This window comes from Gopherus flavomarginatus, chromosome 1 (assembly GCF_025201925.1).
Source record: "Gopherus flavomarginatus isolate rGopFla2 chromosome 1, rGopFla2.mat.asm, whole genome shotgun sequence".
Classification (NCBI taxonomy): domain Eukaryota; kingdom Metazoa; phylum Chordata; order Testudines; family Testudinidae; genus Gopherus; species Gopherus flavomarginatus.
Window position 1 is genome coordinate 32,415,468 of NC_066617.1, and position 576,716 is coordinate 32,992,183.

The 576,716-nt window shown below is 43.5% G+C and overlaps 3 protein-coding genes and 1 long non-coding RNA gene across 20 annotated transcripts; 2 read left to right on the top strand and 2 right to left on the bottom strand.

The window, feature by feature from the left end:
• Positions 1-28,822: 28,822 nt before the first annotated feature.
• Positions 28,823-34,642, bottom strand: LOC127042906 (uncharacterized). The gene is made up of 3 exons (XR_007772088.1): positions 34,557-34,642; positions 30,911-31,195; positions 28,823-29,022 (listed from the first exon to the last, which is right to left on the bottom strand). It is a non-coding gene; the product is annotated as an uncharacterized LOC127042906 (long non-coding RNA).
• A 145-nt stretch (positions 34,643-34,787) lies between these two features.
• On the top strand, positions 34,788-304,253 carry CPNE8 (copine 8). 5 transcript variants are annotated; one of them, XM_050936193.1, is made up of 23 exons: positions 34,788-34,940; positions 52,855-52,895; positions 73,048-73,094; positions 97,844-97,947; positions 104,453-104,509; positions 111,469-111,508; positions 125,608-125,684; positions 143,144-143,207; positions 155,137-155,240; positions 159,863-159,967; positions 166,046-166,087; positions 168,379-168,454; positions 169,892-169,995; positions 183,953-184,004; positions 191,952-192,005; positions 199,727-199,788; positions 221,121-221,167; positions 238,417-238,598; positions 248,751-248,878; positions 270,930-271,032; positions 286,297-286,354; positions 291,275-291,348; positions 302,466-304,253. In XM_050936193.1, exons 1-23 carry the CDS (start codon positions 34,801-34,803, stop codon positions 302,652-302,654), a joined length of 1,950 nt encoding a protein of 649 aa, XP_050792150.1. In that variant the 5' UTR covers positions 34,788-34,800; the 3' UTR covers positions 302,655-304,253. The 5 variants fall into 5 exon arrangements, with proteins under 5 accessions (XP_050792150.1, XP_050792149.1, XP_050792151.1 ...); XM_050936192.1 differs by lacking the exon at positions 104,453-104,509 and adding an exon at positions 262,615-262,677; XM_050936194.1 differs by lacking the exons at positions 169,892-169,995; positions 183,953-184,004 and adding an exon at positions 262,615-262,677.
• A 212,089-nt stretch (positions 304,254-516,342) lies between these two features.
• Positions 516,343-529,348, bottom strand: ALG10 (ALG10 alpha-1,2-glucosyltransferase). 4 transcript variants are annotated; one of them, XM_050936269.1, is made up of 4 exons: positions 529,101-529,348; positions 525,992-526,189; positions 523,738-524,067; positions 516,343-517,606 (listed from the first exon to the last, which is right to left on the bottom strand). In XM_050936269.1, exons 1-4 carry the CDS (start codon positions 529,263-529,265, stop codon positions 517,421-517,423), a joined length of 879 nt encoding a protein of 292 aa, XP_050792226.1. In that variant the 5' UTR covers positions 529,266-529,348; the 3' UTR covers positions 516,343-517,420. The 4 variants fall into 4 exon arrangements, with proteins under 4 accessions (XP_050792226.1, XP_050792227.1, XP_050792224.1 ...); XM_050936270.1 differs by lacking the exon at positions 523,738-524,067 and having other exon boundaries at positions 529,101-529,347; XM_050936267.1 differs by lacking the exon at positions 516,343-517,606 and having other exon boundaries at positions 521,276-524,067; positions 529,101-529,343.
• TPRKB (TP53RK binding protein) lies at positions 528,820-537,259 on the top strand. Of its 10 annotated transcripts, none has more exons than XM_050936375.1 (6): positions 528,820-528,941; positions 529,596-529,688; positions 530,964-531,138; positions 531,993-532,115; positions 534,281-534,457; positions 535,831-537,259. In XM_050936375.1, the coding sequence occupies exons 3-6, from the start codon at positions 530,995-530,997 to the stop codon at positions 535,915-535,917; spliced, it is 531 nt and encodes a 176-aa protein (XP_050792332.1). In that variant the 5' UTR covers positions 528,820-528,941; positions 529,596-529,688; positions 530,964-530,994; the 3' UTR covers positions 535,918-537,259. The 10 variants fall into 10 exon arrangements, with proteins under 10 accessions (XP_050792332.1, XP_050792326.1, XP_050792327.1 ...); XM_050936369.1 differs by having other exon boundaries at positions 528,849-528,941; positions 529,591-529,688; XM_050936370.1 differs by lacking the exon at positions 528,820-528,941 and adding an exon at positions 529,070-529,160 and having other exon boundaries at positions 529,591-529,688.
• The last annotated feature ends 39,457 nt before the right edge of the window (positions 537,260-576,716 follow it).

Genomic DNA, 576,716 nt, shown 5'->3' on the forward strand with positions numbered 1-576,716 from the left:
CCGTAGAGACTGTCCAGTTTGGCCGACGTACATAGCAGAGGGGCATTGCTGGCATATGATGGCGTATATTACATTGGTGGATGTGCAGGTGAATGAACCAGTGATGGTGTGGCTGATCTGGTTAGGTCCTGTGATGGTGTCGCTGGTCCGTCAACCTGATGAAGACATTTGCACAAATACAGACAGATATCATCTTCCTTTGCAAATGCAAACGGATGTCCATCATACCAAATGGACTAAAGGTAAAAAATCCACTGCTATCTACATACTACACAGACCACAGTGAGAGATTATGCCATACTCTATCAAAGAAACTGAGGAACCACCCGATCAGCGTCCTATACAGCAAACAGGAAAACATCAAAAAAGAGCTCTCCAACCTGGAAACTGTCATTAATAACCAAACTTCCATACAAACGGACTTCACTAAAATAAGGCAGGAGATCTACATTACTCACTTCACCTCTCTACAAAGGAAAAAGGACTGTAAGCTGTCTAAACTCCTACCTGCCACATGGGGCCACAACCGTGGTACCCCTAATCCACCCAGCAATATCGTCAATCTATCCAACTACACACTCAGGACAGACTTCTTCTGGGCTATCTCGGGGACTCTCTTTCTGCCCTGCTACCCCCACCATCATGATACAGTTCTGCGGCGATCTGGAAGCCTACTTTCACTGTCTCCGACTCAAAGAATACTTTCAGGACAACACTGAACAGCGCACTGATACACAGGTACCCTCCCACCAACAGCACAAGAAGAAGAACTCCACATGGACGACTCCTGAGGGTCGAAATGACAGTCTGGACCTATACACTGAATGCTTTCGCTGACGTACACAGGCAGAAATTGTGGGAAAAACAACATTGCTTGCCTCATAACCTAAGTCGTGCAGAACGCAATGCCATCCACAGCCTCAGAAACCATCCTGACATTATCATCAAAGAGGCTGATAAAGGAGGTGCTGTTGTCATCGTGAACAGGTCTGACTACCAAAAGGAGGCCGCCAGACAACTCTCCAATACCAAATTCTACAGGCCACTTCCCTCAGATCCCACTGAGGAATACGCTAAGAAACTGCACCGTCTACTCAGGACACTCCCTACACTAACACCGGAACAAATCAACATACCCTTAGAGCCCCGACCAGGGTTATTCTATCTACTGCCCAAGATCCACAAAGCTGGAAATCCTGGACGCCCCATCATCTCAGGCATTGGCACTCTCACTTAAGGACTGTCTGGATATGTGGACTCTCTACTCAGACCCTATGCCACCAGCACTCCCAGCTATCTCCATGACACCACTAATTTCCTGAGGAAACTACAATGCATTGGTGACCTTCCAGAAAACACCATCCTAGCCACCATGGATGTAGAGGCTCTCTACACCAACATCCCACACACAGATGGAATACAAGCTGTCAGGAATAGTATCCCTGATGATGCCACAGCACAACTGGCTGCCGAGCTCTGTGCCTTTATCCTCACACACAACTATTTCAAATTTGATGATAATATATATCTCCAGATCAGTAGCACTGCTATGGGCACCCACATGGCCCCACAATATGCCAATATTTTTATGGCCGACCTGGAACAATGCTTCCTCAGCTCTCGTCCACTCACGCCCCTTCTCTACCTATGCTACATTGATGACATCTTCATCATCTGGACCCATGGGAAGGAGACTCTGGAAAAATTCCACCATGATTTCAACAGCTTCCACCCCACCATCAACCTCAGCCTGGATCAATCTACACCGTAGGTCCACTTCCTAAACACCACTGTGCAAATAAGTGATGGTCACATTACCACCACCCTATACCGAAAACCTACCAACCGCTATGCCTACCTTCATGCCTCCAGCTTCCATCCCGGGCACATCACACAATCCATTGTCTACAGCCAAGCACTGAGGTACAACCGCATCTGCTCTAACCCCTCAGACAGAGAACAACACCTACAAAATCTCCACTAAGCATTCTCAAAACTACAATACCCGCACGAGGAAATAAGGAAACAGATCAACAGAGCCAGACATGTACCCAGAAGCCTCCTACTGCAAGACAAACCCAAGAAAGAAACCAACAGGACTCCACTGGCCATCACATACAGTCCTCAGCTAAAACCCCTCCAATGCATCATCAGGTATCTACAACCCATCCTGGACAATGATCCCACACTTTCCCAGGCCATGGGTGGCAGGCCAGTCCTCGCCCACAGACAACCTGCCAACCTAAACATATTCTCACCAGTAACTGCACACTGCACCATAGTAACTCTAGCTCAGGAACCAATCCATGCAACAAACCTCGATGCCAACTCTGCCCACATATCTACACCAGTGACACCATCACAGGACCTAACCAGATCAGCCACACCATCACCAGTTCATTCACCAGCACGTCCACCAATGTAATATACGCCATCATATGCCAGCAATGCCCCTCTGCTATGTACATCGGCCAAACTGGACAGTCTCTACGGAAAAGGATAAATGGACACAAATCAGATATTAGGAATGGCAATATACAAAAACCTGTAGGAGAACACTTCAGCCTCCTTGGCCACACTATAGCAGACCTTAAGGTGGCCATCCTGCAGCAAAAAAAACTTCAGGACCAGACTTCAAAGAGAAACTGCTGAGCTTCAGTTCATCTGCAAATTTGACACCATCAGCTCAGGATTAAACAGAGACTGTGAATGGTTTGCCAACTACAAAACCAGTTTCTCCTCCCTTGGTTTTCACACCTCAACTGCTAGAACAGGGCCTCATCCTCCCTGATTGAACTAACCTCGTTATCTCTAGCTTGCTTGCGCACGCACACGCACACACCCCTACACCTGCCCCTGGAAATTTCCACTACATGTATCTGACGAAGTGGGTATTCACCCATGAAAGCTCATGCTCCAAAATGTCTGTTAGTCTATAAGGTGCCACAGGATTCTTTGCTGCTTTTAATAATTCCCAATTATCATTTTGAAGTTTGATGGGTTCTTGACTGAAGATCAGGCACAGTATTATCAAAATTACTGTTTAGTTGGGAATCCTGATGTGCACAGGTGCAACACACACTTTAGGAACCCTTCTGTATTTGTAATAGTACATTTAACAAAGTCACGAACACTCTAACTCAGCAAGGTAGATAGAGACAATACAGAATATACATCTGAACATCCATATACTCACGCTGTCCCTTGCAGAACAACTCTAAATGTTAGCCATCATCTTCCTCATCACCATCATCTTCCTTGTCATCACCAGCGGCCATCATTCTGGCACATCCAGAGGGCTACAGCTCTCTCTCCTCCTGCTCAAAAGTTCGGATACAACTTTTATAATATATTACACTGATGCCACTATGCCTAATGCATATTCAGTAGGGGTTTCTTCCCTCTTCCTTATTTATATTTCCTTACCCTATTAATGTTGGGGTGACCTCCTATAGTTTAGTATATTAATTATCTCAACTTATCATATGTCAATTTGTGCTATGGCACTCTTGTGGTCACACCAGCAGATGTTCCTATCCTAAAATATTCAAAAGCTGGTGTTAGCTGATATTCCTGTGGTTGCCTGATTGGTATGTAGAAACTTCACCCTTAAACACTCTATTTCCAGTTCCCCAAACCATAGGGGTGACTGCTGGGCCATTTATCTATGCCAAAATTTGTAGGCCTCAAGCCTTATGCAAACTGCTGAAGCCAATGCCTTATGGGAGACAGACCTATAGGTTACTGCTAAACAAAGTAAATGCTAAAGCTAGCCCTGAGGGCTACAGCATCGATAGCAATAAACTTTCCTGATGACATGAAAAAGCTGTATTTATAAATATGTATTATACAAGTACAACATTCACTTGTTGCCAGGCAAGCCAGCTGCCATTACCACACCAAAACACCAGTATCAACAGAACCTTTCCAAAACAAATTGTGTGTGTGTGTGCGCGCGCGAACAGGTGTAAACCATGAAACCACCTATGAGACAGAAACCTCCTACTATTGCATGTCCCCTGGCCTCCCATTCTCCTGTCTCTGTTTGCTGCACCCTTTGAACTGGGGGAAGAGACATGGAAGCATCCATAGGGCAGAGAATCAATATGGAGGGCTGGATGTGCAAGGTTGCCCTGCCCAGCTGCTCATGAGGCCCAGTTGCATGGACCACCTAACATGGAGTTTTCCAAGCTGTTTCTGGACTTCATCACTGGGCGCTGCTCAGAGAACTCAGGTTGTGGTGTGGCTGATGCAGCAGGAGCCAAACTCTTGTGGCCATTAGTGACCTAAGCTGCTCAAACAGTTCTCTCTGCTGATCTGTCCTCCTCCCTTAGCTGCCTTTCCTGTTCTAGGAACTGCAAAGCAAGTGCCTGCTCCCACGCTGAAACTCTGTCTTCAAGTTGTGCAGCCAGACTCAGTGTTTCCTTTTGCTTCTCGCCATGCTTTTTCCTCTAGCCATAAGTCCCTCTGTCTTTAGTACTGGACCTACTTGTTGTCCCTGTTCAGAATTTCAACCATAAGTTATCACAAACGCTTCCTCTTGGAACAGTCTGTGAAAGTAAGTTTGTCCCAGGCTTCTGCTGCAGTATGGCTAAACTGTGGAAGTACTGCAGCCAGTAGAGGCTGAGGGGCCTGGAACAAGACAAGACTCAGAGGGTTAGTGCCTCAAATAGCTCATTGCAGGAAAAAATCCTTGCAGAATTTCAGGGACACAAGTTAGCTTCAATATATTGTGAGAAGGATGCGTCAGACCACAGAAGCTCTCTGGACACAGCCTGGTTAATCACAATGGAAGAAGGGCAGAGACAATAAGTTAAGTGTCAGAGGGATAGCCGTGTTAGGCTGGATCTGTAAAAAGCGACAAAGAGATGCCACAGGACTTTGTTGCTTTTTAATGATAAGTTACAAATTCAAAGCTGTTTTTTGTTTTTTAAAAATTACAGAATTACTTAGGTAGGGGGTGGGGAGTGCCATAGTGGCTGTGCTGGAAAAGCTTTCTATCATTTCAGGCCTTTCCATGGTTTGGAGGACATAACAGTTCTTGTGGTGCCCAATAGGCAAAGGGAGATGTTATCTCCAAGCTGCTGTCTTCTCAAAAATTCACTTCAAGCCATTTTTATTGTTTGCATTGTCTGGTTGCCATATTGAACTCCACGTTATGAGGGCTAGCCAAGCCGTAGCATACAATCCGCTGCTAGCTGATACATACTAATAGCCAAGGCTTCTAATAACTTTTACATTGGTTCATAGTACAGAAATTGTTCCCCTCACTGTATCATTAATATGAAGCCAGAAACTTACTGAGCTCAGGGGTGACTTCTATCCCTTCCCCATATGCTCCAGACTCTGCAGTGGGCTATTCCTTGGGGCGAGGGCATCAAACAGCTCCTCCAAGTATGGGCAAAGGATGTGCTCCTGCTGCCAAGCCTTCTCGGGGACTGGTTTCAGCAATAGAATCACTTCACTGTCCTCACTCAGTGCCTGCTAGTGGCTCCCATCAGTCCCCATGCTGGAGTCTGAGGCCAGCAGGTCACCATCTCAGCTGACCAGGTCATCATGCCCTACCATGGACTTTGTGCTCAGTGCAGTGCCAAGCACCAGGCCAAACTCCTTATAAAATGGGCATGATGTCAGCGAGTTGCCTGAGGAAGCAGTGCTGGTCCCTGATTTTTCTCTACTTAGTCCTGAGCCACTTAATCTGCTCCCTGCACAGTGCAGGAAAAAATCCTTGCAGAATCACACTAGTGATGGAAATTTGCAATGCTGCCAGCTTCTTCACTATTTTCTGGTATTCCTATTAAAGTCCACTGTTTTTCTGGCCTTGCACCAGAGATTCACCAAAATCTGGCTGTGCTCTGTGACCGTGAAACAGCAGACTTTGCAAAAGGCTTCTCAGTTCGTAGTGGAGACTGAACAGAAGACTCTCAGATGGTGTGTTTGCAGCTCAGTGGTCAGACAATGAAAGAGTTAGAGACTCGCCAAGCTGCTGCAGTACACGTTAGGGGATTGCTTAAGTTTTCACTGGAGTTGACTGAGGATTATTTGGCTAGAGAAGAAGTTGCCCCATGAAATTGTGGGATATGTTTGTTGGACTCTCAGGACCCACACCACGAAGGGCTGGAACTACACTGCAAAGCAACAGGGCTCAAACCCTGGCTGTTGTCTTGACTCAGGCTCAGCCCTCCACCCTCATGGGGTCTTAGTACCCTAGGTCTGAGACCGAGTCTGACAGATTTGTGTGTAAATGGAAGAGGGGTTTGGGCTCAAGCCTGAGTCTTACTCCAGGTTTACATTGCAATGTAGACATAATCTAAAATTGGGATTCACACATGCCAGCCTGCTGAGTAGAGAGCTGCCTAAGGTCTGGAACAGGAAATGCTGAGGAAATGGATGTGGCCTAAGCCTTGCGTCACAAAGGCAGTTAGGTACCAAGTCTGGGATGGAGGGAAGCACCTATCTCCAGTTGGAGGGTTCACAGCTGTGAACCCTCCCATGGAGTTAGGAGCCTAAGCCAGGTAGTTTTCAAGAAAAAAGGAGGAGATGCTGCCACCCTCATAACCTTCAGCCCAGGATTAGGGCATTCCACCAGGAGGTGGGATGCTGGGTTCTAATCCCCATTCTGCCTAATGTGGAGCAGAGACTTTAACTTGGGTCTCCCACTTCCCAGGTTGTGCTCTCAATTCCTCTTGTTGAAGCTGTGTCGCTTTGTATAAAATATATATTCATAGCAAGAGAAACTTTACAGCCCAGTAGTTGGGAGACCCAGGTTCCAGTCTCCTTGCTCCAGTGAATATTTAAGTATTTATACACAGAGGAAGAGCTTCATCAGGAGCTATTGAGAGACCCACTTCAGAATACCCTATAGCCCAGTGGTTAGGGCACTCTTCTGGAAGCTGGGAGATCCAGATCTCTGCATTACATCAGGGAGAATTTGAATCCAGGTCTCCCACATGCTAGATGTGTGCATGAATCATTGGGATAAAGGGATCAGTTCCTACAGTATCTTTTGTGTGAGTTTAGATGTGCTCTGAGTATGCCTGCTAGTTCAGGCAGAAGGGAAGATAGGTGGGGAAATGCCTAGTTTGTGAATCTGCTGGGTCTCAGGTGTGAGTTAGGTGCTGAGCTGCTGGGTGATGTCAGGACTTAGTCAGTGGTGCACATGCCCAGCCACCAAAATGTAGGTATCTCTGGGACTTTAATGGTAGAAACTTAGCTAGGGACTTTAGGCGCCTACAGTGTTAGGCAACAGCTAAGAAGGGCTTTCATGAATGCCAGAGACACCTAAATGTCGGATTTAGGTGCCTAAAGTGGCAGTTATGGGTGCGATTCACAAGCAGGCCTATCTGCTGTCATTTTAAATACAGTATCATCTCACACTGCTCAAACCACATCCAGATGGAACAAACCAGCAGCCATCCTTGCCTACGTTAGCTGAGCAGTAGTGGGGAAATTTGCAATGATCCTAGTGTAGCCACAACTAATACAGTCAATGGCAAAATTTCCATTAACTTTAATGGAAGCAAGAATAGTAAACTATCTGGGTGATCAACAGACCACCACCCAAACCCATCTGACATAAAGAGTGTATGTGGTAGTCATAACCAGTTTTAAGTAGACATATAATTCAAGTTGGTCTTTATCTCTGATAGCGTAATGTCTCTGGTTAGGTATCAAAGTGCCAGCTAACACAGAGACACAATGCAGGAGATTCAAACAGATCTTTATTGTAGCCTGTCTCAGTTCACACTCCTGTACCTCCAGCTGGTTCGCTTACTGGTGTGTGCCTCTGAAAAGCACAGTTCACTGCATTACTGACAGAGGAAGAGATAAGGAAGAACCTGAACTACATTTCAGCTTGAACTGGGCTAATAATCTAAGAGTTACTTTTGCATATAAACAGTAGTAGTATGCAGATTTGATATATTTATATGGCATTCCACTTTTGCTTCTATATTTAAGGTCATCCTCGTAATAGTAACTTAAATTGGGTAGTGGGGAATATATGAGCTGGAAAGTTTTCCTGATTTATTTTAAAGAAAATTAGATACTTCAATTTTATTTTGCAGGAAGTAATGTGGTGATGCAAGTTAATGTCTAAACGGTTTGTGAGATAGAATCAGAAATAACAGCTGAGTAAAATAAAGTTACTGTGTAATAAGTCATGCAGTCTTGTGATATTTCACAGGTTAATGCAGAAGTCAACCTCTGTCACTAGTTAGCACTTCGATACTGACTGTGTTGCTCTAAATATATGATCAAAATAAAGATTGTAGGAAAATTCTGATTCCAGGGAACAAACTTTGCCATTGGTGGCCAACATTACGTTCTCGAAGAGTGTGCTGATGTGCAGGATTCAGAGCTTGCTTTTTTTTATATAGGCAAAACAAGGGGATACAGCATGTTCATCAGAGACATAGTTAGCAAGCAGTGGTTTAGTTGTCATACAAGTACTGTCGTGTTACAGTTGCAAAGTGATTTTGTTCTGATAAAACCCAAACTCTCTACTAAGATCTTCAGTGTACTATTCCATCTATCCCATTCCCTCCATAAATGGTTTTGTTGTCCTTCTTGCCATTCTAAGTTCCTTAACCCTTCTACAGAATAGGTGTTTTTTAGGAGTACAAAGACTGAGTCATAAGTCTTTTCCTTGAGACATATTAATTAATGACTTACAAGCAAGAAAACTGAGGAGGTGGTAAAGGAGAGATCAATGTTTGCATCTTGTGGCATTTACTTTAGTCATACAAATGAAATTTAGAAGCAGCGAAGTTTTAAAGCAATGTTCAGTGTTACACATTTCACTTTTATTCTGGAGTCTGTAGACTGCTTATAAGCTATGCATCTGAAATTAGGCTGCACTTGTTGAAGCAAGAGGTGCAGATAGCTGTTAATTACCAGCAACTGACAATAATGGCTTCCCAAATGATCTTCTCACATGAAGGTCAAGAAATTATCTGCCTTTCCTTTCCTATCCTGGACTTGTACATAGCCATGCACAATGCCCTCATTTCAGATGTCAAAACAGTATATATGACATACAGCTCTAGTGTGTGTGTGTGTGTGTGTGTGTGTGTGTGTTCTGTAGTGCACCATAAAAGACAGTTGTGGCGCACTGAGGACACTGTTGGAATTGCAAGCCAGCACTTTAAGAGATTTGGGGGTGGGTTGCAGGCTAGAGGACTCTGTAGTGAAGAGTTTGAGCTGGGCCTAGCAGAGTCTGCCTGCAGACAGCCAGCATAAAGCAAGGTAGGGTGAGTTATACCTTTCTGGTTTTGGAGGACAGAATTTTAAGAAATAAAGCAGTGTTATGTTGCAACCTTCCAGCAAGAATATTTATGGTTTTTATCATAGATGCTGACTCCTGGAGCACACACGGGGAAAAATTAGCAGGTGCTCTGCACCCACTGGCAGCCAAGCTCCCACTCCTTGCCTGCTTCTCTCCTGCCAAGTGTGCTGTGTCCATGCTCCTCCCCCTCCCTCCTAATGCTTCTAGCCCCAATGCCGACTAACAGCTGTTTGACATCACTTAGGACTTTCCGGGAGGGAGGGGGAGGAGCGGGGACGTGGTGTGCTCAGGGGAGGAGGTGGAGAAGAGGTAGGGCAGCGGTGAGGACTTGGGGAAAGGGGGTGGAATGGGGCAGGGACTTTTGGGAAGAGGTGGAATGGAGGTGGGGTGAGGACAGTGCAGGGGTGGGAAGAGGCAGAGCAGGGACAGGGACACGGGGGGCGAGCACCCACCGGGGAGTCGACACGTATAGTTTTTATCTAACTTTTCTGTGTGTATGCTCTGAACCCAACAACAACAACAAGTTCTACAAACATATCAAATATATTAGAAAGAAGGAAAGCATAGGTCCATTAGTTAATGGGGAAGGTGGGCAAATAATGGATGACACAGAAGGCTGAAGTGCTTAGTTTACTTCAATCTTCTTTAAAAAGGTTAATTCTGACCAAATGCTTAACACAAATAATATTAACAAGGGGGAAGAAACACAGGCAGGAACAGGGGAAGAATAGGTTAAAAATATTTATATAGGTCAGATGTATCCAATAAGCAGGGCCCTATGAAATTCACACTAGAGTAACTAAGGAACTCGCTAAAGCAATCTGTGAATCTTTAGCCATTATCTTTGAGGACATGTGGAGGATGGGAGATGTTCCAGATGACTAGAGAGAGGCAAACATAGTACCTACGTTCAAAAAGGAGGAAAAGGACTTGGGAAATGATAGACCAGTCAGCCTAACTTTGATAGCCAGAAAGATACTGGGGAGCCAGGGCTGACGCTAGGGTCACCTAGTGTGCCAGGATTTGGGGGGCGGCATTTTGTGCACTCCCCACAGGGTGCGCGGGAGTTTCCAGTTCCATTCCCGTCGCGCCGCCGAAGAAGGACCTTCTGCCAACGTGCCGGTGAAAACAGCGGCAGGCAATTCAGCAGCTCAATGACTGCTGCTGCCGCCTGCGGTATTTCGGCGGAGGGTCCTTCTTCGGCAGCACGATGGGAGCGGAACCAGAAGCCCCGCACGCCCCATGGGGACGCACAAAATGCCGCCCCCTGAATTCTGCCTAGGGCGCCAGAAACCCTGGTGCTGCTCCTGTGGGGAACAAATAATTAAACAAACAATTTGTAAGCATCTAGAAGATTACAAGGTGCTAAGTAGGGCCCTGAGAAAATTGTGATTTTCTGGAAATCACAAAATTAGCCTTAGACTATGATTTTTCCAACAGCAGGGAGGCAAAAGTGAAAATTCACATATGCCAGTTTCATGTTTGGTGAGGCTTACAGATGCCCATTCCTCCTTCCCCCAAATGCTATTTTGACAACAGGATAGCCAATGGGTGTGCAGTATCTTGCAGGGCAGCCCTCCCCATTGGCTATACACCTGTCCCACTAGGCTCCATCCCACACTGTGTATTTAAGAGCCCAGAGGAGCAGGGTGGAAGCGTAGCAAGGAAATGGTTTCTGAGGAGCCCTGTATAAAGTTGCTGGTGCTGCACTCCAGCCACACTCTCCGAGGCCACCGGGAGTAGGTATCAGCGGAGGGGGAGATCTGGGGACAGGTAAAGGAAGGAGGGTGTGGTTGGGGGGAGAGTTAGGGAGATGAGATGGGTGGCAGGGCAGCTGGGTGAGAGGCTGGAGGTGGATGGGACAGATTGGGGGGGGGAGTTGAAGGGCTGTAGGGGAATGGGAGGCTGGTAAGAGGCTTGGGGGATGGGACAGGTGGAGGAGGTAGCTGGGTGAGATGCCAGGGGGAGCTGAGTGAGGAGTGTCAGGAGACAAGACAGGATGGATGAAGGGTGAGCTGGGTGAAGGGTGGGGAGGACAGCAGTTATGGGGAGGGTCTGTGAGCTACACCAAGCATGAAACCAGTGCTTATCAATGCCAGCTTCCACCTCCCACTGTTGGACAAATTGCAGCAATTCAGGAGGCACTCAGCAGCCGGTTTTATGCAAGTCACAGGAATCAGCACTGCTACTGCTTGGAACCTCAGCAACTGTAGCCTCAGTGGGAAGGTGGAAGAATGTGCTCAAAGCGGCAGCAGCGCTGGCTCCTGTGCCTTGCATAAAACCATCCACCAAGCCTCCTCCCAACATCTTCTGCAATCTGCTGGGATTTTTTAAACTGCAGGGAGATGGAAGTGGCCATCCGCGCATGTCTGTCTCTAGCTATTGGAAAAACTGCAGTAGTTTGAGGAGGAGCAGGTTTTATGCAAAAGGAATGCAACAGTGACTTTTAATTGACTGTATTCTGTACATATCTTGTGAAAATCGTTACTTCACCCATGACAATGTTGTGATTTTTTTTTTATCTACTATTTTCTCAAGGTCCTAGTGATAGACAACATGGATTTTCAAGAACAAATCAATCTAATTTCCTTCTGGGTAACAGGTAGATAGAGAAGTAGTAGTATATCTGATATAGCTTGACTTATAGTAAGACTTTTCACATAGTCCAATAGACTTATAGATTTTAAGGTCAGAAGGAACCATCATGTTTATCTAGTGTGGCCTCCTGCACATTGAAATTCTGTGGCCTGCAATCACCCACTCCAGTAATAGACATGTGACATTTTCTTAAGCAAAATAGGGACTATAGTCTATATGAAATTACTATAAAGTGGGTGCATAACTGGTTGAAAAAATATATTACAAGAGTATGTATCAATGGTTTGCTGTCAAACTGTGAGGATGTATCTAATGGGGTGCCACAGGGGTCTGTCCTGGTCCAGTACTTTTCAATATTTTCAATAATGACTTGGATAATGGAGTGGAGATTATGCCTGTAGAATTTACAGATGACACCAACCTGGGAGGGGTTGATTGCACTTCGGAGGACAGGATTAGAATTCAAAAACACACAGACAATCTGGAGAACCTGTCTGAAATAAATATGATTAAATTCAATAAAGACAGGTGCAAAATACTATACTTAAGAAGGATAAAGTCAAATGCACAAATACAAAATGGGGAATGATTGATTGGCTAGGCAATAGTACTGCTGAAAAAGACCTGAGGGTTATAATGGATCACAAATTGGACATGTGTGAACAGTATGATGCTGTTGCAAAAAAGGGGATGTATTAGCAGAAGTTAATCAAAGACACAGGAGATAATTGTTCTGCTGTACTCAGCACTGCTGAGTCCTCAGCTGTGAGCACTGTGTTCAGTTTTGAGCATCACACTTTAAGAAAGATGTGGACAAATTGGAGAGGGTCAAGAAGGGAGCAACAAAAAGGATAAGAAGTTCAGAAAACACGACCTGTGAGGAAAGGTTGAAAGAATTGGGTATGTTTAATCTAGAGAAGAAAAGGGGTCGGAGGAGAAAGAAAACGCGATAATGCTCTTCAAATATGTAGAAGGTGGTTATAAAGAGAATGGTGATCAACTGTTCTTCATGTCCACTAAGGATAGGAAAAGAAGTAATCTGTTTAGTTTGCAGAAAAGGGGATCTAGGTTACATATTAGCAAAAACTTTCTAACTCTAAGGATAGTTAAGTACTGGTTATCTAGAGAGGTTACAAAATCCCTGTCACTGAAGGATTTAAGAATAGGTTAGACCAGGGGTCAGCAACCTATGGCACGCGTGCCAAAGGTGGCACTATCATAACCTTAGTCCCAGATTTGGACCTTAGCGTCCAAAATATGGGGGTTAGCATGAAAACCTCCAAGCTTAGTTACTAGCTTGGACCTGGTACTTGCTGCCACCACCCAAAAAATTAGAGTGTTTTGGGGCACTCTGGTCCCTCTGAAAAAACCTTCCCTGGGGACCCCAAGACCCAAATCCCTTGAGTCTCACAACAAAGGGAAATAATCCTTTTTCCCTTCCCCCCTCCAGGTGCTCCTGGAGAGATACACAGACACAAGCTCTGTGAATCCAAACAGAGTGAATCTCCCTCTCTGTTCCCAATCCTGGAAACAAAAAGTACTTTCCTATTCCCCCAGAGGGAATGCAAAATCAGGCTAGCAAATCCAACACACACAGATCTCCCCCCCTGATTTCTTCCTCCCACCAATTCCCTGGTGAGTACAGACTCAATTTCCCTGAAGTAAAGAAAAACTCCAACAGGTCTTAAAAGAAAGCTTTATATAAAAAAGAAAGAAAAATACATACCAATGGTCTCTCTCTGTATTAAGATGATACAATACAGGGTCAATTGCTTAAAAGAATATTGAATAAACAGCCTTATTCAAAAAGAATACAAATCAAAGCACTCCAGCACTTATATTCATGCAAATACCAAAGAAAAGAAACCATAGAACTTACTATCTGATCTCTTTGTCCTTACACTTAGAAACAGAAGACTAGAAAGTAGAAACTACTTCTCCAAAGCTCAGAGAAAGCAGGAAGACGGACAAAAGACTCAGACACACAATTCCCTCCACCCAAAGTTGAAAAAATCCGGTTTCCTGATTGGTCCTCTGGTCAGGTGCTTCAGGTGAAAGAGACATTAACCCTTAGCTATCTGTTTATGACACGCCCCCCAAATTGCAGACAGTGGGGAAGCTCACTGGTGGCGATTTCCTTCTAGAACTTGAAAATAAACAGATTAATACAACACATGCACCGTTACATATACCCCTAAGTATATAACTAACAGACTTCTACATTTTAAGAAAACTTTTTAACTACTGAATTCTGGGAAACTCTCACGGGAGAGAGCATCAGCAACTTTGTTAGAAGCTCCTGTGATGTGTTGAATTTCAAAATCAAAATCTTGGAGAGCTAAACTCCAACGAAGAAGTTTCTTGTTGTTCCCCTTGGCAGTATGAAGCCACTTTAGTGCAGCATGGTCAGTTTGTAGTTGGAACCGCCGTCCCCAAACATATGGGCGTAGCTTTTCCAGGGCGTACACAATGGCATAGCATTCCTTTTCACTGACTGACCAGTGACTTTCCCTCTCAGACAGTTTTTTGCTGAGAAACACGACAGGATGGAAGTTGTGATCTGTTGCTTCCTGCATGAGCACTGCTCCTATACCACGCTCAGATGCATCTGTGGTTACTAGGAATGGCTTGTCAAAGTCCGGGGCCCTGAGCACAGGGTCAGACATGAGCGTTGCCTTAAGTTGGGTAAAGGCCTTTTGACACTCATCAGTCCACTTAACTGCATTTGGCTGGGTCTTTTTGGTCAGGTCGGTCAGTGGGGCAGCGATTTGGCTGTAGTGTGGTACAAATCGCCTGTAGTATCCGGCCAAGCCTAAGAAGGATTAGACCTGTTTTTTTGACCTTGGGACAGGCCACTTTTGGATAGCATCCACCTTGGCCTGTAGGGGGTTTATGGTTCCTCGACCCACCTGGTGCCCCAGGTAAGTCACTCTGTTTTGGCCTATTTGACACTTTTTGGCCTTAACAGTTAGTCCTGCCTGCCTGATGCGCTTAAAGACCTTTTCCAGGTGTAGTAGGTGTTCGGGCCAGGAGTCTGAAAAAATGGCCACATCATCGAGGTAGGCAACTGCAAATTCTCCCAGTCCAGCTAGTAGACCATCTACCAGCCTCTGGAAGGTGGCGGGTGCATTTCGAAGGCCTAAAGGAAGGACATTGAATTCATACACCCCCGCATGGGTGACGAATGCTGACCTCTCCTTGGCAGGTTCATCTAGCGGTACTTGCCAGTACCCCTTGGTTAAGTCTATTGTAGAGATGAACTGGGCACGTCCTAACTTTTCCAATAGCTCATCGGTACGTGGCATTGGATAGTTGTCCGGACGAGTTACCGCATTTAGCTTACGGTAGTCCACGCAAAAGCGTATTTCCCCATCTGGTTTGGGTACCAGAACCACTGGAGATGCCCATGCACTGGTAGATGAGCGGATTATACCCATCTGTAGCATGTTTTGGATCTCCCGTTCTATAGCAGCTTGGGCATGAGGAGACACTCGGTAGGGTGGGGTTCTGATTGGGTGAGCATTACCTGTATCAATGGAGTGGTATGCCCGTTCAGTCCGTCCTGGGGTGGCTGAGAACAATGGGGCGAAGCTAGTGCACAGCTCCTTGATTTGTCGCCGCTGCAGACGTTCCAGGGTGGTTGAGAGGTTCACCTCTTCCACGCCACCGTCTTTTTTCCCGTCGTAGTAGACACCGTCAGGCCACTCAGCATCATCTCCCTGGACTGTAAACTGACAAACCTGTAAATCTCTGGAATAGAAAGGCTTGAGAGAATTAACATGGTACACTTTAGGCTTTAGTGAGGAATTGGGAAATGCTATGAGGTAGTTTACAGCTCCCAGGCGCTCTTGGACCGTGAATGGCCCTTCCCATGATGCTTCCATCTTATGGGCCTGTTGCGCCTTCAAGACCATAACCTGGTCTCCTACCTTGAAGGAACGTTCTCTGGCATGTCTGTCATACCAGGCCTTTTGCTCTTCTTGAGCATCCTTTAGGTTCTCTCTAGCAAGGGCTAATGAGTGTCGGAGGGTGCTTTGTAGGTTGCTTACAAAGTCCAGAATGTTAGTTCCTGGAGAAGGCGTAAACCCCTCCCATTGCTGCTTCACCAACTGTAATGGCCCCTTAACCTCGTGACCATACACAAGTTCAAATGGTGAAAACCCTAAACTGGGATGTGGTACAGCCCTGTAGGCAAACAGCAACTGCTGCAACACTAGGTCCCAATTATTGGAGAATTCGTTGATGAATTTTCGTATCATGGCCCCCAAAGTTCCATTGAACCTTTCCACCAGGCCATTGGTTTGATGGTGGTACGGGGTGGCAACCAAGTGATTCACCCCATGAGTTTCCCACAGTTTTTCCATGGTCCCTGCCAGGAAATTAGACCCTGAATCTGTAAGGATGTCAGAGGGCCAACCTACCCTGGCAAAGATGTCTGTTAGGGCCAGGCACACAGTGTTAGCCCTGGTGTTGCCTAGAGCTACTGCTTCTGGCCATCGGGTAGCAAAGTCCACTAAAGTCAGTACGTACTGCTTTCCTCTGGGCGTCTTTTTTGGGAAAGGGCCCAGAATATCCACAGCTACTCGCTGAAATGGGACCTCAATTATGGGGAGTGGCTGGAGAGGGGCCTTGACCTGGTCTTGAGGCTTTCCCACTCTTTGGCATACCTCACAAGACCGGACATACTTGGCAACGTCCTTGCCCATCCCCTCCCAGTGGAAGGACTTCCCCAACCGGTCCTTGGTTCTGTTCACCCCAGCATGGCCACTGGGATGATCATGGGCTAAGCTTAAGAGCTTCCCCCGGTACTTAGTTGGAACCACCAACTGTTTTTGCGGCTGCCATTCTTCCCGGTGTCCACCAGAAAGAATTTCCTTGTATAAAAGTCCTTGGTCTATAACAAACCGGGATCGATTAGAAGAGCTGAGAGGCGGTGGGGTGCTCCGTGCCGCCGCCCAAGCTTTCTGAAGGCTGTCATCCACTTCCTGCTCAGCCTGGAACTGTTCCCTTGAGGCTGGGGTCACCAGTTCTTCCTCAGACTGTGGACTTGGGCTTGGTCCCTCTGGAAGCGATGTAGGTGATGGGGTTGTTTCCGTTGCTGGTGAACCGCTCTCCGCTGGTGCACCTGAGGGTATTTCAGGCTCTGGCTGAGCCTTTTGGGTATGGCTGTGTGTTGCTTCTGCCAGTTCTGGCTCGCTGGCGCCCTCTGGCGTTGAGTTTGAAGATGTGGTTGCACTTGCTGGTGCTGGTTGCTGTTCCAGTTCCGGGCCTGGGACTGGAGATGCTGTGGCTGTTTCAGTGGTAGGCATGGAATCCGGGTCCACTACCTCTGTCTGGGTCTCTGGTAACACAGACGGGACCTCTGTGGACGGCTCAGGAACAGGAATGGGTCTGGAAGCTTGCCTGGTTTGGCTACGTGTAACCATTCCCACTCTCTTGGCCCGCCTCACCTGGTTGGCCAAGTCTTCCCCCAGTAGCATGGGGATAGGATAATTGTCATAGACTGCAAAAGTCCACATTCCTGACCAGCCTTTGTACTGGACAGGCAGTTGAGCTGTAGGCAAGTCTACAGCTTGTGACATGAAGGGGTAAATTGTAACTTTGGCCTTTGGGTTGATGAATTTGGGGTCAACGAAGGATTGGTGGATAGCTGACACTTGTGCCCCCGTGTCTCTCCACGCAGTAACCTTCTTTCCGCCCACTCTCAAATTTTCCCTTCGCTCCAAGGGTATTTGAGAGGCATCCGGGCCTGGAGATCTTTGGTGTGATGGTGGTGTAATGAATTGCACTCGCATGGTGTTCTTTGGACAGTTGGCCTTGATATGTCCCAGTTCATTACACTTAAAGCATCTTCCATCTGATGGGTCACTGGGCCGAGGTGAGTTACTGGAGACTGGTGAGGTTGAAGGGTAGGGTATCTGTGGCTTTACTTGGGTGGTATGTGGGGTCTTTGGCTGTCCTCGGTTGTAGGGTTTATGGTCTGTGTGCCCCCTGGGGTAATCGTTCCCCTTGACAGTAGCTTTCTTGCTTTCTGCCAGTTCCATCCATTTGGCTCCAATTTCCCCCGCCTCAGCGATATCTTTGGGATTTCCATCTTGTATGTACCGTGTGATGTCTTCAGGAACTCCATCCAAGAACTGCTCCATTTGTATGAGGAGGTGCAGTTCTTCCAAGGTTTGAATGTTGTTTTCTGTTATCCAGGCCTCATAGTTTTTTGCAATGTAGTAGGCGTGTTTGGGAAATGACACCTCTGGTTTCCACTTTTGGGTTCTGAAACGCCGACGGGCATGATCTGGGGTTATCCCCATTCTGTATCTGGCCTTGGTTTGAAAAAGTTTATAGTCATTCATTTGCTGCTTAGGCATTTCAGCTGCCACCTCTGCTAAAGGTCCACTGAGCTGTGACCTCAATTCTACCATGTACTGGTCTTCGGGGATGTTGTACCCAAGACAGGCTCTTTCAAAATTTTCCAAGAAGGCCTCGGTGTCATCACCTGCCTTGTAGGTGGGAAATTTCCTGTGCTGTGGAGCAATAATGGGCGCCGGGTTGTTAGGGTTGGCTGGCACAGTCAGCCCAGCTTTTGCCAACTCCAGTTCATGTTTTCTCTGTTTTTCCTTCTCTTCATTCTCTTTTTGTTGTTTTTTCCATTTCTTTTTGTTGTTTTTCCATTTCTTTTTGGTGTTTTTCCATGTCTCGGCGGTGGGCCGCCTCTTCTTCTTCTTGCTTCCTTCTGTGGGCCAACTCTTCTTCTGCTTGTTTCCTTCGGTAGGCCACCTCTTCTTCTTCTAGTTTTCTTTTGTGTGCTGCCTCTTGGGCTGCCTGTTCTCTTTGGAAGGCTGCCAGTTTCATGCTTTCTTCCTTTTCTTTCATCTCCATCTGTCGCCTGTGTTCAGCTTCTTTGATTTGTTCTTCGGCCTCAATTTTTGCCTTAGAAGTCATGGTTCCTGTTTTCTTGTGTTGGGGTGCCCTCCGGTGTTTATCTTCTGAACTGCAGGTTCTCTGTTGCCTCCTGAAGTCTGCCTAGCAACAGTGCCTTTAGCTAATTTTCAATGTTAAGTAAACCTGAAAAACCACTTTATTTGCATTCATATAGTGCTGGAACTTGCCTCCTAATGGGAGGGCTATTGCATGACAAAAGACCCTTAACAGTCTGGTAATGGCTTCTTGCTTAACATGCAAGCCACAAACTGCCAGAGAGAGCAGAAAAAAAAATTCTCTCTGGTTCCCTTTTAAAACCAAACTGTTTCTCTCTGCTAAAAAGCCCTTAGCAGAGAAAAGAAAAATATAATATTCCTACTGGCTTCTGGATTCTGTCTAGATCCCACCCGCTGCTACACCATATCATAACCTTAGTCCCAGATTTGGACCTTAGCGTCCAAAATATGGGGGTTAGCATGAAAACCTCCAAGCTTAGTTACTAGCTTGGACCTGGTACTTGCTGCCACCACCCAAAAAATTAGAGTGTTTTGGGGCACTCTGGTCCCTCTGAAAAAACCTTCCCTGGGGACCCCAAGACCCAAATCCCTTGAGTCTCACAACAAAGGGAAATAATCCTTTTTCCCTTCCCCCCTCCAGGTGCTCCTGGAGAGATACACAGACACAAGCTCTGTGAATCCAAACAGAGTGAATCTCCCTCTCTGTTCCCAATCCTGGAAACAAAAAGTACTTTCCTATTCCCCCAGAGGGAATGCAAAATCAGGCTAGCAAATCCAACACACACAGATCTCCCCCCCTGATTTCTTCCTCCCACCAATTCCCTGGTGAGTACAGACTCAATTTCCCTGAAATAAAGAAAAACTCCAACAGGTCTTAAAAGAAAGCTTTATATAAAAAAGAAAGAAAAATACATACCAATGGTCTCTCTCTGTATTAAGATGATACAATACAGGGTCAATTGCTTAAAAGAATATTGAATAAACAGCCTTATTCAAAAAGAATACAAATCAAAGCACTCCAGCACTTATATTCATGCAAATACCAAAGAAAAGAAACCATAGAACTTACTATCTGATCTCTTTGTCCTTACACTTAGAAACAGAAGACTAGAAAGTAGAAACTACTTCTCCAAAGCTCAGAGAAAGCAGGAAGACGGACAAAAGACTCAGACACACAATTCCCTCCACCCAAAGTTGAAAAAATCCGGTTTCCTGATTGGTCCTCTGGTCAGGTGCTTCAGGTGAAAGAGACATTAACCCTTAGCTATCTGTTTATGACAGGCACACGAACCGATTTTGCCTGGCATGCGGCTGCCAACCGGGGTCCCGGCTGCTGGCCCCACTCAGCCTGCTGCTGGCTGAGTGAACAGAACCCCAGGCTGGCAGGCGGCTGAGTGGGGCTGGTGGCCGAGACCCCGGGCCGGCGGCAAGCACACCCCCTGACTTCCCTCTGACCGCGCTCAGGTTCTGTGGCTCACGGGAGTGTGAGCTACAAGGGCACGGGTCCCTGAGCCTGCTGAGGGTGGGGCAGCGGGTCACACTCCTGGGAGCTGCAGAGCCCAAGCATGGGAAGGCGGAGCTGGGGGGCTCACGGGGACCGCCGCCTGCATGCATCCACTGCAGGAGCCCCCCAGGGGGGGCACTGGGACACAGCCCAGGCAGGCGCGCCCCCTGGTTCCCCTCTCACTGCGCTCAGATTCTGCGGTTCCCAGAAGTGTGAGCCGCTGCTACCGCCACTGCCCCTCCTGCAGCTCCCCCCTTCCCACTGCCTCAGCACTCTGTGAGGGAGGGGCTGTGCGCGCAGCAGCCTGGCAGCATGTTTTGCCTCCACGTGGAGCCAGTGTCTGACCAGCATGGGCATGGTAAGGGGAGTTCTAGGGGGCAGTCAGGGAGCAAGGGGAGAGTTGGATGGGTCAGGAGTTCTGGGGGTCCTGTCGGGGTGGGGAGTGGTTGGATGAGGCGTGGGAGTCGTGGGGGTCTGTCTGGGGTGGGGGTATGGATAAGGGTTGGGACAGTCAGGGGACAGGTAGGGGGTAGGGTCCTAGGGGGGCAGTTAGGGTGGGAGGGGTCTCAGGAGGGAGCAGTCAGGGGACAAGGAGCAGGGAGGCTTAGGTAGGGGGTGGGGTTCTGGGGGAAAGTTAGGGGCAGGGGTCCCAGGAAGGGGCAGTCAGGGGACAAGGAGTGGGGGAGGTTAGGGATTCTGATGGGGGCAGACGGGGTGGGAAGCGGGAGGGAGTGCATGGGGGTGGGGCTAGGGCTAGGGCTTTCCCCTCTTTTTTGATTGTTGAAATATGATAACCCTAGGCAAGGGAGGATCCAGGGAGTGCATGGGGGCTGGTGCCCACATACATTCACTACAGCCTGCAGGAGCCCCTGGGGGGTGCTGGGCCACAGCCTGGGCAGGTGGGCATGGCTGCTCCCTGCTAGCGGCCTCCCCGCTTTTGCAGGGCTGCTGCACCCCTGCACCGCGCCGGCTCCTCCATGGCTGGGGCTCACTGCTGCTGCAAGCAGGATGCTCTGGCTCTCTGGTGCCTCCGAAAGGCGGCTCCTCCCTGCCAAGCTGCTGCAGCAGCCGAAGCCCAGCAAAGCCAGTGAGTGGTCAGAGGGCGGGGGCCACTGGGGTGGGGTGGGGAGGGGAGGGCTCGCAGGGGCAACTGTGCACCCTCCAGGGGAGTTTAGGGGGCAGGGAGGGGGGAACCTGGTCTAGGGAGCACCTCCTAGGCACGGCTGGCCCCTGGGGTCTATAAAGGCTCATTTGGGATTTGCCCCTCAATCAACTGATGTGGTGGGGCGCAAGGTGGACGTTTCGCCTAGGGCACAAAATATCCTTGCATCAGCAGGTTAAGAACCACTGCACTAAACTGATAAGATCTGCATTTTAATTTAATTTTAAATGAAGCTTCTTAAACATTTTAAACTTTTTTTCATACAACAATAGTTTATAGACTTATAGAGACCTTTTAAAAACATTAAAATGTATTACTGGCACACACAACCTTAAATTAGAGTGAATAAATGAAGACTCGGCACACCACGTCTGAAAGGTTGCCGACCCCTAGGCAACCTGTCTGGAATGGTCTATGTATACTTAATCCTCCCTCATTGCAGGGGGATGGACTAGATGATCCCTGAGGTGCCTTTGAGCCCTCAGTTTAATGATTTTATGATGCTTTAGTGTACATAAACCTAGAAACTGCCCTAATATATATGTATTGTTCTAGTCATCATATATCATTGCTGTTTAAGAATGTCCTACTATATTCTGGCTCACTGGAGTTGTATCAGGGTTGAATTTTGCCTGAAGGTGTCTTTTTTTTTTTGCATCAGGATAACTAATGTGTGATAATTATCTTGATGATAAATCCTAGTGGAGATAAGCTCCATGTAGTTTTTACTGCAAAAAGTAGATAAGTGAGGACAATACTATACCTTCAGCCAGTGGTTGGTCTCACATAGTGTACCTCATGGTAAAACTACAGAGCCATGTCTCTAGTAGGATTTTTATATACACTAGTTATCCCTCTGTAAAAAAGCACACTTATTGTACCAGTGAAGACAAAGTCCATGAGGAAATAGCCTGAGTCTCTGTCACTTATTTCTCTCACAGTGAGGAGCTGCTCTACTCTATAGTCCCAGACTCTGTCCACTTGGGATCTGACCGAGTAACAACATGTCTACACAGCAGCTGAGAGATGTAATTCTTATCTGCTTGTGTTAGCACCTAAAAATAGCCATATGGCTGTGGCAACATGGGCTAGTCACTGGAGTACTATTTCATCTAACCCCCCTGGGTTCATACTGTTAAAATGAGCCCCGTTTCCCCAGCAATCCGGATCAGTTTGTATAACTGACTTGTCTCTATAATTATTTACCACTCCCCCAATTTTGTGTTATCAAAAGAATATGCCCTTTTACGGAACCAATTATCCCTGTCGAATAGGCAGGTTTCTGTCCAAAACACAGCTATCGTGACCAAGTTCTGGCAAATCACAACTCATATTGAGGCTGGCTACCAAAAAAACCTAAAGGCTGGTGCAGTATTTGTCAACCTATCATCTGTGTATGACACTGTATGGATTAAGGGCCTGATGCTGAAACTTGCTAAAATTATACCTTGCTACCAACACTTTTCCAGCTGTGGACCATGCTGAGTAACAGATGCCTATGGGTGTATCTAGGTAATAAGACCTGCTCACCCTGTATCATAAACAACGGGCTACCACAAGGCTCTGTACTTGCACCAACCCTTTTAAACATTTACATAAATGACATGCCTCCAACTAAATCACACAAATGTGGATATGCAGATGATCCTGCCATGACAAGCATCAAACCTCCATGACACTGAGAAAGTGTTAACTGAGGACCTCCAAAGTATGGAATACTTCTGGAAATGGAGGCTCAAATCAAAACCTGGAAAAACAATAGTAAGTGCATTTCATCTTGATAATCAGAGTGCCAAAAAACATACTGAAAGTAGCTTTCTGTGGTAAAAATGTGCGACATGATTACTCTTCAACATATCTCAGAGTGAAACTGAACCGCAAGATCATCTTGAGAAGGTAGCTGCAAATGAGAGCTAACATAATCCAGAAACTAGCAGGTACAACCTGGGGTGCATCAGCATCAGTACTGCGAACATCTGCAATAGCAGTTGTATATTCAGTAGATGAATACTGTGCACGGGTATGGAGCAGATGCAGCGCCCACATGCGATTTGTGGATGCCAAGCTGAATACAGCGATGTGGTGCATCATGGGAACCTTTAAGTTGACTCTAACACCATGGCTACCTGTTCTGTCTAACATCGCTCCCTTGCTGATAAGCTGAACTGCTGTGACATTCCACGAAGGTCAACAAATGCAGGAAAATAGATGTCTTCCTATCCACCAAGACTTTGACAATGCCCCCCCACAACATCTTAAGTTCTGCAAGCCTTTCTGGGATCATACGTTTAGCCTCATGAAATCAGGCTACGATCAGGAGACTTGGAAAGCAGATTGGGCTAAATCAGACTTAAAAAATAAGCACACTGTGCCGGATCCCACACAGAAGGTTCCTGGGTTTGACCTTGCATGGTCATTTTGGTCAACTCTGAACTGAATCCGCATCAACCATAGTAGATGCGGACATCTAATGCACAAATGGAAAATCCAAGGATGCACTGGTGGGCAAGTGTAGTTACCCACGACAGACCATTGAACATATCGCTAACTACTGCCCAATTGATAAATATGAAGAAGGCATCACTGTAATAAATTCTCCTACTGCTGATGTAGCCATTTGTCTCTATCAACTTCAGGTGAAATTGTAGTTGCTGCTTTACAGCAGTCATATGAAAAAAGTGTCATCTGCAAATATTTTTGTGATTTTGTTTTCCTCCAGGTCATTGATAAAATGGCGTTGGGCCCAGAATAGATAGCTATGGGACCCTACTAGAAACACCTCCATAGGATAATTCTCCATTTACAATTATTTTTTGAGCTCTATCAGTCAATGCTTTTTAAATCTTTGGTGCTGGCCTTGGCTTGTATGTTTTAGTCTTTTGCCTACCAGATGTCTGTCTTAAATCCAGTTCTCAATTCACTATTATTTTGAAGAACTCCTTAAGAAAGGGTATTCAGGGGATTCATTATCAGAAACTTCTGATTCAGAATTAGAGATTAAAAAATGAATCAACTGAAGAGTCAGAGGAAATACCTGCTTTATGTTTATTTTAACTTTTTCTTGTAAGAGGGACTTGAGACCATTTTAAAGGAAGGCTTGTTTTTACTTTAGTCAAACTTTTTATTGGGAATGTTTAACTCTCTAATTTTCTTCCTCCTTATTAGTGGGAAAACTATTCCTGACAGGTCACCTCACAGTGACCTTAGTCTGAGAAGATGACACAGGCCTTTAAGAAGCTGGGGAACTTACAAGGTATTCATAAAAAATATTAACCAGGTCTCTGTCATGCCCCCTTTCCTTGTCTTCAAATACCAGCACTGGGAGCGCCTGAAGATGTAGCATAGAATCAGTTCTGTTTGATTATGTCTGCTGGGTTCTCCTTCATTGAAGCAATACCCCAATATTCATTTATGACTGCTTTAGGGCTCTTTTTGCTGACAGAGACATGTCGCACTACTGGTTGAGGTCTAGTATCCTTGTAAAATTTTTTTTTCAATCTAAGCCCTAATGTTGCACTCAGGTGCTTGTAATCAGATCCCTGCACCTGTGCTGAATTCCATTCAGTTCAGTGGGGCTCCATGCTGGCAGAAGGGTTGACCTGCCACATCAGCGTGCAGACTCAGAGGTCTAAATCTGACATATGTCATTTTGCAGTGGGGGAATAGGGGATTAAGAAAGGAGTTACTTAAAAATCAAGGTGGAAAGAATGTAGCATTATAAGACTTCATGTTTAATTTGGATCCTTCTCAAGTTAAAAGATGCTTACCTTTTTTCAGATACCTCTATCCTGCCAATTTTTATGGCTTAACAGTTACATTTACTTTTTAAAAAATACACTCTTTTCCTGTTTTTGTGTGAATGACCACACAAAGAGGGAAATGGGAGAAAGTATGGTCCAGCAATTAGGGTACTAGCCTGCAAGTCAGGAGAACTAACTTAAATTACCTGCTCTTCCACATACACTTGTGTGACCTTGGGCAACTCACTTAATCTCTCTGTATCTCAGTCCCCATCTTTAAAAATGGAATAATAGTACTTTCCTACCTCACAGAGGTGCTCAGATACCATGCTAATGGGGACCATATAAATACTTGGGAAATTAGTTGAAATTATGGCCCTGATCCTGCAAATTCTTATGAATATGTTCAACTTTACTTATGGAAAACATCTCACTGAGTTCAGTGGACTACTCTCATGCCTTTTCTGCATTATTACTGATAATTCTACCAGTTCCATCTAGTAATGGACCAATACCATAGTTAGGATTCCTTTTGTTCTGAATATGCTTTAAAAAATGCCTCTTTATTGTTCTTAACTCTGTGACCACTGATTTCACCTTGTGTTTGCGCAGCTTTGTGAAACTGGCCTTTTAAAATCACCAGGCATATATATATTTATGCGTGGCAGAATTCAATTTTTTATTGTTTTGTTTTTTATGGCTAATATATTTAAGCTTTTCTAGATTACCAATTTAAACTTTCACAGTTGCATGAAATTGTGGGATTTAAGCATCTTTTCTGCTTTTATCTATTTAAATTTTCAGAGTTGCGGGAACTTATGTGGGAGTCAGCCAGTAATAGTTTAATGACGGTAGATATTGAGGTTCAAAGAGTTAAAGCTTCATAACACAGGTATATTTTGCCATGTGATGTTGACAAACTAATTATCCTTAAATCAAACTCTAAGTTCTCAAGCAGCAACATTTTTTCTTTTTTTCCCTGTCTGTAAATTTTGATGACTATTGATGGAAATACTTTTGTTTGTGTGTCTACAATGAAATTGACATTTACCAACAAAAATTGAATTCTTCCAAATCTATATGTGTACATATGTATATTAGTAGTTGGATTTTAGTCTGTGTGTACAAAACAAATGAGTTTAAGTACAAGGGATCATGACTTAATCAATCGTGGATATTTAGTTCTGTGATCAATTCTTTTTTATTTGTCAAGATGAGGTCTAATACAGAATTGCCCTGTGTTGAGTTAGGAAATTGTCACCTATAATATTTAGAAATTCTAAGGAAGTTTTAGTACTGGCAGCTTGAGACCTCCTGCACGTTACTTAAGCTATGTCTACACTACCACTCATGTTAGTATAACTTATATTGCTCAGTGAGATGGTTTATTCACAGACCCCTGAGCTACATAAGTCACATCGACATAAGCACTGGTGTGGACAGTGCTATGTTGGCAGGAGAGCTTCTCCTGCTGACACAGATACTGCTACTTGTTGGGGGTGGATTAATTATGTCAATGGGAGAGCTCTCTGCCATCAACGTAGAGTGGCTACACTAGAGATCTTATGGTAGTGCAGCTTCATCAGTACAGCTCCACCACTATGAGCTCTCTAGTGTACACAGAGCATTAGACTGACATCCTCCATGATCACACAGCTTTTTTTCTTGCATGTTGTAGATAGAGGCTTAAGGAACTGGTCAACCTGTTCCCTAGTTTGAGTAGTGGTCTGTAGCAGACACCGACTAGTATCCCATCCTGAACTTTTTCTAAGCGTTCAAAATCAGTTTCTTCTGATTTGTTTGACTAAGGCCTTGTCTACATTACACAGATCAACATAAGGCAGTCACTGTGCACACTAGAGCCTTGCCCAGCCGATGTAAGTGCCCTATTACACTGACATAGTAAATCCACCTCCACAAGAGGCACAGCGCTCATGTTGGTGTACTTAGGGTGACAGTGTCTGTATAGACACTGCATTACTTACATTGGCTGTTGGCTGTCTTGTCAATTTCATGGCTCCATGCTGCCCCCAGCTCCCTAATCCCAGCCAGGCTCAGGCCAGGAGGCTCCCTGATCAGGGAGTCAAGAAGCCTGGGTGACTGCCCTGCCCCCATTCCCAGCTGGGAGTAGAGAGCTGAGTGTCCAGGGGGCAGCTGGTCTCCCTGCAGGGAGCTATGTGGGGCTGAGAGCCATGGCTCTCAGCCCTTCACAGTGCCCCTCTTCAGTTGGTTGAAGTGCTCCTGGTGAGGACGTGCACCACTGACAGGAGGAAAGTGTGAACATTAGCCACGGGCTGTAAGTCGACCTAACATAGCTCAACTTAGACCTGTAGTGTAGACATGCCCTTAGAAACAGGTAGGGTTATTTTTGACAGAGTGTTCCTGCCTCTCTCCTTTATCCCGACTCAATCCTTCCTAAATATGTTATAATAATTGATTTTAACATTCCAAACATGACTCATCCCACCAGTTTAAAATACTACCAATCATATCAAATTTATGCTCATAAATGGGCAATTCCAAAGATTAGTGTAGGTTTCGAGGACTGGCACATAATCAATTAAAGAAATTCTTCTTTTCATGGCCTTTCGTGTCTTGATTCATTTTGTTCTCAACATCATGATTTTGTGCTGAATGGGTGCTTCTTTGTTCCCTCTTTTCACACACTTCCTCTCAGACCAGTACCGGATTTACCATGGCGCCATCGCACCAGGCCCAAGCTCAGAATGGGCCCCATAACACTCACTTCCTCACCTCTCGCAGTGCTGCAGAAGCGGAGCAGCAGGGATCCAGCATGGGAGCTGAGAACCCACCGGGCCCTTGGAGCTGTAGTTGCTTGGCCAGCTGCCTGCCTAGACAGCCAGCCCTGGAGCAGGGAAAGAACTACATTTCCCAACATTCCCTTGGCAGCTATCAACAGGAAAGGGAGGGAGAGTGAGTGGGGAAGTTGAGACCCCCATGTGCTGCAGCTTGCTGTTAATGGGGAGCTGGCTGCTAGTAGGGGGTGGCACTGTGAATGGGGAACAAGTATGCCCAAAGGGTAAGAAGGCTTTGGCCAGATATCACCCTTAGAAGACTTCCCCAGACTGGATTAGGGATGCTAGTGTGACCTCACCTGGCAGCCCCCAAGGAAGGAAGTGGGTGGACTAAATGGACAGTGCAGCCCTCTAGCTGAAGCCTATCAAGGGAGGTATGTGGATCCCCCTAGAAGTTAAAATGAAAAGTAAGGGAGGAGAGGCTCTACTAGAGGACAAAGGCAGCTTTAGATATGGTACCAGGCATGTAGGAGGATGTCCACTTCTAAGCCATTGAAGCAGAAATTGTCTTTTCCTTTCCAGATGTATCTAATATTCAGAAAGAGAATCTAGCACCTGCCTTCCACATTTGAACACCTTCAAAATTCAGGAGTGCTCAAGCTCAGTTTGGGCAACTGTTACTTCATTTCTCCCAAATGGTAACTAGAACTGGAATTACAATTTTCAACAGCCGTTGGTATTTTTTTTAGTTTTGTTTGTTTAAAAGGAAGACAGTGATAATGCATTGGCAAATTCCCCATACAAACAAAGAGTGCAACAAAAGAATAATAAAGACACCTCGACTTTTCCTCATTTATATAGGACAGTCTTATAATATGGATCAGATATCCTCCAATCACACAAGCTGAAAATTGTTCCACTTTACTGCAGTTCTGTAAGCATATGGGAACCAGTCCTGTTCTGTTCTGAATTCAGCAGGAATTTTGGATGTGCACAGAAGTGCCTTGCTTTTGTGACCATACTCCCTGATATTTTCAGCCCCTGTAAGAGAAGCAGGTTTACGTTTAGTAATTGGGTGGGAAGCCTCTTAGAAAAAGTTAGGTGCTGTAGGTGGTGTTGCTTATTCATTAGGTAATGTGAGACCTTCCTGTTACAATAGTAAGCCAGTGCAGCATAGAATGCACTTTGCTCCTAGAGTCTAGAATGGGGTCCTTTGCTTCTATTCACAGCCCATTAAAGATAATGAAAAGACTCCCACTCACTTCAAGAAGCGTTGGACAGAACTGGTTATACACAGGGTAACTCCACTGTCTTCACAGGGTCCTTGTCCCACAATGGAGGGGGGTGGGGCATGTGAGCTTGTTGCAGAGCTGGTGCTCAGGGCTGGGAACCTCCTGGCACCCCAGCCTCCAAAATCATTCAGGCTGCATGTTCTGCATTACTATGTGCTAGCTGAGGAGTGCATGGGAATTAGTGGCCTTTGCTGCAGGTGATGGGCATCTCGGTACTTAAAGCCATGGCCTAGAGGAGGGAAGTGCTTAACCGCAGAGTCTGCAGCTGCCTAGGGCCAGTGCTGAGGATTTAGAGTCCCTAGTGCCACAGGGTTCAAGCATGTTCAGCCTTGGAATTGCCATCCCTCCCTTGCTAGCAGCTGCAGCTATCTAAGGCTGGCCTCCTGCAATTGGCTCCATGGCTGTAGCCAGAGAAGCTGCAGGTGGCTCTGTGACTACTGGGGGCCATTAAGCTAGAGCAGATAAAGAAACTGGAGTTAACCTCAAGGAACCGAGGTCACTCATAGGAAAGGCATGTCAAGGGAAGCAGGGAAAGAGGAAGCAGGTAAGGCTTCCATCAGGAGAACAGCTCTAGCCGGTTGGGGAGCATGTCCAAAGTAGAAAGGAAACAAGCATGGGGAGAGGTGGTGGTGATCAGGTAGTAGACTAGAATGTAGATGGAAGCAGAGGGAGAAAGCCCTTGGGAATCTGAAGACACCAGCTTACGTCCTCATTTTGGGGAAATAGTGTTTGCAAGTGGCTTGCTCAAATGGCAGGAGAGGTGCTGAGGGAGGGATTTGTCAATTCATCAGGTATCTGCTGGCTTTGGAATTTTGAGCTGAGACTAGGACCACATACTGTGACTGGTGACACAGGGTGCTACTGGAGACATGGCTATAGAAGGTCTGAATGAGGAGATAAATCTGGGGGGAGTTTTCCCTGATCACTATGAAAGTTCTGCTCACTCTGGACACTGGTAAATCCACATGGGTGTACAGCTCAATGAGAAAAACCGGGGACTGAGGGAGCTGTTTATTACAATGCATATAGTCATGCAGAAGTGTGTGATCAAAATGAAAAATGTCTCTGAGTACCAGGTATACTATGGCACCGTCACACCAGGCCCACACTCAGAGCCCACAATGACTACATAGGAGCCCACAAATATCTTTGGCGCTAGGGCCCACAAAAGGCTAATCCGGCCCTGTTTCAGACTACTGTAGCCAGTCTGTCCCTGAGAAGACTGGTTCCTGTTGTACTGAAATGCAGGCCATACAAACTGTACAGCCCCTTCTCTCTGTGGAAGGCACACTAATACTCCACAAAGCCAAGCCCCTCTCTCTTACACCACTTATCTAGCCAGTGATGCACTTTCTTTGCTCACAGAGAAGGAATGATCTCCTTCCCTGAAGTCATCTATAATCTGTGAGATACCCAGCAATGCAGTGTCATTAATGCTGCTATGCACCATCACCAGTGAATCCATTCCCTTTGATTTCAGAAGCCTATCAAACCTTATGGCAGTTCTACACTATGGGGTTAAGTCGACCTAAGTTACACAACTTAATAACATAGCTGGAGTCGATGTAGCTTAGGTCAACTTATTGTGATGTCTACACCACGCTGGATTGATGGCAGAAACACTCCGGTTGACTTACCTTAGGTTTCTTATTTCTGGTGGAGTACCAGAGTCAATGAAAGAGCGATCTGCAGTCAATTTAGCAGGTCTTCACTTGACCCACTAAATTGAGCCCTAGTGGATTGATCACCATAGCGTTGATTCACTGTAAGTGTAGACATGCCATTAGAGTGATGACTCATAGCTTGGTTCAGGGAAGCACACCATCCTGTTGTCCATCTGTTCTTTGCAGAATGTTCTTTCTGTTCTTGTTAGTATGGAATCCCCAACAAGAAGTGCCTGTCTTCCTTGCACAGTTGAAGATCTTTGAGGGCAAGTAATCAAATTGAAAATAGTTTTTTTAACTAACCTCTATTACTTATAATCTTCACAGTTACTTGCAACAATAGGTGAGAAATTCAGGAAGAAAGGTGATTTTTTTTTTCAAGTTGGTGTTCCTTTATCAGAGCACTGATCATTTAATCTAATGGGAGAGTATCATTTTCTGGTGGCTTTTGCTTTTAAATGATTAGGCTTAACAGGAGCAGATAAGTGGTGTACATTTTTCAGGGTGCTATACAAACGTTAAATCGTCTAAAATAAATGCACTGTTTGTGGAAACGTGTAACTAGTATCCACTGCTCTCTAAGGGCCAAGTGTTATGAAGTTATGCAGTGAGGTATTTTCTCTTTTGATTGTATGGGGGACTCCTTCATTGCTTCTGCTCAATAGTGCCGCCTGGTGGTACATAGGCCACTCTGATTAGCTGCTCATTAATGTCTCTGCCTGGACTGTCACTTAACTGAAAGCCATCTAATTATCACAGTGTTTTCTTTAGTACAAGAAAGAACGTTAGCATTCCCCTTTGCTAGGTTCCTCCTCCCCTCCATGAACAACATAATGCTAAAGAAACTGGTTTAGGTCCTCTTCTTCCTGAAAATATACAGGGTGTTGAATGAGGGTCCAGATGACATGTTAATTATAAACATTAAGTGTGTGTGTATGTCTTTTTTAAAAAAGAGTGAAAGAAGAATTGGCTAGATCACTCTCAAGCCTCTCATTCACATGGGGGGGGGGTGTGGATTTATTGAGGCCTGCCCTGAATCTCACACTGTTGGAGGGAGGGTAGACTCCCTCTGTCAGGCCCATCACAAGTCTCCCTCATTGGGGAGATGGAGGGCTCCAGGAGGGAGACTTCCTCAGGCAGTTTCTGAGTCTGTGGGGGGAGAGTTGCTCTGTATGCTCAGGGAGAATCCCCATGTCTCATGACTTCCACCCAGCAGCTGGAAAGCCCTCTGCCCCTTAAGTTCCCCTCCCACTAGCAGCTGGGAAACCCTGTCCTGCTCCATAACTGTTTCCAGCATAAACTGGCCCCTGTGCTGGTCTAGCAGGGTTGATGCTGCTGGGGAAAGAAGGAGAAGCCTCTTGGGCTCCTGCCTCAGCTGAATCTGATTTGCTGTTGTGCTGTTGCTACATGACCCCCCTCTCCATGGCTCCAGCCATTGGGGAGTTTCATCAGCGACTGGACTGTGATTGATAAAGGGCTCAAAAGGGGCTCTGCTGCATTTCATGCAAAGGACGGTCCCTCAGCACTTGGGCTTAGGGTTACAACCTGCTTGGTATTTGACCAGGCTGGTCCTTTTTAAAATGGATTTGCCAGTTGCCACAATAATAATTTAATCTGCTGGTTTTTTTATGTGGGTCTAAACATTTGCATTATCACAGTACACTAGGATATCTAATGTTAAAAGTTTCTGTACCTAGCTAAAGATGCTGCAGTTTTCCCATTTCCACACTTTTAAGTGGTAACAGATCAAAACTGTTGAAAATACAGCAGTTGTCTGCCCACCAACAAGCAAGCGCACTGCACACGTGTGAGAGGGTTTGAGTCATGCAAGAGTGAGGAGATGTGCAATGTTATCAATCTTATCTATATGTGTTATCTCCCCATAGGCGGCTGTTGAAGGGGGGAGTTGCGATGTTGCCTTGTGGTGAGGTTGCAGCAGGCTTGCCTTGTGGGGCGGGTTAGGATTGCCAGGTGTCCAGTCAAAAAGGGACCTGGCAGCTCTGGTCAGCACTGCTGCCGGGCTGCTAAAACTCTGGTCAGTGGCGCAGCAGGGCTAAGGCAGGCTCCCTGCCTGCCCTGGCTTCGCGTGGCTCCTGAAAGTGTCCGGCATACCTGGCTCCTAGGTGCAGGGGAGGCCATAGGGTCTCCATGTGCTGCCCCCACCCTAAATGCTGGCTTTGCAGCTCCCATTGGTCAGGAACCATGGTCAATGGGTGCAAGGGCAGTGTGCGGAGCCTCCCATCCTTGGCCCCCCACCTAGGAATTAGACATGCTGGGAGCTGCCTGGCCAGAGCTCACACCCTGCACCCCCTCCCCAGCCCAAAGCCCCTTCCTGCACCCCCAAACCTCTCATCCCTGGTCCTACCTCAGAGCCCCCACTCCCCCTAGCCTGGTGAAGTGAGTGAGGGTTGGGGAGATGAACTAAGGGGGGGCAGAACCTCAGAGAAGCGGTGGTCAGGACAGGGCAAGGGTGTTTGGTTTTGTGCCATTAGAAGGCTGACAGCCTAAGGGATCTGTTTTTTTTTTTTTTTTGCATTTCAAAGGCGGTACCCTGCTCAGGCCTCCTGTGCCTTATGCGCTCTTCATGGGTCTGGCTCCACCTCTCCGGCCCCTGTGCCCAGTCCTCCCTTCCCGCAGGAGTCTGGCTCGCTCCCTCTGCCCTTTGTGCGACCGCTGGCGAGCAGCGCCTGCCCCACAGCGGCTCGGGGTTCCAGGTACCCGCCAGATGTTTGGCCGCAGGAGGCTTCGCTTAACGGAGTCCCCCACCAGGGGCCGCTGTACACGTGTCCCGGCGCTGCCAGAGCGGGTACGGTGCTGTTGCTTCCCCACCCTGCCCAAGTCGTGGCGCAGGTTCCCTATAGCTCCCGCCGCCGGCTCATGTTCCAATCCCCCGGCTGGCGCCACGCGGGGCACGGAACGCTCCCGCTCACTCTGCGCGAGGCGGCTCGTGTTCCAATCCCCGGCCTGGCGCCACGCGGGTCACGGAACGCTCCCGCTCACTCTGCGCGAGGCGGCTCGTGTTCCAATCCCCCGGCCTGGCGCCACGCGGGGCACGGAACGCTCCCGCTCACTCTGCGCGAGGCGGCTCGTGTTCCAATCCCCAGCCTGGCGCCACGCGGGGCACGGAACGCTCCCGCTCACTCTGCGCGAGGCGGCTCGTGTTCCAATCCCCCGGCCTGGCGCCACGCGGGTCACGGAGCGCTCCCGCTCACTCTGCGCGAGGCGGCTCGTGTTCCAATCCCCGGCCTGGCGCCACGCGGGGCACGGAACGCTCCCGCTCACTCTGCGCGAGGCGGCTCGTGTTCCAATCCCCGGCCTGGCGCCACGCGGGTCACGGAACGCTCCCGCTCACTCTGCGCGAGGCGGCTCGTGTTCCAATCCCCGGGCTGGCGCCACGCGGGGCACGGAGCGCTCCCGCTCACTCTGCGCGAGGCGGCTCGTGTTCCAATCCCCGGGCTGGCGCCACGCGGGGCACGGAACGCTCCCGCTCACTCTGCGCGGGGCGGCTCGTGTTCCAATCCCCCAGCTGGCGCCACGCGGGGCACTGAACGCTCCCGCTCACTCTGCGCGGGGCAGCTCATGTTCCAATCTCCCGGCTGGCGCCACGCGGCCCGGGTACGTTGGAGACCGTTGGTCACTCGTGGGGCCCCAGGTTGGGGTTAGTGTCACGCGCGGGTTTTGCCCGTTGTGACGTCACCGCTCGCGCCCTCAGTCGGCGTTTCCCGACCGCGTGCAGCAGTTCGAGCTCAGCCCAGCGGTTCCACCCACCCAGTCAGTGGCCGGCAGTAGTAGCAGCGGTAGTGAGCTCTGCTCCCGGGAGTTCCCGTTAGCGACGCCTCTTACGCCCCGCCCCGCCCCGCTCCATGTTCGGACCTGATAAGCAGTCGGGGCAGCCGAAGCTGGACTGTGGTGGCAGGTTCGGGAATATGGCGTCTGTGGGGGAATTTAACTCGTTCAGCGCCAGCGTCCCGGCCACCAAGGTGGAGCTGTCTGTGTCCTGCAGGTAAGCGAGCGGGGTTAGACGGTGCGGTGCTGCCTTGCGTGGCGTGTCGGGTGTGAAAGCCCCGTCTCCCCATGTGGTGCCCTGATGGGGGGGGCGGCACGTGTCTGATCCAGCCCCCTTGTGGTTTCTCGGGCTGGGATGTGCGCTCCACTCTCCCTGTGATGAGCTGTGTGGGCGGAGGGTCCCTTCCCCCGCGGGGTGGGGCGGGCAGGACGCGGACTTGGGGATCAGGCGGAGTGAAATCCCTGAGCGCTGGGGACCGTACATAAGAGAGTTGGTTTCAGTTCCCTTTCGCGAGCTCCGTCAGTGCTTTCCGGAGAGACTTGTCTCATCCGTTTCTTCTGGGAATCTTCCAGCTGGGAGACGTTGGTAAATCCTCATACAGAGGGGTGGCTATTCAGACACTAAAGTCTAGTAACAGGCGCCTTCCCTTCCTGGGAACCTCCGATTGGCTCTGGTGTTATAGGCTGCGCAGGGAGTGATGGCAAATACATAGAGAAATAGTAGAAGGGGGATTCCCCGGACCAAAACGGTATGGCAGCCTGGGCTACTGCCCCAGAGGATTTCCTCATGGGAGGGCTGTGTGATGCAGGTGTCTTTATTTAGATCGGCTCCAAACCTCTCAGTGGAGGGGAGAGACAGAGACAGATTCGAGCTGGGTTTCTGTAGTCAAGGAGCATTTCCTCAGTTAGGCTGGCACTTATCATTAGACCTGTCCCCAGGTCTCATGCGATGCGGAGAGGAGGGACAACCCCTGTCAAGACGTTGTTTAAAGGAAGGTTTCAAACCCCTTAACAGTCCAGTCACACACTCCGTCCATCCTTGACTATGATGTTGATGGTAACTAAAAAAACTAACTAATGATATTTTAATTGCTCATCAAAATTTACTCGGCCTGGGTGCGTGTGGGGCAAGTATAATGTTCTAAGTTTGGCAAAGATTTCTCCCTCTCTAAGGATGAAGAATTTTTACTTTGTGTGCTATGAGACCCTCTCCTTAGTATTTAGAAATCTCCTTAAACTGCCCAATCGACTGTAGAACAGCACCAGCTACGGTGGCTGTATTTGGCAGCTTTAATTGGTGGTGGTGTTTCCTGTTGGGAAACGAAACAGTTTGCTGAACCAGTGACATACTGTACTACTAAAATGTCCGGGGCTGTATTCTCTCTGTTGCTTCAGCGGTTTGCAAAACAGAACGGCTGCTCCTGAACTCCCTTCCCCTCCCTTCTCCAAAGTAAACCTCGTAGCTGTTTGATAAGGGGAACACTTCGAAACAAGGATAAAGCAATGAGAAGCACGATATTCCTCGACTTCCTAATGACTAGGCAGATAAAAAACTAACACGCCCCTTCTCCTCCCTTCCCCCAGCAAAACGTGCTTGTTTATTATTAGGTTGTCCACCTCCTCCACCAATACTTTTGTTTAAGTTGCCTATTGCCTCTTTTCTTAATCTAAAATTACAAGGTGTCTTGGATGAGAATGGCCTTCTTGTTAATTTTTTGTACAGCACTGTATAAATTGATTAGGTTCCCTAGCCACTGTCTGTTATACAAATAATAATAAAAAGGGCTGATGTCCCCCACTTACTATGTAGAAGAGGGATGAACTTATTTAATGAGGTTTTAAGACTCTGTACATGTTCTTCCTTTTCTGATGGAGTTTTTTGTATATTGAAATTTTCACAGTTTGTGATGCCTCAGAATATTGAATTTCTAGAAATCACCACAGAGTTTCTAAATAGCACCCAAAGGGAAACTGGACACCACACAAGGCATGTTATTGTTTAGAGCAGGGGTTGGCAACCTTTCGGCAGTGCTGTGCTGAGTCTTCATTTATTCACTCTAATTTAAGGTTTCATGTGCGAGTCATACATTTTAACATTTTTAGAAGGTCTCTTTCTATAAGTCTATAATATATAACGAAACTATTGTTGTATGTAAAGTAAATAAGATTTTAAAAATGTTCAAGAAGCTTCATTTAAAATTAAATTAAAATGCAGAGCTCCCCAGACTAGTGGCCAGGACCCAGGCAGTGGGAGTGCCACTGAAAATCAGTTTGTGTGCCACCTTCGGAACGCATGCCATTGGTTGCCTACCCCTGGTTTAGAGAAACAGGCTCTAGTGTTCAGGAGCTTTAGTTCTAGGGTTGGGTTTTGTAAGTAAATGCTGTGATGTCTGTCATGTTGTGGTATTTTATACTTTTTTTGACTCAGTTTTGTGTGTAATAAGAGAACACCTCTTCAATTCAGATTGCTGGTTTACTTTTTTATATTTTATTTCAGATTTTCAGTACTATAACTTGGCAATAAATAAAACAGTACTGTTATGAAACTTGAGTGTTGAAAAAAATAATACTGATGTAAAACAGTATAGCCAAATCTAGCTAATTGAGAGATACTAGTTTTTAAAAATAATTAATCAAGAAGTTATTTAAATACTATAACTCACTTAATATGATTGGCTAAAATACTGGGTGTTCATGTCTTTGTACATGCCGTAACTAGACAAAGGAAAACAAAACATTCCATGGGTTCATGCAACAGAAAGAAAAACAAGGTTGTTCAAACAAAACTGCCTTCTCATTTGACTATTAACTCCTCCTAGCTCCTCCTCCTTCATTCCTGTGTTAGGTATTACTTGTCAAATGTTAATATCTAAATATATGGGAATTCCCTGCGGGAATTTCCTTTATAATGCAAGTGGTAAACTGCACTTGTTTTTGATTGGCAGCAGAAACATATTAATATCAAAATGAATAACTTTAGGAAAGACACTAATGAATAACACATGATTATAACTCATCTGTGTACACATTTATTGGCTAAAACCCCAAAAGAAATAGCATTCTAAAACAAATATGCAATATGGACAGAAGAATAAACTATGCCAGATACAGCAATAAATGCTTCAATTGTTCAGTAATTAGCAATTACATTTGTTTTTAGAAAATATCTGCCTTCATTTATACTATAGTACAATATTTTAAATGATGAGATTATTCGTTATGAGCCAAAGAACCAGTATTAGCACTAGATTATAATACTGATTATCAGCTAATAGAGCATTAGTTTGTGCTTGTCAGTTCTTAGATTCCAGCTACATTTTCCACTTCCTTTTTGGATCTACTTAGGAACCATACAACACTGGTCCATTTATCATTTGCTCACTGGTGTAACTGGGCTGTCCAGTGGATGCAGTGTGGTCTGCTAATTACATTAATAGACAGGGAGTCAAGCAACATGGGTTCTCTTCCTGACTTCACCAATGATTCACTCTGTGACCTGTGGAAGTCACTTGGTGCTTCAGTTTCCCCATCAGTAAATTGGAGTTAATAATAAAACTATGTTCACACATAAATGAAAGTAGTATTTCTGACCTCAAGAGATTTAAAAGAATGAGGTAGACCACTCAAGAAACCACAAACCATGTGATTGCCCCCCAAAGAGAGTTTTTTTTTTTTTGAAGATTGTGCTTGTGGTTTTTTTTTTCCTGATCTGTCTTTTGATTTTAATTCCCTCTGCCTATCACATGCATGTGTGACAATTGGTATTGTCCACTGTCCCAAATTTATTTGGTAAGGTGATTTTTTTTTTTTTGGCCCTGGCTGCAGGAGTAAGTTTGCTAGGTATCCAGTTTTCAACTGGAACACCTGGTCGAAAAGAGGCCCTGGTTACTCCAGTCAGCACCGCTGACCAGGCTGTTGAAGTACAGTTGGCGTGGGGCTGGCAGGCTCCCAACCCAGCTCTTCACAGCTCCCGGGAAGCTACCGGCATGTCTCTCTGGCTCCTAGATGTAGGGGTGACCATGGGGGCTCCAAGCATGGCCCCCGCCCCGAATGCTGGCTCTGTAGCTCCCATTGGCCGGGAATTTTTGCCTAGGAGCTGACAGGACATGCCGGCAGCTTCCTGGGAGCTGCCTGAAGTAATTGCCACCTGGCCCTGCACCTCTCACCCCCCTCCAGCACCCTGAACCCCCCTCTGCCCTATCCTGGAGCCACCTCCCGTACTCCGAATCCCTTGGCCCCAGCCCGGAGCCCCCTCCTTCACCTGGAACTCCTCATCCCTGGTCCCACCCCAGAGCCTGGACCCCCAGCCGGAGCCGGAGCCCTCCTGCACCCGAACCCACTGCCTCAAGCCAGAGCCCCCTCCTGCACCTGGAACTCCTCATCCCTGGTCCCACCCAGAGCCTGCACCCCCAGCCGGAGCCCTCACCCGACTGCACCCGAACCCACTGCCTCAAGCCAGAGCCCCCTCCCACACTCCGAACCACTCAGTCCCACCACTCAGCCCGGAGCCCCTCCTGCACCTTGAACCCTTCATTCCAGAGCCCATACCCCTGCCCAGAGCACCCTCCCATATTCTGAACCCCTCATTTCAGGCTCCAGCTCAGAGCCTGCACTTCTAGTTCAGAGCCCATACCCACTCTCATATCCTAACCCCCTGCCTCAGCCCAGAGCCTCCTCCTGCACCCTGAACCCATAATTTCTGGCTCCACTCTGGAGCCTGCACTCCCAGCCAGAGCCCTTACCTGAACCCCAACCCACTGCCTAAGCCTAGTGAAAATGAGTGAGAGAAAGTGGGGGAGAGCGAGGGTGGGGGGAATGGAGTGGGCAGGGGGAGGGACCTTGAGGAAGGGGCAGGGCAAGGGTGTTCCGTTTTGTGTGATTAGAAAGTTGGCAACCTTATGCAGGAGCTCTCACCCCTACATCTGTCTGTCCCCTGTCCAGCGATTAATCCTGCTCCTCCTCCTCCTTCTCCCAGTTCCTGCATCAGTTCTGCTCATTTGTAGCCCCAATGTCTATGTTCTACCTCCTAGCCTCTCTATCAATTCAGTGTCCCACTCCATCAGTTCTGCCCTCTACCTCACTTCTGCTCTTCTTGGGGTTTTTCAATTCCCTCTCCTAGGCCTGGGAGTGGGGACTACAGCCGGGTCCCCTTTTCCCCCCTTCCAGGCTGGGGCGATGGGGAGGATTAGCTCCAGAGGCTCTTCACCCCTTTATCCTGTTCCCAAGCCGCATGTTGCAGTGAGCGGGAGGAGGACCAGAGGAGCCATCCCCATTTTTCCAGGAGGGAATGAGGGACCCGAGTCGAACTGAGCTTCTGAGTTTTTTTTTTTTTTTTTTTCCCTCCTCCTTTGCCCCTCCTTCCCCAGCACACTGAAGCCATTTTCACTGGTGGCAAGAGGGAGTGGGGGCTGAGAGCTCTTTCTGCAGCAGGTCGGATTGGTTGTTCTGCCCATGAAGTGGACAGGTGAGGCAGGCAGCCAATTGGAGGACTTCTCCCTGCCCCCCCCCCCCCCCCCCCCAGGCAGCACTCAAATATGTCAGATGTCTGGAGTGTCTTGCTTCATCATAAGACTTGCTACAGCCCTGGCGAAATCCAGACACTTGTGGATAAACTGGCTCATCTCTTGGCATTGGATTTTTTGCAATTATTTCTTTTTTTATCTACAGTATTTTATGGATATAAAATGTGAGCATAGGCATGGTCTTACAATTGTTGGAGAAGCAAGAAGTAAAAATATTTTTATTTCTATTATTGATTTGCATTATCATAGTGCCTAGCCTAGGAGCTCTTTGTGTTTGTGAGGTGCCTAGTAAAACAGGGTCTTGGCCCATGACAACTATTCAGTGTCAGATAATTAAGGAAAGGACCAGAGTTTCTGTGAACCTAATAGAGCACAGTATATCTGTGGGTTTCCAATCCATGGAGACTGTAGAAGTCTGCAGGTGCTGGCAGGGAGATCTGTTCAGGAAGCATCAAAAGAATTGTGCTTTTAACTTTAGATACTGACTTCCATAGTTTTAAATACTTGAGGTTTTTTTAGTGATGTGTTCAATGTTTGTGTTGGGATTAAATGTGATCTATAAGTAACTTTATAGATGTTACATATATTAAGAAGAATTTATTTGTGGTGCATTTCCGTTTGTGAGATATGGTGCATCTGGTGTATAGCTGATGAACAGCATTGAAAAGCCATGTCTAGCGAGGTTCGGCCGCAGGAGGTGAGGGTGACATCATTGACATACATAAGGAAGTGCACCACCTCAACAGCCTCAGTTCCTTTGTTACTGTTGCAGAGAGCAAATGGAACTCACCTTTGTTACCTCAGGCTAGTTCTTCCCTTAATCTGATTTTAATACTTGTAAATGTTGTAGAGAAATACTTTCTCTAGCTTGCTTGCTAGCATATATATACCTACCCCTGGAAATTTCCATTACATGCATCTGAGGAAGTGGGTATTCACCCACGAAAGCTCATGCTCCAAAACGACTGTTAGTCTATAAGGTGCCACAGGATTCTTTGCTGCTTTTGTAAATGTGAGTTGAGTAATATAGGATAGTTTAGTATACAGCCTTCCCTTGTCTTGGGAGCCATTGACCTCTCTCCAAGGCTTCATGGAGCCCAGAGCTTTGAGAGTTTCAACAGGTACACCTCCCTCAGGGTTCCATGTTGTTCTCACTCCCTTCAGTGAGAGAGTGTCTTTCTTATGGTAGCTGGATGTATAGGCACTGACTCCGTGAATGCTCTGGGGCTGAAACACCCACAGGAAAAAATGGTAGCCCCCCATCAGAACCTCCCTCTCCCCTCAGCAGATTAGAAACTCAGTGCCTGTGGCTGGATGTCAACTCCCTGGTACTGCCAGCCCTTCAGTCATAAGCACTCTCCTCTGAATTTATGCCATGGCTCAGTCTGCCTTGCAAGTTAACACTAAGTGCACCCAGTTCCGAAGTTCCCCGTAAATGTCCCTCTGTAGTATCTAGCCTTGATCCACTGGACAGTCTCAGAAATTACCAGATAAGCCATCCCCAAAGGAACACAGGCTTGTTCGATTCAACTGAGTATAATATCCTATATAACAACACAGCACTGTAATCTGTTTTATCTGTTTTCACTATAAAGTAACAAAGGGGTAGCCCTGTTAGTCTGACTCTACAAAAACAGTGAGGAGTCCGGTGGTACCTTAAAGACTTAAAGACTGGCAGTATATTTATGCCTGTATCTGTAATTTTCACTCCATGCATCTGAAGAAGTGGGTTTTTTACCCACGAAAGCTTATGCCCAAATAAGTATAGTTATTAATAGGTTAAGATGTATGAGATCGTAAGCAAGGATAGTCAGAACACCATGTTACAAAAAACAACAGGTATAACATGCTTCTTATAGTCTAAACTTAATTTTAACAGGCTAAGCCCTTGTCTAAAGACATCTGTCTTGCCCAAATGTCTTTTACAGTGCTTTCAGCCAAACCCTTGTTGAGATCCCATTTTCATGAATGTAATTGCCCTGTCCAGTTAGTCTCCAGATACAAGATAAAACAGGGGTCCTTTTGCCTTCCTATTATACCCCAGAGTTGATTGTCTTTGCACCTCAGGGATAGGACAACCCCCTGTGGTTTAGTTTCCAGCATCTTTCTATGTTGACTTAACATCCTTACATTGACTTAAAAATGCAGATGTAGCTCCCATTGTGTTTTGTTTACTATACTTAATTTACCCATAAGAGTTGGGCATAGGTGAATAGATAGGTGCTTTGTCTGGCAGAAAACAGGGTGGATTGAGTTAAATCAAGGCGATTTTTAAATCATGATTCAAATCACCAAGGGCTGGTCTACACTAGGGGAGGGGATTGATCTAAGATACTTCGACTTCAGCTATGTGAATAACGTAGCTGAAGTTGCGTATCTTAAATCGAGTTACCTACCGTCCTCACAGCGTGGGATCGATGTCCACTGCTCCCCCTGTCGACTCCACTACCGCCGTTCACGTTGATGGAGTTCTGGAGTCGATGGGAGCGTGTTCGGGGATCGATATATCGCGTCTCATCTAGACGCGATATATCGATGCTGAGAAATCGATTGCTACCCACCGATACGGCTGGTAGTGAAGACATACCCCAAGTGGAAATCCTCTGTTTCAGCAGTCTCCAAACTTTTGAGGTTTGCACCCCCGCCTTACCCCTGTTGTGTCCCCACCTCCCGAGCAGGGCCATGGCTTGGGAACAGAAGGAGGGATGCAGACTGGGCAGGACCGTCCCTAGCTATTCTGGGGCCCTGCACAGCTGCCCCTCCTCCTCCCGCAAGAGGGGTGTGTGGGGCCCCAGGCCTCTGCAGGGATGGGTGGGGCTGGCCCCAGGCCTCCGTGGGGTGAGGGCTGGCTTGGGGGTTAGGGGGTAACCAGCACTCACTGGCGGTGTGGCTGGGGCCAGGTTGCTGCATTTCCCGCCGCTGGTGAGTGAAGGCCCAAACCTGCTGCACTCCTCAGTGGAGTCGGAGCAGGGCTGGGCTGGGACAGAGCAGGGGAGGGAAGAGGCGGGACAGGGGCTGGAGCAGCACGCAGCTGTGCAGGGCACCAGGAAATTTGGGGCCCAGGCTGAGACTGGGGCAGCAGCTGGGGGCGGGAGTGGAGCTGCAGCTGGGCTGCAGTGGGGACTGGCAGGGCCCACGGCCAGGTCCGAGTGGAGCGGTGCAGAGGCTGGGGACAGGGCTGGGAGCTGAGGCCAGGGAGGGGCTGGGTGTTGCTCCCTCCCAGCTTCTGTGAGGCTGGCCCGGGCCCTGCCATGCCCCCCTGGACATTCCTCCACACCCTTCTAGGGGGTCTGCCCCTCACTTTGGGGACTTGTGCTCTATTTAAATCATTGATTTTAATCAGTTTTCCCATTTGTACTTAGTTTTTTCTAAAGAAAGGTGCTTTCTTCTCAGTTGATATAACCGTTAAAACATGTTGAGTTGCAGCTAAATAGAACTTTTACACTAGATTTGGTATCTTTCTGCCATCTAGGAGAGCACCCTATAACAATAGACATTCATTTAGCTAATTTATTTAGCTTAATTTCAGATTCTGATTAATTGTACCTTTTTAGCATGTTAGAAAATATAGTAACTCCTCACTTAAAGTCGTCCCGGTTAACATTGTTTCGTTGTTATGTTGCCAATCTATTTGAGAACATGCTCGTTTAAAGTTGTGCAATGCTCCCGTATAACCTTGTTCGGCAGCTGCCTGCTTTGTCCAGTGCTTGCAGGAAGAGCAGCCCGTTGGAGCTAGCTAGTGGGGGCTTGGAACCAGGGTGGACTGGCAGCTCCCCTAAGTTCCCTGTGTGGCAGCCGCCCAGCAGGCTACCAATTGCCGGCAGTTCAGCTGTCCGTCTCCCCACTGCCATGTGCTGCTCCTGTTCTCTGCCTTGGAGCTGCTCCCAGGAGCCTCCTGCTTGCTGTGCAGGGGGGTTGGAGGAAGAGAGGCACTAATGTCAGGGGGTCCCCCTGCCCCCCTGCTTACCCCTTGTCCTTATAGATCAGGGTGGGGACATGACAGGGCTCAGGATGGAGGGAGCTTGTTTGGTGCAGCTGCTATCTCAACTTCCTGATCTGTTTAAAAAGGCAATGTACTTAGAGTGGTGTCAGCGTACTTAAAGGGGCAATGTGCGTCTCTCTCTCTCACACAGGATATCTCTCTCTATCTGTCATGCTGTCTCCCCTCCCTCCATTTGCGCTGCCTTGTAGAGCGTAAGGCTATGGGTATGTCTACACTACCTGCCGGATCGGCAGGCGGTGATCGATCCAGTAGGGTTTGATTTATCACATCTAGTCTAAATGCGATAAAGCGACCCCTCCCCCCCCCGAGCTCTCTCCTGTCGACTTCTGTACTCCACCCTTGCAAGAAGCACAGGCAGAGTTGATGGAGGAGTGGCAGCAGTTGACTCACCGCAGTGAAGACACCTCTGTGAGTAGGTCTAAGTACGTCAGCTTCAGCTACGTTATTCATGTCTCCCCAGGATCAAAGCTTTGATACAGTACATGACCTGTTGTGCCGTATTTATAAAGCTTGACCTGAAAAGTTAGATTCTCCCCCTCCTCGTAGACTAGGCCTAGATTAACAACAATGTGTTAACCCTTGAGGGCTCAGCAGAGTGCTAGTTCATCATTTAGCAGTAAGGCATTCCCTGGGAAACATCCGACCCTCTTCCATCCTCTGACTCCACCACCTCAAACAAGGATCACAATCATTTTTGTGTACGGTATTAAATTGTTTGTTTAAAACTTAGACAGATACATACACAGTATATCTATCTAATCTGTAGATATGTCTGGAAATTAATTCTTAACATCGTTTCACTTAGTCACATTTTATTTCTTTTGCAACCAATTCTGACCTTTTATGCCTGTATCACTTATAATCACTTAAAAGCTATCTTTAGATAAAAGAACAGAACTAGATTAACTAAACTAGTATGTTTTGATTGATGTGTTTGGGGAAATTTCTATTCAGGTTAACCAAGGCTGTTACATATTCTTTACCCTTTGATGGAATGATGAACTAATTAATGAGCTTGCACTGCACATTGAGGGAACTGGATAATACAAGGCACGTGATTCTGGGGTACAGTGCTGCATCTGAGGGATATGGAGGTGTTCCCCTGTATTAGTTCATGAGTGGCTGAGAGAACATCCATATAACTTTGCTGTGTGTGCTTTTATATGCTAATGGCTGTGTAAGCAGGGCCTGGAGAGGCTGTTTTTCACCAGCAGAGCAGTGTAATTCTCCAGACCAAAGTTTCCCCTTAAAGGGAAACAGCTTTTCAGAAGTCCTTGTACCTGGGGCAGTGATTCTCAGTCAGGGGTCTGGGACCCCTTGGGGGGCCATGAGCAGGTTTCAGGGGGGCTGCCAAGCAGGGCCAGCCTTAGGCTTGCTGGGGCCCAAGGCACAAAGCTGAAGTCCCAGTGCATGAGGCTGAAATCTGGGGTCCTGAGCCCTACCACCTAGGGCTGAAGTCAAAGCCTAAGCAATGTAGCTTTGTGGCGGGGAGGGGAGGCAGGCAATTGTCCTGCTTGCTATCCTCTAATGCCAGCCCTGGCTTTTATATGCAGAGAACCAGTTATTGTGGCACAGGTGGGCTGTGGAGTTTGTATAGCATGTTGTGGGATGTGTGTGTGTGTGTGTGGGGGGGAAGCTGTGGTGGCTCCGAAAGAAAAAGATTGAGAACCCCTGCTCTGGGGGATGTCACAACTACCTTTTCTGATGGGGAAAGTATTCTGAATCATTCTACAGTTGCCCTTTTTCATAGAGCCCAAGATCAGAAAGGACCATTTGTGATCTTCTAGTCTGACCTTCTGCATAATACAGGCCATAGAGCTCAAGGGCTGAGTCTGATTCTATGCAAATAACAAGGAGGCCCTTAGAAATAATTTTCTAGTTCATGCTCAGTAAGTCCTCTGTCAAAACACAAGGGAAGGATTCTTCCCCTGTTGACCCGTGTTCAGTGAGCAAAGAGTATTAAAGTGACTAGTCTGAAAATTGACAATGGGGAAAATGGCACCACCATGTTTAGCTGATGGTTAATATTTAATGAAATCAGATTCTGCAGATGAGGGCTCTCACTTGGTGTGAGTGAGTGGATTTTAAGTCGTGTGTGAGGTTACAGGAAGGAAGCTCTGCACTCTTCAGAGATGAAGTTAGTATGTATTGTTTCTCATTACTCTAAAATTTAAAATTAGAAAAATTTTGGGAAGTAAGCAGTTCTTATTTTATTGATTTGACTAAAGTCACACTACAATGAAGTTCATAATTTTATTCACTAAGAATGAACGTACACTAGTTATGTATGGCATAACTAAGCTAGTTCTTTCTGCTTTACAGAACAAGAAAACTTTTATTCAGATGCCTTTGACTCGTCTCATTGTTTCTTCTGCTGGCACCTCATACATCCAAAGTGTGTAGATGTTCTGGGTAATGGGCTCTCCTTCCCTCTTCTCTCCTCCTGACCCTGTATCGTACTCCAACCAATGTGGATGGTTCTCTTCTTCTCCCTTTCAGTACTTTCTTCATTGGACTATAAACATACTTCTTCTCAACCTGCAAAACAAATAAGACTCTTCTTGTGAGGATTGTCTAGATTAAACAAATATTCATTCTAGCTGTCAGTTGATGGAGAACTCTCCTCCCTCTTAAATGCTCTGAATCAGAGGATTCAGGTCAGTTATTCCCTAATGAAGACCTCTGTGCCTTCATTGGATTAATTCATTTCTCTCAAGCTACCCGAGCCAGCAATTTAACCTCCTGTTCAGGATCCCCCTCAAGATGAACCATTGGAAAGGCCGTCTTTTGAGAAATCTGTAGATTTCAACCCCCCAACCCCGCATTTCTCCGTATGCTCCAAGCCTGAAAAGAAGTCAGTCATTAAAGTATCTCTGTAAGAGATTATGCCAGGTTAAGGCCATCAAGTTCTCTTCTGACCTGACAATTGACTCCTCCTTCTTGTTTTAGTCGGGTTCAATCAGAGGTGAGAGATTTTGATCCCTTTGAGATGGGTTCTCCAGAGCACTCAAAGATCAAAAAGCCCTGATCCCGCTCCTGCACTCTAAACCCCTTGGCCCCAGCCTGGACCCCTCTCCTACAACCCTATCCCAGCCCAGAGCCCCATCCTCCACCCTGAACTTCTCATTTCTGGCCCCATCCCAGAGCCTAGGGGAAGCTCCAAGCCCCCGTCCCATGGGATTTTGTGGCCCACAACTAATTTTTATTTTTTTTTACCCCCAGTGGATCGGTGGCCTCTGATAGAAAAAAGGTTCCCTGCCCCTGATCTAAATTATCAACATTAATGTGGTCAAGGTCCCAGATCCACAATGGGACTTAGGCTCCTAAACCTCAGAAATAGATGCTGTGATCTGTAAAAACCCCTGCTAAGCTGCCGCATAACTCTTTAGGCACTTAAATTTACTCTGCGGCTAGATTTCTGCTGTAAAAGTTCCCTAGGTGCCTAAGCTTCTGCCTCTAGATTTGTGCATTGCTGCCTGATGCAGGTATCTGGGCACCTGTCTCATCCTTAAGCTCCAGGGTGATCTCTATACTAGTTGAAGATGTGATGCTCCATCTATTTTTGTCTGTGTGGCCCAGTCAGGTAGACATGATCAATCTATGGCCAGCAGAGTAAAGGACAATAAGAAGGGATTTGTAAATTTTGTTGGTCCATTACTAGATGGAAATTGTAGAATAGTCAATAACGAAAAGGCAGAATTGTTCAATAAATATTTCTGTTTTGTGGTGGGGGAAGAGGAGAAACAGATGATGATGTCCTATCTGATGATGATGATGATGAAGAAACCAGGGTGGATTTGATTTAAATCAAGTTGATTTAAATCATTAGTCTGGAAGACTCGATTTAATCATGTATCAGAGGGGTAGCCGATGAAGTGGGTATTCACCCACGAAAACTTATGCTCCAAAACGTCTGTTAGTCTGTAAGGTGCCGCAGGATTCTTTGCTCGATTTAATCATGGATTTCTACATAAAAGTGCATTTTTGTTGATTGTTATAACCTTAATACATATTCTTCACAACTCAGAGATAGATATAGGTTTCATTTTTAGAAGGTACACACTATAGATTTTTAAAATTTAGTTTTACAGCTATATCAGAAAATGAATTATTGGTTATTTCATTTTCCAAAGGTAATTGAAGCAGATAGTTCACCTCCCAATGCCTTCATGAATATCTCCAATTTAGCAGGTTAATCATTAATATTTGGAAGATTTTCTTGCCATGCTGTATTAGGAGGAGAACATCACCAGACATTTAAATTGTTTTATTTAACTAAAACAACAATATTATGTATTCTGGATTTTTTTCTTCAACTGCAAACATAATAATATTTTAACAAAACAAGCATACACATTTTTGAATTTTAGTTAAACATTCAAGTTTTTTAAAATCAGGTTTGGTTTTCTTCAAATTGTTTTTTAACTAAAATAGTTAAATGAAACTTAAAAAACCCCCAAAATTAAATGGACTATGTCAGTCAGGTCAACATGGGAAACTTAAAATATTAGCTTCTGCAGCTACCTTGGTCATCTTCACCTTCGTTTTCCTGTTTGTTCATAATTTGGAAAAGAAAAACAAGCTTTCCTGCTTCTTCAGGTCCCAAACGATTTCTCAGTTAGGAATTAATTAGTCCAAGGAAGAAAATATTCTTTCTACACTGGCAGAAGAAGCTACTGCTGTTAAAAGTGAGATTATCACTTCAACAGTCTCTGAATCCAAGTGCTTAAGTGACTTCCAGCAGTTCACTGGTGTGACTTTCTTTAAAACATCATCAGCAAACATATATTTCTTATTCCCAAACTGGGTCTCTTTTATGGCCTACTGCCATTGTAGGTTTTCCCTTCCAGAGAGAGAATGATATGGGAAATCTCAAATCAATGAAGGCTACACTAAGAAAGACCTCAAGACTTCTGGAATAAGCTGCTCAAACAGTTTCACTTTTGTTTCTACTGTCTGTCCCTCCCGTCTCACCTTTATCTCCAGACTTCTCCTTGTCCAGATCTATTCTGACCCCAACAATCTATTCATTGAACTTTTTGAAACTTTGCACTTTTAGACAGAAGTAAGAGAGTGACTCTGTGTACACAAATATGCAGAGGGACAGTAGGATTGAGGTCTGTTGTTTCTCACCTCTGTATATATTATTTATTTAAAAACATTTTTGCTGTTAACAAGCATGTTATCTATGGAGACACACATCCATAGTCTGAGAACTGCAAAGTTAAGCATCTCTGATGGTATCTTCTAGACTGAGCACTGAGTCCCATTGAGTAGCTAGAAAGATTAACCTAAATAATCTATACGGAAGCTCCTGGAACACCATAAGATTGGGTTCCTAATCCATGAACTACTGGAACTCATTTACAAACTTTTTCTTAAACATTACATGAATATATTGTCTCATACTATAGAATTAAAATTTATAATCCCTATTCCATGATATCTTTGAGCTAAAGGTATCTTAATTAAAACTGTCTGTCTTTTTAGATAGGTTTTTCCTCAAAGCATTTTATCCAAAAAATCCAATTTAAATAAAAAAAATCTGTTTAATTTTTTAAAATAATCATTGATTTTTTTTTTATCCACCCTGGAAGAAACACTTCCCATTCCAATAACAACTCAGGAAGATGTTGAACAGCAGATACTAAAGTTAGACATTTAATATCAATGGGGTCCAGATAGCTTGCATCCAAGAGTTTAAAAAGGTGGCTGAGGAGCTTGCTTCACTGTTAACGTTGTTGTTGTGTTTTTTCCGATAACTCTTGGAACACTAGGAAAGTTCCAGAAGACTAAAAGAAAGTTACTGTTGTGCCAGGTATTTAAAAAGGGTAAATGAGATGACTTGGGTAATTATGGGTCTCTTACCATGACAGTGATCCTAGGCAAAATAATGGAGTGCCTGATAAAGAATTAAAGGAGGGTAATGTTTACTTAATGCCAGTCAACATGAGTTTATGTAAAAATAGATCCTGTCTAACTTGCAATCTTATTAAAAAAAAAAGATATCAAGTTTGATTGATAAAGATTAATAGATTTAGAATTCTGTAGGCTATATGACTTGATCCTGCATGACATTTTGATTAAAAAATTAGAACGATATAACATGAACATGGCACACATTAAATTGATTTAAAACTGCATAACTGACAGGTTTCAAAATTTAATTGTAAAGGGGGAATTGTCGTTGAGTCGTTGAGTGAGTATATGTCTAGTGGGGTTTCATATCGGTTAGTTCTTGGCCCTATGCCCTTTAATTTATTTTATCAATGACTTGGCAGAAAACAAAAAATCATAACTAAATAAATTTTTTGCAGATGACCCATAATTTGGGGTGGGAGGTGAAGAGGAGGACAGTATTTTTCATCACTGGCAATTTTAAAATCAAGATAGGATGTTTTCCTAAAAGAGATGCTCTGCCTAGTTCAAATAAGAGTTGGTTTTGGGAAGTTCTGTGGCCTGTGTTATGCAGAAGGTCAGACTAGATAATCATAGCAGCCCTTTCTGGCATTAGGGCTTGGCTACACTCAAAACTTCAAAGCGCTGCCGTGGGAGCACTGTCTCGGCAGCGCTTTGAAGTGTGAGTGTGGTTGCAGCGCCAGGAGAGAGGTCTCCCAGCGCTGCACGTACTCCACCTCCTCATGGGGATTAGCTTGCAGCTGTGGCACTGTTTACACTGGTGCTTTACAGTGCTGTATCTTGCAGTGTTCAGGGGTGTGTTTTTTTTCACACCCCATAGCGAGAAAGTTGCAGCTCTGTAAAGCGCCAGTGTAGCCAAGGCCTTAGACTTTATGAATACTTACACCTTACTGGTTCTAAACAAAATCTGTTAACGTACAAAAAAAGCGTTGCATCTTTATGGACAGTTTGATAAAGACTGTTGCTCACTGTGCAACAGTAGTCAAGTACATGTTAGATTATGTACTTAATGGAATAGAGAATACTATGGAAATAAGGTTTCAGTTTATTAAATCTCTTATGTAGCCTCCCCTAGAATACTATGTTCAGTTCTGGTTACTCAAGAAATAGAAGTGGCTCGGAAATGAGTTGAGAAAATTGAGATGAAAAGAGGAGACATGGTAAAAATATAGAAAATGATAAATGGCATAGAAACAGATTACCTTAACTCTGCCCACAAACCTAAAATGCCTTGATCATAAAGCTATTGCACAACGTCACTACAGTGGAGAGCTAAGGTTTTTTGGTATCCTGATTAATCATTTCCATGCCCCAACATGTGCGGATTTCTTTTATATTTGATTGTGAATTTTGGGGATTTATCACACTTGTGTTTCAATTATCCCAAAAATCCTGTAATGTATTTTACTTTATTTACTGGTATGTACTCCCAACCTTAACGCCGTTTTCATTTAGTTTGTCTTGACATGTATAACTGTTAGTTAGGAGGAAACTTTCCCTGGGGGGACAGATTTCTCCGTAATTGTTACTACAGAGTTTCTTGTAACTTTTTCTGAAGCAGCTGGTATTGAACATTGTCAAATATAAGATATTAAACTGTGATGGGCTACTCATCTAATCCAGAATGGTAATTATGTCTGAAATTACAAATCTGAATCTACATATGTGGATAGTGTTCATTTTAATCCTAATGGAAAAAATTAAGAATGACCGAATGTCATTACAAAGCCTAATAATGGAGGGAGTTTAGGATAAGAGACAGGAAAGAGGAGCATTGTTACTCAAAAATAAAAAATCCATTTTAATTTTTACTGGTTATTTCAGCCAAAATACAACACTGGAAGAACTATGTAATTATTTAACCTGAAAGAAGAAACAGTAGAGCAGCATTAAGATTGATTGATTTGACTTACCAGTTTTTCTTTACCCATGCTATTTCTACATTGCCCCACAATTGGGACTAGGGGAATATGAAAATCAGTGTGCACCGAAGTGTTGCTCTGTAACTCCCCATATGGATGCTGCAGGTACAAACTAAAAGTTTCCTCGTTTGCATTTGTGATCGTTTGTAAACAATAGTGAACTGTATAGTTACACAATTACCACATTTGTAGGTAAGATACTAAGTGTAATGAAATAATGAGAGCTTGGACACAACACTTTACTAGAGGGATCCAGTTCCAAAAGTGTTTTAGCCTTGAAAAATTAGGTTGAGCCTAAAAACTTGGTTTACGTAGAGGTCTACCCAACCTGAAAGATTTGTTCTAAATTTTGAGGGGTTTACTTTTAGCTGAAATAATAAACTTACAAAGTACTATGACAGCTTAAAGTTATTTCAGTTCCTGTGGGACATTCAGTCATTAAAAATATATTTTTGTATTTAGTGTTCTTCCTCTTTCCCCTTGCGTGGTAGTTGAGTCTACAACTCACAGTTTACATGCATCAGAATTGTGTGACAAACCGAGAAGTGTGAAGTTTGAGACTGGCAAAATACTAGCTCTGAGTAATTCTGATATGCATAGGAGATGGAGGAGAGCCAACTGTGTCCCCTTATGTTCCTTAAATAAACTGTTTTAATCACGTATGCATTGTAGAAGCATTCAATCAGAAAGAAATTATCATTGTTTTTCTTTGATGTTCTCTCTCTATTATAGTAGCAGTATTATTTATCTGTCTTTCTTTAACAGAAACCTTTTGGACAGAGACACATTTTCAAAATCTGATCCAAGTAAGTAAAAATTATTTTATTATGTTTATTTGTTGGACTGGATAAACTGCAGCGTAAAGATGTCAAGTAAACCTCTAGGGTAATTCAGCCTCTAAGTCAATTCAGTTCTTGTCCCCTCAGCAGAGATTTAACATAGTGTAATGGTTTTTGTCATGTAGACTGTTGTATGTTAGAAGTGGACTGAGACTACTGAACTCATTTCACATAGGCTACTGAATAGTCATTAGCTGTTAACTTTTAGTTACTACTGACGTGAACCACATTTTTGATGAGTGACACAGAATGTAAAGATTCTATATCCCATTACCAGTTTCTTGAGCTATCTAGTCCCTTTGAAGAAGATTTTAGGTTAAAACTGTTTTTTTGCTGGGAAGTAATAAATGCAGAACTTAGTGTTTTTAAAAAGCAAATCTATTGTTCTTTTCACATCTTTATCCAGGCTGCTATGCAAACTATATAGAAACCTTTTTAAAATCTCCTCTTTCTGCTAATGCTCCTAATGAATAGAATTAATCTTAAATCTAGAGTCAAAAGATGAAAATGGCATTTATTTCTCATTTGTGTTGATAAATCAATATGCTTTGGGTCACTGGGCAATGTGGCATACTGGTTGTAAGCCCTCAAAGAGCAGATGTGAAAGACAATAGACAACTCCCAGATTAGTGTAAGAATGCAGCTGTGCAGAGAACCATGTCCCTGAACGTGATCTTGGCAGGATTGTCCTTGGCATGAATACTTGGCTTTGGTCCAGCATGGACACCTTCTACTCAAGGACTGTAAGGTCAGAAGAGACCATTGTGATCATCTAATACTGGGGTTCTCACAACAATTTTTTTTGGTGTCTGCACACTGAGGCCACCAACTTTTGCTGGTGGCTGCTTTGACAATTTTTCCTAAAACATTTAATTAACTTTAGGAAAAACAAATATATATATGCATATGCACATACACATGTCCAGTCTTAGTAATTTATTTATGTCAGGATGTTTTTGCAGACTCAATAGTAATAACATACAGTTGTCTCTATTCTTTACTGGACCTAAACAGAATAGAAAGACAAGGTACTTTGCTTATTCCTGTCTTTTTGTTGTTGTTTCTTTTGCTTTTTTGGTTGCAACTTCATTTATTTATTTTTTATTTTTAAGACTTGGTAGCTAGTAAGTGGTATTTGTATGTTTTAATATCACTTTTCACAGCAAAGACTTGTTAGCTAGCTGGGAGGCAGTGAAAAATGATATTAACCAACATGCAGATACCACTTTTCACAGCAGACTTACCCAGCCCTGGCAAGCTGGGGGCAAATTAAGCCTTGGATAGGGAGATGGGAAGCAGTAGGGGCCAAGCACGATGGGTTGAGGGACTGGGGCGACAGCAGGGGCCAGGGGTGACAAGGGGTGTGTGTGAGCCTGAAACTCAGTGGCCTGGGGGTGGAGACTGCCACTGTGCAGCTAAAACCCAGAGCCCAAAGCTCCACGGTCAGAGACCATGCCAGAGCCTGCCGACATGTGACCAGCGCCTACCACCTGCCACACCAGGGCTGAAGCCGGAAGCCTGAGCCCCACAACTCTTGGGAAGGTGGGGAACTCACACCAGCAGTCTGCTCTTCCAGTGTTTGTGGTCAAGAGTGAGACAGGGCCCAAACCCTCCTTACTGACCCTTCCTCCCCCCCCAGTCACTGCCAGGAGGCTGAGGCTGCAAGAAAAGCCCCTGGTGGCCGTATGCGGCCACGGTAGCCGCATTTGAGAAACGCTGATTTAGTCTGATGTTCTGCACATTGTAGACCATAGAACCTCACCCATCCACTCCTGTGATAGACCTCTAAGCTCTGGCTGAGTTACTGAAGTCCTCAAATCATGGTTTAAAGAGTCCAAGTTACATAGAATTCACCATTTACACTAGTTTAACTCTACAAGTGCCCCATGCCCCATGTTGCAGTGTCTCTGCCAGCCTGACCCAGGATAAAATTCCTTCCTGTCCCTAAATATGGCGATCCCTTAGACCCTGAGCATATGGGCAATACTCACCAGGCAGACACCTGGGAAGGAATTCTGTGTAGTAACTCAGAGCCCTCCTCATCTAGTATCCCATCTCTCTGGTCGTTTGGGGATATTTGCTAAAAGCAGTTGTTGATGGGCCACCTTCCTTTGTAGGCAGTCCCATCATACCATCCACTCCATAAACGGTTCAAGACTGAACTTGATACCAGTTAGGTTTTTTGCCACCACTGCTCCCCTGGGAAGGCTGTTCCAGAAATTCACTCCTGTAATGGTTAGAAACCTTTGCCTAATTTTGAGCCTAAATTGGTTGATGGCCAGTTTGTATCCATTTGTTTTTGTGTCCACATTGATGCTTAACTTAAATAACTCCTCTTCCTCCCTAGTATTTACCCCTCTGATATATTTATAAAGAGCAATCATATCTTCCCTCAGCCTTCTTTTGGTTAGACTAAACAAGCTAAACTGTTTGTCTTCTCTTATAAAGTAGGTTTTCCACTCCTCGGATCATCTGAGTAGCCCTTCTCTGCACCTGTTCCAGTTTGAATTCATCTTTCTTAAACATGGGAGACCAGAACTGCACACAGTATTCTGGATGAGGTCTCACCAGTGCCTTGTATAATAGTACTAATTCTTCTTCTTAAAGCCGTGTCCCTGTGGGTGCTCCACTTTAGGTGTATTGGCACCCTGTTTTCGTAATCCGAGATTTGTAGTAGCAGTGCCCGGTTGGCCGTGCCCACGCGTCAGACATCTTACACTGATCTGAGCAGTTACCTGGTGTGTGCAGCCAACCGTGCCCCAGTTCCTTCTCTTCTGCCTTTGGCTTGAGTTGGAGCGACAGCGGCACCTCTCTTATCTTAGATAACTCAATAGTTCTTCGCATGCTTGCTCATATCAATTCTAGTTACGTGTGTGCGTGCGCCGTGTGCATGGATGTCGGAACGTTTTCCCCAGCAGCTACCTGTCGGGCCAGCTGTGGAGCCCCCTGGAGTGATGCTGATATGGTGCTATATATATATATGACCCTACTGGCCTGACCTCCCCCTTCAGTTCCTTCTTACCACCAGTGATGATTGTTGGAACAGTGGTCTCTTGCAAGTGCTCCACTACTCCCTAGCTACTTTACTTATCTCTGTGTATAGTTACCCTATTGTTAGTTAAGTGTTAGTTTCTGTTATCTTTAGTGTTAAGAATAGTGTTAAGTATAGTTGTTATCTCCTGAAGGGGTTTCCCCTTCAACGAGTGCCCTATGGGGCTCCGAGGCATGCTGTTTCAGGGCTTCAAACCTTGCGGTTACTGCGGCAAGCCTATGCCCAAGGGGGGCCCCCATGACTCCTGTCTTCGGTGTCGGAAGAAGTGGGCTGTAGCCCATGAAAGCTTATGCTCAAATAAATTTGTTAGTCTTCAAGGTGCCACAAGTACTCCTGTTCTTTTTATGGAAGGAAAGCTTATTCTACCAGCCGCCTCTCCTTACAGATTGCTAATCAGCTCACGATGCTTAGCAGATACAGTTATAACTCCTGGTCTGCTATCCAAAAGTTTAAATTGCTCCTTCCGTCTGATTCTTGTCAGGAGCTGGGAGCCATTGCTGAGGAGGGCAGAGTAGTGGCCTGGGCTGCCCTTCAAGGCTCCCTGGATGCTGCAGACACGGCAGCATGTACACTGGTGTCTGGCATTGTCATGCAGCATAACACCTGGCTTCAGTCCTCAGGTGTCCCACCAGACAATCAGCAGACTATTCAAGACCTCCTGTCTGACAGTCTGGGGCTTTTCACTGAACAGACCAACTCTAGGTTGCATAACCTAAAAGATTCAAAGAACACGATCAAGTCTCTTGGCATGCACACTCCGGTGCCTCAAAGAAAACCATTTAAGCCCCAGTCCACCCATGATATTCCGGTCCTCCTCCATATTGGCAGTACCTTCCAACTTTGCTTCACCCACAAATTCTATTAGTGCATGCTCTCTCTTTTCATGCCAACGTCAGTAATAAAAATGTTAAATAAGATTGGTCCCAAGACTGATCCCTGAGGGAGCTCTCATAGGGTTCACTGATCAATCTATAGGCTGTATTGCGTTCTGGCTCATGTGATACTTCATACTATTTTCCATATTTTTCAACTGTAAGTCTTTTTTTTTTTTTTTTCCCTTAGAAAAAAATTCTCATCAAGGCATCAACTCCTAGGAGAGCTTCATCTTGTTGACTAAGGAGCTAATTCTTCTTGCTAATATTGGAAGATACCTCTCCATATGTAACTACCAATTTGAGCTGCAGAAAAATGGTCTCTCATTGTCAGTTGTCTCTGCAAAGATCAACTTTTAAAAAAAAAAAAAAGTGTTTGGCATCAGCCAGATATCAGGTAGTGGCATGATTTGATGTTGGGGATACAACAGTAAAGATAACTGTGTCCAGTACTGATGTTTGCAGACACACATGTTTGTAGGGTTCAGGCAGTTATGTAGCAGTTCAGCACAAGAAGCTGCTTATTAATGGAGGCAACCTTTTGCAGCAGTGATTGATTCTTAGTACAGGAAAAGCTTTGTTATCCGACATGTTGGGGAAATGGAGCATGCCGGTTAGTGAAAAATTCCAGTTAATTATTATACTTACTGAGGGAGGGAGTATGGGTGCAGGAGGAGGCGCAGGGCTGGGGGTTAGGGCAAAGGAGGGGGTGCAGGGCATGGGTTCTGGGAGGGCGTTTGGGTGTGGGAGGGGGTTGGGGCACAGAGTTATGGGATGCTGGATCTGGGTGGCGCTTGCTCAGGTGGCTTCCCACAAGCGGCAACATATCCCTGCTGCTCCTAGGCGGAGGCATGGCTGGGTGGCTCTGTGTGCTGCCTCCGCCCACAAGTGCAGCTCCCGCAGCTCCCATTGGCCGTGGTTCCCAGCTAATGGGAGCTGTGTAGCCAGCGCTTGGGGTTGGGTAGGGGCAGCGCAGGGCGCCGCTGTGGCCATGCCTCTGCCTAGGAGCAGCAGGCACATGCCGCTGCTTGCGGGGAGCCATGCTCAGCCAGGTAGGGAGTCTTCAGGCCCCGTGCCAGCCGGATTTTTAATGGAGATATCAAAAATGCCAGTTTCTACAGCTTTGCGGTTGGTGAAGTGCTGGATAACACAGATTTTACTGTGTATGCTGCCTCCTTCTCTGCGTAAGAGTTCTAGGCTTTATTTTTATAGGCAATAAAGATTTCCACATTTGTAAAAAGTTGCTGCTTGGTCTGGAACCTGTCAATATCTGCTGTGGAGACCTTCCAGTTGATGAGCGATTAGGGGCCACCAGGGACAAAAATCTAATCACCTTGGACACAAGGGCACTGAAAAACTGTTTCAGAGAAATTCTACCAAATTCCCCAGTTGATAAAGAATTTTAAGTTGCATCAGGAAATCACACTACTGTGCCATTGAGTTTGTGCCACTGAACAAAAGAGAGGCTTTTGTTCCAGTTACTTCCTAACGGCGATGTGATTTCTGACCAATCGTGGATTTGAGATCTCTGTTTTTATGTGGCAAAAAAAAAAAAAAAAATGCTGCCTTGGGAATAGGGAGGCAAGCTGAATGAGGTAATATCTTTTTATTGGACCAGCTTCTCTTGGTGAGAGACACACAGTTTTGAGCTACACACAGCTTTTCTTCTGTTGAGAGGAAAGAAGTCCAGTAAAAGACATTAACTCACCCACCTTGTCCCTTTTAATATCCTGGGACCAACACCAGCTGCAACAACACTGCAAACAATCTTGAGAATATCGCTCTTGCGTGAAGGAGACTGACTCTATGCACTGCACATTGTAGTCCCTTGCATGCTTATAGAGATGTATCTCAGGCACAGGCAGTATATCTAATTTCCACTCAGATTTGTTTCTACGGGTAGGCAAAAAGTAGGTAGGATACAGAAACTCAATAGATTTCTTCTTTAGGATTTACAGATGTGCACAGTAGGAGGTAAGTGGTGTGTGTGTGTGTGTGTGGGTTTTTTTTTTTAGTTGTTCCTAGGAGTGTTCTGTATAATCCAGTGGACTAGGGGGAATAAACTCACTATGCTATTGAAGTTCAATTCCAAGCCTTCCTACTTTACGTTGGGATTAGCTTTTATGACTCAAGCAGATCATCTGCTGGCTCCAGCATTTGATCTGATGATGTTGGGCCTAATCACCATACCAGTATCTGTTACACTCATGGCACTTTTCCACATTATACCAGCTCAGTAGACTCTGGGGTCATAGTGTTTAGAAGTCATACAAAGCCTTGCATTGCATATAGTAATGGACTATCTCCAAGCCTCACTGGCTTGGTGTCAGTGCAAGGAAAGCCTGCATTTATGAATGGACTTCTGTGATCTTTTCTGGATTAAACATAGATTCATCTTGCTCCACACACAGGAGCTGCTCACCTTTTAGACATTTTACTCTTTTCTTGATTAACTGCACACACATGCTCTGGGGATTATGGCAGTTCAGAGATCTGGTATCCCAATATATTGTTCTGATTCAGACAGGCAGTTTGCTCATTTTATCTGTTTAGCTGGGAGCTTGGAGAGTAGTAACAATATAAAGTTGTGTGTGCCTTTCACAATCCTTTAAAAATACACTAAATAGAGACCATTTTCTGCGTAAACAGGTGGGGACAGGAACATGCCTCCTGAATGGTGGTGTCATGCAGGAGTGGAACTGGTGGAATCTAAGGTATTTCTAATGGTTGCTTATCTAGCAAGGAAAGGGCGAACTATCTCAGACAAGCTGATTCAAATAGTAGTCCATTCTTTATTGTTCCTTGTTTAGGGGCAAGTGCTTTAGGTCTTTATTGGATAGAGGACTCAGGAAATAGATTATGTTTCAGATAATAAACGACTTGTTTGTTTTCCATTCTGAGATTATGGTAGGGACATGTATTGCTAGTTCTAGTAGTTTTCTGTATATTTTTATTATAGAGTGTAACTTTAGAAAACATTTTGTTCCTGCCTGCTCCTCTTGCTTTTATATCTAATTTATTACTTAATCTTGTCTATTCTAATGTTCATTGTAACTCTTGGCCTATCTATCTTTTCTGCAGAAATTTAGTGCCTCCAAGTACCTTGAACCCATGCCTGGTAAAAGACAAATCTTGGGTGCCTTTGCTGTCCTGCTGAGTGTTCTCCCAAATTTGGCAGGTTGTAAACCTCTGAGCAAGCGCAAACTGAGATTTCTCGGAGACTTATTAGAGCTACAGGGATAAGCAGGACTTTCTCTGCCATTGCTGCTACAGGAGTGACAACAGGGACTTTCCCTATGCTGTCAATGCTCCCCCTGCTGGGTGCAGGCAGGGTGGAGAAGGAGATTGTCTGACTCAAATGTAGAAGGGGCAAGAAGTGGATCTGGGAGAGAGCAGCATATTGGAGCAAGGTGGCAGTGTGTGTGTGTATGGGGGGAGAGAAACTGGGACTGGCTGGACAGAGAGGGGAGAGCTTAGGGGCAAGGGAAAGGGTAGTGAGATTAGAGAAGTTAGGGTGGGGAAGAGATAGGACTGGGATGAGGACAGGTTGGAAGGAACGGGGTAGAAGACATTGGTCTTGAAGGAGAAGGGGACAGAAAGATCTGTGATCATTAGCGCACACTCTGATAGGCCCAGTAGTGATAAATCTCAGGGTAGTGTTTCTGCAAATTCCTTCCAGACATTGCCACAGGGGTTTCCTCCAGGTTGTTTATGGAATGGAGCATTACCAATAGAAGGCTTTCCTATCTGGACTGGCAACACCTCAAATATTTATGAAAATCTTAGTTTTCATTGCATCCCTAATTCCAAAAGGACTGCATTTCTATCATCTCCTGAAAGGTCTCCTCAAGGGAGAAAAGAGCTCTCAATACTGAGGCAATGATAAGCTTCAGTCCTGTGGCTTTGTTGTAATTTGTGGGTATAATAGGAATTACCTGGTGTTACAGTCCTGGCTGAGCTCCTCCTTGTGGATGCTCACCAGGTAGCTATTTGGACTGACTCACTGGTGGATCCATGTGCTTCTCAGCTCTCTTGGATATGGACAGACTCCAGCCATAGACTCATACATAGACACTTTCTGGTACCTCTTATAGGAAATAGGATGCTGTGTTCCAGCTGCCCTGGACTCCAGCACTGGTGTTGAATTCTCCCAAGTCTGCCCAGTCAAAGAGATCCTCCCTAGAGCTTCAGTCCCATGGGTAACACAGTTTATAGCTAAATCCTTCAGCAACATGGGATAGTTGAAGCAAGTAATACACAGACTTTGCAAAGGGATTTCTAAACTGAATATACTTTACTCATAGACAAGTTACAAGAGATGCAAGCAGTTTTATTATATTGACTACATTTGTGTAAGACCTCTGGCTAAGGTTCTTCAGCACTTTTTTTTTTTTTTTTTTTTTTTTTTTTTTTATTTTTCTTATTGTTTGGGATTTGGTCAGTGTCTTTTCAGGTTCACAGGACTCTGCTCCCTTCCGTCCTCCTGGCTGGTCTTGTCTTATTCTGGTTGGGGAAACTGCTGCTCAGGACCTTGTCCTTTTTAAAACTTCTAGCCTCCTTTCATGTGATCCTCCTTCTCCATCTCTTAAGGTCCACCATCAGGTGATCTGTTACTTGATTTCTGTCCACCTGGAGTCCAGACTGGAAAAAAATTTGGTTTCTTGCAACTTTGGCCACACTCTTTAGTGTACCCATTTTATTGCCAGAGCAAAGTCATTCAATGGTAACGACACTTTATTGATTAGTACTTTTCGCATTGTATCTATACCCCTTGGAATTATCATCCAAGAAAGAGGTAAAAAGACAATTAGGAAGGCACAAAGATGCATCTGCACCCATATTTTATGAGTTTCAGGTTCCTTTCATTATCTTCTTTTACATGTCTTTTCCGGTTTGCTATATTTGTAGCATTGTGTGTGACAAACCTATGCACTTGGAAGTTGTAGACATCGCGGATAGTGGACATCCATAACCCTCTTATGTCTAAGCTGGATCCTGAAACAAAATGGTGAAAAAAGATGGTTTTTCAGGAATCACTGGGGAAAATGATAGTTATTCTCTGTCTGCAAATGGAGACCTCAGATCCCTTTTAGACATTTCAGAGATGCAGACCATGGAAAGGCTGGTTATACCCATTAGGTCTGCTCTTTTCAACCCAATCAAGATTTTTGTCTGTCTCCTCCTTTTCATCGCCACCTGTATCTGAGAGTATACAGGATATATCCTGTACCAGTGGAAGGACATTTATTTATATTACTGTACTGTAATGGTTCTTAAAGTACCTGGGACTGAGAGTTACCTTGTTACCCCTTGTCTCTAGCAAGAGGGAATCTGGTCTGTGATGGTTTGGTGTTAGCTCCCCAAAACCATCAGCCTTTCAACCACTCAAGCACTCTCCTCTGGGCTGTGCCAGCCCTGTCTTTGCCTTGTAGCTAAACAAGAGAGGCATGACACTCCCTGACTCCCACTGAAGTGTTCTCTTGTGATTTCCAGCCTCTGACACCTGCTACTAACAGAAATCCAAAATCCTCTTTTCCCAAAGGAGCAATGTACTAGTTTGCCAGTTTTACCTTAAATCAGTGCTCCTGTATAATACACAGCACTTGTGTTATAAAGCACAAGTCTTTATTTAAGAAAGTACAGATGTTCCACTAGAAACAAGAGTGATGCAAACAAATGGTTACAATTAAAAAGCCCACATAAAAGGCAAACTAGAGCCTACACTTATTAGTAACATTACTCATTAGTAACATTACTCATTATTCGTTACCTTAGCTATCTAATAAAATAGGATTCTCCCCTCCCCCAGTTTAATCTGTTGTGGAGCTGGCTGGCTTCTTGGGGAAACAGGATCCAATCTTCCATGAAACACCCCTGCTGAACAACATGTCTCCTCAGTGACTAGATCCAGAGTGTCTTTCTCCACTTTGTGATATACTAACTAAACCAGTCTTATGTGTTTTTCCTAGAAAGGGCCATCGCCTGCCTGTCATCATGTTCCTTTTTACCTCAAGTGATTTCAGTGGTTATAGTTTCTTTGATGGTTTTCCATTTACTTCTTTTTTCCATGTTGTTGGAATGGTGGATATTCATCAGTACGTTACATAATCAGCTAGCCAGGGAGGGGACTTCTTCTTGAATGAGCCCTCACTGAGATACATGATTCCCTGCTGACTCACTTTCACACCATGACCATAAGGGGATAATTTTCATCACTCCTTAAATACTACTTGTGTACACACTTCATGATTGAGTATTGATAAGTCACAAGCTTGCAGTAGAGAGACCTCTTCGTGTTGTACCCTTCATGGATAAATATAATGAAAGTGATGTATTAGGTGATTAGTGAGTTTGTCAAGTCTGAGACAAGATTACTTGTAAAGAACAGTGAATCCTTACCTGGTGGTGCCAATGGGCTTATGAATCACATGTGCTCACTGTCAAACTCTGTGGTGGTATCTGCAGCATGGGAAAGAGTTAGAAGCAACAAGGCATCTCACTCTGCCCCTTCTGACATAGAGCAATATAAGCTGAGCACTTCTGGCAGGAAAGTTTACTTGTCCAGCTCACTAGGCCTTCAGGAAACCAATTCTTAAAGCCCCATCCTGGACTTTTTGCCTGAGGACCAGAAGGATTTTTTTGGCTGGGGTGGGGGGTAAATGAAATACTTTCAGTTCAGCAGACTTCTTTTCAGTTAACCCATGGCCTCCACAAGTCTTAACCTAGTGCCTTGTGATGGTTACTGCACATATAAATATCCCTTGGTGTCTGATCTAACCATATCTTTATGATTGGATCCTAAGGTTCCGCTCCCAGCAGGACTTCACAAAGCAATCCAATGTATGGGTAATTTCTTGCAGTCTCATGTCAGAAATATGTGCTTCATCCCACACAAAAGGATCCTCTTTGTCAGAGAAATCCTGGATTCTTTGTGCCAGTTCCTTTCCTGCAAAAAAGGTGGTACCCCCCCCACCCTCGCCCGCCCCCAAAGTCAAGACTCCCTGGCAATTCTCAGGAAACAACTGATACAGACCTCACAATTATTCCTGAAACTACTAAGCCTGATTGCCATAACAACCTACACCTCACCTTATGATTGTCTGAACGTGAGATCCTTGAAGCTCTGGGTGGTAGGCAAATACATACTAAATGTACACACCCTTCAAGGAAGACTGACCATCCCTCCTCAAGTCCTTGAACAGCTTTGCTGGTGGAAGAACAAGGATAACATCCTCCAGTGGGGTATCTTTTGCTTCATCTTTCACCACCATTGCAGTCACAACTGAGACTTGCTCTCCATGCAGGGGTGCATGTGATCATGATCTCCAAATACATGGACTGTGGAACACCTAGCAGTCCAGACTCCATATCTGTGCACTGGAACTCAGGGCAGTATTGTGGACTCTCAAAGAGTCCTGTCTCTGCATCATCATGTAGTATAGGTGCTTTCGGGCAATTCCATGGCCATTTATCACATCAACAAGCAGGGAAGGGTATATTCTCAGGCCTTAACATCCAAAGCAAGAAAAGTTGGTTGATTGTGGGTTTTTTTGTTTTGCATGTGATTGTATCCAGAACCGAATCTCCCTAGTAGCTCTTCACCTTGCTGGGGAGAATTATGTCTATACAATGTTTCTCAGTAAGATGTCTCAGGATCAAACCAAGTGGTCCTTGATACCAGTGGAGGCCAGCATATTATTTCATATATGGGGGCCAATAATAGACCTCTTTGTGTCTGAGCAAAACACCAAGTGCCATATATACTGCACAAGAGCACACACAGACCAAAGATTCCACTTGGATGTGTTTCTGCTGGATTAGAGCTAACTTCTTCTATATGCCTTCCCTCCAACTTCTCTGATCCCAGAGTCCTAGGATGATCAGGTTGGTCAGAGCAAACATTTATGCTAAATGCGTAACAACACTATATAGCAAAGTATCAGAGGGGTAGCCATGTTACTCTGAATCTGTAAAAGCAGCAAAGAATCCTGTGGCAGCTTATAGACTAACAGACGTTTTGGAGCATGAGCTTTCGTGGGTGAATACCTGCATCTGACGAAGTGGGTATTCACCCACGAAAGCTCATGCTCCAAAACGTCTGTTAGTCTATAAGGTGCCACAGGATTCTTGACTGCTTATATAGCAAAATTGTTCTACATCTATATTTCGCCAAGAACTCCTGACCCATGCTCTCCTGGTAGAGCACTGCTTGCTAATTTCCCATAATTGGAAATATACAGAGGTCCTTAAATAGAAGTTCTTCTTCGAGTGATTGCTCATGTGCTTTCCAATAGGTGTGTGCAAGCACCACGTGCACGGTCGCCAGAAAGCTTTTGCCCTAGTGGTACCTGTCGGGTCAGCTGTGGAGACCCCTAGAGTGGCACCTTCATGGTGGTGTATATACGTCCCTGCTGACCTGCCGCCTGCTTAGTTCCTTCTTACTGCCCGTGACGGTCATTGGAACAACTCAGTCTCTTGCTTCTGCAAGTGCCTTACTTAGTGGTTCCCTTGTTTTTCTGTGTAAATAGTTCAATAGTTGTTAGTTAGCTCCTAGTGTAGATTAGTTTAGCTTACTTCAGGGGGGTTTCCCCTTGCTCTTCACTCCCCGGCGCTGAGGCATGCATCGGTTGCAGGGGTTTAATATGTGCGAGAGGTGTGCAAAACCTATGCCAACAAGTGATCCGCACACTGCCTGTCTCAAGTGCCTGAGGGAGGGCCCTCAGTCAGATAAGTGTCCTATTTGCAGGACCTTCAGATCTAGAACTAAGAGAGAGTGTGACTATTGCCTGAAGCTTCTCCTGATGGAGTTGGCCATTCAGCCGCAGCCAGGGCTTACACAGGCATCCTTGGTGCGCAGCGCACCCGCCTTGATGCAGGATGTCCCAGCACTGAGGAAGGACTCCATCAGGGAGCACTGGCACCACTCCCCAGCCCTCAAGGCCAGTGCCACATGGTGCCATTGTTCACAGTCCTCAATGCCAAACAAGAAAAGGAAACCAAATGGGGGACATTCCCCTGGAGAGATTCCAGTGGGGTGTGTCTTTTGGCAGGACACCTTTGGTCTGGTCCTCAGGAACCGGCGCAGTTGACTCTGGGCCCCAGTTACAGAGCTGTTGAGTCTGGCAAGAACGGACTTTCCTATCTGGCACCATTTGGAGGATGAGCTTGACCTCCCCTCCACTCTGGACACACATGAGGTGGCTCGAGACCCCATTGCCATGACAGCGCAATACCCAGCCCCGCAGGTGCAGGGCCTGGCTTCGTAAACTCGGGCAATGCCAGTAGCACTGGCGACAGCATCAACTGCGGCATCATGCCCAGCTCCCTGGATGACTCCAACACCTGTCACGGCACCAGTGGCAGCACCGCTCTTGATTTATCATCAGGGAAAGCCCATGATGTTACAGTGCCGATCTCTGTCTCCCCGCTACTGCTCCCCGGCTCTGCTTCCCCATGATCGGGTATAGAGTACTCATCAGAATCAGATGCAGAATTGTCTGTCCTGACGCAGCCACCACTGCTTCTGGTCCTGGTGCCATAGGCCAATGGAACAACCGGTACCAGCCATCACTTGGCCACACCAGTGGCAAGGCCCAGTGCAATGGCCTTTTTGGACCCCTTGGACCTACCACCAGGCTCAAGGTCAGGGATCTAGGCTGGTATTGGTGGTGGTGGCCCCCCTGTGCCCCTCCATCAGTGATGTCAATGGCATGCTACACTCCTAAGCCCCCTGAGGACCCAGTACGGGACATGACTGTTGAGTGGCCGCAGACAATCACAGCCCCTCCTCCACCGATGTCGGTGGCACCTGATCCTCCAGTCGTGGGCAGCTCTGAGGTACTTGGCCCGACCTCTAGAGAAGCTGAGGGGCAGGAAGACCCCATCCCAGGAACCTCTTCCTCCTCCTCCTCACCGGAGGAGGTGATGGTGGGCACTTCCACCAATGGACACCAAAGGCCACCAGGACCTGCTTTGAAGGGTGGCAGTTTACCTCAATCTCCAGGCATAGGAAGTTTTTATGGAGGATTCAGATCCGATGGTGGACATCTTCACTCCCGAGGGTCCTTCTAGAGTGGCCTTGCCCCTGATGAGGACAATTCAGAAGGTGCTCTGGCAAACCCCAGCCTCTATACCACCAACGGTTAAAGGGATCGAGAGAGACTACTTTGTGCTGCAAAAGGGCTATGAGCACCTTTTTACCCACCCCAAACCGGGACTTTGGTGGTTGATGCAGCAAAACGCAAGGAGCGACAAGGACAACCAGGCTTCACACATAAGTCACATAGCACCAAGAAACTGGATCTCTTTGGCCGTAAAGTCTATTCAACTGGTGGGCTTCAGCTTCGGGTAGCGAATCAGCAGGCAGTACTTAGCCAATATGCTTTTAATTCCTGGAGCTCATTGGTTAAGTTCCAGAAGTTAATCCCGACTGATTCACACAAGGAGTTCGATGCGCTCCTTGAGGAGGGTAGAGTAGTATCTCGGACTGCCCTTCAGGCAGCCCTTGGTGCGACGGACTCTGCGTCTCAAACCATGGCCACCATGATAGTAATGAGGCGCAGTGCATGGCTGCAGGTTTCAGGTATCCCGCCGGAGGTCCAGAACACTATACAGGACCTCCCCTTTGACTGTGAAGGCCTGTTCACCAAAATATGGACATGCACCTGCACAGTCTGAAGAACTCTTGGGTGACTCTTATGTCTCTGGGGCTACACACCCCAGCACCTCAGAGAAAGCCATTTAGACCTCAGCCCCCATCCCACTTCTATCCGGGGCTGCGTCAACGAGATCCCCCTAGGAAGAGGGACAGAAATAATAGGAGGCACCCACCTCAATCCTCCTAGAGCCAAGGCCAGGGTTCAACCAAACAGCCTCTTCCCCCCCCCCCCGGCCCCAAGCCCAACTTTTGAAGATGCGCCCAAGGACAGCGCACCAGTCGCCATCTTGGATCCTTCCCCCCCCCCTTTGTGAATCATCTCTCCCACTTCTACTGTGCTTGGTCTCAGATCACATCAGACCACTGGGTCCTTCAGCATGGTGGGGGTGGGATGTTCTGTTCCCTCCCACCTCCCCTTCCCTGTCCCTCCTCAGGGTCTCCTCTCATGAGCAACTCCTTTTACAAGAGGTGCAATCGCTCCTAGGTTTAGGGTCGGTGGAGGAGGTTCCTTAGGAATTCAGGGGCTAGGGGATTTACTATCGCTAGTTCCTCATCCCTAAGGCTAAAGGCAGGCTTCAGCCTATCCTGGACCTATGAGATCTCAACACATTCATAAAAAAGATGAAGTTTTGCATGGTTTTTCTGGCCTCCATCATTCCTTCCTTGGAGCCGGGAGACTGGTATGCTACCCTCAACTTTGCTGTTATCCCAGCCCACAGGTGCTTTCTCAGATTCGTGGTCAGTGGCTGGCACAACCAGTTCAGAATACCCCCATTTGGCCTGTCAGCGGCCCCCCTGGTGTTCACCAAGTGTATGGCGGTAGTAGTGGCCTTCCTCCGCAGGTGCCAGGTGCAGCTATTCCCATATTTGGACAACTGGCTCATCAAGGCCGAGTCCCAAACACAGGTAGCAGAGCACGTGTCCCCGGCCCGGGCTACATTTCACAGGCTGGGTCTTATATTGAATGAGCCCAAGTCCACACTGACCCCCACACAAAGGATAGAGTTCTTTGGCACTCTCTTGGACTCCACGAGGGCATTCCTTCAGGAACTGCGTTTCAGAGTGCTCACGGACATTATCCAGACCCTGTTCCGCTTCCCCACAACCATGGCGAGAAACTGTATGAGGCTATTGGGACACATGGTGGCCTGTACATATGTGGTACAGCATGCCAGGCTGCGCCTGAAGCCCCTCCAGGTGTCGTTAGCGCACGTGCACAGATAGGCCAGGGACTCATTGGACTCAATAGTGACCCTTTTGCCTCGCATTCTCCACTCTCTCCACTGGTGGCTGCAACCACAATTGATTTGTGCGGGAGTACCTTTTGTAAAACCCCAACCCACGCTTTCCCTGGTTACAGATGCCTCAGCACTCGGTTGGGGAGCGCATCTGTGCAATACCAGAACCCAGTGCCTCTGGTCTCATGCAGAACTATCACTGCACATCAGCGTGAGGGAGCTCAGGGCGGTTGGCCTGGCATGCCAGGCATTTCAGGCCCGTCTTCAGGTCATGTGCGTATCAGTGCTCACGGACAATACTGCAGCCATGTTTTGTATAAACAAACAGGAGTGCTCGCTTCTCTTCCCTCTGTCGGGAAGCCCTCATGCTGTGGGACTTCTGTATCGCCCACTCCATACACCTGCAGGTGTTGCACCTTCCGGGGACGCAGAACAAGCTGGCGGACTGCCTCAGTCGCTCGTTCCATGAACACGAATGGTCCCTCAGATCGGACATCACTCACTCGATTTTCCAGAGGTGGGGCTCTCCCCACATTTACCTGTTTGCAACGTGGAGCAACAGGAAGTGCCAGAGATTCTACTCCTTCCTGAACCACAGCCCAAGCTGCACCGCGGATGCCTTTCACTTATCATGGACGGGTCACCTGCTATATGCGTTCCCTCCATTCCCCCTCATACGCAGAGTACTTCTCAAGGCTTGTCAGGATAGGGCTTCCCTGATCCTTACAGTGCCAGCGTGGCCTCGCCAGCACTGGTTCACCATGTTACTGAACCTCTCAGTGGACAGACCAGTAGTGCTCCCTCTCTCTCCGGCCCTATTCACACAGGACCATGGCCGTCTGCAACACCCCAGCCTGAAGTCTCTCCACCTCATGGCGTGAAAACTCCGTGGCCGAACCCTCTTGAGCTTCAATGCTCACACTCAGTGAAGTAGGAAACCCTCCACGCAAGCCACTTACCTGGCTAAGTGGAAGCGTTTCTCCATTTGGTCTTGACAAAGGGGAACTGAGTCAAAATCAGCCCCAATTCCCCTAATTTTGGACTATCTTTTTTGTATCTCTAGCACCAAGGGATAGCATATCATCCCTGAGGGTACACCTTGAGGCCATTTTGGCCTTTCACCTGGGAACGGTGGCTGGGTTAGTGTTTGGTAACTCCATGGTGGGCAGGTTTCTTAAGGGCCTGGACAAACTTTGTCCTCCAGTGCGTCGGCTCATTCACTCTTGGGACCTAAACCTGGTCCAGTCCTCACTCATGCCCTTCCCCTCTCCCTCTTTGAGCCTCTGGCTACCTGCCCTCTCTCCTACCTTTCCTGGAAGGTGGCTTTTCTGGTGGTATAACCACCGCTAGGAGGATATTGGAACTCAGGGAACTGACCTCCGAACTGCCTTATACAGTATTTTATAAAAACAAGGAGCAGCTACCCCACCACCTTGTGTTCCTGCCTAAGGTTGTCTCCCAATTTCATGTGAACCAGAATATATTCTTACCTGTATTCTTTCCTAAACCCCATGCCACTAACAGGGAGTGCACATTCCATTTCTTGAATTTTAGACATGCTTTAGCATTTTACATTGAATGCACAAAGCCATTTTGTAAGTCACTGCAGCTCTTTGTTGCTATCGCAGAAAGAATGAGGGGGCTCCCAATCTCATCCCAGTGCATCTCGTCATGGATCACGTCCTGCATCAGGACTTTCTATAACCTGGCCAAAGTTCCAGCCCCTCCGATTACAGCGCACTCTACCAAAGCACAGGCAGTGTCCGTAGTTTTCCTGGTGCAGGTCCCTATCCAGGCCGTCTGCAAGGCGGTGACCTGGTCTTCAGTTCACACCTTCATTTCCCACTACGCCACCATCCGGCAGGCGAGGGATGATGCTGGGTTTGGTAGGGCAGTCCTACACTTGGCGATTATGTGAACTCTGATCCCTACCATGGGGTAACTGCTTAGAAGTCGCCTATTGGAATGCACATGAGCAATCACTTGAATTAAAAACAGTTACTTACCTCTCGTAACTGTTCGAGATGTGTTGATCATGTCCATTCCAAATCCCACTTGTCTCCCTGCTGTCGGAGTATTCCAGCAAGAAGGAACTGAGCAGGCGGCGGGTTGGCAGGGACATATATACACTGCCATGAAGGCGCCACTCTAGGGATCTCCACAGCCGACCCGATGGATACCGCTAGGGGAAAAGCTTTCCGGCGATGGTGCACGTGGCATGCACACAGACCTATTGGAATGGACATGAGCAAGACATCTCGAAGAACAAGAGGATAAGTAACCATTTTTTGCTTACCAATAGCTGTTGTTCTTCAAAAGTTGCTTGGGTGTAGTCCCAATACCTGCTAACCTTACTCTCTACTTCAGAGTTCTGTAAAATATTAGGACTGACCATTAGGGAGAAGCTGTCTCTCCTTATATAGAGTAAGGGGATGACACCTTTCCAAGGCCTTTCCTTTGCTTGACTCTAAAGATGTCATATCTCACAATTTTGAATACACAGAGGCAACACACAAACAGTAGTTATTGGTAAATAACCTCTCATTATCATTTATTAGCTCAGGGGCACCATTGTTTTCGGCATTATTATAAACATACACAAATTGACACATTCCTTGCCATGAAGAGTTTACAGTCTAAATTAAGACAAGACCTAAAGACTGAGTACAAGAATAGGATGGAAGAAGGATAGAGGAAGATGTGTACTATGTTTTAATTAAACTAACCAACTTGATGGTTCCAATCTAATTTAAAAAAATCATTTAAAAATTCACCCTCAAATGATAGATGTCCCCCCTCCCCTGTTCTTCCTTAATATATACTTCATCCTCCATAAAATATGATGATCTTGTCTTGGTATTATTTAATTTTGGTTTTATTGTCTTTCTCCCATTGGGTATAAACTATTTCCAGCTCTCCATTTTAACCCACCCATATTAATTCTGCACTGGCAGGCTATCTTCTGTGTTCCTGGGACTTGGTTTTACCTTTGTTCTGTTAACTACAGACCAGTGCGAATTTGGTATGGAGCAAAGTATCTGTTAGAGTAGAAAGAAAATGCGGTTTAGGGCTTGACCCTGTTTCCACTGAAGTCAGTGGGGAGATTCCCTTTAACTCCAATGGGAGTGGAATTGGGCACTTACCCTTTGTCACTAAAGACTGCAACCCAAAAGATTTTTTTTTCAAAAATTAGATTAAAAATGTATTGGAGCAGGAGAATAATCTGTCAGAAAACAACAATTTATGGCAGACCTAGATCAGCATTATTCAGAAGGAAGATTGGTACTGTGTTAGGTTGCTGGCTTACACGTAGTGCAAGATTCACATGTAGTGAACAAAAGATTATCTATAATGGCTTTTTGATGTGAATGAGTTGATTGCCCTAATCAAGTTTATACAGGTATTGGATAACTGTTGCTATTAACTATATTACAGAAGTGCAGAGAACTCCCGATTTTTTTTCAGGTCCGAGTTTTTCTGCTCTCAGCTCCTGAGATGGAGCTGGAGAGTAAGATAAAAAACAAACCAAAAAAGAAACACAAAAACCCCAAACCACATAATATCTGTTGAAAGCAAAGGGAATTCTTTTTTTGGGAGGAGGCAGCGGCGTGAAGTCTGTTGCTAAAAGTGGAAATATTCTGTGTGGGCATTTAGTAATAGCTCATAAATGTACTTTATTATGGTGTTTCCTTCTTTAAGGCTTGTATTGGGTGGGTATGTCACTCGGGCAACATTAACTGGTTTTAAACAAAGATTTTGTTTGTGGGAGTTTTAGTTAAAAAGTGTATTGATATACAACATATTATATCTTTCTTTTGTATATTTGGAGCAGATCTACGGAAAAAAAGGCTCTGGTAGTTTTTTCTCTCCCACGCTATTTTCTCTCTCTTTCCTATGTGGGTCCCTATTTGTTTCTCTTTTAATTCCCATCTCCTGAAGACAGTGTATTTTTAGAGTACTTATGATTTAGATTAACTAGGATAGTCAGACCAGTACTTCAGTCAGATGTAAAATTGGATAAAAGCAAGATTTCATTAAAATCAAAGGATTGTCAAGGGACTTGCTAAAAGTCAAGCAGTAAGTATTACAGCCCACTTTATGGCCATTCTATTTCCAGGTTTATTGTCCATATTTTCTCCTATTAGCATAGGATTATTAGGAATTGAGTGCGAGCATTTGATATTTGATTGTCCTAGCTAGTAATTTCAACAGCAATGTAAGACTTCCTAAAACAGATTCATTAAATGAAAGAATGTTAAAAGAAATTATAAAAATGACTGAGCATTTCTTCTTTTCACAGTATGTGTTTTGTATACACAAGGTATTGGAAGCAAGGAATGGAGAGAGGTAAGGTGTTTTTTTTTTTTAATATATATATATTTTTAATTAAGTGTGGTTGTGTCATGGCCAAAAAAAAAGGAAAAATCATGATTAGTTGGTTGATTGCTATGCGAAAGAAGTCAAACTCTCAAATGTGCAGGAAAAATGCCAAAAAATTAGGGTCACTTTATTTTGAACTCTTGTGTGTATATATAGCTTGTATTACATTTGAAAATGGTTAAATCCATTTAAGAAGAAAGGTGAGTGTCCCATCCTTCCCTCCACCATAAATAAAACCAACTTAAAAAAAAAATATGGAGCAGGCTAGCCAGGTTTGCAAAGGCCATTTGGGAGGGGGAGTAAGCTGACCACATAGCAAATGTGAAAAATCGGGATGAGGGTGAGGGGTAATAGGAGCCTATTTAAGAAAAAGCTCCGAATATTGGGACTGTCCCTATAAAATCAGGACATCTGGTCACCCTGAAGGGAAGGGGCAGGAGGAGGAAGTTGGAGGGAGGAGGAGAATAAAACACTGACAGTTTTTTGTCTCAATTATTAATGATTTTACTTCTCAGATTTGGCCTATTGGTACTTTATAGTAGTCATATGTTAGAGTTCTTAAGTATGGTGCTTGGGTGCCTCCAGATTCTAAATGGGAAGAAGAACATTTCATTGTTGTATCAGAAATTGGAATCATCTCAGGTGGTAATGACTGAAATAAGTTAAAGCAGCAAAGAATCCTGTGGCACCTTATAGACTAACAGACGTTTTGGAACATGAGCTTTTGTGGGTGAATACCCACTTCGTCAGATGCATGTGACGATGTGAGTATTCACCCACGAAAGCTAATGCTCCAATAAGTCTATTAGTCTATAAGGTGCCACAGGATTCTTTGCTGCTTTTACAGATCCAGACTAACACGGCTACCCATCTGATACTTGAAATAAGTTACTACTTTACAGCTGTTCAGTACCCTGCTCTAAATAAGTTAATGGTCTCAGTTCATTTTCTAGGAGACAGATGTCAGTGTCATTTACATGTAGTACTGTACACTTGTTGGTGCTCTTAGCAAAGAGGCTAGGCATTCAGTGGATGTAGAAATTGGATTCCTGTCTTAACCTCCTAGTCAATGCAGAGATACGTTGATATAACAGCGAGGGAAAACAATGGTGTTGCTTGTGTTGTACCTGCTCTCCAATTAGAGGACTTCCTTTTGCAGGACTGATAATTCTGTACCTTTCATCACTAAATTCATTAACAGCAATAAGGGGAAATATCTTATTCTATAGATTTAGAAATGTGTTTTTAAATGATTCATTCTGAAACTCAAAATTATAATTTTTAAAGCTACAGGCTATTACAGAAAACAAATCTTGCATTCATGCTCTAGTGACCAGATAGGAATTCTCTAATCTGTTTTGAGCCTATGACTGAAGAGCTACTAATGCTGCAATCACTAATTCCTTTCAAACATCATTGGAAGAGCTTCTCTGTTGTGAAAAGCTGGTGTACCACTTCGTTGAAGCCTCTTTTTTAAAAGAATTGCTTGTTTCCTTCTTCTCTGCTAGTTTGTTAAATAAAATATAAATGTTTGGATCAGTTCCCATTAATAGTAGTAACCATTTGTGTTGTCAAAGGCTGTGAACCAAGAGGCTCCCCCTGTTTCAATTGGCTTAGTTTCCTTATGCTAGGTATAGGCCTGTCACCATTAAGGGTTGATGGGAGGCTGAGCCACTGTCTTTTCAGATATCAGAGGGGTAGCCGTGTTAGTCTGGATCTGTAAAAGCAGCAAAGAGTCCTGTGGCACCTTATAGACTAATAGACTTATTGGAGCATTAGCTTTCGTGGGTGAATACCGACTTCGTCGGATGCATGACATGCAATACGTCTGTTAGTCTATAAGGGGCCACAGGACTCTTTGTGGCTTTTCAGAGCTGTGCTGTACTCTGCTTTGAAGTCTCTGAGACCCCTTGGGCCTTTGCTGCCTCATTACTGGTTCACAGCTCTGACTAATACTATAATCAGCACCATTTCTCTCTCCCTCTCCCTGTCCTATGTCTGTCACTTCAACTATTCCTAGACTCCAAGTTCCCCTACCTCTATGTATCCTTTTCTCTTATTCCAGTACTTTCCTAACCTTACCTCCAGCCACCCATCCAGAGAAACTTACCCTTTACTTCAAGTGATGTCCCTGTGGATGCTCCCACTCTCACACCTACCTTGTTAGTTTCAGATTTTTTTTTACCAAATCTTGAAAAATAATATATTTAAAGAAAAGCAAACACATGAAACAAAATAAAAGCATGAGTTCTGTAACCTGTATTTTATATCCTTAACATTGTGAATTTGAAACTGAATCAAAAGCTTCTCATCCAAACCAAATACAATTTAGTGTAAACCTATGTTTCTTCTTCGAGTGATTGCTCACATCCATTCCAGTTAGGTGTGCGCGCCGCGCGTGCACGTTCGTCGGAAACTTTTTTACCCTAGCAACTCCAGTGGGCCGGCAGGTCGCCCCCTGGAGTGGCGCCGCCATGGCGCTCGATATATACCCCTGCCGGCCCACCCGCTCCTCAGTTCCTTCTTACCGCCGTGTCGGTCGTTGGAACTGTGGAGCGCGGCATAGCTGTCCTCCACGTCCCTAGCTCTCCTTGTTATCTCTCGTTATTGTTATAGTTGTTAGTTAGATCGTTAAGTATAGTTAGTAAGTAATTAAGTGTAAATAGTGTTGTAGATAGTTGTTCGCCGGGGGCTGTAGCCCTTCCCGGCACCCGGCACCGGGCTCATGCCTGGTTCGCCGGGCTTTAAGCAGTGTGCGGCCTGTAAGAAGCCTATGCCTACCAGCGACCCCCACGACGCGTGCCTGAAGTGCCTGGGGGAATCGCACAGATCGGACAAGTGCCGCATCTGCAAGGCTTTTAAGCCCAGGACAAAAAAGGAGAGAGACCAAAGACTCCGGACTCTCCTCATGGAGGCGGCACTTGACCCGGCGGCTTCGCAGGCCGTGATCTCGGCGCCGGCACCGGATCGCACCGGCACCGGGAAGACTCCCCGGCACCGACCTTCTCCGGCACCGGGTGCAGAGCCGAGACCGTCAGCGTCTGCTACTCCAGCCAGGCAGACCCGACTGGAACGCCCGGCCTCGACATCGGCTGCGGCGCCGCCGGCACCGTCGACTCCGGGCCCGGCGGGTCCGTCGAGTCCGGTGCCGCCAAGCTCCCCCATAAGATCTGGGGTTGAGATATTGGTCCCATCCACGCCGGAGACCTTCGCCTTGGCACGGGACCTCATTGCCTTGACGGAGCCTACTCAGCTACCACCCCTGGTACCTCCGGTGCGGGTCGCATCTAGAGGCAAGCCCATGATGTCGGCACCGTCTCGGGACTCGCGCTCGCAGTCCAGGTCCCGACGTCACAGCAGATCAAGATCCCATCGCCGCTCGCAGTCCCGGCACCGCTCCCCTCGGCGGTACCGGTCACACTCGCGGCACCGATCGACCTCCAGACGGTCGCGGTCTGACTCCAGCCGCCGATACCGGCACCGTGACTCCAGGAGCCAGTCCCGCCGTCACTCGCCGCACCGGTCGACCTCCCGGCCCTGAGCTGGTGGCAGGTCCCGGTCCCGGTCGACCTCCCGGCACCGCGTCGGTGGCAGGTCCCGGTCCCGATCCCGGCACCGAAGCAGCGGCCGGTACCGGTCCAGATCCCGGCACCGAGACAGAACCCGGTCCCGGTCCCGATCCCGGCACCGCTATGACTCCCGGTACCGATCCCCGGCACCAAGAACATCTTCGCTGCCGACCCGCGCAGACCCTTACCAGCCAGGGTCGGCCCCGCCGTGGCCTTCTAGGCAGCCGTCGGTGTCTTCGCAGACGGACAGCGGGTATGCGCTGGGCACCGACCGGCAGGCGGCGCTCTTTCAAGACCCGCCGCAACAGGACCAAGGCCCGCAGCAGTGGGGGTTTTGGACCCCATGGGCATACCATCAAGCCCAGGGCCCCCAACAGCTTCCTGCTAGGCCTGCGACGGCAGAGCACAGGGTGCCGGAAGCCTCGTTGTCTCGCCCCCCTCCCTCCCCGGATGGAGAGGAAGGGTCCAAGCAGCAAGACTCCGCTCTGGCTCCTGAGACAGAGGTGAGGGCCGAGGGGGACCCCCCATTGGACACTTTCTTGCCGGGGGTCTCCTCATCCTCCTCCCCTGATGAAGCGGTGGCTGGCACCTCCTCCAGTAGCCCCCCCCCCCCCGCTGGATCTCAGGGCGCACCAAGACCTCCTTAGGCGAGTAGCTCAGAATCTGAGCCTACAAGCCGAGGAGGTCTCGGAGATCGAGGATCCGATTGTCACCATCCTCTCGTCGGATGCTCCCACCAGGGTCGCCCTACCCTTCATAAGGACGATCCAGGCCAACGCCAATACTATCTGGCAGTCACCGGCCTCCATCCCCCCTACGGCGAGGGGCGTCGAGAGGAAGTACATGGCCCCCTGTAAAGGCTATGAGTACCTCCATGTCCACCCGACACCGTGTTCCCTGGTGGTACAGTCGGTGAATGACAGGGAGCGTCATGGGCAGGAAGCTCCAGCCCCCAAATCCAGGGAAGCCAGGCGTATGGACCTCCTTGGACGCAAAGTCTACTCGGCTGGGGCACTGCAGCTCAGGGTTTCGAACCAACAAGCCCTGCTCAGTAGGTACGCGTTCAACTCATGGGTGGCAGCGGACAAATTTAAAGAGCTGCTGCCGCAAGACGCCCGCCAAGAATTTGCGGCCATCCTAGATGAGGGCAAGAAGGTTGTGCGTACATCGTTGCAAGCTTCTTTGGACGCTGCAAACTCGGCTGCCTGCACCCTCGCCTCGGGGGTAACGATGCGCCGTATCTCCTGGCTGCAGGTCTCTGGCCTTCCTCCGGAGCTCCAACATACCATCCAGGACCTACCGTTCGAAGGCCAGGGCCTGTTTTCGGAAAAGACAGACCCCAGACTTAAGAGTCTCAAGGACAATCGGGTCATTATGCGCTCCCTCGGGATGCACACGCCGGGAACGCAGCGCAGACCCTTCCGGCCACAGCAGCAACAGCAGCGCAGGCCATACCCCCAGTTCCGCCAACGGCAGGACCTCAATAGGCGCCGTGGCAGGAATGGAAGGCGTAGGCATTCGGGGAACCAAGGGGGGCAGAATCAAGGCTCCTCTAAGCCCCCGCCTGGACCCAAGCCTTCATTTTGAAGGTGCGCCCGAGGGTGCAGTAACAGTTTCCCCCACGGATCCTTCCCCCCCGTTTTCCAACCGCCTTTCGTTTTTCCTTCCGGCGTGGACCCAAATAACATCGGACCGCTGGGTCTTGCGTACGGTGCAGACGGGATACCGCCTGCAGTTTACATCGTTTCCTCCTTCCCGCCCCCCTTCCTCGTCCCTCTTCAGGGACCCCTCTCACGAGCAATTCCTTCGACAGGAGGTACAGACGCTCCTCAACAAAGGAGCTATAGAGGCGGTTCCGGAAAACGAGAAAGGCAAGGGGTTTTATTCCCGCTACTTTCTGATCCCCAAGGCCAAGGGAGGCCTCAGGCCTATCCTCGACCTGCGAGAGCTCAACAAATATCTAGTAAAGTTGAAGTTCCGCATGGTATCCCTGGGGACCATTATCCCATCCCTGGATCCGGGAGACTGGTACGCCGCCCTCGACATGCAGGACGCTTATTTTCACATTGCCATTTGGCCACACCACAGACGTTTCCTTCGTTTCGTGGTGGGCCCCCTTCACTACCAATTTGCAGTCCTCCCATTTGGCCTTTCTACGGCCCCGAGGGTATTTACAAAATGCATGGCAGTCGTTGTGGCACATCTTCGGCGCAGTCGTATCCACGTGTTCCCTTACCTAGACGATTGGTTAATTCGGGGCACGTCGGAACTGCAAGTTTGCAGCCACGTCCGCGTGATCACCGGCCTGTTTGCTACCTTGGGCCTCATGATCAACATGGACAAGTCCACCCTGATCCCCACGCAGAGGGTGGAGTTCATCGGGGCCGTCCTGGACGCCACCGTGGCCAGGGCTCTTCTGCCGTTGCCGAGGTTCCAGGCATTGTCGGCGATCGTTCAACGACTGCGGGCAGCCCCCTTGACATCAGTGCGGACATGTCTAACCCTGTTAGGCCACATGGCAGCATGCACGTTTGTGACCGGTTATGCTCGGCTCCGCATGAGGCCCCTCCAGTTGTGGCTCATTGAACATTACCGGCCGGCAAGGCAGCCGCTAGACATGCTGATCACAATCCCCCAGGGGGTGTTAGATTCTCTCGACTGGTGGCTAGACCAGTCCGTAGTGTGTGCGGGGCTCCCTTTCCACCCACCTCAGCCCTCGGTGTCCCTGACAACGGATGCCTCAGATCTCGGCTGGGGGGCCCACCTGGGAACCCTGAGAACGCAGGGCCTGTGGTCCCCGCAGGAGGTGAGGTTGCACATCAACATGCGGGAGTTGAGAGCGGTCCGCCTTGCTTGTCAAACGTTCTGTCACCAGCTTCGAGGTCGTTGTGTCGCGGTGTTTACCGACAACACGACGACCATGTACTATATCAACAAGCAGGGCGGCACCAGATCCTCTCCCCTATGTCACGAGGCGATGCGACTCTGGGACTTTTGTGTAGCCCACTCCATTCACCTCACGGCTTCCTTCCTCCCCGGAGTACGGAACACGCTGGCGGATCGCTTGAGCAGATCCTTCCTATCGCACGAGTGGTCCCTTCGCCCGGACGTCGCCCTCTCCATCTTCCAGAGGTGGGGTTATCCCCGTGTGGACCTCTTCGCGTCCGGGGGGAACAAGAAGTGCCAGGCGTTCTGCTCCTTTCAGGACAGGGAGCCCGGGTCTATAGCGGATGCCTTCCTTATTCCGTGGACGACCCACTTGTACTACGCGTTTCCCCCGTTTCCTCTGGTCCACAGGGTCCTTCTGAAGGTGCGCAGGGACAGGGCTCGCGTGATCATGGTAGCCCCGGCGTGGCCCAGGCAACATTGGTACCCCATGCTGCTGGACCTGGCCATAGCCGACCCAGTTCCCCTGCCCCTTCACCCGGACCTGATTACCCAGGAGCACGGGACTCTCTGTCACCCGGACCTGCAGTCGCTGCACCTAGCGGCGTGGTTCCTGCGTGGCTGACCGGCTCTGAACTGCGCTGCTCCACACCGGTGCGGGAGGTGCTTTTGGGCAGCAGGAAGCCTTCCACGAGAGCGACATACTCGGCCAAGTGGAAGCGTTTCTCCTGTTGGTGCGTGGAGAAAGGTCTCCGCCCTATGGAAGTTTCGGTGGCCAATATCTTAGACTACGTTTGGTCCCTCAAACAACAGGGTCTGGCGATATCGTCGTTGCGGGTCCACCTGGCAGCTATCTCCACCTTTCACCCGGGTGGGGATGGTCGCTCTGTTTTTTCTCACCCGACGGTGTCTAGATTCCTTAAGGGGCTAGAACGTTTATACCCTAACGTCCGACTCCCTGCTCCAACCTGGGATCTTAACCTGGTGTTGTCTCGGCTCATGGGGCCCCCCTTTGAGCCGTTAGCTACTTGCTCCCTACTTTATCTCTCTTGGAAGACTGCCTTTTTAGTAGCTATCACCTCAGCTAGGCGGGTGTCGGAACTCCGGGCTCTTGTGGTAGACCCCCTGTATACAGTCTTCCACAAAGATAAGGTGCAGCTGAGGCCACACCCTGCCTTTCTCCCCAAGGTAGTCTCGACCTTCCACATCAACCAGGAGATATTCCTTCCGGTTTTTTTCCCGAAACCTCACTCTTCAGGCAGGGAGCAGCAGCTCCACTAGCTTGATGTCCGTAGGGCTCTCGCGTTCTATGTGGAGAGGACCAAACCCTTCCGCAAATCCCCCCAGCTTTTCGAGGCGGTAGCGGACCGCATGAAGGGGCTTCCTATCTCCTCCCAGAGGTTATCCTTCATGGGTAACGTCCTGTATCAGGACCTGCTATGACTTGGCCCACGTCCCTACGGGCCGTGTGACTGCGCATTCTACCAGGGCGCAGGCGTCGTCGCTGGCTTTCCTCGCCCGTGTGCCCATCCAGGAAATCTGTCGGGCAGCGACCTGGTCATCGGTCCACACCTTTGCTTCCCACTACGCCCTGGTCCAGCAGTCAAGAGAGGATGCGGCCTTCGGATCTGCAGTGCTCCATGCCGCGACTTCTCACTCCGACCCCACCGCCTAGGTACGGCTTGGGATTCACCTAACTGGAATGGATGTGAGCAATCACTCGAAGAAGAAAAGACGGTTACTCACCTTTGTAACTGTTGTTCTTCGAGATGTGTTGCTCACATCCATTCCACACCCGCCCTCCTTCCCCACTGTCGGAGTAGCCGGCAAGAAGGAACTGAGGAGCGGGTGGGCCGGCAGGGGTATATATCGAGTGCCATGGCGGCGCCACTCCAGGGGGCGACCTGCCGGCCCACTGGAGTTGCTAGGGTAAAAAAGTTTCCGACGAACGTGCACGCGCGGCGCGCACACCTAACTGGAATGGATGTGAGCAACACATCTCGAAGAACAACAGTTACAAAGGTGAGTAACCGTCTTTTTTTCAGCTAAAAGGAGGAGCAGGCTCTTCTTATGGGGAGGGAGTCAAAGCCCCATTATACAGAAAGGTGGAAAGCAATGAGTCTTTTCGTTTTTAATGGATGCATCAAAAGAATATAGGGGCAAGAGATAACTGAATAATGATGGAACCGTATGTTTCTAATGGCAGGGCCTTCAGGTCTGAAAGTGGATGAAGTTACCAGTGAAATGGGCATTATATGTAACTTTTTGCTTGGTATTCTACATTCAGGAGAGATGGCAGTTTCTAAAAGAGACCATATTACACAAGAGCACACTATCCTGATGCAAAGAAAAGATAAAAATAACAAGAGACCCATAGGGCTGCATCAGGAGCTCTATAATAACATGACAATTAAAAGGAATCCTGGACAAAGAACGAACAGATAAGGATGAGTATAAAAGAATAGCACAAGTGTTTAGAGATGAAATCAAAAGGCTTTGGCACAAATGAGTTACACCTAGCAAGGGACATACAAAACCTCTTCTTATTGCCTTTTAAGTGCAATAGAAGTAAAAGAGAGGTAAAGTAAAGTTAGGCCTGTTACTTAAGGGAAATAAGCAAATAATGAATGACGCAGCAAAGGCTGAAGTGCATTAATGCCTTTTTTGCTTCAGGCTTCACTAAAAAGGTTAAGTGTGACTAGATGTTTAACACAATATTAACTAATAATGGGGAGGGGATCTCTGGGCAGAATAGTGAAATAATAGGTTAAAGAATGTTTAGATAAATCATATATCTTCAAGACAGTGGGATCTGATGAATTTCACTGCAGAATACTTAAGGAACTAGCCAAACTGATCTCTGACCCATTAGCTATTATTTTTGTGAACTCTTGAGTATTGGTGAAGTCCCAGAAAACTGGAGAAGTGCAGACATATTACCTATGTTCAAAAAAGGGAAAAATGAGCACCCAGGGAATACAGACCATTCAGTCTAACTTCAATACCTGGAAAGATGCTGGAACAAACTTAAATCATTTTATTCAAACCTGGAAGATAATGTGATAAGTAAGAGCCAATGTGGATTTGTCAAGAAGAAATCATTCCATAAGTGTATGCTTATAAAATTTGTGGATGGCTCTGTCACTCTGAGTGCAGAAGTTGGGGCCACAAGGATTTTAAAAATTAATACTTGCCACTTCAGGCTTGTATTACACTCCCAAGGTTACAGCTTTTTTCTGACCTTGGCTTGGTAAATGCTGCCACCACCTAAAATGCAAAAAAACCGCTTTGAACCCAGGAAGGAGCACTTTGGAATTTCTCCCTGTGGGGTACCCTCAAGCCCTTTCACACACACACCCCCCATCCACGGTAGAGCTAAGAACGAAAACAAAGGAAATTAGCTGTGGCTATCAGCTAATCACACAACATACACAAACCTCTTAGGACTCCAAAAATCCAATCCTATTCTTAAAACAAATAAATAAATAAATTTTTATTAAAACAAAAAGGAAGAAAATACATCTGGAACTTACACTTTTTGCTAGATCTTAAAAGAAACAATTACAAAAGTCAAGCACCCAAAATAGCTTTCTTGGGGGTTCAGCTTAAAGATTACAAGCAAACAAAAGCATTAGGGGTTAGCACAGAGGAGATCCACAAGCCTTAAAAAAAAAAAATAGCGTCTAGCTAAACATTCTGATCTACTTACACATTTGGAGTTCAGATAAGTAGTTGTAGGTATGATCTGATGATTTATGATCGTGCCTGGCTTAAGCTACTTGTAGCATGGCTGCTTTGTCCCTCCAGCCCAGAAGATAACAGAGAAAGGGAAAGTTTCTTTCCCCATTTTAAAAAAGTTCTAGCCTTCCCATTGGATCTTTTGGTTAGGTGCCCACTGTCCCTGCCTGCAGGTATATGGGATCTTGGGGAGCAATTACCACACAGGTGGGGTGCAAAATAAACTTTATTAAGAAAATGCAAAAACAGGGAAAATTTAATAGTGAGGGGTATGGGGTTTGTTAAGGTAGGCAATTGGGGAGGGAGTTCTTTTAGTATAGTATAGGGGGTTTCAATAGTGGGGTACAATACAGTGGGGTACAATACAGTTGGTAACCAACTAACACTGAAGTATAAATGTAACAGGTAGCTAACAATTTCTAGGTAAAGGGTGTGTCACAGCAGCATATAACCAACTAACAGTTATGGGTAAAATGTGTTAAATAACCAACAACTCTAGGTAAAAATGTGTCACAGTGGTGTAAATATAAAATGTGAGGTGTGTGAGAGAGAAAAAGGGTAACCAATGGGGTTTTATGCTAGACTTCAGTAATACAATTGAGGTTTGGCAGCAGTAGGAGCGGGGTGAACACGTGGGGGAAGGGATTAAAAGAGAGAGAGAGAGAGAGAAAGGCAGTGGTAGAGGAATGAGGTTAGGGGATGGGGGAAGAGGAGCACGTGGTGGAGCAGAAACCAAAGATAGAGGCGCTACAGAGGAAGATTTAAACTCAGGGAGACACAGAGAGCAGAAAGGCTGCAAGTTTAAACAGCAGAGAGACTGCAATGAGTGACTGGGGAGCTCGGGGGGGGGGGAGGATTGGGGCAGTGGGAAGACAAATTCAAATAGTAAAAACCTTATCTATCCCCTAACTTAATCAAACTTATATAAAATGACAAGCAGCTACAGAATACAACCAGGCAATGATTTTCTAAACTTATCTTAACCAACAATTAGGCAACACAACAAATATCACAGAAACTTACAAGCTCTACAATCTTAACAAACTATGACTTATTAAATTAAAAAAAAACAAGACCTATGGTGCACCTTATGCTATGGGGAGGTTACAGAGGGCAGAGTGGTATGTATCCAGGACCCAGCTCCCAAGGAAGCCAAGGGATGGTGGCTACAGCGGTGGATACAGCTGAAAGCAGAGAGCCCCAAGGCAAAGCCCACAGGAGCAGAGCTTAGCAGTGGCAAAGAGCCCTGTAGTTTAAGAGAGGTTTTAAGACACAGACCAAGGTTTAGCTTGAGTCTGTGTGCTGGGGAAACAGAGCCAGCAGCTAAAATAATAAAATAAAAGTATAGAAAGTTTTACAGAGGGATTCTTACCAGTCCCCAAGGCAGCAGCAAAGGCAGAAGCAGCAGCAACATCAGAAGAGGCAAGGAGGGTTCGGTACAGTCTCAATAATCAGGAGATCTCTCAGGTAGCAATTCGTTCTTCGTGGTGGGGGGGTTTTCAAAAACGGGGGTACGCTCAAAAATAAAACGAGAGCGGAGAAAGGACCCCCCAGAACCCCTGGCTGATCAGACCAGGCAGCAATGCAGGAACCTTTCTGAGGTGTGTTTCAAAAATGTCTGGTTTTAAAGGCAAACTTGGGCAGTTTCCCACCAGTAATCCTGATAGGCTCCCTCTGTCACAGGGGAGGGGGCACAGGGGAAAAACTGAAGGTAAACCCAGAGACATGCCTGGACATAGTCCTGTGCAATAGGTGACTCAAGAGCACATGAGACTATGACTCATGCCCAGGATCTTAAAACCACAATAGGCCTTGCAGCTCTGGACATTGCCTACCCTACACCAAGCCCAGGTTCAACGAGGTGATAACAGGACTAACCCTTTGAAAAGGGCAGTGGTCCCACTTAGCATGCAGCACAAGTGGCCATCCCTTTGAGAAGGGCAATGGCTCTTGTTAAACAACTTAAGGGGCCCTCCCTTTGAGAAGGGCAGTGGCCCTGGTAAACAACTTAACAGCCAGGGAAGGGCGGCCACAGGAGAACAGAAAACAAAATGGAGTCTGGGGAAACAAAATGGAATAGGGGAATAGCTGTAACGGACATGCCCCCCTGGCCGACCTGAACGGGCTGTGAGGGGGATGTCCCATGCAAAGACCAAAAAAAGAAAAAAAAAGAAAAAAAAAAGGTTTTACAAGTCATCGTCTTCGTAATATGGAGGTGGTGGTTTGCTGCTGTCCAAGGGGATGGAGGAATACCTCACCTGCAAAGGCAGGGCTGACACAACCTTATGAATTAGCTGCTTGACCACTGCTATCCCCAACAGAAAGGCCACAAGAACAATAGCCACAGTAATAAGCCACTGCTTGATGGACTGAGCCCAGGTCCCCAACCCCCAGCTGGACCACTGAGCTTGCCACCAATCCCACTGCTTACGCTCTTCACGAATCTGGACGGCGAGGGATGATAGTTGGTCAGCCACGGCTGAGACATTGTTCCACCCAGGCTGAAGGCGCAGGCAACATTGTCCTTTAAAGCGAGGATCAAGGTCCTCCAAGGCGACACAAAAGTCCTTCTGTAGGATGGTCTGGATCAGAAGACGGTTCTGCTCGGCATAGTTGGCTAGGATAGTGAGGGCGTCGCTGGTTCGACGAAGTCCTTCTGCTGTGATGTTGGTGAGGGCCTCCAGACCAAGCGACAGTCCACGGATTTGCTGTAAAGTTAAACTGTATGAGAGGGGGTTAAACTGTATGTACCCTCCTATGACCATCTCGGTGGCTGACTTGAGTCGCTCCCATGCGGTGGCTGTTTGTCGTTTGCGTGGTGAGGAGAAGAAGGGGCGACGGTGGTGAAAGAGCCCTCCTCCCTTTATGACGAGTTGCCCGATGGCACATACCCCCTTTGGGAATGCGGGTAGAGCAGTCCGGGCAATGTTGTTCCCACAGAGCCACACTTGTCCTGGGGAAGAGGGTAAAAACTGGTCATGGATGGAGCTTCGCTGGGGGGATTTCTGGCCAGGTGGTATATCGACCTCCATCCATAGTAGGTGGGCGGCTCTGACCTGTCTCAGTTCTACATGGGTCTGAGCTGTGGATAAGTATTGGGTGGGGTTAAACACTGTACTTGTTGAAAGATGATTAATAAACCTGGTGAACTCAGTGCGGTATCTTGAGCTTCCTTTCTTGGGGTTTGAGTTAGGCCGAGGTCCTATGAACCATTGGGTGCAATTGGGATACTGCCCCAACGGAGTAGGATTGGAGAAGCCAAAGAACACGATGCAGGGGGCTGCTGGGAGTGGTCCTGTCACCGCAACAGGGGCGAATGAGTTGGGTCTTCGGTCGTCGCTGGTGGTGTTGCACGTGAACAGAGGCCGATGAACCCAGTTTGTGTTGTTGCAGGCTGAAGCTGGATGCTGTGGAGTCAGGTTCGTGAGGGGGAGGAACTCCCAGAGGAAGGGGGACCCTCCCTCTGAGGCCTTTGGTCTTGTACAGGCAACGCAATCGTGTGATGGGGGGACATCTGACAGGTTCCCGATGAGGACCTCCTGTAGGGCGTAGGCTCTCAACCAGGCAACCAGAGGGTTTTCTCGAGGCGGGGTGGCAATCATGGCGACTGATTCCTACGGAGACATAAAAGAAAGGTGGCCCCTCTTAGGGCCTGTTATGACCGAACACTAAGCCAGTTGTGGTGGACCAGGTCAGGCTTGCCCCGTCCATCTATTTGAATATGATAGGTGTTAGGGAACCGGCCAGGTGTGATGATGGTGGCTGCTAGTGGAGTGCAGGTTCCCTGGGCATTGGGAATAGAGACCCACACTGGCTGAGAAATACTATAGGCAGGTTTCCAAGGTTCCCGTGGTTTAGGAGCAATTTCTGGCCATCGGCTGTATGCTGTATTAAGGGAAATGAGGGCTTGAGGCAGGACCCAGTCCCACCCCTTGTAATCAGGGGTGCCAAGTATGGCCCGAATCTGGGTCTTCAGCATTCCGATCCGTCTCTCCACGACTCCGTTGCTTTGGGGGTGATATGGCAGGTGGGTGTGAAGACGCACCTCCCACTGGGACACCGTCTGGTCTATAGCTTTACTGGTGAACGGTGGCCCTCCATCGGTCTGGATCTCTTCGGGTGCCCCCCAGGCAGCAATTACCTGGAGAAGAGCTACAGAAACAGCTGGTGCAGTAGATGGCCTGAGGGGAGAACACATTAACTGACGAGACCCTAGGTCAACTATTACAAGCCCCTTTGAATACTGTTTGGCCCCCGGGAGGGGGCCAATGAGGTCCATCTGCCAGGTTTTACCTGGGCTAAAGTGCTCAGGGCTATAAGCACCATGAGCATAGACAGGCTTGTTAGTGACTCGTGCCTGTTGGCAGCTCAGACACCCTTGAACAGCTTGGGTGCACTGCTGCCTAGACACGCTCGATGTTCGTCTCCCTCGGTCAGTCAACAGCTGATGTAGGGCACGGGCAGGCAGGTGCCCCCACTCTTTATGAAGCCAGGTGATGAAGGGATCACTGCAAGAGATAATGTTAACCTGGGATATGTTACACTTATATTCTCGGAGTTGTAGATCCAGGCTGGAATGAAGAGGGTTACTGTCAGACCTGTGTGAAGGACAATGAGTAACAAACCATGGCAGCTTGGACTGTGCTGCCAGTTGAGTAATCTGTGCCCATATTTCTTCATGAGCGGTGGGCCGTCCTTCTCCCATCAGGATGGACACGCAGTAGCTCGAGTCCACTCCCAGGACCACGCGTGTTTTCGGGTGGGCTGCCACAATGTGAGAGGCTGCCAGTAGGACGCCTTCTGCTTCGGCCTTCTGAGCTGAGCTGGAAAAATCTAAGGGTTTAACTTTGAGGGTGTTACAGGTAGCACACAGCATTCCTGCTCGGGGAGAAGGCGATGTGCCCCCATCAGATACAATCCAAGGGGCATAGGCACTCAGTTGGGCAATAGCCCCCGGCTCAGTGGGAGCTGCAGTGGAGGAGGACTTGAGGGCCCAATGTCCAAATACCTCCTGAGCCTGGTAAACGAGTCGCTCCCAGGTAGCAGGGGCTCCCTGGAACTGGGGAACCGGGGTGAAGGTGAGGTATGGGAGAAGCTCCACATGAGGCCCCTTTAGGGTGCCTGTGGCAGATTTACCCCATGGGAGAGCACACTGGACAGCAAGCATGGCAATGCCCACAGGCCCATAACGATATTCGGGTCCTGACAACTTCCGGGCCTGATTGTGGACAGGGAGGTCCTCTTGGGACACAGTTACGGCCACATGGTCTGAGGACACAGTGAGGGTAATCTCAATAGGGTTGGTGGGATTCCATTGAGCCAAGGTGGGCCCAGAGCCCAACCAGGCAGCCAGGGAAGACACCGCCTGCTCAGCCTCTGGTGTCCAAGGGGTTTTAATGTTCCTGGCATATTGCTGCAAAACAGATAGTTGTGGCAACAAAGCAGCAGGGAGAAACTGTCTGTGATAGTTAATTACACCTAACACATGCTGCACTTCACGTCTGGGGGGAGCTACCCCCAAGGGGAAAGAATTCGTGAGTGGGTGGTAAGTTAAGTGGCGTAGCTGTCCCTTTTCTACAGTAAAACCTAAAAACTGAAAGGTAGAAGTAGCAGTGAGGACACTTTTAGGCAAACTGAGGTTCCACCCATCGGTGGATAAAGCGGCCTGAACCTGTTCAGTGACCTTTTGTACTTCAGTTGGTATGGTGCCAGTTATAAGAATGTCGTCCACGTAATAGACAACATGAATGTTGGGGAGGGATGGTACCTTCTCTAATGTGCAGGTTAGGGCCTCACGGGCACAGGCAGGTGAGTTTTTGTACCCTTGGGGACACGCTTGCCATTGGTACTGGGCTCCCTGGTAAGCGAAGTTTAACAATCCCTTGGGGTCATAGAGGGGGATCTGATAAAACATATCTTTTAGGTCTATTGTACAGGCCCATTGGTTAGTGTCGTCCAGTAGGATGCGTTCTATAGTGGGGATATCCCATTTGGCGGCGAATGCTACTGATCGTATGTGTTTGTTAGCGGCGCGATAATCTATAACCATCCTGTACTCATTGGTTTTGCGTGGTTTTGGGATTCCCCATGCACTGGACAAGTATTTGCTCGCTGACACACGCCGAATCTTGTTATCATTAAGCAATGTTTCAATGAGCTGGGCAATGTGTGGTTGACCTTCTGGGGCTGTGGGTATGGGTCTGTATTTCCAGGGTGTGGGGTTGAGAAGTTCAGGTTCATGGGGGGCACTGGCACCCGATAGGGTGACTGGTAGTGCATCAAGCACGGCTTCGGCCAGTTTAAAACGCCGTAGCTCCCGAACCCCAAGGAGTGGCATGGGTCCCACTAGGGCCCGAAATGTTACTGGTGTGTGGCCTATGGATGCGTGTACCTTTACTTCTGCACGGGGTTCTGTGCTGTTGAGGCCTTGCACATAAATGGTGTGTCCTGTGGGGGTGTGAGGGACGTGAGGAGGAACAATGGACACCTGTGCCCCCGTGTCCAGCAAAAAGGGGATGACGAGACCCTTGTCAAAAACTAGCGGATAATAGGGGCGGGGGTCCCCTTGCCGGGTGCTGGCCGCCGCCAAGCACCCGGCCATTACCCGTTTTTTGGCTGGGAAGGTTCTGAGCGCTCTTCCCATCCCAGAGCTATGGCCAAGGCTCTTTGCTGCTCACTATTGAGCTTACGTACAACCTCCTTAGTGAGGCCCTTGTACAATAAGAACCCAAAAATTTTGCGTTCTGTAAATGAATGCTGTGAGTACTGGGGCCTGGGTTGTGAACTGGCGTGTGGGGGGTGTGGACTGGCGTGTGGGGGGTGTGGACTGGCGTGTGGGGGGTGTGGACTGGCGTGTGGTGGGGGTGGACTGGCGTGTGGTGGGGGTGGACTGATGGGTAGAGCTTGGGCTGAGGGCCATCTTATTTTCTCGAGGGCTTCATAGAGTCGCCCAATGGGGCGCCTAGCATACCCCCTTAGCCACAGAACTGCCCCAGTGTCAGGGGTGGTACTGCTATCCATGGCTAAGTCAATGGCAGCTTCGTCTATGGGTATCTCGGTGGGGTCAATAACGTGTCTGAAGGCATTGACCTGGTTAATCTGAGCCTGAGTAAGCCCCAGAGGGTGTTGGGTAGGGGACCACAGCATGATGGACCCCCCTGCGATGGCACATCTGAGGGAAGAGATGTCCTTGACGCTTCCTCTGGGGACTTGGATCCCTTGAAGGGAGTGCTGTAAATGGAGGAAGGCCAGTGCTGGGGCGGTCAGGGGCCATGCAGTGTTAGATATTACCAGGCTCCCTGAGAGACCCCTGGACCAGCTACTGGTCCTGGCTAATACTATGCCCTCTTCTCTATCCACTAACTCTTGTCCGTTTTCCAGAGCCAGGCGGCCTAGCCACAGTAGTGGTGGCTCATTGGCCCCCCTAGCGGTGTCCGAGATGAACTCCTTCATCTCTGCTTTGGAGCGAGGTCGGAGTTCTGTCACCTGTGTGGTATTGCCCTGGTTATCAATCTTTATACGACTGATGGATACCGGCAGGGCTTCACCAGAGGTGACAGTGGGTGCAGGTTCATGGGTTTGGGCCTCTAGAGGGGCTGAAGGTAGGGCTGGGTATAGTGGGGTTTTCTTGAGGGGAGATGAGGCCTCTGGGTGGGTATATGGGGGTGGTTTTTCAGGGGATTTATTGGGACTGGGCAGGCTAGAGGTCAGCGGTGGTCCCTCCTGGCTAGCCTGGCTAGTGGCCTCCTTGGCTGAGGTCATTACGGCCCCATGGAAAACAGTTAGTTTATCAAGGGCCTGAGCCAGGATCTCATAGGTAACTGTGGCTACCTTTTGGGGCTTATATATGTCATGCCACAGTTTCTTGGGCTTTCGAATTTCATCCAGCTTCTGCACCAGTTCTGTTAATATCTGGTGGGTGGGGGACCCCTGCAAAATTCGAGGTTCAGGGGCGAGCTTAGATGGAGCCCCCCCGCAGGCTTTCACAACCCTTCCCACCTCTCTCCAGAGGCGGGTGGGATCTGAATCTGCGGCTGGCTCTCCTGCCTTAGTGCAGACTGGCCGGAGGCTGGAATCAGCAGGGCTGGCCCTGAATGTGGGGTGGCAGGTTAAGAGGCACCCCACATCAGTGAGCCCCAGGTGGGTGGTATACACCCTGGAGCTCTGGCCTTTGCCAATAGTACAGACCCATTCTAGGGCCTTAGGCTGCTGTTTACTTTGCAGCAAGTGGTATTGTAGGTGGTTGGTCTGATCTTCCTCTGTCCCAGAGGTCTTGGCCTCTTTCCAGGGACAGGGAGGGCAGTAATTGTTACCCCAAGATCCTGTTCGTGACGCCATGTCCCTGTCTGCAGGTATATGGGATCTTGGGGAGCAATTACCACACAGGTGGGGTGCAAAATAAACTTTATTAAGAAAATGCAAAAACAGGGAAAATTTAATAGTGAGGGGTATGGGGTTTGTTAAGGTAGGCAATTGGGGAGGGAGTTCTTTTAGTATAGTATAGGGGGTTTCAATAGTGGGGTACAATACAGTGGGGTACAATACAGTTGGTAACCAACTAACACTGAAGTATAAATGTAACAGGTAGCTAACAATTTCTAGGTAAAGGGTGTGTCACAGCAGCATATAACCAACTAACAGTTATGGGTAAAATGTGTTAAATAACCAACAACTCTAGGTAAAAATGTGTCACAGTGGTGTAAATATAAAATGTGAGGTGTGTGAGAGAGAAAAAGGGTAACCAATGGGGTTTTATGCTAGACTTCAGTAATACAATTGAGGTTTGGCAGCAGTAGGAGCGGGGTGAACACGTGGGGGAAGGGATTAAAAGAGAGAGAGAGAGAAAGGCAGTGGTAGAGGAATGAGGTTAGGGGATGGGGGAAGAGGAGCACGTGGTGGAGCAGAAACCAAAGATAGAGGCGCTACAGAGGAAGATTTAAACTCAGGGAGACACAGAGAGCAGAAAGGCTGCAAGTTTAAACAGCAGAGAGACTGCAATGAGTGACTGGGGAGCTCGGGGGGGGGGGAGGATTGGGGCAGTGGGAAGACAAATTCAAATAGTAAAAACCTTATCTATCCCCTAACTTAATCAAACTTATATAAAATGACAAGCAGCTACAGAATACAACCAGGCAATGATTTTCTAAACTTATCTTAACCAACAATTAGGCAACACAACAAATATCACAGAAACTTGCAAGCTCTACAATCTTAACAAACTATGACTTATTAAATTAAAAAAAAACAAGACCTATGGTGCACCTTATGCTATGGGGAGGTTACAGAGGGCAGAGTGGTATGTATCCAGGACCCAGCTCCCAAGGAAGCCAAGGGATGGTGGCTACAGCGGTGGATACAGCTGGAAGCAGAGAGCCCCAAGGCAAAGCCCACAGGAGCAGAGCTTAGCAGTGGCAAAGAGCCCTGTAGTTTAAGAGAGGTTTTAAGACACAGACCAAGGTTTAGCTTGAGTCTGTGTGCTGGGGAAACAGAGCCAGCAGCTAAAATAATAAAATAAAAGTATAGAAAGTTTTACAGAGGGATTCTTACCAGTCCCCAAGGCAGCAGCAAAGGCAGAAGCAGCAGCAACATCAGAAGAGGCAAGGAGGGTTCGGTACAGTCTCAATAATCAGGAGATCTCTCAGGTAGCAATTCGTTCTTCGTGGTGGGGGGGTTTTCAAAAACGGGGGTACGCTCAAAAATAAAACGAGAGCGGAGAAAGGACCCCCCAGAACCCCTGGCTGATCAGACCAGGCAGCAATGCAGGAACCTTTCTGAGGTGTGTTTCAAAAATGTCTGGTTTTAAAGGCAAACTTGGGCAGTTTCCCACCAGTAATCCTGATAGGCTCCCTCTGTCACAGGGGAGGGGGCACAGGGGAAAAACTGAAGGTAAGCCCAGAGACATGCCTGGACATAGTCCTGTGCAATAGGTGACTCAAGAGCACATGAGACTATGACTCATGCCCAGGATCTTAAAACCACAATAGGCCTTGCAGCTCTGGACATTGCCTACCCTACACCAAGCCCAGGTTCAACGAGGTGATAACAGGACTAACCCTTTGAAAAGGGCAGTGGTCCCACTTAGCATGCAGCACAAGTGGCCATCCCTTTGAGAAGGGCAATGGCTCTTGTTAAACAACTTAAGGGGCCCTCCCTTTGAGAAGGGCAGTGGCCCTGGTAAACAACTTAACAGCCAGGGAAGGGCGGCCACAGGAGAACAGAAAACAAAATGGAGTCTGGGGAAACAAAATGGAATAGGGGAATAGCTGTAACGGACACCCACTTCTTTTTTTTTTTTTTTTTTTTGCTTTTAGCTGGGGGACTTTTTAACCCTTTACAGGTAAAGCAAGTAAAGAACATCTACCAAGAGGGATTTTACAGCTAACTGGCTGGCTGGGTGTCCATCAAAGGAAGCTGTCCCCCCACTTCATTTATCACAGGCTCCAAGCTGAAAGGGGTTGCAGTCACTTTAGAGGAGAGGATTAGAATTCAAAATGACTTTGATAATTAAGAGAATTGGTCTAAAATCAATAGGATGAAATTCAGTAAAGATAAATGCAAAGTACTATATTTAGGAAGCAAAGGAAGAAAAAATTAAAATGGCGAATAACTGGCTAGGTAGTAGTATTGCAGAAAAATGATCTGTGGGTTATAGTGGGTTGTAAACTTCCGTGAACCAACAGTGTGATATTGTTGCAAAAAAGTCATATGTCATTCTGAGATGTATTTGCAGGAGTGTTGTATGTAAAACAAAGGATGTAATTGTTTTGCTCTACTCTGCAGTGGTGAGGCCTCAGCTGGAGTACTGTGTCCTGTTTTTGGCACTACAGTTTAAAAAAAGATGTGGCCAAATTGGAGAGTACAGAGAGGAGCAACAAAATAAGTGGTTTAGAAAACATGACCTTAGAGCAGCGGTTCTCAACCTGTGGGCTGGGACCCCAAAGTGAGTTGCAATCCCATTTTAATGGGGTCACCAGGGCTAGCTTAGAGTTGCTGGGGACCGGAGCCGCAGCCCGAACCCCACCGCCCATGCCGAAGCTCAAGGGCTTCAGCACTGGGCGGCAGGGTTCAGTTACAGGCCCCCTGCCTGGAGATGAAACCCTTGGGCTTGGACTTTGGCTTTGTGGCCCCCTCCTCCCCAGGGCAGTGGGTCTCAGACTTCGGCTTTGGCCCCTCGCCTGCAGCTCAGGCTTCAGTCCCCACTTCTGGGCTCGTGGTAATTTTTGTTGTCAGATGGAGATTGAGGTGCAATGAAGTTTTGAGAACCCCTGCCTTAGAGGAACGGTTGAAAGAACTGGGCATATTTATTCTAGAGAAGTCTGGTTGGGGAGTCATGACAAATCTTCAAATATATGGAAGTTTGTTATAAAGAGGACTGTGATTAGTTTCTTCTTTGAATAGCGTTCCTATAGGTGCTCCACTCTGGGTGACTTGCACTCCAGGCTCCTTTGATCAGAGATTCTGCATATAAGTGTCCATTTGGCCCACATACACATGTTACTCAGTCTCGTGTTGTATGCTGATACAGCGCACTGTGCAAGCAAACTACCCTCAGTTCCTTCTCAGCCACTTATCTGAGACAGAAACTTAGCAGTTGTCTGCGTTGAGTTTTATTCAATTGTGTCCCCTTAGTTCTTTTAGTAGTTAATTATAGTTGCTCTTAGTAGTAGTTTCTAAAAAGTTTTTGGATTTCTTTTTTCAAGTTTCTCCCCTACTGGGAGTTTTTACTTTACTGAAAAGGCATGCCTGGTTTTCCTGCTTTCAAACATTGCCTGTCATGCCAGGAGGCAATCCTGGTGACACAGCTTGTCATGCCTGGAGGCATTCCCGGTGAGTGACTGGCAATCCCAGTGCATCTGTTGCTTGGGGAATCTCATATTTCTCCAAAATGCAACTTCTGTCTGGCATTTAAAATCTAGAGCCAGAAAAAAAAGGAAGCTCAAACTTCAACTCCTCCTGATGGATAGCTCACTGTGCCTGGCCTCTGACCCTAGCCAGGGTAACAACCCCTGTTGGCTGGTCTCTGAATAAGTCAGTTGCCTCCACTGTCTCCAAACCGCAAGGATATCTAAGAAGAATATCTAAGATTCTTCTCATAAGACTCCCAAAGATGGTCCCTCAAGTTCTCCGGATAGGGAATCTTCCTCAAAATGAAATCACTGTCTCCGATGACTCCAGCCCCTTCAGCACCCACTGCTCTCCAATCTGGTACTTACGAGACTGCTGGTTCCTCAGGTACTGAGGGCATGATTAAGCCTAAAGACTATGAAGTCCCAGGCTCTGAGAGGTCATTTGGTACTGTCAACGGATCAAGGCAGCAAGAAGAGCAGTACCTCTTCTCACTCAGTACCGAAGATGTCCAATTGGGCTTCATCTGGAAGTCTCCCCTTGGAGTGGTTGAGATTCATAGTACCGTCAACTCCCTCCGCCATTATCACATTGGTGCAGGTCACTGATGTAGTACTGCTCTTGGTACTGCAGGAGTTTCATTTTCCCGTAGACCTGGCTGTGTCCGAGACACCTGACTCATCATTGCTCAGTTCTGATCTGTTCGCTGTACCTAGGATCTCCAGATTCCTAGACACCTGGCTGGTACTGATGATTGTACCTTAAGTTTCCTCTGCTGCTCCATCACTTCACAGTGATTTGGAAAAGAAGGTTTCTGATGAAGATCTTGTCTTCTTTTCTCAGATACCTGTCTGAGGCTCTCCACTCCGTTCCTATAGAGGCTCTTTTCCATAGGTCTCTGAGGAAGTTGATCTCAGTCATGAGAGATGTCCGCAACCACCATCTTGCTGGTACAAACACTAATGTATTCCTCCACCTGTGCCATATTTGCCGCCCCCTTGGCCATGCTGGGAGTTGGGATCCCTAGGTGGCCTGTCACTGGCAATTCTCTAGGGCCTTGAACACCATCTGTCAGAGGTAGACAACTTTTCATCACCCTCTCTCTCCAAGAGACCAGAAGCTCAGGAAGAAACCTTTGAGGAACAGGAAACTAGGGCTGATGAAGAGATCTCTCCACTAGCCAGCATCTCTTCTCCATGCCTGGATGAAGTGGTCATACCGCTTCACCATCCCTGGCTGACTATTTTAAAAAGTTCCAGGACCTTATCAAGATGGTTGCGGATTCTTTGTAAATCCTTCTTCAGTAGGTTAAAGAATCACCTCAGAAGCTGCTTGACATTCTTCATACAGCTTCATCTGCTCACATTTCCTTTCCTGTTAACCTTCTGAAAGGCTGCTTCCTGGACCTAACGTCAAAGGCAACTTGTGCAGCCATAGATCTTTCTCAGATTGGGCCTACAGCTAAATACTTATTCAATAATCCACCTTGACCCTTGGGCCCCTATACATACCTTTTGGTGAGCATTATGCAATAACTCGTGATTTGGCTGTATTTTCTTCGGTACTAGACATGACTTCGAAGCCCCCTTCTCCTTAAAGGGAACTTTGCTTGGTAGTCATCTAGAGTGGAGCACCCATAGGGACACTGCTCGAAGAAGGAGAAGAAGAAATGGTTACTTAAACCATGCAGTAACTATTGTTCTTTGAAATGTGTCCCCCTGTGGTTGCTCTGCCACCTGCCCTCATTTCCTTCTGCTTTGGAGTTCTCTGCAATGGAGCTTCGTGGTAGAGAAGGAACTGAAGGCGGTTCACCCACTCTGTGCTATATAACAATACGGACCGTGAGACTGAGTAATATGCATGTGCGGGCAGAATAGATGCTGCTATGAGAAATCTATAATCAAAGGTGCAGAGTGCCTGATCGCACTTAAAGTGGAGCATCCATAGGGACACATCTCAAAGACTCAGTTACTGCACTGGGGGAGTATACGCTTTCTCCCATGTCCATTGAAGGTAAGACAAGAAGTCATCTGTTTAGTTACAGCAAGTGTGATTTAAGTTAGATATTAGGAGAAACTTTATTACTATAAGGATAATAAAACACTGGAAGAGATTACTTAGGGAGGCTGTGCAATCCCTGTCACTGGACTTTTTTAAGAACAGGTTAAACAAACATGTTGTCTCCAGGAGAGTGGGGTGGGGTGTGGAAAGATGAACTATATGATCTTTTGAGGTCCCTTCCAGTCCTATCTTGCTATGATTCTTTGATTTCTAGGGGCTATAGTGTGTCAAATTGGGAAGAGTTAATATAATTAATGTTTATGGTGGGGAGTAGTTTTTCTAAGTTTGGAGGGGGAAACTGTTTGTTGTAGCTTCAATGTCTTATCTGAAAGAAGTGCTGTCTTTGGAAGTTCCAGTCTATAGATTGTGGATGGGCACATGCTGCTGTTCATGCTGGAGTGAGTGGGCTTCTGGCAGTCTCTTCTTACTTTCTGGGTGTTTTTCTTGTGGACATGATCCTCTCTTTGCAAAATCTCTGTTCCAGGAGAGACTTTTGCTGCATCCTACCTCATGTCTCTTGCATGTTTCTGTTCCTGGATCTATATGCTGTGATACAGATATGTAACTTCTTATAAAAGGATCTTATGCTTGCTATAAGCTATTATTTTTCTTTTACAGTTTGGAAGAACAGAAGTAATTGACAATACTTTAAATCCAGATTTTGTAAGAAAATTCATCATGGACTACTTTTTTGAAGAAAGAGAGAACCTGCGGTTTGATTTGTAAGTTAATCCACATACTTTTGATTCTAATGTCATTAGCACTCTGTAAATGCACTGATGGTTTTGTCAAGGCAGCCAGTGGTTTACTTTGGAAGAAGTGACATCTTTAATGTGAAGTAGATTAATTTGGGTGAATGTGGTAGTTTATATTTATCCAAATGGAATAATTATATAAAATGGTAAGCCATTAAGAGTGAGTGTGAGGAATGAGTGGATGTCTAGTGGTTAAAAGTATTGCTTTGTTTTTATAAAATCTTTTATAAGATCAGAGTTTTGAAAAACTTAGATTCATTAAATTGTTATGAAATGGTAAATGTACTTGTGACATATTTGCGAACAAGGTGTGAAGCAAACACTCCAAGTGTAAATTATCACACATTAATTGCAGATTTAGTTATTTTGATTTAAAAAAAAAAAGACATGACTCCATCCACAGGTACAAATGTACATCTGATAATACTGGCTTGGCATTTTAAGTTGGAGATAATTGTTTAAGAAGCAAGTGAAATTTGACATTGTTCCAAATAATAGCCTTCTTCTGTCCTTCCTATTTTTTTCTGTAGTTTTTATCCTCCTACATATAATCTGAGGGTTAAGCCATTTACAGAATAAACACATCCAAGAAGATGTCTACTTGTGCTACCTATAGGTACAAATTCTTTGGGGAAGAATTGGGCCTTCTGATATTCTTGATGAACTAAGCCAGGTGCTGTCTACATGGAAATAGCAGTAATAATCCATAATAACAACTTCCTTTGTATATCTCACAGTACTTCATAAAGTGGGTGAGCATTATTATCTCTGTTTTATAAATGGCAAAATATAGAGGGGGAGAGAGATAACGAATTTGCCCAAGATCACATAGTGAATTAGTAGCAGAGACAAATTTCAGTCCCCTAGGTTTGATTCCCAATTCAGTATACCATCTATTGGGCCAGGCTGCTTCTGTGTTGCTCACACTGGTGCCGTACTCGCACATATGGGGACTTCATAGAATCGTGACTGATTCAGAGGATGATTAGACCTACACTGAAGGTGGCAGAAAGGTCACGGAAGATCAGTCAAAGACTGGATGTGGAAATTATGTATTAGACAAGAAAAATTAACTTATTCCTTTAAAAACTAACTCAGAGTATTTTATATTATCACTTTTCCTGGACGTTGCTACTGAATATATTTGTCTATGAGATTAATATAATAATACTACTTTGTGTGAATGCCAAAATATCTTTGGAGAAACTGTTGCATATACTGAGATATAAAATGCCGAAGATGATTCTAAATTTCATCTAAATATGGCCTCTCTTTCTCTTATATCTCCGAGCACAAATGTTAACAAAAGGGATCTCATGAAGTGGAAGACTAGTAAAATTGCCTCATAATTTCAAAGACTATAAAGTTAATTGGATTTTAGTTTTTGTTACTGTAAGAAATGTTAGGTGTTTTCTATAAAAGACACGTGTGATCTAGAAGGAGCTGGTTGTGATCCCTATAGATTGCCTAACGCTTTCTATTAAAAGTTTCTTGTGACTTTTTTATGAGATGTACAAACACCTCCACTATTTTCAGTAGCCTTTTGAAATTCAGCAAGGAGAACCTTAGGCCTACAGGAATATTTTTTCTTTGCCCTAAGAAATTCCATTCAGATTTAGTCATGTTATAAATGGTTAAAAATGATGTGTATACCTATTTTTGACAGCATGCAAAATAATAATTGAACACAATTTTTTCCTTTTATTTAAAAAAAGGAAATTACATACTAAGAAACTAAATTAAAAATGATTTAGTTTGCAAAGTCAAGCACATGAGTTAGGAAATGCCAAAATTACAGTTGTCTGTTCTACTTTATCAAAATGCATACATACAAGGTGGCAAAATTAATCTTTAATTACACAATAACACACCATTTTTTGTTCCACAGGACCTGTACTTCATTCAGTGCATAAATTAAATGCACAAGGAGGCAGAATTAAGGTGGGACAGGCAACAGTAAAACTGCTATTTCCTTGGGCTTGTCTGCACTACCCACCAGATTGGCAAGTAGTGATTAATCCAGCAGGGGTTGATTTATCTGCCTCCAAGCCTTTTCAGTGTTCACGCAGAAATTCACTATGAGACGAGGCCTGAAAAGTTTTGTCAGACGAGAAAAAGCTGGGATCTCCATTGGTGGACACCTTTTTAATCAACTTCAGATACTCTGGCATGGTGCTCTTTTCTACAACAGCCGATGCAATGCAACAAATGTAGCCTGTAAAAACAGTTTGTGAGGAATAAGAATGAGGAGTACTTGTGGCTCCCTGGAGACTAACAAATTTATTTGGGCATAAGCTTTTGTGGACTAAAACCCACTACATCAGATACATGCAGTGGAAAATACGGTAGGAAGATATATACAGAGAACGTGAAAAAATTGGGGTCGCCATACCAACTAATCACTTAAGGTGGGCTATTAGCAGCAGGAGGAAAAAACTTTTGTAGTGATAACCAGGATGGCCCATTTCAAACAGTTGACAAGAAGGTGTAAGTAACAGTAGGGGAAAAATTAGCATGGGGAAGTAGTTTTTAGTTTGTGTAATGACTCATCCACTCCCAGTCTTTATTCAAGCCTAATTTAATGGTGTCCAGTTTGCAAATTAATTCCAGGTCTGCAGTTTCTTGGTAGTCTGTTTTTTTTGTTGTTGAAGACTTGCGACTTTTAGGTCTGTAATTGAGTGTCCAGGGAGATTGAAGTGTTCTCCAACAGGTTTTTAAATGTTATAATTCTTGAAGTCTAATTTGTGTCCATTTATTCTTTGGCCAAACCAGACAGTCTCTATACAAATGTACATGGCAGAGGGGCATTGCTGTCACATGATGGCATATATCACATGTGATTAGGTCCTACGATGGTGTCCCTGGTAGACAGAGTTGACAACAGGCTTTGTTGCAAGGATAGGTTGAGGAATGTGAACTGTCCCTGAATGAATGAAGCAAAAGTGAAAGGCATGCACATTGACATGATTAACAAAAAAAGGATGCAAGCAGACATTATAATCAATAATCCAGTTGTAGAGGCAACAGGTGAATTGAGGTATCTGGAATTATACATATCCAACCATGGATGCTGTTCTAAAAAATCAGAAGAAGAGTAGGAATGGTCCTCCCAGTCATGGCCTCCTGTACAAAAGTTTGGAAAAACAATGGCATCTTGAATGTATGAAGGTTCAGTTGGTGAAAAACTTAATTCTTCCATAGCAATTTATGGATGTGACTTGTGGGAAATTAATGCTACTCATAAGAAGTTTGAAGCCTTTGAGAGTTGATACTGGTGAAGACTCTTGTGTATGTCTGGAATGGAAGAGAAGATGAATGCTTATGTTAAAGTACTATGAGAGAGAAGCAGACCCTATTGTCAGAAATCAACAGATGCAAACTTTTATGTACTTACCACGTACTGAGAGTGAGTCATCAGTCTTTCAGTGATGCTTAAATCTGAGTTAGCCATACAGTTGGTTAATAAAATAATTGATCATATGCTACGTTATAATATCTATATGTTAAACCTATAGTGTAGCATAATTGTTCATTGTCAATACTGGTTAGTATTAAATATTTTTTTATTAATAGCTGTCTTGTATTATTGTCTAGAAGCCCTAATCAGGAATTGGGACCCCAAATGTGCTAGATACTGAACAAATACATGGTTTCTGCTCCAAAGAACTCAGTGTAAATAGATTAGACAGTAAAACGAATGGTCTTTTTTTTACTGTAACTCTCTAAATCAAATTCATATTTAATCATTCCATTTTAAGGCATCATGTTTGCAGTGCCTTGGTTTTAGAAGACATTTAATCATCTTGGTTATTCCTTGGTAATGAACAAAGGTATCATTATAATAAACAACTATAAGATTGAGAAATAGAAGAATAGAATTTTTGACAGTAGTGAAAATGATATAGAATGAAAAGAGAGAGTTTGCAAAATAGTTTTGATTGCTAGAGATTATTCTGACTGTGTCATGATTCCTAATAAACTTTTTTCGTGAAAGGCATTTAATTCTAAAGAAAGTAAGTTAAAATTCCCAATACGTTTGTCATGTCTTTGCTATTAAACCAGAAAACTCCTAGTCTTAGCCATTTACACTTGCCAGTAAAAACATTTTGAATAGTTAGCATGCATCTTTGGTAATCTCTTCACCTATCTTATGTGGGCTGTGCTGACAAGTATTCAGCTACAGGTTATGGACAGCGAAGTAAATACCATCTAGGGCTGTCACACTGTTTGCTGGGTGACCTTAATGGGTCCAGGCATGTGCAGAAGGAACACCTTATCGGAGGAGTTGTCAGGGTCTCTTTCCCACTTTGAACTTTAGCATCCAGAAAGTGGGGACCTGCCTGTTCCCTTCTAAGCTTAATTCCTAGCTTAGATCTTATCACGCTGCCACCAACCCAAAATATAGTGTTTGGGTACACTCCCTGTCTCCCAAAACCTTCCCTGGGGAACCCAAGACTCAAATCCCTTGGGTCTCAAAACAAAGGGAAATAAACCATTCCCTCCCCTCTTTTCTTCCTCCCTGGGTTACACTGGGCGGTCACTGTGATTCAAACTCCTTGAATCTTAAAACAGAGATGAAATTCACCTTCTCCCTCCCTTCTCTTCCCCCTCGCAGACTCTTCCTGAGAGAGAGACAGTGATCCTAACACAGAGAGAAATTAACCTTTCCCTCCTCCTTCTCTCCTTTCCCCCCACCAATCCCTGGTGAGTCTAGACCCCGTCCCCTGGGGTCTCACACAAGAATAAAAAAAAAAATCAATCAGGTTCTTAAAAGAAAAGCTTTTAATTAAAGAAAGAAAGAAAGTAAAAATTACCTCTGTAAAATCAAGATGGAAAATGTTACAGGGTCTTTCAGCTTCACCTAGACCAGAGGGACTCCCCCTCCCAGCCCAAGTGTACAAGTTACAGCAAACAGAGTTAAAATCCTTCCAGAAAAATACACATTTGCAATAAAGAAAACAAACAAATGCCTAATCCGCCTGCTATCTAGTACTTACAGTATCGAGTAGAAGAGACTTTTTCAGAAAGATTGGAGAGCCTGTATATATGTCTGATCCTTCTCAGATCCCAGAGAGACAGAGAACAAAGAAAACAGCCCAAAACAAAGACTTCCCTCCACAGAGATTTGAAAGTATCTTGTCTCCTGATTGGTCCTCTGGTCAGGTGTTAGCCAAGTTTACTGAGCTTGTTAACCCTTTACCACCTGTTTATGACAGGAGTAGTCAGCATGTCAAAATCACTTGGAACATTTCCAACATAATTTAAGTCTGTTAACTGGAGTTTGTGCATAGAAAAGCTACGATTACATGAGAATCTGAACATCACTTACAGTCATAAATCATATCAAAGGGATCAGCTGACCCAAGATAGTAATGACTTCTCGTACTTTATTGACGTATGGGTCTTGTTGAATGCCAAATAGTTAGGCCTCCACAAAGTAGCTTAAGTCGACCTAGCTAAATTCATGGAGGATAGTTCATCAATGGCTGTTAGCTGGGATGGGCAGGGATGGTGTCCCTAGCCTCCGTTTGCCAGAAGCTGAGAATGGGCGGTAGGGGATGGATCACTTGATGATTACCTGTTCTGTTCTGTTCGTTCCCTCTGGGGCACTGGCATTGTCCGCTGTCAAAAGACAGGATACTGGATAGATGGACCTTTGGTCTGACCCAGTATAGCTGTTCTTATGTTCTTGACAGTGGATGTTCTACACTTTTTTAAATTTTGGTCCCTCTGGCGTAACTGCCCTGCTACTCTGACTTAATACTATCTGCCCGAGCAGCGCAGAATCAAAGTCAATTTAGTTAGGTCGACACCGTGTCAGTGTAAATACTGCGTTACTTATGTTGACTGTTACTAGCTTCCAGGAGCTGTCCCATAATGCCGTACAGTGACCGCTCAGGTCATTGTTGTGAGCTCTGCTGCCCAGGGAACATGTGGACAGCAAGTGGAGACTCCTTGTAAAGCCCCACGAATGTTTGAAATTCCTTTTTCTGGTCTCTCAGCTTTGTGAGAAAACCTAGCAACTCTCAATTGCTATGTGCATCCACCCAGCTGACTGTGTCGGCTACACATTGCAGATGTGCTCTAGTCTGGAGTACACTGAAAGTGTTGGATCTCCTAGGTTTGTGCGTGAAGAGGCTTTGCAGCCACAGCTCCAATCCAACTGTAGAAACATTGACCTCTATGAGCAGATTGCTTGGGGTATGCAGAAGAAAGGCTACAACAGTGATCAGTAGCAGTGCTGTGTGAAAGCCAAGGACCTGTGGCAGATGTACCACATTTGATGTGGAGCTGCTTCCACAAAGAGCAACAGCAGAGATTACCCCCTAAGAGCCCAATGGATACTTTGGAGGAGTCTGAGTCATAGGCCTCTGTTATAAATAGAGAGTGGGAGGAAGTGGAAGAGGAGTAGTATGGGGGTAAGCGATCAGGGGATCCAGCAAACCAGAACATGTTTTTGACTCCACCGCAGTCCAGCAAGTCCTGAGGGTCCAGCATGGGTGAACCTGGTGCAGGGACGGAACCTCTGGTAAGTATGCAGTTTGCTTTGAAATTACAAGGATGGAACCCCCAAAGTAGAAGAACAAAGCTATTGATTTACTCTTTTTTGCTTGTGCTAGAAGAGCTGGTGAAACAACCAAGAGAGTTAGAGTTGCTATCTGCTTTTTAGCCCCCTCTAGGCAAGGGGGACCACACGGAGCAGTTTGTGTACCAGGATGCTGAGTGAATCCTCCATAAAGATTTCAGTGAAACTTTCATGAAGTTATTCTGTAATCCTTTGGCGAAGGCATCTGGGGAGGGCTGCCTTATATCTTCTGTCATGATAGGACACTTTCCTACACCACTCAGCGATTACTTCAGCAGGCACCATTGCAGTACACAAGCCAGCAGCATATGGGCCTGGGTGGCACTGGGACATTGTGCTCTTTGTGCCTCTGTTACCCTCAGGAGTGAGGTCAGCTAATATCACCACTGAAATCACCACCACTTTTGGAAAACTGTGCTAGTATTCTGTTCCATTGCCCTGTACAATATACATATTCATGCCTGTGAGTTTTTCCTCTCCTCGTATTCTCAACCCCCCTTGTACTCCTGAGGGCCATACTCTCCATGGCTGGTGCTGTGACTGGTGCCATGCTGTATCAATCCCAAGGAGAAGTGATCCCAGTGTTTACAACTTTCTGGGATCAAGGGGAGTGAGTTCAGTATCCTAAGTTTTGATTTCTGGTGTGAATACACTGACAGTGGTACTTCTGTGTGCTGTATCTGCAGCTGATGGTATTGTGGCCTTGAGGGTGTCTCGTGGAACATCTGTGTCAAATAAGGAAGAGAAAGAAAAGTACTCAGGATGACATGTTCCAGGAGATGCTGCAAGTCTGAGTTGCGTCAGAGAATGAGACCAGGGCCTGGAGGATGATCCTTGTGGACAGCATGGAGAAAGGCCTGGGAGTTCAAGCAGGAAAAGGAGAGGAAGATGCACCAAGACATAATGGGGGTTCTTGGGTAATAAACTGAGATGCTGCAGACTCTGGTAGACCTGTAGGTCCAAGAATCCCACGCTCACCTTCCTCTGCAAGCCAGACACAACTCAATGTTTTGGACGTCCTTTTAACACCCCTCTCCCTCCCCAAAAAAACATTTCATGTGGTATTGGGGCTGCTGCTCTACTCCTACCACTTCACCCTGGGAGACATTAAAGACAATCTCAGCTGCACATACGCTGATCTATGAAAGACGTGGTTGGTGCATGTGTACCTGAAATGGAAATGACTGCTCTTTTGCCTTCATAAATGTGTTCCCTTCATTTTTTAAGTTTTTTTATAACATTCTGAATATGTTTATTTGCCTGGTTCATGTTACAGAAGAATACAATCTTTATTTTTGGAACATAATTTCTCTTTTAATTCACAGTATATGCTAACTGGTGCTGAGCAGGTCTATCACCCATCAATTTCCTGTTACTTCATTTTATTACAGGATCCATAACATAATTCTCAGACAATATTAATAGGTGGATTGGCAATGTTATATTCCTGCACACACAGTTCTGACTGAAAGACTCCTATTGCTCTCTAAAAGAGCAAGGCAACTACAATACAATGGATGGAGAATGGGAGCAGGGAACACTGGAGGAAATCTGCAAATGCCCATTGTCTAATACTAATGCAGCTAGGTTTGACCCTTTTATTTATAGCTTTTAGTAAACAAATACATGCAGCTATATGGTCAGTATTACATCATAGGCAACAGAAGAGCAAGTGAGAGCTGGGGAATCAAATTCACAATATATATTCGCTACTGACCATTTCTGGAAAGGTCAGTAGTAAACTGTTCGTGGAGCACATTTTGATAGGAAAATTTTTCAGTCTGAAAATTTAGACCAGTTCTAATCATTAAAGCACCATAAGCATTTATAAGGCCATAAAAGCAGCAAAGAATCCTGTGGCACCTTATAGACTAACAGACGTTTTGGAGCATGAGCTTTCGTGGGTGAATACCCACTTCCTCAGATGCATGTCATCTGAGGAAGTGGGTATTCACCCACGAAAGCTCATGCTCCAAAACGTCTGTTAGTCTATAAGGTGCCACAGGATTCTTTGCTGCTTTTACAGATCCAGACTAACACGGCTACCCTCTGATACTATAAGGCCATACTGTCATTGCCAGAGTGGTGTAAAGGAGTCTTATTGTAAACGTAAAGGAGCATTAAAACTTTTACACCTGTTTTATGCTCCTGGGGTAATTCACTAAGAATGGGAACAATTTACTAACAATGGGAACAACTAAGCAGGCAGGCTGCTACCTTGTGCTCTGCCTGAGGGGATAGAGCCTGCATCACACCTACCTCCAAATACCCTGAAGCCCTGCTCCTTCATGCCAAACATGCCGCAATAGTGAGCCAGTGGGACAGAGTTTCTCTCTTGTTCATTCTCTCACTTAGGCATGCTCCCCAACAGCAATTGACATCTCCCCAAGCATACAGGCCCAACCCCCCCTGCCTCCGTGCTGATTTTTGGCTGCTCTGGGGTGCCCGGAAGGAGTGAGTGACCACTCTTGTGGCTTCCTTTTCTTTCCCCTTAGAAGTAATTTTTGTGTGGGGAAGCAGATCTGCGTACAGCATGAATTCTGCGCCCACGCAATGATGCAGAATTCTCCCAGGAGTAACACTACTCTGGCTCACTGTTAAAATGTTCTTTCAAAGCCTTCCTGAGCCCATATAGCTTGGTGTTGAGCTCTACTTGTAGCCTTCTGTATCTGGCTGTTCAAATTCAGTAGACAACCACTCCGTCTCAGGGGAAATTTTTCCCCCTTTGCTTCACAGATATTTTGTAGGACCTAGAAGGCAGCCATAACTAATGAGATTTTTTCACTGAGGTCCAATCTCATAACCAATCTCATAATTAGACAACACTGGCAACTCTTCAGATGACTAAAGGCACATTCAACTGCCATTCTCCACCTGATGAGCCTGTAGTTGAAGTGCTCCTTGGTGCTGTTGAGGTGGCTGGTATATGACTTCATTAGCCCTGGGAGCAAGGCATATGCTGGGTCTCTCATGTCCACTGATTTGGCATTTCAACATTTTCAATGGTAATCCACCACTCAGGAAAGAGAGTCCCTGCTTGCAGCTTTCTGAACAGTCTTGCGTTCTTTAAAATGCATTCATCGTGGTAAAGTGTTCCACCGGCACTTGCATTAGCATAGAAAAGTAGCCCTTTCTGTTGATGCTCTCTGTATCAAGATGGTCTGGTGCTAAAATAGGGATATGTGTGCCATCTATCACCCCACTCCAGTTTGGGAACACGTTGCAGCAAAACCATCCACTATATCCTGCATATTACCCAGAGTCAGTCCTGTGTAACAGGAGGCAATTAATGGCCCTGCACGCTTATATGACAATTGCTCATGTGGTGGATTTCCTGACTCCAAATTGACTCCCAACTGACCGGTAGCAATCTCGCATTGCAAGTTTTCACAGTGCAATCACCACCACTCATTTCTCAGCTGTCGGCACAGCTCTCATTTTGGTTTGGAGGGCTGGGGTGAGTTTGGCACAGATCCAAGAATGTGGCCTTGTGCGTCTGAAAATTCTGCAGCTACTGCTTGTCATCCCAAACCTGCATGACAATGCAATCTCACCAGTCAGTGCTTGTTTCTCAGGGCCAGAAACAACGCTCCGCCATCTGCAGGTGTTCCATGAATACCGCCAACCATCTTGAATTGTTTCTATGTCCCACAGCAATCTAGCTTCCAAGGAATGTCATGTTCCCCCTAGCTCTTCTTGCAGCTCTGCAAATACTGCAGGTTCAGGTACCTGGTGCATGCAATGCTCATGACAGTAATGCAGAGATGTACAGAATCTGAGCTTCCATCAAAGATGGTGGACAGTGAGGAGGGATGCATGGATTTGTGGGGATTTTGAAAAGAGGCAAAAATATAGGATACAGATGAAATTATAGGATGGAGAACACTGCATTGTGGGAAGTTGAACACATGTTCCTAGACACCCTTCTATGACTCTTTTCGGCCTCATGGAACATTGCAAAAATGTCCTAAAACACTCTGTACTGGATAGTGGCAAGTTGCATGGTGGGATAGCTACCCATGGTGCACTGCATTCTGCATTGATACAAGCACTCCTGGTGAGGATGTGCAACACTAACACAAGGAGCGTAGTGTGCACAAGCAATGTAATAACTGACAGCTGTATGCTGACATTACCTGGGTCAACATAATTTTGTAGTGTAGACATGACCTTTAGTAAATATAAGCTGTGTGTTTTTTAGTAGTTTGTTGGAGTTATCTGCTGGAGAGGTTACCCCACCATGACTCTGTCTGATCAGCAGAGCCTTCAGTGTTTTTGTAACGTTGTTTCTTCAATAAAGAGCTGTTCGTTACTTACCAAGACTCTAGAATCTGTTGTCTTGGACAAGATGGGTGGCAGGTCGAAACCCATGTGGAGTACTATCACTTAGGAAGGCAAACCTGCATAGTATCCCCCAACACCTTATAATGGCTTTTAATTTTTTTAGATGTATGAAATCTTAACACTGTAATTTAAAAACTAGTCAAAACACTGAAGTGTACACTGGGCTATGGGCTCTCCTCATGGAGTCCGCCCTGTGTCCGGCCTCTGTGCAGCCTCGCAAGGGCTCGCCGAGTACCTCGGCCTTGATGTGCAGTGTGCCCCCCATTGCCGGTGCCCAAAAAGATGACCAAAAAACATGGCTCCCCGGCACCGGGCAAGGCACCTGCTTCAGGTTGCCTAGCCACGCTGCAGCCGTGTGCTCACACCTCCCTAGTCGGGACCCTTAGCCCTGTGAAAGTTCCACCACTGACTTCTGGGAGCAGCATGGGACAAAAAACCCTGTGACACCAACACCTTTACAAGCTCCCGCGGCGCTGAGAGAGCACAAGTCTCGCCCACGCTGCCGATGTAGCATGTGCCTGTGGAACTGGCAAAGGCTCGCCACAAGGGCAAGCATTCCTCAGGTGGCAGGGGAGCATCACAGTTTCTCCAACAAAGTAGCACTCTCCATCTCCATGCTGAAGTCGCAGATCAGGTCCTCTGGGATTCATCGTCAGCCACCACGTTCGTGGTTGCTACCATCTTGATGCAGATCGCCTAGAACAAGATACTGGTGTCTGTACTACCAACCCTGCTTGCCCTCCCACTGATTGTCCTTTAGGTGCAGGTATCTGTCGCCTGCCTCGTGGGAGCGCTCCCCGTCTTGTCTCTGCACCTCCCCCCCCCCACCACCAGCGGCCTGGTCCCCTTGATACTGGCACTGATCACCTTGCTCAGGGCACCTTTCTTTGACGGTGATGGTCAGTAAACAGACCCAGGCATCAACGGCCCAACTGTGGTCACTGCAAGAGGATTCCTTTGGCACAGAAGCCCAGTTCAGCCCCTCGCCTAGACTGCACCCTTCACTTGCTGGGCATGCATACATAGCAGCTTGCGGGAAAGTAGTTCTGGTCACCTAGACCGTGGCAGTCTCGTGAGGGATCTGCAAGAAGAAGGACAGCCGCTTTTGCTCTTCCTCCTTCCGCTCACCCATGCAATCCGACCTGGCAAAACACCCTGAGGGCCAGAAATGCTTGTTATGTAGGTGCAGTTGAGAGTAGCACCCTAGTCACCTTTCAGGATCCCCCCTGCTCTTTCCTCAGCCATCTTTGTCCCTTCTGTTTGGCCTGGTCCCAAGTCATCTCAGACCATTGAGTGCCCGACATAGTATCTCATGGTTGCACCCTGCAGTTTTCTGTTGCCCCTCCCTCATCAGGGACCCTTCTCACAAGCAACTTCTCATTCCAGAAGGCCAGTGGAGGAGGTCCCTCGGAACATGAAAGGGGTTCTTTTCCTGCTACTTTCTAATTCTGAAAGTAAAAGGGGACCTGCAATGTCTTAATAAGTCTCTCAAAAAGTTGAAGTTTTGCATGGTCTCCTTGGCCTCTATCGCCCCCCTCCCTGGATCTGGGAGACAGGTCCGCCGCCCTCGACTTTGAAGGATGCCTCTCTCCATATTTCAAGGTCACAGATGTTTCCTCTCTTTTATGGTAGGTGATTGCCATTCCCAATTTATGGCGCTCCTCTCTTGCCTCTCATAGACTCCAATGGTGGTTACCAAATATATGGCGCCAGTAGTCGCTTACCTCATGTGTAGATGAATCTGGGTCTTCCTGTATCTTCACAACTGGCTCATGAAGAGCAGGTCTCGGGATCAAGTGCAGAGAAGTCTCGATCTGGTGCGTTCCACCTACCACAACCTGGGCCTATTGATAAACAAGAAAAAATGCAACTTAAGGCCTGTCCAACACACAGAGTTCATAGAGGTGGTTCTCGGTTCCACGCGAACCAGAGCCTTCCTCTCGGAGGTGCGTTTTCAGGCCATGTTGGACCTCATATCCCAGGTGAAGAATCTCCTGCTCATCACATCTCTCACTTGCCTGTGGTTGCTGGGCCACATGACAGACTGTACACAGGTGGTCAGTCATGTCTAGCTCCATCTCTGGCCTCTGCAAGCATGGGTGGCATCGGTTTACATCACCAACAGACGTGATTTAAACTGGATGGTCAGGGTGCTGGATCACATCCTGTCACCCCTGGATTGGTGGTGGGATACTGGGTTGGTGTTGGAGAGAGTCCCTTTTGCGACCCTATCATCATTGCTGACCCTGCTCTATGTTGCTTTGGGCCTAGGTTGGGAGGCCCACCTGGGCGAGCTGAGCACACAGGGGTGATGGTTGCGGGACAGTCTGGCCCTCCACATCAACATCAGACAGCTCAGAGCGATTCGCCTGGCTTGCCGGGCTTTCTTGCCAAACCTAGTATGAGGGAATCTCATTTACTACTGAAGTTTCTATTCAGATGTCTTTTTATATCAGTTCTGCATGTTTGTTTTGTATATGTGAATACACTGGAATGTCTGTTTTTACATTTCCTTAACTCTGTCATCTGAGAGTAATTCTTTTTCTTTAATTTTTTAGGTATGATGTTGATTCAAAGAGTCCCAACCTATCAAAGCATGTAAGTGGATGGTCATAATACTCGACTTACAGGTTTTTTCCTTATAGTGTTTATCCTGTAATTAAAAAGTTATGCTATCTTCTAGAACGTTTATGGTATTTACTGGCAAATAGTGTCAAATGCAGCAGTCACAAATACAAGGATTGTGGTGTGTTGTGATTTAGATGTGCATAACTCTTTGCTAAAATGGGATTTTTTTACATGTCCATCACGCAGAATGTACATTGGGAATGGACATTTTTTTTTTAAAAGTTAATATCTGTTTAGATAATTGAAGGACATTATCTCCTTACTGACACTTTTGTGGTGCCCAAGAGTTGAGGCAATCTACTTGCTGGTGCATAGATTTTTTCTAACTAGAAACGTTTAGCCCTTGTAGCATCACGGAAAGGAAAAGTTCCAGATTATGCAATATTTTAATTCAGATACACTAGAGCACGATAGGGAGGCTGTAATATCTGTTGAGTATAACTATTTTATTAATAAGTGGAGGAGGAATCCCTGGGAATCTGTAATCTGTTTGGAAGAAGAGGGTAGAAGCGGTTCATTGAGAGCATTGAGTGGGGGCCTGCAGGGAACCCTGCAGTTCATTTGGGGGAGAAAAGGGTAGGTTTGCCTGGAAGTGCAGGGTGCGAAGAGTGGTATAGCTCTGACATTTAAGTGATTCAGAAATCCTGGGTTGAAGAGACTGTTTCATTATAATCTATATTCAAGAGAAGGTTAAAAAACCAAGATGCTGCATCTCAAGAATCTCCACCAACTAAAAAATGGCAATGATTTAAATGTAGAATATCATTTTTTTTAAATTAAAGGCATTTCTTTTGTGCATTTTATTAAATATATGTCCACATAACCCACACAAACCAAAGCAAATATTTGTAGAATTCAGTAAATCTTTTAAACTACTTTGTCAAATCCTTTACAAAAAATCAATCACAGGCTCTTTTTAATGGATCTTATAACATGGATTGGGGTGGGGGGAGGGTGTTCCATATTTTTGAGAAGGTGAGTGGTTTATTTTTGTGACAGGAAGAAGTTATTCTGGGGAGCAATGAATGGGAATGGGGGTAATTTGGGGGTCAGAGAATTGTAGTGGGGCTATGGTAGGGTGACGGAAAGGCTGGGTGAGGTCTGTTTACTGGCTATAGGGGATCTCTCCTTGGGTTCCCTAAGCCCAGCACCACTCACTAAGCTGCCATTTGGGGGTAGAGGGCAGAGGAAATGAGCCAAATTTCATAACTTCCACAGGGTCCTGGATGGATTCAAATGTCACTTTCTCCCAGAGTGGGTAGGAGGGAGATTCCTCCCCCCTGCAAAGGGCTTTTGTCCCAGCCCTCCCAGCTTGAGGGGCTGTGGTCGGTTCCCTCACCCAAGGCCTAAGCATACTCCTACTGCACCAGGGCCTGCTCCTGCCTCAGTGCAGGAGAAGTAGGACTCCCTTCCCTTTGGTCTCTCTCCTGCCCGTGGAGTGAAGGGGGGCTCTGGCCTAGAAGGGCCAAGGGGAGCTTGAGGAAACAAAAGAGGAAGGGCTGGTCAGAGAAGCCCCTGGGGATGGGGATGCCCCTGGGGAAGGGAAATGGGGAGGGTAGAGAGAAGTAACTATTACATCTTAGAATTTGTTCCACTGAAATGGAGGCAAAATTAAACTATTCATCATGTGTTAGTTACTCAATTCTAAAACATATGCTTTAAAGGCACTTTAGTTGTTGGATCCAGTTTCCAGGTGCTTATATCTATAATAATAAAATTGTTTTTTGTTCTGACATTTGTCAGTCCAAAGTGGATGTGTTTGAAGGAGAAATATTCAGTTAAAGTTGTCTAAAGTTTGAAAAACAAATATTGTCCATGTTTTGAGAAAATTAATATGTTTCTCTGTGCTTGGGTAATTTAAAAATGACTTAATTTTAAAATTTCAAACTTTTGACCCGATTGAAGATTCATTGAAGTCATTGGAAAATTTCCCATTTATTTCAGTGAGCATTTTAGCAGACCCTAGAACTTAACTGAGAGTGACTTCAGTGTGCTTTGACAAAATAATGCTTAGAAATAACAAAATTATAAGTGATTTTGAAAATCTCATACAGGTTGACAGTATGAGAGAACATTACTGCTTCTTCCAGTTATTGTCTCTGTGTTCCACATGTGCACCCATGCACTCTTTCTCAGAGATTTTGTCAGCAGTGTCCATGGGTCTGCGCCTGCATCCTACGTACCGTCCTGGTCTGGTACATGAATATGTAGGAAGGGGATGTCCTGCTGCCACTCTAGTTCCTTCTCAAATGCAAGTGCTTGAGATGGAGTGTTGTCTGCGTGCTAGCTACCTATCTTGCTGTTTTTTTTCTCTTATTTTTTTTTATTTCTTTAGTATATAGTTAAGGCCCTACCAAATTCGCAGCCGTGAAAAATGCTTCATGGACCGTGAAATCTGGTCTCCTCCTGGTAAAATCTGGTCTTTTGTGTGCTTGTGCCCTACATTGTACAAATTTAATGGGGGAGACCAGTGTTTCTCAAATTGGAGGTGCTGACCCAAAAGGGAGTTGCAGGGGGTGTGCAAGGTCATTTTAGGGGGCTGTGGTATTGTCACCCTTACTTCTGCGCTGCCTTTAGAGCTGGGTGGCTGGAGGGAGATGGGTGTTGGCTGGGTGCCTAGCTCTGAAGGTAGCGCCTCGCCAGCAGCAGTGCAGATGTAAGGGTGGAGCCACCTTTTACTTCTGTGCTGCTGCCTGCAGAGCTGGGCAGCCAGAGAGTGGAAACTGCTGACCAGGGGACCAGCTCTGCAGGCAACAGCACAAAAGTGAGGGTGGTAATACCATACTATACCATGCCATCTTTACTTCTGCGGGTGGCGGCTCTGCCTTTCCAGCTGGCCAACTCTGAAGGCAGCACAAAAGTAAGAGTAGCAGTACCTCAACCGCTTCCTACAATAACCTTGCGAACTCCCCCCCCAACTCCTTTTTGGGTCAGGACCCCTACAATTACATGGTGAAATTTCATGATTTCAGCAATTTAAATCTGAAATGTATTATGTTTAAAATCTGGTTACTGCAATTGACCAAAATGGACTGTGAATTTTTATTTATTATTTATTTATATATATGGTTTTTTTATTTTCCATTGTACAGTTTCTTTAAAACACTTTTTATTCTTTTGTGGAGTTCCCCTGCCCCATTCTTCTTTGCCTGGTCGGATCCTACCTTCCAACTTGGCCTTCCCTGTCTTCAGCCTTTCTTACCTCTGGTGACCATCTTGGCTTCGGTAAGAAAAGGCTTTGGGGGACCCTCAGAGTCTTCCAGGCTATCAAAAAGGAAGATACTCCATTTTGCGGAAAGAGAGACCAAGAGAAGGGGAGGAGACTTGAGAAAAAGGAGATGACATGTCCTAGCATGGGTACTGCTGAGGTGTCTACATCTTCCAGTATTGCAACCCTAGCTCTGCCAAGGAAGATCATGTTACGTTCTGAGAAACCTTCCAAGAAGCAATCTTGAGTGAGTGACATCAGCATCTGTACTAGGATTGGAGCCTTCTAAGCACAAGAACGCCTTCAGGACTAAGGTCTTGAAGTTGTCATCCTCAGAACAGTCGTCTTCATGAGGCCAGGATAGAGATGCTGGTACTTCCTGGTGTGCTGACTACCCAGGAATGCTTTCCAGATTACCTGAACAACTAGCTCCTTAAGAATTGCTCCTTTCTGAAAGTGCAGTTGGTAACCAATGAGGCCCTATCTTTTTTCCACTCCCTGGGCATCTGACTCAACATGGAAAAATCTATCCTCATACCTATACAATCAATAGACTTCACTGGAGCCAGTCTGGACTATGCTATTTCCTGAAAATGTCCATGAATAGGCTCACTAGAGTGCACAGTCTCACTTCCATGATACAACAAAGCATGCAAACCATAGCAAGGTTTTGCTTTCACCCCTGGACCACATGGCAGATTGTCCTTTTGTAACATCTCTGGCGAGACTATACTCCTGTTGTCTTTAGGCCTGGCTCAGGTCTGTCTGCATGCTCATCAAGCATCATCTGTCTAAGAGGGTATCAATATCTCAACGAGTCCTCAACTCCCACAAAGACCTTTTGGATCCTTCTACTAGTTATAAGGGTTTTCAATTGTTACATTCTCCTGATACGCTTGCCATCACTTCCTATCCAACATCAAGGGCCACTTGATGTTACACCTCTGGTGTGGATGGTCAGGCCCAGTGGCTAGCACAGAAGTCATGCCTAGTGGTTGGTGCAGGAGCCAGGGGCCAAGCTGGAGCATCAGAACTGGAGTCAGGAGCTATCACGGAGGCAGTGGACTGGAGTAGGACAGGAAAAAGGCTGTGAATGAGGTAGGGGAAAGGCTCGAGCAAGACTGGGGTCAGGGCTGTCAAGGGACATTTGCATTTGTGGACATAAGTGTTGAGCAACTAGTGACCTGCTGCTGAGCAGACCTGCTGGCTCCCTTCAGCCAATCAGGCAGTCCTACCACAACCCAGAGACTGGGATGGCTAGTCCTCAGGCTCAGTTGAAGGAGCTAATTCCTGACACTTGATCAGAGTAATGCTGGACAATAGAGCGGCAGTGTATTCTTTAAACCTCCAAGGAGGAGAAAGATCCTAGCCTTAAGCTTAGAATCCATAAAACTTTGAAATTGGTGCACTGCATAAAGATATCTGTTGGGATCGCAGAATAACATAGTGGACTCCTTGATTAGTATTTCTGTCATGACCACAAGTGGGTGCTGAACAATGCAGTATTTCAGAAGATTTGTCTTAACAGGGGCTCACCAGAGAGAGATCTCTATGTTGACACCATCCTATTTGAAGTCCTAAAGGTTATGCTTGAAAGGAGGGCACAGTTGCAAGTTGTTGGGAGATGCTGTCCTTACCTATTGGCCTCGAATATTACTATATCCTTATCTCCCATCTCTGTTGCTCCTCAAGGTTCTGAGCAAGAGAGACTAGTGGCCATCCTCATAGTGCCATCCTGGCCAAAAACAGATATGGTTCCCAGTCCCTGCAACTGCTGCTCTGCCTTCCTCTTACAGCAGACCTCCTCACCCAGAAATCAGGAGCCATGACTCACCCAGCCTCATTAATTCACCTCAAAGCCTGACTCCAAGATGGCTCTCTCCATGCAGAACTGATCATCAGTAGAAAACCCATCACAAGGAAAACTTACCAGTAGACATAGAAACATTTTTAAGCCTGGTGTAATCCGTACTTCCTCTTGACTTTCACCTTACACCCACTCTTATTTCCTGCTAAATCTAAAACCCCTGGGTTTATCACTTAGCTCAATCGAAGTTCATTTGGCTGCCATTACAACCTTTTACTCCCCATAACTCCCCCTTTTTTTCGTCTCTGCTCACCGTGAGGTTCCTTAAGGGTCTGTTTAACCTTTTTTTCTGTTACTTCAGGATAATGGCAACGTTTTGCTGGGAACCAAAAGATTGAAAATCAGCAGAATCAAGTGTAGTTGGCTTTTGTGTTCTGGCCACCCTACTAGTATTGCTTTCTTGACCACCTGTAGTTGGAAGGCCTTTTCTGTAGCCTCTTTGATTTCCATCAGCTTTACTGTAGAAACTGGGAAGTTGTGCATCATGTCAATGGATTTGGTGTCCTAATCCCCTTGCTGATGTTGGGTATATATGTCTTGCTCAGGGTGCCAGCTAACACCGGTACAGTAATTTGTCCTGGACAATATCTGAACTCTACTTGGCAGTGCTTGAGGTGCAGCATCAACACTAAAAAGGCATTATTGTCTCAAGGGGTTTATCTGATTTCACTGTTATTTGGGGGCCATATGTGTACTGATGGTATTGCTCCACTTCAAATACCACAGTCAGAAGCTCTTTTCTATTTGGGCATACACCTGTTCAGTCTTTTATGGGGCTCTACTGCCATAAGTGACTGACTGCTCCTGCAAAAGAGCTATGCCCAGTCCTTTATTTAGTGTGTTACACTGAAGTGTCACTGGCCTTCCTGGCTGGTAGCACTTCAGGATAGGTGTCTGTTATCATTTGTTTCATATGCCAAATGCTTGTTGTTGGGGACCTTCCCAATCCTACTCGACATCCTCCTAGTGAGCTGACATCTTGGTTCCGCTACTGAAGCCAGGAGTGTACAGAACTTGGTCAGAAAATTTATCGTTCCTGTGAAGTGCTGTAACCCTTTCACATTCACTGGAGCGGGCATATCTCTGATTGTGGTGTTCTTGTTGGGATCTGCTTTTGTCCCTCTGCTATGAGCAGATATCCAACGTATATCAAGTTGGGGGAGATGGTTGGGAAATGTTCGGGAGATCTCCACGCCAGAACATAACCTGGAGAGGGAAGTAAACAAAGTGAGCGGGGATACCCTTGCGGCCCCAAGATTTGATCCAAGGAGGAATAGTGGAGTAGAAACCAGAGTAACGGGTGATGCTGGTGGTAGAAAGTTTGTGCACGACGGGGGAAAGAATGTCACTGACGCCAAACGCCGAAAATTAAAAGGTTTGTACACTAATGCGAGGAGCCTAGGTAACAAGATGGAGGAACTGGAGTTACTCGTGCAGGAAGTGAAGCCGGATATTATAGGGATTACCGAAACCTGGTGGAATAGTACTCATGACTGGAGCACGGGTATTGAAGGCTATGTGCTGTTCAGAAAAGACAGGAAGAAAGGCAAAGGTGGGGGAGTAGCCTTGTACATCAATGATGAAATTAAATGTAGCGAAATAAGATGCGATGGAATGGATAAGACAGAGTCCGTCTGGGCAAAAATCACGCTGGGTAAAAAAGCAACTAGAGCTTCCCCTGAGATAGTGCTTGGGGTGTGCTACAGACCGCCGGGATCGGATTGGGATATGGATAGAGACCTCTTTAATGTCTTTAATGAAGTAAACACAAAGGGGAAATGTGTGATTATGGGGGACTTCAACTTCCCGGATATAGACTGGAGGACGAGTACTTGCACGAATAATAGGGGTCAGATCTTTCTGGATGTGATAGCGGATGGATTTCTTCATCAAGTAGTTGAAGCACCTACAAGAGGGGATGCCATTTTAGACTTGGTGTTGGTGAGCAGTGAGGACCTCGTAGAAGAAATGGTGGTAGGGGACAACCTTGGTTCGAGTGATTATGAGCTGATTCAGTTCAAACTAGATGGAAGGATAAACAAATGTAGATCTGCGATTAGGGTTTTTGACTTCTCGAGGGCTAATTTTAAAGAGTTAAGGAAATTAGTTAGGGAAGTGGACTGGACGGAGGAATTAGTGGATTTAAATGTGGAGGAGGCCTGGAATTACTTTAAGTCACAGCTGCGGAGACTGTCGGAAGCCTGCATCCCGAGAAAGGGGAAAAGAACCATGGGCAGGAGTTGTAGGCCAAACTGGATGAGCAAGCAACTCAGAGAGGGGATTAGACAAAAGCAGAAAGCTTACAGGGAGTGGAAGGAAGGCAGGATCAGTAAAGAAAGCTACCTTGCTGAGGTCAGAACATGTAGGGATAAAGTGAGGAAGGCTAAAAGCCACATTGAACTGGAACTTGCAAAGGGAATCAAAACCAATAGTAAAAGGTTCTACAGCCACATAAATAAGAAGAAAACAAAGAAAGAAGAAGTGGGGCCGCTATACACTGAGGATGGAATGGAGGTTAAGGATAACCTAGGCATGGCCCAACATCTAAACAAGTACTTTGCCTCAGTTTTTAATAAGACTAGTGAGGAACCTTGCGGTGATGGAGGGATGATAAACGGGAATGTGGATATGGAAGTGGATATTACTGCAACTGAGGTAGAGGCCGTACTTGAACAGCTTGATGGGACGAAGTCGGAGGGCCCGGACAATCTCCACCCGAGGATATTAAAGGAACTGGCGCGTGAAATTGCGAGCCCGTTAGCGAGAATTTTTAAGCGATCGATAAACTCGGGGGTTGTGCCGTATGACTGGAGGATTGCTAATGTAGTTCCTATTTTTAAGAAAGGGAATAAGAGCGATCCGGGTAATTATAGGCCTGTTAGCTTGACGTCTGTAGTATGTAAGGTCTTGGAAAAAATTTTAAGGGAGAAAGAAGTTAAGGACATTGAGGTCAATGGTAATTGTGACGAATTGCAACACGGATTTACTAAAGGTAGATCGTGCCAAACCAATCTGATCTCCTTCTTTGAGAAGGTGACGGATTACTTAGATAAAGGAAATGCGGTAGATATAATTTACCTAGATTTCAGTAAGGCGTTCGACACGGTTCCGCACACGGAGCTGTTAGTTAAATTGGAAAAGCTGGGAGTGAATATGAAAGTTGTAAGGTGGATAAGGAACTGGTTAAAGGGGAGACTCCAGAGAGTCGTATTGAAAGGTGAACTGTTGGACTGGAAGGAGGTCACCAGTGGAGTCCCTCAAGGATCGGTTTTGGGACCGATCTTATTTAACCTTTTTATTACTGACCTTGGCACAAAGAGCGGGAATGTGCTAATAAAGTTTGCGGATGACACGAAGCTGGGAGGTATTGCTAACACGGAGAAGGACAGGGATGCTATTCAGGAAGATCTGAACCACCTTGTAAACTGGAGTAATAGAAATAGGATGAAATACAATAGTGAAAAGTGCAAGGTCATGCATTTAGGAATTAATAATAAGAATTTTGGATATACGTTGGGGGCGCATCAGTTGGAAGCGACGGAGGAAGAGAAGGACCTTGGGGTACTGGTTGATAGCAGGATGACTATGAGTCGCCAATGTGATACGGCTGTTAAAAAAGCAAATGCGATTTTGGGATGCATCAGGCGGGGTATTTCCTGCAAGGATAAGGAGGTGTTAGTACCGTTGTATACGGCGTTGGTGAGACCCCATCTGGAATACTGTGTGCAGTTCTGGTGTCCCATGTTCAAGAAGGATGAATTCAAACTGGAACAGGTTCAGAGACGGGCTACGAGGATGATCCGAGGAATGGAAAAACTGCCTTATGAAAGGAGACTCAAAGAGCTTGGCTTGTTTAGCCTGGCCAAAAGAAGGCTGAGGGGGGATATGCTCGCCCTATATAAATATATCAAGGGGGTTAACGTTAGGGAGGGAGAGGAATTATTTAAGTTTAGTACTAATGTAGCCACGAGGACGAATGGGTATAAACTGGATATTAGGAAGTTTAGACTTGAAATTAGACGAAGGTTTCTGACCATTAGGGGAGTGAAGTTCTGGAATAGTCTTCCGAGGCAAGTAGTAGGGGCAAAAGACTTTCCTGGCTTTAAGACAAAGCTTGATAAGTATATGGAGGGGATGTTATGATAGGATCGTTAATTTGGGCAATTGATCTTGAATTAGCACCAGACAGGTCTGCTCAATGGTCTGCGGGGAGATGTTGCATGCGATGGGTACTGAGTTGCTGCGGAGAATTCCTTCTTGGGTGCTAGCTGGTGACTCTTGCCCACATGCTCAGGGTTTAGCTGATCGCCATATTTGGGGTCGGGAAGGAATTTTCCTCCAGGGCGGATTGGCAGGGCCCTGGAGGTTTTTTGCCTTCCCCTGCAGCGTGGGGCACGGGTCGCTTGCTGGTGGTGTCTCTGCAGCTTGAGGTCTTCAAACCATTTTTGAGGATTTCAATAACTCGGTCCTGGGATAGGGGTTGTTATAAAATTGGATGGGTGGGGTTCTGTGGCCTGCCTTGTGCAGGAGGTCAGACTAGATGATCAGATTGGTCCCTTCTGACCTATGAGTCTATGAGTCTATGAGTATGTCACCTCATGCTGTCTGAGTACCATTTTTTCTGGATTCAGTTTTATGTTCCTCCTGTATCCCTGTATAAAAGCCTGTAGTTTTCTGCTATGGTCTGATTCAGCTTCTGTATAATTACTCCCTTCACTACAACGAGGCTATCATCTGCCATTATTACCCAAGCAGTGGGTCTTCTCTGGAACACCTCTGGTGCTGACCTTATGCCCATCAACATGCAGAGCCATTTGTAGTGACCAAATGGCATTGCAAAGGTTGTCAACATGCTGGACTCATTATCAAGGTTTACGTGCCAAACCCATTCCTCACATCAGATGGTAAAGAGTCTGGCTTTGGAAAGTCCTGGCAAGATGCCGATATCCACTGACCACAATTGATAACATCTCTTCAGTGCTTGGTTCAATGTCTCTATGTCTGTGCAGAAGCATAATATGTCTGATTCTTTGCTCCACCATGCTACTTATCCAGGTTGTATTGGCCTTTGCAGGTGCTGAGATACTCACTTCTACTCCGCAGACTTTCGAGCTCCTTGAGTGTTGAATTACAAAGTGCCACTGGTATTTTCCTTCATGGGAAGCATGCAGGTTCCATTTGTGGTTTACTTTCAGTTGCAGCTTTTCTTCAAGGCACTCATTGCCTTTGAAAACTTCCCCATATGCTTTTAAAATGGTCTCTGTTGTCCATGAGACTCCCCTTTTTGTTTCTTGTACTGCAGCTATAGAATTCTGATGCTGCACCCTGATCAGATCCACGACTTGTATGAATGTATTCCCCAATGAGATCTGTGGATCTTACCATCCATGACCACAAACTTCAGTTGGTTCTGTCTTATTTTTGGGATAGTTACTGTGAGGTCACAGTTTTTCTCTGAGCTGCATTATGCCCTTATTGTACATTATTAGAGCATGCCTGCCCTTTGTAATGGGTGTTTTCAAGTCCAGTTCACACCAAGGAATTGCATTGCAGGAGACCCTGCTATCCAGCTGAAATTTCAAAGGGTGTTTCGCTATTAACAGTGCATAGATGAAGGGAAGTATCTTTCCTTGTTGCTTTCCTGTCCCAACAGCATGAACCTGATATGTTTGCAGACTCAAAAAGAGAGTCATGATGTCATCATCGCAGACTACACTGCCCAAATCTGGGAGTCTGTCAAATCCCCAAAATTCCATGTAGCAGCCAGGATCTATTCCCTTTCCTTCAGATTGATCTCTGTTGAAAAACGTATGCTGCTCAGTTTTGTTCTGTTTTGGGGAGCAATAGTTACCCAGGGCTCTCAGGACTGCTGTAAGGCTTAAGGCAGTCATGAATTCAAAATGGTGCAGACCTCTCTGCCTTGTTCTGTAGTAAGGTCAAATAATAGTTTTACTTTGCTGCTGTTTTTGTCTTCCTGCATGTCCATGGTCTGTGTATAGTTCAAACTCCTCATTTTGCTGGGTCCATTGCTGAGCTAGGTTTGTGTGTCTAGATCCAAGGCTGGGTGTGTGTGTGTTTCAGAGTGAGTTCCATGGCTTATGCTGCCAGCTGCTTCACTTCAGAGAACTAACAGCTCTGGCACTGCCATAGGGTTGCCTAGTGTTTGGTTTTTGGCCCCAGCCCAGAGACCATACCCGTCTCATACCCCAACCCCATATCTCAACCTGCAGCCCACTCCCACAATCTGAACCCTTCAACCCCAGCCTGGAGCCCCCCTCTCCATCCCAAACCCATCATCCCCGGCCCACCCCAGAGCCCTAACCCCAGCCAGAGCTCTAACCCCATGCACCAGCCTGGAGTCTCCTCCCACATTCCAAACCCCTTGGCCCCACCACCCAGTCCGGAGCCCCCTTCTGCACCCCAAACCCATCATCCCCGGCCCCACCTCAGAGCCCGCACCTCCAGCCAGAGCCCTCGCCCCCCCAAACCTCTTCCTCAGCCCAGAGCCCTCTCCCACAGTCCGAATCCCTCAGCCCCAGCTTGAAACCCCTTCAGCACCACAAACTCTTGATCCCTGGCCCCAAGCCAGAGCCCTCACTCCCTCCTGTGCCCAAGCAACAGAGGGAGGGGGGATGGAGTGAGCCGGGGGGCGGGGCTCAGGACGTGTGTTCAGTTTTCTGAAGTTAGAAAGTTGGCAACCCAACGTTGCCACCATGTTTCGTTACCAAAGACTGAAACGGAGTGTAGGTTAAATTGAGCAAGTGGAACTTTTTAAAATCTTATGCTCTGTGCTGTCCATGTGGCTGAGCTGCTTCCAGCCTAACTCAACTCATTCCACCAGGTGTCCTGTTCATAATAGTCCACCCAGGGAACATGGGCCTTCGACTCCAATTTCATGGATCATGATACACTAACAACACAGGAATTCAGATTTTCAAAAAAAAAATTTATTGTAGCATTGTAACTGAGAATTTAAACCCCAGAGGTGAAGAAAATCAAAGTTTTTTGATTTCTGCAACCAGAACTTACTTACATAACATATAAAATGTAAACCTAAATATTAATATTATTTGCAGAGCACATTAATTACTACTTCTCTTCAGGGGAAATAAGTTGCAGTTGATGGAACCTTGCAGTGTTGCATGAATGTATTTTTCATCAAGGTGTGTGTGTGTGTGTGTGTGTGTGTGTGTGTGTGTGTGTGTGTGTGTGTGTGTGTGTGTGTGTGTGTGTGTGTGTGTAAAATAAGTGTGTTTATATAGTGCTTTTAAATGTTAAGTGCCAGAAGTTAGGCTCCTAAATTCATATTTAGGCACCTGCCTGATTTTTATTTTATTTTATTTTATTTTTTTAAGCACCGAGCACCCAACAGCTACCATTGAGGTCAATATGCATATTGATCTCATCGAAATTGCAAAACAGACACTAATAACATAGCCTAGTTTCCAAGGTCAGTAACCACAGAACCTCACTTTACCTAGTGTCGTGCCTATGGAAATAAGTTTACCTTTCATTTGAATGTAGAGAAGTCATATATTTTAAAATTTTAAGTCTACTATTACTGAATATATTTATTGTATATCTCTCATTAGACATTTCTGAAAGATAAATTAACAGTTATATTGTCAGTACTTCCATGTGAATTTCAGGTGTTTCATAGGACTGTAACTTTGTATTTATGGAGTGATTCCTGAGTGGTTTCAAGCATCTACAGTTTCCGCTGAAGTCAACTGAAACTTTTTAAAAGGGAATTGTGGGTGGTTGTTTCAGGCTCTTTTTCCTATTTAGTTATTCATATCACACATGGATGTTTTGAGACAACAGGTCCTTCTGTATGTTATACCTTATTTAAACATGTATAAAAATATTGTTGAACCTGTATAACAGTGTTTTAGGGTACAATGACATTTTTGAAACTTTGCATCTAATGACTATATTTATTTGTGATTGTTATATTTATTTGTGCAGTGTGTCTTAATGAATGATTCTTGTGCCAATAGCTATATTCATGAGAACTGCAAACACTCTATTTAATATGAATATTGTTTTCTATCTAAATTACTTACTCATTAAAGGAATTAAACCACTGTATGTCTTCACTTGTCAATTTGTAAAACTGAGTTAGGTCTTTCTCATAACCTGTGGTATAGAATTTAGGGGAATAGATGCCATGGAATGGTAACCTCTTGTCTTGAAGTGAGATGAGTTTTGAAATGTGAATTGGTTTCCAGTATGCATAGTAGCTTTACCAGAATAAAAAATGAAGTATTCATCATTAAAGGGACACTTTCCACTAGTTGAAGTCACAGTGACATCTCTGAGGTTGCATAAGGTACAAATCACTGTAGAATTCAGTCCATTGTGTTATAGTTTGGTTGGGGAGGGGAGTCTTATAGATATGCTCATTTATACTTTATTTTTATTTAAATTACATTTATTGATGAGATTAATAATTTACAAAACAGTAGATGCAACATTTTGTGCTCTGCTTTTGTAAATTAAACCTAATCATTACTCTCAGGGTACCCAGAGATCACTGATGTTACTGGTGCACAAAATAGTCATAAGAAAGCAAAATTAGATTTCAGGTTTATTTGAAAATAAAGGACAAAAAAATCAGGCAAGGGAGAATTGTTGCTAGAAAATACTATTTAAGTTTCTAAGAAAGTATTACAAGAATTAAAAGTTTAATTTTTAATGTAAAAAGAGTTTAGTTACTCTTTTACTTTAAAATTAGAAATACAGTAGTATGTACAGTATTTAATGCAACACATCCCAGGTTTTTAATGTACCTAATTTTATATCAAATATAAGTAAAGTCTGACTTATGAATCATTATGTAATGCCACAGCAATATTTATCAGAATATAAATGCATATACAGATAAAGCTCAATAATGAAAAACAGGATAAATGTGTTTTAGGAAAGTTCAAAGACCAGATCAATGAAAAAACAGGATGTATGTGTCTTATGACATTTTTTCTTGCTTTTCAGGATTTTTTGGGACAAGTGTTTTGTACGCTAGGTGAGATAGTTGGATCACAGGGAAGCAGACTGGAAAAGGCAATTGTGTAAGTGCATCATTATTGATTCTTGGATAAATAAGCACTGCCTCATAAGGTGTGGTAATTTCTATTAATTTATAGAGGAACTTTGCCGTATGCATTGTGGCAGACAGTGTCTTGGAGAAAATAAATTGATAGGTGATGCAAATAATTTTCCATTGTGGATTTTTATTTTATTTCTTTTCTGTTTCAGGTAATTATCAAATGAACTGATGTATTTAAATATCTTGTCTCCTTTCTTTGTTCTCAACTCTTTTAACTACATTCAGTTTATTCCCCTTAGCAAAATTAGGTTTAGAAATGGTTCACTATAGAAACAGCTTTGATTATGGTCTTAATTGTCTTAAGTGTTGAAAAAAAAAAACAACCTAGAAAAAAGTTAAAAATAGTTGTTTAACTTTTAATTCTTAGTACTTAGTTCATCGTTAGGCTTACTTTTCCATTTTTAATTAATTAGACTTTTCTCTAAACAAACACAAGGAGAAGCCTGTCTTTCTCTTTCATTGAAATAAAAAAGAAAGAGAGAAAATGAAAATGGCGGGCTCTCCAGCGTTTAAGATGCACTTCGTGCAACAATGCTATGACTGTCTCCAGTGGGCACTCACAATGTGTCCATTCCTCAAAAATGTGCCCACTGCAGCAACCTCAAAGCCAGAGTGAGGAAGGATAGAGATCTCCAACTCCAATATGATTCTTATGGAGAGATCCCTAATGCCGCCCCCTGATCCTGGAAAAAACCCATTGAGGGACTCTCAGAGTGGATTTGATTTAAATCATGATTTAAATGACTAGTCAGGAAGACTCTATTTAATCATGGATTTCTACATAAAAGTGCATTCTTGCTGCTTGTTATAACCTTAATACATATTCTTCACAACTAAGAGATGTGGTTTTCATTTTTAGAAGGCACACACTATACATTTTTAAAGCGATTTATTTTGAAAACTTTTCAGATTAGTTTTGCAGCTGTATCAGAAAATGAATGATTGGTTATTTAATTTAGCAAAGGGGTAATTGAAGCAGATAGTTCACCTCCCAATGACTTCATAATTATCTCCGATTCAACAGGTTAATCGTTAATATTTGGAGGATTTTCTTGCCATACTGTATTAGGAGGAGAACATCACCAGACAGACATTTAAATTGTTTTCTTGAACTAAAACAACAATGTTGTATTCTGAATGTTTTTCTTTGACAGCAAACATATCTTTTAACAAAACAAGCATTTGAATTTAGTTAAACATTCAAGTGTTTTAAAATCAGGTTTGTTTTTGTTAAAATTGCTTAACTAAAATAGTTGAATGAAATATTTAAAAAAATAATAAAATTAAATGGACTATGTCCGCCAGGTCAACATGAGAAACTTTAAAATATTGGCTTCTGCAGCTAACTTGGTTGTCTTCACCTTCAATTTCCTGTTTGTTCATAATCTGGAAAAGAAAAACAAGCTTTCCTGCTTTTTCAAAAAAATTCTTAATTTGGGATAAATTAGTCCATAGAAAGAAAATATTCTTTCTACATTGGCAGAAGAAGCTACTGCTGTTAAAAGTGAGATTATCACTTCAACAGTCTCTGAATCCAAGTGCTTAAGTGACTTCCACCAGTTCACTGGTGTGACTTTCTTTAAAACATCAGCAGCAAACATATATTTCTTGAATCGTTCACCCTTAGCTCTGAAGTTTATTATAGTTGGCATTATGGAGAGATGATTGCTGGATGTCCATGTGATAGCCAACTCCTCTTCTTCAACAGTTAAGGTTTGACCCTGGTACCGATTGAGAATATTTGCAAGAAAATGAGCTGTAGATGATGCTTGTCCCATTTGTTTTTTTAATGCTTATAATTTAACTCTGTCATTGCATATTTCTCTTTTTAAGATTTCACTCAGTTCCTTCCAAATTTCAACAGCATCAGCAATAAAACAGCTTTTTTTTCTGCATTTTGTTCAAGGCTGCAGAAATAGGCTTCAGCGTACTCAGCATGCGTTCAACATTTCTCTGAAGCCCAGTGTTGAGAACTTTGACTGTGATCATGCCATCTATTTTTTCGTGTTTTTGTTCACAAATTGTCATCAGATTAGGCCAATCTTGACATAGTGCTCAAAACAGTTCACTACTGAGTTCCATCGCATGTTTTGTGAGAGAGTTAGCTTGGTTCCTCTCACTTTTTTCAGAGCAGCTGCTGCAAAGTGGTTGTTACGGGAGTATTTTGCAATTTCAACATTAGTCTTTATTTCTGGAACACTGAAGTCTTTGACTAGGAGGTGCATCAAATGAGCACTGCAACAGTAAAATTCACCTGGGGCACAGCATGCATATTCTACTTCCTTACTAACTCTTATCGATCTAAGGCTAATACTTCACCAATTGCCCTTAAACGGTGCAATTGTTCTATGTTAATGTCTGTATTCCTGACACCTGGATTGCAGCATTCCAACAATTTTGCTTAAAGGTACAGACAGCATTTCTTTAATCCTTTCTATTTTCACAATATAATTCATTCTACTTCCATGTCCCCGTTCCCTTCCTACTCTTGGGGCCAGGGCTTGCCTCGGTCCCAGAGGTTTAAGCTGTATGGGGTTGGCCCCCTAACAGCCAGGGGTTGGGATTGTCAATACAACCCCCAGGACCTAGACAGGCTTTTTGAAGATGCACCCGGGGATGACACATCTAAATTCTGTATCCATTACTACCCTTTTTGGCCTGTGTATCCCATTCCTATCATGTGTGGTCCCAAATTATCTCGCATGGTAGAACTGGGATATTCCCTTTAATTCAGTTCAACCTCCCTCCCTCTCACCCCACTTCCCTATCCCTCTTTAGGGACCCCTCTCATGAGCAACTCCTAATACAGGAGGTACAAACCCTCCTATTGGGGGGAGCAGTGGAGAAGGTTCTGTAGGAACTAAGGGGAAGGGGGTTTTACTGCTGATACTTCCTCAGACCAAAAGCCAAAGAAGGTCTCAGACCCATTCTAGACCTGCGCAACCTTAACAGGCTCATGAAGAAACTAAAGTTTTGTATGGTCTCCTTGGGCACCATCATCCTGTTCCTGGATCCAGGGGATTGGTATGCCACCCTCAACCTGAAGAATGCGTACTTCCACATTTCCATAATCCTGCCCAACAGGAGGTTCCTCAGATTCTTAATGGGACACATTCACTACCAATTTACAGTCCTTGGGTATTCACCAAATGCATGTCAGTCATAGCCGCCTTCCTGAGGAAAAGGCAGGTTCCGGTTTTCTCCCATACCTGAATGATTGACTGGTCAAGGTATGTTCCAGAATGCAAGTGGAACAACAGGTCAGTTTGATAAGGTCCACATTCGACAGATTGGGTCTCTTGCTGAATGTGCAAAAGTCGACTCTAACCCCCTCTCAGAGAGTAGAGTTCATAGGGGTGGTGTTAGACTCAAGGCAAGCCAGGGCTTTCCTACCACAGTCCCATTTTCAAGCTATGCACAACATTATACAAGACCTCAGGCAGTATCCCATGACGACTACAAGGAATTGCTTAAAACTCATCTGGCACAGGGCATCTTACCCGTACATAGTGCAACGCACAAGGCTCAGACCTCTCCAGGCCTGGCTAGCATCAGTGTATTGACTGGACAAAGTGGTCACATTCTCACTGTGGGTTCTTGAGACTCTTCAGTGGTGACTCGATCTGCGAATGGTGTGCACAGGGGTCCCTTTCTCCGCTTGCTGTGTCTGGTTACCGACTCATCAGCAGTAAAGTGGAGAACACACTTCAGAGAGCACAGAACTCAGGGCCTCTGGTCTCCAGCGAAGCTGTTTCTACTCTCAGCTCCCTGATATTGATGTGCGGTTCGTCTGGTATGTCAAACCTTGTAGGCTCATTTGGAAGGCAGATGCGTATCAGTGCTGACAGACAATACAACAATGATGTTTTATTTAAACAGACAGGGTGGAGCACACTCCTCTCCCCTATGTCAGGAAGCCCTCAAGCTCTGGGACATCTACATAGCCCACTCAATACTCCTGGAGGATTCCTACCTCCCTGGATCACAGAACGAGCTAGCGGATCATCTCAGCAGGGCTGCTCACAATCACAAGTGGTCCATTCACCCGGACGTGGTAAGGAACATTTTTCCAATGGTGGGGAGTTTCCCAAATCAACTTTTTTGCCACAAAGAGCAACAGGAAGTGCCTAAAGTTGTACTCCTTCCTGAATCACAGTCTGGGCTCACTGGCACACACGTTTCTCCTTCCATGGAAGGCCAACTTATTCTACACATTCCCACCTATCCCACTCGTTTACAAGGTCCTCCTCAAGATCCACAGAATCAGTGGTACTGATGGGGCCAGCCTGGCCCTGCCAGCATTGGTACACCATGCTGCTGGAGTGATTAGTGCACACCCTGATCACCCGACTTTAGTTCCAGATCTGATCACCCAGCTTTGTGGCCGGCTCCAGCATCCCAAAACTCACATCTTTCCACCTCATGGTTTAGAAGCTGCATGGTTAAACCTGAGCTCACATGCTCAGATCATGTTAGAGAGGTACTCCCTGGCAGTAGGAAGTCATCCACCAGGGCTACCTACTTAGCCAAGTTGAAGAGATTCTCAATTTGGTGTTTGCAGAGCCATACCTCTCCAACGCAATCTTCAATACCCTTTATCTTGGACCACTTGCTAAATTTGAAGCAGCAGATTTGTCACTCTCATCAATAAAGTTTCACCTGGCCACCATTTCAGCATTCCATCCAGGAGAGGCAGGCCACTCGGTCTTTGCTACCTGATGGTGCGGCATTTTCTTAAAGGACTGGATAGGCTGTACCCACAGGATAGGCAACCGACCCGGCTTGGGACCTTAATCTGGTGTTTTCAAGGCAGATGGGGCCTCCATTCAAGGCATTAGCAACATGCTCACTGCTCTATTGATCATGGAAGGTGGCTTTCCTGGTCACAATAACTTCAGCTAGAAGGGCAACCAAGCTCAGTGGCCTCACATCTGACCCTCTGTATGTCATCTTTTACAAGGATAAGATGCAACTTCAGCTGCACCTGACCTTTGTCCGTAAGGTCGTCTTGCGTTTTCAAGCAAACCAAGACATCTTTCTCCCAGTTTTTTTTCCCTCAAAGCCTCACCTAACAGCCAGGAGCAGAGGCTCCACTTCCTGGACGTTTGGCATGCATTGGCTTTTTATATTAAGTGAACAAAGCTATTTCATAACTTGAACCAGCTGTTTGTTTTGGTGGACAGGATGAAGGGCCTCTCAGTGTCCTCCCAAAGGATATCATCATGGATCATCCAAGCATGCTGCAATCTGGCAAACATACCTGCCTCCATGCTTAAGGCTCATTCCACTAGGACTCAGGTTTCCTTGGTGACTTTCCTAGCCTAGATCCCGATATAGGAGATCTGTAGAATGGCAACGTGGTCCTCGGTCCACACTTTTACTTCTCGTTATGCCGTTACCCAGTATGCCAGGAACGATATAGCATTCGGCAAAGTGGTGCTTCAGTCAGCAATTCCATAAACTCCAACCCTGCCTCCTAGATAAGGCGTGGTAGTCACCTACTTGGAATAGACATGAGCAAGCACTTGAAGAAGAAAAAAGTTACTTACTTCTCATAACCGTTGTTCTTCGAGATGTGTTGCTCATGTCCATTCCAAGACCCGCCTGTCTTCATCTTCATCAGAGTAATCCATCAAGAAGGAACCGGAGAGGCGGCCGGTCGTCAGGGCAGGGCTGTATACACAGTGTCATGAAGGCGTGACTCCAGGGGGCGCCTGAGCCAACCCTACAGGTACTGCTAGAGGAAAAACCTTCCGTTGATTGTGCACCTACTTGGAATGGACATGAGTAACACACATCTCGAAGAACAACAGTTACGAGAGGTAAGGAACCATTTTTTTCTGGACCTGGGATAGGTGAGGGTGCTTCATGCTTCGTTGAGGACAAACAGACCTCAAGACCCACCTAGCTGCTCCTAGCCCTCCACCTCTCTGACTCCCCAGGTTCAAACACTCCCTTCTCCTTCCCAGTGTTCTCCCTCTCCTTCCCGCTGCTACCAAGGGGGACCCTGTGCTCTCTCTGCTCCCCCCAGCACTGGGGGTCCTCTGCTTCTCCCCCCTATGGGGCATCCTATGCTCCCACCAACACCAGTGGGGCCCCGTGCTCCTCCCTGCCTACTCACCCCCATCACAGGGTACCTTTTGCTCTCACCACCACCACTGGATACCCTATACTCCTCCTCCCACTCTGACTGACCTCCTCTTTGTGTGCCCCACTCCCAGAGACCCTGCTCACTGCCTCACAACTATTTGGTTAGGAGGATTGTTACTTGGTATAGGCTCAGCTACTGATTGGTGGAGGGAGACAATGGGGCAGGGTGGGTGAACTAGCATGGCAGAGGAAACTGACCGGATAACCTTGGCTCCTGGGTAAAGGGACCTGACTGCATGGCACTGCAGTGTGCACCATGAGCAGACCTCTGGTATGAAACTGGGGGGATGGGGGTGTCAGGTGCCCCCTGTCTAAACGATGTCCCTTGTTATAGCATCGTTCTTCTTCGAGTGGTGTCCCTGTGGGTACTCCACTCTAGGTGTTGGTGCATCCTTGTGCCGGTGATCGATTTCTCGCAGCAGTACTTGGTCAGGGAAGAGCGTACACAGGAGTCGTATCGTGCAGCCATTGTCATTTCCTGTAGCGCATGCAGCCCCGACCGTCCCCTCAGTTCCTTCTCAACCATCCTCGGCTGCAGACAGGTCTCCATGGCAGTGCTCTCTTCAATACTTTCTGAAAGAAAAAAAATTACAAGTTACATAGGAACTTCTTATTAGTCTATACTTAGTTACGTCGTTTAGTTAGTCTTAGTCTATACATAGTTTCTTTAGTTCCTCTTAGAGGGTTTTTCTTTAAAAAAAAAAAAAAAAAAAAAAAGACCAACTTTTTCTCTGCTTAACACCCCGTTTGGGAATAGTTTCTACAGTTTTCCATTACAATTAACTCCCACCCTTATCTCTTGAGAGGCGGGAGAGGCTTAACTGCAGTCATGGTGGGCTCAACAGGATTTAAAAGGTGTGACTCCTGACCGATGCCGGTCTCTGACAGCCACACATCCTGCATTCGCTGTCTGGGAGAAACTTATATCCCAGAAATGCTTACATTGCACCAATTAACAACAAGGGCAAGATGTGACAGGGATCTCCACTTGAAAATGCGGCTACTGGAGAAATCCCTCCAACCTCAGCAAGAGACGTCCTCCGGGGAGCCTCATAAACTGAGATTCCTGAGCTCTGATAAGGCTCTGACTTCCAAAATCTCAAGAAGTGAGCCTCGACCTCTCCAGCAAGAGTGTCTCAGAAAAAGAGAGCTTCCCCAGCTTCCTCACTGCTCCACTCATCCAGAGTGAGCACTTACGAGGCACCGGGCTCCTCCAGCACCATCCCTTAGTAAACCCCAACGCACGGCACCAGAGTTGAGACGTCAAGTGTCCTCCATGGCACCAACTACCCCACTGCGAGCGCAGCACAGGCAGTGGCACCGTGATCAATGCTACCACCACCGGCACCAGCCCAAGACTTGATGCCTGCTAACAAACCAAACCTGGCACTGGTCAGCACTCCAACGGTTGACCGCAACCCCAAGGCAGGACCAGCACAACTCCTGCATACTGAGGACATAGCCGTTTTTCTTCAGCACCGCAGTCACCACTGCTTGGCACCGAGCACTCCCCGAACTACATAGCACAATATCATCCTTCATCCCCTGCACCACTCTCCCTCACCACTATGCATGAAGGAGACGTGCAGGACAACTGCTTCTCCTCTCAACGTTTGTCCCATCACAGATGAGACCTACGTGGAACGCTGTGAAGCCTAAGCCTCATCCCTCTAAGCATTCACAGCCCTACTATGCACAGCACTGACCTTACCCATTACCACTTTACCCCATGCAGTGGCCACAATGGGGTCTTTGGCCGTATCAGAACCCCTATTCTGGTCCCCCTTCCCCAGCAACAAGAAGTTTCAGAGTACACCCATCATTACCACACAGAGAAACCTCTGACCCTCCGCCCCCGCACCCCAAGACAGAGAGAGAAGAGGAAGAGTTACTATTACAGGCAGATCTGGATGATTCACCACCTGCCCCACACTCATCTTCTGCGCCAGATGAAGCAGTGACACCGTCTGCCCCTACAGCACCAGATGACTTGAAACAGTTGCAAGAACTCTTCAAAAGAGTAGCAAACAGCCAAGAAATTGCCTTACATGAGGTGCAGGAGAAACACCATAGGTTGTTAAAAATCTTACAACCGGCATCATCGACCAAGATTGCCCTCCCCGTGCATGAGGCTATAATGGAACCTGTGGAGGTAATATGGCAAACACCAGCATCAGCACCACCCACCAACAAGGGCTGACAGAAAATACTTCGTTCCAGCCAAAAGCATGGAATTTTTGTTTTCACACCATCAAGCCTGCTCTCTGTTGGTAGAGGCTGCTAATCAGTGCAGTAAATAGCCTCATTTCTGCTCCTCACTGCCAGGTAAAGAACACAAGAAGTTCTTTGGGCAGAAAGTTTATTCGTCAGCCACCCTTCTGCTTAGAGTTACCAACTATTCTGCTCTACTAGCAAATTATGACTACTCTAACTATAGTAAAATACAAGAGCTCATGGAGGACCTTCCCAAGCATAAACGTCCTCAACTCTATGCCATTATCAACGAGGGTCAGTTAATAGCCCGCACAGCACTGCAAGCCTCAACGGATGTAGTGGATGCAGCTGCCTGAACAACCACAACAGCTGTGGTTATGAGAAGAACATCATGGTTGCAGGCTTCGGGAATTCCAAAAGTACTGCAAATAATAGTGGAGGACCTCTCCTTCGATAGGGATAAACGATTCTAGTCTCAAACAAACGACGTCCTCTGTACCGTGAAGGCCTCCTGAGCGATGCTGTGTATACTAGGCATACACCCACTGCCTGACAAATGCCCTCGCTTTACACCATACCAGAGGTCACGACACACCTCATTTAACTGTCAACAACCACAATACTTCACTCAGAACAGACCCAAACAACGGACACAGAGGCGACGAGCTCCACAGAACTAGGCCTTGTCCACCCATCCGTCTGCATCTAAGCCACAATTTTGAAGTCTTGGTCGAGGGTACGCATGACCTCCCCACACCTCTAGCACCAACAGATATCTCATTCCACAATTTTGGTGGTTCTTCACACTGCGCACAGTCAACTTGTGGAACTCCTTGCCTGAGGAGGTTGTGAAGGCTAGGACTAAAGCAGGGTTTAAAAGAGAACTAGATAAATTCATGAAGATTAAGTCCATTAATGGCTATTAGCCAAGATGGGTAAGGAATGGTGTCCCTAGCCTCTGTTTGTCAGAGGGTGGAGATGGATGGCAGGAGAGAGATCACTTGATCATTACCTGTTTTTAGGTTCACTCCCTCTGGGGCACCTGGCATTGGCCACTGTAGGTAGACAGGATACTGGGCTGGATGGACCTTTGGTCTGACCTAGTATGGCCAATCTTATGTTCTACACCCATTTTACCATGCCTGGGCTGTGATAACCACAGATCAATGAGTTTTGGAGATCACAGAATCCGGCTACACCATTCCTTTCACAGGTGTCACCCCCTCCCTCATCCCTTCTCCATTCCTCTTCAGGGACCGCTCTCATGAGCACCATCTGCAACAGGCACCTACTGCTGGGTGCTGTAGAACTAGTACCGCATCAATACTGAGGGAGGGGTTTTTATTCTAGATATTTTCTGACAGAGGAGAAAGGAGGGGGATGGAGACCAATCTTAGATCTCCGAAAGCTCAACAGGTTCCTATGCAACCACAGGTTCAAAATGATCATGCTGGCCACAATAATCCCAGTGCTAGATGGGTGATGGAGGGGGACTGGTTTGCAGCCCTCGAGCTCCAAGATGCATACTTCCATTTACAATACATCCTGCCCACAGACGGTTCCTGCAGTTCACAGTAGGACCCAACCACTACCAATACAGGGTCCTTCCCTTTGGACTGTCCACCGCTCCCCGTGTGTTCTCAAATGCTCGCAGTAGTAGCAGCACATTTATGACACAAAGGAGTCACAATCTTCTCTATTTGGACGATTTCCTTCTCAAGGATGCCAACTGATAAGAAACAGCAGGCATGCTGAAGACCACAGTAGACCTGTTTCACCAGCTAGGTCTACAGATAAACAAATGAAAAGAAATCCACCCTGGAACCAACCCAGCGATTGGAGTTTATCGGAGCCTACCTAGACTCCATACAAGCCAAGGCAGTATTTCCAAACCACGGATTCACTGCATTGACCAGTCTTATTTCCACAATGACCATCAGCCTGCAAACTTCAGTGAGGACATGCCTTCAGATTCTGGGACATATGACAGCACGACTGTTGTAGTAAAGTATTCCAGACTCCATATGCACTGTCTGCAGCACTGGTTGAGCATGGTCTATGGACCCAGCAAAGACTCTCTCAACAGATGTGTGATACTGCCACCAAGAGTTATCCTCTCCCTACAATGATGGACCCAGCCAGGGAATGTATGCTCCGGGATTCCCTTTCAGCAAGACCCCCCCCCCCCCGGTGACTATTACAACAGATGCCTGTTGGGACACCCACTTGGGTCACAACAATGTACAAGGCAAGTGGTCCGTGATGGAAATCTGACTACATATCAATCTCCTGGAACTCCGCGTGGTACACAATGCATGCCAACACTTCCTCCCACTCATACGAGAAACCTCAATCTCTATTCTCACCGACAATGTGGCATACATGTTTTACATTGTTCACCAAGGAGGAGCCAGGTCTCACTAGCTATGCGTAGAAGCCATGAATTTATGGAATTTCTGCATCCGCAACAATATAAACATCACAGCATCATACCTACCAGGATGCCAAAACACTGCAGCCGACAATCTCAGCAGGCACTTCCCATAGGAAGATGAGTAGGAAATCCACGACAGTGTTCTCAGCACGATATTCCAAAAATGGGGTCACCCAGTAATTGACCTTTTCGCCTCAGCGACAAATCACAAATGTCCACTGTTTTGCTCCAGGGCAGGCCTGGCACCAGGATCATTAGGAGATGCCTTCCTCATCTCGTGGAATGTGTCACTCATGTACGCCTTTCCGCTGATACCACTGATCCCAAGTGTCATCTGCAAGATACGACTCGACAGAGTATACATCATTCTCATTGTTCCCACGTGGCCCAGAAAGACTTGGTTTCCCTATCTCAACGTCTAGCAGTCTGTGCCCCACAAATGCTGCCTTTCCAGGCAGATCTCCTCCTGTTCTAGAACAATGGCCTGACGCTCCATCAAGACCCAGTGAAATTCCATCTCAAAGCATGGCTCCTCTCTGGTTCCAACATGGGAATTGAACTGTTTGGAAAAAGTAAAACAGATCTTACTAAATAGCAGTCGCCTCACAACTAGAAATACCTAATGCCACAAGCGGAGAAGAGTCTCCCTTTGGTGTCAGCAAAAACAGCTGGACATGACAATGGCGCCTCTATCTATGATCCTAGACTACCTACTAGAACTGAAGGAATGAGATCAGCCTTAAATTCTATTAAAGTGCACCTGGCTGCCCTCATGGCCCTCCACAAACGGACAGAAGGGGCTTCAATATTCGCTCACCTGATTACACGGAGCTTTCTAGCAGATATACAGAACATGTACTCAGAAGTACGCCAACCTCTAAGCAACCTGCTCGCTCCTACATATGTCAATGAAAGTCACATTCCTAGTGGCAATCATGTCTGCAAGATGTGTCAGCGAAATAGGAGTATTGATGGCTGAACCACCGTACACTGTATTTACCAAAGACACAATCATGTTGCATCCTCACCCAAAATTCTTGCCTAAAGTGGCTACAAATTTTCATATTAACCAAACCATACACTTACCTGCCTTCTATCCCAAGCTACATCATGACTCTCGAGAAGCAATGTTGCACATGTTTGATGTCAGACCATCATTACTGCACAAGGTGATTAACTACTACTTCTCTCTGGTCCAGTGAACAGTTTCACCAGGAGAGACTGAGCAAAATAGCCTGTAGTCTGATGATTAAGATGTCCACCTGGCAGGGGGAAGATCTAATGGACCTGAGTTTCAAGTCCTTGTTAAAGAGAGGGGATTCAAACCTGGGTCTCCCACATCCCAGGAAGTGCCCTAACCACTGGGCTACACACACACATTTGTTGGCCTGAAACAGACTTGCAATTTGCTGACAAATTCCGAACATTTTCAGAACACAAAATATTTTTTCTGGGTTTTTTTTTTTTTTTAAGTTTGTGGGCAAATCTGAAAAATCAACTATCTGTCCAGCTCTACTAGACAGTACTGCTTGTACTCCATCTCTAAAGACTCTGTACTGTCTTTACTCAGACTGCTCACCGGAATGAAGGTCCACACAGGATAGGGTAAACTAAACAGGGTTTATTTACAAGAACATCTATATACAAATTCATATTCTGGCCGTAGCAGCCTAGCTCATTGCGTTGGCATACCTGCTGTCTTGCTCTTGCTTTCTGTCTCAGAGGTGGCCAATATAAGAGTCATTCCCCGTGCCTGTGTTAAAGGGAGAGTGCACCAGTTCTCTAACCACTTTTGAATACCATACAGAGTATTTCTGCTTTGATCTTGCAATTCTGTAGTTCTGTTTCCAAGGCATGAGAGTCTAGTCACTCCCACTTTCTGGAATTTTTGTTTCTTCGGCATGTCCCTCCATTGGGTTGATAAGATTTTTAGAATGGTTTTTCTGGTTCTTGGGTCATGTTCTGCATCTTCTCAGCTTTTTGTTGGTGAAGACTGATGTGTTTGGGAGGTAATTTTTACTGCTTTTATTTAATAAATAAGGAAAAGAACAAAAACCTTGTTCCTTGATGGTATTTGTCTTTGTTCTTTCAACTGTTTTAATAGTTACTATATAATATTTTCCTTTGGACATCCTTGAGCTCATTGCTTTCCAGGAGTAAGAATTCTGCACAGATGATATCTTCAGAGGACAGAAAACTACTTAGATTCCATTCTGTTTCATTAGAGATATCATCATCTTGCAAGATTCTCACTCTCCCATCACCCCTCAAAGTGTGGAGTGTGTGTGTGTTACTGATTAGGTTATGTATGTGCATGTACTGAGTTTATTGTTTTTGCTTTTGAGGCCTGATTTTCCAAATAGATGGTGATTGGCTTAATTTGAAGGAGATCAGTCACAAACTAATTGTAACATTTAAGCCAGTAGCTGTAGGTGCAGGTAAGAAGTGTGTGGAGGAGAGGTTGGCTCACACCTTTATGAGACAGTGGTACTTTCAGGCAGTTTCACCTATATCAGACTTAGATGCTGAAACCCAGAAGTGAGAATCCTGCAAGATATATTCCAAGAATCGAAGCCCTTTACTACTTATTAGATATGATGTCACGGAGTCACCGGGCGATGCTCTGGAACTGCGTAGGGGACATTGAGGCACCAACACAGTATTCAGAGAAAACATTAAGAACATTCCTAGTTTATCACATATGATAGTAAATATATACAGTAAGAGATTGTTGTATGAAATTGCTGCTCTAGTGTAAAAATCAGTATATCAGATTATTATTCCATAGCATTACAATAAGCATCTTGTTTTAGCTTCCCTGAATTAATTTAGATAAACATGTCATTTTTGTTCTACTTTTGGTAGTTTAAAGAAATCTGATTTCATTAGGATGACTTTTTTAAAAAAGAATTTGATTTCTTGATAATTAGAGTTCAAAATCTGTGAACAAATCCTTAATTTTAATTCAGACTTTGTTTATGATGTGACAAATTTATTAACAAAAAGTAAAAGATAATCATTTTAGAGAGAATTAACTTGATTAATAAAAATTCTGAGGCGGGAAATAATTTGTGACTTTGCAAAGAGCTAATTAATTTTGACTAAAACATTTTATATTAACTGGTACAATTATATAACTAAAAGTGTGTGTGTGTGTGTGTGTGTGTTTCCTGTGCCAGAGAGAATTTTTCCTTTTCCCTCAAATGTGGAATCCACACTCCAAAGTACAGTGATATACAGCCCAGCATGGGCAATTTTCAGCCTCGGGTTGATGACAAATTTAAGATCAGATGCATCCTTGAGCCAGTACAGCTAGAATTGGTTACTGTGTGATGCACCAGAAAGGGCAGATTTCCAATTTTTCATTAGAATAAAGAACTTCTTGTCCTATAAAAACTATTGAAGTATCAAGCCTAAAATATTGTGTCATGGTATGAAAAGACATTTTAAGGTCTGTGTGTATTTCAGGGATTACTTTTTAAAAATTTCCTTTCCTTCAAAACCTGTTTAGTTAGACTCAGACTGCCTGGAGAGCTTGGTTTTACAGGAGAGGGTTATGAAAACTGTTTCCAGTCAAAGTTTAACATTGTAAGACATTTCTAAATTACCTTTTCCATAAAATGGTGAATTATAGGGGTATTCCAATTAATTGACATCACAAGCACTATATTCAATCTACAGAACTACCTTGAAAAGCTTTGTATCAATTGGAAATGCATGACAGTTCCTATGCAAAGGTGATGTCATTGCTGTGCTCTGGGAACAGAATTTACCTTCCAGCTGCTTCATTTCCTCTGCCACCACTGCAAAGAGCAAATGAGACTTTTATTTGTGTCTTCTAGACTAGGTTTTTCCTTAAGTCTATCTTAAGATTTTATTGTAAGTGGTTTGCATAGAGTAGTGTACGATAGTTTACTTGTCCCTTTGACGCCATAAGGACTTCAAGAGGTGTGGCTATCATACCAGAGATTGATACCCACATCCATTACCTTCTGTGTCTGGATGAGACTTAGTAACTCAATGCACTTTTTGACACATCTTCACTCTCTGCACCACAAGAAGGAGACACTTGAGATTTATTGGCTTGGATAACATTACAATAGTGACTATTAAGGCTCATGTTTTATGATATAAACTGATCATAGGCAAGAGTCGGAAAGAAATTACCCATGTATGGGATAATATTGTGCAAATAAGTGAATGCTGAGTATTTACACCTACCTCTGAACCATCTGGCACTGGCTACTGTCAAACAAGATGTCTGTCCTTTATAGTCTTATTTAATATAGGTCTCTGGTATAAGAATCTATACTGTACCTTTCTCCCATAAAAACAATATATTATTTCTAGGGCTGTCGATTAATCGCAGTTAATTCACATGATTAACTCCAAAAATTAATCCCAATTAATTGCAATTTTAATCGTACTGTTAAATAATAGAATACCAATTGAAAATTATTAATATTTGAAAATGTAGAAAAACATCCACAAATATATTGATTTCAGTTACAACACAGAATACAAAGTGTACAGTGCTTACTTTATATTATTTTTATTACAAATATTTGCATTATAAAAATAGTAAATGAAATAGTATTTTTCAGTTCAACTCATATAAGTACTCTAGTTCAATCTCTTTACTGTGAAAGTGCAACTTACAAATGTAGATTTTTTTTTTGTTACATAACTGCACTCAAAAACAAAATAATGTAAAACTTTAGAGCCTACAAGTCCACTCAGTCTTACTTCTTGTTCAGCCAGTCACTCAGAGAAACAAGTTTTGTAGTCGGCATTGCAAGGTGTTTATCTGCGAGATATGGCTAACATTCGTATGCCCCTTCATGCTTTGGCCATCATTCCAGAGGACTTGCTTCCATGCTGACGATGCTCATGAAAAAAATTAATGCGTTTAAGTAAATTTGTGACTCAACTCTGTGGGGGCGAATTATATGTCTCCTGTTCTGTTTTACCCACATTCTGCCATATATTTCATGTTTTAGCAGTCTTGGATGATGACCCAGAACATGTTCGTTTTAAGAAAATTTTCACTGCAAATTTGAGAAAATGCAAAGAAGGTACCAACGTGAGATTTCTAAAGATAGCTATTGCACTTGACCGTAGGTTTAAAAAGCTGTAGTGCCTTCCAAAATCTGAGAGGGATGAGATGTAGAGCATGCTTTCATAAGTTTTAAAAGAGCCACACTCCATTGTGGAAACTATATAGAACCTGAACCACCAAAAAAAGAAAATCAGTCGTCTGCTGGTGGCATCTGACTCCGATTATGAAAAAAAGCATACGTTGGTCTGCACGGCTTTGGATCATTATCGAACAGAACTCTTCATCTGCATGGGTGCATGTCCTCTAGAATGGTGGTTGAAGCATGAAGGGACATATGAATCTTTAGTGCATCTGGCATGTAAATATCTTGTGACGCCGGCTACAACAGTGCCATGCGAACAGCTGTTCTCTCTTTCAGGTAACATTGTAAACTAGAAGTGAGCAGCATTACCTCCTGCAAATGTAAACAAACTTGTTTGTCTCTGTGATTGGCTGAACAAAGAAGTAGGACTGAGTGGACTTGCAGGCTCTAAAATTTTTTACATTGTTTTATTTTTGAATGCAGTTTGTTTTTTGTACATAATTATATATTTGAAAGTTCAACTTTCATGATAAAGAGATTGCACTACAGTACTTGTATTACATTGATTGAAATATAGTATTTTTTTACAGTGAAAATATAACAAGTGAGCACTGTATATTTTGTATTCTGTGTTGTAATTAAAATCAATATATTTGATTGTAGAAAACATCCAAAGATATTTAAATAAATGGTATTCTTTTATTGTTTAACAGCATGATTAATCACTTGATAGCCCTAATTATTTCCTCTCTTGCTTTTTTTTAGTTTGTTGCATTAAAAGTTATTTTATAGCTACTGCTTCTAACATAATGGTAGCAATTATACATAACTAAACACTTTGTAGTAAGACATCACAAAATAAAGGCATTTCATTATCTTCCAAATTGTTTTTGGAGTTTTGTTCGAACAAATTCCTCAAGAAACAGTAATACCTTTTTAAGAACTGTTAAATTGCATTTTTTTCCAACTTCTCAGCAGCCTTTTTTAGCACATCTGGTGGAAGAGTTGAAGAGTTGAAGTGACCAGATTTTTGCTATCTCTTCTCTAATTTGAAGCTCTAAACTAATTATTTTATCAAAGAAATAAGTCCATTTACCACATTCCTAAGATACTCTCTCACTTTCTTTGAACCCTGTTCATTGTCTTTAATCCCAATCCTTGCACATCACAGTTGGAGACAAACACTTGTGTTTCAAGATACCAATTATACTGTTTAAAATACAAGAAGATCGAGTCCTCTTTCAGCAGTCTGACCAGCAATGGCACATTCTAATGTTCAGCTTGAATTAGCTGTAGCCTGTCTCATGGAGGATATTAATTTATGGCTTTATACCACCTAGCCATGAAATACAAACTATTTAGGGCTTCCTTTATGATAAGACACTTAAAATCATGTCTGTGGAATTTTGACTGCTGGCATGGGAAGTTTTCGCTAAATGGTATTAAATCATTCTGAGGTATCTGTTTGCTCTTTGTTTTCAGAGGAATTCCAGGGAAGAATTGTGGAACAATCATATTGACAGCAGAGGAGCTGAACTGTTGCAGGGTAAATGAATGTTTGCATTGCTGCTTAAACAATTTGTTTTTATGGTACTAATGTAATTTTGATATTGGACCAGTTTTTTAAAGATACAGTTTACAAATGGGGTAAAAGAAATAGGAACACAGTTACCTTTGTATGAAATTCTTTATTTATTGCTTCACTTAATTGTTCTTTTTCAGTTACTATTAAACTGAATAATAGAGAAATGAAAAACAATTTGGAGCACAGAGAAGTTCATATGGAACCTACTCTTATTGTTCCCCAAATTAATCAATATTAATCTCTACTGAGTTTCTTAGTCCCCAAATACTAGTAAATTGTTTTACTATGTGAGTTACAGGGTTATATGTCCGTTATGAGATTTTTGAGAGGGAGAAGTGAGTAGCAAGAACAGCAGCAAGCAAAAGAAATAGTTGTAGTTTTAGCTTTTTAATTCAGAGTTTGTCTATTTTGTACTTAATGTGTGGCTAAAACAATTAAAAAAAAAAGTTGATTGGAATAAATAATATCTGGTATGAAAAGGAATAGCCCCAGAAGAGAGGCTAAATTTAAATTTAAAAATGTTTTAAAAGATTGTCACAGCCAAGTGATACTCCTGAGTGTCTAAATGAGAAAAAGCTGTAGGGATCAGGGAAGGAAGGGGCGAGTGAGGAGAGGTTGTTATGGATAACAAGGAATGATTAAGTCCTGAAGGGAGTTTTGAGGAGATTACTAAATAGAAGGATGGTGTTTATTGGAAAGTGGAAATTTTTTCCAAGTGTAAATGGTAACATAAGAGAAGGTACAAAGTCAAGAAAGCAAAAACTAAGTGTAGGGATCAATAAAGCAAGGTATTTGGTAAAAAGCATAAACAGGATGGAGTATGTAGAGGCTTGAAGGGATTTGTTAAGGGCTTTAATTTTGAGTAATTGCTAGTTTCATGCTGAATATTTTATTTAACTGTTTTTTGACTTTTTTTTTTTTTTTTTTTTTACTGGATAACAGTTTTTCTCATTTTTTCCTCAGTTTTTGCAGTAGTTACTTGTTTGTATCTTTACTGATGTATCCAACATAGTACCCATAGAACTTAAAATAATGCTTTTTTATGTTCTATTTTCCGTTTGTTTATTTAAAATACTTTATTAGGAACTCTAAATCCTGTGCCTTATTTCTAGTTTACTAAGGCTTGTATGTCCAATTGCAGAGCAGAAATTGTTTTAAATTACATATTGCCCTAAAATGTAAATAATTATACAGACTATCCATTGCCTTTGGCAGCCCAACAGATTCCAAATATAGTGACCTTCAGGGTACAATGTAATGCCTAATTCTTCTTTGAGTGCTTGTTCATGTCCGTTCCAAGCAGAGGGGTGTGTGTGTGTGTGTACGTGCGTGCATGTGCACGGTGGCCAGAAGATCTTTCCCATAGCAGAATCTGTTTGATCGGTCTGGACGCCCCCTGGAGTCGCACCTTCATGGCGCTCAATATAGAGCCCTGCTGACCCCCCACCCCTTCAGTTCCTTCTTACCACCAGTGATGGTTGGCTGGAACTTTCCATAGTCCTTGCTTAGCAAGCACATTCTACAGTTCTTTAGTAACTAGTAATTAGTAATTTTTTCCATAACGGCATCCGTCTGGTCGGTCTGAGCGCCCCATGGGGTCGCGCCTTCATGGCGCTCAATATAAAGCCCTGTCGACCCGCCATCCCTTCAGTTCCTTCTTACCGCCAGTGACAGTTGGCTGGAACTTGCCGTAGTCCTTGCTTAGCAAGCACGTTGTACAGTTCTTTTTATATAGTTTACCTTAGTTGTTAATAATTAGAGTTGTTAGAGGTTCCTCCCCATTTCGACTCCCCAGAGCTGTGGTATGCTGCAGTTCCTGGGGTTTAAAAACTGTGTGGCCTGCGCGAAGCGCAATCCGCGCTCCTCCTGCTTATGTTGTCTAGAGGAGGCTCACCAAAAGGATCGCCGTATGATCTGCCACGAGTTCCACCCTAAAACTCTTAAAGAAAGGGAACAGCGGCTTAAAGTGATCCTCGTGAAGGAAGCTCTATGCCCCTATTTGGACCTGAGCTCAGGGGACCCAGTTCCTAACACATCCTCCTCAATAGGGAGCATCCTAGCACCGTTCTCAAGCTTGGCGCTGAGAAAAGACTCATCCCAGGACACTTGGCACAGGCACGGCACCTCCCAAGGCCCATCAGAGAGCAGGCACCAATGCCACTCGCCAGTGCCTCAGAAGAAAAAGAAGCTGGACAGTCGGTCACCCCCGGCTAAATCCAGAGAAGTGAGACCCCTGGTGGGCCACAGCTCCGGATCCCCTACCGGGACCGCGTCGACTCCTGCCCATGGTCACCGGTTCCTATGGGCCAGCAGCTATAGCTCCCTTCGATGCCAGAAGCTTTCGAAGCTGCTGCACCTTACAGCACTGTTCTCACCCTCGAGGAGGGAGGAACTTCATCATTGGTGGTCCCACCCCACCCCCAAGTGCAGTCAAGAGGGACGCCAGCAATGATGTCCAGGCACTCCCCCTCTCAATATCCTTTGGCATTGAGACAGAGAACCTACTCACTCCCTGAGCTCTCGACACTCAAGGCACCGAGACTCGGCTCCTTCATGGTCTTCAGTCTCAGAGACCTTGGAGTCAGAGTCTGACTCCTACCGATCTAGGAGGAGTAGGAGGCAAAGATCGAGGTCAGGGAGAGACAAGAGAGAGCCCCAAACATTTGAGGGTCTGATGCTTTTTTCTGAGAAGACAGACAAGAGGCTACACGGTCTGAAAGACTCGTGGGCCACCCTCAAGTCTTTGGGCCTGCACACTCCCACCACACAGCGGAGACACTTTAGACTGCAACCTCCTCCAAGACTCCAACTGCTAGGATGGTTCTCAGAGGAGAAACAGGAGTGGCAGGAGGAAACAACATCCATCTTCAGGCTAGGACTCTGGCCAACCCAAACCACCTTCTGGCGCTAAAGTGGCCTTTTGAAGGTGCGGCCGAGGATGGCCCACCAAATCAGGGACTGGATCTACCCCACCTTACCTTTTCCTCCCGACTGTCTGCTTTCTACCATCCATGGTCCCGTATCACTTCGGATCACTGGGCGCGCCGCACGATAGAGAAGGGATACTCCATCCAATTCTGTTCCCTCTCGCCTTTCCACCCTCCTTCCCTGTCCCTCTTCAGGGACCCTTCTCACAAGCCTCTCCAGGAGGTTCAGTTGCTCCTATCGCTAGGGTCAGTGGAGACAGTTGCTCAAGGACACAAGAGCAAGGGCTTTTATTCTTGGTATTCCTAATACCTAAAGCCAAAGGCGGCCTCAGGCCTCTCCTGGACCTGTGAGAACTCAGCAAGTTCGTGAAGAAACTCTCTGGTTCTGCATGGTCTTGTGAGCCTCTATCATCCCCTCGCTAGTTCCAGCAGACTGGTATGCTGCCCTCGACTTGAAGGACACACATTTTTATATCGCAGTCTCTCAGCCCCAAAGGAAGTACCTCAGATTTGTGGTCAACAGTACTCACTATCAATTTACTGTCGTCCTGTTCAGCCTGTCAGCAGCACCTCAAGTTGTCAGCAGCACCTCAAGTCTTCATCAAGTACATGGCAGTCGTCGCGTTATTGTGAAGGCATCAGGTACAGGTATTTCTGTAACTCAACTACTGGCTGATCAAAGGCCACTTCAGGACCCAACTGAAAGGTCAGGTCAGATTGATCAGAGCCACCTTCAACAGCATGGGTCGTCTTCTAAACAAAGCAAAATTAACTCTGTCCAGAGGATAGAGTTCATGGGGCAGTACAGGACTCGACTCAAGCCAGGGCATTCCTGCTGGAGGCATGGTTTCGAGCCCTGAACGATATAATTCAAGACCTCAGATAGTTCCCCACCACTACAGCAAGGAACTGCCTGAAACTATTCAGACACATGGCTGCCTGTACCTACGTGGTGCAGCATGCCAGACTCAGGCTTTGACGGCTTCAGTTGTGGCTTTCATCAGTGTATCGCCCAGCCCAGAACAACTTGGAGAGGATCATGACCCTGCCTCGCCTGGTCCTCGACTCCCTCTTATGGTGGATCGATGCTCAGGAGGTGTGCTCAAGGGCTCCCTTTATCACCCCACAGCCATCTCTGTCACTGGTGACAGATGCATCAGACTTGGGCTGGGGAGTTCATCTGGGGAGACCACAAGACCCCAGGCCTCTGTTCTCAAGCAGATCTGGGTCTCCACATCAATGTCAGAGAGCTGAGAGCGGTGCGCCTCGGGAGTGCACACTCCTCTCCCCTGTGCCAGGAATCCCTCATGCTTTGGTCCTTCTGTGTAGAACATTCAATACTCCTGCAGGCGTCATACCTCCCCGAGATACAGAATACGCTGGCAGACCACCTCAGCAGGACGTTTCACAGCCACGAGTGGTCCCTTTACCCGGACGTCACAATTTCAATCTTCCAGGGATGGAGTTTTCCCCAGGTAGGGCTTTTTGCCACACAACGCAACAGGAAGTGCCAGCTTTTCTGCTCCTTCCAGAATCACAGCCCGGGCTCCAGTGTGGATTTGTTCCTCCTCCATTGTGGAGGTTCTCTCTCTTTCCACCCAGACCACTCATTCACAAGCTGCTTCTCAAGATCCGCAGAGATGGAGCTCGGGTCATACTGATAGCACTACCCTGGCCCCGTCAGCACTGATACACATCTCTCCTCGATGTTCTGTGGGAGCCCCAATTACCTTGCCACTCTTCCCAGAGCTTCTCACACAAGATCATGGACATCTCCAACACCTGAACCTCCAATTCCTTCATCTCAAGGCATGGAAGCTACATTGTTAAATCTGTTGGAGCTTTCCTGTTCAGACCAGGTTAGACAGGTCCTCCTTAGCAGTAAGAAACCCTTTATGTTGTCTTTGATAAGGGTGCAATTAGCCACCATCTCGACCTTCTACCTAGGCACGCAGGGCCGCTCTGTGTTTTGCTAGCACCATGGTCAGCTGATTCCTAAAAGGGCTTGACAGGCTATACCCTAATGTCCGTCAGCCTATCCTTGCCTGAGACCTCAACTTGGTCCTTTCTAGGCTCATGGGGGGGCCCCTTTGAACCGTTAGCAACATGCTCCCTGCTCTACCTCTCTTACAAGGTGGTGGTCATTGTAGCAATAACCTCAGCCAAGAGGGTGTCTGAATTCAGAGCCCTAACATCGGACCCTCCCTACATCGTGTCCTATAAGGACAAGGTTCAGCTCAGGCCTCATTCTGCTTTCCTCCCGAAGGTTGTGTCAAAGTTTCACATCAACCAGGACATCTTTCTCCCAGTATTGTACCCTAAGCCACATTCCAGCGGCAGGGAGCAGACACTCCACTCTTTGGATGTCCACAGGGCACTGGCCTTTTACGTTGAGAGAACAAAACCGGTCCAGTTATTTGTGGCAGTGGCGGACAGGATGAAAGGTCAACCTGTGTCATACCAGTGCATCTCATCATGAATAGCATCCTGTTTTGTAAGTGCTGCAGCCTGGCATGTGTTTCTGCACCTCTGATCACTGCACACTCCACCAGAGCGCAGGCTTCATCTGCAGCGTTCCTGGCTCAGGTTCCCACCCAGGAAATCTGCAGAGTGGCGACGTGGTCCTCCATACTCATTTTCACCACACACTATGCGATTACCCAGCCAAGCCAGAGATGATTCGGCCTTCGGACAAGCAGTAATCCAAATCAGTGGACAACTCTGACCCTGCTTCCTGAACTTGGGCTTGGGAGTTACCTGATTGGAATGGACATGCGCAAGCACTTGAAGAAAAAATGGTTACTATCTTCTCGTAACTGTTCTTCTTTGAGATGTGCTGTTCATGTCCATTCCAATACCCACCCTCCTTCCCCTCTGTCGGAGTAGCCAGCAAGAAGGAACTAAAGGAGTGGCGGGTCAGGAGGGCTCTATATTGAGTACGGTGAAGGTGCGACTCCAGGAGGCGCCCAGACCAACCCGATGGATGATGCTATGCAAAAAATCTTCTGGCCACCATGCATGTGTGCACGCACACACCTGATTGGAATGGACATGAACAACACATCTTGAAGAGCAACAATTATGAGAAGGTGAGTAACTGTTTTTTTCTTTTTCAAGTGGCCTCTGCATGTTCATACTCTTGAGATGTGCCAACACTGTGGCTTGGACTGAGGGAACCTTCTAGTAGCAGTGTCTGCTGGAATGCTGCTGTGCACTCTGCCTCTCTTCTCATGTCTCTGGGCATTTGGAGGGTGGGAGCTACAAAAGAAGGTGATGCATGCCAACTGCCTCAGTTCCTTCCAACTGTGATAGCAGGTGAACCAGGAACCCCCTTTTAGGTTCTTCAATCCAGATTCATTGGAATAGATCGTTCCCTGTGCCATCACCTTCTTTAGTTTAGTTAGTTTTGAGTTCTTTTTTGATTAAGGATTTTATTACCCTGCACAGATCCTTGGTTCTGATATGTGAAAATTAAAGATAAGCCATGGTTCAAGAGGCATGCTTCTTACCCTGCTTCTTTTCCTTCCTCAGGTGTATATGTGTATGGAAGCTTGGTGGAAGGTCTTTAGCCCTCTTATTGCTCTATATAGATCATCTTCATCCTGAACTAATACCTTTCCTTGCCCTATCCCTCCTGGAGAGTATTACGTAGACCCTTGGTCCCAGCCTTTCAGACCATGAGATTACCTTCCCTCACTACAGGTTATCATAGGGAATTCCCTACTGGATACTGGCAGAACTGGAAGGTACCACCATGGGCAGTGTGGCCATATTGGCCTTCCCTATAGATATTATCCTGCATGTAAAAGGGCTGAAGAAAGGCAGCCACAAAGGAAACCTTCTCCCAAAAAGGTTCAAGGGAAATGTCCTGCACTAGAACTGTTACACTTGCTAGGGACCAGGAGATTTGTCTCAAGCACATTGTCTGAAGTAGAGCTATAGAAGAGCTTATTGAACCTTTGACTATAGATCCAGATCCAGATGTTCAAACTTTTTCACACAGGAACGTGGGTGCATCATCTTCTTCCTCTCCTTGTAGAATATATGTTCCAGGTTGCAGAAAGAATGGCTGCTACCTTAAATGTCCCTTTGGTAACAAGAGGAAACTACACTTAGTTTTCAGTATTCTGAGTTCATCCTCTAGGAGTAATATTACCTAGTGAATTCTAGGAAGTTTATTACAGCTAGCAAAAAATACCTGATTAAACTGAGGATCAGGACTGGCAGTTTCTAAAAAAGCAAACTATATGGAGCTGCCTTCTGATGTCATCTTTTTTTCTTGATGGTCCTTCCTCCTACAAATTCATTGGTAGTGGTGACTCCTGCCCAAAGAGCTAAAAGATTGTTGTGCAGAATGAGGGCATTATGTATTATTTGTAAATATATATGCCTCAGTTTACCTGTGATATTCTCTTCTCTGACTGTATAAACTTAAGTCACAGGAAGTTGACTTATGAGCAGGAAACGAACAGGAAATAAAACAATGGCAAAGATAAGGTGCTATCATAAGCAACATTCTTTGGGAACAATGGGAAAGCTATTAAGTGGGAAATAACTCTTGGCCTGGCGCCCACTAGGCTGACAAAGTTTAATTTTCCTGGGCCAAACTTAGGATCAAAGCATATAATAAAATCTTAAAGACTCTAGCCTAGCAGGGATGGAGGAAGGGAAGAAAGGGTTGTTAGCAGATTGAGCCTGGCACACAGGCTAAACGAGACAGACAGAAGCTGCAGCAAGCAATCTGATTCTCCCAGCTTAGAGAGGGAGGTAACTGGGCTATATGGAATTTATCAAGCTGGCAAGGAAATATTAAGGTGCACGTAGGGGAAATGAGAGTATAAGTCTTTAATTATTTATACCATCTGCTTGGCTTGGTATGTACCTTTGGGTGAATAAATTACACTTTTTTTTTTTTTTTTTTTTTTTGTGAAGAAATTGTTTTTCTGTCCCTGCAAACTTATTCTTTCACAAGCTACTGGAGGAAAAGTGCCAGACCCAGTACTGTCTGTCAAGTTAACACAACTGGTAAATGGGGCCTGCAGTTCAGAGATCCAGTCTGAGTAGTAGGACCATGTGGTTTCACCACTGAGAGAGGGTGAGGGTAGCCAGTGTACTCAAGACAGACTAGAAGGGGTATAAAGTGCAGCTCACTTGATAACTGTGATAAAGGTGTAGTCCACTCTATCCCTTCTGTGAGAGCAATTAAACAGCTAGATACAGAGGGTAGAAAGATGTTTTCCTCTGCCAAGCTGGGAATTAATGGTGAGTTGTCAGGCAGTAATGTACAATAGCACTGTTTGCCCAGTCATGGCTTGAAGACCAGAGATAACTGGCCAAAGCCCTGGTTATCAAAGGTCATTTAGTTGCTATGCATTCCTTGAGAACATCATTTCATGCTTCTGATATAATATTTAGAGCTGGAGCATCCACAATTACTTTGAGGCACCACGTGTATCTATGTTGTTCTGGAATTCTTACAGAAACAAGAACCTCCATCCAGGACCTGTTGTTTGATGGTGAGAGGCTATTTAGCTCTCGGACAAGGTTCTAGAAAAACTGAAGGATGCCAGGTCAACTGCAAGGTCTCTGGGGATTTCTCAGCCCCCTAGGAAAAGATTTTGGGAATCAGAGTTTTGTTGCCAGAGAAACCATACCAAGCCTTTATTCCTATACCAACAGCATCCTCTTGTTCAGCAATGCAAGCCGTAGCTACCATGAGCAAGTGGGAGTTCCACTGTATCATCTTCCTCTGCACCAGCCTCAGGTTTGATGGGATGCCCAAGAAAATTAGGTCAGTTTTAAACCTATAAGAGGGCTTACCTTCATTTGCAAACAATCTCTCATGTTTCTTATATACATGGACTGATGGATCTTGGAGACTGTACAACATTCAGTTAAACATTATCCCTTGCCCCAACTCTCCTTCCCCATCTCTTTTCATACATCTTTTGCCTGAGGACATACTAAGATCAGAATTTCATTGGATGCCATATGAGGTACTTCCCAAAGAGTTACAAAGGAAGGAATTTTATTCCAGGTTGTTTCTGATTCCAAAGAAAGATGGAGGTCTCTGATCCATTTTAGACCTTCAAAAATTCAACTCTTTCAACAGAAAGTTCAATCTCTGCTTGCTTATCCAAGTCATGATAATTTCCTCCTGATCAATTCAAGGCTGGTTTGGGGCTCTTGCTGTACAGAATGCTTATTGTCATAGCTCAATCAGATATTCACATCAAAAATACTTATGGCTTGTTGTCATTCCATATAGCTTGTCTGCAGCACCTCAAGTGCCAATCAATAATAGCACATTTGAGAAGTTAGGGTCCCTTACTTGCACAATTGGCTCGTCTGGGCATCCTCACAGGATGTCACAATCATGTACCCTATTCCAGACACTGGGGTTCAAGATAAATGGGAAGAAATTACACATAGCTCCAGCCCACATCATACCTTTTGTTGTTTAAATTTTGTGTTCTCTAAAGGGCAGAGATCTTCTTCCAGAAGAAAGGCACTTTAAAATCCTTACAGCGATAAAAGTACTGCAGGAGAACTATTATCAAACAGTGCTGTTCTTACTCAAGCTTGGTGGCATTATTGCTTCTGTGACATACATAGTACTATGTACACATTTAAAGATGAGGCCTCTACAACACTGGCTAAAAAGATACTATATACCAAATACAGACACTGCCTAGAGGTGTGTTCCTATCCCCACATTCAAATCTGCAACTCTGTCAGACACAGTAGACTCAGATGCTTCCAATCTGGGCTGGAAGCTTGTTACAAAAATTTGACAATTCAGTTACTCGAAATTCAGAGAGGAAAAACTCCATATCAGTATTAAGAGCAATACTTTGGGCTCTCAAGTCCTTTCTCCTTCAGCTATATGGCAGAGTGGCTCAAGTAGTTACCAGCAATACTACATCAGTATTTTATATAAACAAGCAAGCTGTGGAAAGACACTTCCGCTCTGTGGGAGTGGTGTGTAGTACACCAAATGTCTCTTCCTTGCAAACAAGGACAAGATACTGGTCGATCAGCTGAGCAGAAACTTACATGATCAGCCCAAGTAGTTACTAAAAAACTTGGTAACAAACTATATCTCCTCCTTGTGGAGGTATCCGGAGATGTATCTTGTTGCAACAAGACACAACTCCAGATGTAAGAGGTTTTGCTTCAAGGTAGGATGTATTTCTTCTAGGCGGTGAGGTAGGTCTCCTCTGCATTTCCCCCAATTCTTCTAATTCAGAGTTTACTGGAAACTAAACAAGACAAAGCCAAGGTTATTGTGATTGCCCTGGCCTGGGCAAGACATCAGTCATTCTCAGATATTGTGACAATCACAAGGGTTTTATATGTCTCCTGCAATACCAGATTTAGTCACCTAACAGAGAGATTGGATTGCCATCCATATCCAGACTCTCCACTTGACAGCATGGCCATAGAACTTGAGCTATCTGGAAAAAGTAAAGAAGAGTCTGTTCAACTCCAGGAAGCAGTCAACTCACCAGTTATGATTATAAGTGGAAAAGTTTCTTTTTGTGTGTAACCCACAATAACATGAACCAAGTTGCAGTTCCTGTTTAATCTATACTGAAGTAATCACTTCATTTGAAATCCTTTGGGCTGTCCTAACTGTCAGTTAAAGTACATCTCACAAGCATCTTGGCTTCATAATACCATCAAAGTGTAGTCAAGCAAAATACTATATTTAGACATGCTATAATAAGATTATTAAAGGGATTAATGAACCTTTTGATTAGTGAGTCCATATCAACATGGAACTTCAATCTAGTACTTAGCTCATGGAACTTCCTTTCAAGCCTATGGGGAGAATGTTCCCTGTTTCATATCACAATTCACACAGCCTTTATGGTAGCTATTAAATTCACTAGATGAGTGAGCAAGTTGCAGGCTCTTATTGCTGATTTCCCCTCTGTCCCTTGCAACAATATCCTAGTCCTTTTGTCTGCATCTGAAATTTCCCTTCAAGGCTGTAACAAAACTCAATTTTAACCAGGCTATAAACTTGACAGTATATTTTCCCAAGCTTTACTTTCAGGGAAGCACAACTTAGAGGGCTAATGCTCTCTCGGTGTTCATTTGAATTAGTCTAAGGAATATAGGCAGTCACCTAGGTTTTTTTGTCTCTCATTCAGAAAAGAGTAACAATCTGGCAATCACATGCTAATGCCTTTTTAAGTGAATTAGAATCAGTATGGAGAGATTTATAAACTTACATCTATTCCTCTTCTGGAAGAGTTTAGAGTGCCCTTGACTAGAGCAAAGGCATCTTCTGTGGCCTGCCTTAGACATATTGTTGATGGAGTTGCTGTCTGTGCTACGATATTCTCATATTAGAAATCTGTACAGTTGCTACATGGAGCTCTATTTCATAAACTTTAGAAATATTCCTTAGCGCTGGCTTCTTAGATCAGATGCAGTTTGGTGAAATAGCATTACAGTCTCTGTTTAACTAGGACTCCATGTTGTACTATCCAGAGACAAGAGTACTGCTTATCCAACTATCCTAAGAGTAGGAAAGTGCAGAGGCCATTCAAAGAAGAAATGAAGGTTACTCGCTTGTAACCAAATTCTTCAAGATTCACACTCCCCACCCACCTTCCCCTCTTACTCAGCGTTAATTTCAACTTTGGTCCCAAGAAGACAATGGAAGGAACTAAGGCATTTGGTGCACCATGACCTGTCTCCCTATTATAGACCTGCCTTCTAAATGCTTGGAGACAAAAGGGGTCTGAGAGCACTTCAGTGAGCACTGCTTCTAGAAGGTTTCACTGGGCCAAGCTGCACTGTCGGCATATCCCAGAATGTGAATGTGCAGGGATTATCTTGAAAGTGAATAATCTTAAATGCTAAAATATAAATGAACTACTTTCTTTTGTTGTTTTTTATTTTTACAGTTGACATGCTGAGCATAATTTTTGTCTTTATTTCTTTTTTAGGATTCTGTACTTATGCAGTTTTGTGCAAACAAGTTAGACAAGAAGGACTTCTTTGGGAAATCTGACCCTTTCCTAGTATTTTATCGAAGCAATGAAGACGGCAGGTAGATAACAAAATTATAAAGACAATATCTGATTATGGTAGTTGTAATACACAGTTATTGCATTTTGATGTTTGTCAGACTGCAAGCTCTAATTCATTCTGTAACCTCATAACAACATTTGCTTGGAATATAGTTTACTGTTTTAACAAGTTAATTAATCTAAACTAGATAATGTTATGGCAGTGTAGAAATAAGACTTATTTTAATACTGTTAAAATAACATAACTAAGAAATTTTGAAGATGGGTTTATGAATAAACCTAGAGTACTATGAAAAATGGCATGAAATTTATTATTATGGAAGATAAATCGTGGTATATCTTAAATTTTAATAGAATTCTAGAAGAATCTGTGAAGAATATATTAATGCACAAAGGTTGATTTAGATAAGAGTCCTTTTGCTGGAAGTTTGGAGACATATTTTAACCTTTTATTTAGAGTCCTGAGGGAAAAAAGACTATGAACAAAATTTCAAAACCTCTCGGTACATAAATAATTTTCAGATGTATCTATCTTCTATGTTCATGCTTAAGTCACTAAAAGAGATTTATCTCTGTTCCACTTAAGAAATATCTGATCTACTAATTCCTGGTCCAGGGACTGCTCATGTGGGTCTATTAGCAACTGGCTTAACCTGTTTCCTGGAGTCTTCCTTTCTGGTATACTGCTCATTGTCATGTTCAAGAATGTAGCAGTCCAGAGGCTAGCCATGCCTGATGGTGGGTCTGTGGGAAATTAGCCTTACTGTCAAATTCTGGAGCATAGGCTGTTCTACATAAGTGGCTGTTGCCAAGTTGCCTTTGAGGCAGTTTGCTGGAACAGCTCAGCTGCTGAAGATTATAAAGTGCAGCAGAGAAGTACTTGGGGCTCCATTGAAAAATTGCAGGCCGCTCTCTCCTCTCCCTTCCACTGATGCATTCAGACAGTTGATAGATTGTCAGTGGGGATCCTACTGAGTGCTGGTAAGTGTTGGTGAGCCCTGTCCATAAGAACCACACCCCATCAGTGGTAGGCATAATGGCCTCTGTATGCTGTTGAGAGTGACCATAATGAACCTTTAATTCCTTACTTGCCTCTAGGGTTGCCACCTGTCCCGGTTTTCCCAAGATCATCCCTTTTTTGAGGTAGCTGTCCTAGGAAATTTGTAAGGGTGCTCAGTGCACACACCGAGCTGTCCAATTTTATGAGCTAAGGATCATCCCAGATGTCCAGGTTTTTTGTACCTCAGAGGTGGCAACCCTACTAGTAGCCCCTTAAACCTGCTTATAATGGGACACAAGGAGCAGCACTTCAGAACTCCTTTGAAAAGCTGTACCGGTACTCCCCAGCTTGGCTCAGAGCTTCAGGGGCTCCTTCACAGTAAGAACAAGGATAAAAGATAGGGTCTGTGGAGCTTAGGAAAGGATTTTGATGAACCTGGTAAGCAAGAAACTGTCATTCTCATCAGCCCCCTCACCCTTGCATATCCCCTTCTGATCAGATAGAAGGAAAGACCCTGACCCAGGAAATGATCTGGTTCTTGGGAAAATAGCAGCAGCTTGGGAGCCAGGAGCAACAGGGAAGCCAGATGCAAGGAGAAAGCCCCAAGGAACTGTGTACAGAGCAGGCTGCAGCAGAAGCCAGGACACAGTCACTGGAACTAGGTGTGACTATCAGACATTATAGCTGTGAGCGGGGGGACTTTGTGGGACTTCTGAGGAGTCAGCAGTTCAGAGGGGCTCTTCTATTTGAGCCTGGGCTAGAAATCTTCAAGGCACTATTTGATTTGAATTAGGAAGACTGGACTGGAGAGGCACCCCAAGTACTAGCCTGAAGAGTCCTAACCTTTCTAATTACAACCTTTTTGTTACATGTTGTCTAATTATAACAGCTATGTGCTTTAAACCTTTCACACATTTTAGTTGTACATTATCTGAATAGGTCATATTATCCAAACTCAACAATTAGGTGTAAAACAGCTAACAATGCTCAGGTTAGATTTTGTGTATGATTGTGATAGACCCAGGCCAGTTGGGTACAGCAGAATAGCAGAAGGCAGATATACTGGCCACTGGGTTAACAGTTTTCTGTTCCCTGACTGACCAGAGAAGGGGCTGCTCCAGGCTAATGAGAACACCTGACTCTAATTAACCTGCAAAGAGTCAGGTGAGGCTGTTCAGTTAATGTGATGACCTGACTCTAATTAAGGCCCTCTGATACTATAAAAAGGGCTCACTTCAGTCAGACAGAGAGGAGCCAGGGGCGAGGAAATGTGGCTGAAGGACTGGTTACTGAAGACGCCCTCAGACCATCATTAAAGAAGCCCTAAGGGTAAAGGTGAAGAAGGGAGAAACAGAAGAGCTGTGGGGAAGTGGGAAATGTAGCAACTCTGGCAGTGAAAGGTTGGCTCCCAACAACTGCTACCATGAGGGTCCCTGGGCCTGGGTTCCCCCCAGCCCACCACTACAGGAACATTTCCTGGGAGGGGAAGTCAGGCCCCTGTCAGGACAGGAGGCTGAACAGAGACTGTGGGAGTTCTCACCAACCTCCTTGCAGGCCTATGATGAAAAGGGCTCAGTAGACTGTAACCTTGGCCCTAGAGAGAGAAGGGCTACGTGGAGGGTCACAGTGTGCCACTGAGGCTAGCATAAACGCCTAGAAGTGCAGGACCCACGGGAGCAAGGTCAGAGCTCTGCCACAATGATTAAAATCAATAATTTGTTCTAACTTTCCAAGAGAGAGTTGTAGTAATTTTGTTATAAAACTGGTAACCAATCCATCCAAACAATTAACAGTGTGATTGTTAGTATTAAATTCCAAGCTGAAAGTAGAATAGAATCTTTTCAGTTCAGCTACAAAATGCTTGTAGGTCAAAACTTAACTTCCATATCCAAGGTATATCTCCCATTTAAGGAAATCATTTATAGGGAATAAATTTTAACCTGTTCTCGATAACTGATAAATAGATGCCACACTAGAATTCATCTCAGTACCTCTTTTCAGAAAGAAAAACATTTGAAATTTAAAATGATTTTTATTCAGCACCGTTGAGGTTAATTGAATCGTAAATGTAAGAAATGTGCCATCATATTGCTCTTTATTTTAAAAGAAACAAAAATCAAAATCATTAATAAAAAATCATTATTGCCACTTCCCTGAGATTTTTGAGGTACAAAATCTCATTCCTGACCAATAGTGTTTTGCTATTTTGAATGTAAAATGAGGGCTAAACAATAATTTATTTTAAAAATTAATAGTATCTCTAAACAGAAATGATTGGAATTGATACACAAACGGACCCTAAATGGGCTATCATTGACTATTTCTCACTGTCAAGAAATGTCACAAGGAGCTGCACAAAACTTGGCATCTATGATTTCTGTTGCTACAATTTGTCTCCAGAAGCAAATGATTATTATTTACATAGCAGCAATAGTGGCTGGACACTGCTCAGACAAGTATGACTACTCAGTCTGCCTCACTAAGTTTACTGTCTTGTGTATACAAAGCAATGGGAAATGAGAAGTGATAAGGGCAGGCTGATTGAACATGAGGGTTTACCATGTTCCACAATTTTTATTCAGATTTTGGTTTGTTCTTTTTAGTGGAGTAAATATTTTCCCAGGTGTCGTTTGGAAATCTTTTTCTGAGAGAAGGATTGAGGATTGTGGTTCTCTACTGGTATGATTAGCTGGCCTGAGAAGAAAACTTGTAGAACACCCAGGTCCAAATTCTGTTCTGGTTCCTGGGACCACAGTAGTTGTGCATTCCACCAAAAATGTTATGATCTCAATGCACAGAATAGTCCACCTGGATTTCCTTCCAAATCAATCTGTGCAGACATTTCCTATCCATACGGAAGATAAAACAAAGTGATGCAAGCTGTGAAACAAGTTTTAAAGTCAATTGCGCTGTGTTCTTTTTAACCAGCTTCTGGGTTGGTTCAACATTTTAAGTGTCCTATTTCTGTGCAGTTCCTTCTGTTTGTTGCAATTTATGTAACCTGCAACTGTTCTTCGATAATGGACATATTACTAAAACTTGCTATCCTTCAGCTGAATGTGGTTTCAAGGTTTGAACTTTCTAAAAGAAAGCTCTCTGCCTAGTCTCCAATGGCTGTCAGTGGCCACATACATGAAACTTTTTTGGATGTGTAGAATCACATGATTCAGGAAAAATTATCTGCATTAAAAAAACAGTTCCATCTACATTTTTCTAGAGCTAGGCCATCCATTAGAAGGGTCCTAGTGGTTTATCTGAAGTAGGTCTGTTCAAGTCCAGAAAAATAGCTCAAGAGTTTTTCCATGTGCAAGCAGTCAAAGAGTAACAAGGACCCAGCTCACCTTCTCTGAGTGCCAACCTTTATAGAACCAAATACCACTGTTAAAATGAACACAGCAGTCATGAACTGGCACAACTGAAAGTTTATAAATGCTAAAATCTGCCCTTTTCCAATTAGGTAAAATCTTCCTAGTCCTACACTTCGTCATACTTCTGTTTTTAGATTCTATTTTGACATATTAGCTTTAGAATTAAATTCTTTGAATACTGTGGTAGAGCAATAAAGAGATTGACTACTTCTGCATATTTGTGACTCCAGATTTGATCATTCACAAGTGAAAAAAATATTTTTTTTCTTTCCAGTTTTACAATCTGTCATAAGACAGAAGTTGTAAAAAATACATTAAATCCAGTGTGGCAGGCATTCAAGATCTCTGTCAGAGCGCTGTGTAATGGAGACTATGACAGGTAAGATAAAGGCTGAGTTCTATATGCAGAGGTCATTTTCTTTTAACTTACAAATTCTTGTATGAATAACTTTTGTAAGCATTGCTGCTTCTGAATTTTTTGGTTGGGTTATTTAATCTTCATTTTAGAAGACATAAAATTAGTTCAAAACATTGGTTAAATTAAAAAAAAATATTTATCTGAATCCTCTACTTAGATGTGAGCAAAGTTCCTTTTAGGTAGGAGATAAAAGTCACAAGGCATAGGCATTACACATAAATGAACAAGTCAAAAGTATTAATCATGCAGCAAGTATCATGAGTAATTCAAACTAGTAAACAATCCTCTTTCCATCAAAAGGAGTCACTGCTACTACTGTGCACAGAAACTAGTTTCTGCTCTGCTTCAGTGAGAAGCAAATACTGATGCACTACTTTCCTCAGGGGTGGAACTTGTACATCAGAGGATGCTGGGAAAAAGTCACAGAAAAATAAGGTATTTTATCAAATGATTTTTGTCTGCAGTGTCCAGCTGCCACGTACATAAGGACCTGTGTGCCTGAAGTATGGAGGAGTCAGACCAGCTCAAGACCCAGCCATGCACAGAGTCTAGAAACATTTGACATCTCCAAAACTTCTTACAAATAGACATACTCCACATTAAATTCTGACAGGACCCACAAGAAAAAAAGGGTTTAACTCTACATGTTGACTACCTCTCATTGTTACCACCAGTGTTTTCTAGGTGCACTGAGACATTGCTGCAATTGCAACTGGCCCCTCTCAGCCCATTTATCGTGGCCCTGCTTCCTTGTCTCAACCTTGTATCTGGAGCTGTTGGGACATCTCATCCAGGCCTCAAAGAACACCAAAAATGTACACAGCAATCTGTCACTCAGCCTACTCCAAGTAGTCAGTACTAAGCAGCATAAGAGCAAGAAGCATTCTCATTCACCAAGAGTTGAGAACCACACTTTCATGATGATAATAAGCCTAGCAAGCCTTTCTCTCCTAAAGGATGCAAAGAAATCCAAGCCTAACTGACCCAACGTTTTTGAGGAGAAGGGGAAATTTCTTTATCGTTCTTATTGGAACTTTAGGTTGAGGACACTTTCCTGGGTATTTTTAATATTGAGGACACAAGCAGAGTAGAGTTCAAGGCTCTTCTCTCAGTATATTGCACTACTTTCTATAGTAAAGGAAAAAGTTTTCCCAATCATTACAAAAATGAAAGAATTGTCCCCATATGTTCCAAGCCAGCGGACAAAAAGGATCAATTGTGTTTGAAAAGGGCCTGGACAATAAATCTTAGCTGACAAAAGTGTTTAATAAATTATGAAATGCTCCTCCAGGATAAGTGGAATTTTTGAATTTCCTTATGAAACTCTTTATGAATTCCCATATTTCAGAGGGCTCTAAGAAATTGTATATTCACTTACAGCAAACAGCTTCATCTGACTTGTCAGATAGGAAGAGAATGGCACTTTTAAGGAGGCATATGTTTGATACAGGTGACAAGGCCTTGAAGGCAGATCTAAATGCATCTTTTCTCACTAAAGACTTTGACGTTGGGGTAGTACCACTATACCTACTGATTTTCTAGCCAGTGCTACTTTTAACTCTTTCAAGATATTTTGCTAAATAAATGTCTCATGTGATGTATAAAATTGAAAATCAACAGCTCGCCTTCTCGTTATGGAACACTTTGGGGAGAGTATGTAGCCCTGCTCAAAGAAGAGTTACCCATCCTGAAATGGGCAGGAGAAGAAACTTTTGGCACTCAGTCATTCACGTAGCTGGGAAAATAAATATTGCTACGGACTGGCTGAGTCTTTCTACCATGCACCCTAAGCAATGGAGGATCCTTTTTCCAACATATATTATCTAATTTGTAGGAGGTTGAGAACTCATGGGAAATTTGGCTATTTGCCACAATTGCAAAGTGGTAACTATTCTACAGCAGATCAACGGTACCACATTAGAAGGCATATACAAGTTATCTGTTGTTTTTGTAAAAATCCCAATATTACCCATACCTTCTCTCTTAACCCTTATTCCCAAGTTGCTAAGAAAATTGCATCAAGTTGGTCTCCCAAGTGTCTGGTTTGTTGAACTGACACTTTGGACCATGGAGAAGCCCTGGCGGCCACATAGACAATCTTTTGTCTCATGAACTGATTTACCATGACAGTTTTCAGCTATCTATCGCTGTGGCATGATTTGTGGCTCAAGTGTCAAGGTGTGTTTGGCTAAGTAACTAGCACTCCTCACAAATCTTGAAGTCAAGCAGGAAATAGCTAGAATAACAGCCTCTTTGTGATGTGCTACATTTTATACCCCTGTTAGTTTATCTTTTCCCTTTCCAGTGCCAATTTTAATTTTCATAATGAGACAAACTAGTCTTTGGAGATGTTTCCATCTTCATTCTAAAGAGTAACTTTCAAACTAATCAGGAGGCATCCTTCACTTCCTTCTCCAGGAACATGAAATATGTTTTTTAAAAAAAACACATTGTAAATTAAATTATGCAGTCTAAGTCCTTAAATTTTACTTGGAAGTGAGAGAGATTATCCAGACCACCTCATCCCCTCATTGCCTCTTTTGCAAGAGATCAGAGAGGCAAAACAGCTCCCAAAGCACTGATTTCTTCTTTAATTCATTCAACTATTTGTGAAACGTACCTCCAAGAAAAAGTTCCTATCCAGGAAAGAACATCAAACCAGTAGTCTGAGGACTAAAATTAAGTAATCTAATGTGTTTTAAAAGAGGGAGGAAAATCAGTAGGTATATTTTCTTATGTCCCTAGTTTACTTCATTGATGTAAATAGAGTCCATTCAGTACTGGAGCTTTTCAGAAAACAGAATGTTCCTCTTCCCGTAAATGGTTTTTCTGAGAAGATACAATCTCCTGGTGTTTTTGTTATGTATCAGTAGTTATGTTTGATGTGAACAAGGTCTGTTGGTTCTAGGGAAAGCCATTTTCCTCAATACTGTATACACTAGCAGTAGTGACACCTTGAAGCAGGAGAATTTTCTCCCAATTTCTAAATATGTCTATCAATCACCCATAAAGAGTGGGAGGTAGGGAAACGTTTTTTCATTTGTTATCATTCAGCATTTGCTGCTCTCTCTGATGCTGAAGACTGTCTTATGGATGGATAAGCAGCTAATACTTTAGCAATTTAGGGTATATTTTCCTAAAATATAAAGAGAACATTGTCAGGGTTGTGCATGTTGGATCCATGCATAAATAATATTAAAAAATACATAGCAATATAAGAATTGTTATACTGGATCTGATTGATAAACTAATCCAATATCCTGTGTCAAACAGTAGCCAATACTATATTCTTCAGAAGGAAGTACAAGATACTCTCTAGGATACAATTAAGGAATAACCCATCCCTAATAGGAGTTTCTTCCTAATATTGTCAATTAGTGGGTAGTTGTAGATCCTTATTATTTTTTTTTATTCTAACATTCATGGATATAGCCATTATCCATGCAAGTGTTCAATTCTATTTTTAGTCCCAGAAAGGTTTCAGCTGTAATAATATCTGGTGGCAGTAAGTCCACAACTTAATTATGTGTTGTATAAAGAAGTTTTTTCTCTTGGTTTAAAATTTGCTAACTTTTTCAATTACATTGAATGTCCCCTGGTCCTTGTATTATAAGTAGGGAAATGATTTTGTCATGGAGGTCACGGCAGTCACGGAATCTGTGACTTTCAGAGACCTCAGTGACTTGAGTCCCCAGCACCTAGGAGCTGTAGGGTTCTCCTCCACTCCTGGAGCCGGACCTCCGAGGTGGCATGGGGACCCCAAACTCCTTGCTGCTGGAGGCAGTGGGTCTCCTGGAAGTCCCAGTCACCGTGGGTGGCGGGTGTGCCCCGCTGTGGGCAGTGAGGGGACCCTGCACCTCTGAGCCATTCCCCCCGGTTGATGTGGGGAGCCTGCAGCTCCTCATTTTTGTCATGCATATTTTTAGTAAGTCATGGATAGGTCATGGGCTTCTGTGAATTTTTCTTTATTGTCTATGAACTGTCCGTGACTCTTACTACGTGACAGAATCTTTGCCTTAATTATAAGGAATGGTAAATGGAGCATTTGGTTTACCTTCTGTCATATTCTCCCTGTATAACAGTCCCAGAGTTTTCAGTTTCTCTCATGAAAATCTTTCCAGGTCTCCAGTTATTTTGTCGTCTGACTCTAAATCCCTTCTGTTTTTGTTATAACTTTTTGAGACGCAGTGGCTTGTTCTGAACATGGTAATCCTGGTGTGTGCATTCTATTGATTTATTACAATAGCATCGTGTTTACATTACATTTATGTATCCTAATGTTGTCCCAGACGCCACAGAAAAAAAGGCAAGATACCAAGAACATGGTTTAACTAGGCTGTAACTTTATTAAGTAACACATCTGGGAAACCATCTAGTTATAACTCATCTACTATCATCCTTCCTGTTCTACTTGAGGGAGAGGAGCTGTCTTCAACCTCCTTTAACTTGGTCCCAACACTGTTCCTGGGACCAGTGCCAACAGAAGAGGTGTGTTAGCACCCCTGCAATGGAAATAAACTCTCTCACGCTAGGGGCAAGGGGCATCAGCTTGGAGGTGAGAGCAGGACCCAGGTGGGCTGAAGTGGCTGCTGCAGGGCCCGGGATCAGGCCAGGGAGCAGGGAGTGGAACTAGGAGGGGCTTGACTGGGCCTGAGATTAGGTAGAAACCCCTGGGGCCCTCCTTCCCAGCTTGGAGCTGGCTGCCTCTTCCCCAAACTCACTAAGCTCTCACTCGTGTCCCCTACTCCCCCTTCTGTCCTTTCAGCCCCCATTTTTAGGGCGCTTATGCCCTCCAGCTGGGATCCCAGTGCCTTATCCTCACATGAAAGATGATGGTTTGAGAAAAAAGATTTGTCTCCTCACTGTACCAGATTTAGAAGCCAATACTCCATTCCCCATCTTAAGGAGATGCCTTCTTGTAATCTGCTTCTGTTCCTGTTTGTCAGGGAACCAGACCCCTATTGTGCAAGCACCTGCACTGCGTACCTGCTGTGTTGTGACAACATGAGTTTTACAATCTAATCTATCCACTGGGTCCCTGAGCTGCTGAAAAGAAGGTGAAAATACCCATGCCAACTTGGTAATTCTATCCCAGATGCCAAAGGGCAGACCTGGTCCTACTCTAGTCTCAAAGTCTTTGTGTAATCCATCAAAGAGCGCCCCCACCAAAGCCCATGAGGAACAGGGGGGCAAAGGAGGGATGCATTCCTTAAAGGGGCAAGGGTTTTCTTTCCTCTGCTGGCACAGTCTTATCTCTTGACCACTGCAGTATGTTTAGTGGAGGCTTTCATTGAGCTGTCCCCATTGACAGGTCTTTTTCCTGGGTAGTTACTTTCAGTTAAGAACCAAGAAATGTGTAAGGTAGTTATATGATTACTTCCAATGTGCATTGTCCCTCTGACGTTCCTCAGTCTTCTCTAGTTTTTGACTAACCTAAATAACTTTTTTCTCTTCATCAATTTTTGCGTGCTCACTGTCCATTCCCTTTTCCGGATCATTAATAGGCATATTAAATAACACCAATCCTAGCTGGAACTCTGGAGTACCCCCCAGTTGAACTTTCTGCATTATCAATATGTGAGAGACGGTATTAGAAAGGAATGTACACTCCTAAATCTTGTAATTTGTTTTGTGCTTGCACCTGAGGCATATTCTGTGGAAATGATCCCATAAATCTCATGTAAAAAGAATAACTTTGTCTTTAATGAAATTTTAATTTTATTTTCATTAACTCTTTATTTGAAGAAAATTACTTGGACTAAAATGAATTTAGTATTAAATCTTAGCTGGTATACAATGTTTTTTGTAGGGTGCTAGATGGCTAAAAATGTTAAATGATGGGAAATTTATAACTAAATCGCTCAAGAAAGTATTTTCTACTTAAAGTGAGCAAACAGCCAAACTGTCTGAGCTTCCTGCTTTTAATGGAAAATAAATCTTTGAAAACAGAGTTCATTTTCATTAGCATATTTTGTTTTCAAATATTAAGCATGGTGTTTAGTGAAAACTTGCATTTTAAAAACATATTTTTTTTTGCAGAACAATTAAAATAGAGGTGTATGATTGGGATAGAGATGGAAGGTAAGATACTTCCGTATTACAAATCACTAAAATTGGATTGTGAAAATGTGTATTTTAAAATCAATCTTAGAGGTTAATTGTTCTTTAATAAGAATTAGATGTGCATATAATGTCAATAGCTATTATATATGTGTATCAAGAAAGGAGTACAGTTTCACATAATTACTTCCTTGTTTAAACTAATATCCTTTTTAGATTATTGTAGAAAATGCCCAATCGTTGCATAATTTCCAAAGCTCACTAAAGGTATGAGAGCTGCTTGGACTTTGCAATATTGAAGCTACTCTCTAATAATAATTCCAAACAGGATCTGCAAGTTTGTTTACCCAAGGGTTATTGTAAGCCCTAGGTCTATAGTAATTCTTCTGGGCATGGCCAGCCTGTAGAGCGTGGGTGGAGCTCTCCACTTGAACTTGTTTCAAAAGAAAGGATTTGTTGTGCACCTTTCCTGCTCTCCTTCCTCCAGTAGATGTTGAGATCCACATCACCAAGTACAGCAGGAAACTACTCCCAGTACTAGGCTCCATGCTGAACATGAAGAGATCTAATGCTTAGATTCAAGTTGGCTTTTGGGTTTTTTTTTATTGGCTTTATGCTTTATTGGCTAGTTGACACTTTTTGCTTGTGAATATGCTGTTTGGTTAATGAATATGCTCATTTTAATTGCTTTTTTTGATGGCAGAAAAGATTTAGATAACAGTTAAAACTAACTTTAGAAGTTATTTCTTCTGAGATTTTTAAAATTTTTATTACTTTCACAGGGAATGAAATTTTGTTTTGAAAAAGCTGAAACTTCTATTCCTTTTATAAGTTTTTGGTTCTTAAAGTAGTTATTAAAATTAAATAACTCTTGGAAAGTCTTTGGCCTAAGTTGTTGTTTTACATGACACTTTTTGAAATGAAGATTTTCTTGTATTTTTGCAATGGGTGAGGTTTTACTTGTGTGTTGCCAGTAATTAATTAATTCCCCATTAATATAAATATTATGTACTTTAATAGTGTTATATATTTAGTAATCTAGCATTGAATAGTTATATTTATACATTAAATATTTTACTACTCGTAACAAAGATATTAGGCAGTTCTTATATGAAGGCTTGCATTTATATATAAAATGTTTCTAAATATACATGTTAAAATAAGCTTATGCCATCTTAGGCATTTGAGAAACAAACACCAAAGATTTAAGTGGAAACGTGAGTTCCACCATAAATGTTTTCCAATATTCTTTTTTTAAAGAATGAATACTTTAGTATATTTACAAAATAAATTATTTGAAGTAAGGATAATTTTGGAACTTTGTGTGGACTTAAACTCAAGTTTTTCTTTTAAAAGAAAAGAAGTGGGTGGGTATTATAGGTCCACTTTACCTCTAGTTTTATTGCTTTGATAACACAGCCCTTACAATCAGGTTCCTTCCTATTCATTTGCTTGTTCTTGAGAGCTAGAAGCAGAAACCTTTTTGGAATGTTTTGATTAGCTTTAACATTTTGTAACATAATTAGCTAAACGTGTGTATTGTCGTATTTTCAAGCATTTTGGCTATAACATTTTTGTAGTTATTCAATAAAGGTGAAAACAAGTTTGTAAAAACTTTTAAGAAGTTGGTTATAATTTTATTAATATAATTTTTGCTTCAATACTGAGGTCTGTCCCCCCACAAAGCATTCCCTTAATCTGCTGTACGAACTATGTGATCAATGGATTCTAGCACAGGGGGGTGAGCAGTACATGGAGAGCCACTATTTTTCCCCTGCCAAGCAGGTAGGTGGACAGGTAAAAGGAGTGAGTAGAGCCTTGGCTCTTCCCCTCCAGTACACAAATCAGCATGGTTCAGGACTGACTTCTCCCGACTGCAAATTACTTCCTTCCCCTTCCCACCCAACACGCTTCTCTCTGACACACACTCGCACTCTGTCATGGTGCAGGAGGGGAGCCAGGGAGAGAATGGAGGACTGTTGACAGTTCCTTTCAGGTTCTGTTCAGGGTGCACAGTCTTTACTCAGTGCTGGTTGTAAATTTGCAATCTAGTTCTTCATTCTGTGTTGGGTATAGTTAACATAAGCTATCAGATGGATTTAATCAAATCTATAATTATGATTTTGGGGAAAGAGTAATGAACATACATTGTATTTAAGTCAACAGAATAACAAATCTTTTGCTATCATGCTTTTTCTCACATGTCTATTCATGTGTCACCTGTGCTTCACTTTAGATGTATTTTTGTAATTAAAGGAAAAGTAGTTTATATTGTGTATATATTGATTTGAAAACTTTTTTTTTTTTCCTAGCCATGATTTCATTGGAGAATTCACAACAAGTTATAGGGAATTGTCTAGAGGGCAATCACAGTTCAATGTATATGAGGTAAATATTTTGAACTTTTCTTTTTATTTATCTCGAGGAAACGGATAAAGTTGAGAACTTTCAATGCTTGTTTGTCAAATTGGTCAGCATGCAGGGTTACTATCAGAATCCAAGCCTTTATAAAGGGGAAAACAGACATTCTGGGTCAAAAAGGATTGTTTCAGAAATAAGTTTAAAAGCATACGTTCTTTAGACAAGAGCAGTATCTTCCATGATGTTTTGAAAAAATTAACAAAAAATAATCTTTTGTTCTATAGCTCTTCTTTCTCAGAATACTTGTTATTTTATTTCTACACAAAGCTGTTTTAAACAATGTGCATATGGCAAACAGAAGTCACCTAAAGTGCCAAAGTAAGCAGTTAAAAGAAAAAGAAACACTTGTAACCTTGTAATCTTTGCTTAGTGTTTCATTTCATAATGTATCACTGGATTTATTTTGTCTCTGTAGCAGCTATGAAGCTAAATTGTAAAAGGTTTCTTTTAAAAAGTTTAATCAGGCCTCAGACTAGATTTGTCAGATGACGTGTTGGTTTCCTAACATCAGTAGTCATAACCACCTGACCTGCTCCAATTTATTAAAAAGGAAAATGTTCATTATACCACAGGAAGAAAATTAAATTCAGTAAATATATTCTATCAACGTATGATAAAGGCTGGTTTCCCTTATGTATAAAAGGGCCATTCTCTTCTTTGAACTTGGGTGGTATTTGTCCTCCTGGAGCCAGTCAGAACCACATTCAGCAGGCATCTGGTGTATACCTTATGATGCCAGGACTCTCTTCTCATGGTTTGTTAGACTGTGAACGCAGAACTTAGTTTCTTTTTGATACGTGGCTGCGTAGTGCCACTGTACATGTGAGCAGCAGTTGTCTTTCCTGTTTCTGCAGTATTGGTAACCACAGAGAGAAAAAAACCTTTTAGTGTCATTCCACATAGTAATTGCTGATTTCCTTCTTGAAACTTACAAGGTCTTGGAGAAGGGCAGGCATGGACAGTGGTGTCAGTGACCTCAGTGGGATCACCCCAGAGATGCCAAGTTTTTTGTCGCTCCATATGTGACATTTAAGAACATAAGAATGGCCATACTGGGTCAGACTAAAGGTCCATTGAGCCTATTATCCTGTATATCGACAGTGACCAATGCCAGGTGCCCCAGAGGGAGTGAACCTAACAGGTAATGATCAAGTGATCTCTCTCCTGCCTGACAAACAGAGGCTAGGGACACCATTCCTTACCCATTCTGGCTAATAGACATGAATGGACTTAACCTTCATGAATTTATCCAGTTCTCTTTTAAACCCTGTTATAGTCCTAGCCTTCACAACCTCCTCAGGCAAGGAGTTCCACAGGTTGACTGTGCGCTGTGTGAAGAAGAACTTCCTTTTATTTGTTTTAAACCTGCTCATTTCCCTCATTACCTCCCTGCTTTCCTCTTAGGAGTGGGGGGCAAGTATGAGCAGGACACAAAAGCACAGGCTAACTCCCCCAGAGAAATGGAAGCAAAACTGTGTAGAAGGGGGCAGTCAGGAGCCCAAAAGCAGGTGATGTATATCACAACTCAGGGCAACTGCACCTGTATTCCCCTCTGTAGTCTATCAAGGGCTGCTGCTTTAGGCTCCTGGCTCATCACTCATCACCTCTCTTAGATGGAGACCTCTCTCTCTCTCTCTCTCTCTCTCTCTCTCTCTCTCTCTCTCTCTCTCTCTCTCTCTCTCTCTCTCTCTCCCTCCCTCCCTCCCTCCCTCCCTCCCTCCCTCCCCCTCCTTTCTGACCAGAGTGTTTTTCCAGGCAGCATGGTTCCTTGCCTGCACTGTGATATTCCCGGCAACCCAGATTGCCTAAACAGGCCAGTGTGTGCCCCAACTCCAACAAGGCTTCTGATAGGCGTCAGTCCTTCAAGCCTCTCAAAGGGTTTTTTCTGTGGTTGCAAGTTCACAACAGCCTTAAGTCAGAACTAGCACACCCATGAATTGTTCAGTCTTTCATTTATACAGCTTGGGCCTTTGAACTTCATGTTCCAGGAACTGTTATGGCAGACAGTGATCCTCTCCTCAGGGTGTAGCTTCAAAAGGCTGGATTTTTACATAACCAGTGTGATGGGGCAAGGCCAGATGGCTACAGTAAAGTACTGAGAAACAGGTATGTTAGCCCCAGGCTAAACAAATCCTAGTATCCTGGTAACCAAATGGCAGTTGCTCCAGGTTAATCAAGGCACCTGGGGCCAATTAAGATCTTTCTAGAAGGCAGTCGAGATAGCTACTTTAATTAGGACACCTGCAGCCAATCAAGGCAGACTAATCAGGGCACCTGGGTTTAAAAAGGAACTCACTCCAGTCAGGCAGGGAGGAGCCAGAGGAGAAGGAGCGTGTGTGAGGAGCTGGGAGCAAGAAGGCAAGGATTTGAGAGTGAGAGAGTGTACTGCTGGAGGATTGAGGAGGACAAGCGTTATCAGACACCAGGAGGAAGGTCCTGTGGTGAGGATAAAGAAGGTGTTTGGAGGAGGCCATGGGGAAGTAGCCCAGGGAGCTGTAGCTGTCATGCAGCTGGTACACGAGGCACTATAGACAGCTGCTATCCACAGGGCCCTGGGCTGGAACCCGGAGTAGAGGGCGGGCCTGGGTTCCCCCCAAACCTCCCAACTCCTGATCAGACACAGGAGGAGCTGACCCAGACTGTGGGTTCCACAAGAGGGGAAGATCACTGAGGTGAACAAATCCGCCAATAAGCGCAGGGCCCACTAAGGTAGAGGAGGAACTTTGTCACAGCTGGTGTCAGGCTTGGGATTCTTTGGTGTGCACAGTGCGGCAGGAAAAAAAAAAAGGAGGGTGATTTTTAAAAAAAAAATAAAAAAAGGAAAGGGTTTTTTTTTCACCACAATGGATGATGTGGTGCGGGCACTGATACAAGCCACAGCAGCGCAGCAGGAGGCTACCCGTGTCCAGGCAGCCACCCAACAGGAGGCAGTGCGGCTGCAGCAAGAAACTAATCGCCTGCTGCTGGACCAGGTTTCTCAAGACCAAGCTATGTTGCGGGAACTGGTAAACCAGGTAAAGACCCTTACAGAGCTGAACCATGGCCATGATGAGACACGGCTCATACGGGCCAGCCATTGGCTGCAGAAAATGACGCGGGAGGATGATGTAGAGGCATACCTTCTGGCCTTTGAGAGGACAGCCCTATGGGAGGCCTGGCCTAGAGATCAGTGGTCTGGCATCCTTGGCGCATTCCTGTGTGAGGAGGCCCAGAAGGCCTACCATGATCTTCCTGAAGAGGCTGCAGCAGACTAGCCCCAGCTGAAAGCAGAGATTCTGGCCAGATCTGGGGTAACGACTGCAGTGCGGGCCCAGCGGTATCACGAGTGGAGGTACCAGGAAGACAAAACCCCGCAGTCCCAACTGTATGACCTCATCCATCTTGCACAAAAGTGGTTGCAAACAGAGTCCCGGAGTCCAAAAGAGATACTAGAGGTGCTGGTCATTGGCCAGTACATGAGGGCACTGCCACCAGATCTCTGCAAATGGGTAGGCCAGAACGATCCATCCACCTATGATGAGATGATCACGCTGGTAGAAAGATGCGTGACAGCCAGGGAATTGACCCGACTACCCAAGGAAAGCCCCTTTTGTAGCAAACACCCAACCCCAGCCCTGGAAGGTGGGACAGCCAAACCCCTGGGGAGTCCTAGGTGGAGGAAGAGGGGGGCCAAAAACCAGCGGAGACCCCAGAAGGAAGGGATTGCCCTGAGTGGGGGAAACCCTGAGACTAAACCCCCTAACCCACATGATAGGGGAATGATTAGAAACAATTATAGATGTAATGCATGTGGGGAGTGGGGACACATAGCAGCACAGTGTCCCAGCACCGAGGAGCCTATGCAATGCAACTTGGGGGACTGGCAAGTCCCATGCTCCCTTATCCACCTTGCGGGCGTCGCATTAGCCCCGCATAACTACACCAGGCCGGTGAAGATAAATGGAGCAGAGACTACAGCGCTTGTGGACTCGGGGAGTGCTATCACCTTTATATCAGGTAAGCTGGTAAAAAGTAGCCAGCTGCTACAAGCCAAACACGTAGCAGTGACATGCGTGCATGGGGCCATGAGTCATTACCCCACCATCCCAGTGGAGATAGAGGTTCAGGGGAACCCCATTGAGGTGACAGTGGGCATAGTTCCTAAACTCCCATATCCTGTAGTCACTGGGAGGGACTATCCAGGGTTTGATAATTTACTCCCCCAAGAGAGGCTGGAGGGAGATGGGGACCCTGTTGGCAGAGACTCATCATTGGGGGAATGTCAACCCCTAGTGTTTTCAGTTCAGTTTTCTCAGGATCTATTCTCAGCCCCCCAAATGGTCCGGAAGACAAAAAAAGAAAGGAAGGCCGCAAAGGCCTTGGGAAGTTCACAACAGCCAGAAGCCAGGGCCAGAAGACTGGGCTAGTAGGCAGATGGACACGAGCAGCCATCAGAGAAACTACCAACACGGAAGGTGAGTCAGAGGCTAGCCCCAGCCATGATGGTGATGAGCCTTTGGAAGAAACAGAAGCTGGCCCCTGGGAGCTCAGGCAGGTTAGTCCTGGGACAGATACTTTCGGGAGGGACCAGGCAGAGGACCCTAGATATGATAATATTAGGAAAGAGGTGGCTGAGATAGGTGGGACACCAGTGGAGGGAAGGTCCGGGATACAGGACCCTACTTTATAGTGAAGAAAGATCTCCTGTACCGTGTGGTGCAAATGCAGGAGCAGGAGATACATCAACTTCTGGTGCCACAAAAACATCAAAAAGCCATATTGAGCCTCGCCCACAGTCACCTGTTTTGGAGGACACCTAGGGGTAGAGAAAACCCAGGCCAGGATCCTGCGGAGGTTCTTCTGGCCAGGAGTACATGAAGATGTCAGGCGATACTGCACCTCTTGTCCAGAGTGTCAGCTACATAGCCCTCGCCCACACTTGCGGGCCCCTTTGATACCTCTGCCAATAATAGAGGTACCATTTGAACACATAGCCATGGATCTGATTGGGCCCCTAGATAAGACAACTCTGGGCCACCAACATGTTCTGGTTGTACTAGACTATGCAACCCGGTACCCAGAAACCGTTCCCCTATGCAACACAGCCTCCAAGACAATAGCTAAGGAGCTACTGCAGATCTTTTCCCGGGTTGGGCTGCCCAAGGAGATACTGACTGATCAAGGGACACCTTTCGTGTCCAAGTTGATGAAAGATCTCTGTTCATTGCTCCATGTACAAGCCCTACGGACCTCTGTATATCACCCACAAACAGGCGGTCTTGTGGAAAGGTTCAATAGGACCCTCAAGGCCATGATCAGGAAAGTGGTGAGCCGGGATGGGAAAGACTGGGATACTCTATTGCCTTACCTCATGTTTGCCATCCGGGAAGTCCCACAAGCCTCCACAGGTTTCTCTCCATTCGAACTACTATATGGGCGCCATCCCTGGGGCATATTAGATATAGCCAGAGAAGCCTGGGAAGAGGAGCCAAATCCCGGAAGGAACATAGTCAAGCATGTACTACAGATGAGGGATCGGATAGCTCGAGTTACACCCATTGTACAGGAACACTTGGAGAAAGCACAGGAGACCCAATGAACCCATTATAACCACCAAGCAAAGCTTCGACGGTTCCAACCAGGGGATCGAGTAATGGTCCTGGTGCCCACAGCAGAAAGCAAGCTGTTGGCCCAGTGGCAGGGACCCTACGAAGTGATTGAAGCCGTGGGAGAGGTAAACTATAAGGTGCGGCAGGCAGGCCGCAGGAAACCTGAGCAAATTTATCACATCAATCTTCTGAAACCTTAGCATGATCGAAAGGCATGCTTAGTCACCCAGGAGACCTTTCCCCAGAAGGATAACTTACACGAGCAAGTGAGGATATCGCCCGACTTGATGCCAAATCAAAAGGTTGAGGCAGCCGACATAATTAATCGCAATCGAGATGTGTTCTCTACAAAACCGGGGCAGACGACTGAGACCTATCACCATATCCGCACGATCCCCGGAGCCAAGGTAACACTGAGACTCTACCGAATTCCAGCAGCCAAAAGAGAGGAAATCAAGGCTGAAGTAAAGAAAATGTTAGAATTAGGCGTTACTGAAGAATCCTACAGTCAGTGGTGCAGTCCAATAGTTCTAGTGCCTAAACCTGACGGTACCATGAGATTCTGTAATGACTTTCGCCGACTGAATGAAGTATCCCAATTCGATGCGTACCCCATACCACGCATCGACGAACTGGTTGACCGACTGGGTAGTGCCTGATTCTTGACTACACTGGATCTGACAAAAGGGTATTGGCAGATTCCCCTGACCAAAGAAGCTAAAGAAAAGACAGCGTTCTCCACCCCGGACGGGCTATTCCAGTACACAGTCCTCCCTTTTGGGCTACATGGGGCCCCAGCTACATTCCAGCGCCTCATGAATAAGCTGCTGCGCCCCCATACTAGTTATGCAGCCGCATACCTAGATGCTATCATCATCCATACTCCAGACTGGGGAACCCACTTGGAGAAAGTTGAGGCCATACTACGCACCTTAAGGCGGGCTGGCCTCACCGCTAATCCCGTTAAATGCGCCATAGGACTAGCAGAGGCTAAGTACCTGGGATATATTGTAGGACAGAGTATAGTGAAGCCCCAAACTAATAAGCTAGAGGCGATTCAAAACTGGCCCCGGCTGACCCGAAAGAAGCAAGTCCATGCGTTCCTGGGCATGGTAGGCTACTACTGACGTTCTATTCCTCACTTCACCAGTAGGGCAAGTCCTCTAACGGAACTGGTGAAGGCCCGAGGTCCAGACACGGTGAAGTGGACCGACGCAGCAGAGAGGGCATTCATAGACCTTCGGACAGCTCTCTGTAATGACCCCATCCTCATAGCCCCGGACTTTACCAAGGAATTTATTTTGCAAACAGATGCTTCTGAGGTGGAGTTGGGGGGCGGTTCTGTCGCAAATGATTGGAGAAGAAGAACACCCGATCCTCTACCTAAGCAGAAAGCAACTGCTCCCAAGAGAACAGAAGTATGCAGTAGTCGAGAGAGAATGCCTTGCTGTCAAATGGGCCATGGAGACACTGCGTTATTACCTCTTAGGCCGACGATTTACTCTTGTGACAGACCATGCACCCCTTCAGTGGATGCAGAGAAATAAGGAAAAGACTGCAAGTGTCACCAGGTGGTTCTTATCCCTCCAACCATTCCAGTTCCGCATACAGCACAGGGCTGGATGCCACCACGGCAACGCTGATGGTCTTTCACGAACACACTGCATGGCATCTCAAGTTGCCCAACCTTATGATGTTGAGCAGAGGGGGGGGGATGTGATGGGGCAAGGCCAGATGGCTACAGTAAAGTACTGAGAAACAGGTATGTTAGCCCCAGGCTAAACAAATCCCTAGTACCCTGGTAACTAAATGACAGTTGCTCCAGGTTAATCAAGGCACCTGGGGCCAGTTAAGATCTTTCTAGAAGGCAGTCGAGAAAGCTACTTTAATTAGAACACCTGAAGCCAATCAAGGCAGACTAATCAGGGCACCTGGGTTTAAAAAGGAACTCACTCCAGTCAGGCAGGGAGGAGCCAGAGGAGAAGGAGCGTGTGTGAGGAGCTGGGAGCAAGAAGGCAAGGAGCTGAGAGTGTACTGCTGGAGGATTGAGGAGGACAAGCGTTATCAGACACCAGGAGGAAGGTCCTGTGGTGAGGATAAAGAAGGTGTTTGGAGGAGGCCATGGGGAAGTAGCCCTGGGAGCTGTAGCTGTTATGCAGCTGGTACACGAGGCACTATAGACAGCTGCTATCCACAGGGCCCTGGGCTGGAACCCGGAGTAGAGGGCGGGCCCGGGTTCCCCCTAAACCTCCCAACTCCTGATCAAACACAGGAGGAGCTGACCCAGACTGTGGATTCCACAAGAGGGGAAGATCACTGAGGTGAACAAATCTGCCGATAAGCGCAGGACCCACTAAGGTAGAGGAGGAACTTTGTCACACCAGATATGGAGAATTTGTATTCACCTTCCCCTACAGAGTACCCAGGTAAACCATTTGACACTGTTTGTCCTAAAAGTCCATTCTTGTCTGGGACATTGTTTAGTATAGTCCTTTGAAGTTCATAACACTTCCCAGGATTCACATCCAATCTCCCCCCCCCCCCAAAGAGAGGTTCTTCTTCAAGTGATTGCTCATGTGCATTCCACAGTAGGTGTGCGTGCTCGCCTTGTGCACCAGTGCCAGAAGTTTTCCCCTTAACAGTACCCATAGGGAAGTGCCTCTAGTGGCCCCTGGAATGGTGCTGCCATGGCGCGGTATAAAGAGCGCTATGCGCTCCCCACACCTTCACTTCCTTCTTGCTGCCAGTGAAGGTGCTTTGGAACTGCTCTGCTCCAGCTCTGCTGTAGCTTTCCCTCTTTGGACTTAGTTAGTAATGCCCGTAGTTACTTTTTCTCTGGCGCGTGCACACACACTCACTCTCTCTCTCTCTCTTAGTTAAGTGCGCCCGAATTGGGGCATGCTCTGGGCTTTAAGTCATGTGACACTTGCCAATGGCCTATGTCTGAGAGTTACCAGCATGCAGACTGTTTACTCTGTCTGCGGGAAAGTGACTGCAGCAAGATTTGCAGATCTGTCAAACCTTGGACCAAGAAGGATCAGGACATTTGGCTCCAAGCCATTTTGATGGAGTCGGCCCTGACACTGCTGCACCACTCCGAGTCAGCACTGAGCACCGCAGCATCAGTGCATGGCGACCCAACGGTGCCCTCCACCAATCAGCACCACGCTCTGTCCACGGGACACTCTAAAAAGGTGAAGATGTCTTCTCCGCCAAGGCACCGGAACAAGGCTGTGAGAGAGACTAGACCCGTGTTGGGTAGCTCTCAGTCCCCGTCGGCCTCGTGGCCTCCAACTCAAGTTGAGCGGAGTAGCCCAGCCCACTCCAAGCTGACCTCCCCGGACACTAGTGGCCACATTCAGGTGCCCTCCATGACAGAGGCCCTCCAGGTGGCTCAAGATATTATTTCTCTACTGGTACTGGTAGCAGTACCATCAACAGCTCCCCGGTTCAGAGGCAAGCCACCACGCGGACCCCCACAGTCACTGCCTGGATGGTACCGCTCATGGTCGAGGGAAGGTTCCCGATGCTGTTCTCTGTTCAGTGACCTCCCTGTGCGCAGCCCGCGCTGGTCCCCATCGACCCCCACCCGGTTGTCTGGCTGAATACTGACCAGTAGGGGTTTCAGGCACTGCTTCGCCTCGACAGAACGTAGACCTCACGATGAGAGCAGGCTCCACCAAGACCGGGACAGACTGCACTGGAGGTCATTATCTTCGAGAAGCTATTATAGTCCCTTGTGGTATGGACGTCAATGCCATTCCCATTCTTTGTCTTTTTCGAGGTCCCTGCCACAGCATTGTTCCCACAGCCCCAAGTGTTGATCTCCGGCACCCTGTGGTTGCTGATCCTCCTGTTGGAGCCATTTATGGAGCTATAGACCATACTATAGACCATACTCCTGTTCCTCCATGCCGGGATCATGGTCTCGTGTTCAGCACCACTCCTGCTGCTGCCACTCATCCCCGTCCAGGGATAGCAGTCGATCGTAAACCAGCCCGGCCTCCCTTGAAAGTCGACAGTCGGTGGGCCAGGCGAGTCAGGCAGGACAGCCGGCTCCGATGGTGCCACAGCAGGTACAGTTGCACCAGGCTCGCTGGCCAGCACCATGGTACCAATGGGCCCCGAGGGCCCCGACACAGCCTCTGGTGGTGGCTCGCTTGGTGGCCGGAGCCTCGGAAAGACTATTGGCCTCACTCTCTCAGCCTCCCAGAGAAGAATCAGTGGAGCACTCATCCCCAGTCCTGCACTCAGAAGAGGACCAAGTAGCGGGACTTGTGGCACGCCCATCCTTATCCTCCCCGATGAGGCAATCATGGCCCCTCCTCTGCCATCTTATGGGAGGACACAAAAGCCCACCAGGAACTGTAGAAAGGGTGGCATCAAGCTGAGGAGGTGGAGCGTCCCTCAGACTCCCTCTTCAATGTTCGCTTGGCTTCAGCACTGACCGGGTGGCTCTCCCACTCCATCCCCATCCCTCTTCAGGGACCCCTCTCACAAGAGCTTACTTGAGCAGGAGGTGAGGCAGCTCCTTGTCATAGGAGCAGTGGAGGTGGTGCCAGCGGAGTTCAGACTCAAGGGATGGCACTCCTGCTATTTTCTTATTCTGAAGGTCAAGGAGGGTCTCAGGCCCATCCTGGACCAGCAAGGCCTGAACCAGTACATGGTAAAGTTCATAGACTCTAGGACTGGAAGGGATCTTGAGAGGTCATTGAGTCCAGTCCCCTGCCCTCATGGCAGGACCAAATACTGTCTAGACCATCCCTGATAGACATTTATCTAACCTACTCTTAAATATTTCCAAGTTCAAGTTTCGCATGATCTCTCTGGCCTCCATCATCCCCTCCCTGGATCTCAGAGACTGGCACGCCGCCCTCAATCTACAGGACATGTACTTTCACATTCGTATATTCGAGGGCCACAGGCGTTTCCTCCGCTTCACGGTAGGGCAGGAGCCAAACTGTGCTCCCGTTTGGCCTATCCATAGCTCCAGAGTCTTCACAAAGCGTTTATCTGTGTTAGCGGCCTACCTCAGGCATCAGTGTGTGGGAGGGTCCAGATCTTTCCCTACCTCAACGACTGGCTGGTCAGGGGCAGCTCCAGGTCACAGGTACAGGATCATGTAACACTCCTCCTGTCCACATGCGCCACACTGGGGCTATTGGTAAACAACATCAAGTCCACATCAGTACTGGTGTAGTGCATAGAATTCATTGGGGACGATTATGGATGTGATGTCGACCAGAGCCTCCCTCCTTCTGGACAGATTCAAAACCGTATGGGAGCTCATTGGCGTGGTCACAAGGTTCCCTGTGATGACCACCAGAGCGTGCCTCCAACTCCTGGGTCATATGTTGGCGTGCAAGTATGTGGTTCGTCGCGACAGACTCAGGATGTGGCCCCTCCAGCTCTGGTTGGCCTTGGTATTCTCCCAGTGTCAGACAGATTTTTTTTGGTAAGGCATAGCTGCAGATGTTAAGGACTAGGTACTTATTTGTCGTCAAAGGAAAACACCAGCAAGAACAGGCAGAGCTCTTTTAGGGGAAATGCTTCAACATATTAAGCTCTGGGAGTTCATACAAATTGACTTGAAAGGCCAGAAACACCTGCTGGAAATCAGTATTTGCTGGTGATGTATCACTCTTTTTCAAAGCATGTGGTGGTGCAACTCCTGAAGCATAAAAGGACTGAGAGAGTTATGAATGCATTGATGAAACATGTAGTGTTGCAGTTTGGTCCACTAAGCTGCTTCTACACTGATTGGGGAAGGAATTTGAATCACAGTTATTATGCGAGATTTGTCGACATCTCCAGATAACCAACTACTGGACTACTGTTGCCCACTCTGTGAATAATGGGGAAGTGAAGAGAATAAACCACATATTTGGTTCTCTGCTTAAAGTCTTAGTCAGTGAAGACCCAACAAAATTGGGTTTCAAAGTCACCTTTTGTTGTCTTGGCATACCAACATCAGCTGTGATTCAATTATCCATTACTCTCCTTATGAGATTTTGGACTCTGCAAACCCATGATTTCCTGTGACTTGATGTTCAGGCAGCAAGAACTGGCAAAGCCCTGCACCCGCACAGGTAGGTGATGTGGCAGAGTATTACATAAGTGACCTGAGGACAAAATTCCAGAAGGCGGAGGAACAGATAGGCCAGAAGTAACCATGCCAGATACCAGATGCCAGAAAAATGGGAAAATATGTGCCCATTCAGGAAAGAAGATGTGGCCATGCAACTGGAAAAAAACAGCCTAGAAAAAAATCCCAAATTGACCTCTTAGTGGAGGGGACCTTACACAGTGATAGAGAAACTAAACAACTTGTATTTGCCAATACAAAAAGCAAGAGCCTCATCTATTTGTACTGCATCAAGAACTGACATTCTGATTCATTGAAAGAACGGGGAGGACAAACACTGTGGATGCTCAACAGCCGAATCCAAAAGGATGCAGAGGAGGATTTGGACATACTCCAGTTGGCTCCTGTGGCTTGTAATAGGAGACCGGTTGTGCGGGAGAAATTGCCAGGCTGTTCTCAGGATCTCAATCTACAAGAGACAGGTCTAACCCAGAGGGCATGAAACCTGCACTCACAGATATCTAGATCCAACTGTAAGCAATATGTCCATGACAGAATACAAGACTCGAGTGGGCAGATGAACACAGAAACCTGCATAAATCGCAAACTACCTGGATTCTTAGGAGTTACTATTTAAATTCTTATTTAACTGGAGGGGGGGGGTAGTTGTAATGATTAGTGTAGACATCACCTCTATCAGTAGATGGTTCTATGTCTTTATCTTAGCATGAAGTTGTCTTATGTTATGTTGTTGATCTGACGTAGAGGGTTAGCAAGAAATTCAGTCTGGTCTGTGTGTGCTGGAGTTGGTACGTGCTGCGTCCTAATAAATCTCTGTGTTTGTGTAAGCAAGTATTACATAATACTTCCCAACTTGCAGGCACTGAATCTGTATTGTGACAAAGTTCCTCCTGTGCCTAGGTGGGTCCTGTGCTTATTGGCGGATTTGCTCATCTCAGAGATTCACGTCAGCCCTCAGTTTGGTCACTTTTGCTAGTGACTCAAATCTGCTGTTCACTCAGCTAATCTCATCACTGGCCAGCATGGGGAAAGGGAGGAAAACAATCTCCAGAGTCTCTACTGACCCACCTAGTGGGTTGGGGGATAGGCCAGGGACCTTCCCCTCTGGTGGGACCCATAGTCCAGGTCAACTCCTCCTGTATCCAATAGGGAGTTGGGGGGGACAAAGGGAACCTGGGCCCGCCCTCTACTCCGGGTTCCAGCCCAGGGCCCTGTGGATCACAGCCATCTGCACTGTTTCATGTAACACCTGTGCAACAGCTACAACTCCCTGGGCTACTTCCCTGTGGCCTCCTCCCAACACCTTCTGTATCTTCACCACGGGACCTTCTTCTGGATGCCAAATAGCATTTGTACTTCTCAGACCTCCAGCAGGACACCCTCTCACTCTCAGCTCCGTGTGCACCTCTCGCTGATAGAAGTGAAGTCCTTTTTAAATCAGATGCCCTGATTAGCCTGTCTGTCTTAATTGATTCTAGCAGCTTCTTAATTGGTTCCAGCAAGTTCCTGATTGTTCCGGAACTCCCCCTATTACCTTACCCAAGGAAAAGGGAGGCGCTAATATATCTGCCTTCTATCACTCTCCTGTAGCCATCTGGCCTGACCCTGTCACAGTATATAACAAAAGAAAATTTCTGTTAAAAGGAGAGGGAACACAACTTTAATGTGCCAGAACGCCACAACAGTGATTCATAAGTATGTAAACAATAAGTAAATGTCCATGTCATAAACAGATAGCTAAGGGTTAATGTGTCCTTCACTTGGAAAAAAAGTAACCTGAAGCACCTGACCAGAGGACCAATCAGGAAACCAGACTTTTTCAAATCTGGGTGGAGGGAACTTTGTGTGGGAGTCCTTTGTTCTTGGTCTTCTGCCTGTCCCTCTCAGCTATGAGAAGGATTTTTCTATTTCCTGCTTTCTAATCTTCTGTTTCCAAGTTGTGAGTACAAAGTTGGTTTGTTGTTTTGTATTTACATGTCTATAGTTGCTGGAGTGCTTTGAATTGTATTCTTTTTGAATAAGGCTGTTTATTCAATTTTCTTTTAAGCAAATGACCCTGTATTTGTCACCTTAATACAGAGAGACCATTTTTTTGTATTTTTCTTTCTTTTTATATAAAGCTTTCTTTTTAAGACCTGTTGGAGTTTTTCTTTAGTGGGGAACTCCCGGGAATTGAGTCTGCAGCTCACCAGGGAATTGGTGGGAGGAAGAAGTCAGGGGGAGATGTGTGTGTTAGATTTACTAGCCTGACTTTGCAGTCCCTCTGGGCGAAGAGGGAAGTGCTTGTGTTTCCAGGACTGGAAACAGAGAGGGTGGACTCCCTCTGTTTAGATTCACGGAGTTTGCTTCTGTGTATCTCTCCAGGAACACCTGGAGGGGGGAAGGGAAAAGGTTTATTTCCCTTTGTTGTGAGACTCAAGGGATTTGGGTCTTGGGATCCCCAGGGAAGGTTTTTGGGGGGACCAGAGTGCCCCAAAACACTCTAATTTTTTGGGTGGTGGCAGCTTTACCAGGTCCAAGCTGGTAACTAAGCTTGGAGGTTTTCATGCTAACCCCCATATTTTGGACGCTAAGGTCCAAATCTGGGACTAGGTTATGATAGTCCACCTCGCACTATCTTGGACAGTAATCATTTGTCTCAGTTTCCCATCTTGTGGTGTGAAAGTCTTGACAGATGAATGTCCCTTTAAAATGTGTGACAAAGTTCCTCCTCTACCTTGGTGAGTCCTGCGCTTATGGGCAGATTTGCTCATCTCAGTGATCTTCTCCACAGTCTGAATCAACTCCTTCTGTCTGATCAGGAGTTGGGAGGTTTGGGGGGAACCCAGATCCGCCCTCTACTCCGGTTTCCAGCCCAGGGCCCTGTGGATTGCAGCTGTCTATAGTGCCTCTTGTAACAGCTGCATGACAGCTATAACTCCCTGGGCTACTTCCCTATGGCCTCCTCCAAACACCTCTTTATCCTCACCACAAGACCTTCCTCCTGGTGTCTGATAACGCTTGTACTCCGTAGTCCTCCAGCAGCACACCCTCTCACTCTCAGCTCCTTGTGCCTCTTGCTCCCAGCTCCTCACACGCACTTCCTCTCCTCTAGCTCCTCTCTGCCTGACTGGAGTGAGCTCCTTTTTAAACCCAGGTGCCCTGATTAGCCTGCCTTGATTGGCTGCAAGTGTTCTAATCAGCCTGTTGGCGTTAATTGGTTCTAGCAGGTTCCTGATGACTGTAGTGCAGCCCCTGCTCTAGTCACTCAGGGAACAGAAAACTACTCATCCAGTGACCAGTATATTTGCCCTCTAGCAGACTCCTGTCATGCACACTATTCCCTTTGCTGTCTGCTGCACCTACTGTTGGTTGTCCGTGGTCACCAACATCTCAAAATCCAAGGATGCAGTCAGGTGGGTTTAATTCCTGCTCCTTGGAAGGAGGATTGGCTGAGTGATACCTCTGCAGCTGATCTTTGCTGGTACTGATCACTGTTGCTGCCTCTGCTTGCTAACATTGCTGCTGCCTTTGCTCGCCACTTCCTTTAGCTGCAATGCAGTGTTCTGAGATTCCATCACTTAGCTCCCAGTACTTAATGATTTCAGCTTTTAGTAATTTCACTGGGTAGAGGAGAACCAGTGCTGCTTCCTCTGCATTTCCTTTGACTGCAGTACTGTCCCCACACCAGGTCTAAGGCTCATCCAGCTAAACCAATCTATCAGTGATTTCACTGAGAAGAAACAAAGACTCTCAGTTAAATCTGATCAGTTCTATCTTTAAACACTGCAGGAGGAAGGTCAAATGGCAGCTAGGATTCTTTAAACAGAGTTCACACCATCAGGTAGGAGTACCTGTCCCCATCCACTCTGTCTTTTTCACTTATATTTGGCATCACTACCCCCCGATCGCATAGCCTATTAGGTTAAATTTTAGCATAACCCCTCTTCAATAAGAGTATCTAGGGCAGTCCTGCCAGGAGCACCCTCTTGCAGCAGGCCACAGCATGACAAGTGAATCTGGCTCAGTTTTCCTACTTCAGTTTCACGGGAGATAATTCAAAGAGTCTTTGTGAGGGCAAATAGCCCTTTTGGGGTTAGTTTATTACAACAGTTCTGTGCGCATAAATCACAAGAAAAGTCCCACAACCATAGTCCCAATAGTGCATGCAACGTACAGCCCTGATGTTCCTCATCATGCTGCAGCTCTCTAGCACAGCCCTCTCCTCTCATTGAACTAGGACAGCCACCTCAGCCCTTCCAACTTGAATGCAACCCTGCTCTTCACAGTGGAAACCTCCACAGCCTCTCCACTGTGAGTATCCTTGCTAGGGGATCATCCCTCACTCCCCCGTCCCTCTCACAGTTCCTCAGGGTCCATCTCTTCAGGCGTGGAGACATCAGCAGGTAAGCAAAGCACATTCAAAAACATAATCCCAACTATACATACAAAGTGATGGGGTCTAAATTAGCTATTACCACTCAGTAAAGAGATCTTAAAATCATTGTGAATAGAGCAGATGTTTTCAGAGAACTATGTGAAGCAGCAGTACAATCAAAAGCCAACAGTATGTTAGGAACCATTAGGAAAGGGACAGCTAATAAGACAGAAAATATGCCGCTACATAAATCCATGGTACACCCACACCTGGCATACCATGCAGTTATGGTCACCACATCTCAAAAAACATATTAGAATTGGAAAGGACAGAGAAGGACAACAAAAATTGTTAGGGGCATAGAACAGCTTCTATATGAGGAAAGATTAAAAAGACTGGGACTGTTCAGTTTAGAAAAGAGATGACTAAAGGGGGATTATCGTAGAGGTCTATAAAATCATGAATGGTGTGGAGAAAGTGAGTGAATAGGGAAGTGTTATTTACCCTTTCACATAACACAAGAACCAGGGGGGACTCAGTGAAATTAATAGGCAGTATGTTTAAAACAAACAAAAGGAAGTATTTCTTTACACAATGCACAATCAGCCTGTTTAACTTGTTGCTAGGGCATGTTGTGAAGGTCAAAAATGTAACGAGTTCAAAAAAAAAAATTAGATGAGTTCATGGAGTATAGGTCCATCAGGAGCTAGTAGTCAAAATGATCAGGAGTACAACTGCCTGCTCTGTGTGTCCCTAAATCTGTGACTGCTAGAAGCTCAGGTTGGATGATGAGATAGATCACTCAATGCATTTCCTCGTTCTGTTAACTCCCTCTGAAGCATCTGACACTAGCCACTGTCGGAAGACAGAAAACTGAGTTAGATGGACCATTGGTCTGATCAAGTATTGCCATTCTTATGGTCTTAAGCTCCTCCATTGCTCCCCTGCCTTTAGTCCTCTCTGGCCCTTGGTTCTGATTATCCAGCTTAGAGCGAACAGGCAACTCCCTCTGCCACTCTTTTTGCCTTCAGCCCAGGCTCTCTGGCTTGGGGACACCAGCCAGCAAACCCCTTTTGCTCCTTTCCTGCCTTCAGCTTCTCCCAGGTCCCAAACATATACAGTCTCATAGTAAATTATTTCATTTTCCTTGGGAGGGCCTGTGCAGTATTCCCCAGAGACCTCTTCCTGACTGACTGTTACTGTCTTTCTTCAGGGACTTCCTCTAGTCCCCTGGTCTCTTGTAGCTCTCACGTGCCCTTCCTGACTAAGCCAGATTCACTGTTAGGTGAGTAGACTATTTAAAGAATCAGGTAAAGAAATGGTGTTTCCCTAAATGTCCCTTAAAATAAAGTCCATCAGGATGGAGTAAGGGTAGCTTTTAAGCCACGTTTGTGTTGCTCAGATTTGGGCCAGAGCAGCCCTTAACTCTAACTAATTAACTCTAATTTACAGCAGCCTCCATTGAGCTGTGATAAAAGGCAGAATCTTTGTAGCAGTATGGAGATATCCCTCTGGGGGGGATAGCTCAGTGGTTTGAGCATTGGCCTGCTAAACCCAGAGTTGTGAGTTCAATCCTTAAGGGGGCCATTTAGGTATCTGGGGCAAAAATCTGTCTGGCGATTGGTCCTGCTTTGAGCAGGGGGTTGGACTAGATGACCTCTTGAGGTCCCTTCCAACTTAGATATTCTATGATTTTTCTGGGTCTGGCACAACTCCTATCTTTTTACTGTGCCAGGAGAATTCTCTTGGCTATTTAAAGGAACTTTATAGCCCGTATACTCTATGAAGGGGAGAATAATCTTTACCTGATTCTATAAATAGTCTACTTTTAATGGTAACTACTTAGCAATTATAACCAACACCTTGCCAAACAGATACACTGGGGCACCACAATGATGAACCCAGCAAGATAAAAATTGTGGAGCTGGGTTCTCTTTTCACTATTTTGTACCTACTAGCTGAAAAGAGAACTTTGAGAGTGTGAATGGGCCCCCATATTGTGGATTTAGGGATAGTAGTAGTCTATCCCTACCTCAGTGGATTTTTTTCCCCTTAGAATCATAGAATATCAGGGTTGGAAGAGACCTCAGGAGATCATCTAATCCAATCCCTGCTCAAAGCAGGACCAACACCAACTAAATCATCTCAGCCAGGGCTTTGTTAAGCTAGGCCTTAAAAACCTCTAAGGATGGAGATTCCACCACCTCCCTAGGTAACCCATTCATGTGCTTCACCTCTGTCAGAGAAAAACTCAGTTCTCACTTTTTGTTTGGGTGCAGCAGAGTCAGATACTTTATTCTGTTTAGCAGCTAGAACAGGGAGAGAGTGCACTAGGACATAGGATCTCCCCTTCCTAGACAGGTCTCTCAACAGGTAAAGAAGTACAGCAGGTATTTATACTTTTTGTTACAGACAATAGTAAGCAATAGCTGCATTTTGTTTATACATAGGTCATCCTGATATCTTGTTTTTCTCACTTAAGAGACGCCAGTCTACATATTGTATTATCTACACAAGGTCAAAAAACAACTTCTCACACAGTTCTTTTCCACTCACCTCACACAATCCTTGCTTCTACAAATATCGTGTTATTAGGGTTACAAGCTAGCCTAACTCTGGCTAACAGAGACTGTCATGCATTAAGATCCCCTACAAATCCTTGTCAGTTATTTCTCCTCTTCCACACACATCCTCCTAGTGAAATAGTGTTTCCTAATATCCAACCTAAACCTCCCCCACTGCAACTTGAGACCATTGCTCCTTGTTCTGTCAGTGGTCTTCATTCTTCATTTTAAACCCAGCCAAGAGTTCATCTAGTTTTCTAGGACAGTCAGGGTTAGCGGCTCTCAATAGTTAAACAAGTTGTGTTTTAATTGCAAGCATATCTGAAATTTGAGGGGGGAAAATGAATAAAATTTTAACCAGCATGCATTCCCTTGTCTTTTATATCACAATGGTCCCATATTGCAAAAAAAAATATAATAGGACATTGGTTTTATACAATGTACATTTTAATAGCTGTACCATGATTTCAAATATGAATATTTTAATTCCTTGTCATTCACAGAACATCTGTGGGTAATATATAGTAAAACTTGGCAGTAAGCCATATGGATTCCTCTTTCATAGTTGTCTGGGAGATTAGTTGATCAATATCACTGATAAAATGTCTTTGCTTCCACTTCCAGTGTTTGAAAATGTGCTCCCATCTTGCTCAGTGTGTTTGTAGTGAAACTGACTTAGCTATACAGCTGACTTTGAGCAGACATTCAAAGGGGAAATGTTTTTTGGTTGGTGGTGGGTTTTTTATATGGCTGGCAAGATTTTTATTATAGGGGCTACTTTCCATTACAATACTCTCTTTTCAGTTGTTCACAGCTTTGCCAAACTTTAACTTTGGGCTGAAATTGTTCATACTGGGTGTCTGCTTCATGTTGAATTTATTTGGAAAATATTCTGCAAAAATGGTTTAGCCATTTCTCAGAACGAAGTGAGGGAAAAATATATTGTTTTGTTCCTATTAACAAAATTCTTGCAACCGTTTAATTGAGCCACTCTAGATTTGGAAAAGTGATTGAAATTTGGCAGCAGGATGGATCACCCTAATGCCGGGGATGTGCCTGTTGGCATCCCCATGAGAAGCCATCCAACTTTGGCCAAGTTCTGAACCTCTGAAAATCTCAGTTCACAGATGCTCAGTAAAACTTGTAGAAGTTTGATGGCTTAGTTTGCGCATGCTTCACCATCATGCTGCTCCTGTGTGCTGGACAAATTCTGCATAAGAGTGATTGAGCGTGCACTGTTCTAAGGCTATAGGCACTGGGCATGACTTTCCTTGCTCTTGCTCCTCACAGCAGCTAGGAGCTGCTCTGGTATCAGTCACGGGAACTGAGAGCAAGAAACTTCTCCTGTGCTCTCAGTGCTCCCACTGGTAATATGGAGAAGGAGGAGGAAGTACCCTTCTGCATCCCTGGCAAGCTGAGGAGCTAGCAGGGTCAGCCTTAGGGAAAATGGCACTCTGGACAAACTTGTATTTTGGCATCCCTGTTGGTGTGGCACCCTCCATGGACTCCCCAGTCCCTGGCTCCCATGGGCTCCCCACCACCCCAGAACCCCGCTGCCTCTCCCCATTGCTTAATTTTTATTGAAAGAGGTTCCAGAGCTCAGCCCCAACAAAAATTAAGCACTGGCTGGGTGGCCGTAGAGTGGCAGCTGTTAACTGGGCTCTGAGCTCTGAAGGCATTGCCACTGCCAGCAGCGGCTGAGAAGTAAGGGTGGAATGGTATATGATGTATTATTACCACCTGACTTTAAGCTGCTGCTGGTGGGAGCACCGCCTTCAAAGCTTGGTGTCCAGCCAGCAGCCACTGCTCTCAGGGCATCAAGTTCTGAAGGCAAAAAAACAGAGAACCGCTAAATTACAAGACATTTGTCATAGTGTCACATCACATGATTGCGGGGGGAAAATTCAACTTCAAAACGCTATATAGAACAACAGATCTTTCTGTACATCGTAAAAGATTCTGCTTCCTTGAGTTTGTCTGTTATCTGCTCTGTCCAGCTAGTTTAATAGAATGCTGTGAGAAAGGATCATTTATAGATTTGCTTTCCTTCTTGTTGGTCTGTTATTGCAGAGTTAATATTTTCAAACAAACAAGATAAAGACTTGTTTGACCTGTTTTTGTTTTTTTGTTTGTAATTTTTTTAAAAAGTAGGAGGTAAGTAATCTAAAACATAAATACAGTCTTTCACACATTCCAGTAAAGGATGGACACTGCATCATCTACTACAGGAATTTTCACTATCCATAGCTGTTGAACTGGAGTTGCAAGAGATTAAGTCTTAAAAAACATACTCACAGTAGCCAGTCAAAAAGAATACAGAACACAGTGTTTGCTTCTCCAGTATACCATAGTGTGTGTGTATATATACTATATAAGTATAGCATTTAACAACCATTAACAACTTCTGTGCTAGCTAAAAAAATAAAAAGCAATAATAAAAATATATAAAGTGCAAAAACTACAGCACAAGGGGTATACATTTTGGACTTGGACATACGTTGTCTGCTAATAAACAGTCTTTAGAAAAATGCTGATTTGATTAGGCTAGTCAGTATTACAAAAGTTGATTCCACTGCTTATTCTGAAGAAATTATTTTTGTTAGGAAGTGATTTGTAGGCAAATTCCTCCTGTACAAACCCATACATTTGGGCTTTAACAACATTATACATCTGCAGTGTCTGTCTCAGAATTGGCAAGAAAACATGCTTTATCTCTTACAACATGTGCTATATATAGCCAACTGGAGTCTGGCATAGGTGATTTTACTTCAGGATACAAAAACTGTATAGTAGAACATAGAATCGTTCTTTATTCTTCCTGGCAGCAGCAAAACGTTAAAATGTTTACAGACAAATCAATACAGATATATATAGTGCTGTTCCAATCTCTGAGCTGTTGAGCTACAGCAGGAGCTGGGAACAGATCCTGCATCTTTCATGAGTTCAGTGGGATTAAGTGCATGAGTCAGGCCTCATTGCAGCGTAAAGGTTTCAGAATCAAATATTTGGGAAGGAGAGACCCCAGGCAGACAGAGGGGTTGATGGACACAGTGCAGGGAAGCTGAGAGACAATGGTCAATGATAAAATAATGTGTGATTTCAGGCATCTAATTTGAGACATATGTCTGAAAATATTTGTAAAATACACGATAACTATAATAATGAATAACCCATTCTCCCCATACCATTCTTGTGCCCCTTCTCTAATCCTTGCATTGTGCCCCTTTCTTCTCAACCACCTTCTGCACCCCCTAAGCCCTGTACTCCCCTTCTCCCCTAAGCCCTCCTGTGCCCCCTTCTCCCCTAAGCCCTGCACTCCCATCCTGTGCCCGTGTGGGGCAGCTGACCTGGATGCACAGAATGGCTGGCATTGCTGCTTGCTTTCCTTCATGAATGCTGCTCCTCTGTGGCTCCCTAGTCATAGGCACTGACTCCGTGGGGGCTCCAGGACTGGAGCCCCCACAGAAAAAAAAAAAACAGTGGTATTTGCTTCTGGTTTTCTGCATGTCAAACTATAACTGCAGCATATGCCTATGCTTTATGCCACATTATACAAATATTGTGACTGCATTGTGATCTAGTTTGGTGGTTCTGTTATATAAAACCAAGGGAAAGACTATGCCAAATCCTGACATTTTTATTCAAGCAAACAAATTTGCTTGGTTTATTTTAATGCATGGGTGATAATTTTGTGTTAATTCTTATTTTAACCAAACCAGTTTACCCATTCTTTGAAGGTAGCTTCAAGTCCCTGTTGGGCATTTGCTCACATCCATAAAGACAACAGTTTGACTCATCAATAGTCCTTCAAATGACTGTCATTTTTAGAAGTGTGTAGAATAGTATACATACTTCCTCATTTTTACTGTGACTGGTTCTACCACTACTATTAAGCTGTCACTTACTTGAACACTAGATTCATCTAAAAAATGAGCAGTAGTTCTTCTGAGTGATCTGACAGAGTGAGATCAGAAGAACTCTGGAAGTAAGGCTATTACTGCATGTATTACTTTGTTACAGAGCATTTTCTAATATATCTGAAGTTCTCTAGTTTCAATCAATAGATTTCTTTTTCTGTTATGAAAATTCACATTGTGAAATTTCAAAAGATTTTGCAAAAGTGTAAATCATGATGCTCAAGTCTGAAAAATATATTCTTAAAAAATGCTTCTAGGATGCCTTCATGTTCTTACCGTAGCAACAAGGGAGTAACCCTGTAAATTTTCAGCTGGTCTAAAGGCTAACTTATCTGTTTAGGCAAACAGTTCATGCCCACATTTTCTGTGAGTACAAATCACTGTGGGCACCAAGTTTTAGTAGCGTCATGTCTGTCCTTCGGCATTCATAATTAGGTAAACTTGAAAATACTAAGATTTGCATGTACAATTCATTGAAGGAGCATGAATTACAATTGCATCTTTTTGCAGAAGCAAATTGCTTCTACGAGTGGGAAATTTGGACTTTGCAAGTCCCTTTTATGTAAAAGGTAAACTAAAACTGTGTTACTATGCTGGGTACTAGAGTTGGGCAAGAAATGGAAGTAAAAATTCACAAAACAATGCAAGTTTTTTTTCTATTTTTTTGTCAAAAATCTTGATACACTACGCAAACTCTTCTGGCTCTATTCAGCAGCAACAGTGTAGTCTTTCTTACTAATTGCAAGTGACCTGTTGTGAGTCATTGTGAAGTATCTGATAAGACTTCCTGAGTATCAGTTCATAAGTGTAATTATTATTGTGTCATACACCTAAAGAATACTACTTCGTACCTGAAGAGGAGCTTAAGTATTTTCACTATGTCAACTGCATAATGAATGATGCATCTGTAATAGTTTTATCTGCCCTTCTAGGTAATCAATCCAAAGAAAAAAGGAAAAAAGAAAAAATATATTAATTCTGGAACAGTAAGTAGATACTTTTTATATTAACTGATGCTTTCCTTTTCTGTCTGACTTCTTGAAATAAAGTGTCTTCAAACTAATTTGACAGTGTTAGAGAAAGACTTTGAAGAATGCAAGAGTAAAGTATTTACTATAACTCAGTTTTTCTACATTCCCCTCTTTTCTCTTCTTAAATGAGTGTCTCGTGAAAGCTTTATCCAAAATGTAATTTTGGGTTCCTTGTGAGTTTAGAATTGCTGGAGGCAGTGTTGATTTTTATCTGGAATACATGTTGACTTTTAGAACGCATAAACATGTTTTTCTTAGTTATTCAGATAGTGTACAGAGACATGAACAAATAAGGGATGATAGATTGTGTCCTTAGTGTTTATGAAAGTATTTAATCTTTAGTCTCTTAATTTTTGGCAGAATTAGATTGAAGAAATGCTGTGACTGTAATTTGCAAGAGTGCTAATGTTTTTTAATCATGGAGGTACTAACAACCAGTAATAATGTGAAGTATTTGGTAAAAATGCAAGAGCCTTTTTATTCTCAGTTATGTTAGTTTGATCCACTGTAATAACTGCAATGCTGATTTTAATATTCTGGCATCCAGGAGAATCAAAGCATAATTTAATATAAGACAAGAATAAATCTAAATCAACAAGAATTTGTATTTCAGAAAGTCAGACTAAATACAGATGTGGGCTGGTTCTGCAAAAACATATATGCTTAATTTTACTCATGTGAGCAGTCTGACTGAAGTCAGTGGGACTTCCATATGCAGGATTGCAGCCTTGAGGTGGAAAGTGATTATTCCTGTATATATTTTTCTGTTAAAAAATGGGGCAAGTGCCATTGTCTTTTCCACAAACTTGCGGAAAAAGATCCAGAATAGAAGAAAATGTATTTATATGGTAATTTGATGGTAAGATCTTATTGAAGGAGTGAGTGATTTTCTTTCACGTTAATATATTGCCAGTGGTAGATTTTAATATGTTAGAACAAAGTAGTAAAATACTGCATCAGTATGTTGGCACGATGTCCCTGTGAGTGCTCCACTTTAGGTATTGAGCGCCCCTGCGCTTGTAATCAGAGATTTGTGGTAGCAGTGCCTGGTTGGATCACACATGCACAGTCCACGTCTAGTGCTGCCTCAGGTTGTTAACTGGTGCTGTGTGACTAACTCCCCCTCAGTTCCTTCTCTATCGCCCTTGGCTATGAGTTGGAGCATTCAGCAGCTCCTCAGAGCTTAGTTAGCATAGCATACCCCAGTTAGTTCTAGTTTTGTTATAAATAGTTAACTCCTTTCGTTTCCTTATCCCCGTTATTTAAAACAAAAATTCTTTGTTTCCTGAATAGAAATAGGTTTTTGTTGAACCGTTACTCCTGGTTCTCCCCTCAGGGGCATGACTGGTTCTCCAGGCTTTAAACACTGCCTCACCTGTAGGCTATCGATCCCAGTGTCGGACATGTGCCTCAAAAGTGCCCTCATTGTCATAAACTGAGAGCTCAGACCAGGAAAGTCAGAGACTTGCAGCTTAAACTGCTGTTCATGGAAAAGTCTCTCCGGCCAGCATCTGAACCAGAAACACACATGCCACCGAGACACAGTTCACCGACTGCAGCTTCTGACGAGCTCTTCTTTGTCTGTGACTCACGTGACAGACCACCACGATAAAAAGGTGGCTAAGAAGCATATACTATCCTCACCGGCTCAGGAACTGACCAAGAAATAGCATTCCCCAAACCGAGAGACCTTGTTGGTACCGACAGGCTCCACAGCCGAGATAGCGGGAGCCTCTGGTACCATGGATACCGCAAGAGCTAAAGACTCCAAGAGAGCTAGCTCCAATGCAGGCACCCAGGGGAAACACAAACCCCATGCCTTGGCACCAGCAGAGCAGTCTCGACACTCGGCACTGGGCACATGAAAACAACTGCGGTCTATGCTGCCACCTCCTATCAGCACTGCGCAATTGACAATTGCACCCATACTGACAACAGCTCCACAGCAGCCAGTAACCACTCTTACCACATCAATGGCACCAAGGCTGTCAACACCACAACAATTCTTACTTCCCAGAGACCTCAGGGTGTCCTCAACACCTGACTCTCCCATTCTCAGCACCAAGATGACAACAGCACTCTCGGAACTGAGCCATCCCACCACTACACCGATTTCTGCTCACCCATTTTTGAGCAATGATGAGGACGAGGAAGAAACATCCCTCACATCACTCTTCCCCCATCTGCAAAATGATCAAACCGGCCCCACCACTCAAGAGTACTATACAAGGGCCAAAGAACAGCAGTGGTATGGGCAGCCATGAATGGTACCTATTCCCTTCACTCCACAGTGGCAGTATTGGGCCCCCTGGATGGCGCATCCCCCTCACCACCTCAAACCTCCTAGCATACAATGGGAGGGTACACAGCAGTACCAGGACCATCTGAGCACCCTGAACAGATGATTGGAGAACAGGAAGAAATCTCTGGCCAGGAGGTCAAAGCAACAACCCATTTTCTTTCATCATTCCCAGACGACACCATCATGCGCCCTCCTCCCAATGTGGGAAATGACTTTATACGTTTCTAGGATCTCTATAAGAGAGTTGCAGATTCCCTTGACATCTCACTGTGGGAAGTGCAGGAGACATGACATAAGCTTGTTGACATCCTGCAAACATCAGTATCATCTAAAATCACTTTACCTATGAATGATGCAATCATGGAACTTGTCAAACACATCTGGCAGGCCCCTGCAACAATCGTTCCAACCTAGAAAAGGTCCAACAGGAAATATGTTCCTGCAACACGCGGGGTTACAGATGCAAACTGTACAGGTTTGGCTCTGAACAACTTATTCCCCATGAAGGCACAGTATAAACAAATGCCTCATGGTGCAAAGCAAAGTAAAAGACTCGCTATCCTGGTGGACACAACCACATAATGTGTGCCTAGGAGTGCCTTTCACCCAGCCCTCCCCACGCCCCGCCACCCTCCTACATTGACTATTACAATGGATGCATCCCTCATAGGTTTGGGAGAACATCTGAACTCATGCTCTGCTCAGGGCCATTGGTCCCCAACAGAAGCCCGAATTCATATAAATCTACTAGAACTAAGAGCCATTCACAATGTATGTGCAAACTTCCTACCCATGATCAGAAAAACAAGGCCGTACAAATTCTCACAGACAATTTAGCATGCATATTCTACATAAATGGACAAGGGGTTGCACGCTCTCACTCCCTGTGTGCAGAGGCCATGTGACTGGCACTGGTGCATTCTGCACAACGTCCACATTGTAACAACCTCCCTACCCAGATATCAAAACACTACGGCCGATGCACTCAGCAGGAACTTTTCTCAGGACCACAAGTGTTTCTCTGCAACAAATTCAAGAAGTGGAGATTCCCCACAATAGACCTCTTCACAACAGAGCACAATACCAAATGCCCACTGTTTTGCTTCAGGGACAGAATGGACCTTCACTCCTGGGGACACCTTTCTAATCAGTTGGGACACTCCCCTCCTATATGCCTTCCCCTACATTCCCCTAATAACACACATGCTTCACAGAGGACAAAACTACAGTAATACTGATACCCTCCCCAAATGGCCTCATCAAACATGGTTCCCCTACATTCTCAGAATGTCAGTGTGCAGTCCTCTCACCCTTTCCACTCTTACCTCGTCTCCTGTCCCAAAAATCAGGATGAATCCTGCTCCTGAATTTGGAGACACTCCGCCTCAAAGCATGGTTGCTCCATGGCTCCAGGGACCTGAAATGACATGCTCCAAAGAAGTACAGAACATTTTATTACATAGTCACAGACCAACTACCCACCACACACATTTAAACAAATGGAGACGTTTTGATTCTTGGTGTCACATGATGCAGACAAGATCAGTATCTGCACCCTTACCTTTGATTCTGGATTACCTGGTTGAATTTAGAATATCAGAGCTCTCTATTAGCTCAATCAGAGTACGTCTCTCAGCCATAGCAACTTTCCACCATAAGACTGATGGCACGTCAATTTTTGTGCACACTACTGTCATAACCCAATGGCCTCCTCCCTCAGGGGGTCTCCCCTGGGAGGCAAATCAGCATTGTCTGTTGCTAATGCTGTTGCAAGCATCGCAAGACATTTCAAAAAGGATTAAAGGTGTAAGTGTAAAGTAAAAAATTCCTTTGCAGGTTGCAAAAGGCCAAAAAAAAAAAAAAAATTGGGTTAACTCAACACTTCAGCTCTCAGCTCAGTCCAAAGATAAGACATGGGCTCCAGTCATGGCGCTCAAACAAACTCAATGCAGCCAAAAAACCTGCAGCCACTTCTGCATCTTACCCAACCCCAGCCAACCATAAAAAAAGGTGAGGGTCAGCTGGGCAAAACTGCAAAAAATTGCAAAACTCATAAAACAATAAAGGCCAGCAAAAAAAAAACCCAGCAATTTTGTGTCTTGTCCCTAAAGCTGGTGTGTTTTTAAAAAAGCTAAAAAAAAAAAAAAAACCCACAAAACACAAAAAGCTGGTTTAAACTGGGTCAAAAAGCACAAAAAACAAAGGTCACTAAACAACTCCCCTCCCCACCCCAAAAAAAAACCCTCCAAAGCTTAAAGCCCTCCCAAAAGTAAAAACAAGTAAAAAATCAACAGCAAACCCTAAACGGCCTGTGTACAAAACAGAACTTTCGTCCAGCCTTACCCGTCTTCTTATGTTACACCCAGGCTTGGCCAGCCGTGGGTTGTGCATGTGTAGTATAAAAGCGTGTTAGGGCATGGACACTAATGCTTTTTTCCTTCCTCTAAGTAAAGTAAAAAGCCCCCAACACTCACCACTGTTATTTTATTAATAAATCTTTAAAACTTAAATCCTTGGGGTGCTCCTTCATCTCCTCCTCTAACAATCTTGCAGCCTCACCCTAATCACCTAATGCCTCAGGCAAATTAATAACAAAAATCTGTCTCGATACCACCAAACCTTTTCTGAAAGGCCTCAACATTAACCCCGAAATCCTCACTCCCACTCCACCTTGGGACCTCAACTTAGTTCTCCAGGGCATCACCAGACACCTGTTCGAACCATTAGCCACTTGCTCACTTCTCCACCTGTCAATGAAGGTGGCCTTTCTAGTCGCCATTACATCTGCAAGACAGATGCGGGAACTAGGAGACCTCATGACTGACCCACCCTACAGAGTATTTTTCCGAAGATAAAATCACTCTCAGACCACATCCCAAGTTTTTACCTAAAGATCGCCTCTTCGTTCCATCTCAACCAGCACATCTGCTTACCAACATTCTATCCTAAGCCACAGAAGGATAGATGAGAATCCACATGCCACACTCTGGATGTTCGCAGGGCCCTGGCTTTTAATATAGATAGAACAAGGTAATTCTGCAGATCCTCAAAATTATTTGTTTTTTAATCACGGAATGATGAAAAGAAGACACCATTTCCAAACAGAGGCTCTCCAAGTGGATTTCAGAATGCATCAGACTGTGTTACCAGCAACAGAACCTGCAACCCCCAAAGGGGATTTGTGCACATTCCACCAGGTCAATGTTGACTTTGATAGCTTTTCTGAACAACGTTCCCATATGTAGAACTGCGATCTGGGCCTCTACCCATACATTTACACAGCATGCAACATCTGATGCATTATTCATTGTATTATCCTCTGCCACGACTTCAATTACGAAGCCTCTCCTTTCCCTTGGAGGGCACTGCTCTGAAGTCCCCTAAAGTGGAGCACCTACAGGGACATTATTTGAAGAAGAGAGGGTTATTCACCTTGTGCAGTAACTGAGGTTCTTCGTGATGTGTGTCCCTGTGAGTGCTCCACTACCCTCCCTTCTCCCCTCCACTTTGGAGTTTCACTCTATGCTCTGCAGTAGAGAAGGAATGGGGGAGGGGAGGGGTGTTGCACATTGCCAATTATCCACCGGAGGCAGCGCAAGACCAGGCACTGCTACCAAAAATCTCTGATGACAAGTGTGGGGTGCTCACAGGGACGCACATCTCAAAGAACCTCAGTTACTGCACAAGGTGAGTAATATTCTTTCATTAAATCTATGCTAAAAACAGAAATATTCAGAATCTGATAATGAAGTTTTGTTAGGGAACAGTCTCTAAAAGAAAAAGTATAGTTATTTTATATGTGTATGTTATCATCCTGACTTTCAGAACATGGTCTTCTTTTGTGCATGTTAGGTATTCTGACATGTGCGTGCGTGCATGCAATCGTATTTGAAAAGTGCACCAGTGAGTGTTTCTGCATGCAAACATGATTGTGCATCAGATGAGGCTGTCTTGTTACTCTCTGTTTGAAGTTAAAATGTAATTTTATGAGACGAGTTTTGTATTTTCCCTGTACGGGGAGATACCTAGCATGCTTTTGGTCGCCATTAAAATAACAGTAGTAATTTTCTTCCTTGTCTGACTCCCTCCCTCTGACTTTTCTCTCTGCCAATCCCATCCTAATCATCTGCCTCTGTATTGCTCCCTTGCCCCTTCAGCCCCCTGCCCTCCACACTCTCTCTCCTTCTGTTTCTATCACAATCCTCTTCCAACTCACATTTTCCGTTTTGCTCTCAATCTGTGGCCTCTCCACAGTTTGCTTCCTTCCCTCTCCAAGTTTTCCTTCTCCCAAATCCCCAGAAGCACTAAGAAGAGGTGGATTTATTCACTGCAGGCTGCCTCACAGCCATTTGTAAAGGCTATGGGAAAACAGTACCCATATTACCTAGTGTACACCAACACTTGGTGGCCATTTTTAATATGGGAGGTAAAATCACATTTTAAACACAAGTGCTTATGAGAACAGGAACAGCTTTAAACAACACCTAAAATAGTGATGCTTATTAGTATCATGAAAAATAAGTGGGAAATTTGTAATTACTTTGTACAAGGGAAGAAGTAAGTAGTCTGGTCACAAACCTTTTGTGCACAAACAATTTATCACTCATAATAGTACTTAAGTTGACAGGTAATGGTGCAACATGATTTAATTATTGACAGGAGGGCTGTAAAAATGATAATGTTCAATGGGAGTATAAATTGAAATTTGCACATTGCCTTTAAAAAAAATCATTCTTTCAAAAGACTGATAGGACTTTATAGTGATAATTTCCCCACCTTCATCTTCACAGATCACCAAGGGTCAGAGGTCGTGAGGAAGTTTCATGTTACGTTATAGATAAAATGAAACAGGGCTGAACTGAACTTTCTGCTTCTATGGATATAATGCAATATCTAATGGAGCTGAATGCTATATCTCTTTTGCTTGAGATTAGGCCATTGTCACTCACTGAAGTACTGGAGGTGACATGCAACATACATAGATAATTTAATGTAGCTCTTCAAATGAAGTTGAAGTGCTCATATAAAGGATCAACTAGTCTTAGCATCTAACATTACTCTGTAGCATGCAGTGACTCCCACCACACTTGTTTTCTACCCCACATGCAGTAATATTTCTTTGAAATTTTCTTTCACCTCCCTGCATCCTTCGCTTAGTCTAGAATAATACAAAGTCGTTTAAAACTCTTCTTAGATTTCCAGGCTTGTCCCATGCCTTTCAAAAGGGATTTATGAATTGCTTATCTTCTTTCTTCCCTAATATTGTAGGAAATATAATAAATAAAAGCCTTGAAAATATTGTACATTAATTTTCTACTTGTATTTGATTTAAGGAATGACCATTCTTGCCTGATTCTGTTTTACTTGCTTTCAGGTAACATTGCTTTCCTTCCTAATTGAAACAGAAGTTTCATTCCTTGACTATATTAAAGGCGGGTAAGAGATCCCTGCAAACTTTTCTTGTTTTTCTCTTTTCATTATAATTCACTAATAATCTGTTTACGTTCTTGCTAAGTGATAGTCCTAAATATCCATAAGAATTTTATTACTTTTTTCATTTTAGGGAGTAAACGTCCTTATTGATAAAAGAAATAACTAACTACATAAGAAAGTTATGTTTTGTTTTGGTAGGGTTTTGTTTTGTTATTTAAATGTGCTTGTATCTGTTTGTATTCACGAAGTCAGTGCTGAATAAGTGTCACCTTCCACTTGGAGTAGAAGGTGGTAAGGTTCATGATGGTTCATAGTTTCTGTGGAAGTTCATTCCACAGCCTCGGGGCTGGTCCTCAGAATGGGCTATCTTAGACACACATGAGTTCCATTGTGCCTGAAGAGTAGAATTGTTGATCATGATCCTCATCCTGGAGTTTTAGGCAATCTTTTAGGTATCCCGGAATTAGACCATTGAAGTAGCTTACTTATTAACTAATTTGAGAATGGACAAAGTGTAGTCCTATGTAAAATGCATTGCAGTGGTCTGATGTCAAGGTGACTGTCATAAACAGATAGTTACTCTTTTACCTGTAAAGGGTTAAGAAGGTCACCTAGCCTAGCTGACACCTGACCAGAGAAACCAATGGGGGGACAGGATGTTTCAAAAGGAAGGAGGGAAGTTCCCTTTGTCTCAGTTTAATTTCAGTTTTGACTGGAGTGGAAAAGATCAAGGAATCAGCCTCTTATCAGAGTAGTGAGTATTAGAAAAGTTATAAATGAGTTTGTTTATTTTCTTTTGTAACTTGTCTTGTGCAATTAGAGGTATCATCAAATTGGGATTTCTTTTGTGTATCGAAGGTTTTGCCCAGGAGAACATCCTCTGTGTTTTGAATCTGTTGTCTGTGAGAGTAGCTTGTATGCTAATCTCTCAGAGGGTTTTCTTTCACCTTTCTTTCTTTAATTAAGTCTTATTTTTAAGAACCTGATTGATTTTTTCCTTAGTTAAGATCCAAGGGGGTTGGATCGGGACTCAACAGGAATTGGTGGGGGAAAGGAAAAGAGGGGGGGATGAGTAATTCCTCCTTGTTTTAAGATCCAAGGGTTTGGATCGGTGTTCACCAGGGAATTGATGAAGGATCTCTCAAGGCTACTGAGGGAAGGGTTATAATACTTGGGAGGGAAACATTTTGGGGGTGGGGGGAAGACGGAGTTTCCCAAATGACTCAAATATGGGTGGTGGCAGCAAAACCAGATCTAAGCTGGTAATTGAGCTTACGGGTTCTCATGCAGGTCCCCACATTTGTGCTCTAAAGTTCAGAGTCCTATGACAGTGATAAAGGGATGGATAACCATGGCAAAGTCAACATTAAAAAGGGCAAGTAAATAATGAGATGCACGTAACAACAATTGAGCATTAAGAGCAATTTAAGATACTACAGAACATTCCTTCTCCTCCCTCCCCTCGTTCCCAACATTAGAACCAATTCTCACTGTCTCATTTTATTGCTTCCCCCAGTCTTTTAGGCTTAAGGCATAATCTGTCTTGTTTGAATGGAATTTCAATTGCCTGTCCTTAATCCATGTCCTGTCTTTCTAGACACGGTGTAACCTGTTGCCAATACCCTGGGAAAGTCAGAAGAGGCAGAAATATAAAAGCGGGTGTTGTCTATGTGGAGACCCCACTCCACAAGTTTAACAACAGTGCAATGAAAGTTGGCCCTTCTCCCAGAGTCCTGATTGGCATGGCTTGAACAAAGAGGAGAAACTGGGGCTCCATCTCCACAGATCTTGTTAGATAAAGAAATGGCAGGAAATCCCACTCCAACTTGTTGCAACCTCTCTGTCAACTTCTGCTTTCCTCAGACATGTTACTTAGGGCTTGTAGTCAATGGTATTAAAGGCAGCTGTTCTATAGACATAAGTATAGATTTTTTTTTTTTAAAGGACACCTGGAGTGAAATCCTGTACTTATAGAAATCATTTGGAAAACTCTCCCACTGACTTCACTGGGTCCAGGAATTCACACTGATCATTGTTAGAAGGAGAATGTTGACCAACATCACTTTTGAATGGATTTAGTATCTTTCTTTACTGGAGTCACTGATACTGGGATCAAGACAAATTGCATTTAAACATCCCTTTTTCTCTGTTATGTGGTAAGACTTGCATTTTTTAGAATTATCCCAGAATTCATTTTAAAAAAAAATCTTGTGTAACAAAAAGAATGAGTAAAAGCCATTCATTTAATATATTACGCATATATATTAAAAGTGTCCGGCATCTCATAAAATGCAAACTGTGAATACAAGTGATTCTTAGTTACCATTATCAATATCTTACATATTTTTCTTTAAACTGAAATAAAAAATCATTTGTTCAAACAGTCCTTGACATTAGTAACTTTCATTTATCATTTTCTTTTTCCACATTGTACTATAAACAGAACAGGGTATAATTTAGTAGGATGTTCTATCTGTCTAAAAGTATCAACAACAATACGTGTAATTTAAATTTGTATTCAAAATATTTTTCATTTGTTAGTGATTTTATACTATCACTTATAAATTCATGGCAGTAAAAACAGACAGGATTTTGAGAAAAAGAACTCTTTTTAAAAAATGTGTATCATATTATTCTTTTCAGATATGACATTCAACATGTTGTCTGAGGATCAGGAATCAGAATTACTTTCTTTGCTATCTTTTCCTTCCCTTACCCAACACAGTTTCATGGCATTTAATCTTTACTCCAGTAGGCATTTTTTCCTTATTAGTCACTTAGCCCCTATCTGTGATATGTCTCCAAATTTTGTTTTTTTTTTCCATTTCATGTTGTTTCCTTTAGCTGACCAAGAAGGAAAGAAGGAGGTGATTCTGCACAAATGCAATATTGGCCTTTTTAGAAATAAACATCTATGCAATGCAGCATGTTGAAAATTTTTATGATAATTGATTGCAGGTGGTTAGGACTAAAATTAATGAAATACTTGGCAGCTCTTAACTATAACAAAGGGGGACTACAGTATTAAGTTCCTGGTTTCATTAAATTATGTTTTGAGCTCTGCTTTTTTTAAAAAGTCTGACTGGATATGCCATTCTAGGTATCATCAATATTGTCTTTGTAAAGATGTTTGGATGAGATACTGTTCCTCCAATGGCTTGTGATTTTAATTCTGAGCTATACTTAGTGTTGCATTTTCAATGTACTTGGGTATAAGGGATCTCTGTCTTGTATCTGAAGTGACATATCTGCCTAACTTGATTTATGTACTGCTATCAAGTATTGATATTAAATCAGCTACTACATCACACAGTGGTTCCCACATTTAAATAGATATAGTATACTAGAAATTAACATCTCATTTCAAATTGAACTTTTCTTTCCATTCAGTAATTAGAAATACACATTCTTATCAGAAAAGTTTCAGAAGTTGTAAATAGCATTTGAAGTGCAGACCTGATGAAGTGCTGTATAAGCTCAAAATCTTGTGTCTCTCACCAACAGAAGTTGGTCCAATAAAAGATATTACCTCATCCACCTTGTGTTTCAAATATCCTGGGACCAGCGTGGCTAGAACAACACTGTATATTTTAAATTCAGGCAGAGTAGCCAGGGGATTGAGGTGTGGTTGAGGTACCCCAGCACCCCAGTAATCTCTGGCTACAGGAATGCCCCGGGGGCTGTTGGCAATTGGCATGAAATAGAACAGCCCTTAGACTACTCCAGTCTATGCAGGGAACAAACCAGCAGCCAGATGGCCCCAGGAGTTAGAAGGCCCAAAGGGTCCTTTTGTGTTGAAGTCTCTCAGTCTTATGGCTGTAAAGATATCTATAAAAATGTGAAGACAAATAGAAATTGATGATGTGAATAACCATGTTCATCTTATTGGATGTTAACCTTGAAGCCTAATGATGATGTGTTAAATATGGACACTGTTACCTATTTCACAGTTGATCATTTACAGAAAAATCAGTGTGCTCCATCTTTAGATTAGTAGTATTTATTGGAATGGAGTGTACAGTAGAGCAACTGCTTTCTGTTGAAATTTGCTGGCATGAGGAATTCAGTCCCCTTCCCACCACAAAATGTAAAGTCATATTTTGCTCTGTCAAAAGTGGGGGAGGATAGAAAGAGATGCTTTCCTTCCCAATACTACAGATGGACACCCACACTTTATTTAGATGCTAAAAGCCCTCTCTGTTCACTGTACTAATCACATTGTATTGGATGATGTACATAAAGTGAGGGGACAAGGGCTTGTGTGCAACAGCCACTTAATTATGAAATTTTAGCCACATAATTCTGGTGTGCCCCTGGAACCTTGAGGTATAACTGGGAAAATGAGATAAAACTCAGAGAGAGAAAATATAGAGTTCACATCTGGAAAATCTTCATGATGGTGATATTATATTCAACTATATAGGAGTCTCCAAAGAGAAGTGATGGAAGTCCTATTACATGGGACTTCCATGACTAGACAGGACAAAGCACAAAATGCACAGGCTGAAGGAAACAATCCTGGACCAACAAAGAGATTGACTGTATATTCTAATAGGTCTTTCCTTCTTCTAAATTCTAAGATTCTATTAGCCAGTTATAATACATATAATTATTGTGTTAAAATCAAGGGAGTTGGGGGGAGACAAGCAAACAAATACATTTGTTTCAAAAGGAAAAAAAATCAAAATCTGTGAAGCATTAAAATCTTTATAAAGTTCCAAATATTGAACATGGGTAATTGTCATATGAGAATTTCAGTTGTGTGTGTATATAATTATTACAGAATTGCAAAATCTTAGGTTATTTGTTTGCAATCTCAACATTTCAGTTTACAGTAAGGCTTTAAACATAATGTTGGAAATTTTGCCTTTAAGGATGAGCAATTAGCTGAAATAGTGTCATTTCAAACTTTTCTATAAAGCATGACGATCTTCTTTATATATTAAAAAAAATTATTCTCATACACAGATCGCTTTAAAAGTAGTAAGATTGTAGTGTTCTTGAATATATGTAATCCTACCTATAATAAATCATGTATCTCCTTGCTCTCTTCTGTCCACTCCAATCAAAAACACGTTTCTTAGACATTTCTTTACAATACATAATTTAGATCAGAAGACTGAGGTTAATATTGTGAACAATATATGAAAGAATAAACAGTCCTAGCTGAAACCTCTGAGTACAGCTATTTCATGTTGTGTGTGAATGTAGTAGGGCTGTCAAGCAATTAAAAATATTAATCGTGATTATTACATGATTAATCACACTCTTAATAATAGAATACCATTTTAAAAATATTTTTGAATGTTTTTTACATTTTCAAATATATTGATTTCAATATATTTTGAAATATATATATTCAATATATATTGATGTGGATGGGTATAGTTTGCTCAGGAAGGATAGACGGGAAAAAGGGAGGAGATGTTGCCTTATATATTAAAAATGTACACACTTGGACTGAGGTGGAGATGGACATAGGAGACGGAAGTGTTGAGAGTCTCTGGGTTAGGATAAAAGGGGTAAAAAACAAGGGTGATGTCGTGCTAGGAGTCTACTACAGGCCACCTAACCAGGTGGAAGAGGTGGATGAGGCTTTTTTTAAACAACTAACAAAATCATCCAAAGCCCAAGATTTGGTGGTGATGGAGGACTTCATCATATATTTTCCCAGATATACGTTGAGAAAATAACACCGCAGGGCACAGACTATCCAATAAGTTCCTGGACTGCATTGCAGACAACTTTTTATTTCAGAAGGTTGAAAAAGCTACTGGGGGGAAGCTGTTCTAGACTTGATTTTAACAAATAGGGAGGAACTTGTTGAGAATTTGAAAGTAGAAGGAAGCTTGGGTGAAAGTGATCATGAAATCATAGAGTTTGCAATTCTAAGGAAGGGTAGAAGGGAGTACAGCAAAATAGAGACAATGGATTTCAGGAAGGCTGATTTTGGTAAGCTCAGAGAGCTGATAGGTAAGGTCCCATGGAAATCAAGACTGAGGGGAAAAACAACTGAGGAGAGTTGGCAGTTTTTCAAAGGGACACTATTAAGGGCCTAAAAGCAAGCTATTCCGATGGGTAGGAAAGATAGAATATGTGGCAAAAGACCACCTTGGCTTAACCACGAGATCTTGCATGATCTAAAAAATAAAAAGGAATCATATAAAAAATGGAAACTAGGTCAGATTACAAAGGATGAATACAGGCAAATAACACAGGAATGCAGGGGCAAGATTAGAAAGGCAAAGGCACAAAATGAGCTCAAACTAGCTATGGGAATAAAGGGAAACAAGAAGACTTTTTATCAATACATTAGAAGCAAGAGGAAGACCAAGGACAGGGTAGGCCCACTGCTCAGTGAGGAGGGAGAAACAGTAACAGGAAACTTGGAAATGTCAGATATGCTTAATGACTTCTTTGTTTTAGTCTTCACTGAGAAGTCTGAAGGAATGTCTAACATAGTGAATGCTTATGGGAAGGGGGTAGGTTTAGAAGATAAAATAAAAGAGCAAGTTAAAAATCACTTAGAAAAGTTAGATGCCTGCAAGTCACCGGGGCCTGATGAAATGCATCCTAGAATACTCAAGGAGTTAACAGAGGAGGTATCTGAGCCTCTAGCTATTATCTTTGGAAAGTCATGGGAGAAGGGAGAAATTCCAGAAGACAGGAAAAGGGCAAATATAGTGCCCATCTCTAAAAAGGGAAATAAAAGCAACCCAGGAAACTACAGACCAGTTAATTTAACTTCTGTGCCAGGGAAGATAATGGAGCAAGTAATTAAAGAAATCATCTGCAAACACTTGGAAGGTGGTAAGGTGATAGGGAATAGCCAGCATGGATTTGTAAAGAACAAATCGTGTCAAACCAATCTGATAGCTTTCTTTGATAGGATAACGAGCCTTGTGGATAAGGGAGAAGCGATGGATGTGGTATACCTAGACTTTAGTAAGGCATTTGATACGGTCTCACATGATATCCTTATCGATAAACTAGGCAAATACAATTTAGATGGGGCTACTATAAGATGGGTGCATAACTGGCTGGATAACTGTACTCAGAGAGTAGTCATTAATGGCTCCCAATCCTGCTGGAAAGGTATAACAAGTGGGGTTCCGCAGGGGTCTGTTTTGGGACCGGCTCTGTTCAATATCTTCATTAACGACTTAAATGTTGGCATAGAAAGTACACTTATTAAGTTTGTGGATGATACCAAACTGGGAGGGATTGCAATTGCTTTGGAGGACAGGGTCAAAATTCAAAATGATCTGGACAAATTGGAGAAATAGTCTGAGGTAAACCGGATGAAGTTCAATAAAGACAAATGCAAAGTGCTCCACTTAGGAAGGAACAATCAGTTTCACACATACAGAATGGGAAGAGACTTTCTAGGAAGGAGTATGGCAGAAAGAGATCTAGGGGTCATAGTGGACCACAAGCTAAATATGAGTCAACAGTGTGATACTGTTGCAAAAAAAGCAAACGTGATTCTGGGATGCATTAACAGGTATGTTGTAAACAAGACACGAGAAGTCATTCTTCCGCTCTACTCTGTGCTGGTTAGGCCTCAACTGGAGTATTGTGTCCAGTTCTGGGCACCGCATTTCAAGGAAGATGTGGAGAAATTGGAGAGGGTCCAGAGAAGAGCAACAAGAATGATGAAAGGTCTTGAGAACATGACCTATGAAGGAAGGCTGAAGGAATTGGGTTTATTTAGTTTGGAAAAGAGAAGACTGAGAGGGGACATGATAGCAGTTTTCAGGAATCTAAAAGGGTGTCATCAGGACGAGGGAGAAAACTTGTTCACCTTAGCCTCCAATGGTAGAACAAGAAGCAATGGGCTTAAACTGCAGCAAGGGAGATTTAGGTTGGACATTAGGAAAAAATTCCTAACTGTCAGGGTAGTTAAACGCTGGAATAAATTGCCTCGAGAGGTTGTGGAATCTCCGTCTCTGGAGATATTTAAGAGTAGGTTAGATAAATGTCTATCAGGGATAGTCTAGACAGTATTTGGTCCTGCCATGAGGGCAGGGGACTGGACTCGATGACCTGTCAAGGTCCCTTCCAGTCCTAGAGTCTATGAATCTATGAATCATTTACAACACAGAACACAGTGTATAGTGTTCACTTTATATTTATTTTTATTACAAATGTTTGTGCTATAAAAAGCAAAAGAAATAATATTTTTCAATTCACCTCATACAAGTATTGTAATCAACTTTCATGATAAATAAGTTGTAACTTACAAATGTAGAATTATATTTAAAAAAAAAAAGCTGAATTCAAAAACAAAACAATGTAAAACTTTAAGCCCTAGAAGTCCACTCAGTCCCATTTCTTGTTTAGTCAGTGACTCAGACAAACAAGTATGTTTTCATTTGCAGGAAATAATGCTGCCTGCTTCGTGCTTACAATGTCACCTGAAAGTGAGAACAGATATTCACATTGCACTGTTGTAGCCGGGGTTGCAAGATATTTACGTTCCAGATGTATTAAAGATTCATAAATCCCTTCATGCTTCAATCACGATTCTAGAGGATATGCGTCCATGCTGATGATAGGTTCTGCTCAATAACGATCCAAAGCAGTGCAGACCGACGCATGTTCACTTTTCATACTCTGAGACACATGCCACCAGCAGAAGATTGATTTTCTTTTTTGATGGTTTGGATTCTGTAGTTTCCATGTCAGAGTGTTGCTCTTCTAAGACTTCTGAAAGGATGCTCCACACCTCATCCATATCAGATTTTGAAGGCACTTCAGATTCTTAAACCTTGGGTCGAGTGCTGTAGCTATCTTTAGAAATCTTACATTGGTATCTTCTTTGTATTTTTTCAGATCAGCAGTGAAAGTGTTCTTAAAACGAAGCCGGCAGCATTATCTCCTGTAAATGTAAAGTAGTAGGACTGAGTGGACTTTACAGGCTCTAAAGTTTTACATTGGTTTGGTTTGTTTTCGAGTGTAGTTACGTAACAAAAAATAATCTACATTTTTAAATTACACTTTCATGGTCAAGAGATTACTTTATGGTATTGAATGAGGTGAATTGAAAAATACTATTTCTTCTGTGTATTATTTTTATAGGACAAATACTTGTAATGAAAATAATAATATAAAGTTACTGTACACTTTGTATTCTGTGTTGTAATTGAAATCAATATATTTGAAAATGTAGAAACATCAAAAAATATTTAATACATTTCAATTGGTATTCTATTGTTTGACAGTGCGGTTAAAACTGTAATTAATCACGATTAATTTGTTTTGAGTTAATCATGTGAGTTAACTGCAATTAATTGGAAGCCCTAGTATGTATATATGAAATAAAATATTTGTCCATCTCCTGCAATTAATTGACTCTTGCCATTACAAATTACATAGCTCAATATAATGCATGTGACAATGTCATGGAGCAAAATATTGGAGTCAGAGCACATACCTATGAAATTAAAGACTCATGACAAGTTAGCTTTTCAGCTGTGGTATGTTACATAGATTGTGGCATTCTTCAGGGGAGGCTGGACTGGTTGGGCAAGGAGACTGAGACTAGGAACTGCGGGATCAGAGGCCTGAGCTGGAGGGATGGAGATGAAATGGGCTTTGTTGGGCAAGGAGATTGGGACTGAGAGATGGAAGGAGTAGGGGAGACAGTAACTGATTGAGCATGTCGACCAGGACTAGGAGCCGGAGAGACAAGATTAGGAGATGGTGAGGAAAACAATGTGAGGGACTGGGAGCCAGTTAACAAGGGAAGGACTGATGATGATGATGATGATATATGAGGAAGGGGTAGGAGACTGAGACTGGATGATCAAGGAGCCTGAAGATAGGAACCAGTGTAGAGAGGAATGAGCTTTGGAAAGGGAGGATAGATCTGACAAAAGGCTGATGTGCAGAGGCAGAAATGTGACTGTCTGGATAAAGAGACTGGGCAAAAGGCTGAGGGAGGGGGTTGGTGTGGGAGGCTGAATTGCCAGGGTAAGGAAACTAGAACCTGGAGCCAGTGGTGTGTATTAGAGGGAGAGACTTGAGATGAGCAGGGAGGAGGGAACTGTTTCAAACAGCAGTAAAGTCAAAGGGTACTATATAACTTTTACTGTGCAGCAGCAGGGTCCACATGGCCACTTAGTGTGTGACAGGCTAGTGCACCGTAGATTCACACTCCAGCTTGCTGCTCCTTATGTCTGCATATAGACCGCTTAGACTGGGTGTGATGAATACTTTGGGAGTTGGCTAGCAAACCCAGAGGGGGAGCTAGGACTGACTGGGCAAGGAGACTGGGATAAGAAATCTGAGGAGTGGAAACTAGGACTGTAGAGGCAGGGAGAATGGAACTGGGTCAAGGAGCTGAGGTGGAGAAGAGAGAGGACTCAAACAGGGAGAGGTTGGAGGGTCATGGTATAATGGGTCACGCTTGGGAGGGAATAGGCAGAAGAGTCGATGGCTACTAGAGCACCCTCCCCTCCAGAGCCTGGAGTGGAACCCAAGGTTCCTGAGTCTCACCATTCCTCTGCTGTCAGCCAACATCTGTGAAACCCACTAGCAAAATGTGTGTGTCATCCCCTTTAATCCAGCAACCTGCTATTTCTATAAGATACTCCCTTATCTCAAGTGGCTCTAAAGGTTCAAATCCTGTTTATGGACCATCTGGGTGTCAGTATGATGCCGCATGCTAGAATTTTATTTTTCAATTTGCTTTTTTTTAAACTTAAGAAATTATGTACTATAAAACTATGATAAAGAGCACTATTAAGGTTGCAGAGTGAAGCACTCAAAAGTTATGTAATGCCAGAGTTATGCATCTGCTTAGTTGCCATAACTGTACTTATTAAAAAATGTTGTTTTTCATAATTGAATAGATGGGTGGGTTTCACGCACTTTGTTGTAGGGTTATAAGAATGATTCATTCCTGAACTATAAAGGCCTGCTGTGCCTAAGGAAGGGCATGGATTCAAACAAATTTACCAGTGCTGTACTGTTGGAATGCTTGTCTTCTGCGTTTAACAAATGTCATAGTTTTGACTTCCAGAGTGGTATTCTGTGTACACACTGGGTTGCATAGATTTCCTTCATGGTAACTTAAAAACTCTAAATTTGATGACATTCAGTCAGTAAATGCCCTTGAACTGCGGGACATGAGAACTCTATAATGTCTCTGTGTATTTATTATAGGTGCTTTTAAATATAATCAGAGAAAGCACGAGAGGAATAAAAATATAGTGTTCATATATGTTTTATTGGGGGGGATGTATTTTATTAAGAATTTTAAATCTTTTAATGACTTTTTTTTTTAGGGGTTTCAACTGCAATTTTTAAAAATACTTTGAAAATACTTTTGTTGGAATCTTTATTGCTTAATCTTGCCCTTTTTAAATTTATTACTTTGGAAAGCTAGAACACCTATTGTAAGGCATTCTTTTTACTTTGTGACTGAACTAAACACACTTGGAGATTTTTAAGAGTAGATTAGACAAACCTCTATCAGGGATGGTCCACATAGTACTTAGTCGTGCTATGAGTGCAGGGGACTGAATTAGATGACCGATCAAGGTTCCTTCCTGTCCTACTATTCTATAATTAATTTCTCAAATATTCTCTCTCTAAAATTACATTAATATGCAGGACATCAATTACCCAGATTATGCTTGCATATTTTTCAGTTTAGAAGTCACTATCTTTCTTTTTTCCTGGTCTGAGTTCTTAAATAATCTATTTACAGACAATAAATTATGAAGGTCTTTAATTACATAAATGTTGTAGATTTTAGTTCAATATTAAAAAAATAAATACATCATAGTCCATGATGTTATTTTGAATAATTAGTATGACAATTCTCCAAACATCATATAAAATAAGAGTTCTCCCTAAAATCCTATTGAAGTCAGAACATCACTTCTGTCTGTCAGTCCATCCACTTTATCCTGGGTCCATCACTATGATATCTCACACTTGTTAAAAATAATTGCTGTTAGATATTGCTAAATCATTGCTTGCAAAACTGCCTCATATAGATTAAATAATGCTGTGCTTGGCTTTGTTCAACTAAAACTAATTAATAAAGTACACTGTGCTTACAGGACTTAAACTTTTAAGCCAAGATTTTAAAAGTGAAAGCTGCTAGGTCTTGGCACTTTTGAAATTCACTTTATTTAATCATGCACCTAAATAGCGATGTAGAAGCTCAACTTTAGGCGGCCATTTAAAAAAAAATTGACCTTCATTCCATTAGGTATTGAAGACTGGAACTGCGACATAACTTCTTAGGTGGCCTGTGTACTGGGTGTTTCTTAACATACCAAACAGTGCAGTGTGAGAGTTAGCAGAATGTAGTAAAGTGAAACATATTTTAATCTGTTAATGAACACAAAATGATAGTAATAATGGAATTGGATTGAAATTGGAAGATTCAAATAAAATATTATTAGATTCTATTAAAATAATTTTACATAATGAATTGCAGAAAAATAAGTTCAGTGCACTGTAAAGCATGTCCATAACTTTTAGTTTGTTTCCAGAACACAGACAAAAGTATTCTGAGAAATGTTATGCAAATAAATAAACTAATCATCCTTCTTGGTTTATAAAATGTTCATCCCTGGTATTTCCACAACAGATAGTTTCTGAAATTAGTTTTCCCAGACTGTTTCAATTATGGCCATGATATTCATGCTTCATCGTATTTACCTGTTTATAGGGAAAATTCTGCTGAAACGTAACTATGGTGGAGCTCATGCTCCTCCTTAATAACCCTTCACACAGGGGCATGCATGTTTGCAACGCAATTCTTACCTTTGAAAAAATTTCCTTAACTGGCTCCAGTGTTCTTTGCAAGTGAATGTTGGGTAGAAGCTTCCATACCTATTTTCTGTTCAAGAAATACTTAAGCAAATTTAATATGGCTAAATTATTAGGATTATCCATATTTTTTTTCCCCTGCTATTATTTTTTCCTACAGTTTCCTTATCCTTTTCTCCCAAAACCTATTGCTGCACTGTGTAACTGGGTTTCCAGTTTTCTGCAGCTTCTTTCTCTGATGCTGAATGAGATCAGTTTGAGGGATGAATGTTTCAACTACATACTATAAAGATGAAAACATCAGAGCATAGGAAACTATGTGAAGTCACAGTGCAGAACTGTGGAGCTTGGAGAACTGTATTTACAGTGTTTATTATAGCTGTCTTGGACTTTGGAAATGTTGTTCTCTCAGGCTATGCATCTGTAATATGAGATGACACCAAAAGTAGCACTAAAGGAAATCTAGTGACCTCTATGTGATCATTGCATAAATACTTTACGAAACCTACACATTGATTGTGGCAGTGGGAGGAGAAAGTTATTGGTTCTACTTCTTCTTACTTTCTCTATATAAATAACTCTAAAACAAGCATAGATTAAAATGAAAGGATAACTCATAAAAAGATAAGTGTTTGCTTTGGTCTTCTTTTATATCACAATTATTATAGGTATGAAATTCGCGCACACACTCCCTCTCCCTCTCTCTCTCTCTCTCTCTCTTCATTTGTTCCAAGGCAAGAAGGGTCATTGTGATCATCTGGTCTGACCTCCTGTATAATACAGGCTAAAGTACATCCCCAAAATAATTTGTAGAGCATATCTTTTAGAAAAACATCCAATCGTGATTTAAAATTTGTCAGAAATGGAGTATCCACCATGACCCTTGGTAAATTGTTCCAGTGGCTAATCACTCTCACCGTTTAAAAGTTCTGCCTTATTTCCAGTCTGAAGTCTAGCTTCATCTTCCAGCCATACCTATCTCTGCTAGATTGAAGAGACAGTTATTAAATATTTGTTCCCCGTGTAGATACTTGAATACTGTAATCAAGTCACCCCTTAATCTTCTCTTTGTTAAACTAAATAGATTGAGCTCTTTGAATCTATCACACTGAGACATGTTTTCTAATCCTTTAATCATTCTTGTGGCTCTTCTCTGAATGCTCTCCAATTTATCAACATCTTTCCTGAATTCTGAGCACCAGACCTGAACACAGTATTCCAGCAGCAGTCGTACCACTGCCAAATACAGAGGTAAAATCACTTCTCTATTCCTACTTGAGATTCCCCTGTTTATACATCTCAGTATGCATTAGCCCTTTTGGCCACAGCGTCACACTGGGAGTTCATGTTCAGCTGATTATCTACCCACGACTCCTAATTCTTTCTCAGAGTCACTGCTTTGCTGGATAGAATTCCCAATCCTGTAAATGTGACCTACATTCCTTGTTCTTCTGCTTGAGTTAAAAACAGAGGGCTGCAATTTTATGAAATCATGTAATACAAGTTATATTCAAACAACTGCCCAGCCTCTCCAAGCTCATCACCAGAAGCAAGCTGTGCACAGACCAGATACACCAAATTTAAGTGGCACCAGAACAGGTGCAAAATGTGCAGGCATATTTCCAGTGCTACAATGATCATCTCCCACAACACACCTTTCAAGATCTATGAGTCCTACCCATGCCTATCACAACACATGGTGTACTTTATTCAGTACACTAAGGCTATGTCTACACTACTGACCTTACAGGTGTAAAGTTTCTACCAACCTGTGCCACTGTAAGGTCTCCGGGTAGCCATTCTATGCTGGGGGAGAGCTCTCTCCCGCTGACATAATTAAACTGCCCTCACTGGGTGGCGGTAAATATGTCAGAGGGAAAGCATCTCCCACCCACGTACCACTGACCACACTGGCACTTTTGTCAGTCGGGACGTGTAGTTTTTTCACACCTCGACCAACAAAAGGTTTACCGACAAAAGTACTAGTGTAGAAAGCCTAAATGCCCAAACAACAACTATGGGATGAAACCAGGCAATCACTGTGCTCTCAGATTAACCCAAACAGGAAAATGATAAAAGACACACATGCTATATCATCTGTTTGTGAATACTCTTCACAAAGTGATCACATTATATCTGATCTCTGTCCTCATCCTCAAAGCAAACCTGCACAACACTTGCAAAATATGAGCTTTGGAGCTTAAATTCATAATTTAGCTAGACACTAACATTCATGGGCTTAACAAAGACACTAGATTTATGATTTATGCCAACAATCAGTAACACACTAACTTTTTTTGTTCTATGACTGCAGAGGTATTAATGGGCCACTTCACTTTGAATGGTCCCTTAGAATATATGGTAACTACTTATGCTAAACCAGGGGTTCTCAGACTGGGTCGGGACCCCAAAGTGGGTCAGGACCCCATTTTAATGGGGTTGCCAAGGCTGGTGTTAAACTTGCTGGGGCCTAGAGCCGAGGCCAAAGCCCAAGCCCCACTGCCTGGGCTGAAGCCCAAGGGGAAGAGAGGATGGGGGACTAAGATTACATGCCTCCTGCCCAGGGCAGAAGCCCTTGGACTTCAGCTTTACTCCCTCTCCTCCCAGGGCAGCAGGGATGGACTTGGGCTTCAGTCCCCGCCTCCTGAGGTCTTGCAGTAATTTGATGTTGTGAGAAGGGGGGAGGGGGGCATAGCGTCGGTATGCCTACGTTCATGCCTGCAGTTCCATCCCGGGCACATCACACGATCCATTGTCTACAGCCAAGCACTGAGGTACAACTGCAACTGCTCTAACCCCTCAGACAGAGACCAACACCTACAAAATCTTCACCAAGCATTCTCAAAACTGCAATACCTGCAGGAGGAAATAAGGAAACAGATCAACAGACCCAGACGTGTACAAAGAAGCCTCCTACTGCAAGACAAGCCCAAGAAAGAAACCAACTGGACTCCACTGGCCATCACGTACAGTCCCCAGCTAAAACCCCTCCAACCCATCATCAGGGATCTACAACCCATCCTGGACAATGATCCCACACTTTCACAGGCCTTGGGTGGCAGGCCAGTCCTCGCCCACAGACAACCTGCCAACCTGAAACATATTCTCACCAGTAACTGCACACCGCACCATAGTAACTCTAGCTCAGGAACCAATCCATGCAACAAACCTCGATGCCAACTCTGCCCACATATCTACACTAGCAACACCATCACCGGTTCATTCACCTGCACGTCCACCAATGTAATATATGCCATCATATGCCAGCAATGCCCCTCTGCTATGTACATCGGCCAAACTGGACAGTCTCTATGGAAAAGGATAAATGGACACAAATCAGATATTAGAAATAGGAATATACAAAAACCTGTAGGAGAACACTTCAATCTCCCTGGCCAAACTATAGCAGACCTTAAGGTGGCCATCCTGCAGAAAAAAACTTCAGGACCAGACTTCAAAGAGAAACTGCTGAGCTTCAGTTCATCTGCAAAATTTGACACCATCAGCTCAGGATTAAACAAAGAGTGTGAATGGCTTGCCAACTACAAAACCAGTTTCTCACACCTCAACTGCTAGAACAGGGCCTCATCCTCCCTGATTGAACTAACCTCATTATCTCTAGCTTGCTTGCATATATATACCTACCCCTGGAAATTTCCACTACATGCATCTGACAAAGTGGGTATTCACCCACGAAAGCTCATGCTCCAAAACGTCTGTTAGTCTATAAGGTGCCACAGGATTCTTTGCTGCTCTTAAGTAACTACTTGTGCCACATAAAAACATCTCTCAACTAAAAGTTTCAACCAAGAAACAACACAAGGAAAGCAATGCATAGAAACTCAAGCTATTCCAGCTTGATCAGTCAAAATTACTGCATGGAAATGAGTGCACAAAGAAGACATGCTTTTCCTTCTCTGAGGAAAGATTGCTTGAATCTTGGCTGGATGACAAATTCCTCCTCTATTCCACCGTGTCAATTTCTAATAGGGATTTTTGTGTATGAGCCATAGCATCTCTAGAGACATGCAGGAAAAGGTGAAGTTCCCCTCAAAACAAAGGCTAGACCAAGCTGCTTGGGGGTGGGAGGTTGGGGGGAAAAGGGAGATTCCATCCCATTTCCAAATATGGTGATCAACAGAATTCTGAATACCACAGCAAGAGTCTCTTATATAAGAATTAGGACACAGAAGCCATGGCAAACCAATGAATCACCAGAGTTCAGTGACAACTCTAGCCCATCTGCTGAACAGATAACTAAAAGATGTAGATAAAAGCTTCTAGCTCACCAAGTTGAGAGCTAGGGTTAGTTGTAGTTTGAAGCCTTTTATCCTAATGGAGATAGGCATCGATTGGCATACACAGAGTCAATATTTCTCATGCATTTCAGTAGCTAATAGCTGTATCAGGTGGTTGAAGACTCCTTCAGGTCCCACAGGGCAAAGCAAAATGTTGTCCACCATGGAGGCAGGAATCAACATTTCTTTTTCAAGGAATTATCCACAAATCTTCATAATTGGGTTCCTCTTACCTGGGACAGCATATGGACAATTATAAAGCTATGCAGTAGATGATGCCACAGGGAGGAACACTTCAGAAACTGTGTCCATCAGACAGACTAGCAAAAGGCTGATGGGTGAAAAGATTGTTAATTTTTCCAGTTGAGATTTAGTCTCTAGTTTTTTTCTACTTATGCCAACTGTTTTTCTTCTTTTATCTGGTTTTTGCCTGTACTACTTCCTTTTCCTCTCTGCTGTACTCAGTATCTGTCTGGCTCAGTCTCCTGCTGCCAGGCAGCTTGGAATGGCAGACCCAGAAGCCAGTGTACAAAGAAGGTTGCTTTTCCTACTCTGAGAAAAATTGCTTGAATTTTGGCTGGATGACAAATTCCTCCTTTTCTCCACCCTGTCAGTTCCTAATGAGAATTTATGTGCCTGAGCCACAACACCTATAAAAGACTGTTCTTTCCCCTCATGCAGTGCCTCACATCAAAGGGCCTTTTTCAAAAAAGGCAGGGAGAATGCAACCCAGCAGCTGCTGTTACCAGGAGAGACAGCAGGGACACCAAGAATAACTCTTCAGGTGAAGTGTCCTTGACCTTATGCTGTTTTGGCTATCCCTTTCATGAGAAAGGAAATGGCCTGAAGACTCCCTTGTACATTACCCTAAAGCTGGCAGGCCTGCACTGCTTCTCATCATCTTTGTTCCTTATAGCCAACAAGCTATGCAAAATGGTAATGTGCTTGAGGTCCTGGCAGTCTGATGATGTAGGCCAAGTGAAGCTTGATAGCCATACCTTTAGAAGACAAACATCTTTTGGGTGAGACTCTGGATAAAACAAAACAGCAGGCCTCATTTCATAAGATTACAAAGTTTCTGATACTTTCAGCTTTTATCTCTCCTCAGCGAAGTCCAGCTTTTGGTCTAAGTTTCAAAGGTTTTCATAAACTGATCTCCATGGATTTCAGACCAATTATGAGTATTCCAAGAGAACTGAAGACTTCCTGACACAACAGGTATTGGCAAGTCTCGCCTTTCTTGAGAGGTAGGATCTGCCGTTATCTGCCTGATAACTACAAATTGTTGGAGTTATATGCAATAGAATTCAAGCACCTAGTCATGAAGCACTTTTTATTCCATCTTTTTTCAGACTGGGAGAAATGGCAGCAGATCAAAGCCATTTGCTGCTGCAGGACACTCAAGTAATAAGTATACTAGATGGTTGTAACTTAACAAAAATATGTCAGTGCACAAGAGGGAATAGTCTATTGTTCACTCAATCTTTGCTTTTCTAGTTCTAATGGTAAAAGGGCTAAAATTTAAAAAAGCTTCTCTATCACTAACTTCAGTAATCATGTCTCTAAATTCACAGAACAAATCTATTGAATAATAATTGCCATTTTTACATAGATGCTTTTCAGGATAGGACTCCAAATTGAAGTGGTGTTCCTTATGGTGAGAACCTTAGCTCATAGTGTGGGTAAGCTGGCTGCTCAGTCTTGCTTGTTTCCTGTTATACTTTGTCCTGGTGAAAGCCACACTTAAAATGTTACCATCTTTTTAACCCTAAAGAGGATTCTCAACGCCATTGGGATCAGGACAGTCACATTCCCTACTTTTTTGACAATCCAGAATCCTCAAATGAAAGAGAACCGTGCCTCCTGTTTTTTATTTCATTGGAACACAGCAGTTCAGGTCCTGAGATTTCCTTTTTATTTTTGTTGAAGGTCCCAAGTATGGTTTGTCCTTAAGAAGGGTAAGAAGTCCTTTCAGTGTATAACAAAGTGAATCATAACTGATATTAAAACGGTATGCAAATCAGTGTGTTTGTTCCTGGGCAGTAAATTCTCACTTGACTTTAGTGATAGCTAACTCTTGGACCCAAGATTGTGTCCTCTGTCCTAGCCATTAAGCGTGTAAAAATGGCCATACAGGGTCAGACCAATGGTCCATCTAGCCCAGTATTGTGTCTTCTGACAGTGGCTTATATCAAATGCTTTAGAAGGAATTAACAGAACAGGACAATTATCAAGTGATCCATCTCTTGTTGTCCAGTCCCAACTTCTGGCAGAGATTTAGGGACACCTAGAGCATGGGATTGCATCCGTCACCAGCTTGGCTAATAGCTGTTGATGGAACGATCCTCCATGAATTTATCTAATTCTTTTTTGAACCTAGTTATATTTTTGGCCTTCACAACATCCCCTGGCAACAAGTTCCACAGGTTGACTTTACATTGTGTGAAGATATACTTCCTTATGTCTGCTTTAAAGCTCCTTTCTTTTAATTTCATTGGGTGACTCCCTAGTTCTCATGTTATAGGAAGGGGTGAATATCAGTTCCCTATTCACTTTCTTCTTCACACCATTCATGATTTTATAGACCTCTCTCATATCCCTCCTTAGTCATTTCTTTTCTAAGCTGAATAGTTCCAGTCTTTTTAATTCTCCACGTATTAAGCTGTTTCAGGCCCCTAACCATTTTTTGTTGCCCTTCTCTGTACTTTTTCAAATTTTGATACATCTTTAGAAGATGGAGCAACCAGAACAACATGCAGTATTGCAGATGTGGGTGTACCATGGGTTTATTAGCTGTCTATTAGCTATCCCTTTCCTAATGGCTCCTAACATTTTGTTGGCTTTTTTGACTCCTGCTGTACATTACACAGATGTTTTCAGAGAACTGTCCCTGATGACTCCAAGATCTCTTTCTTGAATGGTTACAGTTAACTTAGACCCCATCATTTTGTATGTATAGTTGGGATTATGTTTTGTAATGTGCATTACTTTGTACTTATCAACACTGAATTTCATCTGCCATTTTGTTGTCCTGTCACTCAGTTTTGTGAGATCCCTTTGTAACTCTCTGCAGTCAGCTTGGACTTAAGTATCTTGAGTAATTTTATATCATCTGCCAACTTTGCCGCCTTACTGTTTACCCCCTTTTCCAGATCATTTATTGAACAGCACTGGTCCTGTACAGATCATTGGGGACCCCACTACTTACCTCACTCCTCTCTGAAAACTGACCATTTATTCCTAGTCTTAATTTCCTATCTTTTAACCATTACCAATCCATGAGAAGTCTTTGGTGTGGAACGTTGTTAAAGGCTTTGTGAAAGTCCAGGAAGTACACCATATCCACTAGATCAGTGGTTCTCAAACTAGGACCACCGCTTGTTCAGGGAAAGCCCCTGGCGGGCCAGGCCAGTTTGTTTACCTGCCACATCCTCAGGTTTGGCCGATTGCAGCTCCCACTGGCTGCGGTTCACTGCTCCAGGCCAATGGGGGCTTCAGGAAGCGGTGCCAGTGGGAGCTGCAATCAGCCGAACCTGCGGATGTGGCAGGTAAACAAACTGGCCCAGCCCGCCGGGGCTTTCCCTGAACAAGCAGCAGCCCTAGTTTGGAACCACTGCACTAGATCACCCTTTGTTCACATGGTTGTTAAAATCCTCCAGGAATTCTAATAATTGGTTAGACTGAATTACCCTTTACAAAAGCCGTGTTGATTCTTCCCCAACATATTGTGTTTCAACCAGTTTGCCTGGTATTGAAGGCAGGAAGCAGGGAAAAGCCAAGGGATGGGGGTGGGACAAAAATAAATGAAAGCCAGATATGTCATATACAGTGTATAGTGTATGAAGTTATTGCTATAAAATGAATTGGTAAAGTATTTTGAACTGAAGCTTTGGTGAGGTGGACGGGTTTCTCCGAGATGGGACCACTGAATCCACCCAGTTGTATAACGCTTCTACATATTTAAAAGGAGAGAGACTCTTACACAAATGTAATTTACAAGTAAGGGAAAATAGTGTTTTGAAGAGTAGTAACCTCAAGAATTAATGCTTAATTGATAACACTATATAAAAGTCAAAATAATGCACAGTGATTTTAACCTGTATTTTGCAGTGATGCCTTTTGACCAGAAAGCTAATGCGTTATAACATGTATATTAGTCCATTAAAAGCTATATTATTTTCCTTGCATATTTTTACAACTATCAGTGGTATTACTAACAAGATTCCTATTTTGCTTGTTTGACAGAACCCAAATCAATTTCACAGTGGCTATTGATTTCACAGCATCAAATGGTGAGTAGCAAAAGTAGCTTCTAGTAAAATTGAATGCTATATCCAGCTTCAGAACTATTTTTCTTTAGTACTACATATGTATTTCTATATTTATTCTATACAGCTTAGATTTGCAATTATTGTGTATTATTTGTGTCACTATAATGCTTAGTGGCCCCAACCATATCAAAGCCCCGTTATTATAATGTACAAACATAGAGTAAGAGAGTTCCTGCCCCAAAGAGCTTATAGTTTAGACAAGACAGACAATGGGTTGGGAGGAAGAGATAATAAACAAGCAAAGTGGACATTGTGATGGCCTGCAAATATCATGTTCATCATTATCAAGGCATGTCCCTCGCTGTCCATCATTGGCGATCTTATCATGCCACCAAAGCTTTTGGTGACCACTGACTGTGTAGCAGCATTCCTTTTTAAACATGCTGTAATTCATTAATCTTCCATCCAAGAAAGCCTTCAAAACCAAACCAATGCTGATGGAGATGGTTGCTGAGTTCAGCCATGAATATCTTCATTACTAATCTTCTCCTGCAACTTGTATGAAATAGCTGATGAAGACAACCAGAATCAAGATGCACAGTCAGCCATGGAATTCCTTGCCAGAGGATATTGTGAAGGCCAAGACTATAAAAGGGTTCAAAAAAGAACTAGATAAATTCATAGAGGATAGGTCCATCAATGGCTATTAGCCAAGATGGGCAGGGATGGTGTCCCTAGCCTGTTTGCCAGAAGCTGGGAATGGGCGACGGAATGGATCACTTGATGTTTACCTGTTCCATTCATTCCCTCTGTGACACCTGGCATTGGCCACTGTCAGAAGACAGGGTACTGGGTTAGATGTACCTTTAGTCTGATCCAGTCTGGCCGTTCTTATGTTCAGAAACATCAGTTCCTTGCTCTTCAGCCTTCCTTAGCACCCATGCTTTATTTCCATGAAGTAAAGATAGTGTAACTGTTTTGTATAAATCTTCAGTTTTCTTGTAAGTTTGATGTGTCAAAGTCTCTACAAAGGCCACTAAAGGGCTCAAAACATGTCAGTTACTGTTATACAACCATTTATATCTTTCAAACATATCTGTGATGCTTTCCAAGTAGTTGACAGTTGTCACCTGCTCCGTCTCCCATCGAAATAAGTTAATACTAAACTGATTGTAATCTAGATTTGGAGGCTGCTTGAAGGTAATTTTATCTGAATTAATAATCAAACCAATGTGCGCTGCTTCTTGCCTGACTATATCAGCTGTAGTGATTCACCATATTGAGCCAACAAGTCAATGCCGTTGTCATATTTGAGTCTCAAAGTAACATGACATTCACCTCAATGCTACTGACAGATGCCTCTTCAAGCTTACCCCTCAACCAGCAATGGTGATATTGAATAGCAGTGGAGATAGAAGAGAAGCAAAGTTAGTGGGGTAATAACTTTTATTGTTGGTGGAAGTGACAAGCTTCCAAGCTTCACAGAGTTCTTCCTCAGGTCTAGATAAAGTAACCAGAGTGTCCAAGCTAAATAAAAGGTGGGACAAATTGTTACGCAGAAGGGGTTCTTACGTGCTGTAGGAGATCACTTAAAATGTCATAGGACAATAGAGGGTTAGCAGAGGCAGTAGGGTGTGTTACAAATAATTATAATGAGCCATAAAATCAGCATCCCTCTTAAAACTATGTTTTTTAGTGTCCAGAAAAGTTATGAATTTAAGTTACCAGGCTCATTTTTTGAAGGTGGTGTGCAGGTTTCCTTTGAGGATGAGGACTGGGAGGCCAGATAGGGAGTGATAGCTGTGTGAAAAGTGTTCACTGACGGGTGATAGGTGTTTTTAGAATCATAGGACTGGAAGGGATCTTTGAGTGGGACCAAGTCCCCTGCACTCATGACAGGACGAAGTATTATCTAGACCATCCCTTAGAGGTGTTTGTCTCACTTGCTCTTAAAAATCTGCAAGGATGGAGATTCCACACCTCCCTGGTCAATTTAATCCAGTGCTTAACCACCCTGACAGGAAGTTTTTCCTAATGTCCTTACACTGCCCTTACTGCAATTTAAACCCATTGCTTAGACGATAAGGAGAATAATTTTTCTCACTCCTCTTCGTAAAAACTTTTTATGTACTTGAAAACGTATGTCCCATCTCAGTCTTCTCTTCAGTTGAGGCCTAGTCAGCATGGAGTAGAGCAGAAGAATTACTTCTCATGTCTTGTTTACAACACTCCTGCTAATACATCCCAGAATTATGTTTGCCTTTTTTTGCAATAATGTTGCTCCGGTGACTCATGTTTTGCTTGTGATCCCCTATGATCCCCAGATCCCTTTCTGTAGTACTCCTTCCAAGGCAGTCATTTCCCATTTTGTATGTGTGCAGCTGATTGCTCCTTTCTAAATGGAGCATTTTGCATTTGCCCTTATTGAATTTCATCCTGTTTTTTATTTCAGACCATTTCTCGGGATCATTTTGAATTTTAATCCTATCCTCCAAAGCACTTGCAACCCCTCCCAGCTGGGTATCATCCACAAACATTATAAGCATACTCTATGCCATTATCTAAATAATTGATGAAGATATTAAACAGAACTGGACCCAGAACTAATCCCTTCGGGTCTCCACTCGATATGCCCACCCGTCTTGACTTCGAACCACTGATAAGTACTCTCTGGGAATGGTTTTCCAATCAGTTATGCACTCACCTTATAGTAGCTCCATGTGGGTAGCTTATAGTAGCTCCATGTGTTTTCCTGGTTTTGTTTATGAGATAGTCATGTGAGACCTTACTAAAGTCAAGATATACCATGTCTACTGCTTTCCCCCTGCCCTCATTCACAAAGCTTGTTATCCTGTCAAAGAAAACTATTCGGTTGGTTTGAAAAATCCATGTTGAGTGTTACTTACCCTATTATCTTCTAGATGTTTGCAAATTGATTGCTTAATTATTTACTCTCTTATCTTTCAAGATACTGAAGTTAAGCTGCTCATCTGTAATTCCCTGAGTTATCCTTATTTCCTTTTTTATAGATGGGCACTATATTTGCCCTTTTCCAGTCCTCTGGAATCTCTTCCATCTTCCATGACTTTTCGAAGATTATTGCTGATGGCTCAGATACCTCCTCAGTCAGCTCCTTGAGTATTCTAGGAAGTATTTCATCAGGCCCTGGTGACTTGAAGACATCTGGCTTGTCTAAGTACACCTCTTCCCCGATATTATGCTGTCCTTAGGAGCCAAAAAATCTTACCGTGTTATAGGCGAAACCGTGTTATATTGAACTTGCTTTGACCTGCCGGAGCGCGCAATCCCGGCCTGGAGTGCTGCTTTACCATGTTATATCTGAATTCGTGTTATATTGAGTCACGTTATATTGAGGTAGAGATGTAATTTTTAACTTGTTCTTTCCCTATTGTAGCCTCTGATCCTACCTGATTTTCACTGGCATTCACTATGTTAGAGGTCCAATCAATACTAACCTTTTTGATGAAAACTGAAACAAAAAAGTCGTTTAACACTTCTGCCATTTCCACATTGTCTCTGATTATTCCCCTCCCCGCACACCCTGGCCTAGGTCTTCCTTTTGCTTCTAATGTATTTATAGAATGTTTTCTTGTTACCCTTTATGTCTCTAAGTAGTTTAATCTTGTTTTGTGCATTGGCCATTCTAATTTTGTCCCTACATACTTGTGTTGTTTGATTATATTCTTCCTTTGCAGTTTGACCTAGTTTCCACTTTTTGTAGGACTCTTTTTTGAGTTTCAGATAATTGAAGATGTTCTGGTTTAGCCAAGTTGGTCTCTTGCAATACTTCCAATCATTCTTCCACAGTGGGATAGTTTGTCCTTGTGCCATTAATAATGATTCTCTGAAAAACTGCCAGCTCTCTTGAACGGTTTTCCCCCTTAAACTTACTTACCTACCAACTCCCTGAGTTTGCTAAAGTCTGCCTTCTTGAAATCCATTATTATTGTGCTGTTTTCCCGCCTACAAGTCCTTAGAATCAGGAACTGTATCATTTCATGATTACTTTCACCTAAGTTGCCTTCCACTTTAAAATTCTCAACCAGTTCCTCCCTATTTGTCAAATCAAATCTTGAACAGACTCTCCTCTTTCTGAACTAAAAAATTGTCTCCAATACATGCTAAGAACTTGGTGAATAATCTGTGCCTGGCTGCATTATTTTCCCAACAGATGTCTGGGTAGCTGAAGTGCCCCATCACCACCAAGTCCTGTGATATGGATGATTTTGTTAATTGTTTAAAAAAAGCCTCATCTACCTCTTCTTCGTGGTTAGGTGGTCTGTAATAGACCCCTACCATGACATCAGCCTTGGTTTTTACCCCTTCATCCTTACACAGAGACTTTCAACAAGTCTGTCTCCTATTTCCATCTTAACCTAAATCCAAGTGTATACATTTGTAACATATAAGGCAACACCACCTTCATTTTTTCCATGCCTATCCTTCCTGAGCAAGCTGTACCCTTCTGTACCAATATTCCAGTCACGCATATTATCCCATCAAGTCTCTGTGATGGCAACTGTCGTAGCTGTGTTTATTAACTAGCATTTCAAGTTCTTCCTGCTTATTCAAAAAATTAATTCTGATTAATTGTGCTGTTAAATAATAGAAAACCATTTATTAAAATATTTTGGATGTTTTCTACATTTTAAATGTATTGATTTCAATTACAAAACAGAATACAAAGTGTACAGGGCTCACTTTGTTTTTATTACAAAAATTTGCACTGTAAAAAAGAAACTAAGTATTATTTTACTGCAATCCCTTTATCGTGAAAGTGCAACTTAAAAATGTAGGGTTTTTTTGTTACATAACTGCACTAAAAAAAAATCCATGTAAAGCTTCAGAGCCTACAAGTGCGCTCAGTCTTACTTCTTGTTCAGCCAATCTTTCAGACAAAAAAGTTTATTTACATTTGTGGGAGGTAATGCTGCCTGCTTCTTGTTTACAATGTCACCTGAAAGTGAGAACAGGCATTCTCATGGCAATGTAGTAGCTGGTGTCGCAAGATACTTATGTGCCAGATGTGCTAAATATTCACATGTCCCTTCATGCTTTGACCACCATTCCAGAGGACATGCGTTCGTGCTGATTACAAGTTCTGCTTGATATGTCTTCTGCACTGCTTTGGATAGTTATGTTCATTTTCATCATCTGAGTCAGATGCCAACAGCAGAAGGCTGATTTTTCTTTTTTGGTGGTTCGGATTCTGTAGTTTCTGCATTGGACTGTTGCTCTTTTAAGACTCCTGACAGCATCTTCCACATCTCATCCCTCTCAGATTTTGGAAGACACTTTAAATTCTTAAACCTTGGGTCAAGTGCTGCAGCTATCTTTAGAAATCTCACACTGGTATCTTTGAGTTTTGTCAGGTTTGCATTGTTTTGTTTTGTTTGTTATATAACTGCACTCAAACTACATTTGTAAGTTGCATTTTCACAATAATTGAAATCAATATATTTGAAAATTAGGGCTGTCAATTAATTGCAGATAACGCACGTGATTAACCCCAAAAAAAGTAATCGTGATAAAAAAAAATTGATCGCACTTATAACAATAGAATACCAATTGAAATTTATTTAATATTTTTGGATGTTTTTCCACATTTTCAATATTCATTTCAATTACAACACAGAATACAAAGTTCACAGTGCTCACTTTATATTATTATTTTTTCTTACAAATATATGTACTATAAAAATGATAAAAGAAGTAGTATTTTTCAGTTCACCTCATTCAAGTACTGAAGTGTAATCTCTTTATCGTGAAAGTGTAACTTACAAATGCAGGGTTTTTTTGTTTACATAACTGCACTGAAAAACAAAACAGTGAACTTTAGAGCCTACAAGTCCACCCAGTTATTATTTTGCCAATCGCTGAGACAAACAAGTTTGTTTACATTGACGGGAGATACTGCTGCCTGCTTATTATTTACACTGTCACTTCAAAATGAAATCAAGTGTTTGCATGGCACTTTTGTAGCTGGCGCTGCAAGGTATTTACATGCCAGATATGCTAAACATTCATATGCCCCTTCATGCTTCCGCCACCAGAGCATGTGCTTCCATGCCAATGATGCTTGTTTAAAAAAGAAAAAAAAAGCGTCAATTAAATTTGTGACTGTACTCCTTTGGGGGAGAATTGTATGTCTCTTGCTCTGTTTTACCTGCATTCTGCGTATATTTCATGCTATAGCAGTCTTGGATGATGACCCAACACATGTTCATTTTAAGAACACTTTTTCTCAGCAGATTTGACAAAATGCAAAGAAGGTACCAATATGAGATTTCTAAAAATAGCAACAGCACTTGACCCAAGGTTTAAGAATCTGAAGTGCCATCCAAAATCTGAGAGGGACAAGGTGTGGAGCATGCTTTAAGAAGTCTTAAAAGAGCAACACTCAGATGCAGGAACTACAGAACCCGAACCACCAAAAAAGAAAAATCAACCTTCTGCTGATGGCATCAGACTTAGATGATGAAAATGAACGTCAGTGCACACTGCGTTGGATCATTATCAAGCAGAACCCATCATCAGAATGGAAGCATGTCCTCTGGAATGGTGGTTGAAACGTGAAGGGACATACAAATATTTTGCGCATCTGGCACATAAATATCTTGCAACACCTGCTACAACAGTGCCATGTTCTCATTTTCCGGTGACACTGTAAACAAGAAGCAAGCAGCATTATCTCCTGCAAATTATAACCAACCTTGTTTGTCCGAGCGATTGGCTGAGCAAGAAGTAGGACGGAGTGGACTTTGTTTTATTTTTAAATGCAGGGTTTTTTGTACATAATCCTATATTTGTAAGTTCAACTTTCATGATAAAGAGATTGCACTACAGAACTTGTATGAGATGAATTGAAAAATTGAAATTAATATATTTGAAAATGTAGAAAACATCTAAAAATATTTAAAATAAATGGTATTCTATTGTTTAACAGCACAATTAATCACGTGATTAATTGCAATTAATTTTTAATCACTTGACAGCCCTATTAAAAATGTAGAAAAACCATCCAAAATATGTTTAATAAATTTCCATTGATATTCTCTTATTGTTTAACAGTCCGATTTAAAACTGTGATTAATCATGATTAATTTTTTCACAATTAATTTTGAGTTAATCACAGGAGTTAACTCTAATTGACAGCACTAGTACAGACATCTAAGATACTGATTTGATTTCTCTCCCCCCACCCCCACGTTTTCTCTTGTCTCTCCCATAGCCCACGCTCCTCCCAGACTCCAACTCTTCTCCCAGATCTCCATGATTTGAACTTACTTCTGGGCTTTTGTCACCAGCCTCTGTCAAACAGTTTAAAGCTCTCCTCACTAGATTAGCCATTCTGTATCCAGACATGCTCTTCTCCTTTCTCAATAGGTGGACCACATCTCTGCTTAGCAGTCCTTGTTCACAGAACAGCATCCCGTGGTTAAGGAAGCCAAAACCCTCCTATCATTGCCATTCTCGCAGCCAGGCATTCATCTCCAGCATGCATCTCTCTCTCTCTGCCTGGGCCCCTACCCTTGACTAGAAGGATTGAAGAGAACAGCACGTGTGCCCCCAACTCCTTCACCCTTACTCCCAGAGCCCTGTAGTCACTTCTGATAAGCTCAGGGTCATATCTTGCAGTATCATTTAGTGTCCACGTGGATGAGTGGCCTGGGGTAGTAGTCAGAGGGCTGGATGATCTTTGACAATCCCTTTGTAAAGTCTCTGATATGGGCCCCTGGCAGGCAGTATACTTCCCAAGATGCCTTGTCAGGTTAACAGATGGGCACCTCCGTCCCCCTCAGAAGAAAGTAACCAACCACCGCTACCTACGTTTCCTCCTGGGAGTGGTGGCTGTGATCTGCCCAACCTTGGGGATACATGGCTTCTCCTCCTTCACCTTTATGGGTGATACCTTATTGCTTGTCCCTGGGTAGCATAATGGTTTTTCATCACTGTGATGGGTGGGTTGGGAATAGTAGTGGAGCACTGCCTGCTGCCAGAAGTAACCAACAGCCACTGTCCTCCCTGTGACTGAGACATCGCTGCCGCCGGTGGCATGACCGCAGTCCTCTCTAGCTGGATGGCTTCCTCAGTCTTAAACGTGTCCGTATGAATACTCCCAATTAATTCCTCATGGGCACGGATGCTCCTCAGCCTAGCCCACCTTCTCCTGTAGCTCTCCCACCTGCTTCCTGAGAGATTCCAGCAGCAGGCCCCTTTCACACTGCAGAGTCCCCCCAGCCTGTCTTTCTGAGAATGGGAAATGCTGGCCACAATCTCTGCAGATCCATACCAGGATCTAGGTAGAGGCATCCATGGCCAGGTTCTTCTGTCTGGATATAGGCACAGATGGAGGAGACAAGGAGCAGTGTTGGCACTGGCAGTGTGACTCTTTCCAACCATAGCAATTATATTATGACTCTCTTTTACAAATTCCCTCTCAAATTCCCTTGTGTGCGATTCCCTATTCACTAGCTTCCCTTGGTTGCTTAGCCTCTGGCTTTTAAGGCTCTCTCTCCTAGGTCAACCATACCCCCTTGTTAATCAACCATACCCCCTTGTTAATCAGTGAAGGGGAGGGGGATCACAAGGCTGGCTGAGGCTGATCACAGATAAGGATGATCCAGGGATCCAGGATGATCCAGTCCCCAAACGCACAATCCCAACTGACCCTATAACTTTAAATAACCTGAAAGAGAGAGAAAAAACACACACAACCAAACAAACTCACTCACTCCAATATTAGTGTACACACCTTTTTTGTTCAGCAGAGGGATCTCCTGCTCTCCCTCTACATTTCTTCTTACTGAATTTCTCCCTATTTAATTCAGATAGTTTCTCCAGTTTGTCATGATCATTCTGATTTCTAATTCTGTCTTCCAAAGTTCTTGCAACCCCTCCCAGCTTGATACCATCCACAAACTTTATAAGTATGCTCCGTATGCCATTATCCAAATCATTTATGAAGATATTGAATAGAACCAGAACCAGGACAAATCCCTGCAGGACCTCACTCAATATGCCCGTCTAGCTTGATTGTGAACCATGAACTACTGTCTTACTATGGTTTTCCAGCCAGTTGTGCAATCACCTTATAGTAGGTTCATCTAGCCTATATTTATCTGGTTTGTTTATGAGATGGTCATGTGAGACAATATCAAAAAACCTTACTAAAATTGAGATATATCACATCTGCTGGTTACCCCTATCCACAAGGCTTCTTACCTATCAAAAAGGATATTAAATTTGTTGTTGAGTGCTACTTATCACTTCATTCTCTTCTAGCACTTTTAACTCTGCAGGCACCGACTCTGAGTTGCCTGCTCAGCTTCCTGGTGCCAATTCTCAGGGCAAGGGTCACAGCCATTTTCATCATAAGCCAGCGAGGAAGGTGAGGAAAAACTCTCCTCCCTTGGATAATCTCTGTTGTCTCCCAGTCTCAGTGATTAATCAGGAGGACAAAGGGGGGAGTCCAGGCTCTCCCTCTACTCTGGGCTCCAGCCCAGGGACCCTAAGAGTATCAGCTATGGTAGCTGACCTTTTAGAGACAGGATGCATACAATTTCCTGGGCTACTTCCCCACAGCAGCCCCCACTTCCTCAAGCTCCACTTCATCCTTACCTCAGGGCCTCCTTCCTTGTGCCTGATATGGTGTGTGCTGCTCGGTCTCTCCAAAAGCGCAACTTCCTCCCACAGCTCCTGACATGCACACCCACCTGACTAACTGGGAGGTTTTTAACTAGTTTCAGCCAGCCCCTGATTGGCTTCCGGTGTCCCAATCAACCTGGCTGTCTCCACTGCTTTCTGGAAGGATCTTAATTGGCCCCAGGTGTCTTGATTAACCTGGAGCAACTGCCATTTGGTTACCATGGTAACAGGGATTTGTTTAGCCTGGGGATAACATACCTTCCTCACTATTTTCCTATAGCCATCTAGCCTTGTCCCGTCACAGTTTGTACAGACTAGTACCCACCCCGTCCTGTCTAGAAGGGGCACTTTTTCTCCTAATCTGACACTTTCTACTGTGGCATGTCTTCAGCGGGATCCAGTGGTCTGCCTCTTTCTCACTTCAACTTGCGGGTTGTTGCCACTGGTCCTGGAGCATGGAAGGGTGAAGAATAATTACTTCCTCACAGGAGCTGACTGATACGACCACATCTCTCCGTCCATCTGGGCCACAGGTGATACCTACATTCTCTCCACAAATAGGAGAGTTTGAACTTGGAGACACATCCATTATTGTCAGTTGCCTATGAAGCTAGCCACAGAAACCACACATAATATATAGCACAGTAGGTAGGGAATCCAGGAGAACCACTTGTCTGAGAAGAAGTGCTTCATAAATCCTACCTGAGAGCATCTTCCTTTTTTAAGTCCCTAGTCCCAGACAGAACTTACAAGATAGAGTTATGAATGACAGCATGTATCAGTAATTTAAGGTAAAATATACTTGAGGGATGTTGTAATTATCTGAAAAACAAGTATCATAAACCCAGAAATTTCATAGTTAAGGTTAAATTTAAGAGAAATCCAAATATGTTTAAGTTTAGAAATGCATATATATGACACTCTGCCCGCTAATGCCATGCAACATCTTGTGTGTTTATGATACAGGCATTTGATGGCAAATGTGCAGTTCCAGATGATATTAAACTGAGTTTTAAAGATTTGTTAGGTTTTTTCCTCTTCACAGCAGTGTTTGTTGTAAATTTCATTAAAAAGTATAGTATATATCAGCATTTCTAAAAATAAAAATTGCCAGCCTACTCACCCTTATTATGACGAAAAAGCTAATGTTAATTTTATTGCTCATTTAAAAAAATTACTTAGGATCTTAGTACACTAAGATTTTGTATTCAAAATTCTGCTAGCCAGGAATGTATGTGAGAAATACATATCTCTCTTGTATTAGTTGATTTTTTTTCCATCCATATTTTTAGATTTCTTCTGTCTCCTTTATGTTCTGCTTTGCCAGACAATAAATAAGAAGAAAAATTTTGCCTCATTATGTTTGTTCCACCATTGTCTCTGGAAATGGAAGGAAGTATTCAGATTAACCACTGCAAGTATTACAAGAAATAAATAACACCAGTTCTCCCCCAAAAGAATACTTATTGATGCCATCATGTATAATTAAACATTTTAAGAATGTAGAATATGTGGAAATTACTTTTTGGTCTAGTGAGCAAAGGAGAGATTTTGGAAATAATTGGGGGTATTCTGATTCTTCCTCAACAGCTAAACAAGACGTATTCTATATAGGCTGCATATCATCCTCATCAGTGTAGTGTCTGAGCACATTCCAGTAGTGCATTAGGTGGCATGGCTAACATCTGACATGTGGTGTTTGTTATTTCGTCTTCTCACCTGGATATAGGGTTGGTGGGATTTCTTAATATACATATTCTTATGTATTATTGTTAGTGGAGGCATGATCAAAGAAATCCACCTTGCAGTAGTGAGGTTTGTGATGGATAGTCCTTAGTTTCTATGTGAGTTCATTCCACTGTCTTGGACCAAGCCCTGACAAAGTTCTGCCTCTTCACACAACCATCACCCTAATTGTAAAGTGTTTCACTGTGCCATAGGAGTGAAGGTGTTGACCACAGTCCTCAACCCAGCGGTTTAGATATCTTGAGCTCAGGCAATGGAGCCATTTGAAGATAGGCACTGAAACTTTGAATTTCAGGAAAAACAGTATTAGAAGACAATGTAGAGTGCAAAAGACAGATTTGATGGGCTCGGTCTAATCTCTGTTGCTGAAAAGACGTTGCAGTGTTGGAGTTTCCTAAGCAATACTTCATGCCAAGGTATATTGATTTACAATAGTCTGCCAAGAGGAGACAAAGGAGTGAGTAACTGAGGTCAGGTCAGGATGAGATGGAGTCTGAAAGGCAACTGGAGATATTAGCAGCATCCATGAGTAGTACTTTCTGTGTGAGAGCTTAGTGTCAGCAATGAATCCAAGAATGCTCTTAAACTACTGACTGTATTGACTGATTTTTGGTGTGTACTTTCAACCAGAGGAGACTGCACCGTGGCTGTTAACTCTTTTAAAATACATTCCTCTACCCAGCAGGATCACCTCTGTCATGCTCAGGTTCAACTTCAGGCAGCTGGTCTTCATCCATAAGCTCATCTTGCTCAAGCACTAAGCCAGCTTGGTGGTAGTCATGTATGTCATCTGGATATTGCTGGCACTTGAGTCCATGTTGTCTGACCAGTTAACCTAGTGGTTACCTGTAGAGGTTGAAAAGCCCAGAGAGGATTAATCCTTGTGGGACGCCACAGCTGAGCAGTCTCATGGTGGAGGTGCAGTTTTCCATCACTACTTCCCTCCAGGAAGAACTCAAACTATTTTAGCATTTTACCCAGAATCCCTGCAGCCTTTCTCAGGCAAGACAGCAGTTTCTCATGGTCCACAGTTTAAATGCTGCAGAGAGGTCTAGGAGAATGAGAATGTATATCTTCCCCCTGTTGACAGGATGAGGTCACCAGTGCCGCTAAAGCAGTTTGAAGTCCATGTCCTGGCCTGAATCCAGATTGTGCCAGGTCTAGAATATTAAATTCAGTTAGATAAGCTTGTAGCTTGACTTTTAGCTAGGTTCTCTGAGCTTGCCCTGGAATGGGAAGTTTAACGTTAGGTGGTAGTTGGCAAAAAATGATATATGTCGGGTGAGTTTCTTCAGTTGCGGTTAGACTACTGTATGTTTGAAAGGAAGGGAAGATTCCTTCCCTGAATGAGGCATCTGTATCAGTCAGGAGTGACACCAATAGCTCATGACTCTTTTACTTTTCAGGAAGGGTATGGGTCATATTCACAAGTCTTGAGCTGAGACTACTTAGAGTGTCCAGAACTTCTGGATGAGTGAGTGTACTGAACTCTGGGAATGCAGGTGGGCTGTTAGTTGGTGGCCATAGGTGGAGCTCCTCCATGCTCGGTTGTAACTTTGGACTAGTTATTTAGACCCCACTTCTAGAGTCAAATTAACTAACATGATTGTAAATACAAATATAAACCTTTAAGGTGAATCATGACACGGAACAAACCTTTATGTCCTGAAATAAACATTTGTGGACACTGTCTACAATTGCATTTATAATCAGGTTAGTTAACTCACATTTATTGACAGTCAGTTAACTCAAATTACAACTAGAGTAAAAATTGTAATGTATAACAAAGCCTTAGGGCCAAATTTTGAATTGTAGCCTCTAATTTTGGAGCCAGTGTCTTGTGTATGATTTTCAGATGTGCTGAGCACCCACAATTCTAGTTGAAGTCAGTGTCAGCTGCCAGTGCTCCACATTTCTGAAAATCAGGACCTCTATAGATGTCTGAAGCTGGAAAATCAAAAATTAAGTTACCTAAAATGAAGGCTGTGGATTAATCCCAGTTAACTCGCGCGATTAACTCAAACAAATTAATTGCAATTAAAAAATTTAATCACAATTAATCGCAGTTTTATTTGCGCTGTTAAACAATAGAATACCAATTGACATTTATTAAATGTTTTGAATATTTTTCAACATTTTCATATATATTGTATTCTGTGTTGTAATTGAAATCAAAGTGTATATTTTTATTACAAATATTTGCACTGTAAAAATGATAAAAGAAATAGTATTTTTCAATTCTCCTCATACAAGTAGTATAGTGCAATCTCTGTCGTGAAAGTGCAACTTACAAATGTAGATTTTTTTTTGTTACATGACTACACTCAAAAACAAAACAATGTAAACCTTCAGATCCTACAGGTCCACTCAGTTCTTCTTCTTGTTCAGCCAATCACTAAGACAAACAAGTTTGTTTACATTTACAGGAGATAATACTGCCCTCTTTTTATTTACAGTGTCACCAGAAAGTGAGAACAGGCATCTGCATGGCACTTTTGTAGCTGGCATTGCAAGGTATTTAGGTGCCAGGTATGCTAAATATTCGTAGCCCCTTCATGCTTCGGCCACCATTCCAAAGGACATGTTTCCATGCTGATGATGCTCAATTTAAAAAAAAAAGTGTTAATTAAATTTGTGACTGAACTCCTTGAGGGAGAATTATATGTCTACTGCTCTGTTTTATCCACATTCTGCCATATATTTCATATTATAAGCAGTCTTGGATGATGACCAAGAACATGTTTGTTTTAAGACCACTTTCACTGAAGATTTCATAAAATGCAAAGTAGATACCAAGGTGACTTGCTAAAGATAGCTCTGGCACTCGACCCAAGGTTTAAGAATCTGAAGTGCCTTGCAAAATCTGAAAAGAACGGGGTATGGAGCATGCTTTCAGAAGTCTTAAAAGAGCAACACTCTGATGCGGAAACTACAGAACCCAAACGACCAAAAAAGAAAATCATTCTTCTGCTGGTGACATCTGACTCAGATAATGAAAATGAACATGCGTCGGTCCGCACTGCTTTGGATTGTTATCGAGCAGAACCTGTCATCAGAATGGGCGCATGTACCCTGGAATGGTGGTTGAACCATGAACGGACATATGAATCTTTAGCACATCTAGCACGTAAATATCTTGTGATGCCGGCTACAACCGTGCCATGCAGACACCTGTTCTCACTTTCAGGTGACATTGTAAACAAGAAGAGGGCAGCATTATCTCCTTTAAATGTAACCAAACTTGTTTGTCTGAGCGATTAGCTGAACAAGAAGTAGGACTGAGTGGACTTGTAGGCTCTAAAGTTTTACATTCTTTTGTTTTTGGATGCAGGTTTGTTTTTTACATAATTCTACGTTTGTAAATTCAACTTTCATGATAAAGAGATTGCACTATAGTACTTGTATTAGGTGATTTGAGAGATACTATTTTTTTGTTTTTTACAGTGCAAATACTTGTAATAAAAAATAAATATAAAGCGAGCACTGTACACTTTGTATTGTGTTTTGTAATTGAAATTAATGTATTTGAAAATGTAGAAAGCATCCATAAATATTTAAATAAATAGTATTCTGTTACTGTCTGTCAGTGCGATTAATATCTATTAAGTTTTTTAATCACTTGACAGTCCTACCCAAAATTAAAGGCTACTTTTGAAAATTTGAATACCTTGTGCTCCGCTAGCACATATGGGAAATAATTTTGATATTTTAAGACATGTGCAGTGAAACATAAAACATGTACAGTGGTTGCCGATTATTCAACAATCATGATATTGACAACTTCTGGTTACTAATATGCCACTTATTGAATTTTTTTTCAAGGCAGCCCCATGGGGCCCAAATACCACCACTTGTGAAAAGCCCCTGCCACAGGGAGGTTTGTGGAGCTGAAGCTAGAGAAGGAAGCAGCCTGCAGCCAATGCTCAGCATGCCCCATCACTTTGTTCCCTGGCTGCAGCACTGGAAATTTGCTGCAGGGTTGCAATCAGGGAAGGAAGGGTTGGAACATGCGGTGCATGGGTCCCTGGTGCCAGGGCAGAGTGCACCCCAGAAAGTATAGGAAGAGGTACCATGCAGCCCTGCGAGCCCCCAGAACCCCTGCTTCCTGTGTAAAGCCCCAGCTCTGGGCTGCAGTCTCTCACCCCATTGCTACTCTGCCTGCAAACTCCCTTCCCATCCTGCAGCACAGGGGGCTGCAACCCAGCTGCCACAGTTTTCCACAGGGAGCAGGAGTACTAAGGACCCACAAGGCTGACCAGTACCTCTCCCTGCATTCTCCAGGGCTTGATACACCTCAGTGACTCCTTCCCTGGCTGCACCTACCCAGGCAGGTTTGTGCTGCCAAAGAAAGAAGTGCTATGATGCACCAAGCACCAGCCACGGGCAGGTTTCCAGGGATGCAAATAGGGAAAGTATGTCTTAGTGCTTCCTTCTTTGGCTGCAGCCCCACAAACCTCACTTACTGGTAACTGTTGGATAATGGCGTCTAAAATATGAGCATCACCGCCTTTGGTATTTCATAATTTGTGTTGAACTCTTTTTTTTTTTTAAAGAAAAATTTGAAAATGCTTGTCTGCTCTGGGATTTTTGGAGAATGTTTGAGCTTTCAAATCAAGCTATTTCATAAATTAAAGGTTCAGTCATGAGTAGCAAGAGGGAGTGATTTGATGTGCTTCCCTGTGCTTTAACAGAGCTATGCCAGCAAAAGCATTTGGGAAAAGAGCCAAGACTTCTCCCATTTTCATCACTTGCATCAGGGGTGGGAGGGGTTATCACTGCCTACATGACCATGAATCACAACCACCCTAGCATTACAAAAGCAGTGCAAGACTATGGCAGATGAATTTAAGAAATTTCAGGAGTTGTCTTTCCTGAGCAAAAAGAAAACCTTTACGTACTGGCTTCAACTTATAAATACCTGTTATTACCTTAGGCCCCTGTAACTTGACTCTTGGTCATTGTCATTAGATTTTGTAATGTACTGGGTCAAACACAACCTTGGCATTGGTTGCACTTTTATAAAACAGTGATCTCTACTCCTTGCTTCTGAACAAAAATCTTGACTGGACTTAGGTTATAGATCCCCTTCATTACTACTTCTTAGAGATAAAAGGTTACTTTACCTCTCACAGAATAGCTCTCTGTAAATAATCCCAAAACAGTCTTAAGATCAGAAGATGTTTAAATAAACAAGGTTTATTAGGAAAAGAGAGATGCTCATCAATAATAATATACATGGTATGAAATTGGACAATCGAATGCTTACATCTTTAGCTTGGCATGTCAGTCACTCATGGTCTATCAAAGCTTGACCATCACTGACAAGCTGCAGGTTCTACCTGTCGGTTTGATTCCCACCCTTGTATTGAGTTCCACTGACCTTTTCTGTTTTGTCAGTGAGATTCCTTTTCATATATCCATTTGTCTTTGAACTAAAGGTGTTTGCTGTATTATCATATTGATTATAGAGTTCCTAGGTTTTATTCACTTTAGGTGCTGTAATGTCTCGGCCCAATCATTTATCTGCTCATAAGCAAAATTTCTGCCTTTGTAATTAACATACTTATTTTGCTTTTCCTATCTGAAATACTCAGTTGTATGTTCCAATTTTATTCAAATCTCCTCTTTAATGTTTGTGAAATAGTGAGCTTTTCAGACTTACGTGAGAATATTTGCAGTGAACATCTTTTGGACAAGAAACCATTCTGTGACCACTCTGTCATTTGATAGCCTAGTCTATCAAGTTGCAGATCTTGGATTTTCCCTGGAAAAAGGACACGTTCCCAGCTTCAGTGCTGAGTTGCATTCCGAAGTGAATCCATTGTAATATACATCTGATCTTTGTGTTTTAACAGGTAACCCTGCACAGCCCACCTCGCTCCACTATATGAACCCGTACCAACTGAATGCTTATGGCATGGCACTGAAAGCAGTAGGTGAAATCATTCAAGATTATGATAGTGACAAAATGTTTCCTGCTCTAGGTTTTGGGGCTAAGCTGCCCCCAGATGGAAGAGTATCACATGAATTTGCTTTGGTAAGAAAATACATAGGAATTCAATTTTTAATAACTTTTCTTGTGTGTTTAACAAAGTTGTTTTGTGGTTGTATGTATGCTTGAATTCCTTGCAGTACAGAAAATCCTTGTGAGTACAATAGTGAATTCGGGCCTCTTTTTCTGAAGTGTTGTTTTGTATTTTGATCACAGCAGGCAATAAAACAGAAGAAAATATTCTACCAGTTGGGTCGTCCAGCTTTCAAAAGCATATAATTTTCATGTTCAAGGGAGCAGTTTCAGCAGTCTTCATCAGGATTAAGTTATAGATAGAAAGCCCAAATAGTCAGGAAGGTCCTTTAAATCCCAAAAGAGGAGGGGAGAGGTAATCTTCCTAGGCCTCAGCTGCAGTAGCTTGACAAACAATTACGGCTACTTCTAGGCATCCAGTCTAAGGACATGATAGACTTGTGGGCTCCAGAAGAATCCCACACCAAGGTCATCTTTTTCCATCTATCCCATTTTGGGGGATTAATTGTGTCCCAATTTGTACATGTATAAAAGGCAAAATCTTCAAACTGAAGGATCCTGCAAATAAATAGGATGTAAAAGTGAAGGAGGGAGAAGGGGTCAAATTTATGAATTTGCCAGAGTGCCAGTTAGATTTTAAAGCTGAAATGTAACAAACTAGATTGACCAATCTGGTAAATATTTTAGCTGATACCGGAGTTCTTCTAAGGTCATCTCATGCTTGCATGCAGGGTGTGAATGTAGGGCTGGGGCAGGGGATTGGGGGGCAGGGAGGAATGTAGGGTGTAAGAGGGGTGCAATGTGAAGGAAGTGGTTCAGGGCAAGGGGTTGGGGCACAGGAGGAGTGCGGGGTATAGTAGGGGGCTCAAGGCAGAGGTTTGGGGTGCAGGAGGGGGCTCAGGGCAGGGGGTTGGGTGCAGGAAGGTGTGGAGTGTGGCAGGGGGCTCAGGGCAGGGGTTGGGGTGCACGAGGGGTGTGATGGGGGGCCTAGGGCAGGGGGTTGGGATGCAGGAGGGGTGTAGCAGGAGGCTCAGAGCAGGGGGTTGGTGGCTCAAGGCAGGGGATTGGGATGCAGGAGGGGTGCAGCAGGGGTTGAGGTGCAGGCTTCGGCCCGGCAGCGCTTACCTGGAGTGGCTTCAGGGTGGCAGCTGTGCACAGTGGGGCTAAGACAGGCTTTCTGCCTGCCCTGGCCCTGCGCTGCTCCCCTCCTGGCACCGTGGCCGCTGGGGGAGAGGGGGCCAAAGGGGTCTGTGCGCTGCCCTCGCCTGCGGGTACCTCCCCCGAAGCTCGCATTGGCTGCGTTTCCCTGTTCCCTGTTCACACAGAGCCCTCTTCTCCCCACCAACCCCCCACCCCCAGGGGCTGCATGGAAAGGTCAGATCTGGCCCACGGGCCGTAGTTTGCCCACCCCTGCTTTAGATGGTACTTTTCAAATCTGGACACTTAGGGATATCTACACTTGGAGCTGGGAGTATGATTCCCATGTCACATAGACATACTCACACTAGTTTTCATTGAGCCAACATGTTAAGAATATTAGTGTAGCATTGACAGTGGTGATTGGTAGTATGGGCAAGCTGTGCTGAGTGCAAACCTACCTGAACTCTGGGTATGTACTCAGCAAGGCTAGCCCATGCCACTGCTTGCGCTACCCCAGCTACACTATTATTTTTTGCATGCTAGCTCAAGGAATGCTAGTGCGAGTATGTCTGTACAAGCTGAGAATCCCATCCCCAGCTCTAAGTGTCGACATAACCTTAGTTATTCTTAACCAATCAACAAGTTTTGTTAATTTGCCAAGAACCACCGAGGCTTATAGTCAACAGTTTAAAGAGGTTTATAGATTCTTTGGGTACCAGATGTTCCAGGCATTTACTGAGCACAGCATACAGTCTTGAAAGCTATTGATGTAGACCAGTATTGGGTTTAAGCAGTTATTCCATAGAACATAAAATCGCTAAAATGTCTTATTACATTTACTTATAATCATCAGCTATTAATTTTTTTGGTATTTCTAATACATTTATCATGCTTCAAAATATTTCTCCAAGGAGTAAAATTACACTTCTTCTTAAGTCACTCTTATGCGTGTGGTCCATCCTACTTCTAGTTTGTTTTAAAAGCATGAAGTTTAAAGCATCAAAAGTAATTACCTAAAAGTTTTCCTCTTAGGACACTTTCCTTGGACTTACCAAGGAGAAACAAGCATACAGCATTGTGATTGGTTCCCCCTGTGGTGCCACTTGAAACTGGGGTACCACTGAGCCCCCGACCCACCAGCCTGGGCTCCCTCTCTCACTGTACTGCTGTGACAAGCTGCAGAGCCCTCCAGCCTGCACTTTCACCAACATACATACAGGTAGGGCCACACCCAGCTATGTGCAGGCTTTCTGACCTGCCCTTGCATAGGAAGGCTACAGCTAAGGCAACTCCCAGCTCCTCAGGCACACACCCCCTCTGGAGTATAAACCTAAAATTCCTCTTCAAGTGATTGCTCATGTCAATTCCAAGTAGATGCGTGCATGCTGCATGCACAGTTGGAAGGCTTTCCCCTAGTGGTACCCGTTGGGTTGGCTGTGGAGCCCCCTAAAATATCACCTTCATGGTGGTGTGTATATAGGTCTCTGCCAACCCGCTTCCTCTTCAGTTCCCTTTTGCCACCAGTGATGGTCATTGGAGTTTCTCTCTCTCTTGCCTCGGGCATGCAATTCCCTAGCATTTTCTTTCTTTGTTTTGTAAATAGTTTTATTAGAATAGTACTGTTAGTTTTAGTGGTTAGTTAGTAGTTAAGGGGCTTTGTTGGGAGCTGCTCCCCCACCACACTCTCCCCTTCAGGGGCCGGGGCATGCCTTGATCTCAAGGCCTTAAACCCTGTGCATCCTGTCAGAAGTCTATGCCCAGGGGAGATCCTCATGATTCCTGCTTAAAGTTCTTGGGGAGGCCCATCAGACTGATAAGTGTAAGATCTGCAGCCGCTTCCGCCCAAAAACAGAAATGGAGAGAGACTTTAGACTTAAGCTTCTCCTTATGAAGTCAGCTCTTCGTCCCCAGCCAGCACAGCCCGTGTTGGCATCAAAACCCAGCACTTCAGTTTGGAGCACACTGTCCTTAGTAAGAAAGGCCATGGCACTGGCAAAGGACCCGGCACCCAGAGATTTGTAGTACTGCCACTCTCTAGCACCGAAGATGAGTTTGGCAGCCTGTTGGCATGGGTCACACTTGCTGGTGCCACATAAGAAGCAAAGAAGAGCTAGGAGGAGGCATTCACCAACAGTCAGAGCAGTGGAGCGCGATGGTGCCCGCGGAGTGTGTCCCGTGGCAGGATACTCAGCTCCTGCTCAGGCAAAACCAGCACCATTGACTCTAACCACACCGGCGGAACCGTCGAGTCTGGTCCAATTGGACTCCCTGGCGCAGGAGAGCCAAATGGGGATATTGGACCTGCCATCTATCCCTGGACAGATTTGAGACTGCAAGGAGCCTCATAGAGTTGATGGCCCAGCAGTCAGCAGCACTGGCACTGCACAAGGGGCCAGTTCTCTCCAAGGGCAAAACAGCCATGCATCTGCAACAGTCTCCCTCACCTGGGCACCACTCCCTGGCACCGTCCTGCATGGCGCCCCGTAGTCCTCAAGGTCGGACTCGACCTCGGAGCCGGAGTCATACATCTCCAGGCAGAGCTGGCACCATTCTCGTCATTCCCAGTGAGAGGAGGCACAACAGGTTCCTACAATGCCCTGACATCCTCAATGGCAGGCTCCGACACAGTGGCCTTTCTGGACCCCCTGGGTGGGCTCTCAAGCCCAGGGTCCAAGCTCCAGGTCCCTGTCCATAGCCTCGGACAGGTGGAGGCCCCCTATTTTCCTCAATGGTGAGGGAACCTCCAAAAGGATAGGAGCTCGGCACTGAGGTGATGCCAGTACTGTGCCTGCCACCATGCAAGTGGCATCACTGAGGGAGGAACCCTGAGAATTGGAGGGTCAGGAGAAACCTATGCCCATGGGAGCTTCTTCATCTTCCTCCCAAGACAAGGCAGTAATGGCCTCATCTGCCTCTTTGTCAGCCATGGACAGTAGGGCCCATCAAGAACTGCTTAGAAGAGTAGCTCAAAACCTAGGTCTTCAGGCAGAGGAGGTGTCAGAAGACATAGATTGCATGCTAGATATTCTGACACCAAAAGGGCCATCAAGGGTTGCCTTGCCGTTGATCAAGACCATTCATAACACCATGAAGACCCTGTGGCAAACTCTTGCCTCCATTCCTCCCATGGCAAAGTGGATGGAAAGGAAATACTTTGTACCCTCCAAAGGGTACAAATACCTTTTCACCCACCCTCAACCAGGTACGCTTATTGTGGATGCAGCCAGTGCCAAGGAGAGGCAGCAAGGTCCTAAGCCAAAATCCAGAGAGGCAAGGAAGTTGGACATCTTAGGCTATAAGGTCTATTCCACGGGGGACCTCCAGCTTCGAATTGCTAATCAGTAAATGGTGCTCAGCCGCTACAATTTTATTTCTTGTAACTCTGTCCAAGTTTAAGGAGCTCCTCCGAACAAACTCCTGATCTGACTTGGGAGCTGTTCTCGAAGAGGGTAAGACAATTACAAGGCTGCATTGGATGTGGCGCACTTGGCCACCCGCACAATGTCCACTGCCATTGTTATGCACCAAAGCTCTTGGCTGCAGGTCTCAGGCCTCCTACCAGAGGTACAGCAGGTCATCCAAGACTTGCCCTTTGCTAGCTCGGGTCTGTTTGCAGAACAGACAGACTCTAGGCTTCATAGCCTAAAAGACTCTAGGGCAACTGTAAAATCCCTGGGCCTCCACACGCCAGCCCTGAAGAGGAAGCATTTTAAGCTTCAGCCCCCCACCTCGCTTCTGCCCTTCTCAGCAGAGACAAGACTATAACAGAAAATGAGGTAGAAGTAATAGGTGAAGGCCCCCACAGTCCTCCTCGAACCAGGCCCAGGGCTCGATGAGGCAGTCTCCAGCTTCCAAGAAAACCTTTTTTAAGGTTCGCTCAGGGGTGATGCACCAGTCCACAGATTCATGAAGAAGTTGAAGTTCTGCTTGGTCTCCCTGGCCTCCATCGTTCCCTCTCTGGATCCGAGGGACTGGTACGCCACCCTCGGCCCGTATTTTCACGTCTCCATACTTCCATCCCACAGAAGATTTCTTCAATTCTTTGTAAATCAGCTCAACCCAGAAACAGTATATGCTGGAATACCCTTCTCCAAACCTCAACCAATACTGTCATTAATCACAGATGTGTCTGCGATGGGATGGGGAGCGCACTTAAGCAATCTCAGGACTCAGGTTCTTTGGTCCTAGGCAGAACTTTCACTGCATATCAACATAAAGGAGCTGCGCATAGTGTGCCTTGCTTGCCAAACTTTTCAAACCCATCTTCAGAGCAGATTGTATCGATATTGACAGCACCACAGCAATATTCTATATAAGCAGACAAGGTGGTGCTCCTCCTCAGGAAGCTCTCAAGTTATGGGAGTTTTGCTTCGCCCACTTGATACAATTGGAGGCCTCGTATCTTCTGGGTTCACAGAACAAACTGGCTGATTGCCTCAGCAGGTCCTTTCACGGCCACAAGTGGTCTCTTCACCGGATGTCACCATCAGCATTTTCCAAAGGTGGGGCTCTCCACAGATAGACCTGTTCATGACACAGCACAACAGGAAGCATCAGCAGTTTCGTTCCTTCCTGAATCTCAGCCAGGGCTTGCTCGCGGGCACCTGTTGTATGCATTCCCATCATTCCCACTCATCCATGAAGTCCTCCTCAAGGTCTGACAAGACAGCTTCTTTGATAGGTTCAGCAAAATCTGAGGTTCCACTTGGTGACCTCCAGTTTTATACATCCTTTTCAGGGATTATTGGAGGTTGGCAGCTTTTTTATTTCTACTGGAAATTATCAACCAGCTTTCTGATTTCTAGTGCCCAGTTTTCCTGCTACTTCCATTGATATCCAGTAGATAGTTTTGATATATAAATTTCTGTGGTTCTTTTCTTTGTCAGAGGTTTTTTACATTTTATTCATGTCAGAGATGGTGTTTTTTGTATTGAGCATCCTATTAATTAGAATTCTCCCTTTTAAGAATTTTTTAATATTTTAAGACTATACACAGGTTAGATGTTTATGCTTCCTTATGCCATACCATTCATAAAATTTCTACAATGCAACAATAATGTAGAAAGAAAACAGTCCTTTATAGTTCCACAGAATTTGGTGAACATGGTCATATATCTTTGATTATACTGTGATAGGTTGGATCACAGAACCCCCTTTGGGAGCTGCCACCCGATGTGCCAAGACTACTTCTACCCCTGCTTTCCCTGCCGGTTCGGGGCTCCAGCACCCTGTGCCGTCTGCTCCAACAAAGATCTCAATTACTTGCCCCAAAGCTTCAGGTTTACCTGAAAGCAGCTAACAGAAGCGTTCTTGTCTCTAACACTCAGATGCCCAACCCCTGATGGGGTCTAAACACAAATCCGTTTGACCCCATATAAAGCTTATGCAGGGTAAATTCTTAAATTGTTCACCCTTTTTAACACTGATAGATATGCACAGCTGTTTGCTCCCCCAGGTATTAATACATACTCTTAGTAAATTAATAAGTAAAAAGTGGTTTTATTAAATACAAATAGTAGGATTTACATGGTTTCAAGTGTAACAGACAGAACAAAGTAAGTCACCAAGCAAAATAAAATAAAATGTGTAAATCTATGTCTAATCAAACTGAATTCAGATAAGATCCTCACCAGTTCCAGAATGCTGCCTTTTACAGACTAATCTCCTTTTAGCCTTGGTCCAGTGATCACTCTCACACGTTGCACACTGTCCTTTGTTCCAGTTTCTGTCAAGTATCCTAGGGGGTGGAGAATCTCTCTCTAGCCAGCTGAAGACAAAATGGAGGGGTCCCACGGGCTTAAATAAACTTTCTTTTTGTGGGTGGAGACTCCCCTCCCCCTCCTATGCAAAGTCCAGCTCCAAGATGGAGTTTAGGAATCACATGGGCAAGTCACATGTCCATGCATGACTCAGTTTCTTACCAGGTAGCAGCCATGGGTCACATGTAGACTTCTTATGTGGATTGAAGCATTCCAAGATTCATTGTTCTTTAAATGTCTCTGGATTAGCTACTTAATTTCAACATTCCTTTCTCTAGGAACTGGCCAAATGCTCTACCAAGGTTATTTAGAAATCAAACCAGTACACAGCCACTATTCACAACTTTGAATACAAAAATGATACATGCATACAAATAGATTCAGTAGATCATAACCTTTAAGATATGCTACATATGCCATGTAACATAAAACACATTCTAAGCATATTTCCATAAAGCCTTAGGGGAGGTACCGTCACATTTCATTTCACATTCTTCAAAACTTACAATAAAATAAGAAAAATTGAAGGACCTAGACAAATTATCCAAATATAGAAAGATGGTATAGCTGATTGATAAGGCAGACACAGTACAGTTTTTAATTTGGAGTGAAAACACACGTTGGACTTCTGTGGGGTATAAGGAAGTTTGGCCCATGTAACCTTCAGTTTCTTTGGTTCAGACAGCAAGTTATTTCTACCTTGCATAAATTCTATAGTTTTCCTGCTTCTTTGTGACTTGATTAACTCTCAGAACATTATGGGTTTGTCTGCATAGGAAAACATCCTCTTTTTCTATATATTCTATGTCCTTGTTTAATCTTCTGGGTGGACTTTCTATAGCTATGCAAAGGCTCCATCCATATATAAATGTATAAAATGGTCTCCATATTAATCCATTGCACAGAAGTAATTAAAACATATTGTTTAAACGTTCCAGATGAGTTCCTTGGAAAATTCCAATTCAAACTTACTTATCTCAGTTCTGCAGTCAAGATGAAGTATGGATTGCTGGTTTCCTATTATTTTTGGTTAGATTGAGATAGACATTACTTAGGAGTAAACAAAGGTACATACTGTAACATTGGTTGTGTCTTTGATAGGGGAATAGATTGGTAGATTTTCTGATTTAAGGCCAGAAGGAATTATAGTTATTATTCTTAACACACTCAAGGGCATATTCGAAATCTGTACATCTCACAGGAGGCAGTGTTCCCTCTAGTTTGATCTAATACCAAAGCACCCCTCCCATTGTATTGCATGAGAAAAACTTCAAGAAGAGATCTTTGCGCTGTTGAGTATAGGTACCGTAGAAGGTGGTGCCAGAGCTTCACTGAAGGAAAAGGGGTTTTCTGGTATTCCCTTATTCCCAAATAGAATGGTGTCCTGTGCACTCTGAAAATTAAACAAATACTTTGGGGAGATAAAGTTCTATATGATTGCTCTGGGAAGTATTATCACTACTCTAAACCAGGAGGTCTAGTTTGGGTCCTTAGATCTTCAAGATGCTTATGTCTACATTTCAATAAGAGAAGACACAGGATATATTTCAGTGTACTTTCAGTCACTACCAGTATAAGATGCACTGCCCTTTGAGTATTCAGTGAGCCCAAGAGTATTCACCAAGTGCTTGGTGGTGGTAGTTTAACATCATGATTGAGGCCTGCAGGTGTTATCTGTATCTGGACAATTGGCTCATAAAATCAAATCATTTCAGAATCTAAGGTTTTTTCTAACTACTAGCCCTGAGATTCGGTATAGAATCTTAAACTGGGATTTGACATATTTACATATTATGAAACAAATAAATAGGTCCCTCCAAATTGGCAGCCTGTTGTACATAGGCATTCAGTGTGATAGGTGTTGTGAAGATGTAGTAAAAAAAAAACAACCTGCCCCAAAAAGCTTAGTCTCAAGTACAAGAATTCCAAGCAGTCCTGTGTCTCCCAACATAGTGAGCTCACAGGTCCCATTTGTCCCCCTTATGCACTAGGTCCAATTGTGCTAAGGATCAGTTTGCCCAGTACAGAGCAAAATACTGAAGCCAATAAAAACTACAGCTTACCTTACATTTATATACTATTGTCAGGGTTCCCCACACACACCACTCTGAACTCTGGGGTACAGATGTGGGGACCTGAATGGAGACCGTTATATTCTTAGAATATATTCTTAGAATATAATCTTATATTCTACCCGTTTAGGTTAAAACATCCCCAAGGCACAAATTCCTTTCCTTTGTCCTTGGATGGTATTGTGCTGCCACAATCAAGTGGTTTACACAAAAATTCAGGGAAGGATCACTTGGAATCCCTGTCCCGTCCCCCCCCAAAAAAAAATATCCCTCCAAACCCTTTCACTCCCTTTCCTGGGGAGGCTTGAGAATAATATACCAACCAGTTGCCTTAGCAATATGACCAGACCCTTTGTCTTCAGGACACTGAAATCAATCAGGTTCTTAAAAGAAGAACTTTATTGCTAAAGAAAAAAGTAAAAGAATCACACTGGCAAAATCAGAATAGAAGGTAACTTTATAGGGTAATACAAACATTTTTAAACACAGAGGATTCCCCTCTGGGCTCAGCATCACAATTACAAAAATAGGAATGAAACTATCTCTGTAGCATAGGAAAATTCACAAGACAAAACAAAAGATAACCTAAGGTATTTCCTTACCCTACTCACAGTTTCTGTGGTTTTAGATGGATTATTCCAGGCATATTTTCAGGAGATATTGTACCTGCTTGGCTTCTCCCTCCATCCGGAGAGGGAACAGCACACAGAACCAAAACAAATCTTTCTCCCCAGATTTGAAAGAATCTTCGTTTCTCATTGGTCCTTCTGGTCAGGTGCCATCTAGGTTATTTGATCTGCTTAACTCTTTACAGGTATGGCAATCCAGTATGGTTGCCAAGCATACATAAAGGTTGCTACCCTTCCCCCTATATTTATGACAACTGTATTTACATTGGGATCTGGTCACAATATTATTTTTAAATTAGAAATTATTAAGTAGTAATATATTCCAAAATATGATCCAATAAAAGGTATAACCTCACCCACCTTGTCTCTCTAATATCCTGGGACCAACACAGCTGCAACAGCACTTCATACAGTATTAGTCTTTTGTTTCATGCCTCAAAGGAACATAAGATCTTCAGTTAAATACCATATTAGAACTTTCTCTGTATATTGTGATAATGATTATTTTGATTGTTAATATTTCAGTTATTAATCAATCTTATCCAATTTTCTTCAACTGTTTAGAATGGAAACCCTCAAAATCCCTATTGCAATGGAATTGATGGTGTAATGGAGGCATATTATAGAAGTTTAAAATCTGTACAGCTTTATGGACCAACAAACTTTGCTCCAGTAATTAATCATGTAGCAAGGTAAGTATTCCAACATTTGCTTTGGAGAAACCGAATACATTGACATCATATTACCAATATAACTATTCCATTGAAAAGACAAACAGTAGTTGGACATTAATGTTGAAAAATCAAGCATTCAACTGTCAGGAAATAGAGTTAACGCTGAAAGTTAAATCTTAATTTTCTGCCTTCATGTGCAGTCATTGGCATGTGGTCTTTCCATATATAATTATATATTGTTTCACAAATAATTATTCAAATAGTCATTTCTTTTTTAATATTCTGTACAGTAAACATAGGGATCCTCGATCACCTTTCAGTTAAACTTATTTCACTGAAGAGGGAATTTGGCCTCACCTTTTCACTAGGAGGGTGGTGAAGCACTGGAATGGGTTGTCTAGGGAGGTGCTGGAATCTCCTTCCTTAGAGGTTTTTAAGGTCAGGCTTGACAAAGCCCTGGCTGGGATGATTTAGTTGGGGATTGGTCCTGCTTTGAGCAGAGGGTTGGACTAGATGACCTCCTGAGGTCCCTTCCAACCCTAATATTCTATGATTCTACAATGCATACTGTACTATTGTGTAATAAAGACAGGTCCTAGACTCTCTCTCCCAGCCCATTTGTTCTGCTCCAGAAGCACAGAGGACCTGGAAAGCTGCCTTAGTTTGGCCCTTCAGGAGTCTCTGACTGCTCTAGAGGCCAGCTTAATGGGGTGCAGTTAAGAAGGGGTGTGACTGGAGTGTGTTGCGCTTTGGTAATACCTGGCCAGTGTAAGGGCTCTTTGGTGGCCATTACAAGCCAGCGTAATTTGGAACTGATCTCAGGCTGATTCAGATTTATACTGAGGGCATGGTGTATGCAAAGGTGGCTTAAACCTATCTTTGCTCTTCTCCTGTCCTCCTTGGTAGCAAGTAGATAATCTTGTGCAGCTGAGGATCTGGCATCTGATCTGATAAAATGACATTTTAGGAGATTAAATATTTTAATTTTATTAATTTTTTATTTTTCATTTGTCTCATTTTGCTGTTTCAGCACCTTCACCTATTTTGAGGAAAAACAAAGTATGTTACAATTAGTTGTCTGAAAAATGGAAAAACATTTCACACAAAAATTTCAAATTTTTATAGTTTGTTTTACAAGGTCCTAAGTGGAAGAATTTAAGTTTTTACCAAACATTTTTTTTATTTTGAATTTTAAAATGTTCATGTCCTCTCTTCCTCCCCCCCCTTTTTCTTTTTTTCCTTTTTGCCACAGAATACAATAATATAAATAACATTCAGGGGTTGGGTGAGGTGGTTAGCTGAACTTTGCTAATTTTCCTTTTGCTTCTCTAACTTTTTTCTGAACTTGGGTAGATTTGAGAAGTTAGAGGGGGCAAAAGGAAAAATTAAATTAAAAAGAGACAAATGGAAAAAAAATGCAAAAAATCTAGAGAAGCACACACTATCTCATTCGGTGGCAGAAGGGAAAAAAGGCACAGAAAGAGGAAAAAACAAAATGTTGAAAATTTAATATTTTGAAAATTTCTTGTTCAGTGAAAATCCAGAAAAATCTTAAAGAAAAGTTAGAAAAAAAATGGAATCAATATATTCAAAAGAGAAGTGAGAAGGTGCTTGGAATCTTTCTGAACTATTGTCTCTTATCTGTATGTTAGGAACAATTTTTTCCGTTATGAAGGGATATATTTTATAACTTCCAACTTCACCAAACTAAGTTATGTAATAGAGAAAAGTTGTTCCCTTTCCTCCAAAACATAAGATAGATATGAGAAATATACCAGTTAAAAGTTCTGAGTTGATACATGCTTTAATCCCTAGTGTGGCTGATTGGCACCTCATTCAAATGGACTCTCAGATCTGTTTGTCTTTCTGCTGATTGAGGAAGGGATGTTGTAGTGTCGTAACATTGTCATCAGAAGTACTCTGGCATTTCTGAAGAGATTTTCTGTGGGAAAAAAACAAACGAAAAGTAAGGATGATGACCAAAAAGCAAGTCATTAGTGCAGGAAAGGTTTGTGCTTCCTGTAGCTGAGGAAGGTCTCTGTTGCAGAGCTGTAACAAAGCATTTTAACACCTGTGGTGATCAATCATATTTGTGCCCCCTAGAGGTGCCACATGGGGGGCATGCAGGATCACATCCTCCCCCTCCCGCCCCCCGAATTCTGCCTCCCATTTAGCACAGCCGTTTTCAAACTTTGGGGCACACCTTCCATGCAAGATGCACTCCACTGTTTGAAAACCGTTGCCTTCTGCCAGGGGCAGCAGATCCGGAAGCTGGTGGGAGCCACCTAGTCTGCTCAGGCCCCTGGCTCTTTGTGCTGTGGAAGCTGGAGTGCTGGCTGGCTGCCCGGCAGCCCTCCCTTCCCTGTTTCCCAAGTCAGGCCACCTCTGCGCATCCAGGCGCTTTCCAGGCAGAGTGGTGGCACTGCGCCAAGCTCCTGAAACCTTCTTATCTCTGTCCCAAAGGAGCTTGGTGCCAGCCAGCAACACCCCCTGCAACTAGCCCATGTCCATGAAGCCTGGCTGCCATAAGATGCTCCCCAAGTTGCTCCCTGGAGTACTCATTCCCCTTGGGCACCTGCCTCACAGCAGCCCAGTCACACCCCACTCGCTGCCTAGGGGCCTACCATTGCAGCCAGGTCACTCTCACCACACTCCCTACACACAGTGGAATCGCCCCTTGCTTCCCTTGGATGCTGGGCTGGCAGTCACACAGCCTGAGCTCAGCCATGTGAGTCTGGTGCCCAGCCCAGGAAACAGGGGCAAGCAGCTGCTGGCAGGTGAATTTGCTCCTGCCATCTCCAGAAACCATGAGAACAGAGCAACCCCTAGGGTTACCATATTTCAGGCTTCCAAATAAAGCACGCTAACAGGGGGAGGGGATCCTGGAGGGTTTCTGTGTGCTGGGAGGGACATTTGGGGGATATTTGGAGGGCACTGGAAGGAGTAACTGCGACAGGGGCTGATGCTGCTGAGCCCAATCCTGTGCTGCCCCATTTTTGCGCCCATGCTGGCTCTGTGCCCTGAGCACTGCCCCTCTTGCCCCTCCCTAGTTGCCCTGTTCTGTTGGAAAGGACACCATAGGACACAGCAGTGCCTGGAACTTCCCCTCACCATTCCCTCGGAGGTTAAGGGATTGAGATGGGAACTCTAGACAGCCCAGAAGACCAGCTGGCAGAGAAGATAAGCAGAGGACACTCAGCGGCAGCCACATATTCCTGATCCCTCTTCCTAGTCCTATCCAAGATCCTCAGTAGGACTATTTCTGTAAATGTTCATTCTCTTTTTCGTCATGATAGCACTCAGATTAACCTTGAAGTTCATGGTAGAATAGAGAGGAGAAGGTGTTTTTTGCCTGCACCCAGAATCTCAAGTTCAGAATGACTCTGGAGGACAAATCATGCAGTTTTGGGATCATGATCAGCCATACAAAAGACAGTAATATACAACGTATAGATAATGTACTTCCAATCAGCAATATTAGGAGTTCATCCAAAAGCTTTAGCACCAGTAATCTTACAGGATGAGTATCTTCATATCACAGTAGACTTTATCCTTCACCAGTATTTATGTTGTTCTTCAAGTGCTTGCACATGTCCTTTCCAATGTAGGTGTGTGTATGTGCTGCGTGTACCACTGCCAGAAAGTTTTTCCCTCAGTTGTATCCATCAGATTGTTTCTGGTGCCCCCTGGAGCCATGCCCTCATGGTGCCATATATAGGGATCTGCCAACCTGCCACCCTTTCAGTTCCTTCTCTCCACCTGTCATGGTTGCTGGAGCTGCTTCTTGTTCTTCCTCTTGCAAGTACTCTCCCTGATAGACTTTGTTTTTCCTGCATATAGTTGAAAAATTAGTAGTTAATTGCTACAGTTAGTATTAGTTAGTAGTAGTAAAGTAGGACCCCTCTTAATGGGATTCTCCCCATCTCTGGCACAAGGGCGTGCCTCAGTCTAAGGGCTTCATGCCATGTGAGGCCTGCCACAAGCCTATGCCCATTAGCGACCCCCACTCAGCTTGCCTCAGGTGCCTTGGGGAATCTCATCTGTGTGACCACTGCAGGGTTTGTAAAGGGTTCAAACCCTGTAGCCAAAAGCCAAAAAGAAAGAGACCAAAGGGTGCCATTGGACTCTCTTCTGAGAGGGAGCCATAGGAGCACAGGACTGGCACTTCCATCTGATGATGTTGCAAAAAAAAAAGCAAACATGATTCTGGGATGCATTAACAGCAAGACACGAGCAAGTGAGCAGGACACGAGAAGTCATTCTTCTGCTCTACTCTGCGCTGGTTAGGCCTCAACTGGAGTATTGTGTCCAATTCTGGGCACCGCATTTCAAGAAAGATGTAGAGAAATTGGAGAGGGTCCAGAGAAGAGCAACAAGAACGATTAAAGGTCTTGAGAACATGACCTATGAAGGAAGGCTGAAAGAATTGGGTTTGTTTAGTTTGGAAAAGAGAAGACTGAAAGGGGACATGATAGCAGTTTTCAGGTATCTAAAAGAGTGTTATCAGGAGGAGGGAGAAAACTGGTTCACCTTAGCCTCTAAGGATAGAACAAGCAGCAATGGGCTTAAACTGCAGCAAGGGAGATTTAGGTTGGACATTAGGAAAAAGTTCCTAACTGTCAGGGTGGTTAAACACTGGAATAAATTGTCTAGGAAGGTTGTGGAATCTCCATCTCTGGAGATATTTAAGAGTAGGTTAGATAAATGTCTATCAGGGATAGTCTAGACAGTATTTGGTCCTGCCATGAGGGCAGGAGACTGGACTCGATGATGTCTCGAGGTCCCTTCCAGTCCTACAGTCTATGAATCTATACAAGAGGCATTCCAGGCAGCACAGGACCTGATTTCCCTAGTGTACCACCATCTGATAACAGACGTGAACCAGCGCTGGAGGAAAGAACAGCTAAGGCACTGAGACCCCAGGCACCTTCGAAGGGGAAACCGGCAATTGATGCCGCAGCACCAGTCGCCTCCTTTTTGGCACCACTCGCTGGTACCGTCTGGCACCGCTCCCCCATGGTCATCAGGGAGTGAATCCTCACCCTCAGATTCAGAGCCGGAATCCTGCAGCTCCCACAGGAGCCGGCACCAGTCTGACCAACAGTACCCGATGGTGGATATGGCCCACGGGGGTTCTACCAATGGCCTGGCTGGCACAGACACCAATGCTTGTGCAATGGCTATTTTGGACTCCTTTGGCTTTTCATAAGACCCAAGAATCTCAGTCAAGGAGGTCATATTCTGTTGCATCGGAGAGTAGAGGCCCACCACCTCCTCCTGTGGTACAGGAATAGGGCCCAGGTACTGAGCCCGGTACCATATCTCAGGAACCAGCACCACAGGGTCTGCTAAGTACTGATGGACAGGAGCAAAGCCTGGTACCGCTTCTAGCATCCTCTTCCTACTCCTTGGATACGGTGGTAGTGGGAACCTCCATTGCACTCACACAGGAGGACCACAGGGTGCACCAAGATCTACTAAGGAGGTTAACCCAAAACCTGGGAATCCAGGTGGAGGAGATTGCAGAGACCTCCCATGCCCTAGTGGACATCTTGACTCCTTCGGTCCCCTCACGGGTAGCTTTGCCTCTGGATAGTGCCATCCTAGAGCCTGTTAAGGCACTGTGTCAAACTCCAGCCTCCTTTCAACCCATGGCAAAAAGGGTGGTGAGGAAATATTTTGTACCTCGAAAGGGCTTTTACTAACTATATACCGATCTTCCTCCAGGGTTGTTAGTGGGAGAAACAGGGGCACCAGGGACCTAACCCCAAGGCAAAGGACACTAAGAAGCTGAACCTCTTTGGCAGAAAGATCTACCCCAAAGAGGCTCCAACTTCATATTGCCAACCAGCAGGTGCTCCTTAGCCATTATGACTTTACTCCTGGGGTGCAATGACAAAATTTAAGGAGTTGCTGCTACAGGAATTCAGGGCCAAGTTCTCGGTTCTAGTCAAGGAAGGCAAGAGCGGTGGTGAAAGCAGCACTGGACATGGCAAACTCACTTACTTGGGTCGTGGCTTCAGCTATGGCTATGAGAAGAAGCTCGCAGCTGTAAGCCTCGAGTCTCCCACATGAAGTACAGCAAACTATCCAGGGCCTCCCATTTGAGTGCATGTCATTCTTTTTGGCGCAGACAGACTCCAAGCTCCACAGCTTGAAGAACTCCAGGGCCAGTTTCTGGGAAGTCTCTGTGACTGCACAGACCAGCTCTATTGAGAAAGTATTTTAAGCCCCAACTTCTGCCTCATTTCTATCAGCCTCAGTCGAGGCAGAATTATAATAGGAGGCATAACAGGAGCTACAAGAGGAGGCCTCCTTCCAAACGGAGCTGGGCCTACCAGACAATCATCTGTTCTAAACAGGCCTTTTGAGGGTGTGTCCAAGGATGCCGTACCAGGACAGTGTCTGGATCCAACTGCCCCGATTTATGTGGACCACCTATCCCATTTCTATTGGGCATGGGCCCATATCACTCAGATCGCTGGGTGATACATGATAGGACTGGGACACACTCTGGAGTTCAGTTCTTCCCATCCTTCTGACCCTCCCTTCACGTCCCTCTTCAGGGAGCCTTCTCATGAGAAACTTCTGATTCAAGAAGTGCAAATGCTCCTGCAAGTGGGAGCTGTAGAGGAGGTTCCTCCAGAGCGAAAGGGCAAGGGGAATTACTCCCGATATTTCCTAATCCCGAAGGCCAACAGCGGTCTCAGACTCATACTGGACCTACAAAACCTCAACAAATTCATGAAGAAGCTAAAGTTCCACAGGGTCTCCTTGACCTCCATTATCCCCAGTCTGGATCCGGGAGACTGGTATGCTGCCTTCAACTTAAAAGATGCCTATTTTCATATTTCAATTTTCCAAGGCCATAGAAGATTCTTTCATTTCATTGTGGGTCAAGTACACTACCAATTCACCGTTCTTCCATTCGGCTTGTCACCAGCCACTCAGGTTTTCAGGAAGTGCATGGCAGTGGTTGTGACCTTCCTAAGAAAACAAAAGGTGCAGGTGTACCCTGATCACAACAACTGCTTGATCAGAGGTCGAACCTGGGCTCAAGTGAAGACAGACATACGATTGATACTGTTAACCTTCCAGAAGTTAGGGCTTTTGTTAAACATGCAGAAATCAACTTTCTCACATCCAGAGACTAGAATTCATAGGGGCAGTCCTCGATTCAGTCCAAGTCAGATCCTTTCTACCGAATGCCAGATTCCAGACCCTAAACTAGATCATAGAGAGCCTCAAAAAACTACCCATCACCATAGTGAGAAACTGCCTGAAGTTCTTGGGGCATATGGCGGCATGCACATATGTGGTGAAGTGCACGACGTTGCAACTCAAACCTCTTCAGGCCTGGCTAGTGTCAGGGTACTGACCAGGTCAGGATCGCTTGGACAGGGTGGTCACAATTCCCCCCCCTCGCTGATTGCCTCCCTCTTATGGTGTCGGATCCGGGGGTAGTATGCACAGGTGTTCCAGTCACAAAACCTCAGCTGTCAATGTCTCTAGTCACCAATGTTTCCATGCTGGGTTGGGGAGCTCACCTGAGGATCCTCAGGACTCAAGGCTCTCGTCCCAGGAGGAGCTCTTGCTACACATCAGTGTGAGAGAACTCCAGAGTGGTGTGCCTCACCTGCCAAATGTTCCAGCCCCACCTGGAAGGCAAGTGTATGTCGATGCTTACAGACACATGACAGCGATGTTCTGTATAACAGGGTAGAGCGTGATCCTCTCACCTATTCCAGGAAGCCCTCTGTCTCTGGGAACTCTGCATAACCCACTCAATCCACCTCAAAGCCTCCTATCTTCCAGGGGCCCAGAACGAGTTAGTGGATTGTCTCAGCAGATCCTTCTCTAATCACAAGTGGTCCATTCGCCCAGATGTCGTGAGGGATATGTTCTAGAGGTGGGGAAATCCTCAGATAGACCTGTTTGCAACAAAGTGCAGCAGAAAGTGTCTGCAGTTCTGTTCCTTTCAGAATCACCATGTGGGCTCGATCACAGACACGTTTCTTCTCCCTTGGAAGGACCATCTCTTCTATGCATTCCCTCCCATTCCTCTCGTACACAATGTCCTGCTGAAGGCCAGAAGGGAAAGAATGAGCCTGAGCCTGATCACACCAGCCTGACCACATCAGCACTGGTTCACCACTCTTCTGGACTTCTCAGTGGAAACACCAATCGCCCTACATCCATTTCCGGATCTAATCTCTCAGGATGACGGACCTTACATCATCCAAACCTCAAGTTCCTCCATCTTACAGCCTGGAAGCTTCATGGCTGAATCCCTTGGAGGTAACATAGAATCATAGAGCTGGAAGGGACCTCAAAAGGTCATCTGGTCCAGTCCCCTGTGCTCAAGGCAGGACTAAGTATTATCAGGACCATCCCTGACAGGTGTTTGTCCAACCTGCTTCAATGATGGAGATTTCACAACCTCCCTAGGCAATTTATTCCAGTGCTTAACCACTCTGACAGGAAGTTTTTCCTAATGTCCAACCTAAACCGACCTTGTTGTAATTTAAGCCCATTGCCTCTTGTCCTGTCCTCAGAGGTTAAGAACAATTTTTCTCCCTCCTTGTAACAACCTTTTATGTACTTGAAAACTGTTACCATGTCCCCTCTCAGTCTTCTCTTCTACAGACTAAATAAACCCAATTTTTTCAACCTTCCCTCAGAGTTCATGTTTTCTAGACCTTTAATCATTTTTGTTGCTATTCTCTTGACTTTCTCCAGTTTGTCCACATCTTTCCTAAAATGTGGCGCCCAAAACTGGACACAATACTCCAGTTAAGGCCTAATCAGTGCAGAGTAGAGTGGAAGAATTACTTCTCGTGTCTTGTTTACAATACTCCTAATACATCCCAGAATTATGTTTGCTTTTTTTGCAACAGCGTTACACTGTTGACTCATATTTAGTTTGTGATCCACAATGACTCCCAGATCCCTTTCCGCAGTACTCCTTCCTCGGCAGTCATTTCCCATTTTGTTTATGTGCACCTGATTGTTCCTTCCTAAGTAGAGTACTTTGTATTCATCCTTATTGAATTTCATCCTATTTACTTCAGACGATTTCTCCAGTTTGTCCAGATCATTCTGAATTTTAATCCTATCTTCCAAAGCACTTGTAACCCCTCCCAGCTTGGTATTATCCACAAACTTTAAGTGTACGCTGTATGCCATTATCTAAATCATTGATGAAGATATTGAACAGAAACAGACCCAGAACCAATCCCTACAGGGCCCCACTCGTTATGCCCTTCCAGCATGACTGTGAACCACTGATAACTACTCTCTGGGAATGATTTTCCAACCAGCTATGCACCCACCTTACAGTAGCTCCATGTAGGTTGTATTTCCCTAATTTGTTTATGAGAAGGTCATGTGAAATGGTATCAAAAGCCTTACTAAAGTCAAGATATACCACATCTACCGCTTCCCCCCCGCTCCACAAGGCTTGTTACCCTGTCAAAGAAAGCTAACAGGTTGGTTTGACACAATCTGTTCTTGACAAATCCATACTGACTGTTACTTATCACTTCATTATCTTCCAGGCGTTTGAAAATTGATTTCTTAATTATTTCCTCCATTATCTTTCCAGGTACAGAAGTTAAGCTGACTGGTCTGTAATTCCCTGGGTTGTCCTTATTTCCCTTTTTATAGATGGGCACTATGTTTGCCCTTTTCCAGTCTTCTGGAATGTCTCCCATTTTCCATGACTTTTCAAAGATATTTGCCAATGGCTCATATATCTCCTCAGTCAGCTCCTAGAGTATTCGAGGATGCATTGCTAACATGCTCAGGTCCAGTTTAAGAAGTTCTTTTAGGGAGCAGAAAGCCACTCACCATGGCCATGTACCTGGCAAAATGGAAAAGGTTCTTGATCTGTTCAGTGCAGAAAGAAGTCTCGCTCTCCCAAACATCAGCACTGTGTATTCTGAGCTGTTTGCTACATCTGAAACAACAAGGGCTATTGGTATGTTCAGTTAAAGTACACCTGGAAGAAATTTCAGCTTTTCACCTAGGAGTGAACAGTAGGTCCATTTTTTCTAGTCATTCTGTAGCCCCTTTCTTAAGGGACTGGATAGGCTGTACCCACAAGTGCAGCAGCTGATCTCTCTCTGGGACCTTACCTTGGTATTGTCAAGATTCATAGGACCCCCATTCAAGCCCAGGTCAATGTGCTCTTTACTTGTTGTGGAAGAAAGCCTTCCGCTCAGCCAGGAGGGTCTTGGAGATTAGGGTCCTCACATCAGAGCCCCCATACACAGTCTTCTTCAAGGATAAGGTCCATCTGCGCCCTCACCCAGCCTCCCAAAGGTAGTGTCACAGTTCCACAATAACTAGGATGTTTTTTCTCCCAGTCTTGTAGTTAAGACCGCACACAAGTAGCCAGGAGCAGAGGCTCCACTTACTAGATATCAGGCAAGCACTGGCCTTCTACATAGAAAGAACCAAATCATTTAGGAAGACTCCTCAGTTTTTTGTGGCAGTGGCTGACAGGATGAAAGGCCTCCCGGTCTTAGTCCAGAGAATTTCATTGTGGACCACTTCTTGTGTCTACGTGTGCTACGATCTGGCAAAAGTCCCTGCTCCAGTCCCAACAGCACATACCACAAGGGTGTAAGTGTCTTCAGCTGTGTTTGTGGCATAGGTTCCCATCCAAGATATCTGTAGAGCAACAACATGGTCCTCTTTCCACACCTTCACAACTTGCTATGCCATCATGCAGCAAGCCAGAGACGATTTGGCAGAGCAGTGCTACAGTCTGCTTGTTCTTGAATTCTGAAGCCACCTCCTACATCTTTGGGAGTGACCTACATTGGAATGGACATGAGCAAGCACTCAAAGAAGAGAAGACAGTTACTAACCTTCCGTAACTGTTGTTCTTTGAGATTTGTTGCTTGTGTGCATTCCAAAACCTGCACTCCTGTTCATCTGTCAGAATTAGCCATCAACAAGGAACTGAAGAGTTGGCAGAGTGGCAAATCCCTATATCCAGCACCATGAGGGCGTGACTCCAGGAGGCACCAGAGCTGACACAATGGATATCACTGAGGGAGAAACTTTCCGCCGGCGGTGCATGCAGCGCACACACAGCTACATTGGAATGCACATGAGCAACACATCTCGAAGTGCAACAGTTACAGAAGGTTAGTACTCATCTTTTTTTCCATTGGAGAAGTTTACAGTATAGTGGCAGGCTCTTCAGATTAGAAAGGTGCTATGTTTTTTTCTCAAAGATCATGGTGGTCATTGCAACAAAACCAAGGAAGAACAAAATTGTATTTCTCTACCACTTGTAGGATTTTATGATTTTGGTTCCATCATTTGGATCAGGCAGGAGAGTTGTCAAATGCAGTTGAAAAATGGCACCTTCTGTTCGATTACTTGAGATTCATACTTAACCATCTGCAACAGGGTGTACCTATCCGCACTTGCCCCAAAAGAGTTAACTCTGCTTTGTGGGCTGAGGAAGCCCCACCCTTTTGACCCTGCTGGGCATGTTCAGCCTGGAGGCAACATATAAAAGGTAGCAACCAACCTCAGTCTGGAGAGGCTGCTGATGGGGAAGGGCACGGGTTTCAAGCTCCCTGCAGGGAGTTGCTACAAGCCCTGACTATGGAACTATGGCTCATAGAGTTCCTGACTGGAGACTCTAGGCTGCCCGAGGAGCCCAGAGAAGGGACTGCATCGGCGGGAGTCCAGCCATTTGAGGACCCCAGAGACCTAGGGGAACTAGGGAGTTTCGATGAGGGGGAAAGGGTAAGAAGAGGCCCATGGGACTCAAGCTCTTTGCCAGTGAGTGAACCAGGGGATCGGTCAGCGTGTTTCAGGAGGATTCCTTCAGACTTGGTGGTGAACACCTCCGCTACCGCTAGGGCTCTGGGCTGGGGCTCAGAGGAGCAGAGAAGGCACGAGTCCACTTACTTGGGGCACCACACACCTGTGAGTGGCACCCCACTCCCCCAATGGTCCAACAGGCCACACAATGTCACAGAGGTGGGCTCCTTTACTGACTGTGGCCATTGGGACAGACCACCCTGGCAGGCAGGGCCGCTCACTGACTGTGGCCATTGGGACAGACCACCCTGGCAGGCAGGGCCGCTCACTGACTCTGGCCATTCGGCCATGCTGCCCTGGCGGGAAGGGCCGCTCACTGACTCTGGCCATTCGGCCATGCTGGCCCGACGGGAAGGGCCGCTTACTGACTCTGGCCATTGGGCCATGCTGCCCTGATGACAAGGGCTGCTCACTAACTCTGGCCAGTAGACCACACTGCTTTGTTCAGTCAACTCAGACCTTAAAAAGCCCAAAAGTATTCTGAGTCTAGACCATATATAGGCTCATTTTGCAAGAGGCATTCCTTCTTGAATGAGAAGAGGGAAAGGATTTACCAAGTAGTGGAGTGATATTTTCTCCACATCTTGATAAGGCATTGCAGAATACCCTCTTTTATTGCAATGGATGCAGGGCACACAGAGCCCTTTAGTGTATCAAGCAAACGTAGAGCCTTATGATTCTCCACTCGCTTATGCTGATGTAAATGTGGGGTAACGTCATTGAGTTAAACTGGTATAGCAGAGTGGAGAATTGGGTTCATAGTTTTTTTTCCTTGACATTTTCCAAATAATGCTTGCTCCTCCTGACATTGATGTCCAGTTATGATTATTTTTCTAATGGAGGGCTCCTGTACAAATCCCATTAGTTCTGCATTGATAAACCTCTGACTGCAGAAATGTGAATTTTTACCTGTTAATTTTTCTGCATCTTCACTTCTTGAGCTTGGAGGAATTTATCCACACTGTAAAAAGAAATACTGGTTTCAACAAGTAAACTTTTTTGAGTTTCTTTTAAGTGTAGTTTGTGGCATTTTAAGTTTAGTGTGCGGCAAACATTTAGTTGGTGGCAATCTAGGGTGTGACTCAACCTCACACTAGCCTGCTGCACACTAACTCTTTCTGTGGACCTTCCTGACCCACACTAACAGTTCCTTAGTTCACTTTGATGTAGTGCCATTTCAAAGTGGGATTGATCAAAGTGCACTACCGAACTTTTAATGCACAGCAGCAGGGTCCATAAAGACACCTTAATGCACATCTGGCTAAGATGGAATAGACTTGCATCCCAGCTTGTTGCAAACTAAATATCCATGTAGTGGAAATTAAGATTTTACTTACCATCATATTTGCTATAGAAATATTAGTCAGGGAAGAGCATGTTATTGCAACTGGCCTGTTACATAGAAGGCCAGACTAGATGATCTAATGGTCCATTCTGATGTTAAAAAAATCCATGAAAACTGTAAGAGATCTTAAATTCATATATTACCAGGCCAGACGGAACCATTCGGCTCCTGTATAACACAGGTCATGGACATCTCTGAAAATAATTTCTAGAGCATATCTTTTAGCAAAACAGTTGGTGATTGAGAATCCAATGTGATGTTCCAGTGATTGATTATTCTTCCTTTTAAAAAATTTATCTTATTTCGAGTCTGAATTTGTCTAGCTTCAATTTCTAGACATTGGATCACGTTATACCTTTCTCTGCTAGACTGAAGAGCCCATTATTAAATATTTGTTCTCCGTGTAGGTACTTCAGACCCTAATCAAGTCACCCCTTGACCTTCTCTCTGTTAAGCTAAACAGAGTTCCATGAGACTATTATTGTAAAGCATGTTTTCTGATGCTGTAATCATTCTTGTGGCTCTTCTCTGAACCCTCTCCAATTTATCGACGTCCTTCTAGAATTGTGGGCACCAGAACTCAATATGGTGTTCCGGCAGCAGTCACACCATGTGAAATACAGAGGTAACATAACCTCACCGCTCCTACTTGATTCCCCTGTTTATGCATTCAAGGCTTAAAGTCAAGTGCAATATCCTACCTGTCAGCCAATATAAGGAAGTCTTCTGTGGTGTTGAACTGAAGAAGCCAAGAGCAAGTTAAAATGTAAGAATTCTCATTTGTAAAGTCAGCATAAGATACTGAATGAATAGTTTTTACATAATTTTAATATAAAATTCAGCTACTTTAACTAGTTTTTTGCATAGCAAAATATAGATATAGCAAATAGAAGTAAAAGCAAGATCTGTCTCTATCACTGTGTAGCATGGTATAAAAAGGATTTTATAATGGCATTAAGAATTGCCAAATTCTCAATCCTGCTAGTAGATATCCAGGTATAAATTAAAGAGCATTCAGCATCCACTGCTATTTTGCATGTGTGCACAAACATAATAGTTTATTTTGTAAGCTACACAGTGATGCGCATCTGTACATATAAGTGAAGAATCTATAGGGGTTTTTTTCCCCAGATAAAATCTAAACCGGAAGTGTAGGCTGGTTAGTCCTTTTTACTTTATTGCAAGAGATTTATCTACTGTATTATTTTAAAAAAAAAAAAAAAGGCAGTTGTAGAAAAATCATTCAGGTGAAAATTCACATGCGTAGCTTGGTAAGTGACAGAAGTTCTCAAATTTTTTTTTCATCCCCTCATTCAGTTGCATGGAATAGATCCTATCTAGATGCACTCCACTTCTTACCAGTTCCCACGGCTAGTCCCAGGAGGTGCCAGGCACACTTCACTTCAAAGAAGTCACCGTGCAATAATGTAATGTTCCTTGCATCTGAAAAAGATCAGCTGCTTGCAAATATACTTCAACAGAAAACCACAGGACAGGGAATATGAACTAGCTGGTGTCCCTTTTCTCTCCCTGCCACCTGTGAGAGTGAAAGTGGGTTTCTTTAAATTGCTAGACCAAGTAATTTTATCCAAGAAAGGATTGACATGTTTAGAGAAACAATGTCTTAAAAAAGAAATGGTGGGTCAGCTTATAATAAACTCAATCTCTGAATGCCAATTTAGGAATGTGACTCCTGCTATATCTGGCATATGGGGCTCTTAAGGGACACCCTGGATAAAAACTAGAAGATTATCACAGTAATTAACTGTGGTTATTTTATGTTTAAGAAAGGAAAAGAAAATATACAAAACCACAGAAAACAGAATATGAATGATAAATAATGCCTACTTAAACTGCAATCTCTTCTGTATGTGACTCTGTGGAAAGCTTTTGCCAGAGATTACACCTTTAAGATTGGGCCTGCCTCTGGTGGAAGCACTCTTCTCTTTGGCAGTTAAGACCAAAGTATATTATTTCCCAAAATTAGCAGAGTCCAGTCTTAGTGTATCTTGAGTAATTAAAACAGTTTATAGATCAGCACAATTATTTTGTTTAAGGGTAGGTGAGTTCTGTTTGATTTACCATAATTACCTAAATAGTTTATAAATGGGCAAAGGTGAGCAAAAATTAATGAACATTAAGAACTTTAATCTGAATTACATCCCATTAGTTCTCTGTTTACTAATATTAGACCTCACTAGGATTAGCTGGTCTAATCCTCAACCATTTGGTGTTTTAGCAGGAGAAGTTGTTAATATCTTAAATTAGAATAGCATTTCAATATTCCATTAAATTTATTACAAGAAAATTCAGATCTAATTCCTTGACAATGCTATGGCTAATTTCCATCTCGCCAATTCATGCTGAAGACCTGGGGATGTTTCTAAACTGGAGGGTTGTTTCTTCTTGATGCTGCTCAATGACTATTTTTTTAATTTGGCAGTTGCTGTTTGCTTGCCGGATGAACTGTGATGATCTGCTGTAAAGTTGAGGATGGGAGCAAAGTGCACACTGCTTATTTATTACAGAGATTTTATACTCTTCTTTGATTATTTTGTTGGTGGTGCAAGACATACCTATTTTTTAGGGCTTGTCTGGATTTAAAGTAGTTGTTTTCATTCTTATACTCAGTTGGTATCTTCATGCGGTATCCTTAGAAGCTTATTTTCTGTAGCCCATTAATGCATATGCATTAGGGTTATAACTTTACCTGAATTTGATAGTTAAACTACTTTTGTCTCTGTGGCAGGAAATTATGAGAACATTTTTAAAGTTTGAGATTTAATGCTTTCCTTTATTTAGTCCATTTTCTGAGCTATTTCTTCAATTTTATTAGTATTTAATATATAAATTGAATTTGTTTTCAAAAAGTCCAAGCATTCCTGTTCTCTATATAAAAGCTTTTAGTTCTTATAATAGTCTTTTAAACTTACTTAATTCTTAGAGAGTCTTCAGACTAGAATAGTCTTTAAATAAGTCATTGTCTTTTCTTAAGTCTTGGAGATGCGATTCTCTTTCTGAGTTGGGTGAAGGAGTTGCTTAAGCACTGTCAAAATAACTAATTATTTTCCCAATTAATATAAATATTCTATACTTACATGGCTTCTTGTAGTTAGCAACCAGTTAACATGGTCATTAGATTCCAAGTTGGTGCATACTGCTTTTTATTATTTATGTATCATTAGAAGCTATGATACAAAATATTTGCAAATATACATTTCAAAATAAGCTTAGCAATTTAAGTATTTCAGAAATAAAAAAAGAGGGTTGCACCAAATGAGTTAGGGTTTGTCTTCATCGTGTATGGACCTGCACTAGAGGGATATAAATTCAAGTGTGCACTAATGTGTTGCACACTAATTGCCCTGTGTGGATCTGCTGGCATGCACTAAATGGTCCCTAGTGTGCGTTAATGTCGTCCCATTTCAAACAGTGCTACATTAAAGCACATTAAGAAATTTTAATGCATACTAGAATTCACAGCCCTCTAGTGCACCACTCATTGGTTAGGCAAGCCTCAGCTAAGAGGAACCAACATTTTCAACCATAATTGTTTTCTTAATTTGAAGAATGAAAACTTTAGAGTGTAAAAGAAATGTATATCAATATGAATTTTGTGGGTGTTTTAACTGATGCTTTTTCTTGCAAAATGGAGGAGGGTCTAAAGAAAAGGCCCACTTCTGTGCCTTAGTTTATAGCTCTGATAACACATCCCTATATTTCTCTTTGGACTAACCTGAACCAAAAAAAATCTTTTTTTTCTTTATTTTTTTTAATGCTACCAGGTCTTTCTCTAAAACATAAAACTCTTTAAAAAATTTGTTTTCTTGAGACAAAGATCATGTCTAAACCAGACTGGTGGGTCTTGTAAAAGGGAAAGTATCCTGTTCTTTGAGAATATGCTCTTTTGCACTTCGACTAACATTGCCCTTGGATTTATGACCTGCCATTTATGGCATTTACAACTTACATTTAAAATTTCTATTAAATATCTTATGTGAAGCACAAATTTCAATAACAGTTCATCTTTTACATCATAATATTAAAGTATAGCATTAAAACAAAATAGATATAAAAGCTGTATTCTTCATTGTACGGCTGATGTAAATGTAGAGCAATAACTATAATTTTACATTTAGATGGTTAAGCTAGATAATTGTGTCTGGAATAGCAGTCTATTGCTGTGATGTCCCCTTCATATTTGTGAATCGGGCATTGAGTTGTTATACGTTCCATGGTCTGTTCTGGGTGATCACAGTCGCATACTGGAGAGTCTTTAATTTTCCATTTGTACATCAAGTATCCGCATCTGTCATAGTTTGTGCAGAAAAAGTTTAGAGTTGCCCATGAGCTTCATGAGAGATCAAAGCCAGGGATCTTCTGCATCAGCTCTTTCATGAGGTGTTTATATGTGGCTTCTTGGGAACTCCATTCAGCTTTCCAGGCTTCATCAGGGTTGAAGTTGGATTGTTGAAGGTTAAATGTGTGGGCCCAAAAGGGATTACACGACTTCAGGTGGTGGTGATGGACATTGTTAAGGCCCTGGTGGATGAGAAGATGTTCATTTTCCATGATCCTCTGGAATTCTGAGAGGGTTGCGGCATCACATCGAATGGAAGGGGGAGGAATGTGCAATAGCATTGGCAGCCAAGGTGTTGAGGTCAAATTGAGAGTTTGAGTGATGCACCACATTGCACTATTTAGTTGGACATCAACAAGTCAATAATGGCTACTTCCGGTCCATGGCTGTGCACAGTACTCGACTACAGAGTACATAAGGCTCATCACTGATGTCCATAACACTGGAATGCTGATGCTCTTAAACTTGTTCTTTCCAGTTTCTGTACTGTGTTGACCCTTGTCTTCATCTTGACAGCTACCTTCTTCAGATGGTTGTGGAAGGTTAGTGTGCAATCCAACTTTATTCTGAGATAGGTTGGAGTGGTATCATGTTGCACAGTGTCGCCAAAGGTAACTTTCAGGGCGCACTTAGCATTCTTGTTATCAAGATGGAATGAAGTGATTGTTTTGTGAGGATTTGGCTTGAGCCTCCATTTCTGGAAATATTCCTCCCTGGTGTGTAGGTTCCTGTTCAGAGTGGACTTGATGTCACAGAAGGTAGCTGCTTGTGTTGCCAGGGCAAGGTCATCCACATATGCAAATTTGCTTGGAGGCAAGTCACTCTTGTAAACATTGAAAAGCATCAGCATGAGTACTGAGCCTTGTGGCAGTGCATTGTTGAGGAACTAGAGCGAATTGACTTCGTTGCCCATGTGGACATGTAGCCACCTATTGCTCAGCATCGTCCATAGTAGGTGTAGTGTTTTGCGGCAGGGGATGATCCTTGTGAGCTTTAGCATCAGACTTTTAATCTAGTCTGTACTGTGGGCCAATGACAGGTCTACAAAGTCTGTGCTGATCTTAAATTTCCTCTGGACTCGGGCCTTAATATGTGTTACAATGGCCAAAACATCGTCGCAACAGCATTTAGGCTGAATCCCACTTGTTCTTTGGGGATCACTAACTTGACAAGAAGACTGATTCTCTGGAGAATGTTATGTTCCAGGAGTTTATAGGTAGTGCACCGGAGTGATATCAGCCTATAACTTCCTAGGTCATCAGTCGGCTTGCCCAATTTGAGTATGGCAATGACTATCGCCTCCTGCCAGGCTTTTGGGATACATCCAGATTCCACGGTTTTGATGTACAGTTTCACCAGCCATTGGAGTTCCCTGTGGCCTAGTTGATGAATAAATGCTGGGGGATGCTATCTTTGCAGCCTGCCTTCCCTTTCTTCATTGTGGCTAGACCCTCTTTCACTTCATTTGTACTGATGGCGATGGGATCTTGTGGAGGGATTAAGGTCATTTTAAATACTGCGTAAACACTTTGATGTAAAAAGCATGGTTTATGGCCAATGAGGGATTATCTTCTCTGGCTTGTCCCTGGATGACAAAAAACAAAAACTTTTTGAATTTCTTTAAATTATCCTGACAGTTCATAACAAAAGTAACCAAAAACATAAACATGTATTGTGATATTGTCCAAGCATCCTGGGTATAACATAATTGTAGGTATCTCTTAAAATTCAGTAAAGGCACAGACAAGTTTGTAATGACATAACATTAGAAGAATAAATTATAATTTTTGTAATACTCATTTTAATATCAATACTAGGGCTTCTTCCCTACAACAACCTCATCCTCGCCACCAAAGGAGTTTATCCTTCAAGTTGAGAACTGCTGGAACAGTACCAAAAAATGAGAGAATTATTGCATTTGAAGTTCTTAAATATGTGACATATCCTAACAAAACAGAGATTGCAAAAGAATAGGAGAGAGCTACAAGATAAAATTGATTCTAAAAATCAGTATTAATTAAGCAAGGAGCTTAGCCATTTCTACTGAAAATGTTTTGTCTTCTAGATTTCTTGAACATTCCACAAAAACTACGTTAGCTTAGGTGTACAGAATAAGTAAAATACTTAGTTTCAGGATAGGTCATTTAAACAGCTACTATTCCATGGTAGTAAAGAAAAGTCAGATTCCTAGCCATTCTTTTTGAACAGCCTACTTGTAAATCTTAGTTGACAGTTGAGTTGACTATCTAAAACAGCTTTATATTTTAAATCCTACACATAATTTGTAAAAATCTGCAGTGACAAGACCAATGGTTAGAGTAAGGAACATGCAGCTACCACTTACACCTCTGCAACTATTTTCAATTGTTTTTATGCCATTGCAGAAACTCTTTGACAAACTGTCATTCCTAAGAAACAAGTCCATTCCTGAGAAAGCTCTTTCGACCCAGCTCACACCAAGAAATGCTTATTGTCAGTTACATTGAGCAGTATTAAAGGAAAAAAAGATACAATTTTCAGTTTCTTCAATTTGTAGTAATCAACTAATTTTGACAAATGGTACTTTCCAAACAAATAAAATGTCAGGTCCTTAATCCAAAGTGATTAGATTTTACATAGCAAAAACATAAGCAGTATGGAGGGGATTTGAGAGGATGAAAGTTACAACAATGAAAGTTCATGAGACTAGTTGAATTTTGTGTGCACATCCCTAGTTCTTAGGATTTTTTAAATATAAATTAATTTAATATACTACATTGATGTACATTTTAAAGAATGAAGACCAGGGTAGGAGATTTAAAGAAAATATTTTTAAAAATCACTCTAGACACTAGTGAGTGAAACATTGTTCCACATATATATTACTTCATTTTTATAGTACTATTTTGTGCTATTGTATGGGCTTATAATCCACGTGGGACCAACTATGAAATTATGCATTATAGCGTGACAGATAAATAACAGAGGCCAAGATCATATCCTCGCATGTTAAAACCAAAAGGAGAGGTTGCAGTGGAAGAAAATCTCCATGGGGATGCTTCTGCAGAGTTCTCCTTTTGAGGGGAGAACAGGGTTTACCTATCATGAAAATGACAGAACCCTAAACTTGGCAGAATCCCAAGTATCTCCATGCTTTCCTACACTTTTGCATTGACTTTAACTCTGATATATCCCTGGTAGTCTGGCTCATCACACTACCAGTGCCTCCTTCTGACCACAGTGCCCCCAGGTGGAGTGGATTCATCAGAAGTAGTAATACAGCCTGGAGAGTATAGCCCCTATATCTGGCGAGACTTCTGAGGGGAAAGATGCTTCTGTGAAGGTGACTGAGGCCTAATTTCTAAATAATATGAGGGAGAGCTTCACACAGAAGGTTCCCTCTGTGTATTGACCTAGGGAACATGATCTGGACCAGGTAATTTAGCTAAACAGATTCCTGAACAAATAATTAATTGTTTCTCTGTATCTCTAAATAAAGTCTGTCTATAAAGTAGAATAAAAGTGTGTGAGTCTCTGTGTGTAAGCTATCATATGTAGTGCCTTAAGTATTAGCTTGTAAAATAACCCCTAGCTGCAGGCTGGAGCAAGGGATATTTACTGGTTATGGCATTCCATATTGAAACTGCATCATACTCATATTCTTGATGCAGACTAACTGTTGCTAGTTCTGCCGCTCAAGAAAAAGTAGTCATTTTGGTATCTTGTGCTGATGAAGCTTTTGCACACTCCTCAGAGATGGATCCAACACAATCTTCACAGGTCATGTAAAGGGATGGCTAATTTCAGGTGTTAGAACTGCTGATACAGAATATAGCAAATTGTTGCATATGACCCACAAACATTCCAGGTGTTTAACAAGACCTTCATATAGTGTGCTGATCCCTAATTACACCTCTACTCCGATATAACGCCACCCGATATAACACAAATTCAGATATAATGTGGTAAAGCAGCACTCCGGGAAGGTGGGGCTGCCTGCTCTGACAGATCAAATCAAGTTTGATATAACACAGTTTTGCCTATAACACGGTAAGATTTTTTGGCTCCCGAGGATAGCGTTATATCGAGGTAGAGGTGTATTTTAAACGCACCATAATGCAGCCTTCCCATAATATTTCCCCATTACACCCCAGCAACCACTTCCTCAGTTCTAATAACTACCTAATAACTGATGCAGTTCTAAGGCACTGCCAGACGCTACTGTGTGTATGGGTTAGAGCAGCAGAATGGACAATATACTTCTCACACTTCATTGATTCTGCAGCTACAGAGAACGTTTCAATTGCTTCTGCAGAGATCTATTAACACACAATTACCATAAATACCGCAGTTACTTTGTTATAACATATTCATCTATGTTTTAATGATGAATGCTTTTTCTTTTGGGAGGTCTAGCGTAGACCCTCAGTATTACTTTTTTAAGCAACTGAATTGCAAAAGTATAGTTTGTCATATTAGTCTGTTTGTATACAGGTTTTCTGCTGTTATAATTCTGGTCTTTTTTGTTGTTGTTTCAGATATGCTTCCTCGGTAAAAGATGGCTCCCAGTATTTTGTTCTTCTCATTATTACAGATGGAGTTATTTCAGACATGGCTCAAACAAAGGAATCAGTAGTTAACGTAAGTTCTATTTAAACTTGGATTTCTATATTTTATAAGCAGTATATTTCCTGGTCTTAATATTTTGGACTCTAAACTCTTCTTTCCAAATAATAAAAATTTCCAGGCATAGAGGCCAAATGAAACTAACTGTGATATTTTAACCAGCTTTATCAAATCAGTGCTCTGAGGAACTTGTGGTCGTCCAGCTGATACTATATATTGATTGTGCAATCTGGAAATAAGTGACTTCTCGGTCCTCTTTATGTCAGATGGTCTTTGGAATGGATGTTCCCTATCATCATATCCCTTTCCTGGTCTTACAATCCATGAAAGAAGACCAGATCTTTACTATAAGCCTGGGCTCAAGATGAACCCTTCGGAAAAACTCCTTTCCAAAATTATTTGCCTCCGAGTGCCATATGCTTCAGACTCTAGGTCTCCTTTTGTAGCATATCTTTCACATGTTTTTGTAAAGATTTTTAACTAAAGTCAGTTTCTTCGTTGGTTTTGAAGTTTTTCTTCTCAAAACTGCTAAACTTAAAATTTATTTTGACTTTCTGAGATGGATTTCAAGGACAGCACCGCTCTTCCCCTCCTTCCTCAGAAATGGCAGACAGAGATGGCAGACTGCAGAAACTCAGCTCCCACCTGATGTGTGGGCAAGATCTACATCAACACAGATGAAATTCCCTTTGCTAAGATAAGGGCAGAATAAGTGACCTGGAACCAGGTGTAATTTGTTCAAAACCCCTCTGCTTCTCCCCTAGACATGAGACACCTATTGCTACAGCTTCCAGAACAAGCAGGAAAGTTTCTGTGGAATCTCCTAAACCTCAGGGCAAGATAAGTTTCCCCCATAGCAACCAGGAGGATGAAATTCCTGCTCTCAACCAGCACAGAGGCAAGCTGTGATGGTTTAAAAGGCCACAGAGCAAGCCCCTTCTCACTAGCGGTTTTACCTGCAAGTCCTCATCTGCCTTGAAAGGTGCTAGCTCCTGTGACCTTTCTGTAACTAATAAGTCAGTTGTCTCCAATGCCTGCAGCCCACTCCTCATTCTGTGTGGATGGTCCTCACACAGCCCAAACCCAACAGCAATTGGTGGAGTGATTTCAAGTCCTCTTGCCAGTGAGATAAACTACCTTCTCTGTCCTTCCAGCCTCCAGGGGGTCCCACACAGGTCATAAAGTGACTACTATTTTCCGAAGGGATACATGCAGAATATATACCTGCAGAGTGACCTTTAAGTCTAATGGTGGTGCATTCTCCTCTTCACAGGGTTCCTCCCTCTTTCTCTCAGGATTTATCCCTGGGGATGGTGAACAATATTGCTCACAATCAGATCTTAAAGGCGAGCACAAAGTCTTAAACCTTTCATGAGAGAGTCTCCCTCTTGATCCTGTAAAGAGAAGGAGAAATCTCTGAAGCTGGGGCTTTGTGCGAGATCCCTCAGAGTCTCAACTAAGCTTCCCAGAATTATGCACAAGTGAGGCTCTAACTTCAGAAGTTGCTATGTTTTTTTTTAAAATGAAACAAAACAAAAACAAAACCGTACAAAACTGAAGAAGACATGAAATTCTTTCTCACTTGTTTCATGAGGGTATGATTAAAGTGGAGTGGAATTCCCTATCAAGACCTACTTGTATCTAAGGTCTAAAAGGTCTTCATTACTCTGTCAAAGGTTAAGTGTGCTGCAACCTCCTTAGTACTAAAGGGCTTAGTCATACTAACTGAGGAAGTATTTCTGCCAAACTTATCAAAAGAATAGGATCAACATTCATACTAAAGTTGTATACAGCAGCTTCACTCCTGAGAGTATTGGCTTCGGTTTTTTTATTGTGGATATCTGTGCTCTGCGGCAATTGAGAGCATGTAAAAAAGAAAAAAAAAAAAGAAATCTACTTTGAATTAGGTTTCCCTAGCAACTTTTTCAAGAGTGATGTTTCATTTGACTGATTTGCTATACATTCAAAAATTCCAAAGATGTTTCTTGGGGGCAACTATGGCTCCATTTGAAGAAAAAGTGACAGATTTCTATAACCAGTCTGCCCAAGGTGTCAGGTGATCAGGCTGAGGCCACAGGATCGTGAGGGGAGGAGATGACGGAGTACACCAAGTGACTGAATTTTAAAGCTTTATTAATAAAAATAATAAAATAACAATGGGAAGTGCTGGGGGTTCCCCACATCACTCAGAGGAAGAAAGAAACCATTAGTGCCCCAAGCCCTAACCCATTTTCATACTCTCACACGCACTACCCAGGGCTGGCGAAGCCTGGGTGTAATGTACAAAGAAGGGGAGGGAGAGGTGGACGGGAGTTCTGTCCTGTGCACAGGTCGTCCAGGGTCCACTGTTGATCTTTGATTTGCTTCAGCTCTCAGGAGAGTTTTAAGTCTTGGGGTCTTTTGGGGGAGTTTAATTCAGGGACCTCTGTCCCCTTTGCTCTTTGTACCAGTCCAAACCAGCTTTCTGCGGCGTCCCAAAACACACCGGCTTCAGGGACGTGGGACTCTGTTTTCGCCCTCACTGGCCTTCACTGTCTCACCAGTTTTGAAATCCCCTGCCCAGCTGACTCCCCTTTTCCCATGGTTGACAGGGGTTGGGTAAGAAGCAGATGTGGCTGCATAGAGTCTATTCGAGCGCTGTGACCTTGGACTGGAGCCCGCATCTTATCTTCGGGCTGAACTGAGAGCTTAAGCATTGAGTTAACTTGTTCTCTTCTCCCTTTCTCCCCTTTTGGCCTCTTGCAACCTGCAAAGGAATCTTCCGCTCCACACTCATACCTTTAATCCTTTAACCCTTCCCAGAATGCCTTGTGATGCTTGCAACAGCGTTAGCAACATACAATGCTGATCTGCCTCCCCAGGGGACCCCCTGAGGAAGGGGGCCATTGGGTTGTGACAAAAGTGGAATTGCTGTCTAACATCTGATTATCCTTCCAAATATTTTGTTGATAAGCTTTTGGGGGAGTACTGAAACAAAGTTGTCACTGAAGCTTTAGAGAATGAATTCATCCCCCCTCCTTCCAGTGAGAGAATCTCCAAAGTACTATATCTTAGCAGGTGTTCCATTTGATCCCCCTCTTCCTCCAGGTTCCAGCATAGGTTACCCAGAAGTTGTACATTACTGCCTTTCCTGAGAGTTGGAAAGGATGGGATTCTCTGGAAAAACCATCCATCCCCAAAAGCATCTCTTGTTTTGAGGTTTTCCAAGACTGGGAAGATCCCCCTGCCCAGTCCCTCTTCCCTCCCCCACAGAAGACTTCAGGGTGGGCCCTCATCTGGGAATGAGCAACCTCAGAAAACAAATACTTGAGATAATCGAGGAAGGATATTCAATATAACTTGCTTGTTGTCCTAGGGACAAGTTTATCCTTTACTCAGAATAAATAAATCAACACTATGAGAACCTTCGAAGCATCAGAAGATGAAGGGTGCAATAGACCATCTCCTACATACTGGAATAATAGGAACCAGTTCTGTGGAGAGCCAAAATTTTGTAGAGGGTACAAGATTCCACAAGATGCTTTGTCTTGCAAAGAGAAATATAGCATGCAACCCATTCAACAAATCCATGGTGGAAATACAGTAGAATTTCAGAGTTACGAATACCTCAGGAATGGAGGTTGTTCATAACTCTGAAATGCTTGTAACTCTTATTGTTATGGTTGTTATGTCAAAAGTTTACGACTGAATGACTAATACAGCTTTGAAACTTTACTATGCAAAAGAAAAATGCTGCTTTAACCATCTTAATTTAAATGAAACAAGCACAGAAACAGTTTCCTAACCTTGTTAAATCTTTCCCTTTGTTTTTTTAATAGTTTACTTTTAATGCAGTAGTATACTGTATTTGCTTTTGGGAGGTGAGAGGGCAGGTCTCTCTACTGCTGCCTGATTGCATAGTTCCGGCTCCAAATGAGGTGTATGATTGACGGGTCAGTTTGTAACTCTGGTGTAGGTAACTCTGAGGTTATACTATACTGAAATCCATCATTACAGCATCATCTTCCCAAAGCTTCAGAATATGAAAATAAATCTCCTGGAGATCTACTGAACATATGATCAGGAGGAGTCATCATCCAAAGATACTTTAGATTCTGCTAGCATAAGAAACATTTTTAATACAAAATATTTTTTGACACATTTCGATATGAGTATTCACAAATGCTATATCATCCCTCTCTTCAAGTGAAAGATATATGTCTACTCTTGTTAGGATGACCTTCTCATTATGTCCAGGGCCCAGTAGCCACTGTTAAATCATTCAGAAACACGGCTTTGGAAGGGTCAATTATAGTCTTCAAAGAACTCCAATATGTAAGTTATATCCAAGACCATATTTATTTCAGAAAAGGGAGAGAAGAATATGGTCTCATTTACCAAACTTTAGCACACCTCTACCAAGATAAAATATTTGACTCCAGTCCTGGGCAAGTTGATCTCATAAGTGGATACCCAGCAAAGTTATGGTTTCACTTCCAGCCAGCAACTGAAGTAAATTAATATATAAAGATCTTGGTCCAGATCCAGTACTACAATCTTTTGGTAAATTCATTCTAAATGTTATTAAAGAGCTACCTGATGTCAGGTTCAGAGAGGCTGGTCCTCAGCACAGATACCAGAACTCAAGTAGGGAGAACATATCTAGATTTTTATGTGACTTTTATATGATGAGGGTGTGAATATGTCCCAAAGAAGGTGACATCGACTATGACTTGTCTTGTGATGGAGAGCAGAAGATTCTGGAGCCATTGGTTAGGTAAGTGGTGTAGTCTAGAAGGTTTTGGTTTTGTGGAACATTGGTCCATCTTTTATTGGGAGAGGGGGTTGGATGGCGTCTACCTCACTAGAAGGGGAACCAATCTCCTCAGGACAGGCTGACTAGAATAGTCAGGAGGATGCAAAACTAATATCAAAAGTAGAGAGTAAAAAGAGGGTAGGCATGAGCACTCAGCACAAAATCGAGATGTTAAGAACAAAATTAATCAAGAAAAAAAGAACATGAAGAGAAGAAATTCTTGAATTGCCCATGCACCAGTGCAAGCAGCCTGGGTAACAAACAAGAGGAAATGGAGTCATACATTTATGAGAATAAATTCGATCTAGTTAGTATTACTGAAACCTGGTAGGATGATCCTTGCTATTGGAATGTTAAAATCAGTGATTATAACCTATTTAGGAAAGATCAAGTGGGCTAAAGGGGAGTCGAGGTGGCACTCTATGTCAAAAATGGCATTACCTGTTTCTCACTCATTGATAACTCAGAAGAAAATGATCTTAAATGCATATGGATCAATGTCAAAATGGATAAAGCATAAGATGGGGTATTAATTGGTGTCTTTTACAGACTGCCAAATCACATTAGGGAACACGAATACCACCTCTTTATGCATTTATCTATAATGTTTAAGGAAAAAACCTGTGTGATCATGGGGGAATTCAATTTGAGTGGCAGAGTTTTTGGAAGTCTCATGCTACTAGTACTAAAACATCCTTGGACTCTGAACATAATAGATGTCAATTTCCTAACTCAAAAAGTGCTACAGCCAACACAGGGAATTCTTTATTAGACTGTGTCCTAATAGATAAAGAGTAACTGATCACAAAACTAAAAATGTTAATGGTAGCTTAGGTACAAGTGATCATGAGTTGATCACATTTATAATGTCTCTCCCCACAACTACTGAAACAACTTTCTTGGTAGTTACAGGGGTCACCAGATATGAACACTAGCTCTCAGGGAGCCTTCTCCTGTACCAGATCCTTAGCCTCAAGTCCAGGAATTGTCCCTGAATGCCCTAGAGCCCACTTGCCCATCAGTGCCCTTTCAGATACCTGAACACTCTCTGGCTGATGCAGCTCCATTGGTTTCCTCTCACTCTTTCAAGCTAATTCCCAGTTATACTTGTTCATTCCTCAATCCAGGCACACGATGGCCATCCTCTACTAATTTATAACTCCTCATTCATCTGAGATACTGGGTCCTCCAGTGGGTCAACATCTGAAAAAATCTTAAATTCTGTTGACCCTCCCCCAATGTTCCCTTTAATTTTTTACATCCATGTGCGGAATGAAATGTGTTACGTGCACCTATGGAGATGTTGTTCCTCGAGTGCTTGCTCATGTGTATTCCACAGTAGGTGTGCGTGCTCACCACATGCACCGGTGCTGGAAGTTTTTCCCTCAGCAGTACCCGTAGGGGGAGTGCTGCTGCGACCCCTGGAGTGGTGCCACTATGTCACACTATAAGGGGAGCCACGTGCTCCCCCCATCCTCAGTTCCTTCTTGCCGCCAGTGACGGTGCATCGGAACTACTTGCTCTAGCTTTGCTGCAGCTCATCCCAAATCTCATCTTGTTCAGTAGTACCTGTTTCAGTTAGTCCGTTTAAAAGTTCTAGTTTAGCTAGTTAGAGTTCGGGCCGGGGTATGCCCCAGGCCCCAGGGTTTAAATTGTGCAAGTCTTGTAGGCGTTCGATGCCCAGAAGTGACCTGCACATCGACTGTCTCTGCTGCCTGGGCGAATCCCATATCAGTGACTGCTGTAAAATCTGAAGGTCCTTCAAACTCAGGATGAAAAAAGAGAGAGACATTAGACTTTGGGCCCTTCTCATGGAGTTGGCACTGGTTCCCACCCCGGTGCACAGAGTGGAATCGGCACTGGGCACTTAGTCGTCAGCACGCGGCGATCCCCTGGCACCTTCCGGTGGCCGGCACTGCTCCCCATCGAAAAAGCAGAGGAAGGCTTCATCTTCTCAGAAGTGTCGAGAGAAGGCATGGGGAGAGGCTAGACCCACGTTGGGCAGCCCCGGTCCCCCCCCCAGGGCTCTAGAGCTCCGACTCAGGTCGAACGGAGCAGTCCGGCTGCGTCGAGTCAGACCTCTTTGGCTGAGCTCCTCATGTCTTCGACACCGGAGGCCCTGCAGGTGGCCAAAGATGATATGACCCTGCAGGTGCCCGGGGCACTGCCAGCATGCAGACCCCGCTCTAGGGGCAAGCCACCGCTGGGATCTCGGCAGTCGACGCCAACCCGACACAGATCCTGGTCAGGGGACCACTCTTGGGGATCCTGGTCAGGGAACCACTCGTTCGTTACCCAGTGTCCTGTCAGGGCACAGCCCCCAACCTCCACTCTTGTCGCCCTCCAGGCTGTCTGGTAGGGTGCCGTCGGAGCGGAGCTCCAGGCAGCGCTCCACACGAGTACAGGGTATCGGCAGGACAGGCACCAACACCACAGAGGATCCCACTCTAGGAGGAGCTACAGGAGTCGCTCCCGACATGGCCGCCGTTGCTGGTAACGCTTCGACTCTCGCACGTCGAGACACCAAGCTCGTGACTCCCGGCGGGGGTTGCCAGCTCCGCGTCGGCATGGATCCAGGCATTGAAGCGTCTCGACTAGGAGCAGCTCGAGGCAGCACCATTCCTCAATGCTGGAGTCTAGATACCGTGGCAGACGTCGTGCTCGGCACCACCGCACCTACCATACGCACGGCACTGACAGGTCATTGACAACCCCAACCTTGTCATGCACTCAGCGCCCTATGACCCAGTCAGGCCAATCTGACCAGCTGGTGCCACTGGCGCCGCACCAGGGCCAATGGCAGGGACCCCCTTGGAAGGACCAGTGATGCCAGTGGACCCCTTGTTCCCCCGTGCACGTCCTGCAAGGCCCTCAGTCATTAGCGGGAGCATCAGAGGCTCTGTCAGCCGCTCTGTCCAGACCTCCAAGGGACACATCAGCGGGTCACGGCTTCTCGGCACCGCAAAAGGAGTCCGACCAAGAGGCGGATGCCACGGCACTGGCCAGCATGCAGAGCCCAGTACCGGCCCCCTCCCCTGCACCAGAGGAGAAGATCACAGCCCCTGCCCCTCTATGCCGCAAGAGGACTTTAGGGCCCATCAGAAACTGTTAAAGCAAGTAGCGGCCAGTTTCCACCTCCAAGCTGAGGAGATGGAGGGACCCTCGGACTCACTGTTCAATGTACTCTCGTCATCAGCACTGGGCAGAGTGGCCCTCCTGCTCCATGAAGGGTTTGCCAACATCTCTAACACCCTCTGGCAAACACCGGCCTCTCTTGCCTCGATATCGAAATGGGCAGAGTGCAAATACTTCGTGCCCACGAAGGGGCACGAATATCCCTATACCCACCCGGCCCCCAACTCCCTAGTGGTAGAGTCTGTGAACCACAGGGAGAGACAAGGCTAACCAGGTCCTGCACCCAAAAATAAAGACTCCAAAAGGCTGGACTCATTTGGCAGGAAGCTTTATTTGTCTGCTAGCTTCCAGCTAAGGGTGGCCAACCGCCAGGCCCTCCTCAGTCGTTATGAGTTCAACTTGTGGGGATCACTGCTGAAATTCGAACCCTCCTTTCTGGAGCATGAAAGAGAAGATTTTAAGACACTGATGGATGAGGGCCCTACTGCTGCAAAAGCTGCTCTGCAGGCGGCGTTGGATGCGGCTGACATGGCTGCTCAGTCCATGGCCTTGGCCATGTCCATGCGCAGGGCATCGTGGCTACTGTTCTCCGGGCTCTTGGCAGAAGCGCAGTCCATGATGCAGGATCTTCCCTTTGACGGCAAGGACCTGTTCGCAGAACAAACGGACGTGAGGCTCCACGGCATGAAGGACTCACGTACCACTGTTCAAACCTTCGGGTTCTACATTCCGCCCAAGGAAAAGCCCAAGTCGCAAGCCTACATTCTGGCGCCTCAGCCTGGATACAAGCCTGCCTACAAGAGGTCCAAAACTCAGAAAAGGCAACCTCAGAGGCAGTCTCACTCTGCCCCGCAACCTGGGCCCTCCAGGAGAAAGCAGAAGGGCAAGGAGCGGTTTTGACTGGTTGTGGAAGGGTACCCTGGTAACCCCGAAAGGACCCTCTCACCAATAAAGTTGGGTTTCAGCAACTGCTTGTCTGCGTTCCTTCTGGAATTGTCCCAAATAACATCGGACCAATGGGTCCTCAGCACCATTTCCCAGGGTTATATGCTACAGTTTGTCTCACCCCCGCCCTTCCTCCTCCCTTCCTCAATCAGCAGGGGGAACCCGTCACATCTACCCCTGCTGCGGCAGGAATTGGGTCAGCTCCTCAGCTTGGGAGCCATGGAGGAGGTTCCGTGAGAATTCTGGGGGAAAGGATTCTACTCCCATTACTTCCTGATCCCCAAGACGAAAGGGGGACTAAGGCCCATCCTGGATCTGCGAGGCCTCACTCGGTTCATGGCAAAATGCCGGTTCCGCATGGTCTCCCTGGACCCTGGCGATTGGTATGTGGCTCTGGACCTCCAGGATGCTTACTTCCATAGCCACTTATTCGAGGGGCACAGATGCTTCCTTCATTTCCTAGTGGGACAGGACCACTACCAGTTTGCGGTCCTTCCCTTTGGCCTGTCCACTGAGCCCAGGGTATTCACAAAGTGTATGTCAGTAGTGGTGGCCTACCGCAGATGTCAAGGGGTACAAATATTCCCCTACCTCGACTACTGGTTGCTCAAGGGCACCTCCCGATCCCAGGTTCAGATCCATGTGGACCTACTCTTGGCCACGTGTGTCAAGCTGGGCCTCCTAGTAAATGAGGCCAAGTCGACATTGTTCCCAGTGCAGCACATAGAATTCATAGGCACTCTCCTGGATGCCTCCAAGGCCACAGCCTCCCTTACCATGGACAGGTTGCTCACCCTGAGGGGGCTTATAGCCTTGGTCAGAGTTTCCTGTTACCACGGCCAGGGCATGCCTACAGCTCCTGGGCCACATGGCGGTGTGCACATATGTGGTCCACCATGCCAGGCTTCGGATGAGGCCTCTCCAACTCTGGTTGGCCTTCGAGTTCTCCCAGGCCTGGGACAAACTAGACAAGGTCCTCGGTACCGGCATGGGTGATCGCCACACTTCAATGGTGATCCTGCCCAGACAATATGATCCAGGGAATTTCCTTCCAGACCCCACCCCGTCACTAGAACTAGTGTCCGACACATCGGACCTGGGCTGGGGAGCCCACTTAGGGAACTCTCAGACCCAAGGAATATGGTCAGCAAAGGAGCTATCCCTTCACATAAACGTCAGGGAGCTCAGGGCGATACGATTAGCCTGCGTGGCTTTCAGCTCACAGCTGTGCCACAAGGTGGTCAGAGTACTCATGGACAACACCACTGTAATGTTTTACATCAACAGGCAAGGCGGGACGTGGTCCTTGGCCCTATGCCTGGAAGCCCTCAACCTCTGGGAGTTTTGTATAGCCCCCAACATCTCCCTGAAGGCCTTCTGCCTACCGGGCATCAACAACACACAGGTCGATCGCCTGAGCAGGGTTTACTCCACCCAACACGAGTGGTTGCTACACTCGGAGGTCACTCACCAGCTCTTCTGAGCATGGGGCTCTCCCCAAGTAGACCTGTTTGTGACTAGGCAGAACTGCCGTTGCCACGGATTCTGTTCCGGGGGGACTGCAGAGGAACATGATCTCTGACGCCTTCCTCGTGTCATGGTCGGACCAGCTTCTTTATGCTTTTCCCTCGTTTTCCCCTCATTGACAAGGTCCTGGAGAAATTAAAAACTGACAAAGCATGTGTCCTCCTAATCACTCCAGCTTGGTCCCGGCAGCATTGGTACGGGATCCTCCTAGGCTTACTTGTGGCCCGTCCCCGGCTGTTGCCGCTCCACCAGGACCTCCTCTCCCAGGACCAGGGCCGGCTCCTCCACCCCAATCTGGACACTCTCCATCTGACAGCCTGGCTGATCAGTGGCTAAATGCAAAGGAGAGAGGGTATTTGGAGGGGGTCAGATGTGTCCTCCTCGAAAGTACGAAGCTATCCACGTGCCAGACCTACCTGAAAAAATGGTCCAGGTTCTCCAGGTGGGTGTGCGAGCGAGCGGGGTGTTTCCCCAACGTCTTTCCCACTCCAGCTTATCCTTGAGTTCCTTCTTTCCCTTCAAACTCAAGACCTGGCCCCTTCCTCTGTCAGGGTGCACCTGGCGGCTATTTCGGCATTCCATCCGCTGGTCCAGGGCTGCTCGGTTTTCTCCCATGCCATCACCAGGTGTTTCCTCAAAGGGCTAGACCTGTCCTTCCTTTGTGCTAGAACGCCTGTCCCTCTGTGGGATCTAAACTTGCTGCTGTCCCACCTCACGGGGGCCCTGTTTGAACCCCTGGCCACATGTTCGTGGTCTCACCTTTCCTGGAAGGTAGCCTTCCTTGTGGCCATCAGGTCAGCCGGGCAAGTCTCAGAGCTTAAGGCCCTGACCTGCAATCCCCCTTACACAGTCTTTCACAAAGACAAAGTTCAGCTCCGCCCACACCCTGCATTCCTTTCCAAAGACGTCTTCCTACCTGTCCTCTGCCCCAAGCCGCATGCTTTTAATAAGGAACGCCACCTCCATACTCTCAATGTGCGCAGGGCGCTTGCCTTTTATCTGGAGCAGACTAAACCATTCCATAGGTCTTCGCAACTCTTTGTTGCCTCGGCAGAGTGCATGAAGGGACAACTGATCTCCACCCAGAGACTGTTTCGGTGGATCACGTTGTGCTTCCGGACGTGCTACGACCTAGCAAGGGTTCCTGCACCACCTATCATGAGGGCGCACTCAACAAGAGCTCAGGCCTCGTCAGCTGCCTTTGTGGCCTATGTCTCTATCCAGGACATTTATAGTGCTGCTACCTGGTCCTCAGTACACACGTTCACGTTGCACTGTGCTATCGTCTCCCACGCCAGGGATGATGCCATTTTCGGTAGGGCTATGCTCCAGCCAGGGAATCCATAAACTCCTTCCCACCTCCATCACACATTGCTTGTAATCGCCTACTGTGGAATACACATAAGCAAGCACTCGAAGAAGAAAGGACAGTTACCTATTCTGTAACGCATTCTTCGAGATGTGTTGCTTATGTCTATTCCACATCCCGCCCTCGTTCCCCACTGTTGGAGTTGTTCAGACAAGAAGGAACTGAGGGTGGGGGGAGTGCGTGGCTCCGCTTATAGCGCAACATAGTGGCGCCACTCCAGGGGTCACAGCAGTGCTCCCCCTGCGAGTATTGCTGAGGGAAAAACTTCCAGCACCAGTGCACGTGGCAAGCACGTACACCTATTGTGGAATAAACATGAGCAACACATCTCAAAGACCACCAGTTACGGAACAGGTACCTGTCTATGCGTGGCAGGAGTGGGAATGAGAGGTTTGGAAGGGGTTCAGGGCTGGGACAGAGGGTTGGGGTGCAAGGTGAAGGCTCTGAGGTGGGGCCAGGGATGGAGGGGCTTGGAGTGCAGGCTTCCCCTGGGTTGCATCAGGGAGAGAGGACTCCCCCCAGCTTTCTCTCACAGCTGCAGCCCAGGGCCTGGGGAGAGGCGCCTCCCGCTGTCTGCAGCAGCTTCAGGGCCAGGGGAGAGGTGTCCCTCACTGGCCGCAGCAGATCCAGGGTCAGGGCCAAGGGAGAGGTGCCGGCCGCAGCAGCTTTGGGTGCAGGGCCCCGGAGAGGCACCTCTCCCCCCTGGGTGGCCCTTGATAGCCTGCTGCGTGACCACGTGGCTGCGCAGCTTAGAGGGAATTTAGCCCTCCCCCTATGAGGTCTCCCTGTAACCCCCTTTTTCTCCCTCTCTGGAAATGGAGGCTTGCCAACTTGGAAAGCTTTAACTTACAGTAAGTGAAATGTTGGAGATATCTGTACTTTTTTTATTTTTATGGAGCTATATTAATTTTTCTGCCTGGATTCTTGAGATTAAAATTGTATTACATTTATTTAATTCATTTGTCACCTTGACAAAAATATACTGAAAATGAATTGCTATAAGATAACACTTTTGTCATTAATTACTAAAAAATCTGTTTCTTGGTGTAATAAGACAATGAAGTTCATGAAGTCTGATCTATGTAAAGTTCAAGCAGAATATATTTTCAGTGGTTTAGGTATAAATGATGTTTTCAGGCATTGAGCATAATCTCTCATTACTGGTATGCCACATGCACTCTACTTTGATGGAAAAACTATATTAATGTAGTGTTAAAAGTTGCAACATTAAGCACTTACTCAGGAGATGCCAATGGTAAGGTTACATTCATAAACTTCACTTCCCCTTCTTACCAGATTCATGCATGTAGCATCTTGTAGTACTGTATACTGCTTTGTGTATACCAGACAGAGTCCATTAAAGTAATTTATATTCAAGATTGTAATAAAAATTGTAGGGTATTTTATTTATTAAATATCTGAATACATTTTATAATACAGTAACTATAGTTACACTGCAGTGAAAGCAGTACTGTATATACTGAATGTATACTGCAGTTACAATTTAATTACACTGCAATCATATTTTTGATAGCTACAGTTAACTACTGGGCTGATATACTTATTACCCTGTAATTTAATACATTACTCTGTAATTACTTTGTTATACTTTACATATATATTCTTAATACAAGATACTATAACCAGAAGGTTAACTCCCTGGATTACATTTTATAATTACACTGTAATTGCAGTCATTTCCTGGTATCTTAACTGTATACCATATTAGGTATAATTTCATTTGACATAATCTATATTATTGTGGCAAATTGCCAGCACTATTATGATGGGTCTCGCACTTTCTCTTCTTTGGGGGGGGATTTCAGGGCACCATTTCTTGCCCCTGAATTGGAATATTAATTGCCCCACTAGTGTCCTTGAGGAGGGGAGTGGAGAGGGAGGGACCTGGGCCCACCCTCTACTCCAGATCCCAGCCCAGGGGCCTGAGGATAGCGATGAACCACTTGAACTGGCGGTTCCTTCCCGTGGGCTACTTCCCTCTCCTGCCCTTTGGCTTGTGCGGGGTCTTCCTGTCCTCTCTCTGCACAAGCCAGGTGCCCCTTACCTAGGGTCTTGGACTTCTTAGCCCACCGCAGCACTCCTCCAAACTTTCCTCTGCTTCCCTTCAAACTGTTCTCTGCTCCAACACCAATTCTTTCTGCTCCAACTCCCACACTGTCTGATTGAAGCAGGGGTTTTTATCATGTGACTGACTGCAGGTGCTCTGGTTAATCTATAGCAAACTTTCTTCCCCTTACAGGGAATAAGGCTCCCTTCTAACTCTCTCCTGCTGCCCTCTGGCCATGCTGTATCACAATTATTAAAAAAAAGTCCATTTCAGAGGGAGTAATTTAAGGCAAATCTGACTGTTTTCAAGAGTTGTCTGCTGTGTTAGTATTAAATTTGTCTGTCATATTTTCTTGCTTAAGTAAATTAGCTCATGGACAGCATTATAAAATATCAGAAGTGACAAATAGTGATGGAATATATAAAAAGAAGAGTATGTGTGTTTCAAAAACAACTTGCTTCCCTACAATTGCTATTAAGTGAAATTGTACATGTATGATTTTGGCCAATATACAGGTTCTGCTTAGAATGACTTTAAAGATTTCAAAGTTTAGCAGTATGTCCCAATAAGGAACAATTGTCAGTTCTGACATTTGCTTGATGGATTTTAGTTGTCTTCATGCTCCAGGCAGCTAGTTCCAGAACATGTCCTTAAACTTGCAGATGTTTTGTGCTGCCATCAGGGAAAGGAAACCTAAAATATTTATGACATTGCCTTTGTGAATTTACAAATATTTTATTCACATAAAGCTGTATATCATCTATCTGATTTTATAGAATAAGAACCTTGAAGTATCTATTCTTTTTAAAAGATTTACCTTTCACAATTTTATTTTATCTTACTCATCCGATTTTCTTTTTTCTCAATCTCCTGGCTAATTAATTTTAATTAATTTTTCTTTTAAGGAAGAAATGTAAAGTCTTATTTCTGAGAGGCTCTAGGAATAGAAATAGTACATGTGCAAAGAAAATGAAGTTAGTTGCTTCCAGATAGATATATGGTACCTTGAAATTCTGTGTACTTTACGGTGTGTTAATTAAGCATCAGGTTCTGCCATTGGATGCACATTTGCAACTCTTATTTGCATTGCATTGCATGTAATAAACTGCTATAGGAATTTTAGTTGTGCACTCTAATCGCGCCTTAATAGAGTTTGTTGCATTAATCATATTTTTTATTTTATATGAATCATAAAAAGACAAATTATGAGGAAATAACAAACCAAAACTCAACAAAATGATCAACTTTCATACTAGCTTCATCCAAGATGTTTGTATAACTTAAAGTAGACAACTTAAATGTATTTTTCTTGGGTATTTTTTCCTTTCCTCCTCACAATATAAGGAGCTGTACATGTTTTTAATCCAATTATCTTTCAAGTCCAGCATAAAATTTGCAGATTATACTGTGTATTAAATCTGTGTTCTTCCTGTTTTGAAGGCATCAAAGCTTCCAATGTCAATAATTATAGTAGGAGTTGGACCAGCAGAGTTTGATGGTAAGTGTTCTGGTATCAATGTTTTTCCTAAATTGCTTAGCCCTTGTATTTCAATAATATATGGCTCTTCAAATAAATTCTGTGCTTTTTAAGGAACAGCATAATATGGAACAAGCTATGAGCAATGTCAAAGTTTCCAGCTGACTTGATGATTGATAGCTCAACATGCTTACAAGCCTGCATGTGGGTTATTTTGCCCCTAAGGACACCTGTTCAGTTCACAAAATCATATGTGGGCTCTTCATTTATAATGCTCCACAAGCTGTTATGTACAAAGAGAAACACAGAGAAGGGGGTAGGATATGCTCAAGAAGTTTTGCTGAATAGATACTTAGTTATTTGCGCAGTTTCAGATGGCTGGTAGTATTGACTGTGTGCCTGATCCTTCTAACTTCAGTAACCAAATAAACAAAAGAACTTTGAGTAAATTTAACATATTATCTAGATTATATTTAATTTTCATATAATAAATGTGGTGGTTATTGTCTCTTGATTTGGCACTAGCATCGTTTAGCAACAGTGTTGGGAGAATAGTATAGTGTGAACAAAAAAGTACCAAAATTATTTTAAAATTCTTCCAAACTTTAGAGCAGAATCCTGACCCTCAATCCCCAGACAGATACAGAAAACCCCAAATGCACCCAAAACAACATCCGAGCTGTAGAGAGGCCACCTGAGTGGGCCTGCACTTCTCCAGCATTCTACAAAGCTATATTGTATGGCAGATATCAGTACTTCAACACAGAGCTGGCAGGGGAAGAGCAAGAAGTGTCCAATTGGTCTACAGACATGAAACCTATTGAACATCATCCCTTGACCCCCTTAGAGAGGTGGAGAATGGGGGCTGCAGTTACTACTGCAGCCCTGAGGTTGCAGTTGTAGCTCCAGAAAATGTTGACCTATATTTAGGCTTGGCAGAAGTCGGTTGTTACTTTTTTTTTTGTATAATTTTAACAGATAATATCAACGTTTGTTTTTAAGCATTTTTTTGTGTTTATCAATTATATTTTCACTGTTACATAGAATTATGGGGTTTATGCATTTTTTTTCCTTGTTTTAACTATTTGAATTTTCACACTTGCAGTAAATTGGAGAATGGTCAGACAAATGGTTGCGGTCAGGCAATAATTATTCAATGACAGTAGATGTTGAGATTCAAAAAGTTAAAGCTTTATAACCATTAAAACACAAATTGTCAATATCAGATTTCAAAATTTGCAAAGTAAATCTCCTTAAATTAAATGTTATGTTCTCAAGCAACATTTTTCTTTACCTAGCTGTAAATTTTGATCATCAATGGAAGTATTATTTTTATTTGGGGGAGGGGTGTGTGTGTGTGTATGTGGTGAAATTGACATTTACCAACATTTATCTGTTAAAACAACCTAGTCCTTCCATGCCTACCCACATTTGTATAAAACTGATATGTTTTCATTTGTCTTCAAGCAAAAAGAAGCCATAGTTGCAGTATCTCAATACATAAAAAGTATGGCAAGGTTAAAAAGTGACCATCACTAATAGAGAATAGAACTTGCAGTTCATGCACTTATAATTGTCTGTCATAGGATCAAAGTAATGGCCCTACTGGATCAGTCCAATGGTCCAATTAGTGCCATATTTTATCTTAAATTGTAACCGGTACCAGATGTGTTAGTGAAAGATGCAAGAAACCCTGCAGTGGTCAATAATGAAATAACCTGCCCATAGGAGATTTTGTCCTCAACCATTCAATTAGAGGTTGTCTTATACCTGAGAAAGGAAAAAAAAAACCTAGGACTCAGATCCAGTAATGAAACAACAGAAAAGATCACCATGAATAAGACAAGACTAAAAAAGTAGCGATCAGCAGGATAAGATACGTACTATCAAGTTTCACCCAAACTGAGTGTCCAGAATTAAACAAATCCATTTTTTCCTCCATGCCAGTCCTGGAAACACTGATCCAGTGGTACCATCATGCCCTGCAGAAGTTGCAATCCCCATGCACCTTACTAAACATATGGCAATGATGAATACCTGATAGGCCACATGTGAACTAACAGGAAACATTATACATTTTTATATTTTCTCTTAATCACTAATGCAAAATTTGCTATGAATCTTGAAAAGGGTGGGGATGGGGGGTTAGACCAACTTAAAAAGGAGGATGCAAAGCACTGATAGGCTATTCTGCTAGGAGAGGGCACATCTTTCTGTCCTGAACTGGAGGAAACTAAGTATTTGTCTTCATTCAGAGTGCCTAAACATAGGGTAGGGGGAGAGTGGAAAACGAGACTCCTATAAATCTTCTGCTTTTAACTAGCCAGCAAATGAATCTCCAGAGCATTTTCTCCCCAGAAAAGAACTGAGGAATCATCAGTTATAGAACTACAGGCAGTTCTCTCAAACTGAACCCTCAAACGTAAATAAAATTTACAGATATGAGTTAAAAATGATCATCCAATGATGTGGGCTGATCAGAGGCTAGAACTAGAGCTGTCCAAAACTTGGGTTTTCTAGTTAGTGAGAAAATTGATGTTTCAGAGATGGGATTAATTTCAAATCAGACCAAAATCAAAATTTTTCAAAATTTCTCATGAACCAGAAACCCCAAAAAAACACTGGAAACACCAGCACATGGTGTTTCCCAAACAAAATATGTCCCCCAAGATTAGCAGCTCTGACTGAGATTGACACTATCAGTTTCACCATTATCATCAGCAATGGAACTTACAAGAATGTCAATTTCAGTCAGTAGCTGCTGGGCTCCCAGAGTCTGTGGCTCGGGGGCAGCCAGGCCATATGGACTGCCCAGGCTGCAGATCACAAGGCTTCCAGACACCTCGGCCAGCTGGCTCCCTAGGCTGCCATTTGGGATTTGGGCAGTACAGGGAGCCAGCTATCCCAGGCATCTGGAAGCCCTGAGTCCAGGGCCCAGGGCAGTCCACATGGCAAGGCTGCCACAGATCCTGTGAGCCCACCCTAGGACATCTCAGCTCAGCAGCAGGGACCTGGAGGCCAAGAGCTTCTAGGGTTTCCAGGCTTCCAGCTCCACAGAAGTCCATGTGGTAAGGTTACCACAGACCCTGGTAGCTGGGAATCCTTGGTCCCAGGGCAGTCCATAGGTGGAGCTGCGGACCCTGGAAGCTGTGGGGTAGTCCACAGGGTAGGTCTGCCTCAGAGCCACAGACCCTGGAAGCCCAGGTTCCCTGGTCTTGGGGAAGTCTGCATGGTGGGGCTGCTTTGTTACTTTAGTCCCTGGAAGACCAGGATCCCCAGTCCCAGAGCAGTCTACATGGTAGGCTTGTCCTGGAGCCTTGTCTCCAGAAGCCTATGGGCCCCAGCAACCCACTAGGTGAGTTGGCAGGGAACTTTGCAAGGTCCAACAGAACACTGTGAATGATCAAAACTTCATTGAACTGGACTTGCTTCTGTAAGACATTTCAGGTTTGAAGAAGAGGACATTTCCATTCAACCAGTTCTAGATAAAACAACTTGCAAACCAAATTATAGCCAGAAAGTTGAGCATTTTGAAGACTTCAGAATATGGTGCATCTCATTAAAAATAACACTTGTACAATTAGCTTTGAATCAGTTTTCAATCCATCTACGTAGAATAGATGTGATACCACAAAACTCTAACTTGGAGCTCAATTCAGTGGGTAGTACAAAGATCACAGCACTTTCTGATGTCTTCTGGAAATACTTTTTTTTTTGTAAACTAACTTATGGTTGAAGGCAAAAAACTTCTCATCTTCCTAGACTTTAGTACTATGACCCAGCACAGAAGAAAATCGTTTGCAAAAAGGATCTAATCACTTATGGTATTTTTACTTCAGTTTTTTTATTAGCAAAGCTTCAGGTGATATATACAGCAGTGATAGCCTCAGCAGTGAAACTGATGGAAAAAAATCAAAAAGGAAAAAATGTATATCTGAGGAATCAGTGGCAGTGGATTTGCACAGGTGTCACTTAGAGCAGATTTTGACCTGCAGAACTTTTATTATTGGTTCTTAGGCAAAAGAAAGAAAAAAAATCAAACTTCTATTTATATTCTAGGTTAGGTTCATGGGGGAAAAAAAAAATTACTTGTAAACTAAGCACATTTGCTCTCGAAATCATTGAGAGACCATAAGAGTGTGGTGTCATTTTTAGTCACTTTTTAGAATATAAAATCACTTTAGTTTTTCTAGTTCTATACATGTGGGGTATGATTGTTTATTATTGTGCTGTAGATATTCACATGCAAATCAGTTATGCCCTGTCAAATTAAAAAAAATATGTAAACACGGAACAAATTCCTTACCTAAAGTTACATGATCAATTTACTATTATAATCTTCAAGAGTTTGTTACTACTAGACAGTGACAGTCATTACATTTCCAGATGCAAGGTTGAATCACTCCTGCCTCATGCCATACCAAAAGGTGTCAAAGGCTAAGGAAAAAGGTTTTTTTACCTGGGAGAGAAATAGAGAATCATTTGTGAAATTTATTTTACCAATAAAGGTCAGTTAACTGAAGGAATGGGAGTTAGAAGAGAGTCCCACACTCAAATCTGGGATTAGGGCTACAGTGCTGTTTCCATGTTATTGCTACTCCGGTTTATAGACTACAGCTCTAGAGTAGGGTAGGAATTAAATGATCCAAAAAGTTTTGTACTGGCTTTCCATACCAGGGTTTATTTTGCACTAAAGTAGTAAGTAAAACTATAAATTCAAGAAACGTTGTTCTGTGAATGGTAGGAGGGTGCAAATTAACTACTGTACCTTACACATTTTGTATAAAAGACTATCTTAAGAGATGCCTTAAATTAATAGAAAGAAAGGCTTTTTGTTGCTCTGGGTTCAGAAGGATCTAAAATTTCTTTTTGATAACATAGTTTTGTTGGGTGGCTGAAATGGCAAGTGGGTAAACTACCTTCTTTTTTTTTTTTTTTAAGCTATGGAAGAATTGGATGGTGATGTAGTCAGAGTCTCCTCAAGAGGAAAATATGCAGAAAGGGATATTGTACAGGTGAGAGAAATTATTATTAATGTGCATTGATAAAAGTAAACATTGTTCAAATTGAAGTATTTTGAATGTACTAAGAATATTGATATATAAAATTTAAGAATGTATTAGATATTAGCTGATAATGCGTTTCCTATTGAAGAAAGTGTTTAAAACAAGTACGCACCACCTAGCATTGTAATTCATGTTAATAATTCAGTTATTATATAGAGATGAAATCAAGACAAGCAAGTCTGAGTAACTACATGGTACATTAGAATTAATAATGACCTTTTATCTGTTTTAGCCTCACAATATAGTCTTGTACTAACATTTGTCTTTCCGCTTTTTTCCTGATTAACAGGGAACACTTCCCTAGGAATGAGTACTCATTCTTTACTCATCTTTAAAGACAACAGAAGTCAAACTACACTTGGACTTTGTAACACTATACCTAGGGCCCTACCAAATTCATTGTCCATTATGGTCAATTTCATGGCCATAGGATTTGAAAATTGGTAAATTTCATGTTTTCAGATATTTAAATCTGAAATTTCATGGTGTTGTATCCGTAGGAGTCCTGACCCAAAAGGGGATTGCAGGTTGAGGGTCACAAACCTGTTGTAGGAGGGTCATAAGATTGTCACCCTCATTTCTGTGCTGACTTCAGAGCTGGACTCTGAAGGCAGCAACCTCCTACAGCTGGGGTGTGGGGAGGAGTTCCTTGTACAATGCCCCCTCCCCAAGCAACTGCAAAGGGAGGGGGACAGGAAGTGAGTGGGGAGGAAGGGGTGCGGAGCTATCTGCAGCCAGGAGAGATACTCAAAAGAAGCCCTGCAGGGAAGGAGCAAGTCCTGTCCCTCCTCCAGTCCAGCCAGGGCTAGGAGCCCCCTTTGGTGGGGAATTCCCAGCAGCACAGGGAAGATCAGATCCAACTCCACAAGCCTCCTCCAGCTGCAGGAACCTCGGGGGGTTGTTGCCCAGTCCCAGAGTATCCTGCAGCAGCGAGAAGGCACCCGGAGGTGGGTCTGGTCTCCCCCTCAACCCAGAGCAGCTGTACAAGGGATGGACAAGTCCTGTCCCTTCCCAGGCCAGCTGGAGCTAGGAGCCCCTTGCTGGGGCACTCCCAGCAACAGGGGGAAGATCGGACCCGCCTCCACAAGTCTCCTCTAGCTGCAGGAACCTCTGGGGCTGCTGTCCAGTTCCAGAGCATCCTGCAGCAGGGGGGCGGGGGCAAGTCCTATTCCTCCCCAGCCCAGCTGGAGCTAGGAGCCCCCTTTGCTGGGGCACTCTTAGGAACAAGGGGAGATTGGATTTCACAGCGAAGGGCTTGTTTCATGGTCTGTGGCACATTTTTCATGGCCATGAAATTGATAGGTACCCTAACTATACATGTGAAAGTAACAAAACTTTCTTCTTTGAGCCAATGTCCATTCCTCTGTAGGTATGTACATGCCTCATGCACAGTTGTCAGAGATTTTTTTCCTCAGCAGTACCTGTTGGGGCAGTGTGAGCCTCCTCCGGTGCCCCTGATGCCCCTCAGTTCCTTCCTTCCACCAGTGATGATTGTTGGAGCTCCAATCTTTGCATCTCCAAGTCTTACTTCAGTAGTACTTGTAGAGTTAGTTTTTAGTCTAATGTAATGTATTTGTATAGATTTAGATATAAGAATAAGTTTAGGATATTAATTTTCTATAATAGGATTAACAGTTTCTAGTTGGGTACCAGGCTGTACTAGACTAAACACCTTATTCTCCTGGCTTCAAGACCTGTCACTCGTGTAACAAGTATGCCTGTGAGTGACCCACACCTCCAGGTGCCTTAAGTGTCTGGGAAAAGCGCATGTGAGTGACAAATGTAACATTTATAGGGGATTCAAACCTTGATCAGAAAAAGGGCAGGGCTGTAAGACTCAAGTACCTACTTATGCAGTTTGCACTTCATCCACCATGGGAACCTTCCCGCTCAGAATGGGTACTGAGCATGTCCATTTCAGCTAGAATTGCTCGCCCTGTTCTGAGACCAGAGGCAGAGCTTAGTCACAGGTACCTAAGAAGAGAAAACATAAGATTCCCAAACACTAAGTAACGGGTCCTTTGAAGTCTACAGTGAAGGCACCAAGCCGAGGTTAGGACTTGGAGGTGCACTCAAAGAAGAGGCACCCCCAGACAGTCAATAAGCCAGGATGGGAGTGCTGACTCCAGAGCCCAGGAAGGATCCACTGAGACCAATCCCTGAGGGATCAGTACACCTTCCAGTACCTCAGACTCAGGAGCCCTTTCCAGTGCAGTTTGCACCTGAGACTTTGGCGGCAGCCAGAGACTTGCTTAACCTATCAATACCAGTTTCCCCTGCTGTTCAGGAATCTCACTCAGTGCTGGGATTGGAAGAAATGCATGCTTTCACAGTCCCGGCTCCAACCCCAGTGTACTGTTGAGTACTGGTAACTTCTACAGTTGCAGCTCCTCTGCATAGATTCCATGTAGAGGGAAGCCAGCAATGATCTCGCCAGTACCCACATCTCCAGACTTGGAACCAGTCTCCCTGATGCTGACAGTGTCAACTCCACCATGGCCTCAGGAAGCAAACTTCTCAACAGACTCAGATCAGATCATATGTGTCTCGACATGAACATGCCCACCATAGTACCAGCCACAGCCTTAGCACTTTAATTACCAATGACCTGCACATAACTGGGTCTTGCCTCCATATCAGTGGCCCTTTTGGATCCCTTGGGGCTTCCCTCCACATCCTAGAGGTTCTCCACTCCCTTCCTTCCTGCTCTTCTATGTCAGCTAGGCACTGGGAGCGTCTGCAGTAAGGTTACTGTCTTCCCTTCCCTGGTACCGGGATAGCTACTATGCAGAGGGAACCATGCACTCAGGACTTTTCTGTGGATGAGCTGGAGGGAGGATCACCTCAACAGCCCTTGGCCTCTTCATCATCATCTCCTGATGGGGCATTAGTAACTGAGTCTACTTCTTCCCCTCCTGATGATGTCAGGGCTCATATCAAGACTTGTTGAGGAAGGTGGCTGCAGCTCTGGCTATCCAACCAAAAGAGGTGCAAGAAAGGTCACACAGGCTCATGAACATTTTAGCCTCTGCAGAAGGCTCTCTAGAGTTGCTCTCCCTATTAATGAGACTATTCTGGAACCTGTCAAAGTTTTATGGCAAACCCATCTTCCCTGCCTCCCACTTCTAAAAGGATGGAAGGAAGATATGTCCATTCACAGGGATTTGAGCACTTCTATAACCACTTCCCTTAAGCTTCATTCCACAGGTTTACAGCTTGGGATTATGAACCAGCAGACTCTGCTGAGATAAAATTTAAACCTGTGAGATAATATCCTGAAATTCAAAGACAAGCTCCTTGATGAGATAAGCAGGAGTTAGCTGCTGTGAAATGAAGTTCACTTGCAAGTGATGCTTCAGACTCTGCAGCTTGATCTTTGGCTTCCCCACCATCAGTATGCAGCGTTCATGTAGATTGCAGTCATCAGGTCTTCCCTCAGAGGTGCAACAAACCATTCAAGACCTCCCATTTGAAGGTCCCTTGCTCTTTTCAGATAAGATAGTTGATAAGATTATCTCTTATCTCCAGCATAGACACTATTCAGTCCACTTTCAATGCACGGGTCTGCTAATCAATATAAAGAAATTGATCCTGATGTCCATTCAAAGGATTTTGTGGCAGTCCTGGATTCTACAAAGGCCAGGGCTTTCCTGTTGAAGCAGAGGTTCCAGATATTGCAGGACATTTCTTTAGATTGAAAAGTGCACCCTGTCATCGCTGTTCAAAATTGCTTCAAACTTCTAGGGCACATGGCAGCTTGCACTTATGTGGTGCAATGTTTCATGCTGTACCTCAGAGAACTACAGGGTTGACTAGCCTCTCTGGCCCATCAACATACAGACATGGTAGTTCTAGTACCTGCTCAGTTCTTGTCCTCATTCGACTAGTTGGTAGAACCTGCAAATGTTTGCAAAGATAGTCGCTTTGCCTATCCACAACAATTACTCCCTCTAATCACAAATGCATCAGAACTAGGTTGGGGAGCTCACTTGGTCCCCTTCAGACTCAGAGCCTAAAGCTATATATATATGAGGCGGTCCTCCTTTGGAATTTCTGCATTGCCAGTTCCTTCAACCTGAGAACTGCTTACCTTCTGGGAGCTCAAAGTAGACCATCTGATCAAGTTGTTTTGCAGGTCACCAGGAGTGGTCTCTTCACCCAGGTATCTCTACGTCCATTTTGCAGCCATGGGGAACTCACCAAGTGGACCTGTTTGCAACTAAAGAAACAAAAAAGATGACTGTTTTTGTTAGCTCAAGTGAGTCGCAGCCCAGGTTCACTGACAGATGCTTTCCTCTTACCCTAATTTGCCTTCCCTCCAGTTCTGCTCCTTCCCATAGTCTTGTCCGAAGTCAAGAAAGATTCCACTCATCTCATTTTACTAGCCCCAGCATGGCCTTGTCAACATTATTTTTCAACTCTACTAGCCTTATCGGTCAGACCTCCACTGCTATTCCTAAGAGATGTGGATGTGATCTCACAAGACCATGGCCACCTCCTTCATCTTAACTCCCAGGCTCTCCATCTGACAGTGTAGATACTTCATGGTTGACAACCTCAGAACAAGTTTGCTCTAAGGGGGTGTGGGAAGTTCTGCTAAATAGTAGTAAGCCTTCAGCTAGGTCTACATGTCTTGCTAAATGGAAAAGAGTCTCCATTTGGTCCATTCAAAGAGGCATCCCTCTGCCTCAAGCTCCATTTTAGCATATCTTGGACTATCGTCTGTTTTTGAAACAACAAGGGTTAGTTTTTAGTTCCAAAAGTGTCCATTTGGCAGCTCTCTCTGCTTTCCACCCGCCTGTGGATAACCAATCGTTTTTTTCAAACCTTGTCTCCATTAGATTTCTAAAGTGTTTGCACAGATTATACCCACAGGTTCATATCCCAGTTCCACAATGAAGTTTAAATTGAGTTCTGACAAAATGGATAGATCCCTTCTCTAAGCCATTAGCATCTTGTTCTCTGTTACAGTGGTCTATAAAGGTGACTTCCTTGGTTTCTATAACCTTGGCCAGGAGAGTAGGGGAGTTGCAAGCTTTAGTAGCAGAGCCTCTCTAATACAGTCTTCCTTAGGGACAAGGCTTCCTTCGACCTCAAACAAAATTCCTGTCTAAAATGGTTTGCGATTTCACATTAATCGAGCAATTTATTTACCAACTTTCTTTCCAAAGTCTCATCTGAGTAAAGGGGATGAAAAGCTCCATACTCTAGATGTTAGAAAAGCTTTGGCTTTTTACCTGGATCAGGCTCTCAGCTCTTTGTTTCAGTTTCAGGCAGAGTAAATGGCCACACAGTACCTACCCAAAGGATCTCTTCCTGGATTTCCAGCTGTATTAATTTATGCTACTGATTGGCTGATATTGCACCTCAAAGTAAAGTGATGGCTCACTCAACCAGGTCTCAGGCAACTTCCACAGAGTTTCTGGCTCATGTTCTCATACTAAACATTTGTAGGGCAGCAACCTGGTCATTGGTCCATTCATTTGCCTCTCACTATGCCATCTCTCAGCAATCGAGAGACAGTGCCAGATTTGGATTGGTAGTCCTACAAAGCCCTTTTCAAGTAGACTCTGAGCCACCCTCCAGTTCGAACTGCTTGTGAGTCACCTACAATGGAATGGACATATGCAGTCATTCAGAGGTGAAAAATCAGTTACCTGCCTTTCTGTAACTGTTGTTCTCTGAGATGTATTGCACATACCCATTCCATGAGCTGCCCTACTTCCCCTTTCTATCAGTGCCTTTTGGGTCAGAAGAAACTGAGGGGGCAGTGCAACCCTTTATACCTTCATGGAGCGGTGTAAGGCACTAGCGGGCGCTCATGCTGCTTCAGTAGGCACTGCTGAGGGAAAAATCTCTGACAATTGTCAGTGGAATGGGCATGTGCAACATATCTCAAAGAACAACAGTTACAGAAAGGAAGATAATTTTTTTTTCAATCGTTTTGGAAGTAGCTATGGTTTCAGAAGTGTAAGGAATATCCTTTTTTGTTTTCTGCAACGTGGAGAAAACATCTGCTGGTAAGACAGTGTAACAATGTGAGACTCACCCCTGTGGCGCCTCCTGCTGGTAGTCTCTGGGAATTAGCTCGTCCAGCCTCCGAAGCACCCTCCCCAGGCCGGTGTCCCACTGCCTCTTGGTCCCCGTGTCCCTCCCAGACCCGGTGCTCCATTATCTTGGGTGCTGCCCCTTGGCCATACACCCCTCAGTCTCGGGGTCTCCCCTCCCCAGGGAACCCCCACCCACTATCCCCACCTCACCTTAGTATAAGGCTACTGCCAGTCATCATCTAGCCCCTATGCCCTTGGGCAGACTGCAGTATCAGCCTAGTCATCACCAGCAAGGTTGGGTTTGGACCTGCTGCCTTTGCCTAACCCTGGGCTTTCCTCTGCAACCCCCAGTACCCATTGGCCTTCTGCTCTGCCTCAGCCTGGGGGCTTTCCAGGCTGGAGCCTCCCCAGTTGCTCTGCCTTTCCCCGGCCCTGCTTTGCTCAGGTCCCTGCAGCCAGATCCCTCCCTCTCAGAAGCTAGAGGGAGTCTGACTGCTCCTTGCCCACTGCCCTCTTATAAAGGGCCAGCGGAGGCCTGATTGAGGCATGGCCCAGCTGCGGCTGCTTCCCCAAGCAGCCTGGTAGCTGCTTTTCCCTGTACCAGTCCTCTCCCAGGGCTGTCTTTAAACCCCTCAGGGCAGGAGCAGGTGACCACCCCACTAGAGAGAGGCATGCCAAGCTTGAGCCACAATGCAAATGTGATATTAAGATGTGCTGGGATCCATTCTGGATTTTAGATTCAGTTTTGGCAAAAGGATGGCTGTAAAATTGGGGGTGGAGAGAAGACACACAACTCAAAAGTAATCAAAGAGAAATACCTCCTTCATCACCACTACCATAGCACTTCTTAGTGATCAAGGATAGACTGCATATATTCTTCATTCATGCGATGACTATAGCAGTGTCTCCAAACAGCAGGCAGCAATTTTGCAGTCAAACTATAAACTTAACTAAACAGTTTTTTTAAACATTGGTAACATATTTCAATATTTCCTAGCAAAATGATAGACTTGTGAAAACACAGTTAACCAAAAAAAAGAATCCCATTCTCAGTGGTAAGGTACAAACAGCAATGCACAATTAATGGTGTTGTTTTTAATTTCTTTAGTATTCTTGGAGTATCCAAAACATTTTAACAAAACTCATTCATTTATATTCACTAGTAATATGTTTAATTCAGAGCCCTGTTACAAATCAGTAAGACACTTACTTACTTAGGTGAAGGCAATATTATTTTGTGCTTTTTTTGTTTGGCTAAGTGATAGTAAGAAAGATTAAGATATCTAAATAAATAAAAAGAGATGTCATCAAACCCTTTAAATCCAGCATGATCTTCATATTCACAAGCAGGGATTTGATCTAAACCCCACCTGTAATATAGTATATAACTGTCAGACTAGATGGAATTGATTTGCTTTTTATAAAACTAACCATTTAGTTAAATGTAAAGTAAGAAGAATGTTTTTCTGTGTGGCATGCTGGATTTTAACTAGGACAGATGTTAAGTATTTTAATTAAATAGAAATGCAGCAACTTGACTCCTAAATATAGGTCCCAATATGTACATTATATCAGTGCTGTGTGCTCTTCACTATTTAGTTCTGGAGGTAATATTAGATGACCATTATGATCTTCAAAGCCAATTCTCTGGTCTTTTCCCCACTCCTGCTGTGTGTATTACATTCTTTGCAATCTTTCCAGTGACATGACCCTCTCTCACGCCTCCTTTTGTATGCATCTCTCTTTCCTGTTCCTTTGTGGCCTTTCAAAGTTATCTTTAAAGCACTTTCTGCTTATATATTCTCCTTGGATCTACTAGCATCCTGGAAAGTCTTATCCTCCTGCATCAAGAGAATATGCACAAGGGGGAAAAATACACAAAATTACTTATAAGGAATTACTTTTATGGGATGAAGAAGAATCGTTGCCTCTGCTCATCTCCATATAGGAAATTGGAAGTTAAATATGCCCTGACCTAAGTCCTATATGGTATGATGAAACTAATAGCCCAGATTGTCCAATCCATTACATTCAGTGCTGCTCAGACAGCAAAAAGTCAGTGGATTCTGGCTGAAAAGGGCCAGAGAATCCCTATTGTGCAAAAGAATTCTCTACTGGCAATAACTGTGACAGAAGTGTCTCCTTGTATAAGGGTAGTGTTGAGAGAGTGCTGGGGCATGACTGGGGTAGGAGGCAGCAATGCTCCACTACACTAGTTCCCACTGATATAAATTAGAAAAGCCCCTCAGGTGCTCTAATGAACCCTCGAGCTGGGTGGCGTAGGACCAGGAAGCTGCAGGTATCTCTCTCAGTGCCTCCCCATCCTCATTCCCTGCAGAACTCTAGTGAGGGGAATGGATTCCTTTGTTTGAAAAGGACATAGAAACAGGCAAAGTATGCCACCCTGTAACCACTTACAAATGTGTTTCAGAAATGGAAAGTCTTGAAAAGGGGCTCTCAGGTAGTACCCATAAATATGTGACATCTGTAGGTTACAACAGAGATGAAAACAGAGAGTAAATACTATCTGTTGCTGTTATCCCAGTACTAGGGCAGTGAGCTGCTGATGAATGGCGGGAAGGGGTTTCTGTCACAGAAACGGGTCTTTCCTCATTTTGTAAATGAAGTAATAAATGGAAATAATCAGCACAAAACTATTACATTTTGGCATGGTAATTAAATAGGTATTATCATTAATCAATCTAGAGCTAGAAATAAGTTAATACTTGATTTTATTACAGTAGCACCAACTGATTATGGACAGCTCAGGGCCCCATTGCACCAGGCACAACTTGCACATATACTAAAAGATAATCCATAAAAGATAATCCAAAGAATCTTAGACAAGATGCAGTAAGTGAGTGTGACACATTAGGGGAGTTGGAAAAGGATGAACAGGGTAGCAGTAACATAAGGAAGTTTTGTATAGATTAGTTGTATGCAGAATTGCTCACCATCTGGGCAGCCATTATCTGTTTCAATTGTTCTATAGGTATCTTGGCAGAAATTAGTTGTAAGGAGGCATTTGTAGGAAGATAAGGTGATAGATTTACAGATTTTGATAGGGAGTTTTTCCTGTGCATAAGGGGTACACAGGAGAAAGAGTAGGGTGATGTCAGAATGACCAGTCAAGTAGACAATCTTCGGAGCAGCAGAAAAAATCAGAGATAATAAATACCTAATATATATATAAGACGACATGTGTTGTCTAGAATAGTAAGGAAGGGAACTGTTGTTGATATTTATACCACAAACATAGTATAAATGATTAATGGCACATTACAATAGAGATGATTAGGGACCAGCTGAAATGCTCTTTCCTATACACCTTTTCATTGAAGAGGATATATTGATCTGCTTGAGGCAACAGTGTCTTGACAAATTTGAAGTGTTATGGAAGGCTTCTAATAATTACTGTTATCTGATTAAAATAATTTGGTTTACTTTTTAAAACATGCATTATGAAGCAAAATTAACATTCCTGCAGATAGCTGCTTTGTTTATTAATTATCTAAAACAAAACTTTCCTATCTCCAAATCTCTTATTTCTATTAGGGCTGTCAAAAAAATAATAAAAATAATTGCAATCAATTGTGAGATTTTAAAAAATAGTTATGATCTATCGCAGTTTTAATTGCATTATTAAACAACAATAGAATACCAATTTAAATTTAATATAAATATTTTGGATGTTTTTCTACATTTTTAAATATATTGATTTCAGTGACAACACAGAATGTAAAGGGTACAGTATTCACTTTATATTATTTTTAGTGCAAATATTTGCACTGTAAAAAAAGATAAATAAAAGGAATAGTATTTTGACAATGTAAAGAAGGTACCAATGTGAGATTTCTAAAGATAGCTACAGCTGTTGACCAAAAGTTTAAGAATCTGAAGTGCCTTCAAAAACTGGAGAGGGATGAGGTGTGGAGTATGCTTTCAGAAGTCTTAAAAGAGCAACACTCAGATGTGGAAACTACAGAACCCGAACCACCAAAAAAAGAAAATCAGCCTTCTGCTGGTGGCATCTGACTCAGATAATGAAAATGAACATGTCAGTCTGCACTGATTTGGATCATTATCAAGTAGAACCTGTCATCAGCATAGAAGCATGTCCTCTGAAATGATTGTCAAAGCATGAAGGAGCATTTGAATGTTTAGCACATCTGGCACGTAAATACCTTGCAACGCCGGCTACAAAAGTTCCATATGAAAATCTGTTCTCACTGTCAGATGACATTGTAAATAAGAAGCTGGCAGCATTATCTCCTGCAAATGTAAACAGACTTGTTTGTCTTAATGATTAGCTGAACAAAATGTAGGACTGATTGGACTTGTAGGCTCTAAAGCAGTGGTTCTCAGCCAGCTGTGCGCTAAAGGCTCCATGGCCTGCGCAGCAGGTTCCAGGAAGGGCCCAGAGTCCCGGCTGCCTAGCCTGGCAGGATCCAGGGCCCCAGCAGCCCAGCTGCCCAACCCTGCGCAGCATGATCCAGGACTCCACTTTGTTGGAGGGGTCTCTGGACAGGGGGCAACCCACAATGATAAATGGGTTGAGAACCACTGCTCTAAAGTTTTACATTGTTTTGTTTTTGATTGTAGTTATGTTAAAAAAAAATCAACATGTGTAAGTTGCACTTTCACAATAGAGATTGCACTGCAGTACTTACCTCAGGTAAAGTGAAAAATACTATTTGTTTTTACAGTCAGCATATTTGTAATAAATAATAAAATTAAGTGAACACTGTACACTTTGTATTCTGTGTTGTAATTGAAATAAATATTTGAAAATATAGAAAAACATCCAAAAATATTTGTAATAAATTTAAATTGGTATTCTATTATTGCTTTACAGTGCTATTAAAATTGTGATTAATCTCAACTATTTTTAATCTAGTTTGTTTTGCAATAATCATTTGCATTAACCGCAATTGACAGGCCTAATTTTTATGTGATATGTTTGCATATGCACAATGGTATATATGATGTATAATGTATCTTTTTATTTTATTTTAGTTTGTGCCATTCCGGGATTACATTGACAGAAGTGGAAACCATATATTGAGCATGGCCAGACTTGCTAAAGATGTCTTAGCTGAGATCCCAGACCAGTTTCTCTCTTACATGAGAGTCAGAGGAATCAAGCCATCACCTGCACCACCTCCATACACACCCCCTCTTCATGTGTTACAGACTCAGATATGACTACGCCAAAAAGGTTAACACTTGCCACAAACCATGTAGAGCTACTGAGTCAGTGCTTCAGTACTGGTGCACTTTAAAGAACTAGTGAATCGAGACTGTTGTCTGTCGGGATGAAGTAGTAGCTTGTGATAGGTTTTTGGATCGAAACAAATTCTCTTCATATACCAAAATTCTCAATATGGTTGCATGAGCAACTGAAACGCTTTTAAACGCGATTCTCTTCAAGTCTTATTTTTTTCTGACTGAAAAAGCTACCTTTTCATTTATTTGTTGAGGGAAAGCACAAGTCACAGTTTGAACTCAGAAGATATTGTTCTCCCTGACTACTGTGTGTATATAAATATATAGGAATGCAATTCCTCTGTATCAATGTTTACATGTTACTACTTTTTAAATTTAAATACTTTTATAAATATTCTTAAGAATAAGAGTTTGGAATATTGAATCATGTGTCTTCTAACTTGCAATAGTTATAGCCACAGGAGAAGCAATATCTCTTTGAATGATTGTCCAGACAAATAAAAGCGCAAAACTAAAGAAAAAGAGGACAAATACATTCATATTTCTCAATAACTGAATTGCTTCACATAAGTGCGTAGTCGTCAATTCATCTGTCAAATTTTAAAACAGTATTTGAGAAAGAAATCTGGAGATGTGAATACTGTAACTGTATTTGACTTACTAATAAAGCTAAACCTCAGGAAGGGGGTTACGTATTTTTCAGAGATACTCCAATTTCTAAATTTATGTAAGTTTACATTTTTTAAAATAGGTTTTGCTGGCAGAATAGAACAATTGCATACTATACGTAATTAAAGAAGAATTACCTCAAGTCCCATAGCTGACTGACTTAACTTAGCAGAATCATCTCATACATTGCTTAATAGCATTAGCACTTTTGCTTCTTAAAACTGTTTTCAAGTGATTACAATGGACTTTTTATAATAAACCGTTTTAATGCCCATTTAAAATGTAAAGTTGTCACCTTTTGTCTAGATTGCCAATTCAAAGGGATGTTGGCTCTTAATATTTGGATTCAATTGTTGTCATCTAATCACATTGCTATTCGAAGTGCACAGATGCTAATATTTCGTGAATTAACTGATTTAAAAATTGCACAGCCATATTCCTTTGTGCACAATAGTTTTGTGTATTTAACAACCCAACATTTTACTATATGCCTGTTCGTATCTAATTATAAAATGATTTGCATGTACAGTTTTTACAAGAAATTCACAGTATTGTGAGTATATGTGTCAAAGATACATTATATTTAGAATAAATGGCCTTAAATCTCACAAAATTCCTGGAAATGATTGTGAATTGCCTTCAAATTCTGTTAAGACTGAAAAATGTTTTATTTTTTGTGTCATGATTGTAACTACCTTGTAATGTGACTTTATTTTCTTTACATATAACTGGTTTATTACTTTTTCTTACTTCTATATGTTGTACTATACAGTATCAAAGTAAGGCACATTTTTTAAGCATGAAAAGAGATTTTTTGCTGAAAAACATATTTGCAGTATCAATGACATAACTATGTAAGTGCAGAATCTTCCATTTTGAAATATATTAAAACTTAAAATTAATATCTCACATTGTATATTATTTTTGAGATAACAATTCTGTCATAACAAGGACTTTTTTGTAAAAACAAATATTATTTAAACTTTATTTCAAACCAGTTTTTACATAAGAGTGAAGTTAATTTTTTCACAAAAATGTGTGATTTTTAGTGGGCTTGTGTTACGTGAATGGAATTTAATATCTGGCAACTACTGCTATTAAGGAGAGAACTTCATAAAAACTATGTATCAATCTACATTACGTATCAAAGGGGTAGCCATGTTAGTCTGGATCTGTAAAAGCAGCAAAGAGTCCTGTGGCGCCTTATAGACTAACAGAAGTGTTTAATGCCTATTTTGCCTCACTCTTCACTGAAAAAGTTAATGTAGACCAGATACTCAACACAATTAATATTAACAACAAAGAGGATGAATGCAAGCCAAAATAGGGAAAGAACAGATTAAAGACTATTTAGATAAGTTAGATATAGCCAAGTTGCCAGGGCCTGATGAAATTCATGATAGGGTACTTGAACTAGCTGAAGCAATCTCAGAACTGTTAGCAATTATGGTTGAAAACTCATAGAGGATGAGTGAGGACTGAAGAAGGGCAAACATAGTACCTTTAAAAAGGAGAACAAAGCAGTCCCATGGAATTTTAGACCAGTCAGTCTACTCTCAATACCTAGAAAGATATTAGAACAAATTATTAAACAATCACATAAAGGATCATAGGGTTATAAAGAATAGCCAGAGAACAAATCATGCCAAACCAACCAGTTTCCTTCTTTGACAAGTTAGTGGTCTAGTGCATTGGAGGAAGTAGTAAATAAAATAATAACTGGAGATATACCTATCTCCTAGAACTGGAAGGGACCTTGAAAGATCACTGAGTCCAGCCCCCTGCCCCAGATCCCTAAGTGGCCCCCTCAACAATTGAACTCACAACCCTGGGTTTAGGAGGCCAATGCTCAAACCACTGAGTTATCCCTCCCTGATATGTTTTGATTTTTTTAGTAAGGTGTTTGACATAGTCCCATATGACATTCTCAGATGCAAACTAGGAAAATGTGGTCTAGACGAAAATACTTAATGGTGGGTGCACAACTGGTTGAAAAACTGTACTCGAAGCAAAGAGTCCTGTGGCACCTTATAGACTAAGGCCACGTCCAGACTAGGGTATTAAAATCGATTTTAGATACGCAACTTCAGCTACATGAATAACGTAGCTGAAGTCGAATTTCTAAAATCGAGGTACTCACCCGTCTAGATGGCGCGGCATCGATGCCCGCGGCTCTCCGTGTCGATTCCGGAACTCCGGGTTGATGGAGTTCCGGAATCGATGTAAGCGCGCTCGGGGATCGATACATCGCGTCCAGACTAGACGCGATATATCGATCCCTGAGCAATCGATTTTAACCCGCCGATGCCGCGGGTTAGTCTGGACGTGGGTTAACAGACATATTGGAGCATGAGCTTTCGTGGGTGAATACCCGCTTCGTCAGATACCCTACTCAAAGAGTAGTTGCAAATTGCTTGTTGTCAAACTAGTGGGGTCCTTCACAAATCAGTCCCGGGTCTGGTACTGTTCAATAGGTTCATTAATGACTTGGATAATGGAGTGGAGAGTAGGCTTACAATATTCGTGGATGACATCAAACTGGGAGGGGCTTCAACCACTTTGGAGAACAGGATTAGATGTCAGAATAACCTTGACAAGTTAAGAGTATTGGTTTGAAAGCAACACACTGAACTTCAGTAAAGACAAGTGCAAAGTACTTCACTTAGGAAGGAAAAAATCAAATGCACAATTACAAAATGAGGAATATCTGGCTAGGTGATGGTCCTGCTAAAAAGGATCTGGGAATTAGAGTAAATCACAAATTGAATATGAGTCAATAATATGATGCAGTTGTGAAAAAGGCTAATATTCTGGAGTACATTAACAAGAGTGGAATATGTAAGACATGTTCTACTCAGCACCTTTGGATCCTCTGCTGTAGGACTGTGCCCAGTTCTGGGCACCACAGTTTAGGAACGATGTGGACAAATTGGAAAGAGTCCAGAGGAGAGCAACAAATTGATAAAAGATTTAGAAAGCCTAACCTATGCGGCAAAGTTAAAAACCTGGGCATGTAAAGTCTTGAGAAAAGACGTCTGAGAGAGGATTTGTAACAGTCTTCAAATATGTCAAGGACTGTTCTAAAGAGGTCAGGGATCAATTGTTCTCCAGGTCCACTGACAGTACGACAAGAAGTAATGGGCTTAATTTGCAGCAAGGGAGATTTAGGCTTGATATTAGGAAAACGTTTCCAACTATAAAGATAGTTAAAAGCTCATAGGCTTCCAAGGTAAGTTGTGGAAGCCCCATCTTTGGAAGTTTTTAAGAACAGTTTAGGCAAACAACTGTCAGAGCTGGTCTAGGATTATTTGGTCCTGCCTCAGTGCAGCGGCTGGACTTGATGGGGGTGCTTCTAACCCTACATGTCTATGATGCTATAAACCTCCATCTTAGTTTCCTTCCTAAGATTGGCTATGACACAGTACTGGGGTTAATTACACCTTTGTCCCTTCCATGGTCTCCTCAAGGTCAGGCCTTTAGGGCTCAAAGATACATCTCTCTTTCTCCACACCACAGGTTTAGGCATAAAAGTCCCCCAGCAATTAACTTGTGCTTATCACAGCAGGTCTAACCTTAGTCCAGTGCTTGCTGTTCTGCTGTCTGCCAGGACTATGACCTAGTTTACCAATAACTTGCCAGCTTTCATAAACGCACAATACGCTTATTTTGGACAAAAGCATTGCAGAGTGAGCCACCAATAACCAGTCTACACACATGCTACGCTTACCGATTGTACCCACCTTCCACATGGAGACAGGTAGGTTTCCAGGCCTTCAAACCCTTCCAGCTGGGTTTTGTCCTCTTAGTTACATTGTCAGCGCCAGGATTCAATTAATCAGTTCAGGCTGACCATTTTTACCAAAAGTCTTTTTGTTGTTGTTGTCTGATGAGCCACTTGAATGCAGTCTGAACCAATAGCTGCAATTCTTCCCAGTGGGTAGTATACCGCTGGAGCTGTTTACTTTAACTTCCTGGACAGGTAATTACCCCCATTGAATTTAGTGCCTGGAGTGGGGGAGTTCTGTAACCCTCCCTCATTAAGCCAGAATACAATCCCTACCTTACGAAGCTACATATAACAGTCATAGATGTGTAACCCTTCTGCCCCTCTGAGTTGGCAGCAACAAGGGCCGGGTTCAGTATCCAGGGGTTCCGTTTCAATAACCCAATGCCAAACCAGCTCGAGCCCCCACCCAGTGACCTGGGAAAATCTTACACACACCCCTAGGCGCCTCAAAGAGGCAATGCTTCCCCTCTCGCAAGCACAGAGTCTCGGTGTAGCAAAAAAGGTTTAATACATGAGATAAACAACAAACACTAAATTGGGAAAACACCTCAACTAGAGTTCATAGACCAAAGACCCACCCCAGGAAACTGGGCTGTGTCCTCTTTCCTGGGCTCTTGAGTCCAGCAACCCCCCAAATCACCCACAGTCCCAAAAGTCCCACAATCCCAAAGTCTCAGTCCTGGGTCAGTGCAGCCCCAGAGTCTATCTGCAGAGGTCCCCCCCCGCCCAGCCTGGGTAGAAAGGGGCACCTTACGTGGTCCGAGGCCAACTGCCCTGCCTCTCCGTGGGTTCTGCTCCCGCCTTCTCCACGAACTGCTCCACTTTACCAGCCGCTCCACTCTGCTCCTCCAGCTGTCCTTACAAACTGCTCCGCTCCACCAGCTGCTCTGCTCCACCAGCTGTCCTGTGAGCTGCTCCAGTTGTCCCTGCAAACTGCTCGGCTCTGCTCGCTCTGTGGGCCACTCCACCCGTCTCACAGCTACTCCGCTCTGCCAGCCGCTCTGCTCCACCAGCTGTCCCGTGATCCGCTCCAGCCGTCCCCACAAACTGCTCCACTCCACCAGCGGCTCTGTTCCACAGTATAGCTTTGGGCTCCCCACTAGTTAGCACAGTACTCAGTGCTCTCAGTTCAGTAATTTCAGCTCTTCAGTGATTTTCAGCTCTTAGTGATTCCAGCTCATAGTAGGGGAGCCCCAGTGCTAGTGCACCATTAGCCCAAAGTGAGTTCAGCTCACTAACCTGTATTTAGATTCTTAAGGGAATAAAAAAATCAACTCTAACATTCCACAGTGGAGAGAGGAGGAGCTAGAACTGGTACTTCTGGCCCCACAAGGCAACTGCACCACCAAAAACAAATACCTGTCCCTAACCTCTCTCAATTCTCTGGGTTTTGGAACCCATGTCCCTTGTCTAGCAAGTACCACCCAACTGAGGGTGAGTCATTTGTCACCAAGCAGTCCCACAGCTCGGCAGTCTGGGATAGGGTAGGCGTGCCTATGCAAATACAGTCTCTGAAATTCTTTCCACCAGATGTCAGTGTAGAGCTTATCCTGACTCTGCTTACAGATGGATACAAAAGTTAATAGCCTCTGTGCCCATAGCATCTGACACATCTCAATATTAAGAGCCTTTTGAGGTTTCTATGCTCCTATAGTCCCACACCTTCACAAGCTGTTTCAATAGTCTCCCACGGAACCTACGGGCTTTTTCCCTAGTTCCTGCCAACTGAAGGGCTACACCCAGTGTGATGGGTTGGCCCCCTACTCCAAGGTGCCACCCAATGTACTGGAGTCCCACTGAGCCTTCCCGTTCCACCAGCCTGGGCTCCCTCATTCTGTCGCTCTGAGCTAGGCCCTCAAGCCTCCTCTACCACAATGGTTTTCAAACTTTTTTGCTGGCAACCCAGTTGAAGAAAATTGTTGAATCTGGTGACCCAATGGAGCTGAGGATGAGGGGTTTTGGAGTGTGGGAGGGGCTCAGGGCTGGGGCAGATGGTTGGGGGGGAAGTGGGAGCAGGGGTCTGGGGCAGACTCTGGGGTGGGGCCGGGGATGAGAAGTTTGGGGTGCAGGAGGGGGCTTCAGGTTTGGGAAGGGCTTAGGGCTGGGACAGGGATTTGGGGTGCAGGAGGGGGTCAGGACTCTGGGCTGGGGTGCAGGCTCTGGGGTGGGGCCAGGGATGAGAGGTTTGAGGTGCAAGAGCGGGGGTCCAGGTTTGGGGAGGGCTCAGGGCTGAGACAGGGAGTTGGGGTGCAAGAGAGGTCAGGGCTCTGGGCTGGGAGTGCAAGCTCTGGAGTGGAGCCAGGGATGAGGGTTTGAGCTACAGGAAGGGGCTTTGGGTTGTGGGGGGCTTAGAGCTGGGCAGGGGATTGGAGCATGGGGTTGGGGCATGGGCCTGCCTTGGGCTATTCCCAGTCAGCGGCGCAGCCGGGGGTGCTAAGGCAGGCTTTCTGCCTGTCCTGGCACTGTGGACTGCTGTGCGCCCTGGAAGCAGCCAGCAGCAGGTCCGACTCCTAGGTGGAGGTGCATGTGGAGCCCCATGGCCCCACCGCCTAGGAGCTGAACCGACTGTTGGCTGCTTCCGGGGTACAGCATGGCATTGGAACAGGTAGGGACTAGCCTACCTTAGCTGGACAGTACCAGCTGATCAAAGCCACTGAAACACAGTGCCTTACATTCCGCAACCCACTGCTGGGTCGCGACCCGCAGTTTGAAGTTTGAAGACCACTGCTCTAGCACACACACAGATAGGGACACGCCCAGCTGCAGAAAGACACAGACACTGAAATCAGCTCTGCATGGGGAGAATCAGCTAAGAGATTGCCCAGAACTCAAGTGCACACCCCTTCTATAGTGTAAACCCAAGATTGTGTCATCTTGCACTGCACAGAAAACTAAACAGCATAAACGCATTGAAATTTGTCCCCTCCCTCAATGTGGAGGAAGATATGCACAGCCTTTCGCCCCCTCCCCCAGGTATGAAATCCACAAACCGGTTTAGAGACAACAAAAACAAGTTTATTAACTACAAAGGATTGATTTATGTGATAAATGATTATAAGGGCTAGCAAACAGATCAAAGCAGCTTACTGAGCATATAAAGCAAACTAAGCTAAATACACTAAAGAAACTGGCTACAAGTAGTAATTTCTCAGCCTAAATGGTGTTTTAAGCAAGTCACCAAATTTTCTTGAAGACAAACTGCTCTTGCTTGCAGCTTAGAATGCCTGGCATTCATTTCACAGGCCAGATACCTTCTAGCCTGGGTCCAGACCTTTCTTCCCCAGATCAGTCTTAGGTGTCTTCAGTAAGCATCTTGGGCAGGGATTCAGTGAAGACCTGACCTTGATTAATTCACACCTCAAACAAGATGTACATATGGCAGGCATCCTTTGTTTCCTACTTTGTTCCCCCACTCCCTGCTAGTGGAAAAATACCAGCAGTCCAAGATGGAGTCCAATACCAGGTGACCTGATCAGATGACCCTGAAGTGTCAAAGCAGCCATAAATCCTCAGGCAGACTTCCCAGCAAGATGGAACATTAGCATCTTCAGAGTCCTATTGTTCTCCCTAATGGCCCAGCCAGACTGATTGCACTCTGTCTGGTGGGCGTCCCCCAGGTGTAAACCCACTTGTAATGGTTACATAGTCAATAATCCTAACTTCAGATACAGAAAAGTTCCATGCATAAAAATAGGTTACTCATATTCAGTAAATCATAACCTTTTCAATGATACCTCACAGGCCCCATCTTGCATAAAACACACAGTTATGCCATAGTCATATCATAACTATATTTCTATGAAGAATATGGGATATAGTGTCACACCCAGTTTTCTTATATTCTGCTGCAGTTAACTATTTACACTTACCTTACTAAGGACCGCAGAACATAGCTGCTCAATGCAGGCTTCTCACTCCAGCTAATGGAGTGAGAAGCCTGCATTGCCAGGCTGGCAAGGGCTGTTGCCGTTCTGCTGTAGGAAGGCTTGACAGATGTCTTAATTAATGGCGCTTTTATTCTGTAAATAAGTGCTCAGCTGTCACGGAGCTAAGAAAGTTGCCTACGCACTCTTATTACAGGCACTGAAACTGCGCAACCGAGAGACCCCCAAAAGCCATTCAACTTTGTCAGCAGCCCTGACAAAAGTTCCAGAAATCCTAGACATCTGTGGCAGGGTTATGACGTTGGAATACACAGATAGGGCTCAATGCTCTCCAGAGACCTGCCCTCCTGTCACAATGAGCTGAGCAGCACCAGGGCCGCCCAGAGGATTATGGGGGCCTGGAGTCTTTGGTGGCGGGGGAGGGCCTCTTCGTGGCCTGGGACCTGGGACAAATGTCCCACTTGTCCCCACTATCCCCCGGACGGCCCTGAGCAGCACAACTGAAAGAACCAGCCCGATTTTGATTTAGCTCTGCAATGCTGCCAGCTCAAAACCATACCCCTTTTTCAACCATGCAGTAACCAACCACCCCATACCCAACATAGCCTGATGCAAGCAACGTGTAAATACTGTACAGAAAGCATATCGATAATATTTGTAAGGCCATAATATTAACTCTAGTACCTCACACAAACTAAGCTAAATGCTCATGCATAGCTAATAGTTGCTGGAGCAAAGGCATGAATTGGAAATCGCACTGCCATCTTGGGCATGACAGACAGGAGCTGGGGGGGCAGATGTGCCTTTTTGACTTATACTACTCATCAAGCAAAGAACAGTTGACAAGTGGGAAGCAAAACCATTTTAAATGTATCCACCATGCAGTGTATTCCTGAAAAATCATCCGTAACGTTTATGTGATAGAGCCTCCGCATCATAAAAATAACTTGAAAGAGGAAGAAAAAAGATCTTATGCATCCTTCAGAGGAAAACTTGAAACCTATTATAGCCTCAAATTAATAGACGCAGATGAACCAGGATGGTGGGGAGTGGTATAATATTATAGAAAGGGGCTCTGGGAAAGAATCAAGATGAAAACAGTATTTTCACTATTTCGTTTTGAAGGAGAGACCCAATAGTAAGCTAATGCAGCGCTACTTGTCTTAATGGCTTTGCTCTCCTGAGTGTTTCTAAAAGCGTATCTTCAGCTTATGTGTCATGTAAATTTAAATGCTCCTGTTTCTCATTTGTGTCACCATCAGAATTGATAATGCAATTTTCTAACGCATCAGCTGGAATTTTCTGGTGGAGGGTAATAGAGTGATATATGCAACAGACCACAAAAATTTTGAAAATCTTTCCTGGACTTAATTTAGTGAGTCCTCAGGTAAGATTTAAGAAGTGAAATCTCACTTTTAATTATCTAAATTATTGTTCTGCCTTTCATTAAAGCTAAATTTTATACAAATTTTTGCCATACCGGATCAGACCAACGGTCAATCTAGTCAAACATTCTGGGAATGTGCAAGAAGAAAAAACAAGATCCCCCACACCTTTAGAGGACAATTATGTAATAAATTGCCCACATGAGAAGATTCTTCCTAATCACAAGGAGCTAGTGTTTGATTTACAGTCAGAAGCATGATGGAGTATAGACTATTGAAACAGCTTGTGAAGGTGTGGGACTATAGGAGCATAGAAACCTCAAAAGGCTCTTAATATTGAGATGTGTCAGATGCTATGGGCACAGAGGCTATTAACTTTTGTATCCATCTGTAAGCAGAGTCAGTATAAGCTCTACACTGACATCTGGTGGAAAGAATTTCAGAGACTGTATTTGCATAGGCACGCCTACCTTGTCCATATCTCTCGAAATGTCTGTTCTGGTGTGAATCCTAAGTGCTTAGATTCAAAGCCACCTTGAGACAGTGAGGTTCAAGGGTTATTTGTGCATTGTGTAAAAACATTCTTCTTTGGGTGATGGTCTCTATGGATTCCAGATGTGGGTGCCCATGCGTGTCATGCGCCAGAGCTGGAACTGTTTTGTAGTAGTGTCCATTGACCTGCATGTGTGTCATGCGTTGTCCGCATGTCTGCATCTGAAAAAAGCCGTGTGGGTCAACAGCGCTCCAGTTCTCTCTTACTGATGCATGGCAAAAGTCAGAACCCCTGTTCCTCAGTGCTCTTAGCTTTGCTAAGAGACCCCTTGTCTGGTTCTACTTTCATATATATAGTTCAGGTTTTATACTTGTAGTCTTGTAAAGTTCTTAGTTAGGTAGGCTCCCCTGTTGGTCTTCTTCCTCCAATGGGAAGACCCCTGCACCTCACCCCTTCCAGGGATTATGCCATGGCAGACCAGCTTCAAAAACTGTGGTTTGTGCCCGTGCTGCTTTTCGGTGAATGATGGGCACCAACATTGCCTTGACGAAGCCCCACATCATCACCCACTGTTCCATCTGCCACTCAGTCCTGCCTCAGACTCGGGAAGTTAGAGAACTTCACCTCCACATGTTTCTGATGGGGGAGGCTATGAGCCAATGTGCACCTCGGAGTTGGGACCTGCAGATCTACCAGAATGGCGCCCATCACCACCAGTGAGTGCCCCTCTTGCTTCCTCCTCAGTACCGCCACATCTGCTGAAGCCCCACTGAGAGCATAAGAATGGACATGGTCATAAGGGCAGCATCCCCGAGCCAGGCCTGGGCAGGTGAGAAGTTGCACATTGACCTGGCTGCAAGACAAAGCTATCCCTTTGGGAACATAAGGAACAGCAAGAGAGAGAGAGAGAGAGAGACTTCATCTTCATCCTTCACCTTAGGGAGAAAGAAAAAACAAACAATTTCATCTTTGTGATGGATTCTGGCCAGGCTGGCCAGTAGAAAGCTGAAAAGAAGACAGGGAGGTGAGAGAAGCCATCCAGAACAAAGACTATATTTTATTATATTAAGTTTTAGAATTCTAGTTGTGTGTTTTCATTTTTATTTGCTCGTAATCATCTCTATCTTTAGCACTTCTACTTCGTATCACTTAATCCCTGCTCTGTGGTTAATAAACTTGATTTACTCTTGCTATAAGCCAATTCAGTGCTGCATTTGAAGGGAAGGATGTATTTACCCAAGTTAAACTGATAAATTGTGATGTACTAACTCTAACAGAAAAGCGAACTTAGTATTTTCTGTGAATGCACAGTGGTAGGGTCTGTACATTGCAGAGAAACATCTCTGAGTACCTTGGGGGCTGGAGTTCACTGATTGTTACCTGCAAGGCAAGGTTTGGACCAGGAGAGCCTTGAGGCGTTTGCTGGTAAGGAAGACAGACTGGTGTGGCAGCATAGGTACTGGAACTAGGGGTTCTGGGAGTGCTGCTGCACCCTCTGGCTTGAAGTGCTTTCCATCATATCCAGAGTTCAGAGTTTGGTTCAGTAGCTGCCAGCACCCCCACCATGCAAATTGTTCCAGCACCCCTGTGTGGCACGGAGCTGACACACAGTCTATCTGCCAGCAAAGCTCACTCTTGCTGAGGCAGAGAGGTAACACCAAGACTCACAGCTCTGGGTATCCCCAGCAGTGTGTTATGACTCATCAGGTTACCTACATCACTTTTAGAGCCCTACAAGCAGCACTACAGTGGGAAGAATTACAGGGGAGATCACAACAGGTGTACTCTGACCTCATGAATACATAGCAGGGTCAGGGTGCCGGCTGCTGCCCTGTGGGGTCAGGCTGCGGGGTCGGGCTGCGGGGTCCTGGCTGCTGCCTGGCCCCACACAACAGGATTGGGGTCCAGGATCAGGCTGCAGCCTGGCACTGTCTGTTGCCTGGCACCACACAGCGGGTTTGGGGTCCAGGGTCAGGCTGCAGGGTCCCAGCTGCTGCCTGGCTACACGCAGTGGGTCCAGGGTCATAGTCCTTCCTGCTCCATTCTGGCCCCACCCTATGGAGAGGTCTCTGAGCAGAGGGCTCTGGGCATACAGGTTTGTACTGGGGTTTAGGTGGGAGCCCTGTGGTTTTCAACCAGCGGCTGACTATGATAAATAGGTTGAGAACCACTGGACTAAAGTAACATTACATGTGTAAAAGCAGTAAAGAATCCTGTGGCATCTTATAGACTAACAGACGTTTTGGAGCATGAGCTTTCGTGGGTGAATACCCACTTCATCAGATGCAAGATGTTAGTCTATAAGGTGCCACAGGATTCTTTGCTGTTTTTACAGATCCAGACTAACATGGCTACCCCTCTGATACATCACACATGTGTTACTTTGACTGTTAATGTATAATTGCTTCAGCACAAATATAGTGATGAACCTACAACTAAATTCATAGTAATGTAGCCAAACAAACAAGCCTGACAACATTCCTTTAGATGTGTTCAAGTGCAGTGTGCTACTAGATGACAGGGGTTTAAAACAGCACCATAACAAGCTTTTCCTACTGTAACAAACTCTGATATTTCCCTTGTGTCTAATAAACTCACTGTTAATGGATAATATGTCTCTTGATAAACGGAGAACAGAAATGTTTTTTGAGTTGGTGGAGTGTAATTGCATAAACTTTATCTGATGCCCTTACATGTGTACCTTTCACCACCACTGTGCATGAATTCTCAGATAAAATCTTCCTCCCGGTCAAGAGAAAAACAGTTTACAGTGCCGGCTATGACTGTGCTACTGCTATCTACCAATAACCATCCTCAGAGCTGATGGTTTCCTTCTAAGTCTGCTGTTTTTACAGAGATTTATTGTTTTTTAGTGCCTCTATCTGGGAATACAAAAGACTTTTGTGTTGAACTGAATTCTCCTATACTTCTTAGGCTAGACATTCCTAAGCACTTGGCACTTTTCTGTAATTTGTTTTTGTATAAATTTCCCCTGCATGCAGCAGTTTCCAACCCCTTCAAGAAATCTAAGGGGAACAGCAATTCTTCAGCATTTTACTTGATCATGTCATCATCTGTATTCATGATATGCTCAGTATAATGGTGGAATCACAGCTGCTAATAAAATTAATTCACATATATTTCACCCTGCACCCCAAATGATATCCATTTCAGCAGATATCCTTTCTAACAGTATGGTAAGCACAAGTCAGCTGTACTCTCTGCAGTCTCGGCTGAGATAATTTCTCTTATCTCCCTGAGTCCCATGGGTGAATACAAATATGAGGGAGCTGATGACACAGGTGAATGAGGAAAATCTTTGGATTACTGTGGTCCATTATTTGGAAGGCTCTCTCTGTACTGCCTCATTCAAATATTACCTACTGCCCTGACAGAACTAGTAAAAAAAGAAAGACACATTTTAATACATGTCTAAAACACTAAGTAAGTTATTTCTGTTATATTAATAGAAGTTTAATAGTTAAGTAAAGTTTTTAAAACATGTTATGTAAATTAATTTTTACACACATATATGCACTTTATCAATATCTGCCTGTTATATATATCACACCAAGACAACACCCCATTTTTTAAAAAACATGTCACTACTGTAAAAACCTACTATACCAGAATGAGAATATGAGCACTATACAACACTTGGTTTGCTTTCTGTGTCTGTCAGCTTTTTAAGCATCTTTTTCCCTTTGTTTCAAATGTAAACAGAAGCAGTGGCAAATTTATGCAGTTGAATACACTTCCTATCACCCACCTAATGGTTCTATCTAGGCATTTATACTGCTTGCGTCACTGTGGAAACTGAGCACATTTTCTAAATATATATTATAGCCTGAATACTGTATCTCTCCAGTGTAGCTCCAGACAGCAACAAATCAGTCTTAGCTATTTTACATCTTTCAGATCATGTTTAACCCTTAGGCAAACAAACTATCGCTGAAGCGGACGAGTGTGACAGCTGTCTCCTGTGCACATCGGTCAGCCTCTGTTCTATGGTTCCAAAGCAAGGTGAGTGGCATGAGATGTCATGCTCACCGAGGAGAGGTGCCCTCTCAGGTAACGTAGGCCAGTCTCGGGTACGATTTTGATCATGAGAACCGAAACATTAAACGTGACCTACTGTTCCACTGGAAGCCAGGAAAGCGAGTAGAACACAAGGTGATGAACTCTCATAGACCTGCATTACTGAGCAGACGGGCACTGTGTTGTGAACTGATTGCAAGTATTTTACAGTTAATGGCTGCATCCCTAGGTACATTAGGAAAATTACAGTGGCTAAGCTTGAAAGTCATGTATGTGTGATCACAGTAGCTAAGCCAAACTTCAACAGGATGGGACAGTCATACATAGATGGAAAAGTACATTTTTAATGGTTTCCAGAATCAGAAAGGAGACCAAGCACATACAGAGGCCTGGAAAGACAAGGAGAAAATATCAGCAACATTACCAATGAATATATATTATGATTAAAATATACAACAGGTACATTTATTATTATGTATGGCTAAACTGCAGGCAAGTAGTTGTGACTACCTGGAAGCACCTTTGTATTAGCTGGGTTTGCAGAGCGAGCATAATGGGAAAGAGATGACTGTTCTTACAAGTGAGCGAAGGAGTGAGCCTTGAAATGAAGTGATCTATTATCTGAAGAAAATTGGTCATTCTGCTGTGCATCTGGCCCTTTGGCTCTAGGAGCAGGGATTTTACAAATGGAGAGCACATTAGCATTTCATATCGGGAATGATGGGCTTACCAATGCCAGGGGGCTAAGTACGGTATAAGCACAGGAAATGAATCTCAAACTACAGTACGGTAGAATTAATGCAGCAGCTCTACATTTGTTTGGGACAGATTTGCAATGAAAAGTAGCCCTGTAATCCTCATAATAATAAGATTGGAGTGTGGTGATTTTTTTAAAGAATTAACAAGTTTGTAAATCATAACTAAGAAAGGTTCTCTTGGGCGCTCAATTCAATGGGCAATAAAATCCCTATCGTTCTAGCAAATCTTATAACAACTCTCATTTATTTATTATTTTAGTAATTAATAGCTGACCCTGTCATGAAAAAAACAGCTGTTGTGACCCTCTGTCCCAGCGCTCATTGAAGGGGCTAGATTTACCTCGGAAAGGATTGCAGCATGAAGCTCAGTGTTAATAGGGAGGCATTCTGCTGGGGAATGATCCAAAGCCCACTGAAATCACTGGGGAGAGTTCCATTTACTTCAAAGGGCTTTAGATCTGGCTCTTGAGTTCCAGCAATAAACCCAGGAACCTAATTCATTGTTACTCTTCATTTTGTGTAGTCAGTTGCACCGGTGTGAATGACTGCCTAAGGAACGGGGCAACATGCTGTTCTGCCATTCTACAATGGCACAAACCTTGATGAGCACACTCAATACGAGTCCCTAAGTCCAGCTTTTCAATAAGCTGACAAAAAACAGTGACCAGCCTGGACTCGGAGCTAGTGATGCGTAGCCAGAAACGAGGCTTAGAAAGGCTGTCTCAACAGCAGTGAAATCTGACTGGCGACAGAATTCTGTGAGTCGCATTAAATGTGTCTGGAAGCTGAGAAATGTGAGAGGCTGACAAAGTGGGAAGTAGGGTGACCCTGCTCTCCAAGAGTGGGGCTGTGAACAGATATAGCTTCTGAAGAAAACATGGTAAAAGGATTTATTGAAATTGCCATTTTTATCAGAGCTTAGATTCAGAAGTTTAAATCAAAAGGGCAACCCTGTGACGATACTGCAACATCCACTGCCTCTCACTGCTGGCCAGTGTTGTTTGAACCAACAGCTGCAAGGTATTTATGGGAGTGATATTTAGCTGGCTGGGTAATCTCATTATCTGAAAGGCGTGGGTGCTTTTGCTTCAGGTACCTCACACTTTCAGTCGAGGTCTTCCCCGACAAATCTTTTTCAAAGTAAGTTTTGTTCTGCTCACAGTTTCTTTCTTCACACACAGACACACACAATGTTTCTTGTTTTAATGCAGGATCAATGGGAGCACTGGTGTTGTGCAAGCATTTCCAACCACGCCTACAATAGCCATCGGTGAGCTCTCAAAGAGACCTGACTGGTTATTTTCTGTTGCTCCTCAGACTGGTATCCTTGTCTCAAACTAAAACTGTAACTTCCCTAAACTAGTTCCCCTGCACATTTTTTTCTCAGTCATGATAACTTTTGGGGAGAAGATGGACTGCCAATGTCTGTCTCTCCATTTTTCTTCCTACTTTGCCATCACCACCCTTCCACCAAGGACTGTTATATGGGCGCCCAGAGCATTGGATGGATGTCCTTATAATCAAAATAAATCACAATCTGGTTATCTACAGAGTCCATTAACACCTCAGTGCACCCTTCTCTCAAGAACATTCTACTGCTGTCACTAGGGAGCTGGGGCAGCTCTGACCAAAATGTGACCGTTATCATTGTTCTCCTTTGTGTCCTATGATGTACATAGCCTGGCACTGTGCCTTTAATGTCTAACAGTTCACCCTACGTGTATAGCTACAGCAGACACTGTGGTTCGGAGGTGCTGCAGCCAGCTAAAGACAAGACACACACACATGTACTCTCATGGAGATTTTATTTTTCTCCTTTCCCAATTTTTTTTCAATCTACAATAAAATTAATTTTAGACAAAGTATATTATTTTGCTCTTTGTGTATGAAAACATGTCACTTCTAGGAACGAAGGATGTAGGCCACACTTATGCAGTGGAGGGCTCTATCCTGGGAAGCAGCGACTATGAAAAAGATTTGGGGCCATGATGGGTAAGCAGTTAAACATGGGTAAGGCTTTGATTATGTCAAGAAGGTCACAGAATCCATGATTTCCAGAGATCTCTGTGACATTTTCCTCAGCCCCGTGGCAGCAAGGTTGGAGCTGTCAGCCATGGGGGAGAGGGGAAGGGAACCACAGCTCCCAGTCACCACTGGCAGCGAGGGCCCCCACAGGCAAATCCCCCAACTCCAAGCCATGTGCCCTGCAGCACGGAGCCGCAGCATGGGAGGGGACACTCTCAGCTACTGAAGGCAGGGTGGGGGACCCCAACGCTGTTACAGTGATGGGGGCTGGACACCTTCCTTCCCTTTTTGTCAAGGTTACGTTTAGTAAAAGTCAGGGACATGTCATGGGCTTCCGTGAATTTTTATTCATTGCCCATGACCTGTCTGTGACAAAACCTTAACATGAGCCCCCAGTGTGACATAGTGGCCAAAAGGACAAAGGCAACCCTTGACTGCATAAATGGGAACCATAAGTAGGAAGACACTGGAGTGACTACTGCTGGAATACTGTGTCCAGTTCTGGTACCCACAATTCAAAAAGGATAATGATAAATTGGAAAGGCTCAGAGAAGAGCCATGAGAATATTGTGATTTATTAAAGGATTAGAAAACAGGGTTCATATTTATAGACTCAAGAAGCTCCATCTATTTAGCTTAAAGAGTTAAGGAACAACTTAGTTACAGTCTATAAGTACCTACATGGGGAAAAATATTTAACAATGAGCTCTTCAGTCTAGCAGAGAAAAGTATAACACGACCCAATAGCTGGAAGATGATGCTAGACAAATTCAGACTGGAAATCAGACATAAATTTTCAACAGTGAGTGTAATTAGCCATTGGAACAATTTACCAAGTGTCCTGCTGCATTCTCCATCACTCACAATTTTAAAATCAAGCTTGGATGCTTTACTAAATGGTACGCTTGAGAAATTATTTGGAGGACGTCCTCTGGCCTGTGTTAGACAAAGTCAGACTAGATGATCACAATGGTCTCTCCTGGCTTTTGATTCTATGAATCTAGCACACTATTTCTGATAAATTTGTCTGTAATACAACCAAAAACAAAGGGCTAGATTTTTAAAGGTATTTTGGCACTTAAAGATACAGATAGATGCCTAATAGGATTTTAATTGTTTGGGGGCAGAGGAAGGAGGTTAGATGCCTAGGTGCTTTTGAAAAATCCCACTTGGTGCCTATGTAAATCTTTGGGTGCCAAAATACTTCTAGAAATCTGGCCCAAAGTAATCTATGGGTACAATTTTCAAAAGCATCTCAGTGATTAGGATCGTCAATCCTGCAGTGAAGCCAATGCAAATCACAGGGGAGAGGCTGGATTTGGAAAGTCAAACAAGTAGACCTCTAAATGCTATGGTAACAGTGCATAGATTTTAAAAGCCAGAAAGGACCATTAGGATCATCATGAATTCTTGTGCAGAGTCCAGTAATATCCATTTAAATTAGAGCCTATCTTTCAGAAAGACATCAGGTCTTAAATTAAAGACTCCAGATGATGGGGACTCCACCACATCCCTTGTTGATCTCTCCCCCTGGTTAATTACACTCATTATTAAAAAATCTGCAGCTTTTTTCCAGTTTGAACTTTGCTGACTTCAGCTTCCAACCATTGGCTCTTTTATGCCTTGTCTGTTAGATTAAAGAGGCCTTTAGTATCTGATATAGTCTCCCTGTGTAGGTCCTTATAGACCATGATCAAGTTACCTCTTAACTTTCTCTTAAATAAACGAAATAGATTGCACTCCCAGTATATTACACAATTAACTGTGATTGCAAAATGGCACCCATAAAACGACAGACCATCTTTACAAAGTCATGTCCCTCATATTGGCAATGTTGATTTCTGCAATAAATTCAGGGCTCAATGGATGGGGAGGAACAACCACACGCTAAAGCTGGTTGTACCTTCTGAGGTGATTTGCTGCTTGCGAGGACTTGTTTCAAAACTTGAACGTGGAGTCCTGCATGTGTCCTGATGATATCTGGCACATTGAACAGGGCTGGGCTGTCAAAATGGGAGAGTGTTCAGTGAACTGTGAAAGGCATGCAATCAACTGTTTGTTAATACCCCTGTATTTTTCATCAGCTGTAGGAATAAACATTGCTTACAGCTAAACAAAAAATGGAGGTAAAATTGCACTGGGACACCTATTGGCACAGCCTGACCAGCAAAATTGGAAAAGGATCTATTGATATACATAAAAATGGTGTTATTTTATTAACAGTATTGCCAGGAGAGGTCATGGACTGTTTAACTGGATGATGATATTTATTCCTTCTAGAGAGAACAAGGCAATGAGCATCAAACAAGGCATTGTCTATAGTTCTGCTCATGGGTATTTCTCCTTGTGTCCTTTGGCTTCTCCCACCACCTGACATGATTCTCTCTGATTTTTTGTTTTGTTTTTGCTCCTAGTTTTAAAATGTCTAGAAAGCTGTTCAGCAAGGATTTTCTTCTTTCTTTTCATCATTCCTTGTTTTTTGTCATATTCTTTTGATTTATAGATCCAAAGGGAAAAGGCAAAGAGGTATGACTTCCTCAGGCCTTGCTAGCAAAACAGATGATCTAATCTAGTCTGGAGTTGAATGCTAATGCTAGAGGTATCATCCCTGGCCCTGTCTTTTGCTCAGCAAAGGGTACTTTGGGAGTAACTTCTTTTCCAAGCCAAAGTAACTAAGGGTGCAAATCTCCCCAGATTTAAACTATTTAAAATATTGCAAAATTACAGCATAAATAAAAAGCAGTTTCCACCTACATTAGCCAACTACACCTATTTGCAAAACAGCTAAATTAGTACCCAGCAGCCATCATGTTATTGTGGGGTTTTTATTTGTGTCTTATGGGAATACTTGTAGTTAAGAACACATGTAAAATATGCAAGTAGATATACTGCTCTAGGTTTTATTGCAAACAGGTCATAACACAGAGATTTAATATAGTGGTTTTGCGCACAGGTCAAGATGTTCAATAACAACTTGTGATTTTGGGTTCCCAACTTGCAACATGTTAAAGGAGCCTGATTTTCAGCAAGCGCTGATGCTGAGCACCCACCTTTGGTAATCAGGCCACATGACGATGTCTCAGGTTGGTCCCCTAGAAGCTGAGGGGCTCGATTACTATTCACTTTGGAAAATGTTGGTAGTTGCTGCAGTATTATACCCTGAAAAGAAGCTGGTGTAGAGTTGCTATATGCAAGTAGGAACATGGGGATTTGGTGCAGAATTGTGATGCTCAGGGTAGACATGGCCCATGGCATAGTTACATATCTTTGTTTCTTTCACATCGCAAATAGTTCACTGGCTAAGCCTTGGTGAGGCTGCACCTTTGTACTGCTGGTTCGTCAGTAATGATGAGTTTACAAGGGCTCCAGTTGCTATTCCCCAGTCTGCTTCATTACTTTTTATGGGATGCCTAAATTATGATTATTACCAAGAAAGCTAAATGATCGTATCCTCCAGGCATCTCATTAGATGCTTCCATTAGAAATGATGCAACGGCGGGTGGAGGAAAACACTAGCAACTGTAATCACATTAAGCCCACTCTAATTACAGTGCCAATTTCATTATGAGCACAAGTCCTGAGTGATGTGCACTCCCTCCCTGATGCCGCTTCTTCTTCATCATCTACTTTCTTTCCATATCCTGCAGTCCCTCCTGGTCTGCCATAAATGATAAACAGCTGCGAGATTGGCTGACTGAGGGTGCTGCATGAAAGCTGATTGTCCCTTGGGAACTGGGTGCCTCTTGGCCAGCTCTGAACACAGCCTATATTGTTGTAAGCAGAGCTGTGCAAACAATGCAGGCATTGCTTCACCACGGGTGGGAGGCTCAGCAATCCCTTTGTACTGGCTTGACAGTTCAAGCCTGTTTGATTTAAAGTGTCCAGCGCTTTATGGAACTCACTCTTTACCTTTCCCCTCCCCAGCTCCATAGCAAGCACCAGTTCTTTAATTCAGTTCATAGATTGCTGGGCCATTTCCCACTGCAGTAGCAGCTACTCCACCTCCAGGGACAGACTAGGAATTCCAAGGCTTTTCATCCTAATATGCAGACCTCACTATAACCTGGGATTGTGGAGAATGGGCAGCAATCCCCTCTAGCAAAAATACGAAATGGGAAGAGTCTATGTGATTGAGAAGGATGGGTGAGGAGCAGGGCCAGCGCTTCCATTTAAGCAACCTAGGCAACCGCCTAGGGCGCCAGGATTATTGGGGGCGGCATTTTGCCGGAGGGGCAGCAGGCAGCTCCTGTGGACTTGCAGCAGGCATTCCTGCGGAGGGTCCGCTGGTCCCATGGTAGCTCCACCGGAGCCACAGGACCAGCGGACTCTCTGCAGGAACCCCTGCGGCAGGTCCGCAGGAGCCGCAAGAGCAGCGAGCTGGGCGATGAAATGGCCGTGCACCTAGGGCTCCAAAAACACTGGCGCTGGTCCTGGTGAGGAGGCCTGACCACTTTCCCCAGGATGGCACCAGTAAATAAAAGGTTCCGGTTCTTACTGGAGATCAAACTATCCAAAATGCAATGATCCTACCTGCATGATACATAGTATGTCCTTAACAAGGCTTGATCATTGCATGTTACCTGAATACCTCATCCTTCCTTACTGTACATTGCTCAAACCCTTTGTGGGGTGTGTGGAGGGGAGCGGGGGCATCTGAGTGGAAGGAGGAAGATGATCCAGTAGAGTCAGCATATTTTTCTATTGCCTCATGTTCATATTTAATTTCAGACCTCAAGCCCTCCTTGGAAAGTCATAGAGTTCTGATCCCCTCTAGGACACCCTTGCCTTTATCTTCCTTTAGCCCGCTTTCACCTTGTCTCTCTCCTTCGCCTTCTCTTTTCTTCTCTCTGTTTATGTTTCTCTCCCCTCTGCTCTCTGTCAATCCCACTTGGGAACTTCCCCCTGCCCTCACTCAGTCTCCTTTTCCTTCCTACTCCTTTCCTGTTTTCTCTTCCCTCTTCTCTCCTGTCTCTGTCTCACTCTACATCCCCTTTTTCTAGGCTTCCCCATTTCTCAGTGCCCCCCTTCCTCACATTAAACTAAGAAAGTCTTCTGAATAGGGGTGTAGGAAGTAGAGGTGCTGGGCTGTGGCAGCACTCCCTGGCTTGAAGTAATAATAGCACCCAAATACATGGCTTCCAGTATATACAGGTCTCACAGTTCTGTTCAGTGACTTTCAGCGCCCCCACCTCCAACTCTAAAAATTGCTCCAGCGCCGCTGCATAAAAGCTGCCTACTGATGGTAATAGCTTAATAGTGGCTACTTAATTGTATAACCCTGACCCATATCTTGTGACTAGGTCCAGGAAATGAAGGCCACTCTCTTATTAGCATCCTGGTATGTCCCGCCTTTGTTACATGATGTCAGGAGTAAAAGACTCTTTGGCAAAAAGGAGCAAACAGTGCCAGCTGACTACTTCAGTCTACAGGGGAACCGGCACAGAACTATGGTTGCAGCTCTACAAAAGGTTCCTGGACTCAAGTGGCACTGCAGAGAAATCAGAGTGTGTGACGTCATTCACACTGCTCAATGGGTCAGGCCAAAACGACTATACTGGGTCCAATCAATTGTCCAGCTAGGTCAGTATCCTCTCTTCCCACAGTGGCCAATGGCAGGTGCCCCAGAGGGAACGAACAGAACAAGTAATAATCAAGTGATCCATACCCAGCTTCTGGCAAACAGAGTCTAGGGACATCATCCTTGTCCATCCTGACTAATAGCCATCGATGGACCTATCCTAGGGCTAGACAAAGTCATACAAATAGCTCAAGAATGTCAGGCACACCACGTCAAAGCCTAGCTATATATAGCTCAATGGGGTGCACACAGTGCAAAACATGATACAACTAAACCTGATGGATGTTGTGTCTTTGCTCTCTACACAACATTAAGACTATGAGGAAACCATGCTAGGCACAGATGGGTTCCAAATAACATTTTAACTATGCACAAATAGACAAGTGCTAACTATCTATGCGCACTGTTTCTTTGACAGGGTCTGATGGTTTCTGTAATGAAAGGGCTCCAAACTATTTAAAGGGATATCACCCAATTTCTCTGAACTACAGTGGATACAAGAGTACATACTGAGTAATGTTAGAATCATAGAAAATTAGTGTTGGAAGAGACCTCAGGAGGTTCATCTAGTCCAATCCCCTGCTCAAAGCAGGACCAACCCCAGCTAAATCATCCCAGCCAGGGCTTTGTCAAGCCAGGCATTAAAAACCTTTCCCCTGGCTAGGTAGGAGGCAGGACCATGAACTGGAGAGAACACTTTTGGGAAGCAGCGGTTGAAGGGAGAGCCAGGAGCTGCAGAGAAGCTGGTTGCAGAGAGGAAGCCCCAGGAGCTATACACGGTGCCTTATGTGGACCAGCTGTGACTGCTGGATGTTACAGCTCGGTGCAGGTCTCTGTGGGACTTTTGGAGGAGCAGCAGCAGCTGGGCAGGGAGCCAGTGCAGAGAGATCACTGAATGAGCCTGGCCTGGATCCCTGCAAGCTTCTGTTTGCTTGAATAGACACTGGACTGGAGAGGGCACCACAGGCACTAGACCTGAAAAGCCGTGAGTCTTTACTGGACTGCCCCAAGGGAGCCCAAACAAGAAACAGTATGGCTCACCTTGAACTACTAGTGAAACCTCTGTACCTAGAGTATTTGCAACCTTCCCCTTTCCTGCCAGCCCTAGTAAAATACCCTTTCCCTTAGCCAAGTGTCTGAGTGATCCTTGGGACCCACCAGGGCTAGCACCTACAAGCCTAGCTGTTGAAGTACAGTGCTTGCTTTCGAGTCATGGTACACTTGGCATGTTACTGGTACCTGACCTACCTCCAGCACTGAGCAGCTATGACAATTCACAATGTTTTATGAGGTTTACCAGGCTTGGAAACTCATGGGTAGGAGAACAAAAAAACCTTAATGAGGTTCCATCTATCAAGCTTCTGGAGCCAGAATTAACTATGAAGTAGCTAGCAAAGAACTAGGCGCACAGAACCTAGAGGAGACGAAATACTACAGGACTGACAAACATTGACCCTCACAGCAAGTACGGCTGTGAGATTTCACACAACAAGCCGCTGGCAAGTTGCCAGAATACAGGTACACCACCTGCGCCCCTGAGGGTCAGGAATATAGCAGGAATAAAAGGCATATTTTAAAAAAAACACACGACTGCTGGCCTCTGTTTCTTGAGGACATCCAGACTGCTTCTGAGGCCTGGTCTACACTGGGGGGATCGATCTAAGATACGCAACTTCAGCTACAAGAATAGCGTAGCTTATGTCGACATATCTTAGCTCAAATTAAAATTACTTACTTCATGTCCTCGCGGTGCTGGATCAATGGCCATGGCTCCCTAGTAGATTTGCTTCCGCCTCTCGCACTGCTGGAGTTCAGCAGTCAATGGGAGAGCGATCAGGGACTGATTTATCAAATCTACACTACATGCAATAAATCGATCCCCAACAGATAGATTGCTACCCGTCTGATAGTGCTCCTGGACAGACAGAAGTAACAGCTGCCCACCAATCACTGATAACAAAAGACACTAGGAGCAGTAAAGTGAGTCTCCCAGGGGCCATATTACTACCACAACCAAGCACACTCCACCAGCAGGAACCGTTCTGAGAGCAAGAAGTAGCCATGTAACTGGAAAGCCATGGAGGTTCAGAGATAAAGCAGGACTTCTTTCCAGAGGTCCAATAAGTTGCAGAGTAAGCCTTTAATTTGTCTGGGGCTCATGCAGTTTAGCCTGACTACCTTCCTAGATGTGTCTACTTGTTTTTTGTTAACTGGCTGCATTAGTCAGTTGATTTTGGTTGATTTGTTTTATATGCATTTGATTTCTTTTTAAGGGAACATTTTACAAGGTGCCACTGGATTCGGCGACTGTTAGCATGTGTCCTTCAGCAGGTGCATTAACCTTTGAAATCTTCAGCTATGTCATGTGGCTGAGGCCAGGAAATTCAGCTCAGTCTTTTACCTGAACCCCTGCGTGTCCTGTCCTCATGACAAGGGCATTCCTTCACTTGCACCCTAAGACTAGTGCACCCCCTGCTGCTCTGAAACTGTGACACATTAGTCATTTCTCTTCCAGGAGTCCATGCACTGTGTGTACTGTATGGGAAGGGCCAGGTAGAAATTCCAAACATAACATTCCCATTTCAGACTGTAGATTTCATCTGCTCTTTCGTTTTCATTTTGCTCAAAGATTGCAATGTTATGTAAAAAGTCCTTTTATTCTGTGGACAATCTGTTCTGGGGAAAAGTAATAACCATCCTTTCCCAGAGCAGTCAACACTACTTAAAGTCAGACTCAGCAGGAAAATAAATGAAGCTGCTGTTCAGAGCCATGATGGAAAGCATATTTTTGGTAAGGCATTTGCTTCTACTGTTCTTTCCATCTGGCATAAAGGGAAGGCCTATGCAGGAAGAAATCCTGCTGGGTAAGCCTGTTAGCCCAGCCACTCTTCAAAGAACACAGGCAGCAAGAGATGGCTGTATTTCTTGCTCCTGTGATATAACACATTGTTCTTACAGATATTAATGGAAGCTACTGGAAAAGACTGAGATGCTGCTTAGAGTGTGGACAGATGGCAGGACTAGAAGTCTTGGCTGCAGGAATTTAAAAACAAAAAGATAGGTAAAGAGGAATGTTTATTGCATTTCCTTGAAATAGAACAAGATTTATATCCTCTAAATTAACACAGAGAGAAAGCTAACAATTTACTCCTGAAAGCCTGCATGCTGCAGAGCGTTTCGTTACCAAGCATAATCATTTAAGGCTCAATTTGGCCACTGACTGCTGTGGATTTCTGAACCACAGTAGCACTGGGAGGCCATTGATTCTGAGTCCATGGCAGCCCCACCTCTTGGGATGAAAGATTCCTGCTTTCATGTTCTGCTATACCCAGTTCTAGGACCAAACTAACCAATTCACTTCAAACAAGCTGAAATTAATTTATTTTTTGAGGTTCAGAATATTAGTTATTTGTTTTCAGAGAGTGAGCAAGGTTTAGTGTTCAAAGCACAGGACTGGGAGGTAGGAGAACTGAGTTCTCTTCCTGATGCTGTCAAAGTTGTCTCCAGGGAGTTGGGACTTCATGCTGCATTCCGGGGAGCTGTGCTGCTAGGGGTGATCTGGACCAGGAAGGGCAGTGGAACTGAGGCCTCTTTCTGGTGAACCTGAAAGGCAGGTAATGTAAACCTCTCAGACCCCTGACAGCTATTCTGGGCCCCAGACCAGAACAGTCAATGGGTCCCACACCCACGCACAAGCCATGCCAGCGGGGATGCTGTCCACTTGACATTTTGGCGGTGCTGCACCTGCGCTGGCTGGTGCCCAGCAAGCTGCTGCCATGGCCAGAGCTTTCACATGCCCGCCCGGTAGGGTTGCCAAATGTCTAATCATGCAAAACCAAAGACCCTTGCCCTGCCCCCAAGCCCACCCCTTCTCGGAGACCCTACCCCCTGCTCACCCCATTCCCCCGTCACTCACTCTCACCCACCCTCATTCACTTTCACCAGGCTGGGGTGGGTGGTTGGGGTGCAGGCTGCAGGCTCTGGGAGGGAGTTGGGTGCAGGGGGGGTGCAGGCTCTGGGACGGAGTTTGGGTACGGGAAGGGGTGAGGGGTGCGGGCTCTGGGAAGGAGTTTGGGTGCAGGGTGAGGGGCATGGGCTCTTGGAGGGAGTTGGGATGCAGGAGGTGAGAGGTGCAGGCTCTGGGAGGGAGTTGGGATGTGGGGTGGGGTGGGGTGCAGGCTCTGGGAGTGAGTTGGGAGGCGGGGGGTGAGAAGTGTGGGCTCTGGGAGTGAGTTTGGTGTGGAGGAATGAGGGGTGCGGGCTCTGGGAGTTGGGATGCAGGAGGAGGTGAGAGGTCTGGGCTCTGGGAAGGAGTTTGGGTACAGGGATGTGAGGGGTGCGGGCTCTGGGAGGGAGTTTGGGTGCAGGAAGAGGTGAGGGTGCAGGCTCTGGGAGTTGGGATGCAGCAGGAGGTGAGAGGTGTGGGCTCTGGGAGGGAGTTGGGATGTGGGGTACAGGCTCTGGGAGGCAGTTGGGATGTGGGGGTTGAGAGGTGTGGTCCCTGGGAGCTAGTTTAGGTGCGGGGCGTTATGGGCTGTGGGCTCTGGAAGTTGGGATGCAGGAGGAGGAGGTGAGGGGTGTGGGTTCTGGGAAGGAGTTTGGATGCAGGGGTGCGGGCTCTGGGAGGGAGTTGGAATGTGGAAGGGGGTGAGGGGTGTGGGCTCTGGGAGGGAGTTTGAGTGTGGAGGGGTGAGGGATGCGGGCTCTAGGAGAGAGTTTGGGTGCCGGAAGAGGTGAGGGGTGCGGGCTCTGGGAGGAAGTTGGGATGTGGGGTACAGGCTCTGGAAGGCAGTTGAGATGTGGGGGGTGAGAGGTGCGGGCCCTGGGAGCTAGTTTAGGTGTGGGGCGTTATGGGCTGTGGGCTCTGGAAGTTGGGATGCAGGAGGAAGAGGTGAGGGGTGTGGGTTCTGGGAAGGAGTTTGGATGCAGGGGTGCGGGCTCTGGGAGGGAGTTGGAATGTGGAAGGGGGTGAGGGGTGTGGGCTCTGGGAGGGAGTTTGGGTGTGGAGGGGTGAGGGATGTGGGCTCTAGGAGAGAGTATGGGTGCCGGAAGAGGTGAGGGGTGCGGGCTCTGGGAGGAAGTTGGGATGCAGGGGGGTGAAGGGTGCGGGTTCTGGGAGCTAGTTTGGGTGCGAGGAGGTATGGGATGTGGGAGGAGGTGAGGGGTGTGGGCTCTGGGAAGGAGTTGAGATGTGGGGCAGTGTGTAGTGCAGGCTCTGGGAGGCAGTTGGGATGCGGAGTGTGAAGGGTGCAGGCTCTGGGAAGGAGTTTGGTGCAGGGGGGTGAGGGATGCGGGCTCTAGGAGGGAGTTTGGGTGTGGGAAGGGGTGAGAGGTGCGGGCTCTGGGAAGGAGTTTGGGTGCAGGGGTGTGAGGGGTGCAAGCTTTGGGAGGGAGTTTGGATGTGGGCTCTAGGCTGGGACAGGGGGTTGGGGTGCAGGAGGGAGTCGGGGTTGGCACTTACCTCAGGCAGCTCACGAAAGCAATCAACACACCCCACTGGCAGCAGTCGGTGTTGGTGGGTTCAGGGGGTTTCCACTGCTGCTGCCTGCAGGTACCAACCCCTCAGCTCCCATTGACCCAGTTCCCGGCCAATAGGAGTTGCGGAGTCAGTGCTTGGGGTGGTGGGCAGCATATGGAGACCCCATCCCCCGGGGCTGCAGGGACATGCCAGACACTCCGGTGGCGGTGGTAGCAGCTGGGGGCTCCTGGTCCCTTTTAAATTGCCTGGGCCCCTGAGCAATTGTCCCCTTTGCACCCCCTCCCCCATTGGCAAGCCTGAGGCCTCCCCGATTGGTCTCCTGGGCCCTAGTCCACTGCCACCACCACCACTTCTGCTCACACAGTGTCCCAGCTCCAGACCACTCACAGCCACATGAACCTCTACACACAGAAAACTTCAGGGAGCACTTTTGCACTTGCCTGTAAATGCCTTTGTAGATGTATTATTTTTGCACCATGGGAAGAGCCAGTAGCTAGGAGGCACGTAAGGGGTTATAGGGACTGAGAGTAGATAGCTTCCTTCTCTTTCTTGCAGAGTTCCCGAGCTCCAGGGAATAGAGGATCCCACCTCCCCGTCCCATCATATCCCCCTGCAGAGCTCCTGGGGCATCATTCCTGTTCCTTTCTCAAAGCAGGACTGGAGGGATGGGGTAGAGGTGACTTTAGTAATAAAAGATGTGGAGTTACACCAGATTAAAATGAGCTTCAGGCTATGTATGTAGCACTGTACCGCTGCAGTGTAGACACTACAGCGACCGGAAGGGTTCTCCCACTGCTGTAGTTAATCCATCACCCAGAGCAGGGGTAGCTAGGTCAACAGAAGAACTCTTCCAGCCACCTAGCACTGTCTATACCAGGGATTAATTGGCTTAAAAATGTTGCTCAAGAAGTGGATTTTTCATATCCTTGAGTGACATAGCTGGGGTTGCCTCAGTGAGAATGAGATCAAGCCTGTTGTTTTTTTTTTGCTTTCATATAATCTTAGCAGGCTCTGAGGCCTCCTGCTGGTGTCAGGTGGAAAACTCACAGCAGGGGCATGATTTGGGACTGTATGTAATGAAATAATTGAACGCATGGTCTCTGCACCCACTATATACCCACCATCGGCAGCAGCTACTCTTGTAAAAAACCCTCAGAATCCCGGGACATGGAACAACCTGACATTACATCGCCATGGCAGCTAGTCAGCCAGCATGTTTAGCTTGCAGCACTAGCTTTAGAAATACTCTTTAAGGAAGAGCTATTTTTAGGGCCTTATTTGCAAACACACAGATGCATCTATGGCAGGTTGGTAGCAAACAGAGGTGGGTAAGAAGCTGTCTTGCTAATGGGCATCCCAAAACAGAGTCTGACTTGCTGAACTTACCTTCTTGGCACAAAGCAAGAGAACCCTGCTATAGCAAAACTCATATAATTTAAGTTGACAATCACTTTTACAGCTGCAAAGACCATGTTGTTAGCTTTTAAAAGTCATAATATAACCCACACACCTCCTGGATGTGGTGATCAGTCTCATGTCATGGCACCAAGACCATTTAGAGAGAGATTAATGAGACTGCAACAGCCTTAGTTAAGGGCCATGTGACTTTTAGCTCAAGCAGTAGAGGTCTCAGGTTCAATCCCGCCAGACGACAACCGGAGTCTGTTGGTGTTACACTAGCACCTGAGAAAATGTAGTCATTATGTGGGCTCCTCTAGAATGATATCTGGTTCTCCATTAGCTTTATACAATTGATTTGAGCTTAAAAGTATATGCATGATTTTAGGTGTGGGTGTGTCTCAGTGATGATACACTGAGGTTGCAGATAAATGCACTCAGTGGTTAGTTCACCCTGTTTAGTATCCAACCTTCATTGTACTGCTACTAGAGATCAACTGATGTATAGGACATTTCAAGCTTCCACTTCTACAGGAGTCTCTGGAATTAAACCTATCTAAAACTGGTGTTTTATTTCCCTAAATCAATCATTTCCCTAATGTTCTTTGAAAAGCCACCTTTTCTGAGCACAAGAAAATTATTACTCTTTTAGCTTTTGGTATGAGGCAACTGGAGGAAACCTACTCCTAATAACCCAATATGCAGACATGTCAAGAAGTGGCAGGCAAATTTCAAAAGGTGCAGATGTATGGATTGGACAAAATAATGTCTCAAGTTCTTTTGAAATTACTTTAGTTCAGATTTTCTCCTCACATTGAACCTCAGACACAAAATAGTGACAAGCTAAATAGCTGGTTATCAATTACATGATTTCCTTAGTAATGGGAATCACATAAAAGATCTCTCAAATTCACCAAGCACCTGTCTTAAGAAAGGAGCTGAGGAATTGCTCTTCACTGTGACAAGCTGCATTTTAGGACATTCATTTCTAGAGAGGGCTTTAAGCATTGCTTTTCTGTGTCCACCATTAAAAGCTAATGGAGGGCAGAATTTTCACCAGCCTGGAAGGGGTTCGATGGGAGAAGGGCCCCTAACTCCTGTATTTCCCTCTGAAAAACCTCACCCTAAAGAAATAGAGTTCACTTCAGATAGATATTTGACTGTGATACATTCATGCCCTGTTGGAGCTAACTGACAACACCAGAACCCTAGAAGACTAGTCAGTTTTCCAGGACAAGTGTTAGAGGGGAAGGCCACTCTAAAATAAATAATGGTTAAAATAACACTTTTTTCTCTGGACCTGGAGCTTCGTGGGCTACAGAATCACCACTTCCACATCCATCCTTTCCATCACGTCCTTGTTCAACTGTCCCCAGGCACCTCCTTTAGCTCTGTGTGCCAGGACTAGGGCTGTGCAAAATGCAGTGGGTTTGCTATATACACAGGGAACACATGGAAACATTTCCTTCCATGTTTTATCCTCACAGGTCCACCCCACTTCTGAGTTTCACTTGAAGTATCCAGGTTCTAGTGAACCTACCACAGTCTCCAAGTTGTAGCCTGATCCTGTAGCAGTTGCCATTTGGTACTCACCTAATGAGAGGAGTGGGCTCTTGGCCAATATCTGGTGGGGTGGGGTATGGCAATGGCGCTCACACGGAGATCAAAGCACAAACTTAGCCACTTTTATTACACAATGAATAGAGACAGAGAAGCTCCAAAGCACCCAAGTAAATAGCATTAATACAGTGTTAGGGACATCTTAAATGTCATCCCTTGGGTGGCTCATAGACATATACTTACACCCCTTTCTTGGAGCTCTTGTGGTAAGAGACAAAGAAACAAAAGCCCTAGGCCCGTCCTTCACATGCCAAATGGGTTAGATGGTCTAGATCCCCATTAGTTGAAGATAAATGATAGATAATAGCACTAAAATGCTGAAAGGTGGAGGGTTAGCTACCGCCTTTGTACGGGTTCTTGCTTATATAGGGCCTAGATACCACCATGAATATTCATTCAGATACCCAGCATGCCCTATCCCTATCCAACTTTCTCACCCTCCTAATATTGCGGTGCCTTTAGCCAATAGGCTAGCATATTCATTCCTTTTAGCTCATTACCATACACATCAACTACTGCTAAAGCAAGTTTGTGATTAGACATCTGCCAACAATCCTATACTAAAATAGCCAAGCTTGGTATCAGTTCAGTATTTCTGTATTGCTTAGCCTCATTCTATGCCAGCTATTCTCGTAAGTAAACTATTCCCAGTTCCCCAAATTCGGGGTGAACATTGGGCCATTTTATCTATGCTAAAGGTCATAGTCCTTTGCGTCACTTACATTACAATGTCTTATAGGATATAGGCCTGTAGGTTCCATCTAATTTGATTCCCTGGTGAGATTAGATTTCACAGTTGTTAGATACAGAAAAGTTCTATTTGGTCATCATGAGGGAACAGAGTTCAGGTGAGAGCAGGTATGTGGAGGCAAGTAAAGACCTTCTGTGTGTGCCAGATAGGCTCAGCAGTTCATCATCAGTGACAGGTAGCTTATGGAAGGTTCATTGTGCAGCTAACTTTGTAAGTTTCCTGGACCAAGATAACACTCACAACAGACTCAGATGCAGCTGAAGCAGCACCAGATTTTATTCCAAGAACACAACACAGCACCTAGCAGATAAGGACCCAGGTAGCTGTTGCACTGAGCAGACAATGCCTGGCACTTGCTGAGTTCTTATCTAGCCAGCATGGGCAGTCACTGGTGAGCAACGACCAATGGGGTGTAAGTGATCCTAATTACAAGCCCTGCACAGGCTGTATGAATTCCTTACAGCAAGGCTCAGTGAAGACTCCAGTCTCTCTAATTATGCAGCTAGTATTTGGCTCAGACAAAATGTTATTTCCAAATACAACGCTACCTCGATATAACGCCACCCGATATAACACGAATTTGGATATACCGCGGTAAAGTGGAGCTCTGGGCTGGGGGGGGCTATGCACTCCAGCAGATCAAAGCCAGTTCAGTATAACACAGTTTCACTTGTAATGCGGTAAGATTTTTTGGATCCCAAGGACAGTGTTAAGAGGTGTACTTAAAATACTAAAATACTTTGGAGGGATGAGTGGACTTTAAATTGTAACTGCCTAGGGTGTAGAGGTCTTTACTTGAAGCAGTCAGGGATAGCAAAGTGGGGGGAGGGTTGTTTGTATCATGCAGGGGAGCAGACGCAACCTTTTTCTGCAGAGGGCTTCAGTGGATTGATCTTTCCCACTTACTGACTTGTCAATCTGTGCTGCGGAAATATGACTGTGACTGTCAATCCTGTGATGAATGGAGCAGGAGGCTTCAAGATTTGTTTGATTAATGATTCAAGCAAAGAGACAAAAGAATCTGCAGTTGTTTACCGACCCTTGTGCAGTGTCAGGCCTGATGTCAGCTGGAATTGATGATTTACAATGCTCCATCACTCTGACTAAAAGCTGAGTGAAAGGAAAGCATTGAATTGCTGTCAATACCAGTAGAGAAGGAGATATGCAGAGTTACAGAAGAGGCTGCCCTTTGTACCAGCCCCTTTGGATGTATTCATGATTGTAAACAGAGCTTCTCTATTATGAAACTAAACAGATCACAGAACACCAGACTTACAACTGTCACCTCAAATATGAAGCCAGACTTGAAAAGGGGAGTTTCAGAGCAGCAGTGCCAATGTTCCCATACTCCTTCCCCTGCAGAGTATCTATGTGGTTAGTAATGTGCTTCATGAACTTACAGAACTCTGCTGTTTCTTTTTCTTTGTTTTGATGCTTAGCATTTCAATATCTGCTGAAACAATTCACTTGACTTATGATCCCAGAATATCTTGATTTATTCTGTAGGCAAGCTGTAAATAGTGCAGGTGCTTAGCTCTGAGCTATGCTGAGCTGTTTTCTCCCAGCTGAAACTTCTGCCACTTCCTTGCATGTTAATAAATAGACGATCTCTGCATTTAAAACGCTTCACGTTATCAGCAAGGCATTGGGAACAGGCTCTTGCAACTCGTAACATTTTGACCAAGCAGTATTGATGGTGTCCCTTTAAACTGCTGGATTTTTCCTGCAGGCAGGCGAAGGAACAGTTCATGCATGAGAATGTTTGCCAGCAAGAACCCAGCCACCTGAAAGTGTTAGAAACTTTTACAGTAATGCTTGCATTTCTGTGTAAATGGGCCTGTTCTTACTGAATTGTGCAGCTGCTGATCAATCTAGAAAGTGTTTTTAAACATTTGAAGAGGCATTCAGGTATCAAGGAGAACATATAATGGAAACTCTATCAACTTTCTGCAGAAAAAACTCATCTGCTTATTCTGGCTGGCATCTGCTTAACAAGTTTTATAAGAGCAGCACAGTGTCCATCAATGTGCAATATCCAAAGGAATTATGAAACCCTAAGAATAGGGACAACTTCTTCCCCTAAAGTTCATAGTTCACTCACGAAATCCTGTTCTGAGTTACATTGCAGCAAATGGGGAGTAACTCTATTGGCTTCACTGGGGTGGCAATGAAATTTACACCAGTGTAACTGGTAGAAGAATTTGACTTAATATTTTAATTTTTTTTATGGAGCAAGTGCTCTATCAAGTGCTTGTCAGCCAGGAACAGAATCACACCTTTTCTGCAATTCTCCTTATTTAGGGCCTGAGTCGTTTTCTATTACAGTCAATAGCATAACTCCCATTCACTTAATAGGAGCAACACTGGACTCGAAAGCTCCGATCTTGAAACTGACTCTGCTCCTGTGGACCCTTGCACCCAAACAAAGCCCTGATGGAGTCTATGGGTTTCATGCAGGCCCAGGAGTCTACCCAGTCTGAGCCAGTTTCATGAGCAGGACTGTAAAATGCTTGTGGCTGAGACCATGTCTTCCTTTGTATCTTGCACAGCTGGGATCATCCCAGTTCCCAAGTAGCCCAGGGTTCCTGATTGTGCCATGTGATTCTTGGCTGGAGCAGAGGATCAGGACCTGGAAGTTTAGCCAAACTCTCTGAGTCTCTTGGGCATGCAGAACTAGACTTGAAAATGACGCAAGAAGAGCCTTTCTTATGAGATTTCCAGCATGACACTTCCATTTCCAGCTCTTCTGGAATTCTGCAGTAACGGCCAGTCTCACACTAACTGGGCCTTGGGGGTGCTTCCTTCATCCCTAATCAAATATAACCACTGTGGCGATTTTCCCTGGCTAATGAGACCTGACATTTACAGGTGTTTGAAATGTTTGTTTAATAGTAGAAAAATTCTTTCTTCCTGTGACTGACATACTCCAGATATACCGAGTGCCAATACTGCTGTTGTACCCCATCAAACATTTAGTGCAACAGATTGACTTCCCTTCAGAGCTAACAGACTGTTCTCAAGGCAGACTGTATCCCTGTTTGCCAACTCAGTGAAATGCAGGCAGCTCAGCACTTCTTTAATAGCAACAGTAACATCAGTATCATTGATGTGTCTTGTGCCTGCTTGCTTGTTTCCATGACATTTCAACTCTGATAACAAGAAAGGCCTTGTAATTATTATGTCCATGTGACATTCCTTAGAGAGGTTTAAGGAATCACTGGAAGTGAAATCAACAGATTTTAACAACATCAAGGCAAGGACTGTGTCTTCATATAGGTATCTGCCTAGCACAATGGCTACAACTATTAAATAATATTAGTCAATGTGGAAATCTGTCCAAAATAGAGCTGGCCAGATGAAAATTTATGCTGAGAAATTATTTAAAGTAATAGCTATTTGCATTTATTGCCCTAAAAATGCACAGAAAAATTATAATATTCTGATTTTAACACAAATCACCTTTAAGAATGCTAATACTGTACCATTATTCTTTTCTAAACACACCAATTGTTAATTTGTCACATCATAGAATTTAAAAGTTACTGCCATGTTAGGGCACAAAAAGCTTCTTCAATATTAAGGAAATTTACTTTTAAACAAAACCACATTTAACTCCTGTTTTTCCTTTTTAGTGCTCTTCACAACTATTGCTGGTTTACAAAAGATCATGGCAAATACTGATGCTGTGTTTGAGATGAATGGCATTATTCTGCAGGTAGATAGTCCATCACTTCCAGGTCTATGTAAAGGGAGAATTCTGCCTCTAAATGGAAGAGATTTATTGAGATGTTCTGTTACTATGGTAGAGGCTTCCATCACTGGCTATTCCAAACTCTGGCTCCAATGGCAAAGTGACTCTAACTGTGTAGCCACAGATGATTAGGGTTAGCACCTCTTTTGTTATTTGGCAAAGAAAAGGCCAAGAGGTGAGACATCCATCAACTTTTTGGGTTTATTTACATTGGGCTCCATAATGTCAGCATAATGGAACATAAAATGGCATGGCAGTTGGACATGCCATGAGACACAGCTAACTATGACAGGTTTCAGTGGTAGCCTTGTTAGTATGTATCAGCAAAAAAAACCAAGGAGTCCTTGTGGCACCTTAGAGACTAACACATTTATTTGGGCATAAGCTTTCATGGGCTAGAACCCACTTCATCAGATGTTTGAAGTAAAAAATACAGGAGCAGGTATAAATACATGAAAGGATGGAAGCGCTTTGCCAAGTGTCAGGTCAGTCTAACGAGATAATTCAATTAACTATGAGATACACAGAGTGCCAGGGATCTGGTGGCTGGCAGCTGAAAAATCGCTTTGCCTTTTTCTTAGAGTTGATGGTGGGAAGATTTTAAGAAAAAGAGGTGGGCACAAGCTCCACTTGTGAGCTTCTGGGGCAGCTGCCTTCTTTAGTGGGGACGAGGTGGGTGAAGTAACATCTTTTATCGGGCCAACTTCTATTGGTGAGAGAGAAGCTTTCAATTACATGGAGTTCTTCTTCAGGCCCGTTAGCAGTAGCAGAACTAGGGCTGGATTGACAAGGAGTGAGCTGTTCTGATTCCAGGCAGCGAGGGCAGGGGCATGCAAACACACTAGCTAGGCCCAGGACATTGCCTAATAATTCTCTGTGTGCTGTTTGCTTTCTTATTTTGCCCTGGGGTGTCTGAATGTCAGGGATGGGTGAAGTGCTCCCTGTACTGTACATTCCTTTCCACCTTCACAGGGTATGTGCGAGAGGCCTAATGAATATGTGTAAAGCATTTTGAGAACTTGGGATGAGAAGTGCTCAGTTGTTATTCTCTGATCACAGAGGGGTCAGCTGGGCTGAGGGGGAATGCTGGCAGCAGCATCAGGTCAGCACCTGCCATGCCAGACTGGCACAGACAGAGAAGTTTTATTCCACTGGCAACACAAGCACATTCCTTGTAACTGCCTGAGCTGCTTGAATGCTCATTAGAGACTCTAACTTTACAGGTGAACTACAGAGGATCTTTACTTATATATGTGGGGGAGAGAAAAACTCCGTGGAACCGGGTGGGGCAAAGACTTAAACCAGCAGCAGCAGGCATAGACGTGGTTTCACCAGGGCCTGTCAGACACCGATGATAACAGATTCTGCTTTCCCACACCCTCCCCTTCCACACCCTCACTCACAGACACCTTACTTCAGTTTCCTCCACCTGCCACCCTGCCCTCCCCTCAATGCTCCTGCCCCCTTCATTTTTCCTTTTAATTAATCCCTCCCGGCCTTCCCACCACACCCTCCTCTGCCATAAAATGTAGTTTGTATGTACGGACACACAATCGTGTCAAATTTGTTCTTGACACAATCGTGTCAAGAACAAATCGTGTCAAATCAATCTGATAGCTTTCTTTGATAGGATAACGAGTCTTGTGGATAAGGGAGAAGCAGTGGATGTGGTATACCTAGACTTTAGTAAGGCATTTGATATGGTCTCACATGATATCCTTATCCATAAATTAGGCAAATACAATTTAGATGGGGCTACTATAAGGTGGGTGCATAACTGGCTGGATAACCGTACTCAGAGAGTAGTTATTAATGGCTCCCAATCCTGCTGGAAAGGTATAACAAGTGGGGTTCCGCCGGGGTCTGTTTTGGGACCGGCTCTGTTCAATATCTTCATCAACAACTTAGATGTTGGCATAGAAAGTACGCTTATTAAGTTTGCAGATGATACCAAACTGGGAGGGATTGCAACTGCTTTGGAGGACAGGGTCAAAATTCAAAATGATCTGGACAAATTGGAGAAATGGTCTGAGGTAAACCGGATGAAGTTCAAATAAAGACAAATGCAAAGTGCTCCACTTAGGAAGGAACAATCAGTTTCACACATACAGAATGGGAAGAGAATGTCTAGGAAGGAGTATGGCAGAAAGAGATCTAGGGGTCATAGTGGACCACAAGCTAAATATGAGTCAACAGTGTGATACTGTTGCAAAAAAAGCAAACATGATTCTGGGATGCATTAACAGGTGTGTTATAAACAAGACACGAGAAGTCATTCTTCCACTCTATTCTGTGCTGGTTAGGCCTCAACTGGAGTATTGTGTCCAGTTCTGGGCACCGCATTTCAAGAAAGATGTGGAGAAATTGGAGAGGGTCCAGAGAAGAGCAACAAGAATGATTAAAGGTCTTGAGAACATGACCTATGAAGGAAGACTGAAAGAATTGGGTTTATTTAGTTTGGAAAAGAGAAGACTGAGAGGGGACATGATAGCAGTTTTCAGGTATCTAAAAGGGTGTCATCAAAAAGAGGGAGAAAACTTGTTCACCTTAGCCTCTAATGATAGAACAAGAAGCAATGGGCTTAAATTGCAGCAAGGGAGATTTAGGTTGGACATTAGGAAAAAGTTCCTAACTGTCAGGGTAGTTAAACACTGGAATAAATTGCCTCGGGAGGTTGTGGAATTTCCATCTCTGGAGATATTTAAGAGTAGGTTAGATAAATGTCTATCGGGGTGGTCTAGACTGTATTTGGTCCTGCCATGATGGCAGGGGACTGGACTCGATGACGTCTCGAGGTCTCTTCCAGTCCTAGAGTCTATGAATCTATGAATCTATAAAACAAACATAAATCCATGAAGAGTTTTTTATTAAAAAACTTAACCACGCACAAAAATGGCCATGGAATATAACATGACATTTGCAACCACTCACTCTGGTTGTTCTGCTAGTATGTTGGATTCTTTTCACTAACCCAATGTCTATTTATCGTAAGCAATTTGGGGCAGGTGCTATCTGTTCGTAGCTTGCCTAGCACAGTTTTGGTTGGGGCTCTTGGACATTACCATAATAAAATAATAATGATTAAGAATCTTTGTATACACTGAGATCACTGGAGTCTTTCCACTGATTTCAATGGATTCTTGAACAGGTTCTAAAAGAGAACGATACAGTAGCTGACACTGATTCATTATGAATCCTACTCTAACAGCTTATCGACAGATTCTGAGATGGTATCTGCTTACTTACCTGAAGGTTTGAATTCCATAGCTACTGAGAATGAGTTGAATAAATGCTGATCTGTGAAGACTGAACTGCCGTGGAGTTAAGAAATTCCAGTTAAACCCAAAAGAAAATATTAGTTTGTTTAATCTCTTGTGTGCACAGTTACATAAAATACAGTGTTTACTGCAGAGGCATTAAGCAAGTGAATTGATAGTTCTGTTCACAATGAGAGCAAGTAATATCCCTTCTTAATATTAAAAGCTTTGCTTTAGAGAAATACAGAATATCATTACTATCCTCTATTCACTAAAACAATCATATAACAAGAATGAGGAACAATGAAGGGCATAATATAGATGCTATAGAAAAATCAAGTGTACCCATAGTTTATTTTCCCTTTGTATCTTTGACTTAACTGATACATTATGACCCTAAAGAACAATCAAACTCCTTTTCTTATGGATGGATGATAGATCTTGACTTAATGCAAATTATTGGAATGTACCTCTTAATAATACACCTCTATCTCAATATAATGCCACCTCATATAACACGAATTTGGATATAACACGGTAAAGCAGCGCTCCAGGGGGGCAGGGCTGCACACGCAGGTGAATCAAAGCCAATTCAAGATAACATGGTTTCACCAATAACGTGGTAAGATTTTTTGGCTCTCAAGGACAGCATTATATTGAGGTAGAGGTGTATGATCTGAACCACAGCAAGCAAAATAAGAAGAACCTTTATGGTGGTTCCAAAGCACTCCATACAGAGCCAAGCAGTACAAGGATGGATAACCAAAGGGCTTTTGATTAAATCATTCACTGCTTTCTGTAAGACCTTTTCAAGCATGAACGATGATCCCAACAAGCTCTGGAGGCTTGGAATGAAATAAGGGAAGAAAAAGTTGAATGAAATATATGCCAAGTGGCAGAAACTCAAAGCATATGTACTATAGGGTATGAGCTAAAGGGGAATTTTGGAAGTAGCATCTCTAGGTCCTACTAGTATTAGAGGCCAAAAAATAAGCTTTAGAAGAAATTGTTTATGCTACCGCTGCCCTCCAAGGACTGGCATTGCTGCAAGAAGCCTTCCCAGGAAATGTCTGGAGATCCACATTGATTATAAAGGAAGCACTTCACACTTCATGCTGTAATATCTTGGTATCTACTGCTCCTGGAAGCTGATGAAAATCTGTTCTCTCCTTTAAGTTTAGTGTTGACATTGGATGCAAGAAAATCCATTTCTGCTTCAGGAGGATTTCTGTTGCTATGGCCAGATTAGGGGCAAGCAGTGTGAAAGCAGAAAATATTTTAGCATGTCTTTGGGTTTTGAGGTGGGAGGGGATCGATGCAAACTCATGGTAGTGCTAAGGAAAGTGCCCTACTCTCAAATAAACTCTTCCCAATCAACTCTTCCCAAAAATCTGAATAGTTAAACCTCAGTGCATCAATAATCCTTGCCCCTGCATGGCTTGCAGTACCCTAAGTACATATCTGCACAGCAAAACTAATGGAGCAATGTGCAATACTGGGCCAAGCAGGCCCTGCGAATCAGCAGATGTAGAGAATGCTCCAGATGGAGGGCCTAAACGGAGATTGACAGATAAGCAGGCAGAGAGTGAGGGAGAGACTGGCTGCGGGAAGGGATAGAGGGCTCTACAGGGCAAGAGTCTGGGCTGTGGGTAAGACTCAGTCAGGAAGCCAAAGCCCTAATGCCTTTTCCTCTCCTCCTCCACCCTCCTCCACTTCTCCCTGACAAGAGGATCAAGTGGACACTGAAAAGTGAGCTGGGAAGACCCAAGGGACTATTTGAACTATTGAGACTGCGGGAGCAATCCTCTGCTGAGAAGGAAGCTGAGCACATGACCCTACCTCCGCCATCCCTCTTCAGTTTGGGGCATGAAGAGGTCCGGGGAGGCTGGTCTGTTGTACCAGCTTGAGGGGACTGAGCTTCTCCTCACGCTTTCCCCCTTGGGCCCTGGGCCAGGACATGGTAGAGAGGGAGAGCCTGGGTCCTCCTACCCTTCTCGCCCCTTCTTCCACCCTAGTGGGGAACCTCTGGAGTGCCAGGGAATGGAGAGCCACTAGGCCTTCAGATTGCCTGACAAGGCCATTCCAAAACTCTGAGAGACAGTTGAGCCACGGCCTGCCCACTAGGCCAGCTGGTCCCAAGTGATGCCCACTACACTGGGTCAATAGTGAAGGGACAGAAAAAATGGGTAAAGTGAATATCTGGCAGTTCCTGCCCATCACCATCCCTGAACATAACTCATGCATTTGGGTTGTGCTCAGCAGCGCAAAATCTGTGAACAGAGGGCATAACCCATAACAAAAGGGTTAGAAGGGGGGATGTAAAGGAAACTGGCCAGCCTGGTCTCATCTTCCTCCGTGCCCTTGCAATGCACCCATAGGAAAGGCTTCATATGGGGTCCATGTGGGCCTAGGGATGCTTTATAGTATGGAATTAGCATTAGCAGAATAGGGAGCATATGCAATAAGCAATGGGAGATGCAGCACAGCAGAGGAGCCTCCTGTTACAGGTTATGGGGAGGAGCCAGAAGTAGCTAAAAGGCCTCATGGAGTAGCCCTGCTGCTCACAGACAAGATGATGAGTAGGGCCTGAGTTGCACAATTGCCTGAACTGAGAAAGCCGCACATGTACCGGGAAATGGATCTAGCCAGTTGGTCTGAACTAGTGAGTAGGAGAGGGGTAGGTGAACGAGGATTAGGGGTGTGTTCCAAGTGTAGCTCAGTTGGCTCAGCTGCCCATGGATCCACAGAACCAACAACTGCAAAACCATCAGAAACTGAATGCTGTGCATCTTCATGGTGATAGCCCAGCAGCATGTCCACTCTTAGGGCTGGGTGCAGCAGTCAGCTGCACATTTCACTGCAAGCAGTATGGGAGAAAATTCATCCCTGCACAGCTCGTGAGCGGTGATCCAGTGATACCCACGGCCATTTGGTGGCACTGGATAGCATGTTCGAGGATGGTTCAACCTTTTTAGACAGTGTACTGTATGCAGTTAGCAGGAACCAGGACAGCACAAGTAATACCACATCACTCATCAGAAAGAACCATAGGCAAGACTGGAAATCTGAATGGATGCCATTTCCCCCTTGCCCAAACCTCCCCAGCAAAGAACACTGGGAGAGTCCAATAGTCTTAATGCTACGTGCATTGGGTAAAAACTCCGATTGAATGAGAGGTACAAAGTATGCATCAAGGTCAACCACGGGGAGGAAATAGCTCATGCAGACTCTGGGGGGCAAAAGCTGGAGGGGTGAAGCACATGCATTCAATGTAACAGTTGTCATAGTTAGCTGACAGGCCTCATTGACAGCCTATATAATAGAATCAGGGTTGGAAGGGACCTCAGGAGGTCATCTAGTCCAACCCCCTGCTCAAAGCAGGACCAATTCCCAAGTAAATCATCCCAGCCAGGGCTTTGTCAAGTCTGACTGTAAAAACCTCCAAGGAAGGAGATTCCACCACCTCCCTAGGTAACCCATTCCAGTGCTTCACCACCCTCCTAGTGGAAAAGTTTTTCCTAATATCCGACCTAAACCTCCCCCACTGCAACTTGAGACCATTACTCCTTGTTCTGTTATCTGGTACCACTGAGAACAGTCTAGATCCATCCTCTTTGGAACCTCCTTTCAGGTAGTTGAAAGCAGCTATCAAATCCCCCCTCATTCTTCTCTTCTGCAGACTAAACAATCCCAGTTCCCTCAGCCTCTCCTCGTAAATCATGTGCTCCAGCCCCCTAATCATTTTTCTTGACCTCTGCTGGACTCCTTCCAATTTTTCCACATCCTTCTTGTAGTGTGGGGCCCAAAACTGGACACAGTACTCCAGATAAGGCCTCACCAATGTCAAATAGAGGGGAATGATCACATCCCTCGATTTGCTGCCACCATGTAATAACCTTAGTCCCAGATTTGGACCTTAGCGTCCAAAATATGGGGGTTAGCATGAAAACCTCCAAGCTTAGTTACCAGCTTGGACCTGGTACCTGCTGCCACCACCCAAAAAATTAGAGTGTTTTGGGGCACTCTGGTCCCTCTGAAAAACCTTCCCTGGGGACCCCAAGACCCAAATCCCTTGAGTCTCACAACAAAGGGAAATAATCCTTTTTCCCTTCCCCCCTCCAGGTGCTCCTGGAGAGATACACAGACACAAGCTCTGTGAATTCAAACAGAGTGAATCTCCCTCTCTGTTCCCAATCCTGGAAACAAAAAGTACTTTCCTATTCCCCCAGAGGGAATGCAAAGTCAGGCTAGCAATCCAACACACAAATCTCCCCGATTCCTTCCTCCCACCAATTCCCTGGTGAGTACAGACTCAATTTCCCTGAAGTAAAGAAAAACTCCAACAGGTCTTAAAAGAAAGCTTTATATAAAAAGAAAGAAAAATAAGTACAAATGTTCTCTCTGTATTAGATGATACAACACAGGGTCAATTGCTTAAAAGAATATTGAATAAACAGCCTTATTCCAAAAGAATACAAGTCAAAGCACTCCAGCACTTATATTCATGCAAATACCAAAGAAAAGAAACCATAGAACTTACTATCTGATCTCTTTGTCCTTACACTTAGAAACAGAAGACTAGAAAGTAGAACTACTTCTCCAAAGCTCAGAGAAAGCAGGCAGCCAGAAAACAAAGACACAGAGACTAAATTCCCTCCACCCAAAGTTGAAAAAATCCGGTTTCCTGATTGGTCCTCTGGTCAGGTGCTTCAGGTGAAAGAGACATTAACCCTTAGCTATCTGTTTATGACAGCTCCTACTTATACAGCCCAAAAGGCTGTTAGCTTTCTTGGCAACAAGGGCACACTGTTGACTCATATCCAGCTTCTCGTTCACTGTAACCCCTAGGTCCTTTTCTGCAGAACTAATTCCTAGCCATTTGGTCCCTAGTCTGTAAGAGTGAATGGGATTCTTCCATCCTAAGTGCAGGACTCTGCACTTGTCCTTGTTGAACCTCATCAGGTTTCTTTTGGCCCAATCTTCTAATTTGTCTGGGTCCCTCTGTATCCTATTCCTACCCTCCAGTGTATCTACCACTCCTCCCAGTTTAGTGTCATCTGGATTCTTGCCGAAAGTGCAGTCCACGCCTTCCTCCAGATCATTAATGAAGATATTGAACAAAACTGGTCCCAGGACCGACCTTTGGGGCACTCCGCTTGAAACTGGCTGCCAACTAGACATGGAGCTGTTGATCACTACCCATTGAGCCCGATGATCTAGCCAGCTTTCTATCCACCTTATAGTCCATTCATCCACCCCATACTTCTTTAACTTGCCGTCAAGAATACTGTGGGAGACCGTATCAAAAGCTTTGCTAAAGTCGAGGGATAACTCGACTGTTTTCCCCTCATCCACAGACCCAGTTATCCACTGTTTTCCCCTCATCCACAGACCCAGTTATCTCCTCATAGAAGGCAGTTAGGTTAGTCAGGCATCACTTGCCCTTGGTGAATCCATGCTGACTGTTCCTAATCACTTTCCTGTCCTCTAAGTGCTTCAGAATTGATTCCTTGAGGACCTGCTCCATGATTTTTCCATATATCTCTAAAGAAGCCACCACCCCTTCAAATGATATCAGTGTATGTGGCTCTTCATTGCCATTGTGGTTGTGGTGTATTGAAAACTGTGCTAAAATTACAAGTCATCACTTTAAGTTATAAGTGTTTTCCTGGTGCTGTTTGTAAGGAAATGTGCAACCTCATTCTTCAGCAATGAGTCTGCAAAGGGCCAGCCCAGAACAAGGTTGGATGAATTGAGCCTTTCTGCTTAGGAAGCAGCCTGCCTTGTCTCTCTCTGTTTTAGGTTCTTGTGTGTTAGGGTTCTGGATTCTGAGAAAAATTAAAATTACATTAGTGTTAAATTGAAAACTTTCAGAAATAGCCTTTTACATTTGTAATCTAATTTCTGTGTATGGATACCATGAACATAACACTGGTCATGTTAGATCACTTACTATAGCTGAAATAGGCAAGAGACCAGGAAGGCAGGAGCAAGACCAAAAATGCCCATCTGTGTAGGTCATCATCTGCACAGAGTACAGCAATGCACAGAAGGGTTCCTTCAAGTCATGTACACCAGCGTTTATTGTATATTAGCTTTCTTGGAGCAAAAGAGAAAATCCAGAAGGAGGCAACAGGAAGCAGGTATGCATGTGCTCCATGTATATGGGGGTCCCAGAGCGGTTACTTATTTTAGAATTGCTACAGTATGTGGCCCTTTCATAGTAAAAAGGGATGTGAAGAAGCATTATTGTAAATGCTACTGTCAATGCTTACTGACTAGCTTCCTAATTGCTTTTTGTTGCTGCTCTTTTTAGAGTTGTATCCGTAGCCAGAGATAAGTAGGTTTCCTCATCAGCCATGTTTGCAGGATCCTTTCATGAGAGCTCAGCAACAACCCCTGCTTTACATCACACTGTCACTGCATCTTCTGGCATGCATATCTGAGGGCAATTTTTTCTAGGTTGTCATTTTTTCCTAAAATGCTGATGAATATCGATGACACATTAAGAGGCAGGAGAGGCAGGGATGGGTCAACATCTGTGTTACCATCAGTCTGGAATTCATCTTTGCAGTAATACATGCTATTCCTACAGAGTCCTAAAGAATATTCCTGCATGAGCTTCAACAATCCTTGTTTTAACAATTTAATATCCAAAGCTAAACAAGAATAATAGCTCATTGGATCAAATGTGTTCTTATTTTACAGCTAAAGACAAGATTAGCAGCATAATTTCATGGAGGCTTAGATACTCTAAAGAGATTGTGTCAGAACTTAACTTTAGGCTCAATTCAGGTTAGAAGATACCACTATTAAACTTCTCAGCTGACTGATCTACTAAATTTGGGAACAAGATAGTGGAAGAAAGACAACCCTGTGGGGAAAATGAGCCTACAGTGATAAGAGAGTCAATTTCTTCCTACTGACAGGGAAAGAAATCTAATACAACTCCAATTCCCCTCTAAAATATCAGTGCCACTGGAAACTGTGAAAAGAAAATTAAAGTGAGAGGGCCACTGAGTTCTATCGATCTAACACTCCTGATGGGAGGAACAGTTGCAGCATATGGCCCTCTATATATTATATGTTGTCTGATTTGTTTGTTCATTGCACATGTCCACTAGCAAAAGAGGAACATTGGAGTCAAAAGCAGATGGTATTAGATACATTTTAGTAAATTGTAGAGATGTTTCCCTGACTATTTGTGTGAATTCTTATGTGAATTGCAATCTGTCCATGGGCACAACTCTTTCATACCCATTTTCAGTGAGTATTCATGCATGCTTTAACAGAACGAATACTTTAGCAAACAAAAACAGGCCACACTTTATATTAAGGATATAAAATAGTTTATAATGGATTAATAGACAATTAATAGAGATTTTAATACATGGTTAATCAATTGTAATAAAAATCCAGCAGCTCAATAGTATGCCTATAAATATGGCTTATAATGACCTATTAACACCTTTTCCTGATATGGTTATAAATATCTGTAATATACACTACTTATGTCTGCAATATGTTTATAATATCATTTATTAACTCCTTATAATTAAACCATTTATGAATGGTCATAAAAAGTGTGACCCAAAAATGTTACATAGCGTTAAAACCATTACATTTATATGCAACCTGAATCCTGAATCTGAGACATTTCTTACAGTGGTATTTGTTTGTTTTTTAATAAAAGGCACAACTGTTATGCACAATAACATTTACTCAGCATCTTAATTAAAAAAATTCTTCCTTGATTAAGATAATAAAAAAATATATGGAGTGCCCGTAAGTGCTGATTAAATATTTGGATGCTGGACAAATAGTTCAAAGTAAATTAAAAAGATTGTACCAGCAAAATAATCAAATATTATTAAAAAGCCATCATTAAAAAGGAAGCTCCTATGTAGGGACAGATCGTGAACAAGAAATAAACCCTCCTCTGAAAAAAAAAAGTGTAGGTATTTTAAAGAAAAGGGATGGGAATGAGAAGGGTCAGATGTCACATGACTTGATCATATGGCCATCTTAGATGAAATGGGCTGGCCTGTAAACCCTTATCTGCACTGGAATAGGTAGGCATTTACAGCGCTGGCGCAAGCAACTGAATTGCTTGTAATACACTTTGTCTCTTCATTAAGTGCTTCTCATATTTCGCAGGTGTTACTAGAATGGGGACACTGCACAAGCTCTGAGGAAGCCTTAAAAACATCTCCACCCATGCCTCCATAATTCAAACCATTTCAGTGCTAGTATGGATGGGAACCATTGGCATTACAGTTAGCCCTCCCACAGCAAATGCACAGTGCTCCTAGACACCCTTATTTATTCAGTCTGGACAAAATTCTATTCCTAAAGTCCAGTCTATGTAAGAAAATGGAATCATTGCTGAAAATTGTCCCTCAGAGCCAGTACTGAAAATGGTTCTCTTACCAGAGTAAACCAGACAATACCATTTCAGACTGTGATTGAGTCCACCGGAGACAAGCCTTCACAGCAAAAGGGCATGTACTGCTATTGTGAGGTCCTCAAGAGAGAGGGACAGGTGCATTCTCTGCAAGTACTGCTGCGGAAAAAATATATTTCCATACCAGACCTGACACATGGGACTTTTCTTGGACAGAGTATGGTCAAAAATGATACCAAATTCTTACCTCGTTCACTGCTTCTGTTGATTTTCTTAATTATACCCTCTAACTCTACCCACCAGCAAAGCTTCTGTATGAAAAGGAGGCAGTTCTAAGGCACTGAGCTGCAATGTCGCTGTTACCAACTCATGATTTTATTGCAAGTCTCACAGCAGCTTTTCTTCTTCTTTTTTTACATATTATAAAGTTTATTTTTTTCAAATACAACAAAAATAAAAAATACCAGATTTATCATAATACACAAGGTAAGTAACAAGAGTTGGGAAAAAGGGAGGGGAGGTGCTCCTAGTTGGTTTTTTTCTTAAAGTGCCAGCACCTGGAGTCAAGTGATTAGTTGAGAGTCTCAACTTTCATTAAAATAAAGTTTGTAGCCCTCATAGTTGCTTAGCAAAAGCTTGAAAATGTGACCTTAGGGCAACCTAAAGGCTCAGAAACCAGAAAGCAAAGAAAAAGAACCCCACATTTATTATTTAAAAACTCATTATTTTAAAGCTAGGTATGTGATGTGGCGGGGGGGATCCTTGCACTCATGATTTTTGAGCACTTGGAGTTGGCCATGTCATATGAGCACAGCACTCCTAATGATACTCTAATTTTAGAAATGATTTTGCTTAAGACTTTATACACATATTTAGCAACATGGGGACACCTTGAGGGATGGTACAATTAGAATCCTTTGACAATTAAATAATTGCATGCTACCACTGGTCTTACTTTTGTCATCCAGGTTTTGAAGTCAGTGCCAGAGATCCTCTTCCACCTTGGAGTATGTATTAATTAACATATAAATTAATTATATTATATTATAAACCTAGCTCTTAATTAACATGTTTCATCAGTAGATCTCACAATGCTTATATAAGCCATGGGCAATCGTACCAAATCCTCTGAGAGGTCTAGTACGACCAAGATATCAATGACCCTACCCAGTCTTGTCTGAATATATAACACAAGCCTGAATCCAAACCAGATCCAACCGAGAACGCTGGTGGGGTAGTGATGCAGCTGAAGCTCAATTACTTTCCCCCAAATGGGAACATTTCATACAACATGAGCACTCAGGTTTTACCAGATGACTTACTGAGTGGGTAGTGCAGACCTCTATATGTCCAAGCGTAGTCGGCCAAGACAATAGTAATGATTGGTCAGAAACTGAACCGTAGGTAGAGGAAGGGACTCCAAGAAATCACAGATGTTAACATCATAATCTATTTCAGAACCAGCCAAAAGGAGGAAGTCCGCTGAGAACCCGAGGTTCTCAAAATCAAAAGAACCCTAGACCCTATACTTTATCAGGTAAGAGTTGGAAAATTCCTCACACTGTCCAGCTGGAGGAACAATTAGCCAAGGCAATCTGATTGACTAGCTCTGAGATACCCCGAAGCATTCAGGTGGAAGAATAAACTCATGCTGATTTCATTTGGAAAGGAACATCATCAACTACTATTGAGTTTCTTGGTAGAGTCTGCCTTTGAAATTGGCACTGGGCGAATTCTAATATAATAGGCTGTAGAGAGAACCAATTAAGTTTAAGAACCAGAGATCTCTGTAGTATTAATCAATTGGCAGCACATGCTGTTTCCATTTACTCAGCAGAGTTAAATAGAATTGAATACACCATTCAGTTTTTGTTCTGTTACTGGTATGGTTTCATGTTCTATCCTGTATGTAAATTTTATCCCCTCTCTGCCTTTGTCTCTTGTTCTCCCCTTTTGCAGAAGCTCAAGTGGTGAATTGTGTCACGGGTGCTATCAGGAGACCTTCCAATACTGACTTCAGGACAGGATCGTGCAAAATTAGGACTCAGTTTTCCCTCATTAGTTAGTAGAAAGAAAACTATTCTGGAGGTAAAACCACTTGACTGGGACTCCAAAATCCTGGGTTAAATTCTTACCTCTGCCACAGATTTCAATTGTCACCTTGGATATTTACCTATCAGAAAGATACATGCAGCATTGTTGTAGCCATCCCAGGATATTAGCGAGACAAGGTGGGTGAGGTAATATCTGTTATTGGACCAACTTCTGTTGGTGAGAGAGATAAGCTTTCGAGCTTACACAGAGCTCTTCCTAGGGTTGCCACCCTCACCCCACCCTGGTCACTCCATCCTCCCTCCCTCCATCACTCGCTCTCCCACACCCCTATTCACTCGCTCAGTTTCAGCAGCTGGGGAAAGTCACTTTTCGACCGGGTGTGTCCTGAAGCTGGAAAGCTTGTCTCTCTCACCAGCAGTAATTTGTCCAATAAAAGATATTACCTATAGGAAAGAAGCAGTTGCAATCACCTGGCCAGAAGGAAATCAAACATAAGCCTCCTACTGCTATGTGATCATATGGAAAAGGGCTTATCATGCGTTTAATTGAATTTAATACCGTTTATGACATTTCAAAGTGCTGGGAAAGCAATGTTGATTTTGTTTGTAATTATTGTGCATAATTTTTATTCATTCCTTTAATGACTGAGACGAGAGACAATAAGAGAAGAGATCCCATTCCAAAAAGCAGATATAAAACTGAACAAATAATTGATTGATTTATTCTAAAGTGTTTTTGCTAGGCTGTTAACTATGACAGCTTTGTTGCAAAAAACTTTGCTTTTCACAGCAAATGTCCTCTGTAGAAGAACTGTTTTTTTGGTTTTCTCTTGATGTTGATCTTGATCAGCATCTTTTTATTCCTTTTAGTTTATTTTATTTCTTACTCAGTGTCTGATGAACATCAGTGGTTACATCTGAGCTTGCAATTATCTTCTATATCTAAGATTTAAATCAAGCTTTTCCTTTTAGCTCCTGATAACTCCAGTTCCCACTACTCTATCCATTGTTGTGCTTGTTACTCCAGCTGTTTTGTTTTAGTTCATTTTAGTTTTATGTTCAGCTTAGCATTGGAAAAAGCAAGACCACCCCTGAAATATGAATGTTTGTCCTCAGTAATACCATTATTCATAGGATTAAAGAGCACATGGAATCAAATTGGATATACAAGGAACAATTGCAAGAGTTAATATCCAGTAGGTTTCTGATAATTAGTCTATCTAGGTCATGCAGCCCCATGCTTCCATTCTAAATAATGTAATGATATCATTGTGACAACGAGAAAAAACTTTTTATTCATTTCCTTTTCTTTCACCACTTTTGTTCCTCTCACTTCCCTCTCCTTTGCGTCTTGTTTCTGTGACCTCTTATTTGATGTTTGTTGAGCTCTGTCTTCTCTTGCTGTTTCACACTCCCTTGCCTGCTGATCAAAGTTGGAAAACATCCCTTGTAGTTTACAGAGATGAATGCTGTTCCAGGGCTGTATCTCTCATTCTTGTGTTGTTCAGATGGGGACAGTTTAGTAAGAAATAATGCCAAAGGAGAGGGAGTAGTTTGGGCAGCCCCAGATACTACCAAACAATGCATTTGAGCTAAGTGCAGGAGAGGGACAGAATGGTTGCAGGCTGTGGCCTTGACAGGGCTCTGCACTCAGCCCACCAGTGCTCGGCCATAAATCACTGAGGTTTGGGTCCAGCCAGCACACTCAAGCTCAGTTGCAATAGTACATGGTCTGTGGGCTGGAGATGCAGCTGCTCCTCCATTATGATGGAAGGCCTACTGGGGCTGTACAATATGCAGGAATTTAAAGCATGAGGTAACCATCTTTAGAGAGATTGGTGCCGTCTGTTAGATTCCTTCAGCCCCTTTATTGTGCTTGGAACATTGCTGCTGTGTTTCTTTGTAATAAATCAGGACAACAGAGCAGGATAGAAGGAGAGTATTTATTTCAGAACAATGACCTCCTCGTTGAAGACAGCAGCCATGCATCAATTCCCTGCCATGGGTCAGATCCTCTGACAAAGGCGCAGACAATTATGACCAGTCCATGGTTCTTGCGGGCCCCTCCATTCCAAGAGTAGCCACTGCTTGTACAGGCAGAAATCTATGAGGAACAACAGAACTAGTTCCTATAGGCTTCTCCCCATCCATGCCTCCCCCGTCCTCAAGTCTCTGACTGTAATATCAGCACAGCTGTCAGCCCTGCCGGGCAATTTCTGACCGGCTTCCCTTCAGCCATGTGCTGCTGCTCTTGTCTGTGATCTGCTATATTCAAGCCTCCTCACCCCTAATTACTGTAAAGAGAGGGAGTATACTGCTGTTCAGGGGCCCTATCCAGTAAACACTTACATGCACACACACATACCAGCTGTCTCATTGATGTCAATAGGACTATATACGTGAGTCAAAGATGCTGAGGAATAGGCCCCCAGAGCAGCAATACCTAATGATTCAGACCACCGAGGTTAATGGGAGTTGGATCAGCCCTTGGAAAGCAGTATTCCAAAGCAAAACACAAAATAGGAGTGAGATGGTCTTACCAGACCAGAGTTGTGCTTTCAGCTTGACAAGGATTGTGGTAAATTCTCCATCACTCAAAGGCTGAAAATTAAGATTGGATATCTCTTTCTATAAGATATGCTCTAGCTTAACCACAAGTTACTGGGCTAGATGCAACCATTCCTGGATAATGCAGAAGGTCAGACTACTTCACTTTAACAGTCCCTTCTGGCCTTAAAACCTAGGAAAATATATACCACATCTTGTAATTCCACCTGCAAGGTGGCACAAGGGCCTGACCCTGTTCTCATCAGTCAGTGTCTAACTTCCTCTTAACTTTCATTGGGAGTGGGATCAATTACCCAAGATTCCCTATCAGCTCATCTATGCACTGACTGGACTAAGGTCCACCAGGTGATATTACTAAAACAAACACTGTTAATGGTTCAGATATAAAGAACTGGAAGGCCAGATGGACTAAGACATTCTTTCAATATCTAGTATCTCTAGCAAAAAGACATTTTTCCACATTCTTGTTACTATTCAGTGGAATTAAGGCTTTTGATGAGAGCTGGGATAGGTTCTTAAAGCCTAGCTAATCAGCCGAGATCAAGTTGTCACCCCCCACCCAAAACAAAACAAAGATAAATAAAAACAGCATGAAGGAGCAAAGTATCTGTCTTTTTTTCTGTGCTAATTCTTGGTTCTTTAGATGGATCTATGAGCTCTCCTAGCTAGGATGACCAGATATCCCAATTTTATAGGGACAGTCCCTATTTTGGGGGCTTTTTCTTATATAGGCACCTATTACCCCCCAGCCCGGCCTGATTTTTTTACACTTGCTATCTAGTCACCCTAGCTTTAGTGTTTCAAAAGAAATGGAACCTGTTTTTATTATTATCTGTCTATTGTCTATTATGATATTTAAAACAAAAGAATGGGTCTTTTCTTCAGCAACAGAAAATCTACACTGTGAATGGAAGAAAAGGCTTATTTTGACTAGTAATCTGAGTAAACCTGATGTGGAAATCACAGAGGAAGCACAAAGGCAAAACAACAAAAGGCCATTTCTATAATGTGACTTATTTAAAACACACACAAGGGACACTTTAAATGTCACTGCTACAAAGAGCAATTTCTTTTCTTTTAAACAGGTTCAGTTTTTCCAAAGTTACTTTTCAAATAACTAGCGATGCAACCATTAGCTTTGTCACCGCTCCAGCATTGTCAGTTGGCTAATTGTTTTGTACCTATTTAAGATTTACATAAAAATAACACCCGCTAACAATGATGCAACTGAAAGTCTGCCATGAAACTCTATGGGAAATATAACTAAACCCTGCTGTAGAGTCTAAAAATTTCCAGTACAGCAGTACAGGATTAATAGTGAAACCTTATGGACAAAACATGCAGCTACAGCTAGATCTGAAGTATTCTATGCTTGTTACCTCCACACAATATCCAAAGAAATCAGAATATTTAGAGCATCTGTGTACCCCGGTATCCTAATTTGAATTTTTTTTTGTTACAATTAAAACAGAATCCAAAGTATACCTGACACCATATGTGCACATTGTTTTAGTGCAGAAAATGATTCCATACAAATGAAAAGGCCAAATTCAAAACAACTAGGCCCCAATTTTCTGCTGGCATAACTCCACTAGTTTCAGTGTAATTACACGGTAGAGCAAGAATTTGGCCTTTTATTTTTAGATTAAGTCTCAAAAATAAGCATGTGTGATCTCAACACAATTCCAATATTCCCAACTAATTAACACATCCTATCGTGAGAAATATTGGCTCTTGAGAGCTTCCTGGGGTTGCTATACTGTCAGGGGACTAACGTACATACATTGACCTATCCTACACAATTGAAGTTAATGGTAAAAGTGACAGACTTCAGTGGTGCAGCACTGGATCAACAGCAAGCAAGAAATGGAGTACCTGTGCAGTTCTTTTAGAATCAGTAAAGTTGGGGTCAGGTTTGGGAAGATTTCATGCTGTATCCTCCAGCCACAGTCCTAACTTCACCCACAACAATACAGTAACTAGGTATTTCTGTTAAAGAGACTGGCACAGAAAAAATTAACAATGTTGACATTTAAAGGTACTCTTTAGGGTTCAGTGTCAACATACCATTGATATGAATGGGGCAGTTTTCTTCATATTACATTAATTCTGCCTTCTGCACTGCCTCCGTATCCCCTACCCTGCCCTTGCAAAGGAACCAAGCTGATTCTTTTGTCCTTACAACTTTCTGTGCCCACGGAAGGGGTGAAGACAGTATTAGCCTTTGGGCTACTGGTAGGGTGTAAGTCTGACTGCACACTCATGACTGGAATGAGATCTTTACAATCAGAAGGGCTAAAATCTTACTTTTTTTTAAACAAAATCTTAGACTCTGGAGAAACTGAGGGAGTCACCAGAGACATGCTGGCACAATGAAGCAGTTCAGTCCTGCCCCTGAGTAAGGAGCTCCGATTCTATGGTGATACTAGATAAATATCCAGTCAAATTACATCTTAGATAGGAGCAATTACCTCTGGGACAGCACCACGCCAGGTTCTTCTAGCACTCTGGTTCCATTCCTTACCAGATTAAGCATTTGATTGCAGCCACATAAACCTCCAAATAACCCTTCCAGAACATTTTGTCCTGTGTATCCTCTCTGCTTCTCTAATATAGTAATATAAAATACAGGTCTAACTCTCTCAAAGGAATCCATAGCATTGCAGATATAGTTAACATGCTGTCCAAGCCCTAACAGTTTGTTGCTATAGAAATCTATACACATTGCTGGGTTCTAAATTACCTGAGTTACTAAACACCTGCGTTTCATTGGGGACACTCAATTAATACATCAGCTGAACCCACAGTGACAGTCCAAAAAAGCAAACAAAATGTTAGGAGCTATAAAGAATGGGATAGAAAATAACACTGACAAGATTAATAGATTCATAGATTTTAAATCCAAAAGGGACAACTATAATCATCTGATCTGACCTGCTACATAACGCAGTCCAAAGAATTTCACCACTTCAGGAAGGTATCCAGTTTTGATTTAGTTTTCAATTTAGAATCCACCACAACCTTTGGTCAATTGTTCCACACATTCACTGTTAAAGTTGTGATTTGTTTCTAATCCGAATTAGTCCTTCCACCAGAGATTGATTGTAAAGCCATTATTCAAATCAATGGCATTCTCTCACCTGAAATATTGTTTTCAGTTCAGGGCCCCTTATTTCAAAAAAATTTTAAATGGTAATACGGTTGGTTCAGATTACAGGCATGCATAGACTGCAATATGAGGAGAAACTGAAAAGGCTGGAACGGTTTAGTTTAGAGATGAGACAAATAAAGGGTGTGAGTTAGAGACATAATAATAAACAGTCTGGAGATCAGGTGACTCTAACTTATCTTTTCTCATAAAACAAGAACAAAGGGCCTTTCAGTGAAATAGAAAGGCAACAAATTTAAAGCCAATAAAAGGTGATTTTTTTTTTTTTTACTGGACACAGACTAACTCTATGCAGCTCATTGTGACAAAGTATTATTGAGACCAAGAGTTGGTAGGATTCAAAACAGAAATAGACATCTATATGGATAACAAGAGCGCCATGGTTATATATGATAGGATTTTTAAAGATGGATATAGACCTTCATATGTCAGTGCATAAACCACTTCTGTAATTGATGGGGGAACTTCCCTGTGGATAGGTTAGTCCATTATTGTCTATTGTGGGGTTTCTTACACTTGACTCTGAAGTATCTGATACTGACCACTATTAGACACAAGACACTGGACTAGATAGTCCAAACCAATTCTATTTTCATGTCATTGGTCAACTGTGAACATAATAATTCTTATGTTCATATTTGACCGGTGACAGCATAGCTTTTCTTTAAGCCTTACAGATTGTTGTTAAATTACTGATTGAATCTATATTGAATCCCTATTCCCTAATCAAAAACCTCTTAACGGTTTCCTTCAGAAAATGTAATGGCTCACTGAGCACAGACCACTGGTTTACAGTGATAACAGGCAGGATGTTTTCTGAAGGCCATTGGTGCTTAGATCATATACTATATATTTTGTTCCTTCAGGACTTACAGTCTCATCCTTTCAAACTGTTATTAGGAAGCACTGTGGCTTGATGAGTAAAAGCATGAGCTTTCGTGGGTGAATACCCACTTCCTCAGATGCATGCAAAAGTCTGTTAGTCTATAAGGTGCCACAGGATTCTTTGCTGCTTTTACAGATCCAGACTAACACGGCTACCCTCTGATATGTGGCTTGATGGTAAGAAATTGCATGAAAAAGTTCCATAACTAAGGACATAGATGTAAACAAAACTCCTTCTGTGCAGATTCTAAAGCCAATTGATAATGAAACTGAACAAGAGGACAGTGATGAATTTCCATAAATTGGGAAATCCAGTAAATTGGGTCACTGTCCCCTTAAATGGAAACTTTCAGCTAGAATGTTAATAGACTATCACATGCATATTTTCTAAAAGATCATTAAGACCTGCCTGAGCATTCATTAGAGTCAGCAGGACCATCCCTAGAAGGGGGTGGGGCCCAGGGCGGAAGTGACGAATCTGTCACTTCTGGGACCGACCCGTTACTTCTGGCACTGACCACGCTGGCCAATCACACCCCAAAGCATGGGGCCCAGAGCGGTTGCCCCGATTCACCGTACCCAGGGGACGGCTCTGAGGGTCAGTCCTCCAGAGAAAGTGAGTGACCAGGATCACACAGAACATTATAACTATGATCCTGATCCTGCAGGGACTTGAATGCCCTCAATTCTTTCAAACAGTACTACATGAATGCGCACTAAGCAAGTTTTAGTTCATGCCAGCAGCATCTATGCAGGCCAGTTAACATGCAACAAGTTGGTGCACTTTAGAAATGGTCCCCTTTTAGTGCTCATTGCTGCTTCTTGTAGATAAGCCAACCAGCTCTCAGAACACTCAGTCCCTTTCGTTGCAAAGCAGTTTACATGTCTCTTGCACTGTGGAAATTAACGATAGATACAAATGATTCTGCTTTTGGAATCATTTGCTGGAGACAGAATGCAGTGTTAGCACTCTTTGCATCAAATCTATCAGAATCCAAGGCTATCAAATATATTAAGCATTAACATGTTTTCACATCAGTCCATTTGTTCTGTCAGGATGGGACAGACTCATTCTGATACACATTATTTAGTGTAATTTCAGAAATGGTTTATGTTACAGTAAACTGGTTATAGTGTCATACAATAGACCTGGATGCAGATAAAAAAACAGGGTATTGCAGCAGAAGGTACTGGAGCCGTTTCCAACTAAAGAAGAGTCAAAAATGGGCTCATCTTACTCACCTATCTGAAGTGATGGCTATAAGGAGGGAGCAGATAGTCATTGGCTCAAAGGGAGGTTGCCCCAGGGCATTGAGAAGCAAACTCAGATCCCACTCAGTGGCATAAAGGAGGACACAGTTTGTGTAAGCCCCTAAGGAACCTGGTTACAGTAGTGTGAGGAACAACTAAGATGACCAATGGATATGCGGAAGGCTGTGTACTGTGGAAGCAGTCAATGTACTCTGAGCTCACAGAGAGACCCTGTGTATTTAAATCAAAAGCTCGTTTCTTTCACAAACAGAAGTTGTCCCAATAAAAGATATTACGTCACCCATCTGGTCTCACTATCATCCTGGTACCAACATGGTTAAAGCAACACTGCAAATATTTAAATCCAATGGACAGTCTAGGATCTTGGAGAGTAGAGCATCTGATGCTTGAGAAGAGTGTCAAGAACACCAGGAATGGAGGGTTTCCATTTTTGAAAGTAAGTTTCGCGAGTAGTAGGTTTCCTGCTAGATAGGAGAACTGACTGGAGAACCATCTAGGAACCATGCTGGCAGGTTCAAGGATGAGGGGTTGGGATGGATCAGGGCCCCTGAGTTCTGTAACAGGAGATCCCTCTTGAGGGGCAGGTGGAGAGGCGTTATTACAGGGAAGTGAAGACAGCTTAAGTACCACACTGTCTTGGCCAGGACAATGTTATGAGGATAATCCTCGCTCTTTCCTGTCACAGTTTGAACAAGGTCTTGAGAATTAGAGGTAGAGGTGGGTAAGCATATCACAGGATATGGGGCCATGGTGTTATCAGGATATCTCCCAGTGATTTAAGACCATATCTTGGAACAGAAAATGTGACATTTTGTGCTGATTGGGGTAGCAAAGAGGTCTGCTTTTGGGAAATCCCAGGTTTGGCAGTGCTGTGGAAGACAGAATTGCTGAACTCCCTCCCATTCACAGTCCAAATGGAAGTTCCTGCTCAGGGAGTCTGCAGTTGTATTCTGGAGGCCTGGTAGATGGATTTCTGAGATTTATATCTGATGGGAAATGCACCAGTTTCAGAGTTTTAGTGATTCTGTGCATAAGCATTTGGATCTTGCGCTGCCCAACTGGTTTCTATAATACATTGCTGCCCAGTTGTCCAGCATTAACCTGATGGAGTGACCATGGATGTAAAGGAAATGTTGACAAATATATTAAACTGCTCCTAGTTCTAGGATACTGATGTGGCATCTGGCCTCTCATGTTTGTCGTGGGCTTTGGTCCCTTGGCGGAGAGTCCCCAACCCCAAAATGTAAGCATTTGTTATGAGAATCTTTGACAGGGGGAAATGTGAGAATGCAGATCTTCAGTGGGGCCCTTCCACCACCTGAGAGAATCCAACACTTTGGAGGTCCTGTGATGTGTTTGGAGACTGTGTCTGGTTGGGATTTACATCATCCTTAGACACATCTGAAGGCACTTGAGGTGTAGTCTTGCATGAGGTCTGACAAACGTGGAGGTCAACATGTGGCCCAGGAGTTGTAAGTAGGTCCTTGCAGTTATTTGCGGGCTATGCTGTCCTGTCAAGATTAGAAAGGATACAGTGGAGAATCTCTCCTTGGATAATTAGGAAGTCTAGAGTAGCTCCAATGAAATCTATCCTCTGGACCAGAGTCAGTATAAATGTCTTCAGGTTATGGAGATTCCAGGAACTGGAATAGGGCTAGTTCCTTCAAGGTTGCCAACTGAACCTTTAGAGCTGACCAGCCCCTGCGGAGCCAGTCATCCAAGAATGGGACATCCAAGTATGAGTAGCTCTTCCTGTCAAGTAGGTCTAATCACTTTGTCCAAAGGAGAGGGTCTAGAGTGAGCCTGATGGTTTCTTTCATTGACTTCATCTATCACCAGGGAATTAGGGGCAGGATGGGAGAAGTGCTCCACTCCCTTAGCTGGAATAGAATATTTTTTATCTTCCCTTGCAGATTGGATATATAGTGGCAAGTTTTGCCATAGAGTGTGTGTAGGCAATAGCATTGCCTCATTAATTGGTAGGCCAATTTTTCTCAGGGGGTAATGTTTAAAATGTCCACCAGAGAGTGCTGAGACTTCTGGGCCTCTTCTTGTGGAATCTGGAAGCAGTCCGCCAGGCATTTCATGAGGTCTTGGAAAGTCCTAATGTTATCTGCATAAGAGAGTGGTGGCATTGCCACCACATCTGGGAGGAGGATGACTTGGGTGAAGGAGGTGAGTATTCCTCAGTCTGTGGCTCTGTTCTCTTTGTGTGCCTCCTGATACTGAGGGCATAGGCTCTGGAAGGACTGCAAGAGTGGGGGGACCAAGCCCCTCCCCCTCATGGCCCAACCCTCCCAGAGCCCCAGGCCCATTCGCCAGTCCAACCCTACCAGAGCCCCTGCCCCTCCCAGACCCCTTGCCCTCCCAGCACTCCCGGAGCCCCAGCCCTTCACACCAGCCCCACTATCCCAGAGCCTCTGTCCCCAGCACACACTCTCCTTACTTTACTCTTCCTGCTAACTGGCCCAAAACCCTCAGGTGATGGAGTCTTTCCTGTTTCCCAGACCCAGTCAGTTGCCAGCACCAAAAGGAGCCTCCACTGCAATTTGATAGCCAACAGATGAGGGCCAAGATGCCAGTATGTGGCTCAATCCAAGTGCAGGCCAACCAGATCAGGTCACGGCATGCTCCTTTCCCCACCCATCCAGGTTTTAAAAGCAAGGATGGACAATGGCTCTTTGGGTACCAGAACCTAAGTAGAAATGGGGGTGCCAAGGCCAAAATGGTGGAGGAATTAGTACTTAAATATCCTGAAGAGAGCACATATGTTTCTTTTGTTAAAAAGTGAGGGGCCATGGCCCCCATTCCCCTACTTCCCCCCAGTTCCAGTGCTGGTGACTGAGGGGTAAAAAGGTAGTGGGAGATGGTCTGTTGGTGCCTGTGCATGATGCAGTACCTGTGAGTAGTTGGGTCTCTTTCCAGCTGGCACCCTGAAAAACTGTTCACCAAAATGCTCCCATGAGTTCCAGTAAGACCACTGAGGAGGGGGATAGAGGAAGGGTCCATCAGGATATTCATATCCCCAAGGTCTAGGATACCTAGCGAGCTCCAAAAGGTATTCTTCAGTAAACAGACTGAGCGGTGTGACGGTACGGTACTGAGGTAGAACCCTGAATCAAGACCTCAGGATCAGAAGTATCTTTCCCTGAGCTAAGAGGGGAGCCTCAAGCATCAGTGCCAGTACCGAGAGTTGGAAGCCCAACTGAGAATAAGGTTGTGACCTAGACCTCATTAGCAGGGGCGACTCCACTTCGTCGAATCCTGAGTCAGTACCAAAGCTGGGAATATGGATTGGCAAGGAGAAGGTGAATGTGCTACCAGAGAGGTCAATAGATGGCCTTCTCTGACTTTGCAGCTGTAAGGTGACAGTACCACTGCCCTTTGGGTAGCCCCGTTTACATCATGGCTCCAAGAGGTGCCAGACAGTAACAAGAAAGTACCCTGAGTTTAGAATACTTCTCCACATGTGACTTCTTATATGGTACTAGTACCTCAGTACCTGTTTTGGTCAGAGTCTCAGCAATAAGGGATAAGAGATCATCCAGGAGTGATATTTATGAGGTGACCTAACCCCTCTTCTTTGTTTCTCTGGAAGGGAGAAGAGGCTTCTTTTTTCTAGCAGTCCTAGTCTCTGAGGCTGCTTACAAGGCTCCAGCACTCACCAAAATGTCCTGAGATGTTGAGGCCAATGTACAGGAGTTGGGGTAGTGGATTCCTCAGGAACTAGGAATCGTTCCATTAACAGGATCTTCAGCCTAGCCTCTTTGTCCTTTCTAGAACTGCCTTTAAACCCTGAGCAACCTTGCACTTTGATGGGTGACATTGAAGACAGCTAAAATGTCCACCATTGTGGGGAAAAGACTTGTGACAGGTCTGTAAGGGCTCAAACCCAAGGGTCTTCATCATGACCCGGTGTTCTGAAGCACTAACCAAAGTCCTGAAAAAAAAGAGTGGAGAAACTCCTTTGAAAGCACAACTGTGCTGAAATAAAACAAAATAAAAATAAAAATAAAACAGTGTGGTAAATGAGAAAGGCGGGAAGCTACAAAGCAGCAGAGAACAAATGCTCCATCTTGAGCCACAGGTGGTTGAGAAGGAACTGAGTGGCAGCATCCTCCCTATATGTCTTCATATGGGAACATGAGGCACAGCTCTGCACAGGTGCAGGCCTGCAGACACTGCTGTTGAGAGCACACAGGCATATGCACACATCCTATGGTGGAGCACCCATAGGGACACATTCTTGAAGCTCTTCTCCCAAGTGTGAGAAGTTTGACATTAAAAATAAAGGGATTAAAAATAAAACTGAACACTTTTAACCAGTCTGACTAAAAATCTCTTTTCTGCCAGCTGTTCAAAAGTCAATCATTTGAGATGTTATAATCCCAGTTGTCCATGCAATCTTCCAGTAAACACAGGGTTGCCAAGGCTTGACAAGACTGTTGAGACTTGTATATTACACACATCTGGACACAGACAAATAAAAAATTCCTTGTCAAAAACACTTAAGGTTGCTAAAGGACAATGTAAAACTCAAAATCACAAATACAGCACAAAGCCGTAGACATACATCTCTATATATAGATGTAGGTTTGGGACAATTTAATTTTTACTTTTTTATAATTTTGATGGATAATATCAGTGAATATTTTAAAGCATTTTTTATTTGTATCAATTTTAAATATTCATATTTGTTGGAAACTATGGGGGATCAGACAAAAGGGGGGTCATGCAATAATTATTTGATGACAGTAGAAGTGAAGATTCAAAAAGTTAAAGCTTTATAAATGTTAAAACACAAATTGTCAACTTCATATGTCAAAATATACAAAGCAAATATTCTTAAATCTCAAGCAGCATTTTTCTTACTTTGTATATCTGTAAATTTGGATTATTATTGATGGAAATATTTTTTAATCAGTTTGTGTGTGTACGATGAAATCTACATTTACTGATAAAAATTGAATCCCGCCAAGCCTATACATATGATGTTAAAAACAAAGAGGAGGGAGTGTTTTATTCTTTTACTAAGGTGGATACATTTTACTTTCCTTTGTAGGAGACGCTTAAAGTTGAACTAAATAGTTTTTTTTTTTTGTTGTTTAACTGATTAAAACTGAGGTCAAAAATTTCATCAAGAGAATAATCTGTGTTCAAGATTTTAACTGGAGGCAGGGCCGGCTCCAGGCACCAGCAAAGGAAGCAGGTGCCTGGGGTGGCCAATAGAAAGGGGCGGCACTCTGTCTGTTATTGGGGTGGCATGTTCAGGTCTCCGGTGGCAATTCGGAGGTGAGTCCTTCAGTCCCTCGCTTCCTCTTCAGCGGCACTTCGGCGGCAGCTCAATCCCTCCGCTTTAGTCTTCGGCAGCAATTCGGCGGCAGGTCCTTCACTCCCTCCCTTCCTCTTCGGTGACACTCAATCGAGGTTTTCTTTTTCTTTTCTTTTTTTCTTTTCTTTGCCGCTTGGGGCAGCAAAAAAGCTGGAGCTGGCCCTGATTAGAGGGAATTGCCTAATGTAGGAGGCAGAAAACTAGGGCAATCCTTCAGTATATTTGTTTTCTTTTGTTAGTGCCTATATCTTAGAGCTTCCAAAAATGTCCTATCTTTTTGTGTATTTAGTGGTCTTTAATGGACTTGTTTTACTCACTAGACTCTTGAATTGAACCTATTATTTTACCTATTTACCATTTTACATATGTTAGTGATATGTTTTTAGCCTATAATAATAATCAGTTTTTGACTGCTACATTCTTTTAGAAGATACTGTTTTTGTAGTTATTCCTTCCACATTAGAGGGAGTATCCCCAGGAGTTTGGACTTGCTTCGAGGCACTCAATTTGCTGGTGCAAAGGAATGTTACTCAGCAGTTCCCCTTCTATAATCCCCCAAGAAAGAGTTCTAATCTCCAGGTCTGCTCATGTAAAAACAGAGCTTATGTCATGATACAAACCCTTGTCCTGGAAACAACTAAACAGATTGTGTAGTTCTACTCCAGCACAGTTGTGAGAAAAGAAGCTATGGAAATGCGAATCTAGTCAAGAGCTTTGTAAGGCAATTTGACATATTTCCAATAGAATTGGCTGTGTCACTATACAACAAAATCCCACAGAGGAAAGCATCACAGCAGAAAGCAAAAATACTGTAGGCTGAAATATTTTGCTACAGTTTCTAATACAAAGACAATAAATATGTCACATCCCTACCCAAAAGAAAGCCATAATGAATAGAGAGAAAATAGTTGGAAAAGTTTTTGCTAGTTGATCGGGAACACCCCCTCCCCCGTGTCCCGACCCTACCTTACCCAAGGCCTCAGGCATTTTGCTGAGAATAGAGTAAGAGTAGGCCCAAAAGCCTTTAGCTAGGAGCAAGAGTTTTAACTTCTGCTAAACTTGTTTTTCTGTACAAAGGGCACGCCGAGGCAGAAAGATGTGGTCAGGGCCCCAAAAGAGGAACTAGAATTGGATAAAGGGGAACCAGGAGATCTGTTAAGTTACAACAGCTGAGCCTGCTGTCGGGACTACAGAAAAGGTGCTAGAATGGTCAAACCGCAGACTTGACTGGCAAAGACAATAACAGGAAAAGCCAGAGATGGAAAATTGGGGTTTTGCCATAGATGGAGAATTAATTGGTCAGCTTGCTTGTTATCAACATTATATTCCAAATAAGGCAAATAACATGTGTAACCAGCGCACTATGTTTTGCGGTTTTAACCTTTATAAGCTTGGTAAAATTTGTAACATGTAGAGCAGCTTATCCTCTTGCATGGGGTCATGCTGTCTCTCCCTGCATATATGCTTGTATGAAATAAAGGTGCCTCAGGCTGTCTGATCCAAAATTAATCGTGTGGTCGATTTTCCACGACATAGTAGAACCAATTTATTAACATGCCTGCAAAAATTATCAGACTGAAAACTTTTAGCAGGAAACAACCAATGGAATCGATAATACTATGCTCTGTCCTCAGGCCCTAGCTTGCAATATTGCCAGATGTTTGCCCTTTTTTTGCTGACAGTGAATATTGAGGTGGTTCAGTGGATCTGGTCCCCATTCCAGCCACTCTTGGAGCTGTGAAGGCACCTGGTGGCAGAGAGGTTGCTGAAGTTTTGTACCACACTACCGTGCCACCTCAGGGTCCTGCACTTGCATGTACTATGGCACAGTTAAATCTGTCCCATGCTTCAGGAAAAGTATTTTTAGCTTATTCTGTTGTTTGCCTCACCAAACAAGGAGGGGATGGTTCAGTGATCTAAGCATCACTTAGAAATACCAGCCTGGAACCACAGTCAGCTCAGCAATTCATAGCATCTGAATTTTGAAGACTTAGCATCCCACTGAAGTGAATGTAATAGTTCATGTCTCTGAGCTATTGTCTTCAATTGCCTGCAGATTCACAGAGATGACAATACGTTGCTCAGATTGGTTCATGTGTTCAACATTTTCTTTTCAACCATAAGGATTGCTAGCATAGGTTGGGCCTAGCTCCCATTTGTGCCTTTAAAATCCCCCCCTAGAATCTGAAGCACAATTCTGTGGCAAGGGCAGGCTCCCAAGGCAAATTCCACAGCTGCAGATTCATGGAACATGAAGCCCTCAGTACAACATCCACTTTCGATGCTTTTTATGAATTAGTTGGAGGAAAATGAATGAAAAGATAGCGGGAGATCATGGTAATCTACTGAGAAAAGGCTAGCAAAGAGTCTCCTTCTGACAGCAGAAAAGTCCCTTGATGATACTCCAAAAGAGACAAATACAAGCAGGCATTGCAGGTTCCTTCTTTTCTGGATTCCCAGGACACAGCTTGCCTGGTGACCATAAATGTATGCACACAGAGACTAATCAGCACCATGTTAGGAATCTCTCAACCCCTTTGAGCCTTGTCAACATGATACAGGAGGTCAGCAGTAGGTGCAGCCAAACCCATTTGAAAACAGTTTAACTGAAAATCCAGACAGGATCAAACCATGTTCAACACCATTTCAGAATGCAACTAATGCAGCAGAGTTCAGCTTATGCAACTTGAAACTGGGGGACTGGAAGAGCTGAATGGGGGATGCTCCCCTGGGGTTTAAAATAAATACATACCGTAGTTTGTGCAGTGTATCCTAAAGGCAAAAAATAATTAGGCTCTTCAGAAGTATAAATGTCCACCCAGCAATATCCAAAGAGGAGTGAAATCATTTCCCAGACCAGAGAAATCATCCCAGCTTCCCTTCAACTTAATGGACTCCATGCAGCCCTAGGTAGCCTTTACAGCTCTGGTTAAATAGCACATTTTGAAGAACTGATCTCACTAACTTAGGAACCAGTTATCACAGCCATTAAATTTAGTCATATCTAAAAGGTGAGCTGCATCTGTTCCCACAGTCTTCTCATATCAGCAAATCCGTCATTTTCTACAAGATTGATTTCTATGGTGTTTATCCTCAGAGTCATTAATTTACTGCTGCAGTAAATTCCCAGGCCCTAGTGCCAGGCACTAATGTAATTAGGGATGTGAATCTCCATTTCTTGCATACATTCATTTGCGGTCATAAATAATGTAGTGTTTGGAAGCAACCAGAATTGCTACTGCACTCAGATAACATCAATATTGCCTGTGCAGTGCCAAAAAGATATTGATTGTGCAGAACCACTTGTATCAGCAGGAATGAGAAATGCTTCTATATTCTTGGCCTGTGTGCAAGTCTCCTCCTAAGGAAACAAATGAAATTCATATATTAGACCAGGGGTCGGCAACCTTTAAGAAGTGCTGTGCCGAGTCTTCATTTATTCACTCTAATTTAAGGTTTTGCGTGCTGATAATACATTTTAATGTTTTTAGAAGGTCTCTTTCTATAAGTCTATAATATATAACTAAACTATTGTTGTATGTAAAGTAAATAAGGTTTTTAAAATGTTTAAGAAGCTTCATTTAAAATTAAATTAAAGAGCAGAGACCCTGGACTGGTGGCCAGGATCCGGGCAGTGTAAGTGCCACTGAAAATCAGCTTGTGTGCCATAGGTTGTCTACCCGTATTAGACATTTTAAGATGGTTTGTGGACTGCAGAAAAACCAGTGTCCAGAAATACACTTATATACATATATTCATATATTTCTGAACACTTGTTTTTTTGCAATCCACAAACCATCTTAAACTGTCTCACATATTTGACCCCATTTATGCAGACATCCATCACAGGAATAATTTCCTAGCAGTGAGTGCAGGAATGTGCTTTGTGGGGTCAACAGAGTCGCAGTGGTAATTACAGAAATAATTGCTTTTTATGCATTTTTCACTTACAGAAACTCATTAAAATGTTCCTCTTGGAGAGATAGAAAGGAACAATGTTTTAAGACATGTTAGACAGAGAAGAGTCTACGTAAAACACTTTCTATCACCTTCATTGTATTATATAGCTCCTTGACAGTGATCCTGAATTAATTTTCCCACTGCATACTCTGATTCTGAGCCGTCTTGAGCTGTGCAGCTTTTGCTGGTTTAATTTGTAACAGTTTCAGAGGCTTACAATGAGGCTTAGAAAACACAGAGTGCTCTCGTGATTATTTAAAAGATTATGTAGCAGAAGCAGTCATTCCACAATTAAGGTTACAGCTGGCTGAGTTTCAATTTAAAGTAGGTTAGATTGACTGGAGCAAAGTTTTAAGACTTGCTAGACAGAGAAGGGTCTTTATTTATCCTTCACTGTATTAAATTTCTTTGACAATTATCTGAATTAATTTTCATGTGGCATACACTAATTTTTGCCTCAGTATTATCTAGCTCTGCCTGAATTGTTCAGATTTTGCAAGTTTAGTTTGCCTAGGATTTACAGAAACAGGGCTGCCCCCAAGTGGACCTTAGAAAAAAGAAAAGAAAGAAAGAAAGAATTTCCACATAAAAAGGAAAGTTAAGGTTACAGACCGATCAGCGTGTTGAGCAGATACTACTTTTGAAGTACGTTATATAAAGAAAAAGTTATAAACCCAGGCAATTCAGGGAAAGGGCAACACTCCCATGAAACCCAAACATTTGAAACTATGGAAAGTCTCACTCCGCTAGAAATCTGATCTCATAGTGATGCCCAGAGAAAATCAGTAACCTTATCCATCTCTAACAAAGAGTCCCAGCTTGTCGGTGACCACAAATATTAGAATAATTCACACTTCCTCTTACACAGCTCACAGGGGGGAAATGGATTTCCAGAAATCTTAGGCTTCATGGATTGCCTGGGATATGCTGGATTTGGGGCATCATCCTCTCAAGTACATGATTCTCTCCCATTTTCATTGGGAGAGCAAGAGAGCTGTGTGGAGAAGGCCCTAAAGGCTGTGTTTCTATAGGCTCTAAACCATGCAGATCCCATAGTAGTCCTCTAGGATTTTAACTACAGGGATCCCGCTTACTGTATAGCCATCAGCCCACCCACGGCTATACAGATATGGCTAGTGCACAGAGCAGCTTGATGGACAGATGGTAGTATGGACTAAACTAGCGATACTCAGACTGAGGCGCCAGAGCCACAAGTGGCTCTTTCATGTGTCTCCTGTGGTTCTTTGCAGCACATGATATTAAAACTCTGTGTGATTTAATTATTAACCAGTCTAAGTTATTAACCAATCAAGATGCTTTTACTATGTTATTAACCAATTGTAGTTGGTAAAATAATAATACTTGGTCAGTCATTTTGCTGTGAGAATTATATATATATATAATTATATATATACACACACACTAAATATTTCTCCTGTCATACTGTTTAAATATGAATAGATAGTAATATAGCAAATGAAACAATGAATTCACACTACTGTGGCTCTTTTGAGTATTATTGATCACTAATTTGGCTCCTGAATCCACTGAGGTCTGAGTGTCACTGGACTAAACAGTCATTCTAGCCATGGGTGGCTTAGGGGGCAGTGTTGCTTATTAACATAAATTGCTCTTGCCTATGTTCTCTCTGTAGTGTGCAGAGCTCTAGCATGGTTTGGTAAAATGATTATTACACAAATGTATTGGTTCTTTCTACACAGGCAACATGAAATCATGTAATACAACAGTTGGGAAACTATTTAGCTATATAATGAGCCCTCAAATGGTTAAATCACTGGTATAGATGTGGTCTTATGACGACATCTGCAAATTGCAATCACAATTGAAATGGCAATATAAGCCAAGACTCAATTGTGGGTAATGCCATCTCATACCAACTCATGAAACTAGACTTGCATTATGTGCTGGGAGTAGGACAGAACAGATCAAAAACAATCTTTTTTCCCCTACTAATTAATATAAATCTTGTAGCCACAAATTGACAATGGTTGAAGAGATCTAAAAGGGAAACACTCAAGTAGCAAACTGGTAAAATCAGGTGTGGGAATGACATTGTTATTTTTAAGCATCTAAAAGAAAAACTGAACAATTTCAAAATGATACGAACTATTAACTGACCTCCTATGTGGTTCCTAGACACTGTGAGATGCTTCTCAATGCATAGTCTCCTCTTGACATTTTAGTGGCATAGCAGGAGGTAAATTAAAACTTAACCTACCTGCAAGATAGATATTTTCAGGTAATTAATAGTAACAGCTGGAGCTTTAGCATCTACTCACTTTTTTTTTTAAACAGAGAAATAGACTTGACCATCTATCTCAGTGAGGTGCACAGAACAAGGGTGGTATGGCATGGCTTTAATAATCAAGCATTAGTGAAGCTCATTATTCAAAAACACACTGGGCCAAATTCATCCCTGCTGTAACACTAATGAAATCAGTGGAGTTACATTACACCAGGAATGAATTTGGCCCAGCATGCCTTGATGGAGGGTCCTTCTCAGAGGTTACCCATCTTCAAGAGAAAGGTTATACTGTTTTGCTAAATATAAGAGCTTGTGTTGCCTCCTAGAGACATGCTGAGAAGTGAATTGATTTCTTTGCACCACTCTTACCCACAGAAGATGTTGGAAAGACACCAAACCCAGACCTAATCTTTGCTATTAACAATGTGAGATAGCTATTATTAGAAATTGATGTGTCTAAAAGAGAGTATCTGGAACTAACTGATAAATAAAAAGTCATCAGTTCTGAAGAAATTTAAGAATTCATAGATTTTAAGGTCAGAAGGAACCATTATGTTTTTCCAGTCTGATATCCTGAATAACACAGGCCACTGAATTTCACCACGTTGTTCCAGCTTCACACCCATAGATTTTGGTTGAGAAATAACTTCTTTTAAAATGTCATTCAGTCTTGATTTGAAAACTTCAAGTGATGGAGAACCTATCACATCAATAGGTGAGCTGCTCCATTGGTAAATTGCCCTCACTGTAAAACACTGAGCACCATTTCTAAGATGAATTTGTCTAGCTTCAGATTCCGACCACAGGATCTTATTACAATTTGCAAAATGAGAGGGCCCCATTCTATCAGAAATATTCTGCCCACAGACATACTTGTACATTGTGACCAAATCGCCTCTTAACTTTCTCATTGATTAGATTGAACTTCTTCTATCTCTCACTATTAAAAGTAGAATTATATACAAAAAATAACTGCATTAAAAAATAAAACAACATAAAACTTTTGAGCCTACAAGTCCACTCAATCCTACTTCTTGTTCAGTCAGTCACTCAGGCAAAAAGTTTGTTTACATTTGCAGGAGATAATGCTGCCTGCTTCTTGTTTATAATGTCACCTGAAAGTGAGAATGGGTGTTCACATGGTGCTCTTGTAGCCAGCGTCACAAGATATTTACGTGCCAGATGTGTTAAGATTCATATGTCCCTCCAGGGTTCAACCACCATTCCAAAGGACATGCATCCATGCTAATGAGGGGTTCTGCTTGATAACGATCCAAAGCAATGCAGACCGACATATGTTCACTTTCATCATCTGAGCTAGATGCCACCAACAGAAGGCTGATTTTCTTTTTTGCTGGTTCAGGTTCTGTAGTTTACACATCAGAGAGTTGCTCTTTTACGACTTCTGAAAGCATGCTCCACACCTCATCGCTCTCAGATTTTGGAAGGCACTTCAGCTTCTTAAACCTTGGGTCAAGGGCTGCAGCTATCTTTAGAAATCTCACATTGGCACCTTCTTTGCGTTTTGACAAATCTGCAATGAGAGTGTTCTTAAAACAAACAACATGTCCTGGGTCATCATCCGACACTGCTATAACTTGAAATATATGGCATAATGTGGGTAAAACAGAACAGAAGACGTACTATTCTCCCCAAAGCAGATCAGTCACAAATTTAATAAATGCATTATTTTTTTAACGAGTGTCATCAGCATGGAAGCATGTCCTCTGGAATGATGGCCAAAGCATGAAGGGGCATACAAATGTTTAGTATATCTGGCACATAAATACTTTGTAATGCCAGTTATAAAAGTGCCATGTGAACGCCTGTTCTCACTTTCAGGTGACATTATAAATAAGAAGTGGGCAGCACTATCTCCCATAAATGAAAACAAACTTGTTTATCTTAGTAATTGGCTGAAGAAGAAGTAGGACTGAGTGGACTTGTAGGCTCTAAAGTTTTACATTGTTTTGTTTTTGAGAGTAGTTACATAACAAAAAGATCTACATTTGTAAGTTTCACTCTCACTATAAAGAGACTGCATTACTGTATTGTACAAGGTGAATTGAAAAATACTTTCTTTTGTTTATCATTTTTATGGTGCAAATATTTGTAATAAAAATAATATAAAGTGAGCACTGTACACTTTGTATTCTGTGTTGTAAATGGATATATTTTAAAATGTAGAAAAACATAAAAAATATTTAATAAATTTCAATTGGTATTCCATTGTTTAACAATGCAATTAATTTTTTTGAGTTCATCATGTGAGTTAACTGCGATTAATAGACTGCCCTAGTAATAACATTTATAGATTCCATAGATTTACAGATTCCAAGGCCAGATGAGACCATCTAGTCTGACCTCCTTATAACACAGGCCAGAGAACGTCCCCAAAATAATTCTTAAAGCAGATCTTTAAGAAAAGCATCCAATCTTGATTTAAAAGCTGTCAGTAATGGAGAATCCACCACAACCAATTGTTAAAATGTCATGCAGTATGCCCATTCAGCTTCCAGCCATTGCATCATGTTATACCCTTCTCAGCTCTATTGAAGAAAGCTTTATTAAATATTTGTTCCACATCTAGGTACTTACAGATTGTAATCAAGTCACCCCTTAAAATTCCCTACTTCGATGTTGAGCCCAATGGCAGATGGAATTCAGTGTTGATCAGTGTAAAGTAATGTACATTGGAGGGGAAAATTTGAACTGCTCGTATACCTCACAGAGTTCGAAATTAACAATATCAATCCACCAACAGTATCAACTTACCAAGAAAAAGGGCCTGGGAATAACTGTGAACAGCTCAATGAAGATTTCTGCTCAATACGCAGCTATAATCAAAGGGTAGGTCTACACTGCAATGTAGAACTTGGGTTAGTGGAACTTGAATTAGCAGACCCAATACCAAAATCATGGACCCCAATGACCCCATCTCACAGCCAGCTGGGCAAATGTGGAACTTTGTTTCTGAATGGGGAGGAGCTCTCACTGGGATTTGGCATTTGCACTCACAGATCATGCCAAATGTAACTTGTGAAGCTAATCAGATGGCTAAATAAGATCAGAGAATCAGCACAATTAATTTAAAAATATGTCTGGAATACTGGTTCTCTGTATGAGCCATCTTTCAAGTCGACATAAATTGAAGGTTAAGCTGGCCTGCCCTGTTGTAATCAAAAGCAACCCATGGGCTGCTTAATTTTAATTACAGCTCTTGGGGACCATTTAGGTGCTGCTGTAGATGCTGCCTATGCTGGATGAAGAAGATGATTAAAGTTGTCAGTCACAGCTTATGAAAGCATAAGTACAGAAGGAACTGATTGATACAGGTTTCTCCCTAATTGAAGCATAAGGAGGATTAAATAATGCAGATGATGTAAATAGACATTTTGGAGCTGTAAAAGCGTTCTGGGCTTCTTTTGTTTGAAAGTCGCTGCATAAATGCCAGTCATTGCTGATTTGCCTGAATGAAGAGGAAGAATGCTTGAAAATGAGGCACTAAAAATACTGCATTTGAGATGTGCGGGTTAGATGTAAAATATTTTTTTCCCTTAACTCAAACTGCCTCGCTTTCCAAACGCAGGGCCAGCCCGAGGCCCTCTGCGCCACATATGCTTCTCACAGGGGCTGTGCCAAGGATGTGCTGGCAGATCAGCCACACTGCAGTGCCTGTGCACCACCTGCACCCCAGCATGTGTTCCTGGTGTGGAAGGGCACGTCACAGATGTGATGGTGTGGGTTGTCCAGCAGTAAGCCATGGAAGGGGCCACAGATCTTCATTTATACAGCCGCTATATCCCATGCCACTCACAGGAGGGGCTGCGACTGCTACTCCAGCCCTGTACCCTAGCCTCGGTTAGAGAGATGGGGAGAAATGTCATTCCCCCTATCCCTTGCCTACAGTGAGCCTGCATAGACATGTTCTCTGTAAGCAGAGAGCGTTTCACCCTGAGTGTGTAAGTGCTACTCAATGTAAAGGCCACAAAATCTGTTCTTCGGCAATATGTTTACATCCATCATTTTAAATTGATTATAAAAATGAATCTGTTATGAACTATGGGTAGTTGCGATAGAAGAGTAATGATCAGTGTTTTAATGTTAGGGGTCTGTTTGTTTTTTTTAAAGCCTGGCTTGTTCTTGTTCTTAAAGCTTGGCTTGTTCTGTGGAATAAGTGACATTTCATCATTATTAGGCAGCACCCCAAAGAGACTAGACAATGTTACGTGTTTCTAGGCAAGAAGAGGAACATTTTTATTATACTTTCCACACACTGGGTTTCCTCACAAAACCCAGACACCAGCAGTAATTTTAAGATAATAAAGCAGCAATAACTCAGAATCGAAATTATTCTTGTTGAAAATGTTAATGTCAGTCTATGAATGAATCATATACTACAAAGAAATGAACAGCTCCATGCTGGGTGTTATCAAACAACCCGCGCTTAGATCTTCAAAGAGGGCATTTTGAGCAAGGGCAGCAGAACTAGGGGAGCCAGGAGGGCTAGTGCTAGTGCTGCCAATGGAAATATGGGTGGGGGGCATGATGTATGTTTCTGCTCTCCCAACAGTGGGGACCCCACTGTTTTCCCCTCCCACACTCTCTCACAGAGGTGAAAGCAGGACCCAGCTGTTTCCACCCTCACACACATGTACAGGGGAGCAGAGGCAAGAGCAGGACCCAGGGGAGGGGCTGGAGAGGCCACCTTGGTGCATGATATTGGGTCAGCTGCCAGGGAGCAAGTAGGAACAGCTCTCCACTCTCCAGCCACTATATGTCCCAGTAGACACACCCAGCCCAGGAGCACATGAGACAGTCATCAGTGTGGCATGGGACACAGGACACTGGCACTTGGGAGGGGTGTCATGGGTGCACAGGGTGCCAGCTGCCATGGGTGGAGGGAAACACTGGGCAGTAGCTGCCCAGGAACTGCAGGAATGCCCGTTCCTAGAGGGGACCTACCACCAGGGGAAGGAGTAGATTCCACAGCCATGGAGGTGAGGGGAACTTCCACAGTTAAGATTCATGTAGGCTTTTGCAGATGCAAGCCCACCTGAGCTCGGGGCCCCATTGTGCTAAGCACTGAACACACACACAGAGTATGAGCTTACAGTCTAAACAGACAACTGAATATTAAAAGCTATTTTGATTTTTCTCCTCTGATCCCCTTAGGTTTATCCTTGCTGAATCAGCCAGCTCCCATGACAGTGTTTGGTCTATGTTGAGGCATCATAGTGGAGGGGGAGGCAGACAGCCATGAGAAGATGGATATTCTACAGTCAAAAGGAAGGAATTCAAGTAACTTTTGGATAAAAATTGACTTGATGAAGGCCTCCCACTTACTATGACCCATAGAGGAATTTTTTCAGCTAGTCAACCCAGATTTGGAAAGTTGCTTGTGTTTGGTCCTTTACTTTTACAGGTCACCTTTAAAAGATGTAGCAAAACACGAAGCACATCATAAATTGATGAGAACTAGTTCTAAGAAAAACAAGATGATAAATGTTTAAACAATACATGGACAGCAGTAAATGAAGCATTCTGCTTTTGTGCCACAAAACTGAAATTTGCATTACTGCCTTTCCCTACTGGCCAAAGTGATTCTGGAGAATTAAATAAGCAGTTTCAGATCCAAAAACCAGATCATTATCACAGCTTGCATCTACTACCATACAGAAGCAAACATTATCTGAGTGTTTTAGCCAGTCAGAGCATGAATCACCCTTATGTAAGGCTTCTCATCAGTGCTGAAAGGATTTAGAGTAGGGGGTTATACCACAGATGAACCTTGTATTAATAAAATATTTTTGCTACACTGACATAGGAGGTTCCAGAAACAAGAAAGTTATTTTTCCCCTATATTTTAAGCAAATCTTTGGCAGCACTTTCTTGTAGAAGATGTTTTGGGGGCAGAATATTGACAGTATTGGGGTATTGTTTGTCATGGCTGCTTGTGTGCGTTCTCTCTGCGTGCTGCACTGGCTCTGAGCAGATAGCCCCTACAGCAGGCTCTGATTGAACTGCCCACAAAGACCATAAGACTTGGTTTAGCAGCGAAGTCACCAGGTCAGGTTATCGCCAACAAAGCATGGTCCTAGCTCCCCAGGTCAATGTCTACAGTTACACTAGGACATGTAAGCCCATGACAGTGGACACAGTTCAGTGAGTGGCAGGACTTTCAATTCCCCTCCAGGCTAGCCAAAGACATTCCCTCTGAAACTCTGTTTTATTCATCAATACAAACAAATTACATATTGCCCATCTGACATCGTCAGTTACCACCTTCTGATGCGGTTAGCTACCACCTTCTACCTTGTACATGTTGGTTTGATCAAAACATCTCTATCCATCACACTGTCATCCTGACCTTATCTTTAAAGGGTGGGGGGGGGGTTGTCAACATGTCCTTGTTATCTTTGGGTGGGGTGTTCATACCATACTTCGTATCGGGGTGTTCTGGTACCGCCCTTTTGGAATGTGTTTGCAGGAATGTCCTGGGCCTAGCACTTCTTAGGACTGTGTGCTTTTTTGCTATACCAGCCCTGTTCTTGCCAGGTTCTGTGAGCTTGCATGCAAGCAGAGGCGGACTTCTGCTCACAGCCTGTCTCTTGCTAACTTTGCTTTATAGCAGCAGGGCTTGACTACTTTAGTTCAGGCCTTAGACCTCACACCAGGCCTCTGCTACAAGGACTTATGTCTTAGGCTCCCTTTCTACTACATGGCTGGTTTTTCCCAGTTTTTCAGGAGAGTTTAGAATTCTAAAAGACATTTTCAGCCTATACTGGCAAATAGGTGTTTCCATCTTTAGAATGTCTATCTACATAGCCAGAATAGGAACAGGTGGAGTCTTTTCCTCATCCCCAATACTACATGCTGAGCTTCAGACAGTATCCAAAATCACATCTTCATCATTAAAAGCAGCAAAGAGTCTTGTGGCACCTTATAGACTAACAGACATATTGGAGCATGAGCTTTCATGGCTGAATACCCACTTCGTCGGATGCATGCATGCTCCAAAACATCTGTTAGTCTATAAGGTGCCACAAGAGTCTTTGCTGCTTTTACAGATCCAGACTAACACGGCTACCCCTCTGATACTTGATCTTCATCATTAAGTCACAAACCCTGACACAGCATGACTCTCAGCATAAGTATCCTTCTCAGGCTCAGCCAGTCCTAAGGCTCCTTACTAGGACTTCTTAATTCCCTAGTTCCCTCTTGCCAAAGAAACACTCCCACCCCTTTAATATCCTGGTTGGAACTAACTGCCCTCCACCACCACCTGCATGTTGGCAGTAATTACCCTGAAGCTGAATTTAGCACTTGTGCACAAGGTGACTCAACAGAAGAGTCCTGCTTCTTGTAAAGGGTCTTAGAGTGTGCCGCTTAATACTGTAGAATTTGTCTGGCTCAAAAGTTTCATTACTCCACCCCTAGAATATCACTTTTATAAGAAACTGCTGCCAATTTGGAAGGATAGTGAAAAAGATGGAGAATTCCACAGTGAGACATCATATGACAGCTTACGAAATTAAATTATTTTCATGCAATACCACTATATTCCTTGATCAGTTTATTGTGCCATGAAAGCATCCATAAAACATAATAATCTTTGGGTTTCTTGTTTTTGCTGTTGCAAAAAGGAAGGCTTGCCTCTATGACAATAACATTTTTTTCTTCTTTGCTTTTTGCTCTGAGTTAGTTTCAAATAACGCTTCTTCTCCAGCTTGTTCTACCGAGTCCGTAATTTCCACTATTAACCTTTCCTGTAGGTTATGATAATGCAGCAAGTATATAAGCACTACCCATGGAACAAGCTGTACTGTGCAGACATATGAACATTTTGAAGTTTCCATTTCAAGCAATGATCAAGGGGTTTTTTTGTATGAGTCTCATTATATCCTTTGTGTTAAATTATAATGATTTGGATCTGAAAAGAAAGTCATTAAATTATGCTACAGTGATTAGTAAGGATGACCTGCAACACTAAAACCTGTTAATAGACTGCACAGAATTTAGTTACAATACGAGAATAGGTTTGGGTCCTAAAAAGGAGCATATTAATTAAGCAGCCAACCAATCAGGGGACAACACTTCAGAGATGTAAGTATCATGTGTGGACCTGGGTTATGGTACCTAGCCTTGATAATGTTTCTGGCAATTTATATTACTTGTCTGCTTATGCTGTGGAAATGTTTCCTTTTATGATACAGCTCCTCCTTGTCTGCAGGTATCACAATAATGCTGTCAGTCACTCTCACTGACTCACAGGAGGACATCAGGAAACGCCAAGAAAACAAATGTATTTCTGTTACATATTTAGAGTAGCTGGAAACTGTATGAAAGGAGCTGCAGTACGGTGTCTCTAAATTAAGAAACACTCTGACATAGAAGGCTGACTCATTTGTGTGACATGGATACAGCATTCATCCATTAACCCATTAGAGTGAGGCTGTTGGCTATGATGGGGTGGAGTTGCTCTTTTTGCAAGGGCTGACTTGGTTCAGGCACCTAACTCCAGGAAAGGATTCACAGCTGAGCATCCAGAGGAGACAGGTACCTCCCTCTGGCCTGTCAGTCACATGCCTAAGGCCCAATCAATCAGAGTTAGGTGACTAGGCCCAGATTCACAAAAGAATTTAGGCATCTTAAAACCAGTTTTAATCTACAAAACCCCCACTCAGCTGCCACCTAACACTAAATTCACTCACTGCCTAAATTTTTGAACTAACCACTGGACTATGGAATAGTCTCTCAGTCTCTCTTGCTGAAGCCATTGAACCAGAGATCTCCCACATCCTGGGTGTGCACCCTAACCACTAAGATAAAGCTTATAAGCAAGGCTTCCTCCTCGTCCCCTGCCCTTCGGCCATTTTCTGTGAAGTTAGGCAGGCACCTAGGGTATTTTTGTTTGAAACAGCTTAGGTGCCTAAGCCACTTGACTCCAGGAGAAGGGTTCCCAGCTGTGGATCACAAGCAGAAATAGGAGCCTCTCTACAGCCTGAACTTAGATGTCAAACTCCCTGTGAGGGGCAGGACTTAGGACATACCCCTATTGTTGAAAGCTGCTATTGGCAAGCTTAGGCAGCTGCCCACCTAGCATACTGGCTTTTGTGGATCCCATTCTTAGGTACCTCACTCTTCCCACACATTGTATAGAGAGGCTAGGCACCTAACTAAAGCTTTGTAGATTCCAGTGATTTTCAAGGCACATAAAAATTAGGTATTCCAATGTTCAGTGTTGCAATGCCTAAGTCCCTTTGTGGATCTGGGCCCTCAGAGATGACTGGTACACCATACAAACAGTTGAAGCGATCATGTCTTGACTTCAAGTTATTTAGGAAGCAAGCCAAGGACTACGTCAGATCTAACACCAAAAGTGCAAAACTCTGCATCTTCAAATTCTCTTTAAGTAATTCTACATTCAAGTGACTTCTATAGTCCAGCTGGACTGTATCTCTCAAGGTTCACCACAGTTTCTCCCTGGGCCTCAGACACTAACGTACATGATAAGTAGCTTAGGCGTCTACCCAAGGAGAAAAAAAGCTTTCCACTTCATGTCAACAAAACAAAATGAAACATTTCATTTCAATTTTCTCAATGAAAAATTCTACCAAAGTTGATTTTTTTCCCATGGAAGTTTTCAATTTCAGTGAAACCCTGACTACTTCTTCCTATAACTCATCATAATCACAGTTTTAAATGTTTTAGGTTTTTGTTATTTCAGTTGTAGCATTCCTATGTAAATACATCATAGCAACCTTCAACTAAACAAACTAACTTTTTTGGCCTATTTTTTTTTAAAGAAAAAAAGGTGGGGGAGAGGACAGTGTATTTTAGGAAGTTTACAGGATCTCCAGCTCCCCATACTTCTTCCTATGTTGTGGAGCATAACAGTTCCCTATGTCCCTGGCTCCGCCTAGCTCACATTACTTTGCTTAGCTCATCATCTCTATAAGGAAACTGGCAAAGACCATTCACATTCTATCCCAGGGATCAGCAACCTTTGGCAAGCGGTCGCCAGGGTAAGCACCCTAGCGGGCTGGGCCAGTTTGTTTACCTGCAGCGTCTGCAGGTTTGGCCAATTGCAGCTTAGGATGATCAGATGTCCCAATTTTATAGGGACAGTCCTGATATTTGGGGCTTTTTTTATAAGGGCTTCTATTATTCCTCACCCCATCTAGATTTTTCACACTTGCTAGCTGGTTCACTTCCAGGGACTGTGGAAAGTGGCGCAGGCTGAAGGATGTACTGGCTGTCGCTTCCCACTGCCCCGATTGGCCTGGAGCGGTGAACCACAACCAGTGGAGCTGCAATCGGCTGAACCTGCAAATGTGGCAGGTAAACAAACCAGCCCAGCCCGCCAAGGTGTTTACCCTAGCGGGCCACAGGCCAAAGGTTGCTGATCTCCGCAGTCTATCCTGTAGTTTATGTCCTTTGGGATCCTCTGGGCTGAAAGCTGTTACCTAAATTTCCCCTAAAATCAGGCACCCTAAATCCATGTTTAAGAACTGGAATGAAGCCACGTGATTCTCAAACATGTTAGGCACTCACAGCTGCAGTTGCCTTTATTATTATTATAGAATGGATACAGAGGACTGCATACATCATTGATAACCAGCAGCGCTAGAAACAAAAACATTTGTTTCCAAAACAATTGTGAAATACAACTATTATTAAAGAGGAAAATGAAAATGGTAAACAAGTTCCAGATTTTTTTCATGTTTTCTTAGCCAAAATTTTCCATTTTAAGAAATTTATTGCATCTGATCCCTACCCATTCTTAGAATCCTGAGAGACAAGGGGACATCATCACCTCCAGAGAATTCTCATTAATTATGGAAGCATCCATTCACATTTCCATAGTAGTTATAGCAGAGCACCAGCTGGGCTTGAGCGTAGGTTGAGAAATATCTTTCTGTTTAAAGGCTGACTTGTTTAATTGCTCTATAATTTGCATGCTTAGATTGTCTTGAAAGTTTCTGTGCCTCAGGGGGGTGTACTAGTGATCCAGATTTGGGGTAATTTGACCAAGGGGTTCCCAAGATATAACCCCTGGGGGGAGGGAAAAAGTCAGCATTATACAAAATCAGCTGGTTCTTAGAAAAAAAAATTGTACACATCTGGGACTCAGCCTATGGCTCTGATTTGTTCCCCCAACTGATCTCAGCTAATGCAAGGCATACACTGCCCCTTTGGGGAAGCAACATTAAAACCGGTATTAACAGAAGAATTTGGCTCTCTAGAATGATATTTTCCAAACAGTCATGCGCCAAATGCATGAAATGTGCATGTGCAGCAGGATTAGAAAAGAGGGTTTGAAGGCAGCCTATTGTCAAAATAATTTAGTGGCTCCTGGGGACTTACTGTGGTCAATGAACCTGAATTATGCCTATACCCCCATCATAAGCACATTCACCCCACATTAGCCCTGGGCAGAAAATAAGGGGGAAAGAGGCCAGTTAGCCATGGGCAGCTAGGATGCAATGAGGCTTAATGGGGATGACACTTACCTGGGCAAAAACAGGTGGGGCTTCTATAAAGCCAGGCAGCAGGCAACAGAGGGGCCATGCAGTGAGAAATCCTGCAGTCTTGCTCACTGATATAAGGGGGAGAAAGTAGGAACCGCTAACATGCAGTGTACAGAGCAGTAAGGGCTGGGAGAATAAAGTCCTGAGCTGCTAGGTTGAGGGCCTCTGGATTAGAACCTGATATAGAGGGCAGGCCTGGGTTCCTCGACAAGCTACTGTGCAAGTGGCATTCTAGGGGCAGCCTAGGGGCTGTTTGGAAGGAGACTTTGATAATACCCTGGAAGAGGGGGAATGTCCATATGACTTGGCCACAGAACTAAGCCACAAAGAGGAAAGTGCTGTAGCTCAGTGAGCGTGGAGTGGGGCAATGGGCAGAGTAACCGTTGGAAGGGGTGTGAGACCATGTCATATGCTAATCCCCAGATAAGCCAAAAGGAAGCATCAGAGTGGTAACAGTGGCATTGGTAGTGCTGTAAAGTTGAACTCTACCCTTGGCAGGAATCTGAGAATGAGCTATTGGTATCTTGCTAGTATCCACTTCTGTTAAGTAGACTTTATCCTTCTGGTAAATGTGTCTTGCTATTGTGTGCAGCTAATTTAGAAAGGACTTTAATAATTTTCCAAAAGATAATAAATTACACATGCTCTGTGTAAATATGTGAGAACGATTGCTGGACATGTTGCTTCTTTCCACCTGAAGGATTATTATAGCAGAGCATCAGTACTGATTTTAGCTAGAGGGAAGATGAAAGACAGCTAAAATAATGTAATCATGTTTTCTGAACAATGGACCTGAGTGTGCTGATGGTCGAGGTGTTCCTGATACACAGTCCCTGACATGAGAAGCCTAGAGTATTTTTAGATTCTAATAACTTTTTTGGTGCTGAGCTGGGAAATGCGGCGGGGGGAGTCAGAGCAGTGAGGGAGGATGTGACAGGTTTCAGATCAGTGCTGGAAATGGGTGGGTTCAGAGAATGCAGGGAGGGGAGGAGCAGTGGGGGTGGAATAGGAGGAGAGGGGTTTGGAGCTGCAATAAGGGGAGGGGGCATTATGAGGAGGGAGATAAATGGGAATGCATGGTAAGGGATGGGAGACAGGAGGATGGGTGCCAGGGGCACAGTGTTGGATTAGCGGTGGATGGCACAGGTCAGCCCTACATTCTTTCTTCCCTTGTGTGTGTTGTGAGCTGCATTCCTCTCTGTGGGGTGTTCTCATTCAGCCATCTCATTGAGATGAATGGGACACTTCACCCCTCTCAAGTCTCCTGTCCTGCAGATGAATATGTAGATCCCCTTCCCCATGTACTAGGCCCAGATCTGGGGAAGGGATTTTGCATCTCCCTCATGCCCCTTTCAGCCTCCAGCAGATACAGACACCTCACAGCCTCTTCATGACCCCTTGAAGTTTACCAGGGGTGTGGAGTGGCAAAGAGGGACTGGAGCTGGTATGCATCGGGGGAAGGGGCTGGCAATGGGAGGATGTGTGAGGTGTTCAGAGCAATGGCATGATGGAAGGAGTGTTGGCAGAATGATAGGGAAGTCTGAGCAGTTGGGGAGGGGAATATGGTGGCTATCACAGTGAGGGGAATGTTGAATCAAAAGAGAGGACAGAACAGAATGTCACCGCTGTTTAGGGTTGCCATGTATCTAGGTATTATCTGAACAGTCTGATTTTTGTTTCTGTGTCTGGCTGCTATTTAGGGTTTCCAGGTGCCAAGTCAGAAAAGGGACCTGGCAGCGTCCGGTCAGATGTACAGACTGGACACCAAAAGTCTGGTTACCACAGGGTGGTGAAAGGTGCAGAGTCATTAACATGTGCCAGTCCCTACTCAGCCAGAGCCACCTCCTACCTGCAGGCAGGGTCCCTGTCAGGCTGCAGCAGCTCCCATCCCAGCCCTGGAGAAGAGGGAGCCCAGTTGTGAGGGGGAGGGAGTTAGAGGCATTCCAGCAAGCGATGGGGGAAGAGGTGGAGCGGGAGGTGGGGCTTCAGGCTCTAGTGATCAGCAGTTAGATAGGGGGCAACCCTATGTGCAGTGAGGGATGTTGCAACTGCTTAAGCCCTATCCCCTCAAGCCGCCCCCCTCACATCCATCTATCAACTATACGTACTTTAATGGCCCCATCACTCTAGTATCTGAACACCTCAGTATTATCCTCACAACACCCGTTAAACCGGGAAGTATTATCCCCCTTCCACAGATGGGGAATGGACAGAGGGACTAAGGACTGGTCTACACTTAAGATGCTACAGCTGCACTGCCATAGCTGTTTAGCATAGACACTGCTTTTGCCAGTGGAAGGGGTTCTCCAATCACCATAGGTAATCCACTTCCAAGATGTGGTAGCTAAATCAATGAAAGAATTCTTCTGTCAACCTAGTGCTATCTACACATGGACTTAGGTTAGTTTAACACTGTGGCCCCAGGTGGGGATTTTTTACACCTCTCAGTGACGAAGTTTTGCTGACCTAACTGTCTAGTGTAAAGCAGGCCTAAGTGAATTGCCCAGGCTCTTGTAGGAAATCTGTCACAGAGCAGGGATTTTAACCCAGCTCTCCCAAAACCCAGGTTCTAATTACTAGACTATCCTTTCCGCAGTCCCCCTATCATAGGCTGTGCTACCAGGATACAGCTACCAGAGTAAGTGCAGCCTAGGACTGTCAATCTAGGTGTCCAGTGTGTGACCTCCATACATTTGCAAATGGGCAGAAGGGAGTCCTGGCCTACATCCAGGTCTCTGAATCTTGCTTACCATTATAAATCATGTGAGAGTTACCTCTGTACCTAACAGCTCTTGATTGATTAGTTTGCCTAACAGCTCAGGCTCTATGCTGTTTGGTTACTTTGGTTACCTAACAACAGTTTAGGTGGGTCTTATTGATTGGTCAATTGCTAATATATAGCCACACAAACACATATATATATATATACATTCTGTATGTTACCACCAGTTCTTTGGTGCTATCTGCTGGTCAGTTTGCTCCACTGTGACTCTGCTTGAAGCAGAGATCCAGTGCCTGTAGCCTCAGATCTTTAATAAAGAATTTGTTCAATATTTACCCAAGTTCCAAGTAGTCAGTACATGGGCGGATCAGGAGGGTAGCAAGTGGAACCCAAGGGGATTTCTATCACCCTGAGAAAAGATAGGGTGATAAGTAGACAGATAATCCTGAACACCTATGTCTGTCCATGCCCTCAACAAAAATGTTCCCAGTGACTTTGATAGTTCCTGCATCCTCTCCCCAGCTCCTCAACCTGCAGGTCCCAAGCTGATGCCTGTGTCATAAACAGATAGTTAAGGGTTAATGTCTCTTTTACCTGTAAAGGGTTAACAAACAGGGAACCAAAAACACCTGACCAGAGGACCAATCAGAAAACAAGATACTTTCAAATCTCGGTGGAGGGAAGCCTTTGTTTCTGTTTTTTGGGTTTTACTTTGTTCTCTCTGGGTCCTGAAAGGGACTAGACGTGCAACCAGGTTTCTTGCCAATCTCCCTGCTACAGTCTCTTATATATTCAGAATAGTGAGTATTAAATAAAAAAGCGGTTATAGTCTTTTGATTGTTTTCTGTATTTGCAAATGTGTATTTTGCTGGAAGTATTTTAAATTGTATTTTGCTGGGAGGAGGCTTCTTTCTAGTGTCTATAAGCTGAAAGACCCTGTAACTTTTACCATCTAAATTACAGAGACAACTTTTACTTTTTTTCTTTCTTTTTTTTAAAAGCTTTGCTTTTTAAGACCTGTTTGATTTTTTCCCCTTGTTGAGGCTCAGGGGAATTGAGTCTGTACTTACCAGGGAATTGGTGAGGAACAGGGAGAGAGAAGGGAGGAGGAGAGCAAGGGAGGAAAAAAACCTGATTTCTCTGTGTTGTGATTCAAGGAGTTTGAATCACGGTGATCTCCTACTGTACCCAGGGCGGGAAAGATCTGGGAGGAAGAAAGGAGAAGGGGAGGAAATGGTTTATTCCCCTTTGTTGTAAGACTCAAGGAATTTGGGTCTTGGGGTCCCCAGGGAAGGTTTTTGGGGGGACTAGAGTGCCCCAAAACACTATATATTTTTGGGTGGTGGCAGCTTATCAGATCTAAGCTGGTAATTAAGCTTAGAGGAATTCATGCTGGTACCCCATTTTTTGGACTCTAAGGTTCAGATTGGGGATAGAATACCATGACAGCCTGCCTCTCCTGGGAGGAGTAGGGGAGGACAGTTGAAGAGGGAGAATCAGGCTGCACTGAACAGGCAGAGAGAGAGGGGGGATGAGGAGACATTGCAGAGGCAGTGATGGGACTAACATGAAGCCAGTGTGTTTTGTGGCTAGGATAATCATTGCCAAGGAGGGGGAGGGGTGGGCTGTGATACATGGGGATGCTTAGAATTTTTCCCCCAAAAGGAGAAGGGCCAAGTTCCCAGCTCAGCATACAGTTGGACCTACATAACCAAGGAAGCATGTGATCCTCTGGTAAGCTGCAGTCTGTGAGTGTATACAAAGACCCAGATGGGGCCAGACATCAAGGTGCAACTTCTTACATGCTAATGGCTTCTAAATTGCTAATGTAATGGGATGGGGAGGGTTAACTGAAAATGTTGGCAGGGGAGTAATAGATGTTGTGGGGGAACCTGGGGCAGGTGAGTGGAGAAGGAATGAGATACACCAGTCTTCTCTTACATGCTCCTATTATCAAGATTTAAAAAGCTACCAAAGATTTTTTGGGACATAGACCATGTCTGATTTCTCTTTCCGCTCTGTTAGCGACTCTCCCCTCCACAGATTTCAAAGAATGACTATTATCGCCATTCATCTGTAACAAAGTGTATGGAAGTGGGAAGGACCACTTAGGAATCACATAGCCTTCACCTTCAGCTGCAAATCTATAACTACAACTGTCTAACACTAACTCCTATACAAACATTCCTCTGTTTAAACAAAACAACAAAACCCACACATGCACAACCAAAAAACTAAACCAAAACAAAAGACAACTTGTTAACACAGAGTTATTGTTTCCTGGAGACATCTCATTCCTTTCAAGGATGTCTTGCTCAGCAAAACTCAAACCTCTGAAAAATCAGGAACATAAACCTTAACTCTGCCCTCTTTGAGTGATGATCAAATACACCCATAGCGCGCACACACTCTGCCTTTCCAAATCACACATATCACTCAGGGAACAGGGTACAAAGTACAGAGTCAAATGCCTTCTCTTTGCTAAGGAAAAATTGGTTGTTTGGTAAACTCTACTGAACAGGGGCTACCACCAGGCAATCTTACCTCTGCAAAGTTTTTTGTCAATGAACCTATAGTTAGGGGTGAGCTCAGTTTTGCACCTGAAATAGGGTTTTAACAAGTTTGCTGTGCATAAAGAATATAGTATAGTCTGCCCAAAATTACCACACTTATTCTTCCAGCTAAGGGTGTGTGAGTGCCCTAAAAAACTGTGCATTTTCATCCATACTTAATATGTTTTAAATGTAATCCTCACTCTCAGTTTCCTGGGTTTATAACATTTGGTTTGGGGACAATTGCAACATCTTTGTAATGTATTTTCCTCTAAATTACTGATATGTAGTCTCAACCTTAACTCCAGTGTAATGTTTTTGTCTAGGAATAGTAAAAGGGGATATACCCATATTAAATTTTTTCCTGGAGACACACTGTAACTGTGTCTCAGTGGGTCACAACTAAGAATGCCAAATTTAGAACAAACTGCTGACAAACAGGGCAAACAACCCCAAACTGGTGGCTACTCTCCATAAGATATACCAAACCAGAAATAAAAGTAAACTTCTTTTTCACCACACTGGTTAACAAGAAGTTGTAAAAGCAGTTTCTTTGGCATTCCAGTTCTTATATCACCACCAAAAACACTGGATTCAGAGATGAGTGGTTCTTTAAAACCAATCTCTTCAAATAACAGGTCCTTCTGATCCCAAAGGACCAGCCACACACCCAGGTCAATATATAACTTAGGGTACGTCTACACTACGGGATTATTCCGATTTTACATAAACCGGTTTTGTAAAACAGATTGTATAAAGTCGAGTGCACGCGGCCACACTAAGCACATTAATTCGGCGATATGCGTCCATGGTCCGAGGCTAGCGTCGATTTCTGGAGCGTTGCACTGTGGGTAGCTATTCTTTAGCTATCCCATAGTTCCCGCAGTCTCCCCCGCCCCTTGGAATTCTGAGTTGAGATCCCAGTGCCAGATGGGGCAAAAATCATTGTCGCAGGTGGTTCTGGGTAAATGTTGTCACTCATTCCTTCCTCCGAGAAAACAACAGCAGACAATCATTTCGTGCCCTTTTTCCCTGGATTGCCCTGGCAGACACCATAGCACAGCAACCATGGAGCCCGTTCAGCCTTTTTTTTACTGTCACCGTATGTGTACTGGATGCCACTAACAGAGGCGTTACTGCAGCGCTAGACAGCAGCATTCGTTTGCTTTTGCATGATAGCAGAGATGGTTATCAGTCGTTCTGTACTGTCTGCTGCCATTGTAAATTGGCAGTAAGATGATGGTTATCTGTTGTTCTGTACTGTCTGCTGCTATCATGGGTGCCCCTGGCTGAGGTTGGCTGGGGGCGCAAAGGCAAAACTGGGAATGACTCCCCAAGTCAATCTGTCCTTTACGGTCTCTAAAAATAGAGTCAGTCCTGCCTAGAATATGGGGCAAGTGTACTAGAGAACCAGTGTATCAGAGAGCACAGCTGCTCCGTGTCAGATCCCGCAGAAATGATGAGCTACATGCCATTCACGGGGGGGTGCCCTTGCAACAACCCCACCTGTTGCTTCCCTCCTCCCCCAACCTTCCTGGGCTACCATGGCAGTGTCCCCTCCATTTGTGTCATGAAGTTATAAAGAATGCAGGAATAAGAAACACTGACTTGTTAGTGAGATAAAATGAGGAGGAGGCAGCCTCCCGGTGCTATGACAGTCCAGGCAGGACATTAAGCGGTGCAGAGGAGAGTAGCCCAGCATCCCGGTGCTATGATAGTCCAGGCAGTACAGAATCTTTTCTTTACACAGGAAAGGGAGGGGGCTGATGGAGCTCAGCCCCTAGTTGCTATGATGAGGACGGTTACCAGCCGTCTACTGGGAATAACCAGGAATCATTCCTATTTTTACCCAGGCACCCCCAGCCAGCCTCACCTGAGGCCAGCCAGGAGCACTCATGAGCTGATGGTGATGACGGATAGCAGTCATTTTGTACCGTCTGCCACCAGGGAGGGGAGAGAAGCGGATACTGCTCTTCACTGCTGCAGCATCGCATCTACCACCAGCATTCAGTAGAGATAGGGTGACACTGAAAAAAGTTAAGAAACGATTTCTTTCCCTTTTCTTTCACATGGTGGGGGGAGGAAGTAAATTGACGAGCTATACCCTGAACCACGCTGGACAATGTGTTTGAACCTACAGGCACTGGGAGCTCAGCCAAGAATGCAAACAGTTTTTGGAGACTGCTGTGGACTGTGGGATAGCTGGAGTCCTCAGTACCCCCTCCCTCCCTCCCTCCATGAGCATCCATTTGATTCTTTGGCTTTCCATTACGCTTGTCACGCAGCACTGTATAGCCTGGAGATTTTTTTCAAATGCTTTGGCATTTCGTCTTCTGTAACGGATCTCTGATAGAACAGATTTGTCTCCCCATACAGCGATCAGATCCAGTATCTCCTGTACGGTGAATGCTGGAGCTCTTTTTGGATTTGGGACTGCATCGCCACCCGTGCTGATCAGAGCTCCACGCTGGGCAAACAGGAAATGTAATTCAAAAGTTCGCGGGGCTTTTCCTGTTTACCTGGCCACTGCATCCGAGTTCAGATTGCTGTCCAGCGCGGTCACAGTGGTGCACTGTGGGATACTGCCCAGAGGCCAATACCGTCTATTTGCTGCCACACTAACCCTAATCCGATATGGTAATATCGATTTTAGAGCTACTCCTCTCTTTGGGGAGGAGTACAGAAACCGATTTAAAGAGCCCTTTATATCGATACAAAGGGCCTTGTAGTGCGGATGAGTGCGGCATTAAATTGGTTTAACTCTGCTAAAATCAGTTTAAACGCGTAGTGTAGACCAGCCCACAGATCTTTTCCAAAAATCACACTGATACCAATCCTTTAGTATCTAAAAATCTAAAGGTTTATTTATAAAAAGAAAGCAAGAAAGCAAGCAAGCAAGCAAGAAAAAAGGTGAGAGTTTAAATTGGCTAAAGGAATCAAATATATACAGTAATTGCAAAGTTCTTGGTTCAGGCTTATAGCAGTGATGGAATAAACTGCTGGCTTGATAAGTCTCTGATTGCTTCCAAATCATTGGAAGGTCCTCAATTCCTTGGTTAAAATGCTTCCATTAATATAAGTTCATAGTCCAGAGGCTGGAGCAGAAAAGAGGCAAAATGGAGGAGTTTTCAGGACCTTTTATATCTTCTGCCCTGTGGAGGGAATCCCATTGTTCTTACATGGAAAATTTACAGGTAAATGATGGGGTTTGAAATCACATGGGCAAGTCACATGTCTATTCACAATTTCGCTCAGTCATTGCAGATAGCCATTACCTATACTTTAGATGGAACGTTCACAGAAAAGTCCATTCAGTATATATGGGCATCTCCCATGATCCATTGTGAGATAAGTGTCCTTTTGATGGGCCACTCAATTTGAATAGTCCCTTCAAGATGTGCTGGCTAACTACCTTGTGGGCATTACCCCCGAAGCAAACATTTGAAATTCAGGTACAGAGCCAATATTTATAAACTTTAAATACAAAAATGATACATGAATACAGATAGCATAATCATAACCATCAAATCATAATCTTTTCATAGACATCTTACATGCCACATTTTGTACAAAATCTGTTGCAAATATATAACCATGATTGCAACAATGATCTATATGGTCATATTTTAATCAGGTAATGTCACACACACTAAGAAAAAATATGGCTAGTCAAGAGGTGAACATACCCAGTTTCAATTGGTTGAGTCGTTATATTAAACTGACAACCACTGCCTGTAGTAAAGCAATGTACTTAATTTCACGAGCAGCAGCTTTTCCAGAAATGGTTTTAGATCAATGCTCTTTACTTGCATTGTAACAAATCTGCATGTTCTTTATTTGCATCAGGGCTGGCCTAACCATGAGGTGAACGGAGGCGGCTGCGTTAGGTGCCAGACTCTGGAGGGGAGCGGGGGGTGCCACTAGGACCCAAAGTGTAGAAGATTGTGTCTGTTGCTGGTGCATATGTATTATCTCTGCTCTAGATGCACAGAGATGGTGGAGTGCTGTGCTGGAGGAAGGAGGGCACAAGAGACATTACAGGCAGGCAGGAGAAAAGGTGAGAGGGAATAACAGAAAGCACCAGGAGCTGCAGGGAGAAAGAGGAGGAAGAGCCTCTGATATACCTCTCTAGCACTCCCAGGAGCCTGGACTGATTAACACCAGCTTCTCAGAGAGCTTCCTGTTTCCTGCTGCTTCCTTGAACCCACTTGAGGAGAGAAGGCAGTCAACTGAAGTAGTAGGAGCCAGTTAGGCCCTTAAGATGCTGATATCGTCCCCCACTCAGGCCCTGCTACCAGCCTGCTTATTTGTCCCCTTCAACTGAGTGTTGAGAGCCACTATAGCTGGCACAGAACAGCAGTCATGAGTGAAAGAAGAAAATGCCCCTCTGGGGCAGCATTCAGAAAAAGAGAGGAAAGGAAGCTTTTCTATCTAAGCAGGAAGGAGCTCTCCTGAGATACATAGACACAAATGTTCATGGTGAGCCTTCCGGCACTACTGAGGATGTGAGTGGTGAGGAGATGCCTGATCTTCCAGTTAGTCAGAGTGCAGGTGATCTGGCAGCTACTGCAGCATTCATATCTCTATCTCAAATGGATGTAACCATGCACATTCCTGAAGAAAAGTGTAGATCAGACAAAAGTGTGGTGGATGCGCAAGAAACAGCTGCTGCTGAGTTTAGTTCCTTAAGTCTAGATGATCCAGGACTGTGGACCCACAGACAATGAAAATAGACATTTCCATCCAACACATTACTGGCATAAAATCTCCAATGGTGACAAAGTGGAGAGGCCATGGCTTATGTACTCAAAAACCCAGAATGCTGCATACTGTTCTTGTTGCAAATTCTTCCAGTCTAATGTTCCAGTCATATTGGGTTCTACAGGAACAAAGGACTGGAAAAATCTGGCTAGAAATCTGGCATGCCATGAGAAGGCAGCAAATCACCAGAGAGCGTTCCATAGGTGGAAAGAGCTTGAGATGAGACTAAGGTTAAAGGCCACTATAGATGATCAGCATCAAGAGAAGATTGCATCAGAGTCTCTTTACTGGCAAAATGTTCTGAAAAGGCTCATTGCCATTGTGACAATGCTTGCTACCCAAAACCTAGCACTGTGTGGCACTTCAGATCAGCTGTATGTGCCAAACAATGGAAACTTCCTTAAAATTGTGGAGCTGATGGCTGAGTTTGATGCTGTACTCCAGGAGCATCTAAGAAGAGTCGCACCCAAGAAATGTACACACACCACTACCTTTGAAAAACAATTCAAAATTAGATCATACAGTTACTGGCAACAAAAGTCAAACAGAAGATTGTTGCAGATCTGAAGTCAGCAGGATATGACTCTGTTATTCTGGACTGCACATCCAGGACCGGCGCTAGGGGTTTTAGCGCCCTAGGTGCACGGCAATTTCACTGCCCCGCGCCCTGGTCCCGCGGCTCCGGTGGAGCTGCCACAGTCGTGCCTGCAGAGGGTCCATGGGTCTGTGGCTCCAGTGAAGCTGCCGCAGTCATGCCTGAGGATGGTCAGCTGCTCCCGCGGCTCCAGTGGACCTCCCGCAGGCACCACTGCGGCAGCTCAACTAGAGCTGTGGACCAGTGGACTCTCCACAGGCATGACTGCGGCAGCTCCACCGGAGCCGCCTGCCGCCCTATCATAACCTTAGTCCCAGATTTGGACCTTAGCGTCCAAAATATGGGGGTTAGCATGAAAACCTCCAAGCTTAGCTACCAGCTTGGACCTGGTACTTGCTGCCACCACCCAAAAAATTAGAGTGTTTTGGGGCACTCTGGTCCCCCTGAAAAGCCTTCCCTGGGGACCCCAAGACCCAAATACCTTGAGTCTCACAACAAAGGGAAATACTCCTTTTTCCCTTCCCCCCTCCAGGTGCTCCTGGAGAGATACACAGACACAAGCTCTGTGAATCCAAACAGAGTGACTCCCCCTCTCCGTTCCCAGTCCTGGAAACAAAAAGCACTTTCCTCTTCACCCAGAGGAAATGCAAAATCAGGCTAGCAAATTCAACACACACAGATCTCCCCCTGATTTCTTCCTCCCACCAATTCCCTGGTGAGTACAGACTCAATTTCCCTGAAGTAAAGAAAAACTCCAACAGGTCTTAAAAGAAAGCTTTATATAAAAAAGAAAGAAAAAATACATACAAATGGTCTCTCTGTATTAAGGTGATGAAATACAGGGTCAATTGCTTAAAAGAATATTGAATAAACAGCCTTATTCAAAAAGAATACAAATCAAAGCACTCCAGCACTTATATTCATGCAAATACCAAAGAAAAGAAACCATATAACTTACTATCTGATCTCTTTGTCCTTACACTTAGAAACAGAAGATTAGAAAGTAAAACTACTTCTCCAAAGCTCAGAGACAGCAGGCAGACAGAAAAAAAAGACTCAGACACAAACTTCCCTCCACCCAGAGTTGAAAAAATCCGGTTTCCTGATTGGTCCTCTGGTCAGGTGCTTCAGGTGAAAGAGACATTAACCCTTAGCTATCTGTTTATGACACGCCCCCTCTGGCAAAATGCCGCCCACCAATAATCCTGGCGCCCTAGGCGATTGCCTAGGCCGCCTAAATGGAAGCGCCGGCCCTGTGCACACCTGACACCAGCCATACAGAATAAATGACTTTAATGATGTGTTTTGTAACAACAATAGAACCTAATGAAAATGTCCCTGTAATAGTGACTGTCAGAGAGCATTTCCTAGAATTTATTGACATTGATGGTACTACAGGAGCTGGTATGACAAACGTGCTTCTTAAAAAGCTGGAAGATATGGGAATTGCAATAGCTGACATGAGAGATCAGGGCTACGATAATGGTGCCAACATGAGAGGAAAGAACAGAGTGCAGACACGGATCTGAGAGTTAAACCTTAGAGCTTTTTTTGTCCCATGCAGGTCTCATTCATTGAACTTGGTGGTCAGTGATGCAGCATCAGCTTCCAGTGAGGCTGCTGAATCTTTTAATGTAATTCAGAGCATCTATATATTTTTCTCTGCATCAACTCATCGATGGCAAATTTTGAAGCAACATCTGGGAACATCCTCTCTGACACTGAAACCTCTGAGTGCCGCACGATGGGAAAGTTGAGTGGCAGTGATAAAGCCTATCAAACACCAAATTGGGAAGATAGATGATGCCGTACTTGCCAATATGGAGGATAATGGTATGACAGGAACTGTTCGTGGAAGAACAGTGGCAGAGGGAAATGGAATCACCAGAAACATACATAACTTCAAATTTCTGTGTGGCTTAGTGTTGTGGCATGACATACTGTTTGAAATAAATGTTGTAAGCAAGAGACTCCAAGGTGCTGACCTTGATATATCTGGAGCAATGGAACAATTGGACAAAGCAAAGTCAGACCTACAGTCTGAACAGTCAGATGAGGGATTTCAAAATGTTCTGAAGAGTGCACAGAAGTTGGCAGAGGAACTTCACACTGAACCTATTTTCCCACTCAAGAATACAAGAGTCACCAAAGAAGATGACATTTTGATTACGAGGCCTGGGATAATCCCAGAAGAGACTCCAAAGTTCAAAGTTGAATTCTTTAACCAGGTGCTAGATTGTGCAATACAGTCAGTTGAAGAACATTTCATGCAGCTCAAGGAACACAGCAGTATATTTGGGGCTATTGTATGATATTCCAAAACTCCTCACTACACCTGAAGACCTACAGCAGCAATGCAGGGCACTAGAGACAGTGTTGACACATGATGACATGCATGATATTGATGCGAGTGATTTAGGTGATGAACTGAAAGCGCTTTCAAGATACATTTCAGTAGGATCAACTCCAAAGGCTGTTCTGGAATATATGTGCACAAATAAGATGACCATGCTCTTTCCAAATACTTTTGTTGCTCTGCGCATACTTCTAACACTTCCTGTAACAGCTGCCAGTGGAGAATGCAGCTTCTCCAAGCTGAAGTTAATTAAAACACATCTACGCTCCACAATGACACAGGAGAGGCTGGTCGGCCTTGCAACCATCTCAATAGAGCATGAGCTGGCCCAGACTGTGGACCTTCAGGAAGCAGTTCAAATCTTTGCAACCAAGAAAGCACAGAAAGCACCACTTTGATTATTCAAACAGATAAAAATGCCAGTGTTTACTATGCAGACAAGAAAAGTTAACTTTCAAATGCCTGAACAGCAAATGCAAGCGTTACTTAAAATTTCGGAACAAGTAGTTAGTTCTCCTTTATTGGGGTAGGTAGTAGAGCAGTACCATGAGAGGAGAAGAACAGGAACAAGGCAGAACTGAGACCTTTCAAAGTTTTGGCCCAAGCGAGGGGGTATGGGTGTGTCATTTGAGCTCCCTGCCTGAGAGGCTAAAATGTTGTGGGCCGGCCCTGATTTGCATTGTAATAAATAAATGAATTACATGAATTATTAACATATATACTATACTAAATAATTCAGGTAAAGAACATAAGAACACTTTACTAGATGTCCAAAAAGCCATAATCCCACAATCAATGATCAAAAAATCTTTCATTCAAGAGTTTTCAAACCTGGCTGAGTAGCTTAGTGAACTGTTAAAATTAGTTTTCAATATGTTTTGCAGCACTGGGGAAGTTCCAGAAGTCTGGAAGACAGCTAATATTGTGCTAATATTTAAAAAGGAGAAATGAGATGACCTGGGTAACTATATTCCCAGTTTGACATCATTCCCGGGGAAGATAACGGACAGGTTGCTGCAGGACTTGATTAACAAAGAATTAAAGGAAGATAATATAAATAGTGCCAGTTAACATGAGTCTATGAAAATAGATCCTGTCAAACTAACTGGATATATTTTTTAACAGATGACAAGTTTGGTTAATAAAAGGCAATAGTTGTTGATGTAACATACTTGGATTTATGTAAGGCATTTGACTTGGTACCTAAGTTTCCTCTGAGCTGCGCGGCCACCCTCTCCCACACCCAAACTCCCTCCCAGAGCCCACACCCAACCTCTCACCCAAACTTCCTGCCCCAGCCTGGTGAAAGGGCGTGAGGGTGGGAGAGAGAGTGAGCAATGGAAGGAGGGGGATGGAGTGAGCGGGGACATGGCCTTGGGGAAGGAGGCAGGGCAAGGGCTGAGCAGGGGCAGCCTTGGGGGTCCCTGAACAATTTTAAATCAAAATGAGGGTCCTCAGGTTGCTAAAGTTTGAGAACCACTGCTCTAGTTCAAAAGGAATTATTTTAGGGAAGTTCTAAGGCCAGTGTTACAGAAAAGATGAGACAAGATAATCACAGTGGTCTGAACATCTGGTCTTGGAATCAATACTGAAATTCAGGTTTAGAAGCAAATATCCTGTCATCTGCAACATGAAGTTGCTAACTCTTTACTTTCACAATGGGCAGGCTGGGATATGTTCCTATTTGTCTTCCCTTTATAGGGTCAGTTTGTCCCTAGCAGTAGTCTAGATGCGTGGGTGGGCAGGGGAGGGTGCAAGGAGCCTTCTCCATATGCCATGGAAGAGCCAAGGAAAAAGGTAGCCCTGTGAACAGGAGAGCATTGGTGCTGCTTCCTCCATGTGTGGGTTGGGGGGGAGGATGACCCAAAAAACCCACAATCACTTTAAAGGGGGTGGGAAGGAGGCACAATCATAGCCTTCTCCCCCTCCCCTTGTGCACCATACTGCAGAGCTAGCTAAGCACTCCAGGGAGCAGGCTTCCCTGTCCCAAACGACGATACAGTTTGTATCTTCCCCCAGCATGTTGGGAGCCAGGGCTTCCTTTAAGACCCTATTTAGGTGTCCACACTGCCTCCTGTTCAGCACTGTGGGCTAAATGCAGCAACTTGGCTTTTACAGTATTTCTATATTTCATGCTGGGGGTGTGATTCCCAGCTTGAGGAGTCATACATTAGCACTGATTAAGGCAGCATACTAAAAACAAAGTGTAGCAGTGGCAACATGAGCAGTGAAAGGGGCTAGCAACCCCAAATACCTGCCAGTTAGAAACCCTCTGTACCCCTCAATGACAGCTAGTGCAGCTATGTCTCCTTGCAGCTGAGAATCACACTCCCAGCTCCATGAGCAGGTATACCTTTAGTGAGTAGCTCTTTGCTAACAATCTGGGTGGCTTAATCGAAGCAAAAAGAAGTTCCCATCTCCTTGATCTTTGAGAACTGAGATTATTGCCTTCTATTTCTCATTATGCAATAATATGGCATTATTCATATGTAGTTATCTCTGCTATCTGACATCTTACTCTGCACCTCAAGTGTTCTTCCATCATGTTAATTAACAGTTAAGCCATCAGGCCATTTTATATTTGCATGATGGCCCCCAAGGGCTGGAAGTAATTAGTTCAACAGAAAACTACTATGAATATTGGAAAAGGAAAGATGGATTAGCATTAAGAAAGGAAAGCGTAATATCAAGCAAGTTTTATATTTCCTTCTTTCCAGCCGTGTTAGCAAATTTTTACTCTCCCTTTACCAATAATGATTTTGCTTATGAAAGGCTTCGGGCGTCATATTCTGCTCATACAAGGAAGTGAGGCAAGATTTTCAAAAATTGGAGCCTAAATAAATAGGCTTCTAAATCTCTCTTTATGATCCTTAGTAAATAAATGAAAGAAGTGCCCAGCAGTCCAACTGAAATCGTGGGATTCGGTAGATGCTCAGCACTTTTGAAAATCAGATTTATTGATTGATTGATTGATTGAGATCATAAAGACATAGAAGCCTAATGTGAGGCTCCTGTTTTTTCTTGACCTCCATGTTAAAGAAATTGTGTTTAAAAGGGTAGAACTGCAAGAATTCTTGGAACCAACTACTTTGCAAATAAGTTGGATCTTTAGTTCTTAAAAGCTTCTCAGACTCATGAGCACAAGGAAAAGTTCTATGAAATTATTTCCTGATGCCATGCATTAAAATATTCCATCACTTGTTCTGATGCTACAGCCAATTGAGGCCCTGGTTCAGTGCTGTCTCTAGCTATTACCACTTCTTCCCGGGAGTACTCAAGCTTTGGAAACTTGGAAAATTTATTTAAATAGTGAATGGTTTAGTGGCCTTGTAGTGAGGTGGTGTGGTTCCCCGCCATCCCAGAGAGGGACGAGCCCCTGGCTAACCTCTCTATAGGCCTACACATCAGGTGTGAAAGAGCTGGACTTCCTGTAACTAGACGTTTGGATTCCAGAAGGGTCGTCTCAGCCCTTCCTCTTTCCAAGACAGGTAAACTGATCGAGTTCCCCCCCACAAAAAACCTAAACTTTCAAAGTTCTATGTAGTCATTAAAAATCTATGGTGCATTTTGTAGAGGTGAGCACTGTCCTGGCCTGAATGTCTCCTCCCTGCTCACTGTTGTACAGCGTACTGAGAGACTTTTGGGTGGAGTCTTCTGCTTCCTTGTCCTTCTGCATCTCTAGCTTCCAGATGGCTGATATTTCCTTCCCTTGCTGTTCCTTCCAGCCAATCACCACCCTCCCCTGCCTCAGCTTCTTTTCTTCCAAATACAGCACCAGCTGCTATGGGAAAAGGTGTGCACATCATCAAAAGCTAAGGGTTGTTCATGGCTGGCACTGGCCCTTGAGTAGGGAGCTGGGCCTGTGCAGCTGTGACTGGTCAGCTGATCGCAGATCTCACTGCCTGCTCCCTGGGAAGAGAGAGAGAGATCTGGAGAAAGAGGACTGCCCAAGTCTCCTGGGATGGGAGGGAGTGACAAGAGGAGCAGGAGGACTGCCAAAGTCATCTGGGAGGGGAAGCAAAAGGTAACTGAAGAGGGAGCAGGAAGAGTCCTGTGAGCTATCACCCAGGGTGAGTTGAGAAACTGTGATTTTGTTGATTTGATTCAAGTTTGGACAGTAAAGCTGAGTGAAAGACTGTGAGTGTGGCAGTGAATCCTTATCTAGCTGGGGAGAAGCCCTACCTTGTTCAAGTGTCATTAAACCCTTCGTCAGCAACCTCTGCAGGTGGATATCCACAGAGGCCAAGTCCCAGAGCTACCATCATCTTCTCATGGGGTGCAAACATCCTGCAGCTGGTGGTGGCAGGGGAACTAGCCTGCCAAGAACTCAGACACCTGCATCTGCAACATGTCTCCCTAGATCAGTGGTGGGCAACATGAAGCCCATCAGGGTAATCTGCTGGTGGGCTGCAGGACAGTGTTTACATGTGCCCCAAAGCACAGCTGCCCACAGCTTCCCGTGGCCACAGTTTGCCATTCCCAGCCAATGGGAGCTGTGGGAAGTGGTGTGGACCACAGGATGTGCTGGCTGCCGCTTCCTGTAACTCCCACAGCCAATGGGAACTGCTGGCGGCTGTGCTTGCAGGTGGTCAATGTAAACACTGTCTCGCGGCCTGCCAGTGGATTATCCTGATGGACTGGGTGCAGCCCGCGGGCCGCAGATTGCCTACAACTGCCCTAGATAATCATCCCCCCCCTTCCCCAGCTAAGACAAAAGAAAGAGGCTCACACACCAGTTTGAAAAGGCACACAATGCCTGCCTGCTTTAAGATGGCCTGAAAGAAAGATGTTCAAAAAACCTGCACCGCTATCCCTTGCCAATGGACCAATCTCACAAACAACAATTCATCATGAAAGACTCAATTGTGAGTGAGATTAGACGCTGAGTGGGAATGTTCTTTGTTAGGAATAAGAAACCATTATGTTTCAGCCCGCATCACTGGGGCTTTTCTTCACTAGGAAAAAGAAACCAGCATACTAAAGCCAGGGGGGTGGGGGTGATGGGTCCACTCTTCACTATGAAGAGACCATTGAACTGCAGAGTGAATGAAAAGAATTTTCATCCCTGTAAATAAGACAAGAGACTAAATGGTGAGATTTGCCATCATTTGACATGAAAGATGTGTATGTTATACATTATCATACAAAGTGGAAAAGGAAATTGCATCTTGTCATGATGATAAAAATGGATTTCAGAAAAAAAAAACCAGTTGTATTCTGCTACCTTTATCTTGGGAAATAAAGGGTGGAGGTAGTTTGTACTTCAAAATGTACAGACTTCTGGGGTTCTGCTGCACTGGAGAGAGAACTTTTTTGCACACCCTTCAGTCCTTTTTCCATTTCCTTTCTAGCCAAAACTGATCAAATACAGCTAAAGCCACCACTGTCACCAGGGCATTGAAGATCAATAAAGATTTAATACCCTCCCAGCTGCTGTGTAGAGTTTGTAGATCTAATCCTTCGTATCGTGCTCTCACGAAGGAAGGGTTGAACAGCTCCCCATCAGCAATAAACTTAAGCTCTTTTCACTGGCTCTTGCTAACCCTAATGGGAAGAAGTCCATTTTGCAGGTGGTTGCTAAAGTTAACACATTCAGCGCATCTATAAGTGAGACTGAATGAAGCTCAAGTAGAAAAGAGAGGACACCGTTTTACCTCTTCCTGTTCCAAAACTGTCTTCAGTGCCAGAGACACTGCAATAGCCCTTGTGAGGAATGGTGCTTTTAAGGGGTTCTGGGAAGAACCAGTTATATTCTGCAGAGGCTGATTAGATAGAACTCAGACACTGAATGAAGCAGACCTCTATCTGACTCCTTGTCTCTGAGTGATTACTGAACACCACAGATCTTCCCTGCAGCGTGAATGGAAAACTACTCAGAGTGAGCATTTTACTTAGCTCTGTCACCGAGTGGAAATTGTCTGAATCTATCGGGCTACCCCAAACTTCCAGAGTAGTTTGGCCATGATGCTGATGGTATGGGCAGAAGAACAGATTGAGCTGAGTTGCAATGCAATCTGTTTAGGGCTATCTGTGAAGCCCAGTCAAAAGCTTCGGTTAATGCAGAATTTGGTTGCCTGACTTTAAAGCAGTGAGGCTGAAATGAGATTATAAATCCTCTGCTTTGCCCTGGCTTCCTGTCTGTTTCCAGGTGCAATTAGAAGAATAAAGATTATCTAGAAAGTTGTAGATGTCCTGGGACCTGGTTCCAATTGAGACTGTTGTGTTTCCTTTTCAGTTAACTGCAATCAACTTTTGCTCTCTGTGCACAGGGTATCCTAGCCAAGGAACTGCTCTATCACTCTGTGATATGAATATATTGGGAAAAAGCATTGTTGCAAAAAGAGCTTGTCACTTAAATTTAATCCAAAGTGCTGCTTGCTGATCCTTCCTCCAAACTAATATATGGTGTTAGCCTGAGAAAAATACCCAACAATGCAGTTATGTTTGGTGACATTTAGATATCTGCCTTTCTGCCATTACTGCATGGAATAGGTCAGACTCCTTTTCATATATAACATGCACAGAGAGAACGTGTTCTTAAAATGTCACTCCTTATGAAGAGCCACCCTCATAACATCACACCAGTTCACAGCTGTTTGCTAGTTGTTAATCCTCTTATGCTAGCACAAGTTCTCCCCACAAAAACTTCCCTCATCTCATCCACTTTCCACCCCAGCTGCCCCCGCACTCCGCCATGCCTTGGCTGATTGGCAACATAGATTAACTGAGCAAATATAAAAGTGCACTTTCAGGTGCGTACATGAAGAACAGAGTGGTCAGAACACTTATCACATCACATTTTTACCTGCTGCTGCGGTGAGCAGCTGAGATTTTTTTAGGCAGAATTTGGTGGGAAAGCTAGAAGATCTGAGCTCTGGCAGTTGCCAGGCTCAACTTAAAACACAGAGCTTAGTTTTTATTACAGCATGCCAGAGTTTCGGCAGGCAGCACTAACCAATGGTATCATATTTACCTAGCTGTTACATCATGAATCTCTTATTAGAGCCTGATGTTTCCAATCCTTACTCACATGAGTAAAAGCTACAGAATTGGGCCTATACTTTATATAACTATTTAGTTTTATCCTTCTTTCTATTGCTGTAATGTTCTCTCAAAAAACTGATCAGCAACAAAAGTATGACGAGTCTGACGAGAGATTTAATCAGTGCTGGAGTCAAACAATGGATGACGTTCTCATGGATGGACTCACCCTTGACATTTTTATTTACTGTCTGTTCTGAGTCACTTCAGGCACATTTAAGCTTTATACCTTGATTTTCCAAAGTACGGAGCACCTGCAGCTCCTATATCTTTCAGTGGGATGGCGGATGCTGAGAACCTTGGAATATCATGCTATTCACTTTTTCCTTTTATAAAGAACATATGTAACCACAAAAAATGATACCGCATGCTGTCTTGGCTCTAGGTCCCAGTTCTTCCCTTGACCATTGCTGGGCATTGTGGCTCTCGTGGAATTGGAACATGAATGGGATGCATCAGGGCTGGTTTTAGGGCCAGGCAACCGAGGCCACTGCCTAGGGTGCCGGGCTTGCGGGGCACTAGGCTCAGGTTGCTGTTTTTCTTGTTAACCACAAAAGGGAAAATAGAATGTCTGAAGAAAAATGTTTCAGGTATTCCATATGTGGGTTCAGTTTTCACTGACCTCCTAGAATGTTCTGGTGTTTTGTAGAATCTAGTGGAACCTTCCAGACTTTGAGAACTACATTTTCCACGAACCTTCTAGGACGTTGTCAGCCATGCCCTTATGAGTATATAAAGCAGGGGAGGGGGGGCATCACCAGTCAATGACATATAAGAACAAAGTGAAAGTCCAGCTGCAATGTTGTGAACCTTGTTTTACTGTGTAATTGCGAAAGTGTACTTGTGTTTTAAGACTTGAAAAGTAGCAACTAATAAAGGATATATTTAATGAGACACCAGCGATACCTATCAAACCACTATCTATGCAACAATAAATACTGTTACTTCTTTTGCCATGCTTAACACAATGTTTGATGACTTTTTAAGACTGCGGAACATAGATTTTTTGCTTTCCCTAATACTGTCTGTTTTCCCCCGTAGAAAATAAAAGCTACCCCCGAAGAAGCCTTCAGAAGCTCAGTATAGGAAGCAAAAGGTTCATTTGCAATCTAGTTTGTAGCCACGGGGAAAAATGATGTGAAAAAATACCTGAAACAGAACATAGACCCAGCTTTAGGCAATAGCAATTGTCCCAGTGCAGAAGATACTGAGGCGGGAAGCAAAAATTATGGAAGTCCTATTACTAGGGAATTAGCAGATTTACCTGAAGATAAGGAATGGAAATATAGGAAAGTGATGGAAAATCATCCAGTTTTCCCAGTGGCGTAAAGGAAATTGATGATAAAGAAGAATGTGGCTCACATGAAAAGGAGAGTAATGACAAAGAAAAATCTGGTTTACTCAAAAAAGAGAGAAATGATGATGAACAATCAGCGTTGCATGATGGGAGAAACAGCAGTGAGAAAAATTGTACCCCGCAATGATACATCAGACCCTACTTCATGGCTGGTGATCCTAAACTCTGCCAATATTAATCGTACAATTCCGAACAGGCTAGGAAAATTGAGGATATGACATTTCCAGTAAATGAGTAGAATCAACAGTTCTCAGTCACACTGCAAAAGAGTTCTGGTTTTGCTGCAAAATATTTTACAAGAATGTCAAATCATTGCAGGGCCACCTAGAGGATTCACAGGGCCTGGGACAAAGCAATTTCGGCAGCCCCTTCCATAAAAAAAAAGTTGTAATACTATAGTAACATGTATTTGGAAATGTAAAAAATAACCACTGAAATACATTCAAAAATTAATTTTTAATAATTTGAAAATATACAAAATACATTATTTAAAAACATTAAATGCTTTAATGGTATGTATACATTTGCAATTACATAATGGTCTGTAGCTGGGTGATGGTGATGGTTGGTGCCAATGGGCTGTCGCTGCATGGGGGTGGCGCTGCTGTTGCCCAGGGCTAGGTGGGGAGCTGGGCTCTGGGTCAGGGGGTGCCCAGCTCAGAGGGGCTGGGCTCAGAGCTGGGAGTCAGGGCTGTGGGGGGATGGGGTCAGGGGATGCCAGGCTCTGAGGGGCTGGGTTCAGAGCTGGGGGTCAGGGCTGTGAGGGGATGGGGTCGGGGTGCCCGGCTCAGAGATGCTGGGCTCAGAGCTGGGGGTCAGGGCTGTGGTGGGTAAAGGGGATGCCTGGCCCCTTACCATGCCACTCACCCCCACCTCCTCCCTCTCCCAGAGCCTCAGCATGCCATGTCTGGGAGCGGCCCTGGACAGCGCTGCAGCAATGGCGTGGCTCCAGTGGGACCTGAGCTCCCCTTGCTTGGCCCGCTGGAGCTCGCAGCCCCGCCCCATGACCACGCAACTCTGAGTGGGAGGAGCTTAGGCCCCGCCTGAGCCACGCTGCTGCTGCAGCACTGTCCGGGGCCGCTCCTGGATGCGGTGAGCTGAGGCACCAGGGTATGGGGGGAGGGAGACAGGAGGGGAAGCCTACAACATTCTCGTGAGTCCCTGGGGCAAATTGCTCCACTTGCCCTTCCCCACACCCCCCAGGCGGCCCTGAATCATTGTGTGTGCTTTTACATTACTGGCATAAAATGTAGCTGATGCTCTGAAGCAACATGAAAAGGCACCCGGCCATTTTTCAGCCTACTGTAATTGAGTCCAGCCTCAGGCTGAATAAATGCATAGACACAGAAAACCAGCACATTATTCATGTAGAAAGCCAGCACTGAAGGAATGTGTTCAGGTAGCCCATCTCAATTGTCTGATCCAGAGCTCATTGGATAAGTTGTTCACTGAACATAATGATAATTTCCTTGGTTTGGTAGAACTCCTTTGGAAACACAATGATGTCATGTGTAAGCACCTACATCAAGTAGAATCATAGAAGATTAGGGTTGGAAGAGACCTCAGGAGATCATCTAGACCAACCCCATCTAAATCATCCCAGCCAGAATGAAGTAGTTCATAAAGAAGCTATAGACTATTATTGCAGCAAAACAATTCAAAATTAATTGATTGACCTTATGGCAAGGAAGGTGCTTGATAACATATTGATGCAGCTCAGCAAAGCAAAGTACTATGCTATAATAATGGACTGTGCTCCCGACATTAATTACAGTAAGATTTGTTGATGACACAGATAGCTGTATCCAAGTAAAAGAACACTATCTATTTCCGGTCTGAGAACAACTCTGCAGGAAGAGGTCTAACCTTCAAAATGTTCGTAAACAGTTCTGAGACTAAAATAAAGCTTCAGGACTGACAATGCTACAACAAGGCAAGAACATGAAGGGAAGAAACAGTGGTATCCAGACTAGGATCCTTGCACTGAATCCAAGAGCTTTCTTTGTGCCTTGTGGCTGTCATTCCCTCAACCTGTGTCAGATGCAGCATTATCTTCTTTAGATTCAGTCTCTCTCTTTGGAGTACTGCAAAGGATATACATCCTTTTTTCAGCATCGACTACCAGGTGGAAGATCCTCATGGACAATGTTATAAATCTGACCCTGAAGCTGCTAAGTGACACTCACTCGGAGAGCCACATTGATAGCGTAAGGCCAGCGAAGTACCAAGTGACTGAGGTTTACGATGCTATGATGAAACTGGCACAGTTGAGTAAAGCTGTGGCTGGAATCTGACATGAGGTGCAAAGCTTGGCAAACCAGATCACAGACTTCAAATTTCTGGTGTTAGTTGTGGTTTGGCACAATATCCTGTCTGAAGTAAACATTGCAAACAAGGCATTACAAACTCAGTTGATGGACATTGCAACCACTACTACTTTGATGAGAAGCTGCCTTGATTTTGTTGTGGCCTATAGAGACAACAAATTTGAAGATGCCATAATTGCTGTCAAAGAAATTGCAGAAAACGTAGGAGTTGAGCCTATCTTCAAGGAAACTTGTATTCATTGGAAGAAGAAACAGTTTGTTTACAAGGGCAGAGATGAAGTGACTTGAAGCTCAGAAGAAAAAGTCAAGAGGGAGGGTTTTTTTGCTCATTTATTGACAGGAGTGTCTATCGAAGAAAGGTTCGGACAAGTGAAGCACCATGAAGAGACCTGGGGTTTGTTTGTGTGAGCTTTGTAAGCTGCTGGCGAACAGGAAAACATTGTTGAACAATTGTATACACCTTCAGCGGATGCTGATACATGGGGAATGTTCGGATATCAATGATAAAGACCTCTATGTCAAATTGGACAACATCTGTCACATTTTGCAACACTCTCCACTCCAAGTTCTCCAATTCATTCATGACGCAGAGCTGAAGGACACTTTTCCTAATGTGTGGATAGTTTTGAGGATTCTGCTCATGCTGCTGGTCACAGTCGTGAGTGGTGAGCACAGCTTTTTGAAGCTCAGGTTGATTAAAACATATCTTCGATCGACTGGCATCACTTGGAAAAGTCATTGGCCAGTCTTTCAATCTCTCTGATGCTGTGTTTGAGTTTGCAACGGCAAAGGCGAGAAAAACGGCCTTTGGAACTAGAGGACTAGGGTTAATATTCGAAGGCTACCACCTACTGGAACAGTGTTTAATACTGGTCTACCCAATGTTGGTTTACAGTTCAAGTTCTTGACATTAGAACATTTTTTGAATTATTCTTAAAATTTTAAAAAGAATCTATAAGCTTAGAGGACATGATTTTTTTATTTGCTTATATATGGCATGAATACATATAGATTTACAAATCCTAGCTTGCAAATGTATCTTATATGATAGAGATAAATCATGCGTGCAAATCATGCATCAATGTCATAAAATGGGCTACGAATGCGATAAAAAATAAGGTATTAACAAATGGAAGGGAGGAACCGAAAACATTCCTTGCCTGGGGCGCCATTTGGTCTATGGCCACCCCTGGGATGCATTATAGCAAAGGAAATGAGGATGGTTTGTCTGACTTTTTAAACTAAGCCAGCTGGAATCTCAGTGTTACCTTTTATGTAAGCCTGCAGGCTAGCCGCATGCTCACTGTGTCGCTGTTACATTATTCATGCAATCAGGGGTTATTTTTGCTGTTCAATACCTCTGAAATATAAAGAAGGGATTTCTCATCGAGGAACACTTTAATAGACCAATAAAATAGATTCACTTTTTCTGTTTTGTGGTTTTCAAAAATGTCCTTTTCCTTTTTACATTTGAACATCCCTTCCTTTCACTCATATTGAGACCTCAGTCACTCCCATGGCAACTGTCTAGGATGTCTCAAACAGGATTATGACTTCTCTGTAAGATCACACAAAGGGAAACACTGGGGTGGGGAAATCATTCTGAAATATATATCCTATCAGAAAGAAATATTTGTTTTATATCCAGATGAAAATCCTCTCTCAGAGCCTGATCAAGCCAAATGCTGACAATCCCTGAGAGCTGCTGAAAGCTCTACTGCCTGAATGCATAAAAAGAGTTCAGTCCCTAGTCCCTGTTTTGGGACCTTTGATCCGCAAGATCCCATTGAACCCCGTTGGCACCTAAACTCACTCAGTAACTAAATTTTTGCAGTCAAAGTTCTCTAGGTGCCTATGTTTCTGCTTCTGAGTATGTACACTGCTGCCTCCCTGTAGCTGCCCAGGTGCTTACCTCCCACTGAAGTCCCAAAGTGATCCACAAACTGGGGGAAGACAGGTGTTCACCCACCTAAGTTGCATGTAGGTCCAATCCAGCAGGCATGCTCTGGGGTTGCCTACTAGCTCAGGCACCTAAGTCAAGTTTACACAGAACAGCTGGAAGGTGTGGGGGGAAGGAAGAAGAGAGACCTCCCCGATGACCTGTAGCCCAGTGGTTATGATATTCCCCTGGGATGCTGCAGACCCCTGGTTCAAGTCCTCTTCTGTCAAAGGAAGATAAGGGATCTGATTAAGGATTGACCACTTCAGGAGAGTGCCCTAACACTGGGCTATCAGATATTCTGATGCAGGGTTTCCTCAGTCTCTTGTGTTGGCACCGTTGCAGTAGGCAGACTGGATCATGGGCCTCCCACAGCCTGGGTGAGTGCTCTACCCAGCAGGTTGAAGAGTCATGCTTGTGCTTCCTTATAGAGTCACTTGGGACAGAGACCAAACAAGTTATTTCATTGGAGCAGGGGATTTGGATCCTGGGCCTCCCATGTCCCGGGTGGATACTCTAACCACCAGGCTATAGCTCATGCATGCTTTCTCTTTCTGCTTTGAGAGAGCACAGACTGAGAATTAGTCTACAGCCTGGTGGGCAGAGCATTCGCCCAGGATTTGGAAGACCCACAAATTCAGTCCACCTGCCACAATGGCTATTTATACATAGTTTAAGAGCTTCAATAGGAGAGACTGAGGGCACCCTACATCAAAACAGCTCATAACCCAATGGTTAGAGCCTTACCTAAGAGGTGGCAGATCCCTGTTCAAATCCCCTTTCCCTCTCAGGTGGAGGACTTGAATCAGCCAGCTCCCACATTCCAGGTGGGGACCCTAACCCCTAGGCTAAAAGCTGTGAGGGAGGACCTCCTCCTTGCTAAACAGTCCCTGCCACCAAAAGAGGTTCACAACCGAAAATTGCTAGCAGTTAAGCACCCAAGTCCAGGCAACAGGGAGACAACCATCTCTGAGAGAGTGCAGCATCTCCCATTGGCTAGCCTAGGCGGCTTCCTAACTTGCATACTGGCTTTTTGTGAGTTGCAGGTAAGGCACCTATCTCTCCACATTCGCTGAAGCTTAGGCTACAATGTTCTTATTGGGTGAGTTATGCTTGAACCCCTTTGACAGACCAAGGTTATTCTTTTAGGAAAATAATTCATTTTTAAACCATGTTGTTTAAGAGTGTGCGTACACGATAGTGAAAGCCCAGGGTTCACACTCAGGCTCAAGCCTAACTCCCCCTTATATCTACACACAAATCACACTAACCAAGGGCTCAGACCCCAAGGCTCCATGGGGTGGAGGATCCAAGCCTGAATCAAGATGGGACCCAGTGTTCAAGCCCTATTGCTTTGCAATGCAAACATGCACTCTCAGAACTGATACTCCGGGAGTCTGCCAAAAGTATCCCACAATCCCACAGTCCGACTTTCTTTACCCTCTGGACAGTCAAGTTTTCCCACACTGCACCACAAAGGGCTAGAGCAGCCACATTTTGGGAGGACACTAGGAAGTCTGGGATAGGGATGATTAGACTGGGGCCTGCATAATGCAGTATAGACTTTGAAGCCCCAGGTTGGGACCCAGGGTTCAGCAATTCCTAACCAGGGTTACACTTGAGTGTAGACGCTCAAGCCCTGTGTTAACGCTGGTGTCTGCTAACTTGAGTTCTACGAACCCTGGGCTCATATTGTAGTGTAGACCTACCCTAAGAATATAAATAGTTTCTTGATACAGTAAATCAGTGCCCCTTTCTTAAAGGGTTAAGCATCAAAGCACTGGTCATTTTTTACTCATTCTTTGTGAGTGAGTGTGTTACTCCTACAGCATTTTGACGTGTTATGAAGTTCTATACACCTAATGCTTCATTCAGATAATGAATCACTCAGTACAGATTATTTGTCATTATTTTGGTTAAAATACATTTTTCATTGAATGTTCTGGGCCCCATCCTGCAGTCCTTACATGGGCAAAACTCCCACTGATGGCAGTTGAAGATCTGTAGGATCTAGTTCTTGGAGTGAAAGAGAAAAACAAAAACCAACATGAATGAACATACCATTATCCTCCCTCTGTAAATGAAGCAGGTATTGTAATAGTAATGACACATTTGGCATGCTGTTTTCTGAGCCACTGCCCTAATGTATCATTAAAATTCAAATGTTTTCATTGTACAGGACTATCAATCAGAACTGAAAGTAAATCCAATTTTTCTGAGTGCATTTTGTGAAAAACAGTCAGTAATGATTTTGCTTTAGTTCCAAAACCTTTTCCCTACAAAGTAAGCAGAGGGTTGGGACACAGCTGTCTGTGATATTGAGTTGTTTTTATATTCTGCTTCAAAGACTAATAGCGTTAAAGGTAGAATACTAGCCTCAGGTTTTCTCTTACTGTGCTACTTGCATTGTTTGGAGCCTTTGTGTTTCTCAACTGTGGCCACAGAGCATCTGGAGACATCACACCTGGACTGTCCAAGAGAATGAGTGTGATGGGGTGAACAGGAATGAGAAGAGAGGAAAAGGGACAGGGCTGAATGTTCAAAAGGATTTAGACATTTGACGAAAGCCAGCAGGCTCAGCAGGGAGCTGCCTAAGCTAGCCAATAGGAGATGCTGATGAAAGGGGCATGTACTAAGCTCCAGGACAGTGCAGTGCACATGTCCAATGTAGAGACATAGGTGCCTAGGAACTTGTACTGCAAAACCTTAGGAACTTACAGGGTTTCAGTGGGAGTTCTGTGAATCACAGTGGTCTCAAAACTGGGACTTAGGTGCTTAAAACAGAGACTTAGACATCTAATTCCTGTTTTGCAGAAGTGCTTTTCAAAGAAAGGCAAGGAAGGAGTTAAACAGACAAAGTGAGACAAGAGAAGATGGTATGGAAACGGAGAGAGTGGATCACTCATGGAAGGAGAGAAAAAGAGGCTATAGAAGTGGGAGAAGGAAATAAGCAAGGAAAGGGTCTTATGACTTTTAAAGCCACTGCTTCAGTAGGTATTGGAGGGAGTGGGGATGAGGCAACTCACTTATAGCAGTGGCTGGACACTGACAGCCAAGGAGAGCAGAATGTGCCAGGGGAAGGGGGAATTTGAGACACACATTCTGCTCCTTCTTTCTGACTCTCCACTATTTTAAGAGATGTTTAGAGTAGCCTCCTGCTGGGACCAGCTGCAGTCATTAGTCATAAACTCACCCATTCCACTCTTACCCTTTGTCATGTCTATGAGCCAATTGCTCGTACTTTGTGACAATAAGTATTGGGGTTCTGGCATGGAGAGCGCTTCCAGCACCTTCTCTCAGAGGAGCCAACTTTGATTTATAGCCTTTATTAGCCAGTAAATACAGTTTAATCTATTTATGCTCCTGTATTTATTGTGTTTCCTCAGCAGGTGTCCTGCATTTCTGTAAGTTTGAGGGAAGAGGATGGGATGACTATTTAATATACTACTGGTTACTCTGGATTCTATAATTAAATACCTGGTGAAAGGACTGAGAAAGCATCCTGCACTTCACTGCGAACATACAAAACCCTTTGGTAATGGAGGTCTACCAATTCCAACTCCTAGCTTAGTGGGAGACTTGTCCCTTGATTATTTTGTTTTAAATGTTGACAAATATGGATGGACCCAGTGTAGGGGCTGGGACCAATTTCTCAATCAAAGAAGCTGCTGGCAGCTCAATTCCATCCTCCTCTACCACAACACCAAGTGACACACACACTTACATTAAATGACTTAGTTATGTTTGGGAATCTCCCCAAGAAATGTCTCCCAGCCATCCCCAAAGTCAAAGGCAGGACATGTACATTTGTGTTGTGATCGGACTGAACAGGGTTAGTATGGTTTGTTGGGGGCCTGAATATTAATTTCACTGAGTATCCCCCAAATGCCAATGGCAGCTCTCATCATTTCACAAAGTCTCTTACCATGACATATAATTTAACATCCCATTGACAGGTTTGTATGTATGTTTTGAGTTGCCTTGTGATACGTTACAAGATCATACGTTAACTCTGCCAAGTCAGTGTGACCTGCCTGCTGAAACAGAAGGTGTGAGGAGCATGAAGAACAAATACCAGCACAAATGGCACGGTGGACAATAAGAATATTTTATATCCTTCTCACTTGACTTCCAGGTAGCTATGGAAGAAGAGTATCATCTTAGATTTTCCATGAGATTTGAGACAAGGTGTGAGTGTCACCTTGTTAAAAGTATGCCCTACTCATCAAGGTATAGGAAATCATGCCCTGTATAGAGGCATATGCTGTCTATGCGGAAATAAATGGTTCCATTTCAAAGTGGAAAATTAAAGGCATATTGTACTCTTCAAATTAATAATTAATACAAAGTTTTCTTAATGTCAAAGCCAGGATTCCTGAAACTGCTACACAGTAGTTATTTTAATCATTCAGTACAAAAATGAACCTCTTAAAATTAATTACACTGGAAGGAAGCCATTTGTTTAAAAAGTCAACATGTTTCTTGTAGGCAAAAGTGCTCTGAAACAGTTTGAAATCTGTTAGTATTTTCATTTTTGTAATAACATTTTTAAATGACTGAAAGAAAAAAAAAGCATTTTTTTAACCACTCTGCACTCACGACAGTAGGGAGATAAGTTTCCAAATAGAACAAAGTGAAATCCTCTCAGGCATACTAGAAACTGACAGCAAGCTGTGCATTCCTATTTTAATATATCTTGATTAAATATTTAATGCACAGTCACAGGTCACATACTTGGGGCTGCTTCCCTTTGTTGTTCAATGTCACACATCCATTGTGAATTAATCTTGACAAGTTGCCTTCAGTTTAGAGGATAGATTTAGCTCTCATATTTTAGGAAAGTACCATTTGAACTCTTCCAAAGATAGACACCAGTCCTTCATTGACCTTGGGTTTGGGAGTAAGAGGCCAAGGAAATTTACACACACACACACACACACACACACACAGAGTTTAGAACAGTGAGGGTTTAGGGTGGCCTCAGGACAGCTTTTTGTGTTATGAGGAGATATATCATTGCATAATACAGTGCACATTTTTCAAACACAAGGCAGAGAATACAAAGGACCAAATTCTTCTCTCAGTTCTAGGCATGCAACCCTGTTGATAGCAGTAGGATTGCCTGAATGCAATGGGGAGCAGAGTTTGGTCCACTATATTTCCCACTAAGCAGAAGTGCCACTAGTAGGCGTTTGAAAGATTCATTGTCCCTCACTTCCACTAGAAAATATCTATAACCTTTTGTTGCCAATATGCCTAGTGACACAAACACATTGTTAAAACAGCAGGTGTTTTTAGACAGAGAGGTCTAACAGGGCCCCAATAAGAAACATGATGAATAACAAAATAATTGCTCCTAGGAAACTGAGGACTTGATCCTGCAGCTCTCATGCACAGAATACTGATGCCATCCTGATTATCACTACTTTTTTTCTCCTGCTGATAATAGCCAACCTTAATTGATTAGTCTCGTTATAGTTGGTATGGCAACATCCATATATATCTTCCTACTGTATTTTCCACTGCATCCAATGAAGTGGGTTTTAGCCCATGAAAGTTTATGCCCAAATAAATTTGATAGTCTCTAAGGTGCCACAAATACTCTTCATTCTATTTGCTGATACAGACTAACATGGCTACTACTCTGAAACTAGTCCCACTGGTTTCCCCATTCACTTCTCAGACGTGGAAAGGGTTATTTTTCCATATGTATATATTTCTGAAAATTTTAAGAGACAAAATAGTTTAGATGTGCAGAGTAAGTCAAAGGGGCTGAAACTAAGTGATGAAGGATTCTATGGCATGAAAAACAGGTTGGATCCCTTAAATCTTCATTGCCAGAACTGGAATATTAGGGTTTTTCAATGAGGTCCAATTTTTGTAAGGAAGTGTAATATTGCTTTTGGGAAGTTAGCTGGATTCCAATCAAATGCACTTTCAAACTGAACGTTGTTTTAACATTTTTTAAAATCTATGACTAAGTTTTGACCTGATAGTAGTGCTTTGAAAATGTTTTAAAATTATTAAAAGACTATTCTATATGTTTACATTAGGAAGGAAAGATCCAAACTTTTAAGATTGGTTCACACACAAACTTGCACCAACTAACCCACCCAAAAGGTGTGAATTAAAACTAATTTCAGTTTGTTGATGGAAGTCTGCATGCGGACACTCTTAATTCAGAATAAAAATGGCTGAAGTCAGTTAGCTAAACAACTTCAGCCATTTTCCCTACAAAATAAGAATTTCCCCACGCTGATTTGCATGGAAGTAATTAAACCTGTTTTAGAAAAGTCATTTAGTTAAATTAGTGCAAGTTTCTGTGTAGACTAGCTCTTATATGTTCAGAAAACATTAAGAAATAATGCCATCTCTTTTTTCTTTTTAATTACAAAAGATCTTTCTAAAACTCACATTTAAAACAACTTTAAGCTAAACTGCACTTTAAAAATAACAACTAAAGTATTCCATGCCACACACAGAAGTCCAAATTCTCTGCTGGTGTAACTCCATTTACTTCATTGGAGTTACACCAGCAAAGAATTTGGCCCAAAATATCTTATGTAGACATATGGCCTTAAAAAAATTCTGCAAACCAATTCTTGAGATATTTGCAATTGCTTCTGGGCATCACACAATTCTGTGCTGGGTTGCTTTGTTTTGTTGTTGTTAAACTGAGTTGCCTTACAGAGGTCATCTATAATAATATCTGAAATGTGGGTTTCTGGTAGTCAGAAAAGAGATATTTAGAAAAAATTCTCACTACAAAAATCAGTTTACACAAAAGCATTTTAAAATTTAATGCTATTAATATTACAGACTGTATTATTACAGTGATACTAGATTTTTGTGCTGTTTAAGGACCTGACTCTGCAAACACTTGCACATTACTCACATAAGTGGCTCCCCTGATATTCCTGGTTTTCTCCCTGAGAAGTTTGACACTCATTCATTCCAAAATTGAGCCATGGTATTAGCATCCCCATAGCAAGATGGTATGCAGCTGGTGTCCTCTGAACTCCTCAGTAATATGCCCATTTTGTCTTTTCTAGTTACAGAATTCTTTCCCCTTGATGACTACAGGTTCATCCACTGCTTGCAATTGCAGATGCAACAGACAACCTAGTATCAGAATAGTACCAGGGTCCTCAGCTGGACTTCAATACCATTTTCTTATAGCTTTACTTGATGGGTCACTGTAGCTTGAAATAGAAACAGCTCCTGCTTTCATTATTTGACTTGAACCCTGGGGCAGGGGAAGGGCATCCTGCTGCAACTGGAAGGGAAGAATCTGATGTACAGCACAAAACCTGACCTCCATAGGAGTATCATACAGGTTTGGGCTGGGCTGGATAGACTGTTCCTTGCGTCCACATCAAGGGTCGGCACCACCATGTTGTGCGACGGACTCTTGACAAAATTACCGTACTTAGTGACAGATATTGGGGGGTTAATGTCACTCAGTCATTTAACATTTCTTGAAAAATTACCACAGAACTCAATTTTTTTACCATGAACACTTGTGTCCATGTACGGACACGGTGCTGACCCCTGGTCCACATCGGCAGAGTTAGCCTCGTGTCCCTGTTACGTGTGGCATCAGGCTTGCTTGCACAACATCCTTGAGTGGAACACTCATGGCAAATGGTAAACAGGAAGACTGTGGTTAATTGTGGTTCAGAATGGGTGATATGCCCTCATCATGAGGGTCTCTCAGCTTGATTTATCTAAACCCTTTCAAACACAATACTTTCAAAAAACTGTACTCACCACTCATGACTGTGACTAGCAGCGTGAGCAGAATCCTCAAAACTATCCACAAATTAGGAAAAGTGTCTTTCAGCTCTGCATCATGAACGAATTGGAGAACTTGGAGTGGAGAGTGCTTCTCATGTTGCAAAATGTGACACGTTGTCCAATTTGACATAGAGGTCTTTATCATTGATATCCGAACATTCCCCATGTATCAGCGTGCGGTGAAGGTCTATACAATTGTTCAACAATGTTTTCCTGTTCGCCAGCAGCTAGACATGAAAAATCATGGACCAAACAGAGGCACTGGAGTTATGGTAACCCACTAACTCCCTCTTTTTGTCCTATGACTGCAGAGGTGTTAATGGGCCACTCTACCTTGAATGGTCCTACTTACACTAAACAATCTGTTCCAACTTGCATTTAGCTGTGACACTTGGAGTACTTTCCCCAGACCTGAAGAGGAACTCAAAGGCCTTGGCTACACTTGCGAGTTACAGTGCAATAAAGCAGCCCCGGGCGCCCTAGGTCACTCCCCGCCCACACTGGCAAGGCACATACAGCGCTCTGACTCCGCAGCTACAGCGCTGCTGGTGCTCCACCTCGGCGAGTGAAATAATGTTTGTTGCACCCCTGCTGGAGCGCTGCAGCACCAGTGTGAATGAGGTTTTGCATTACTGCGCTGTGATCAGCTGTCAGAAATGTCCCATAATCCCCTTAAGTCAAGTGGCTGCTCTTATCATTGTGAAATCGGCTGCCAGAATGCAGAAATGCCTTTTCAAAGCTTCGTTTCGGAGAAGCGGGCTGCTTATCAGCTCTGAAGAAAGCAAACATTTACTGTTTGTTTTGAGTGAGTGAGAGAGAGGCGGAGGGGGAGGAGTGGTCTGAACTGACAAGACAGCATGCTGACACACTCTCAGCTCCCCAAAAACCCACTCTCTCTCTTCCCCCACATACACACAACCCACTCCCTGTCACACTCCACCCTACCCCATATGAAAAGCACTTTGCAGTCACTTGCATGCTGGGATAGCTGCCCATAATGCACCGCTCCCAATGCCACTTCAAGTGCCGCAAATGTGGCCATGCCAGTGCGCTTGAAGCTGTCAGTGTGGACAGACTGCAGTGCTTTCCCTACTGCGCTCTACTCAAGTGGGTTTAACTCACAGCACTCTACATCTGCAAGTGTAGCCATGCCAAGCTTGTCTCTTTCACCAACAGAAAGTGGCCCAATTAAAGATATTACCTCATCCACTGTATGTCTCTAATATCCTGGTGCCAACCCAGCTACAACTACACTGCATAACCAATATTGTCTAAGGCTATATCTACACTAGCACTTTTGTTGTATAATTCATGTTGCTTAGGGGGTGTAAAAACCCACACTTCTGAGCATCATAAGTTACACCAACAGAAGTGTCAGTGTGAACAGCGCTATGTCAGCAGGAGACGCTCTCCCACTGACATAGCTACTGCCGCTCGTTGGGGTGGTTTAATTATGTCAACAGAGAACTCTCCCCCACCAGCATAGAGCGGCTACTAGAGTGATCTTACAGCAGCACAGCTGCATTGGTACAGTTGTGCCACTGTAAGCTCGCTTGTGTAGATATGGCCTATTTACAGACTGCCCTATGAGGTTAGTTGGAGGATTCCCTACAATCTGGACAGATGGGGTGGAGAAAAATGAGGTTTGAGCTGCTCGTCCTCTATTGAGGGATAAAATGAATCTCTCTCTTGCTGATAAAGGGAGATTCAGAGTATTATGTGGGTTGTAGGACTCACCTTCCCATCCCTGCATGTATGAGAAGGGCTTTAAGGGAGTAATATTTTCAGGATAAGGTCCCATTGTTTTCATGGCCCCTTGGTGCGATAGCTCATTTTCACTCAAATCTGAGCTAAATGAGAAGTCAGTTAATTTACTCCTGTAGCCTAGGATCATATATTTAGGTCCTATTTTCGTTTTCAGTTTATTGTTAAAGGCACCTGGTCTCTTTTGGACTTGACTGAAATTGTTCTGGGGGAAGGGCAGTTCGTAACATGCACAATGGAAGTTCGCAACATAGACCTCAGGTGAAGCTTAAGTGCTTAGGCCTTGTGTTGGCCCTCTCCATAGGTGTGCTTCACCCAGGGAGCACGGAGATTACGAAGCCTAGGACTCCTTCTGGTGCTAGCCTTTCCAGAATGAGCAAGAACAGGGAGGGGGCTGTTATAGCCTCATTTTTCACCTTTCCATAGGCCAGCAAATGCATAAGTACTACAACATGCTGTGCCCTGCCAAAGCGCTCTGCTGTGGCCCCTGCTGTCCTGGAGGCAACATGCCCCAGAGTGCACACAGGGGTGATGCACCTCAGCTATATCAGAAAGGCACAATTTGGCTCAGAGTATGATTTGCTACAAAATAAAAGTATTCAAAATGTAAAGCTGGAGGAAGTATTCTTCCATGTCATTTGCATATGCTCTAAATTCCAAATTGCCTGGCAGGTAGGCTGAGGTGGCATTGTCTAGTGATCAGAGCAGGAAGCTAGGAAGTAGAAAACCTGGGTTCTTCTATTGCTTACTTCCACTGATTGGCTGAGTGATCTCGGGCAAGATGTGTAATCATTCTGTGCCACAGCTTCTCATTGTCTACAATGGGGATACCAATACGCACCTTTGTAGCATGCTTTGATATCCTTGGATGAAAAACTCTGATTGTCAACATTTTCTGTTGCAAAACATTTTTCAGCAAAATACAGCATGCGAATCTCTGGGATTTAAATATATGATGCCCAGCTCAATCCCAAAGTCAATTTTGGTGCACTGGATATTCTATCAGCGTTAACAAAGGGGGCAAAGGTAGGCCTTCACCTTCTAATGTTGGCTAAAATTGCTTTTCTGAGACAATGAACTAAGGGCTTGTCTAAAGGTGTGATTGTAGCACAGGGACATATACTCACACTAGCTAACAACAATACTGAAGATATGGCAGCATGGACTGGCGACCAAAGTACATACCCAGGGCCTCTACCAGGTTTGTGCTGGAGTGGCTAGCCCAGACTGAAGCCCATGCTCCTACATCTTCACTAGTATGGGTTACCTGTGCTAGCTAGATTAAAACTCGCACAGGTATGCCTACCTGCAATACAATCACATTTTAATTTGCTGTGTAAATGTACCTTTAGTCCTATGTAAATGACTAGATCATCTGGATTCATTTCTACTTCCCAATGGGTTAGACAAAATGTTACCTAATCCAGAACCTGAAATCTGTTGGGGATATTTCTGTATATTAGAACCCTGTCTCTGATCTGAGTCATCCAACTCACGCTGTAAAAAGTGCAAAGAGATTCTTTTATTGCTGACTTTACCATACAAATAAGTTAAATGCCATATTCTGTTACTTTGCTATCAATTAAATAAAGTTTTAAAATACCCCATATCTTCCTGCCACTTATTATATCCTGCCATCGGCAATTTGTACACAATAAGAGGATCCAAAAAAGAATCATGCTGATACTTTCTATTATGTTGAAGTGACTTAACCTTCAGCTCAGCGGAGAGAAATCTGAAAAGTGCCTTGAGTTTGAATTAACAATATTCATTATCTAACTCACCTCCATTACTCTCTAACTAAAGATTTAAAGTAACAAGGTGAAACACAGAATGAAAGTACTGAAAGATTTTATATCTGACTTTTTTTTTTAATAAATGGTGCCCTGTTGCTATGAATTTGTTCATCTAATTAGATAACAACATGAACTGGTTCAGTGGGTTTTGCATATTATGTTTTATTCTATTTCTAAATGTTTTCCATATACCATAAAGGCAGGCACAGATAATGAGAGCTCTGTTTTTAGGAGCATCTTTAAAATGATCTTCATGTCTTATCCTTACTAGAAAAGCACCTCAGAATTGCAAGAATAGAGGAATAGGGTAAAAATCTGATTTATTTGCAACATTAAGAACAAATAATTTTGTTTATTTCGAGAGAACAATGGTATGCCATATGAAGGTCCCATAAAATTTGAAAGCAATGAAACCCTGGGGTTATGGAGAAGTTTAGAAGGGTTCTATAAAGATTTTTCTAAAAATCTAAAGAGTTTAATAGAGAAGGAGATCCTACAGAGATTTAATCGCACTTGGAAATTCTCCAGAATGCTTAAAAACAAACCTGTAGAAAATCTGTCACTCTCTATTAAGTTATCTAGAACTTTTCCATAAGGGTCAATGGGCTTAACTGTGATCCCACTTACATTAGTGTAACTCAGGACTAACTGAACTGACATCAGTCAGTAACAGTGAAATAAAACTTAAAAGGGCTTCATGCAAAGTCCATTGAACTCAGTGAGAGTGTTTCCATTGACTCAATAGGCTTTGGATCTGGCCTTCTGGGAATTCAGAAGCCGACCCATTATTTTAATCTTTGGGAGTTGACTTTAATCTTAGCATTAGCGTGGCCAAAAAAGATTTGTTGTGATTGCAAAGTTTTGCAATATCAGAGTTACGTGCCAATTTAACAGCTATCCTGTTCTGGTTTGTTAGGGTGTCAGTGCTAGCTCCCCTAACAATAAGCATGCACTGAATGAAGACTATACTAAAGAGTACAGGTTTCTCCTCTCTGTGGAGTCAAAATAAATCCAAATGCTGTTTGACCTGGTCACAGATGACTAGACCTCAAGAATATGTGCTGCCTCTGCTTTACTCCTCAATAGATACTTACTCTGTGAGGTTTGAATAGTTCAGGTTAGACAGAATTTTATCAGCCCCTGAAATATGCAATACCTGATCTGCCCTGGAACCAAGAAAACTGCAGTAGGTCTGATCTTACTGTATTCATTTATTTAAAGGTATTTGTCAAACACTCAAGAAGACAGACAGGCAAATAGATAGAATTTAGGAGAAGGGAAATGCAATTAATGTACAGGTAGCACAGCAGTAAGGGGGTCTTTAAGAGTGACATTTCTTTGCTGATAACTCAAAAATCTCTATCTATCTTGTCTCCTTGCATCCAGTCCTGCATTTCAACCTGTCTCTCTCATGAGATATAACTTGATTGTGATCTATACCACATGGGGAGAAAATATTATGTAGCAGAGAGCCCTCTACTTTAGCTGACAAAGATATAATAGCCAATGGGTTGAAATTGAAGCTAGACAATTCAAGCTAGAAATAAGGCAAACGTTTTCAACAGTGGACCAAGTAAGCTGTTAACACACCTTGCCAAGAATGTGGTGCATTCTTCATCACTTGAAATTGTTCAACCACAATCTGAAGTCTTTTTAAGAATTATGCTCTAGGTTCAACCACGAGTTTCCAGCTGCTTCTTTCTTCTTAAATTTTCCAAGATCTGCCCTTTTCTTTCCAGCCCCACAGCCAAACTTCTCATTCATGCCACCTCAACAACTGCAACATCCTCCTCCCTGGCTTTATAAACACATACTTGCCCTTCTGCACACAGCCTGGTGCAGTCAGCACAGAGTTCATCTTTTAACTGCTGTTATCCTTCTTTCCTATTTTTTAATAATGATTGTTTGGGATGAAGGGATAAATTTGGAGCAGCCCCTAAAGAATAATCTTACAGACGTTCCTAAAAATCCTAAAACATACTTTAGGGATCAGCATTCTGGCTTCAATATTTCAAGCTGGGAGATACACAGGTCCAATTCCTAGATTTCACAGGGATTGCACCATCCATATTTTTTGTGGGCAGACGTGGACTCAGAGAAGCACATTTTAAAAGCAGACCAACAATAGAACAGGGAAAAATTTCCATGTCACATTGCAGGGAACATGCAACAAGCTCTGAAATTCAGGAAGCTTAACTACTGTATCCCTTTTTACCCCCTACCTATCACTTCTAAAATACAGCTGTCATCTACATGATACCAGTATATTATAAAACTTACTGTATATTATAAAACAATTCAAGTAGTTTGTATCCTTTGGATCATATTTCCTCATAAAACTTTTGAGAAGAGACTGAAGGGTTTGACCCATAAATTAATGTATTGCAAAGCATACTTAAAAATAAGTGATACCACACAAAAGATTAATTTTAGTGTATGCAATATGTAATAAAATATACTTTCCTTTAGGGACTGATTTTCAGCCAGGCTTTTGCCTGGCCTTAGATTTTGCAGGAGCTGTTTTACACTCAGATTATTATGGCATAAATAATTGCACCTATCAATCAGACAGCGAGATGTATTACCAGCTATCCCCACAGTCCACTGGGGATGCAAAACTGCATGTGCAGTTATTTGCATACTTCACATAAAAAACCTAAAACCATTAAGCAATTTGTAAATGCAGGAAGACCCAGTGGAAATAAATTATTGCTAAAGATCAGGGAAGAGAACATATACAGATAAGTTTATCTGGTTGATATTATTCCAAGGTTTTATTATTTTTAAATGTTAAAAGTATATAATTCTCATAAAAATTATTAGAAATGTATCTGCTTTTAACTTTAACAAATTACTTTGCCATTTAGTCACTAAGATAATAAAATGCACTACATGCAAATACATTATTATTTCTCCAGTGAATCACGCCCTATCATGCAACTCACAAAACACTATTAACAGAAAAAATGAAATCTTTCATCTCACATTCCAATCGTTTTCATGCATAGCATATAATCATGAGTATCACTTTCTCATACATTTCTAGGCAGAGTTACATATTCATTATTGTTGCTGGCATTTACTGTCCTTTAATCCATTTCCTTTACATTATTAATATCAAACAAGAAGCCTGTGATAGACTGTTGATCCTCAACCTCATTTTGATTAATTTTTTTTTCCTGTGGATCAGTCTGCTTTTCCACAACTACAGCCCTTGCTTCTTTCTATTTAATGAAATATTTTCATTACTAAAGTCATCTTTCAAGTCACGTTGTGATGGTCTTTTCTCTGGCATCTTGTTTTCTCCTCTCTATGCCTCTAATTATCTCCTGGAATAGATATGTCTGATGTATGGTATTTGATTGCTTGTCACCTAAATAATTAAAACATTTTTTATATTTTGGAAGGGAGGGGGAGCTAAGTGGGATCATTTTATAGTAGTGAATATTTATCTTTAAAATTCATAAGCCTTACTTGTCAAGCTAGAGTCTGATACCACTTCCCACTGAAGTATAACAGGAATTTTTGTCATTGATGTCAATCCCCACGGAACCATTTGAGTGATACTACAAGGTCTTGTAGAATATTTTGCTAAGCTTTGTGTGGTTTCTGTAGAACAGTGGTTCTCAATTTTTTTTTTTTTGTGGACCACTTGAAAATTGCTGTCTCAGCAGACCACTTAATGATCTTTCCAAATGTTCTTTGTACCGTTAGCTAATTATTGTAAAGCGCTTTGAATAAAAGCACTGTATAAAAACTTGTAATAATAAATGTTTTTGTTCTACAAATAAAAGCACTACTCATATTTTAATATCAATATCAATTAAAATATTAATATATTTTAATTAATCTTACCTTTCTAGTGCAATGGATGTGCCCTCTCTCCCCCACCACAGCATCCACAGAGCTGAGGCTGGGAAGGAGGGCTGTCTCTCCCTGGCAGCCACAGCCCTGGAGCTGGGGAAAGTTGCCTGTTTCTCTGGCCGCCGCAGCCCTGCACGTCCCAAATTCACTCTACCCCATCTTCTTACCCCAGTGCCCCCTCCCATCTACTCCCTATTCCTGCCAAGGCCCCCACTTCTCCTTATATGTGCATCTTTTCCAGGGTCCAGGCAACTAATTAGTGGAGCCACGCCTGCGTGGCTCCACTAGTTAGGTGAGTGGACCTTCATTCTCTCATGTGCGGCCGCCCAGGTACACACCTTAGAGGGAACTATCCGCGACACCTGAATGGAGCTCCTGGACCATTGGTGGTCTGCGGACCACAGTTTGAGAACCTCTGCTGTAGAACAGGACCCTGTAAAGGGGTTGCCACTCACTGCTAGTGCACCTCCTTGTGTCTATATCAGAGAGTGCATCTCTTGCTGTCAGGTCCCACTTGTTGCTTCCTCTGTAACAGCGTCTCTTCTGTTAACTTGGCCCTCAAACTAGGTCACCATTTAGTCCACCCCTTCCAGGGTTACAAGGTCCAACAACAGGACCACTGTCCTAATGCTTCTCCAGACAGTGTTCATCCCCAACTTGGGGCTCTATGCCATTATACCAGTGGCTGGCAGGGGAACCTGGGCTCACCCACTACCCCAGTTTCCAGCCCCATGGACCCTACAACCAGCAATCCAGGTCTGCTCATCCTGGGTGCTGTTTCCTGGGCTCCTTGCTGCCCATCCTCTGCATCTTACCTTACCTGTTTCTGGATTCATTATGGGAGCCTACTCTAATCTCCATGGTTACTTCCCTCATAGCCTCTGTTGAGACTCCTTACGCTAGGCCAGGATCCCAGTGCTCTCTCTGTGGGCTTCCTTCTTGATCCTGATGACCTCCTGCTGGGGAGTGACTGTATACTCTTTCCCCTACATCTCCCTTCTGCTTTTTTAGCCTGTTGGCTTTATAGTGCTGGCCCAGGCTTTTCCCAGCTGGGCTTCATTCTCAGTTAGCCCTGGCCCTCCCTCTCTGAGGTGATGCCAGGTAACTTAACTCAGTCTGGGCTAGTGTGGGGTGTACACCCCATCACAGACCTCAATAGCTTCCATCCAATGCTATTTACGTTCTTATACTGCACTCATCACCATGGTATGTGACCCCCTGAAATACAGATAAGATAAAACAAGACAACAAGAATGGCCATCCTGGGTCAGACTGTTACCACAATTTGGGGTTCAAATAACCCAAGGTAACTAGTCTTTGTTTTCCAGATGCTGTTGTTAGGGGAGCCACTGGCAACGCAGCAGAATGCTTAGGCCACTGCTAGTACTGGAATGGCAATTCTTACACTTATTGCCAAAAGCAACTAAGCTAGTAGGCCTTTGTACCAACCTTAGCATAACTGAGGCAAAACTGGGCGGGAGGGGGCAGCGATCACAAGGAGTGAGCCTGACTTTGCATCCTCCCTGAAATGCTGGGGTACATGTGGGTGAGAAACAGAAAGTCTCTCTCTATATGACGTCTGGTGTGCGTGTGTGTGTATACGTATGTACCTATGAGACTCCAGACTGCAAAAACACATCTGTATAACTAACAGCTTAAAAAGTGCTGGCTTAATGGTTTTACTTTGATTGATGTGTTGATGTAATTGTAGCAGTTACTAACATAAAAGGAGTAGACAGAGCTGAGAATTTGGATTTGACCTTCTGGACATTTCTTAGAATCCCCAGCAACTGGCAGATAGCTGACCAGCTGAACCTTGTTGTTAGACCATTCGAAACACCTCCAGACCATAGGTAACTATTGTTTGGGGTGCTCTGTAACCCATTGTGTTTGTCTGTGCTCAAGATTAAATAAAGCAGAGACTCTGAGTAAAGGCATTCTTGTGAGAGTGCTGGAGACCAAGTAAAGGCTTTAAGTGAAAGCACTTGACTTTGTGTGATTTATGCCAACCATCTAGCAGATGAATGTGCTGTCTCCACTGATTTATTTCCTGACACCGCCTCGCAGAGAGTAAAGTTACCAAGAGCTTTGAGTTTAGGGAATCCAGGGTAACAGTGTCAGGATATAAATCAAAGGGGGCACAGTTCCTCTGTCTGATAAATGATTAGCACATACGAGTGCTTTTACTCAAAAATCCTTGCTTTCATTGAGTCCAAAGCACACATCTAAAATAGCAGTAGTGTAGAGCATCCCAGGTACAGTTACTCAAAGTCTGAGATGGTGTCTACTGGTCAGCAGCCCAGTTCCAGTGGCCAGCCTTCTTCCTAGCCATTGGGGAGTTGGAAGTCCATCTCTTAGCTTGCTGAAAACCTCTCTGAAACTTCTCCAAATTGCACACTCTTAACTAATCTATTATAAGTTCTCAAAACAAAGCACATCACTCAAAGTAACCTCAATGGCGTAACGATTTCCCTAGCAATAGCAGAGAACTTATCGTTTCTACTTATCAGCAAAGCAATTTCCAGCAAGAAACTTACAGACATCCAGATACAAGGTCATTTATCCACACTCCCTTTCATTCTCATTAATCTGTCACTTTATCTATCCTTGTTAGCACCACTGAAGCTGTATAGCTGTTTTGCCTGCCTAAGCAAAGGCCAAATTATTCCTGACTACATGCTATTTGCTTCCAGTTTATGGTGGGTAAGTAAACAAAATGGCTGCAGTTATGTCAAGTGCAGTTCTCATAACAAGACCAGTGGCCCATCTAGCTGAATATACTGTCTTGTGACAATGGCCAGTGCCAGATGCTTCACAGGGAATAAACAGAGCAGGGCAATTGAGTGAAACATCAATGGTCATCCACTCCCAGCTTCTGGCATTTGAAGGTTTAGGGACACCCAGAGCATGGGATGGCATCCCTGACTATCTTGCTTAATAGCCATTGATGGACCTATCCTCCATGAACTTAACTAATTATTTTTTGAACCAATTTATACTTTTGGCCTCCACAGCATCCACTGGCAATGAGTTCCATAGGTTGGCTGTGCATTGTTTGAAGTAGTACTTCCTTTTGTTTATTTTGAACCTGTTACCTATTAATTTCATTAGGTGACCTTTACACCTTTAAGTAACACAATAACTAAATAACACTTCCCTATTTCCTTTCTCCACACTATTCATGATTTTGTAGATCTCTATCATATTCCCCCTTAGTTGTCTCTTTTCTAAGCTGAAAAGTCTGTTTCTTTTAAATATGTCTTCATACAGAAGCTGTTCCATACCCCTAATCATTTTTATTGCCTGTCTCTGTACCTTTTCCAACATATATATATATATATTTTTTTTTTGAGATGGGGTATTCAGAACTGCATGCAGTATACAAAGTGTCAGTGTGCATGGATTTACATAGCAGCATGATGATATTGTCTGTTTTATTATCTATCCTTTCCTAATAGTTCCTAACATTCTGTTCCCTTTTTTGCTTGTCACTGCACATTGAGTGGATGTTTTCATAGAACTATCCGGAATGACTTCAAGATCTAGTAAGAGCTACTGTAGACCTGATCATTTTGTATGTTTGGGAGTATTTTTGGCAATCTTCATTACTTTGCACCTAACAATGAATTTCATCTGCCAGTTTGTTGTCCTGTCACCCACTTTAGGGAGATCCCTTTGTAACACTTCACAATCAGCTTTGTACTTAATCTTGAGTAATGTTGTATCGCCTGTAAATTTTGCCACTGAAGTGGTCATCCCCTTTTCCAGATCATTTATGATTATATTGAACAGCACTGTATCCAGTATACATTGTTGGGAGACCCTGCTATTTAACTCTCCACTGTGAAAACAGGCCATTTATTCCTACCCGTTGTTTCCTATCTTTTAACCAGTTACTGATCCATGAGAGGACCCTCCCTTTTATCCCATAACTGCTTATTTTGCTTAAAAACAACAAGGAGTCTGGTGGTACCTTAAAGACTAACAGATTTATTTGAGCACAAGCTTTCTTGGGTAAAAAACCTCACTTCTTCAGAGGTGCCACCGGATTCCTGTTGTTTTTGTGGATACAAACTAATATGGCTACCCCTGATACTTGATATTTTGCATAAGAGACTTTGGTGAGTGACTTTGACAAAGGCTTTCAGAAAGTCCAAGTACACTATATCAACTGGATTACCCTTGTCCACTTGTTTGCTGACATCAAAAAATCTAATAGATTGGTGAGACATGATTTCCCTTTACAAAAGCCATGTTGACATTTCCCCAACATATCGTGCTTATTTGTCTTTATTATAGTTTAAACCAATTTACCTGGGACAGAAATTAGGCTTGCCAGCCTTTGATTACCTCTTGGATCCTACATTAGCTATCCTCCAGTCATCCGGCAAAGAGGCTGATTTAAGCAATAAGTTCTATACCATAGTTAGTAGTTCTGCAATTTCAGACCTAAGTTCCTTCAGATGCATATTATCATAATATGACCTGGTCCTGGTGATTTATTACTGTTTAATTTATCAGTTTGTTCCAAAAACTCCTCTACTGACACCTCAGTTTGGGACAGTTTTCCACACTCAAGCCATTTCTTTTAGGTGATAAATCTGGGGATCTCCCTTATATCCTCTGAAGTGAAGACCAATGCAAAGAATTCATTTAGTTTCTCTGCAATGGCCTGGTCCTCCTTGAGTGCTGTTCATTCCCCCGTCCCACATTTGGCAGGCTTCCTGCTTCTGATGTACTTAGAATTTGAAGAGCAACTAGCTAAGGACACAAAAATCAAACAGAAAAAAAAGTTCTTGGTTTGCTTTGTTGTAAATTTTACACTTGTCAATAGGATTTGACTTCCAATATTTAAAGGATTCTTCCCCTCCACACACACACACCTCTTTTATTCTGCTGTTTAGCCATGGTGGGTTTTTTTATTTGCTTGGTTGGTTTGTTTTTTACTTTTGTTGTTTTGGTTTTATTTATTTGTTTTTGATTTGGGCTATACATTTAGGGTGAGACTCTAGTTTCTATTTTGGTGTTTTTAAATAAACGCCAAGCAGTTTGCAGTCATTTTATCTTTGTGATGGTCCCTTTTAATTTCCAAGAAACAAGGGTGGTGAGGTAATCTCTTTTATTGGACCAACCTCTGCTGTTGAAAGAGAAAAGCTTGTGAGCTGCACAGAGCTCTTCTTCAGGTCTGGGAAAGTTACTTAGAGTGTCCCTACTAACTCCTTATCTGTTTCATGCTGCATTTAACCCATGTTGCAAGAGATCATTCAAGATGAAGTGGGCAGCTAACATCTCTACAGTCCTAGGACAAAAGAGGGTTAGTGAGTTACAGAATGTTGTAATCAGCCATAAATCCAGTGTCTTTATTAACACTGGGATTTGAGGTGTTCAGCAAAGCTATGAATTTAAGTTTCAAGGCTTGTCTTTTGAAGGTGTTCTGCAGGTTCCCTTTGAGGATGAGGACAGAGGTCAGATATGGAGTGGTCACTTTGTGAAAAGTGTTTGCCCGTGGGTGATATGGTGGTTTTGTCATATTGTTTTTCTGTGTGAGTTCATTAGCGCATGTAGAGATTATCTTGTGTCACTCACATAGTCATTATTGGGGCAGTTAGTGCACTGGATGAGGAACACCACATATTATGAGAGGCATATGTAGGACCCATGGATCTTGAAAGGTTTGTTGTAGGGCCTATTGATCATTATAGCAGTGGAGATACATCTGCAGGTTTTGCATCTATTATTCTGGCAGGGTCTGGTGCTGCTTTGAGCTGGTTTGTGTAGTCTGTGGGGAGCTTGCTTCTGATGATGAGCTTGGCAAGGTTGGGGGGGATTGTTTGAAGGCCAGAAGAGGTGCACTTCTACGCACTGAATGAAGAAGGGCTGCTATGGTACACACTAGTAGATCACATAGAACTGAGCTGGACTTCAACACACACACACCTTTAAACTTCAAGTGGAATGAAGTTCCATACATATCTTCAGAGACTGAAAAAAAATTCACTGAACTGCCTTCTGCATGAATACAGTGTCCATGGACTGTTAAGACACCATTAGTGTCTACCCAGAATATCTCCTAAAATGAACACTTTTATTCAGGATGAATAAAACCCAAACATCCTTGTTCAGGAATCACCTACCCCTCTCTGTACTACTTCCTTTTTCTGAAGAAATTTTTCAGATAAAGCTACACATTTGATTATTGTATGTTTATCATAACACTGCTAGTGTGAGAAGAATACATCAGATTACCTCAAGACATCCACATCATGGACCCAGAAAATTGCCATTACAGCTTACTTCAATTGGCCATGCAATCCACTCCTAGGCTTACTGGCTACACACTTGAGCCAGGCTCTCTGCTGAAATAAATGGATGCAGCTTAATTTACCTCAGTTATTGTTTGTATTATCATAGCCCACAGGAGCCCCAATCCTAGACTCGGACCTCATTGTGCTAGGTACTGAGAACACACAGAACAAAAATACTGTCCTTGCTCCAAAGAGCTTATAATCAGATGAGAGTCTTGCCTAGTCACATTAGCAGAGGCCATTTGTCTGCATTGTGAAAAACTTAGTATGGGAGCTTGTTTCATATCAATGATTCCCACAGGATCTTTATAGTGCAACTTTCACTTTATATAGGTAGGGCCCTTTTATCCAAATATCTATATTACTGTAATATTACTGTAATAAGTGTGAGACACAATGATAAAGGAAGGAGACACAAAAATGAGAGTTACTAGGGTAAAAGTTCATGAGACAAGCTTATTGTTAACATACACGTCTTACTAGTTCCTTGCCTGATATTTCTTTTATAAATAAATTTAAAGTACTGAGAGTTGTGCCATATCTGGAATGGGTGCCATTGTGTAGGGGTCAGCAATGGAAGATTGGCCCAAAGGTAGAATGATGAAGGTCTTTCCAGGCATAGGAATATTAAGAAAGTAAACATGAGAGCTGGAGTCAGTCAGAGCAAGTCTCAGATGGAGCAAGTCAGGTGCCTCCCCCAGTGTGAGAGCTGAACTCTCACAGATGCACCTCTGAACCCTGGGTCCTCACTGACCAAGGACAACCACTGTGAGTGGAGTATGGTGAGGGAGTAGAGGGGGGCACCGAAAATGAACCTTCAGTTGTAGAACTCAAGAACATGAGGCAGAAGACACTGCCCTACATACTCTGGGGGTGAGTATCCTGCTCACAGTTTTAGGATTATGAATCCTGTTTGTGGCATTTTCCCTAATTAATGTTGGGATAGACTTCCCTCGTTTCATAAAAAGTCTCTTTTCTACACTCAGACTCTGCTCTTGCGAGAGAGGAAGTGTTGCTTCTCGGAGGCCCCCGGGGTGGTGTGTAATTTTACCAGGTTACTGGGTAGGGGCTCGTGCTGGCCCATTGGTGGTTCACTACTTTGTGTTAAAGCAGCAAAGAGTCCTGTGGCACCTTCTAGACTAACAGATGTATTGGAGCATGAGCTTTTGTGGGTGAATACCCACTTCTTCGGATGTGTTAGTAGCTCCTGTCAGGTGTAACATACTCACTACACCTAATTATGTCATCATAATCTCTATCTAAAAAGTTGTTACGTAAGGTATCCTGTGCAAACTGGTAACACACTGATCCTGAAAAAAATCACTGCGACGTATACAAGGTGTATATTAACAGATATAAATGTGCTAGAATTGTGTTCTTAAAATATAGTTGGTAAGCAGTGCCTAAGCCATGCCTTTTTCCATACAAAGGAATATGGTTCCACTTGCTTAAAGGTGTCTTTAATGTTAGTTTGTCTTTGATCACACCTTGCCTAAGGAAAGCACGTTTACATGCAAAGTAACGAGGCAAGCCATTGAGGAAGAGGATCACTTACCAATCTCTATGGATGAATGCAGACGACAACCCCAGGAAGCCTTTCTACATCTTGAAGCAGTGCCAATGAACTTTAGGAAGACCTCCTAGGCAGCTACACCCCCGCAGGAGAGAGAAGCTTGGTCTGGGCTTATTTTTTCTATGAATATTTCAAAGGTTTAGATGGCTATAAAGACTGGGGACAGAGAGGGAGAGTCAAGGATAAGCAATTGAATGAACTGATCTATAATATAACGATTATCAAAATATATTGAGCAAGGTTTTTTATGAAAGCCTTTGACAAACTGGTGTTTCTGTTGTTGTGAAATATGTATTAACATTCTGAGGCATTATGAATACTCCTGGCATTATGCTTTAAAGTCTGTGACCAAATATAAGGAGAAACAGGTTCTCCCAGATAGGAGGGAAGGGAGCTTTATACCTGTCTCCAATACAAGTTAAACAATGTGGAATCAAAACAATGGCAGGCCCACTTACATATGAATCAGCAGGGGGATGGGAGGTCCACAGGCCCGCTTGGCTTTTGAAAGTAAGACAATGAACTTTGGGGTGGTCTTTTTGTCCCCCTTATACATTTGAATTATTGAGCACGGGGGGTTGGGGGGAGAGGGCTAAAGGGGCCACAGCTCTGGTACATCTGAGAAAGATTAATCCTGAAGTATCTAGGAACTGAATAATGTGAGAAACCTGCTTAGGCAAAGATTGTAACTTACGTTTTAGTCTTATAAATGCAAACAAAGGCAAAAGTATGCTTCTATCTTTATTCCATGTACTTAGTATCACTTAATCCTATATCCTTTTGTTAAATAAACTTGTTTTACTTTAACTAAATCAAATCAGGGCTGTGATTGAAATAAGAGTGTCTGTCAAACAGCAATTAAATTAATAAGTTGCAATGTACTTAAAGGAGCAACAAACAACTTCTGTGAATGTTCCAAGAGCGGGCTGGACAGTGCAGGGAAATGGCTCTGGAGAAACACAGGAATTGGGGTTCACTGTTTGTTACCTCCAAGGCAAGGTTTGGCCTGGCACAATGCTGAAGAGTTTCTTGGCCAGGCAAAACAAATAATCTGGTGTGTTGGGGAATTGTCACACTGCTTAGCAGTAGCAAAACTCTCACTTCTTGAGGCTGAAAGGGCTACCACAGTAACTCCCAATTCTGGGAACATTAACAGATTGCCACTGTGGCACATGATTTGAGGAAATTTGGGATGGGGGGAGAGGGAGGGTTAAGCGTCACTCGGCAAACAGTAACTGAGCAATGGAAGACAGGGTGCAATCTGCATGCTTATATGCTGGCTGTTGGTGTCAGAGCTGTGAGCCACAGTAGCATAGCATTTAAGGTACACAGTTGTAGGACAGGCGGTAACACAACCTCATACAGGTCTATATTGAACACCAAAGCCTCACACCAACCAGTAACTGGGGAAACTGAAAGTGAGGAAGAAAGAGCTAGAAAGGAAGAGAAGAAAAAAAGGAACAAAGGAGACTGTCCAATAATTGCCATTTATGCATACTCAGTTGCGTTTCATTGTTGTAGGGTGCTTAGATACTATGGAGACAGGAGCCTTAGAACCACATGTGTATTAATATACATTTTTATTGAGAGTTGCTGGTAAGAATATAAACTGCAAGAGCTTCACCTCATACATACATTTTATGCAGTTTTTTGGATTTCCATAAAATGTAGATATCCAATTACCCTGGAACAGGTCAATTCATTCAAAATAGACCAGTTAGATATGAATTCTTCTCACCTGTTGTGATAATTGGGCCTACAAATTTACCCTAATTGAGCTCAGCTGTAAAAAGTGTGTGAAGGTTTATAAAAATGTCACAAAAATATATAACAACAAATGTTCACGGGAAAAGGTGCAAAAGGGAGAGAGACTGAATTAGTTCAAATAAAAGGCCTACTGATATAATTCAAGGACTCATAGACTCATAGACTCTAGGACTGGAAGGGACCTCGAGAGGTCATCGAGTCCAGTCCCCTGCCCTCATGGCAGGACCAAATACTGTCTAGACCATCCCTGATAGACATTTATCTAACCTACTCTTAAATATCTCCAGAGATGGAGATTCCACAACTTCCCTAGGCAATCTATTCCAGTGTTTAACTACCCTGACAGTTAGGAACTTTTTCCTAATGTCCAACCTAAATCTCCCTTGCTGCAGTTTAAGCCCATTGCTTCTTGTTCTATCATTGGAGGCTAAGGTGAACAAGTTTTCTCCCTCCTCCTGATGACACCCTTTTAGATACCTGAAAACTGCTATCATGTCCCCTCTCAGTCTTCTCTTTTCCAAACTAAACAAACCCAATTCCTTCAGCCTTCCTTCATAGGTCATGTTCTCAAGACCTTTAATCATTCTTGTTGCTCTTCTCTGGACCCTCTCCAATTTCTCCACATCTTTCTTGAAATGCGGTGCCCAGAACTGGACACAATACTCCAGTTGAGGCCTAACCAGCGCAGAGTAAAGCGGAAGAATGACTTCTCGTGTCTTGTTTACAACACACCTGTTAATGCATCCCAGAATCACGTTTGCTTTTTTTGCAACAGTATCACACTGTTGACTCATATTAAGCTTGTGGTCCACTATGACCCCTAGATCTCTTTCTGCCATACTCCTTCCTAGACAGTCTCTTCCCATTCTGTATGTGTGAAACTGATTGTTCCTTCCTAAGTGGAGCACTTTGCATTTATCTTTATTGAACTTCATCCTGTTTACCTCAGACCATTTCTCCAACTTGTCCAGATCATTTTGAATTTTGACCCTGTCCTCCAAAGCAGTTGCAATCCCTCCCTGTGTAAAGATAATGCCTGCTAAACAAGAAAAGCATGGGACCAGAAATCAATCAATCGACTAAAATTGGTGTGTTGGAAATTAGGCCTAATGAGTGAACAAAATATCAAGGGGATGACTATTCCACCTATCATCTCCTTTTCAGGTTCTTAAAAAGATGACTTTGGGGGCAAAATTAGCAGAAGAAGATGATAGCTGCTAACAACTGCTGCAGTGAGATTTAGCATCACAGATGCCACCCCTACTGTCATCTGGGTCCGTGGGATCCACCATAACACTATGAGCATTTGTCATTCCGATCCTAAGAGATGCCCTGACCAGACAGGGCCAGAGAGAGGGACCAGATGACATCATCATCTCCATTATCTCTGACTAGCTCCCAAACACCAAATGGGATGTGGCACTTTGTCATTGTCCGGCCACCCTATGTGTCCTTTTCCTTTCCCACATTATTTCTTCTCTTTCTTATCCCTTTTCTTTTTCCTTCTGTTTAAGAACAGTCTGGCTTACCTGGCCAAGACTGTATTTTGCAATAGTGCTTGAAGTCTGTGGCCAGAAAGGCAGTGAAAAGCAATGCCTAAACAGCCCAATGCTTGTACAAATTGCCAGGTCTTAGAGTGGTTGTGTCAGGGAGACCAGGTCACAAGCAGGAGTCAGGCCTAGTGGTCAGAGTCTGAATGCCAGAGCCCAAGAAGAGGCAAAGCATGGGGTCAGAGCTGAAAGTCAGAACCAAAGTCAGAGTTCAAATGCTAGAGCCAAGGCAGACTCAGAACCAGTGGCTGAGATTAGAACCAGATTACCTGAAGTCAGGAAAAGCAGAAGCAGTACTGTGACAGGACTGGAATAAGGCTAGGTGCAGGGTAGACTGGAGTAGGGGGTTAGCACATAGAGAATCCAGGAACATATGCATCAAGCGATTGCTGAGCCTCTGTAGCTGCTAGGTTGAGGAGCAAGCCAGATGACTGCCTTGGCCTATCAGGTGGTTCTGCTACCACCTGATAGGCCAAGGCACAGGTGAGCTGTGCTCATTGACTGCCTGACTACTGGGCAGGGCACCTGCAGACACTCATTCCTGATAGGTGGATAAGACCAGGGTTCTGGTGTTTTTCCAGATATGAGGTTGCAAATGAGCGTTAACAGAAGCTGCATTTTCTCTCTTTGCTGTTCTTTATTCTCAACTCTTGTGTGTTTGTCTTGTCTTTTAGGGAATGGGAGCAGATTTCAGCAGCAACAGCAGCTCCAGCCCATTTCTTTGAACATCTTTTTTCTCCACAAAGAACAATTATTACCATATTTAATACCATCTGAAAGACTGTCAAATTTGGGGGAGGGTGCCTTTTAAAAAACTCCTTCCAGCTAGAGGGAAAGGAAACAAGGAATGTTGTTAAAATGAAAGCTTTATATAATCGTTTACAATGTAAATGCTTTGGCTGGCTTTCCTTCTTTTCTGTATCTTTAATAACATGTTTAAAAGATTTGTAATGATGTGTTTGCCATAATAATAAGCAGGATGAAGTTGCTGTATACCAACCTCATTTAAATTAACCTCATTTAAAACTTGTTTAATGTTGGATATTTAACAGGTTCATATTAATACCTTTGACTTTTGGGGCCATTTATTCCATCAAAATTAATACAACACTCTCTCCTGCCTGTTAGGGCTCATTAGGTCTTCCTCCTCTAAAATCCTTTGTATCCTACATAAACCATCCACCTCTTGGAAACCAAGAGGCCTTGAAAGTCAGACTGTGTCATAGCAAGGGGAAAAGTGAGTTCCAGAGTTGTGGGCCTGTTATAGAACCTCCCATTCAGCCAGGGAACCAGCAACCTCAGCCAATCCCAATTGTAGCTTGTAGGGAGATTGCATTCCAATTTCTGTGATCATTTAGACAAAAACAATTTGAAGTCTGAGTATGTATCATTTGATATGATGGTGGGGCCTGTGGGAGTGGTTTATAAGTGGTTCCATTTACCATTGAAATTTGAGGTGCAAGATCAGTAATAAAATCTTTCTTTAGTGAACTTAAATGACTATTTCAGGTTATTATTTTTTGCTGAATCCATCAAACGGTACCAGTCAGTTATTTTTCAATTTGTTTATATTCAGTTTGCAACCCTAACTGAAGTGCATTTGGTGATTTCAGCCTTGGTTTTGGATAGCATCCCAGAATCTAGCAATTAGGCACAATGATCAGGCAGCATGTTGACTGAATGTCCTATTATCACTTTCATCATTTTCCTACGTAAGTTCATTTGAGAGTGTAGTGATTGTCTGGTTTCACCCATGGTTGCTATTGGGGCACCTCTCTACTCCATTGCAGGATTCCCTTGTTTAGCATCCCAGGATCTCATTAGCAATTTTGGTCACAGTGTCACACGGGGATCATGGTCAGCTGTTTATCCACTACAATTCCAAATTCTTTTTCAGAGTCACTGCTTCCCAGGCTAGCATCTCCCATCATGTAAATGTGGCCTATTCTCTTTGTCTCTAGATATATACATTTATATTTAGCCATATTAAAATGCATGCTGTTTGCTTGTGCCCAGTTTACCAAACAAGACAGATAGCTCTGAATCAGTGACCTGTCCTCTTCATTATTTACCACACCCCAATTTTTATGTCATCTGCAAACTCTCTCAGTAATGATTTTGGTTTCTTCCAGGTCATTGATAAAAATGTTAAATAGCAGAGGGCTGAGAACCAATCCCTACAGGACCCCACTGGAAACAAAACCAAATTTGATGATGATTTTGTGTTTACAATTACATTTTGAGACCTATTAGTTAGCCAGTTTTAAATCCATTGAATGTGTGCCATGTTAATTTTATATTGGTCTAGTTCTTTAAAATTTTGCATGGTACCAAGTCAAATGCCTTACAGAAGTCTAAATATATTATGTCAGAATTATTACCTTTATCAACCGTAATAGTAATCTCACAAAAAAATGGTAGTTTGGAAAGTTCTATTTTTAATAAACCCATGATGATTTGCATTAATACATTATCCTTCTTTATTTTTTTATTAATTGAGTCCCATATCAGCCACTCCATTATCTTGCAAGGGACTGATGTCAGGTTGACAGGCCTATAATTACTCAGGTCAGCCTGTTTACTCTTTTTAAATATTGGCACAATGTTAGTTTTCTTCTAGTCCTCTGGAACTTCCCCAGTGCCCCAAGACTTATTTAAAATCAACATTAATGGTCCAGTGAGCTCCCTGGCCAGCTCTTTTAAAACCCTTGGATGCAAATTATCTGGACTCTCTGATTCTAAAATGCCTCACTTTAGTAGATGGTATTCAACATCCTTCAGAGATACAAGTGGAATGGAAAGTGTTATCACCATATGATGAGACTAGATCATCTGTTTTTTTCCCAAACACAGAACAGAAATATTTATTGACCACTTCTGCTTTTTCTGATTTATTATTGATAATTCTACCATTTCCATCTCATAATGTACCAATACCATAGTAGGATTTTTTGTTTCTAATATATTTCAAAGTCTCCTTATTCTCCTTAACTTTGCTGATCACAGATTCCTTCTTGTGTCAATTTGCTTCCCTTTTTTATTTTCTACAGTTCTTAACTTCTGATTTACATTATTTACTATCAACTTCCTCTTCCTTCCATTTGTTTTATAATATAATAAATATAATATAATATTACAATATAAATAATATATAATATCTGTTTTTATTTCCCCTCGAAACTAGATCATATTTTTAACCAGCATGGACTTCTTCCTCAGTTGTGGGATTGTGGCTTTGTGAAACTGGCCCTCTTAAAGCTGTTCTGGACTTTATTCTGCTTGTATATTATAAATGTAATCAAGTCATTATCTCTTGTACTTAAACTCCCATTAATTTTTAGTTCTGTGATCTATTTCTCTTCATCTGTTAAGATATGGTCTGGTACAGAATTCCCCCATGTTGGCTGCAACACTTTTTGAGTTATGACATTGTCATCTACAACATTTAGACATTCCAAGGATCATAGACTATCAGGGTTGGAAGGGACCTCAGAAGGTCATCTAGTTCAACCCCCTGCTCAACGCAGCACCGGTCCCCAACTGGCCTCCTCAAGAATTGAACTTACAACCCTGGGTTTAGTAGGCCAATACTCAAACCACTGAGTTAACCCTCCCCACTTTTAAGGATGTTTTGGCGCTAGGAGGATGCGATCTACAACATATGTCATTCAAACTGAAGCCCCCATGACTATGCAGCTTTTTTCCCTACACATTTTAGATAGATGCATAAGGAGGTAGCCATCCTGTTCTCTCGTGTGAGCTGGTGATCTAGAACAGACTTTGTTTTAATTTGTGCCAGTCAAATTTAATCTGTGCCAGTCACTGATTGACAACATTCCTATCGCTCAAAACTGGATGCCATTCAAAATGCTACATCTTTGAACAAGGACTAATGGAGCATTTCATTGGTTAGATGACAGTTTTTGGCTTCAGTGAAATCAAGTCATTTACTTTTTTTTTTCTATTATCACTTTCTTTTTTGGGTAAATATTTCTTTTTATGTTTTTCTTCACTGTTATATCTTCTTAACCATTTCCATTTTCCACATACAACAGTATCAATACTTAGCATTTATATGCCGTATTCCATCTCACAAACGTTTGATATTTACTCCATTAACCTAATTAAACTAAGGAACTATTTATTGACATTTAGCTAAAAGGAGGATGGTCAGTTGCCTGTGATAGTGCTATAATATGAATCTGTGCTATAGACGCTTGCACATACCATTGTTCTCACTTCCAGACCCATAGTGGAAATTTCAGTTCTTTCTGAACAACTGCTGGTTCTAAGCCCCAGAATTTGAGCCTACTCATTGCTTGACCTTACGTTTTGTTACATTTCTAAGCTATTCTTTCCTTCAGCTTTTGTGTATGTGCATATTTTAAAAGCTCGAGCTGATTTTAAAGAGCACTTAAGGGAAGTGTAATTTTGTGTGAAACTCCTAAGAGTGTTAGAGAAAGTGAATTATGTGGGTACATTTGACTGTGAACACCAGCCAGGTACAGCTGGTACTAGGTATATGTAGAAACTGTGGGAGAAGAAGGGGTGCTGGCTGATAAGAGTTCTTTGCACATTGCATTTTGGTTTTATTTTGGGCTAGCTTTTCTCTCTCTCTCTCTCTCTCTCTCTCTCTCTCTCTCTTTAATTTTTGCAGATCTAGATAGCTGAAGAATTGTATCTATAATGGCAGGGAGAGGGGTGCCATTTGTGAAAAGATCAAGAAATAATGTTCAGGGAACATGTGCCTAGTGTATGAGTGTGCTGATCATTTTGAGAGTAATATTGCCTTGCTATGAAATGTTTAAGAAAAAAATCAATATCTTTTCTTTATATATTGTGTAAAGGAGACATTCAAAACACAGCAGGAGGGATAGGATTTTATATTGTAGAACGCAGAATGGCAGATGGAAGCTGAGTTTCTATGGGCAGAACAGATAAAGAAAGGTAAAGTCACCTTGTCATGGTATAATTCCTCAATCTGAACTTTAGAGTCCAAAAGATGGGGTACCGGTATGAATTCCTCTAAGCTTAATTACCAGCTTAGATCTGATAGGCTGCCACTACCCAAAAATATAGTGCTTTGGGGCACTCTGGTGCCCCCAAAAACCTTCCCTGGGGACCCCAAGACCCAAATTCCTTGAGTCTCACAACAAAGGGAATAAACTATTTCCCCTTCCCCTCCTTTCTTCCTCCCAGATCTTTCCCGCCCTGGGTACACAAGGAGATCACCGTGATTCAAACTCCTTGAATCACAACACAGAGAAATCAGGTTTTTTCTCCTCCTTCTCTCCCCCTCCCAGGCTTTCCCTCCCTGGGCTATCCTGGAGAGATAGACAGATTCAAGCTCCGTGAATCTAAAACACAGAGGAAATTCACCTTTCCTCCCCCACTCCTCTTTCCTTTCTCCCACCAATTCCCTGGTGAGTACAGACTCAGTTCCTTTGAGCCTTAAGAAGGGGAAAAAATTAATCAAGTCTTTTAAAAAGAAAAGCTTTTAATAAAAGAAAGAAAAAAGTAAGAAATCTCTGTAAAATCAAGATGGAATATTACAGGGTCTTTCAGCTTATAAACTCTAGAAAGAAGTCTCCCCCCAGCACAAATACCAATCAAAATCCGTCCAGCAAAATACACATTTGCAAATACAGAAAACAATCAAAAGACTATAACTGCCTTTTCTACTTAACACTCACTATTCTGAATATATAAGAGACTGTAGCAGGGAGATTGGCAAGAAACCTGGTTGCACATCTGATCCCTTTCAGCACCCAGAGAGAACAAAGAAAAACCCAAAAAACACAAACAAAGGCTTCCCTCCACGAGATTTGAAAGTATCTTGTCTCCTGATTGGTCCTCTGGTCAAATGTTTCAGGTTCACTGTTTGTTAACCCTTTACAGGTAAAAGAGACATTAACCCTTAACTATCTGTTTATGACACACCTACAGTAGAAGGGTCAGACAAACGATAGTTACATTGTTTAATAAGTGGCAATGTTGGGTTTGGGGATGGACAAGGCATATAGAGGAATCTGGGCCTTGCCCCAAGGAACTTACAGTCTACATAGACAGACTAGTAAACATATAAACACACTGGGAAATCCAACCCGTGGTGCTTTCTTAGGCTCAGTCTACAATACAAAGTTAAATTATGCAAGACAGCTTAGGTTGACCTAGCTGTGCAAGTGTCTACCCTTAAATTGGTCTCCCACAGCTGTAAGCGCTTCACTATGCCAACATGTAACATCAGCTCCCCGAGTGGCGAAGAGCCACGGTCAATGTACATAAGTCAACACAGTGCATGTGTAGATCCTAACTGTCCCCCAAAAGCTGTCCCCCAATGTCCCACACTCCCCATTGTGAACTCCACTACCCACGGGTCACAGATATGAGAAGCCTTCTCTCCCCTTTAAAGCCCTGCAAATTTTTGAAATTCCTTTTCCTCATTGCCTGGCATGGTGAGCACACCTAGCAGCTCCGTTGTTGACTGCAACTGCCCAGCTGACCATGCTGGCTACATGCTTCAGATGTGCTGCTGCCTGGAGTAGACAAGAGATATTGGATTGACTGGGACTGTGGGGAGAAGAGACTGTACAGGCACAGCTCTGAACCAGTCACAGAAACATTAACATCTATGAGTAGATTGCTCAGGGGATGCAGGAGAAGGGCTATGAAAGGGACAAGCAGCAGCGCCATGTGAAAGCCAAGAAGCTGCAGCCAGGGCCGGCTCCAGGCACCAGCTTATCAAGCAGATGCTTGGGGTGGCAACTCCGGAGCGGGGCAGCACTTTCAGGTATTGGGCGGCAATTCAGTGGAGGGTCCCTCACTCCTGCTCGGAGCGAAGGACCTCCTGCTGAATTGCCGCAGATCATGATTGCGGCTTTTTTTTTTTGGCTGCTTGGGGCGGCAAAACCCCTGGAGCTGGCCCTGGCTGCAGCAGGCATACCAGAACCAGGGAGGCCACCAATCGATCCAGTGCCAAGCTGCAGACTTGCTGCTTTACAAAGAGCTGCATGCCATGCTCAGTGAAACCTTCTACTCTCCTCTTACCACACACACACCCCACCACAGCACAGTGGATACCTCCGAGAAGTCCAAGTCACACACGCCCAGTATGAACAGCAGAGAGGAGAAGGAGGTGGTGGACAAGGAAAAGGAGGAGGAGGAACAGGAGGAGGGGGGATAACCTCTCCACAACATACATTACTCTAGCTCATTGTTAAAATTGTCTTTCAAAGACTACCTGAGCCAGATAGGTCCATGTTAAGCTCTTCTAATAGCCATGGTATCTGGCAATTCAAATTCAGCAGACAGTGCTCAACCTCTGCCTTTCACCCTGACGGAAACTTTTTCCCCTTTGCTACACAGATATGATGCAGGACAGAGCAAGCAGCTATAACCATTGGGATATTTTTCTCACTGAGGTCTAATCTTGTGAGCAGACAAAGCCAGCAACCCTTCAAATGACCAAAGGCGCACACACCCATCATTCTGCACCTGCTGAGCTGGTAGTTGAATAGTTCGTTGGTGCTGTCAAGATGGCTGGTGCATAACTCCATGAGCCATAGGAGCAAGGGGTTAGTCTGGGTCCTCCAGAATCACTACTGGCATTTCAAAATTCCCAATGGTAATGTTCTTGTAGCTTTCTGACCAGTCCAGTGTTCTTAAAGTTGTGCTCATCATTCACCTTCCCAGACCAGCCCACTTTGATATTGGTGAAGAGTTCCTAGTGATCCACTAGCACTTGCATTACCATAGAAAAGTAGCCCTTTCTGTTGATGTACTCATGGCAAAGTGGTCTGGTGCTCAAATAGGGATATGCATGCCATGTATTGCTCTACTGCAGTTGGGAAACCCATTGCTGCAAAGCCATCCACTATGTCCTGCACATTGCTAAGAGTCACAGTACTGAGTAGCAGGTGGCGATTAACCGCCCTGCACACTTGCATGATAACGGCCCCTGCAACGGATTTCCAAACTCGAAATTGGTTCCCAACTGACCGGTAACAATCTAGCGTTGCAAGATTTCACAGTGTGATCACCACTTGCTTCTCCACTGTTAGCGCAACTCTAATTTTGGTGTTCCTGTACTAGACGGCTGGGGCAAGCTGAGGCCACAGATCCAGGATTGTTGCCTTATGCATCTGAAAGTTCTGCAGCCACTGCTCATTATCCAAAACCTGCACTACAATGTGATCCCAGTAAGTGCTTGTTTCTCAGACCCAGAAGTGGTGTTCCAGCATCTGCAGCTGCTCCATGAACACCACCACCAACTTTGAATTTGTTCTTGCTATGTCCCACAGCAATCTGTCCTCCAAGGAACCATCATGTTCCCCACTCATTTGGTTCTTCTTGCAGCTCTACATATCCTGAAGGATCATGCATCCTGTACTTGTCACGCTCATGACAACAGCAGAGAGCTGTGCAAGCTTCATGCTTCTGTCAGAGATGGCAGACAGTGAGGAGAGCCTTGTAGGTTTGTAGGATTTTGAAAAAAGGCATGAAAATTATGGAATACAAATTAAATTATGGTCTGGAGACAGCTGCAAATTGGGAAGTTGACTCCAGTATCCCCTGCATAACTCATTTTGGCCCCACCCTGCATTGCCAAAACTTCTCAAAAGTCAGTACACTGGAGGGTGCTGAGTTGCACAGTAGGATGTCTACCCATGGTGCACTGCATTCTGCATCTACACATGCACTGTTAGTGAGTACATGTCCTAGTGAGTAAGCACACTAAGAACACAAGGAGCCAAGTATGTACATTCACAAGCAATGTACTAACTGCAGCATCAGTATGCCAACATAACTTGAGTCAGCATAAGTTTGTAAGTTAAACGTATCCTTATTTAAAATCACCAAAGCCGTGGAGACAGCATTTTACTGAAATGAGCCCCAATCCTGCAACGTGCTTATCTGAGAATAGCCCCATTGAAGTCAATGGGACAGCTCATAGTACATAGAGTTAAGCACATGCATAAGACTTTGCAGGATCGGAGCCAACGATTAGCATGTGTGGGCCTTGTGAAAGAAGCGACTTTAAGAGTGGATGTCAATGGAGAGAGAGGAGGGTTTTGGTAATTTGATGATGAGTTCTTTCATGTGAATGGAGAGAGAGGAGGGTTTTGGTAATTTGATGATGAGTTCTTTCTCTTGATTCTGCAAACACTTGGAAGGTGGTAAGGTGATAGGGAATAGCCAGCATGGATTTGTAAAGAACAAATCATGTCAAACTAATCTGATAGCATTCTTTGATAGGATAACGAGCCTTGTGGATAAGGGAGAAGAGGTGGATGTGATATACCTAGACTTTAGTAAGGCATTTGATACGGTCTCGCATGATATTCTTATAGATAAACTAGGAAAGTACAATTTAGATGGGGCTACTATAAGGTGGTGCATAACTGGCTGGATAACCATACTCAGAGAGTAGTTATTAATGGCTCCCAATCCTGCTGGAAAGGTATAACAAGTGGGGTTCCGCAGGGGTCTGTTTTGGGGCCGGCTCTGTCCAATATCTTCATCAACGATTTAGATGTTGGCATAGAAAGTACGCTTATTAAGTTTGCAGAGAATACCAAACTGGGAGGGATTGCAACTGCTTTGGAGGACAGGGTCACAATTCAAAATGATCTGAACAAATTGGAGAAATGGTCTGAGGTAAACAGGATGAAGTTCAATAAAGATAAATGCAAAGTGCTCCACTTAGGAAGGAACAATCAGTTTCACACATACAGAATGGGAAGAGACTGTCTAGGAAGGAGTATGGCAGAAAGAGATCTAGGGGTCATAGTGGACCACAAGCTTAATATGAGTCAACAGTGTGATACTGTTGCAAAAAAAGCAAACGTGATTCTGGGATGCATTAACAGGTGTGTTGTAAACAAGACACGAGAAGTCATTCTTCCGCTTTACTCTGCGCTGGTTAGGCCTCAACTGGAGTATTGTGTCCAGTTCTGGGCACCGCATTTCAAGAAAGATGTGGAGAAATTGGAGAGGGTCCAGAGAAGAGCAACAAGAATGATTAAAGGTCTTGAGAACATGACCTATGAAGGAAGGCTGAAGGAATTGGGTTTGTTTAGTTTGGAAAAGAGAAGACTGAGAGGGGACATGATAGCAGTTTTCAGGAATCTAAAAGGGTGTCATCAGGACGAGGGAGAAAACTTGTTCACCTTAGCCTCTAATGATAGAACAAGAAGCAATGGGCTTAAACTGCAGCAAGGGAGATTTAGGTTGGACATTAGGAAAAAGTTCCTAACTGTCAGGGTAGTTAAACACTGGAATAGATTGCCTAGGGAAGTTGTGGAATCTCCATCTCTGGAGATATTTAAGAGTCGGTTAGATAAATGTCTATTAGGGATGGTCTAGACAGTATTTGGTCCTGCCATGAGGGCAGGGGACTGGACTCGATGACCTCTCGATGTCCCTTCCAGTCCTAGAGTCTATGAATCTATGAGTCTTGGGCTAATACTTTATTCATGCCGGCTCCCTTGCACATATCCTAGTCATTAAGCAGGTGTTCAATTCTGGAACAGCATGAAAGTGGCAAAGTATATGGGGAAGAGGAATGTAAGGCACTGTTGCATATAGGCTCTACAGAGAACATAAAAATGGAGAACTGGAGAAAGAAAATTCATATTGCAGTGAAAAGAGACTCTGTACTGATAGTTAAGTGTCCTGTTGCAACTCTGACTCACATGGTTTGCTGTCTCTCAAGTGTCAGGTAGGAAACATTTATATTTTGTATCACACTAGCCTCTAGAGGGTCTCATCAGGATCAAAGCCCCTTTATATTAATCACTATGCAAACACAGAGTGGCAAGACAGTTGCTGCCCTGGAGACCTCACAATCTAATTTAAGATGTGGTGCAACCATGGAAATAGCAAACAGGAGAAGGAACAGGGGATGCAGGACAAGGGAGACAGCAATAAAAACCTGTAACAGCAACAAGAAGATAGGACATGAGCTTCTTATATGAGAAAACAATAGACTCAGCCCATGTGGATCGGAGGCTTGAGGTACTAACCACATGTAGTCACATTGCTTATGTACTACCAGAAGGTGCTCAGATATGATAGCGACGAGCATAGTATAAAACTCATATTGAAGAGAAGAGAACCACGTCCATGGAATTAGGTATTAAGCTAATGAATTGGAGCTAAAATGTGTGTATGCCAGTGTCAAGGCTAATTCCTCACTCTGGCACTTTGAGTGCAGAAGGTGGGGGCTCACAAGGAGTCTAAAAATTAAACTCCCAAGGTTACAACTTTTCTCTGACCTTGGATTGGTAGATGCTGCCACTATCCAAGTGCAGAACCCCTTTGAGAGCCCAGGAAGGTGCACTTGGGAACTCCTTCCTGTGGGATACCCTCAAGCCCTTTCACCCCTGCCTCCGGGGAAGAGCTGAGAAAGAAAAAGAAAAAAAGGAAATCAGCTGTTGCCACCAGCTAATTAAACAACATGTGTACAAACCTCTTAAGACACAACAATCCAATTCTGTTCTTAAAAAAGGTAAATATTATTAATAAAAAAGAAAGAAAATACATTTTGGAACTGAGGCTATTGCTAGATTTTAAAAGAGCAATTACAAGAATTAAGCACCAAGAATAGCTTTCTTGAGGTTCAGCTTAAAGGTTACAAGCAAAACAAAAGCACCTGGGGTTAGCATAGAGGAATCCACAAGCCATAAAGAAATAAAAGGGATAAACCTAACTGCATCTTCCCAGACATGTCCTGATCTACTTACATATCTGGGGTTTTAAATGAGTAGTTTCTAGGTATAATACTAATGATTTTTTCATATCTGGCCAAGCTTCTTACAACATAGCTCTGGCCTGTCCCATCTCTCTGGGAGAACAACAACAGACAGACAAAAAAGGAGTCATTTTTCAATTTTAAAAAGTTCTAGCCTTCCCATTGGCTCTTTTGGCCAGGTGCCCACTCATTTCCTTTTACCTATGCATAGCAGTGAGACTTTTTAACCCTTTACAGGTAGAGCAATTAGAGAACAACTACTAAGAGGGATTTTATAGCTACTGGTTGGCTAGTTGTCCATAAAAGGGAGCTCCCCCCACCACTTCATTTATCACAGCCAGCTAGCCACTGGAAGGTTAGAAGCCTGAAGGCATCCCAACAAATGCAGTGTACATATAAGAGAAAAATATTAAGGATGGTGCTGTATCAGCAGAAGGTTAAACAACTGATGCAGATTGCCTCTCTATTTCAGACAACCACCAGCAGCAAAAATGCTACAGTACACCCTTTAATTCTTCACTTACAGAACAGTTAATATAGAGACCAAGGGTATGTTTATGCTACCATCGTGGAATCTGATTGTGGCTCATATAGACATACCTGAGCTAGTTTTAATTTAGCTAGTTCAGGTACTGGAGCAGTGCAGCCACGGCAGCATGGACATTAGCATGAGCTAGCCCCAAAAGTAATTACCCAGGGTTATACATCCCACATTGAAATCATGCTGTTGTGGCTTCACTGCAACTGGTTTCTGAGCTAGCTAGATTAAAATTAGCTTGGGTATGTCTACATGGGCTGCAATCATACCCCATGACTGCAATGTAGACATATTCTAATTTACCGTGGCAGAGGAGAAAAGTATTCAAAGGGAAAAACATGGAGTGAAACTTATAACTTAGACAGAATGGACTTGACTCAAATGAGCCATAGGTCTCATTCCATCCTAAAATTTGATATACAACCCCCTGAGCAAAGTGACATTTCACTTTTGAAGATGATTCATTGATTCCAGTAACTCCTATTTCCTTCCAAATGAAAGCCTCCCACGAAGACATGATTCTTTGCTTATTCCAACAAGTTTACATCTGAAATTCCAGTGACACTCATGATTTTAGTCATTCCATTTCTTTCCACTGTTCATTTCCTTAAGCCAAAGCAACGTATTCTTGTTCACAGTCTGTTAATGGGTCATGCCGGGCTTATGAAACCTTTGGTGTCTCCTCTTATGCAAATTTATTTCCATGTTAAATAATATACTTTCTGTGTGAGGTTCAAGTTCCTCTTTTAGAAATGTGTTAGCTTGTCTTCAGATGCTGTGCAATCTGGCTAGGTAATATGTCATTGTCAGCCTGCAGTCTTTTTAGCTTCATTCTGTTAAACAGTTCTTCAGCGAAGATGGATTTGCTTGGGTTGTATATTTATTCATAGAGGTTAATAAGATGTTATACAGGTTTAAACAAACTTAGCATAGTGACAGCTTTTTTTGCAGGATGTAAATGTGCATTTAATTACAGTAACTCATTCCTGTAAATGTAAAGTGTTATCATGTTGAATCTCTTAAGTCCAAAAACTTTGGCAAAGAGCAGCCAAGTATTGTAACTAACTCAGCATCTGTGCAATGGAAAAATATTTAGGTTCGTAATGCCACAAAGGAGATCATGACAACTTATTGGACTGAAAAGGCAATAAGTCACACATTTCTTTGATCTGTAAAACTCTGGCTCAATATTTGACACAATTTATTGTCTCCTAGTGCCATTGCATAGGGCCAGTTTCTCTGGCACACAGCAGCTGCTGTGTCTCATTGCTAGTGTTAACTGGCCCTACAGCTAGCCAGAGTAGGATTAGTCCAGCATAAGGGTAATCCTCCAGTGGCATCACCCCCCCTTTTGGCAGCTGGTGTAGCTGGGAAACAGGAGCATCGCCAGAGGAAAAAGAGGCAGCAGGGATCAAGGCTGGGATGCCCCTGTGATACATGGATTCCCATCTGCAGTTCTGGCTCTTCAGGCTCCTCCTTTGCTGTACTGATGTAAGTTAAACCATCCCTAGACCTCTGCGAACACAGCAGAAGGGGAGTAGCCCTGCACAGAGCTGCAGCAGGTCAGGGAAATGCCAAAGGAGTATTTTAGAGTGCCTTTGTACACATGTACTGACCTGTACTCAGTGCACATCATCTGGACCCTAAGATGTGACCCAGTTGGATGGGAGAGTTGGTATCATGGGCACAGAAGACAAAACAGACAGTTCCCCCTGCCCAAACCTGCTGTGGTCCAATGGGGCTAGTTAGATCACTATCCCTGTCTCGGTGTATCAGGGGCAACCAATTAACCTGTAAGGAATGGCCAGTCTCAGAATATTGTCCATTCTTTCCCAGTAGCACAAGCATCCAGGCTGCTTGGCTAGTCCTTCCAGTTCATCCAATTGTCCAGACTGTCTGTGGCAATATCAGTCCAGCAATCTGGGCAAAGTGAGCATCCTGGAGGGATGGCAGAGGACAGCCTTATCAGTACCTAATTATCAAAATATGCTTCTGTTTTCTTGGCCTGATTAATGTGGAAGACACTGTGTGCTGGAAATTCACTCTGTGCAATTCTATTGTGGTGGACAAGCCCATCTATCAGAGGTAACACACACATACTTGGACAAGTAATTATCCTGAAAAACTGCAGTGCAGTTTATCGCCAAGTCCTGTTACACTCCAAGGCTCTGGAACCATCCTTTTCAGTGTAGCATCACACCAAAGTGAGACCAGAGTATATTTGACTTCCTGACATTTCTATTTTTGTATACTGTTAAAAAGTTGACAGTGGCAAAAACTTATTTTTACAGCTCAGAACTAATTTTTCAGCTAGCAGATGCTTCTGTAAGAGAAGATTATTTATTTCCTAGGACTTTAACCATGTCTCCTAGTTCAGTGGGTCCACGGGCTAAGTCTCAACAGTCTGCGAAATGTTGTCATTACCATAGAACAGTGGTTTTCAACCAGTGGTCCACAGACCCCTGGAGGTCCACAGACTGTCTCAGATTTCCAACTCCATTCAAAAATTTTAGGGCTCTGCAAATGAAAAAAGGTTGAAAACCACTGTCCTAGTTCAATCACTGTGACTGGAGTCCCAGGGGAGTAACTGAGGTCACTCAATTAGGGAGAACTATAAAGAATGGGGTAGACAATCTCCAAAATTGGTGAATATGCCAATACTTAGATTTACCAAGCCAGCTCAAAACAGCTTCTATAATACCTCATTGGTTACCCAGAAGTTAACAACCCAGTGCCTTTGAAGTAGCACAGTCTTAGGCCTCCATCCAGACACCCAAACCAAATATGACAAGTGTCATAAATATAAAGGGAAGGGTAACAACCTTTATGTATGCAGTAGCATAAAATCCCTCCTGGCTGGATGTACTGAGGGTGTTAAGAAGCTCAAATAACATGGTTGGTACCTGACCAAAAGGACCAATAAGGAAAGAAGATACTTTGAAATCTGGGGTGGGGGTTGTTTGTGCTCTTTGTTTGTTCCTTCTCTGGAGAGAGACTAGGCAGGTAAAACACCTACTGAAAACACACCTGAAATGATACATCTAAAATTGCAGAAATTGTAAGTAAAGGCAAAGAAATGTATTAGATTATCTTTTGTTTTAGCTTGTGATTTTTTTTCCTGTGCTAAGAGGGAGTTTTAGTCATGTCTTTTGTAACTTTGAAGCTGAGCCTAGAGGGGAGTCCTCTGTGTTTAAATCTTATTACCCTGTAAAGTTATCTTCCATACTGGTTTTGCAGGTGTGATTCTTTTACTTTTTATTTAAATAAAGTTCTTCTTTTAAGAACTTGTTTGATTTTCAGTGTTCTAGAGACAAAGGGTCTGGTTGGTACTCATATTATTCTCAAGCCTCCCCAGGAAAGGGGGTGAAGGGCTTTAGAGGAATATTTTGGGTGAACAGGGACTCCAATTGACCCTTTTCCTGAATTTTTGTCTAAATCACTTGGTGGTGGCAGCAAAATACCATCCAAGGACAAAGAAAGGAATTGTGCCTTGGGGAAGTTTTAACCTAAGCTGGTGGAATATAAGATTAGGAGGTCTTTCATGAGGGTCCCCACAACTGTACCCCAGAGTTCAGAGTGGGGAGGGAACCCTGACAATTAGGATTACTGAAAATTTTATTCATCATATAAAAGTGTTCTACCAATCCCAAAGGATCGGACACATTACCTCCCAAGTTAATGAATATACCAGATCTTTCCCAAATACTTGCTTACAGCCAATTCTTATTAACTAAACTAAAATTTATTAATAAAGGAAAGAGAGAGAGTACTGGTTAGAAGGTCAGTATACATACAGACGTGAGTACAATTCTTGAGATTCAGATTCATAGCAGAGATGGTGAGTTTTGAAGTTGCAGCTTAGGACTGGGATCTCAGCCCTATGACTTAAGCTTCCCCTGCATGAAGCATTAAGCAGATCTGATATAAAAAGGATTGGGGCCCATGCCCTTTTTATAGAGTTTCAGGCCTTCTTTGACAGGTTGGAGTCCTTCAGCAAACAATAGGTAATTATGGAGACTTATTTCCTAAGCACCACTGGTAATTAGTTAAACAAATTAACATAGGGCAATTTATTTATTAGGCAGTCTATCACAAACTTCAAAGTGACATATAGACAATGACATTATTGCACCCAAGATTCATCTAAATAGTAATAGTCCCTTTTGATCTCTGAATTAATAGCTATAGTGACACACAGAAACCATCTGTTTACATGGTTAATCATTACACAAGATATAAGTAAACACATACAATTAGTGATCACCTTGAATTTCTAACAATATAGGTTTGCATTTCAAAGTTCTAGCCTATCTACCATGGAATGGCCCTAATTAGCATTTGCATACTCTTTTAATATGTCTCTAAGGTTGACTTTGGGTTATTTAGCCTGCAAGCTGCTTAACCCTTTCTGGCCATGTGTCATACTTTGTATAAGATTCACTGCAATTATATAACAGAGGTAGCAACAATGGTTTACATGGTCACATTTTAATCAGATAATGTCACAATCACACTTTGAATTCATAACTAGAGTGTGATGTCTAGCTATCTTAGTTCTCTAATATTCAGCAATAAATAGCTTTGACAGGAGAGGCAGGCAGGCATTGGCTCAGGAAGTCTGGGCAGTTGGATTGACTGGCTAAACCAGAAGGTCGCCCAGATTTTTTTTTACGGGGGTAGGGGGTATGATGGGCTAGGACAGATCTATTAAGACTAGCCAAAATCTATTACTCTCACATGGCTTTGTTGGGGGCTGCAGCTGACTTGTTTAAAAAAAGTTGTCCCAAGTCCAGATGCCTGTAAGGGCTGTGGGAATAGTATGCTGATCCCATTGAACTGGGGAAGCTATGATTTATGTCCTTTGAACCTATGAGACTAACTCTACCATCCTTGTAAGTCTTATTGGCTTAATAGCTTGATCCATAGGTTTCCCTTCTGCATAAAACACCACAAAGGGAGTAAGTTGGCCCTAGAACTACACATTTCTCTAAAAACAGTGGCTTAAATCCATTTTTCTTCTATTTTTTAGGACAGAGTGGGATGGTGTGTTAGTAGGAAATACGACTAAAACACACATGGGAGCCATGATTTCATGGCATATCAAGCCTTCAACACCATGGATTCTGCTTGACTCTGTCCCCACAACCCTTTTCACTGCTGCCATTAGCCAGCCATGCCACAGTTGCTCTCAGCGGCCCCTGTGAGGGTTGACATGGCTAGTCATTGCTGAGCCCAAAGTGCAGTTACGGCTACTTTAGGCAGGATTAATTTGCCACAGCTTTTGCTGTAGAAAATATGAAGTTTTACTAGAGGAAAGAAAAGAAATTCCCTTTTTCTCACACTGCCATCTCCTTGCTCATCCTCTCTTTTCTTTTGTGCCACACAGATCTTTTGCAGAGGGAACAAAGGTGGCTGCACAGAAAAGCAGACACTTCCACATAGCGATCCTTCTCCTCTGCATGATTCTACAGCAGTTTGTTCCTGCTGCTGCAAGCAGGGACATTTGTACACCTGAAGGGCTATGTATGAAGGGTTGTCCACCCGACACAAGTCTGATTGGAGTTAAGGTGGCTGGGTAGGCCAATTAGCTGGGAAGAGGGAGGAATCTTTGAGGCTGCTGGGAAAGGCTGCAAGAAGGCACCAGTCACTCCCTGGGAAGAGGGTTTTTGGAACTGGTATACCCAGAGAGAGAAAGGGAACCAGAGTGGTAGGAAGTAGGCCAGGGAAGGAGCAGTGAGAGAAGAGAGAGAAAAATCACAGAACTGCGAAGTTGAGGGTCCCTGGACTGGAACCCAGAGAGGAGAGTGGAGCTGGGTTCCCCTACCAGCCACCAAGGGCATGGCATAAAACTGAGGTAGTGAATGGGAAGACTGCCTAGGACTGCTGATGCACAGTACCCCAGAAAGGGGACTGCTGAGTGACCTAGCAGGAGGGCTAAGTCATGACGGAGATGCTGAGGGTTGTGGAGATAGAGGAGCTGCAGACCAGAGTCAGAGCCAACCACTGACGGGGTGTAACCAAGCCTTAGTGGGTCAGAACTAAGGATGCCAAATTCAGGACAAACTGCTGAGAACTAGGGCAAATACAACCCAAAACTGGTGGTTATTCTTTTATAAGAGATACCAAACCAGGCCCAGCCACAGAAGTAAACTCCTGTTTCACCACACTGGCTAACAAGAGAACATACAGGCAGTTTCCTCAGGCATTCCAGTTCTTATATCACCACCAAAAGCACTTGATTCAGAAATGAGTGGTTCTTTACAATCAGCCTCATCAAATAATAGGTTCTTCTGATACAAAAGGGCCAGCCACACACCCATGTTAATATATAACTTACTCAAAAATCACGCTGATGCCAATCCTTTAGTATCTAAAATCTAAAGGTTTATTTAAAGAAAGAAAGAAAGAAAGAAAGAAAGAAAGAAAGAAAGAAAGAAAGAAAGAAAGAAAGAAAGAAAGAAAGAAAGAAAGAAAGAAAGAAAGGTGAGAGTTAAAATTGGTTAAAGGAATCAATTACATACAGCAATGGCAAAGTTCTTGGTTCAAGTTTGTAGCAGCGATGGAATAAACTGCTAGTTTAAGTCAAGTCTCTGGAGTATATCCACAGCTTGAATGGGTCATTCAGTCCTTTGTTCAGAGCTTCAGTTTGTAGCAAGCTTCCTTCAGAGGTAAGAAGCAGGATTGAAGACAAAATGGAGGTGTTTCCAGGGCCTTTTATAGCTTTTGCCATGTGGAGGGCATTCCATAGTTCTTACTGCAGAAAATTACAGCAACAAGATGGAGTTTGGAGTCACATGGGCAAGTCCTATATCCAGGCATTTCACCTAGTCACAGCAGGAAATTTCATTAAATGTAGATGAGTATTTCCCATGGTCCATTGTCAGTTAAACATTCTTTTGATGGGCCACTCAATTGAATAGTCCCTCCAAGAGGTGCTGGCTAATTATTTTGTGGGCATTACCCAAGGAGCAAACATTTGAAATCCGAATATAGAGCCAATACTTATAACTTCAAAAACAAAAATGATACCTGCATACAAGTAGCATAGTCATAACAAGCAAATCATAACCTTTTCATAGACAACTCTCTCGATAACCTTTGTACAAGATTTGTTGCAAATATATAGCAGTGGTTGCAACAACGATCTATCTGGCTGTATTGTAATTAGATAATGTCACATAGGGACGTTGGCCTCTCGAGCTAATCCCCAGAGTGACCAAGCAATGAGGAGGAGCCAGCCTTGTGTTGAGTGGAGCACTCTGACACACAGTCTGATAGAACAGTGTATTTTTCAACTTGTTGGCTTGTGTCACATCCTTCCGTTATTTAATTGTTGGCTTTTGTATGTAAACTTCATTATATCAGAAGAAGAAATTAGATCATGTGTACAGATTTTTAGATGGGTCATTAGTCACATCACCCAAGAATCCTCAATCACATATTTTAACAAGACAGCCTTTATTCCACTGAACTTGAAGAATTACTACAGAGTTGGATTGCTTTTCAAGAGCCCAAAGAATACCAAAAAGTAGTTTGAACATTTATATTATGGTGCTGAGTTTCTGCACTTAGGCCCCAATTCTATAAAATGCCAAGCACCGCAGTTTCCATCAAAAACAAAGAGAGCTGAGACTGCTCAATGGACAGTAAGTGTCTCATAGGAGGCACTCAGTATCTTGCAGAATCAACCACCTGGATTGCTTTTTTTCACCTTAATAGTACAATAGACACTTGTTTGCAGTAGCACCTTGTAAGAGCAACCACCACTTACAAGCAACATTTTCTTTGGGAACCCTTTCCCTACCATGAACTGTCCACTCAGTAACAGCAACATTGCCACCGCATAAGACCAACATTTGTGATGTCACATACTCCACTTAGTTACATCATTTTTTGGTGTCAAAAACAGACAAAATGCCAAGAAGTCTCTCACTGAAAGAAAAAGTACAGATCATCCAAAACTATCAAACTCCAGGAGCTACTCAAACCAAGTTGCAGTCAAGTAGGAGTGGCACGGGTCGGTTGTATGCAGAATGGGGAAGCAGAAGGATAAGCTTTTGGCTAAATACAAAGATGAACAGTCGAACAGCTGCTAGGCTCTCTTCATATGGTTAAACGAGAAGAGGACACAAGGAACACTGCTTGCTGGATCCACAATGAAGGACAAAGCCCTTCAACTTGCGGCTTCGCTTGGATTGAACGATTTTAAGGCAAGTAATGGTTAGTTTAACAGATAGAAGAAATGCTTTAGTGTCACTTTCAAAAAAGAACATGGTGAAAAATAGTCAGCGTACAGAGCAGCTGCTGAGCAGTGGCAGTGCAAAACAATTCCTCACATTCTGGAAAAGTTTTCCCCAGCTGACATCTACAATGCTGACGAATCAGGACTTTATCTAAAGGGGCTCTGTGACAGAGGGCATGTTGTCATAAACAGATAGTTAAGGGTTAATGTCTCTTTCACCTGTAAAGCATTAACAAACAGTGAACCTGGAACACCTGACCAGAGGACCAATCAGGAGACAAGATACTTTCAAATCTCGGTGGAGGGAAGTCTTTGTTTGTGTGTTTTCTTTGTCTGTTGTTCTCTCTGGGTTCTGAGAGGGTAACCAGACGTACCTACAGGCTCTCTAATTTTCTATTCAAATAGTAAGTAACAGTAGAAGGCGGTTTAGTCTTTTTGATTGTTTTCTTTATTTGCAAATGTGTATTTTGCTGGAATGATTTTTAATGTGTATTTGTGCTGGGGGGAAGGCTCCTCTCTAGTGTCTATAAGCTGAAAGACCCTGTAACGTTTACCATCTAAATTACAGAGAAAACTTTTACTTTTTTTCTTTCCTTTATTAAAAGTTTTTTCTTTTTAAGACCTGATTGATTTTTTCCACTTGTTGAGGCTCAAGGGAATTGAGTCTGTACTCACCAGGGAATTGGTGGGAGACAGGGAGAAAGAAGGGAGGGGGGAAATGTGGAATCCCTTTGTTTTAGATTCACGGAGCTTGAATCTGTATTACCTCTTGGGGAGGGGGAAAGAGGAGGGGGCAAGGTGCACTCCTCTCTGTTTTTAGATTCAAGGAGTTTGAATCACAGTGATCTTCCAGGGTAACCCAGGGAGGGAAAGCTTGGGAGAGGCAACGGTGGGGGGAAAGGATTTACTTTCTTTGTGTAAGATCCAGGGGGTCTGTGTCTTGGGGTCCTCTGAGAAGGTTTTGGGGGGACCAGAGTATACCAGGCACTGCAAGTCCTGGTTGGTGGCAGCACTACAAGATCTGAGCTGGTCATTAAGCTTAGGGGGATTCATGCTGGTACCCCATCTTTTGGACACTAAGGTTCAGAGTGGGGATTTATGCCATGACACATGTAGAAAAAAATGAAAATCTAGAAGGAGGGAAAGTTTCAAAGGACAGAATGACTGTGCTCATCTGTGCCAACATGGATGGGAGTGACAAACACACATTGTTCATGATTGGGAAGTCAAAATGACCCTGATGCTTTCTGAAGGATTTCAGGAAACTTCCCCTCAATTATGTCAGTTCAGCGAATGCCTGTGTCATAGGCGAGATTTCCATCAACTGGCTAAAAGAGTGGGATTGTCAGCTTCACTCGCAGAGCCATAAAATATATCTCTTCCTGGATAACTGCTCCACACACACCCAGAGCAGGCTGTCTTTGGTCAGACGACACTCTCCCAGGGTCAGCACTACCATTTAGGCAGCCTAGGCAATCGCCTAGGGTGCCAGAATAATTGGTGGGCGCCGTTTTGCAGGAGGGGGCGGCAGGCGGCTCCGGTGGAGCTGCCGCAGTGGTGCCTGCGGAGGGTCCGGTGCTCCGCAGCTCCAGTGGAGCTGCCGCAGTCGTGCCTGTGAATGGTCGGCTGCTTGCGCGGCTCAGGTCGACAGCCCGCAGGCATCACTGTGGCAGCTCCACTGGAGCCACGGAGCACCGGACCCTCCGCAGGCGCCACTGCGGCAGCTCCAGCGGAGCCGCGGGACCAGCGCGTGGGGCGGCGAAATTGCCGTGCACCTAGGGAGCTCAAACCCGTAGCGCTGGTCCTGCACTCCCCATAACAGCAACATCCACTTAGGAGCAACATAGCAAAAGGGCACTGATATGTTCCTACTAATGAGCATCTATTGTATTTACTAGTGAACTGAAGGACTCTTAACAACATTCTGCAATGACTGCCTTAGCTGACTGCTCTAAATCTAGCAGCTTAGGAGGAGTGAGCGTGGGTACCGGCATAGTAGAATCACCGGATGAACAGGGTTTAACCAAAGATTAGTTTACCTCCTGGCAAGGCCTCTGATATTTGAGCAGGTTTTTTTACTTCTGTTTAGTTTAGGCTGGGAAGTGGGCAAGAGCAGAAAAAAATATTGTTAATGGCGGCACAAATGTACTCTACTGGAAGGAAAGAGCTCTCTGTAAGCTGTGAAAGTCGGCCAAGGTTTTGCATGCAAGTTCCTCACACATACAAATGTCCTTTTCACTGGGAGTTCCTCTATACATTTATCTAACAGCATAAAACCCAATGTAAATATAAAAATCAGGCGCAATCTGTGATGAAATTAGTGCCTTTATAAAATTTTTATATATTTCAGAAAATTGGCCACTTTCAGTAGGCACTCTCTTTAATGTTTAATGAAAAGCTTCCCACTATATTGGCCAGAGCACAAGTCTTTCTTTTACTTGGAAGGACATTGTTTTAATCTAATTGTAGCATTTTAAGATGATACAAGTTATCAGATTAATTTAATAGTATTGGGTTGCTCAGAAACACTACTTAGCACCTCTGCCATCTGACTACTTAGCAGAACTTTGTATAAAAGGCGGTTCATTGTGTTTTGAAACATGAATAATTTCTTAGTTGAAGATTCATGGGTGTGGGAAATTATTTTAAGTAGTCACAACAAGAAACTGAAGGAACAGCACAGGCATAATTAAATGCACTTGTGTATTCTACACTGCCATAATTGAGGCAAGTGTTACTGTAGTCATATTGGACTCGGGATATTAGAGAGACAAGGTGGTTGAGGTAATATCTTTTAACACATATTTCAAGGGACCATTCAGGTTTGGCCAGTTAACTGGCACTTCTCCTGGAACGGTCCTTTAAAATATGTGCTAATTACTTATGCTAAACAATCTGCTCCACCTTGTATTTAGCTGTGTAAGCTCAAAAGCTTGTCTCTCTCACCATCAGAAGTTGGTCCAATAAAAGATATTACCTCACCCACCTTGTCTTGCTATTGAGGCAAGTCAGGTAATCACTCAGTTTGCAGCATAGACTGCATGTAGGAGAACATAATTTCTCTCTGCTGGGTGCTGTAATGATCAGTATTCATGATTTAAAATCAGCATAAGCTTTATGGTACACGCCATCCAAGGAGAAGCATAAAGTTATTAGTAGTGGAGTTGTGACCTGAAGAACAGCTCAAAGACAGAGGGCAATGGGCACCCAGATATCTGGTAATGAATTGCAGCTGACTTAACCAGGTAATGTGTACCTCAGTTTTTTAAAGTCATGAAATGTATGTGATAAGCCTCATCAAGGTGCAAGTGAAAAGCTCATGACTCACTGGTTATTAATATCATCCTGTAAATGTAGATGCAAGCAACTGATGCAAAGTTAAGAACATAAACTGAAATTATAATTCTTAAAATGTGTTTGAAAGCCAAGCACGAGTTACACCACCTTAGATAAAGGAATGCAGTTCTCCTACCCCAGAGTTACTTCCAAATTACTTCGAAGACAATGAGAATGTATTTACATATCGCATAAACAGAACCACCAAGCTAATAAGAGGTGGAGGAAACCTCACACTACCACAGTAGGGGAGGTGATTGACAGTCACATGTTTAATGTTTATTCAGCTGCACTGGATGGGGCAGGAACTAAATAATTTGCATTTTAGCAGACAAGCCCAGTGCGGGAAGAAGCAGCAGGACACTTCCTTCAAGACAGACTCCATGTTGCCTACCCTTACAGCAGGAAATTTACTTTTATCTAGAGTTGTCCTTCAGAAGAATCCATTTAAAAAGACTCAATGGACTATAACAGAGGGGGGTACAGAATCCCAAATTATCTATCTTTCACCTAAGATGACAAAGGTACCAGGCCTTTGACTTTAGGGAATAGATCCTGACCCAGGAGATCTGTCAGCCACCTTAATGGAAACGTGGTGAGGATTTTACCTTGAACCAAGTCTAGCTTATTAAATTTTAGTTACAAGAAAGTGTTTTATCTTTATTCCTCTAGTAACCATTTCTGACTTTAATCCTTATATTTGTACTCACCTAAAATCTATTTCTGTGGAATGAAAGCAACTTGTTTTATTTTTAATCTAAACCAACCCAGTGCTGTGTTTGAACTGAACTGTCTGGCAACTCCAGTTAAAGTAACACTGTTGGGTACTGGCTCTTTAAAGGAACAATGAACTTTAACCTTCCTCTGATTGTTCTAGGACAGGGCTGGATGTTTCAGAACACATGTTTGAGGGGAAATTCGGGGCTACGGAGAACGTGGGGTCACCTTACCAGGCTGGTGGCATCCAGCGGAAGTCTGTGGTATTACAGATAGGCTCCAAAGCTTTGGAGCAGGGCTGCCCAATATATAAAGTGCATGCTTGTTGCTGATTGTGAGCATCCTAGACAGAGATCTGCAGTAGCAAACCTTTAAGGAACTCAAGTGTAAGAGTGAGAACTCTTCATCAGTACAACATAACAGGAGTATTTTAATATATATAATTTGTTAACCACTAATTATATTTTTGTTCATGAAGAGCAGAGTCTCTGTTCCATATGGTTTATAAGCTAAGCAAATATGCAGGTGAGGTTGTGTAATGTTAATAATATGGGAGTGACTCCCCACGCCTGCATTATACCTCCCAGTATATCCAGTGTGAACTAGGTGCTTTCAGAAGCCTCAGGAGCCTCATACTGAACTGAGCACTCATGCAGTTATTAAAAAATACTGTGCCTCCTCTTGTGACAAACCTAGCTTCTGGGAGCTTTAGAAAACATTACACTCAACTCAGCATTCCACTCCTGATGAAATCTGTCCCTCGTGGAGTCAGTATAGCTAGTGACAGAAACATTCTTACCCTTTGCTAAAAAAAACACTATCATTTAATGTCTCAGGACACCTGCCGCTCCTGCCTGGCTGCAGTGGAGGTCACTATCATCCCACTATATCACAAATCATTAGCCGTTCATTTTAGAAGATGCCAGTTTGGGGGTTCCCACCCCTACTCCACCCCCGACCCCTGCCGCTTTATTGCTGATCTGTTGGGAAGGTTGGAGTCATCTCTTAAAATTGAAAACAGCAAAATTGTTAGCATACACCAGATAAGTAGCATATTTCTTAGAGGTGGAGGATGCATGAGCAGGCTCCAGTTGTTTGTCAGGATATGTAATAGAGACTGCTCAGTCAGATCTCTCATCTCTATTTTCTTGTTAGTTTATTTTTAAAAAAGAAGATGCCCAGGTTACAAAGAACATGATCTTAATGCTCAGAAGGAGAAATTAACTTTGCAGATGAATTGTCCAGCCCCTAGTCCAAATATTGTTTCACATAGGACACAAGAGGTGGTGAACTTAAAGTGACAGCTCTACAGAACACTGATTTTCTTAAGGCAAATCTTGGTCACCCTTTCCACAGCCTCCCAATTACCTGAATGCAAAGGATCCCAGTTCTGTTTGACTGCCTAGGAGAGGTGACAGATGCATGGAACCAGTGCAGGAGTTTGCATTCTCTGAATATGTCTACCCAGCAATAAAATCCCAGGGTTAATAGAACTCAAGTTAGCAGACCCTGGATTTGTTAACATAGGGCTTGAGCATCTCATTTATAACCTTATGTTAGGAATTGTTGAACCCTGGGTCCCAACCTGGGGTTCCAACATCTACACTGCAGGCATGAGCCCATCCACCCATATCCCAGACTTCCTAATGCCCTCCCAAACTGTGGCCAGTCTAGGCCTTTGTTTGTGCAGCAATGTGGGAAAACTTGACTGTCCACCAAATTTGACTGTCCAGAGGACAAAGAAAGTCAGCCCATGGGAATACTTTTGGTGGACTTCCAGAATATGAGCCCAACAGAGCTATGTCTGCACTGTAAAGCAATAGCTCTTGAACACTGGATCCTGGCTTAACTCAGGCTCAGACCCTCCACCCAAGGGGTTCTGGAACCCTGGCTCCAAGCCCTGGGTTAGTGCAATTTGTGTGTGGAAGTAATAGGGATTAGCTTGAGCCTGAGTCTGAATCCTGGGCTTACACTGCAATGTATACATACCCTCTGTGTTCTTCAAAGCTGACCTCTACAGGGACAGCCACTGCATGCAGTCTCTGATGGATGAGGTAGGGCGAGGATGGTAGGGGCCATGACTATGTAGATCTCATAGTCCAAATGCCCAATTTCCATGCAGGAGGCTGCACTAGCTGCAAGAGTCGTGAAGGATGAGTACCTTTTCTTCAGCCCTATGGCATGTCCCTGTACTCAGCCTAATCAGTGCAAGATTGTGCTCCTATAGTGTTCACACCTTGTATTATAACAAAGCACCAGTACAAGAATAAAACCTACAAAATAAAGCCATCCTGACCACTCTCTTCTCTGTTCCCTTCCCAGCTGCACAGATCCACTCCATTCCCTAATACATTGATTTAAAGAAACAGAGGTACTCTCCTTTGATCCCACTCTGAAAGCCCATGTTCAGCTCTATCAGTTTAAACTGCATTTTAACAAGATTGAAAATATGGCTTTTCCCATTGCAGTTCTCATGTTCACTCTGAGTGACAGGATTAAATACCTAAGTATAGCCCCTTCCAATGGCCAACAGCCTCTTCTTCACACTGATTTCAGCTGGCTACTTTGACACAGAAGCTGTCAACTGTGGAACCAGTTTAGTGTTCAGTGTCAGCAGTAGCATTTTTTATGCAAGATTAACATGCAAATTGTCCAAAGGAGCAGACCTACAGACATTCTAATCTGCTATCCTGAGTCTCTCAGGGGCTAAGAGATGTTTCAGAGGCAGATGGAACTGTTGCAGTAATGCACTTAGCCAAATGTTCAGACATATGTTATGGCATGAAACACCTTCCTAAGCCTGGGGAAGCTGATGATTAAAGGCAAAGTTTTGAAAGGAAACCACAGCTGCAGGAGGGTGGGGGAGGATCCATTAGTTCCTTCAAACCAGTTCACCACCTAACAATAAACGTCGACCCATAAAATTAGGTCCATAAAATGCAGATTCTTGCTGGGAACATAGGAGTCTTTTTTGCCAGCATACCCTTTGTATCTTCATTTGAAAAGCAGGCCTTGAGAGTGTACAGTAGCATATTACTAATGTGAACTTCAATGATAGAAGAAAATCATTCAGTAGTGTGCAAAACTTCAGCAAATAAATCACTTCAACTCGTCTGCAAGGATAAGGAGAGCACAGGCATGAAATATGCTTTGAGGTGGGCTGCATTAACTGATATTAGGGAGTAGGCATTCCTAAGAAGGAGGGAGTGCTAGTTGAAAAGGTTTTCTTTCAATAGACCCAAACTTTGGCTGCATAAACCTGTCCTTTTGGTTAATTTGGTCACACACTAGGAAACACTTAAGCATTTACAACATTACCAACTTCAAGAGGTCACAGATCATGAGTCGGAACCCCCACCCAACATCATGAGATTTTTTAAAAAGATTATATTATGCTTTTTAGGTCAGTCTCTTGATTCTACAGGGTGTGTGCATGTGACCAATTACGGTTGACCACAGTTCCACATGTACTGGGTAAGGTGTTTTTGGCCCCTGCCACAGGAGCTCTCACTCCCATTGTGGTGCTGTATGACTGGAGATGACCATTTATATCATTGTTGCTACTATTGCTGCACAATGGCACTAAATTTGATACAAAGTGTATCATGTAAGGTGTCAATGGAAAAGTTACAGTCTGTCAAGCATAATTATCCTGGTTAAATCCAGGTATCATATTTGTATCTAAAGCTATGAATATTGGCTCTGTATTTGTAAACCCACAAGGTAGCTGTTACATACCATCTAGCCAGCCTGGTGCTGATGAACCATTCAGTTGTGGATGGACTATTCCAGTGGTGATGGGCCATTAAGGGAAATCAGATTTTCAGTGAGTCTTCCTTTGGATGCCCCAGACAGCAAGGAGCCAATGGCCACCACTGTGACTCAGCAAACATGCAAGGACATGTGATATGGACATGTGACCTCAGACTCCATCTTTGTAAGTAAATTTCCATACATAGAGGCTGTAGACTTTGTTTGGGACAGTAAATTTCAATGCACATGGCAGAGGATATAAAAGACACCCAAGACATCTCCATTTTGCCTCATTCCTGCTCCAATTCTCTGGACTGTGGATTTATAACTAAAGGGAGCATCTTGAACTATGGACTGAGGACCTTCCAATCTTTTGGAAGCTACCAGAGAGACTTTACAAGCCAGCAGTCTGTTCCATCACTGCTATGATCCTGATCTATGGACACTGAAAATCACTTGTACATATATGATTCTTTAACCATTCAATAACTCTTATTTTATTAGTAAATCTTTAGTTAGTTTACTCAGTATTGGCTGACAGCATGATATTTGTGTAAGATCTGAGATACATATTAAGGGGGTAAGTGTCTGAGCCTTTGGGATTGATAGAGCCTCACATATGGTGAATTGGATTTTCAGTAACCTCTCACTATATTAGACTTCTTTGTCTGGATGTCATCCAAGGGCTGGAATGCCTAAAGGGGATTGTGTTTAGCTTCTTGTTAACCAGTGTGGTGCTACAGAAGCTTTTTAGATACTGGAGTGGTGAATCTAATTATAGAATAAGCCATTAGTTTTGGAGGTATTGTCTGCCCTGGTTCTTGCAGTCAGCCCTGAGTGTGGCAGTCTCGGTGTGGTTCATCCTAGGCACCCCCATCACACTCACATCTGCCTGTCTTCTGTGCAGCAATTAATCCTGTCCACCAGTCCCCCACTAGTTCTGTCCCCACCCAACCCCCCTGAGTTCAGCCCCGCATCTCATTGATTCCCCCACTGCCCTCAGTTCACCCTCCCAGCTCTCACCCCATCTGCTCAGAACCCACCATCAATACAGCCCTCCCACCCTCCTCACTTCAGCCACCAGGCCATAGTTCAGCCCTCCCAGCCTCACCTCTGCTTCTCTTAGGGTCCCTCACCCTCCCCCAGCCTGGGAGGGTCTGCAGTGGGGTCCCCTCTCCCACTTCCCAGGCTGGCAGGGGAGCAGCCACCTAAGGCTGACAGCCAGAGCACACACTTCCAGGTTCCTACTGTCCGCCATAGGCGAAGGGGACAGAGGAGACTGACAGTCGGAGCTCCAGTAGCCACGGGCTCACAGCAGTTTCTAAGTAAAATTAAGCCTCATTCACAATCTTGGGGCAGAACTCTCAAATGTCAGGATTTTTTTTTCCAGCCATGGCTGAAAAAAGCTCCTGACAGTTCAGAGTTCTATCATGAGATCATGAGTGAGACTTAATTTTAGTTAGAAATTGCATCTCTCACAAGATTTGGCATGTCTGCATTTAGTTTAAATCTCTTGACTGCAGAAAGCCTTTTGTTAGTTTGAGCTGGATCACACAAGCCTTCCACACAGCAAGGACTACTGGTCCTACCTGTGGCTGGTCATACACACAGTTCCGATATAAATACACTGTACTCTGAACTCTTTAGCCATGCCTGAGCCAGCTGAGAGTGTGAGCCTTCCTCCCAGTGAGATTTGTCTGAGTGAAGGCTGCAGGATTGGGCAGGAGGTCAGGAAGTCTCCAGAATGAAATCTTTCATCACTAAATGTGAAAGCAGTTGATCACAGCAATAATGTATTAAGCAGAGACTATTGCGTGAACTGGGTTTCCTGTTATTCAGAAGCCTTCTGTAATATATACTGTCCATCTGTTCATATTTTTTAAATAATTGTTTTACTTACAATTCAACTGAATCCTGCTTCTTTCCCAACTGCCCACTGGTTTGTTATTATATAGTTGTTTGAGAATGCTGGGCCACTAGTGATGATTTAAAGAAAGGAAAAAGAAAGTCTTGCTTTGTAGATAAAAGACGGAGTGGATTGTAATAAACAGATATAAGAAAAATAGTACTAGGTCAAATCTTGAATGTGCCCTGCTCAGCAATGTCCCTTTGAAGGCATGTGAAGTATATTTCCATATTGTTTTTTCCATTTTCCTTTACTTACAATAGCCTCTCAGAAATGGGAAGAGAATATTTCTTTTGCTAACACTTTGTCTTCTTCTTGCAATACTTTATCATACATTTCTCATAGAGACCGACTTCAGTTGTTGGCTTACCCTGTTTGCCAACACTCACCACGCTATTAGCATAGCAAAAAGAAGAAAAAAAGAATAGCACTGGTGAACAGCTCTTTGCTGGATGTCCCAATAGCAGCAAAGCAAAACAATAGTATAGGTCCTACATAAAGACTGAGGGCCTGACTCACCATTTTTTCATAATCATTTACTCTTCTATAAAATGAGTTTAATCCTTAGCTCCTCATCTGACTGCTCTATGCTACCTCAACCGGACAAGACAGCATTAAAGGGACAAGCCAAGTTTCCTCTGACACAGGGCAACCCTCGAAACACTGGCAAAATGCCACTCGCTCCCCACCCTCTCTACATAGGCAGCTCCTTGGGGACAGGGAGGAGACATGCCAGAGGCTGGAAGGATCAGGCACAGCACAAGGCACTCCTCTCAATCCTCAAACAGCCTATGAGACTGCAGTGGTTGGCATAATTTAGAACAGCCCTTAGGTTACTCTAAAATAGGTAGTGTCCATTTTGACCCCCAGCCAACCCAGGAATGGGAAAGAGGGAAGAGGCTTAAAGCCACCTTCCCTGCTACTTTCCTCAATTGCACTAGATGTAAATTGAGCTAGATAGGTATGAAGTGGATGTAAAATGCTACCAGATCAGAAGAGAAGCATTTACATCAGCTTTGCCCTCTATTTATAAAGAGGTAAATTATCACACAAGTTACAAAATGGCAAGAAATTGAAAGATGGATATTTTGTTTAGTTTCTTGGGGACATCAGGTGTTTTCTTTCAAAGGTATACGATGAAAGATAGGGAGAGGACTGGGTACTGGGAGGGTTAATTAAGACAAAAAATGTCAGATTCCAGACATTTAATCTCCTTATGATCCCAAAGTGCCTCTCTATCTTCTTTTCTTAAATCTTGTTTGCTATTTAATAGTTACTTACTGTAATTGTAAACTATATCTGTAAACCAATTTAGTTAAACTATCTAATCCTATTAAATGGAACTTCAGACTTTTTTTAAAAAAGTAATAGTTAGCAATGTAACATAAATAATAAGATTTCCAGGATAATAGATACCAGTTGCTAACTGCCTCTTCTTTTCAAACATTTTCTGTCTAGCCCTGCTGTTTTCATGAAGCCAAGGAGAAAGATAATAAATAAAATGTTCACTGTGTGATCTCCATTTTTAGCTGGCAGCTATTGCTCTGACACAAAGGGATCATACCAACTTTGCAGGAGGACATCCCAGAAAGCCATGCATGTGACTAAAGGTAACAAATGCACTCTCTCCCTCAGCTTTGTAGAGCACAGAATTTATGTAAGCATTCACATAGAATTCTAAGTGATTAATTTGCAGGCAAACTCTGTCCGCTTCTTACGGTGCTACTTGAGTTAGTCACGAAAAAATGTGCTGAATATTTGCTCCCTTGTCATAGGTACTTTGTCTACATATAAACTGTTCAAATTTTTACCAAAAAGAAATTCTTATCTACTGTATACTTTTCAAGACAAATCTAGCAGAACTGCACTGATTCCCTCTGGTTCTTTAGAATAAAGCTCAGTTTGACCAATATTGCTCTTATGCACACAATAATTTGCTGAATGTTTTTGCAGTATTTAACCAGCTCTGGACTCTAAATCAGTCAGACTATGAGATACAGACTTCAGGTTACAGAAGAAAGTCTAAACTTGAACCAGTGCAGATATTTGTTACCTTTTTTCATACAAAAAAAGCATGTTCCTTTTTATATAGGCTTTGCAAAAGAGGTAAGGGGTGGGTGGTGTGTATATGTGTGTGTGTGTGCGTGCATGTGTGCGTGCGCGCGCACACCTGGATTTGAATAGGAAGGTTCTGCACCAGGAGGAGGATGGAGTGAGTTTTGAGGGCTAGGACAGGAGGCACAAAGAAGACTGTGAAGAGTATTAAGAAGTCATGCTAGAATTGTAATAGAACTTAACAGAACCCAGTGGGATGTGCTGGCATGAGAAGACCCTCTCATTCTGACAACTCTTTAGTCATAGACTCTTGCCTTTTTTCTCTGGGTCCCTCCACACCTCTGTGGTAGACAGTGGGAAGTGCAGCAGCATAGGTGAGACACCGAGGTCTGTGCCCTTTCTAGGACCTGCTCCCCATCTTCATGAGCCTCTCCCTCATGAAGTCTCCCTCTTTGTCCTCATGAAAGTTGAACAAAGAACCCCATTCATGGGTAAATCTCTGAGGGGAAATGAGACTGAAGAGAGGGGTGGACAGCCCTCAAGTGGTGGAAAAGCCCTGAAGACATTCCCACTGCCCCAGACAGGATGAATGAAGGCCGAGAGCTGCTCAACTGCCCCAGAAGCAGTGGGTGGGAAGGAGAAGGGGGAATGTAAAGTTGATCAACAACCCCACTGATAAAAGCAGTAGGGGGTGAGCTGAGAGGTACTCAACAGTTCTCTCTGGTGCAGTGAGGAAGGGGGACTGTTCACATGGCTGGGGGGTTGCAGGGCTGAGTCCTTTGTTAGTCTGTGCCAAACTCTTTGCAGATTGGAAGTGCTAAGTAGTCTTACTATTGTTTCTTGTTTACTATTTGCTCGTCTGCAGTACATTCACCAAATTTAGTTTGCTTGATTTCCATTTACTAAACACAGATTTTTTTAACAATATTAAAACTAGATCTCAGAAATAATGTATAATCATTTTATAAACAAATTATGTACCCAACGATTTGGTACGGATTTCAATTTCCTTTCAATGTATAGGATCTTCAAATATTTCCCAGCCTAGGGTTTAACAAGGTGGGTTTTTTTAAAGTTATTCTTATGGTTTCTTTCCTTGATGCCAAGATAAATTTTAAATATTTTTTCTCTTGATAAAAGATGCCAAACAAGACCCCAAAAAGCAAATCTTAAAGAAATGAAAATAAACTAAGAAAATGTTCAAGTTTCTAATATTAGCATATTTTAAATAGCATTTGAAATAGAGGTATGCAGGTGGCTGGGTCTTGGTCGTGATTCATAAGCTTTTCATAAACAGCAGGGAAATAATAGCTGCTCTGCTATAGCATATATTTTTGGCTTAAAAAAAACTGTGCCATGTCAGTTAATAGTAACTATCTGAGCCAAAAATAACTGTCACTTTTTCATTTTTAATTGCTGCATCTGTTTCTCCATTTACTCTTAGCTTGATAACACAATGGGACACTGACAAATCAGATACAACACCCATTACTTTGGAGCTCATAAAGAAACAGCCAGTGGACTACCATAAATGCAATATAAATCTACAGATGGTTTAGGAATGGTGAACAATGCTATTTCATTTGTCCAGAATATTCTGACACTTCCCTCTTAAAGATATTTCTATAGCATTTCTAGTTAAAAGCAACCAAATGCTGTGACTTATGTAAATATGCATTTGCCAGATTCCTGATTATTATAGTGCTGACAGCCTTTAACTCCCTCTAAGGCGTAGCCCTCCAGCGTGGAGAACCATCTATACCAAATATACATTGTGTGCATGTGTGTGTACTTCACATGATACTTCCCACCAAAAGTATCCAAGTGCCTCACAAACATTAATGACTTTTTCTTCAAATACCTCTATTACTCCTATTTTACCGATGGGTAACTGAGGGTTGGTCTTCACTACATGGAGATCGATGTTGCTGCAGCAGGTGTCAATATAGTGGGTCTACTGAAGACCCGCTTAATCGACCGCAGAGCGCTCTCCAGTCGACCCGGTACTCCAGCTCCTTGAGAAGATTCAGGGAAGTCAATGGGAGAGCGTCTCCCATCAACGCAGTGCAGTGAAGACACATAGCTGGAGTTATTCATGTAGCTGGAGTAGCGTAACTTAAGTTGACTTACCCTGGTAGTGAAGACAAGCCCTGAGACATAGAAATGAAGTGATTTTTCTCAAGGCCACACAGGAAGTCTGTACTAGAGCTAGAAAGTGAGCCCAAAGTCTTCTTTGGCTCATTCCAGTATCTTAACCACAAGATGATAGACATGATCTGAGTGTGTTATAGATCTGTTTTCAGACAAGTTTACTACTATGTGTGTATACCAAGGAACAGAGAGGTTTTTTAACAAAAAAGAAATTTTCCATTTTTTCTTAAATCTCCCTTATCTTCAGCTTTTCCCCCCCCCCCAAGATTCAAAGTTTTTACATTTGAAATATAAAATCTTGAATTTTCAAAGATTTCAACTAATCCTATGGGTTGAAAAAAGAATTTTGTTGTTGACTTTTTTCTGATCTTTTTCAATTATGAAATCTCAAATACTGACAAAACGTATACCACCTTTACCATGAAACATTACAATTTTACAAATAACCTTATATATTTAAGGAATGGTAGATAAATGTGCCTCTTCCTTTTTCATTTCTGTGGTAATAGGCATTGTACTAGCTTAATTTGTTCAGAGGCCTGCAAGCTCTCCTTATTCCGTGAAGGTGAATCTGTGGTTTGTGTCTAGAAGGTGGCTTCTCTGACTTACACCAGGAAGGTTTAAGAGAGTTCTTAGGGGGAAGGGACAATCATTTGTTCTGTGTTTGTACAGTGCCTAGCACAATGGAGTCTTGGTCCATAGTTAGGGCTCCTACATTCTATGGCAATACAAATAATACAAAATAGTAAATTCATAGTCCAAAAAAAAGGATGAATGGGTAGACTGGATGTTCTGCCTCAGAGTGGAATGATGGCTGCAGAAGAGTGTTATTTCTTGAGTGCATATGAAGAATAAGTTGTGGTCTTCTGATCATACTGTGTGGGTAAGAGAAGATAAAGTCTTTAATCTGTACATGAACAGGTAGAGGCAAGATGCTAATGTTACCAGCTAACACAAGGTGGGTAACCACAAAGCTAATGTGCCAATATTTTAAAAGGGCAAACAGGATGTCCTGAGTAATTATAGGTGTGTTAGCCTGACTTTGATCCCAGGCAAAATAATGGAACAATTGACATGAGATTTGATTAATAAAGACTTAATAGAGGGTAAATATAATTAATGCCAATAACATGGGTTTATGGAAAATAGATTAGATCAGCTCTTCAGACTCCTGAATTCTTTCATAATGCAGATATTGCAGCTCTCATTTTTTAAAAAAGACCTTGTGATACACTCCTCTCTGGAGTACATCATAACATAAGGTTAAAGAAGTCTAAGTTTCCAGTTGAATGGTTATTTTTCCCAGTAATGTAAAAGAGTATTTTGACAGGGAAACTTTCCAATATTCTTGTTAGCTGCCCTTAGTACAATTTTATTTTATTGCCAGGTGCTGGTCCCTCTTGGATTTCATTTTAAATGAGAATATGTCCAGAATATTTTATGATAGAGTTGTTTTGGCGATTAAGTCAGCCACCCTAAATGTTTCACTAATTTTGTTTACCAAGGCATGTACTGCAACTTCAGCTTTCTAGCTTAGTATCTTCAAGCACCATCATTGTCCTGATCTGCTCAATTACCTCTTCTAAGTATTTTCTCTTTGTCTTCAAATGCTGTGCAGCCCACACATTTTTCTGCACGTCAGATATAGAAGATTAAAATGTTTATTTTCCCCCATCTTAAGATAATTAAATCTGTGGGGAATGCTGGAAGCTCTTATCTGAGATGTAGTAGTGCAGGATCAATGAAGGAAAAAAAACGTCCAAGCACAACACTGAGAGAACTAAGAGAAAGTTGAACTGAGAAGCACTCAAATAATTGGCTCCCAGTGGCAACAAAAGGAAACCCTCTTGCTGGAAATTTAGAGGTGAAAGCTTTGAGTGGTTTTGTGTCTTCATTTAATCTTCACATAGGTCCGTTTGCACTGAAGCTAGCTGAATTATATAGCTATATTCACCACACAGGTATATCTTTTGCCAAGTGCTGAACTATAAATAAGTTGACGGTGTAATTGAATGGGCTTCTGTAAGGGGGTAACATAAAGAGAGAAAGAGGAAAAAAAACATTCACTAACAAGCAAGACTCAGAGTCTGACCCACCTACATGCTTATAAACATTCTCCATAAATTCTTGGCTTTAGTTCCACCAATTTGAAACTTAAAGCTATGTTTTCCATTCATCAAATAAAACGGTCTGGTGCAAACTACTTCAGATAAAAACATCACTTGAAATGCTGATGAGGTGCATTTCTGGCATTCTGAGAGCATTTCAATCAGCAACAAAAACATACTCTGCTCGAGTATATTATAGCAACAGATACAGAGCTCCTGTATCATATGTTATAACAAGAAAACAACTAATGTTTTGGATTATGTTTGAGGCTTAAATAACAGTGTTAGAGGCAAGGAGATAAACAAAAGTATATTTGATATAAAGTTAAGGGTTTGTTTAGTTTCAAGAGTCTTTTGTTCAGACACTAGGCCCAGTAGGTTTGATGTGGATTATGAATATGAACCCATGACTTAATTAAATGGGCTGTTTGAGAGCTTATGATTAAGGCTATGTTTTAGTCACAGGTATTTTTAGTAAAAGTCATGGACAGGTCACATACAGTAAACAAAAATTCATGGCCTGTGACCTGTCAATGACTTGTATTATATATCCCTGACTAAATCTTGGGGGAGGGAGTGGCTTGGGGGAACCGTGGGTGCTCATAGGGGAAGCAGCCTGAGACCCCCGCTGGTGTTGAAGGAGGGTTGGCAGGGCTGGCAGGCTCCCTACCTGGCTTCACATGCTGCCTCTGCCCTGAGTGCCAGCTCCGCACATCCCATTGGCCAGGAACCACAGCCAAGGGCAGCTGGGGGTGGGGGTGGTGCCTGTGGGTGGAGGCAGCATGCAGAGCCATTTTCAAGGAGCTGAGGGAGGGGCTGTCGCCACTTCCAGGAGCCCCCCAAGTTAAGCGCCACTCAGAGCTCCCTGCCACACCAAAACTCCTACTGCTGGGGAAGGAGGGCATGGTGGCCCAAGACTGCCCCAGCAGCAGGCAGCCCCGGCCAGCTGCACCAGCCGTTGCAGAAGTCACAGAGATCTGGAAAATCACGGCATCTGTGACTACCATGACCTCTGTGACAAACTTGCAGCCTTACTTATGATGCTACCTATCTTGCATTTCTGCATGTTCCTTTCCAACCTTCCACCCCATTCCACAATCCACCTGAGCTAAAGCCCAAATCAAACTTTTGCAAACACAGATAATTGATGGGCTCATACGCATACAAACTTCATCTAAACTTTTCCTTTCTATATTAGACAGCCTTTCCTTTCTATATTAGACCAGATGCTCATGCATTCCCCCTTCCCTCCCAACACACACCACTCTAACATACCTGTAGTTGGAAATATATTAGGTTGTGGTCCTGGGATAGACACTATCTCTAATGCTATTCCTGTTCCAGGCAATATTCAAGCACTGGAGTTGTGACGTTGCACCCCATAATGCTTTATGGAAGTATGCTTATGAACATATATATGACATAACTGGAATATGTTTTATGCTACATATGCCATGTAATATCTCTGTAAAGGTTATGATCTACTGAATATATTCATCCTATTTGTATGCATGTATCATTTTTTTATTCAAAGTTGTGAATATTGGCCATGTATTGGTTTGATTTTAAGGAGCCTTAGTAAGGCATTTGGTCAGCTTCTTAAGAAAGGAATTTGCAAGTTAAGTGCCCAATCAAGAAACACTTAATGGACAATGGGATCTTGGAAGACTCTAATCCACATAAGAAGTCTACAAGGGGACTTTCAAGGTAGCATGAGAGCAATGGCTGCCACCTGTAAAGTTCTGAGTCATGTATGGACATGTGACTTGCCCATATGATTCCAAAAGTCCATCTTGCAATTGGATTCTGCATAGGAGAGAGGAAGGAGTCTCCACCCACACGAGAAAGTCTATTTAAGCCCCTGGGAAACCCCTCCATTTTTTCTTCAGCTGGCTCAAGAGATAGCCTCTCCACCCCAAAGGCTACCTGAACTGGAAACTGGAACAAAGGACAGTAACCACAGGGGTGTGAGTGACTGCTGAACCCAGACGACAAGGAGGCTAGTCTGTAAAAGAAGCTTACTGGAATATCTCTGAGGGTGAGACTGCATCTGTAATCACTTTCTTACAAAAGCAGTTTCTCCTCCTTTGGTTTTCACACCTCAACTGCTAGAACAGGGCCTCATCCTCCCTGATTGAACTACTGCATATATATACCTGCCCCTGGAAATTTCCGCTACATGCATCTGAAGGAGTGGGTATTCACCCACAAAAGCTCATGCTCCAAAACGTCTGTTAGTCTGTAAGGTGCCACAGGATTCTTTGCTGCTTTTACAGACCCAGACTAACACGGCGACTCCTCTGATACTTGACACTTTCTTACTGTATTTGGTTTAGACTTGTGTGGGGTTTTTTTTATTTTTCCTGGTAATTCACTTTGTTCCATCTGTTATTACTTGGAACCACTTAAATCCTACATTTTTTATTTAATAAAATCACTTTTTATTTATTAATTAACCCAGAGTAAGTATTAATATCGGGAGGCATGGGTCAGACCTGGGTCTGTGTTTGCAGCAGGCTAGCATTTCTGGCTCAGACCAGGCAGGGCACTGAAACCAAGAGGTTTTCTGTGATCCAACCCATCACAGGAGACCCTTTGGAGAGTTCCTGGAAGCAGCAGTCACTGGAGCCCTAGATCTGCGTAAGCTACCTTAAGCTTAGGGAAAGGCAAAACATTTCTACCCTTGTGGCAACAACTGAAACAACTCCCAAGTTAACCTTTTCATTTCCTTTTAAGTCTTCTCAGGGTATATCTATGCTACCCGCCAGATTGGCAGGTAGCGATTGATCTATCGGGGATCGATTTATCGCGTGTAGTGTAGACGCAATAAAGCAATCCCCGATCGCTCTCCCGTTGACTGCTGAACTCCAGCAGTGTGAGAGGTGGAAGCAAAGTCGATGGGGGAGCTGCGGCCATTGATCCAGCGCCGCAAGGATGTGAAGTAAGTAATTTTAATTCGATACACAACTTCAGCTATGAGAATAGCATAGCTGAAGTCGATTTATCTTAGATCAATCCTCCCACCCCCAGTATAGACCAGGCCTCACAAGTGCTCCTAGCTTTTTTAGCTCCACACCAGTAAACACTGAAGCCTGGCTAGCCTAGTCCAAGAAATTTAGAGCTGAGAGAAGCTTTCCAAGTTTTTATTTCCATAAGACAAGTAGATCCTATTTAGCCTGGAGGAGAGACTTTGATTCTCTTCCCAAGCCCCTTCTATTCTCTTTGAGTCCAGCAAGAGTCAGCCTTGTGGGGCTCAGTATAATGACTCCTGGACCAAGGAACCACTGCCCATGTCTATCTGACATTATGGAATATTCAGAACTGCTCCAGGAGTAAAATTGTGGCCATGTTAAAGTCAATGAGAAGTTTGCAATTGGCTTCAGTGGGGTCAGGATTTCTCCTTAGGTTTCTTGCCTAAAAAAGTTTCTACATATCGGCTCTGTCAGGCCACAACTTTTCTTATAAGATGTCCTTAACTTATTAATTCTCACGAGTTCACAAGTGTTAGAGGGCTTATTCCTTCACCCTCTCACTTCCCTGGTCCTTCTCACATGAACAGAGAGCAACAATACCCCAAGTCTGAAAGTGTAAACAATTCAATGTTTATTGCGGTGAACTTCCAGCAAGCATGATTCCAGTTTCTTTCCTCAGTGTCTCCCTTCCCAGCTCTGACACCACAGAGCTTTGCTTGTGTCTCTGTTCCCATTCCCCCTACCCTTAGCGAAACATGATTCCAATTCCCCCACTCCCATTCCCTGTTCTCATTTCCCCCTTAATTCCTGATTGACTGCAGACTATATAGTAAAACTTGAGTTCTGCTTAGCTATACCTTAACCAAACATTTTACTGAAATTTAACTAACCAATCCTAACACATTGTAACATAATTATTTAACCAATTATATCCCATCACCTTAATTGCTTTACACCCAACAAAATTAATTATACAGCAGACAGAAACAATCACAAAACCAGGCAGAGGTTATACAGACAAACAATAGGGAAGTGGAGACTACAGTGATAGAACAATACAGGAATGAGGATTTCACATCCCAGCTATTGATAAGTGAGTTTTTGCCAGACAAGATGCTATCAAACTAAGTTTCCTTTTACATCTTCTAGGCTCTTCCCTTTCTCTGGAGGTGATAGATCGGATCACCTTTCTAACAGCCCCAGATTGCCTTATTTCAATGTGACTAATTTGGAATGTGAGGACGTGACCATTCACTTCCCAGCTCATGGCTGCCTCTGCTGCTTAGCCAAAGGCTTAGCCTAAGAACAGGGCCTCAGACTGTCACAGTAAGAGAAGGCCCTTACACCAGCAGACCATGATTTTGATTCTCTCTTTTATACGTCTATAACTAGCTAAGTGATCAGAACACATCTAAATTCTTAAGTATAGGCCTTTGCAGACAGGCCTGAATATCTATATCCTAACAACAAGGCTACAGTTAAATTCCTACAGAACCACCAAATTAGGATTAGGAAGCAAGGTTTCCTGGGCTGGAAAGAACAAGGGTCTGAAAGCTTCAACATCAAAGGTATATTAGAACCATTGAAGGAGGTGGGAAAAAAATAGCTCCTTCCAATCACAGAGCACATTCAGCAATATCAGTCTCCATCTCCTGGGCAGAAAGAAACAAAGTAATATGAGGAGTTTGCAGAATGGCTATGTGGTAATCTCTACATTTCTTCACCAGATACTGTGGAGTAGATGTGGTTTCTTCTTCAAATGCTAGGTTTGGTTGATGAGTATTAAAGGTGCTGTTCTTCCTTAACCTTTCTTTGTTTCCTTCTGTTGTGCCGGCTGCTTAGTACATCCTGTCAGACAGTCCTAGATTAGAGGATTCTCTGTGTATGAAAACAGACAGTTTGAACTGTAAATATGTCTCCTAGCAGAAGAATCTTCTAGCCTACCTTTATTTCTACCCTTATAAATAGAGGTATATTTTATAGTTTATTAGGGGGGACAAAGTTTGGCAGTTGATCATATGTGTCCCTATAAAGGCAGAATCTTAGAAAGAAAAATAAATAAACTAAGGGAAGGCAGGAGAATATTTGATATATGACTGTCAAGAAAAATCTCTTTGAACTTTGCCTGCCTGGTGCAAAGGTTGAGGATCTCTTGAGACATCTAGATAGACTTATGTGTACTGCTGAGGAGGAGCCAGAGGAAGTGGTACATGTAGGTACCAATGACATAAGAAAGGATAAGAAAGAGGTCCTGGAGGCCAAATTTAGGTTGCTAGGTAAGAGATTGAAGTCCAGGCCCTCCATGGTAGCATTCTCTGAAATGCTTCCAGTTTCACGCGCAGGGCCAGTTAGACAGGCAGAACTGCAGGGTCTCAATGCGTGGATGAAATGATGGTATAGGGAGGAAGGGTTTAGCTTTATTAGGAACTGGGGAAACTTTTGGGAAAGGAGGACACTATACAGGAAGGATGGTCTTCAACTAAACCAAAATGGAACCAGATTGCTGGCATTTAAAATTGAAAAGGTGGTAGAGCAGTTTTTACACGAAGGCCTGGGGGAAAGCCGATAGGTGTGGGGGAGCTATAAAACTGGGTGACTGGGCAACAAAATGGCAGATGAAATTCAATACTGATAAATGCAAAGTAATGCATGTTGGAAAACATCATCCCAACTATACATTTAAAATGATGAGGTCTAAATTAAGTGTTACCACTCAAGAAAGAGATCTCGGAAAATATCATATTGCGTCTATATAAATCCACGGTACACCCACATCTTGAATACTGCATGTGGATATGGTTGTCCCATCTCAAAAAAGATATATTGGAATTGGAAAGGTTCAGAAAAGGGCAACAAAACTTATTAGCAGTATGGAATGGCTTCCATATGAGGAGCGATTAATAAGACTGGGACTTTTCAGCTTGGAAAAGAGGTGACTAAGAGGGGATATGATAGAGGTCTATAAAATCATGACTGGTGTGGAGAAAGTAAATAAAGAAGTGTTAATTACTCCTTCTCATAACACAAGAACTAGGGGTTACCCAATGAAATTAATAGGCAGCAGGCTTAAAACAAACAAATGGAAGAATTTTTCACACAATGTACAGTCAATGTGTGGAACTCCTTGCTCTGCACCCACCAGCAACCAAGCTCCCCCGGCACCCCGCATCTCCTGCTCTGAGCACACCATGTCCCTGCTCCTCAGCCTACCTCCCAGCACTTCCTGCCTGGCCACTGCCAAACAGCATAGCAAGCTCCGGGAGGGAGGGAGAGAAGCAGAAACATGGCGCGCTCAGGGGAAGAGGTGGGGCTGGGGCGGGGATTTGGGGAAGCAGTCAGAATGGGGCAGGGAGGGGGCGGAGTTACAGCAGGGACTTTGGGGAAGGGGTTGGAATGGGGGCCGGGCAGGGGCGGGGCCACATGGAAGGAGTGGAGTCGGGGTGGGGCCGGAGCAGAGTCAGGGGGCTGAGCACCCACCGGCAGGAGCAGATGTCAGCACCTGTGACCAGAGGAGCTACCAAACAGGAGTTTTGAGAGGAAGTTTAGAGAGGGAGTGTGAGAGTCAGATACACCTAACATTTTCTAAACTTAGGCCAATAAACTCCCTGTCCCCAAAAACAAACAACAACAAAACTGCAGGTGTAAAAAGAATGCAGGCAGAAGTCCCGCAGCTATCCAGTTTATTGAACTGAAGGCAGTATGTATGATTACCTGCCTTGTGGGCAAGTGGTATATGTGTGCATTCAGTGCAAGGAGCTCCTGGCCTTTGGAGACTTGTATGGGCTCTTGAGACCTGAGTGGCTGAACTGGAGGAGCTAAAGGAGACAGAAAGGAATGTAGATGAGACTTTCTGGGACACAGAGTGATCCCATCCCTAATCTGAGGGCCTCTGTGCTGTTGAGGAGGATGAAAGTCTCAGGGAAGGAGACCATCATACTGGAGTGGAGGGAAATGATCCCACAGTTGGGACCCTCCTTCCAGATGATCTCAGTGCAAGAGGTTTCCATGATGATACCTTTCCAGAGGAGGAAATTCCAGTTACTAGGAAGAGACGGGTAATAGTAATGAGGGATTCAATCATTAGATATACAGATAGTTGGATTTGAGATGACTGGGAGAACTGCATGGTGAATTGCCTGCTAGGTGCGAAGGTTGCAGATCTCTACAAACATCTAGACAGATTTATGTGCAGTGCTGGAGAGGAGCTGGTGGTCTTGCTACACGTGGGTACCAATGACATAGGAAAAGGTAGAAGAGAGGTCCGAGAGGCCACATTTAGGCTGCTAGGAAAGAGATTAAAGTCTAGGTCCTGCATGGTAGCATTCTCTGAAATGCCTCCAGTTCCACACGGAGTCAGACAGACAGGCAGAATTGCAGGGTCTCAACACATGGATGAAATGGTAGTGTAGGGAAGAGAATTTGATGTTTATTAGGAACTGGGGAATGTTTTGGGAAAGGAGGAGCCTAAAAAGGAAGGATGGGCTCCATCTCAACCAAAACGGAACCAGACTGCTGGCATGTCAAAATGAAAAGGTCATAGAGGAGTTTTTAAACTGAAGCCTGGGGGAAAGCCAACAGATGCAGAGGAGCACACAGTTTGAACAGAGACATCCCATAGGGAAGGATCTATTAATGGGGATTCTCTATATCCTCATAAAAAGAAGAGGGTAGAAGCTGATAAAGCACAGGTAGAAACTGACAAGAAAGAGTCAAATGAAAAGTCCCATTCAATTACATCACATGAAGGCAGACAACTAAAAAGTGACAAATTTTATAACTGCTTATGTTCAAATGCTAGAAGTCTATATACTAAGATGGGTGAACTTGAGTGCCTGATATTAAATGAGAATATTGATACAATAAGCATCACAGAAACATGGTGAATGATGACAATAATGGGACACTGTAATGCCAAGGTATAAAATACATAGGAAGGACAGAAAAGCTTGTGCTGGTGGGGGACTGACCTTCTATGTGAAAAAAAGGCATAGAGTCAAATTTAGTAAAAAAAAAAAATCTTAAAATGAATCAAACAGTATCATAGGATTGCTATGGATAGAAATACTGTTATTATTCAAGCATGTAATAACAGTAGGAATATACTATCAGCCTCCTGGTGATGATGATGATTGTGAGATGCTTAGGAGATTAGAGAGGGTATATAAATAGAAAACTCAATAATAACGGTTGTGCCTAGATTGACTGGATGCATGTCACTTCAGGAGAGCCTAAAGTTTCTAAACGCCATTAATGACTGCTTCTTGGAGCAGCTAAGTCCTGGAACCCACAAGGGAAGATGCAATTCTTGATTTAGTCCTAAGTGGTGCACAGGATCTGGCCTAAGAGATGACTATAACTGAACAGCTCGGTAATAGTGACCATACTACAATTAAATTTAACATATGGGGGAGCTGACTTCCATAGCATTTAACTTCAGAAAGGGGAACTACACAAAAATGAGGAAGCTAGTTAAACAGAAATTAAAAGGAACAGTCACAAGAGTGAAATGCCTGCAAGCTGCATGGAAAATTTCTAAAACCACTATCACAGAGGCTCAGATGAAGAGGCTCTTCATTTCAGAGGATGTGAGGGAGATTCTCATACCTAAGCCATTCTTTTTAAGTGACAAATCTGAGGAACTGTTCCAGGTGGCAATAGAGGAGGTTTTGGAACAATTTGATAATTAAACAGTAGTAAGTCACCGGGACCAGGTGCTATTCAGCCAAGGATTCTGAAAGAACTCAAACATGAAATTGCAGAACTGTGATATGTAACCTATCACGTAAATCAGCTTCTGTACCAGACGACTGGAGGATAGTTAACATGATATCAATTTTTTAAAACGGCTGCAGAGGCGATCCTGGCAGTTACAGGCAAGTAAGCCTAACTTCAGTACCAGGCAAATTGGTTCAAAATACAGTAAAAAATAGAATTATCAGACACATAGATGAACATGATTTGTTGGAGAAGAGTCAACACGGCTTTTGTAAGGGAAAATCATGCCTTACCAATCTACTAGAATTCTTTGAGGTGTCAACAAACATGTGGACAAAGGTGATCCATTGGATGTAGTGTACTTTGATTAAGAGCCTTAGATGAGGGATCTGACAGTCTAACTAAGCAATCATGGGATAAAAGGGAAGATCCTCTCATGGATTGGTTACTGATTAAAAGATAGGAAACAAAAGGCAGGAATAAATAGTCAGTTTTCAGAATGGAGACAGGTAAATAGTGGTGTACCACAGGATCCATACTGGGGCAAGTATTGTTCAACATATTTGTAAGTGAGAGGCTAAACAATGAGATGGCAAAATTTGCAGCTGATAAAAATTACTCAAGATAATTATGTCCAAAGCAGACAGGCATTCTCATAGCACTGTTGTAGCTGGTGTCGCAAGATATTTACGTGCCAAATGTGCTAAAGATTCATATGTACCTTCATGCTTCAATCACCATTCCAGAGGACAGGTGTCCATGCTGATGTCTGGTGTCTGCTTGATAACAATCCAAAGCAGTGAGGACCAATGCATGTTCATTTTCATTATTTGAGTCAGATGCCACCAGCAGAAGGTTGATTTTCTTTCTTTTTTGTTTTTGGTGGTTTGGGTTCTGTAGTTTCTGCACTGGAGTGTTGCTCTTTTAAGATTTCTGAAAGCATGCTCCACATCTTGTCCCTCTCAGATTTTGGAAGGCACTTCAGATTCTTAAACCTTGTGTCGAGTGCTGTAGCTATCTTTAGAAATCTCGCTTTGGTACCTTTTCTGCGGGGACATACAATTCTCCCTCAAGGAGTTCAGTGTCAAATTTAATTAAAGCATTATTTTTTAACAAGCATCATCAGCACAGAAGCATGTCCTCTGGAAAGGTGATCGAAGCATAAAGGGCATACAAATGTTTAGCATATCTGGCATTTCAACACCTTGCAATGCTGCCCACAAAAGTGCCATGCAAATGCCTGTTCTCAGTTTCTGGTGACATTGTAAATTTACATCCTGTAAATGTAAACAAACTTGTTTGTCTTAGGGATTGGCTGAACAAGAAGTAGGACAGAGTGGACTTGTAGGTGCTAAAGTTTTACATTGTTTTGGTTTCGAGTGCAGTTATGTAACAAAAAAAATCTACATTTGTAAGTTGCACTTTCAGGACAGATTGCACTACAGCACGTGTATGAAGTGAACTGAAAAATACTATTTCTTTTGTTTATCATTTTTACAGTGCAAATATTTGTAATCAAAAGTAATGTATACTGTGGATTTCTATTACAACACAGTATGCAATATATATGAAAATGTAGAAAAACATCCAAAATATTTAATAAATTTCAATTGGTATTCTATTGTTTAACAGTGAGATTAAAACTGTGTTTAATCGCGATTCATTTTTTTAATTGTGATTCTTCTTTTTAAGTTAATCTTGTGAGTTAACTGCGATTAATCGACAGCCCTAATACAAAATGATGATGTCTAAAGTAGCTGTTGCCTCTCAAGAAAGAAATTGTGGAGTCATTGTGGATAGTTCTCTGAAAACATCCATTCCATGTGAAGCAGCAGTCAAGAAAGCTAACAGCATATTAGGAACCATTAGGAAAGGGAAAGATAATAAAACAGAAAATATCATAATGCCATTATATAAATCCATGGTATGCCCACACCTTGAATACTGTGAAATACTGTGGAAAAGGTACAGAATAGGGCAACAAAAATGATTAAGGGGATGGAATACCTTCTATATGAGGCGAGAATAAAAAGACTGTGACTTTTCAGATTGGTAAAGAGGCAACTAAGTGGAATAATGATAGACATATATAAAATCATGAATGGTATGTAGAAAGGGAATAAGAACGTGTTATTTACCCCTTTACAACACAAAAACCACACAAGAAGATAGTAGGCAGCAGGTTTAAAAACAAACAAAAGCAAATATGTCTTCACAGAATGCAGTCAACCTGTACAACTTGTTGCCAGGGAATGCTGTGAACTGGATTCAAAAAAGAACTAGATAAGTTCATGGAGGATAGGTCCATCAATGGCTATTAGCCAAGATAGTCACAGATGCAACTCCATGATCTGGGTGTCCCTAAGTATCTGACTGCCAGATGCTGGGACTGGATGACAGGAGATGGATCACTTGATGATTACCCTGTTCTGTCCTTTCCCTTTGAAGCATCTGGCACTGGCATCTGTTGAAAAACAAGTGTGATACTGCACCCCATATTCTTCATAGAGATATAATGATGATCTGATTATGGCATAATGATGATGTATTTTATGCAAGATAGGTCATGTGAGATATCATTGAAAAGGTTATGATTTACTGAATACGATTACCCTATTTGTATGTATGTATCATTTTTGTATCTGGAGTTAGGAATATTGACTATGTATCTGTGTTACAAATGTGTTTACATCTGGGGAAGACCCACTAGGCAAAAAGCTCTCAATCTAGATGTTTGGCTGGGAAGGGTCCATTCAGGTTAATGAGCCATTAGAAAAAACAATAGCCCTTAGAAGAAGTTTATCTCCCACCAAGGTAAGGGTGGGGGATGCCTTCCTGCGAATGCTACAAACAGCCTCAGAGTTATCGCTGCTGTGACACTAAAGGGACATGTGACCAGATCACCTGGTGCTAGACTCCATCTTGGGATACCACTGGTTTTCCGCTGACTGGCGTGGGAACCAAGCTTTGTAATAAAGGGTTCCTGCCATATGCAAAAAGCTATTTAAGACAGAGGAGTGACATCATCATGGTTCTTCACTGACTCCCTATCCAAAGGGACTCCTGGAAACACCTGAGGAACAAAGACTGAACTGGGGTAAGTGCTGGACCCAGGCTAAAGGGACATTTAGCCTGTGAATGAAACACCTGGGGATTCCTAGCTGTAAGTTAGTGTGGCTTGTTCCTTAAGAAGCTGCAGTCTGCTTGAATCATCATTTAGGGTGAGAATTTGCTATTCATATCCAATTGATGTAATATGTTTTGTTTATTTGCTAAGTAATCTGCTTTAATCTGATTGCTATCCCTTATAATCAATTAAAATCTATCTTCTGTAGTTAATAAACTTGTTTCTGCTTTGTCTAAAACCAGTGTGTGGAAATCATAACTGGGGGAAGAAAGTTGTTGCATATTTCCTCTCCACATTGAGGGAGGGGGCGAATTTCATGTGCTTATGCTGTACAGATCCCTGTCCAGCGCAAAATGGTAGAATTTTGGGTTTACACACCAGAGTGGGGTGCATGCCTGCATAGCTGTGAAAGTTCCTTAGCTGACACCTCCCCATGTACAGCTGGGTGTGTCCTTACCTGTATGTGTGGGTAAAAGTGCAGGCTGGAGCCTTGGAGAGGGTGTGGCAGGCTGGTCACAGCAGTACATGATAAAGGGAGCCCAGGCTGGTGATTCAGGGGAGCCTAGTTCCAGGTGGCACCGTGGGGGGGAACTCATCACAAGAAGATACTGGGCTAGATGTAACACAGGAATGGCCATACTGGGTCAGACCAATGTTCATGGTTCCCAGGTATTAACAGTAATCTGTCAATGACCAGTTATGTTCCATTAAAGAACAGGCACCATACATCGAAGTCACCAAACCCCAGACACCTGATGAGCACTCACATATTTCCCTTCCCCACCAATGTCAGGAGAAGAAAGGGAATTTATAGGGCCATTTTATTAGGATTTGGTGAGGCCTCTACATGTCACCCAGACGAGAGGCTAGGATCTCCCCTTTTCCTTCTCACCCTGGGTAGTACAGTCCAGCCAGCATGAATACAGAATGTCCCTAGAAGAGAACGAACAGACAGAAGACTTGCCCATGGAATACCTCTTCTCCCAGACAGGCACTGTTGTTGCATCATGTTCTGAAAGGATCAAAAGCTCCTCAGCCAGGGACTAACTACTCTGGCTGCTTCTAACTTCCATGTTTTCTCCAAGCTTATTATTAAAAATTGTCAGCTCTGCAAGGATATTTTAAATGAAATGACATATTGAGAAACTGAAGGCATTTTATTTAGAAGTACAGTGGTTCAGCACACTGTCTTGCTGTCTAGTTGTTTCATCTGAAAGGGCTACAACAGGGGTAGGCAACCTATAGCACGTGTGCCGAAGGCAGCATGTGAGCTGATTTTCAGTGGCACTCACACTGCCTGGGTCCTGGTCACCGGTCCTGGGAGGTTCTGCATTTTAATTTAATTTTAAATGAAGCTTCTTAAATATTTTAAAAACCTTATTTACTTTACATACAACAATAGTTTAGTTATATATTATAGACTTATAGAAAGGGACCTTCTAAAAACATTAAAATGTATTACTGGCACGCAAAACCTTAAATTAGAGTGAATAAATGAAGACTCAGCACATCACTTCTGAAAGGTTGCCAACCCCTGGGCTACAATGTATCCCCAGTAATATTGCCCCACTTGGACATTACTATATACCAGTTATGATGATGTTAGGCTTTCACAGTTAAGATGGGTACTATCTTCCTGTGTCACCATTTAACTACAAAGTCTAGCAAAATAATGGGGCGAAGAAACAAGCAGCCGCATATGAGTATTAAAGCTCTGAAACAGTCTAGTGAATATAGATTCCCACTGAATAATAAAGTAGCCTTTCTCATAAATTGTGTGCCTAAGAGTGAGTGCCTCCTTAAGTGTCCCTTTAAACAGACTATGATATTGAAATCAGGTACTATCTGTCTCACAATCCTCCTGCCAAAATCTGTGGTTTTATAAATCACATCTTATTTATCAATTTTTACCTTTTTGAAAAAAACAGGAAACTATGCAGGGAAAATTTTGAAACTGACTGTACACACAATGCTGTTAAATACAAAGATCTATTCTTTTTTCTAATCACTGTTATAGCAATCTTAATCTATTTTTACAAACACTTAAAAAGAATGTTCAGAAAAGGGTGATTTTATGATGACAGAGAGACACACATTTCATACCTGCCTGAACAACAGGGAATACAAACATCAGTAATTATGTCTAGTTTCCGAATGAAAAGTACACATGTTGCTTTGCTCAGTAAAGGAAATTTTACAAGGAAGAAACAGCTAGTGAGAAAAGCTATTTTTTCTCCCATTAATGTATTCTGCTTCCCCCACCATCAAGTTATGTAGAAACCTTGTGCCATATCTGAATGTGTTGATGCTTTGTAAGATGTTAGGAGTCACAAAGCCCTACACACTCCAGTGCAGAAGAAAAAAACATTGGTTTCAGGCACTTATTAGTAATTTGGAACCACAGGCTGCACTGAAACAAACTAAAAGCAAAAAGTGTGGCTTTCAGTCTGCATTGCAATGTCTGCATCTGAGGCTCAACATTCAGATGTGAATCAAAATATGTTGCTCTACGTGTAACGGAGAGAGATGATGCTGAGTGGCCTGAAGGAGTCTACTATGAAGGAAAATGTAATGGTGGCATAGAAGAGGTGAGCCTTTCCCTGACCCTTGGGCATAAGCAGCGACAGTAAATCCAGGAGCAGAGCACCAGCTTTGCGCCAATGTTTTCAGCCACCCTAGGATGGACAGAAGGGGCATTCACTCCATTGACACAGGTGATGCTCACCCAATTAGAGCCCAACCCTACCAGATGGCTCCTCAAGCCAAAACCGCAATAGAAAGGGAGATCAATGACATTTTCCAGATGAGTATAGTCTGCCCCTCTGAGGGTGCATGGGCCTCTCCAGTAGTTCTGATTCCCAAACCAGGTGGGGAAATCCCCTTTTGCATGGACTACCGCAAGCTAACTGCTGTAATTCACCCAGAGAACTATCCAAGGCCACGCACAGATAAGCTATTGGAAAAACTGGGACATGCCCAATTCATCTCCTCCTTAGACTTAACTAAAGGGTACTGGCAAGTGCTGCTAGATGACCCATCCAAGCAAAGGTCAGCTTTCATCACCCATGTAGGGCTGTCTGAATTTAATGTGCTCCCTTTCCACTTGCAAAATGCATCCGCCACCTTCCAGAGACTGGTAGACAACCTTCTGGCTGGATTTGGGGAATTCGCAGTCACCTATTTTGACAATATGGCCATATTCTCAGATTCAGAGGCAGAACACCTGGAACACCTCCAAGCTGTCTTCCAGCATATAAGGGAGGAAGGATTAACCATTAAGGCCAAAAAAAAATGTCAAATAGGCCTATACAGGGTAACATACCTTGGACACCAGGTGAGTCAAGGATCTATCAATGCCCTACAGGCTAAAGTAAATGCTATCCAAAATTTGCCTGTCCCTAAGTCAAAGAAGCAGGTCCAATCCTTCTTGGGCTTGGTCAAGTTTTACAGATGATTTGTACCACACTACAGCCTAATTGCCACCCCACTGACCAACCTAACCAGGAAAAAACAGCCAAATGTACTTCAGTGGACTCAGAAGTGTCAGAAAGCCTTAAACCAGCTTAAGGTGGCCCTTACATCTGATCCTATACTAAGGGACCCAGACTTGAACCAACCTTTCATTGTTACCACGGATGAATCCGAGCATGGCGTAGGAGCAATTTTAATGCAGGAAGGACCAGATCAACAATTCCATCCTGTCGTGTTTCTAAGCAAAAAACTTTCTGAGAGGGAAAGCCACTGGTCAGTCTCAGAAAAAGAATGTTATGCCATTGTGTATGCTCTGGAAAAGCTACGCCCACACATTTGGGGATGGCATTTCCACCAGCAGACTGACCATGCTGCACTGAAGTGGTTTCACACGGTCAATGAGACTAACAAAAAACTTCTTTGGTGGAGTTTAGCTCTTCAAGACTTTGATTTTGAAATATAACACATTTCAGGAGCCTCTAACAAAGTGGCTTATGCACTCTCCTGGGAAGGTTTCCCAGAATCATCTGGGTAAAAATGTCCCTGTATTCTAAGTAATTGTAGTCCTTAAAATGTGAAAAATACGGTTTAGTTCTTCATGTAATTAATACTAAAATTAGAGGTGTATGCATCTGCCGACGTGCACAGGCAGAAATTGTGGAAAACAACATCGCTTGCCTCATAACCTCAGTCATGCAGAATGCAATGCCATCCATGGCCTCAGAAACAACCCTGACATTATAATCAAAGAGGCTGATAAAGGAGGTGATGTCATCATGAACAGGTCTGGCTACCAGAAGGAGGCTGCCAGACAACTCTCCAATACCAAATTCTACAGGCCACTTTCCTCAGAGCCCACTGAGGAATATACTAAGAAACTTCACCATCTACTCAGGACTCTCCCTACACTAACACATGAACAAATCAAAACATCCTTAGAGTCCCGACTGGGGTTATTCTATCTACTGCCCAAAATCCACAAACCTGGAAATCCTGGATGCCTCATCATCTCTGGAATTAGCACTCTCACTGAAGACTGTCTGGATATGTGGACTCTCTACTCAGACCCTATGCCACCAGCACTCCCAGCTATCTCTATGACACCACTGATTTCCTGAGAAAACTACAATTCATTGGTGATCTCCCAGAAAACACCATCCTAGCCACCATGGATGTGGCGGCTCTCTACATGAACATCCCACACACAGATGGAATACAAGCTGTCAGGAACAGTATCCCTGATGATGATACAGCACAACTTGTTGCTGAGCTCTGTGACTTTATCCTCACGCACAATTATTTCAAATTTGGTGACAATATATACCTCCAGACCAGTGGCACCACTCGTGAACCTTCTCTACCTATGCCACATTGACGACATCTTCATCATCTGGACCCATGGGAAGGAGACTCTGGAAGAATTCCACCACAATTTCAACAGCTTCCACCCCACCATCAGCCTCAGCCTGGACCAATCTACATGGGCGGTCTACTTCCTAGACACCACAGTACAAATAAGTGATGGTCACGTTAACACCACCCTATACCGAAAACCCACCGACCGCTATGCCTACCTTCATGCCTCCAGCTTCCACCCCAGACACACCACAAGATCCACCATCTACAGCCAAGTGCTGAGGTACAACCGCATTTGCTCCAACCCCTCAGACAGAGACCAACATCTACAAAAACTTCATCAAGCATTCTCAAAACTGCAATACCCACACGAGGAAATAAGGAAACAAATCAACAGAGACAGACGTATACCCAGAAGCTTCCTGCTACAAGAAAAGCCCAAGAAAGAAACCAACAGAACTCCACTGGCCATCACCTACAGTCCTCAGCTTAAAAGTCTCCAATGCATCATCAGTGATCTACAACCCATCCTGGACAATGATCCCTCGCTTTCACAGACCTTGGGAGGCAGGCCAGTCCTTGCACACAGACAGCCCGCCAACCTTAAGCATATTCTCACCAGCAACCACACACTGCACCATAGTAACTCTAGCTCAGGAACCAATCCATGCAACAAACCTCGATGCCAACTCTGCCCACATATCTACACCAGCAACACCATCACAGGACCTAACCAGATCAGCTACAACATCACTGGTTTATTCACCTGCACTTCCACCAATGTTATATATGCCATCATATGCCAGCTATGTCCCTCTGCTATGTACATCGGCCAAACTGGACAGTCCCTACGGAAAAGGATAAATGGACGCAAATCAGATATTAGGAATGGCAATATACAAAAACCTGTAGGAGAACACTTCAATCTCCCTGGACACACAATATCAGATGTAAAGGTAGCCATCTTACAGCAAAAAAAACTTCAGGACCAGACTTCAAAGAGAAACTGCTGAGCTTCAGTTCATTTGCAAATTTGACACCATCAGATCAGGATTAAACAAAGACTGTGAATGGCTAGCCAACTACAACAGCAGTTTCTCCTCCCTTGGTGTTCAGACCTCAACTGCTAGAAGAGGGTTTCACCCTCCCTGATTGAACTAACCTTGTTATCTCCATACTAATTCTTGCCTGCATATTTATACCTGCCTCTCAAAATTTCCATTACATGATTCTGACAAAGTAGGCATTCACCCACAAAAGCTTATGCTCCAATCCATCTGTTAGTCTTTAAGGTGCCACAGGACTCTTTGTTGCATATTAATTCTGTTTTCCTAAACCTCCAGGAAGAAATCCCAGGCAGCGTGGATCTGACCTGAACCAAGCTGGCCAACACTGTCTGTGATTTCGGGAGTGTAGTGAGGAGGCCTCACTCCCCGCCGCGCCTGAGAGGGACAAGCCAGAACAGGCGCGGCAGTGGGTGGAGTCACCCCCACCTGTCCTCGCCCCCCAGAAGTCAAGGGGCGGGACAGGAAGTATAAAAGCCCGGCCCAGGTGCTCAGTTGGAGGGAGGCTGCCAGAGAGGACAGATGCTGGTGCCCGAGCTCCCACTGGGCCCAGCCTGCCCCGTGCTCGGTACCCGGAGGAGCGCTGGCCTGACCTGCCCCGTGCTCGGTACCCAGAGGAGCGCTGGCCCGACCTACCCCATGCTTGGTACCCGGAGGAGCGCTGGCCTGACCTGCCCCGTGCTTGGTACCCAGAGGAGTACTGGCCCGACCTACCCCGTGCTTAGTACCCGGAGGAGCCGCCTGAGCTTCCCGACACCCGGCACCCAGAGGAGCTGCCTGAGCTTCCCGACACCCGGCATCTAGAGGAGCTGCCTGAGCCACCCCACACCCGGTACACAGAGGAATGACGTGGAGTTCCCGATGCCCGGTGCCCTGAGGAGCCCATGGTCTGGGACCCACCGGACGGTGCCGGCGGATGGCATGTACCCAGTGAGGGGGAGATTGGAAGTGGCCCGGGGGCAGCCGACCCCAGTCAGGCTGCAGATTCACCTGAGCCTATGTCACTGTGTTTTGGTCAGGATCCCCACTGACCGTCAGCGGTGTTAACCGCTACTAGGGCCCCGGGCTGGAACGCGGTGGAGTGGGAGGGCCTGCCTTCCCCTTGCCACCCTTCCCGGGGTGGCAGACTCCCCCTCCCCCTGGCCTGAGGAGGTCATTCAGACTGGTTGTTTGCTCAGCCCCTCCTGAAGGGCCTGAGCCCTGAGTCGCTTGCTGCCCCGCCCTGAGCCAGGGCCTGGGCTTTTTATACCTGAACTGCTTATTGCCCCGCCTTCCCCCAGGGTCTGGGCTTGTAGACTGTTTGTTTGTTGCTCAGCCCTGCAGAAGAGTGTCTGAGCCCCCACCCAACTGTATATTGTTGCTCAGCCCTGCAGCAGAGGGCCTGAGCTCCCCGCTAACTGTGTATTGTGGCCCAGCCCTGCAGCAGAGGATCTGAGCCCCCAACAAACTGTATACTGTTGCTCAGCCCTGCAGCAGAGGGCTTGAGCTCCCAGCTAACTGTGTCTTGCTGCTCAGCCCTGCAGCAGAGGGTCTGAGCCCCCACCTAACTGTATATTGTTGCTCAGCCCTGCAGCAGAGGGTCTGAGCTCCCCGCTAACTGTATATTGTTGCTCAGCCCTGCAGCAGAGGGTCTGAGCCACCATCTAATTGTTTATTGTTCCTCAGCCCTGCAGCAGAGGGCTTGAGCCCCGAATTGACTGTGCGTTGTTGCTCAGCCCCGAGACCAAGGGCCGGAGCTCCCAACAGACCGTATATTGCTGCTCAGCCTTGCGGTAGAAGGCCTGAACTCCTAAGTGACTGTATATTGCTGCTCAGCCCTGAGACAAAGGGCCGGAGCTCCCAACTGACTATATACTGTTGCTCAGCCTTGCAGCAGCAGGCCTGAGCTCCTAATTAACTGTGTGTTGTTGCTCCGCCTTGCCGCAGAAGGCCGGAGCCCCCAGGAGACTGTGCATTGTCACTCACCGCGGAAGCAGAGGGGCGGGACCCAGGCCAACAGAGTGTGGTGAGCTGGTGTGGCTCCCCTCTGCCCTCAGGGACGGTTGAGCCCCAGTCCCACCCTTCTACAGTGGGCTTGTGATAAATTAAGAGGGGGTTAGCTCCCTTTTATGGACACCCAGCCAGCCAATGGCTATAAAATCGCTCTTAGTAGCTGTTCTCTAATTGCTCTACCTGTAACAGGTTAAAACATCTCACTGCTATGCACAGGTAAAGGGAAGTGAGTAAGCACCTGGCCAAAGAGCCAATGAGAAGGCTAGAACTTTTTAAAATTGAAACAAGACTCCCCTTTTGTAATCTGTTGTTGTTGTTCTGGGGGAGAGGCAGACAGGGAGCAATTCTGCTGTGAGAAGCTTGGGCCAGGTATGAAAAATCATGAGTATCATACCAAGAAACTACTCATCTAAAACCCCAGATATGTAAGTAGATCAGCAAATGTCTAGGAAGGCGCTATTAGGTTTATCCCTTTTATTTCTTTATGGCTTGTGGATTCTTTTGTGCTAACCTCAGGTGCTTTTGTTTTGCTTGTAACCTTTAAGCTAGACATCAAGAGAGTTATTCTTGATGCTTAATCCTTGTAGTTGTGTTTTTTTTAATCTAGCAAAAGACTAAGTTCCCAGATGTTTTTTCTTCTTCTTTTTATTAATAAAATTTACCTTTTTTAAGAATAGAATTGGAATGTTGTGTCTTAAAAGGTTTGTGCATATGTTGTTTAATTAGCAGGTGGCAACAGTTGATTTCCTTTTTTTTTTCCTTCTTTCTCAGCTCTTCCCCAGAGTGGGGGTGAAAGGGCTCGAGGATACCCCATAGGAGGGAATTCCCAAGTGTGCCTTCCTGGGTTCTCAAAGGGGTTTTGCACTTGGGTGGTGGCAGCATCTACCAATCCAAGGTCAGAGAGAAGCTGTAACCTTGGAAGTTTAATACAAGCCTGGAGTGGCCTGTATTCATTTTTAAGTATCAGAGGGGTAGCCGTGTTAGTCTGGATCTGTAAAAGCAGCAAAGAATCCTGTGGCACCTAATAGACTAACAGACATTTTGGAGCATGAGCTTTCGTGGGTGAATACCCACTTCCTCAGATGCATGTAGTGGAAATTTCCAGGGGCAGGTATATATATGCTAGCAAGCAAGCTAGAGATAACGAGGTCAGTTCAATCAGGGAGGATGAGGCCCTGTTCTAGCATTTGAGGTGTGAAAACCAAGAGAGGAGAAACAGGTTCTGTAGTTGGCAAGCCATTCACAGTCTTTGTTCAATCCTGAGCTGATGGTGTCAAATTTGCAGATGAACTGAAGCTCAGCAGTTTCTCTTTGAAGTCTGGTCCTGAAGTTTTTTTGCTGCAGGATGGCCACCTTAAGGTCTGCTATAGTGTGGCCAGGGAGGTTGAAGTGCTCTCCTACAGGTTTTTGTATATTGCCATTCCTAATGTCTGATTTGTGTCCATTTATCCTTTTCCGTAAAGACTGTCCAGTTTGGCCGATGTACATAGCAGAGGGGCATTGCTGGCATATGATGGCGTATATTACATTGGTGGATGTGCAGGTGAATGAACCAGTGATGGTGTGGCTGATCTGGTTAGGTCCTGTGATGGTGTTGCTGGTGTAGATATGTGGGCAGAGTTGGCATCGAGGTTTGTTGCATGGCTTGGTTCCTGAGCTAGAGTTATTATGGTGCGGTGTGCAGTTACTGGTGAGAATATGTTTCAGGTTGGCAGGTTGTCTGTGGGCAAGGACTGGCCTGCCACCCAAGGCCCGTGAAAGTGTGGGATCATTGTCCAGGATGGGTTGTAGATCCTTGATGATGCGTTGGAGGGGTTTTAGCTGGGGGCTGTATGTGATGGCCAGTGGAGTCCTGTTAGTTTCTTTCTTGGGTTTGTCTTGCAGTAGGAGGCTTCTGGGTACACGTCTGGCTCTGTTGATCTGTTTCCTTATTTCCTTGTGCGGGTATTGTAGTTTTGAGAATGCTTGGTGGAGATTTTGTAGGTGTTGGTCACTGTCTGAGGGGTTAGAGCAGATGCGGTTGTACTTCAGTGCTTGGCTGTAGACAATGGATCGTGTGATGTGTCCTGGATGGAAGCTGGAGGCATGAAGGTAGGCATAGCGGTCGGTAGAGTCCTTGCGGGCCCCCACCTTCTGCAGTTGAAGTGCCAGAGTGGGGATTCAGCCTTGACGGAACCTAAGGCTGTTTCCACTTAACAATTCCCAACATAACTCGGGGAAGCTGTTGTTCACCTTTGGCCTTCTCTCCTGCCCTAGCCTATTGTGATCCCAGGCACAGATCCCAACTCCATGGAGGGCTCTTCATGGGGAATGAAATAAGGAGGAAGAGCCAGTGCTATAGAGGTGGCTGACCTATCAGCTGACCCTCTATGAGAAGCAAAGGGAAAGAACTCTAACAGAAGGATACTAAACTCACCATCATGTATGAATCTCAGGATGATATTAGCATCATCTTCTGGAAGTCCAAGTGCATCTTGTGTTGTCTACCTATTTCAGTTTTAAGATCCTTGGAAGACCATGTTTTGTAAGGAATGAAATAAAAAGTAGCAATAATAAACATCAAATGGAAAACAAATCACCTACCCACACTGTGATAACTTCACAGAACATTAAGACATTTATAAAAAATATAAAATCTAGTCTTGTAAACTATTTCCTGCCTTTTCTGTGCATCTTCCTCAAAAGAGTATCTCCCCGCCACCATATGCCTTTAAAAATAGCTCCACGATTGTTTCTTCTAGCAATTGTGATGATGATATGATACAAGGTTTTTTCCTACACTATTTTGTAGGTGATAAAAATAGAATAACTAAAATGGTACTCCCTATAATTTTTTCCTCCTACACAGGATTGTTTGTCTCTCTTCCCCCAATATAAATTACAGGCCTTGCAACTAAAATTGTAAATCGATTTGTTGAAGCATGCACACTAGAATCATTGGCAACTTTACCTTCCAATCATTTTGGGTTTACATAGAATATACAGGCACCCAGTTACTAGATGAGGCACTATACTGTTCATGTCTTTTGAAAGTTATTTCAAAATGATTCAATATTAGAGATTTTTTTTATATAAATGCCAACTAAGTCTTAAGGTTTAATCCTGATACATTAGGTGAATCTTTCATTATTTTCGGGAAAGTGCACTTAATAGAAAATACCTGTAGACAATTTCTTTTGTGACCAAGGCGACAAAGGTTTAATTTGCACCATAGTCAAGATAAATTTAAATTTTCAAAGAGAAATAAAAAGTGGGGGTGGGGAGGAGGTGGAATGCCAATGTTGCTAGAACACAGAATTAAAGCACCTGCCTTAAAGCAGGCTTGGTGCTAGATTTAGATGTAGTACAAGACTTGAAAAAAAAGTTACATAGAATAGAGCTTGATATCACAATATACTGTGAACCATTATAAGTTAGACTCCAACAATGAGATTCAGATGCCACTTACAATGGAGTAAATATGGAAAATGAAATCCTGGCCCTATTAAGGTCAATGGCAAAACATTTACTGACTTCAGTAGAGCCAAGATTTCACCCAGAGTATCTCCATCAAATTCAATGAAATTAGTTTGGATTTACACTGTGGTTAGGAAGGTCAAAATCTGGCCCAACTGTGTGTGCATCTTTGCAGAGGACTATTATTAATTATTACTATTATAGAAATTCCAATTAAAACCAGTTGGCCTTGGGAATCAGACTATGATTTTGAGAGTACAGTATCTTGTTTAAAATCCCACTGGGTTAGAAAGTTGTGCTGGTGTTTTATGTTGAAGATACATTTTAATCAAACTGGATTCTTTATTGCCAACCTGCCTAGTCACAGCAATGCATTCAAGAAGCTCTGAGAATAACTGGAGCCTGTTATGACTCTGGAGGAGCTAAAAAGAAAGGAGGCTGAATCTCTCTCTTACCCTTGCTGTCTGGGGAATTCAACACAGAATAGCAGGTACAGCAGACAAATTAATTTAAAAAAAATGCATATACATACTAAAAAAATCTCTTACAAATCATTTAAGTCACCAGAAATGAGCTATGCCTGGCTTCTGACCACGAGACATGATAAACCTGCCTTCCTTCAATCTTTTTTAATTAAAAAGGCTGAAGAAGAATAGGTTCAGTGGCAGCAAGGACCACTCTGACACCAGGGACATTCCCAATGCATACTTAGTGTCCTTGCTCAGATAAGCTCTGCCTGACCAGCTTTTTCTAGCTAACTAAAATGCCTTGGGTCCTGCCTATGGGTAACAAGGTATTTGCAGAACAGATAGGACTTATCACAACACATGACATGTTAAATGAAAATCTCATACTGTTCTCCACAGGAGAAAAAAACCCTGATCATCAGCTCTGTTAAGGAATTTCCATTCATGGGGTCCTATTTAGTGAATGATGGGCTCCAATGCATACAGTAGATGCCAGGATCTCATTGCCATTAGGACTGAAAAAATTAACACTTTTTGAGCATGGATTGCTTTTTGGTGGAGAAAAATCAGATTTTGTAGCATGGACATGTTATAGAACTGCTCATATATTGAAGGGAAATATAGTATGTTTTACAATAAATTGGACAACTGGGCTGACAGATTTGTTGTACAGGTGTCGGTTTATCCCTTATTATTACAGCATTGAGGAGAGGAAATGAAGTGTTAGTTTTGAAATAAATGGCTGGCTTGCCTGTGGCCTTCAGCAATATGTCTCCAACCCTCACACTGAGCTGTCAGAAGTTATTTTAAATTACACAGATGTGAAATCATCTCTGCCAGTCAGAGTGGAGGGATGCTTCACAGCTGCTGATGAATTATACAGTTCCTTAAGTTTCCTGTACTCATATTGGTTGTAGCTGACTGATTTGCATAACGACCATACAGCTATTTAAATAATAATCGGAGGAAGTGACTTTTATTATTAGTTAATAACAGTGTCGTGGGCTAAACAAACTCTTCACCTGAACGTCAATCTAATGCTTAGCCCAGGATAAACGTACCACCACGTTACCAGGAAGCCCATTATTTTTACTGCAGTAAAACAAGGATCAGTAACCTTTGGCATGCGGCCCATCAGGGTAAGCACCCTGGCGGGCCAGGCCGGTTTGTTTACCTGCCATGTCCACAAGTTCATCCAATTGCGGCTCCCACTGGCTGCGGTTCGCTGCTCCAGGCCAATGGGGGCTGTGGGAAGGAGCACAGGCTGCGTGCCAAAGGTTGCCAATCCCTGCACTAAAATATGCATTTCCTCTTCTCACTCCTGCACTCCGCTGACTACTGTTCTCTGCTCCCTGTCCACAAGCCCACAACAAACATGAACACACTAACATGTAATTCACCTCCCCATCTTCTCATGCTACCAAACCTCAGGCTCCTCGCTATTTCCCTATATACTGTACATCCATGTCTCTTTAGGAAGACATGGTCTGACTCTGCCCTTCTATCATTAAAGCAATTCCTTTTTAAAAGTAATGTTACTTCTTATCTTACATTAAGTGTGGTGACAATGTGAGGATGTGGGGACGTGAGTAGGTAGAGGAGCCATGCTTGTTAGAGCATATGGATGAGGTATTCTTAGAAAAGTGGCCAATCAAAATGCACACACTATAGAGTTATTGCTCAATAGTTATGAGCAGAAGGACAAAAACCTTAATGCAAACATCCAACAAGCTTCTTGCACCAAACCAATTAATCCTGGAGTAGTTGTAGAAGAGCTATATGCCAGAAACATAGGTCAGAAGAAATACCACAGCAAAAATGACAAACAGGTAATTGAAAGTAGGAGAAAACGCTACATTTCAGTGAGAAAATGGCTGCCAACCTGCAAAACTGTCTGCATTCAGATCATACACCATAATCAGGAGCAGAAAACAGGCTCCAGGTGGCACAGCCACCTCAGTAGCTGAACAAGCTACCACAGAAGGAACTATTTTGAGAACAAGTTGTGACTATATTCTCAGAAAGTCACTGAGGTTCAGAAATACTTATTGACAGATGTCCAGTACTCTGACTTTTATCCTAGCTGTCTCTATTTCTGTGTTTCATTAATTGGCTGTACTGGTTTGTGGTTGTTATTTTTGGGTCATAGGCTCCAAGGCCACAAGGGACCACTGTGATCTTCTAGACTGACCTCCTGTATAACTCAGTCCACAGAACTTTAAAATAACTCCTAAAGCATATAATTTTAGGAAAAACATCCAATCTTGATTTAAAAATTGCCAGTGATGGTACATTCACTGCAACCTTTGGAAAATTGTTCCAACCGTTAACTGCCCTCACTGTTAAAAAAAAAATGCCTTGCATCTGGTCGATGTGTTTTCTTTGCACAGGATTTCTTGTTTAAAATATATTTTAAACAGGAAGATGCAACAGAAGCCATAGGAGTCAGGGGATCTTGATCCTTGCCATGTGAGAGAGGTATAATTTTTGGTAACTTTGACTTGTGTCATGCAATAAGAGACAGAAGCTAAAAGTTCAGTGTCTTACCAGCACTGCTGATGAGCCAATATTTTCTTCAAGTCTGCATAAGGAGGCTACTACTCAACAGCTTTGGTTTAAAGAGTACTGTAAATAATGTTTTCTTTATTTGTATTTAATATGAATATTTGTATACTAAGCAATTGTGCAATATTCTTTCTTTGACAGAGCTTCTAATGAGACCTAAAATATCAGAGTTGAAATAAAATGGGCCAAATTTTGACTTAAAAATGAATTGTAGTGGCTCAACACTTTTGAAAAATCAGGCCCAATAGCACTAGTTTGGACTCTAATACTGTCTGAAAAGCCCTTATATGACACAACTCCAGCCTGTGCTTTAGCAGAGTTCAGATGAAGAGCAGGAGGGAGAGTTCTGCAGTTAGCCCCAATCTTCCAGTTACACACATTAGAATGTTTGTGCTGTAATCCAGGGATCGGCAACCTTTGGTATGCGGCCCGCCAGGGTAAGCACCCTGGCTCCAAGCCAATGGTGGTGGCGGATGGCGGCAGCCAGCACATCCCTTGGCCTGCGCCACTTCCTGTAGCCCCCATTGGCCTGAGACAGCGAACCGTTGCCAGTGGAAGCCGCGATCGACCAAACCTGTGGATGCAGCAGGTAAACAAACCACCCTGGCCTGCCAGGGTGCTTACCCTGGTGGGCCGTGGGCCAAAGGTTGCCAATCCCTGCTATAATCAATGCGGGGGAAAATAATGTTAGCCAAGAAAACATTTGGGAAAATGTTAGCTTTAGTAAGAATATGTATTCAAGAAAGGATACATGCAGGGAGAGCAATTTGCCATATAGTGTAAGTAAAATATAATCAAGAAGCAGGCAGTTAGGATGGAGTGTAAGCAAAAAGTAGCTGGCAAAAAACCAAAAACCCCCTATTGTTTACTGAAGTCGGCTGCTCTGCAATCATGTATTGTAAAGGGTGGCAACTCGTAGTGAGACAGTCCAGAGAACCTTGAGATAGGAGAAACAGTATATTTTCTTTTATTCCACATATAAGGACATATGTATATGCAGCAATGCAAAGTAGTTTTGATTTTCTACTAATATTTGTAATGAAAAAATGTCCTTGTGCGCATAAATATCATCTAGTATCAACTGTTGAGTAGGAAACAATGCAGGACTCAAACAATGATAACAGTAAGGAGAAAGAACAAAAGCATTGTGTACTTATACTTGACATATCTTTGCCTCCCATATCCATTTTCACTCTATTTGAGCAGCATTTAGCATATTCTGCTTTAGACAGACATATTAAGAGAAACGCCAGCTAAAGTCGTTTGCTCCTTTGATTTTCATGAACATTCTGGGTAGATTTCCCTGCACTTCATTGTCCTAACATCAGAGCCTCAAAAACACAATCACAATAACAGCACCGGGATATAATTGTCTATTTGCTCTGAGCAAGTTGGGGCCACTGGAATTTATTTTAGCTTTTCTTTTCCTTCACAGCCCTTACAACTCCCCCTCTTTCATTCTGCTCTATAGTATCTCCATATTTATCCACTTCTGGAGTTATTGAGATGAAATATATTATGTTGCTGACTGTATGGTGCTTTTATAATAGGAGTCATATTGACTGAGGACTTTAGGGCAGGTCCTTCCCGAGAGGGACTAAGGACCCGCCGCTGAATTGCCACCAAAGAGCCAGACGCGCTGCCCCTTTATGTGGGCCGACCCAAGCACCTGCTTGCTGCGCTGGTGCCTGGAGCCAGCCCTGGCACTTATGTTGTCTATTTGATGAATGGAGAGAGACAGGTACCTTGGAATACAATCCACAAGTCAGCATGCTAGGTGGGGAGCTGCCTAAGCTAGTGAAAGAGCTGTGCTGACAAGAAGCTTGTGCCCTAAACTCTGCTCCTCTCACAGAGCTAGATGCCTAAGGGTATGGCTACACTTACATTTGTGCAGCGCTGGGAGTTACAGCTGTGTTCGTACAGCTGTGTAGGGACAGCGCTGCAGTGTGGCTACACTGACAGCTACCAGCGCTGCAGTGTGGCCACATTTGCAGCATTTGCAGCGCTGTTGGGAGTGGTGCATTGTGGGCAGCTATCCCACAGAGCACCTCATCCTATTTTGGCGCTGTGGGTTGTGGGAAGGGGATGGAAGGGTGCGGGTCATTCCACTTCCTGTCCCAACGCCCCGTGGTGCATCGCTACACATCCCAGCAGTTTGGCGCCATTGTGAGTCTGCAGCGCGATTTCTGTTAGAAATGGAGCTCGAGCTGCTGAGGACCTTGCTGATGAATGTTGCCAGCACATCACGTTTGGCAGTTGAGCTATTCCTTCAGCTCCAAAGTGACAGTGAGGAGTCAGACGATGATATTGATTCACCTGACGCACAAGACACTAAATTGCTTGTGGCGGTAACAGACGTGCTCAGCACCGTGGAACGCCGCCTTTGGGCTCGGGAAACAAGCACTGAGTGGTGGGATCACATCGTCCTGCAAGCCTGGGATGACGAGCAGTGGCTGCAGAACTTTCGGATGAGAAAAACCACTTTCATGGGACTGTGTGAGGAGCTTTCCCCCACCCTGCGGCACAAGGACACGAGATTGAGAGCTGCCATGCCAGTGGAGAAGCGGGTGGCTATTGCAATCTGGAAGATGGCAACTCCAGACAGCTACCGATCAGTTGCAAACCAGTTTGAATTGGGAAAGTTGACCGTTGGAATAGTGTTGATGCAAGTTTGCAGGGCCATTAATCGCATCCTGCTAAGAAGAACCATGACTCTGGGGAACGTGCAGGACATTGTGGATGGCTTTGCACAAATGGGTTTCCCTAACTGTGGAGGGGCGATAGATGGGACACATATTCCTATTCTGGCACCACCTCACCTGGCATCCGAGTACATTAATCAGAAGAGGTATTTCTCTGTGGTTCTCCAAGCTCTTGTGGATCACTGTGGGCGTTTCACTGACATTTACACAGGATGGCCTGGAAAGGTGCATGATGCATGCATCTTTCGGAACAGTACCCTGTTCGGGAAGCTGCAGGCCGGGACTTTTTTCCCAGACCGCAAGATCACAGTAGGGGACGTCAAAATGCCGATTGTGATCCTTGGAGACCCCGCTTACCCCTTAATGCCATGGCTCATGAAACCGTATACAGGGAAGCTTGACAGGAGCAAGGACCGGTTCAACTACAGGCTGAGCCGGTGCAGAATGACTGAGGAGTGTGCTTTTGGCCGTTTAAAGGGACGCTGGAGGTGTCTTTATGGGAAGCTAGACATGGGGGAAAGCAGCATCCCCGCTGTTATATCCGTGTGCTGTACCCTCCATAATATTTGTGAAGGGAAGGGTGAAACATTCAGTCAGGAATGGACCTCCAAGATTCAACGCCTAGAGGCTGAATTTGCACAGCCAGAGAGCAGGGCTTCTAGAGAGGCCCAGCACAGGGCTTCCAGGATTAGGGATGCCTTAAGGGAGCAATTTGAGGCTGAAAGCCAACAGTAATGTTTGGTGCCTTGCACGGGTGTGAAGTGCAGTGGTTACAATGATTTGCAGTGCCTGTTTTTCCCTTGGGGTACAGTATTTTTCACTTTCTGCAATAATAAAAAAAGTTTTAAAAGCCAAGAAATCATTTATTCAAAATACAGTACATAAAAGGGCAGGGGGGTAGGGTGCTGAACTGTACATTCAGAGGTTTGAATATGTCCTGCCTGGATTGCTGTGCAATGCCTGCTGCACTTCAGGATTAATATGCTGCATGGTGATGGGGGTTGAGTGCATAGGGTAAGGGTCGTAGTTCTAAGGGCTGGTAGGTGAACGTACAGGTGTTGGGGGCAGCTGGTGGTGGTAAGAACCAGGCTGCTGGAGAAAGGGGTTTTGAGCAAACACTGGGGACAAGGGAGAGAGCTTTGGGGGGGGGGGTTAGCACAGTACTGATCTGCCTGCATGGCTACGAGAGACTGCATACAGTCTGTTTGGCGCGCCAGGAGGCTTATCAGCTGCTTTGTGCTTTTCTTGGTAGCCAATTCCTTTCTCCTGCTTTGTGTTTCCCTCCACTGATGCATTTTCTCTCTCCAGTCCTGCAGCCTCTTATTCTCTCTGGCATTCTGATTCATAACTGCTTTCGCCAAATCTTCTTTGCTTTTCCTTGGTTTATGCCTCAAGTTCTGTAGTCTTTCAGAAGGCTGTGATAGGGCCAGAGGATTCAAGGACACTTAAAAAAAACAGAAATAGAAACATTTAATACAGAGGCTGCATTGTTTATAATCACAGTGAAGGAGTTTGTAGACTATTTGTAGCATCATTTACACATAGCAAACATAGCACAGAGAGGCCACAGCAGCAAAGACATGGTGAGTAATGGGGTGAGTGTTTCTGCCGCGATTCACCTGGGAAGGGGAGCTGCTTGAGTTAGGGCTCACTGGGGTTTCTGTGCATTGGGGAAAGCAGAGAGCAGCTGGGGGGAAAGTGCACTGAACACCAACCCCACAATTGCCACAGTAGTTACTCCTCTGGGAAGGGGAGCTGCTTGAGTCAGGGCTCACTGGGGTTTCTGTGCATTGGGGAAAGCAGAGAGCAGCTTTCCCCAATGCACAGAAAGCAGGGGGAACCTGCACTGAACACTATCCCTACATTTTCAACAGGATTTTCTACTGCCAGATATATCACTGCTGCGGGTTACCTGGGAAGAGCGGGAGGGTCTTCTACAGCAATGTGGATTCCGCCCTGGTCCCTATGCAGCTTGCCTGTGTGCAGCAATGGTCCCCCCACCCATTGCGGCACAGTGGCGCGGACGCGTTAGCCTGACTGGGACAAGGACCACAGTGGCTCTCCCTATAAACTTGCGCAAGCGCATTGCCCACGCTCTGGCTGAAACTTTTGAAGAGATTACCGAGGCCGATTACAGAGACGTGATAGACCAAATCAATGGGCTATTCCACATCTAGGCATGCATGCATGCAGCCATAAACCCCCCCCCACTCCTCTCCCAAAACATTTCCATCCTTAAAATAAAAGCTGCTTACCAGAAACCCGCTCCTCTGCTTCTTCTTCACCAGCAAGTTCCAGCTGCTGCGACTGGCTAGCTTCTTCCTGGCTTGAGAAGAGCTCCTGGCTGCATGCCTCCTGGGACTCCGGGGTGTCTCCCTCCACCCCAGTAGCCTCACTCTCGGCTTCCTCTACACCCTCCCCCACTTCTCCCTGCTCTGAACTCTCCATCGTGGTCCTCGGATTGGCAGTGGGGTCACACCCAAGTATGGCATCCAGCTCCTTGTAAAAACGGCAGGTCGTGGGGGCAGCTCCTGAGCGGTGGTTTCCCTCACGGGCTTTGCTATAGGCACTCCGCAGCTCCTTTACTTTAACCCTGCACTGCAACGTGTCCCGTTCATGGCCCCTTTGCAGCAAGGACTTTGATATCTGGCCATAGGTATCATAATTTCTACGGCTGGAGCGCAGCTGTGACTGCACAGCTTCCTCTCCTCAAACACTGATGAGGTCCTGCAGCTCGCAAGTGTTCCATGCTGGGGCTCGTTTGGGGAGTGAAGGCATGGTCACTGATTGATTGATTGCACTCCACACCGGGCTGAGCAAACAGGAAGGGGATTTTTTAAATTCCTGGGGCATTTAAAGGGTGGGTCACCTGAGCCCAGGGCAGTGGAGTGCGAAACGATAAGCAGAGTGGCTGAAAAGGTATGCTGGGATACCTCCTAATACCCTGGAGGCCAATAAAAGCGCTTTTGGTGGCCACACTTGATGACCAGCGCTGCATCACCAGTACTGGAATCACTACACCCCAAGCAGACCAGGTGTACAGCCAGCGCTGCAGCCAGGGAGTTGCAGCACTGGCCGTGCTTTGCAAGTGTGGACACAGAGTGAGTTGCAGTGCTGTAACCCCATCACCAGCGCTGCAACTCTCCAGTGTAGCCAAGCCCCAAGTCCAGGCTGAAGGGAAGCACTTATCTCTGCTTGCAATCCACAAACCCAGGAAAGATAGGTGTTTGACTACCTAATGCGTGTGTGGCATCCGCTCCAGTAGGACAAAACAGCTAGGGGAAGAGGGACGAGACCAACCTCCCTTAAAACCTTTAGTCCAGTGGTTAGAGCACTCACCTGGGATGTAGGAGACTTAGATTCAATTCCCCTTCTGCCTCATAAGGAGAAGGGATATGAAAAGGGATCTGTTATATCTGAGACGAGTGCCCTAATCCCTGCCCTCTAGTCATTTTGGTGTGGGGTTTCCTCAATCTCTCCTATTGAAGCTGTTCCTCTTTAATTAAATAATTAAAATATTAATTGGGCCAGAGAAGAGTGAGAATCACTCTACACTCTAGTGCAGAGGTTCTCAAACTTTTTTTTATTGTGTACCCCCTTCCAGACCTACCACTTGACCACATAGCCCATCCCTTCTCATCACTGACACTTTGTGTGTTCATCCTAACACTACCTGTCTTTAGCCATCTGTCCATATTTCACTGTTACGAACAGATATAGTTATAATGCGACATATACAACTGAAAAAAACCCTGACTAAGTTCTAAGCTCAGTTAGAATGGACAGTTGCTGAGCAACTGAACCCACGCTGTACGGTGATTGGAAGTAGGACTCTGTACATCAGTGTGTGTTCGCATTGGTACATCTTGACGTAAATTAACTACACTATTTTATATAATAAATTCCCATAGTTTTCAAGGTCTATTATGAAAATGCAATAAATAAAATTAATAGATAAAATCTACCATTAAACAATATCTCCCGTGTACTCCCAGAGATGTCTCATGTACCCCTAGGGGTACACATACTATAGTTTGGGAACCCCTGCTCCAGTGGTGCGGGCACTCACCTAAGAGGTAGCAGAACCCTATTCAAATCCCTTCTCATCAGACAGAAGGGGGACTTGAAGTAGGAGTCGTCCACCTCCAAGCTGGGCTAAACATTGTAAGAGAGGGCCTTCTCTTCCCTTCCCCCCTCCCCAGCTGTTTTACGTAGGTCTAGGCAGCTCTGAGCACATCTACCAAACAAGACCTCATGGGGGAGACAGGCAGTCCTCCGTCTATTTCCCCTACAGTTTGTGAAGCGCTCTGGGGCTTTGGTGGGAGATAAATGGCTGGATGCCTACAGTGAAACAGCAGCACACATGCTCGAGGCAGAAACTTAGGCACTGAGGGAATGTCTATTGCAAAACTTGGGTAGTGAGTGAGTTCAGGCATCTAGGGTCTCATAACAGTCAAGTGAAATTTGGTAGATTGCCATGGCACCTAAAAATGGGACAGAGTAAGCAGCTGTAGAAGTTGTGCCTGATTCAGATGAGGAAGCCAGGCTTGGGTCATGACCATCTAAGGGCGGACCTACATTGCAGCCGAGGGTAGAATTTCCAGCTCATGTAGATGTACCCATGGTATCTTTGATCAAGCTAGCATACTTAAAAATAGCAGCATAGCTGCACGCCACCTGACTACAATCCTACCTGACCCCCACGGTAGGAATTTCGACAGCTAACCGATGCCCCACAGGCATAGCTGCAGCCACAGTGCTATTTTTAAGCATGCTAGCTTGACTGAAGCTAACACAGGTATGTCTACTTGAGGCTTCTAGGGTTGCCAACTTTGTAATATTTAAAGATGGACACTCCAGCAGGAGTGCTGCAACCTCCCCAGCCCCGCCTCTTCCCCAAGGCCCGCTCCCTATTCGCTCCTCTTCCCCTACTTCCTATGGCACTCGCTGCTCTTCCCCCATCCCCGGGTCAGGAGGGACTTACTTGCAGAGCTGCGGCTGGGATATGCAGCCACCCAACGCAGGTAGGAGGCAGCCTCGGCTGAGTGGAGGCTGGCATAGGGGGTGACCCAGTGCCTCCCCACCTCTCCCACCCAGAGTAACCAGACTTTTGGTGTCTGGTCAGTAGATTTGACCAGACATGGTCAGGTCCCCTTGTTAACCAGACTTTCCAGTCAGAAACTGGACAGCTGGACACCCTATCTTGAACTGAAAATTAGATCTCTGGCTGCAGCATAGACAGACCCTACGAGCTAATTACATGGCTGCCTATAACACTTCTTGAGGGTGGAATCTCAGCCCAATCATCATGTATGACTGTGTTGTTCAATGGATATGACAAAGGGGCTGTCAGCTCATCACAGGTGAAATGGGCCAGACAGCTGGGGAAGACTACTACAGCTATGAAAATCAAGACACCGGAGAGCTTCCTATCTGAAAGCTTTGCTCCTACAAGCGAGGGGGCAGCCATGGAGGGTCAGATCTGCAAATGTATTTAAGCACACAGCTAGGCTTCTATCTGCATTTTAGGTGCCTCAATACATTTAAAAATCTGACCCAAAAGGTATTTCCTTTGTCTGTCATCTCCCAAGCTAACAGATGAAAAGCTGCTAAGTACCCTTCTAATTTTCTATATTTCTTTTGCACTTGTCAGTATTTGTACATATTACTAGTATTATTTCAAAGATTCTGTGCTGTGACTTCTATTTCCATTATGGTGTGATCATTACACACCCTGAACTGGACACGGCAAGTCCAAAATCTTTAATGTCCTTCTCCGTTGGTCGGTGGTGGGGAGGGGATTTGTGCCTGCAATCTAAAAATGTGAAGGGTTATCTGAAAGAGGAATTATTGACAATGCTGTATATTATATTTTTAAAGGGCAAGTTTCTATTAATTTAGATTTGCATTATATAACATCATTAGTGAAAATAACATTGCAATGCTAATAGATCCATTTCATGAGAAACCATTGCAAATGACAGTAGAATTGCATTGACATTTTATCGGCTTGGACCCAGTGATTCCATATTTTGCATAGAACTAAAATTTAGCAAGTATCTACTGTTACTTGGGAAGTATTTTCTAGAAGGAAAAATAGTGTGTATCAATGGATACATTACTGGAAATACATGGGCAGTTAAACATTTGAGAGAGAAACATGCAACCTCAAATACCATGAATATGACAGATCCAGTAGGCTTTCAAGGGAGTTCCTGTGGGGATGCTGGAAAAGACAACTTAATTTGTACTTTCTTTTCCCCTGCTTTGGTGTGGATATTCAGGACTTTAAAACAGAGGTGGGCAAACTACGGCCCGCTGGACCACCCTGCCCGGCCCCTGAACTCCCAGCCGGGGAGGCTAGCTCCTGGCCCCTCCCCAGCTTTCCCCCCTCCACCGCAGCCATGCCACTGCGCAGGCTTGTATAAGGGGTGGGGGGGCCCGACGGCAGTCAGGGGACAGGGAGCGGTTGAATGGGGTGGAGGTTCTGGGGGTCAGTCAGGGGACGGGGAACAGGGGCGGTTGGTTAGGCATGGGGTATCAGGGGGCCTGTCAAGGGCGGGGATGTGGATGGGGTCAGGGCAGCCAGGGGACTGGGAGCAGGGGGGCTTGGATAGGGGGTGAGGTCCGAGGGGACGGTTAGGGATGTGGGGTCCCAGGAGGGGGCAGTTAGAGGACAAGTAGCAGGGGGGTTGGATGGGTTGGAGGTTCTGAGGAGGGCAGTCGGGGGCAGGAAGTGGGACGGGGCAGGGGCCAGGCTGTTTGGAGAGGCATAGCCTTCCCTACCCAGCCCTCCATCCAGTTTTGCAACACCAGTGTGGCCCTCTGGCAAAAAGTTTGCCCACCCCTGCTCTAGAAGATGGCTCATATTATAAATGCACATATGTTTTCAGAGTAACAAAATTTTAACCATGATTCCCACTGATTGTAGTGATCATTACATAACTTAAAGCCTGAACAATGCTTTGAAATGTTTCTCCAACCTGTTAGACCCATTGTTCTTCCCTGTTGCTGGTTATGGGCCTAATTCTAAGAAGTTCATCACTGACTTTAAGAGGAGCAGGATTAGGTTCTTTAAATGCAATACAAGATCATTATGATGTATCTGTGAACATAGGGTGAAGCAAGGTTGAAGAAGGATATAGATAAAAGCCCCTTTGACATTTTAGGTTGGACCATTAGTATTATTTTAGTTAAATGTTTTGTCTTATGTATGCCTGCACTATGCATTAGTACAGTTCTAATGATTTTAAAATGCCCACACAGTAATACATTCTCTATACATGCAGATACACTTCAGTTTTTCACTTTAAAAGAATAAAAATTTGCAATTCTTTATATGAGAGCCATGATATATAACTTGCAAGGAAAGTAGTGTTCTATGAAACAGCTCTCAAAAAACTACTATCAAAGAGCATTCACCACTGGAAATCCATCATAGCAAAAGCTGTCCGAAATTTTTAAACCTATTTGCTGAAAGAAAAGCATTCACTACAAGAAGTTGCTTTCAGAGTTAGCTGCAGACTACAGGAGTTCATACATCAGGCTTTAAACATTTGTTTATTGCCAAGAAAATGTGGATGAATCAAGTTTGCTATAACATATGACTTGCACAGTAAATTGTTTGCAACTTCCATAATAAGTAACAGCTTTTTGAAAGTTTCTAATATCTTTGTGGTAAAGAGTAAAGATAAGACATGAATCAACTGCAAAGAAATCCAGCTCAAACTTTTATATTACTTACTAAAAATGTTTTGACATCACGTGATTAAATATAGATAACTTATAGAATTCATCAAAAGCAAAGTTGAGTTTTGGACTTCCATAATATAGTATAGTGCAAGACCTGAAATGTATGTACATGACAAGTCAGAAGCAGAATGCAGGTCAGCATTACAGTTTCTAGAATGTATATGGTAAAGCTCCGTATCAATATAGTCATTAACTGAATTAATCAACTATAAAAAGATAAAGTATCCCAGTTACATACACTGGTCATTTCAATACTTGTATACTAAGGTTTCTTTAATAATGTTAATGAGAATTTTAAATCAAATAATCCTTATGTTCAGAAGGCAACCTTAAGTATAAAATTAAATTTTATAGTTGGGGGTGCTGGATGTCTCTATAGAAACTGAAGGAACTCTGAAAATGTATACCATTTGATGGTTAACAAAACAAAAACAAACATCTACACAAAAACAAGCATTTCAGTCATGTAGATTTCCAGATTGTTCAGAGTTACACTGGAGGATTCCTCTCCTGCATAGGTCTTCTGAGGCTTATAAAGGTAAAGTGGCTGATCGGTCAGCCAAAGAAGCACTTAAAGGTTAATGCACATAAAAAGCTTAAGTGTTGAAGCACTTAGAGGCCAGGCCAATGAACATTAAGCCAACTGGCATCTATACTTTGTGATATAGTGAATTCATCATTATTTGGAGTCTTCAGATTTGGTGCATGCTTGTCTAGAAGATATGCTCTATCTCAGCCATAAGATATTAAAGCTCAGTACATGTAACCCATGCCTGCTTGGTGTGGTGCTCTGTCCCCCTCTAGAGGCACCTAGCCCAGCAAGAGATTAATGAGTCTGCTACAGTCTTGGCTAAGAGCCATGTGGCTATTAGCTCATGCATTTAACCTCAGGGGTCCCAGGTTTGATCCTGCCTGTGGAGGACCAGTGTCTGTCAGCAATACACACTCACTTACATAATGTGGAAATAATTCAAGTTGAGAAAGCCTAAGTTATGCAGGAGATAAGACTCAATCTTAGCTCTACTTTCTGGTATTTAAAAAAAAATTATAATCAACACAGAAAAATTGGAGCATTTAGCCTGAACACAAGCCTAAAGTTTCCCCTTGAGCCCAAGACCAAAAAAAAAAAAAAAAAAATCCCCAAAACCCTTTAGAGTCAAGCAAAGTCTCTGGTTTCTCCTCTTCATCAGGAAAGAGCAAAAGTACAAACATGAATCAATTACAAAGAAACCCAAACAATAACATAGTCAAACATTTATAATACTTCCTAAAAATGTTTTCAGCTAATAGCCTATCACTCCTTCTTGCTTCCAGAAAGGACAGTAGGAAAAACCTCCCTTTTCATCAGGAGTTAAACAGAGCCCACGACTGCTGGAAAAGGATTACAACTGTCTTCTTTCAGCATAAGTATATAACTCCTTCTCACAGCAATCACAGAACTTCCTCTTCCTTTAATATGCTCTGGGCTGTCTTCCTGAGAGCCTAATGGGCCCCAGCTGTTGTAAAGCCCTACCTATTAATTATTTCCTCCTTAATAAAACCTTGTCTGGAACTCTAAGGTTTCCTCACCCAGTCATCTTTCTGGGCTCCACCACAAACATGTATGCATCTGAATTTTCAAGTTTTAAAATGGCTCCATCCCTTAGACAGAGTTATTGAAAAAGTCTTGAGAAACATGCGGTAGTTTTAATGGGTAAGTTAAAGCTGCTTACAAATATGAAAAGTTTATTCCACATATTTAAGATTTATAGCAAAAAATTCTTATCCTGCATATTATAAAACATTTCAGAGGGAAATGTCATTCCTGTGAAAAGTTAGAAGGGTGTGAAAAATATTTCCCAAAATAGAAGTCTGGTTGCAGCCTTAATTATGGAATGACTGCATGATCTTATCACTTTTTCCCTGTCATTCTTCCCCATCTCCATTTTTACAATTGGTGCATCTTGTCTGAAATTACATTGTAAGGCCCAGATCCACAAAGGGACTGTGGCATAGCAATACTGAGCATCACGGTGCTTAACTGGACCAACAATGGGATCCACAAAGTTTAGTGCCTAGGCTCTCCATACAATGAGTGGGGAAAGACAGGCAGCTAAGAATGCCATTCACAAAAGCAGCATGCTAGGTAAAAAGCCACCTAAGCTAATCAATGGGAGATGTCAAGGAGAGGGATGTGGCCCACTTCTCATGGAGTTAGGTGCCTAAATCTAGGATACAAGGAGGTGCCTATCTCTGCTTACAATCCACAGCCAGGAATCCTCTCCTGGAGTCAGAGAGTTTAGGGGCCTAAGTCATTTACTGAGAAAATGAGTCAGGCACCTGTCTCACGCCACACAAAACAGCCAGCAGAGGAGTGATGGTGCTGCTACCAACCTATAACTCTTACCCCAGTGGTTAAAGCACTCACCCATGATACAAAAGACCCAGATTCAATTCCCCTACTACCTGAGTAGGGATTTGAACAGGGGTCTCCCACACAGAGGTGATGGAGCGGGGTGGAGGTTGGGGGAGGTCACATTCCCCCCCTCAATTTCTGCCAGGGTTTGTTCCCAGCAATGAACCCTGCTGCATACCATCAGATTATTTAAATTGTGCCCCCCTACTAGCACGGAGACAAATTGGAGGATTGGGCCAAAAGAAATCTGATGAGGTTCAACAAGGACAAGTGTCGAGTCCTGCACTTAGGACAGAAGAATCTCATACACCACTACAGGCTGGGGACCGACTGGCTAGGCTGCAGTTCTGCAGAAAAGGACCTGGGGATTACAGTGGATGAGATGCTGGACCTGGGGATTACAGTGGACGAGAACAGTGTGCCCTTGTTGCCAAGAAGGCTAACAGCATATTGGGCTGCATTAGTAAGAGCATTGCCAGCAGATTAAGGGAAGTGATTATTCCCTCTATTCGACACTGGTGAGGCCACATCTGAAATATTGTGTCTAATTTTGGGCCCCCCACTACAGAAAGGATGTGGACAAATTGGAGAGTCCAGCGAAGGGCAATTAAAATGATTAGGGGGCTGGGGCACATGACTTATGACAGGCTGAGGGAACTAGGCTTATTTAGTCTGCAGAAGAGAAGGGGGGGGGGATTTGATAGCAGCCTTCAACTATCTGAAGGGGGGTTCCAAAGAGGATGCTCAGCTGTTCTCACTGGTGGCAGATGATGAAACAAGGAGTAATGGTCTCAAGTTGCAGTTGGGGAGGTCTAGGTTGGATATTAGGAAAAACTATTTCACTAGAAGGATGGCGAAGCACTGGAATGGGTTACCTACGGATAGGGTGACCAGACAGCAAGTGTGAAAAATTGGGTCAGGGGTGGGGGGTAATAGGAACCTATATAAGAAAAAGACCCTGTCACAGCCGAAAGGCCTCTATTCTAACATGGTGTCCATATGGCAAATTGTTGGTCATCTAAAGGTCACACTGGTACCGTGTGCAACACCGTGGTGCTGTGTGCTATTTTAAGGTGCGGTGTGCAACATTATAGTGCCGTGTGCATTTTCCCGCTCTTTTTGCCTGGTCACCTAAGAGTCAGGCTAGTGCTGTGTGCATAATACCGGCATGCCGTGAGCAAAGGGATCCAATCTGACCAATTGTAGTTCAGTTCAGATGGTCAGATTAGGATTGTGTGCAAAATAATGCTAGTGTGCTGGGTGCAGCTTCTAGTAGCTTCCAGTGTCCCGTGTGCAGATTCTATCTACGTAGAGGGCGCCAACTCAGAACCTGGAAGGTGAAGGAGCTAGGGACCAATCAGATTTTGACAAGTGTAAAAGAGCCTTTGAATAAAACTATGCCTCGTGCCAGAATCTGCAGGAGTATCCACATACTGACTGAAGGACCTGATCAACCCTTCAGCCAAGGGTCTCCTCCAGATATAGCCGGCTTGGGACGTGACATTTATTTTTCAAAGTTATCTTCTATGGATTCAGTATGCTTCTAGTGTCTGTACTGCTGGTCAGCTGTGCCTGGAATACAGTACTTGTTTTCTAATTTTCTGTGAATACTCTGTGCTTTGCTTAGTCTCTTCTGCAGAACTGTATATTGTTGTTGTTCGGTATAAAGTGTGTGTATACAGCATGTAAAAGGTTGAATTGTTGTAATAATTGCTATTAGAGTAAGTTACTTTGTAGTGTTTGGTTAATGTGCACACAGTTCATTTAATTCAGTGTATTTATTTTGCTTCTTAAAAGAGCAGTTAATTTTTAATTATTTGGTTCCTTGTTGATGAATGTAAATAGCTTGCTTCAAGTTGTGTAAGTATTTTATCCTAATAGTACTGTTAGTTGGTAAAAGTGCTCCTCCCCAGCCCAAGTTGTGATTTTCTCCCTGTTAATAAACGGCCACGTGGTGTTTTGAAGTTTCAATTTGTCTGGTTTTAATTTTCCTCTCTCAATTAAAAATTCACCCGAACCCGCATTAGGGACGGACAGACCCAAAAATCAGGACTGTCCCTATCAAATGAGGACCTCTAGTCACCTTACCTAGGGAGATGATGGAAACTCTATCCTTAGAGGTTTTCAAGGCCCAGCATGACAAAGCCGTGGCTGGGATGATTTACTTGGGGTTCGTCCTGCTTTGAGCAGGGAGTTGGACTAGATGACCTCTGGAGGTCTCTTCCAACCCTAATGTTCTATGATCTCTGCTCTCCACCTTCAAATAAGTGCTCTAACCACTGAGATACGGGATACGCTGATGTGGGGCTCCCTCAGTCTCTCCTGATTAAGCTGTTCCACTGTGAATAAATAATGAAACAGTATTTGGAGCAAGTCTGGACTCTTGGTGTCCCATCTCCAAGGTGGGCACCCAAACCACCAGGCTAGAGTGTCATTCTCTCTCTCTGGCCCAATAACTAATTCATACACAGTGGGAAAGCTTCAACAGGAGGGACCAGGAGAGCTCCCACATCAGAATATCCCATAGTTCAGTGGTTAGAACACAGAAAACCCCTGTTTAAAGACTTTCTTCCTTTTTCAGCAGAGGGGGAAATTGAACCTGTGTTTCCCAGTGATTTAGAGCACTGAGGAAAAAAGTTGTAAGGTCGGACAAGTGATGGGCTCCCCAAGGGTGCCACTTGAAACTGGGGTACCACTGAGCCCAGCTGTTCCACCAGCCTGGGCTCCCTTCACACTATATTGCTGAGGCAAGCCAGCCAAGCCCTCAGGCTTCAGACTGCACTTTACCAGCACACATACAGGTAGGGACACGCCCAGCTGCAGTTTAATACAGACGCTGAGATCAGCTCTGCATGGGAAAGCTCAGCTAAGGAATTGACCAGCACTCAAGTGCACACCCCCTCTGTAGTGTAAACCCAAGATTGTGTCATCATGTGCTGCACAGAGAACTACACAGCATAAACTCATTGAAATATGCCCCCTCCCTCAATGTGAAGGAAGATATGCACAGCCTTTTACCCCCCTCCCAGTTATGAATTCCACAAACTGGTTTTAGATAAAAAAAAACCAACAACAAGCTTTATTAACTGCAAAAGATAGATTTTAAGTGATTATAAGGGTTAGCAAACAGATCAAAGCAGATCACCTTAGGAAATAAACAAAACTGCAAACTGAGTGTAAGATACTAGAGAAACCAGTATAAGTAGCAAATTCTCACCCTAAATGTTGTTTTAGGCAGCTTAAAACTTCAGATATTTCATTCACAGGCTAGACACCCTTCCAGCCTGGGCTCAGTCCTTTTCTCTCCCACTCCCCCTTTTTTGTTTCCTAGATGTTAACAGCAGTCATCCTTGGTGGGGATCCAGTGAAGAACAAACCTCAATTATGGCACTCCTCTGCCTTAAATAGGTTTTACATATGGCGGGAATCCTTTGTCTTCCAATGTGATTCCTACCCCAGGTCAGTGGAAAAGTACTGATTTTATCATGGAGTCCAATATCAGGTGATGTGATCACATGACGCTGCAGCCACAACTCAAAGTCTGTTTGCAGTGTCCACAGGAAGGTGGGAGATTAGCATTTTCAAAGACCTATTGTTTTTCCTAATGGCCCTTTCCAGCCCACAATCTACACTGATTGCATTCTGTCTAGCGGGTTTTCCCCAGGTGTAAACACATTTGTAATAGGTGTATAGACAATATTCCCAACATCAGATACAAACATGATACATGAATACAAATATAATAATCATAATCAGTAAATCATAATCATAACGTTTCCAATGATATATCATGACCCATCTTACATAAAATACATCTTAGATATGCTATAATCATGTAAAAATATTTCTATGAAGAATATGGGACATAGTATCACATGACACCTCTACCTCTGAGCACCTTCCACTCTGGAAGGCATGCCCATTAGATCATACATGAGTTAGGCAGAGGAACTTTTAATATTTCCATTGTTTGTGGACTGCACTGGGACTTAAGCATGAGAAAGGCATCTGGACACCTAGCATGAGGCAGCGGTGCACACGCTCAAAGGCAGCAACTTAGACATTTGAGGAAATTTATTAAGAAAACTTAGTCGCCAAGTGACTTTAGGCACCTGCAGGGTCAGGCAGCAGCTGAACAGAGGGCTTGTGGATTACGGTAGTATTTAAAACTGGTACTTAGGTGCCTAAATTCCTTGGTGGATCTGGGCCTTATTCTTTGGGAAAGGGACTTTGTCTTCCTCTGTGTTACTTTAGCAGATACCATATGTGCCCACATCCTGATCACTGCTTTTGGGCACTGTTATAATAAACACTACTGAAATGTAGAACCTCTGGGGTGAAATGTGTCAGCTATTTAACTGTACGTAACTGCTTACAGCAGGAAGTGGAAAAGAGCCAACAAACTGCAAGTGTAATTTATAAAGCCTAATTACCCAAGTTGCAATTAGCCTAAGACAGGGGTTAATGTTCTTACTCCTACAAAAAGCATGCTCCATAACACAATGTCATAGCACTTCTTCAGTTCAGAGAACAGAGTGCCAGCTCTGAAATCAACAATATCCCTTACTGGTGTTCTCTTGAAGCCTCATCTAAACAGTAATTCCACCAGTCACTGCTCAGTTTTAGATATCTGAAGAGATCCCCATAAAATTGACATGACTTATGTATTCTAAATCAAGCTGGGTTTTAAGCAATACCCTGCTATCCACAAAGGCTGTAATTTTAAAGATCAAAAATATTCTATTTACATTGGGTAAATGACAAGCTTTTCTATAGCAATTGTAGTGGGGGCCCCTCACCCCTGGAGCACCCCTCCAGCAGCTCAGTACAGGGCTGCCATTGCACCGCTACCTCAGTTTCCCAGGTGTTTTTAATTAGTCCCATGAGGCTTGTACATTGAACAGCACCCTTTAAGTGTCTAGTTTATTCAACCCCAAAAGCAGATCATGACAAAAATAAACCTCCCCCTCAGCTTCTCTGGCACCTGCTAGACTGTCTTCAAAACTGTGCTTATAGTTTCCCACAGCTCTCTTCTACAGAGCTGGAGCTGTGGTTCATGCCAGCTGCAGGGCTTAAGCCAACTTCTCCTCTAGCTGGGCCCACTTACAAATCAGTCCTTCCTCCTCAGGCTAGAAGGGCTGAACAGGTAGACCTTTCCCTGCAGCTATCTTTTCCCTGCTAATTCAGGGGTCCTGCAGAAGCCTTATTTCTCCCTGCAGCATCTAGTCACCTGCCCTTCTGCGTGGGAGGAAACAGCATTATGCTGACTCCTGCTCCCAGGTAATTTCTTATTGCCTGGGTGAGAGGGGATCCCTACCTCACCTTCTCTGCAAGGCTCCAGGTCCTTAAAGATACACTAATCGGATTCCTTTTAATTGCTATTTTTTCCCCAGGACCCTTTTCCTCTCTGTCCTATCTTCTCAGTCCTTATGTGTAAGACCACCCCCAAACTCTTAAAGGCCATGCACGTGATATGGAGGACTGACTGGTAGCTGGAATGCCCTTAAGGGGCAGACTACCTCATCACAACAATATATTTTGGAGACCTGATAGGGACAAATAGAATTCACATCTTATTAAAACAGATACAAAGGTAGCTAAGAGTGATTACATCACTGAAAAGATGTACAAGAATATTTTCAACGAATTCAGTGCAATTTGAATCACACATACAGTGCACACAATGCCAAAAATTGGTAAAATATACAAAGAACCATTTATTTATTTAAAAACACAGAAAAACAATACGCTCATGGCTAGGCATCTTTGAAAAGGAGCTTATACATATATATATATACACACACACACACACACACACACATATAAAAATAGACTTGGAATTTGTATTTATTTCTTTATAAAACACCTACATTAGTCTTTGGATGATGAACACTATGAAAAAATATATAACAAAAACATGGCAGTCACAAGTCCAATTAGCATACTACTTTCCTTGAAAGCAAGGAGGCAGATTATTAAAACAACTATAGTTAAATACAAGAAAAATAATAATATGAACTATTACAAAACAAACATTCAGAGAGGTCAGTCACACAAGTGAACGAACCTGTTCCAGGAGTACTTCCCATTCCAAAGGGAAAGTTCCAGATGCTCTCAACCACAAATAGATTGACAAATTCTCCCATGTGGTTATATAGATGATCCAATCATTGTGCAATACCAACAGGAGAAAGTATCCCAAAAACCAGAATGAATCACTCTCTCCACTTCTGCTCCTAGTAGCAACTCTCATTCCATCTGTAACAAGATTACAATAATGGTTTCCTTCTAAAAAATCTCATTCTTTCCTTTAGCTCCTGCAAGGAGCATCTCAAACTCTCACTGAAGATAAAGGAAGTTCCAAGACTTCAGCACATTGCAGGATTGAGAACAAAGTCCTTAGAGATGAAAAGTGAAGCCCCACAGGCATTTTATCCAGATCCAAATGTCAATATGCCTGGGCTAGGAAAGCATTCATGCCTTATAAACAAACGTTTTCTTGCTAGAAAGGGTGAGCAGAGCCAATCTGGTTATGCTGGCTTAGCTCTAAACTACTCTTACTAAGGATATTTTGTAAGCAAATATTGTACAATTCACTGAAATGCACATAAGAGGCAGACACTAAAGCAAAATATATATATCAGTGAGCCAAAAATTTTTTAAAAAATTAAGATTGTTAATACAGCACAAGAGTTAGAGATATGCAGGCAAATATTCTTAAGAACTCCCTGGCTCTACATATTTCAAGTACACCACAAATTAAGTGTCATTTAACACATAATAAGTCTACCATATGGCTCAAAGCCCTTTGAGTATACATTTTTCAAATGCACATAGTCCAACCAAAAAAAAGAAACCACCTGTGCCAGTCTTACAAACACAATTACTTCATTTTCTTTTCTCAATGTGTCTGTTTGCTGTATTTGTATCTCAGGTATGGAAGAATGGCTCTCTGCCTAAAATATAGATGGGGGAAACAGTTAATCTAAGAAATCAGTTAGGAAATTAAACAGGTTTCCTACTAAAAAGCTATTTTGACATTACACACCATAAAATTCTATGTAAAATAAGTACCTAATTTCAACAGGGAGCTTTCAGGCTTAATTTCTGTTTTTTCTAATATCAAGTATGAAAAGAAATCAAGGATTTCACAGACACAAAATACCAAATCTGGCTAGAATTAAAACAAATATTTTTTAAATAATAAGGAAAAATACATGGGTTTTAAAATCCTAACCAAAATGTTAACAAATTAAGAACACAAACATTGCAGTTATACAAATTATTGAAAAAGTTACATCAGGATATGTGCCAAAGCACTTTAAATGTTTTAACTCTCTAACAGGAACTAAGGTAGGAAACATGACACTATAATTCAAAATGTCATTAAAATAAATATCTGGTCATTTGAAAAAGATGGTTCAAGACTGCCACCTTGTGAGGATTTTTAAAAGTGTGTATCACAAAACAAAATTAACCATACCTCCTCAAAGATTTCCAAGAATAATTCTGAACAGAAATTATGTACATGGTATGAGCTATTTCCTATCAGAAGTTATTAGTATAGTCCTCAATAAAGAAAATTTTACAAATACACCTATCTATAGTAGATTTTGCATCCAAAATTAAGCAATGTTATGGGCTGTTGAAGGATTAAAGAGGAATGAGGCAAGTCAAGTAACACTTCTAAGCAAAAGAAAATAGAATTACTCTACAGGACTAGTCACACACTGCTGTCCAAAAGACCCTTGTAAATCTTCTGAAACAACAATCTCATTTTCTGATTAAGAACTGTAGGCAAAGCCATCCTGTAGTTCAGCCTCTACTTGCTGATCACCACAATTATGTTTATGTAAAATATGTGCTATATTTTCCCACATTATAACAAATCAAACACATTATTGTAGCTAACTCAATTGTACCTGTTCTTCTCTTGACTTTAAACTACATACATTGCGGAGCTGAGGATCCACATGTTTTTTTCCCCTCATGTACAATTCAGCAGAAGTAACCTCAAAGGTTCAAAACTGAGTCTTTTCTCTATATATTTCTGTTATCTGAGATGCAAGTTATTTTGATTTTCCTAATATTGACTGTGGAAGATCACCCTTCACTTTCCTAGTTATTAAAAAAAAAAATCAATCAATCTAGAACTACCGCTTTTGGATGCTGTTAAAACACCAGGTTAGCTGCCACCCTGGACAAAATAACCTGCTTCAACAAATTAGCAAGATGAAATTATTTTTTAACTGGATGCCTCAATAGAAACATTTACAGGAATTTATTTTTATAATGCTTCAGTAAATCATTTCACCTACAAGACATTTTGGGGCTGACGATGTGCCCCTCTGTTTTAAAAATTACAGGCTGGCATTATTTCCCACAGCAAATTTCAAAACCAAATATTTTAGGGGCAAAAGACAAAGATTAGAATTTTTCAAAACAGAAACTATTTTTTTCCAGGATTATTAAGATCACGGAACCTTGGTCCACTAAAAATAGAATAAAACAATGCCATTTTTAATGGTAGTTGCAGAATTTCAAATGTGATTTCAGTAAGTCTTGAAACCTTTCCTTATAACTGATAGCATTGTGACTAAGACCATCTCTATTTCTGAAAAATACAGTATTGCTAAAATAATATTACATTTGTTTTCTAAATTTGCTGTTCAGGAAGAAATTGAATTAAATCCAATAAAGAGCCTTTAGCTCATCAGCAAAAGTGATGTATATGTATACATATGTATACAAAGTGAATGTATTTTGAAAGCGTTAATGTCTCTCTCTCATTTTCTGTGTTTTAGTAACTTACTAATGCATGAATACCAAAACTCCTCTGGTTGGGAACATTATTTGAAAGAACAGTGAGCTGTTAAGAATGCCAAATGTCTTTTTTTTTTTTAAATGAAAAAGTAAGTATTTCAATTCAATCCTGTTTCTAAATTAGTAAGATACACAAGTACGGTCATTCTGGGTCAGACCAATGGTCCATCTAGCCAGTATCCTGTCTTCCGATAGTGGCCAGTGTCAGAAGGTTCAGAGCAGTGGTCCACAACCTTTTCGTCTGGCAGGCGCCAGATGAAAGACCGTGGGGGCGGTTGAGCATCCGCCTAAATGCCGCCGAATTTCAGCGGCATTTCGGCAGATATTTGACCACCGGCCAGGACACCGGCGCTTTTAGATGCCCCTGCGGGCACCATGCCACCTGCAGGTACCGCGCTGGGGACCCCTGGTTCAGAGGGATGAACAGAACAAGTAATCATCAAGTGATCCATCCTGTTGCCCATTTCCAGCATCTGGCAAACAGAGGCTAGGGAGACTTCAGAGCATCAAGAACAGGAAGTAGCACCCTATAGTATCCATTCAAAATGCAATTAACGCATTTCACTGGGGAAGAAGATTCATGGTGTTAAAATGTTGAGGCGTTTCAGTTTGTAAACTTCATCCTTTTTATTTTAAATAGTTTCTAAGACCTATGTATAAGTCATTCATGAACTGCTTGATTACTAGTATCCTGTACTAAAAAGCTCATCAGAAAATGCATGGTGCTCGGAGTTCATGGGGCTTCTACATTGGGTTCCCTTCTCTTTGCAGGACCAGAAGAATATGACTGCATCACTATTTTTCTATATTTAAATTCACTCTTTTCTTTATAGCTGAAACACAACTGAGATCTCTCAATTAACGGTAAGGAGAAAGAGAGCACAAAAGCTATCCATCTTTATGTTTATCTGAAAGGCATTCAGATACCACAGTATCAAGAGAGCTACACAGAAAATAAGTGTACATGGACTATTTAAATTCAGACCCACTCTCCTTTAATCTAATCAAGGAAAAGCCAGCTCTCCCATAACCCACACATTCATGAAAGCGCAATCATGAAGGGGTTAGAATTCTAGCCAAAAAACTACTTGAACCCCCTTGGGTTAGCCCTTCCATTCCCCCACCAAAACTAGGGAGTGTGTGTTTAAAGTTGTATTTAAAGCTTACACATACACTTTTTACATAATACCATTAATTACTGTTTTAATTAAACAAGCAGAATGATGGGAGCCATGAATTATTCTCTCCCATAAACTGTCAAACTGAAATCATAAATTAAGACACTGGTATGGGCTAGACTTGGAGGCGCTTGAAATGCAACCCAGCTCATACTTTTGCTATCTCTTTCCCAGTTGGCTTTGTCAGGTGGAAGTATCTGAGTGGGCTTCCCTATTCAAATGCTACATACAGATTAACAATAAATTACTGTTATTGGAGGCAGGGCAAGAAAGAAAGCAGGAAGCAGGGGAGTGCTTTAAATACAATACTCAAAGAAATTACTCACTGAAGGGTGGCTCTAAGCCTTTCTCAAGAGAAGTGGGGTTGCAAAGACAGTGGTGGGCGAGTATGGATGGGATGGGATGGGATGGGATTCTGAGCCAGAGTGCAACATTTGGCATGTTGCATAGCTGAGAAATGACAGCTGTGGGTCAGTAACTATACTGCTCTAACCCTCTGAGAAACAATTCCATTTCAGAATAACTGGAATGGCAGTTGCATAGGTTTTATAGGCTGAATTTGCTGTGAGTACAAGACCTGACTGCAATATTTCAGTCCCAGAACAAAGAGTAGCTTGGAGACACTTCACTCTAGGGCATTTTATTCATAAAGCTGCTTTATAAGCTATTAGAAATGTCCAAAGAATACTTGCAGGTCTAATTAAAGTAATTTACTGAGGGGGAAAGACACAGCAGTCTTTGATTCTGAAAATACACAAAGGTGCTTTTTTAAAAACAAAAATTTCCAGATACAGTACACCTTTCTAAATATATGAAAAACATGTAAAAGTACAATTAAATAATGCCATTGGTACTTTTTGAAGATTATATGTCAGATCTTTGAAACAATCAGTTCTACTTGGGAGAACACTTACATCCCACTTAAGTGCAAACTTGTTAAGCACATAACCTCAGGACATAGAAAGCCTATTATTTTAAAGAGTGTTCATTATACTAAGCTCCACAGTGTAATGATGTGTTTTAGAAACTGCTCCCTGTTGAACACGTCATGTTATCAAATGCAATTTATCTTTTGTTGTACAATTACATTTATTTCTCAAAAAGGTTCTTGCATTATGAGTTTATAAATACACCTCTACCCCAATATAACACTGTCCTCAGGAGCCAAAACGTCTTACTGTGTTATAGGTGAAACTGCGTTATATCGAACTTGCTTTGATCCACCGCAGCACGCAGCCCCGCCCTCTTGGAGCACTGCTTTACCGCGTTGTATCCGAATTCATGTTATATTGGGTCACGTTATATCGGGGTACAGGTGTATTGATCTGGGATAAAATGTTCATAACACCTAAGTGACCTAGGAGCCTAGGTCACATTTTCAAGAGTGACTTAGGCACTTAGCAGCCTAAATCTCACTGAAAGTCATTGGGAAGTAGGAACTTTGAAAATTTTACCCCTGAAGAATCTGGGGTGAAATCCTAGCTCCCCTAGATTTAACCTCTGGTCTCTAACAGATGTGGATGGAAATGACCTCTGCTGCAGATTTTTACTGTTTATGAAACCCGGTCATAACTGTTAGATAAATATTTAACTGCTGAAATACTTTGGAAAAAACCTACAACCTAAAATCAGAATGCTTACCAATTAACTTGCAATTTTTTTTTTAAGTTTTATTTGTGCTGGTCTCCAACCAAGAATTTAACATTTACTCCAACATTTCCGAGTACCAGTTATTTTTTTCCTTGGTGTCTAATAGCAGATAATTTTTTTTTTCAGAGCCCACACTAGAGGAAACACAGTTTTATAAGTATTTACCATAGAACAACATTATTATTATGAATTATGACTGTAAACATCTCCCTCATTTCACATTAACTGTAGAATGTTTGGAAACACTTCTGAATTTTCCCTGATGCCATATTTATTAAATCCAGGACCCTAAAGCCTTATAAATTTGGTGTAATACCCTATCATGTAGAAAGAGTAAATCAGATCTCATATTAATTTCCTAGAATATAAACATCCAACTCACTTCAGTCCCTACAGCAGGGATCAATAACCTTTGGCACGCAGCCAGCACATCCCTTGGCCCATGCCACAGCCCCCATTAGCCTGGAACAGTGAACCCTGGCCAGTGGGACTTGCGATCGGACGAAACTGTGGACGCTGCCAGTAAACAAATTGTCCGGGTCCACCAGTGGATTTCCCTGACAGGCCACGTGCCAAAGGCTGCCGATCCCTGCCCTACACCATCCACAGAAAAGTTACACATAGCAATACACTTCACTTAATTTTAGGGCCTGTAGTCACTTATTCATTGCAGAAAAGGCACAGAATTGAATCTTCTTAGGAGTACAAAATCACCACATAAACCTCTGGATTTCTTGACTATTTGGCCACTGAAATGTTTTGTTCAGAAATAGATGAAAGGTTATTGCATTCACAACAATATATAAAGTCAGCTCAAGAAGAAGCCTGGAAAGAGGTGGAACTGGAATATTGAGCCTATATATTAAAAATGGCAAAATGAAGTAACGAAATTCCAGTAGCTTTTGAGGAACTGTGACAGCAAACACACATACAAAATATATTAAATTCCAGAAAATAGATTTTGATTTCAGAGAGTCGGCCAAACTCCAGCCTGCAAATATATAGGCTGGAACAAATACGTATTTCACAAGGTCATGTCTTTGGAAGACTTTTCTCCACACATAAAATGTGTAATGTCTGTTATCTCCAATCAAGTATTTATGAACGTATGTAAATTTCCAGACCAGGAATAAAGAGATAGCAATGAGTATGCTATACTGAATCAAGTGCTTCCGTACTGATCGAAGGAAATTTCCAATTTTATTAGGTGTCATTAGATGAGGAAAGGAAAAAAAGAGAGTAAAAGAAAAAAAATAGAACAGCTGAGGGATGTGGAAACAGGCTTCATGACTACTCCTGTCACCAACAACTATTCCACCATTGATTACCACAAAAGCAAAGAACACAATTACTAAGAGTATGTATGGCCAGGTCAAAACAATAAGAGTTACTAGATTTGTAAATGACATGATGTACTCAGAAAGAAATTGTAATACTTTGATTAATTCTGAAAATGAGCCCTTCATAGCTGAAATCCTTTCTTCTTTTTTCTTCTGTAATTCTGTCTTCCAGGCTTCACTTAGCTTTTGTGCAACAACACTTCCCCCACAGAAAACAGTCCATATAATATTTGTTTGACGAAACATAAAGCCACAAAACCCAAGTAGGGCTGAAGTTTTATGGTTACCATAAAGGCACATTAAATATGCAAACAGAGTAAAAAACACTGATCCTGTGTCTGTATAATAAAGGAATGTAAAAAAATAGAGGGTAGGAAACATTGCAAGGGTTAATGTAGATAAGATTCTCTGGAAACCAGACACAGTCTAGAGAGAGAGGGAGAAAAAAAAAACTATCAGTAGTATTACTTCCATTAAAGAACAAAAATCACAATTATTTAAAGGGTACCATTCTTTAGAATCCTCAGTATCATAAAACAGCATCTCTTCTGAGTTGAATCAGTTTTTACTATACCAGTATGCACACTGCATTCAGTTTATTGTCAACTTTCTGCTACACTAATACGGAACATAAGACAATAAAGCATAGAGAAATATGAGTATGTAGAATATTAGAGCACTGCTGGTGATTTAAAAGTAAACTCTGAAGAAAACAGGAAAATTACATTAATTTCAATTCTATCTTAGGCGTTTATATAGTGTCTGTCATGGCATATCTAAGGCCCCTATCCTGCAACTATCTTACTCCAGTTTCCTCTGACATTCAGAATGCACTGTTCTCTGACAGCACAGTTACCATAACTTCTGCTGAACTTGGCCATAGAGAGTCATTTAAGCCTATTTAATCTGTGGTGTGGTCTCTACAGTTCCTTTTCATTATTATTTTATAAACTAGTAAAGAAACTTTGAAGGAAAAAAAAGTCCAGTTGAAAATACTAAAGCAAACGCTTTCACTTATACACCAGTTACTTTATATTTATATTTCCATCTACAAATATAAAATAAAAGCTATTCCAAAAGAATGAATTATTTATTAAATTAGACCCTGCCCTGGTAAAGATTTATGCATGTGTTTTTTAAAAGATGACTTTATCCTGGATTGAGAATATCTACATGGAGAGACGATTTCTGAGGATAAAGGGATCTTTAATAGAGCGAACAAAGGCATAAACTGATTTCAAGGCTGGAAGCTGAAGCTAGGCAAATTCAGACTAGAACTAAGGTGCAAGTTTTTAATTAGGGTAATTAACTACTGGCACAATTTACCTAGGAATGTCATATGAAATCTTTATAGATATTTTTCCAGACAGTAAGTTCTAGCTCTGAAATACTCAGACCTCCGTGGTTCAGGAGTCAAATTAGTGATTAACTTTACCCAAAAGAGCCACAGTAGCGTGAATTCATTGTTTCATTTGCTATAGTTATAGTCACATTTAAATAGTATGACAGGGGAAATGTGTGTGTGTGTGTGTGTGTGTATATAAAATTATTCTCATAGCAAAATGACTGACCAAGTATTATTATTTTATCAACTGCAATTGGCTAATAACATACACCTCTACCCCAATATAACGCTGTCCTCAGGAGCCAAAAAATCTTACTGCATTATACGTGAAACCAAGTTATATCAAACTTGCTTTGATCCGCTGGAGTGCGCAGCCCCCCTGGAACATTGCTTTACCGCGTTATATCCGAATTCATGTTATATCAGGCAGCATTATATCCTTGTAGAGGTGTACTAAAAGCATCCTGATTGGTTAATACCTTAGACTGGTTAATAATTAAATCACACAGTGTTTTAATATTATGTGCTGCAAAGAGTCAGAGAAGATACATTAAAAAGACACTTGTGGCTCACAAGCCTCAATCTGAGAATAACTAGTCTAGCTCAACCCCAAGTTATGGGTTTGATAAAGGAATAACTCGGTGAAGTTCTAAGGCCTGTGTAATGCAGGTCAGAGTAGATTATCATAATGGTCCCTTTCAGACCAGAAAATCTATTAATATTAACTTTATAAATACAGTAGTCCCATTAACTTGAATAGGACTATTCAAATATGTAAAGTTGAACACAAGTGTAAATCTTTACAGGATCAAGCCCTAAGGGAGGGGAAAAAAACTGTTTTTAGAGAAAAAGGATGGAGGCAGTAAAATAATCTAAATGATATAAATATTTGTTGCATAAAACTGAAGAGATCTGAAACGCCTCATACAGTAAGGGAATAGTTTAGCGTCTCATCAAAAAACTATATGTATTACTGTATGCAATTCTAACGGATTTGGAGTGTACCTTGTTTTTATGATGTATCTTGCACAAAAGCAAATACAGTAAGTAGAAGTTCCCAACACTGAAAAGGAGGTTAATAAATCGGAGCATTCCTGTAGAGCACACTACACTTCCAGACCATCCAAAGAGCCAAACTGCAGGTTTCACTATCCCAACAGACATCAAGTATAAGCCAGGCAGTGTAGTGATCATGGGGTCCCACTTAAAAAACAAAACAAAAAACAGTGGATTAAAGGATTGGGAAAACCCAAAATGCATCACAGAAACAATTAAAAACAATAATAGGTTGATAAGCAGTTCTATCTTACACTCCAACTCATTAATTTTCCATTTAGTTATTGGTCATTTTTATAGTCAATATTAGTCAGATCAGTAAACAAAAACAGTCTCACTCTACTTTCAATCACAAAAAAAAGTTTTAATTTTTTTTTAGGATTCGATGGATTTTGTTTTATAAAAAAACAATCATTGTTGTCTGGAAGAGCTAAAGACAACATGAAAAGGAAAAGAAATTGCATTGGTGACCTTTTTTTTGCTTCTTTATGCTATATACAAATGTTTCCCTCTCCACCTCCATCCATAAAAAAGATTATTTTTTCTGCCTTTTTTTTTTTTAACTAGACATTTAGGTTTCCCTATCCTAATAGTTTTCTTTAAAACTATTAGAAAACCAACTAACAAACCAGAGGACTCTGTCATCAGGTGCACCAAGCAAGTGAAACTTGACTGCAAGTAGAAACCAGACATCTATTCAGACTGTTTAAAATCTTAGTTTTTGTTAATACCTAACAGACAACTAGAAGAAAAGAGACAGATAAGTGGTAGATGCCTAATTGCTTTGGAGATTGACTGGACAGATTTTCCAAATGGAATAACCCTGCAATCCTGGCAGAAGGTGGACTAAATGGTTTTGATTTTGTTTTCTTTTTTCCCCATTCCCTCCACCTTTGTCCTTTATTTCTCTTTGTCAATGATGTCTAGGGTAGATTTCTTCTCTTTAGTTTTTACTTTCTTTTTTCCCCTCCATTTTTTCCTACTCCTCTGTAATCTCTGAGAACAATTCCCATCTATTTCCCCAGTTTATCCAAACTCAGGCATTCTTGGTATTGCTGATATAGCTTATGTAAAAATAAGAAGCATGCACAAATCCTTAATTTAAAAAAGAATTCCAAGCCTTCTTTATATATCATAAACAAAAAAGGGCTCAAGCAATATTTTTCTTCTTTGTGGTCACTCTTAAATGAAACATAAGTACTGTGCATGCATTCCTCAAACTATTGTTATTAACAAGCACTTCTTATCTGAGAAATTATTACTATCATTATATCACATTTTTCTGTCGACAACTAAGGCCTGACAATTGCTCCCCCTCAGAAATAACTTGTTCAGTCCACCAACCAGCAAGAATTGTTAAAAGCTCATCTCCACTTATCGCATCATTTGAGTGCCAAAGCAGTTTAATCTACTCCAGCAGACAGGAGGCATATATTCTAGAAAAAGGTTATGTCTACACTGAACATTTCTTTCTGTAGCATATAGAAGAGACAGGTAGCCCCCTAGAATGGGTATATATAGCAGCACAGACGGTAAGACACAGCTTAGACAAGTACAGACACACCTGAAAGGTGTTAGTAAGTACCTGAGTACATACCCTGCATGGCTCTCTACTTGCCCAACCCATGCATCACTGCTGCTGGAGCCTCTCCTGGCCACAGGAAAAGACTCCCACAGCAGGGAAAGGTTCTCACAGAGGGGAGGCAGCAAGGAAAGAACCCGGCAAGCTCCATGCCGTTGGAGTCTTTCCCTGCCGCAGGGAGAGATTTCAGGAGCAGGGAAAAGGCTCCTTCAGCTCCCCATTGCTAGCGTCTTTCCCTGCAGCTAGGAAGGACTCTAGCAGGGAGGAGGCAGCAGAGAAAGCCTACTTTTCCTATTGCATCCCCCCCACCAGAGTCTTTCCTCATCACAGTGAACAGCTGCAGCAATGGCAAGCTGCTGAAGCCTTTTCCTGCCAATGCCACCAGAGCCTTTTACTGATATGCATAGCTATATGCACCACACTGTGGGTGAAGCCTGCTTCCCACTGTGCCCTGTAGCTGAATACACCCTACACCCCTTGCCTATGGTACTTAGTGTGTAGACATAGCCAACAGCAGCTCCACCGCTCCCATCCAGAAAGACCAATGACTTGATACCAAAAAACAAAGAGGTATCCACGGGTGCTGAGAGCCCTTGCATCAAACTATAATGTAAACCCTGTACATGATGGAAACCATTGCAAGCCCGGGGATGCTGCAGCATCCCCAGCACCTATGGCAGGGCCGGATCTAGCCATTTCACCGCCCCAAGCACGGCGGCACGGCGCGGGGGGCGCTCTGCCGCTCGCCGGCCCCGCGGCTCCGGTGGACCTCCCGCAGACGTGCCTGCGGATGCTCCACCGGAGCCGCGGGACCAGCGGACCCTCCGCATGCGCGCCGGCGGGAGATCCACCGGAGCCGCCTGCCGCCCTCCAGCGCCCCCTGCAGCATGCCGCCCCAAGCACGCGCTGGGGCCTGGAGCCGACCCTGACCTATGGAGGTACCACACTGCATTATACCACGCCAGGATGGCAACAGGGGGCTAGTGCTCTGCGTACTGCCATGCCCTTCACTTGAGTGTAACTGGGGAGCGAGAGGAGACAAGGAACAGGGCACCCTGTGAGCCTGCCTGCAGCTGGGGCGTCCAGGTCTTGCAGCCGGGCACCCGTGACAGCCCCAACTCCCGGGCCTGTCTGAGCCCTAGGCCCCCAGCCGGCACCATGGCGGGGCGGGGCGGGGCTGCGTTGCCACAAACGTTCGTGGAACTGGAAACATTCGCGTTTGCCCGCAGACAAACCGATCGCACCGCAAGCTGCGTGGGGAAGGCACCATGGCGCCCCGTGCCCCTGAGGGGAGGGCTGGGGCTCGCTTCGCCCTGGGTAGGGGTGACACAAAGCCGGGGCTGGCCTGGGGCTCTGTCTGCAGCGGCCCCGGCGGGGGCGGATGTGGCGGTGCTGGCGGAAGAGGGCCCGTGCGGGCCGGGCCGGGCCTCCCAGACCCGGGGGCGGGGCCGGGCCGCCGCGGAGCCCCGTACGCACCTGCTGGAAGAGGCCCTCGCAGTAGGCCTGCGCCTGCGGGACGTGGAAGGCCTCGTCCATGTAGGGCGCGCGCTGCTCGCGGTTCAGCGCCGAGAAGAGCAGGCAGGAGAGCAGGAAGGCGCCGCTGATGGCGGCGGAGAAGCCATAGGCCTCGGAGCGCTCCATGGCGGGGGGCGAGCCTGGGTTTCCGGGGAAGGGAGGGCTTGCCCGCAGCACGGGGAGGAGGAAGTGGGTCGGTCAGACGCGCGGGAAAGGAGCTGCTGAGCCGGCTGCGGAGAGCGAGGGGAGAGGTGCCCACGCGGGCTGCCAGCTGAAGCTCCCCCTGCTCTGAGCAGCCCCTTCGGGAGCGCCCCGGGGTGGGTGATGCCTCAGGCAGGTGCCTGCTGGAGGGGGCTGGGTCCTGTGCAGGACTGTCCCGTGATGGGAGGCGCTCGGGGTGAACTGTGACAGGAGCTGTAGGACATAAAGGTTTTCTCCTTGTTCCTGCCAGGGCAGGGCAAAGCCAGCGCGGCTCAGACACTCCTTCAACCTCCGGCGGCCTGGAGCTGATGATAGTTGGAGCCAATATTGTTTAAACGTTTTTTGGGGGTAAGAAAAAATTAAATTTCTAAAATTAATTTTTAACTTTTTTGTCAGAGTAAAAATAACAAATGGAACATTTTACAAATCTCTTTACAATGTATTAAGTTTTGCATAATGATCGTATTTACTTATTTTATCAAAGGAGAGAGAAAAGGAGGAAAGAAAGCATGTGTAAAACTGAATCAGACCATAGTCACCAAAGGCCTCTCTCATAAGGTCCCAGAGTGCCTTCAACTCCCATTTAGGAGAAGAGCAGGGTAGCACCTTGTTAAGATCTTAGAGGATTGGGACCTTCTAGTGGACAAGTGACTGGTCATGTACTGCTGCCTGGGCTTCCTTCTTGTTTCTATCTGCAAAACTTTCATCTCCCAACTTTCTTAATATTATTTTTTTCCATATCAACTACTGAGATTTCATCTGATAGTGAATGGCTGGGGAGGTGATTTGCACAATCCTGAATAGGAAAGGTGATGGTCCATGAGACAATTTTTGTATTAAAATGTGGTCCATACTAAGAAAATATTTGAAAATTCCTGTCTTAACACACAGGAGTGGTTATTTTATGCAATGTTTTTTTGTAGCCGTATTGATCCCACGATGATAGAGAGGCCAGGTTGGTGAGGTAATATCTTTTATTGGTCTCTGAGGAAGTGGGTATTCACTCACGAAAGCTCATGCTCCAAAACATCTGTTAGTCTATAAGGTGCCACAGGATTCTTTGCTGCTTTTACAGATCCAGACTAACACAGCTACCCCTCTGATACTATCTTTTATTGGTGAGTGAGACAAGCTTTTTAGCTTACACAGAATTCTTCTTCAGCTCTTGGAATCTTAATCAGAGTGTCACAGCTAAATACAAGGTGGAATAGATTTTTTAGCACAGTGGTTTTCAACCTGTGGTCCATGAACCCCTGGGAGTCTGCAGACTGTATCTACGGGGTCTGCAAAAGGTTGTCCATAGAACAGTGGTTTTCATCCTGTGGTCTGCAGACCCACCTGGGTCCACAGACTATGTCTAAGATTTTCAAAAGGGTCCACACCTCCATTCAACATTTTGTAGGGGTCTGCAAATGGAAAAACATACTAAACCAATGGTTTTCAATAAGTAGTAAACACACATTTCAAGGAACCATTCAGGGTGAAGTGACCCATGTTTTATGGTATTTGCCACTTAAGCTTCATTAAGAAATATTATTCTGAAAGAGACAGTTATCTTAAGTATTATGAATCCTGTGCATTAATTATGTTTATAAATACTCTATGTTTGGCTATTTTATACAGGTTCAAGGCAAACTCACTCTTTTGTTACAAGATGCAGCATTTCACGCATCAACTGGAACTGTTTCCTGACTGTAGCGTGACTCTTGTTTTGTTTAACGATGTCAAAAATGCTGTTGCTCTAAGAAAAAAAGCAATGGAAGGATCTATTGATGGAGCATTAATAAATCCTGCAATGGTAAGCAAATTGCCAAATAATTTCACATTGTAACTGTTTCTATTGTATTGCAGTTTTGTAAGCTATAATTTCTCCTCTGTTAAGAACTGTATACGAAACTCAATATGTTTGTATTCCTGCAAGCTTTTGCATATTGTTTGACTTCTGTGCCTATTCACAGCCCCATGGACTTCACTTGGACTTCATGCAAGTGTAAGGGTCCACCTATGCAGATCTGATTGTTGGATTGGGCTTTAAGAGTTTACAGCCTTCTGTGTTTGATTCACTTCACCTCCTAGAAGATGTAGCTATTTGAATGATTTACTTCCATCTGTCAAAATAAATGCTAATCATTTAAAGATTTAGTTCCAGAAATAGTTTGAATAGACTTCGTGTCCTTATATTTAACATCTGGAGCCTTTGTTCTTCTTTCACTCCATAACTATTTTCAGACCCTGCCATTACCTTTTGTTAAAAATAGCAAAGCAATGGTTACTGGAGAGAAAAAGAACTTTATTAAACAATCTTGACCCATTAGATTGCTGGATTTGATTCCTTTAAATTCTTGTATTTGAGACAGTTTAATCAGTGATGTTATTCATTGAGACAGTTTAATCAGTGATGTTATTCATCGATCACTAAGGGATAGTACTCACTAAGGGATAGTACTATCTGTCTCATTGAGTAGTCCCATTGACTTCAGTCAGACAACTCACAGAACAATCTATTGCTCAGTGTGAGGATGGCAGATTTTAGGACAGTAAAATAGAAGTAATTGAGAGAAATTTAACTTTATTAAGATGATATGATTTTTACTGAGGGGGGAAAAAAACTAATTCTTTATAGTTTTAGTCTTTTCCTATTCTGTTCTGCAGATTGTTGATCCACTTCAGATTCTTGTGGCAACAAACAAAGCTGTTCACCTGCACAGGATTGGTAAAATGAAGACTAGAACTCTTAATGCAGAAATTATTTTCAACCTTTCCCCAAACAACAATGTAAGATTCTTTGCTGAGCAAATGTCTCTGTTGCCAGATGAGCTTTCCAAAATCCACCCAGCCAAGCTGAAAATATTCATTCAATGAATACTATACTTGTCTCAAGGGCCCCATTCTGCGAGATACTGAGCTCCTCTCTTAGATAACTACAATGGTTAAACTTCCCTGGTCATATTTCAGTGCATACTTATCAGCTCTCAGTGCTATGACCTGTCCTCTAGTTCATCCCTGAGAATCCAGGAATACTTCTGATTGACCAATTTTCTCTTTTTGTGGACTGCAGGTATTAGTAGCCTTGACAGCCTGTCATTTTTTTAAATTCAAAAACTAGGTTACCTATAACTGCCACCAAATCCTGGCCCAAACTGTCAGAAATCTGTAGACTTGACAGAACTCAAGTTAGCATTAAACTACTGATGAGTGTCTTCAGCAAAAGGCAAAGGTAACCAGTGTCTGTCAGTATTTGAAATAAGCTTGAGTTCTTAAAGACTTATTTTAATGTAAAAATTATTAAAATGTCGTATGTTAGGTGTTTGATTTATCAAAGTAAGTACATATTTTATTAATGTAGCATCCTAGCAGTTAGTTATAACCGTCAACCAAATAGGTTCAGATTTTTTTAAATTACCACAATGCAAAGAACAGAAAATACAATTTTGGCTTTTGTCATTCAATTTACGCTTTTAAAACACTATGTAAACCAATATACAAGGATAAAATTAATGATCAATTGATCCATTTTGTCCATAGCAAAAATTAATTTCATACAATTCTTTATTTTTGCCACCAACCAAGCAAATATGACAACTGTCCAGATAACCAAAATATTATAATTGCATAACAAATATTCTGATTTTTGAATGAGGGGAGGGATAGCTCAGTGGTGTGAGCATTGGCCTGCTAAACCCAGGTTTGTGAGTTCAATCCTTGAGGGGGCCACTTAGGAATCTGGGGCAAAAATTGGTCCCGCTAGTGAAGGCAGGGGGCTGTTCTCAATGACCTTTCAAAGTCCCTTCCAGTTCTAGGAGATTGGTATATATCTAATTATTATTTATAATCAATAAGTCAAAGGACTTTTGAGCCAAAATTGGAAAAACTTTTATTTCTCTGATGACAGTAAATGCTCCAAAATAATAAGTAATGTGGCAAATCTTCAGCATGGCTAGACCTACGTATGCATAAACAATTGTGCCTCTCAGTGTGAGCTCACTTCCTTTTTAAGAAAGCCCTCTTTGTTTGAAAATTGTGTTTCTAATTAGCTGCTTATTAAGATTTCCACATATTTCTCTGTTATACCCTAAGTTCCAGAAAACTCCAGGAATGCAAAAATTAGTGGACTTGCAAAAGCAAGGGCAATTTTAAAGTTTTAGACTTATTAAGGCGTTCCTCCAGAATGTAAATTCACATTCCTAATGCATAATCAGTCATTAATATAGAGGCATTGTGCCTTTGGTTGAGATAAAGCATTCACTCACCTTTGCTGTAAGTAAAAGAATTGGGACAGAGTTAGGAAGACCAGACATTTTCCTCCAAAATATATTTTGCACTATCTCTAGTGACCTCAGAACAATTTTCTAGTCACAAATTTCTGTACCACTAAATATTTGAGCACAAACGTTGCCCTAAACACTCTGTGCACTGAAGCAATTAAATTATCTCCCTACGTATGAAAAAAATAAAGAACTGCTTGTATAGACTTTTAAGGCGTGCTCCTTAACCTTCTGTATATGCTTATCCTATTCATCACTGCATGTAAAAAAAAAAAAAAATGCCCAGGTAAGAAAAGGACTTGCGTTGTTCAATACAGTGGTCATTGTCCATTTATGCAACTTTGGTCTGTGGCCAAAGGTAATTACTTTAGTTTTCTGATCATTTATGGACATACTCTCCTGTTCACAAAAAAATACAAAAAATCCTAAAATTTCTTACCTTTATGTGTAAAGTGTTTGTTATTTGGGACGTCAAAACCATATGACTTACCAAAGTAAAAATTGGGTCTATATTCTCTGCTGCTACAAACTGGCACTGCTCCATAGATGTGGAACTATGCCACTTTACACAATTGGAAAATTTAGCAAAATGACTGAAAAGATTATGCTGGTCACTGGCTTCCAGAGAATAAGAAAATGACCAATACAATTTCAATATTTCTCATTTTATCTTAGATTTCAGATGCATTGAAAAAGTTTGGTATTTCAGACAATGATTCTGCAGTGCTCATTGTTCTGATTGAAGATAAAGAAAAAACTGTAAATCTGGAAAGCATAATATCTCAAGTGGAAGGCCAGCAGGTTTCTCTAGCAGAACTCCACAAAATAACTGACATAGCCAAAGTTAAAAAGGTTTGTAAAGGTTTCTTCTAGGAATATGTGGAATATGACTGGGGCTGGGATATTTTACTTAACTAGCTCATTAAGTCCAAATTGGCTTCTAAAGATTCCCAATCTGTAGTATAAGTACTCATTACTTTTCTTTAACCATGCAGGGTTTTGTGTAAGTGATTGGAAACTTTTATTTTAAGTAGAAATGGAGTATTTGTATGCTGCTGCTTCTGTTTTCTATTCAGAGAATTTCATTTTTCAATGGATGTTGATCCAGCAGCATCCAAAACTGTCACTGGCTTCAGTGGGAGTTTTGGATATACGAGGAATTCTATGTTGAGTCCTTTTGAGGTTTCTCACAACAGCAGGTTTGCACCTTCTGTTTTTCTCTAGGGAAGATACATGGAATTAAAAATAAGGCCCAAATACTTCAAAGATTTACAATTTCTTTAAGCATGTGAATAATCCAATTGGAGGGACCTAAAATAGCAGTACTGAGTTGACAGACTGCTGGCAGTTGCTTTAGAAATAAAAAGATTTTGCAATAATGTCGTAGCCTTTATTTTAAGTCCTTGCTACTTTTTTGACGTTATAGACCTCTGGAAACCAAAACAGGAGTCTGGTTAACTGTGCTAGAAAATAAAATAGATGTTTGGTGCCTGAAATTCTTCATAATATATTAAATCTATTTAAAGTAGTGGTTGCAAACCCTTTTTCATATTGAAACATGACCAGCAAAGGACCTTTTAAAAACTGTTTGTGCCCTTTTATCTTTTCTGTAATATGTAAAGAAGGCTTGGGCGATTTTTTTTTTTTATCTCCTCTTTTTTTTACCTTTAGAAATATCAAGACTGTCAAGTCCAGTATTCCTTGCTTTTGCTGGAGAAACTTTAATAAATCTTTGAAATATGTGTTGGGAGCCCTCTCACTTAAATGAAGGGCAAAATTGTCAAATATTTAAGACAGAGATCCTGTGCGGAATCCTGGTCCCATTGAAGACAATAGGAGTTTTGCTAGGTGAAGCTTTCAGTCTCAGTTTCCAAAATGCTCATTATATTAATAAAGTTGATTAGATGCAAACCAAAAAAAGAGAGAGCTCTTAAGTGCAGGCTAAAAGTCCCATTCCCTCCATTTCTCACCTTTCGCTCTCTTGCCTCCTGTGATGTAAAAATTTGTCTAGTTCCTCAATCTCCATTAAGTCTAGCCTGAAAGACAAGACCTACGTTTATAATGTTAAAAAGGAAAAAAATCTTCAAAAATACTTCAATATCTTCTTTATAAAGAAATGTGTTTTGTTTTGGGTGTTTTTTAGGGGGGGGTTTTAAGAAAAAGTATACATGCACAATTTTTTTCTTCTCTGTATAACCTTTACATGTTGTTTTTTATTTCCACAGATGTACAGACTTACTCCACAGGAAGAAAAAATTGGCACGTTACTAGATGGCATCATTTGCAGAATGTCAACAAAAGATATTGCATGAAAACATTCAAAGAAAAGAAAAAATCCACTTTAAATCTACAGGAACAACTATTGCAACCATTCTTATTAGTTTTGGACTCTGTCTCAATACTAAAATACTTTGCACTTCTTTATTTTATTTTGCTTGGAAGAGTAAGAAGAGTCACTAAAAGATTCTGTGAAAGAAACTGACAGGACATAAACCACTAAAGGAACACTGAAGCAATATTTTATCTTAAGCTTCATTCAACTTCAGAAATGCGTCACATAGTGCAGTACTGAGCAGAGTTTGAATTCTCACAACTTGTACAGATTCTACCCATAGTTTTATTTGCAAATATTTTTTAAAATTTTTCCCAAATCTTTTAACTAGTCATAAACATAAGGTTTCAAAATCTATTTTTTACCTTTGTTGTAAAGTGCTTTAAGATAATCAGATATGCCACTAACAGTGCAAACTATTTTTATTATCACCAAGGCCTGCAATGACTTGGTTTGCATAAGCATGGAGAATAAAGGATGATACGGAGATATTTTTAGCTGCTTAGTGTATATATATCTATCATGCTTGTCTAACCATTATGCACTAGGAGCGCATATACAAACTGCCTCTTGTGACTTCCTGACACTCACAAGTGTATGTCAAAAACACATAGAAAATAGGTCCCTGGCCCAAGGAGCTTACAATCCAAATGAGAGATTTGACAGATGAGGGTAACATGTACACTATGGAAGCGGGAGAGGTGAGGAAGGAAGCTGGTCATGGAGATATATTTACATTGCTATTCTGTATTAGTTATGCACATTTAGTTGGTTCATAAACTACGTCGTGTAAATGCACTCATTTATTTGTTGATGATATTGCAGAAGTTAGTTTTTAGAAAGGATTTGAATGAGGTAAGTGTGGAGTCTTGAACAAATTTTTGGAAGACATTCCAAGCATAAGGGCTAACCAGGAAGAAGCCACAGAGATGTTTGCAAGAGGAGATGCAAGGGGTATTGAGGCTGGTGTCAGTGAAAGGTCAGGAGCTGATATAACCTGTCATATGGAAGGTTTTCTCAGTTGTCTAGATATACAGATACTGTGGCTCACCATTTGAGAACTCAAAATAGTCAGGATAGACATGGGTAAAGATTTTTTTTTCCATTCAGCTTGTGATGAAAGAAGCAGAAGAATGTAGAAGCATGCGAAAAGAAAGTTGGAAGGTTCTTGCCTTCAAGATATCTGTAACAAAACTAGAATAGCATGTACTAAGAAAGCTAGAAGATCTACTAATCCATGTAAACTTCTATGGGCGCCTGCAGTTTCACCCATGACATTCTGTTTGCTCTGCTTTTTTGAGTAAATAATTATCTTCTTTCTATGCCTTTTGTCATATCATTCTTTGACAATTTATTTCTGTAACACCACTCCCATATGAATTTCTCACAGTTGGAGTTTTGTTCCTCCCATATATATACCACTATTAATAATTTTTCTCCAAAGATGTCTTTGACTGACGTGAAGACACACTGCTTGAGTTCCTCAGCTGCCTGTTTCATCATCCTTTATTAACTCCTTTCTCTGCTTTTGTTTTGGTGCTTGGGTAAGTATTCTATATAGTTCTTATACTGCAGTCATCACTGTAGTACCTGAGCATGCTGCAGTTGTGCACTAAACAATGTGACTATGCACTTGTCATGTATTCATTCTCTCATCCTCTCCCATGGGGAGAAGCATGTCCTATGGAATGTCTTATTTTGGTAGCGTTTTAGGGGTTTTTTTGTAATACAGTAGATTCCACATATTAGCAAGTCCTCAGTCTTCAGCAAAAAGTTGTTATCCAGCAGTTGCTAATAAGTGGAAGGCAGGTTTGCAAGACTACAGCCAGGAAGGTAGCTCCGGGATATGCTTTCCCTGGCTGCAAACCAGCTCAGGCAAAGCAGCAGTAGGAAGGAGGACAGCAGCCAGGGTGCCAGGGTTCTCTGTGGGGAGTGAAGGTGCTAGGGATCCCATGGGATTATACAGTACCTCTCCTTTCTCTGTGTTGCGGCTCAGCATGTCCCATCACTTGCTTCCCTGCATGCATCTCCTGGCAAGATATAATGAGGGTTACCATGCAGCTCAGCATTCAAACTGCAGTCTCCTTTTCTGCTAGTGCCCTGCCCTCCCCTCTCTTACCTTCCTCTACATAGGCAAGTTTGCTGAGCTGCAGTCAATTGCCATGCTGTCTAGAGTGGTTCACGAACATGAGTGCCAGCCTCAGGGCACATCAAGAAGCAGGGCAGACACCTCAGGCTGGTTATATGTTCTATAATGAGATTTCACCAATCCACTAACAAATGTTTACTCCTAAAGCACTACAACAGTTTTCTTGTGGAGTCACAGTCAGTCTCCTTGGGCATTCCAGTCTATCTTGTCTCCCAAGAAAGTTGGACTTGGTGGTAGTTGGTTGCTATATACCAAAAATCACAAAAAATTAAGGTTGCTTTCAGTCCTAAGGGATCAGTAATTTACCCCAGGTAAGCTAACGTGTACCTTCAATTTCTCACCAAAGACAACGCTTGGAGCCAATTCTGTAATAAACTAAAGATTTATTAACTAGGAAAAATAAATCAGTTATTAAAAGGTTAAAGCAAGCAAACATACAGAAAAGAGTTACATTTTGTGGTTTTAAAAGGTGACAGTTATAGTAATCTTAGCTCTGAATCTCTTTTAGGGCTAACCCAGGCTGAGTGCAGGGATCTCTGCTTCTCTTTCATAGCTCTGGCCTAGTGAGAGTCCAAACAGCAAAAAAAAAAAAAAAAACTAAAAAAAATTTTGTGAGCTGATTTTATTTCCTTTTTCCAGAATTCAAGCTGGCGCGATTTTGCACATAGCTTCTTCATGGGCTTGAAAGGGCAATTAACAAAGCCTTTGTATTGCAATGTCCTATGGTGGCTCATTTACTTTTGATAGGCCTCCTTGATGCTTAGAAGACAATTTCTCCTGACTGGGTTCACAGTTTCAAAGCAAATGTTTTTTACAGTTATAAAGCAGGAACTTAAATATTACCTTATACCATGTGATAAAGAAAAAATAAGTGAGATTACTGCATGCAGCAATTTACAAGCATTTCATAAAGTCTAAACATTGTTACAAGTTCAATATCCATCTCAACCATACTAACACACAGGTGAAATGGACTAGTTTCCATAAATGAATTTTGTCACTGTGCAACTGACGCCTAAAGCCTGAGCAAGCCCTGGCATGTGGTCTGCCAGCATCACACAGCCCCAGAAAGAAGCGCTGAGCAGCGGTAGCAGCCAAGTTTGCAGGGCTGCAGCCTAGTAAGGCATGTCCTAGCGTCTCCTCTGCCTGCAGTTGAGGCCCTTCTTCCCCCAAAAAGATGGGTAGCAGGTATCATAGGCTGGGGGAGATTCTGCACCCCCAAATCTACGCTCCACCCCCAGGTCCCCTCCTGCAGTTCCTGGCCCTCTGCTGGGACTGGGGCTGGCTGGCCTGCTGCAGGGACTCAGGGTGGCTGGTGCTTGGACTGGTACTGGGGGCACTGCAGCCATGCCACCCAGCGCATGGGCTGATGGTGCTGCTGCCCAGCACTCTGGGGCTGGCTGCCTGGTTCACCTGCCCGGGGGCTGCTGCATCTGTACCACCAGGTGCTGGGCTGGGGGCTGCAGTGGAGATGCTTTGGGCTCCTGACAGAGAAGGGAGACAAATGGGGAGAGGGAGAGGCAGGGCCTTGGGCACAAGGGGAGGGGCCAGGGACTCACCTCCCCCAACAGTCTTCCATGCCCAAAACATTGTTAATAAGCAGTATGCCATTGCCAGTATCAAAATCCTATTAACACTGATGTTAATGGGAGAGGATTGGTTCCCAGAAGAATGTAGCCATCAACCAGAAGAATCTACTGTGTATATATTTTGCTGTGTATTTGTATTTTAAAAAGGTGAGGTTGAAGAAAGCACCTGGAAGGTAGTGAGGTTTGGGATGGTTCTTTGTTTCTGGGGGAGTTCATTCCAGTCTTGGATCAGCTCCCAAGGAAGTTCTATTTCCTGCACAGATGAGCTTTATCCTTATAGTAGAGAGTTCTATTGTGCTAGAGGAGCATAGCTGTTGAACAGTCTTCATGCTGGAGCATTAGGCAGTCTTTTAGATATCCTGGGCCCAGGCCAGGCAGCACCCTGAAGGTAAGGACCAAGGCCTTGAATTTGATTCAAATTTCTATGGGAAGCCAGTTTAGGGAGTGGAGAATAAGTTGAACATGCTCACTGTCGCCTGTGTTGCTCAGGAGGTGCACTTCAGCATTCTGTACTAATTGGAGTGTCCGAAGTGCCGAAAGCTTCATGTCCAGCTATATTGCACTGCTGTTATCCAGCCAAGATGTGACAAAGGCGTGACTAACTGAGGCCAGAGCATCCTGTGTCAGCATGAAACAGTCTCCTAACTAACTGGAGAAAGCATTAATCATTGGTACCATGTGAAATCAAATGTCAGTGGGAGGTTAAAAGTACTCCTAAACTACAGACTGAATTAACCATTTATGGGTATGCACCTTCAACCAATGGAGGCTGCATTGGGGTTGCAAACTCTTTAAATGTTTTCCTCTGCCCACCAGCATCACTTCTGTCTGTAGATAACTTTAGGCCCCAATTCTTGCGTTTGTCCAAGCTGCAGTCTGCCCAGGATTTGCCTTGCATCACCTTGGCAACTAAACAATTCTGGGGTGGGTTAGGGGTCATTTTACTAGAAGACGGTGAGGCTCAAGCCACACCTTGTATGCCAGAGAGTTGGTAGGGTGGACAAGGAAGGGCCATAGCAGACCTAAGAATTAGACCTCAAATTTTAACTTCTACAGTTAACATGAGGGATATAGATGCACAAATCCAAATTGTTCAGCATAGCATTCTGTAAAGCATCTCTGAAGTTGAATAGCAAATCGTCAGCTTCACGTGAACAATATCTGTGGAAGGAGGAGGGGGAGAGATTCCATCACATTCTAGCTGATGGCTCTACAAATGCTTTTCACCCTAATTTTCAAAGACAAATATTTTGATTATATAGTAACATTCTTTTAAGTGGGGGTGCCCTGATTATCCTAATCCTAATTAATCAGATTTCTGTATTGAGAGAAGATGCCTTTTTTAAAATCAGAAATGATTCTCAAGTTCCCTTACTTCATTCACATCAAATATGATAGCTCAATAAAGACTGAAAGGTCTCCCACTGACAAAAGGCTTGAAGTGTTTGTTCCCCGAAAGGATGAAATAGAATTGATGGAGAGAAATCCACCTCCACAGCGTATCTGAAAAGTCTTAAAGTGAGCTGATTTTAAATGATGCTTGGAAAGGGTCATTGAAGTAATTTTGTTTAATTTAACCTGTATTAGAAAAGCTCTTTAGAGGAAAGACCATTTGTTTTCAATAGTCACCAAGTCGCTATGTCAACATCACCTATCATATGGAGGCATCCCTATTTAGGCAGCAGTCCTTACCATTAATGATCTGGAGGATGGCGTCTGCAGATGACACTAAACTGGGAGGAGTGGTAGATACGCTGGAGGGTAGGCATAGGATACAGAGGGACCTAGACAAATTATAGGATTGGGCCAAAAGAACCTGATGAGATTGAACAAGGAGAAGCACAGAGTCCTGCACTTAGGAGGGAAGAATCCCATGCACTGCTACAGACTAGGGACCGAATGGCTAGGAATTAGTTCTGCAGAAAAGGACCTAGGGGTTACAGTGGACGAGAAGCTGGATATGAGTCGACAGTGTGCCCTTGTTGCCAAGAAGACTAACGGAATTTTGGGCTGCATAATTAGGGGCATTGCCAGCAGGTCGAGGGATGTGATCATTCCCCTCTATTTGACATTGGTGAAGCCTCATCTGGCGTACTGTGTCCAGTTTTGGGCCCCACACTACTAGAAGGATGTGGAAAAATTGGAAAGAGTCCAGCGGAGGTCAACAAAAATGATTAGGGGGCTGGAGCACATGACTTATGAGGAGAGGCTGAGGGAAGTGGGATTGTTTAGTCTGCAGAAGAGAAGAATGAGGGGGGATTTGATAGCTGCTTTCAACTACCTGAAAGGGGGTTCCAAAGAGGATGGATCTAGACTGTTCTCAGTGGTACCAGATGTCAGAACAAGGAGTGAAGGTCTCAAGTTGCAGTGGGGGAAGTTTAGGTTGGATATCAGAAAAAACTTTTTCACTAGAAGGATGGTGAAGCACTGGAATTGGTTACCTAGGCAGGGCCGGTGCAACCATTTAGGCAAACTAGGCGGCCGCCTAGGGCACCTAGTGATTGGGGGCGCCTAAAAGTCCCCCCAGGCGAGGAGGTGGAGTGGAGGTGAGCTGGGGGGGGGGCGCACGGGTAGGGCTGCCCGCAGTAATGGGAAGGGGGCGCACAAGGGAACAGCTCCCCGCCCCAGCTTACCTCCACTCTGTCTCCTCTGCTGAGCACACAGCCCAGCTCTAAGTCTCCTCCAATCAGTGCCGCAAGCCTGGGCAGGGAGGAGAATTAGAGCAGCGCTGGCGTGCTCAGTGAAGGAGGCAGAGCTGAGGTGAGCTACCTAGGCAGGGTTAGCTGCCGTGGCAGGGCGGGAGAGGGGGGAAGTCTCCCCAGGCAGGGTTAGCTGCCGTGGTAGGGGGGGGAGGGGGCGAGTCTCCCCAGGCAGGGTTAGCTGCCATGGTGGGGGGAGGAGAGGGGGAGAGTCTCCCCAGGCAGGGTTAGCTGCAGTGGGGGTCGGGGGGTGAGAGGGGTTAGCTGTCTCAGAGGGGGGGGGTAGCCGCTGCGGGGGGGCTCCCTGGTTGGGGGGCTGTTAGCTGCCATGGGGGGGCGGGATTAGCTGGGTGGGAGGTGCATGGTGGAAGTTTCACCCAGGGCACAAAACTTCCTTGCACTGGCCCTGTACCTAGGGAGGTGGTGGAATCTCCTTCCTTAGAGATTTTTAAGGTCAGGCTTGACAAATCCCTGGCTGGGATGTTTTAGTTGGGAATAAGTCCTGCTTTGAGCAGGGGGTTGGACTAGATGATCTCCTGAGGTCCCTTCCAACCCTGATGTTCTATGATTCTATGATTGAGTATCAGTAGGCTGTATATCTTTCCTTGTAAAAGGTCATGTATAGCAGTGCACAATTGTCTGCATTTTTTTCCATTTTTCCCCCATTCTCTGAGGCCCCCAGAAGTAGATGCTGACAGGTTAACAGGAAGGTGCAGATGAATGAGTCATGCCTCAACTTTTTGACTGCTAATGGTTGAAGCGGGGGGAGGTGTTGAGGGAGAAGGTAGGAATGCAGTGAAAGCTTATTCTTGCTTTTCTTTTTCCAGTCTGAGCACTGGCGGCTGCTGAAAGGAATGAACTGATGTCCTGATCTGGTTAGGTTGCATCTTCTATTCCTATATTTAACGTGGAACTCTCTCCCTTCCAGATTTCTGACAACTCTCTTGTTTTGGTGATCTGATATCTGTTAGGGTTTCCTCCTCACCCACCTTTTAATTACGAAGAACATAATGTGTCCTCCTTTTTGTTGAACTTGCCATTGATTTGATTTGCATCACATCTCAGGTGCATGAAAGACATGCCAATTTACACAGAACAAAATAAATATCATGAAATTAGATGATTAACAAATTTAAAACTCATTTCATACTAGTTCCAAAGTAAAGCCAAGATTTTCAAAAATAAGACCCTAATGTTAGACTCCTAAATCCCTATTTAGGCATCTAAATAAGTGATTTTCCACTGCTGACATGGTTCCCGTCCACTTCAGTAGAAAAAAATAAGCTCCTATTTTTTAAAAGCTTGGTCTAGGGAAACAAATAGAAATGCAGAGGGCCCTGAGAGACAATATTTATAAATTAGGACCCACGTACAAAGAGGACAACAAAGTTTTGGCAAAAGAAAAGGTACAAACAGAAAAGAACCATACCTATTTTTGTGCTAAATATTGTTTTGGAACATGCTGTCTTTTTTTAAAAGGGAGAAGTATGACAGTATTTGAAGATGGCGTAGGGAAGAGTTTGAAGCTTCTGAAATAAAACATTCACAAGAGCAGCCTGGGACTATTATTGTGGAAAATTAAAGACTTGTTTTCATTGTCTGACAAAGCAAAATGTACATGGAATATATCACCAGGCCTGTTGGTTGAAGTGCTGACGTTGTTTTTGGTAGTTTAAAATAACAGCAGACAGGTATGTTCAAATCACATCCTTTTTTGAACATGTGCAAAAAATCAGTCCAAGCCTGTTTAACATAAACAGACAGATTAATAAAAAGATCACTACGTAATAACTGACACATACTTTCCAAACTTGTGTTCACATTTTCTCTTTTTCATCAGTCATGTCCATAGGTGCAAACATTATAAACAGCTTATGATTGTGTGCATTTTTATAAACCATTTTAATAATATTTAAATTATGCTGCTGTTGTGTCTCTTGGGTTTAAGTGCTATATTATGATTTGCTCTGACAGCTGAATGATGTATTTTATCCTTTTAACAAAAAAAGGCAATAAATCCTTTACAGAATCAAATGTTAGAGCCCAGTAGAAATTTTTGTGCTGTGGGGCATGAGATTTACTTATTTGGTGTATTTATTTATCAATTTTAAAAGAAACACATCCAGCATAGTTATGTTTGGGTGGCTGAATACACTAGATGTGAATAGCCTGAAATCCAGAATTCAGCTGTTAAATATAACACAGATTTTCACGCACCTCCTATTGATCCCCTTAAGCAAAAATCCAAACAGATGGTTTCACCATGTGACTTGGATTTGAGGCCCAGTCTGGGCTCAGGCTTGGAACTCTCCTAAAAAGCTTAAAACTCCCCTCCACAAAACCTGTGAAAGGAGAGTTAGGTCAGGAAAATAGGATAGGTGTCACACAGTAGCCATTATAGTCACCTCTACCACTGCTGTGGCCACAATATGAAAATTCATCTCGGCATGTTACATGGCATGTCTGACCAGTATGGGGAAAAGTCAGGTACCAGTTCTCAATACAACGTGTTCCCTTTTCAGGACAGTATAACAGTTGAGAGTATAAGTGTATGCCTGCTAGCCAGGGCAGACAGTTGTGCTGCAGGGCCTGGAGGAGCATGGAAAGGCCACAATCTATGAGAACCTGCAGCTCTAAGGCTTGAGAATTGACATTTCTGGACATTCCACTGCACTGCCAGCCTCCCATCCAGCAGGGAACGATGCAGTAATGTAGAAATAGAACAGGAATCATTAATCAATATGCAGACACCCTTCTTTACAAAACAGAGAGGATATTCATCAGGGAGTGCCCTCACTTCCCTCAGAAGAGTATCTGATACTCAACAGTAACCCTCAGCCAGGAGCAGTTAGTCCTTCGACTAAAGGATGGTTTCTGTGGCAAAGAGGAATGAAGGAGTGAAGTAAAGTTGGAAAATATCATGAAATCCAATCCTTTCAAAGAGAAAAAAAATGGTTACCAATCTTTCCATAACGTTGTTCTTCAAGATGTGTTGCACATGTCCATTCTACTGTAGGTGTTTGTGTGCTTCAGTGCACAGTTGTCAGAAAGTTTTTCCTTTAGTGGTACCTGTCAGGGCAGCAAGAGCACCCTTAGCTGCCTCATGCATCATGCGCAGACATAAAGGGCCGAGCCACACCTGAAGTTACACCCCATATTCTTTATGGAAATATGATTACGATATGGATATGGCATAACTGAGATACATTTTATGCAAGATGGGTCTTATAAGGTATCATCGGAAAGGTTATAATTTACTGGCTGTGGTTATCCAATTTGCATGCACTTATCATTTCTATATCTAAAGTTAGGAATATTGGCTATGTAACAATTACAGTCGGGTGTGAACTTGGGACCACCAAACAACAGGCCATCAGCCTTGATGGACCATTAGGAAGAAACAATAAGACGTTGAAGACTCTAATTTCTCTCCTTCATGAGAAGCATCCTGGTATATTGCTTTGACAGTACAAAGTCAGGTGGTCATGTCACTTGGTATTAAACACCATCTTGGACACTGCTGGTACTTTTCACTGGAAAGAAAGGCTTTCCGCCTTATTCCTTAAATTGTATATAAGGCTGGGGAGTAAGGCAAACAGGACTTTTCTCCATTGCCTTCCTGCCCAAGAAGAAAGACTGCTGAAAATACCTGAAGAGACAAAGGAACTGGGCAGTGGGAAAGGCAAGGGCTGAGTCCATTCTAAGACAGGAGTCTAGAAGTAGGCTCTACCACAATTGCCTCATTAGGAGATGACAAAGAGGATGCCAACAGTACCGGGGGCTGGTCCAGTTCCTGCTCCTCTTGTGGTTGCTCATGAGAAGTATCCTGAATCTGTTCAGTGTCAGGCTCAGTACTACTGCTAGTGTGTTTGCTGCATCAATGCTCCTGATGACCAATAAATGTAGCTACCTGAGGGGGTTGTGCGGACACTCTTGATTGAGGGAGCAACTCCACCCCCCCACAGGTTTCAAAACCGCCACTGGCATGTCCCCAGTCCCCAACTGTGCATAGCCCAAGGGTCCCTTATAAAAACCACTTGCTGGTACTAAGGCTGAAACCAGGGCAGGAAGATGACATACTCCTGATGATGGGACCAGCTGGGTTGGAGCACATAGTATCCCATATCAGAGTCTGATGAAGAGGAAAGCTCTTCTTGTGACCATGGTGATGCTGTACACATAGGTACCAGTGAAGAAGGTTCAGACTCCAAAGAAAGGGGAGCTGGGGAAATCACTTATGGTTTTCCTGTAGATAGTACTGCCTTAATCAGTACCCTGATGGCTGAATCTGATAGAACTGCCCAGTGTGGAGATGAGGGGCACTGATGGAGGTACCTTGGTCGCCCATGCCAGGCGAGTCTCTTGAACTGCTGATGACTGCGGCATCCAGAGGTTTAACAACTCTCTCACAGCCTCAAATGCTTCAGGAGAAGACGGTACCAGGAAGATACTCTGCAGCACTGGCACGTGAGGAGATGCTGATGAAGGTGCTTCAGAAGCCAGTCTCAATAGGGCTGTTCTGGGCTTTGGAGTCAATGAACTCCCCTGTTTAGAGGTGTGTTCTGGGGGAGCACTTCCTCTTTGAATGCCCTCCTAAGTCTTTAGAAGAGATTGACCTCTTCACATCTTTCATACCCAGTACAAAGCCTAATTTTCAAAGCCTATTCATAGACTCATAGACTCATAGACTCATAGGTCAGAAGGGACCAATCTGATCATCTAGTCTGACCTCCTGCACAAGGCAGGCCACAGAACCCCACCCATCCAATTTTATAACAACCCCTATCCCAGGACCGAGTTATTGAAATCCTCAAAAATGGTTTGAAGACCTCAAGCTGCAGAGAAACCACCAGCAAGCAACCCATGCCCCACGCTGCAGGGGAAGGCACTGGCAATGCTGAACTGCCTCTTGGTACTAGTAGCACCAGAGGTGCACTACTGACTGATGCTGACGTGCCCGGACTGATGGAGACATCTCAGATGGAAGATGTAGTGCCAATTCCAGCAGCAGATACTTTAATCTGGCAGATGTCTTTTTTAGAATGGGTCTTAAAACCCTTATAAATGCCACATTTGTCACTCATATGAGCCTCCCCCAAACACTGAAGGCTGCTCGAGTGTGGGTCACTACTAGGTATTGCCTTATCACAAGCATGGTAGGGCTTGAAACCCAGAGAGCATGGCACATCTCTGGTACTGGGTCTGGTACCCAGACTGGGTGCAGGAACCATACAAAACAATTGTTTTTAATTAACTAGCTACTGAAAGACCCTAACTATACAATGGGTACTATTTAGAGGTTTTGACTAAAGATTTGCAGAAGCAAGGAAACAGAGCTCCAACGACTGCCATGGGCAGCAGGGGTGCTGGAACAATTTGTATAATGGGGGTGCTGAGAGCCATTGAACCAAACTGTAAACCTTGTATATGATGGAACCCACTTCAAGCTAGGGGTTGTGGCAGCATCCGCAGCACCCCTGGTTCCAGCACCTGTGGGCAGTAGGAAGGAATTGGAGGGGGCATAGGTGGCTTGGCTCTTTATGCCTGTGTGTGGCGGGCAAGGGAACAGATGGCATTTGTGCTGCCCCAATGGGTATGGTTAAAGGAAAAACTCTCTGACAACTGTGCACTGGAATGCGCAAACACCTGGAATGGTGGATTGGGCATGTTCAATAACTCAAAGAACAAATAAAAATTAGGTCATTACCTCCTTCACAGTTTCTTCTAAATAACTGGTTTTAATAAAGTCATCCAACCAAATCTACTATAAGAGAAGACCACTTAAATATATCTGTGACAGTGCCACCGATAAGGCTTTATGGAAATATGCTTATGTATGTAACTAGAATGTGTTTTATGCTACATATGCCATGTAACATATCTCTGTAAAGATCATGATCTACTGAATCTATTAATCTATTTGTATGCATGTAACAGTTTTGTATTCAAAGTTATGAATATTGGCTGCATACTTGTTTGATTCTAAGTAGGCTGTAATAAAGCAGTTGGTCAGCTTCCTGAGAAAAGAACATTCTCAGTAAGTGCCCCATCAAGAAACACTTAAGCCAACAATGAACTTGGAGACACCAATCCACATCTAGACTTTCCCAGGAACATGGCCTGGCTGGTAAAGAACTCTGTCATGCATGGACATATGACTTTCTCAGGTGACTCCAATGCTCCATTTGAAGCTGGACTTAGCATAGGAGGGAGGAGGAGGTCTCCACCCACAAGAGAAAGTCTATTTAAGCCCAGGAGAGACCCCTCCATTTTGTCTTCAGCTGGCTAAAGAAAGAGCCTCTCCACCCCCAAAGATACCTGAAAGAAACTGGAATAAAGGACAGTGACTGCAAGGAGTGTGAGTGATTGCTGGACCCAGACTAAAAGGAGATTAGTCTATAAAAGGAAGCAGTCTGGAAGTAGTGAGGATCTTATCTGTATTCAGTTTCTCATTGTATTAGACATAGACTGGCACGTTTTATTTTATTTTGCTTGGTAATTCACTTTGTTCTGTCTGTTACTACTTGGAACCACTTAAATCCTACTTTCTGTATTTAATAAAATCACTTTTTACTTATTAATTAACTCAGAGTATGTGTTAATACCTGAGCAGACAAACAGCTGTGCATATCTCTCTATCAGTGCATTAGAGGACGGACAATTTATGAGTTTACCCTGTATAAGCTTCATATAAGGTAAAACGGATTTATTTGGGTTTAGACCCCATTGGAGGTTGGGCATCTGAGTGTTAAAGACAAGAACACTTCTGTAAGCCGCTTTCAGTTAAGCCTACAGCTGTTAGGGGACGTGGTTCAGACCTGGGTCTGGGTTTGCAGCAGGGTAGCGAGTCTGGCTCAAACCAGGCAGGGCACTGAATTCCTAAACTGACAGGGCAGGAAAGCAGGGGCAGAAGTAGTCTTGGCACATCAGGTGGCAGCTCCCAAGGAGGGGGTCTGTGATCAAACCCATCACAATATCTATTGATACATTTTCAATTTAAAAAAAACCCTAAAATATCCCAAATACACTGGAATGTGGCAAAGTCCTATTAAATGTACTACTGTTAAAGGGGATAATCTTGCACCAGTGGGATAAGTACAATAGAAAATCTAGCTAAATGTTATATGTCTATTCATATATCAGGTTGCTCATATATCAGATTAACATCTAAAACATCACCCAACCTATCCCACACATTGCATCAGTCTTATATTTTCCACACAAAAAAGTATGAAACTGAAAAGTTATTCAACGATTTTTACTCAGTGAATAAATATAGTCACCAAATCATGGCTCTTGTTATGTGCCTGTGCAGGGGACTAAGGAGCCTCTTCACACCTATATGGGGTTAGTCATTTTACAGTTGCAACACAGTGGGAAAAACAGCTTCCCCAGGGGCACTACCTCTCATCCCATGCAGATAGGTAAACACAGATTCCAACCCCCTGAGCCGCTAACACACTTACCAGTACAGTTTTTCTGGCACAGAGGAGAAGTAAGCTACACCAAGAAAACAGCTTACTTCCTCCCTGGGCCAAGGGGGAACCAGGGACTAAACCATGACTCTGAGTCACAATTCAGTCTGTGATCTGCTTTTGGGGCAGTGTAACTATGTGGTGCCCCTTTATTCAGGGCTCATAGTAACTCCTTTATCTAATCTGATATCTGTACAATTTATGTGAAGTGTAGCTGAGATCCAGAAAATATACAGGCTAGAAAAAGTATGAGTTGAGGCATAATTCTTTGGATATATCTCAGGATATGGGTTAGGAGTTCTGGATTGTGTTCTTGTTTCTGCCACAGAATTTCCTAACTTCCAACCAAAATGGAAATAACAATTACCTGAAATAATACTGAGAATTAATTAACATTTGTAAAATGCTTTGAGGTCCTTGAATGAAAGGTACTATAGATATGCCAAGTAGGAGGAGTATTACTGAATACATATCTCCTCTGAACTATGGAGGAAAGATCAAGTGAAGGATACCCTTTTATCAGGGGCGGGGTGGTGAACTTTCATATCAACAAATAATAGATACATTTTAACTTAATAAGACAACTCAGTTTAGAACTCTCCACAGAACTTCCTTATGGTGCATTTCTGCCAAAAATCATCAGCATTTCTCAGGAACTTGTGCAAACAATAGCATAACATTTCCCCTTGCAACATCTTTTCATAATACGTTGAACATGGAGCTAGTGAATTGGCTCTGGGCATACAGGTACCATAAAAATAGATACAGACTAACACAGCTACCTCCTGATACTTGGTACCATAAACGTTTCTAAAAATACTTGATTACTATACTTATGGGGCCCTTAGTTACCATGGAGGGGAAAAATTGTACAAAAGCTTCAGACAATTTCATTAGCTGCCAAATATCATTTACTAATGGGAACTGAACATTTTTAAAATGTCAGGTTTTTTTGCAGCTCTTAGTTATTTTTCTGGCCTGTGCCAACTGCCCTGTGAGTAACAAGGAATCCATATGAAAGAAGAGAGGGTCTTATCAGTTTTCATCTTTAAGTGTTAGCATCAATACAGCAGCAACAGCAGCTAAAAAATTGTAAAGTTATACTGCCCTTTTCTAGGATGAAAAAAGAGTGAAGGTCTCTCTTTAGTACGTAGTTTATGGCAGAGAGAGAGTGATTAAACATTGGAACAAACTACAAAGGGAAGAGGTAGAGATTTTCCATCTCTCAAGGGCCTAGGATCCAGACTGAATGCCTTTCTGAAAGATGTTTTAGTCAAACACAAGTTATTGGGCTCAATACAGGAGTAACTAGGTGAAATACAGGAGGTCAAACTAGATGATCTAATGATCCTTTCTGGCCTTAAAAATCTATGAATCTTCTTAGTTACTAATCTTTCCCCTCTTCCCCATCCCAAGGGCAGAAAAAAGGCTCTGAATCTAATCAGTGATGGGATTATTGAATTTCAGTGATAAGATTACATGAAAGAGGATAGCAACCTTCTGATTTAGGGCTCAAATTCCCATTTACTTTCACGGAGTTTTGTGAAATGAAGGAGTAAGAAGTGTAGTATGGGGCCTTAAACTGTATGAAGGGTACCATATAGGAAACTATTTTGGTGCCATGTTTTGGGTATCCAACCTGACACCTTGAGCTGAACACCTACAGCTCCCATTTACTTCAGTTGGAGTTGTTGAGCCTTATCACTTCTGAAAATCAGGCTCTGAGTGTCTCAAATTGGGCAATCAGAAAAAGGAGACACCCAAAATCAGGCCACTTGAAAATACTGGTATTAATTTATTTATGACTCAAGGTACTGTAGTACCAGCACTGAAAATTGTGGACCAATTTTGCTCTCATTTCCACTGATGGAATTCCCTGAGCTTTGATGGGATTGCAATAGTGCAACTGTGAACTGAATTTGACCTAGTACATTATTCTTTCGTTATTATCACAACACTTCTGAAGGTATTCTTTTAAGTCACATAGACTAGGACTAATAGGATTTTCTTGAGTCATTTGTCTTTTCATTGCCATAATTTGTTTTACTGCCAAATATTATTTCATCATCATACTAATGTTAAATAATCTTTTCCTAGTGTTTATGAATTTCTAAAAAATTATGTAATATAAAGGACATTGTCTGCCCTGATGAGATCAAAAGCCAGACAGCAAATTAAGAGCATGTTCTATAGAAAGATATAATATTAATAAAAATCTTAGCTTTCAGAGAAATTCAAAGTTATTTATTATTGTTCAATAATTCACCATTACAACAGTCTTCTGATATAGATATAATACTTCTTTCTAGATGGGGAGTCTGAAGCATAGAGGATAAGTGACTTCCCATGATCCATATAGTGAGTCAGCGGCAGAGATGCCACATAGTTGTAGCAGTATTTGGATAGGCCAGAAAGCACAGAGTATAGTAGGCCTCCACTGCATAACTCTGAAATTCTCCTCTTCCCGTGCCATGTTTCTTTTACCACCAACCCAAAATCTCATCCCCACCAGTTCCTGCTGATTCTTTCTCCTCTCCTCTCCACACAAAGTTGCTTGTGGTACTGCCCCCATTTTCTCTGAAATTTACAGAAACTACCAGAGGCCTTTATCTGTTTTCCAGCACCAGCAAAGAGATCCTTGCAATGAGATAGATCTGGAAGCTGTTGCTGCACCTTGTTGGTCTTCTGCTCTCTCCGCTGAACTTCTATGCTTCTCCCCTTTCAAAGACCAATCAGAGATAGGAAGAGAGGTGGTCCTGGAAATCTAATAATTTCCTCTGAAGCATCTGGAGCTCTTGCAGTACTCTCTGGACCTGTGGACCACCCTCTAGCACCCCTGAGGGAGTATTTACACCCATAAATTGACAGCTGAACCCAGAAATCCTGCCTGCAGTCACTTATTCTAAAAGCAATACTGAACTGCTTGCCTAGTTATAAGTAGAACTATTTCATGTGCCAATTTATACCAACTGTAATAGCAAAGATCTTTGAAACAAGAGAAGGCTCTTTGGTCAATTATATCCATTCTTTGTTTTCTTCACTTCAGTGTATTTGTTCTTCATAGCTACTTATCCTCTATTCCTGTTCAGCACTTACTTGATATTTCTTTTTACTTCAGTAGCTCTGGTTTCATAGATTCATAGACTCTAGGACTGGAAGGGACCTCGAGAGGTCATCAAGTCCAGTCCCCTGCCCTCATAGCAGGACCAAATACTGTCTAGACCATCCCTGATAGACATTTATCTAACCTACTCTTAAATATCTCCAGAGATGGAGATTCCACAACCTCCCGAGGCAATTTATTCCAGTGTTTAACTACTCTGACAGTTAGGAACTTTTTTCTAATGTCCAACCTAAATCTCCCTTGCTGCAGTTTAAGCCCATTGCTTCTTGTTCTATCATTAGAGGCTAAGGTGAACAAGTTTTCTCCCTCCTCCTGATGACACCCTTTTAGATATCTGAAAACAGCTATCATGTCCCCTCTCAGTCTTCTCTTTTCCAAACTAAATAAACCCAATTCTTTCAGCCTTCCTTCATAGGTCCTGTTCTCAAGATCTTTAATCATTCTTGTTGCTCTTCTCTGGACCCTCTCCAATTTCTCCACATCTTTCTTGAAATGCGGTGCCCAGAACTGGACACAATACTCCAGTTGAGGCCTAACCAGCACAGAGTAGAGCGGAAGAATGACTTCTCATGTCTTGTTTACAACACACCTGTTAATGCATCCCAGAATCACGTTTGCTTTTTTTGCAACAGTATCACACTGTTGACTCATATTTAGCTTGTGGTCCACTATGACCCCTAGATCTCTTTCTGTCATACTCCTTCCTAGACAGTTTTTTCCCATTCTGTATGTGTGAAACTGATTGTTCCTTCTTAAGTGGAGCACTTTGCATTTGTCTTTATTGAATTTCATCCGGTTTACCTCAGACCATTTCTCTAATTTGTCCAGATCATTTTGAGTTTTGGTAAACTCTTTCAGATTTATATTGTCTTTCATGAAGAGGTTTTGTCTGCTTCCTGTTTTTATTCCTTTTCAGTGTATTATGGATACATGGTATGCATCCAGTAAAGCAGCAGCCGTATGGCCACATAGATAGATAGATGTATAAGAGCTCATGTTCCACTGAATTCCATGGGCCTGCATTAATACTGTTTGATGCACACTGTCAGGGTTCCCTCCCCACTCTGAACTCTGGGGTACAGATGTGGGCACCCACATGAAAGACCCCCTAAGCTTATATTCTACCATCTTAGGTTAAAAACTTCCCCAAGGCACAAATTCCTTTCCTTGTCCTTGGACGGTATTGCTGCCATCACAAAGTGACTTAAACAAACATTCATGGAGGGGCCACTTGGAGCCCTATCCCCACCAAAATATTCCCCCAAGTCCCTTCACCCCCTTTCCTGGGGAGGTTTGAGAATAATATACCAACCAATAGGTTAACAAGGTGAGCACAGACCAGACTCTTGGGTTTTTAGGACACTAAAAACCAACCAGGTTCTTAAAAGAAGAGCTTTATTATAAAGAAAAAAGTAAAAGAAGTACCTCTGTAAAATCAGGATGGAAGGTAATTTTACAGGGTAATAAAAAGATTTAAAACACAGAGGATTCCCCTCTAGGCTCAACTTCAAAGTTACAAAACAGGAATAAACCTCCCTGTTAGCACAGGGAAAATTCACAAGCTAAAACAAAAGATAATCTAATGCATTTCCTTGCTATTACTTACAATTTCTGTAATTTTAGATGTATCATTTCAGTAGGAGCTGGGTTACCTCCTTGGTATCTCTGTTTGTCCCAAGAGGGAACAAAAACAACGAGCACAAACAAAACCTTCCCCCCGCCCAGACTTGAAAGTATCTTCTTTCCCGATTGGTCCTTCTGGTCAGCTGCCAACTAGGTTAATTGAACTGATTAACCCCTTACAGGTAAGTGATTCTGTACCTCTGGCCAGCAGGGATTTGATGTTACTGCATACATAAAGTTTGTTACCCTTCCCTTTATATTTATGACACACACATACTGTGCAAACAAATTAACACCTATTAAAAAAGGAACAAGTGATGGGTAAAGAAACATGTAAAATGTCATATTTTTAAAATAGGTAAATTTGTGTGTCCAAACTCTGAAGAAAAATGTATGTAGCTATTCATTAATTATTAAAATACTTATACAATCATATATCTCTGAAGTTTCATGTATGAAGTATTCAAAATGTCTTGCAGTCATATAATGTATTAACATGTTGTTGGTATGTGGGCCACCATTACCTGGCTGAGGTAAATAAAGCATTGGTATAGAGCAGGCAGAGGTTAAGGATGAGATTACACACATTGATATAAACTGATAATGGGCTAGCTGGTCCATTAACAAAAGACTCTTACAAATATAGTTTTCCCCACAGTTTATTCCTGAGCCTGTGCAGATTTTAACAAAAAGAGATGTTTACACAAACATAAAATCAAACAGAACTGCATAACTCAAACTACAACACTTCTCTCTAGCAACTGAGTTGGGAGCTCAGCTAGATCAGAGGTCTTTGCTTGCTCATAATCAGGTAGGCCCCCTCCAGCATTATCACAACTCCCTGCTATAATATAAAACAACAAGCAAACGAGCAACTCAAATCAAAAATGGGAAGTGGGACAGATGTAAAAATATCTTGACCAGCAAAAGTATTAATCAGATTCCCCCCCATCAGATTATATTTAACATACAGTTTCATTTACATGTATTACACTGAACAGTGTTACATTACTAATATTCCACTTTCTCACTGAAGCCGTGTTCTGTACTTTGTCCACAAAGTGGGTTCACTGGTTCAAATCCACTGGCAGAATCAGTTCTACCTTGAAATTAAAGGTGAGCTGTAATTTGTAAAAAGCATGATTTTTGTCATTTCCTTTGTATTTTTAATCCTCATGAGTGTCTCTAAGTTTTTATCAGAGACAGCATTTTGCAGCTATGAGTAGGAGTCTTTCCTTGCCCAGGCTCCCCAAATTGCCATTAGGATAACCATGATGATCACTGTGTAGAAGAGTGTATGGAGTGTAGCTAGTTCATCTCTACACCACTGTTTGGAGCCACAGGAATTCTGCCAATTCTCTCCAGTGTTTGCTGGAGCTTTCTGCCTGTGAGCACGGAGAGAATGTATTCTGCCAAAACAAAAAGACTAGGATTAAAAATAGCTCTTTTTTGTTAAGAGTACTAGGGTGTGATAGTGAAGTCCAGGAGACAAATTAAATGACTAAACAGAGTTGGTAAACAGCTCCTCAAACTGTACAGAGTTAGTAGGGGAATCTCCATAATTGGAAATATAGAACATTTGCCAGCCATTTGGCACATCTGTAACACTGACAGGCAGAAGAGGCTGAGTAAATGTTAGTCGACATACCGTACTCTCGGCAAAAATTATTATTCATTTCTTTGTTGATTCAAATCAACTTAGTGACACATTTTTCTTTCTTTTGTTTTTCAATGTTCATTAGATTGACAGCTCTGGAAACCAAAATCCTCTTTTATCCACAGGAACAGGTATATCATTGCCAAGTAAGCTTCCCCATGCTGCCATGAATGTATTTCCAACTCTATTCTACTGTAGAGGGGACGCTCCTGAAAAAATACTTCAATCTCCAGGCCAATGTAATCCTTGGTCAGAGATACCAATCAGTGGCAACCGTGCTGTGAGCATATCCACTGTGAGCATAACTATACTGAGAATTATAATATTTTGCACTTTTATGCCTCTTCCTGCATCTGGTTTCAAAACACTTTGCAGACATTAAATGTTGCACCACTTTTGTGAGGTATTATTATCCCCATTTTCTAGAGAAGGAACCTGAAGCACAGGGAAATTAAGGCTAAATTTTTCATAGATGACTTATGATTACTGATGCCTCAGTTTTAGGTGGCCGCTACAGGCACCATATGCCTGATTTTGAGAAATGCTGAGTATCCACAACTCCATCTGAATACAATGCAATGGAAATGACCAGCCACCAGTGTTTTAACTATCATCGTGCCTAAAACTGCTCTGAGAAGGACTAGATGATACGATGGTAAAACTCTAGTCTACACTAGTGTTCCCAAGATTACTAGCACTGGTGCGAGAGCACCAGGTAGTGCTTAATTTGTGCCAGGGATGCCACAGCTCTAGGCTTGGCAGTTCATAGCCCCGGCACCTCTGGGCTTGCCGCATCAGTTATAAAAGTAAAAAAAATTGCTTGAGCCACAGCACCTCTTTTATTACAGATTAAACACTGGCACCAGAAGTAGTACAACAGTGGGAGATTTAAGGAAAAAACCAATGCAGACACGGGCTTCAGGTAAAGACCTCTTAAGCACAAAGATATATGACTGTCATACACTCAGAAAGAGTTTCTAGAGCTAACGCTTAAAGACAGAAGGTTAATAGGAAATGTAGTCAGCTGAAGGAATTTCACCATTGAAGCAAGAGCTCTGCATACATTATTTTCCAATAGATGAAAAATGATCCTATTATCCTGAAATTAACTATTTAATGTGTGCTCCGTTGGGCACGGACTGTCTTCCATCTTGTACAGCAACAAATACCAATAATTAATAATAATACCTACCAGTAGCATTTTTAAGACCGCAAGAGAAGTGCTATCCTTATCAAGCAGTTTGTCCTCCCCCCTCCCTGCTACCTGTGTGACTGGTGGAATGTAACATGTGTAACTTACCTCCTTGAAACATTCATGATATCCCAGTGATTGAGCTCTCAAGAAGACAAGCTTCCAATCCCTCTGAGGTGGGGGAACGAGTTTGTGGTGTAGGTGGATAAAGATGTCCTTTCTATCCCTTTGCTCCCTCCCACAGGAGGGAAAGATCTGCACTGGGCACACAAAAAGACAGCTCGGCACTCAATAACGTGGTAGTCACCCAGGAAATGTTCTGGAGCTGCTCAAGAGGAATATAATGAGCAATCTCAGTCGTGCTTTCTCCTCCTTCTAGCTGCTGGGATCTTTCCTTATAAACAGAAGCAGCTAAGATGTTGCCAAACTTGCAGAAGCAGCCCGCCCCATGGAGTTATGTTCAGGGGAGGGTGCTGGAAATGGAAAATACAGAAGGATGAAGTGTATCTCAGAGCTGTTTCAGTCCAACCAAACACAGCATGTGAAAACCTAAATAGATCTCTAATACAGTGCAGACTGTCTTTTAAAATAAACAGGAAGTACTTGTGGCACCTTAGAGACTAACAAATTTATTTGGGCATAAGCTTTCGTGGGATGAAATCCACTTCACTGGATGCATGCAGTGGAAAATACAGTTGGAAGATATATATACACACAGACAACATGAAAAAATCGGTGTTGCCATACTACCTTTAATTAGACTAATCAATTAAGGTGGGCTATTATCAGCAGGAGAAAAAAACTTTTATAGTGATAATCAAGATGGCCCATTTCAAACAATTGACAAGAAGGTGTGAGTAACAGTAGGGGAAAAATTAGCATGGGGAAATAGTTTTTACTTTGTGTGGTGACCCATCCACTCCCAGTCTTTATTGAAGCCTAATTTAATGGTGTCCAATTTGCAAATTAATTCCCAGTTCTGCAGTTTCTTGCTCGAATCTGTTTTTGAAGTTTTTTTGTTGGAGAATTGTGACTTTTAGGTCTGTAATTGAGTGACCAAAGAGGTTGAAGTGTTTTCCAGCTGATTTTTGAATGTTATATTCTTAACATCTGATATGTGTCCATTTATTCTTTTGTGCAGAGATTGTCTGGTTTGGCCAACGTACATGGCAGAGGGGCATTGCTGGCACATGATGGCATATATCACATTGGTAGATGTGTAGATGAACAAGCCTCTAATGGTGTGGCTGATGTGATTAGGTCCTATGATTGTGTCCCTTGAATAGATATGTGGACAGAATTGGCAACGGGCTTATTTGCTTCAGGTTGGGGGATGTCTGTAAGCAACCAGGAGTATTCTATCTGCTACCCAAGATCCATAAACTTGGAAATCCTGGATGCTCCATCATCTCAGGCATTGGCAACCTGAAGGAAATACTCACCAGCAGCCACACACCACACGGCAAAAACACTAACCCGGGAACCTATCCTTGCAACAAAGCCCATTGCCAAATCTGTCCACATATCTGTCATGCTTTGGGAGGGAAGACTGTGCTATGTATGTGTTTCACTGAGACATTTACAAATTCATTCTCATGTTTTGAAACCTTCTTTTCATTTAAATTTGTCACTGGCTTGAGAAAGCACTACATTGTGTAACATGCCGACTCTAAATGCTCCATTTTCTTTGTTCTACTCAGTGGTTCACAGCACTGGGGAATGTGATGAGAGGAAAGACAGGGGAATAGGTAGCTGGGAAAAAGATGAAGGGTAGGTTGTAGCAGCAAGAAGAGAGAGTGAAGGGAGGTTGGATGGAGAGCACAGAGTAGTTGACAGAGGATAGGATAAGGAAGGACAGAAAATAGGACAGATGGTAGCAGGTGAGAGTAGACAGTGGCAGAAGCTTGGATTGAGAACACAAAGTGAAAGACAAAGGGCAGCATGAGGAAGTGCAGAAGGCAGCAGAAGGAAAAATGGGAAGCAGTGTTAATAAAAAGGATTGGAAGGAGCTGAGAGCAGTGAGTAACTGCAGAAACAGCAAAGAGTGAAAGAAGAAAAAGTAGTAGTCTATAAGCTCATAATGTGGATTTTTCACCCTGTGTTTGTGCCTTAGGTCTGCCAACTTTATTCTTCAGTCCACTTTCCACTTCCAATACCTTTAATATCCAGTTTTAAAATGCAAAAAACCAAAGTATTAGGCAATTAAATCTTTGAGTGTAATTTTTTAACATTTTTGAACTATTAAAACTATTATCAGTATTGTCTCATTGTTTGTTTGTGCTCCCTCATCTGTCTGCATCCACCTGTTGTCACTAGTCTAATACTTAGCTTGCAAACTTTTTGAGGCAGTGACTCTCTTTTTGTTCTGTATTTGTTCAGCACAGAGCGCAGTGGAATCCTGATCAGTGACTGGGGCTCCTAGATTTTTCCACAATTCAGATAATAATAATTATTTACAATAAAATATGTAAGATTTGAAATGATAGGGAAGAACTTAATAAATAACTGTATGCAGTAAAAAACGGTTACTAACTTTCTCGTAACCATTGTTGTTCGAGATGTGTTCCTCACGTCCTTTCCAATTAGGTGTGCATGTGCCGCATTCATGACAGCTGGAAGATTTTTCCACAACAGTATCTGTGGGGTCAGCCTGGGTGCCCCCTGGGGTCGCGCCTTCATGGCACTTGATATAGGGCACTGCCAACCCACTACCCCCTCAGTTCCTTCTTGCCAGCTACTCCGACAGAGGGGAAGGAGGGAGGGTATTGGAATGGACATGAGTAACACATCTCGAAGAACAACAGTTACAAGAAGGTTAGTAACCATTTTTTCTTCTTCGAGTGATTGCTCACATCAATTCCAATTTTCCAGTCTGAGTTTGGAGGAAGGGTCAGAGTTTAAATGTTCGCTAACTGAAACATCACTCTATCAAAGGCTGCATTGTTTCTGGTCTGCTGAGTAATGGCATAATACAATGTAAATGTATGAATGGAGGACCATGTTGCAGCTCTGCATATTTCCTGGTTGGAATGTGTGCCAGGAATGCCACTGACGAAGCCTGTGCCCTGGTGGAGTGTGCTGTGAGCAGAGGGGCAGGTACCTTCACCAGGTCATAGCACTCCTGGATGCAGTATGTGATCCATGACAAAATCCTTTGTGGGGAGACTGGAAGCCCTTTCATTCTGTCTGCTACTGCGATGAACAACTGAATGGACTTTTGGAACGATTTGGTTCACTAGATATAAAAAGCTAACACCCAGCAAACATCCAGTGAGTTAAGTTTGTGTTCCCTGCTGCTTGAGTGCAGCTTAGGATAGAAAACTGGGAGAAAAATGTTCTGGTTAATGTGAAACTGGGAGACAACTGTAGGGGGGGAAAGCTGGATGTGGCCTGAGCTGAACCTTGTCCTTATAGATCACAGTTTAAGGAGGCTCTGATGTTAAGTCCTTGAGCTCAGACACTCTCCTGGCTGACATTATTGCTACCAAAAATGCCACCTTGTAAGAGAGGTACAGTAGAGAACATGTCGCCAGCAGTTCGAAAGGTAGCCCCATTAGTCTGGAGAGGACCAGATTGAAGTCCCAGGCTGGGACTGACTGTTGGATGTGTGGATAGAGTCTGTTGAGACCTTTCAGGAAACAGATGGCCATGGGGTTGGCAAAGACCAACCAGCTCTCTGCACCTGGATGGAAGGCAGAAATGGAGGCCAAGTGAACCTTTATTGACATGGACAGCCCCTGCTGCTTCAGGTGGAGAAAATAGTCCAGTAGAATGGGTATGGACACAAGCGTCAGAGATGGACGGTGTTGCGCTGACCAGATGGAAAATCTCTTCCTCTTGGCCAGGTAGTTAGCCCTGGTGGAAGGTTTCCTACTACCAAGGAGGACTTGTCTGACTGGTTCTGAACAAGCGAGCTCTGTCAGGTTCAGCCATGGAGCTTCTACACCATGAGGTGCAAGGACTCAAGGTTTGGGTGCTGGAAACGGTTATGGTCCTGAACTAACAAGTCCGGGAACAGCACCAAGGTGATAGGGGCTTCCACAGACATTTCGAGGAGTGATGTGTACCAGTGTTGATGGGGTCAGGCTGGAGCTATCAATATCTCCGAGGCCTCATCCCTCCGAACTTTCAGGAGCACCTTGTGAACAAGAGGAATGGAAAGGGAAGACGTACAAGAGGTGGCTCTCCCAAAGAAAGAGGAGCACATCCATGATGGAGCCCAGGCTGTGATTCAGGAAAGAGCAAAACTGCTGACAATTCCTGTTGTATCGTGTGGTGGACAGGTCTATTTGGGGAAACCCCCACTCTTGGAAAATAGAGTTTGCGATGCCCAGGTGCTGGGACCACTCATGGCCGTGGAATGACCTGCTGAGATAGTCCGCCAACTTGTTCTGTAACTCCCAGGAAGTACGATGCTTCCAGGTGTATCAAATGAGCTACACAGAAGTCCCACAGCATGAGGGCTTCCTGGCACAGGGGAGAGGAGCCTGCACCCCCGTTTGTTGATATAAAACATCGTTGTGGTGTTGTCCATCATAACTGATACATACCTCCCTGCCAAGTGGGCTCTGAAAATCTGGCATGCTAGGCACACTGGTCTCAGCTTTCTGACATTGATGTGGACAGTGAGCTCCACTTGAGACCAGAGACCTTGCGTCCTGAGGTCTACCAGATGTCATGTGCCAGATGTGCACCCCAATTCAAGGCTAACACATCCATCATCAGTGAGAGGGATGGCTGAGGACTGGTGAAGGGGATTCCCGCGCACACTACTTGGGGGTCGAGCCACCACAGGAGGGAGTCAAGGACCGGGCAAGGTAGAGTAATGACCCTGTCCAAATTGTCCCGAACCTACTGATACACTGAGGCTAGCCACAGTTGGAATGGCTGGAGTCTGAGTCAGGCACGTTGCACACGTATGTACAAGCAGCCATATGTTCCGGGAGTTTCAGGCAATTTCTTGCTGTGGTGGTAGGGAACTGCCTGAGACTTCGAATGATATCACCTAGGGCCTCGTTTCTGGGAGGTATGACCCGGCCTGTGTCCAGTCCAATACCGCCTGTTGGGACGGTGCCAAATTGGTGTGGTCATACGGAATGAATGGTCTGAACATAACTTGACATGGCTTCAGCATGGTTGAGTGGCTGCAGAGGATCCTGGGAGCATGGTTACTTTTAAGCAGAAGCAGATCTGATAAAGGACTGGCAAAGCCTGCATGTGCGATCAATATTTAATCTACTGGTCAGCAAATATGGGCCCATGCAAAAGTAAATATCCCATGTATAATGTTCCATCATGGAGCACAGGTCAACCTGCTTAGTGACCGTACACCAAGGACACCATGCAGAGAGCCAGAGTGAATGATTGATGAGTGAGTAAACGTAGGGTGATCTTTGTTCGGTACCTCCCCCACAGTCCCTTCTAAAATATTGATCAGATAAAATTAATAACCACACACTACTGAGCATGCTTTTAAGACATGTGACTCCTTTGAGGAAAAAGAGTATAAGAATCAAGCAAAGTAAATTACTGTGGTTGGGATTCCTTAATTGACACTTGAAGAAGCAAACCTGTTAGACGGGAGTAGTCAAAACTCTGCTCTGTGGGCTCAAGTAGGACTGTGAACCAGATGGGTCTCAAGGTAGCCAAGGTCTTGCCTTGAGAGAATCCGAGACAGACAAGAGAGCTGAGAAGAACAGACCTGGAGGAAAGAATATGTCTATAAAATTGGTAATCACCTTCTCTGTTTGCCAAGCAGGAACTGCATGAGGCTACCGTAGGGCCTGTTTGTGTATGTTTGTTAAAGAGAGACTCATCAAGAGGAATGTATAGCTCTTAATGTCTAATATAGGAGTTATGTGCTTAATATAACCATTTACCGCTTGTGTGATTCCTTCTCAATAAACTGCTGTGTATTGAAGATAATTGCTGTGGACCTTTTTCACTGGAATGACAGTAATCTGCTCCACCGGGAGGCAGTAAATATCCTCTTCGGGGTAGTAGTGCCCCTTGTTGTCAACACCGCCCCTATAAATTCTATCCGACGAACCAGTGACAGTCTTGATTTCACCATGTTCAGGAGAAGGCCCAGTTCACTGAACCTCGTTCTTATGAAGTCGACTTGTGCCTCCACTTGAACCCTGGAGCGGCCCTTGATCAGCCAATCATTAAGGTAAAGAAACACCTGTACCTGCCACTTGCACAGAAATGCAGCCATGATTGCCATGCACTTGGGAAACACTCGAGGTGCCGCTGACAGGTCGAAAGGGAGGACTGTGAACTGGTAATGGGTGTGGTTGACAACAAACCTGAGGTACCTTCTGTGAGACAGTTTGATCGCTATGTGAAAGTATGGATCTTTTAAGTTGAGGCAGCATACCAGTTCCCTGGATCCAAGGAAGAGATAATGGAGGCCAAAGAGACCATGCGGAACTTCCATGTTTTCTTGAACCTGTTGAGATCTCGCAAGTCCAGGATGGGCCTGAGGCGGCCTTTGGCTTTTGGTATTAGAAAATACCAGGAATTGAAGCCCTTGCCCTTTAGCTCCTGAGGAACCTCCTCCACTGCCCCCAACAATAGGAGCAATTGCACCTCCTGTACAAGGAGTTGCTTGTGAGAAGCGTCCCTGAAGAGGGACGAGGAAAGGGGGTGGAAGGGCAGGAGAGCACAGTCCAATGTGATACAGGCCCACGCAAGGTAGAAAGGGGATAGTCAGGACGAAAAGGTAAGGCAGGATGGATCCAATTGTGGTGCTGGTGCATCATCCTCAAGTGCGCCTTCAAAAGACCTGCTTCTGGCCCAAAGACAGGCTTGCATTGGCCAGAGCCTTGGCCTGAGGATGGGTTCAGTCTTTTCCTGCCGCTCCTGTTTCTCCTCTGAGAACTGTCCTGCCAGTTTTGCGGTTGGCATAACCGCAGGGGAGGCTACGGCCAGAAATGCTTCTGCTGAATCCTGAGGGTATGGAGGCCTAGGGACTAGAGGGTGGCCCTTGAGTCCTTTAAACTGTGAAGTCTTGTATCGGTTTTCTCCAAGAAGAGAGCTAAACCCTCAAAAGAGAGGTCTTGTATGGTTTGCTGGACTTCGTAGGGAAGACCAGAGACTTGGAGCCAGGAGCTCCTTCTCATGGCCACCTCTGTAACCATGGTGCTGGTGGCTGCGTCCACTTCATCCAGCGCTACCTGTAGGGAGGCCTGGGCGATAAGTTTGTCCTCCTCTACCAGCACAGAGAATTCTTCGTGGGAGTCCTGCAGCAGCAGCTCAGCTAATTTGGCCATCGCTCCACAGGTGTTGAAAGAGTACCTGCTCACGATGGCCTGTTGGTTTGGGATGCAGAGCTGCAATCCCCCTGTTGAATAGACCTTCTGCCCAAAATGGTTGATTTTTTTGGCCTCCCGGTTTTTCAGGGAGGGTCCCTGGTAGCCCTGACACTCAGGCTGATTGACTGCATCCACAACCAAGGAATCTGGTCGGGGGGTGGGTATATAGATGTTCATATCCCTTGGAGGAGACTAAATACCTCCTTTCGTTCCTCTGAGTTGTAGAAGGCAAAGAGGCTGGGGTTTGCCATAAGATTTTAGTGGTTTTGCTGATTGTCTTTATGAGTGGAAAGGCAATGTGGGAGGGTCCAGAGAGGGCGAGGATGTCTACCATAAGGTCAGCATCCTCCACCACTTACTCTGCCTGGATCCCCAGGTTCTGTGCCACCCGCCGCAGCAACTGCTGCAGAACCCTGCTGACCTCTCGGGCCAGGGTCATTGATGTGCCCACTACACCCTCATCCAGGTAGGACGAAGAGGAGAACCCTGGGTGAGGGGCCTGCTCCCTCCCCTTGGTGCCAAGGCTGATCACACTCTGCTCCCAAGCCACTGTTCCCGCCATCGGTTGTGCTGGAACTGTCAGTGCTGAGGTTGCCATGCCTGCTGTCTATGATGCCGCCACCAGCAGTGCCGAATTCGGCGGTGCCAGTGCCAATGTTGACGGAGACAGGGCGACAGACGCAGTTGTCACTACCACCAATGTCCCTTTGGTGGCCTGAAGGACACCGATGCCACCAATGCTGATCTGGACCACAATCTGTGACTCTGACCCTGGCTCTGATGGTAATCCTAGGGTGCCTAGGAGGGCCACTGCAGCAGAGGTTGCCACTGGCCCAGCCACAGCACCAGATAGGGCTGGTGGTGATGCCAGCACCTGGACCTTCTGTTTCTGGTCCTATAGGAGTGGTAGGATTCCAACTTCAACTTCAAGGTCTCTGAGTATGAAGACCACAGAGAAGCGGTGCTCCGCGGTGTCAAAGACTGGGGAACCAGTGTGGCTCCCCTGTGTGGGCAACCCATGCCAGGGAGTGGCAAGCAGAGGATGGAGAGTAGCATACCATCATTGCTGGCTTGCCCCTTATGGTATCAGGGATTGGGCAGTCACCAGTGACTTGTCTCCCCTCGGACGGAAGGATGGCGTTGTGAGCCTCATGAGGTCCTGTGCCGCCTCAAACACCTCCAGCATGGAGGAGTAGTATAAGGAGCCTACCATCAATCAAATCTTGTCCTCGCACTTCTGAGGTCAAGACAATCACATGACCGGAAGCAAAGGGTGTCATGTGACCCCTCTAAAACTCTTCCCATCACCCTCTACCAATCAGGATGGATTTCACCTCTCCCTCCTCAACAGGACTACCCCAAGAGGAGATCTGGGTTCCAGGGTGGGGTGATCCCTCTGGAAGTGTGTCACCTGAACCCTCTAAGAACCCCTCCCACTGCCCTCTACCAGTCAGGATGGATTTCAGTCACAGAGGACCTCCACAAGAGCAGATTTGACCAAACAGGGCAGGTTCTGGGGTGAGGTGACCCGCCCTGAAGAGGGTCATGTGAACCCTCTAAGAACTCCCACTGTTGCCTACAGAGCACAGCACTGCCCCCGGAAGTCCAAGTGCCGCATAGAAGAGGCTCTCTCATACTAAGAACATGTGTTTTAGAAATTGTGGAAACACTGAGAGGAAACATGGACTCCTTCATCACCCCTGTGAGAACTTCGGACTTTGTTTTAGCTCTGAGGGCCTTCGACCACTCGCAGAAAAAGCACTACATCGACAACAGATCCAAAGAGGAGGAGGAGGGAGTAGTCGAGGGGAGCCCTTTGGCCCAGCCATTGATCGATACACCAGAACCTGACCCCAAAACCCAACCGCTTGTAAGGAAGACCGACAAGCGTGACGGCCTCTCATCATCCAGCCCCCTGGAGGAGGAAGGTGACTATGGCTTGTGGGAGTCACCAGCAGAAAAGGTGAATGAAAAAGACATGACATTAACATTGCATCAGACAATGAAGATGAACTGGGCCTGTCTTGTTTTTGCTCAGCGCCAGTACAAATCATTGACAAGGACAACGAGGATGTTGGCTGTATGGACTTAAGGAGGAGGCTCGGCATGGAACTAACTGAGCCATGTCGTGAGCATAAAAAAATCATGAGTTCTATCGTAGATGTTTCTGTTTATGTTGTCCTTAATCACTGGCTTAGGGGAAAGCTTTTCAAAGATTGTGAGAGCTATGTCATAGACACGCCAGCCCAACAGCATCATCACTGTGTGACGTGGACTTTGGAGGATAAAAACTGCAAGCTCCGGGACCTGTGTGCTGACCTGTGTTTGGATAGCTTATTAAACACTAAAAACAAAGAGGAGTTCTTGTGGTACCTTAGAGACTAAGTTATTGCTTTGCAATGTCTGTGCCTAACCCAAGAAAATTTAGCACAAGGGGTGAGCTGGCAATTTAGCACAAATTTAGAAAATTTAGCACAAGGGATGACTCGTGCAGTTTGGTTGAGACCCTGGCAGTGTTTTAAAGAAAATGACCAAACCGGAAGATGCCTGCTTACAGCATTATATAGACTGTCTTTAAAACACTGTCATGGTCTCAACCAAATTGCACAGCATTTACCAAGGTAACCCTTTGTGCTAAATTTTCTTGGGTTAGGCACAGACATTGCAAAGCATAAGATCTTTTCCGTGGTAGCCTTCCTCCTCCAGCCCAGCCAGGAATAGCAGCTGATCCCAGCTCAGGTTAGGAGCCGCTGGCTGGCCTGTCCCCCACCCTGTGGTGATTTACCTCTCCGCTAGCTGCTCTGGGTTCCTGAAACTATATATCTGCACAACTAGGGAGTGGTGCATGACTACTCTTGCAGCTTCCCTTTGCTTCCCTGTCAGAAAGTCATTTTTCTGCAGGGAAGCAAAGAAATCTGCGAGGGACATGAATTCTGCACACACATAGTGGGTGCTGAATTCCCCCAGGAATACATATGTCTGAAATTGTGTGACAACATGCACTGATAAACCTGAGGTTGAGGCTGTCTTGAGTTGACCAAGTCATACTTTGGGCACACTTCCCTCCTACAGTGCATGCTTTGAAATTTCCTACAACACTTAAAAACCTGGAATAGAAATGTCTCATGAAGATTCTGCTCCAATACCACTTTGATATATCCTTGCATTGAACTCAACTTGCTGACTCAGGCCCCAGTTCAGCAAGTTATTTAAACACATGCATACCTTTAAGCATGTGAGTAGTCCCATTGAGTTCAATTGGATAATTCACATGCTTAAAATTAAGCTTGTGTTTAAGGGTGAGATCTATGAATGGACTTAGGTGTTGCAATGCTGAGGGTCACACAGAACCTAACTTAAAGTGTCCAGAAAACCACAGGAACAATGAGACCCCCAGAGCTGAATTAAGTGCCTAGATTCCCTAAATAATGAATGGGGAGAGATAGGCACCTAAGAATGTGATCCACAACAGCCAGCATGGAGTCACCTAAGGTAATCAATGAGAAATGCTGATAAGAGGTTTGTGTCCTAAGCCCCACACCTCTCATGGAGATAAGCACCTAAATCCAGACTCCAGAAGGTGACTATCTCTGCTTAGCAATCGATGAACAGAATTCCCTCCTGAAGTCAGGTAGGTTTAGGCACCTAAGTCAATTCTCATGGGTATGACTTACATGCCTGCCTCCCTCCACACAAAATGGCTGGTGGAGGAGATAGAGGTGGTGCCTCTACCTTATAACTTCCAGCCAAATAGTTAGAGCATTCACCTGGAACATGGGAGACCCAGATTCAATTCAAGGGATTTGAACAGGGAGTCTCCAGCCTCTTCGGAGCGCATGCTAGCCACTGAGCTATGGATATTCTGTTAGGGGTCTTTCTCAGTCATCCCTATTGAAGCTGTTCCACTGTGGATAAATAATGAAAGTATGATTGGAGCAAGGAGTCTGGACTCAGGGTCTCTCACCTCTGAAGTGGGTGGTGTCCTAATCCCTGGACTACAGAATCATTCCCCATTCCCCTTCCCTCTGGCCTAATGACTATTTAGGTATTTATTTATATTGTAAAAGTCACTGGGTCAGGAGGAGAGTGGGAATGACTGTCCAGGGATTAGGGCAGAAACCAACCAAACTTGGCCAGCTGAGAATTTCCCAGACATCGGGGAAACTTTCAGCTTGTAGAATGGCACCATACCCATTGCTTGTGCCATCCCCCTCATCCAGCCCTGGCATGTGGAGTGTTTCAGTGGCAAAGTGGGGAAGAGGCACATCCAGAGCGTGTGGTGCACCAGATTTCAAAAGCTGCCATTTAGGGTCTATTGCTAACTGGCGTACACCAGGGCTAGGATAGTGTAGCTATATCCAGAGTATTAGGAAGCTGTAAAATCCTCCCTGATAACTTGCCACTCTACTTTGCAGAGTGAAAACTCAGTGCATATATTTCCTAATCACTCATCCCTCCTTTCTGCACCATCCACAACCAGGGAAACGGAACACTTTTGCAGGAGCTGCTTGATAAAATATTGGCTGTACATCACTAGTCTAGGCTTATTCAAGCCAAATATGGTCCCCCTGCGTAGCCTTACCTCCAGTACAGAGGTGTGGCCAGATGACACCATTTAGAGTTTTATTTTAGTAAATTCAGTACCTCTGACAGATGCTGATCTATTTATTTTTCACTCCCCATGGCCTTCAGGCTCTCATAGACATTATGTTGCCTCCATTACCACAGTAGCTGAGCACCTAACAATCTGTAATGTATTTATTTACAGACCATGCCGGGGACATGGGGGCTACTGTTACCCCATTCACCAACAAGGAATATAGACCCAGAGAAACTAAGTAACTTGCCCAAGTCCCACAGGAAGCATGCCCCAGAGCAGAGGGTTTATGATTATGCTATTTGGTTCAACAAGAACACACTTTGTGTTAAAAAGACTAATAATATTGAGGCTTCACAACTAAGGCATAGATGTATTTCTAAAACTTTCCACAGCAGAAAAACCACTACAAGCTTGAACTGTTATGCATAAAGGGAAACTGAGGTACAACACCTCACAGTCTTCATGGCTAAATACCAGAGTAAGTGCTCTCTGAAGAACATTAATGGCTATGTTAGCACATAGATCAAACCCTGGAATCACTAAAATGTTTCACAAAGTATGGACTAAATTTTTGACTGGGGCCAAAGCATGCATCAATAATTTGGCCTGACAAAGAATTCAGAATAAACACAGCTCATATCAATGTTGGAAGGTCCTTAAGGTGTATCCAGGAGCTCTAATTTCACCCTTCCACGCCAGTCTCACGTTGGGGGTGTGACACGTAGCTAGAAATCAACAGTCACTGTCTATGCTGTATTCTGATATAATTTAAATGAATTGTAAACACTGGATATCTCAGTATTCATCTCTCTTTGAAATGTACTGTGAATGGTGGAGGAAAAATCAGATGGCCTTATGTTAATTCATATAGTTAAGATCCTTGGGTCCTGATTCTGTCATCTCAGATCTGCTTAGGCTTCATCAGGGGAAGTTTGAGTCACAAGAATGAAGTTCCAGTTATACTGATATGCCCTGAATATGAGATTTGGACATTGGACTATAAGCTATGAACTATTTCTGAAAGAACTCTTTGCAACTACAAAGCTCACCATCTCTGCTATAAATCTGCACCTCGATGGATTGAACTTATATCTGTATGTACATTGATCTTTTAACCATACTCTCTCTCTCTTTTGTTTTTTTTTTAATACATTTTAGTTAATAAGAATTGGCCATAGCATGTATTTGGGTAAGATCTGAAACATTAATTACACGGGGAGGTAATGTGTCCGATCCTTTGGGATTGGTAGAACCTTTTCTTTTAGATTTACAGAAATTTTCATCGTATTTGACATAGATACCTGGATGGAGGCCTGAGGCTGGATCACTTTAAGAGAACTGTGTTTGGACTTCTGAGTAACCAGTAAGGTAATAAAGAAGCTGTTTTATGCTGGCTTAGTAGATCTAAGTATTGGGATATCCACCAGCTTTATGGGGATTGTCTGCCCCATTCTTTGCAGTTCACCCTAATTGAGTGACCATAGCTGGCTCCCCACTAGGAGCCTGGTTTCAGTGGCATAGTTGTGCTTGGATACACATTACCACAGGTTAATTGGGTTTTTGGATAAGAACCACATACTTGTCAAAATTTAATTTTGATATTGGAGAGTTTAAGTGTTAAAAATCAATTACAGTGAGTGACCCATAATCAAGATCCTGACAGAAAAATCCTGGAAGAATTGTGCTTACAGAGGGTTGTAATTTAAGCAAAAGGTTCCAGAGCAGAAACTGAAAAATCTGTTAATTGCCAGTGATAAGGAAGCAGACCCAGTGAAAATGCTTGCAGTGAGAAACCAGCAGCTAGAACCTGAAAAAAAGCAAAAAATAGCTGATATGGAAGGAGAAGCTGCTGAAAGAGGATGTCTATGGTTTGAACAGAAATGAAAAGTGTCATATATTCGACTGCAGGAACTAGAAGCTAAGGCAAAAGTGGACAGACTTAAGTTCTAACTCCAGAGAATAAAGAACAGGAACTGTATCATTCTGAAAAACCAGTTCCTGTCAACAACAAAGATGGGGTGGGAATCTATCCAGTCTGTAACAATGTTGGTATGTTGTTCGACTCTAAGCAGTTGTCTGCGTGTAACCAAATTTAAGCCAACACTGCCACCTTTTATGTATAAGTGGAGTTGAAATGAGCTCCTCCCCTGACATCTAGTGGTGAGCTATGGAAAAAGACTTCAGAAGCTGATCTTGTTTGCATGGACACACCCACCCTGCTTAGGTGCTCAGCATGATGGGATTGCTTGCCCAAATGATCACTTGTGGCTGGTGTTGGATCCCTAGTCTCCTTGTTATTGGGCAGGAGTAATAAAGTGTTGTTATTCTTGTTGGGTGAAGTGAAGGCAGCAGAACTGTACCTGGCATACCCCAATAGAGGGACTCACCCTCAACTGAATGGCACTCGCTAGGCAGGGGATATGGGTTCCAATGCCCAATGAGTTAAGAGAGATAGGTCAGGTACTTGTATGGAGGTACTTTTTGACTTGTCTAGTCTCTATGGTATAATGAAAGAGTTAATTTAGGTTTAATTGAGAGTCCTGTTACATGCTGCAGAGCTGAAATCACTGGTATTAGACCTATTTTTGGACACTGTCTCTATTGCAAGAGACTGACCAGTGAGGTTCCCCCCCACAACAGCTGAAACAACTGAGAGCTGTGTCAAGTGTGTAGGGCAGGCCCTGAAGGCATTTTGGCAACCAGTCAGCAGGAAGGCTGGTGGAGAGGCCCTGGCAGAGAAGTGCTGCCAGCAGGACAGCTGGTGGAGGGACGTGGTAAGCAGCCAGTAAAGAAGCTGGGGGAGAAGCCCAGAGCAGAGCCTGCAGAGGCATGGCAATTGGCTGTTGGGGCGACGAGCAGTGCCTGAGCAGTGCAGCATGTAAGGTGCCTCCTTACCCAGCCCTGCTTTCCACACAGCGTGGGAGGTGAACTCTGTGGATGACCCTCTGAATTCTGGGGCTGCACTGGCCAAGGACAGCGACTGTGAGTGAGGTACAGAGAAGGGACAGGCATGGTAAAGGGACCTTTGGGTTGCTGGACTTAACACCCTGAGGGGAAAAGGACACTACCCAGCTTACTTGGGGGTGGTTCTTCTGCTCACGGTTTGTGTTGATGAACCCTAGTTGCGTGTTTTTCCAAATTAATCCTGAGTTAATTCCCTCCTTTTATTAAAGGTTTTTGCTACACTCAGACTCTGTGCTTGTGAAAGGGAACGTATTGCCTCTTAGATGTGCCCAGAGGGTGGTGTGTAATTTTCCCAAATCACTGGGTGGGGGCTCGAGCTGGTTTTGTGTTGTATTGTTGAAAAGGAACCTCTAGATACTGAACCCAGCCCTTGTTGCTGCTGGCTCTACCTGTCAGAAGGGTTACATTTTGGGGGACTCATCTGGATACCTGGGAGAGTTCCCCTCGCAAGCACATCTTGAGTGATCTATTCAATTGGGAAAACCATTTTGTTATATTTTGGGGAAAAATGCAGTTTGTATAATAGCTGTACACCTTTTCTAATTGGAGATATACCAATCTCCTAGAACTGGAAAGGTCCTTGAGTCCAGCCCCCTGCCTTCACTAGCAGGACCAAGTACTGATTTTGCCCCAGATCCCTAGTGGCCCCCTCAAGTATTGAACTCACAACTCTAAGTTTAGTAGGCTGGTGCTCAAACCACTGAGCTATCCCTCCTCTTCCTGGGGAAAGAGGTAAAGACCTTGGCTGATATGCTGGGTCTGTTGGGCTTTGATCCAAGAGCCACCCACCTGATGAGTGGGCAAAGGCTTTGGGGCAAGCATCAGAAAAGGTTGTGCAGCCCCACCCTGAATCAAGCCCTTATTGTAAACTAAGGTTATTTTCTGGGGATCCCACTCAAATACTTAGGGAAGAAGGATTTGAACCCTGGCTGGAACACACCACTGAAATGCTGCAGGAGTGGGCAGTACCTGGTGCTGTGAAGAGAAGGCATCTAGCAGAGTGCCTCAGGGGCCAAGCACTAGATGTAATTCGCACCTTGATGCTCAGTAATCCTGGGGTCTGGGTGAAGGTCTGCTTAGTGGCCCTTGATCACTCCTTTGGGAGAGCTGAGGGCTCGGAGGATATTTATTGCAAGTTCCTTAATGCCACGCAACGAAAGGGTGAGAAGGTTTCTGTCTATATACAGAGGTTCGAGAAATTATTACAGAGAGCCATCACGAGGGGAGCAGTGGCTGTTGAGCAAATGGACCAGACTAGATTGGCTCAGATTGTGAGAGGAGTTCAGTATCAGAAGCCTATACTACTACGCCTTTTATTAAGGGAACGACAAGAAAATCCACCGCGTTACTCTTGGCTAATAAGATTTCCGAGAGGAGGAGGAGAGGCAGGCAGCTGGTGAGGTTTGGGAGGTTCAGTCACACCAGGAAGCTGGCACAGCATCTATGTGAATGGCCAAGGCACTGATGATGAATCCCCAAGAGGAATTTACCCAACGAGTGCAGGTCCTGACACAGAAGGTGGCTGAATTAGAAAATACCATTGATTCAGAAAAAACTTCAAAGTACAAGGAACTCCCAGCTGCCATGATCCAGAAGACTATATTTAGAGCTGCAGCCCCACCCAGACAACAAGGGAGAAGACAGTTCTTCTGTTACAGGTGTGGCCAGGGCGGACACACTGCTGCAAGGTGTCAGAATGAAGAGAATCCCACTCTAATATATCAAAAGCTGAGGACCACTTGGGGAAATTCGGGAAATGACCGCAGGACTTGGGAAGGAAGCTGCCTAGGGCCGCAGGAGTTGGAGGCTCCCCTGGAAAGAACCATACTGCCAGAATCCCACCAGGATTGATAGGACCTCAAGCAGAGGCCACTGTGAAGATTGAAGGGACAGAATGTAAAACAGTGCTTGACACTGGGTCCCAGGTGACTATCATATTTCAATCCTTCTACCAGCAGATACTTAGGCATCTGCCTATACATCTCCTGACAGGACTTGGCCTGTGTGGCGTCAGCATGGATGAGTACCCGTACCCCTATCAAGGGTATGTCATAGTGCATGTAGAATTTCCAGAGGAGATGGCTGGGGTAAGACAAGAGGTGGACACTGTTGCCTTAATGTGCCCTGACCTTAAGGAGTCTCTGATGTGTCCAGACTAATAGGGACCACCTCCAGTCTCTTTAAGGTACTTGCAGATTACTGCGGACAGCGAGCAGGGGACTAATACCTGAACAACTTGTTGATCCACACACATTGTGCTGCAGCCTACAGAAAAATTGAGGACACTAAAAAGATGATGTCTGATTCACCAGTGGGAGCGTTGAGGTACATGGGCACAGCCCCCTTTGTGGTGCCTGCAATGACAGAAAAGGAGATGATCGTCATGAGTACCTGCCTAAAAGGCAATAAAGGAACATTAGCAATGGTAGAGTAGCTGACTGAGGGAGGGCTCCCTGAAGGAGTGCTGGTTCCCAGTGGAGTCATAACCCTATCTGCTGAAGCCCAGGAAAAGGTGATTATATGAATTGCTAATGAAAAAAGCCATGATGTGGTTGTGAAACAATGGCAGAAGATAGCAGACCTCTTTGAGCCTGAAACAATTGTGAGTCCCCAGTGTGAAGCAGAAGTTCCAGCAACAGATCCTGCGAAGTTTGACTTTGGAGACTCACCGCTGTTTGAGGAGTGGAAGGATCGGGTGAGGAAGACGCTTTGCAAAAGATCCAAGATATTCTCACTGCGTGAGTGGGACGTGGGATATGCAAAGGAGTGGAACACCACAACCGGCTACAAGACCCCTGACCCTTCAGAGAGAGATCTAGGAGATTGCTCTCTCTCTGAGATGGAAGATGTGCAGCAGCATTGTCATAAACAGATAGCTAAGGGTTAATGTCTCTTTCACCTGAAGCACCTGACCAGAGGACCAATCAGAAAACCGGATTTTTTCAACTCTGGGTGGAGGGAAGTTTGTGTCTGAGTCTTTGTTGTCTGTCTGCCTGCTTTCTCTGAGCTTTGGAGAAGTAGTTTCTACTTTCTAGTCTTCTGTTTCTAAGTGTAAGGACAAAGAGATCAGATAGTAAGTTATATGGTTTCTTTTCTTTGGTATTTGCATGAATATAAGTGCTGGAGTGCTTTGATTTGTATTCTTTTTGAATAAGGCTGTTTATTCAATATTCTTTTAAGCAATCGGCCCTGTATTTTGTCACCTTAATACAGAGAGACCATTTGTATGTATTTTTCCTTTCTTTTTTATATAAAGCTTTCTTTTAAGACCTGTTGGAGTTTTCTTTACTTCAGGGAAATTGAGTCTGTACTCACCAGGGAATTGGTGGGAGGAAGAAATCAGGGGGGAGATCTGTGTGTGTTGAATTTGCTAGCCTGATTTTACATTCCCTCTGGGTGAAGAGGAAAGTACTTTTTGTTTCCAGGACTGGGAACAGAGAGGGGGAGTCACTCTGTGTAATTTCACAGAGCTTGTGTCTGTGTATCTCTCCAGGAGCACCTGGAGGGGGGAAGGGAAAAAGGATTATTTCCCTTTGTTGTGAGACTCAAGGGATTTGGGTCTTGGGGTCCCCAGGGAAGGTTTTTCAGGGGGACCAGAGTGCCCCAAAATACTCTAATTTTTTGGGTGGTGGCAGCAAGTACCTGGTCCAAGCTGGTAACTAAGCTTGGAGGTTTTCATGCTAACCCCCATATTTTGGACGCTAAGGTCCAAATCTGGGACTAAGGTTATGACAGGATCGGGTGAGGAAGACGCTTTGCAAAAGATCCAAGATATTCTCACTGCGTGAGTGGGACGTGGGATATGCAAAGGAGTGGAACACCACAACCGGCTACAAGACCCCTGACCCTTCAGAGAGAGATCTAGGAGATTGCTCTCTCTCTGAGATGGAAGATGTGCAGCAGCATCTTCAAGAGCTGATCATGAATGGTATCATTACAGAGTCCTGCAGCCCATATGCCTCTCCCATTGTGGTGGTCCGTAAGAAGAGTGGGAAAATCCAGATGTGTATCAACTCCGGCACCCTAAACAGGTGCACTGTACTTGACCAATACACCATGCCTCAGGTACAAGATGCCTTGGACTGTGTCAATAACCTAGTCCCAGATTTGGACCTTAGCGTCCAAAATATGGGGGTTAGCATGAAAACCTCCAAGCTTAGTTACCAGCTTGGACCTGGTACTGCTGCCACCACCCAAAAAATTTAGAGTGTTTTGGGGCACTCTGGTCCCCCCAAAAACCTTCCCTGGGGACCCCAAGACCCAAATCCCTTGAGTCTCACAACAAAGGGAAATAAATCTTTTCCCTTCCCCCCTCCAGGTGCTCCTGGAGAGATACACAGAAGCAACCTCCGTGAATCTAAGCAGAGGGAGTCCACCCTCTCTAATTCCAG

Bases quoted from the DNA above. Each gene is read 5' to 3' on its own strand.
- ALG10 (XM_050936267.1), bottom strand. From the start codon at position 529,265: ATGGAGCGCTCCGAGGCCTATGGCTTCTCCGCCGCCATCAGCGGCGCC. The intron at 526,190-529,100 runs GTGCGTACGGGG...TTGTTTTTTAAG, and splicing joins GCGAGGGCCTCTTCCAGCAG to TGGGACCCCATGATCACTAC. The intron at 524,068-525,991 runs GTACACTCCAAA...CTCTCTCTCTAG, and splicing joins AGATACATCATAAAAACAAG to ACTGTGTCTGGTTTCCAGAG.
- CPNE8 (XM_050936192.1), top strand. From the start codon at position 34,801: ATGTTCGGACCTGATAAGCAGTCGGGGCAGCCGAAGCTGGACTGTGGT. The intron at 52,896-73,047 runs GTAAGTAAAAAT...TTCTTTTCACAG, and splicing joins ATTTTCAAAATCTGATCCAA to TATGTGTTTTGTATACACAA. The intron at 262,678-270,929 runs GTAACATAACCT...TTGTTGTTTCAG, and splicing joins ACACCATGTGAAATACAGAG to ATATGCTTCCTCGGTAAAAG.
- TPRKB (XM_050936366.1), top strand. From the start codon at position 530,833: ATGTTTTATGGTATTTGCCACTTAAGCTTCATTAAGAAATATTATTCT. The intron at 531,139-531,992 runs GTAAGCAAATTG...TCTGTTCTGCAG, and splicing joins CATTAATAAATCCTGCAATG to ATTGTTGATCCACTTCAGAT. The intron at 532,116-534,280 runs GTAAGATTCTTT...ATTTTATCTTAG, and splicing joins ACCTTTCCCCAAACAACAAT to ATTTCAGATGCATTGAAAAA.